The sequence below is a fragment of the Mauremys reevesii genome, linkage group 2 (genome assembly GCF_016161935.1).
Source record: "Mauremys reevesii isolate NIE-2019 linkage group 2, ASM1616193v1, whole genome shotgun sequence".
In the NCBI taxonomy this organism is placed as follows: domain Eukaryota; kingdom Metazoa; phylum Chordata; order Testudines; family Geoemydidae; genus Mauremys; species Mauremys reevesii.
The window spans coordinates 46,230,075-46,719,057 of record NC_052624.1 but is presented as its reverse complement, the minus strand read 5'-3'; the positions used below and the strand labels follow the sequence as shown (position 1 = coordinate 46,719,057).

General features: G+C 42.4%; 1 protein-coding gene across 1 annotated transcript; it reads left to right on the top strand.

Moving 5' to 3' along the window:
- Window positions 1-171,262: 171,262 nt before the first annotated feature.
- Window positions 171,263-411,342, top strand: CALCR (calcitonin receptor). Its single transcript, XM_039525170.1, has 13 exons — window positions 171,263-171,673; window positions 307,942-308,029; window positions 320,354-320,507; window positions 325,262-325,372; window positions 335,876-335,988; window positions 341,474-341,565; window positions 350,063-350,189; window positions 370,580-370,733; window positions 376,488-376,548; window positions 376,638-376,704; window positions 381,116-381,334; window positions 399,261-399,302; window positions 409,998-411,342. The coding sequence occupies exons 1-13, from the start codon at window positions 171,666-171,668 to the stop codon at window positions 410,217-410,219; spliced, it is 1,458 nt and encodes a 485-aa protein (XP_039381104.1). The 5' UTR covers window positions 171,263-171,665; the 3' UTR covers window positions 410,220-411,342.
- Window positions 411,343-488,983: the final 77,641 nt, after the last annotated feature.

The window sequence follows — 488,983 nt, the reverse complement described above, 5'->3', positions numbered from 1 at the left end:
AATGCCTAAACCATTTTTGAATCCTGCTAATGTCTAGATTTAGTTCTATCTAGAGCCATTGAGTTTCACAGGTTAATGGTGCATTGTTCAAACATAGGCAATTAATTTAAAATTAATACAGTTATCTGTTTAAAGTGGATATCCTGCTCTTATGGTACAAGATAGTAAATAAGAGCATTCAATCTACCTTCTGTGAGGATCATGGGTTCCCAGGCAGTGCTTAGACTGTGCCTCCCTTCCCCCACCCCCTTCTCCAGTGGTTCAGCAAAGCTCTAGCTCCCAAAGGGCCCTGCCCACAAAACTCCTGATAGGTTGAGATATCCAGCCCCACCAACTGACTGGGATGCACTTCTTAAATCAGAAAGCGGCACAAGAAGTTGCCTGAGCAACTAGGTGAGTCTCTGGCTGGCTGTTACTATAGTCCATGTGTAGGTGCTTTGCTCCCAAGCCCTGCCTCTGTCTTTTCCTGCCTCACTCCAGGTCCCTGCTCCCATGTCCTGCTCCTGATTCTGTCTCTAGATCTGGTCCTTGGCTTCACTCCCCCCACCTCTGGATCTGACTCTAACCATTAAGTCTGACTGCCCATACCCTGGTCCCTACACCTTCTCTATGCCATTATTATTTTCTATGTCTTTATCAGGTCCCCTATTCTATGTCTCCTTTGTAAACTAAACAATCCTATCTTTTAAATCTCACCTCATGAGGTAGTTTTTATGGGCCACTAACAATCTTGGTCGGCCATCGCTGCTATTTCTTTGATATAGGATATATTATTTCTGCTATTTCTTTGATATAGGGTGACTAGAACTGAAAACAATATTCCAGGTGAGGCCGTACCATTAATTTATATAATATAATAAGGATATTAATGTTTTCTATGATGACTTTTTGTTTTCTGTTTTTGGCCACTGCTGCACATCGTTTATCATAGCCCCTAACTCTCTGCCCTGAATTGTGAAGTTAATTTAGACACTATTAATGCCAATTAGTTGTTCAAACTATTCATTCCAATGTGCATTACCTTGTATTTGTCAATAATGAATTTCATTTGCCACTGTGATGTCCATTTACCTAGTTTTCCTAGGCTCCTCTAGAAGTCCTCCCAGTCTTCAGTAGCCTTGACTAACCTACATAATTCTGTGTCATCTACTGGTCCTAGAACTGATCCCTGGATTGTTCACTGTTAACCTTTTGTGATGTTGAAAATTAGCCATTTATTTCTGCACTATGGCCATACTGGGATGAAACCTGATTTTAGTAATTGGTGGCCAGCAACAGGAGTAGGTGTAAGACAGAGAAGGAAAGCAGTGATTTACAGCAGTGGAGCTTGCCTTCTTTTCAACCATAGGTAAGCATCTCTGATGCAAATTGCTGCTTTCTGAGCTAACAACAGGGGCTTACACCAGAGTAGCTACCCTAACTGCTGGCCACAAGTTGTTGATATTAGCTAATCTCTAGTACAGGGGTACTCAACCTTTTTCTTTCTGAGGCCCCCTAACATGCTATAAAAACTCCATGGCCCACCTGTGCCACAACAACTGGTTTTCTGCATATAAAAGCCAGGGCTGGTGTTAGGAGATAGCAAGCAGGGCAATTGCCCGTTGCCCCATGCCACAGGGTGCACCACGAAGCTAAGTTGCTCAGGCTTTGGCTTCAGCCACAGGTGGCAGGGCTCAGGTCGTGGGCTTCAGTCCTTTGCAGTGGGGCTTTGGCTTTCTATCCTGGGCCCCAGCGACTCTAATGGTGGCCCTGCTTAGCAGAACCCCTGAAACCTGCTTGCAGCCCCCCAGGAGGGCACGGACCCCTGGTTGAGAACCACTGCTCTAGTAAAAACAAGGCTTTTGTTCTCTATGTCTTACTCAGTTTCTAACCCACAATTTATTTTCCTTACTAGTTTCTCGTGATGGTCTTTATTAAAAAATTTGTAAAAATTCAAAAATATATTAGCTGGTTCTCCTTCATCCACTGTTTTGCTATAACACTCAGGGAATTATAGTAGGCTCTCGTATTAATGTGGAAAGTGTCCTCAGTGTAATGATTTCATCTTTTTCAGCTCTTATATAGAATTATAAGTGTCAAAAGAAGAACATGCATAAGACTAAGTGTGTACATTTTCTTCAGAAATTGACTCAATCCTGCACTGATTTGCAAGCAAAGCTTCCATTTATTTCATTTTGATTTCAACAGTAATTTCATCTGAATAAGGAGCACAAGAAGAAGTCCTAAATTAGCGTTTTTTCCAGAATTAAATGGAGTATGTGTGAAATCCTTTTTATTGGTTTCAGTTGGACTATGGTCATTTACACCAGCTGAGGATCTGGAAGAAATGCTCAGCATTTTCATGTAGATTACAGAGCAATAATTTGTTAGACATGAGGAACCAAATATTCTGCTGATGCAAATGAGTTAAACATCATGGCATCAATGGAGCTGTGCTTATTTACACTTGTAGAGCATTTGGTCCCAAAGTCTGAAGCCAGGTGTACTGCTGGTGTCATGTATGTGTTATAGATACTTTTTGTTCCTAAATTCTTTATACTGGACTGAATTCTACTTTTAGTTATGCTAATGAAAGTCTGGAGTAACTCCATTGTGGACCTGTCAGTGGAGTTGTTACTGATTTACATTAGTGTAGCTGAAAGCAAAATTTGGCCCATTATCTTTCCAGAAAACTTTATTATGCATAAGTATTGCTAGTGATATTATCACAGATATATCTTAATATGTGCTGGAATGAATCTTTATTTTTCAGTGCATGGTGGTCTTGTAAAGTAATGCTGTTAATCTGATAACTGAATTAATTCTTGTTTTTTTTAAATCACAGTATAGCAATGACATGTTTAAAAATCATATATAAACAAAGAATGTAAATCATGCTTGTATAAGTGCTAGGCAACTGCTGTGAAAGTAAGCGGTGATTTCTATATTAATGGAACACAAGTCAACATTCTGAATTACATGTCTCAACTAGTCATAAAACAAGCAAGGTCAGACAAGTTTGAAAATAATTTAATGTAGTGCTAAGTGTTGCCTCTAATGTGTGTGAGTAAAGTATGTGAGTAAAATGAGTTCCTTTCATTGATTCCTTTCAATTAAACTATTTACCGTAAGGATTGATACTAATTTTAAGGGAACATTCATGGCAGTGACTAGGATGACCAGATAGAAAAATTGGGATGGGGGTCGGGGGTAATAGAAACCCATATAAAAAAAGCCCCAAATATTGGGACTGTCCCTATAAAATCGGGACATCTGGTCACCCTAGCAGTGACACCCTTCCAAATTAACTGTGATGGCTACTTTATTAGGCTCCACTTTTTCTGTGTTAAGGGATTTGAATACCAACAGAAGCATAAAGTAGCCAGTACTTTTTCTAACTCAATAAAACAGACTTTTTAAAACACAGGCCCAAAATTTGTACTGAGATGAACATACAAGAAAATAAGGGACCAATTATTCTCAGGAAAAGGCCATGCAACAACTATGACCCATAGTGTAATTCTCCCACACTTACTCATGGTTACTACAGGATCGGTCTGAGGAAGAGGAAGACAGTGTACTCAACAGATGGCAGAAAGTGAGAGACACACTTAGGTCAGCATGCCAGGAAGTGCTTGGAATTAAGAAACACCAGCAGAAAGAGTGGATCACAGCAGAGTCCTTGACAAAGATAGAAGACAGAAAGAAGAAGAAGGCAGCAGTCAACAACAGCAGGACTAGAGCAGCAAAGGCCAAAGCTCAAAAAGAGTATGCTGAAGCCCACAGAGCAGTGAAGAGGAATATTAGGAAGGACAAGAGAGATTATGTGGATGGACTGGCAGCAGAAGCAGAGCAGGCAGCATACAGCAGTAACATGAAACAGCTGTACGATACTACCAAGCGACTGTCTGGAAAGTTCAGCAAGCCAGAACGTCCCGTTAAAGACAAGCAGGGAAAGTCTATAACAGGAATAGAACTACAGATGAACAGATGGGCGGAGCACTTTGAGGAACTCCTGAACAGACCAGCACCACCAAATCCACCAGACATCGACCCAGCCAACGAGGACCTCCCAATCAATTGCGATAAACCAACCAGAGACGAGATCAGAAAAGCCATCACCATGATGAAGAACAGGAAGGCGGCTGGACCTGACGATATCCCAGCAGAGGCCCTGAAAGCAGACCTGGATGCCTCAGTGGAAATGCTGTACCCCTCTTTGAGAAAATATGGGAAGAAGAAGTGATTCCGGCTGACTGGAAAGAGGGATATCTCATCAAAATCCCCAAGAAAGGAGACCTCAGCAACTGTGCCAACTATAGAGGAATCACACTCCTGTCGGTGCCAGGAAGGTCTTCAACCGAGTCCTCTTAGAGAGAATGAAGGATGCCGTCGATCCACAGCTACGAGATGAACAGGCAGGTTTCCGGCAGAACAGATCATGCACGGACCAGATAGCAACGCTCCGCATCATAGTCGAGCAGTCTATGGAGTGGAACTCCTCGTTGTACATCAACTTTGTTGACTATGAGAAAGCATTCGATAGCGTGGATCGAGAGACCCTCTGGAAGCTCCTTCGGCACTATGGCATCCCAGCAAAGGTGGTCAACCTGATCAAGAATTCATACGACGGCATACACTGTAGAGTGATCCATGGAGGGCAGCTCACAAACAGCTTCCAGGTGCGAACCGGAGTCAGACAAGGATGCTTGTTGTCACCACTTCTCTTTCTTCTCGTCATCGATTGGATTATGAAGACATCCACTTACAAGCGTAGGAATGGAATCCAATGGTCATTGTGGACCCAGCTTGATGACCTGGACTTTGCCGACGACCTTGCACTCCTTTCGCACAGTAAACAGCAGATGCAAGAGAAGACCAACGTAGTGGCAGCCACGTCATCACAGGTTGGCCTCAACATCCACAAGGACAAGACCAAGATCCTTAGGATCAATTCCATCAGCAACGACCCAGTCACACTGAATGGAAGCCCCCTGGAAGAAGTGCAGTCCTTCACCTACCTAGGTAGCATCATCGACCAGCAGGGTGGCACAGACACAGACATCAAAGTAAGGATTGGTAAGGCAAGAGCAGCCTTCTTACAGCTCAAGAACATCTGGAACTCCAGAGAGCTGTCTTTGGCAATAAAGATTCGACTGTTCAACTCCAACGTGAAATCAGTCTTACTGTATGGAGCTGAAACCTGGAGGACAACCAAAACAACCACCAGGAAGATCCAGACTTTCATTAATAGCTGCCTCAGAAGGATTCTCCAGATCCGCTGGCCAGACACCATCAGTAACATCCACCTCTTGGAGAGGACCCATCAACTCCCAGCAGAGGAAGAAATTAGAAGGAGAAGGTGGGGCTGGATAGGACATACACTACGCAAGCAGCCAACCAACATCACCAGACAGGCACTGCAGTGGAACCCCCAAGGCAAGCGGAAAAGAGGCCGCCCAAGAAATACCTGGCGACGCGACCTTCAGGTTGATAGCAAAAAAATGGGCTATACCTGGAACCAGCTAGAGCAAATGGCCCAGGATAGAAGACTATGGAGATCTGTTGTTGGCGGCCCATACCCCGGTTGGGGTGACGGGCATGAATGATGAATGAATGAATGATACTCATGGTGAATAGTACCTATTAGACTCAATGAAATCTTTTGGGGAGGAAGGTACCATTCACTGGAAGTAAAGACGCAAAATATTTCCCATTATTGTCATACATCATTAAACATTTAAAGGCTTAATGTGTAAAACCCATAGTAAGACGTAAAAGTATATGAAAAAGCCACACAAACTATTAAAAAAGTTGAGATTGAAGTGTGAAAATATCTCTCATTGTCAAACTAGACCCATGCCTTCCAGTGTCATTTTGTTCTTCACAAGGAAAATCTAATGTGTTACATATAAAATGAATGCTTTCTAACGACATCAGTAAAAAGTTACTTCACATTTTTCTAAAAGTGGAAGGGAAATATTATGATATGAACAATATTAATAGGTAATTATTTGCCTCTATCACATGAGCATAGGATAACACTAGAGTACAAGTAGCCACAACCAGTTTCCAGTGACAGTCAATGAAAAATCAGTCAATGAAAATCAGTCCATTGATTTCAATGACAGCTGGATGAAGGCCACGGTGCAGAAGCAACTTCCATTTGCATGCAGGAAAAAAAATCCTTTAAGCTTTGATATTCTTCATGTGCTGGCATGTCCTGATGTCTATCAGCTTTTTCTTAGCAAATCATTTCTTCTGGGAAACAAACAAAATAAAAATACATTAAATACTTTCCTAGTTTTACTTTCCCACCTAACTGTTGCCATAGATGCCACATGGAAGATGTTGGATCACTATTGGGGGCAAGTGGTCCATGCAATCAGGAATGGAAGAGGAGCTGGTCTGTGAGTCAGTAAGCCTGATCCTCCTCTTTACATTGATATGGCTCCATTGACTTCAGAGGAGTCCCTCTTGACTTACATGGTGTATCTGAGAAAAGAATCAGATCCAATCTCCCTATTAAGATGAAGTCCATAATAAGAAAAAAATGAGGCTTTCTGGTTTAACACAAAACAATTAATTTAATCAGTGTTTGTCAGGGATAATTTTGCCCAGCCCAGGAAAATTGTGGTTTTAACATGATTTTTAAAATGGCCCAACATTAAATACTAGTGTTACCCAATTTATAGTGAGGGAAGAAAGTTTTTGATTCTAGTTATTTTTTCTGAAGTTAATTAGATCATTCTGATCATATCCTGAAGATATCAAAGGTTTATAGGATACCTAATAAAGTTGTACCTAGCCCCTTCATAGGAGCACTGGGGGCCTTCTCCATTGCATCCCCTGCACACAAGGACTAATCATAGTCCATGTATTTACCTCAGTTACTAAAGATCTGATTTTGCACCACACTGGTCAAAGGGAGCTTTGCCATTGACTTCAAAGATCAGACCCCAAGCAGCTGAGGAGTGAATGAAGCCAGGAAGCATCCCCCTCCAAACAGAGCAGTGGGCTGGGCTTATTATGGAGGTGTGTGTGTGCTGTGCAGTCTAAAGGGTGAACTCAGTTGCTGCATTCACAGGTGCTCTTGGAGACACCGTTGAGGCACCTTTCTCCTGAGAGATCCCAGTAGGGCAATGCAGTTTAATGCATTGTGAGGGAAGCAAGAGATTGAGGGATGGGTTGTTACACTGGATGCAGTGTTCTCATATAGTGTTTTGTATGTGCTACTGTGTAACATTAACTAGATCTTTTTACTGGTATAAACTGGGGTAGCTCCTCTGAAGTTCGGGGAGTTATTTGGATTTACATCACCTGAGGATCTGACCCAGATGTGCAATCATTGTTTCAGGACCACACTACACACACTAAAGTGTAAAGGATATGTTGCGCCAAACAGAATTAAGAAATTCAAATAATTACCCAGCCCTCTAAGATTGGAGCCTATAAACTTTTGACATGTCTTACTGTACTCAGCAGTAGGCTAACGGTCAACTAATTTTCATCCAGCACCCAACAAAGTAGAACACTGGCCACTTTGCATCCAAGGTGAAACAATAAATCACAACAGCATTGAAGCCTGCACACCAACAATGATGTAAAGGTTTTTGCAAGTGCTGAATGATTTTAATGACTCCTAGTCTATTGTATTGCATTGAAAGTGAGCAGGTCAATAGGGAAATTATAAGCACTGGTACAAAATTAGAGAGATATTTGAACAAAGCTGCATGTTGTTGATGGATTTTATTAATTGTGTTAATTTTTCTTTTTGAGAATTTCATGAGCTGGCTACACTCTGAAAAATGGCTGGGATTCAGCAATTCCAGGTTCATTGTCTCACAAATTTCCAGTGAATCAATCCTCAGTTTAGAAGTAAAATGGCTATTTTCCTAATCACCCACCTGCAATGGGCTGTCCACACCACACAAGCCCTATGTGGGTTAATATGGGCCAGGAAGGGCCAATTAACCTTAGACACTGCACCTGGCAGGGAAGGAGGTCCTGGTAAGGCCTAATGGCAGATGAAACTGGGCTGGGTTAGGATTATAAAGCTAGGAAGTGAAGGCAGGAAAGGCCTACATGGAGGAGGTCTGCAGCTATTCCTTGGAAGGAAAGGGAGTTGGCCAGAGACAGGAGAGAGATCTAGGGGGAGAGTAAGCCCTGAGGTATTTCCCTGGGCTAGGCAATTTGACAAGCTGAGTGGGGTGAAGTAGCCACAGAGAGTAGAGGATGTTCTGGCAAAACCAGAGAAGGCAAGGAGATAGAGAGGTGGGGTAGGAAGAAACCTAGGGACACAGCAACAAGGCTTGTGACTAAGGATACCTACATTGCTAGTCATAGTGTCCTTGGGATGGAAACTTGAGTAATGGGTGGGCCTGGGTTCCTCTACCAGCCACTGGCATATTAGCAGAGAAGCAGGAGTGGGAACAGAGGACTGCCTGAGATGTAATAGGGGTAGGGTGACCAGACAGCAAGTGTGAAAAATCAGGACAGGGTGGGGGGTAATAGGTGCCTATATAAGAAAAAGACCCAAAAATCAGGACTGTCCCTATAAAATCAGGACATCTGGTCACCCTAAAAAGGGGGTGGTGGTGCTATAAAGTGATCTGGTTATAAGGCTGCCATAAGTCATGAAGACAGAGCACCCCTGTGTCCTGGAGAGAAAGAGGGACCCTAGCAAGAGCAACTGAAGGAAGAGGGGGTCCGGACAGGGTGAAAGCTAATTACTAGGCCCAGCCACAAGGAGGTGCACCTGCAGTGAGTGAAACCCCTTTTCATCTCCCCACAAACTCAGCCTGCTCTCAGAGAGGCAAGCTGGGTTCTGCATCATCATGTTTACCAATAATAAAGATTCAGTGGTTTGATTCTGGTCCCTGTGCTTTCCACCACTTTCACTAGCGGTGGGCAGCCCAAAGCTGCAGTTATAAGCTTGCTGAGGCAGGAGCTATGCCTTGCACATAGGAGGGTAACATTTTCCAAAACACCTACAAGATTTAGGAATCTAACAGCCAGATTTTAAAAGGTATTTAGGCACCTAAATATGCAAGTAGGCACCTACTAGTTTTTGTCAAAGCACCTAGGTGCCTAACTCCTATTCATTTCAAGGCAGATTTCCTAAGTGCCTAGTAGGTGCTTTTGGAAATTCCATCTGCATTGTTAGGTGCCTAAAAGGGCCATATTTGTAAAGGTACAAAGTCCCATTTTCAATAGAGACTTAGAAGGACAAGTCCCTTTAACTTTGCTACAACAGTTTCTATGGCTACTATATTCTGTCTCTAGAGATTGATGTTTCTGTACTGTGCTGCCCAAAGTATCTATATGGGAAATCAAAACACAATTTACAAATATAATAGAGCAGTGAATGGTTTGGAAAAACATAAAAGCCCGCTCACAAGAGACTATTTGAGCTCATCAAACCAAAACTGAATGTCACAGGTTTAAGTCTGGTGGAAATGAAATTTTTGTCATGGTGTTGCAACCTTATGTTTGTTGCTCAATATGGATGTTGCTAGGCTACCCCAGAGGACTTTGAACTCCAGAATCTTTCCCTGGAATGTGGATGGCAGGATGAAAACAATGGTACAGGGAAATGCCTCCTTTCCCCTGCAGACATGGAGAATAAGATTGCCACTGTACAGGGCTTTTTGGCTAGCCATTTTGACATGTGGCTGGTTGTTTCTTGCCTCCTGCTCTCCATCCCCAGAGCAAGGGCTCTGCTTTCTGTTGCAGTATGGGAGTTTATTAATTTTATGATACAGGACATTCCTGGGACTTACCAAATTTGGGGAGTAATTTATTTTTTTGAAGAAAAATACCAATTTTACAAACTCTAAACGTTGGAAAGTTCAGAGAAAAAACGTACCCAGATATGAACCACTTCTGGTTTTGATTTTTCAAACCCAAAACCTGACTATTGAGGTTTTATAAAATCAAAACCTTTTCATCTTTAATTTATTACATATCTATCTGTAGGTATCTATATTTATATCTATTTATCTCTATATATCTCAAGCCAGAACCTCCTCTCTTGTTGTTGGCTCTATGAACAGATTTAGACCATTGGTATTACCATGCCCGCTAGTATTATTTATGTGTATCATCATAACATTTAGCCATGAACCAACACCATTGTGCTCGGTGCAGTACAAACACACAACAACAATCCCTGTCCCAATGAGAGTGCAACCTAAGTATAAAATAAGAGAGAATAGATGTATACAGCCAGCCAGGAGAGTACACAGAAACAAGGAAACCATCAACTGGCAATGGCTATTTCATCCTTTGTGTTTCCTCTTTCTGCATTTTTTAGTTCTGCAATGAAATACATAGAACAGGAAAAGAAAATATTCAGAATAGGTTGAGGAGCATTAAGAAACAACATCCACACACCCTATAATGCATACATTTACACCTTTAACAAGAAGAGTTCTGACTTGCATAAATACACACATTAAAAATCTATGGATGTGGGGAAAAAAAACCCTAAATTTTATTGGCAGACTGGATGTCTTAGATCAGGGGTTCTCAGACTTGGGGTCAGGACCCCTTTGGGGGTCATGAGGTTATTACACGGGGGTGGGGGTCTGGAGCTGTCAGCCTCTACCCCAAACCCGCTTTGCCTCCAGCATTTATAATAGTGTTAAAGATATAAAAAAGTGTTTTTAATTTATAACTGGTGGGAGTTCACACTCAGAGGCTTGCTATGAGAAAGTCTCACCAGTACAAAAGATTGAGAAGCACTCTTAGATTATATTGATAGGATACACAGTTTTTCATGGTCAGGAAACCAGGTCAGTAGTGAGCTAAAGTTCTTACTCTCTGAAGGCTATCAGATGGCCTGTATGGACTGAGTGGGTGGTCTCAGTCCAGAACCTAGAGAACACATGTTTTCCCTTTAATAAACTCATAATTGCAACTGGCTCTAATTGGTATCTTTAATCACTGCTGGACAAGGACTGAATGTACATGTAGTCTAAATTATCCTCTAACCCATAGAGCTATCAATGTAGTCCTCTTCATGAGCACTACAATTCACTTAAGGATAGAAAACTGTGTGTGTGTGTGTATGTGTGTGTGTGTATTATAAACAGAAGAAGACAGACAGACTGCGGTAGTGATGGAGACAGCCTGAGGCAGAGGGTGGATGAGATTGTCACGTCAATTAAAAAAAGCTATAACATTGCAAGCATACACAAAACAATTTGAAGTAACAGTGTTGATTCTTTGTGAGTTCTGATCTGTAATTTCAGTTGCCTTTGCCATCCAGCTGAAAGGAAAATTTGAAAGACACATTGCCATTTCTGCTCACAACAATGCTCTTAATTTTAAATATTTTGAAAGGATCAACCAGGATGAAAAGGCTGTTTTTAATTCCTTATTTTAAGATGTTTTGCTCTTGATTTAAAGACTTGTCTCCTCCCCTCCCCCCTTCACATCAGACATCATGCTGACATACTGCTAAATCTCAGAGTTAGAGCCAAGATGAATGCATGATATCTGTCAAATTCTTTGCCAATGTACCCACTTTATGAATTACTTTTGTTAATGGAAATAGTACAGATATTAAATTATCCCCCATGTCAGCCAGTAAGCAAGTTTTTTCTTGTACTGAGGCAGTTTGTATTATAACTGGGGATTATTTTTCAATTCTCTTGAAATATTCCAGCCCCAAAAATGTGTTCCTTAAAGTCATCTCTGTTACGTGTAAGAAATCTCTAGAGAAAGCACATAATCCCTGAGGGGTTAAATCTTCCCCTTGTCTGTAGGAGGAGAGAAAAGAGTGTAAACAGCCATTAATAAGTCAAGGAATGAGCAATGCACACAAATGGGTGAAATTCACCGGTGGGGCACAAGGTTCTGTGCATCACTTCACACTCTGATAAAGACCGTGTGTGTCAGTGGAGGGCAGATCATAGGCAGAGCAGTCATATAAATACATGTATACCTCAGACATGCCACGTAAAGGCTCCCTGCACTGCTGCAAGGAACGTTAAGGGTACATCCAATATAATGGGACCGGGGTTTAATGTATCTTAAATCTGAGTTTGTCAGACACTTTGGTGTATAAACTGGAATCGTTGGCAAATTTTCTCTGCTGTGTATTTGTCTCTCAGCCTGATGAATAACTATTAGAAGCTTTCCAATTGATTCTGATGGGGTGTTACTTCTCCACTTCTTGATGCTGCAGTGCTTTTCTTTTCATTAAAGTGGGTGGCATTTTGAAAAAGAAAAACATGACCTGAGAATAATTCCTCTCAATAGTCACATAGAATTCCACTGGTGAGAAGGCAATAGGGTGACCTTTTTGCTTTAGTAAGCTGTAATTATAGCCCCTATTCTTTTCTATTAAAAAGCTTGAATTTTAGCTTGGGTGGGAATTAGTAGAGACTCATCCCAGAATGAAATGTTCTTCAATTCTGTTTCAAAAATCCATTTTAATCCTGACCAATGTGGCATGTATTGTTAAAGGTCAGAGGATAGATTCCATATTCATTGTTAAACATCTTAGTTTCCTTTTCACATAAGAAATTAAAGTGTAACCCCAAAAGGACTTTCTTTCTGAAGTTTTGCCTTATTGTTAAGCCTGGTTCTGAGCACTCCCATCCCAGTTTTTGGAAGCAAAGATGCAGATCCAGCTCTGAACCCTGCAAGTAGGACTCAGCTAGTTAAGAGCGAATAGTGCAGTAAAATCTTGCAAAGCCTCATAGAGAATCTTAAGGCTATCAGCAAACTGTTCCACATGGAAAGGGCTGAAGATATTTGACACTTGTCAGATGAGGGAACAGTCTAACTGATTAAAACCAGACTGGACAAAGCACTAGGAAATACATGGCAGAAAACAACTCTGCACTGATTGGAGGATGATGTAAATAGCCTGTGGATGTATCTATGATACTCATATGGCCCCCATAGTACTATATATGTGACCATTTTTAATGTGCTTATATTCACAACACCCCATGAGAGCTAGGGCAGTGCTTTTATCCCCATTTTACAGATGGGGAACAGAGGCACAAAGAGACTAAGTTACTTGCCCACAGTAGCACAGGAAGTCTGTGGTGGAGCAGGAATTTGAATCTGAGTTTCTCAGATTCTAGGCTCAGACTCTAACCACTGGGCCATCCTCTCCTGGGTGAACCCTGAGAACCCTTTTGTATGCTACGATGATTAATTTTATTTTACATACATTATGGCAGGCACTCTTCCTGTTTTGTATCAAAGCTCTAGGGTCTTTGATTTAAAAGTCAAACAATTGTCAGTGGAATAGTTGGGATGATCAGATAATGTGATAGGCCCTAGCATAGGCCATACTGGGTTGGAGGCTACTTGCATGCTGCTTCTTCCCCATTAAAATAACTTCAGGGTCTGCCACAATCTACCCCTACAGGTCTTGAAAGATTAATTCTTTTTTCACTGTTCAAAGTAACCTCTGTTGTTGCAGAGATTTCCATGACACTTTGCAATGTTTTATCTGTCACTCATTGTATATGGCCAGCATTTTTTGTTTACCACCAGCTCTTTGCTCAAGGCTGTACAATGCACACAAATGGAAACAACCCTGGCCCTAAAGATCTTAGAATAAAAAAGGTAGATGCATTGAACACAGGTCACACTGGGAAAGCCATTGTGTATAACTTAGCAGGGTTTTCTTTTTTTAACTATGTTAAATAGCCTGGAATGTAGTATTGTCAGGAGCAGTCATCTTACTCTGTAAGGAAGCTTCATTAATGTATTTATGTGAAGAAAGCCAGTCTCCTTTCACACTTGCCTTTTTCACTCAAATACAAACTTGTTGAAAATATTTTTAGAAAATGTAGATGTTCCTTTGCTTCCTAAGCCACATTTCTCCCAGAAGTTAAAATGCATGCAGGTCTTTAAACAGCGGTTTGTATTTTACTTGTGTATGTGCTTTTGATTTTGTGGTCTATTATTTTATGGCCATCATAGACACCCTCCCACTGAAATGAAAAATGGGTTCCATGTGCTGACAAGAAGGCTAATCCTGCAGCCCTTTCCATGCAAAATTCTTATTGAAGTCAATGAGAGTTTTAGTTGATGAAGGTCTAATTAAGCATTGGAGAACTTGGCTTCAAGCCCTTTCTTAGCCAATCTGATTTTTCCATCTACTTCAGCAGTTTAGACTTCAGATATCTCTTACCGCAACTAAATATGACAACATCATTAATAAAAACATACCATCTTAGTCTCATTAGTCTACATCCTCTAACTTCTTGGTTTGTACTGTTTTAACCCAGTTAACTTTTGTTTTATTGCTTTTACTGTCAAAGTACGTTAATATACTTCATTACTTAATTATTCCCCTCATAGAATCATAGAAGTGTAAGACTGGAAGGGACCTCAAGAGGTCATCTAGCCCAGTCTCTTGCACTCAGGTCAGGACTAACTAATAACTAGACCATTCATGTTTTTTGTAAAAATCAGACACATGTTATCAACTTTAATTAAACCATGCAATGTGCTTTAAAACATAGTCCTGGCATTAGAATGATAAGAGACGACAATTACAAAGAGCCCTTTGGATTGTCCTCAAACTTTATTTTATTTGTTCATTTTTATTTTAGTGATTCATATCATGTAAATGCATGGATTCTGAAACTTAACTTTACCACATGTTAAATTGTTCTTTTTCAGTACAATTTTAAAAAAGCATATTAATGGCTCAGAAGCAGAAAATATGCACTTTCTGAAATAAATTCAGTTCAGATTTTCTCAGTTTTCTTTGTTCTAAATATCATGAAGCCCAGCTTTTTTGGTATAAATTTAATTTTTATTCCATTCACTTCTGGCAACTGACTAAGTTAAGGAAGTAACCCCCACCCTCCTTATGCATTACTAGAAAATGTTTTTCAGTGATGCTGGATTGGGTTTGGCTAAACCTTTCACTTGACTCTCTGGTAACCGGAACAACTGCACAGTATGGAGTTCCAGTGTGGCGCAGACCTTAGCCCGTCGCTAAGATTGTTCTTCTTATTGCATCATTCCTCAAATTGTGCAACATGGAGCAGGCACATCTCATCACTAGTATCATTTTGCTTATCATTGAAATGTTGTAGATCTGCTGCTGCTTGAAATTACGTGAGAATAACAGAAAAGCAGATTCTGCTCAGAAAGCTTGTTTTTTCAAAAGGAAAAAAAATGAGTTAAATTCAATAACCCCCTCCTTTTTTATTTTTTTTATTTTATTTTTTTTAAATACTTTTCTCTTCACCCTCAGAGCCCAATCCTGCTGGGGGTTGAGTAGCCCCTGTGAGGTACCAATCACCCTCAGCTCCCAATGGCTTCCCAATTTCCATTTACTCACTTTTTATTTGGCCATTGTTGTAAAAAGGCCAGATTCTCAGCTAGTGCAGCTTGGCATAGCTCAGTTGAAGTAATCAGAGCTACACTGGTTTGCATCAGCTGAAGATCTGGCCCAATGTCTTTAGTGAAGCTATTAATCTTAACAAGGCTACTGAGTTCATTGCATTCATTAATATATTAATTCCTAGTTAACAATTCATTGGTTTAGTAACATATTAAGGCAAGGAACTGGGCAATCTGTTATAAACCATCTTGAACTCTCCCAAACTAGGTGGTTTAAATATCTGGAATAGTACTTGAGCTACTGTATCATGGATACAGTGAGTCTTTTTCTAAAATAGAATCTAAGTTTGTGTCTTCCATGAAGTACAGCTAGTCTGAGCAACTCCACCCTATATCTCAAATAAATGCCACAAGGATAGGCAGAAAACAGGATAGTTCTTCTCTCTCTCTCTCTCTCTCTCTCTCTCTCTCTCATGTTTGTTTCATGTGACATACAAATGAATAGAGAGTCCTGCTGTAAGAAAGTAAGAGGCTCTTCTTAATCCCAGAGTAAATTTGTACCAGGGGTCCTCTTGTCAGTTCTGATTTTATCCTGAAATAGTCCCCTGACAAAATTCTTCGGCGGGCATTGCCCAGCAATGAAAAACCTCTGCCAGGTAACGGAATCAGTGGTAATAAGAATATATGGATTCAACAAGAACACTGAGTGATCTTGGGGAATGTTGAGAGTGACATGCTTTTGGTTAATATCTCTTTAACTGAAGGCATTACGCTGAGCAGCCCAGATGGTAACGTGCAGCAGCTGTGTGTCTGTGTAATTTATGATTTTCCATGATTCATTCAATCTCCTTTTTACCAATAGTATTTAACTGGACTTTGCATAGTTATATTGAGCAGAGAAATATATGTCCAAAAAAGAGATAAACTGGTAAAAAAAAAATCAATATTCTGAGCTGCAAAACCCGCCCCCAAAAAACCAGAGAAGGTTTGAGATGGGGGCAGAGGCCCCACACTGGCAACGAGGGGGTTAAGGAGACTGGCAAGCTGTCCACTGGCCATGAGAGGGTTAAGGAAAGCTTGTGGACCCATTTGACCCCACCCTGCTACATCTGCAGCCAATGTCAGGTATGGAGAGGAGAGCTAAAACCAGTTTGGGGCTGATCAGGAAGGAGGACACAGTTCTGTTTCTCCAGGTGGGAGAGAAGCAGGGATGTAGCCCTCATATGGAACTTGCTTGCCAGCTGATCAGTCATCCTTGGAGGGCCGAAGCACCATTACACTGGACCTCACAGAGGCAGAAATGTACCAGCAAAGAGCTGCAGCTTTGTGAGTTGTGCCCTGAAGGGCTACAAGGGGTTGCCGCTGCAGTAATATGGCTATATGCCTTTAAAAAAGTAGTGCCTGGGAGGCATGATGGCAGCCTACAGCATTATCCTGTGGGAGGTCTATGTTTCAGTGCTATCTTCAGATTTCTGCTCACCAGGCTAATGAAGTTGAGGAACATTAAGATGATGATTCACATAGCCCTTGGAGAGAGGATACTAAGCATGTTACCACCACCTACCAGGCAATTAATGAAGCAACATGAATATCACACTTACAAAAAGCCCTTCATGTTCTGGCCTCCCAGTTGGAAAGCAGGTACTACAGTGGGAGTTTGGCTGGGTAGCAGTAAAAGTGGAAACACTTGAAATGAAGGGGTGAACTTTAACTAAGTTCAAATGCCTTAGCAGCCCTCACTTGTGAACATTGATTTGCCAAAAGAAAAAAAAATCTTTAGCCTACACTATTAAGCTACTCATTCACTGATGCATATGTAACCGATGCTTCTGCCTCTGTTCCTTTTAAACAGTGGCTGTCAGGTTTGTGTGTGTTCAGGTGTGGTGGCTGGTGGATTTTCCCCCCGCAAGAGTGGGGCAGCTGTTTACTGACTCCTGTTACTCTGGGACTAGCAGGTAAACAAGGGAAAAAGTTAATGAACCCTTGGAGCATACTCAGTAGGGCATCTCCAAGGCAGGGCCACCCAGAAAGGGGAAGGCAAGTGGGGCAATTTGCCCCAGGTCCCGCAGGGGTCCCGCGAGCCCTGGCCCGGTGATGGGCTGGGTCTTCGGCAGCATTTCAGCAGCGGGGGGCCCTTCAGTTGCTCCGGGTCTTCGACGGCATTTCAGCAGCGGGGGGCCCTTCAGTGCTGCCAAAGACACAGAGCGACTGAAGGGCCCCCCACTGCTGAAATGCCACCAAAGACCCAGACTGCCGCCGGGTGAGTACAAGCGCTGCAGCTCCCCCACTTTGCCCCAGGTCCCCTGAATCCTCTGGGTGGCCCTGCTCCAAGGGTGGGAGCCAGTTCCACTCTCAAGTATAAAGAAAAAATGGGTTCAAACTCTTCAGTTAGTTCAGAGGGGAAGTGAAAATCTCTGCCCTGAGGGCTGATGGTCACAGGCCTGCTTTTACTAATTGCAGCAAGAAGATAACTGCAAGGAGAAACTCAGGACAGTGCCAAATCGGTGATGCATGTTTTAAATGCATACATTTTGTGGCCTGTGTACCTTTTGGTGATGAAGAATTCTGTATATCTGCTACTATTTTTTTTTCTTGGTTGCATAGTATTTGCTGTATTGATGTAATGAAAATTGTCCTCTTATAAGCTTAAATATTTTTCAAGTCTGAATAGCCGTTACTACATTGTGGTCTCTTTATTCCAAACTGAAACAACTCAGGATATGGGCATCCATGACTATCCAGATTTACATACTATCTAATGGTGGTTATCCACAGGTAGTTCTGCTGTCAAAACTATTTCTGCCATAAAAATGGAATGATAGTGGGTACTTCTGCAATCAAAGGTTTAGTGGATTAGAAATACACAAGGGCCCAGATCCTCAGAGGTTTTAGTTGTCTAAATCCCACTGACATCAGTGGTAGTTAGGTGCCTAAATACATTTGAGCATCTGGTCCAAAGTGGACCTGAGTTTGTACTCCATTTCCCCTATGAAGTCAGTGGATTTATACTGATGCAAAAACATTCAGATCAAAGGAAGAATGAGGCTTTGTTCATACTTATGGCACATTTCAGATTCGGGTGCTTATTTTTTATTCTTTGGTGGTGTTCATGCACTACTCAGAAGGGCTCAATCTATAATGTTCCCTGAGTGCCTGTATGAACCAGTACAGAACACCATCATTTCTTCTTCTGTCCCTGCCTTTCCTCCCACCTTTGTTGCTGCGTCTTGTACAAGTCAAGTCACAAAGCAAAGGCCCCAAGGTCATGTATCGCAAGAAAGCTTTCCAAAAGTGGTCACACAGCTCTTATGAATTGGCTTTAAAAGTAAAGAAAAAAAATCACATTTGATAGTCAATTGCTTGTAAAAATGATTGAATGATTGTTCATCTTAAAGTAATTATCCTACATATAATTTGTTGGCACCATAATATTTTCTTTTAGACTGGACCTTACATTGATTTGTCACAAAAGAACTATTTACTGACTGCAGTGTACGCTAAATCCATGGGGATGATGGATTTACCAGATAAAAGAAATAACTTATCTATGCATTCAGTCCTAAAGGCAAATGATAATGAATGTATCTAAAATTACCATCATTGTGGTGCCTAAAAAGCAGGATAAAGTTTCTCTGAGACTGGCAAGGACTAGAAAGCTGGCACCATAGGGAGAGGGAAACAATGGACATTTGGAAATATCCTGTCAGCATTTACCTACACACAAAGCATGTTTTCCAGCTTCTCCAAACCTTGCCTTGATTTCTCATAATTCTTGTAGAACTGCAAAGTCCCAGTATTAAAAGGCATGCAGAACTCTAGCTGGAGACCTAAACTCTAGCCCTGTGTAAGAAGCAGTGCATAGCTTCCACTCCACAAAGAGAGTCATATTTCCTTCCCCCTTGCTTCAAAGGGAAGCACCTTCCTTCCACCCTCATCCTGGCTTAACCTTCCTGGCTAGCATTGGGGGAGCCAAGACTATCCTTGTTCTCCATTCCTTTCTGTCCACTCCCTGCGTTATTTTGAGCATGCTAGCTCAAGCCTAGGACATGGTCACTTCCAACTGCAATGTAGGCATACCCTAAGTGCCTAGAGCTTCAGAGAACAGAAACTTCACTGCTAAAAAACATCTGGTTGGTGTATGACAGGGGTTCTCAACTTTTTGCCATAGTGGGATTCCCTTTTCCATGGCAGGACACTCCTTTAAACTCTCTCATTCACTTGGGCCCCCACTCCAGTTAGCAATATGGGAGGGCTGGGTGATCAGGCTCTTGATTCCCTGACACCTCTGGGTCATGATCCTCAGTTTGAGGACCCATGTGGCATATTTTGTTCATAAATGTTTAATGCTTAGAACAGTTTCTCTCTTTTTTTATTACTAACTACAGTAGAAGCCTACTAATTTACACTAAGAACAACTGAGGGTCCCAATGTGGATTATCACATTTTGTGGACTATTCTGCTTGTGCTGAAGTCTCTTGTTGACTTTAAAGGAAACAGCGTTACTCTGCTTTCCTAGAACAGCACACAGGACCCCCTTTCACCCCAGCACCAGGAAGAAAGAGCAACCTGCCTCCTTAGGGAGACAGGTGGTTATTCAAGTAGCCAGGACACAAACCATATTGGGCATTATAATACAATTTCAAGACCTTGAATTACACCTCACCTGAGAGACTATAGAAAAATAATGAAGTCTTTCATGTATTAGTGTAATATGTTTCCTATGGTTAACACAGCCAAGTAGTCAGGAAAGCACATTCTACATTAGTTGTAGCTATTAGGCAGTCTTCAGGATTAGCCCCATAAAGAGTATCTTACTATAATCCAGTCTAGAAGTCACATGGGTGTGGATAACTGAGGCAAACTCCACATCTGTGGAATTATTTCTTATTGCTATATTATTTATATGCTTCTGTGGCTGTGTTCTCCCTCCCACCTTCATGTGAGTTGCTTTTGCAACCTCTCCTTTTTTCTTTTGATAACAATTGCCGGCATGCAAATACAAATGGTCTAACAAATCCAAAGTACGTCCTGAAATATACATATCCAGATGATTTGACTGAGTTCTTGTTTGTCACCTCTAGAAAATGCCTTTCTATCACTGAACCTCTTCCTTGCTTCTGCCATTGCTTTCTTTTTGCTTGATTTTTTTTTAAATTCAGGAGCCAGCAAACAGAGCTGTAAACAGGGGACTTTCAGTGGGAGTTCTGTTGGAGGAGAAGGTTTTTGTATTTTGTGTATTGTATTTTGTAGTTATATGTGTGGAGGCTGGTAGGGGCAGTGTGCTGGGAGAGAAGCTGAGCCCTGATTAGGGGGCGGGGCTTCTCTGCTTAGGGGTCCTATAAAGGTAGCCAGCCAGTCAGGCTGGTAGATCGTGCCATACCAACCTGATCTCCTTCTTTGAGAAGGTAACAGATTTTTTAGACAAAGGAAATGCAGTAGATCTAATTTACCTTGATTTCAGTAAGGCATTTGATATGGTCCCACATAGGGAATTATGAGTTAAATTGGAAAAGATGGGGATCAATATGAAAATTGAAAGGTGGATAAGGAACTGGTTAAAGGGGAGACTACAATGGGTCCTGCTGAAAGGTGAACTGTCAGGCTGGAATGTGCTAATAGAGATTGCGGATGACACAAAGCTGGGAGGTATTGCTAACACAGAGAAGGACCGGGATATCATACAGGAAGATCTGGATGACCTTGTAAACTGGAGTAATAGTAATAGGATGAAATTTAATAGTGAAAAGTGCAAGGTCATGCATTTAGGGATTAATAACAAGAATTTTGGTTATAAATTGGGGACGCATCAGTTGGAAGTAACAGAGGAAGAGAAGGACCTTGGAGTATTGGTTGATCACAGGATGACTATGAGCCACCAATGTGATATGGCCATTAAAAAAGCTAATGCGGTTTTAGGATGCATCAGGCGAGGTATTTCCAGCAAAGATAAGGAGGTGTTAGGACCGTTATACAAGGCACTGGTGAGACCTCATCTGGAATACTGTGTGCAGTTCTGGTCTCCCTTGTTTAAGAAGGATGAATTCAAACTGGAACAGGTACAGAGAAGGGCTACAAGGATGATCCGAGGAATGGAAAATCTGTCTTATGAAAGGAGACTGAAAGAGCTTGGCTTGTTTAGCCTAATCAAAAGAAGGCTGAGGGGAGATATGATTGCTCTTTATAAATATATCAGAGGGATAAATATCAGGGAGGGAGAGGAATTATTTAAGCTTAGTACCAATGTGGACACAAGAACAAATGGGTATAAACTGGACACTTAGGAAGTTTAAACTTGAAATTAGAGGAAGGTTTCTAACCGTTAGAGGAGTGAAGTTTTAGAACAGCCTTCTAAGGGGAGTAGTGGGGGCAAAAGACATATCTGGCTTCAAGACTAAGCTTGATAAGTTTATGGAGGGGGTGGTATGATGGGATAGCCTAATTTTGACAATTAATTGATCTTTGATTATTAGCAGGTAAATATGCCCAGTGGTCTGTGATGGGATGTTAGATGGGGTGGGATCTGAGTTACTACAGAGAATACTTTCCTGGGTGCTGGCTGGTGAGTCTTGCTCACATGCTCAGGGTTTAGCTGATCGCCATATTTGGGGTCAGGAAGGAATTTTCCTCCAGGGCAGATTGGCAGAGGCCCTGGAGGTTTTTTGCCTTCCTCCGCAGTATGGGGCACGGGTCACTTGCTGGAGGATTCTCTGCACCTTGAGGTCTTTAAACCACGATTTGAGGACTTCAATAACTCAGACATAGGTTAGGGGTTTGTAATTGAAGTGGATGGGTGAGATTCTGTGGCCTGCATTGTGCAGGAGGTCAGACTAGATGACCATAATGGTCCTTTCTGACCTTAAGTCTATGAATCTATGAATCTGGAGCCAAGCAAACAGTGAGTATTATTACACCAGCAATTATATTATCTTTGGTAGTAAGTGGTGCTTATGTGTTAATAACTGCCTTGTTCTCACACATCTCCTTTCTATCTTCATTTAAATTTGGGCTCGCTACATTTGATTCAATTATAGTTTCAAACTTTGTAGAACACAGAAAGTTTCCAGCAAATTGAACTAAGGGAAGAGGGTGCTCATTAAATTATTTTAAGATGGACTGACATCTTAGGTGATGAATCAGAAGGAAGTGGTCATATGGAGTCAAGGTGCCCAGGAAAATAGGGTATTGGAGAGGGAAGAATGCTTTCGTATCAGCGAGGGATGTAATGAAAGCTTTCATTCTTCCCTTTGTGTCAAATCATACATATGACGTGGCCAGTGCTAAAAGCATAGGCAATGACTTACCTGAGAATGAAGACACCTTGAAGCTACTGGGTCACACAACATAGTGATGCACAGCATGGAAATAATGGAATCAGACAGGAAGAGGTTTGGGTATAAATCCTGTTGTTTTGCAGGACCATGTTCAACTGTCAGATCATCTGGAGAGATCTTCCAAAAACTAAACAGCAACACTGTTTGCTAATGTCAGCAACAATTATTATGTAGAGTTCATAAAACACAACCAGCAGAGGGATGTATGCCAGCAAATGGATGAATGATGAGAGGGAATGACACATTCAGAACTATAAATGGGGAGCTGCTGGCAGAGATGAAAGAAATATAGGCCTGCTTAGAAAGAGAGAAAAAGAGCAGACATGCAAGAGCAAAAGAGGCAGTGGTATAAAATAATGCAGACTTAGCACAGAGAAATATTGGACATCACTTCAAGACTTAAAAGGAGAGGTGGCTAAAAGATTTTAATCAGAAGAGTTTTCTGTCAGAAAATGTAGTCTGGCTGAAACTGAAACATGTTGCAGGAACATGTGGATTTTGATGAAACTTTCATTGGGAAACCCTCAAGGATTTATTCTGACTTTCTCGTTTTGATTTGGAACATCAAAACATTTTGTTTAATGTTGAAACATTTCATTTTCATTTTGAATTTTCTATTACAATAATTTTAACGTACTTAGTCTATTTAATGTTATATCTATATAGTTTATATTATTTCAATTTATCAAAAAAAATCAATATTATCAAAATGAAACATTTTGATGCTTCCATAAGAACATGGGACTGGAAGGGCCCTCCTGGGTCATCTCTTCCAATCCCTTGCTATCAGAGGCCACCAGTGGTCTGCCACAGGCCACCAGTTGTAATCCTATTCATGACTTATCAAGCTCCATCTTAAAAACATTTAGGTTTCTGAATCTACATTTTTCAGGATTTCCATGCTGCAGGCAGATCAACATTTTGACTTTTTGTTCAATTTGAATTTTTTTTTAAATGTCGGCGTTTCCTGCATAGTCAAAATTCCATTTTCCAACCAGCTCTGTTTAAAAGCAATAGGGATAGCTATGCTCAACAACTAAATGACAATCATTGTAAACTATTAGAGCAAATGGAGGTGGAGAATCAATTCTTTCATGAAAATCAGGATTTAAGTCATGTGAAGAATAAGGAGTGGGACTTTCAAAGGGGCCTAAGAGTTCAGCACCCAATGCCCATGGGATTTCAGTGGGAATTGGATGCCTAACTCCCTTACATTCCTTTGACCATCCCAGACAATATGACTAATGTAAAATCTGATCTTGGATGTAAAAGACAAAGGTATATTTTCTAGCAGGAGACTTAGACTATGAGTGAGAAATGCCACAGTCAAGTTGTAGAGACTGACATTGTTGTAAATGGAGAGAGATGATTTTACACATCAGATCAGATTGCTGACCAGTGAGTTAAGTATGGTAGGAATAAGCTTGCAGGCAGCCTCTCAAATTAAATAAAGCAAGAGAGAGCCAGAGTTCAAAAGGAAACCTGCTTGGCTTACTAAGAAATATTACAGAAATTGCCAATGCATATGCACTTATAAGAGAGACCTTGATATCTACAGCCATTCCATATAGTTCTTACCTTCCAGTACCTGCAGCAGCACCTTCAGCCCAAGAATAACCTACCATTTGAATAAAAATTCATCCCTGGTTTTATTGCGTAGACTTCAATAGAGTTTCAAAAAAGATCAGTCCAGTCCCTGATGTTAGTAAAGGAATTTGGTGGTTGAGTCAAATTCTAATTAATTTTTACCTTCAGGATAAAGATGCCAGTATTGATTCTTGTTTTGCAGATTTGGAATATTAGCATAGGGCCAGACCCAACACCCCTTGACTTAATGGACTGGGGTGTAGGGAAATAGTGTTTCCAGACCTCGAGAAAGTGAGGTTGTCACATTGCCAACAGATTGCTGAATGGATTTTCATATTAAGCTAAGCGCCTTACATTTTAAGGCACTAAAGGCAGCTTTGTGAAAGGAGTACAGTTGCTTTACAGATCTTGGGACAAATTATTCTCTCATTTACGTAGATGTAAAGCTGCAGTATCGCCACTGGACTCATTTGAGTGCTTTACAACTGAGAGTAGAATCTGCCCCCCTATTTCTGCTTTGTTCCTTAGTTTTGTGGTTGGAATATAGTAAGCTAATCCTGAGCAATGAAGACAAACATGCTGCTCAGGGCAAGAACCACAAAACTTTAGATGTTGAACTTGTTCATAGATCATAGAAACCTGATGGAAACACCACAGATGAAATAACAGCAGATGCAAGGGAAGGTTGGGAAGTACTGAGCTCCAGGTGAGGTACATGCCTTTATCCACAGGACAAGTATAGTAAAGTGATGGAACTGCTACTTCAAAGAGACATATCAAGCGAATTGTATCTCAGATAGAAGGGAATGCCAGGATTTGAATCCAAATTGTGAAGCAACCACCCCCCATTTCTCCCTCTTCTCCAGGGCCTGTTTCATCCCTGCTTTCCTCACTCTTATCTCCTTCAGGACCCAGAGCTGTGGCTCCTATTTTTCCTCACAGCTTTTAGTGGCTTCATCTCCAGATGTGACTACCAAGAAGTACTAATCAACCAGAATTCAGTACAATGAAACAAACGGAACCTGACTGCATCTTGACCTGCTGAGTGCTGATACAAAGGCCTACATTTTCAAAAGTGATTAGAGAATTGCCCCAATTTTTGGGTGCCCAACTTGAGACTCTTTAAAGAAGCCTGATTTTCAGAAAGTGCTGAGCACACACCCTCTGCAAATCTGATTTCTTTAATGTATCTGAAAATTTAGGTCAAAATATCTATTCAATCCATGATTGACTGGATACTGAGGCAGAATGCTATTTACTGAGCAGCCACATTTTCAATTTGATATACATCTTTAATCCTTAGCCCACAAAGTTAGAGGCAGATTTTATAAGGATTCCAGACAAAGTTATGATGGGCCACTATTTGCATCTGATTAAATTTGTTGTTAAACAACTTGAAAATAAATGTTAATGGTGTTAAAGCTGTTCATTTGTCACATGACTTTACATTTTCCAGCTAAATGGTTAGAACTGGAGCTGACTTTTGAAATGAGCCTTAGAGTGACAGAACACTGCAGTTGAGAATGAAAATCCTGCTGTTAGGGGGAAAATGTTGTAACTCTAAAGAGAAGAATTCAGGGAGTTTCTTTAGAAGGCTGAAGGCCTACCATTCTTAGCAGAGAAATATGCAACTCCTCTCTACTCCAGTGAGAGGTGGGGATTTGTAAGGTTGTTGAGTTGATTCATTCTTCCCTTGACTCCAACTCCAGCACCTCCCTCAGTCCATCTCCTTGGTCTTGTTTATCACAGGCCCTGTTCTCATCCAGACCTTTCTGAAATGCAATCCCAGCCCATTTGCAGTGGTGACAGCAATGTGCACAGCCTAGATCATATGTATGTCAGTTAGTCTGACTCTTTTGTGCTCTTTGACTGTGACCCAGAAAGAACCGTCCATGCCTATGTGTCCAAGTCCATGAAAAAAGGCCATGACTACATGAATTTATTTCAGTAGTGCAAATATCACTAGCCTCAATGCTATCAGTTAGTTAAGAAGGGTTTCCTTTTAGACCCCATCCCCTAAGACAGGCTGGTCACTTTCTACAATTCTCAGTTCTTTGTTTGACAGCTTTCCTCAAGCAGCTCAAACCAGGAGGCACCGTCACCCCCAGGCAGATGCTGTTTTTCTAGGCATGTTTGCCCACCTTGTGATTTGCATTAATTACCTTCCAGGAACTTTAGTTCCTGCAGGAAACTCCAGTAACTCCCCCATGGAGCCAAAATATAAACAAGCTTAGTCAATAGTTAAATAGCTTCAGAGTGCTGGGGGCTGTTGACATTCTCTTACAGGTGGGAAATAGAAGGCAAGTTCATTGTCTGAGTGTGGTAACACACCTAGCACAACCTCTTTGTGTGGAAAACAACCTTTTGATCTGTCCTATAGCTGTTGTGGACATTCTCACTGGAGGCTGAGAATGGAGGGGGCTGGCAGAAAGGAGGAATGGAGGGACCAGAAGCATTGGGGACAGTTGAAAACCTTAGGGGAAGGGAGAACTGGAGACACAGGGAAGAGAGAACTTTGGTGAAACTAAGTTGGATGCAATAGGAGGGTGCAGGGGAAGGTGCAGGAATTGTGTGGGGAGGAACACTATAGGGAGAATTAGAAGCAGAGAACATGACCTATGAAGGAAGGCTGAAGGAATTGGGATTGTTTAGTTTGGAAAAGAGAAGACTGAGAGGGGACATGATAGCAGTTTTCAGGTATCTAAAAGGGTGTCATAAGGAAGTGGGAGAAAACTTGTTCATCTTAGCCTCTAAGGATAGAACAAGAAGCAATGGGCTTAAACTGCAGCAAGGGAGGTTTAGGTTGGACATTAGGAAAAAGTTCCTAACTGTCAGGGTGGTTAAACACTGGAATAAATTGCCTAGGGAGGTTGTGGAATCTCCATCTCTGGAGATATTTAAGAGTAGGTTAGATAAATGTCTATCCGGGATGGTCTAGACAGTATTTGGTCCTTCCATGAGGGCAGGGGACTGGACTCGATGACCTCTTGAGGTCCCTTCCAGTCCTAGAGTCTATGAATCTATGAATCTATAAGTGAGAAGGAGCAAGAGGTAGAAGGACTCCAGGGTTAGCATTGAAGACTCTGATTAAATGGAATTTGGATAACCAGGTCTGAGTTGGAGCAAAAGGGATGGAGTTAATGCAGCAGATAGGAGAGAGCTGGAGGGTTGTAGGTGGCAGAATGAGAGAATGGGGGTGATTCCATGAGATTGCAGCATAAAGGTGGTTGATGGATGAATCTGAATGTTCTTAGCGTATGCACAACGTGCCTCAGGTGGCATGTGACCAGGATTCATCACCGAATTTGATCCGCTGGTTGGATCATTAGCTTCCCCGGTCTGGGCCAGGTACTGATGGAGAGCGTGACATGAATGCTGATCCATGTCCCCCTGTGAATGTTGAGAGAGGGTGAATGAGGATGAAAGCAAATAGATTAGAACAAGTGGGTGGGTTGGTGAGGAAGGAAGAGTGGGGGTAAGGGGTAAGCTATTCAGGGCAGGAATTCTCTTTGTTCTGTTTGTATAGTGCCCAGCACAATGGGGCCCTAATCAATGATTAGGGCACCTAGTCCCTGCCATAATTCAAGTAAATAATGAATAACAATAATGGGACTAAGGTGAGACAAACTCCAAGTATGTACAAAATACTTTTCTCTTACCTTTCAGCTTGGAGATCTGAGGGGTTTTCTAATTCTAAAGCTGAGTTAATCAAGTATTTTGAATTTGATTTAGGCTGTTGGTAAATTTGTCTGGGACTATAGAGTGGGAAAACTTCAAGGTTTATTTACTTCTAAATGGGCCATGATTGCATTGGCTTATCCATCTGCCTTTGTCTTACCAAGGATGAAACCATAACTGGAACTCTATAGGAATTTTCACCTCCCTACAAAAAGCATTAGTAAATCAAGGCCAGGCTAGGAGACAAGATGGGGATGCAAGAAATCAATTCACCTCCCTCAGATGCAGTTGAACCTGACAAAAGTGTTTGTGCTATCCAGGGAAAACCCAGAATCATAACTGAGGCCCATTTGCAGGATGCAGTTGTTTCTATGGTGTATAACTGTACAGACTTCGGAAAAATTCCTCAGCATGGAAAATAGATTTAGAACAGAATATTGACAAACTGCTTAATTCCCAGCATTAGATTAGTACTGTGCAAATGACAATGTGAATAGCTTCCAAATGGCTGTGTCCGACTCTGATAGGATCATCATGCCTCAGTACAGACATGGACATTTGGTTAGCTGTGACAGTCACCTGTGAAGATTTACAACATGCTGATTTGCTAAGGTGGTGATACACTCGCTTGTAAATGCCTTTGTTATACATCATGTGTTTCAGAGCCGGGAAAGAGCTTGCATAGGGATTTTTGGCACTTCTGTCAGTGTGCCTATGTCATTCATATGCTTAGGCCATCATTTAGCATCTGACAGTGCAAATAAATAAAACGTTACCAACTTTACATCATAGTCTCAAAACTTACATTTCATTCTATGCACAATTCTATCCATACCCACTAGATATACAGGCTTGTCTCCACCTCACCAGGGATTGGCAGCATATATTCGTATCTCTATGTGTCTATTTCTTGTCATATGCCAGCCACAGAAGCAGGCCTGCTGGCAGCAATTCTGGGTGCCAGGGCAGAACAATCAATGGGCCCCCACGCACGCACAAGCTGCACCTGTGCAGATGCGGTGTGGCTGACTATTTGGGCAGTGCTGCGCCTGTGCTGGCTGGGGCCCAGCGAGCTGCCAGCTGCACTGCTGGGCGCACTCTTTCAGCATGGCCTGGGCTTCCACATGCCTGCCTGGTAGGGTTGCCAACTGTCTAATCATGCAAACCCAAAGACCCTTGCCCCATCCCTTCCCTGAGACCACGCCCCTGTCCCACCCCTTCTCCAAGACCCCACCCCTGCTCACTCCATCCCCCGCCCCCTGTCACTCACTTTCCCCTGCCCTCACTCACTTTCACCAGGCTAGGGCAGAGGGTTGGGTTGTGGGAGGGAGGGTGGGGTGTGGGATCTGGGAGGGAGTTTGGGCGTGGACTCTAGGCTTGGGCAGGGGGCTGAGATGCAGGAGGGGTCAGGTGGGCACTTACCTCGGGCAGCTCCTGAAAGTGACCGGCACACTCCTCTGGCAGCGGTTCCCAGGTGGGAGGCCAGGGGATCTCCTTGTGCCACTGCCAGCAGGCACCACCCCCACAGTTTCCGTTGACTGCAGTTCCCAGCCAATGGCAGCTGCAGAGTCGGTACTCGGGGCAGGGGCAGTGCATGGAGAACCCCTCCCCAAGGGCCACAGGGATGTGCCCGCAGTTTCCAGGAGCGGCACAGAGTGACAGTGGGCAGGAAGCCTGCTTAGCCCCACTGTGCTGCTGGTGGCGGCGGTGTCGAAGGCCCGTGGGCAATTGCCCCCTTTGTTGCCTCCTGTTGGCGGGCCTGCACAGAAGGGTCACCTGCTGCAAACATAGAAGATTATACTGCTAACCTGATACATCATATAGAGGATATCTTTTCATCTGTACAACAATGTAGGGGATGCATGGGAAGTGTTTCCAAAGATCAAAATCACACCTTGGCAGAAAACCAGCCACAAATAATATCAAAGTGGAGATCAGGCATTTTGTTTTAAATATAGCAGGAAGTAGCAGGGACCCAGTAAGTATGGAGCCTTGTATTTTTCTGGTGGTTCAAAGATGCCCTTAAACGGGTTATTGAAGTATTCCCCCAGGACAGGGTAATGCCTGAGTAGTGCAACTCTGATACCAGTCTTCCAGTGTAGGGGATGTGTCTAGGGAGAAGGTGTATGGCTGAGTATGGAACTCTAGATGCCTACATATCACCTTGGTCCCTTTGGTTGGTACAACTTCAGAGGTGAAAGTAAGCTGGTCTGGTCCAGTACTGCGTACCGGTAAGAGCTGGTACGCCGTGCCGGACTGGACTGGCTTCCCGGGTGGTGATTTAAAGGGCCCAGGGCTCCAGCTGCTGCGGGGGGCCCTGGGCCCTTTAAATCACCGCCGGAGCTCTGGCAGCTGGGCTCGGGCGGCGCTTTAAAGGGCCCAGGGCTCCCCACAGCAGCCGGAGCCTCTGGCCCTTTAAATCACCACCAGAGCCCAGCAGCCGGGCTTGGGGGGGGTTTTAAAAGGCCCAGGGCTCTGCACAGCGGCCGGAGCTTCTGGCTCTTTAAATCACCACCAGAGCCCGGCTGCCAGGCTCGGGCGGGAATGTAAAGGGCCTGGAGCTCCAGCCGCTGCGTGAAGCCCCGGGCCCTTTAAAGCGCCACCGGAGCTCCTGCAGCCAGGCTCGGGTGGGGATTTAAAGGGCCCAGAGCTCCAGCTGCTGCGGGAAGCCCCGGGCCCTTTAAAGCACCACCGGAGCTCCTGCAGCCAGGCTCGGGTGGGGATTTAAAGGGCCCAGAGCTCCAGCTGCTGCGGGAAGCCCCGGGCCCTTTAAAGCGCTGCCACCAGAGCTCCGGCAGCGGGGCTTGGGCAGCGCTTTAAAGGGCCCGGGGCTCCCCACAGCGGCCGGAGCCTCTGGCCCTTTAAATCCCCACCGGAGCCCAGCAGCCGGTCTTGGGTGGGAATTTAAAGGGCCCAGAGCTCTGTGGCAGCTGCAGCTCTGGGCCCTTTATTTAGCCCCTGAGCCCCGGGGCTCCCAGCCACCTCTGCGGCAGGTGGCTCCGGGATGATTTAAAGGCTCTGGAGCTCCCAGCCACAGTCAGAGCCCCAGGGCCTTTAAATACCTCTTCTGGTTGAGGCCACGTCTCTTCTGGTTGAGGTCACGCCCCCACTCAGGATTCCAGCGTACTGGTAAGTCCTTTCAGTTACTTTCACCCCTGTACAATTTATACTAGGAACCAGCCCAGTTCATTATTCTGCCCATCCAACCTCCAACATCTGTGTGTTTTTAAAACCAGACACACACAAAAATCCAGATATTTGGTACAGTTCCACAGAGGAAACTGAGGCATAGAGCAGTTACATGTATCAGCCAGGGAGTGTGTGGCCAAGGAGAAATAGCGAAGAACTAGAACACATGTCTCCTGACTTTCTGTCCTGTACCTGACTCAGGAAGTTGTTAGTCTTCTCTTCCTCTCCCCTTTCCTCCCCCAAACTGAAAATCAGAGAGAGCGAGATCTAGCTGCAACACCTGCAATTGGGGTATCAGTCTCCAGTGTCAAATAATGATACACCGAACAAGCCAACATTTGTTATATTAAAGTTTTAATATATCCTTGCAACAGGCAGCTGCCAGTCTCGGCACTGTTTACTGCTGTTGATGACTCAAGTTGTCTGTTAAGGCACCACATCGAAATAATCAAATCCACACAGCTGTGAAGTGCTATGACACTATGAGTTGCAGAGGTTTTCCATCTTTCCTCATTTCTATGGCTTTTGTTTAAGTCTCCACACACATCTGCTCTGCATTTTCAATGCCTGACAGAAAAATATTCTTGCAAGTGTCACTTCAAATAATCAACCAGTTAGTTAAAATTGAAGTTAAAGGCTAAAACTTCATTTTAGGGAAAGAGAATTATTTAAAAAGCCAATACCTATAAGATTTAGTTTGATTCATGATCAGAGTGGAAACGTGACTTTTATTGTATTAGGACTCTTATTTATAGAGAGCACTATTTTTTAAACTTGAGCCCCTAAAATTAGTCATCTGCATTCATCTTTAAACATCTAAATAAAAGTGGCCTGATTTTTTCTGAGATGTTGAGCATCTCTGGCTCCCACTGAAACAATGGGAGCTCAGCGCTTCTGATAATCAGGCCATGTAGTTAGGTGCCTAAATTTGCACTTAGGAGTCTAATTTTAGACCCCCTGTTTTGAAACTGTTGATCAGAAGGGCCTGTGTGTGATTTACATTTGTGGCATTTACAACAAATATGGAAACAAGGTCTTTGTCATAAGGAATTTACAATCTCGGTGCCATAAGGAATACTTCGGGTAAAGCTGAAATCCTGGCTCTGTGGAAGGCAATGGCAAAATTCCCATTAATAACAATAGGGACAGGATTTTACCCAAGTAAAGAGCTAGGTCCTGCACAGATGTGCAAGGCCTAGAAGGGCACAAGAGTTTCCTTCTCTCTTTGCACCCTGCACTGAACCAGGCCAGAATCTCAGCAGGAAGTGCTGTGTTTGCTCCCTGCTAGCATCCTCATGGTGCTGGCTGTCTGCAAGGGAACAGGAAGGAGTACAATCAGAGCAGAGCCTTGGCTGATCCTTACACTGATCAGCCAAACTGGCCAGTCATTGAGTGCAGAGCACTCTGCAACCTCTCCAACAATGATGAAGCCACCAGTCTGATACGTGGCTACTGAGCCCTGAGTCAGCCAGAATTCCTCCTTGTGCTCCAGTTGCAACACAGCCCCTCTGTAACCCTCTCCCATTTTCCTGCAGCATTTCGCTGGATCCTAAAGGAATCTTGCCCCAAGTTGTCTCCCTTTTGTTCAAAGAGACCTAAAGATGTGACCTTCTAAGCTTGAGGACAGCTGAGTGCTGTGGCATGGGCGAGGGGGGGAAGACCTGTGCAATAGGTGAGCCAATCAAAATATGAGTTTGCTTGTTGCCTCTGCCAAACCCCATGATTACATGTACAACTGACACATTTACTGTACATGACCAGCTATGTAATTTCTACATGTAAATGTGGAGTCTGCGCACCTGCTGTGAAACCTGAGTTTTCCTTACAAGATTCTTAACCCAGATCAAAAAAGAGAGTACCAACTTGTTTAAACAAGAATCCTATTTTCAGCCTAGAGCTATACAGGCTTCCACAAAGAAGCTCCAAACTTCTAAGAAGGCTAGGTAAAGAATTTATATCTATGTAGGGGAGCCGAACCAAATTCCTCCTATATCCTGCATACATAAGAAGCTAAAGAAAAATCCATTCCCTCCTATATGCAACCCAAATCACAAATCCAAATGCTCCCAAATTTTGCATGATTTTTCAAACTGAACCTGGATGAGTTGTGAATTTTGCAGATGTGTCCCGCCATTACAATTGGCTATATTACAACCTCAGATTGACTCATCTGAGTGCTCACACTTCAGACATGGATGCAAATTTTGCAGTCCATGCTCATTTGAAATACATTCTGAGAAATCTCTAACACTACATAAAACAGTAACTCTTCATATTTTAGTTTCACATCACTTTGAATCATTATTATCTTATTTTATTATAGTAATGTTCAGAGGGTTCATGTGAAAATAGAGACCCATCATGGGGGTGCATTACACAGGCACTGAAATTGAGTGATTATGCACAAAACAATCAAAACCTATCAAAGTCCCTAGAGAGAGGATATTGGTTAGTGTCTCTTATTTTGTCAAGCAGGCCTTCTTGGTGGGGAAGAAAGGGGTTAGTTTTATTGTGCAGGTTTGAGTCAGAAATGATAGTCACTGTTTTGGCAAAACAGAGAGACACAGAAGGGAGAGAAAGGATAGATTCATAGATTCATAGACTCTAGGACTGGAAGGGACCTCGAGAGGTCATCGAGTCCAGTCCCCTGCCCTCATGGCAGGACCAAATACTGTCTAGACCATTCCTGATAGATATTTATCTAACCTACTCTTAAATATCTCTAGAGATAGAGATTCCACAACCTCTCTAGGCAATTTATTCCAGTGTTTAACCACCCTGACAGTTAGGAACTTTTTCCTTTAATGTCCAACCTAAATCTCCCTTGCTGCAGTTTAAGCCCATTGCTTCTTGTTCTATCATTAAAGGCTAAGGTGAACAGGTTTTCTCCCTCCTCCTGATGACACCTTTTTAGATACCTGAAAACTGCTATCATGTCCCCTCTCAGTCTTCTCTTTTCCAAACTAAACAAACCCAATTCTTTCAGCCTTCCTTCGTAGGTCATGTTCTCAATACCTTTAATCATTCTTGTTGCTCTTCTCTGGACCCTCTCCAATTTCTCCACATATTTCTTGAAATGCGGTGCCCATAACTGGACACAATATTCCAGTTGAGGCCTAACCAGCGCAGAGTAGAGTGGAAGAATGACTTCTCGTGTCTTGCTCACAACACACCTGTTAATGCATCCCAGAATCACATTTGCTTTTTTTGCAACAGCATCACACTGTTGACTCATATTTAGCTTGTGGTCCAGTATAACCCCTAGATCGCTTTCTGCCGTACTCCTTTTTAGACATTCTCTTCCCATTCTGTATGTGTGAAACTGATTGTTCCTTCCTAAGTGGAGCACTTTCCATTTGTCTTTATTAAACTTCATCCGGTTTACCTCAGACCATTTCTCCAATTTGTCCAGATCATTTTGAATTAGGACCCTGTCCTCCAAAGCAGTTGCAATCCCTCCCAGTTTGGTATCATCTGTAAACTTAATAAGCGTACTTTCTATGCCAACATCTAAGTCGTTGATGAAGATATTGAACAGAGCCGGTCCCAAAACAGACCCTTGCGGAACCCCACTTGTTATACCTTTCCAGCAGGATTGGGAACCATTAATAACTACTCTCTGAGTACGGTTATCCAGCCAGTTATGCACCCACCTTATAGTAGCCCTATCTAAATTGTATTTGCCTAGTTTATCGATAAGAATATCATGCGAGACCGTATCAAATGCCTTACTAAAGTCTAGGTATACCATATCCACCGCTTCTCCCTTATCCACAAGACTTGTTATCCTATCAAAGAAAGCTATCAGATTTGTTTGACATGATTTGTTCTTTACAAATCCTTGCTGGCTATTCCCTATCACCTTACCACTTTCCAAGTGTTTGCAGATGATTTTCTTAATTACTTGCTCCATTATCTTCCCTGGCACAGAAGTTAAACTAACTGGTCTGTAGTTTCCTGGGTTGTTTTTATTTCCCTTTTTATAGATGGACACTATTTGCCCTTTTCCAGTCTTCTGGAAATCTCTCTCGTCTCCCATGATTTTCCAAAGATAATAGCTAGAGGCTCAGATACCTCCTCTATTAGCTCCTTGAGTATTCTAGGATGTATTTCATCAGGCCCTGGTGACTTGCAGGCATCTAACTTTTCTAAGTGATTTTTAACTTGTTCTTTTTTTATTTTATCTTCTAAACCTACCCCCTTCCCATAAACATTCACTATGTTAGGCTAGTAAAGATGGGGGAAAATACCGCTTCTGTTGATGTTCTCAGGGTACCAGGCTTCTAATCAATTGCAGATGGATTCTTTGGGCAGGCAGGTCATCCATGATAGCTGCTGTTCTGGGCTCTTGGCTTCTCTCCCTGATTCTCTCCTCCTTCACTGGTCCTTCCCAGGCTTGATGGGTCATCTCATCATGCTGTGCAGGTGCCGGGCAGTGCAGCTGATTTCAGTAAAAGCCAAAAGAGAGTGATAGGTCAGGAGTAAGATAGCAGGGGATAGAAAGGGATACACAAGGGAGGGGAACAGAGAGCAGGATCTCCTATGTCAAGCTGGGTTCAAGGTCTTGGTGTCATGATAAAATCCTTCCACTGCAGCCACAGTAGTGGGAGCAGCCCCTTCATTTTCCCCCATCACAGTCTCTGTTTAAGGGCCACCCATATAAGTGGTGGGCAGACTAGCCCATCCTCTCATTATTTTGTCCACCAATTAGGGCTAATTTTTGGTCCCACACTCCTTTTGTTTACCAGCTGTGCTCTTACTTCAGTTCTTAGTACACCTCTTTGTTTGAATTAATACAGCCTTGCTGTCTCCTTTTTGCATCTTTTTAAAAGACAATCTTGTGTCACAGGCCTTGGGATTAATTTATGAACCTTTATCCACTTGCCACCAATTAAAAACTGGAGTAGATGTGCTAGACCCCAATTATTACAACAGGTCTTACCAGCTAAGTAGACAAGCCAGACAAAAGGTGAAAGGGGGGAAAAGAGGCACAGAGAGGTGAATTGACTATCTTGAAGTCACACAGCAAATCAAGGGAAAAAATGAGAATAGAATCCAGATCTTCTGAATCTCAGTCCAGATCCACTATGCTGCCTCTGCAGGGCTTCTGCCTGAGTCTGCAGCCAGACTTCAGCAAAGGAAGGAGCAGCAGCCATTAAAGACATGGAGGAAGCCACTTGGTTCTGCCCTCATCACAAGAGTAGACCATGTCTGGCTCCCCCTTGGTAAGGATCTGAATCCTTTTGGGCTCCACTTCAGGGTGACCTGGCCCTATTTGAGCCTTCCTCAGTACTCTCACAGGTTAAGGGTTCGGGAGTTCTCAGCAGATTGAACCAGTTTCTTATAATTGGGCTTGGAAGGTCACTCAGGGTCACAGATTTGCTGGCTATGAGGGCTAGTTTGAGGACAGTTCTGGGCTAATTATGCTAGGTAGAACATTTAGAGGTGTGGGACATCTCGCCTCCTCCTCTCCCCTCACATCCTTCTTTTATTTAATTGGTTCAATTCGATTAGTAAATGTGCATACTAGGTTTAATCATAATTTTGTGTCTGTCTTATTCACCTTCTATGTCTGGTGAACCCAAACCCAAACAAACAAACAAACAAAATCCCCACACCAACCAACTAGCAGCTCCTGTATTTGAGTTGCTTTGGCAGAATGTGTATGCAATGGAAACCTGTAACATTATGTTTTAAAAATGAAACATCAATTCTCCTAAGCTTGGGGTCAGTCGGCTTTGCTAGCAGAACACTCTGGTGCACAGGCAGAACACTCTGGTGTTGTGTGCTTTGAAAGGAGGGTCTCAGAATCTGAATCACAAAAGCCACTGTATTGTGCAAGAACTGTTCTCTGAACTTTTCATACATTCAAGGCCCAAAAGGCTGTGCTGTGAGTAATATCCTCTCTGAAGTGAAATGGGTAATTGCATTTAAGTGAACAGATACAGGAACCTTCGCAGCTTAAGGCCTGTTTTACACAACAAAGTTAGGTTAGAAAATTTCACGCCCTGTGTGATGTAGTTAAACTAATTTAATCCCTGACACCACTAGGTCGATGGAAGAATTCTATCGTTGACCTAGCTACCACCTCTTGGAGAGGTGTATTTACTAAAATGACAGAAGAACCCCTTCTGTCGCTGTAGTAAGTATCTACACCACAGTACTATAATGGCACAGTTGCGGTGCTGTTGCTGTGCCACGGTAGCATTTCTAGTGTAGAAATACTCTTAGGGCTTGTCTACACTTCCAATGTGTCAGGGGTGCAGCTGCATCGGTGTAGCGCTTCAGTGAAGATCCTACCTACTCCCATTGGTTTAGAATTCTCCCGTTGACTTATCACTATCTGCACCAGGAGTCAGGTTGGTGTAACTGCATCACTCAGGGGTATGGTGCATGGGTGAGCTAGGGAAGAGCAAGCACACCTGAGAAACTTATGTATCAGAGGGGTAGCCGTGTTAGTCTGGTTCTGTAGAAGCAGCAAAGAATCCTGTGGCACCTTATAGACTAACAGACGTTTTGCAGCATGAGCTTTCGTGCGTGAATACCCACTTCTTCGGATGCAAGCAGTGGAAATTTCCAGGGACAGGTGTGTATATATAAGCAAGCAAGAAGCAAGCTAGAGATAACGAGGTTAGATCAATCAGGGAGGATGAGGCCCTGTTCCAGCAGCTGAGGTGTGAAAACCAAGGGAGGAGAAACTGGTTCTGTAATTGGCAAGCCATTCACAGTCTTTGATTAGTCCTGAGCTGATGGTGTTAAATTTGCAGATGAACTGGAGCTCAGCAGTTTCTCTTTGAAGTCTGGTCCTAAAGTTTTTTTGCTGTAGGATGGTCACCTTAACATCTGCTATTGTGTGGCCAGGGAGGTTGAAGTGTTCTCCTACAGGTTTTTGTATATTGCCATTCCTAATGTCTGATTTGTGTGTATATATCCTTTTCCTTAGAGACTGTCCAGTTTGGCCGATGTACATAGCAGAGGGGCATTGCTGGCATATGATGGCATATATTACATTGGTGGACGTGCAGGTGAATGAACCGGTGATGGTGTGGCTGATCTGGTTAGGTCCTGTGATGGTGTTGCTGGTGTAGATATGTGGGCAGAGTTGGCATCGAGGTTTGTTGCATGGGTTGGTTCCTGAGCTAGAGTTACTATGGTGCGGTGTGCAGTTGCTGGTGAGAATATGCTTCAGGTTGGCAGGTTGTCTGTGGGCGAGGACTGGCCTGCCACCCAAGGTCTGTGAAAGTGTGGGATCATTGTCCAGGATGGGTTGTAGATCCCTGATGATGCGTTGGAGGGGTTTGAGCTGGGGACTGTATGTGATGGTCAGTGGAGTCCTGTTGGTTTCTTTCTTGGGTTTGTCTTGCAGTAGGAGGCTTCTGGGTACACATCTGGCTCTGTTGAACTGTTTCCTTATTTCCTCGTGTGGGTACTGTAGTCTTGAGAATGCTTGGTGGAGATTTTCTAGGCGTTGGTCTCTGTCTGCGGGGTTAGAGCAGATACGGTTGTACCTCAGTGCTTGGCTGTAGACAATGGATCTTGTGGTGTGCCCGGGATGGAAGCTGGAGGCACGAAGGTAGGCATAGCGGTCGGTAGGTTTTCGGTATAGGGTGGTGTTAATGTGACCACCACTTATTTGCACCATGGTGTCTAGGAAGTGGAACTCCCGTGTAGATAGGTCCAGGCTGAGGTTGATGGAGGGGTGGAAGCTGTTGAAATCATGGTGGAATTTTTCCAGAGTCTCCTTCCCATGCGTCCAGATGATGAAGATGTCATCAATGTAGCGTAGGTAGAGAAGGGGCATGAGTGGACGGGAGCTGAGGAAGCATTGTTCCAGGTCGGCCATAAAAATATTGGCATATTGTAGGGCCATGCGGGTGCCCATAGCGGTGCCACTAATCTGGAGATATATATTGTCATTAAATTTGAAATAGTTGTGTGTGAGGATAAAGGCACAGAGCTCAGCAACCAGTTGTGCTGTGGCATCATCAGGGATACTGTTCCTGACAGCTTGTATTCCATCTGTGTGTGGGATGTTTGTGTAGAGAGCCTCTACATCCATGGTGGCTAGGATGGTGTTTTCTGGAAGGTCACCAATGCATTGTAGTTTCCTCAGGAAATCAGTGGTGTCACGGAGATAGCTGGGAGTGCTGGTAACATAGGGTCTGAGTAGAGAGTCCACATATCCAGACAGTCCTTCAGTGAGAGTTCCAATGCCAGAGATGATGGGGCTTCCAGGATTTCCGGGTTTGTGGATCTTGGGTAGTAGATACCCTTAGAACCCCGACCAGGGTTATTCTATGTTGATTTGTTCCGGAAAGCAAGAAGATAAACTTGTTACTGCCATATGTGCAACAAAGAGCATGTAGCAAAGAATATTTGAGGAATGCTGACTGCGAAGAGCAAAAATAAAATACAGAGGACCAAATCTTTGGAGGGCTGGGAAAATGGAGAATAAATACTTGCAAATGGGAGAATTTTGTGCAGATGGAGAGTGGCTGAGCCTTTGGTTGCATGGAATCCCATTCGATGAGGTTGGACTCCAGTGTTGTAATAGCAACTTGGTTAAGCATGGCTGAGGGAATGGGCATGCTATGCAGCATGGCTCTCTCACTCCTGCAGGGGAATGGGTGACCTCCTCCGAACTATCTTGTTTAGAAGCCTTCTCCATGATTTGAAGCTCCTCTGAGGGGTTGTTTGAACCAGGCACAGGTGGTGCTTCCATGACAGCATGCTTCTGTCTGAATTGGCTTAGCGTGGGGAAGGCATCAACAATTAGCCTTTCTCTTTTTCTTGCCATCTCTTTTTCTATCACTTGGCCCAAACAAATGCGGGGGTTGCTTATCTCCATTGTGTTCCTGAGAGTGCGCACACTCTCGCTAGCTCTGAATTGGCCTTTTGATCCCACACACCTGCCCACTTCATATGGGGCAAATTTTGACCTATGATGAATAGGAAACTTACTGAGATCAAACTCACAGAGTTTCTTGGCTCTGTTACAGATATTTTCCATTTCAGCTATTAGTGAAAGAACCATCCTTTACCTGACATAAGCCAGTATCAATCTATTATTTTTTCAACTGAAGAAAAGATGAGGAAAAAACAATTTTAGAAAGAGTAGGAAAGGGCAAGGACATGATGAAGAATAATTAGGATTGGCATGATTAATTTTTCTTTTTATAACTTCAACAGATAATATCAATGTTTATTTTAAGCATTTTTTCATTTAAATTTTCACAGTTGTGCAAAATTATGGGTTTTAAGCATTTATTTAAACTTTTATTGATTTACATTTTCATAGTTGAAGGAAATTATGGGGATATGTCAGACAATGGGAGGGGTCAGACAGTAGATGTTGAGATTCAAAATGTTAAAGCTTTACAGCTCTTAAAACCGAAATTGTTAACATCACATCTCAAAATAAATATCCTTAAATCATCCTCTGATAAGTTCTCAAGAAGAATTTTTCTTACTTAGCCTATCTCTAAATTTTGATTATTCTCAATGGAAATATATTTTTGTTGGTTTCTGGGTATACAATTTACCAAAGGTCATAGTGGATTCTCCATCACTGCCAATTTTTATATCTAGATTGGATATTTAAAAAAAAGATTTGCTCTGGTTGATACTGGAATTCTTTGGGTGAAGTTTTATGGCCTGTGTGTTATACAGGAGGTCAGCCTACATGGTCCACAAGGGTGCTCAGAGCTTGTCTATGTGAACAATTAGTTCACAGCAAGCTGAGGCATGGCTCTCCCCTGAATAAATCTGCCACACGCTAGCTGTCTGCATGGACCCCACTGAACATCTAGCTTGGGGCTAGCTGGAGTGGGAATCTACCTTCTGCTCATTAGCTGCTGACTAACTGCCCATGTGGACCCTGCTGCTCATGCACTTTGATCTAGTCCTCTCTGAAATGGGACTAGAATAGATCAAAGCACATTACCTACCCCTTAATGCGCATCAGTGGGGTCCACACGGATAGCTAATGTGCAGCAGTTTAGTGCATGGTAGAGCCATACCTCAGCTTGCCACAAACTGACTTTATGTAGACAAGCCCCGAGTACCTTTGCGGACCGGGGCCTCAGAGTATGTTTACACTAAACACTAAGCCTGACTCTGGCTCAGGATTGAACCCAAGCCCCTCTTCCGTCCACACACAAATCAATCTGATTTGGGTCAACAAGCACTTAGGACCAATGTCTTAGGACCCTGCTAGGGTGATGGTGTGATAATCAGGGTCCAGACATCTTATAGGAAGGATAAGAGGTTTAGGACTCAAAAAAGAGCAGTTGAAACAACTGATTACATGCTGTATTGTTGTACTATGGAAGTATATCGAGTAAGGTCTGTAATGAAAGCTTGTAACATTCTAAACATAATAATCATTATGAGATAGGCATACAGGCTGTGGTAATGAACGTAAGTATTTGTGTGTATAGAGCACTTTGCTCATAAACTTTGGTTCCACCTGACATCAGGACAGTGAGTGATCACACAGGAAAAGGCACCTCCCAAGCCAGGTGTTTTTACAAACCAGACTCAACTAATGATCCATTGCACAGCCCGTGAAAACACAATGATGGGTCAATAGAGCTAATAGAAAGAGATTGAGACAACTGGGGATTTCCGCACGTTGACTATAGTGACTGAAGTCAAAAATAACTGCAACCCCTTTTCAAATGGAAGGGTTTGGAAGTGAAAGGCATCCAGAACTGGGGGACAGCCTCAAGGTGGGAAGTTGTCCATGAGCCGCTAGGTCCTTCCTGTAGCTAGAGTGTGCACTGGGGAATTGTTCAAAGGCAACAGGTAACTTGTATTAGAAAAGAGATTTTATCTAATATGGAAGTGTGAAGGCTGAGATTGCATCTTTATAGTTATTGTCTGTGTAACTTGTATGTGTTTGCTTCCCCTTACTTCTTCACCTTGGAATCAGTGTCTTTTCTACTAAAAAAACTTTTTATTTATTTTCATGCCAGGCAGGTCTCTGTTGTGCAGAGTGTGTGTGCCAAAGGGAATTGATAACTGGGGCTGGCTTCACACCTTTGGGGTGACGAATCAGAGGGGAACGGTCCCAGGGTCTGGTATTTAAGAACTCAGGGAGGATGGATTTGAGGAGGCTGAAGACTGGAAGGGCTGTTGGTGTCACCCTGCAGGGCTGGTGAGAGCCAGGGTGAGACCTTGCGCTTGTGGGCTGGCTAGTGGTGTCAGGGCTCTAAGCCATAGCAGCACAGCATTAGGCACGCCAAAGCTACAGGGCAGGCAGTGACAGGATCCCTTACTGGTCTTGGTGAGCCCCAAACTGTCTGGGGCTCACAACTGGGCAGAGCCCGAGTCCTGCGGTGATTTGCGTCCAAGCCCTGTCATTCTGCCGTGTAGACACAGCTCAAGCTGCAGCCCCAAGTCAGAAGATTAGCATAGTGCAGTATGACTGCATCGGCTTGGCTGTGAGACCTGGGTCCAACAAATGTAAGCTCAGATTTACAATGCAGTGTGGATGCTCAAGCGCGGGCTTGGAAACACTGAGTCCACAAGCCCAGGACCCACAGACCGGGGTTTACAGTGCAGTGTCTGAACATCTGATGAAAAGCTTCTAATGGTCCTGGTTAGCTATATCTATAGAATTTCCTAAAGAATTCACAACAGGTAGAAAAGGCAGAGGTCAGGTTTTTTTAAGGGTTAAAGGTCATATACAATACAAGTATCAGATATGTTAGCACAAAATTCCTACCTGGCAACCTAAGAATGGGGGTTGTCAGCAAATGCCAAACACAAGTTGCCAATAGATCTACAACGACTGAATTACTGGAGTTATCTTTAGCGTTCAAATGGCACTTGTTTAACCTTGCCAGCAGCAGCAGCAGGAGTCAGACTGAATTGCAGTGATTTTTGTAGTTCCTTCACTTTTCCCACTCATAGACTACAGCCTGCAGTGTTCTCACAGACTGAGTTTATCTTTACTCATGTGTTTCTAAGCTGGAGGTACCAACTAATTTCCATTCCCAACACAATTCCAAGGGCCTAAGGTTTAAGTCCATGCTGAAAGCAAGCCTCAGGAGGCCAAAATCCAGATATATCCTGCCTATGAACGGGTGTGTTCTGTTTCACTTTAAATCATAGGAGGCCCAGACACGTCTTAGCAGCTGTGGCAGCTTTAATACTTACAGCTGTTCAGAAAAGCAGGCTCAGGCTGGCCCAAAGCAATCTGTTATTGCCATACATTAGCTCAGCATGGACAATGCACAGATCTTTTTGGTGCTGGACAATAAATGATTTGGTTGTGTGATATATATTCAGTGAATCTGCTTGCTTGTGAAATGTATTTATTCAGCCAAATTCTATATATTCTTCATGGAGTTGGCATAAAAAAGCATTTGCACCCCATTACAATCTTTTGCCATAGATTTATAGAAATAAGTATACTAATGTTTAGGGAAAGAGTTGATGTGTCTGTTTCTATGATAGTTCCATTTACACCTTGGAAGAAGTTAAAAAATATTTGAAAGATTGAATGGTACAGAATAATCACAACTTTTCACCTTGGAAGTGTTGGAACTAATTTTTTCCTTTGTAACATTCTTTTACACTTTAATTTTACTGTATGAAACTAATTTTGTGTCCCTGTTATCAGTATGAATCTAGGCAATAAGGATGACAGACACCTTAGTGATAAGCACTTTGGAAATATCTGTAGGTAGACAGAGAGATTAGATGAGACAGATTTTTTCTGTTGTGTATCATTACATGGGAGTCAAGAACAAAACACTCAACACTTACCACCACCAAACATTTCAGAAATTCATATCCTGATCTGGTATTGATTGGAATGTTGCATCTTAAACCCATGTATAGAACTGAATATTCAGAAATCTGTCTAAATAGAGTAAGTAGTTTGATTTATAGATTCCAATGTCAGAAGGAACCATTGTGATGATCTAGTCTGACCTCCTGTGTAACACAGACGATAGAACTTCCCGCAAATGATTCTTGTTTGACCTAGAGCAGATATATTTTTTTTAAAAGTTCCAATTTAGATTTTAAAACACTCAGTGATGGAAAATCCACCATGACTCTTGGTAAATTGTATATACATAGTTAAAAGGTGGGAAAGAAGATACAATAACTACTAGCAGAACCATCACCTACATTTGAAATAAACATTTTTAGATGTTTGTAAAGTTTTTAAACTTTCTCCCGTCAACTTTCCCCTGTCCTTAGTAGTTTTAATTTTTGCACACGTTTGTATTTCCTGCTTCTAGATGGAACTGGATGGAGAAATGCCAAATTAATGTTCTCAAGGGCTGTTCTCCTGAAATTTATGGCCCATTCAACAGCAGGAAACACCAGATAACTTTCAAAAAAGCCCATGGTCACACAATTTCTGACCGAATAGTGCAGACCTATGAGATCTGGTTATTTCAGATAAACATCTAAATTTATGGGTACTTAACATGAGGTGAACCGAATCTCATAATTTTATGAGGTTCCTCCATTGCTAGAAACAAGGAGGCAGAGGCTCACCTGGTGAAATTGGTCAGAGGCCCATTGACTTTACAGTGAATTTACACCCTATTGAGTTTACACCATCTAAGGGTTTGTCCCCAACAGCCTTTGGCTTTGTAATTCCTATTCTTTTCTTGTACAGTAAACTCATAAATTCATTACATATAAATTACCCCTGAACTCTGCAGACTATAATCAATACCAGAATGAATAGTTTTAATATGTTTTTTGAGAGGCAAGGTTCTCTATAAAGGACTACAGCACATTTGTAAAGTGCATAATTTCTATATGGTTATACAGCCTGAAAGAACATAGAGTGCATGCAAATGAGCAGTGAATATAGATTGCGCTAGCAAAATCTAAAAATTCACCTGTGCTGTAGAAAAAACACTCCGATTATGTTCAGAGACAAGGAGGTAATGCCTCATGTCATTCAATAGTGACTCCTCTGAGAAATAAAAAAACACCATTGATATGCTCTATAAGGCATCTCAGAAGGGACTATCATTTAGTATATGCCTTTATGGCACTTAGCACAATTGGGCCCCAACATGGCTAGTCTGTATACATTACTTCAAATTACATGTTAAATAATCAGAATAAAACAATAATTCCATCCGGTCCCCAAGATTTCTGTTGATGGAACAATGGTGGCTGCAACACAACTATACAACAGAAGGATGAAAAGGCAGGAAAACAAAGGAATCCTTCAATGATCTAGCAGGGGTACAGAAGATTCCCCCTTTCCCCACTGGAGAAAATATGCATGCAAAAATAAATGTTGTGCATGTTCCATTATTTAAAAATAATTACATTTTGCATACAGAAAAGTGTTCCATTCCATGCATCTGAAGAAGTGGGCTGTAGCCCACGAAAGCTTATGCTCAAATAAATTTGTTAGTCTCTAAGGTGCCACAAGTACTCCTGTTCGTTTTGCGGATACAGACTAACACGGCTGCTACTCTGAAAAGTGTGACGGTGACTCCTACTAGTAAGATTTAAAAAAATCAAATGTTCTTACTGAGTATTTAACTTTAAACAGTTCAACTATTCACAAAACATATACTATCTCACAACTCAGAAATTAACATGTCAATTTTACAAGACATGATTGCCAACTCTGGAGCCAGTTCTCATTTCTCTTACAACAGCTACAGTTGACTCAATATATATCTGTCTACTAATTCATCCCCATTCAGAACAAAATGAGATGGAGAACTTAATCTTCCCTCACTGGATAAAAATCAGGTCAAATATGAAAAATTATCAAGCTAACAACTTCATCGATTGGTGTCTTTCTGCATCTTTAAGTGCCTAAATCTGAAAATCTGGTCTTAGATGCCAAGAGTCATTTTTGAAAATGGGACTTTGACTCCAAAATCACTTAGGTGCCTTTGAACATTTTTCTGGATGTCAGTACATCCAGCTTCATATCTCATATACTTTATCCCTATGAAAAAAATTACTTCTCTTTGGCAGGAAGTCTGTGATCTTACCTTTCAAGCCCTAAACTTTCCTGTCACATCATTGACCAAACTGTGCTTGGTAGGTCTATTAACCTATGTATGTTTGGACTTTTTATAGCTCCATCATGGTATCAGTTAAAGCTTTCCAAGAGGTATTGTATCTTCATGTGATGTTCCCAGTGGACTTCATGGAGTCTCCTCCTCTTCTCCCTTTCCTGGCCATCGGAAACTCTGCAGGAGATGTACTTCCACAAATACATATTTTCTTTTTCTTTTCATCTCCTAAACAGAGACACCTTTATTCCCGTCTGTTTTAGAAATCCAACTTCTTAGCATTGGAGTCTATGAATGTATAAACATAGACACATGTTGAATCCTGGGGTTATGGAGGAGAAAGCATCTATTTTTTATCTTTATCCTTCTCCATGGTTCTGTGCTGCATGTGGATGACAATATGATAGAAATGACAGGGCAAAAGATTTGTATTTATGAGGTAGGGGAGAGATGGAAACACACTGCACTTCAAGCATTTAATTAACTATGAAAGCTGCTGTTAGCATATTGTCTGTCAATGTCTTCTGAGTGCCATGCAATAAACCCAGACCTGCAAAGTCTAGTGAGTGACTCAGGACATCTCATACCCAGAGTCCAAGGTTGACTTTTTGGTCCCAGCAGATTGTCAGATTCAATCACATGGAAGAAACAGAAACTGCAAAGCAACCTTTATTACTGTGTGTCAGAAAGGGAAAACTCCAAAGGCTTACTATATATAGTGCAGTGAGGCTTTTCACTAAACCACCAAGGTGAGTTGCTGTTTATATGATAAGCCATAATAGGACATCTAAAGTTGAGCCTCTGAAATGAGAGCTTACAATAAAGTGTTTAATGAACATTTTAACTGGCTCTACAGTGGGGCATAGATTCTGTATTTAGGAACTGTTTTGATGGCCTTGTATGCAATAGGTAACTGAAGTCATTGTGTGACTGAATCAGCATGGTGACTAATTAATCCATACAGTCCAAAGCCAGAAGGTACTGCTGAGGGAAAAATCTCCTACAACGGTGCATAAGGCTCAAACACACCTACCGTGGAATGGACATGTGCAACACATCTTGAAGAACAACATTATGATCATCTAATCTAACCTCCTGTATAACAGAGCCCATAAAACTTCTCCAAAATATTTCCTAGATCGAATCTCTTTCTTTCAGTTGGGCAATAAGCTGAAGGGCATGCATTTTTGTACCACAATCATACATATAAAAAAGGAAAATATTTGTGTGTAACTTTCCTCTGCCAAGATTTGTAATGTCAGAGCTGTGTGAACTTGGCATTACAAAACTGAAACAATGGGGAACTTACCTGTTTGGGGTTTCAGACCAAACCTGACATCTGGCCCTGTTTCATTAAAATGTCACCAAGTTTACAAGCGTCTTAAATACACCTGGCCAAAGTTTAAGTGAACATAGGCAGAGTTTCCTGTGAATCTCTGGGAGAAATTTGTGTTTATATTTCAAATAGGCAGCTCCAAATAGCTTTTTGAAATCAGGCAAAATTCAAGGGTTTTGGCTGACTTTTGCTTTGAGTTTTTAAACATCTACTTGAAGTAAAATTCAAGGCGCAAGTTCTTGGTCCTGGCTATAGGCCCTTTGCACTACTCTGGTGGCACAATGTGGCAATAACACCAGCTTAACTGCCCTGTGAAGTGGGAATCTTTTAGTGGTGTACAGTGGTATAATGGTTCTGCAACATGCCCTGATCCCACTCCCAAACATATGGGGCACACTTGGAGAAAGGTGACATAGACACCTCTGGGCCATAGGCAGCCAGGAGAAATTTAGAGCAGCCCTGAGCTTGCTCTAAATGGCGCCATAGGCTGAATTGATCTCCAGCTGGTCCCAGGATTGGAGGAATGCAAAATTGGCATAAAGTCACCTTTCTCCCCGTTTGTCCTGCATGAAGTATAGCTTGGTCAGACTAAATATTCTGGCCTAAGAGGTTCAAACCCATGTAAAGTATAACAAACAAAACTGATCACATAACCTGCAAGTTGAATGCACCAAGATTTACAGAGTTCTAATGATTACTGTACAAGGATGCTTATTAGAATGTCCTTATTTGCACATTTTACTAGTATTAATGTCTCAGTTACTGGCCAGACAGGTGTTTACACAGTTATTTGATTTGCAAACACACTTTGGGTACTTGATTGTAAAAATTAGGCATGCACCGTAGTTTGTGTATGCAACTGCTTTTGTCTGTCTTTGAAAAGATGCCCCTTATGTTCAGACTTTTAAAAAAATCCTTTCCCCCAGATTTTCTGTTGACCTAGGGAGATTCTTGCTGTAAGTTTCCCCCAACTCCAAGAGGGTACAAAATTATTTTCTTTGGCCCTCAGTGTAACCTGACATGTCACAGCCAACGCACATGAGTAGGGAATTTTCAGTGACCTCTTTTGTGTAGTGCATATTTTAAAACAAGAGTGATCCTCAAACTAGATCATAAAAATGTTCACTATATCATAGAATCTCAGGAGGTCATCTAGTCCAACCCCCTGCTCAAAGCAGGACCAATCCCTAGACAGATTTTTGCCCCAGATCCCTAAACAGTCCCCTCAAGGATTGAACTCACAACTCTGAGTTTCAGCAGGCCAAGGCTCAAACCATCCCTCCCGCTGACCCCAGGCTATTCTTTACATCAGGAGTTGGCCAGATCCGGCCCCTCAGGGCTTTGGATCCCGCCCGTGGGATTGCCACACCCGTGGCACTGCGGGCCCCAAGCCACTCCCAGAAGCGGCCAGCACCTCATCCCTGCAGCCCCTGAGGTGTGTGTGTGTGCAGAGGGCTCCGTGCACTACCCTCGCTTCCAGGCACTGCCCCTTGCAGCTCCCATTGGCCAGGAATTGGGCAACTGCAGCCAATAGGAGCCTCAGGGGAGGTACCTGGAGGCATGGCAAGGGCAGCACGCGGAATCCTCTGCCCTCCCTGGGGCCGCAGGAACATGGTGCTGGCTACTTCTGAGACTAGAGCAGTATGAGGCCAGGGCAGTCTCAGAGCCTACTCTGGCCTGGGTGCGCACCACTGCCACCCTGGAGCAGCTCCAGGTAAACGGCACCGGGCCGGATCCCGAACCCCTCCTGCACCCCACACCCCAACTCCCTGCCCTGAGTCCCCTGCCACACCCCACACACCTCCTGCACTCCAACCCCCTTCTCTGAGCCCCCTCGTATACCCCACACCCCTCCTCTGCCCCAACCCCTTGACCTGAGCCTCTTCCTGCACACCGCACCCCCTCCAACACTCCCTCACACACCCCAGCCCTGCATGCAATTTCCCCACCCAGATGTGGCCCTTGGGCCAAAAAGTTTGCCCACCCCTGCTTTACACAGAAACTTCTTCCAAACTTGAGACGTTTATTACCCTTTGACTCCTGCTTTTCAACTAACTTTCTATCCAGCACCCTGTTTTATTACTCATTCCATGATTCTTCAGACATTAATCTTTGACCTGGAACTTTGCTGAATGCTTTTTTAAAATCCACTGAAGTTTTCATGTCTGTCAAGCCAGTGATATACCTACAAAGAACTCCAGCAGATTAGTTAAATCTATGCTGGCTACCTTTATTCAGTCAAGAGAAAAGATGGCAAATTCTTGGGAAGAAACTTGGTTTCTTCCCAAGTATATATTGCTGTGAAAGGTTCAGCCACAAGCTACCCACATATGGGAAGCTACTTTATATCAGTTATATCAGGAATCAATGCAGTTGTACTGCACTACATTTGAATGCTATTAGAGTCTAATCTGTCAAGACAAACAGTGGGACACATGAAAGCATTTATAGACAGCATAGTTGCTGATCATTCACCCAATATCTCTCATGGATTCTATCCTGGAGCATCTCTTAAAATTAGCTCAATGCCTGGTGTGCATTTACTCTGATACCCACAGGGCATGAGTCTCCACTGCCTTGCACCTTATGTTGTCTTTTTCACCTCTGTAAATTGAGTGCAACCTGATCAGAATAGTAGCATTTTATATCCAATTTAGACAGGTGTAAATCAGAATCAGATGCAGGAAGTCTACACTGCAAAATAGGTAAACTCTATCATAGGGGTCAATCAGTGCATAGCTTCATTATACAAAATGACATTATTATAAGAATGCAATAAAAATGTTCAGCTAATTAAACAATAGAAGATTCGTTGGTGGAGGGGAGCAGTGGACGTGGAGAATTCTAATATTTCTCCCTTTGGCTTTTGTCTTCCAGCCTTTGGTGAATTTTTAAGCCTCTGACTATAGGGATTCATAATGGAAATGCTGCTATGCCCCTAAGCACTGATGTGTAAATGGCACTGCTATGTTATTTTAGGATGCTGCACTTTAAACAGAAATGTGCCAACGAGTCTATTCCTTTGACATGCCAACTGTCAAACTGTCAAGAGTAATCACAACAGTCCATTAATGACAAAGCCCAATGGAAAATGCATACATCATTTTAGAAATCTTATGAATCAAATATAACACTGAAAACTAATTTTAAAATTATTACATCATTCTTGTTTTATTCCCCCAATGTATATTCAAATACTAATGTCAAAGAAAGATCTGTTCCTGCCTAGTGGGATAAAGGAGCAGAATTAGCTTTGAGGAGCTCAACAACTCAGAGCTGCCTTCGTCATGAATGAACTGTTGAGTTCTACAGGGCACATTTGATCCACAATCAAGTGCTTGTGACTTGGGAGTTGAATTTTTGAAGAAATGCAAAATGCCTGCACTTTTGAGTTAGTAGTAACAAGTCTTATTCAAGGAGGTGATGTGTATATTGTTCTGAGAAGATTTCCGGGGGTACTAGCAAGAGATAATTGGTTCTTGGTTTAATTTTTTTCCAGAAAAAAATGCAGCTTGACTTTTGGAGTTTCCTTGGAACAACTGCTTCACTTTTTAATAATGATACAGGTCATGGACATTTTAATGAAAAGTTTAACCAGCCTTTTTCCTCAAGCAAGAGAGATTTGCTATCTCATTCCAGGTTTCTAAGGCAGGAGCATGAATCAGAGCTCCCAGGGACTTGAAACCACAGTGCAAGCAAGTTTGTCATAGAGATAACATTATTTTCACCTGTGAAATGCAAATTTCAGAAGTTGGCAGCAAATAACTTGGATTGTGACATCTGTGTCACATTTCTTTAATGGACCTTTAAAAATTAAAATGCAAATTGATGTTTAAATTCAGTTGGTATCTTCTTTTTGTAATTAAATTTGGTCTTCTAGAGCAGTGATGTCCACCCCAGAGCCCTGACCAAATTCCAAATGGGAACAGACACATTCTGACTACATAAATTCTCCCTTTTTTAAATGAGTAGAGTATTCTTGCCCTAAAATGTCATGTATTATTGTCCTGCACGATTTATAACAGGGGTAGGCAACCTATGGCACACATGCCGAAGGCGGCACACGAGCTGATTTTCAGTGGCACTCACACTGCCCAGGTCCTGGCCACCGATCCAGGGGGCTCTGCATTTTAATTTAATTTTAAAGGAAGCTTCTTAAACATTTTAAAATCCTTATTTACTTTACATACAACAATAGTTGCTTATATATTATAGACTTCTAGAAAGAGACCTTCTAAAAATGTTAAAATGTATTACTGGCATGCAAAACCTTAAATTAGAGTGAATAAATGAAGACTCGGCACACCACTTCTGAAAGGTTGCTGACGCCTGCTTAATAACAACATCAGTGGTCACTGCCACCTGCCTTTTCACAGAGGTATTAACCTTTTGTAAAAAAATGGTTACCTATCTTTCCATAACTGTTGTTCTGCAAGATGTGTTGCACATGTCCATTCCCCTGTAGATGTGTTTGAACCTTGTGCATAGTTGAAGGAGATTTTTCCTTTGGCAGTAGCCATCAGGGCAACATGAATGCCCACTGGTGCCTCACAGCACTGCATGCCAGTATAAAAGGCAGTGCTGTCCCTGAACTCCTTCAGTTCCTTCTTGCTAGAAAGACTCCAATAGAGAAGGGAAGAAGGGCAGGTCATGGAAAGGACATGTGCAGCGCATCTCAAAAAACAATAGTTATGGAAAGGAAGGCAACCATTTTTTCTTCTTTGAGTGATTGCACATGTCCATTCCACTGTAGGTGACTCACAAGCAGTTCGAGCCAGAGGTGAGCTTGGAGTCTATTTGAACAGGGACTGTAGGACCACCTGTCCTAATCCAGCATCAGCTCTAGACTGATAAGAGATGGCATAGTGAGAGGCAAATGTATGGACAGATGACCAAGTTGCCACCTTACAAGTGTCCAGAATGGGCGTATGAATGAGAAAAGCTGCCTGCGACCTGGTTGAGTGTCACTTTACTTGGAGATGTGATATCAATCAATTGGTAGCATAACAAATACAGCCAGAAATCAGGAAGAGATCCTTTAGGTGGATACTGGGTGGCCCTTCACTCTGTCTGAAACCACAATGAAGAACTGAGACAAAGATCTGAATGGCTTAGTCCAAACATCTAGAGCATGGAGCTTTTCTTCCCATTTACTTGAATGAGGCTTTGAAAAGAATGTAGGGGAATAAATTGCTTGATTAACGTGAAAAATGAAACCACTTTAGTCAGGTTGAAGGAAAATCTTGTCCTTAAAGAAATTTGTATAGGGAGGTTCTGATACTAAAGTTCACTGCTCTCTTAATCTCCTGGCCAAGGTTCTAGCAACCACAAAAGCCATCTTCATAGACTGATGTAACAGAGAACAAGTCATTAGTGGCTCAAAGGGGGAATCCATCAGCTTTGCTAGAACTAAATTTAAGTTCCACTGTAGAATTGGGCTATGTACCTGTGGGTATAACCTATGCAAACCCTTTAGAAATCTGATGGACATTGCGCTTGAAAAAAAATTGACCCCATATCCATAGGGGAGTGGAAAGCTGTGGTAGCTGCCAGATGGACTCTGATGGAATTAAGAGCTAACCCTTTTTGTTTCAGAAATGAGAGAATCTAAGATATGATAAATTGGATGAGTTGGGGAGGTGCTTTTTTGTATGGACCAAATGGAGAATCTCTTCCATTAATCAAGATAAATAGACCTAGTTGAAGGCTTCCTACAGTATAACAGAACATTCTGCACCCCCTTAGAGCAAACTCATTCTGAGGTTGTTGGCCATGGTGCATCCACACTGTCAGTCCCTCAGTGAGAGGGCCTGAAGGTTGGGATGAAGAAGGTGGCTGTGGTCCTGGGAGATCACATCCACGTCTCTTGGGAATGACAGCAGAAGTTTGACTGGCAGGGCTAGAACTTCCAAAGGAACATCCAAGGAGGATCGCCTCCTGGCGTAAACTTTATTGACTAGGTTCACCCCTTGTTTGCTTACATAGAACACAGCAGCTGAATGAGCAACAACTCATTCTGCCCCTTGATATGTGGAACAAATGCCATGCAGGCCAAATGAATGGCCTGAAACTCTCTGATATTTATACAGAGACGTAGATCCCGAGGAGACCAAAAACGCTGAGTCTGAAGGGGACCTAAGTAAGCTATCCCAACCTAGATCCAATGAATCTGTGATTAGAGTGAGTGTCTATCGTGGAGCGGCAAAGGAACTCCCTCAGAAACATTTGCAGGTTCTAGCCACCAGTACAGGGAGGGTGAGACCCTGAGTAAGTACTTGAACCACCAGGTCTGTATGATGATGGGCCACTGAATACACTGAGGCTAGCCAGCCCTGTAGTTCTCTGAGATGCAGTCTGTCATGATGCACCATATATGTGCACACTACCACATGTCCTAAAAGTTTGAGGCAGTTTCAAACCATAGTGACAGAGTGTGCCTTCAGATGTAGAGCAATGACCCACATAGCTTGGAACCTCTACAAAGGCCAGGGTGTTCCTACTGGAGCAGGATTCAGGACAGCCCAAATAAATTCTATTCTTTGAACAGGAGTTCTCTGTATTTCTCTGTATTGAGTAGGAGCCCCAATACATCGAAAGAGCTCTGTATAGTGGCTAAGCTGGAGAGTACCTGAAACCTCGACAGGCCTCTCCCTAGCCATTTGCCCAAGTAGGGGAACACCTGGACTCCTGATTGTCACAGGACTGCTGCTACTGCAGTCACACATTTTGTGAAAGTGCGAGGGTCTGCTAACAGGCCAAAAGGCAGTACTGTGAATTGATAGTAGGATCCTTTGGCCATGAATCTGAGAAATGTTCAGTGACTCTGGTGAATCGCCATGTGCAAATAAGTGTCTTTTAAGTCAAGAGCAGCATACCAGTCCTCAGGATCTAAGGAAGGGATAACAGATGCTAGAGAGACCATCTGGAATTCTGTTTTCTTTAGGAACTTGTTTAGCTGCCTTAGATCTAAAATAGGCCTGAGCTTCTCTTTGTCTTCAGGATTAGGAAGTATTGGGAATAAAATCCCTTCTCTCTGAATGACATGGGAACTTCCTGTCTGGCCCCCACGTGGAAGAGAGGCTGGATCTCCTGAAGTAGCATGCTCTCGTGAGAGTGTCCCTCAAGAGGGATGGGGAAGGGGTGATAGAAATAAATTGAAGGGCGTGTCCCAGTTCCAGTGTGCTTAGGATCCACGGTGATGGAGGACCAAGCATTTAGAAAGTGGGACAGGCAGTTGGCAAAAACTGATGTGGGGAAAAGTGGTACTCTAGGAAGTGGTAGACTGCCCTCAACCAACAGGTCAAAATGATAGTTTAGAGGAACCAGCTTCACTAAATGCCCCACTCCCACTGTCTGGAACATATTTTCTGCTTAATCCAATCCCTAAGGTCCTGCAGTCAAACATCAGCCCCTGCTTCTGACAAGTGCACTCTATCATCCCTAAAAAGCACCAGCACACTGTACTGGATAGCCCTGTGTGTGATTACTGAGCCACCTGCATCCAAGAAGATTCTGACAGCCTCCTGGTTCACATACTTCCGGTCCTGTCCATGCAGGCTGGCTTAATGGGTCCCTGCCAAACTCACCTTGTGAACATTTCCCACCAAACCAATCTTGTTTTCAGCTGTGAATGTCTAATCCACCCCACATCCCTCTGAATCCTTACTCTCAAATTTACTCTAGTGCCACCCCAAGATGATTTTGCCAAGGTGAATAACCAAGAAATTAGGTGGTTTTAGTTCATCCAACAACAAGTACAAAAGAAGCATGAGCTGATCCCAAAACTCGCCCCTTCTGCTGAAACACTGAGGGCAGATGGCCTCAGCCTTTAAACTGTGATTCACCTGCTGATCTGGCTGCCCACTGGGGTACCCATAGATTCAGACATTCTCTGACACCTCCTGCAATCACAAACAGATGAGGTTAGTTCACATTCTTTACCTGCCCCAGTAATCCATTGGTAGGTGCAAACATATGTGCTGTAACTATCTGATTTTCAGACCCTCATTGCTTGGAGCCTCTGGGGACCAAAAATCTCTAATGCTGCCAGTCTTTTTGTCCCAGTCCTACAGGAACGAGTTTCAAAATTTGTCAGATTGAGACCTAAGTGGGACACTTTCTTTTTTCATTACTGCAGAAAACTGGTCCCTGTTCAGATAGCTGCCATCATTGCGTACAAATAGTTGGCCTGTTTGCTGGCTTCATATGGCTAAAAAGACTTGGACGGCTCTCACAGGACATACCTATTCCTCAGAGCATTTCCTTCACTCCACTGAGGCCCCTCTCCCTATTTGATCAGTTTTGGAATTGCTCAGTTTCAAGGATGTTGCTCCTTGTGAAAACTGTACATCTGCCAGTGACAGCGCTCCTATAGAGCTGTCCTCTCCTGCCTGAGTCACATGCTCACTAATCCCGAGAGCAACAAAACAGGACACAACAAATGCTGCTTTAAATGGAACCACCTCCATCCAACAACTGCACACCTGAGGAAAACTTCTAATAACCCTATCAAATCTACATGATTAGAGGGTGCTTCTGTCTCCTTTGTGTGTCACTCACCTTTGTGTTCTTAAGAAGAATCCTTTACAAGGCTTGACAAATCCTGCCATCCTGAAGCAAAAATGACAGACCATCAAGGTAAACCAATATGGTGGATGAAGCCAATCACTAGTGCACCAGAGACACCATGTATCTTGCCACATGAAGCTTGGGGATGAGTCAGATGCAGTGGAGTCCTTCCCTAACTCTAAATTTTATTGACTGGAAAAGATCAGTTCTGTAGAGTGAACGCCCTTGTAGCAATGGAATCTCCTGCCAGGCTCAAAGCTGTCAGGAGCCATAGTTCTACAACTAGTTCTTCGCCTGTGGCTCTTGGCTGGCGAAGGGTGCAAGCTCTGGGAATCTGTTGTCCTGAAATCTAGACAGAGCATCAGCAATGCCATTATCTAGGCCAGGCCTATGTACAGTACAGAAAAGAATGTTAGACAGAAGACAGTGCAGTACAAATGCCTTTACCAGCCTCATGACCTGTGCTGATTGTCAATTAATAATGTCAACCACTGGCTGATTGTCTCACGAAAAATGAACCCATTTATTTCTGAATTCCTCACCTCAAATGGTGACTGCTCCCAGTATTGGGGAAACAAATTAACATCCCTCATTATAGCCTGCACTATCCACTCACCTACACAGTCTATCTCCCATTTGTTCTAGCTAACATATGCTGATTAGAAATGTCAAGCTGAGATCTGTCTGCACTGAGATTTTAGTCACCAGTATAGCTACACTGATGAAAACCCCTAGTGAAGCCACAGTTTATACCAGTGCAGGGTGATTTGCATCAGCCCAGCTTACACTATGTGCATCCTGTTTCAAACTGGGATAAGTTGCACTAATGTCAAGCACAGTGCCCTGGTGCAAAATGTGGCTACACTAGGTGTTTGCACCAGATACAACTGTGGCTAAAATCCCAGTGTAGACAAGACCCTAGTCCTCTTTCAGAGATACAGGGCTTCCATAAGAGGTGCTAGGTGCTCACATCTTTTGAAATTAAGGCTACTTACTTAGGTGCCTATATATGGACTTCTGAACTTAACTTTAAGTAACTGATTTTGTCCATTTTGATAGATATACACCAACAATCAGTTCATACTGTGAAGCATTTTGCTATGATTTAAGACATTTTTTATGTCAAATTCTCATCTCATTCCATGGAGCTATTTTGGTGTAATTGAAGATAAAATTGGGCCCAATAGCAGTGCCAACCATCTATTTCAGTAAAACTATATGGTTAATATAGGAATTAGTAAATGTATGCATCATCCCTTTTTTTTCAGTCTGGGATTACTCACCATCTGCAGCTGGTCTGGATCAGGGAAGTTCCGCTTCTTTGAGGAAAGTGAGACTCTTTAAACTGATTCAGTGGGAACTTTCTGTTGACTGACACAACATTGCAATGTGACCTCTGAAGATGCATTTCAAATACATGCTTGACAGTGAGAAGCTCATAAGCTCCAAGGGGGTAAGGGCTTTCTCCTTTGGGACAGGCACAGTGCACAGCTGTGCTCATCATTTCACCGCCAATGTCAATACTTAGGAGGCAAGAAGATGGAGCTGGCAGCAATTGAAAAGCACCTTTTCTCTGGATATCTGGTATTTCATAAAATAAGTGATGTGATTGGGATTCAGCACTGCATGCCACACACCAACATTGATTTAGAGTCACAGATTGTGCAGACCTTACTCAGGGAAAAATACCCACTCGTGTCAATAGGAGTTTTGCCTGAAGAAAAAAAGGCATGTCATCCTCAATTTTAATAACAAATGGACACAACTACTGTGATATAAAGCTAGTTTTTTCAACCACAAGCATTCAAAGCATGAGCCAGGACCCAACAAATCACGAGATTGCCTTAAAATCACGAGAATTGTTTAAAATAATAAATGTGAGGCTCTTTTTATTTGCCGTCTGGTTTCTAAGCCTTTGGGGTACATTTGGTTTGTATTTGCAGGCTTTTCTCTGCAATGAAAGAAAAGGGCTAGAAACGAGGGCTAGAAACATCCTTTTTTTCCTATGAAAGCTGAGATTCTCACATAACCAAATGTCTTCGGGAGCTGGGGCTTGTTGTATTAGATGGAATATAGGGGTCCAAAGATGTTAACATAACCCAGTCACTGTCCAACATTAAACAGTTTTAAACAAGGTTTTGGGTTTGGTGTATAGAGACCTTGGCCTGTTTAGCACCATGGCAAATACACCTTTAAAATCCATTTAACCTTTGATTAAAGGTACAGAAGGGAAGGAAAAATAGTTGCCACATTTTAAATGCAAAGCGTTAAGTAAGACTTTCATTTTAACAACATCCCTGGTTTCCTTTTCCTGGGGAGAGTTTTCAAAAGGAACCCCCCCCCTTGTTTTACAGTCTCTTGGATAGTATTAAACATGGTAATAACTGTCCTTTTGGGGAAAAGAAGCTAGTAGAGATGGATGGAGTTGTCATTGTTATAGTCTGGTCTTGTTTTCTAGAGGACAAAACAAGACAAACACACACAAAGGAGAGAGAAAAGAACAGCAACGACAGACAATGCAACTCCTGTCTCTGGTGTTGAACCTCACTGCTGGAGAAACACAGGAACGGCACCTGGTCTGATGAGGCACTCTCAGACCTGGCAAACTTGTACCAGCATGGGGCTAAGGCATTGCTTTTAGCTACCAAAATATGCTGTCTTGGCTGGCTAAGCCAGACTCTTGTTAGACAGAAAGAAAAAGGAGAAGGATAGCTGTGATGCTAGCAGACCAGGTGCCAACTCACGCCAAGGCCCAGGGCCTCACTGAACACTGACAAATGTATAGCTGGAAAGCAGTCTGGCTCACCTGTGTGTTAGTTTAGTTAAAACAGAGTTATAAGAATGTGTTTAGACTTTATGGAATACTTATAGGGTACTGCACATATTAATCCTGCTTATAATATCTGTATCCTCTGGTATAAAGTTATATTAAGTGTTTGCACTGTAAACCTCTGTAATTGCGTAACTCACCAAACAGGAAAAGAAGCATTAATTAAGGTAAAGTGCTCATCCTGCACACAAGATGGCCCACTGGAGGCAAATGAGGCATTGTGCAGCATCAAAGGATGGAGACCTTGTTAATTGCACTCCTCCCTCCCTTCAAGAAGAGGATGTCTGAGCATGAACTCATCCCATCAGTTCGGATTCTGGGTGAAGGGGATAAAAATTCCATACAAGGAGAATCTGGGTCTCTTTGTGCTGTCTGGACTCTGAGGGACAAAGATTCCTAAACATAAGCAAGAGATCCCCAAGGTGCTTGGCATGGGTCAGCCCTGAAAGAACATACCGAACTGCTTGTTATAGAAGCTTCTAATACCTTTTAAAATCTAACACTAACTCATTTCTATGTGTAGGTTTCCTGATGTAATCTTGTAAATCACTCTTACTTCTCTTAGTTAATAAGTCTTTTGTTAGTTTATTACCGGATTGGCTACAGATGTTGTTTTTCATTTGAGATCTGGGTACAAATGACCTGGGGCAAGTGACTGGTTCTTTGGGACTGAGAGTAACCTGAATATTGTTGTGATTTTTGGTGTAACATGACCATCTGTCACAAAGTCCAGCTTGCCTGGGTGGCAAGATAGACTGGAATGCCCAAGAGGATTGTCTGTGATTCCATAGTAAGACTGTTCTAGTGCTTTAGGAGTTCACACTTGTTACTGGGTTGGTGAAATCTAATTATGGAACATACAACCAGTTTGGGGTTTCTGTCCTCATTTTTGACAGTCTCCCCTGAGGCTGGCCAGACAACATGAGACAACATGGCAATAGAAAAGGTAAGAGATAAGGTATGGAAGGAAAAAGACACATGGGCAGAAAAGAGACAGTCTCTCATCTCAGGTGGTATTCAGGATTCAGCCAGAGCCAGTAGAGGTGGTGATGTCATCTACATCCCCGTCTCTGACCTGGTCTGGTCAGGACATCTCTCAGAATCAGGATGATGAAGGATTGTGGTCCTAGGAGACAACGGGGGTGGCAGCCATAATGGTGACGCTCGCTATAGTAGCCAATTGTTCCCGCCAAAGTCTCTTTCTTTAAGGACTCACGAAAGGAATGGTGGGCAGAATAGCCCATCCCCTCATTATTTTGCCCACCAAGTAGGCCTTGTTTCCAGCACACCAAATTAGGTTCACTGAGTTCTTGTTGTACACTTATTTTTGTTTACCAGGCATGATCTGGTAACACAGTCCTTGAGTTATATCAGTAGGCCTTTCTGTTGGGACTAATTCAGTGTTTCTGTCTCCCTTTTGTACACTTTCCCATCAGCAGTTGTTGTGATAGGGTACTGTGATATTGTATGAACTTACCCTCCTTTTTAACAGTTGAGCTCACGATCAGGGGAAATTTGTAGGCCCAATTATTACAATAGGCTTTAAGCAAAGCACCAAATATTCCGTAAATCACAATAAAATCATGAGAGTTGGCAACACTATCACTGAAATCTGTCTCTCTCTCTATATATATATGGAGTGATGATGTGCACATGGTATGTATTTTTAAGCAGCAAGCTATAATAAAAGGCATTCAGCAATCTTAACTAAAGTATTGTTACCGCTCCACCCATAATACAAATAAAAAAAAGAGACTGTAGGTCTTTAAGCATTTTGGTATACACTTGAGTTTCAGTGAGCTCTTTTAGGGAAAGCAGAGTGTATCTAATGATGTAAGACCCTTCATTTTAGTTCCACTCATAGCCCTGCCTTTAGCTGGCAGGCTTCTCACATTTAAAGGTGCAGTACACAAAACCCAGGATTTTAGCTTCCTATACCACAAGACCCCACAAATATCTATTTTTACTGAATCAGTTTCCAGACTAGAGCTGCACTTTAAAAGAACAGCCTGAAACATGTAATGTACTACATTGAATGAATACCAGAGCAAGGAATAAAAACACTGAGAGAATACACTTCCCCACCGAAAAGGTAATGGCTCAATAAAAGAAATGAACCAAACAAAATTCCAGTGTCAAAAGCTGTAGTCTTTGTTCAAGTAAAACTCCCTTTTCACCTCAGTGTTCAAAACTGCAAAGTCCTCAGACAGTTAAAGGACAAGATCTGTTAAACGGTAACATTGTGGCACCACAAGATTATCCATGCATTCGGTTAGTACAATATCTCCTCTTGTCTAGACAAACTAATCACTTCCTTTCTGTGAGTGTGTTCATAGCACAGCAGAAAAACCCGCAAGGCCCAGATCATCTCATCCCTGTGCAAAAACCCACAAGAAAGGGCTGGGGTGGAGAATCTCTGGTATTCTCCCCACAATCAGTTTACTGGGGATGGAGGGACTTGCCCCTTGGAGAGTAGACTATGGAGCTCATTCCCAAACTTGGTGGATCACTATATCAGCTCTGGCCCATGGGGACCTTCCTGATTCCATTCACTTTCCTCTCCATACTGCCCAGCCACCAACCCTCCTTCTTGTGCAGACCTGAACCCAGAGAACACTCTCTGAAGGGTCCAGGGGAGATGAAGGGAGGTGCCATGGAAGTGGCTGATCCAGTTTCTGTGTCAGAGAATCTCCTCAGTTTACAGATGTGGATAGCAGGAGCTATGTCCATGGCACTGCTGTTATAAAGTGTAGATCACCATGTTATGGAATTGTGGGAAAATTTGAACAACTGTGTGGGATAGAGACTCTCTCTGCCTCTGTTTGTACAGCACCTAGCACAATGGGACTGCAATCCAGACTAACGCCTTGAACAGACTATACATATTAGATAACAAAACAACACTAATACTTGTTAAATGCTAGACTGATGCCTTGTTGTCCTTGTGTGTACAAGAGGTGAGCAGAAGGCACATTCCAATCAGTCATGGTCTTGGTTCTTGTGCCCTCAGAGTGTATGGGGGTCTCCTTGAGTGAACGAAAAGGAAAGAGTGCAGCAGTGTGCTGTGCACACTCCTCTCATGGTCAGGAGGCACTGAGTACAAGACCTCACTTTCTTCATGTAATTAGCTGGCATAGTCAGGGGCATTTTGAATCCAGCCTACAACATTTTTTGGTCAAACGTGCATTCTTGAGCCTTTCGCTCTTTCTTTGCCTCATTTAGTCCATCAGAGAAAAAAGCAAATTCACATAAAGTATCAAAAAACTGCATCTTACAGTGAAACATGTGCTGTTAGCACACATTGTGCCTCCTTTTATATATTTGCATTATTTTTTTGACCCCAGGAATGAACTGGGTTCTGACTGGCTTAGTCACTCAAGCACTAAGGAAATGCTGTAGGCTCCACTCCCACAAATTTTTCTTTGAGAGCAGACCACTGCTCCTGTTTAATGACACATTGCCTTCAATGAAGCTCATTCCCAACCAGCTTTCAGGATGGGGGTTTGGGCCTAGATCCCCAAAGGGACTTAGGGGTTGCAGCACTGAGCATCATGGCACCTGTCTTTTGGGGACCTAGAAAACGATGGGAACAGCACTGTGAGCATGGGCGGTGGGTGGAGCCCCCCCTTTGGGGAGGCTAGCCCCCAGCTCAGCCTCTTCTGCCTGCCCCCCCCAGGCCGGAGCCCCCAGCCCTCCCACACCTTCCTCAGTTGGAGCCCTAAGACTTCTGTCCCCTGCGGCCGGAGCAATGAGCCCCCCACCCAGAGGACCCTAAGCATCCCCCATCAGCCGGACTCGCCCTGAGCTGGCCGAAGCCCCAGGCCCCCATCTGCCTGGAGGAGCCCCAGGGCTGTAGGATTTAGAACATGTGTTAATAACTCCACACTGGGGAATCTTATAACTTCACATACAATGTTGCCACACATATTTTACCAGGACAATACTGAACAGAAAACTATGAGTTTTTTAATGATACCTCACAAGGCATACCTTGTACAAACATCATTACAATGGTGTGTAGCGTGTGAACCCAGTGGTATATTCTGTCACAGAGAAGCACCTGCCTCACTCCACAGAAAATGGCAGGAGGAGATGGTAATGCCCATCTTGTAACTTTTAGCACAGTGGTTAGTGTTCTCACCTTGGATGTGAGAATCTCAGATTCAATACTCCTCTATGCCACAGGAGGAAAAAGGATTTGAACAGAGATTTCCTACCTACTGTTCTCGCTCCTCCTGCCATCTCTCCTGTGTCTGCTGACCTCTCCCCCTACTGTCTCTCTCTTCCTTTCTGCCCCATCTCTTCCTCCTCACTCCCCATCCCATTTCCTCCTCTGACCTTCTCCCTCCTCCCCTATCCACACTCTCCTCCCCTATTCCTTTTTGCTCCCATCCCTTTATCCTCTTTTGTATTGTGCTCTTACTCCTGAAGCCCCTGAATGTTCTGCAGTCAAGCTCCCTTGTCCATTTGAGCCCCCTCACTGACTCACTATCTCATTCATCAAGTAGCCCATCTCATTTCCTCCAGCCAGTTTGGTTAGTCCTTGTCAACGGTTTTGTTTCCGATTGTGGAATTGTACCCACCCATGTTTTCACCCTATGTTCAGCTCTTCCCCTCCAGCTCACAGTGTGGGACCCCACCATCAGGGCTTTGGAGCTGTGCTCAGGCTCCGCTCCAGGCAAAGACCTGCAGCTCCACTGCTCTGGAACTGCTCTGCGCTCCAGCTCCAGGCTCCGCTCCAAAGCCCTGCCCACCACTCTCCCCTGTTTCCCTCCCCCTCCTACTCCTTCCTATCCCCAGCTCCCCATCTGCTTCCTGACCCATACCCTTCCTCATCTCCCCCTATCTGGAGAACCCTTTCCTTCAGCACAGTCCTGGGAGGTGCCCTGCCCCCAGCCTCCTCAAGCTGGATGGGGTCTTAGAAGGCATTAGGGTATTGAGGACTTTTGAGTGTGGCATCTTAGTGCAGGTGCATGTTTCACAGGAATCAATGTATGAGTGGATCATTGTGGATGCTCAAGGGCACCAGAAGCAGCAGGCAGCCAAATAGAGGGTCTTGAGGTAATCCAGATGGCCTGCTAATAGCAAATCATGACAGAACCTTTAACTGAGGGGGTCCTGGTGTCACCTACAAATGGCCCTTTACATAAAGCAAGCCATTGTGGACCTGGTGTTGTCCCTGACTTGCTGCCTCAAGTTCCTTAGGAGGGAGCTCTTTCCCTGCAGCTGAATGGATCAGTGACATGAGGTCTTAGGAAACTGCAGCATCCAGGAAGTTCTGGGGCTTAAGAATTTATGAGAGATTCAGCATGGTGGTGGTGGTGGGGGGTCTTGGCTGGCAAGATATTCTCCTTTTCATGACAAGGCACCAGCAGTCTTGTTGGGGCCTCCAGGTGGAATGGGATGGTGGAACTGAATCATGTGAAGAACAGGTGTCAGTGAAGTTGCTTCTGGTTCAGCACCTTATTTGGCAGAGGTATTTTACGTTTTTATGATTTGTGTAAATCTGTACTGGGTACTGAGCACCCTCCAGATAGTGGTGCCACTCTTCGGAGGCTGCTTTGATGGCTAGAAGCTCCTTGTTTAGAATTTGATGCATAGGTGCTGAAACTTGGGGTGCTGGGGGTGCTACTGCACCCCCTGACTGGAAGTGGTTTCCATCATACACAGGGTTTACAGTTTGGTTCAATGCCTCTCGGCATCCCCACTATTCAAATTGTCCCAGCACCCCTGATTTGATGTTTCAAGGGGTGCGCAGGTCCATACTGCCGCCACCTTCTTGGGGTCCATTCAGAGACCCTCACAGGGGCATCATGTAGCCTAAAAACCCCATGCAGTGCTGATTGAAGCTGCACTTTTCCACCTTCATATACAGGTCATATTGGCAGAACTGTTCCAGGACCAGTTGGACATGCTGGGTGTGTGGCTCGGGATCCTTGGAAAAGATGAAGATATAATATATAGGCAGACTACAATGTAGTGGTCTAGGATGTCATGGAAGACTTTGTTCACAAAGTTCTGGAATGTTGCAGTAGTGTTAGGTCAAACAGCATTACCAGGTATTTGTAGCGGCTGTACTGGATTCAAGAAGCTATTTTTCCAATAATTCCCCAGCTCAGATCCAAACAAGATTGTGGGCCCCCGCAGGTCAAGATTTGTAACTACCTGGGCCAAGTGTACACAGTCCAATAGTTCCAGGATGAGTGGAAGAAGTTATGAATTCCTGACAATAATTTAGGACCCAGTAATCCATGCATATGTGCAGGATTCTGTCTTTCTTTTTTAAAGAAAAGAACAGGGCCCCAGTGGGACAGAAAGATGGTCTGATGAACCCCTTGGCCAGATTCTCCTGGAGACAGGAATGCAGGGCAGCCAGTTTGGGTTCTGACATCCCGTAGATACGGCCAAATGGCACCTTGTCCCTTGCTTGTAGCTTGATTGGGCAATTATAATCCTGGTGTGGTAGTAGGGTGTCAGCATTCTTCTTTTGAAAGATGTCAGTGTAGTTGCAAAGATGTCACCATACTTGGGGGTGGGGGGCAATGTTGACGTCAGCTCTGATGGTGGTTCCACTTGATCCTTGTCCAGGGCCTGAAGGGAGGGGTGTCTTGGTTCTGGGGTTCATTAGGCAGTGTGCATAGGCAACTTTGCTTGCAGAACTCGTTGCAGAAACTGACCTAGTGCTCATGCCAAAGGATGTGAGGATCATGAGCAGCCAGCCATGAAATGCCAAGGATTGTGGGGAAGTGTGGCAAGCGGATTGTCCCAAACTGAAGTACCTCCCAATGGTCCCAAATGGTAACTTCCAGAGGCAACTTTTCATTTGTTGCTGGCCTCTATGACAGGAGTGAGTCATCTATAGTTTCTACTAGTCAGGGACAGTTGTACCAGAATACCCAAGGCTTGGACCACATTGGCATCTATGAAGTTGTCCACTGCCCCTGAATCCACCAGTGGACATTTTGGGGGCGGGGGAATTTAATAAGGTTTCCTTGGAATACAGAGGCAGACCTGGATTTTAAGGTGCTGGAAGCACTCACCATGCCTGGGGCATGCCTGGGAGAGGAGTGGGGAGGTGTTATCTCTGTGCTCACCCAAGCCAACCCCCTCTACAGCACCTGGACATGGTCATTTCCCAAACTAGATCATGCTAAACCTCATGATGGGCAGCTGAGAGTATGGCCATATCCTCCCCAATAGAAACACAGCCCATGGTGGCAACGGTGCTCTTTTCCCTCAAGGGTCGCATGGCAGTGGGTGGTATCCAGCTGCATGGGTTTGGTGTCTGGGTTAGAGATGGGTAACAAAGGATGTTGTACAGGAGGTGGCCTGGACCCCTTTCTTTCCTCATGTCACTCACAGAGCCTATTATCAGTGTGTTTAAGGATGTCAACAAAGGCATCTAGGTTGGTGGGAGGTTGCCACACAAGCTAGCCCATCCTTAAATTACTCACATAGTCCCAGCTAGAAGCAGTAGGGCTGGGCCACTTCATTCCACTCCGTGTCAGAGGCTAGTCACTGAAAGTGGCTGGCATTGGAGGAGGCAGTGCCTTGTCCCTGCTGGAGTTTGTACAGGACTGCTTCCACTAATTGGCACAATGGAGATAACCAAATATGGCGGGAAATGTCTGGAGGAAGGCATCCCAGTCAGCTAGCGTCAGGCTAGGTCATCTGAGCTGTTGTGAGGCCCAGTACAATGCATCTCCCATCAGGAGGCTAATAATAGGTCCTACTTTTGCTTGGTCGGTGGGGTAGGGCTGGGAGTGAAGCAGAAACAACAGGCATCATTGGGTAATAAATTCACTGAATTTTTGGTGGTCCTCACTAAAAAGTTCTGGGAGTGGGCCTTGTGGCTCTGAATCCAGATGCGTGGCTGCAGCACATGTCCAAAGTGCAGTGTTCTTATCCCATATCTGGGCCGCCTGCCCTCATAGTATCTGGTTATCTGTGGCATGCTGTGCCCTTTGGGCTCCCAGAGAGTCACGTTTTCATCATGGAGCTGGCTGGATTGCCTGCACAGAGCTTGGTTCTGTTGTGAGCTGCGATACTTGAGCTTGCAGCATGGGGAGCTTCTCCTGGGGGCAGTCAGTCTATTCAAGTGTCTCAGGTGATGGGCAGATAGTCCATGGTTCATGCTCCCCGATGCTCCTACAGGCTAAGGGGTTGGAGCAGGATCAAAACTGAGGATGAGAGTAGCAGAGGAGTTCATAGTCAAGTTCCATTGCAGAGTCAATACTAAGGATCAGAGTCTGAATCTGGTTTCAGGGTGCGAGTCAAGAGGCGAGGTCCAAAGGAGTTCAAGTGCAAGAATGATCATGGCAGTTACAGGAGATCTACGCCATTGCCTGGACAGTCCCTGGAACACTCCTTGGGGTTATATAGGGCATGAAGGCAATCAGGAGACAGGAGGCTGCTGCCTGTCAGACCCTTTGAGGTGGGACTTCCTGTGATTTGTGTCCACACTGGGTCGGGGTAGTGGAGCGGGAGCTGGTTACAGCCACTGCTGGATGGCAGCTCTCCAGGCCTGGGTTTAAGACCTGCTGGGCTTGGGCTGAGATGCCCCTGTTCTTCCTTCTCCTGGTGCCGCAGCACCAAAATGCTGTTGTTTCTCATATTGGACCTCATTCTTAGGACTTCCCACTTCCTGTCTGGTAGCAGCTCTCCCTCCCACTCACAGATGTCCCTCCCTGCTCTCTTGCCCTTTCCCAGCCTGCCCTCTCCTTCCCCAAAATGTCCTGCCCTGACTATTTGTGGTTCTCCTTCCCTACCCTATCTAGCTACCCTGAGCTGTCCCTGACCTTCAGTTTGTGCCCATCTATAGCCCCAATAACTTCCCCTCTGCTGTGCTAACCTGATCCCTGTCCCTGACCAGCCACCCTACTACCTATACAGCACTTCCTAGCTGCTGTCTCCCTGAGTAGATCAAACATCAGCCAAAAGCTCACCTTGCCCTACGCCTCCCTGGAGCTCACATGAGCATTTTATGCATGAAGTATGGAGCCCTGCATTTGTACTGAGCATTCTGCTCCCCATGTTGCGTGGGCTGGTGTATCCCTCTGAGCCCACCTACTGGATTGGACCCCAAACCTGAGATAAGCATCTCCCTGCCTACCCTCCCCTGGCTTGTGGATCACTCTGGGGCTTAGATGGAAGATAGGCTTCCAGATGCCTACTGTGAGTGAGCAGTGTGCGTGCCCCAGGATCTAAAACTTAGGTGCTTAAGAAACTTTTATTTTGTACCAAGTGAATTTAGGCACCTACAGGATTAGGCAGCAGCTGAGTGGGAGTCAGAGCCGCCTGGGGATGGGGGGCCCCGCGAGCCCTGGCCAAGATTCCCTTCCCTGGCTACTCACCCGGTGGCGGTCCAGGTCTTCGGCGGCACTTCGGTGGCAGACCCTTCACTCGCTCTGGGTCTTTGGTGGCACTTCGGCGGCGGGTCCTTCAGTGCTGCCGAAGACGCGGAGCGAGTGAAGGACCTACTGCCGCCGCAGACTCAGAGCACCGCCCGATAAGTTCAAGTGCCGCAGAGGATGGTGCCTTTTTTTTACATCCGCTCCCCTGCTTTGACCCAGGCCCCCTGAATCCTCTGGGTGGCCCTGATGGGAGTTTTGTGGACTTAGGTGCCTAACTCTGTTGATTAGGCACCTAAATTGCTCTGTGGATCCCAGCCTAGATATATACAAGGTATTTTGTACCTTGTGGGGAAGTAGCACAATTACAAAGAAAAATAAGATTTCACCCTGAAAACAATGCTGTAAAATGGCACTGTGGGTACCATATTCATTATACCTCACATCAAGTTTTCTCAGCTTACACATAAAAAAAGACATTTGTTTACCATAACTGCTAGCCCCATAAATTCACTTGGGGCTCTGACAATCAAGCTGAATTGTTTTAATCTCCTCCACCATCACCAGTAACAGAGGGTGTGAAGGCCAGATTATTTCATCAGCTACACCTGTGCCTCCAAGTGACCGTCAAATTATGTCATCAGTGACGCCTGTGCAGACTCACAATGGCTAATTGGGTAGCAGAGGAATGAATGGAAGACAAATCTGAAAACAAATGGTATGCAGAGGTGCAACTGATAACATCATTTGTCTTGGAGAATCCATATTATTGGTGCTGATGGGAGAGAAGAAAAGAACCCAGCTTAAATGTCAGAGCCCCATTTTGTAGGGTTAGTAGTTACACAAAAAAAATCACATTTTTACTTGCAAGCTAAACTATTTTGCTATGGAAATCAGAGAAATTCAATGACTATGGAGCCTGATAATGCTTAAACCTAGAACAAATAACTGCTGCCTGGATATTTTAGCAATAATGGGTCAAAACTTTTTTTGTTTGTATCTGTGCTTTCCTCAACATGTCAGGAATAAAAAGAACACCTACAATGAGCAGTAGAATGTTAAAGAACTTACAAGTCTAAAAAACTAAGCCCAAGACTGAGGCGGAAAAGTATAAAAGGATAATGGTTAATGACTGATTGCTGTATAGACAATAGTACAAAACTCCACTAACACATAACTCAGCTGATACACAATTTAACAAGATAGAAAAATTATCAAACAGTAACTGCAAATAAAATAGACTCTGCCAGCATCAAAGAGTGAGTAATTTAACCTTGACTGGCTCATCGTCAAATAGCTCTGCTATTCATTTTGAGTAACTGACATACCAGTGCCAAGTCTGAGTCACTAGTTACCAAATACACATATGTTTCCCAAGTGGATATAAGAGTCAACATGTGAACTTTGAGGCATAACACAAATGCTGTATGCATACAACCATACACAACTCTGTGTATGGCCAGGGATTACCACTCAAGAAGACCTCACTTATGAATGTCATGGTAAAATATCCACTGACCATAACTGAATGATGCTATTCTCAGAAACCTATGTTTCGGTGCAAAGAATTCTTTGTGAGTGCACTGTATCTATTTGGTTGCATGGCAACCGAAGGAAACCTCTCCAGCACTCCCTGTTTCTCTTACTGGTTGTGAAGAAGTCTCTTATCAATGCTATACTGGCTGTCTTCTATGCGCAAGTCTTTTGAACGTCTCTCTTAGTTGTAGACTGCAATTAATGCCCAGTGCAGGGGTTGCTTGAGTTGAAGCTTCAGGATAGGCGGAGAGAGAGAATGAGACCTGAGAAAAAGAGTTCGATAAAGAACAGCATTCCATGCCTACTTTACAGTCCTGTGTAAATGGGAAGGTCCCCCATAGAATTTAGATAGGCAGAGCTGATTTGTTTCTTTTCCTTGTGTTGCCACTTACTGTCAAAACTGCCTGTGGAGGGAATAAATATGATTATCCGTTACTCTACTAATTACAATAAAAAACAGCATTATCTTGAGAAGTAGAAAATAAAGTAGAAAATAAAATATAACAAAATAATAACTACACTATTATTAATCATCATAATAGTCATTTGCATTTTTCTAGCGGGGTTCTTCTTGAAGCTCTTTACAGACTTCAGCTAAATCTCATAACTAATTAGGATTTCACACATACAGGATTATGACTTCATGTGAAAGATAAGAAAGCAGCAAAAGCAGATGAACCACTAAACAGAGAGGATTTATTTTCATGCAAGACATCTCACAAAAATAGAGGAGGCTCAAAGATGGGTGACGGAAATTATTAGAGGCATGGATGAATGGACATTCCATATATGAGGAGGCGAACAAGAGGGGATGTGATAAAGGTGTATACAATAATATGTGGTCCAGAGAAGGTAAATATAAGACTCCTCTTTAACCTTTCTCATAATGCAAGAACAAGGAGACAGTGAAACTGAAAGGCAGCAAATGTAAAACTGATAAAAGGAAATAATTTTCTTAAACCATGAACAATCAGTCTGTGGAACTCATTGTCACAAGATATTATTAAAGACAAGAATTTAGTAGGATTAAACATAAGACTGGACATTTATATGGAGAATGCAGACTTTCAGAGTTCTGTTGGGAGGGGATATAAACCCTCATGATAGATCAACAGAATTGTTACCATATTTTCTCACTTTTCCGTGATATTTCAGTGGATTTCTTAAAGTCTCTTGAAGTGTGCTATAAAGGTATTCTGAAAAGTAGAATATAAAAATAGATGTGTGTAGAGTTCCATGTTCATCTCAACAATTTCCATATCAAATTTGCTTAGTGTACAAGTAAAAGGATTATTTTCCTAACTGCCAGCACTACAAAGTCAGTCTGGGTTCTTTCCCTCTTGTGCATTGTCATCTGTAATAAAGATTCTGCAGGAAAAATTATGCCCTTAGTGACACCTCCATAAGTAAGTTGCCTTCATAGGCACTGTGACAAGGCATCTCCTTCTCGTCGACCTCTGTGTGCTTCCCTCTGGCAAGAGAGAGGTTGTAGTAAATCAGTCCTACTCCAGAAGTTTTTAATTCTTCACTTTGTTTTATTTTTCAGGATTTACAAGGTGGACCTCAGGGTAGGCCTGAGTAATTCTCTTAAGCAAAAACAAACTCACAACACAAAATAAATACATTTCCCTGGCCCCTCCCCAGAGCATAGCCTTATTATGTTGTTTTCTGGTTGCCAGTCCTTCCCCAAACAGAAGTTAACTTGGGAGAGCAGCTTTCCACCTAGGAGAAACCTTTTCTCCCTGATAAAGCTTGTTTCTCATCCCTCCTGCCTACGGTGACCAGACAGCAAATTGGGACAGGGGGTGGGGCATAATAGGAGCCTATATAAGAAAAAGACCCCAAAATCAGGACTATAAAATTGGGACATCTGGTCACCCTGCTCCTGACACTCTCTCTCTCTCTCTCTCTCTCTCTTACCAGTAGAGGGGGGTTTAAAGGTCACCGGCAGCCCTTAATTGGACTCAGGCGCGTCTGGTTAACCTAAGGTAACTTCTTCTCAGTTCATAGGGAAAAGGGTTTCACTGATATGCTGATATACTTGCATTCCACCACTCTCCTATAGCCCACTTCCTGGATCCCAACAGGACCACTCTTCTGTAGCCGTCATGACTTGGTCACAGCATGTACATAACCACACATAAGTTGTCTGATCACCAACTGCACCCACAGTGATTACATTTTCTCTAAAGTGACAGTCTCCATAGTCACATTTACCGTTTTAATTGCATAGACTGGAATTTCCTCCTTAGATGAGTGGAATTCAAAGTGGTGGTTGCCAGAACTATGTGTTGGTTTTTATCACTACCCTGTGGGATTTGTGGTCTCAGACTCAGAGGATTTAAGGTCAAAAGGAACCATCGTGATCATCTAGTCTGACCTCCTGCACATTGGAGGCCACAGAATCTCACCCACCCACTCCTGCAACAGACACCTAACCTCTGGCTGAACCTAGCCTCTGGCCAAGTTACTGAAGACCTCAGATCATGATTTAAAGACTTTCAAGTTACAGAGAATTCGCCATTTACACTAGTTCAAACCTGTGAATGACCCAAGCCCCACACTGCAGAGGAAGGCGAAAAACCCTCAGGGTCTCTCCCAATCTGACATGGGGGGAAATTCCTTCCTGACCCCATATACGGTGATCAGTTAGACCCTGAGCATGCGGCAGATACCTGGGAAAGAATCCTTTGTAGTAACTCAGAGCCGTCCCCATCTAGTGTCCCATCTCCAGCAGTTGGGGATTTTTGCTACTGGCAGTCGCTGATGGGCCACTTGCCAGGGCAGGCAGTCCTGTCATACCATCCCCTCTATAAACATATCCTTTTAAAGTAATAATATAGGGATAATTAAATACCAAATACCACTGGATGTCATCTTTTCTTCACCTATTAGCTGGGCTAAATGACTAGTGATTAAAGTGCTGTGAGCCCAAAAAGTTGATTCTTCCCCCCAAAAAATGATAAATCAAGTCAAGTATGTGACATCACCAGCACAAGGAAATAATGGGATAAGAAGTCAAAATACTAATCTAACCATATGTTGGCAGAAATCTTATAACAAGAGGTACCCAAACCATAGCAGATAAACACCATCACATCTAGTTTGCCAAATGATTTTGTTGCAGGAAATAATAATAGTACTTTGCTCATACATGTTATTTTTCAGCCATAGGTCTCAAAGCAGTCTTACAAATGTGGGTAAGAATTTTCATTCCCATTTTATAGATGGGGAAACTGAGGTACAGAGATGTTAAGTGATTTGCCCAAAGTCAAAAACAGAACTGAGATCTCCTGACTCTTACTCAGATGGCCTACCCACAGAACTATGCTCACTCACTTCTGCAATCATTTTTGGCAGGGCATTACCCTTGTTTCCTTCTGTGAGACAATGGTGCCAATACAGCATGTGCTCTGAAATATAATGCATATGATATCCTTGGCATACTGCTTAAACATGCTTCCAATCTTGAGCAATAACTGCAGCACTAAGCAGAAAACAAAGTAGAGGTGATACATAGAAGCTGTGGCTACTTAAATACTCAGTCATGATAGAAATATCCTAAAGTAGATCTGAAGTGTGTTGAAACTCTTTCTGTTATAATGCTGAGAAAGTCCTAGAGCTAAGGAAAGCTGGCCATACACGTATAAGCAAAGGGAACATAAATAATGGACACATTGAATCTGACCTCCTCTGATTAGGATTTAATTGCCAGTTTGTGCATCATACACTGCCCTCCTAAGGTCACCAGTCTGCTGAAGAGACACATTTCACTTAGGACTGTTGGAAATAACATCTTTAGTACTTTTTCTAAAATAACAAATGCAAGGATCACAGGCCTCAGAGGAAAAAAATGTGTGAGACAGAAGTCTATCTGGAATTTTTTTTTGACTTACAATTATAAAAGGAACATGTACGTGTCATATTTCTGTTAGGGGGAAGCATTAACTACTGTATGCGTAGGTACGTAAAACCCAAGAAGGACCCTCTTCTCTCACCTCGAGAGACAGGTCAGTGCAGTTGATTATTGCAGAGGCTGAACAATGGGCTTGCAAAGGCAGATCTCAGACAGTTCATAGTAAAACTCAAGAGTCTAAAACAATAAAAGTTCCAAACAGATTTTTTCCAGATCAGCCACAGGTAGCAGGGAGCATGGCACCAATTTAATACCCTGAAAAACAACTTTATTAGTAGTATTTATTCCTAGTATTATAGCAGCATCTAGGGGCCCCAGCTGAGATTGGGATTCCATTGTGCTAGGCATTGTACGAACATGTAGTAAGGGACAGTCCCTGCATTGAAGCACTTACAATCTAAGTAGAAAAGGCGGATAAAGGGTGAGAGGGGATAGACAGACAATGCCCACATCCTAAAATGTATTCAAGCACCTTCCTCCCTTTCATTTTAATAGGAGTTATGCATCTTGGTACCTTTGACAATCCTGGCTAAGATCACACAGTAGGCCAAACGCAAAGCCTGGATTAGAACCCAGGTTAACGGCGAGCTGCAAAGCTATGTTGTCTCTCAAAAGTCTGATACAGGACTCCATTCAGGTCTAATCATTATTGAAAAAGCTAATTAGATCTTAGTTGAAATAATTATTAATCAGTTAAAATAAAACTAACATTAATATGCGTCCTTTAATGTATACCCACAAAAGCAATGGAGTTTCTAGATGATACACTCTTTTATGGGATCAGTTTCAGAAAGGGACCAAAATCTGAGATTAGTAAGAATGGCTGAACATCAAAAGGTTTATAGTTCCGTTTAGGTGCAGATAAGCATTCGAAAACTCGGACATTTATCCAAACTAAATGGACTTTTTGAATCTTGTTAAAGTGGGAAGTGAGCTAGAAAACTTAGAAAGCTGCCTTTTTGGATGTCATCAGAAATACTATAATAACCATTCTTCCTGCCTGGAAGGGAACAAATACGTATCTGAATGCTTCAGAACTTTTTTTTTTTTAAAACTGAGTTCAGTTCTATAGATGGACAAAAGGCATCATGCACTAAAGTAATATTCATGCCGTAATACCAAGGCACATTGGGACATATTGAAAATACAGTCCTTTTTTGTTTAGAAAAAGAAAATGATACCGAAAATTAGGCTTCTTAATCCTTGTTATGGAAGACTATAGGTAGAGTTAAAGTCTAACTTTGCACATCAATTTTTAACAAATTTGGCCATAGATTCACCCCTAGTTTCACACTTTATGCTTGTAAATTTGTTATATTTCCCTCTCCCTTAACATTCTAGTTCAGGGGTGGGCAAACTTTTTGGCCTGATGGCCACATGTAGGGCCATGAATGTAGGGCTGGAGCAGGGGGTTGGGGTGCGGGAGGGAGTGTGGGGTGTAGGAGGGGGTGTGCTGTGCAGGAAGGGGCTCAGGGCAGGGGGTTGGGGTACAGGAGGGAGCTCAGAGCAGGGAGTTGAGGTGCAGGCAGGGTGTGGCAGGGGCTCAGAGCAGGGAGTTGCGATGCAGGGTGCAGGAGCGGTTGGAGGTGCAGGCTCCAGCCCAGTGCTGCTTACCTGGAGTGGTTCTGGGGCGGCAGCGGTGCACAGCAGGGCTAAGACAGGCTCCCCGCCTGTCCTGGTCCCATGCCGGGCTGCTCCCAGAAGCAGATGGCACCACGTCCCTGCAGCCCCTGGGGGGGAGGGGAGGTGCTGAGGGCTCCGTGTGCTGCCCTTGCCTGCGAGTACCTCCCCCAAAGCTCCCATTGGCTGCGGTTTCCTGTTCCTGGCCAATGGGGACTGCGGCGGGGGGGGTGCCTGCAGGCGAGGGCAGCTCACGGAGCCCTCAGTGCCTCCCCTCCTCCCCAGGGGCTGCAGGGACACGGTGCCGACTGCTTCTGGGAGCGGCGTGGGGCCCACAGCTGGGGCTGGATCCAAAGCCCTGATGGGCTGGATCCGGACTGCGGGCCGTAGCTTGCCCACCCCATTTTAGTTAATGAGTTGTATATTCTATTCTATTCTATTCTATTCCATTGAAATGATCAGAAAATAAGATTTTCAGACTTTGTTGAGTGTGTCGGAATACATATCTTAATTTGCATTAATTAAGGCCCAGTCCTCAAATAATATGGTGATGAAAGTGCTATAAATGTCTACACGTAAAGATTAGATAGGCAGGTATTATGTGCTGCTAAAATACCTCTGAAGTCAATAGGAGTTGAATATGCTCTGTACCTTGCAGAAAACATTTGGCATCTTGAAGGAATCAGCCCGGACTTAAGTGTTTGTATACAAATGCTAGAAGTCTAAATAATAAGATGGATAAACTTGAGTGCCTGGTATTAAATGAGGCTATTGATATAATAAGCATCACAGAAATTTGGTGGAACAATGATAATCAATTGGACACAGTAATAATAGGGTGTAAAATATATAGGAATATACATAGTCCAGATTAGGTCACACTGGTGGGGAAGTACCACTATATGTGAAAGAAAGCATAGAGTCACATATAGCAAAAATCTTAAATGAATCAAACTGTACCATAGACTCTCTATGGATAGAAATTCCATACTTAAATAATAAGAGTATAGCAATAGGAATATACTACCATCTATCTGACCAGGATGGTGGTGGCGATTGTGAAATGCTCAGGAAGATTAGAAAGGCTATAAAAACATAAAACTCAGTAATAATGGGGGATTTCAACTATCCCCATATTGAATGGGCACCTCACTTGAGGGAGGGTAGCAAAGATAAAATGTCTGGATACCATTAATGACTGCTTCTTATAGCAGTTAGTCCTGGAATCCACAAGGGGAGAGACAATTCTTGATTTAGACCTAAATGGAGCATAGAATCTGGTCCAAGAGTTGAATATAGTTGAACTGCTAAGTAATGGCAACCATATTGTAATTAAACTTAACATCCCTGTAGTGGGGAAAATACCAAAGAAACCCACCACATTTAACTTTAAAAAGGGGAACTACATAAAAATGAGGAAGCTAGTTAAATGGAAATTAGAAGAAACAGTTACAAGAGAGAAATGCCTTCAAGCTGCATAGAAGCTATTTAAAAACACCATAAGAGAGGCTCAAACTAAATGTATACCCCAAATAAAAAAACACATTAGGAAGATCAAAAATGTCACTACAGCTAAACAGCAGAGTAAAAGAGGTGGTTAGAGGCAAAAAAGGCACCCTTTAAAAATTGGAAGCCAAATCCTACTGAGGAAAATAGAAAGGAGCATAAACTCTGGCAAGTGAAATGTAAAAGTATAATGAGGCAGGCAAAAAAAAAAAGAATTTGAAGAGCAACTAGCAAAAGACAGAAAAACTAATAGCAAAATGTTTTAAGTATATCAGAAGCAGGAACCTGCCAAACAATCAGCGGGACTATTGGATGATCAAACTGTTAAAGGAGCACTCAATGAAGACAAGGCCATTACAATTATTTGCATTTGTTTTCACTGCAGAGAATGTGATGGAGATTCCCACACCTGAGCTATTCTTTTTAGGTGATAAATATGAGGAACTGCCCAGACTAAGGTATCAATAGAGAAGGGTTTGAAAAAAATTATAAATTAAACAAAAATTGATAAATTAATAAATCACCAGGACCAGGTGGTATTCATTCAAGAGTTCTGAAGGAATTCAGATATGAAATTGCAGAACTACTAACTCTGGTATATAACCTATCACTTAAATCAGCCTCTGTACCAGATGACTGGGGATTGCTGATGCAATGCCAATTTTTAAAGAAAGGCTCCAGCGGTGATTCTGGCAATTACATGCCAGTAACTTTAGTACCAGGCAAATTGGTTGAAACTATAGTAAAGAACAGAATTATCAGACACATAGATAAACACAATATGATGGGGAAGAGTCAACACAGCTTTTGTAAAGAGAAATCGTGCCTCACCAATCTATTACAGTTCTTTGAGGGCATCAACAAGCATGTGGACAAGGATGATCCAGCTGATATAGAATACTTGGACTTCCAGAAAGACTTTGATAAGGTCTCACACCAAAGCTGCTTAAGAAAAGTAAGCAGTCATAGAATAAAAGGGAAGGTCTTCTCATGGATCATTAACTGTTTGAAAGATCGGAAGCAAGGGGTAGGAATACACGGTCAGTTTTCACAATGGAAAAAGGTGAATAATGTGCTCCTCGAGGATCTGTACTTTTACCTGTGCTGTTTAGCGTGTTCATAACTGATCTGGAAAAGGGCATAAACAGTGAGGCTGCATAGTTAAGTCCAAAACTAACTGTGAAGAGTTACAAGGGGATGTTACAAAATTGGGTGATGGGGCGACAAAATGGCAGATGAAATTCAGTGTTGATAAGTGCAAAGTAATTTACATTGGAAAATATAATTCCAACTATACATACAAAATGGTGGGGTTTAAATTATCTGTTACCACTCAAGAAAGAGATCTTGGTGTCATTATGGATAGTTCTCTGAAAACATCTTCTCAATGTGCAGTGGCAGTCAAAAAAGCTAACGACGTTAGGAGCCATTAGGAAAGGGATAAATAATAAGACAGAAAATATCTTAATACCACTCTATAAATTGCTGGTACGCCCATACTTTGAATACTGTATGCAGTTCTGGTCACGCCATCTCAAAAAAGATATATTAGAATTGGAAAAGTTACAGAGAAAGATAACAAAAATGATTAGAGGTATGGAATAGCTTCCATACAAGGAGAGCTTTAAAAGACTGGGACTGTTCATCTTAGAAAGGAGATGACTATGGGGAGATTGGATAGTGGTCTATAAAATCATGAATGGAGTGGAGAAAGTGAATAGGGAAGTATTATTTACCTCTTCACATGACACAAGAACTAGGGGTTCTTTGAAATTAATACTCAGCAGGTTTAAAACAAACCTAAAGAAGTACTTCTTCACACAATGCATAGTCTCCCTATGGAACTCATTGCCAGGGGATGTTGTAAAGGCTAAAAGCACAAATGGTTTAAAAAAAGAATTAACTAAGTTCATGGAGGATAGGTCCAACAATGGCTATTATCCAAGGTGGTCAGGGACACAAACCCATCCTCCCTAAATCTGTGACTGCCAGAAGCTGGGACTGGATGACAGAGATGGATCACTCAATAATTGCCCTGTTCTGTTCATTCTGTCTGAAGCACCTGGCACAGGGCAGTGTCAGAAGATAGGATAGTCAGCTAGATAGACCCAGGGCCAGCCCACTACATTTTGGCACCTGAGGCGGGGAGCTCAAATGATGCCCCCATGCCCCCTCGCTTGGACCAAAACTTTGAAAGGTCTCAATTCTGCCTTCTTCCTGTTCTACTCCTCTCCTGGTACTTCTCTGCTACCTACCTCAATAAAGGAGAACTAATACTTAAATTTTTTGAACAAGGCATTTTAAGTTAACACTTAACTTAAAATGTTAATCAGTCCAGGCTCCTGGGGGTGATAGAGAGGTACATAAGAGGCTCCTTCTCCTCTCTCTCCCTGCAGCTCCTGTTACTTTCTGTTATTCCCTCTCACCTTTTCTCCTGCCTGCCTGTTATGTCCCTTGTGCCCTCCTTCCTCCAGCACAGCACTCCACCATCTCTGTGCATCTAGAGCAGAGAGAATACATATGCACCAGCAGCAGACACAATTTTCTACACTCTGGGTCCTAATGGCACCCCCCAACCCCCAGTCTGGCACCTGAGGTGGCCGCCTCAGTTCGCCCTCATGGTAAGGCCAGCCCTGGATAGGCCATTGGTCTGACCCAGTATGGCCATTTGTATTTCTTATGTTCTTATCAGAAATTGCTGAAACAATTCAAGACATTCTTGACTATTTGTTTTTATAATTATTGTCATAAAAACTATTTAAACTAGTTCAGGGAAGTACTGTGTTTTAATTTTTTTGCAGGGATGTGTGTGGGAGGGGGGCAGGTAGTGTCTAGCATATTGTGGGCACTATTGAAAAACTACACTTTTTTGTAACAATTTCCATTGTAGGACTAATTTTCAGGACTGCCATGAAAAATAGTCTAAATTTCAAAAAGAAGCCCAAAGATTTTTTTTTAAATTGTCCAAGAAGTTGGGTGCTTTTATATACCAGGGGCTCTTGAGGACACTCAACACTTTGGAGGATCAGTCCCTTAAAGAGAAGTGAAACAATACAGAGTGTCAACTCCTGAGCCTCAAATTTAGGTAATTCTATTCCAAGCAAGTTCACCCGGCGATGAAAGGAAGAATTAACTGTAGTTTGTGACCGATTCTCGCTCAAATGTAAATTCTTCAATCCTCAACTTGAAAGACACTCTTCAAAATGTATTATCAGAAGACCAACATTTGGTTTAAGCAGTCTTGTTTTTAAACAACATTTATCAACACCACAATGTTTACAAGAAGTGAGATCTGTTAAATTCATTAGTTATACTAAATAGAAAACAACTGGATTATTACTGCTTTTTAGAGAACATGTCCCTTCTGGTTGTGTTTTGTGGTTCCAGTAAATGACAAAATTGCCATTATCTTCCTCTGGGTAGTAAGCGTTGGTTTTATTTTACAGGTTCTCCACATAGACCAAACCCTTTGGCTGACTTTTTATAGTTCAAACTTTATTGCTGACTGTATGCTTCTGCAGTGAAGAACTTGCTACAGTTGCTGAATAGAATAGTAAATTATAAACCACCAAGCATCAGTACAGAAGAAAACTTTAATGTAGCAGAGATCTAACAAATACGCCAGCAACTAAATCTTCTCTAAGACATCAGTGGTCTAATCTGTTTGCTCCTTTGTGAGCTGAAGGCAGATCTCAATCGGGATTTATATATTTCAAAGCTGCTGTGGCCAGGCTATATCAAAGGTTCCAAAAGAAAGCCATAAAGGCTTGTGTGGGTTGTAAAGTTTGCTCTAAAAGTGGCATCAGTGAGGTGGCAGCCTCTAGAAATGATTATATGATATCTGTGTTGTTCACTAGTCAGAAGTTCAGCTGTCCCTGGGGACTCCTTGTGCTAGATGCATTCAAAGGGAGGAATTCATTTGTCTGTTTGTTATATTCACAGTTTATGTTGTTGGAATTCTTTCTTTTTTCTCTTTTTAAGTTTTTGTGGTCATAGAAATGAATGGTTAACAACCTGGAAGTCGGGGGGTCCATGGTTTTGCCACCTTCAGGGTTCAAACTGAGAAGAAAAGTAGGAAAACTACTTTCATTTTGCAAGGCAGATCTGATCTAGGAAGAAGTCAGTGTGACTACTCACATGCTCAGCGTTAAGCATGTGCTTAGGTACTTTACTGAATCACGGATATAGACCATCTCCTGTCTCTGGATCTGATTCAAGGATCATTCAACTCAACAGAAAGACTTTCACTGAACTCAGTGGACTTTGAATCAAAACCCCTATCAATGCTGGTTTCCCATTTTGGTCCCAATTCAGGAAAGCATTTAAGTACCGGTATGTGCTTAATCCATCCAATTTCAGGAAGGCACATAAACACATGCTGACGTGTCCTGCCTGAATAGACATACTTTCCTATGTTAGAGCCAAATCCTCAATCATCAGCAGAAGTCCTCAATCATCTTCAATGAGACTAGGATTTAACATCTAGTGTTTTTTCAAGTCTAACTTTAAATAATGTCCCAAGTTATGGAACTTCAGTCACTTTCAATCACTGCTTTATACCTCTAATAGATTGCACTGTTAGGTTGTTTTTCTTGATATCTAGTTTAAATTTCCTTTCCTTTCCCATCTTTGCTAGTTATTTTTGTATTATTATTAGAGACCGATAGAATTCAATAAAAATGAATGCATACAATTTTCTAGTGTGAATAATTTTTTCAGTTAATAAACACAAAGAGCCAAATAATGAGCCATCTTTAATTCATTTATGCAGGTCCATATTTGAAATAATCTATAGACTTTTGGTTATCCATGAATATCACCAATATTATCTATCATTTGTATTATGGTAGCATCTGCAGGCCCCAAGCAAGACTGGACCATATTGTGCTGGGCACTTTACAAACACATACTAAGAGACCTGTTCTGCCCTACAAAACTTACAATCTATCCATGTGACTACACTTTTAGCAGTTTTATATTTTTATAAATTGGCTCATCAAAAGCTAGTCACATTTACAACAGCATTTATGCAAGAGTAAATGTTACAGTGTCATAGTTCATTAAGGAAATTATATGGATTAGCAGCAATAAAGAGATTTAGCTGTTATTCAACAGTATTTATTAGTTAGCATTTAGCATATGGTAATCCATAAGGCAATGGCACCAAAGGAGTTGTTTAAATTGAATCAAGACACAGGGGAGCCTAGGTCATTGCTTAGTCCTAATGATGCTGTTCTAAATAAAGCTTCAGTATGTAAAGCACTATTTTAATTAAGGCTTCCTAAAAAGATTATCCATTGGACAGAAATGACTGATCATTTTGTATATGATGAAAGAACATCTCTTTAGGGAGAATTCCATGTCATATTTATTCAAAGTAGAAGTAGAATTAAAGGCCTATTTCTATGAAATTCTGGTATAATTACACATACTGCAGCATTAAAGTCAGGAATAAACTTTTTGAGAACATAGGCTGCGATCCCGCAATGACCTCTACACAAGTGTAGGGATCTTTCATGGTCTTTTTTCATTTAGGTCCCTCTCCTGCACACAATTCACTTTAAGCATGGGAGTAGTTTCATTGATTTCTGCTCCCGACCTTGAAGTTAAGCAAATGCATAAGTGTTTTCAGGATTGGGGCCGTACTGTGTATCACATACCAATGACACAATACTGCAAACATGAACCTGGGTAACTGCTACGCATAGGTGTAGTGTTGTTGTAGCCATGTTGGTCCCAGGATATTAGACAGACAAGGTGGGTGAGGTAATATCTTTTATTGGACCAACTTCTGTTGGTGAAAGAGACAAGCTTTCGAGTGTCACAGAAGAACACCTGAAGAAGAGCTGCATAGCTCAAAAGTTTGTCTATTTCACCAACAGAAGTTGGGCAAATAAAAGATATTACCCTCACCCATCTTGCCACTCACAGGAGTAGTCCATTGAAGTCAGTGGGATTTCTAGCATGAGTATAATTACTCTTCTGCATAAATGTTCACAGGATTGGTCCCAAAACAGTACCAACTGCCTCAGAGGTGCAGGTATCATCTTCTTCTTCCTTTTTATTAGTTTGGACTCCATCCAATATAAAAGAGTTAAGAAATAATGCTTGGTTGGGCATTGAGCCGCTAGCTAATACTATGAAAGAGATGATCACATGTATCTAGTTTTAAATCATTATCGATGTTTCCCCATGTTCTATCCCTAGTTTGGATCAGAGATGCAGAGCAGCTTTACATTAAAGAAAACAAGAAAAGAGAACAAAGAATAAATACAAAAATACATCAACAGAGGCTCTTTAATGAGCAACTACACTGAAAAAAAAACAGATTAAAAACACAAAGATAAAACGTTATAGGCACATACTTTCCCCAAAATTGTAATCAAATGATAACTAACTAACTAACTAACTAAAAATGACTGGGAAGTTGAATGCCATGTGTCTTCCTCCTTTCTATAATATCCTGGGGTGTTACTATCACAATATGAATTAATACAACTCTCACTTCCCAGGGAACTGAAGTCAGTAGTTGATTTCTAGATATTTTTTCTTTCTTTCAACAAACCCATTTAAAATTAGGTTTTAGCAACAACAAAAAGTATCTTCAGGGGCCTGATCCAAAGCCACTGTCATAAGTGAACTACTCACTTTGACTTCAGAGGGCTTTGCATCAGTCCCTAAAATTACTAATATTTTTTGTGTCAGATGAAAGTATAATGGTGCTGATGGGAACTGAAGAGTGGCACTTTGATAAACTTAACATCAAAACTGTAAGGAAGAAGGTTTTACTCTCTCTTGGGGTTGTAATGTGCTTGGGAAATGATGACAAGTAAGGAAATGAAAATCGGAAGGGGAAACAATTACCAGTGCGAGTCACTCACTGCACAAAGATGGAACATTAGAGGCAAATATGTTCCCAAGAACTGCACAGGAGTGAATTTCACTCCAAAATACTGGTTAAAAACACTGCTGGGAAGATGAGACAGGGATTGTGCCTACTGAGGAAACTCCCCTACGGCTGACAAAGTGGTGTATTGTCCACAACATGAACCTCTGTACAAAGTATATAATCTGACCTTCTGTGTACTGTCAAATATCTTGTTCTGCGCCCATCCTGGGCCTTTATCATTTTTGCCACATGGGGTGCAGTAAGTCCTTTTATTTATAGTTCACAACGTATTCTTGAATTCTCCGAATGCTCAGACTGGAGTATGAGTGCTAACTGAACTTTTGTCACCATTTTATCTATTTGCATGATTAAGCTGGGGGTTTATTATTTCACCTTATATTATAAAAATAATGATTAAACATTCAAGTATGTTGCACTGCACTGTAGCATACAGATTTTAAACTAGGTAAACTGGTCTCTTCCAATATAAGGGCCAGATCAACAGCGCTTATTCACACAAGGAAGTGCACTGCAGTCAGTGGGACTATTTGAGCAAATCAGGGCCACTGGTACAGGACTACATTATCAGCCTTTACAAAATATAGACTTGAAATACAGCAGAATCCCCATTAGCTGAGACTTGAAGGACACCAAATACATCTGGCAAATCAGGATTTCTGCTGCTCAGGGGCACATAAGAACGGTCATACTGAGTCAGACCAAAGGTCCATCTAGTCCAATATCCTGTCTACTGACAGTGGCCAATGCCAGGTGCCCCAGAGAGAGTGAACCCAACAGGTAATGGTCAAGTGATCTCTCTCCTGCCATCCATCTCCATCCTCTAACAAACAGAGGCTAGGGACACCATTCCTTACTTATCCTGGCTATAGCTATTAAAGGACTTAACCTCCATGAATTTATCCAGTTCTTTTAAAAACACTGTTATAGTCCTAGCCTTCACAACCTTCTCAAGCAAGGAGTTCCACAAGTTGACTGGACACTGTGTGAAGAAGACTTCCTTTTATTTGTTTTAAACCTGCTGCCCATATATTTCATTTGGTGACACCTAGTTCTTATATTATGGGAACAAGTAAATAACTTTTCCTTATCTACTTTCGCCACATCACTCATGATTTTATATACCTCTATCAGATCCTCCCTTAGTCTTCTCTTTTACAAGCTGAAAAGTCCTAACCTCTTAAATCTCTCCTCATATGGGACCCATTCCAAACCCCTAATCATTTTAGTTGCCCTTCTCTGAACCTTTTCTAGTGCCAGTATATCTTTTTTGAGATGAGGAGACCACATCTGTATGCAGTATTCAAGATGTGGGTGTACCATGGATTTATATAAGGGCAATAATATATTCTCTGTCTTATTCTCTATCCCCTTTTTAATGATTACTAACATCCTGTTTGCTTTTTTGACCGCCTCTGCACACTGCGTGGACGTCTTCAGTGAACTATCCACGATGACGCCAAGATCTTTTTCCTGATTCGTTGTAGTTAAATTAGCCCCCATCATATTGTATGTATAGTTGGGGTTATTTTTTCCAATGTGCATTACTTTACATTTATCCACATTAAATTTAATTTGCCATTTTGTTGCCCAGTCACTTAGTTTTGTGAGATCTTTTTGAAGTTCTTCACAGTCTGCTTTGGTTTTAACTATCTTGAGCAGTTTAGTATCATCTGCAAACTTTGCCACCTCACTGTTTACCCCTTTCTCCAGATCATTTATGAATAAGTTGAATAGGATTGGTCCTAGGATTGACCCTTGGGGAACACCACTAGTTACCCCTCTTCATTCTGAAAATTTACCATTTATTCCTACCCTTTGTTCCCTGTCTTTTAACCAGTTCTCAATCCATGAAAGGACCTTCCCTTTTATCCCATGACAACTTTACGTAAGAGCCTTTGGTGAGGGACCTTGTCAAAGGCTTTCTGGAAATCTAAGTGCATTATGTCCACTGGATCCCCCTTGTCCACATATTTGTTGACCCCTTCAAAGAACTCTAATAGATTAGTAAGACATGATTTCCCTTTACAGAAACCATGTTGACTTTTGCTCAACAATTTATGTTCTTATATGTGTCTGACAATTTTATTCTTTACTATTGTTTCAACTAATTTGCTTGGTACTGATGTTAGACTTACCGGTCTGTAATTGCCGGGATCACCTCTAGAGCCCTTTTTAAATATTGGTGTTACATTAGCTATCTTCCACTCACTGGGTACAGAAGCCGATTTAAAGGACAGTTACAAACCATAGTTAATAGTTCCGCAACTTCACATTTGAATTCTTTCAGAACTCTTGGGTGAATGCTATCTGGTCCCAGTGACTTGTTAATGTTAAGTTTATCAATTAATTCCAAAACCTCCTCTAGTGACACTCTGTATGTATAAATATCTCCTGTCTGTATGTTCCATTCTATGCATCCGAAGAAGTGAGCAGTAGCTCACGAAAGCTCATGCTAAAATAAATTTGTTAGTCTTTAAGGTGCCACAAGTACTCCTGTTCTTTTTGCGGATACAGACTAACACGGCTGCTACTCTGAAACTTCAATCTGTGACAGTTCCTCAGATTTGTCACCTACAAAAGCCGGCTCAGATTTGGGAATCTCCCTAACATCCTCAGCCGTGAAGACTGAAGCAAAGAATCTATTTAGTTTCTCTGCAATGACTTTATCGTCTTTAAGTGCTCCTTTTGTATCTTGATCATCCAGGGGCCCCACCGGTTGTTTAGCAGGATTCCTGCTTCTGATGTACTTTAAAAACATTTTGTTATTATCTTTTGAGTTTTTGGCTAGCTGTTCTTCAAACTCCTCTTTGGCTTTTCTTATTACATTTTTACACTTAATTTGGCAGTGTTTATGCTCCTTTCTATTGACCTCACTAGGATTTGACTTCTACTTTTTAACAGATGCCTTTTTATCCCTCACTGCTTCTTTTACATGGTTGCTAAGCCACGGTGGCTCTTTTTTAGTTCTTTTACTGTGTTTCTTAATTTGGGGTTTATATTTAAGTTGGACCTCTATTATGGTGTCTTTAAAAAGCATCCATGCAGCTTGCAGGGATTTCACTTTAGTCACTGTACCTTTTAATTTCTGTTTAACTAATCCCCTCATTTTTGCATAGTTCTCCTTTTTGAAATTAAAGGCCACAGTGTTGGGCTGTTGAGATGTTCTTCCCATCACAGGGATGTTAAATGTTATTATATTATGGTCACTATTTCTAAGCGGTCCTGTTATAATTACCTCTTGGACCAGCTCCTGCGCTCCACTCAGGACTAAATCGAGAGTTGCCTCTCCCGTTGTGGGTTCCCATACCAGCTGCTCCAAGAAGCAGTCATTTAAAGTATCGAGAAATTTTATCTCTGCATTTCGTCCTGAAGTGAAATGTTCCCAGTCAATATGGGGATAATTGAAATCCCCCACTATTATTGAGTTCTTAATTTTGATAGCCTCTCTAATTTCCCTTAGCATTTCATCATCACTATCACTGTCCTGGTCAGGTGGTCAATAATAGATCCCTAATTTTATATTCTTATTAAAGCATGAAATTACTATCCATAGAGATTCTATTGAACATGTGGATTCACTTAAGATTTTTACTTCATTTGATTCTACATTTTCTTTCACGACCTGTTCCGATATATTTTGTATCCGGGAATGATTGTGTCCCATTGATTGCTCTCAGTCCACCAGGTTTCTGTGATGCCTATTATAGCAATATCCTCCTTTATCACAAGGCACTCTAGTTCACCCATCTTATTTAGACTTCTAGCTTTTGTGTACAAGCACTTTAAAAACTTGTCACTGTTAATTTGTCTGCCCTTTTCTGATGTGTCCGATTGTTTATATGAATGTTTCTTGTCTGATCTGGCCCTTACATTATCCTCTTCCATCCTCTGCTCCTGACTATAACCTAGAGAGTCTCTATCAATAGACTCTCCTCCAAGAGAAGTCTCTGTCCGATCCACGTGCTCCACTTTGGTTTAGGTGGAGCCCATCTCTCCTGTTTAGGTTCCCCCCCATCCCAAAAGTTTCCCCAGTTCCTAATGAATCTAAACCCCTCCTCTCTACACCATCATCTCATTCAGGCATTGAGACTCTGAAGCTTTGCCTGCCTACCTGGCCCTGCGTGTGGAACTGGCAGCATTTCTGAGAATGCCACCATAGAGGTCCTGGATTTCAGTCTCTTCCCTAGCAGCCTACATTTGGCCTCCAGGACGTCTCTCCGACCCTTCCCTATGTCATTGGTACCTACATGTACCACGACCACCGGCTCCTCCCCAGCACTACGCATAAGTCTATCCAGATGCCTCGAGAGATCCGCAACCTTCGCACCAGGCAGGCAAATCACCATACGGTTCTCCTGGTCATCACAAACCCAGCTATCTATGTTTCTAATGATCAAATCTCCTATTACTAACACCTGCCTTTTCCTAGTGACTGGAGTTCACCTAGACAGGTACCTGAGAATGCACCCTTCCCTGGAGCATCTGGGGAGTCCTGGTGGGAAAAGGAAGGAACAGCTGGTGGGGGAGTTAAAGTGGGGGGCTGAGATGTTGGAAACTAATTTGTCAAGAGGATTAAGGAGGAAAGAGCTAAGAAGAACTGTGCTAGGTATGGAAGAGGAAAGGTGGGTAGAAAGAGGAATAGAGAGGGGAGAAACTGAAAAGCCACTCAGGAAGCCAGCTGTTTCCTAGCTGGCTTTGGTATTTGAAATCAAAACCACTGCAGCACTCCAGGAGCTCTGTTACTCTCCATTTACATATAGTGTGGGGATCTGGGGAAACAGCTGCCTGCTCAATCTGCTACTGCTGCCAGAGTGATACCTGTTTTGTAGACAAAGGGCATCAAGTCTCTAGGACCCCTCACTAGCATGAAAGTCATGTAATTAAAAAAATGTATTCAGACAGTGAGAGAAAGCAGGTGAGGGTCTGAAGGATTCATTTTCTATATCTGGAAAAGTTTAGGACAGAAAACTGCTGTCATGTTAGCCAGCAACCGAGGGACTCCTTAAAAACAAACAAACAAAAAAACAACACCCCAACAACTCCAAAAACAGAAGTGAAAACAGACAAGTGGCATCTAGTTGTCTAAAGTTTGAAGGAAAGCAGAACAAAGATTGAATGACTAGTAATGCGAAAGGATGATCTGATCTTTTGGTGGATAATTTTATGGCAGTGATCTTAGGTTAGTGATATTACTTTATCTATGGAATCAAGGGAAGAGCATTTTCCCTTTACAACTGCTGTCTCTGGCCTGGTCTACACTGGTGGTGGGGGGTCGATGTAAGATACGCAACTTCAGCTACGGGAATAGCGTAGCTGAAGTTGACGTATCTTATTTCGACTTACCTCCTGTCCTCATTGCATGGGATTAACGGCCGCGGCTCCCCCCATCGACTCCGCTACTGCCACTCGCTCTGGTGGAGTTCCGGAGTCAATGGGCGCATGTTCGGGGATCGATATATAGCGTCTAGATGAGACGCGATATATCGATTTTCGATAAATTGATCATTACCCGCTGATCCGGCAGGTAGTCTGGACATACCCTAAACACTTAGATCATCCAAATTCTGCTTTTAAAATTCTCTTTACAATAACTGTGGTGTTTATCTTTTATTTTTTAAAGAACATAGTGGTGAAACTTACATGATAGCATCTATTAGAGCTGGTAAAAAATGTTGGGGTGGGAGGGGGAGGATTTTGAACCAGCCCTGGCATTTATTGATTTGTAATATGGGGCAAATCCTGCCCCCCTCCACCACCTGTGAGGGCCCAGACATAGCAGAACTTTGCAGTTCAACTGTGCAAGGGGGAAAGAAGCCAATGTAGCCCTGCCAAAAGGCTGGAGAAGAGCCTAGCAGAGCCCAGGAGTGTATTTGCCCACTGAGGGAGAGTCAACCCAGCCAAGTCTGACGAGCCCAGCATAGTTTAGCAGTGCATGTAAGATTCCATTTTCAACATTGCCACAATGTACTGTGGTGTCTCTTTTTGCCACCTCCTGTTGGGAGAGCAGGGCTTGAGGACAAAGATTGGCTTGTGAATGGAACTTGGAATAGTTTTTCCTCCCAATTTGATCTTCACCTGACCCATTCTCTGTAGTGCCCCTTTCCCTTCCCTCCACTGGTGCACTCTTATGCAGCTGGATTTGGGAAGCAGAGATGAGATGTGGCAGAGGAAATTAGGCTAGCAATCCCCTGCTCTATCTAACTATCACTTATTACCTCCCATGAAGCTTCTGCTCAGCAGTTCCCAGTTCCTGGGGAAAAACGCTGCATCACTTCTGGTTACTATAGCTTGGCAGGGGATTGGAAAGGGGCAATTTAACGGTAGGGCCCACACCCAGAAAAGGTATTTAGAGTTCTAACTTCCATTAAGTGAGGAGCCTAAATGCCTTTGTGGATCTGGGCCTATGTGCCTTGTGATGAGGTACCCTGCATGACAGTGAGATGGTTATGGGGAGCAGGAGAGCCCAGTTAGCCCCTTCTGTGGCATCTGGAGGGGAAGATAGCAATTAAGGATTAGACCCAACTCAGGAGAACCTGAGTGCACGGTTCCCATAAAGGAAGGACTGCAGGGCAATAGGAGAGGTGTAATTGAAATTATTTGCTCATTGGGCGAGAAACCACACAGAGAACTGAAGGAAGGAGCTTGAATTCTAGGGAGCCAGTTCCAAGCTCTCCAGCCCATAGGGCAAGCCATCCTGTTACAGGTCGCAATGATGGGTCTCGCTATGAGGAGTTTCTCTGGGATGGTGAGTCTGACATATCTATTATGAGAAGATGTGATCATTTTTCTGTCCCTGCAAAGTCATCTCACTTTGGACAGAATGTATCATGACAAGATAAGTACCAAGGGCTAAATTCTGTTCTTGGTTGGACCCTGGTTTCCCCAGTGACATTAGGGTGGCACTGATGTAAATGAAAAGAAAAAATTGTCCCTAATCTTTCAATTTGCACCATTAAAATCTCACATACTGCTCTTGTCTTTTTGGCATCTAACTGCCATTCAAATAAATTCTGTGGAAGAATCATGAGCTGGGATTAATGTAAAAAATGGACTTTAAAAAGGCTATTCTGGTTTTCAATTAAATGAATGGGAGAATCTTTGCACTTATTAGTGGATGTTTACATACTACTATTTTCAGATGATCAGACTTAAAAGTCTGGTTTGATATCAAACTAGTACAGCTTGGGCAGTGAAAGCAGCTCTGCCTATCTTGGCGTAGCAAAATGCCCCCAGCTGGTGGATAGGAACAGAAACGCGGTAGAAAAGGGGCAACTTGAGATCTGTATATTATAAAAAAAATGATACAAGTGGCAGTGAAATAAAGATTCTGCTAACAGCTTTCACGTATCTTATTGAATGAAATGTATTGTTCTATAATTTATTAACTAGTGGGCACAGATGTGGGCACTATAAATACATTATTAAAGCAAATGGATGTATTTAGAAGTAAGTGCTCTGTATATCCAAGGGAAACACAGCATGAAGAGTCTGTTAGCACTGGAAAGGGAGTTAGCACTTTGAAATGTTCTCCAGTACAGTTAGTCCAATTGAAAGGTGTTGTTCAAGTGCCCACTGAAACTCCATAGAGGCTCAGATGTGCAGCGCTTCTGTTGCCAGAAGGCTCGGGGAGGGAACATACCAAGAAGCTTGCTTTCTCCATCTTCCACCGTTTTTAAGGTGTTTCATACCACATGATTGAGCTTTGGTCCCCCACTACAGCCTTTCAGAAAACCTGAATTCTCTGGTGCAACTGAGAACATCAGACTGCCTTAAAACACATTTTGTGGTCAAGTCCCTTAGGCTTTGCCCACTGCCAAAAAAGGTGTGTGTTTACCACGAGAGAACTAACAGGATAGTCATCTTGCTATAAAATCCTAGTGGAGACAAGCCACTGTAGTTTTTATTGTGAGGTAGCAAGGCAAAGTCAACATTCTATCCTCGTCCGTGACTGACCTTGTAATAAAACAACAGTGCCTTGTCTCCACTAGAATTTTACAGCAGGATAGTGAATGGATGTTAGTTATCCCAATTTAAGCTCCCCTATCTTTTTTGCAGTGAAGAAATAACCATAATCACTTACAGTTCAGAACAAATGTCAAAGATTATTTACATCTGTAGATAAGCTTGAAAAAATCCTTTATACATTTCTGGCAGTAGCCCTGGAAAATGTTCTGCCTCACTTTGTCAGACATTGCATGCAAATGAAAGATCTGGGTGTATCCAATAGGTCTTTATATGGAAACTCTGCAGTGCAACACTCTCTTTGCACTTGATAAAAGCAGGTTTACCTGATCTTTTTCTGAATTCTCCAGTCCCCTAGACAGAAGTCCATATTTTGGCAGCACTATATTATTTCATTATTCGGTTTCAGTGATTTTTCAAAAGCCAACCATAGAGTTTCCCTATAAACAATTAGTATAAACTTTTCAAGTTCTTTTTATAACTCCAAATGACAGACTGACCTACACTGTCTGTTAAAATGAAAGTCACATTATGAAAGTAAAATAAATCAAGACCAAAAGAAAAAAAATAATTTATTATCAACTGCTGAACAAAATCCAAAGGACCAACATTGAATAGTATAATTTCCTTTTCCTTCAATTCTTTGTCACTTTGCATAATACAAATATTCAAATGTCAGGGAGAGTGGATACAAATGTGCATGGAGCCAGTTCTAAAAAACATCTTTCTTCATTCTTACTGATAGTTCATGGTCTAAAGTCACCAACAGATATCCAAAGACTGTACTGAAACCTTCATATTTCTGTTGCAGTGTCAAAATATCTCTGTTGGCTTTACTAGAATAAGTAGATGGGCAAAATCACAGTCAAGTGCACATATATTCTGGCCTGAAGTTTATGAGCTCATTATCTTCTTGAAAACTTACTGGAGAATCAGTGACGAGGTGAGTTTAGGGAAAGTAGAAAAAAAATAAGAGGAGTAAAAAATAGCAGATGATTCTGACTGCTTACAAAGAACACAATCCTCTAAAACAGTGGCTCTGAACCTTTCCAGACTATTGTACCCCTTTTCAGGAGTCCAATTTGTCTTGTGTACCCGTAAGTTTCACATCACTTAAAAACTACTTGCTTACAAAATCAGACATAAAAATACAAACGTGTCACAGCACTCTATTACTGGAAAGTTGCTTACTTTCTCATTTTACCCTATAATTATCAAGTAAATCAATTGGAATTGTGACAAAGTTCCTCCTCTACCTTGGTGGGTCCTGCGCTTATTGGCAGATTTGCTCATGTCAGTGATCTTCCCCACAGTCTGGGTCAACTTCTCCTGTGTCTGATCAGGAGTTGGGAGGTTTGGGGAGAACCCGGGCCTGCCCTCTACTCCGGGTTCCTGCCCAGGGCCCTGTGGATTGCAGCTGTCTATAGTGCCTCCTGTAACAGCTGCATGACAGCTACAACTCCCTTGGCTACTTCCCCATGGCCTCCTCCAAACACCTTTGTCCTCACCACAGGACCTTCCTCCTGGTATCTGATAACACTTGTACTCCTTAGTCTTCCAGCAGCACACCCTCTCACTCTCAGCTCCTTGCACCTCTTGCTACCAGCTCCTCACATGCCCCCCACAAACTGAACTGAGCTCCTTTTTTAGACCCAGGTGCCCTGATTAGCCTGCCTTGATTGGCTGCAGGTGATCTAATCAGCCTGTCTGCCTTAATTGGTTCTAGCAGTTTCCTGATTACTCTAGTGCAGCCCCTGCTCTGGTCACTCAGGGAACAGAAAACTACTCATCCAGTGACCAGTATATTTGCCCTCGACCAGACTCCTGTACCACACTGGTCTGGGTCTGTCACAGAATATAAATATTGTACTTACATTTCAGTGTATAGTATATGCAGCAGTAGAAATAAGTCATTGTCCGTATGAAATTTTAGTTTGTACTGACTTTGCTAGAGCTTTTTTTATGTAACCTGTTGTAAAACTAAGCAAATATCTAGATGAGTTGATGTACCCCTTGGAAGATCTCTGCATACCCCCTGAGGTACACGTACCCCTGGTTGAGAACCGCCGCTCTAAAATGGTTCCATTCTGTTTCTGATTTTCAAACCTACTATATGTGAGTGGCGTTTATATTTGTACTAATTATGGTTGAGCTGTTCCTTACGTTTATAGAGCTTAATTTTTAATTGCTTCATCAGATTCAGTAACAACAGTTGCAAACTTGTTGTAAAATGAATACAGTATTTGAACAAAAAGACAAAAGATCTTTGAGATTTTTCTTCTATCCCGTTACAGTTTCACTTACTGTGCACGTCCTGGAGTTTTAAACAACTTTTCTGACCATTTGTAAAAGCAATTCATGTAATATTAAAGCATGTATTGTATGTAACAGTTGAATTTTTTATAGCGTGATTACCAATGTTTTCTAACAAAAAATCCCTCATATTGCATTAAAACAAATAATAATAAATAAAGCAAAACAAAATTAGTTGCTTCTCTTAGAATCCCAGGTTGGCTCTGTTCTGAGCAGTGCTGAACAACAGCATTGAAGTTGGAGACCTAGGTTTTAACATCCAAAAACTAAATGTTGTCCTTTCAGGTGTAAAAATTAAAAATACCATTGGCTGAAAGAGTGCTGTGTACAGTCTAAAAACTATACTTTGGCTTCCATCCCTACTGGTAATGACATCATAAATGCCAGTGCATCACTAAAGGTCCCAGTCCTGCAAAGTGGGTCACACAAATTGACCTCTGACCGCCACGGGGCTCTATACCAGCAGAGGGGTCTGCCCACATGCTTCACGCTGCAGAGCTGGAGACTAAGAGACTTAGATATGTGAGTTTTAATAGAGCTATTGGACTTGTGAAAATATGTACACTCAAAGTTAAATTTATCTTCTTTCACAAACAAATTTATCTTCTACTGTATTTATTTTAAATATTTATTCAAGCTGTGCATAATATTTCAGTCACTTAAAATAGATTCATCTTCCTATTTGACAATGGTGAATGAGGTTTCCTGCTGCATGCTGGAAAGATGGCCATGACTCTTAAAATTGCTCTCTTTAGTAAGCTGACATGCCAGTTTGCTATTACCGCTAATCCACATTTGCAGTCATGGAAAAAAAATAGACTCCTAAATGAAAAAAGAAATATGTCATATTGAAAGGTTTATCCACTCATAATGATTTGTATATTTGGCTCTAAACAAGGGCTGCATTAAATAGTACTAATACAAAAATCCCAGTTTACACACAGTGGTAGCTTGTATGAGGTAGTGAAAGCTCTCAGATACTGATCTTTCTCTGGCGAACAGGGTGGGGAGTCTTTGGTTACCTGCTATAGACTTCCATTCTGCAACACAGGATGGATTTGATTTTTAATCTAAGCCTCAGTGAGGAACAAACGGGAAACATTTCCCGTGTTGTGACTGCTATTTTATTAATAAATCTGTGTTTTCGTTCTGAGGGGAGTTCCCTTGGCCAGTCTTTGAAACCCACTCACTGAATAGCCAGCAGAGCTCAAAAATAAAGTGTGGATTAAAAACAGGCTGACCCTTAAAGAGTGAGTACAGACATCTTTAAAACTGAGAAAATCTGTTAGTATTTGATCATCACCTAGAGCACATTTCAGACTGTAATTCCTATGTGGCATATAGGATAAGATGCACAGATAACTCCATGATTCAAATATTCAACTGTAGTTTTGTCTTGTCATTTCTTCTTTCTCTCCCCTTTTACAGAAGCTGTAAGATTGATCTTTCCTTGACAGGCAATGAGGATTTTCTAGTGTGAAAACCTTGGTCACGGTATAGTACACAGTAGAGGAAAGCAAGGAACACAGTGCATGGTCAATAAGGGAGCTGTCTTCACGCATGACCACACAGCTTCAGTTAAACAGCTACGCTGAAACTGAGGCATTTAGAGATCAGGAGAGAAGCCTTAGAGTCTTCAGGAGAATGTGCTGGAAGTTTCCAAGGTAGCTAAGAAAAATTAAAGCGAATGGAAACCGGTAAGGGGCTATCACTCAGCGGCAAGCCTGACGACCATGCTGCTTGGTTAATGAAGCAGGCCAAGAAATTCTGAGCAATGGGGTAGTGCAGGGTTTCTCAAACAGAGGTCGCCGCTTGTGTAGGGAAAGCCCCTGGCGGGCCGGGCCGGTGGGTTTACCTGCCCTGTCTGCAGGTCCGGCCAATCGCAGCTCCCACTGGCTGTGGATTGCTGCTCCAGGCCAATGGGAGCTGCTCGAAGTGGTGCGGGCTGAGGGACGTACTGGCCACCGCTTCCAGCAGCTCCCATTGGCCCGGAGCAGCGATCCGCAGCCAGTGGGAGCTGCGATCGGCCGGACCTGCAGACGCGGCAGGTAAACACACCGGCCCGGCCCGCCAGGGGCTTTCCGTACACAAGCAGCGACCCCTGTTTGAGAAACCCTGGGGTAGTGTATAACAACCATCGTGTAATGCAGGAGTCCAGGCACTGTGCTGTCAGAGAAGGTCTGGAGTGGCTGGTTGGCCGCTGCCAAATGAAAAAGTTGTACTTTCCAAGTGTGACCAGCTCCTGATTGGGTTAGTTCTCACTCTGCAAGTACAAGAGCATTTTCAGAGCTGAGAGCAGAGCCCCTGGGAAAAGAGTTATCAAATAATTTAATCAATGATTTTTTTTGACATTTTTCAAATACATTATTTTACAGCTAACTTTGTTCATTATTCACCCAGCTCTTTTAGGGAAAAGAGTACAGAGGAGTCTTAAGAAATATTATTTCCTGCAGGGTTGCCCAGGTTTCATCCAGGTTTAATCAATAACAAAAGCTCTCTTGTTTATGTTTATGGTGGGTGAATGTATTTTATCAGTTAATTGTGTGGTTAGTGTTCAGTGTATGAGTCTAGCTGAGCCGGGTGTCTACTTGAAACACACACAAAGGAAGACAAAGGAGATGGTTAGTCAGGGTCCATAAAGATCCAAAATCAACATTATATATAATATGGGGAGTGGGGAGGTATATATATCCTAAAAGACTAAGACCTCTCATTCTCATGAAAGGAGAGGGTCAATAAAAAGGAAGAACACATCATGCTTGAAAGTTACCTATGCAACCTTATCTCTAGCATGTCTGGACTTTTGCGCTCTTAACTATGACATCTTAGGGCCAGATTCTGATATGTTTCCTCACAATGACTATTCCCTGAGAAGGCCCAAGACTACATATACTATTCAACATGAGTAAGGAGATCTGAATCTGGTCCTCAGTATTCTCTTAACACAGTTGTTTTAGGCCAGTGGTCCCTAACCTTTTTGTGGCCAGTAGCACATTCATGTTTTCAGAAGAGTGTGGCAGGCACCAACAATTACTCACATACAGGGCCGGCTCCGGGCACCGTGGAGCAAGCACGTGCCTGGGGCAGCACATGCTACAGGGTGGCATTCCGTCCATTCTGCAGAGTCGAAGTGGTTTGTTTTGTTTTTGGGTTTTGGGTATTTTGGCGCCAGTTCTGGGCAATGCAGAGAGAAGCCAGAGAGAAGCCAGGAGGACAGAGAACACTAGCGCCCGCAGCCTGCAGCCCCGGAGTTCTCTGTCCCCAGCAGGCGTGGTGCTGCGGCTTCTCTCCCCTGCTGGGCACTAGGCGGGTGCACATAAATGCCCTGGCGGGCGCCCTGGTGCCCATGGGCACCACGTTGGGGACCACTGTTTTAGGCTGAGTGAATGACTTGATGATCAAGACAGAAATTTTATATTTGTATTGCAAAAATCCTGGGCCCTTTCTAGGATGCGGATTAGCTCACCAAACCAATTATGCCGCTCTGACATACTGTATATCCAAAATGTAGATCTTAGCACTATATTCAAAGTTTCTAATACCACTCCCAGGAAGCATCCTTGCCTGGTTACTAACTTGGGTGTATTTGTATTGTGGGTCACTAGGGGGATGTCATTGTGGCACTTTTCACAAACATTTGCATTCAATTAAATAGTTTGGATACCCATCATTAAGATACAAGATCAATGCACGTCCACCACAGCAACAATTACTAGAAATGGATGCAATCTCCTATTGAATCAAAGGTCTAGCAATCTGTTCCAAATCAGAGTCTGTAGAATACTTAGACAAATTGGATTCAGCTTCAATTAGATTCTTCTGCATTTTCTTGAGTACACTTATGCCTACATGGCTAGTGTACATTTTACTGGCATAAAGCATTTATAACATCTCTTCAGTTTTTTACATTTACCATTTTTTACAAGTGTTCTTCTCTTGTCAATGGAAAAATAGTTTCATAAACTCATATTTTATTTGAGGGAAAGGCATACCTGTATGACAGTGGATGAGAAAACCAAGTCCTAAGCCCAATTCACTATTCAGATAGTCATTAACTTTCATTATGAGTGATAATTCAAGTTGAGAATTGAATACATTTTTTTAAAAGAGCAGTTTACAGGGTTTATAAATGAGCGAATCAGATCAGGTGAGCTCAAATATAAAGATCTTTGTATAAATCAAACTGAAATCCAGCCATAATTAGCTTAAAGTACTTTCATGCCTTTAGTGATAGAAGAGACAAACACACTTTCCCAAGGAACTGCTGCAGTTTAGTGGTCAAATTACCTTAGTAATAGCAGTACCAATTTTATTTTAATAAAGTTGTACCCATTTAAGTGAGAGGATAATTTTGCCTTTTATTTACAGAGGGCTAGATTATGATTAGCCCCAAGCACGGCAAAAAGTCTAGCTGTATTATCTCAGGAGGAGTTCCAAAAAGGAATCATGTCACCCCATAAGGGTGTGTGGGGGAGGGGAAGGCTGAAATGGAAACAGAGGCCTGGCTTCACCCCCTTCTACCATGGCTGTTGAACCTCGGCTAGCACCGAGGGAGTGCATGTTGCACCCTTCTATAGGCTGTAGCAGCTATTGCTCCTATTTGGGATCCCCCAATTCTTTGTGCCAGCTTCTTTTCTCTGCAGATAGAATGTCTCCATCTGCCGCTGGTATGGTTTCCCCTCTGCTCCCCAGAATGCCGCAGTAGTAGAGAAGCCACAACAAATCTCTGTTATATAGACATGAGCATTTGCACTGCATTTTAATCTTTCATAAAAATTATAATTGCACATGACCACAGGCATTCAGGGTCTCTCTTTCTCCGTCTCTCTCTTTTTTTTTATTGACATGTCTTGCACATCCAAAAGATGACAATGCCTTCAGCATAATCACAGTGCCTCCCAACACCCTGCTGTGGCACTGCTTCCATACTGACTTAGAGGGAGAGTGCCACCTACTGAAACACTAACACCAAAATCAAAATACAGGCTGCGGTGTGTCAGCAGAATTGTCTTCAAGTGGAAAACGTTCCCAAGTATTAAGTGCAATGTCAGGCAACTTGTGGGTCTTTAAGCAGCAGCAGAGTAGAGTTTGGATGAAGTTAGGAGAGCTTCGGGGTTATCTGAGCTTCTTTGGTAACTATTTACAGCAGGCTTACAAAATTTTTATGAACATTTATCAGTCCTGGGGCCATTTACTATGATGACGATAATGATAGTAATGGGGAAAATTAATGATATTTTACATGTCCATCAGTAAAAGTTACTCATCCAAGAAGAGTAAAATTTTGCAAGGCTTATTCATGGTATATTAACAGATATGTATTTTCCTATAGTAGAAGATGCATCCTTTTCAGAGTCAACTAAAATTAACTGAGAAATGCAACAAGTGTGAAGCAAGCTGAAAATGATATATTGACTCCAAATCACACTATGCTAAACAGCTGTGGTGATTAGTTTATAGTCCTGTGTTCAGTCACATGGAAAATGATGAAAATGATAGTGTTAGTCATTATGAGATTGTGTTCATTTTTGGAGAGTTTGGGCTCAGATACACAGTAGCTTTTGAAATGAATGATTTATACAGCAGTTTAATGCTGTTTAATTTATTCATTTACATTAAATGAACCTTTATAAGTGAATTTCTTGCAAAAAAAGAGATTACTGTAGACATGGGCAAGTTATTAGCCAATGTAACAATGCTCATTTTACTAGACTTATGTAGCAGGAAATGGGAGTCTCTCAACTCTGCTTAATGTAAAAAAAATAATTGAAATTTACATGGTGGCAAAAACCATTATAGCGTCTGTGAAATGGCACAGAAAAGTACTGTACATATTAATTTATTTCTGATAAAATGTTCCATAATATGGTGTCAAGTGGAGAACATTCTGCAATGCAAATCAAATAAAAAAATAATCTGAGCTCTTTTAAAATGTAAAAAGTAAATTCAAGGCTTGGGAAAGTCCTTTGTTTATTGACAGAATAGATAAAGCATGGTCAGCATCAGCACAAGCTTCTCAACACTGCCCCACTAACGTACCCTGATGTAAAGGAACTTTGGCCAAGTCTTCTTTCAGATACACTGGTACTAAATAAAGAGTAGAGTCAGATAACAGGCCCATGAGACTGAAAAGGAACCCACGTAGGAGTAAGCCAGAGTCTCCAAGCTACAGGTAGGCCTGTCTCCCTGCCCTCCTAGTTCTCAGACAGTGACTAGTGCCATTTTTGCTGGTGCTAAGACAAAGTGGGGATTTTCTGTAATATTTTCATGAATCCTATGTGTGTCTCGGTTTCCTTCTGTACTTTGCCTTCCTGCCCAGTGAGGGGGAAGGTTTAACACTACTCCTGGAACAACATAGGAGACAGGTGTGTGTCTGGGTGGAATAAATAGGGTCATTAGGGAACTGGTAGAAACAGGTCCAGAGAGACAATGCACGTTCCAATGACTCAACAACTGACACTTAACAGTGAACGTTCTGGCAGCAGTGAGGAAGCGGGGGGGTTGGGGTTGGAACTCAGGATGGCCCCGCCTTGAGAACAAAGGATGGAGATGTGACCACCAGGGGATAGAAGCTGTCTGTGCTCTTCTGGGACTGAGGTGTCAGAGAGAGACAGAGCCTTAGATAAAACAACGAGGAGTCCTTGTGGCATCTTGGAGACTAACAAATTTATTAGGGGTGGGGAGGGATAGCTCAGTGGTTTGAGCATTGGCCTGCTAAGCCCCAGGTTGTGAATTCAATCCCTGAGGGGGCCATTTAGGGATCTGGGGCAAAAATCTGTCTGGGGATTGGTCCTGCTTTGAGCAGGGGGTTGGCCTAGATGACCTCCTGAGGTCCCTTCCAACCCTGATATTCTATGATTTGGGCATAAGCTTTCATGGGCTAGAACCCACTTCATCAGATGCACAGAGTAGAAAATACAGGAGCAGGTATAAATAAATGAAAAGAGCCTTAGATAGAATCCCCTACAGCTTGACTGGTGATTTGCTCTGGCTTGACCAAAATAGACTATGTTTGAACCTTTATTTCTTATGCTAACCTAAATATTTCCAATGTTGTGCTCCAGTTGACTAATAAATCTTACACTGTTTTGAAAAGGCTGTTTGGTACCACTGCAAATACTTGGTGAGGTGCACTGGTCCCTGAAGCATGTACAAGTATCCAACCAGGAGTCTGTCTCAGCTGGACTCTGGGCAAAGCTCATGGTATGAAACAGGAGTGATAGAGCCCAGAGGCTCAGGTTAAGAGGTAGTGAGGCTACGGGGCTTACCCTAAAGGAAGAATGGGACTCCTTGGGGATCTGCCACACTCCAGGGATTACTCCAAGAGACTGTTAAAAGCTGAGCCTAGCACAGATTCTGTAGATCTGTGACAGGTGCTTTATCTGATATGAACACCTGCCCACTGGAAACTGGAACTGAGACTGATAACTCATTCCATATTTGGAACCAAAAATGGTTCTCACACTCTCTCATTGATACTGACCTGATCTAAATACAAAGCAATGACCCTCAGAACAGGCCAGGCAGGAAGGTAAGAGGAAGGAAAACTCTGAAGTTCCTCTCACAGATTTCTCCCAGAATTGTCCCTCTTGCGAGAGAAAGGGCTGTGTAATTTAGAGACTGCAGCACTCTCAAACTCATGATGCACAAGAATCTACAAGGAAGGGAAACCAGAATTGTCATTGTAGCTACTTTGCTAGTCACCCTCCCATGTGGCAGCATGGAGCTGCACAGACTGTGGCTGCATCCCTCCATATGTTTATTGTTGGGAGACAATCCAACTCTCTTCGTTTAAATACGAGCAATCACCATGAATGATTAAATATCATTATACATCCCTTTACCACTCCTCAAAAGCTACATTACTCTTAAAGAACTGAACTAGATTTTTGACCACTCTTAAATGAATTATATTACTTTAAGTATATGAAATGTATTTATTTGAGTGAACAGTAAAGCTCATTTGAAGACAAGTCCTCACTGTTGCAGAAGGTGTTCCGTTTGTTTATTGTTTACAAAGATGTCTCACCACTTTTTTCTTTGAAATCCCTTCAGACATGAAGATGAGGAGGAAAACTTCTGGCTCTTAAAAGTGCTGCTCCATCACTACCTGTTTGATGCAGCAGCATATAACACTCTTTGATGTAACCTTGATGAGCTCCAAATGTGGTTGGGATCATGTAAGCAAAATGGATGTAGCATCAAAGCAGAAAGCTTTCTAGCTCATTTTGTGTATAATAGATCAGTACCATTTAAAGAGAAAGAAGATAGGAAAAATCATATTTTAAAAGAGTGTAGGAGATATTTAGGGTCTGAGGGAGTATTTCATCCTGTTTACTAATGAGACAAAAAGGTTTTGTAATGATCCATTTATAGGAATAAAAACTCTTTTAGTTAGATATCACATGGATGCAAGGACATTTCCTTGTGAATTTGATGTAAAGTTTGAAGACAGAGCAATATTTTGCATTGTTACATAAAGCACAGTATCACGGTATTCACAGAGTTTAGTTCTCCCTCCCTAAGAAGAAAGTGTTTAGTGTTTAGAACCTGAAAGTGAGACTCAGGACTCTGGAGTTATATTTTCAGATCTGCCACTGACTTGCTGTGTGACCTTGAATGCAAATCACTTAGGCCCATATCGTCAGAAAAATGTAGGTGCCTAACCCCTGTTAAAATCAATAGAGTTAAGCACCTGAATACTTTTGTGGCTTGTGGCCTTAATGCTTCTTGGCCTCCACTTCTGTAAAACTGGAATAATAAATACATACTACTTCTACATCAATGGGGTGTTGTGAGGCTTAGTACCTCTACATTGGTTTGACAGCCTCAGATGCCAGTGCTATATAAGCACCAAATATTGTTGTTATAACATGTTACTCATAATGAAACAGTCATGACTTCAACTCTTCTATAGCTGGAACATTTTCTTCAGTCAACCTAGCTAAACAAGTCTTGAAAGACCAACCCCCCTGGCTCCACAGACCTATTTGGAAGAAAGGCTGGCCTGCCATAGGAGCTCGGCATATATATCATGATTTTGGCCACAATGTAGAGCCATGTGGAAGGAAGAGAGCTCGTATAAATAGACTCATAGACTTCAAGGTCAGAAGGGACCATTATGATCATCTAGTCTTACCTCCTGCACAAAGCAGGCCACAGAATCTCACCCATCCACTTCAATAACAAATCCCTAACCTATGTCTGAGTTACTGAAGTCCTCAAATTGTGGTTTGAAGACCTCAAGCTGCAGAGAATCCTCCAGCAAGTGACCCGTGCCCCATGCTGCAGAGGAAGGCAAAAAACCTCCAGGGCCTCTGCCAATCTGCCCTGGAGGAAAATTCCTTCCCGACCCCAAATATGGCGATCAGTTAAACCCTGAGCATGTGGGCAAGACTCATCAGCCAGCACCCAGGAAAAAATTCTCTTTAGTAACTCAGATCCCACCCCATCTAACATCCCTGCTATTCATAAATTATAGCCTTTGATAGTTGGGAGTGTCAATCCATTAGTGCAGCTTTTGAGAGTTAATCTATCTCTAGTGGTATGAGTCATTCCCCGTGCGAAGCCGAGGATAGCTATAGGGTCATGCATACATTTCTTATAAGAATTTTTTAAGAATTTCTATAGTGGGAATGGAGCTCCTATAATTCTCCTCTGACACTGCAAACATTCATGCCTTTGCATTACTTAAGATCAACTGAAGTAAACACAGGATGAAATTACTTTTATTGATAGATCACTTTCTGTTTGAAAGCGTGCAAGGGAAGTTTATATGCATCTCACAAGATATGACTGGTTTTAAAGGAACAGTTAAGTTGCTGCAAAATTATGCAGGCAATAAGTAGTGTGCTTCCTTCATCCTAGCAAGTTATGTAGAATTAAATCAAGGCAGTTTACCAACCATATTACAATTAACCCATATTTGAAGGTATGAACATTTGCTTTACAAGGATAAACCTAGGGGAGAGGGAACAACCAAGAGTCAAGCCATTCATCAAATTTATCTTGCATCTTCCCCAAACCACTCATTGAAGGGTTGCACTTTAAAAAATTGCACATATATTATACAGAGGTGTTTGCTGACAGCACTGGTTGGTGAGTGAGTTGGTAGGTGTCCTGTGAATTCACAATGTATGATCGCCCTCACCCCCCACACACACCTACTAAGAGATAGATGAGAGTGAGGGGATGGGGGTAGAGCTGATTGGACATTTTTCCAGGAACATTTTTTCTCAGAAAATGCCAATTTGTTGAAAGCAAAACACTTTATAGAAATGTGTCAGCTTTGATGAAGATTAGTTTTGAAAGAAAAATTGGCAAAGGGAGTTTCTATAAGGTTTGTTTCAACCTTTTTGGACTGGCATATTTTGATTTTTTTATTATTTCAAAATGACTTTTTGTTTCACTTTTTAAAAATATATACTAGAAAATAGGAAAAAGTCAGAAGTGGAACAAAACATTTTGACTTTGTTGAAACAAAACATTCTGATTGACTCCAAAACTATTGCCAATATGCTGATGAAAACCCACTACTGCTGCTCTACATTTGTACTATTGCATCCAGACATTCTGCTCTAGCAAAGAGAGGGTTTTTTTTTTAATTTAAGCAATATGCAAGATTTGTTTTCCAACAGGCACTGTGTGGGCCAGTGGCATCGTCTGCCATGTGGAACAGTTTACACTGTAAGTGGGGAGCCCCAGTGCTGGGTGACAGGTTTGCAACAAAAAAAGAAATCATGTGCACCCTTCTCCTTTGCAGGTGTCATTAAAAATTGCAAACTCAGCTCATTTCCATTGGAGGATTTACTGGGTGTCACTATGTTTTGGGGACAGGTCTGGACTCAGTTTCAGTCCGATTTAGGATTGGTTTATGGTTTAACAACAAAAACATTTACGGCTCAATAATGGCTTTTAAGCCGCAGCCCTGCATAGGGTAGGCTGAGGAGTCATGCACTCCAAGAAGGAGCATCAGAGAGATTGTACCTCCCCATGGCTTTTGCAGAGTCCTCAGGGAGGGAGGTGGAAGAGGAGAGAGTAGTCCCACTGATCCTTAGAGTGGAGAGAGTACAGGGACTGATTGCTATTATGAGTGACATCCCACATAGCCACGCAAAGGGCAGAATTCTTGTTTGCCATGCCATGGCTACAGAAGGCTGCTCCAATGTGGGCCTATCTGTTTCATTACAAAACTAAGACATTCAATAATTAGTCCAAGTTTCATGTTGTGATTTCAAACTCATTTGAGCCTCAGAGTCAGAGCAAAATTTGTGATGATCACAAATTGATGTCAGAGGGAACTGCATAAATCAGTAGAGAGCAAAACCACATAGTTCTCCATGCTCTAGTGAGCTCAGAATAAATACTTTACCATTACATCTGAGACATATAATCATATCTGCCAACTTGCCTGCCAGCATCCTGAAAACTTTGTTATTCAGATTCAGAATGTTTGGGTCACTCAAATAATTTGAAACTGCACTCTAAAATTCTAGTGTAAGTGCTAAGTGAATATGCCATTTTTGTCTGCATATTTAGTGAGACTTATAAGGTTAAAGTGAGTCTACAGCTGCCAAAGATTACTCCCTCAGAGTCCTAAAAATGATAAATCATCCTCTCATGTAAGAATTTTGTTATGGGATTCTAAGCAATTAAAGAGGCATTGGAGTCTGTAACTTCCACCAAAGGAAGCAACTGTGTCTCAGATTTTAGCATGATGGCCCAAACCCCTTCCATTCCTAAAACCTGTGCAGTTATTTTTGTTATACTTTTCCACTGGGGTCTGCTGCCTAATGGACATTCTCAGACTTGCCGACCAACCTTCTCCTCTGACCTAGCAAAGCAGACGGAGGCTGACAATATATTTGGTCTGAAATTGATGCTGGATGCCTGGCTAATCCAATCAGAAGTGTCGTTATACCTACTTTATAACTTCTTTAAAAATTGGTTTAGAAAGCCATGGTCTGATAAATGATTCTTTTGCTTATCCCTGGCTAATTTTGAATTTATGGTATTTGCAAAAAGTTGTACTAACAACCTTAGCATCCAATGAACAAATCCCCTCATACAGCAAAATAAGATTTTTTTTATAAGTAATGTAACAAAAAATGTGAGTATTTGCTCACATGGCATCATACTTGTGGTTAACAAAGCCCCAGTAGTGCTGGTACAGTACAATATTTTCCCTTACAATGGTTGCAGCTTGGATGACAGAAGAGACTAGTGTACTTCACTCAGTAGTGGACTTTCAGATATGCAGTAATATTATTACTGTACCCAGCCTTACATGATGTCTCTGTCCCCCTCAATGACTGTATAACATCTAAAGATTTATGAGTCTGCTATTGGCCATCTTCTTATTGTATGTGCAACATACCTCATGTGGCACATGACCAGGATTCATCGTCAAATTAGGTTCATTGGTTGGGTCGCTAGTTTCCTTGGCCCAGAGCAGGTAGTGACGGGGAGTGTGATGTGAACACTGATCCATACCATACTCCCAGGGGCAGCTCCAGGCACCAGCACGCCAAGCGCGTGCCTTGGGCGGCAAGCCACGGGGGGCGCTCTGCCGGTCCCCGCAAGAGCGGCAGGCAGGTTGCCTTCAGCGGCATGCCTGTAGAGGGTCTGCTGGTCCCGCGGCTTTGGCGGACCTCCCACAGGCATGCCACTGAATCCGCGGGACTGGGGACCTCCCGCAGGCAAGCCGCTGAAGGCAGCCTGCCTGCCGTGCTTGGGGCGGCAAAATACCTAGAGCCGCCCCTGCATACTCCTGGCCTTTAGCTAGCAGAGGTAGATCTTTTAGAGCTTCATGCATTTAGATCCAGACTTCCGCAGTTCAATCCCCAGTACTGATGACTGAAGCAGGGGCACTGTGTTCCATTATTATTTACTACTATTGTTGTAGTGCCCACAAACTCCAGTATGAAAATACATGGAATAGTGGAGAGTGATGCAAAATTATTGAGTGAGGACACTCTCAGGACTAGATTGTTCTCGGCTGCTCATAGTCCATCCTTGTGTAGAAGCCAGGTGCAATTGCAGTCTGTTTGTTCACAGGGCTTGGACCAAGTAAAAATCAGTTTAAGGAGCTCCAAATACTTGCCACTTTGTTTAACACTGCTCACACAGTTGTTAAATACAACTGAAGTTTTAGAGATTTTTGAAGTTTCTGTAATTTGCTACCCAAGAATTCCCTTAATCTTGATCTAAGGATGTGAAAGACTTTGCAGATGCAACTGCAAAGTCTCTTACAGTAGTGCCTACAGAAGTCTTAGAAGTGCCTACAGAAAGCTAGAGTTATTATGATGCATGCTGATGGATTTGCTAAACTCCAGAACTGTCGGTGTCAGATTTGTGCAGGATGAGAAACCGTGAAACCTTTATGGGCCCTTGGAATCCAAGACACCTAACGGTACCAAAAAGGCAACAGGAGTTGTTGGGTTCAAGAAATAAGAGCTCATCTCAAAACTGGTTAGATTCAATTTAGGTGGTAAGTGGTGAATATGGACAGTTCTAATGTGTACAGGCCACTTTTAGACACACCACTGTTCATGTTATTGTTGTACACAGTTACACAATAGGCTTTAGTTTGCTATCAACATGATCTTGATCATAAAATGTTTGAATTTATTTTGAAAATATTTTCATATTTTACTATTCAAGTCCCAAAAGGTTATATCCAATTCAGGGTCTTGCTGCTGTCTTTGGAGCAACTGTGAGCTATTTTGGAGGTAGCTACCATGTATACTGACTTGCTATTTCAGATAAGAGTACTGAAATGTGGCATTTGGCTGTCACCTGTTTGGAACTGCAGAAATGGAGTCAGGGAAATTCTGAAGAACAAGACAGAAAAAATTGTGAGCACATTGTATTTCACAATATACTTAATTATCACTGTGACTGAAGTCGTTCATACTTTTCAAGGAGATGATCTCTTGTTGCTTGAGACTTTGGAAAAATTAGAAAGTACTATTTTGTTATTACCCAGTTCCCCAATTTGTGTATTATTTGCAAACTTTACAAATGGAATCCTCTCCCCCTGCTTTCCTGGATTACATGGGAGCAAGCAATGCTCACTGGTGAGCCTGATGCTGTTGACAATAAAGGAGATCCACAGTCATCTATGCACTTCTCTGCTGCAGTCCTTTTACTTATAAAGGAAATTAATCTTTGTGGTGCCTCCAGCTGGCTGGGTCCTATAGACACACACTGGCATGCCTTGGGAGCCTCCAGGCATAAACCTGAGTTAATCCGCGCAATGGATATAACCCAGAAGTACCAATTATAAACAATATACAAAAAATATACTCTTAGAGTTAACACTTGTTTACTTAACAACTTAGAAAAACATGATGTAACAGATTGAGATTAATTAAAATGTCACAACCACTTTAAATCAGGAGGCACTTCGATAAATCAATTAAGAAATGCAGTTAACAGTAGTAAATGACACTTAACCAACTTGCACTTACATTGTCACCTTGTACCCCATCCCTGAGGTACTGCTCTGAATTTCAGAGTTCTAGACACATGCTTGATGCTCTAGAAGCTGGGGTCAGCACTCTGTTGATCCAGTGAATCTGCCCAGCCAAGGCAACAAGGGGCAGAGTGATTCTAATTTGGGATTATTCTAAAATGCACATCCCCTTTGAAGATGGGAGTTATAACTAGAGGTCAGTAACCCTGGACCCTGGATAGACAATGAGCCCACTTTGTCTCTTCTCAGACTCAGGGAAACCCCTTAAAGTCTCTTCGCTATGCCCCTTCCCCTGAAAGCACTTTCCCAGACAACAAAGGTGGTTACTCTCACTGCCTTCACTCCATGCCAGCCTCAGTCAGTTCTGATCACAACTACAGTCTCTGCCCTGGCTCCAGTGAAGCTCAGCAATAGCCTCCTTGGCTCCCTGCTTGGTCCAGACCTCAGCAGTTTCACAGCAGCAGCTTCTGGCTTGGACAGAACTTCACAAAGCAATCTACTGTCCCCTGACCCAGATCTCAGCTTCATATGAAATATGGAGCCCACTGCATGCTGCCTCTGCCTCCATAATGAGGCTCTCCTCATCCCCGGGGGGCAGAAGTCTCTCTCTTCTCCCAGGCACCATGGGAGCTGTAGTGTACAAGGCTGGATTGCAGCATTCAGGATCTTTCCAATTAAAACAGGGATCGGCAATCCCAATGGGGGCTGCGGGAAGCAGCGTGGGCCAAGGGATGTGTTGGCCGCTGCTTCCCACAGGTCCCATCGGCCTGGAATGGTGAACCGCAGCCAGTGGGAGCTGCAATCAGCCAAACCTGCGGATGCTGCAAGTAAACAAATGTCCCGGCCCGCCAGCAGATTTCCCTGATGGGCAGCATGCCAAAGGTTGCCGATCGCTGAACTAGAACATTATCAGTTAAGTTCAGAGGCCCCTCAAATAGAGGGTGCCTACACAAGTCATGATTTTATGTTTTCTTTCATGTCATAGATAAAGATATTGAACAGCATTACATCAACAGCAGCACTCTGCTGGACTGCACTAAAAACATCCCCATTTCACAATGATTCTCCATTTTCAGTATTTTGAGCTCTATCAGTTAGCCAGTTTTAAATCCATTTAATATGCTATATTGATTTTGGTTAGTGGTCTTTTTTTATATAAGAATGCCTAAATGTTGTAAATCAACCACCTTACAGAAGTCTGTCAGTTACCTTTGTCAATCAAATTTATAATCACATCAAAAGATATCTAGTTTGTTTGACAAGAACTATTTTTCATAAAACCACAATGTAGACAAATGCATTGCAATGAACTTCTCCTCCCACAGTGGCGAGGTTGCAGCTGAGTGTGATTTGAGAGAGATGCTGGGTAAATAGAATTTAAGCAAAGTCTTCATGTGGTGGTGCCTGTTGCCAGCTCTAGGAGAGGCAGGTACTTCTGTGAGGGCTCTGGCTGCATTAAAGTTGGTTAGCTATTTAGACAATGTGGTCTCATTTCATTCCTTCATATACTTCTCGTGTGACAGTATTATTATAAATAACAATGTACACCTCTACCCTGATATAATGCTGTCCTCGGGAGCCAAAAAATCTTACCATGTTATAGGTGAAACCACGTTATATTGAACTTGCTTTGATCCACCACAGTATGTAGTCCCGCCCCCTCAGAGCACTGCTTTACCGCATTATATCCAAATTCGTGTTATATTGGGTCATGTTATATTGAGGTAGAGGTGTATTTATATTTATTAATTAGGGTAATAAAGCAAAAGTAAAAATAAGGCAACAAGTTAAACAACTGTCAAATCTTACCATGCACCCTCAATTCTCCATAAACCCCAGGAAAATTATAAGTCTTACTGCTGGTTATTGGCTGAAAACCAACAGCAGATGGCGAATATAAGTGTTTTTTAAAAGTCACTGGCAGCAATATGCTGCACTTTGTTACATTCTACATTTTAGACCTATATCATTCCCCTTAGTCTAAAGTATGACCAGTGAAAAGAACCCCAGGTAACTTTAATAAAATAAAGATCTGAATATTAAAAAATAATAATAAAATGTATATAGTCTTCTCTGAAATTTGAAAATCCATTTAGTGAAGCCTTTTGGAGCCGAAATGAATTAATTGGTGGCTGACACATATAATTAAAAGGTGTGAACAAAGAGGTGCTGTTAAGAGACTTAATTTAGACATGGGCCAGGTTTGCTGAAGTTTAGATTCCTATTATATGACAAGGGACACTATCAATTGACTCTAGTGACTGCTGTTATAACAAGAATCCATAGAATTCCCATTGGGTGAAGAAAGAAATACATGGCATCAAAGATGAGCTTTTCAAATATATTATATTTGCTCTTCGTTGGTACACTCCTCCTATGCCCCATTCTTCCATTATCAATCCCATTTGTGCACTTATATGCACAGTATGTTACTTCTACAACATGACAGCAAACCAAGATATTTTGTCCTAAATTCATATCAGCCTTGAATCTTGCTAAAAAAACCAACAACACAACCACATTGTACTCTGCTCTGGGGAGGCCTCAGCTGGAGTGCTGTGTCCAATTTTGGGCATCATGCTTTAAGAAAGATGTGGACAAACTGGAGAAAGTCCAAAGGGAGCAACAAAAGTGGTATGAGGTTTAGCAAACATGTCATATGAGGAAAGATTGAAAGAACTGGGCATGTTCAATCTAAGGGGCAACATGATAGTATTCAAATATGTAAAAAGTTGTTACACAGATGACGGTGATCAATTGTTCTCCCTATCCACCAAAGGTAGGACAAGAAATAATCAGCTTAGTTTGCATTAAGGGAGATCTAGGTTAGATATTAGAAAAAAAACCTTTCTAATTATAAGGATAGTTAACAATGGAACAGTTTACATAGGGAGGTTGTGGAATCCCTATAATTAGAGGCTATTAAGAACAGGTTTGGCAAACACCTGTCAGCATGGTCTAGGTGTACTTGGTCCTGCTTCAGCACCAAGTATACCTAGCACTGCAATAATCTGAAAAACAAAAAAGGATGAGCTTAAATCTTTGATTTTTAAATGGGTGTAATTATTAACCAAGTGCTAGGACAGTACATCATCTTCTGGTGTGCTGAGACATAGGGGGCAATTCTGCCATGAGCTGGATTGTAGGAGTGAAACTCAGGACAGATCTTGGCCATGCTGTTCTGTCAATGCCTATTTTTTTAAAGTGTTTTAGTCTATTGCTTACAGTACTGTAAGACCTTTTAGCAAGATACTTCATCAATTTTTTTGTATTACTTTTCTCTCTTCTGTTTTATTTTCTTGCTATATAGCTTGCCTGGTATTTATAAAAGAGCAATCTGGTGTCTGCATAACATGATGAATCATGCAATTCTGCATCCTAAAAAGTGATGTACCTTGCTCCAGTCTAGTTTGCAAGATAGCAAATTAAAAATATTTACCCTATTCTGAGTGAAACACCACAATTTTAATTAAAACCACATTCTGAAGATCTTTACTCATTTATAAATGATAAGAACATCAGACTGGAACTGAACTGACAATTAACACTAGCATTTTATTAGAAGTTCTGCCTTTTATAAAGCTGCCACACAGTTATATAAACAAGAACAGATGTGGTGCTTTTCCAGCAGATGGAAAAGAGGAATGCCACAAATTACTGAAAGCAGAAAATATGAATCTGCTGTCATTAAAGGCTTTGATGGCCATAAATTCACAGTAAAAGAGGCAAACTTTAGATTCAGTATTCACTTCATTAACCAGCCCAAATGCAGTTCTATTCCTGTACACCAAGGAATGACAATCCAAACAACAGCTAAAATATTCTGACATGAACAGTCTATTTTCTGAAATATGTGACATAGAAAATATATATTTCATTAATAGAAGGTATAGATGGTTCCAAATTGGAGGTTTGGATTCAAACACTAAAGAAGTCTGGATCTAGATCCAGATATGAATATCATAACTCAGGCTTCTCCTTGTAACGGGCCATACTACAACATACCCATACTTTGGGGAAGGTCAGGATCTCATCCCAAACCAAACTACTCATATGAGGCACCTCTAATATCCTTTAGCTGTTCCTCTAGTGCATCTTGATTTTGGTGGGGAGGAGAAAAGGGAACCAGACCATAGCAATGTTATATGGCACTCACCTGAATAATCAAAGCTGAAACATAACTAGCACTAAAGCTGTACCTTTATTATTATTATTGGTGCCGTTGGTTTAAAATAAGATGGTGAGGAATACGGATGTACTAAGACTGGGATGTTTTACTTGTACTGCAGCTGGTTTAATGGCAAAACCAGAAATAGGCTTGACAAAAATCACCAAACACACACACAATAAACAAAGAGCAACCCATAGACATCAGGCTTACTGTTATGCCATGCTCCTAAAGTTGAAGAGAAATTCTGCTTCTCTCAACTGTCCCTGGCTGAACTGTAGTGGCATGGTTCCCTTCCTCCATGCCATTTGGCTTTCAATTGATAACTCCATAATCACTTATCATGATGAGTCTTTTTCTTTCCCTCTAGACTGGCTGAAATGATATGATCCCCTAGACCTCGACACTGCCATGTTATTGGATTAGTAAAGGCAGGATGAGCTGTTAGGCATTAGCTGAACTTCAGAGTGAATCAGTAGCTATTTCATGAAGTTCAAGAATGGAAAGAATGAAGATGAATCATACATTTTGTGACCTGCAAGAATCCCAAAGTAATGTGAGAACACAGAACAACAGGCACCATCTGTAAAATTTGAATCCTCTTTATTAGTCTCTGCAGAGCAATAAAACATGTTGCTCTACCCTTGCAGGGATGATTTGATTGCTGCTGCCCATGTTGTTCCTGTTCTCTTGATGAACCAAAGCTTTCAGCCTCCAGTGCTATTAACACAGCACTTCTCACAGAATTATCAGAACAGCCATACTGGGTCAGACCATTGATTCATCTAGCCTAGTATCCTGTCTTCCGACAGGGCCAATGCCGGGTGCTTCAGAGGGAATGAACAGAACAGGTAATCATCAGGTGATCCATCCCCTGTCATCCACTCCCAGCTTCTGGCAAACAGAGGCTAGGGACACTCAGAGCAGGGATGGATCACTGACACCGTGGATGGACCTGTCCTCCATGAACTTATCTAGTTCTTTTTTTGGACCCTGATACAGTTTTGGCCTTTACAACATCCCTTTTAAACAATACAAACAGCATGATCATTTTAAATCTGAAATAGTTAAAATATTCATTTAGGGCTCAATTCTGCCATCTTTATTCAACCTGAGGAGGCCAATCATTCACAAAGGTGCTACTCAATGTAAAAAAGGATGGCAGAAATCAATCCTTCAATGGTTGCTTGTGTGCCTATTGCTATAGTATGTGGGCTTATGACAGAAATTAAATAAAATTAGACATTAGGACAAGTGCTGACAGATAATATAAAAAGCCCCCTTCCTATGCCACTCCTGGCAATCATATAGAGCTCATGCAGGGTCTATAGTCAAAATACTTGATTAAAAGCATGTGTCATGTGTTCCTTCACAGTTTGTCACAGGTAGGGTGAGAAAAAAAATCACAGGGCAATGTCAACTTTAGGAAATGAGACTGAAGATGACTGTGCCATAGTATCTGCTGCAGTGCGTATGGTGACTTCTGTCTCACTTTTTACAGAGAATTGAAATGGATAGAGTTTACCTGCAATGTTTTGGTCCATGTCTTGAGGATAAATAGCAGCAAATTCTGCTGCTCATCTGCAAGCGTCATTGACGTCGAACACACCCAGTTTAAACCGGGCTCCAAAATGTTCATACAGAACATTATTCATTGTAAGCCTCCACTTGGTGATGCAGGTTTCCAGGGAGGGCAGTAAATTAATAGCAGGACTTAGCTCTAGGTCTATATTCTGCATCTGGATGTTAGTCAGTTTGAACCAATCAAGCAGAGTGTTCCAAAAGTGCACCACGAAAGCTATCTCCAGTTGTTTCATTGTCTTCTGAAGAGAAGCTGCATTTAAATGAGAGTCGTGAGCCTGATTTGTTTCTTTTGACAGCTCTTCCAAGGCTTGTTGAATACTGTTTTATTGTTGACACAATGCCTTGATAGAATTGGCACAACTACACCAGCATGTATCTGACAGACTCTGAGAGTCAACAATCTCTGATTAGTGTCAGTGTTTACATTGTGGAAAATAGTTTTCCAACAGTATGTTGATGCAGAGCAGAAAGTATAGTGCCAGCATAACCTTGCCTCCCTCCATCCCCACCCCCTGCCGCCGCCAGAGGGACTGCATTTGAACACTGCTGACTTCAAGTAAATTCAGGGAATGTGCCTCGCAGGGAACATACTGTATTAGTGAGTTTTCCTTAGATGGGCTTGCTGACCATAGCATTAACCAGCCACATTGCTGTTATTATCATACAATTGTCCACAGCAGCAAGGCACATCCAAACCTAGGTTATTTATCATAGCCAGCACAGGTTCAGCCAGGTTTGCATCTATGTGGTCTTCAAGGGGTTGAAACTTGATGAATCGCTCAGCTATTTGCACCTCTGAATTGAGACATCGGAGGATGAATATGAGCTAGTCTACAGGTGCTACATCCGTAGTTGAATCAACAATTACAGAGTAACATTTGGCGTGCTGTTATTCTCCTGTTATGGCATTTTAAATTGACTCTCTCATCAAGTCAATGAATTTGTCATATATAATTGAGGAGAGGTAGGAGGGCTTTCCTCTTCTGCCCAAATGTAGCCAGGTGGTTAGTCAGAAATGGATCAAACCGATTTTAGCTCCAAAATCCCCAAATAATACCCACTGCTTTTGGATCCTAGTATTCCATACTGGCCATGGAAGCCAAGTCCATGAGCACTCAGAAACTTTACAGCTGCCACCCCCTGCTGAAGAACACCTCTGCAGTACTGAAGTAAATTGGCCTGCCAGATCAGCGTCAACCCTATCCCTACCACATGATTTTGGATGTGTTGTACAAGCCAGCGTGCAGTTTCAGTGTTCTGTGCCCCTCTCTTGCTCAGAGTCATTCAGGATTTTCCAATCACTAAATCCTTCTGTAAAAGCCCATGAGCTACTGGAGAAAAGTTGACATGTAAAGTAGTAAATATTTCCAGTCGATGGAGAGAGTAAATAACCCAGTCTCATGAAACTACTTCAGAACTGCGCAGACAAAATACAAATAAATTAAAAAAAAAATTTTTTTTCTCTTCCCTGCAACTACCTGTGCAGAAGTTGGGAAGTTTTCTACATCCGTGTTTCTACACACAGCTGAACCTTTAGCAACCCCAAACTTCCTCTCCTTTTCAATTAATTTCCTCTACTATGCAGGATGTGTAAAAACAGCATACCTTTTCTTCTTGTGCAGCTTTCAATATAGTTATACATCACTGTATTTCTATGGCCTTTCCTTCTGCTTGTAAGTTTTCAACATAATCAGCTCCCACTAGGCGCGTTGCTCCCTGTCTTTTTTTTCCCAATCTCTTGTAGGAGCTTTTCTGTGTTTTTTGTTTGTTTGTTTTAAAAGAAAAACACACTAAGCTGCGGAGTTTTTTCAAAAATAGCTACTTCTTTTAAACTTCCACCTGTCTATTTAGCATACTCACTTGAGTAGCAGTGCTTAGTACACAAATCCATGATTCACAAATTAACATATCAGGAACAGTTAGTCTTCAGCAGTGTGAGCAACTGAACAGTGGTGTGTACATTAATTTACATAGTCACATTGTAGTTCAAGCCCACTTGTGTTCATCTAAAAAACATTCAAGTCATGTCAAAACCACTCAAACCATTTTCAAGAGAGGAAGTGTCAAGTGTTACTAAATAAAACTGTAGACTTGTGAACAGTATTTCCTGCTCTTACAGTGGTGCATACAGGCTGCATATATGTTTTATGGCCCCATTAATAAATAAAATGACATATGTAAGATTATAATTAAGGGGCCCAGTAGGCCTGTCCATTAATATAGCCCTGTTTGTACTGCACTTGAAACACCAGTAAAACCACATGGACCATTACAGGGAGCAGGATGCAGTCCATGAGAGCTTCCACTGACAAGTCTCTGCCTCAGATCCATCCAGGGCCTACTAAATCAGTGGAACAGCTCACATTGATTTCAATGGGTCCAACTGAACAAGTCTAGCAACTATCAGGAAAAGCATCTCAGATAATCTGAGGAGCTGCTCTTGTCTTTCTAAAGCTCTTCAAACTGTTGTGCTAGGAAGAAGCAGCAATTTCTTCTCTTTAGGAAGCCTCTACCGTCCCAGGAGATACTGCTGGCCCATCTCTCCGCTGATGCTGTACATGCCTACCTGAGACAGGGACGTCTACCTGGGAATATTTAGAAATAGCAAAGCCTCTCCACCCCTCTCACCAACCATGTACAATTTAAACATAGATAGATAAACTGTTAAAAGAACATGAAGGTTGCAAGGTCAAGCACTCAAAAGTTAGGCAGTGCCAGAATTAAGTCAGGAAATGCACCGAATGGACAGCACTCACTTCATGAACAGCTAGTCAATATTTTGTTTTCTCTTTCATTGAACAATGTGCAGCCTGAGGTCTTATTTATTATACTCTATTCCAATCCTGCTCTGAAGAGAGAATTATTAATTTCCACATGGGCTTGTCTATGGAGCTCATCACTATAATATTGGAGTGCTTCACAGACATGAGTGAATTTATTTTCACAACACTCCTGTGAGAGGAGGGGCTCTTTTGTCTATTCCCCCCCAGCTTAACCCCTTCTGCCTCATCCCCTACAACCTGTCCCTGTCCCAGTGCTGTCTCTTCCACACCTCTGGATACCCTGTCCTCCCATTGTCCTTAGCTATCGAGTCCATGTTGCCATTCTTAAGGCTTCTCATCTCAGTCCCAGGCTCCCTGCCCAGCAAATCCTAGTCTTACCCCTTACTGAATTCACTGTCTCAGTCTTCTACCCACTCCCAGTCTCCTTGCCCAGCTATTCTAATTACCCCTCCCCAGTCTCCTAACTAAGCCTAGCCAATTTCTCCCTTCCTGGCTCCTCATCTGATCTCTCTCTCTCTCTCACCCCCTCCTGCCCATGATCCCCATTCCCATTCCCAGTCTGCCTTCCCAGGCTCCTCATCAAATCTCAGTGTGCCCCCCCCCAACTCCCCCAACTCATTGTCCCTGTTCAGTGCCCAGACCCAAGCCCAGATACAGACCTGGTCCAGCCTGGCCTGCAGCATCCCAGGGAAAAGATCTCCTCCCTCCTGCCTACTCATGCCAAATCCTTGTCTCAAGACATTGATGTATTTGTGTGCCAACAATTTTTAACAAAAACTAATCAGGCTTATAGTTTCATGTTGTTCACATTCTCTAGCATGTGGCCTCCTAGAGTTCTCCAGAAGTTCTTGTGTGTATATCTGATTTAAATTTTTTAGCAGATAAGTTTTTGAATCTTCATTCAGAGGTTATAGCATTTCAATCACAATACCATCCTGCCCAGATGCTTCTCCTTGTTTTATTCTTTAGTGCTCTTTCTAGTTTCTACATTTTATAATGTGTGCTTTTCCATCTTGTAATGTTTATATCTTCAAATTTTTCAGAATTGTCAAAAGTTCCTTCATGTATTCTGACAGGTTTCAGAGTAGCAGCCGTGTTAGTCTGTATCTGCAAAAAGAACAGGAGTACTTGTGGCACCTTAGAGACTAACAAATTTATTTCAGCATAAGCTTTCGTGGGCTACAGCTCACTTCTTCGGATGCATAGAATGGAACACACAGACAGAAGATATTTTTTCATGTTCTCTGTATGTATAAATATCTTCTGTCTGTGTGTTCCATTCTGTGCATCCGAAGAAGTGAGCTGTAGCCCACGAAAGCTTATGCTGAAATAAATTTGTTAGTCTCTAAGGTGCCACAAGTACTCCTGTTCTTTTTTCATGTATTCAGTCCATCTTTCCAGGATAGTGTTTTGATTTTCTCCTCAAACTTATAACTTGGCCAAATATTGGGTGGATTTTCATGAGGAAAGCAAAAATCACACCTATGGCACAAAGGCCTCCCATGCCAAATTTCAAGCCCCTTCTCCAAAGAAACTTTCAGAAAATGGTGACCAGAATTTATGACGGGCTAAACAGTGCATTTTCCCTAGCCACCTTTTCTGAAAAAGACTGAACTGTTTTGGCTGAAAGTTTCCAAAAATATCCAGCCTGAGGCAGATATCTATCATGGAAAATCTGAGCTAGTTAAAGTTTTTCAAACTTATATGCAACTGTAAACAGGGTCTTGTAATGGGAAGTATTGGGCAACCTTAATAATAAGCCTAGAATTAAGATTAACATAAATATTGGTCACCTTGTCCTCGAGGGTTATTTTTAAAAAAAAATCAGAACTACATTTTGGCCTCAGTTCAGCAAACATTTAAATACCTGCTAAGTCTATCACTACTCAGAAAAACACTTAAACATGTGCTTAAAATTTAGCACATACTTAAGTCCCACGGCAACAGAATTTTGTGAGAGGATAACAGTCTCCTACAGCTATGACATTTATTAAAATGGAAAAGAAAACATTGAGTCAAAGCTACAGAAAGATTTATTTTCAAATCAGGAGAGAATGTACCTGTGACAATTTTCTCTTGCAGCAATTTCCTTTCTATTAAAATCAAAAGAACGAGGAAGAGTTTATTATGTTATTTGAGGGATGTTGGCACACTGGAGTGATGGATGCTCATGGAACAATTTCTGACCTGCTGTAGTCTATTTTAGAGGAACAGGTTCCTGTCTCTTCATCCACATAGAAAGCAGACTGGTCCATGAAATATTAATAAATATGCACTTTTATTAATAAGCTCATTTCAAACAGCTTGAAGGGCTTTTGTTTTAACCTTTACCATGGAATAGGGATCAGTCATCCAGCAACTTGATTAACTAGCACAGATTCCATCTGATATAGTACCATTATATTTGAAAAAACACAAAATGCAGCCTCCAAAATAAACTAGATACTAAACTTTCTACCAAAATGACAAGCCCTTGTAAGCAAATTATAAATGTTTTGTTTTACATATTGCTTATTAGTGTGAGAGCACCTGAGGTTAACAGGGCAGAGAAGTGGTCTGTAGCCTCCAGATACTCTATCCTGGGTCGATAAGGAAAGGTGAAACAATCATAAGAGAAAAGAGGCAATTGACTTATTGTATCAATGCATTCATTAGGACAACAGTATTTGGGCAAGCTAGGATGGGTGACCAGATGTCCTAATACCAAGACTGTCCAGATATTAGGGGCTTTGTCTTATATATACAACTATGCCCATCCACCTCCAAAAAAAAGTGTCCTGATTTTTCACACTTGCTTTCTTGTTACCTAGGGCAAGCTTTTCTTTTGAAGTTTATATTTCAACTACTAACTGGTCTCCTTCAGGGAATTCTGGTTGCATTTTTCATTAATTGGCATCATCTTGCAGAAAGTGTGATTGGTAAATAAACATAAAATGAACACGTACAGAACTCCCTGAAGATGACTTCTCATTCAAAATGCACTTGAAAAAAGAGAGGCTGTCATGAAAGTGTTAAAAGAAAAATTGATCCTGAATAGTAAGGAATGACTCCTTATCTTTACCAGATTATTAAGATATCGGGCAATTGTGAAGCTTCTTAGCATTTTATTGGGCAGCCTTTACTAATGCCTGGTGTTCTGTGCTTGAAAATCACAATCACATTTAAAAAACAAAACCACCTCACCTTAAAAAAGTATGGATTGGATGAATGGACTATAAAGGTGGATAGAAAGCTGGCTAGATTGTCAGGCTCAACGTGTTGTGATCAACAGCTCAATGTCTAGTTGTCAGCCGGTATCAAGCAAAGTGCCCCAGGGGTCGGTCCTGGGGCCGGCTTTGTTCAACATCTTTATTAATGATCTGGATTATGGGATGGATTGCACCCTCAGCAAGTTCTCAGATGACACTAAACTTGGGGGAGAGCTAGATATGCTGGAGGGTAGGGATAGGATCCAGAGTGACCTAGACAAATTGGAGGATTGGGCCAAAAGAAATTTGATTAGGTTCGACAAGGACAAGTGCAGAGTCCTGCACTTAGAAAGGAAGAATCCCATGCCCCACTACAGGCTGGAGACCGACTGGCTAAGCATCAGTTCTGCAGAAAAGGATCTGGGGATTACAGTGGATGAGAAGCTGGATATGAGTCAGCAGTGTGCCCTTGTTGCCAAGAAGGCTAATGACATTTTGGGCTGCATTAGTAGGAGCATTGCCAGCAGATCAAGGGAAGTGATTATTCCCCTCTATTCGGCACTGGTGAGGCCACATCTGGAGTATTGCATCCAGCTTTGGGCCCCCCACTACAGAAAGGATGTGGACAAATTGGAGACAGTCCAGCAGAGGGCAACAAAAATGATCAGGGGGCTGGGCACATGACTTACGAGGAGAGGCTGAGGGAACTGGGCTTGTTTAGTCTGAGAGTTTAGTCTTTAGAAGAGAAGAGTGAGGGGGGATTTGATAGCAGCCTTCAACCACCTGAAGGGGGGGGTTCCAAAGAGGATGTAGCTTGGCTGTTCTCAGTGGTGGCAGATGACAGAACAAGGAGCAATGGTTACAGTGGGGGAGGTCTAGGTTGGATATTAGGAAACACTATTTCACTAGGAGGGTGGTGAAGCACTGGAATGGGTTACCGAGGGAGGTGGTGGAATCTCCATTCATAGAGGTTTTCAAGGCCTAGCTTGATAAAGCCCTGGCTGGGATGATTTAGTTGGGGTTTGTCTTGCTTTGAGCAGGGGGTTGGACTAGATGACCTCCTGAGGTCTTTTCCAACCCTAATCTTCAGTGATTCTAATGGACTAGATTCAGCCCTGGTACAGGTGAGCCCAAGTTCTATAAACCAATAGAGGTTGTATCCATGTATACTAGGGCTTAGTTAGATATGATGTGATGCTGGGAAGCTGGATGCCCTGATGTAAACTTGATAGATAATCTTTAAAATATTTTACATGAATTGGCAAAAAGATGCCTGTGTAAAATTGCACTGTGGAGTTCCATATCCATTGTGTCTCACTCATTTCCATACCTGTATCAAATGTATTGAGTTTTCAACTCCCACAAACTCACCCTGGGCTCTGACTATGAAGTTGGATTCTTGCCATTTTGTACATCATTGACACTGACAGAACTTCTGCAGGTCAAATTATGCCCCCAGTTACATGTGTGCATCCCAACTGTTTTCAGATTTAGTCATCAATAATACCGGCACAAACTCATGCAAGGATAACAGGGTTTCACAGGCATCACTGAGAAAATAATCATTACTGATTTCTAATGAGGGAGACATTGTCTGAACAATTTGAATGTGTCCAAGAGAGAGATTTTTGTTTCATCTGAGGTGAGGATGTAGTTTTTATGAGGCTTGGGAAAGATACTGCACTAGTAAGTTCTCCCCACTGCCCCACAGACTTGTAACCGTTGTAACAATACACTTAACCTGCCAACACACACTGAACTCATAATGCTGTAGGATTGTGGCAGGCTTGGCACCACACTGTCCCTTTGTGGCAGGGGTGCGATGGGGTGTCAGGACCTCGCCACTCACAAGTTCACCTGTGTGCCCTTCTGTGGGCGGCCGGTTGTCTAATGTCCTCCCTCCACATTGTCACCCCTTGGTTGGGGTAATGTTGCCTGGTGGACAGAGTTCATGTAACTTGCCCCGAAGCGTCGGGGTAGCGTGGCTCAATGGCCAGGGTCCACATAACTCGCCGCCCACGTGGGAGCAGTGCAGCCTAATGTCCAGAGTCCATGCAATCCCCCTCGCAAGCAGGGTAGTGTGGCCTAGCGGCCAGAGTCCATAGGATTCCCACGGTGTGGGGTAGTGCAGCCTAGAGGCTGGAGTTCGTGTAACTCACCCCCAAGTGTCGGGGTAGTGTGGCCCAGTGGCCAGGGTCCATATAACTCACCCCCTATGTGGGAGCAGTGCAGCCTAATGTCCAGAGTCCATGAAATCCCCCTTGCAAGCAGGATAGTGTGGCCTAGTGACCAGAGTCCATAGGATTCCCGCAATGTGGGGTAGTGCAGCCTAGTGGCCGGAGTCCATAGGATTCTCACTGTTCAGAAGGTGGAGGGGGACCGAGGCCCGCCCTCTCCACCGGGTCCCTACCCAGGGCCCTGGTAGTGGCAGGCTCCCCTTGCCACCAGCTCAGCGGGGATCTGCCCGCAACATGCCTATGTGGCTCTCATGCCGTTTGCCTCTATAGTCCCTCTGGGTCACTTCCTACCATAAATGCCAGGTTCTCTGCTTCGGGGGGGTCCTCCGGTCTGTTCCCCTCCTGTGACATCCTCTGTCTGGGTTTCAGGGTGCGCCCCAGCTTGGCTGGCCTCCAGATCCTGATGCTCAGGCTCTTCCTCCTCAGGAGCTAGCAGCGTGCCTCCTTCTCCTCCGGCGGTCAGCCCAGGCTGAGCAGCTTTGCAGGCTTTTATACCTGTTCTCCGGTTGGAGCATTCCCACCAGAGCTTCCAGGGCATGGCTCCCTTTGCTAGGAAAGAAGGGTTCACCCCTGCGGTACCAGTGCTGCCCTGTCACAAGGATTCATTCCTTTAGTACAGGGGTTCCCAAACTTGGTTCACAGCTTGCTCAGGGTAAGCCCCGGAGGGTGGCGAGATGCTTTGTTTACCTGAGCGTCTGCAGGTACTGCCCCTTGCAGCTCCCAGGGGCCGCGGTTCTCCATTCCCGGCCAATGGCAGCTGCAGGAAGCAGTGGCCCACCCTGTGCCACTTCCCTTAGCTCCCATTGGCCAGGAACAGCAAACCGCAGCCACTGGGAGCTACGAGCAGCCATACTTACGGATGCTCAGGTAAACAAAGCATCTCATGGCCCACCAGGGCTTACCCTGAAGAAGCCGTGAACCAAGTTTGGGAACCCCTGGTCTAGCGTAAGGTCTGTTCTGATAGAACAACAAGGCATCGCATACCCCTGTGAACAGAGCAGATGTTTTGAGGTGTACACAGCTCAGTCTCCCAGTCTCGTAACAAGAAATCTTTTGCAGGTGGCTGCGTCTTCTCCAGGCTGCAGCATCTGGTTTGGTGTGACCTAGTAGCCTTTCCCCTGAATCTCTCTCCTGCGGTTCTCTACCAGTATAACCTCACTGCTTCCCTGGTGCTCAGAAAGCACGATAGCTTGGAATCCCCAAAGCAGACATGTTCTGACTTCAGCTCTGCAGTAGACTCTATGGAGCAAATCCCAAGGGAGCACCAGACTGCTGTTGAGACTGGAGAGCTACAGCTGTAGGGCCCTGTGAGCTGGGGCACCCTGTGAGATGCAACCGCACCTCCTTTGGCCTGGTAGAGCATTACACCAAAGTTCACTACAACTGACGGTGCGATCAGTCAGCTCCTCTTGCCCGGGTATCTATGGTAGTCTCATTCTGGACTATGGGCTAGTCTCAGTCCCATCGCGGTGCGTGGGGTTTTTTCCTTATACTTGGCAGGATCAGCTGGTCCTGATGCTCAGGAGGTCTGGAAACCCCTTCAGTTCATAGGTCTCTCTAGGGTTGATAAGGGAACCCAGGCCCAACCACTTCACTGGGTTCCAGCTCAGGGCCCTAAACCAGGCAGGGAAAATCAGGCCTCAACAACTCCTCCTGTTGTGCCCTGAGCTCTTTCCTATCTCCCTTGGTTTCTGTAGGCTTCTCCAGGTCATAGATCCAGTTCCCATCTCTGGGTGCAGTCTCTGAATGGCTTCTCAGCAGCTTGCTGGCAGGAGTTTCCTTCTCTAGCCTGCTTGCTCTTCTGGAAGCTGCCAGGCCCCTCTGCTTCCCAGCTCTTTATTTTCCCAGCTGCTGTGAGGCTACCAATCAGCACTGCCTGGCAGTACCTGCATTCCTTTGGCTGCCAGGTCAGCGTGGGGTATAAGCACTCCATGACAAGCCCAGAACAAAGCCAGTAGCAGTAGGTTGAGAATGAGGGAAGCCAGAATCCTGGGACAATTTTGAAAGAGCAAAAGATCCCTCCAGACCTGTTGTGTGTGTTAAGCTACATGAAACATTCCCTCTTCCCATAGCTCGCTGCTCGAACTCATCTGCAACTCTAATTGGCAGACCAGGTTCAAGAACTGACCCTACATTCCCTACATGACAGCTAGGAGCTTCATGTGCGTCTAGGCCATCAAGCCAGCTGTAAAACTGCAAGCTTTAAAACTCCAATTACTGACCAGCTGTTCCTTTGAATAGTACCTCTGTGCTGCTGTTTAGCTTTTGCATTTTATTTGATCAGCTTAATTTGGAACAATCTGAACTCTTCATTTCTCCTTTTTATAAGAAACGGCTGTTAAAATTCAGCACAGTTGTAAGTGCTTTTGGGAGCCTGGCCATGCCAATGCTAATGGCAGGATGCAGAGCGGTAGGATGCAAGCCTGTCAAAATGGTGCTTTTACATGTTATAAAGTTCCCAGGAATATGGGCCACATCCTCAGCTGGTGTAATCCTCTGAAGTCAATGGAGTGATGCTGATTCATACAAGCTGATGATCTGGTCCTCTCTGTATAAGGCGTTAATTACATCCCAACGTTCTGGTATCTTTAGTAATTCATTCAAGTATGTCTCTTGGGATTTATGAAGGCACCAGAATCCCTTGATAAACTTACATTCTCATGAGTGCATAGTGTTCCATTCTATGCATCCGAAGAAGTGAGTTGTAGCTCACGAAAGCTCATGCTGAAATAAATTTGTTAGTCTCTAAGGTGCCACAAGTACTCCTGTTCTTTTAGCTGGATAAGGAATAAGATAAATTACCTACACATTTCTGGAGCATAGTGGCATGCATTTGTCAGTGTTCTAACACAGGGAGCTAAGCCTGTTTTAGTAATTTTAGCCTCTTGAGAAGAGCAGTAATAACCCTGAAATATACTGAGTGGAATGTCTGAGTAACATCATCATTTTAAAGGGAAAATATTTCTAATAAAGCATGATCAATTCCTACCACTTTTGTTGGATACATTCAAAACTGCTATAAAACTGATAATTTGATACTTTGAATTATGATCTCTTAAGCTTGGCAAATACAGAAGAACCTCTGTCATATGCAGTGAGATGACAGAAATCAGCTTGTTCCTCCTAATATATGGATTGTCTACTTGCTGTAACCAATGATTCTACTGCAATTGGATCACTGGATTTCATTTGAGGACCTCAAGACCTCTCCAGGAGGTCTGAATTGATATCTGATTGTTTTTAACTCTTTGGCCACTGCCTTTGTGTACAGGAAATTTGCAACTCAATAAACCTTGGGCCAAAGTTCTTTTTCTAACACACAAATCTTAGAAGCAGAAAGAAAAGAGATGTGTGTTCTTAATGTCTTTTACTATATACATTGTAACATGGAAACATGTCATATTAAAAGTTGTCAAACACTGATGTGAAAGTGGACACACACACCCTCTAATAAATTGGTTAGTATTTTAGACCGTGGTCCTACAACAGGATCCACATAGATCTTGAACCCATATTGGATCCCATTAAAGTCAATGAGATTCTGCATGGGCTTCAGAGCTGCCTGCATGGATCCCTTCTTAAAATCAGGAACTTAATGAGCCGGTATAGTAAGTCTACGTTTATAGTAAAATGGAGATGGGTCTATAAGATCTACAGTTTCTCATCCTTCTCTGATTTTAAAATAAGATCAGTTAAAACTGTTGTAAGGTGTGAGCCACATCTTCTGTATGGCTTCATTATATTATGACAATACGAAGAAATAATAACAGAGATGGGCTTGTTGCCTCATTACATTTCATGAGGAATTCTGAGTGATGCCCACATATTCTAAGTCTTATTAGCTTATATCAATGTGATTCTGTGTTTTAACACTTTCATAATAGGACAATCCATTAATTTTTTCTTTTTGACATCTCATTAGGGAAATTATTTTAAAACGCACAATCCTTTCCCTATTCCCTATGTCAGAAAAAAAATGAAAGAACTTCAAATTTTTATACACACACACACACAGAGCTCAAGAAAACCCAGATTTGTCTCTCCTTTTATTGAGGTCATGTTTTAAATGTTATTTCTTCCTGAGAAATCTAGTCAACAGCTTTCTCAATAGATCACCCTTTTCATAGAATTCCTCTTTGTCTTTGGCCTCATAATTTGTGGTTGAAATTAATTCACATCTTTTGCCCTGTTCAAGTCTCCAAAGACCTTTTGTGCACTGTCAGTCTTTCCCAGGGTTTTCCTTGCTTTCAGTACAGGGCATGTTCTATGTAAGTGTCTCTGGGGCTCTGTCACCCCAAAAATGCCTTATATAATCTCCCAATATTGCAGTGCCACAAGTGCAGCTGCAGTCATGGTACCCATGGTGGGAGCTCTAGGATGGATAAGGTCCAAGCTTTTTTAGATAACTCTTAAGCCACACTCTCCCCTACCGAAGTAGGAGAAAACCCTGGAAATGGATGATATTATAAAAAGCTTTGTGGTGATTTGAACAAGGAAAGAAGTGATCTTAGATCTATAAAACAGATCTTAGGAAGATGAGGACAAAGGGAAGGTCAATGGGCAGGGGGCTATATTAAATGAGCTCTTATCTTGGATTTCTTAGGAAGAAATAAACAGTCCTATTTCCATTATAAGACGTCCCACAAGAGAAACACATCCCTTCCTTCCCCCGGTACATTCAGGGAAGAACTCCTCAAGGAGATTTCCTCAGTTTAGGCACCTTCTGTAAGTTTTACTTATTATTTACATTACTATAGTACCTAGGAAGCCCAACCAATGATTAGGGCCTATCATGGGGTGAGCCTTTCCAGCACATCCTCTTGTGACCCTAGTGCAGGGATGGGCAAACTATGGCCCGCGCGCCGGATCCGGCCCTTCAGGGCTTTGGATCCGGCCCGCGGGATTACCCCTGGTAGTGCTGCGGGCCCGGCGCTGCTCTCAGAAGCAGCCCCCGGGCCGGGAGGCAAAGGGCTCCATGTGCGCACGCAGAGCCCTCTGCCCCTCTCCCCCCCCCCAGGGGCCGCAGCACTTCCTGGAGTGGCGTGGGGACAGGGCAGGCATGCAGGGAGCCTGCCTTGGCCCTGGTGTGCGCCACTGCCACCCCGGAGCCACTTTAGGTAAGCGGCACCGGGCTGGAGCTCAAACCCCTCCTGCCCCCGCCCCCCAACTTCCTGCCCTAAGCCCTCTGCCTGTACCTCACACCCCTCCTGCACCCAACTCCCTGCCCTGAGCCCCTTTCTGCACTCCTGTGCATTCCAACCACCTGCCCTGAGCTCCCTGCTGCACCCTGCACCCCGTGCACCCCAACTCCCTGCCCTGAGCCCCCTCTTACACTCTGCACCCCTTCTCTGCCCCAATCCCTTGTCCTGAGCCCCTTCCTCCACATCCCGCACTCCACCCCCCCTGCCCGGGCCCTGCATACAATTTCCTCACCCAGATGTGGCCCTCGCCCCAAAAAGTTTGCCTACCCCTGCCCTAGTGGTACACTCTCTACCTCTCCTCAGGTTCTTTCAATCAATCCCCACACTGAGGTTGACTCTAGATTGTGCCTCCCTTCATGTGGTCTGATTTATTATGTTTTGTTTGTTTATTTGTTTTTTACAAAGGGTGAAATGTTGGAGTTGGAGATGGTAGAGTGATATTTGCTTGGAGTTGTCCAGAGGTTAAAGAGAGGCCACATTCCAATTCCAAACATTTGCGTGAGGGAAAAAAACCACTTTTCAAAATATGGAAATGAAATTGTCAGTAGACTTATGCTTTGCCCCCCATCCACCTACCCACAAATGAGCACATGTGAGCACCAGAAAGGTCCCAGTCCTGCAAAGCACACAGTACCTCATTATGTTAATTGTGTTATGCAGGAGATCAAACTAAATGAATATAATTGTCCCTTCTGGACTAAAATTATATGAATCTTAAATCTATGAATGAACTTCTTGTGAAATGCTGAGTGTCCTCAATCCCAACAATTTAAGTAGGAACGGAGAGTATTCAGAACCTCTCAGAGGAGGTGCCCAGCACACTTCTGGATTGGGATCACTGACTTCAGTGGGTGCTTAGTGCTCTTGAAAATTAGGCCAGGAATACTCAGTGCCAACTCAATTCTATGGGGAGTGCCAAGCACACTTCTGGGCTGATTACTGATCAGGAAAAATATATGGAGATATACCTATCTCATAGAATTGGAAGGGACCCTGAATGACTCCAGCCTGCTGCCTTTACTAGCAGGACCAAGTACTGATTTTCCCCAGATCCCTAAGTGGCCCCCTCAATGATTGAACTCATAATGCTGGGTTTAGCAGGCTAATACTCTAACCACTGAGCTATCCCTCCCCCCTGAAAGATACACACCTCTGAATATTTATTTGGACTTTGACACAATCAAATCTGATCAGCCTGGAGTTGATTAAGGAGGTGAATGCTAGCCGATGAAACAGGGCTGATTAAGCCTAAAAAAGAACAGCAATAGTTATCAGGGAAACAAAATAGGTCTGATATGAAAAGAAGTTCACAGGTTTGTGAATTGAGGACTATTCAGGTGTAGCCATCACAGGCAGAGTTTTCAAACAAAGGTGCCTAATTTGCACCCATAAATTATGTAAGCAGAGTCAGGATGAGCTCTACCCTGACATCTGGTGGTGAATTATGGGGAGTCTGGAAAGGAATTTCAGGTATTTGCATTGGCACACCCACCCCACCTAGCATAGTCCACGGCAGGCTGGGATGGTTATTTTGACAGCTCTGGGATCCCCAATTTCTTTGTTATTGGGGCAGGAGTAATAAAGTGTTGTCACCCTGATTATGTGAATGAGGAACTATGAGACTGCTTTATGACAGAGATGTCTCACCATCAATTAAGTAGCACTCGCTAGACAAGGGACATGGGTGCCAAAACCCAGTGAATGGAGAGAGGTTGGGGACTGGGGTGTGTACCTGATGGTATGGGCCCCTTTTGAGGGCCTGGGATACCAATTGCACATCCTCTTCTCTCCACTGTTGAAGAGCAGAGCTAATTTTGATTCCATTAGGAGTCCATCTAGAGGCTGCTGAGCTGAATTCATGTTGGGCTAATAGTGCACCAGCACTGGGGCTTCCCTACTACAAGCTGAAATCACTAAAAGAGAGCTAAGCTTACTGAGCTGAGATCACTGAGTGCTGTGTTAACTGGTGGGGGAGCCTGAAGATCTATCGCTAAGTGGCTGGCAGAGCGGAGCAGTTGGCAGCATGTTGGAGCAGCCCACGGAACAGTGAGCGGAGTGGAGCAGAGCGGAGCGGTTTGTGGGGACGGCTGGAGCAGCTCACGGGTTGGCTGGAGGAGCGGCACAGCTGGTGGAGTGGAGCCGGTCGTGGTGAAGGCTGCAGCAGAACTCCACGGAGAGGCGGAGCAATCGGCCCCAGCTCACGTAAGGTGCCCCTTAACACCCTGTGTGTGCCCCCCCCCCATTTCCACCCAGGCTGGGGGGGGGGGTAAAACTCTGCAGATTTTGAACTCTGGGGTGGCACTGACCAGAGACAGAGACTTTGGGGTTGTTGGACTTTGGGGTGATTGGACTTAAGACCCTAAGGGGGAAAGGACATTGCCAAAAGTACTTGGAGGTGGGTTTTTTGCTTATGGTTTGTGTTATAATCCTGCTTGTGGTGTTTTTCCAACGTGATGCCGCATTGTTTCCCTCCTTTATTAAAAGGATTTTGCTACTCTCGGACTCCGTGCTTGCGAGTGGGGAAGTATTGCCTTCTAGAGGTGCCTGTGGGGGAGTGGAATGTAATTGTCCCAGGTCACTGGGTGGGGGCTCGAGCCGGTTTTGCATTGTGTTATTGAAACGGAACCCCTGGATACTGAACCCGGCCCTTGTTGCTGCCAACTCAGAGGGGCAGAAGGGTTACACCTATGCAAATGCTATCCATTTTACAGCTGCAGTTATCAGGATTGTTTTGCATGTAGATTACTTTGTTTCAGATATGCAAAAGTATACTCTGTGTGTACAATTACCAGTTTGTGTACAATTTAGGCCCCAGTGTTTGAAAACTTAGCTAACGTCATACATACACAGTCCAAGAGACAGATTTTAAATGAATCTACAGGATGCAGGGAAAAATGTTATTCATCACAGCTAAGAAAATATTTTTTTTTCAGTAACTACATTACAGACCAGATACAATAAAGTCTGTGAACAGAAGCCTTCCATGCTTTGAAAGTCCTAAACTTTGTTTTCAAAGCTTGGGATGATTTGTGTGGGCTTCTGCAGCACAGGCTCAGGACAGAGGAATTTTATTAAAGTCCCTACACTACAGTACTTATCATTATATTCTGTCCAGTTTCCTTTCAACTCCACAAATGGCTGCTTGCAAAATGACCTGAAAAAAGTCTATTTTCTTTGCATGACATTTAAATGGAGCAGTTTATTACTTGTGTTGCAGCTCACCTATTCCTCTTAAGAGAGAAAGCAAATGGCATGAGTTTACCTTTCCCAGTATTCTACTAGAAACTAGCTATTACTTGCTCAGTGACTTTAACTCCCTTATCGGAAACAATAAGAGATTATTGTTGGTTTCTTGGGGTAGCTGGCGAGGTGTAGGCTCGGGTCCTCCTCGGAATAGCTGGCGAGAGGTAGGCATGGCTGATTCGGCCAGTCCTCGGGTCAGCCGCAGCCTGCTGGCGTTCCCCAACCTGGAGCTAGGTCACAGGCATCTGGCCTCTCCGGCAGCTGGCTTTCAACTGAGCTTTTCCACTTCCCGTCCTGTGCCATGACCTCTGGAGGGCGGCCGCAGGACCCACTGGCTCCACCCAAGTTGGTGCTAGGGGAGGCTTGTCCCTCAGTGGGGCTGTGCTCAGAGCACCCCAAACAGTTACCCAAACGTCTGAGATCATAGACTATCAGAGTTGGAAGGGACCTCAGGAGATCATCTAGTCCAACCCGCTGCTCAAAGCGGGACCAATCCCCAGACAGATTTTTGCCCCAATCCCTAAATGGCCCCCTCAAGGATTGAACTCACAACCCTGGGTTTAGCAGGCCAATGCTCAAACCACTGAGCTATCCCTCCCCCCAGATGGTTTCAAGTGATCAACAAACAGGCTTCATGGGGCCCTCCTTCCATCCAGCTGCTGGGATATCAGCTCCTTGCCCGAAGAAAAGCTCCCTCGGACTGCTCTGCGGTATTTATTTTTAATCTTTTATAGCTAACTCTCACAAAACACATAACTCATAGTAACTCTTACTTGGTCACCAATTCTCCTAGCTTCAACAAATTGCTCATTATCTCTTATCAGCAAAGCATTTCTAGTATTTCTAGTCAAACATATGTCAGGGGAACTGAAAACCAAGGTTGCTATCCACTCACTCTCTTCCATTTTTATGGTCTGTTAACTTTTTTCCAATCCTCCCATTCTGATTAGCAAAGCTGCAACTGCAGCAATTTGGCCTTCCTATGAAAGCCCTGACAATTATTCCTAGTTCTGCTTTGGGTGGCTAAATACACCCCAAAGGGCTGTGGTTTAGTTTGGTCAAGTTCTGGGGTAACAGAATGTTCTGTACTTCCTTATCTTGATCCTGGATGTCTAATTCTACTTTTTTCTTGGACGCAGGTATAAGATTATCTTCAATAACAAAGACTAGGCGAGGTAACATCTTTTATTGGATCCACTTCCATTGGTCAAAGGGACAAGCTTTTGGCTTCACAGAGCTCTTCCTCGGGTCTGGAGAAGATAACCAGAGTGTTACAGCTAAATACAAGATGAAACAGATTGTTAAGCATTAGGGGTTCACATATGTTGTAGGAGACAGCTTACAATGAAGTGGACACCGAGCATGTTTGCAGTTATAAAACAAAGGAGGGTTAGACGGCAGCAGGATGTGTTACAAATTGTTGTAATGGGCCATAAAACAAATTTCTCTGTTAAGTCCATGATATTTAGTGTCCAATAGAGTTATGAATTTAAGCTCCCAAACAAGTCTTTTGAAGATGTTGTGCAGGTTTCATTTGAGGGTGAGTACTGGGAGGTCAGATATGGAGTGATCGGTTCCTGATGTAACCCTTCTGCCTGTCTCAGTTGGCAGCAACAAGGGCTGGTATGTAGGGGTTCCGTTTCAATAACATAATGCGAAACCGGCTTGAGCCCCCACCCAGTGACCTGGAACAATTACATACCACCCCCCAGGAGCCTGTAAGAGGCAATACTTCCCTCTCACAAGCACAGAGTCTGAGTGTAGCAACATCCTTTTAATAAAAGAGGGGAACAATGTGGCATTATGTTGGGGAAATATGACAAACAGGATTCATAACACAAACTATGAGCAAAAGACCCACCCCCAAGTAAGTTTGGCAGTGTCCTTTTCCCCTCAGGGTCTTAAGTCCAGCAACCCAAAAAATCACCCAAAGTCCCAAAAGTCCAACACCCCAAAAGTCTCGAGTCCAGCAACTCAAAAATCACCCAAAAGTCAAACAACCCAAAAGTCTCTGCCCCTGGTCAGTTCAGCCCCAGAGTTGAACAGTTTATCTGCAAAGTTTTACCTCCCAGCCTGGATGGCAATTGGGGGGGGTGCACAGGGGTGTTAAGGGGCACCTTACGTGGCTCGAGGAAGACTGCCCCACCTCTCTATAGGGTTCTGCTGCAGCCTTCACCGTGAGCCACTCCGCCAGCCGCTCCGCTCCACCAGGTATCCACAAACTGCTCCGCTCCACCAGCTGCTCTGCTCCACTCCACATAGTCGTCCTGTGAGCAACTCCAGCCATCCCGCGAACTGCTCTGCTGCCCAGCCACTCCACTCCACCAGCTATCCCATGAGCCACACCAGCCATCCCGCGAACAAGCTCTGCCCCGCCAGCTGCTCAGCAATATATCTTCAGGGTAGAGCTCATCCTGACTCTGCTTACACTGAGAAGGGTTTGCCCATGGGTGATAAAGTGATTTGTCTTTTATCTTTTTTCTAGCGATTTAATTCAAGAGCATAGTGATTGTCTAATTTTACCCACGTTGTTGTTGTTGGGGCATTTGATGCACTGGATGAGGTACATCACAAATTGTGATAATATATGTGGGACCTTTGGATCTTGAAAGGTGTATTGTGGGTGGTATTGATCATCATAGCAATGGAGATATGTCTGCAGTTTTTGTATCTGTTATTCTGACAGGGTCTGGTGCCATTTTGAGTTGATGTGTGCTGGTCTGTGGGAAGCTTGCTTCTGATGATTAGCTTGGAGAGGTTGGGGGATTGTTGGAAGGCCCTGAAGATGGATTCAGGATAGATTTCTCTCAGGATTGGGTCCCCCATCAAGTATGGATGGTAACTGTTGATGATACCCCATATGGGCTCCAGTGTGGAGTAGTAAGTGACAACTAGGGGGTGTATGGTTGGTAGGATTTTCTTTTTTCTGTTTTGAAGCAGGTTTTCTTATGGTATTTGGGTGGCCCATTCCATGATGCAATCTACTTCTCTGGTGGAGTGTCCTTGTTTGGTGAAGGCAGAGTTAAGTGTGTTATGGTGTGTATCTCCGTAGACAAGCCAGAATCAGTACCATAGCCAGAGTCCAGGTGCAACCCAGGTGTAGAAGCAGAGTGCTCAGAGTCCAGGGACACACTAAGTCAGTATTGTGGTCAGGGTCCAGATACAGGCCAAAGGTCAAAGCTAGGTAGTAAGAGTCTGAGTGTCCAAGGAGGGTCAGAAAGCAGAAGCAAGGCTGGAGCGGGTCAGTAACTGGGCTGGAGCAAGGTTAGAATCAGGCAAAGACAAGACTGGAATAGAGCTCAGGCAAGGCAGGGTCAGGAACAGAATCAGTAGCAGGCTGGGCATCTTGAGAGTCTGATACACTGTGAGGCAGCAGAAGGGTCCCTGGACATCTAGTGCTATTGCACAGACTGATCTGCAGCTCTGGCAGGATTGGGGAAATACCTGAGCCTGGGGTGGGGGGTCACCTGACTCTGGCTCAGCTTAGGGATAGATTTCAGCCATATGCCCGAGGGTTGAGTCACTGCAGGCTCTGTGGGGAGGATAAGTCGGTACAGCTGAGTTGCTGCTGCATGCCTGACTCACCTGAGCACCATTGGAGGGGCACCAATTGAATTTACGGGGGTGGGTGGGTGCAAGCTCTGCCCATATTTAAAGCCCCTCCAACAAACTGAGGAGAAGCCACTGGACCCAGGACTCAGGTGATTGTTAATAAATAGAGGTGAATGCGTGGAACAACAAATGAGAGAATAGGAATGAGACTAGGGATTACAGGGTCAAAAGCAGGAGGCAGAGGGGCACACCAAGCAGAGAACCCCAGACAGTGCCCACTGTTCCTTGAAGGCATCCAGTGAGCCAGTGGACATGGTCCAGAAGAACTCTGCCTGGAGACATGACTTCAGGGAGGAGCAGAAATAGGCCGCAAAGTCGCAGAGCACCTCCCTGTCCAGCATACTCCTGGTGTGGTGGATGGCGACCTGGGCTAGTGCCAGGAGCAGGTTGACAAGGAGATCCGTGACTTCATGGGGCCACGGATGGGGTTAGTGTAGATCAGAAGGTGCAGGGAAAAGTGCAGCCAGAACCTAAGAAGAAGGTTTTGGAGGAGCCAGAAAAGGGGCTGAATCTGGTGTGCTCAATGTAAATGTGCGCCAGGGTCTCCCTCTCACCGCAAAAGGGGCGAGTATCAGGAAAGGGGTGAACCATGTCCTGGCATGTGTTCCTGGGGGAAGAGATTGTAGTTTCTCTTGGAGTTGTTTGGAGAAAGATTTGATAATATCCTTAAATTCCTGTGTCAATTCTGATATGGGGTCTTCTCTGAGTTCTTTATAGTAGATGGGGTCAGAGAGTTGTTGGTTGGTCTTCTTGACATAGTCATCACGATTGAGGACTACAATGATGCCCCCTTTATTTGCCAGTTTGATCATTATCTTGTGGTTGAATGTCAGTGATCGTATAACTATCCGCTCAGTGGCGGAGAGATTGTGCTTGATATAATGTTAATTAAGGATTTCACAGTCAATTTTTTACCTGTGTTACCCACAAAAAATTCTTTTACTCGCATAGTCCAGGGGTACCCACCTTTACCCAGTTCCTAGAGCTCAAGGCATAACCCTTTTAATTTAGGCACCCACCTTTATCCTGTTCCTAAGGCTCAGGGTGTAATCTTCTTAATTTAGGCATCCAGTCTTACCCTTCCATGGGCTTGGGGCATAACCTTACACTCTGCGGGTTTGCAGAGTCTTTTACCAGTTAAAGAGCCTTACATAGTAATATCCTACTTAACCTCTATTTATTAACAATCACCAAAACAGAATGCACACTCTAAGCATACAATGCTCACCGCTCTCAACAAGGCAGATGAACTTTTCTTGATGGCCAGTCAGGATCAGGTCAGCTGGGAAACTCCAGCATCTGCATGGTGTTGTTAGCAGTGTGTTGAGGTCTGGTAGCTCTGATCTTGGGGCTGTGTCCTGGAGTTGGTTCCAGAGAACTTCCTTTTGGGCCACAGTTTATATAGTGAAACTTGAGTTCTGCTTAGCTGTACCATAACCAATCACTTTACTGGACAATTTTCTAACCAATCGTAACATATCGGAAAACAATTCTTTAACCAATCATACCTCACTACCTTAATTGAGTTACACCTAGCAAAATTAGTTATGCAACAGAGAGAAACAATCAAAGAACCAGACAGAGACCATACAGATAAACAATAGAGAAGTGGGGACCATAAAGGCAAAGCAATAGAAGCACAGATTTTACCATCACAACTGTTGACAAGTGATTTCTTGCCAGGCAGAATGCCATCAAACAAAGTTTTCTTTAACCATCTTAAGATTTGTTTCTTTATCTGGTGGTGATGGGTACTATTAGGACAGGGTCGCCTTCTTAACAGCCCGATAGTACATTGTTTTAATGTAATTTAGATGGAATGTGAGGATGTGACTTTCTGCTTCCTGGCTCATGGCTGGTGCTTTCTTAGTATGCCTGCAGACAAAGGCCTCAGACCTTACAATATGGCTACAGGAAAAGGCCTTATCCTTAAACCTGAATCTATGTAATGATCAAATGTTTCATTTCATCTGCTGGGTGTATGCAGGGGGGAAATCCAGTCAGATTATTCTTTTTTCTTATAACTCTTATTTTGTTCCATAACAAACTTTTTCCATGCATTGTCATAGGAAAGCATAATCCCAATCCTTTAATTTCAACAGTCTTTATTTAGTATCTGTTTGCCCATCTTTCCATCATACCTAAGTAGTTATAATGCAGCATCACTGTGGTGTCCAGGCACAGAAAATACCTTCCTTCTTCAGCAAGGACTTACAAAATACTCAAGAAATAAAGAACTTCTGGGATCTCCAATTTTATCAACTCCTAGCTGCCTGGTAGATTGAATTAACTTGTTCCCTGCTTTGGTTGAACTACATGTTACCAGTGCTTTTTTAAAACCCTTCTCCCCTGGAGGTGTTTCAAGACTTGTCAAAGTAAGTAATTTACAGTTTAATAGATCAATTTTCTTAGAGTCTTTGAGAGCTATTTGGTAAATCATTCCATCAGATCCCCTTTATCAATATTCTCAAGGACTGACCAAACTCTGTTAACATTTTCCATTAATTTGCTACATCTTCAGCTTGTTTTTAATCATGATGAATTCATAATTTGTAGTAGCCAATTTCTTGATCCACAGTTAGCCTGTCACTATTTTTAAAAATTTAAACAATGTTTTACAGTGAAGTTAGTAATTGTGGAAGGTACTGGACTGATAACCATGGAGAATGTCTGCTATCTAGCCAATAAACACATACAATATGGATAAGAGCTGAATAATATAACAGCAGCACTCTAGTATATAGAGCCAGATTTTCAAAGATGTGCATGCACAACTGTGAATGCCTCATCTGTGCATGTTTGACTGGGCATACCAATGATCAGACACCTAACTAGCCATTTGTGTGCACAGATACCCAATTTGCTCTGCAATCATGATATCTATGTGAACAAATTAGGCATGCACAATTGGGCATGTGCTGTTGCATGCAGGCATCTCTTTGAAATCTGGTCCATAATGTTAGGTAAGAATCTCAAGAAGTTTAAATATGAAACTTTCTCACTTTTACTTTCCTGTCATACTAAATAAAAATAAACTATTTGATGTGATTTTGAAAGACTCTGGAAAGATGAGAGCTATTGCTCTCCACTAGACCTATCTCATCCTAGATTCTGCATGAAGAACTGCTCTGAACAGTGTCATGCTGTCTGGAGTGGTTCACTATCATGAGTCCCAACCTCAGGGCAGACTATCACAAAGCAGGACTCATACCCCAAACTGGTTGTATGTTCTATAATTGGACTTCACCAACCCAGTAATAGATGTCAACTCATGGATCACTGTAACAGTCTTACCATGGAGTCACAGACCGTCCCCTTGGACACTCCAGTCTATCGTGCCACCCAGGCAAGCTGGACTTAGTGATAAAAGGTCACTTGCACCAAAGATCACAAAATATCCAGGTTGCTCTCAGTCCTAAGAGACCAGTCACTTACCACAGGTCAATTTGTACCTCAGATCTCATACCAAAGACAATGCTTGTAGTCAATCCCATAGTAAACTAACTAAAGATTTATTAAGTAGGAAAAAGAAATAATAGTTATTTACAGGTTAAGCAGGCAACATATACAGACATATGAGTTACAGACTGTGGTTCCAAAAGGTGACAGAGATGTAGTAATCTGTCAGCACTGATTGTCTTTTAGGGCTAGCCCAGGTTGACCCTGGGGAGCTCTGCTTTTGTTTCCTAGCTCCTGCCCTGTGAAAGCCCAAACAGCAAAGAGATGAAGAATTTTCACGTCAGGTATCTTTCCTTCCTTCCAATAGAATTCAGGTTTGTGGGATGAGCTTCCTTGCACCTTTATGGGTGTCAGAGGGCCATTAGCCCAATCTTTGTATCATGATGCTTCACAGTGGTCCACTTAGTTTTGATCGTCCTCTTGATGGGTAGGGGAACTGTTCCTCCTGCTTGAGTTGACCAATTCAGATCAGGCATTTTTACAATTATACAGAAAAACATACATATTACCTTATAGCATGGGATAAAGACATTACAATTAAGATTAATGCATGCAGCAACTTACAAGCATTTTGTAGAGTCAAAACACATCTAACACCTGTCTTGAACAATACTTACAAACAGGTGAGCTGATCTGGTTTCCAGCTATGAATTTGTCAGAGGTCAGCTGACACCTATAGCCTTGGCAAGAGCTTGCACCTGATCTACCAGGTCAAAAAAATTCTAAATCATCTAAATTACTTAGAAGCCTAGGTCCCAGTGATTATCAATGGGAGCAAATGAGCCTTACTAATGATAAAAAAATTGTAAAGTCTTTGGGGCAGTGACTATAATTTAGTATGTGATTGCATGGTTCCTAGCACAAAGGCCCCAGCCTGGTCAGCCTCCAGGTGCTACAGCAATGTAAATGTTAAATAATAATAATCATTATATATAAAAATCAGTTCATAATTTGAAAGCTATGCTATGCTAAAGGAAAGTGAAACGCCTTTGATATTGTAAATTCAAAATCTGTAATCTTGGAGCTTGCCACCACTATGGCAGTGAGAGAGTTAAATATTTATTTGGAAGGATATGCGTAAAATATCATGTCGTCACTCTATGATGACAAATTTTAATTTTTAAAACCTTTTCTTTGGTTTAATTTACTAGATGCATCTCATTTTGCTAGGAAAGTAAAAGAATCAAGATGTGAAAATGCTCACCCTATCAGTAAACTGCAAATTCATCTTTATTAAATCTATCAGTGAGATCTCTGATACTTTAAAAACTAATTGTAAATGACTAGGAAATAATTTGATTCTAAATAAAATGTTTATGCAGCAGTATTTGCTTAGTAAGTGGTTTGCAACATACTATTTAGCCCTATTTCTGTCACTTCCTCTGTTCCCACTGGCTGCAGTGACACCTACTGGAAGAGAATGTGATCTTATCAAACTTAGAGAGTCTCCCACTTTGTTGACATTAGCAACAGGCTGCAGCATATGAAGACTTTTCACAGAGATATATCCAAAAGTTGAGCAGAAATGTTGTGATAATTGAACATGTGACCCACAGGTTGATAAAGTTTCAGTAACCATATCACTGGCCACCCACAAACAATATTTTAGATCCAAGCAAGTAGCAGATCTGAAACACAATAAATGGATTATTTTTAAAAAACGCTTTTTCTAAAGATTGTTTATTATTTTTTCATTTCATGCATTCCAGTACGATACATCTCAGCCATTCGCATTAGTCAATGAGTCATAGCCCTTACTTCCATCTCATTTTAATGATTTTCCCCAATGTACACCAGAGAAATTTGATATAATTTGAAAATTGCTGCACCAAATCTCTTATATTAAAGCAAAATAAATAGTAGCAAGATACAAAATCAATGGCAAGTGATTAAAGAAGCATTGGATAGTCAGTTAAAGTATTTTTAATCCATGTGTACACAAATAAATGAATCTATTAAATAAATATCTAGTGGTATCTGAAATTAATATTATTTTTATGGCTGGAGTAAACCTGCACACCTAGATATATTCTCTCAAGAAGTAACTGAGAAAAATGTGAGGAAAAACAGATAGAAAGAAATCGAAAAAGATGGCCCAGCACAGATATATCTTTACAAGAGCATATCAGCCATCCAATTTTCAAATACTAAAGCTGTAGAGTACATTAGTTCCTATTTGAATGCATGACAACACAAAAATCTACTATCTAAGCAGCAGCACTAATGTCATGTATAACATTTTTGCACCACTTTGAAGTCCAAATCCTTTTGACCTGTATCATATGTGAATGGTCCCATTAAGGTCAATGTGACTTCTCACATAGGGTTAGATGAATTTGTCCCTTAATGGATAAAAAAGTATTCCAAGTGAATAACCACATAATAATAGCCTACAAAAGTCATGTTGTTCACAGCTCAGATACATCTGTTTTACTCCATTGAAGCTGATGGAGCTGTTCTGATTTACACCAACTCAGGATCTGATCCTAAGAGAGAGAACGGGAAATAATTATACATGGAGGAGGATGCGATAGACAAATCTGTGAAGAAACACAGAATGGTTTATATATTTCAGTCTATTAATAAAATGGGGCAAGAGCATCAAAAATCAAAATCAACATGTGGCACTTGGATAGTATATGCTACTGAGATTGCTATTTTGATATTCATTAAGCTCTGCTGCTTAAAACGAACCCGATGCAGGACAAGTCACTGGAGAACTGACACAAAGTGAATATGGCAAACGGAAATTGAAAAATGTTTGATTGTTAAAATTAATGTGGATGATAGGCATTTCAAATACATCAGCTTACTATTTCACCTGCTCTATCCCTTTATCAAATTTCATCACACAATAATATGAAAGATGTGCTGCTGTCATGGCACCAGTATTCATGAAAAGTATGAGAAGAACTGGGTTTTTGAAAGCCTTGATGTAATTAACCTTGAGAAGATGAATGTATCAGTGAAATGCTGTGAATCTAGATATTGCAAAATATACATATTCCGTGCTTTTTAGATATATATATATATATATATATACTGTGATAATCCTTTCGTTGGAATGAGGCCAGATGTTTACTAGCACCAGGATAGTTCTAACCAAATGAAGAAAACCTAAGAGCTAGTTGTGTAGTAAAATGAAACCAGATGGACTAGATCTAGACATTGCCCCTGATATACCTGTCCCAAAGCATGTGAGATCCCTCCAGAAATTTCATCTAGGAGTGACTTTCATTCCCAGGAAAATCCAGACCTTTTCTGGGAGCAGCAACCAGCAACTAGTACAAGAAGGATTAGATCAATTCAGTCACTGGGAAATGCACATTGTAAGCGGCATGTTGACCCCTGATAGAAAGTAATGCATCAGTAACAGGTAACATGGGCCAGATCCTCAGCTGGTGTAAATCAGCATAGCCCCATTGAGAAATGGAGCTATACTGATTTACACCAGCTAAGGATTTGATTCCATGGTTGAATTTCCTTACTTACAAAACGCAGCACTAAGAAAGGGACTTATATTAACAATGTTCCCAATCATAGTGATGCTTGTAAAGATATACTGAAAGTAATTTTAGGAAAATCTCATTTTGAAACAAAAATCTATAAGTATTGTTAATGTGCTTGACTAGACTAGGCTATAGTTTGTAGACTAGAAGCACGTGGCAGCAACCTCACATTTGCTTTGTAACTTCTGCAAGGTAAACTGATTGGGAACACAGAAGTTGATAGCCTACACAAAAATCTATCCAGATCTGAACTCTAAAGCTGTGAATCTTGTAGATGAAGTGATTTTTACGTAGTTCTAGTGCATTGCTTTCCATAAAAGTATCTAATAAGCTTTTTCATCATATCCTAGGAAAATAAACTCTTTGAGTAAGAATATGACCTGGCTTACATGTTTGCAAACTCCGTTGAAGCTAATGGAGTTACTTGGGATTTAAAATAGTCAAAAAGAAGTAGGAATCTTGCCCTTTAACTTTTGAGGCCCTGATCATGAATTGTTTCCTGAACATTTACTATGAACTCTAATTTAATGTAAGTTACACATAAACATAATTCCCAGTTGATCAGCATTTTGAACTCTGAAACCAATGAGGGGGTGTAAGAAGAAGGCTTAAATCTATTTTCTTAGTCAATAGATTCTGAAGCAAGTGCAAAATATAGAATTACTTTGTGCATACACTGTAACCAAAAATGGCTGTGGTGTAAAGCTTACATGAAATTTTAAATTAAGTAAATTCAAGTTACAAAAATATACATTTCAAAATATGAAATTATTCATTTGTTTTGGGTCTCCTCTATATATATAAACAAATGTTGACAGGAAATATCCATAATTCCCTTATAATAGATTATCGCCTATTACTCACATTTCAGAGTGTCCAAGTTGGAAACTATAAACAAAATTATTATAGGTGAAGATATACTTATTCACTGAAATGAAATACCAAGACAAATATAGTATTTGTTGTGAAACTTTGTGTAGTATTTAATAGGCTCCAAGTTTTCAAATACTTAAACTCCTGCTTAACTTTATGCATGTGAACATGCCCTGATCCCACAATGAGCTTTTCATGGGCAGATCTCTGTGCACACACAGAAACATATTGACCTTAGCTTGTAAACTTTTTAGCACAGGAACCAATTTTTCAAATATATTTGTACAGCACCTAGCACAAACAAAGACTCTGGGTATTAGCATAATAGAAGTATTAAATAATAATAATATAGTTAAAAATGTGGTGTCTGTACATTTTCCTTCTAGACACTGCAGGATGAGCAATGAGATTTTTGTTTTGCTTTGTTTAAAAAAAGTAGTAAAACAAAATATTCCAGGGATCTCACTCTTATTCAGGTAACATTTTACCATCCATTTATCCCAAATCCCAACTCACGTTACCTCTTCAAAGCAAAAGGTGTCTAATAGGCTAGAGAAATCCTACATCACTCACATGATTGGCTAGCATGCCAACAGTTTCCCCACACGTTTCTTAAGTTCAAACAAATTACAGCTTTCTCGAGTCCTTCCTCCAGTCACAAAGAAGAAATCTTTGTGCCTAATATATATTTGTTACTGAGGCAGGGACACCAGGGCTGGACGCTCTATTACATTTATTATTATTTATATGTCTCTGATCTAGCAAAGCACTTAACTGCACATTGACCTTTAAGCACAAGTAGTCCCAATGATGGATTAGGGCCAGAGAACTCAACATCTTGCAGGATCAAGCTTCAAGTGTGCATGGTGCTTTAAAGATTAATGAAAGGCAGACCCCTGCCCCTAAGAGCTCACACTAGAATAACAAAGACAGAGATGACATCAGATGAGGGTGAGGTTTGCATTGCATAAGATAGTGATGTTATACGTGTCAAATTTTAATGTTTTTGTTAGGCTTTGTTTGGTACTTTATAGATTTTTTAAAATGTGTTTGATGGAACTAGCAAGCTAGTTGAAAAAGCATGCTAAGATTAGGATATTTTGAAGGAGGAGAGGGAAGCGGAATGGCAGAGATTAGCTCAGTCCTGGAGGGTAGCAGCATGGAGGAAAGTGCAGAGATACTTGTGGGAGAAGGAAACAAAAGGGGTCCAGTTAGTTGATACGGAGTGCAGGGGCGTTTGGGGAAGTGAATGATGAGATGTAGATGGGGCAAAGGTTTCTACAGATCTGAAGGTGTGAACAAGGTGTTTGAATGTATGCTGCAGTGACAGACAGCCAACCTGATATACCATGTGCTTTGAACTATTACTAGGTTGGGGAGTAGTGAAGCATCAGCATGGTGAAACACCTCAGTCAATGTGCATTTTACTATTTAACTTCTTCAGACTCAAATCTCTTTAGCATGGAGGACAGGGAGTCTTTCTTGTAATGAAAAATAGACTTCAGCTGCAAGATCTGTCACTATTTTTACCACCCTGAACACATCTAAAAATTGTAGTGGAAAGCAAGAAATTTTTGCACATTTTATGATTTTGGGCGATTTTGGCCTATTCTGTGGATGATCTTCTGGATTCTGCAACAGCTCAAATAATGTACCTGTCCTGTGCAATTTACAGAGATTTGGAATTAATCAACCTGTTTCTCTGACCTCAATTACTCAGTTAATCAGTCTGTAGTCTGTGTTGGAGAAGCTAAAAAGTGAGTCAGCACCTTAGGAAAAGAAGAACAAGTAAAATCAAGCAAGCACTTCCATTTTTGAAGCCAGCATTTATATATTATTTTAATTTTAAAAAAAGAGAGCAGATCAACATATATGCCACAGATCAGACAGTGAACCATATGCAGTTGCCATCAAATATAAATTTATATCGTATTACTGATCAAGGGCAAAGCAGCAAAGGAAATTATGAGTCCCAAATGTACTAAAGAAATGCTACAGCAGGTTATATTTATGAAATCAAATAACTAGAGGAAAAGACCATGAAGAAACGGCCCGTTTTCACCATGGAAAGAGGTTGATAGCATTTAAAATGTTTTTCAACAAACTGGAAGATACAGTGAACAGCAAGGTGAAAAAACTTGCCGATGGCACATAAATACGTAAGGATTAGTCAAGGTTAGGGAGGACTGGGAAGAACTCCAAAAAAACCTAACACAATTAGATTAAATGTTACCATTTGGTACAATGGTAGGTTGAATTCAACATAAATGAGTGGCAAGGTAATGATACTGGAAGGAACAATTTAAATCCTTTAAGATGCAGGCTCTTGTAAAATCACTCTCTGACTCTGTGACACTGTATTCATTTTCTCTGTTAATGCTACAAACTACGGATCTTTCAGTCCTCATACCAGAAGAGCTCACTTCTGTGGGATACATATTCTGAGGACAATACAAAGTTTGCAATCTGTATTTATATAATATACATATTATTTCCTATTTTAATAATAATAATAATAATATCTTAAATTATTCAAACTGAGATCATTTAACACCTCCCCTCCCAAATTTACCTTTCTCCTTTTGCATTTCATTCAGCTTGGCCAAAGACAATAGTCTTGTCAGTTTCACCTTCTGGCACTCCTATACTAGTACAGCATTGATTGGGTTGCACATAGGTCAGGTGACTGTTTTAAACTAGGGCTGTTGATTAATCGCAGTTAACTCATGCGATTAATTCAAAAAAAGTAACTGCAATTAAAAAAATTAATCACGATTAATCGCTCTGTTAAACAATAGAATACCAATTGACATTTATTAAATATTTTAGATATTTTTCTACATTTTCAAATATATTGATTTCTATTACAACATAGAATACAAAGTGTACAATGCTCACTTTATATTATTATTTTTCATTACCAATATTTGCACTGTAAAAATGATAAACAAAAGAAATAGTATTTTTCAATTCGCCTCATCCAAGTACTGTAGTGCAATCTCTTTATCGTGAAAGGGTAACTTACAAATGTAGAATTTTTTGTTACATAACTGCACTCAAAAACAAAACAATGCACAACATTAGAGCCTACAAGTCCACTTAGTCCTACTTCTTGTTCAGCCAATTGCTAAGACAAACAAGTTTGTTTACATTTACGAGAGATACTGCTGACTGCTTCTTAGTTACGTCACCTGAAAGTGAGAACAGGCATTCTCTAGCACTTTTGTAGCCAGCGTTGCAAAGTATTTACGTGCCAGATATGCTAAACATTCATATGCCCCTTCATGCTTTGGCCACCATTCCAGAGGACATGCTTCCATGATGATGATGCTTGTTAAAAAAATAAAGCATTAATTAAATTTGTGACTGAACTCCTTGGGGGAGAATTGTATGTCTCCTGTTCTGTTTTACCCACATTCTGCCATATATTTCATGTTATAGCAGTCTTGGATGATGACCCAGCACATGTTCGTTTTAAGAACACTGTCATAGCAGATTTGACAAAATGCAAAGGAGGTACCAATGTGAGATTTCTAAGGATAGATACAGCACTCGACCCAAGGTTTAAGAATCTGAAGTGCCTTCCAAAATCTGAGAGGGAAGAGGTGTGGAGAATACTTTCAGATGTCTTAAAGGAGCAACACTCCGATGCAGAAACTACAGAACCCGAACCACCAAAAAAGAAAATCGACCTTCTGATGGTGGCATCTGAGTCAGATGACGAAAATGAACATGTCGGTATGCTCTGCTTTGGATTGTTATTGAGCAGAACCTGTCATCAGCATGGACGCATATCTTGAAGAGACATATGAAGCTTTACTGCATCTGGCAAGTAAATATCTTGTGACACCGGCTACAACAATGCCATGCAAATGCCTGTTCTCACTTTCAGGTGACATTGTAAACAAGATGTGGGCAGCATTATCTCCTGCAAATGTAAACAAACTTGTTTGTCTGAGCGATTGGCTAAAGTAGAACTGAGTGGACTTGTAGGTTCTAAAGTTTTACATTGTTTTATTTTTGAATGCAGTTATTTTTTATACATAATTCTACATTTGTAAGTTCAACTTTCATGATAAAGAGATTGCACTACAGTACTTCTGTTAGGTTAATTGAAATATACTATTTCTTTTGTTTTTTTACAGTGCAAATATTTGTAATAAAAAATAAAGTGAGCACTGTACACTTTGTATTCTGTGTTGTAATTGAAATCAATATATTTGAAAATGTAGAAAACATCCAAAAATATTTAAATAAATGGTATTCTATTATTGTTTAACAGTGTAATTAATTGAAATTACTGGTTTTAATTGCGTGATTAATCACAATTAATTTTTTTAAAACCTTGACAGCCCTATTTTAAACCAAACCAAAAAAACACAAGTTTGTTTGGAATTTCAAAAAAAAATAATCATGCAAATACTTTTACTGATGCTAAGTATTTTCTAACATTTCTTTTTACCAAGCCTATATTTTGGGGGTAGTTCATCACTGTTAGTCTATTAATTTTAGTGGAGTTAAACCTGATTTACAGTGGTGTTGCCAACATCAGAAACACACTGTTAAGCTACAGTGACCTGACAGAGTCCCTTTAACTTCATCAATCTTTTCTTTTAAAACCTCTTGTTCCTGTAATAGATCCCCTTCTTAGCATTCACTTTTTAACAGATCTTATTTCAGAAAAACCTCAGAGGGTTTCAAATTCAATAACCAACAGTAAGTGACAAAATGACTTGCTCTCACGCAAACCATAGCTGAGTCACTGCAGGTTGTTAACAGTGGCAGCACTCCCTGTGCTGAAGGTCTTTAAAGTCATCAATTTTTCTGGATTATGCTGACAGTTAGGACAGCTTTTGCTTTTGTCTAACGCACGCTGTACAATAACCTAGGTGTTTACATCTTGCTGAGGGGTAACCAGGGAAAGAGGAAATGATTCTCAGTTTTTGGAGTGTTTCTTCGGTGCCTAATTTTTCAGTATATAGAGAGGTTTTTAGGACATCTCGTGAACAGCAGGCACTTCAGCACAAGTGCTTGTTTTGAAGATATCACCTTCTAGCTGTGACACAGTTTCTGAAGTGTTACACACGGATTAAGTAAGGACACTATTTTAGTAACTTCAAAAGGTGTATTTTGAACCCTATGTTTTAGCACCACACTTTACCATTACCACTAATGGAAGTTTCCCTGTTCATTCTCCAACCACAATGGGTCCGCCCGTGCCCTCCAAAGGGTCAGGGTAGACATGGAGAAGATTCTCTGTGTATGGATCTCCCACATTCCATGTGAAAGGGAAGCTTAATTGGTCTTCACACCATAGACTCCATGAGAAGCCTCAGCGCTGGCCACCCCACTATGTACCCTTCAGAGGCCTCTTCACATTGTCTGGAGTCTATGTTGTGGAACGGGGATGAGGCTGGGTTAGCAATGGGTAGAGGAATAGGTGAGATGGGGCCAGAACTCTAAAGTTTGCATATCATCCCCCTCTTGCTTTTCACAAATTAGTCAAAAGAGATAATACATCTGAAGGCAGTGGAGGCTGGGGGAGTCCCCGACAATGTGGATCCAACGGAGCTACATGGGCTGGATAGAGGCAGAGTTCCTCTGCATGAATGGCCTTGATCTCCCATGGACCTTCAGATTTGGGGGAAGGCCCCAGAGCCTTTTCCTGTGCAAACCCTTTCTTTGTAACAGGACAATATGAGGGGTTGTTCAGAAGATTTCGTCTCCCTGATTTATCTGTCTGTCTTAGGGATTTGTATTGGTGCCCATCACGGCAGCATCTGAGTGCCTGATCTGATCCTTCCCAGGAGATGATATGGGTCAAAGAGTTGAAGGTTACCCCAAAATCTTGACTTTTATATCACTAACAAACTAAAGTCATTCCATCACCTTACATTCCAGAAGGAGGGCCAATTTCTGAGGGCCTTACACAGCTTTTCCTCAGTCTTTCTTTACATAGGCAATTAAAATCAATGGGCGTGATCTGCCATTAAGCATTTTCTATCCCTACAGTAGTGTCCCCAAGGCTGTCATCTCCTTGCAGGCCATTCTTCTGTCTAGCCTTGCAAGTAGGAATGGAATGCAGTCATTCTTTTAAAATATTTGTACAAGTTATGACTGACAAGAGAAGAAGGTTGTACTGCTGTATAAGATATTTCCAGTGTAAATGAGCATGACTACAGGCTGGACAATTGGTATTGAGGTATGAAATCTTTCATGTCTTGATCACAGTTCAAATCTGATCCAGATTAGTTGAGGGAGAAGTTAGGTGACCTGTGGGAGATAAATTGATGTTCTTAATAAACAATTGGCCGCATCATTAAAACCAGCACTGACACTCATTGTCACCCTTCCATTCAATCTGGTTAGAACAACCAAGGACTAAATGACTATGGAAACTGAACAAATCCTCTGACATCTAAAGATGGTCCCTCCAAGTGAAAGGAAGCTACGCTTACAGCTCAATGAACAGTTTTTATCAAAACTTTTTCAGATGCAAAATTCCTTTTTGATCAAACGGAAACTTTATTGCAAACATTTCCCTTTGAACTGAATTACTTGAGGGAGTTCATTGAAAATTTGAAAACACAAAAACATTTTTTCTCATTTGTTGACAACTTAAAGTCACATATTGCATTTGCTGACAACCAAAAAATTAGAATTTGAAAAAATCAGCAATGAATGTCAAGAAAGTGAAAAATGTTCATTTTCTTCTACAATTTTCATGGAAAACAAAATACATTTTCCAGGCAGTTCTAGCAATCCCATTTTCTCTATATACAGTATTAACTCTCCACTCCAGCACTTTTCACAAGAGCACCACATTCACTTTATAATATTTTTTAAATCTGTATCAATGTTTTCCTGCCAAGGAGAAACAATCCTGGGAGCTCATTTTGTTTACAGAACGCAACTAATTTCCTGAGTCCCACAGATAAACTCTGATTCCCTGAAATCTTGCATTGAACATTTTTCAGACACTAATTTTGTTCTCTCCAAATACATAGCTATATAAATTATTTTTGATGCTTTTAGCACCACTGGTGTATATGATACTTTACAGAAGACAAAGTCTGTCCCAAAGGCCTTAAACTCTAAACATCAGATCCTCAGCAGGTGTAAATCAGCATAACTTGATCCAAACTGAGTCGAGACATTGCATGTCTCAGTGTCTTAACCCTTTTCAACACCTTTTAATCAAAATCACTACCCCAAGAAACATCCAAGTGTCACTCAAAATCAGCTCTCCCCATCTTTCCAAACTGGTGTCATTCCCTCTGGGTCTGCCTAGTTTCAACAATGACTGCTATTTTAACCTATGACATTGACGTGAGAGACTTTAAACTGGGTGCGGCCAATTGTTAATTCATTGAGTCTAATTACCCTCCCACAGTGGTGCAAATCAAGTATATCTCCATCAAAATCAATATAGCCACCCCCAATATAGCCATGTAAAACCACTGCAAGTGAGAAGAGAAGCAAACTCATTGACTTCACTGGTGTTACTCCTGATTTACATCAGTGTAAGTGAGAGCAGAATCAGATCAAACTTCATTGAAAACAAACAAACAACAAACACATTGTTCAGCTGATTGATGCTCACATGCCACAATGAGCAGTATGGGATCATTACAAATGTGTGGGGGTAATTTCTACTTTCTGAAAATTTCAGTGCTGAAAAGACAATTTCAATTCAGTTCACCTTGTGCACACATGACCCATATTTTTATGCCTGGAAACCTTTTATTTGTAATGAAATAACTGAATTTCATTTCCAATCCACAAATTCACCCATCATGGCAACATATTTTATGGACTTGGAAGGGGCTAGACTGTCAAGCAGTACTTTCCAGAATTAGTTGGCAACACTTACTGTAAGTACTCACTGGATTCAAGTAGTAGAATGTGAAAGTGTTAGATTGAGACAAGAATGATCTCTATTCAGCTATGAAACTCAGATACCACAGAGCTAAGCAGAGTGGCCTGGGGAAGCACAGCCTGATGACATCAAAGGCCTGGTCTACGCTAGGGGGTGGGGATCGATCTAAGACACTCAACTTCAGCTACAAGAATAGCGTAGCTGAAGTTGACTCCGCTTCCTCCTCTCGCCCTGGTGGAGTTCCGGAGTCGACGGAGAGCGCGTTCGGGGATCGATGTATCGCGTCTAGACAAGACATGATACATCGATCCCCGATAGATCGATCACTACCCGCCAATTCAGTGGGTAGTGTAGACATACCCTAAGTAAGGAGTGCCAGGGGTACATTTGGGATTTGAAATGTAAGAATAGTTGGGGCTAGGAGACCTCTAGAGGTAAGTTTCTGCCAGGCTGATGACAGAGATCCTTGGGGTTCTTCCCTGAATATTCCAGTTGGCTTTCCCATGTCATGGCTAGACCCCTACCTAATTCGTGGCCATGAAAAATGCATCACAGACCATGAAATCTGATCTCCCCCCGTGAAATCTGGTCCAGCAGCAGCACAGAAGTAAGGGTAGCAGTACCACAGCCTTCTCTACAATAACCTTGTTACTCCTCACAAAACTCCTTTTTGGGTCAGGATGCCTACAATTACACCACCATGAAAATTCAGATTTAAATAGCTGAAATCATTAAATTTACATTTTTTTTAATCCTATGACCATGAAATTGACCAAAATGGACCATGAATTTGGTAGGGGCCTAGTCATGGCCACTCCCTGGCTCACATCCCCCACTGGCCCTGCCTACAAGAGAATATGTCCACTGGAGCCACAAATCCATCTTGGTGCAAAAGGTGGGATCTGGCCCTTAGGCAAACAAACTCTCAATTCCTCCAGTTGATTCCTAACTTGTCCTAGAGGTCCTCCTGATTTCCTAGTGCTCTCTCTCTTTCTTTCTGATCCCAGAGAAGCTTCACAGAATTCCAGAGCACCTGTGGGGAGTTTAACAGTGGAGTGAGCAGACGTGACTTTCAGACAAGAATCAGATTACAACTACAGAGAGATAATGAGGGCATAAAATTATACTTAGAAAAACATTTAGAATGTTTGTCTGGAAGTTTAATTTCCTCAATCTTATCCCCCTCCACGATTTCAGTCTTCTATACAGTAAACACTGCAGAAAAACAGCCCATTATGGAACATAGTCCTCCACAACAGTAGTCCTCCACTTAGTCCTCCAGCAACAGTACTTCATTCAAAAACAACTGACAGAATGTAGAAATAATGCAAAAATATTCTTGTTAATTCCACCAAATATATTCACTCTTTTTCCCCTCCCCAAACACATCCCTAAGTCAAAGCTACAGTCAAATTAATGGATGTATTTTTAGATCTGCTGAAGGATGGAAGAAAATTAAGAATATTTATTTTGAAAAAAATGTGCAAAATACATATATATTCACACATATCCACAACTCTATAAGCTAGACAACTAAGTAGAGAATATTCATCCATTTTTTCTTAAAACACTAAATTAATTGAATAAATCTGAGTATGATTTAAGCAACGTTGTTATTTAAAGTTGGAGTTGGCCCTCAAGGGCCTAAGAAAGAAAAGAAAGCAACATTATATCCAGGGGCAGCTCTAGGAATTGCGGCACGCCGCGGGGGGCACTCTGGCGGTCGCTGGTCCCGCGGCTCCGGTGGACCTCCTGCCTACGTGCCTGCGGAGGGTCTGCTGGTCCCGCGGCTCCGGTGGACCTCCCGCAGGCACGCCTGCGGATGCTCCACGGGAGCCGCGGAACCAGCGGACCCTCCGCAGGCATGTCTGTGGGAGGTCCACCGGAGCCGCCTGCCGCCCTCCCGTGGCACGCCGCCCCAAGCGCACGCTTGGCACGCTGGGGTCTGGAGCCGGCCCTGATTATATCTTATATTTTTAAACTATATGTGAAAAGAATGCTAAGGCTGCAAATTAAAGCCCTCTGTGGCAGAGGCAAGGAAAGACTAATGCTGGGGCCACACAATGAATGTGGAGAATAAAAAGTAATATTGAATAACCTATTCACTGGATGAGGTGGGGGGGGTCCTATGGAAAAATAATATGTGATTATGTCATTAAAGACTGTCTGATAAGGCATATGCACAAGAGGTCTGAACTTATGTTGCAGCGGCAACACTAATTCTAGCATTGCCTAACTTTGGAATGCTTGACTTTAAAACCAAAATCATATTCTTTTAATGTCATTTTTAAGGTAATTTCCAAAGTTTAAAAAACTAAAACAAAACTAAATAAAACAGAAATTACATAACGTGGAACTATTTTGACCCCCAACTTGATTTACCAGCAAGGCTCAGACCTTTAGATCCACAGCACAAACCTCTATCACTCTATTCACTAAAAGGAATAACTGGTAACAGTAGTAGGCTGTCATTTTTTATTTTGACCAATCAGGGCGAGTGGGTTTCATAGCTATTTGCTGACAGCAGAGAAATGCAATAACTCATGACTATTGCGTTAAGTTCCAGTAAGGGAATGTGTTTTAGTGGTTCCTGCTACCGTTCTTCCTGGAACCCACAGTCAGTCTCTGTATTCCTTTGTTTTTGTCCACCATACCCCTGGGCTTCTGTCCCCTTTCCTCCTATCCTCCCCCTGTCTCCTGTCACCCTCCTGCTCTGTTCCCCCCAGCTCTGTGGTTCCTGCAATCCACTCTCCCCCTGTTATTCCCATGCCTCTTTTTTCACTCCTCTGCATTTCAGTCAAGTTCTTCCCTCCTTTCCTCCATGCTGCCCGTGTGTCAGAAGGGGGAGCATTGGAAGTTCAGAAAAGACAGTCTTCCTACTCTTTGGGTACGTCTACACTACGGGATTATTCCGAATTTACATAAACCGGTTTAGCAAAACATATTGTATAAAAACGAGTGCGCGCGGCCACACTAAACACATTAAATCGGTGGTGTGCGTCCATGGTCCGAGGCTAGCGTCGATTTCTGGAGCGTTGCACTGTGGGTAGCTATTCCGTAGCTATCCCATAGTTTCCGCAGCCTCCCCCGCCCCTTAGAATTTCCGGGTTGAGATCCCAGTGCCTGATGGGGCAAAAATCATTGTCGCAGGTGGTTCTGGGTAAATGTCGTCAGTCACTCCTTCCTCTGGGAAAGCAACGGCAGACAAGCAATATGGGGCAAGTGTACTAGAGAACCAGTGTATCATAGAACCAGAGAGCACAGCTGATCTGTGTCAGATCCAGCAGAAATTATGAGCTGTATGCTATTCACAGGGGGTCCTCCTGCAACAACCCCACCTGTTGATTCCGTTCTCCCCCAGCCTTCCTGGGCTACTGTAGCAGTGTCCCCCCACTTGTGTGATGAAGTAATAAAGAATGCAGGAATAAGACACAGTGACTTGTTAGTGAGAAATGAGAGGAAGGCAGCCTCCAGCTGCTATGATAGTCCAGACAGGACATTAAGCAGTGTGGGGGAGAGGAGCCCAGCGTCCCGCTGCTAGTCCAGGGACAATTGAATCTTTTCTTTACACATGAAGGGTGGGGGCTGATGGAGCTCAGCCTCCTGTTACTATGATGAAGATGGTTACCAGCCATATTGCACCATCTACCATAAAAAATCAAGATTTTTTTACACAGGCACCCATGGTCGACCTCACTGGATGCTAGTCAGCATGGTTACCAGTCCTTTTGCACTGCCCCATGTGCCAAAAGGCTGATGATGACGATAGATATCAGCCATATTGCACCATCAGCCACCCATGGCGGGGGGGGGGGAAGGAGGATGTTGGTGTTGAGTGCTGCAGCATCGCGTCTATCTGCAGCATTCAGTAAAGATAGGGTGACACGTAAAAAAGTCAAGAGAGGATTGTTTTCCCTTTCACTTCTGGGGGTGGGTGGGTGGGGGGGCGTAAATTGCTGAGCTATGCCCTGAACCACCACGGACACTGTGTTTGACCCTAGAAGCATTTGGAGCTCAGCCAGGAATGCAAATGCTTTTCGGAGACTGCAGGAACTGTGGGATTGCTTGAGTCCTCCAGTCCACGCTCCATCCCTCCATGAGCATCCATTTGATTCTTTGGCTTTCCGTTACACTTGTCACGCAGCAGTGCACTGAGTCCCTGCTATGGCGTCTGTGTGGAGAATTTTTAAAAATGATTTTGAATTTCGTCTTCTGTAACGGAGCACTGATAGAACACATTTGCCTGCCCTTACAGCGATCACATCCGCATGGTCCATGCTGGAGCTCTTTTTTTATTTTTATTTTTAACTGCATCGCCACACGTGCTGATCGGAGCTCCACGCTGGGCAAACAGGAAATATCAAAAGTTCGTGGGGCTTTTCCTGTCTACCTGGCCACTGCATCCGAGTTCAGATTGCTGTCCAGAGCGGTCAGTGGTGCACTGTGGGATACCACCCGGAGGCCAATACCATCGATCTGCGGCCACACTAACCCTAATCCGATATGGTAATTCCGATACTAGCGCTACTCCTCTCGTTAGGGAGGAGTACAGAAATTGATGTAAAGAGCCCTTTATATCGATAGAAAGGGCCTCTTAGTGTGGACGGGTGTGGCTTTAAATCGGTTTTACACTCCTTAAACCGGTTTAAATGCGTAGTGTAGACCAGGCCTTAGTTCTGATGTCTGGCAGAAGAGACATCAGTGGCCCTCGGCATCCAGGACCAGCAACTCTAGGGACAATCCTTCTCAGTCCTTGCAGCCTGGGATATAGTTAGCTTGCTTATTCAGAGCATGTGTGGTCTAGTTAGCACATACAAGCTGTGAAGGGCATGGAGCATGCTCAGTCCAGATGCAATATTTGGAGAATTTAGCTCCCTAACGCTAACAAGCCTTGACAGAGCACTTGAGAACTGAGCTTTATCCAAACTTAGCATGTCCCTGACACCAGGGCAGAAATCCTGCCAAATAGCAAGTCCCTGCTCCAAAGCCTACTCAATTCAATAACTAAACCTTCCAAAAAATTCATCCTGAGACAGACACCTGGCATGGAAAAATCCCCCAAAGTTTAATGTTGGCAAAGTTATATGCAACTGAAAATAGGGTCTTATAATGGGAAGCGTCAGGGCAATTTTAAGGATTGTCAGCTCCACCTATAACTTCCTACCTACTGTGGCAAAGTGCACTGCAGGGGCGCTGGAACAATTTTTATAGTGGGGGTGCTGAAAGCCAATGAATCAAACTGTAAACCCTATATGTAATGGAAACCACTTCAAGCTAGGGGATGCAGCAGCATTAGGGTGACCAGATGTCCCGATTTTATAGGGACTGTCCCAATTTTGGGGTCTTTTTCTTATATTAGTTCCTATTACCCCCCCCACCCCCATCCCGATTTTTCACATTTGCTGTCTGGCCACCCTAAGCAGCATGCCCCGAATCCATAGTTCCAGCACCTACGGTGCACTGATACACCTTGAGTGAGAAATGCAAAACTAAACTCTTATCTAGCTGTTAGAATAGCAATGCAAAGTAAAATGCCAATACACTGGCTTTTAAAAATATATCACATAGTTTAGTTTGTAAAAAACACATTCTCTAAGAATACCACTAAAATTGTCCAGGCTTTTCCTTTGCTGTTTCAAAAGGAATTTTGAACATGTAACATACTTTCATCAAAGAGAAGAAAGTGAGGGAAAAGCACAGAACAAAGGGAGAAATGTACTGTAAATGGACAAAGAAGAGCAATCTGCAGCTGGACATTCAATTGTGCAAAGAAAAGAAAAGCCCTGAAGTGGGTCCTTCTTTTATCTGAAACTGGTCTACTTCATAGAGCTTTTATGCAAGCACAGTCATGTACTTGGGTAATAATTGTGCACAAATACAGAGCTGGTATGAAATGCCCTGCCATTGAACTCAAACAGCCAAATTCCATGCAGCAAGTCATACTTGGTAATCATTTTTTTTCTGTTAGGAATACTGGAAATAAGTAATTCTTGTTGTAAGTCTTCTGTATGATTACATCTCAGGGTGATGAAGCAACAAAATAATGACTATTGGCTTGATTCTGTTCCAACTGAAGTCCATGTCCAAACTAACATTTAACTTCATAAGGATCAGGATTGGATATTGACTGTACACATTTAATTGACAGTTAACATAGTTAGGACAATCTATAAATTCCAATGTTTTAAGAAAAAAGTTACATATTTTATTTTCATTCATCGCTCTTGACTAAGTTGGGCCAAACTCATCAGTTATGGAATATGTACTATTAAAACAACAATATTTTGTAAAATATGAAAATCACTCACTATCCCCACTCTTGACATTATGCCAACATCTTAGCTCTGGCAGAGATCAATTTACAACTGTGCTGTTCTTACATTGTACACACACACACACACACACACACACTCTAAAATATGCACACGGAAACCTTTAATGTATTTCAAAGAGCTTTGAAATTAATAGTAAGTCTGCCACTGTCTTGGTGATCTTTGGGTCAGGCCCCTGTGCTCATGGAAATTCTCCCCTCCTACGCCCTATCCCACCCAGGATGTTGTTTGGTCCAACTTTGCATCCTGGCTCATCATCTATTAGTAGTAATAGTTGTAGTAATGTAGAATCTCTGCACACTCAAGTCAGCAAATCAGTTATGGTTCTGTGTTTTCACCAGCTCACCAAATGTTTGATAAGGCATGTCCTATTGTTATAAGATTTTCCAATCCATTTTATTGTCCATCTACTCGATGGGATAATATCAAATACACTCTTGTGCCCCAGAATATCCTGCTTAATTTTTCCACTCTCCTCACTTTCTTCCTCTATTCAGTAGCATATGGAAAGATAGGAATAGCAGAAATTATTATGCCTTTGGTCAAAATTTTCAGTTAGGCCCCAATATCTATTTTTAGACAGCTAAATAAAAGTCGGGGCTGGCCTTATGTGTGGGCATCATGGTCAGGGGTATGTGTGCTGTGATCAAGACACAAGGAGCAGGACAGGTCAGGGGTGTGAGGCTGTAGAAGGATCTCAGATCAATGGGGCGGGGGATGCAGTGGGGCCAGGGCGATGGGAAGCCAAGGGAGGCAGTGGGGGGCTAGGAGAGGCAAAATACAAGTTCGCCCAGGGTGCTATTTTCCCTAAGGCTGGCCCTGAAAAAGTAGTCTGATTTTCAGAAGTTCTGAAGTCCCACAAGACCCACTAGATGTCTCAGGGAGCTACCGGTGCTCAGTGGCTCAGACAGTTACAGCATTGTAGTTTGAGAATTTTTATTTCAGTCCGTTGGACTGAAGGTTAAAGTATTATTATTGGACATATCATTTTCCCTGCAAGCTTCCTGCCAGCCACAGAAATACACTCATGGTGATGATGGTCCAAAAGATATCCTCCCTGACCAGAAAACATTACCTAGTGCAGTCCATGAAAGAGTACATTTCTTCCACTCCTCCTCCCAAAACGATGTCCTAGAATATAGAGTTTTGCCAATATTCTGATTTTTGTATGGTATCATCATTTGAAGTAAATAAGGTTTTACAGTAGCACAATAAAATTCAATATAACTTGCATATTTATACAGTGGCATTCCTTCAGGCACAAATATCTCTTTGGGCTCATGCAGCTTGATAATAGCTATTACAAAAGAAACAGATAAATCATATACATTATGTCTTTAGTCCAGACTTCCAAATGTGTCTGCCTTCTGAATCCCATCTTGTAAAGAAATCCATCCTGATAAGCATTTCAGCAAAAAGACCAGACTCGCCCATTTTAAAAGAAAACCTCTCATTTTGCTTTGCTCTGTAATCTGTAAATTCAACAAAGTAAGAAGAATGTCATCAATGATTTATGGCATACATTTTAAAATAAAATGAATTTAAAGTGTCAAGTTTCAGTTTATTGCAAGTCACAGACCTGTTGCCGTAATGTGACATAAATGTGATACCCACCGTGTGGGCTTCCTTTGACACATCCTATGTACCACTTAGCATCAGATGCTCTTGCAGGGCTATGCAAATAGCAACAACAATAAAGTATGGAAGCCATAAATAATACATTATAAACTCATTTCCAAGCTCTTTATATTTTGGTTTAATATTTTATTTATTATTTAAAATTATTTAATAGCTATCACTCACAGTGTTTGTCACAAGCTGAAATCAACATTGGGGATGTGCAAAAGATGTGGAAAAATAGTCCCTGAGCCTGCAAGGAGATGAAAGCAGGCAGTATTCAGTGCAGCTTCATGGATCATATGAAGTCTCCCTGCATGCCAGGTCAGGATTTCCATTTGATTTTCACAATTACACAAATATTAGCTTCTGCTCATCCAAAATGATGTGGCTGGAATCCATCCCTGTGCTGAGGGAACAGCACAAAATACTATGCCCTCAAAATACGGCTGAAGTAGTAGGGCTTAAGTAGTACATAGCCTTTGCACTGGCTCTCTGAACAAAACTGAAATTCTCTATGCAGGTGTAAAATTGCAGGTGTAAATGTAAAGGCACGTTATAACCATTTTGAAAATATGGTCTTTGTTAAAGCCCTGAAAGGCAGGACACAATCTGGTTTACTGTTTCTTACATGGGGTTCTACTTCCTATTCGCCTAATATCAACAAACATGCCACTTTTTTTTAATGCAACATGGCCATGACAAGCAACAAACTGAGAAATGCTTTTCATTTTAAAAACGTACTTTAAAATCCATTTCACAATAAGTACTTCTTACTTTTCTCAAATTTCAATTTGCTGGACTAAGCAAAAAAGGTGGAGTTTTCCTTTAAGTAAAAATGTCATTAAACTTGCTGGTATCTGAAAGCATTCAACATATTTGGCACCCTCTGCTCAGAGAAAATCCAGCACTTGAATAGAAAGGATGTTGCAGCCCAAGACTGAAATGCACTGGCAGAGCTGCGTTGGGATGGGAAGTTTCCAGTGTGCTTGCTACTCAATACATGGCTATAGCTAAAAAGAATTGTTACCAGAGTAGCAATTCTGTATCCCTTCTATGTCCAATTTGATTTGGGGGAAAAATGTTCAAAAGTATAATACTAATGTATTTATAAGACTTGATTAACAACAAAGAGCTTAACATGGAAAGAAGTACTGGGGAGTGGATAGGGGCTCCAAGCCATGGAACACTTATACACAATGGGAATAGGAAGAATGTTAGAGTAAATGTGTTTCCACTGGCAGCTCCAGTGATATCTTAAAATCTGGAAGATGTGGGGCCAGATGCTTCTCTGCATTGCAGCCCTTAAATAGCAGAAGGAGGCTCAACCTTGTGTAAATGTGATTTTTCAGACCCACAGAACTGTAGCAGGCAAAAAGAGGTGTGGCTGGAGAAATGTGACATGGTTGGTTGCCCCTCAGATGCCCAGCTGGGATGGCCATACCAAGAGAAGCACCATTATCAGGGGAGTGCAAAGGAGAGTTTTAAGTCATCATCATACAAACATCTCCCTTGTGACTTTTGCTCTGCGCTCTTCAGCCCTAGCTGAATATCTGGCCCTGATGACAACATTTGGTTCATGTTAACAGTTTGGCTGGTGAGATTTAAATGGGCAGCTGTTATCGGAAAACAAGGGGAAAAGATATTGTGTCAGTAATGTTATTGGAATAAAGTGTACGTGTGTGTGTGTATGCTTGAGTGAGGTGGAAGGAAAATAATATATTACTGCGGGAGTGGTACATCTTAAAATGTATCTTTCTTCTGCAGTGCTCATCCTCTTTTTCCCTTATCTCATCCAGTGTTTGTCCACATTCCACATGATGCCTCATGTTTCTTGTCATCTCATTTTAGATTATAAACTCTTTGGGACAAGGACATTTTTGTTCTCTTTAAAATGCTATGCATGTTTATGGACCAAAAGAAATAATATGCAGCCAGGAGGAAACTTACTCCCCACAAAAAGGTTAAATACAAAAATCATAGCAGATTCCCTAATCCTAATCACTTTGCTCCCAGGAGTGATGTGGTTTTATTATGGTAGTGCCTACAGACCCCAGCTGAGATCAGCACCCCATTGTGTTAGGTGCTGTACATATGCATAATAAGTTACAGTCCCTGTACCACAGAGTTTAGAGTCAAAATAGTCAAGACAAAGGATTGGAGGGGCATCAAAGGCATAGGGAGGTGAAGTGATCTGCCTGAAGTCACACAGGTGATCAGTTGCAGACCTGGGAATAGAAATTAGATCCACTAGACCACACTTCCTGTCAATACTGAAAAAGAGTCAAATATAAAAAAGAGAGCTGAAATATAGAAAAAATCACCTGCAGTCATACTTAAGATGAAAAAAGCAAGGCAAAGTAAACACAGGATTACTTCTAGTTTAATTCTTGTTTAGCAAAAGGTTCACCTCAGTTATTATAGATAGACCCATAACCCACAATCTGAATACCCCAAGTTACCAGGAAATTCAGAACCTCCAGCTCCGAATGACATAGTTGGCCCAAATGAGAACACCTCTGACCTTCACTGAAGTTCCAATCCAGACACAAGCTTTGTGACTCAGACCCATCTTCATTAGCAATATTAACATGCAGTCAAAGAGGCAGTTACCAATTTAATAACAACTGAAGTGGATTATCTCAAAGTCCACCTCAGCCAAAAGTTCAAAGAAAGATAATATTAGTACCTGCATAATACAATTAACAGTATCTACCAATGACCTAGTTAAAAAACAATTACACTGAAAAGGGAAAGTAATTACAAACCATTCACATTGATTTCTAAAGTGCATTTGGGATAACAATAACAAATCAGTGCTCTTGAATAAAGGCTGCTAAAACCTTTTCCAGCTTTTCTGCATTACTATATTATTGTGATGATGTATTATGTGTGGACCAATGGTGTTATAGTGGAGATACCAAAGAAAGGAACTCACAGTGATTGTAATAACTGGTGTGGTATCACACTTTTATCGGTGCCAAGCAAAGTATTGTTTAATATCATAGTCCGGCGTATATCAGAAGAAGTTGATAGCATTCTCAAAAAAGAGCAAGCTGGTTTTCGTAAAGGGCGTGGATGCACAGACCAGATCTTCACTCTACGAAACATAATAGAACAGTGCTTAGAATGGCAACGGCAACTCTACATAAATTTCATAGACTTTGAGAAGGCTTTTGATAGCATTCAAAGGACCAGCCTATGGTACATTTTACGGGCATATGGTACAATCAACGTAATCAAAAGCTTCTATTTCAACTGTACATGCAGTGTTGATCACAGTGAGCTCAGTTCTGAAGTCAGAACAGGAGCACATCAGGGGTGTGTCATGTCTGCAATCCTCTTCAATATTGCCATCGACTGGGTAATGCGGCATACAACAGAAGACATGTCAAGAGGCATTAAATGGACACTCTTCTCATCCCTTGGAGACCTGGACTTCACAGATGATGTCGCTCTCCTATCACATACCCAACACCATATACAAGAAAAAACAACTCGACTCAACGCATTCAACTAGCAAATTGGACTGAAAATCAACCACAATAAGATAAATATCATGACCTTTAATATTGCTTCACCATCACCAGTACGTATAGAGGATTATCTTCTCACCAATGTAGAAACATTCACATACTTGGGCAGCACCATCAGCCAGGATGGTGGAACAAGCCACGACATCCAGAACAAAATCAATAAAGCCAGGAACATCTTCAGGAGCTTAAATACAGTCTGGAAATCATCAAAATACAACACCAAAACCAAACTCAAGATTTATCAGAGCTGTGTACTTTCAACACTACTTTATAGTGCAGAATGCTGGGGAATGAGAAAGTATGACATGTCCAAACTATCTTCATTCCATACAACCTGCCTCAGAAAAATCCTCTGTATCTTTTGGCCCAGAACAATCTCAAACCAAGATCTATTGACACAGTGCAGCCAAGAGGATCTGAGCATCATCATTGCCAGGAGGAGTTGGAGATGGATTGGCCATGTACTTTGGATGGAAACTGATTCCATCACCAGAGTAGCAATAAGATGGACACCTGAAGGCAAGTGAAAATGAGGTCGTCTGAAAACAACATGGCAAAGAGCTGTGGAAGCCGAGCTGAAAAACCTGGGGCACAGCTGGGGAACCACTGAAAGACTTGCCAGAAACAGACAGGAGTGGAGGAGCTTCGTCACTGCCCTAAACACCAGAGGCATAATAGGAACATGATAATGATGATGACAACACTCTTATTTATAAAACCAGTACATAATTTCTCAATGATAACATGGACACATGGGGCTAGGCCCACGAAAGGGACTTTAGACCCTACCACCTAGTGGAATTCCCAACCTTGAGTTAGCTCAGACTTCCTGTACAATGTCTGGGGAGAGCTGAGTTCCTAAAAATGGGATTTACGGAAGCCAGCACACTGAGCAGAGGGACTCCTAAGCTAGCCAGTAGAAAATGCCAAGGCAAAGAGTGTGGCCTAAGCCCCACCTCTCAAAGGGAGTTAGGTGCCTAACTCTGGACTGGAGGGAAGCACCTATCTGCACTCAGGATTCTCAGCTGTGAATCTTGGATTGGAGTTAGGTGCCTAAACCAGGTCAGCCCTTTCTCAAGAAAAACTGAGGAGAAGGTGCTGCCCCTGACCCCCATACACAATAGCCTAGTGATTAGGCACTCACCTAGTAGGTCGGAGACCTGGGTTGAAGTCCCTTCTCTGTCGGATTCAGAGCAGAGACTTGAACCCAGGCCTGTCACATGACTGCCCTAATCAATGAGGTGTAAAGTCATTCTCATTGGCCCAATGACTACATAAGTATTCCATACACAGTGTATGAATACTCTCCTATGACCAGGTCAGTTCAAGTCCTTGTTCTGAATCAGGTAACGGAGGGATTTTAATCCAGATCTCCCACCTCCTAGATAAGTATTGTTATCACTGGGCTATTGAGTGTGAGAGGGAGCACTACTTCCTCTTCCTTGCTGTCTTCTGTGTGGGTTAGGTGTGCCAAGATCATCTTTACTAGATCAGGCCCTGCTGGGGGATGGCAGGGAAATGCCTAGTTTGTGAATCCTGCCAGGGTTAAGTCAGTGTCAAGACTTACGTCTTGTCTACATGGAGCAGCAATGTGCACTATGGGGGTGTGATTTCTAAAGTGCATAAATGTGTTGCACACAAACTGGTCCATGTAGACCCTTCCGACATGAACTAAAAGCCAAAGGGCACTAGGGAGCTTTTAGTTCATGCCATCAGGATTTACATGGACCAGTTAGTGTGCAACACATTAATGCACTTTCTAAATCACACCCCCATAGTGTACTTTGCTGCTCTCTGTAGATAAGCCCTTAGGTGATTTTGCATATGCCCAGCAGCAGAAACTGAGATGCCTAGGGGACTTTACCTATGGAAATTTAGGCACCTAGGGACTGTAGACACCTACAGGGTTAGGTAGCAGCTAAGCAATGGTTTTGTGAATGCCACTGGTGGCTAATGTTAGTCATAGGCAACTCATGGGGCAATTAGATACCTAAATCCCCCTTGTGAATCTAGCATATAGCAGATACAGTATTATCTAAGTTATTGAAATTAAAGATTTTAGCTGAAATTCATCCTTCCTCTGAGAGTCAGTACAAAGCCAATGCACCACTTACATCTCACCTAAACTATATTTTGATGGTTTAAATGAGATTTAAATTGTGCTCAAGCCTTAAGCTGGATCTCTATACAGGACCAAATTTCACCCATACAAAATTATGCCAATGTCTTTAGGTGCCAGCATAGACTATTGCATTGGTTTTGGAGTCCAGGGAACTCTAACTTTCCCACATTAGAAATACATTATAAACTGAATTAACACAGAGCTTATGTTAATGTGACCTCACAAGTATATTTAGTTTATGGAATGTACCTGCCAGAGGTCTTTCTAAATTTCAACATGCTCTTGGCATAGTTTCTAAATATGATATGTGTAGTATATTATTCTTAATGATTTATAAAATATACCTATATGAATTAAGTAATTTCTAGCAAATGCTCATGTATTTGGTTCTGCTGAACAGCTCAACTTTTTTTTTTTGGATGCCTGGTTAGATTTCTGTCTAGAATTCATTCACACCCACACATAGGCTTAGAGTGGGCTTCTGCAGCATAGCTGGAAAATACCTACTAAGCCTGAATGAATCAGAATATATCTGTTTGAAAACTTTCCCCATTGCTTGGATTTTCATTATCTTGTCTGCCTTCCCTTTCCTCCCCTTGTAAGGAACAAGGGAAGCATATTGTATTTTTGCCACCAATATTTTTAATTACCTAGTGCTTTTCCAATTAAAAATATATAGCTGTTTATGAAATGATAAAGTATTCTAATTTATATGGAAAAATTAATAAAGCATGAATAGTCATAACAGGGAAATTCACCCTAGGGAACGCATTTATTTACTGTGTATCCTTTGAAAACATAAAGCAATTAATTTTCATATTTTTAATCATTTCCATTTCCAATTTCCTATTTACGGTATCAAAGATATTTGTCTTTAAACAAGGTATTTATCTATGAGAACCATTTTTCTCTTTCTGCTTAGACACCCTCACCACAAACCTCTGTTGGGATCCACTAGCAAATTCCTAGATATGAAATGAAGAATGAATATTGTATTCAATTAAAACTGTAGAGGGAATTTAGGTAAGGAGAATGTAATTACCCATGTTAGTACTACATTAAGAAACTGATTGAAATATATCTATCATTATATGAGACAATCTGTGCATCATTCTAATGAAATAGTTGACGTTGGATGACCACGTAAGCCTTGCATTTTCCATTTCTAAAGAAGGGGGTAGCATCAAATTAATCCATGAAGTTTGAAATGGGAAAACTTAAAACAAAACACAAGCTTCTTGGGAGACTTGATGACTCCTAGGATTAGTAATGAAATGCAGAGACTTTCAAGACTAGGTTGCTGCTTCAAATCCAGATAAGGTTAGTAATTGATTTTACCCTGCATATCCAGGTTACACTATTTCTTTTTCCATAGCATTTTTAAGCAATTCACCCTTTTCTTTTTGTCCAGGCAGCCACAGTATTTGTCCTGGCCCTCACTATCTTCCATGCTCCTTATTCTAACTTCTTCCTCTCAGCTTCTCTATTTATCTCATGTCCATTTGGTCCATACAAAATGGTGCTCCTAAGATCTTCTTTGTACATCTCTCTGATCACATCACCCCTCTCTTTAAATCCTTCCACTAGCTCTCCCTGTTTCATTGTATCAAGTTTAAGCTTTTTTCTCTTCACCACTCTGCCTGTCTGCACTTGCTTCTCTACATTTGCCTTTTAGGGTATGTCTACACTACAGGATTATTCTGATTTTATAGAAATCGATTTTTGGAAACAGATTGTATAAAGTCAAGTGCACACAGCCACACTAAGCACATTAATTCGGCAGTGTGCGTCCATGTTGCTAGTGTCGACTTCCAGAGCCTTGCACTGTGGGTAGCCATCCCATAGTTCCTGCAGTTTTCCCCACCCATTGGAATTCTGGGTTGAAATCCCAATGCCTGATGGAGCCAAAAATTTGTCACAGGTGGTTATGGGTAAATGTCGTCAGTCGATCTTCCCTCCGTGAAAGCAACGGCAGACAATCATTTTGCACCCTTTTCCCTGGATTTCCCGGACAGACGCCATAGCATGGCAGCCATGGAGCCCGTTCAGCCTTTTTTCACTGTCACCGTATGTCTACTGGATGCTGCTGACAGCTGCGGTACTGCAGCGCTACACAGCAGCGTCCCCTTGCCTTTTGCAAATTAGCAAAGATGGTTACCAGCCCTACTGTACTGTCTGCTGCTTTGTAAGTTGGCAATGATGGTTACCAGTCATACTGTACCATCTGCTGCTGTCATGGGTGCTCCTGGCTGGCCTCAGTGAGGTCGGTCAAGGGAGCCTGGACAAAAATGAGAATGACTCCCCAGGTCATTCTCTTCTTTAAGTTGTGTCACAGCTTGTGAGAGAGGGATAGCTCAGTGGTTTGAGCATTGGCCTGCTAAACCCAGGGTTGGGAGCTGAATCCTTGAGGGGGCCACTTCAGGATCTGGGGCAAAAATCAGTACTTGGTCCTGCTAGTGAAGGCCAGGGTCTGTACTCAATGACCTTTCAAGGTCCCTTCTAGTTCTAGGAGATAGGTATATCTCCAATTATTTATTTTTATTTTTTTAATTTAGAGTCAGTCCTGCCTAGAATATCAGGCAAGCCTACTAAAGAACCAGAGAGGCAAATGGCCACTTTGGGTCAGAACCCCAGACATCCCGCAGAAATGATGAGCTGCATGCCATTCTTGGGGGTGCCCCTACAACAATCCCACCCATTGCTTTTCTCCTCCCCCACCCCTCCTGGGCTACCTTGGCAGTTATCCCCTCATTTGTGTGATGAAGTAATAAAGAATGCATGAATAAGAAACAACACTGACGTTATTGCAAGCAGAGATCAAATGGGGGAGGGGAGGGCGATTGGCTTACAGTGAAGTAGAGTGAACCACCATTCTGCACTTGCTCAGCCTATAGCTGAAAATAGGAATCTGTGACAAGCACTAGGATAGAAGCACAGGCAGGACTGAATCTCCATTTGTGTGTGGGCCTTTGGTTGACACTGGTAAAATACAAAATGTCCCAGGATATGTATGTTGGGGGACAGTTCTAAACGTCAGCTTAATATTTTTATTTGCAGCAAAATGTAGAGGTCTAAGTATCTGATTGTGAGCCCTGATAGCAAGGAGTAGGCTGGGGTAGGCGCGACCGTGTGGTGCTGCTGACTGGAAGAGCAGCCTGAGGCAGAAGCCTCCAGCTGCCATGCTATTCCAGGCAGGACTGAATCTCCATTAGACAAAACTTAAAGAAGGGAATGACCTGGAGTCATTCCCATTTTTGCCCAGGCACCCCCGGCCGACCTCACTGAGGCCAGCCAGTAGCACCTACAGGATGATGATGCCGGATATCAGTCCTACTGTACCATCTGCCGTCGGCAAGGCAAGGCAAGGGGATGCTGCTGTGTAGCGCTGCAGCACCGCATCTGCCAGCAGCATCCAGTAGACATACAGTGACATTGAAAAAAGGTGAGAAATGATTTTTTCCCTTTTGCTTTCATGGGGCGGGGAGGGGGAGAGGCTGACAACATATACCCTGAACCACCCGCGACAATGTTTTTGACCCTTCAGGCATTGGGAGCTCAGCCCAGAGTTCAAATGTTTTTTGGAGAGTGCGGGAACTGTGGGATAGCTACAGTCATCAGTCGCCCCTCCCTCCGTGAGCATCCATTTGATTCTTTGGCTTTCTGGTACGCTTGTCTCAGCTCCTTAAGTTTCACGCAGCACTGTGTTGAGCCCCTGTTGTGGCCTCTGTCCATCATGGCCTTGGAGATTTTTTCAAATATTTTCACATTTTGTCTTTTGGAACGGAGTTCTGATAGAACAGATTCATCTCCCCATACAGAGATCAGATTCCGTATCTCTCGTATGGTCCATGCTGGAGCTCTTTTTTGATTCTGGGACTGCATGGTCACCTGTGCTGATCAGCACTCCACGCTGGGCAAACAAGAAATGAAATTCAAAAGTTCGCTGGGCTTTTTCTGTCTACCTGGCCAGTGCAGTTCAGATTGCTGTCCAGAGCGGTCACAATGGTGCACTGTGGGATAGCTCCTGGAGGCCAATACCGTCGAATTGCGGCCACACTAACCCTAATTCGAAATGGCAATACCGATTTCAGCGCTACTCCCCTCATCGGGGAGGAGTACAGATTTCGATATTAAGAGCCCTTTATATCGAAGTAAAGGGCTTCGTTGTGTGGACGGGTGCAGGGTTAATTCGGTTTAACGCTGCTAAATTCGAGATAAACTCATAGTGTAGACCAGGCCTTATTGTGTAGCCTCCCTTCTTTTCTGTGCTCTACTAGCAGTGCCAGTCTGTCTGTCCATTTGCTTCACATCCAAGCATCTCTGTGCCTTCTTCCATACTGCATTCCTTTATGCATGGAATGCACTCCCTGAATTGCCCCATCAGGTCACTACCCTCTCTTCATAACCCTGTACACCTCTGCTGTGAAACTTAAAGAAATCATCCAATTAATGATGTCTAGGCTGAATGGCTCCCATACTGGCAATGTGGCTGAGACTGAAGTACTGTCTCACACCTAGGGCTCCCTCCCTCCAGGTCAGAGCTGAAACATATTTGCAGGCAGTATGAGGAAGCTTGCATTACTGTTGCTTGTTCTATAACTATTCCTTTCATTACCAGAGTTTTCAGTCTAGCCACTTTTAAAATAGAAATCTAATATTACAAAGGCATTAATCCCACTTTGATATAGCGCTTTTAATTCTTCACATGAAAGGCACTATGGGCCTAATCCAACTCCTGTTGAAGTTAACATAAATTTCCCCATAGTTTTCACTGGCAGCTGGATTTGGCCTTATATAAATTCCAATAGTTATAATTAACTTTAGACAAAATATCAAAAATAAATATCTTGTGATAGTGTAAAAAACAGTAGAGCTGGTAACACAACCTTATCTTTCACTAACAAGCTACAGAAAGACAATATATACCAACATTTTCCTTTAGCTGTATTTTCTTGATAACAGGGGGAACTCACCAAAATCTGTCAGCTAAGATTTGACTTTTTAGATCTTCAAATGACAACATGAACAATGAAACAATGACAACAACACAAAACAACTGTGGCTCAGTTATCTAGTCTGCCCAAGGGGGCAAGGTGCATTGTCAGGACCCCAGTGTTGTTAATAAAAGTGAATAAAACTAGTTATCGTGCAAGAGTTAATAAATAAATCATGAAACTCTGTTATGGACCTGATTCAGCAGCATCCCTTACTCTTGCTGAGTAGTACTTACTCATGCACGCCATCCCTTAGAATTCAAGGGGTGTATATGTGTAAGTGCTAGTCAATGTGAATAAGAGTTGCAGAATTGTGCTGTGTGTGAACTAATGGCTAACTGGGATAGAAGTTTACTTGGAAAAACTTGGAAGAGGTATTTCCAAACAATGGTATGACAGATGTATTTCAGCAGATGTACAATATTCCATGAGAAAAAAGTGAAAGATAAAATAGGATTAAAAAAGAGACCTTGAAAAATGCAATATAATGATATGGACCCACCAACAAGGTCACATGTCCCTGATGAGAAACCCAGCCCTTAATCCCCAGCTACTATGAAAGCACTGTGCCCAGACCCTACATGAGGAACTATGACTAATATGTTGTCTACCTACCCCTCTCTAGCTGCTGGAAAGGAGAGAAGGCAATATTTCTGTCTCCCTAGAACCTCCTGGTTACTGAGGATAGAAAGAACCCTCTACTCTTCCTATCCAGCCTTCTAGTTATTATGCAGAGAAGCGATGCCTTGCTAGTCTACACGTTCTTTGGCCTCTGGTTTTATTTTGTGGGTTCCTCTGCCATAAATATCTCCATTGCTTGCCACTGCCTCCTGTCATAGCTTTCCTAAGAGCAACAGCAGTGTGAAATTGACAGGATTCCTGCTGTGCCAATCCCTGCGGCTCTAAAGGGTAGCATTGCAACTAATGAAAGTCTTCCCAAATTTAGCTCTGCTTCTGTTTGGTGAAGGTGTGAGCAGTGATGGCAACCCTAGATCTTCTCTTTGCAGTCGCATGAAGACAGCACTGTATTGGTTCATCTTTGAAAGGTGAATCTTCAAAACCACAAGGGCTAGAAACCATTTACTTTAAAAAGTGAAAACTTTCATCCTGAAGAAACTGATGCTTTAACTCCAGCTCACTGCTCCCCATGTATCTCCCTCTCATTAGGGAAAGTTTTCTATCCCGGGATATAAAAGTTATCAAAAGGTAGATTTAAAAACAGCCATCAAAGTCCTTTAGCTCTGTCAGATGGAAGCTTCTATCTGCAGGGAGACAGAAGCATATTAGCGTTCTCAGCCGGCTTGCCCCCCTCCTCTTTGTAGCAGGTTACCAGCATTTGTTTGCTTCCACCCGCTGGTAGGAGGTCATACTACCTACTGTCTGCACTGGGATATTTGGAAGTTGGAGAAAATAAGATTTTAAAAAATGATTTGATCTTATTTCAAATCAAAACATTGATTTTCCATGTCCTGGAATGGTGTATAGGAATATTCCCTAGTACCACTAACAGCGGCAGGTTATATCATTTTTGTAACTATTCATGCACTCTACATAATGGGGACATGGCACCTTCTTTGCATTCACTCCCACCCACCTACTGGCTTATGTAGCTGAGCCTTCACTATTCGGCACTCCGTCCTATGAAATCACTACGCAGAACTAAGTGAAAAATGTTCATTAAATAATTTTATCGGGTGGGGGGGAGGGAAATCACTGAATTTGCAACCATTAGCAAATCGGCTCCAAGAAGGATACCTCATCCGACCTCCCCCAGGGCTGAATTACAGCTGCCCAAGGTCTCTTCAGGTGGGGCTGAGACCGTCTTCCTTCCTAGCCCACTACTTTGTCCGCAGTCGGGGGCAGGGAGCCCTGTGTGTGGTCCGGGGCTCCTGTCCCCGCGGCTCTGATGAGAGTGGCAGGAGGGACCTCTGCTGGGGTGGTGGGGTTTTTTGGCTGACTCCCTCTCTCTCACACACACATAGTCAGAGCCCTCCGCTGGGGGGAGGAGGGGGTGCCAGGCAGCTCCTCCTTTCTCACCCCCCATCCCACACACCTCGGGCTGTCTGTCCGCAGGAAGGGGACCGCGGTTGGGACCCGACCCCCTTTCCTTGGCCACCCCAGTGGGACCCCGCTCCTGCTTCCTGCCCAGGGTGCTGGGGCCACTGGCGGAAACCCAGCCCCAGCTGCACACCCAGAGCCCGGGCTTGGATTGCACCCGGTCCCAGGGCTGAGGCGCTTCCCCGCGCCCGCCCCTCTGCCGCCGAGCCCCCTCCCCCGCGTGACGCGGCTCGCTCCGCTCCCGCTCCAGCCTGCCGCGCTGCACCGCCGCTCGGAGCGCGGCCTCTTTAAAGCCGGGGCTGAGCCGCCGGTGCCCGGTCCTGTCTCCTACCGGCGGGGACCAGCTCGGAGCGGAGCCAGGAGGGGCCGCCCCTCCGCCGCCTACCGGCCCCTCGGGCAGCTGCTCTCCCACGCACTGCCGAGCCCGGGTGGCCAGCGGGCAGGAGCCGGGGGCAGGGCGCTGCAGCAGCAGGGGGCGGTGGTAGGCAGAGGCGCCGGATCCGAAGGGAGGGCGGCCGCTGGGTTCCCAGGCGCAGCCCCTCATGCGTGTCTCCGGGCATGGTGCCGCTGCCGCTGCAAGTCCCCGTCTATGCCTCGGCTGAGCCGCCCGCCTGCTCCCCTTGCATCGGGTCCGCGCCTCCCGCAGGGCTCGCCGCGGGGACATGCCGAGCTGAGCAGCGGCTGGAGGCGGCGGCGGCAGGCAGGGGCGCTCCCTGTGCCTGGGATCTAAGGGCCCGCGCCGAGCAATGACCCCCCGCTCCTCTGCCGCTGAGGACTGAAGGAGCTCGAGGGGCTCTGCCCGCACCCGCCGCGGGCGCCAGCGCTTCAGAGGAATGAGACTGTAAGTCCCGGGAACTTTGTTTCTCTCCGATCGCGGTGCCTTGTGATAGGGTCCTGCTGCGGGGAGAGGGCTGCAGGCGGAGGGTAGCGCCCGTGTACAGTACAGGGGGGCAGGGGCGCCTGAACAGTTTATGCAGTGGCGGTGCTGAGAGCCATTGAACCAAACTGTAAACCCTCTGGAAACCACTTCAAGCCAGGGAGTGGGTGGGTGTGACCAGATGGAAATGTGGAAAATCAGGACAGCGGGTAGGGGGTAACAGGCGCCAATATAAGAAAAGGCCCCAACTATCAGGACAGTCCCTATAAAATCAGGACATCTGGTCACCCTACCCCCCTAGCTCCGGCACCTGTGCAGTGTGTGTGTGAGAGTCTTTTTAAATAAAACATATAACGGAGAAACTATAGCTGCAGAGAGCGCCTGTGTGTGTGTGTGTTCAGCCCAGAGAAAGAAACTGACCAGCTCCAGGCTGGCTGCTTGGCTTTAAACCCGATCCAGTGTCTCCATAGTCAGTTACAGGATAGTTGCAAGTGAGCAAGGTTTGGTCAGCTCCACATGCTCTGCTGCAGATTAGTTATCACAGGCTGGCAGACAACAGCTCTTCAGCACACACGGGGGGATCCTCTGGGTGAACACCCTCGCCCACTCCCCTCTGCCTGGCCCCGGGGCTTGCATACAGGAACAATCCCGCGCCTCTCCATGCGCCCTGTAACTTTTGGGATGAATTTCTAAGCGTGCCGGGGATGGCTCGGCTGCGCTGATCTCTGTCTACTGAGTTGTCGTTTTGACAAGACCTTGAGTCTGCGTGATGTTAGGTGGTTAACATGGATGTTCTGCAAGCTAGTGACCATACAGAGTTGGACTGTAAAATCTGAACATTACAGCGTGTTTGACAGTCTGCGGTTGGATTTAATGTTTCAAATAAGCCATTTGAAATGCTGGCGAAGAGAATTAAGTGATTATCAGTGTAAAGCAGAGGTAGTGGTAGCTGGATGCAAAAGTGCTAAAAACTTGGGGTAGGGAGAAGAGGAATCTTGAATTCCAGTTTTAATTTACACTGACTGGCTGATCATTTCAAATGCAAGATAAATTATAGACAGTATCAATTATCCACCTCTGAAACACGGAGCATTTAACTGACACCTGAATCATTCCTTAATTATTGGAATTCTAGTCTGAAGATATTTCCATGCTATTTCCCATCTGCCGAACTGATATCAATATTTTCTATTGCACTTGAAAGCTACAAATATACACTGCGATATTCTGAGCCCTACAAAATATTATTTCTATACTGGCATCTTTGATGAGAAATTAATTTCTTGTGTGCCTATTACTTTACATTCCCTAATACAATGGGAGTACCTTTTGATCTGGTCTTTGAATTGTTACATTTCTTTCTTCCTGGTGGTGTTTCAGCAGACTTCCTGACAAGATTAGATTAGGTGTGTTTTTTTTTAAACCTTTCATTAATAGTGAGAACGTTATAGCACTTACTATTTTCCTTTTATTTCAGTTACATAATTGTAGTTTTAATTCAAAGGATGAATGCAAAAATAATTGAGGGGGGGAGCACAGATAGATACATACTGAGACATATTATTTTAAATATCTTTATAATAAACTTATTGTTGCCAATATTTTGGTAATCACTCTCAGCTATTAGCATATAGTGTATGGCATTGTCTCCAAAAATATTCATTTCCTCTGTGATTATATAGTAAGAGGAGCTGAATGAGATTAATTGAGGATGGGTTTGACAATTCAGTTTATCCAAATTAATTATTTTTTCTTCAGATATTGGATTAAATCATGCTTCTTGGTCTACTGTTAAGACAGGTAATGTGTTGTAGAATCTTTTCATTTGCCCAACTGGGAGGATCTTGTGGTGTTCTACTATTGAGAGAGTATCCATGCTGAACAGCTTAAGATTTCTCTTTTACTAACAACCCACATTGTAGGTAATGGTTAGCTGAAGGAATACTTTAATTTACTATTCAGAATTCTAGACGTATTTGCCAAGAAGGTAAATTAAATGCATGAAAGCTAATGTTTCATTTGAATCTCTTCAGATATCTGACAACCTTTAGAAGTAGGTGACCTCCAGTAAGTTATCTTTGTGATATGTACGGTTACTGCCATGCTGGTTGATAGCAAATTATTCTAGATAAACCGAAACCTGACACTTCAGTTCCTTGACTTATTTTTTAAATAGTAGCTTCATGGAAAAAGCTCTGCTTATGATATTTGGGTTTAAATCTTGGTCCCATTGAAATCAATGGTAAAACTCCCATTAACCCTTGATTTTTTATCATCATTTATGGCTGAGTGCCAACTAGCTTTGAGTTGAAATTGACACTGCAAAGTCTAAATCCGATTAGTGACAGAATTTACAACTCTCCATAGAATTGCTATTGCATACTGGGCTATGCTTAATAAATATAAAAGAGGATTCCATATTCAATAAGTAGCATTATGTTTTTAAAAAGAATAGACTGCTCAGACTTTAAATCTCTTATCATATAATGTAAGTCAGAATTCTCTGTTGAAACTTTTGTCAGAATTCATCATAAATAAGTTATAGCAATTGGTTTTGCCTCATATTTTTAATAGAGTAAACTAATGAAAAAAGTTATGCAAAATACAATTCAGAAATTATTTATTAATATTAGACCATCGTTAGAACTGGTTGAAAATTTAGAGCTTTGTTAGGCTCCAGTTCTACAGGGTGGGTTTAATGAGGAGGGCCCTAACACCTTCAGGAAAGCTCAGAGCCTTGCAGGTTTGAACTGTTAATGGTTAATTTATTTGCCAGATGATAATCAAAATTAGATTATTAAACTCTTTGAAACTATGATTTGATGTATTCTGGTGTTTTGTTTTTGTTTGTTTGGTCTGTTTTAGACATTTACTGATGATTGGAGCTGGTCAGTTTTGATAAGGTTGAGAATTTGATGTAAAAACAGAGAAATAGTCTGCAAAATTTATTGTTGAAATTTCCTCCCAATTTTCTACCAGCACAAAACAAATAAAAACTTTCACTTAAGACCTAGTCTACTGTTCCCACTCTGCTAAATTTGTGTTACAGTCTCAATGTCTGTAATGTTCCATGTATCAAAAGCAAGATTGGAATATTGATGGATAGACCACCTTTGTATAATAACTATAACATAAAAAAGGAAGACCCCACCACCAATGCACAAAATTAGACGAAGTGAAAGTTTGAGATTGTTTAGATTTTCCTGAATACTCACTGGATATGAAAGAAGATTCTGGATTTCATTTTAAAAAATCATGTCTATATATTAGATTTTCAAGAAAGGGAGGGGCTGAATTGTAGTATTTGTTTCAATCATGTATAATACAGACAGGTATCATGCACACTTCCCCTCAAGCTCTGTCAATGCACATCAGTTCTATAGATTAAAAATGAACCCCCACAAACTTCTATGTATTTGTGACAAAATGGTTCAGTCTTGTTGCCATTGAAGTGAATGTTGAAACTCCCACTAACTTCAATATGTAGGATTGGTTCCCTGAGGATTGATCTTTCAAAGTACTGAGCAATTTCAGCTCCCAAGTATTTGTATTATGGTAGCACCAAGAGGCCCCAGCTGAGTTGGAGACCCCATTGTGCTAGACCCTGCACAAACACAGTTAGGATCCTTGTCCTGAAAAATTTGTAATCGAAATAGTTAAGATAGACAAAGGATGACAGGGAAAATGACTTTCCTAAGGTGATCTAGCAGGTCAGTGGCAGAACCAGGACTAGAACCCAGATATCTTGACTCAGACTAGTATCCTGGACCACATCGCATCCTGAGCACTCATTAAAGTCGATGGGAGTTGAGGCTGCTTGCACCCAAAACACCCTTGACAGCCTGAGCCCTACATGATCATTTAATTAATGTGTCCAGAGGAGAATAACTAATGTTCTATGTTACCTAACTCTGATCTAGTTTTTAGTTAACTTCAGTATTTACTAGTAATAGCCTGCTAAAGAACAGCATATAATTACGTATAGTTTGTTCTGTGCTGTTTTTGGTCTTCACACCCACTTTTTGTTTTGTCATTGCTTTTAATTACTTTCACACCAAGGCATGGAGTGGGTTTAACTGCTAGAAGCATGTATTTCAGGAGTGTAACAAATGCCCGGAATATAATTTCTTGGCTCTAAATGTACCTGCTTCCTTACAGACATTGTAGCAAATAATTCCAAGAATTCAGAAATAAATCTTCCTAAAATTTAATTGTTTTTTTTTCTGGTGCAGAATAAGTAGTGGTGAAAAATTATAGGGCTGAGTTGTGCCATTTATTTCAATATGGAGTGCTGACTAAAATTCGGTATCGCACTATGGTCCATGGTTCTACTAGGTTCTAGATATTTTTCTTTGTACTATAGATGAAAATCATGCATGTATAAAGGTCCATGCAAGGCTTCTTATGGTGAGGTTCAAATGATAGAGAGCATGGTTGGAGCAACTATATAGGGGACCCTCTGCTCCCTTCCATACTATATCCGGGATCTCCACACTGTCCCCACATAGGCTGATGGTAAAGGTTAGTCCACAGAGTGGGGGTGGAGATATTTGGGTTAGTCTACAGACTTGGGGTGGGACAGGATCTATGGTTCTGTGGATCCAGTGTAGCTAACACTGCATGCAAATGGCCCAGAGGGTAAATGACCATTATCTCAGACCATAGACACATATCATCATCATCATCAGTAGCTACAGCAACATCAATAAAAAATGATTGGTTTGATATCCACCCAGCAACTATAATTTGGAAACACAGTCAAGAGGACAGGAGCCAAATCCACTTCCGATACTGAAAAGCCTGAATTTGGGCACATTGCAACTGGGCCTCCTTTTAACCAACACAGTACCCAGAAGTGTCTCAGAGGTCTTCCTGAAGATGTTCTATGTATATGCCTACTGTACTGATTGGCCTGGCCCCTGGACCAGTGAACTATTCAGCTGGGACCAGTATTATGAGGATAAGCACAAGTGACTGACAGAACCTTAGACAGACAAATGGTTGTGTATTACTAGTATGTAAAGACAGTCATCATGGATCCGCTGTAAACAAATGATTCTGTGCTGATTCTGTGGAGAGAGGTATGCCTTGGGACACTAGCACCACTGGGACTTTTGTTGGAGGTGGCTAAAATCAGAAATCCATTTGGTGTTGCACATGGCAGAACTGGTTGTCTTGGAATGGTTCCTGCAAAGTTTTCCCTCATTGGGAAGAGAATGGGCATACAGACACTGGATAGAGTCATTGGCCAAAGGAACCGCCCCCACCCCCACTTGCAGAAGGTTATGTGGTTTTGGGTCACTGGTACAGAGAGACTGTACAGGACCAGTGCAGCTTAATGCACTCTGGAGAAGAATTGTAGGGAAAACTTTGAGAGAGACATTTCTCCATTTTCGCCAAACAGACTGCAGCAGAATGATACCAGCCATTTCTCTTCTGAAGATAGAAGACCAGTCATGGACGTGACAGAGTTCAATCTCCATGGTCTAGTTCAGGGATCAACACCACACTAGAGAGAGCCATAAGCTTCCATTGTGAGAAAAAGGGACAAATGTACAGGGCTTGTCCTGACATTAGTGTAATTACAGCACCTCCTGGTGGACATCAAATGAGACCCAAGAGCATGTTTCTTCTTTCCCTCCTAAGTTCACAGTTCCAGTATGGGTTAATGTGACCAAGGGATCTGGGGGACTCTGGCTATAGTCAAATCCTGGTGCAAAGTGACTTGGTTCAGTGACTTGTGCTGTGACTCACCACTTGGCAATAGAGGAACATAAGGATACCCTGACAGGAAGAACAACCAAAAGTTTGTGTATCCAGTGAAAGGGTGAAACTGGGATCATTTCACACAGTTGATAGGAGGTCACTGGATACAAAGGAGCAGAGGTTAAGCACCATGAGAGCTATGCTGCCATAGGCTTGTTCTCTAGCCACTGCCCCCAAAATTCCCACTGACAGGGGGTTCATATTGCAGACAGGGTCAATAGCTAAGTTACTGCTGACAGTGAGCATTAACTTGCTCACTGAAGTTCTACAGTTCTGAGAGGTAGGCATTGCTGCAGAGAGAAGCTATTCCTCCTCCCTAGCTGCACATCCCAGACCTCATGGAACCTCCATAGAGAGGCTTCCATAGGGCTAACGGAAGGGAGACTGATGCTGCAATAGTGGTAATCTTACTTTTGCACCCTTACCCCCACACTCTATTAAACAATACTGTTCATATCAGGTGAGGCTTGCCCTTCCAACCTCTGCATTTCAGCTGCTAGTGCACGAATACCATATACCACTGTTCTACCTGCAATCCTGTCTTCATCAATGAAGGTGATACAGATGCACAGGCACATCACCCATTTTAGAAATAGGGCAAAAATGTGTTGTTGGAACCTAGGGCTATCATCTGAACTTGGATTATTAATCAATTAATGCAGTTGTACTTAATAGAAGATACAGCAGAGATTTGGCAAGGCTGGCTATTTGCACCATACCTTGGATAATTAATCACTAATGGTCACTCTGGAAACATACATTTTGTTCTGTGTGACACAGTCCAACAAATGTTTTCCAAATTAGTCATGTACAACAGCATAAACAAGCAGCATGTCATTCCTGAGCTATGGCATTAATTAAGTCTTGTTAACTATTGCCAAGAGTTGGGTGAATAATACATTTGACAAAATTTACAATATATTTCGAATACATTAATTAATATTTTGTTTTATTGTTTACCACCTCTAGCTTTATCTATATCTATATGAAAAATATGTGTTTTACTCTTAGCTGTGACATGCTAAATATGCCGTGCTGTGCCACTGTTAGCTTGGTGCAAAACACAGGCTAGGAAGCAGGCGTTTGAAATGCTTTTCAGTTCCTGGATGAACTAGTGAATACTGAACTGCTTCTCCAAGATTAGCAGAGCAGATTGTTATTCTTTTGTTCATTTTAGAAAATGGACACTTCTATGGGTGATGCCAAATGAATTTACAGACATCGTTCTCAGTTTACTCAAGATGAGATGTATGTCATGTCTTTAGAGTTATCAGAAGACTATAGGCACAAATCCCTTTAAAATAGTGAAATGCATTATGTTGGAATTACAGTAGGATTATTATACAGGGGTCAGTAGCAGCTCCTGAGTTAAGACTGTACTGAAGTGTACGCAGAACTGCATTAGCATTAAATTAAAAGGGGAACTACACAAAAATGAGGAGGCTAGTTAAACAGAAATTAAAAGGAAGACACAAGTGAAATGCATGCAAGCTACATGGAAACTTTTTAAAAACACCATGATGGAGGCTCAAACTATATGTATACCCCAAACAAAAAAATTAAATTAATAGTAAGAGGACCAAATGCCACCAGGGCTAAACAGCAGAGTAAAGGAGGCAGTTAGAGATAAAGACATCTTTTAAAAATTGGAAGTCAAATCCCACTGAAGAAAATAGAAAGAAGCATATACACTCTGGCAAGTCAAGTGTAAAAGTATAATTAGGCTGGGCAAAAAAAATCAAAACAAACAAACTTGAAGAGCAACTAGCAAAAGACATAAACTAACAGCAATTTATTTTAAAGTATACTAGAAGCAGGAAGCCTGCCAAACTATCAGTGGGCTACTGGATGATCAAGGTGCTAAAAGAGCACTCGTGGAAGACTAAGTCATTGCAGAAAAACTAAATGAATTCTTTGCATTGGTCTTCACTGCAGAGAATCTGAAGGAGATTCCCACATCTGAGCCATTTTTTAGGTGACAAATCTGAGGAAATGTCCCAGATTGAGGTATCAATAGAGGACGTTTTGGAACAAACTGATAATTAAATAGTAATAAGTCACTAGGACCAGATGGTATTCACGCAAGAGTTCTGAAGGAACTCAAATATGAAATTGCAGATTTACTAATTGTGGTATATAACCTATGTACCAGATGACTGGAGGATAGCTAACATAATGCCAATTTAAAAAAAAAGGCTCCAGAGGCAATCCTGGTAATTACAGGCCAGTAAGCCTAACTTTAGTAACAGGTGAATTGGTGAAACTGTAGTAAAGAACAAAATTATTAAACTCAGATGAACACAATATGTTGGGGAAGAGTCAACATGGCTTTTGTAAAGGGAAATCATGCCTCACCAAATCTATTATAATTCTTTGAATGCATCAACAAGCATGTGGACAAGGATGGACTAGTGGATATAGTGTACTTGGACTTTCAGAAAGCTTTTGACAAGGTCCCTCACCAAAGGCTCTTAAGCAAAGTAGGAAATCATGGGATAAGAGGGAAGGTCCTCTCATCGATCAGTAATTAGTTAAAAGAGAGGGAACAAAGGATAGGAATAAATGGTCAGTTTTCAGAATGCAAGGAGGTAAATAGCAGGGTTCGCAAGGATCTCTTCTGGGAATGGTGCTGTTCAACATATTCATAAATGATCTGGCAAAAGGATAAACAGTGAGGTGGCAAAGTCCACAGATGATACAAAATTACTCAGGTTAGTTAAGTCCAAAGCTGTCTGTGAAGTGTTACAAAGGGATCTCATAAAACTGAATGTCAACAAACAAAATGGCAGATGAAATTAAATGTTGATAAATACAAAGTAATGCATGTTGGAAATCATAATCCCAACTATACATCCAAAATGATTGGGTCTAAATCAGCTCTTATCACTCAAGAAAGAGATCTTGGATCATTGTGGATAGCTCTTTCAAAGTATCTCCTAAATGTGCAGCAGCAGCAGCAGCAGTAAAAAAAATTATCAGAATGTTGGGAACCATTAGGAAAAGGATAGTAATCAGACAGAAAATATCACAATGCCACTATTTAAATCCATATTACTCGCACACTTAAATACTGCATGTAGTTCTGGTCACCCTATCCTAAAAAGATATTAGAATTGGAAAAAGTATGGAGAAGGGCAACAGAAATTATTAGGGGTATGGAACAGCTTCCCTAGGAGGAGAGATTAAAAAGACTGGGCTGTTCAGCTTAGAAATGAGACTACTGACGTGATGGTGGGGAATATGATAGAGGTCTATAGAACCATGAATGGTGTGTCAAAAGTGAATAAGGAAGTGTTATTTACCCTTTACATAACATAAGAACCAGGGGTCACCTAATTAAATTAATAGGCAATAGGTTTAAAACAAACATAAGGCAGTGCTTCTTCAAACAATGCACATTCAATCTGTGGAACTCATTGCCAGGGGATGTTGTGAAGGCCAAAAGTATAACTGCATTCAAAAAGGAATAAGATACGTTCATGTAGGATAGGTCCATCAATGAATGATAGCCAAGATGGTCAAGGATGCAATCCCATGATCTGGGTGTCCCATAAACTATGATTGCCAGAAGGTGGGACTGGATGCCAGAAGATCGATCACTCAATTGCTCAGTTCTGTTCATTCCCTGTGAAACACGTGGCACTGCCCACTGTTGGAAGACAGGATACTGGGCTAGATGGACCATTAGTCTGACCCCATGAGACCACTCTTATGTTTTTATGTGCTATTAAGACTAAAAATCCTTCTATTTCACATTTAATTTCCAGATTTGGCACAACTCCTCTTCAAAGGATAATTTAATTTTCTATGTACATTTTTTTGAAGTGAAATATTTACTTAAGTGTGCAGTGTCCACAGAACAATAATTACGGGCACCAGTGGGACTAATTAACATCCTTATTGGAAGACTCGAAAGAAAGACTAAATGAGCACGAAGAGTGAATTAGCCTCTTTTTCCTAAAGGGTATGTCTCCTGAACAAGCTGAAGGTGCATTAGATGGGGAGTATGGGTAGCTTGAACTGCTACAGCCTATGCTGTAATTGTGCTATAGATAAACAAATGGCTTCATTTTCAACTGTTATCAATCTGGTTCCTTTAATGAACACTAAATTAATTAGAAATGTGAACCAATATAATTGAAAGAGATTTTATTGCTGTTGTTTGTATCCAGATCTTCCCTGCTGGACACCTATCAGGTACCTGTCTAAAGCTTCCTTCAAGGCTCTTAGAGATCTATCCATTTTTGTTGCTTAAGCTTGATAGCATTATTTGCTGTATATCAGCTTCCACCAGATAGTAGCCTTCTTTGGAAGGATGTGCCTTATTCCTTGCAGAAACTGAATGAATGACATTGCATAAAGCAACAGTACTTTAGGTGTCACATTTTGTTCATTGGAGCACAAGGAACAACAAAAAGCACTTGATGCTCTTTGGTTGGTTGTGACAGTGCTTCTCCAAGTTACACTTAATGCTTGAGGCAAATAGCTAGTGAGAATATCTCAACCTCTCTAGATGTTATTAAACAAGCTGTGTGCAATCTCTTGTACCATAAATATTCTAGGGCTCTCAATTCACCTGCATGTAGCAGGTGACACCTGCCAGTTTACTACTTCACCTGATTATCTAGAGAAACTTTCTAAGCACCCACAATTTTAGCACTGGGAGCAGTAGCTAGGACTGGCCACCTCATCAGCGAGGCCAGCTCCCACTGAGGCCAGGCCTTCTTTCAACCACCCAATCTCCACTCCTAAGAAGGGCACAAGCTCCAGGTGAGGGAGATGTGCTATTCTCAAAGTAGTGCTGTGGGGTTTGAGGGGACAAATTGTGGGAGAAGAGTAAGGATGAGTGTGTTTGCTGATGAGGGAATGGAAGGAAGGGAGAGAGAGGCAAAGTGGGATGGAAGCGATTCAGTCAGGGAAAAGAGAAGAAAAAGAAAACTGATGGTAAAACAGGGTGAGTGAACAGGAAAAATGTAGAAAAATGATTTTATAGAACTGGTAGAATATGGTCAGATGAAGTGATAATTTACTTTACTTTAAATGCAACAAGGGCATACATATTATGTTGGTGTTTATCTTCTCTGTGAAGACATATTACTAAGTACACAGTTAATTAACAGAGAAGAAAATATGCATGTAAATATCCCAGCAAAGGAAATTTGCTTTTGAACTTCCAGAATTTCAATAGGAATATGTATGTAGATGGAACATTATTTATATAGGTTTAGTCATTTTCTTATACAGATAAGAGTATAATAAAGTTTTCACATCTTATATTTGCAGTATTTCCTTTCATGGACAGTGTTTCAAATAAATGCAAACAATAAAGAGCACTATGGGGCTAGTTCAGAGGCCAGTGAAGTTCACTGAAATACTCCCATTGACACTGATCGGCTTTGGAGCAGGTCCTTTGTATGTGCATTCCTCTGGGGAAACTAAGCCCAGACTATGCTGTAAATAGCTCTTTGGACAGGTGAATTGCAATACCCAGCTATTAGAAAGTCATTAAGGCTGATTCTCCTAGCACCTGTGTGAGTGCAGTTATGGGGGGAAGCGTAGATAAACCCATTCATTGGAGCCATCCATAGCAAGAGGAATGCACTCTTAGGATAGGAAATTTGTACATCACAGGCCTCAATTTTATTTCATTGAAGTCAGTGGCAGAATTCCCATTAATGTTAATGGCAGCACAATCAAATCAGCAGCATATTGTTTTGTGTGCCATTTGTTCAGATCTGAGAAAATTATAGCATATTCAGAGATCATCACTGGAAATACCTACAAATGGCTTCTCATATAAATGTATCAGGTCCTCTCCTTCAGCTATCACCACTGTCAAGACATTCTTGGAAAGGCGTGGCACTCTGGGAAAAATGCCTAAGACCTGCCTATGCTGTATCATGATCACTGGAACTGGAGTGCGAGGGCCCATGTTCCCTGGAGGGACTGTTACCGAGACACTTTAAAAAAAAAAAAAAAAAATAAAAAGGTGTGCCAAGGAGTTATGCTTGAAGCAACTCGGCTACATGGACCAATAATAAAGTTCCACTTGTTCAACTTAACCTGCATTCACCTTCACTGACTGCAAATGAAACATGGTGGGACCATCTGAGCTGTGAGTTCTCTGCAGTGCAACAGCGGGCAGTGTGAGCCATGGAAATGAGTCTGAAGCCCCCTGGAGTTTGCAGACACAAACCTAGCCCAGTGATGGACATGGTGCAAGGAGGAGTTTGAGGATTCACAGACCTGGCTATGCAGGCGGACAACAGCAGGAAAGTAAAACTGTTATTTTACCTTATGAGAAACAAGGAAAAGAGGTCTGCAGCACTACCTCAAGCCTCACAGCAGTCCTAGGAGATCTGGGGAACTATTGCTCCCCTAAGCAGAACAAAACTATGGAGGAACATGGAATTTTGTCACTAGGGGAGGAGATAGAACCCTGTGTTACTGCCTTATGGACGTTGGCTGCTACAGGCAATTTTGGGGACTTGACAGACTCCCTAATTAGGATGGTTTCCAGAACTTGGGATCACCACCTGCTGGAGCAACTGCTCTGGAAATGTGAACTCACATTAAACAAATGCTTAGACAATGGATTATGCACCAGAAACCTCAAAAGAAATAATGAAAGCCTCAGGAAGCATAACACCCCCAGAAGCACATGCAGCTAGACAGCACCAAAGGAGTGCAGCTGGCCAGGATTCTATACCCATAGTGAGATGCATTTACTATGCGAGACAGCATGAGCAGGTAAAGAAGTAGCCTGCACTGGGACAGCATTGCAAGGAATGTGGGAAGTTGAACAGTTTTAACAGTGTATGCAAAAGCAGGGGAAGGTCCAGAAAGATTCAGTCAGAGTTATATGAGGTGGAAGGGGCACATTAGACAATGGTGTTAACAAAATGATTCTCTCCTTGAGTCTGAAAGCACATCAGGTTCAGACTGGACAGAAAAGCAACAAAGGACAATACCAACCTCCATGCAACAATGTTAACAGGGAAACACCCTGTGTGATTTGAGCTGGACAGCAGGGCCTCCTGCAATGTGATTCCTTGGGGTAAATTGGACTCGAACATAACCATTAAAAAGAGCAGGTTCATTCTAATAATGTACAGCCCATAGGAAAATGGGACTTCATAGTAAGTAAGCCAAAAAATAAGATGGTGCCAACTGAAGTTTGTGGTGGTGGATGGTAAGCATCACAAGCTCCTCTTGGGGACCATAGCCATACAAGCCCTGGGTCTTATCAGCATCAGAATATTATATTGCAAGAAACAAAAGAGGGAGTCCCATGGACAATGAAGAAAAATTTAAAACCTATAGGAATGTTTTCAAAGATGAGGAGTGCCTCAGAGGAAAGCAGCGGCTGGAAGTAGACCCCACAGTGGAACCTGTGTACTTACCATGAAGGAAAATTCCATTGGCTTCAAGACAGGAGCTCAAAAGTCTGCAGAGCAGGGGTATCATAGCACATGTAGAGACCAGTACCTGGGTAAACAGCATGGTGATGGTAAAGAGGTCTTCAGGCAAATCACACATCTGCATAGAGCCAAAGCCACTGCACTGGGTATTGAAAGGATGACATTAACCACAGTTGATTACATCTTGCCAGAAGCTGCCACAGGCAGAATATTTAGGGTCTGTGATGTAAGGAATGGGTTTTGGCACATAAGCCTGGATAAAAAGAGTCCAGCATGCTGACAACCTTTCCAACACCATTTGATTACCACAGATGGGTGCTAATGCTGACTGTCATAAGCTTAAAGGACTGCCTGGGGTGAAAATAATTGCAGATCATTGTTCTCCTTCTTTTAGGTGAAGGAGAACAATGACACAGAAGCTGAACAAGACTATGACAGAAAACGACAAGCTTTTCTATACAGATGCAAGGACAAGAACATAAAACTCATCCCAGAAAAAGTGTGACTCATACAGCATTAGGTGGCATACACTGGACATCTGCTCACAGCAGAGGGACTGAAAGCAGATACCAACAAGATCAAGGAAGTCAGACTTGCAAGCTTCAGTGGATGACAAAGGGGTGCAGCACTTCATAGGAATGATAAATTATCAGTACAAGTTCTGTGCACACCTGGCTACAGTAGCAGAACCCATATGTCAGCTCATGAGGCAGGATGTTGAGTGGGACTCGGCAGGCTCCCAACAGCAAGCATTTGACAGGTTGAAATAAATTATACTGGATGCCTCTGTCCTGAAGGAAAACCACTGATGCTCCAGCATGATGTACCTGAGAAAGGATTGGATGTAGCTCTTTTTTGCAGAAGCAGGCTCTGCTGGTAAAAGCAACTGGCATGTCAGAGACTGAACAGGGGTACACCCAAATAGAAAGATTTTCTGGCTGTGGTATTTGGGGAGGAGTGATTCCATCAGTACACTCAGCAATAGTGCAGTCAGACCACAAGCCCGGAGAGACAATTATGACAAAGCCCCTTCTTAGGGCTCCAAAGAGATTGCAGTTCATGCTGATGCACCTCCAGTGCTATCAGGTGGAGATCAGATATTGTCCAGGATGATTAGTGGTGTTAGCTGACACCCTGAATAGGGCATATAAACCCAGCATCAGCAAGGTGGGGAAAGGGGATCAGGACATAGTGAAGCATGTTCTTGGATTCACTCTCCCAAGTTCAAAAGTGAAGCTGGTAGAAATCAGAGGCTATGGAAAAGGACATCCAAACAGAGGCAGTCAAGAGAGCCAGATGACCAGAAGACAAAAGCTAAGTGCATGCTTCACACCTGGGCATTGACAGCTGTCTTAGACGGGCTCAAGAGTGTGTTTGCTGACTGGGGATGGCGACTCTGCTCCTTGATAGAAGGGTTAGATACCTACCAGTCTTTCGATAACCGCCAGCAAAAAGACTCTTTTACTGTCCGCAGACTGGGAAATGGGCGGTCTAGCCTAGTGGTCAGGTGGGCGTCGGACCTAGAGGCTAGGGTCAGAGCTGTAGTCAGAAATCAGGAGCCAAAGCCCAAAGTCAAACTGGAAGACAGGCACTGGATGCCAGAGCTGAGGGTTGAGCCAGAGTCCTAGTCAGGAGCCAGAGCTAAGGGCCAAACCAGAGGGCAGAGACTGGAACAAGCAGGTATCAGGCAAGGATGTGTTCAGAGCAGGACAGAGGCAAGGCTGGGTGCAAGGCAGGAATAAGGTGGTGCAGGAGCAGGCACAGTGGTGGGTATGAGCAATGAGAAGCTGGCGAGCTGCTGCTGCTGGCTTAAGAGCCGGCCTGCTGGCCTCTGCTGCCAATCAGGTGGTGTGGCTATTCAGACAGCCTCCTGCAGGCCAGCTGTACAGATGAGGCAGCCTGGAGAGTAGCTCTCTTCAGGCCCTGATTCCTGATGGTTACGGTATGAGCTGTACACAAAACCACAGGAAAAGGTAAGAGCAGACTTATTAGCCTTCCGTGAAAAGTAGCACTTCATTACAGTGGACTACAATTCAAATTTTTGGGACGTCGAATTTTTGGGAGGTCAGCATGGCCCGCTGCTTCCCACAGCTCCCATTGGCTGGAAATGACAAACCGCGGCCACTGGGAGCTGCAGGGGGCTATGCCTGTGGGTGGTCAATATCAGCAAAATGGCTCATGGCATGCAATCAGATTACCCTGTTGGGCTGCATGCAGGCCGCAGGTTGCCCACCACTGCACTAGGGCATGGTCAGGATGGCCAATCATGCATTGATTCAGAGCATCGGGAGTTTTCACTAGTAATGATCCTATAAAGCCCTGACTGTTTACTAAAAATGCCTCCCCTCTCTGATAGAAACTCAGTGAAAAAAATTTCAGCAGTAACAGCGAGGTATCACTAGTGATGTTAATACTGGCCTAACCAACTCCTCAGCTGATCAGGATAAAAGCCAAATGGGACAGGACATTACATTTCAATTTTACTGATAAGAAGAAGAGAATACTTCTATCCACTCACCACATACATAACACTCACCACTTGGCCAGAGAGGTGGAATTACGTTTAATTCAATTGAAGGTGATTCATCAGATGTGCTACAGCCTTGACAGATTATTTGAGAAGATGATTGATGATGGAGGTGTTAAAGTAACTATTGTGATATTTGGGCATGCTTTAGAGTTTTCCTCAAATATACAGCCAATATGAAGAAAACATAGTTGGTATGATCATTACAGCTAGTGAAAAATGCCAATTCTATTTTTGAGACAAGGTGGGTGTGGTAATATTTTTATTGGATCAACTTCTATTGCTGAGAGACACAAGCTTTCAAGCTTACACAGAGTTCTAAACTTAAAAGCTTGTCTCTCCCCATCAGGGCTGTCCATAGGATATATGGGGCCCTACGCAGTATTATTAAACTGGTGCCCCTCTGCCCGACTTGCTCTTAGCAACACAAACATAAGCTTATAGTATTGGAAAACTTGCCACATGCACTTTATTAAAAACAGTTTAAACCAATTGAGCACACTATAATGCTGATGGACTATACTTCTACTAAAGAAGTAGCACTATAGGAAAAAAATTGATTTATTGACAGAATGATGCAAATAAAATAACTTTTTAAATTTGTCCACATTTTATTGGAAATTAATATGAAGAGGTATTGAAACAAAGATTTGTTTTTAATTAAAAGCAATCTTTCATGCTTTTTTTTTTTTTTTTGGCTGCAAAATCCTTGTTTGTCATGCAATGACATTATTACTAAGGCCTGGTCCACACTAGGACTTTAATTCAAATTTAGCAGCGTTAATTCGAATTAACCGTGCACCCGTCCACACCGCGAAGCTATTTAATTCGACATAGAGGGCTCTTTAGTTCGACTTCTGTACTCCTCCCCGATGAGGGGAGTGGCGCTAAATTCGACATGGCCATGTCGAATTAGGATAGGTGTGGACGGAAATCGACCTTAGTAGCTCCGGGAGCTATCCCACACTGCACCACTCTGTTGACGCTCTGGACAGCAGTCCGAGCTTGGATGTTCTGATCAGGCACACAGGAAAAGCCCCGGAAAAATTTGAATTCCTTTTCCTGCCTGGCCAGTTTGAATTTCATTTCCTGGTTGGACATCGGGGCGAGATCAGCAGCACCGGCAATGATGCAGAGCTCTCCAGCAGAGGAGTTCATGCAATCTCAGAATAGAAAGAGGGCCCCAGCATGGACTGACCGGGAAGTCTTGGATCTGATCGGTGTGTGGGGCGAGGAGTCTGTGCTTTCGGAGCTGCGCTCCAAAAAACAGAATGCAAAGACCTACGAGAAGGTCTCCAAAGCCATGAGAGACAGAGGATACAGCCGGGATGCAACGCAGTGCCGTGTGAAAATCAAGGACCTGAGACAAGGCTACCACAAGACCAAAGCGGCAAACGGACGCTCCGGAGCCTGCCACCACTGTCCCATCAGTGACCGTGGACTCTGACGATGGGATAGTGTTGACGGCCAGTTCCTCGGCGATGTTCGCGGATGGGGAAGATGAGGAAGGGTTTGTGGAGGATGAGGCAGGCGACAGCGCTTACAACGCTGGTTTCCCCGACAGCCATGATCTCTTCATCACCCTTACGGAGATCCCCTACCAATCCTCCCCGGCCGTTAACCCGGACCCTGATTCAGGGGAAGGATCAGTCAGTAAGTGCTTAAAACATGTAAACTTTTATTATTAATGGAACAGGAATCTGAACTATGTGAAAAGGAGGTCTATATATATGGGGATAGAACAGAAATCCTCCTGGGAGATCTCCACGAAGCTCTCCTGGAGGTAATCGAAAAGCCTCCGCAGGAGGTTCCTGGGGAGAGCTGCCTTATTGGGTGCTCCGTGGTAGCACACTTTTCCGCGCCAGGCTTTCATGAGATACTCAGGGAGCATTGCCTCCCCGAGCATGGCTGCATAGGCCCCTGGTTTGTGCTGGCTTTCGCGCAGCATGCGCTCTCTATCTCCTTCAGTGACCGTCCTCAGGGTGATCTCGCTCAGAGACTCCTGCATCTAATTTGGGGAATTACTGTAATGTTACGCCTGGTCCAAAGTATTTTTTAAAAAATCTCCAGACAGACGGCGTAGCAGAGACTCAGCACGCTGCTGCATGACAAGCGTAACAGAAAGCCAAAGAATCAAATGGACGCTCATGGAGGGAGGGGGGACTGAGGACGCAAGCTGTCCCACAGTTCCTGCAGTCTCCGAAAAGCATTTGCATTCTTGGCTGATCTCCCAATACCTGTACGGTCAAACACATTGTCTGCGGCGGTTCAGGGCATAGCTCGTCAATGTACCCCCCTCCCCCACCCCCAGAAGGAAAAGGAAAAAAAATCGTCTCTTGACTCTTTTAAATGTCACCCTATGTGTACTGAATGCTGTTGGTAGACACGATGCTGCGGCACTGTACTGTAGCATCCTCCTCCCCCCCCTCCCGCCTCATGGGTGGCTGACGGTGCAATATGACTGATATCCGTCGTCATCATCAGCCTTGCGGTAGATGGTGTAGTGCAATACGACTGGTACCCGTCCTCGTCATCAGCCCATAAGTAGACGGCCTGCTAACCGTCTTCATCATAGCAACAGGGGGCTGAGCTCCATCAGCCCCCGCCCTTCATGTGTAAAGAAAAGATTCTGTACTGCCTGGACTGTCATAGCAGCAGGATGCTGTTCTCCTCTCCCCCACACTGCTTAATGTCCTGTCTGGACAATCATAGCAGCTGGAGGCTGCCTTCCCCTCATTTCATTTCACTAACAAGTCACTGTTTCTTATTCCTGCATTCTTTATTACTTCAGCACACAAATCAGGGGACACTGCAACGGTAGCCCGGGAAGGCTGGGGGAGGAGAGAAGCAACAGGTGGGGTTGTTGCAGGAGCACTCCCTGTGAATGCCATGCAGCTCATCATTCCTGCATAATCTGACACGGAGCGCCTGTGCTCTCTGGTTCTCTGATGCACTGGATCTCTACTACACTTGCCCCATATTCTATGCAGGAATTATTCTATTTTTACATACCGTAAAGGAGGGATTGACTCGGGGAGTCATTCCCAGTTTTGTCTTTTGCGCCCCCGGCTGATCTCAGCCAGGGGCACCTATGACAGCAGCAGAAGGTATAATGCAATACGACTGGTAACCATCATCACATTGCCAATTTACAATGGCATGGTAGATGGTACAGTATGGCTGATAACCATCTCTGCTGTCATGCAAAAGCAAATGAATGCTGCTGAATCGCCTCTGTCTGCGGCATCTAGTACACATATGGTGACAGTGACAAAAGGCAAAACAGGCTCCATGGTTGCCATGCTATGGCGTCTGCCAGGGTAATCCAGGGAAAACGGGCTCGAAATGATTGTCTGCCGTTGCTTTTCCGGAGGAAGGAATGAGTGACTACATTTACCCAGAACCACCCGCGACAATGAAATTTGCCCCATCAGGCACTGGGATCTCAGCCCAGAATTCAAAGGGTTGGGGGACACTGCAATGGGGTGGGACAGGGGCAGAGTTTATGCTTTCCGGATTGCCTGCAGCAGGAATGCGCACGAGATAGGTGCTGTGCATGCTCTTGTTCACAGACACAGACTAGATTGTGTTCATTGTTCGCAAAAATGTATCTTTGCAAGGAATTCACTCCCTTTTTCCCATCACACAGCTTTGACTGTCTCCAGACCTGCCCCAGCATCCCCCTCACAGAGGCTGGCAAAGATTAGGCGGCGAAAGAAAAAGACACGGGACGAGATGTTCGCTGAACTTATGGGCTGCTCCCGAGCCAGTGGAGGGAGACCCTCTCTCTGTACCAGCGCTCACACAGCGAACGGGAGGAGAGGTGGCGTGAGGAAGAGAAGCAGGCGACTCAAACGCTGCTTGGACTAATGAGGGAGCAAACAGACACGCTCCGGCGCCTTGTGGATGTTCTGCAGGACTGCAGGCAGGAGGACAGAGCCCCCCTGCAGTGTATCTGCAACCGCCCTCCCCCGCCACAGTCCCATACCCCCCTCACCCAAAATAACCAGAAGGAGGGGCGCCAGGGGCTGTGAAAACTGTCACTGCACCCCAGCAGAGTGCTCAAGTACACAAAAGCTCTCATACCCTAAATTTTGAGAAGTCCTTCCCTTCCTGACTCACCCAAGCCCCAATCCCAGTTTCATCCCCTAACTGTCTAGTTAATTATTAAAAATACTTTGCTGTTAATTACTGTTTCTGTCATGTTTTTTTACAGAAGACTGTGTTTGAAGGGGGGGTGGGGGTGGGGAAGGGGGTTGGTAATTGCATAGGACGGTCACCTTTACCAGGGTACAGTCATGGGGGCAGGATCAGCAGCAGGTCACACACACAGTGCAGTCAGTAGGCACCCTGGTCGGTATGGGAGGTGGTTTCCAGGTTCTGCGTGGGTGGGGGGGTATGTGACTTTGTAGCGGGGGAGGGCGGTTACAGATCTTATGCAGCGGTCCTTGTCCTGGACCGCAGAGTCACGCAGCAGAGGAATCTGTATCCGTCCTCCTCCGCCAAGGTCACATAGCCCCCGCACACAGAATCCCAAAAAGGAGGGATGGCAGGCTCCATTGAAACAACCAGTCCGGCACTGCGGACCGCTCTAGGAGCAGGAGCCTGTCATTCCTCGAGTTTAGAGGCGGTCCTTACATCACTGCACACCCTACGCAGCACAGTCTGCGTCCCAGTTTCAACCCTTTAACGCAAAGTCATTAATAAAGAAACCTTTGTTAAGTAACAATGGAACATGTCTTTTATTTTTACATGTGTGTTGGAAGTAGGGGAAACGGGGTGAATGGGGTATGTAACTGCAGAGGATAGTCAACAGTAACTGGGTAAAGAAACAGGGGCAGGTTCAGCTTCTCTGTAAAGAAACTGAACAGTCACAGGTCACACTGCTCACTGCTCGCAGGTACTTGAAGAGTTCCTTGTCACTGTCCAAGGCGCCTGTATAGGGCTTCATGAGCCAGGGCATTAGCGGGTAGGCTGGGTCCCCGAGGATCACTATAGGCATCTGCACATCCCCAACAGTTATTTTGTGGTCCGGGAAGAAACTACCTTCCTGCAGGTGTCTAAACAGACCACAGTTCCTGAAAACACGCGCGTCATGAACCTTGCCTGGCCACCCGACGTTGATGTTGGTAAAACGTCCCCTATGGTCCACCAGTGCTTGCAGCACCATTGAAAAGTAGTCCGATTTCTCAGCAGCTGACTGTGGAAGAGGTGGACGATAAGGTGCGAGGAGGTGAAAACGGCCATAACTGCGAGCATGGAGCCCGCTGCAGTGCTGTGGCGTCCACGCTGTCACTGACCAGAAAAGTGCACAAACAGATTGCCCGCAGGCGCTTTCGGGGAGGGAGGGCGTGATTGACGGTTCAATGATGACAGTTACCCAAAACCACCCTCGACACATTTTTCCCCCCAGCAGGCATTGGGGGCTCTACCCAGCATTCCAATGGGCAGCGGGGACTGCGGGAATTGTGGGATAGCTTCCCACAGTGCACCGCTTCCAAAGTCGACGCTGGCCCTGTTAGTGTGGACTCACAAAGTCGAATTAGTGTCTTTAGTGTGGATACACAAATTCGACTTCGTAAGGTCGATTCCACAAATTCGAATTAAGTTGAATCGAACTACTCTTGTAGTGTAGACATACCCTAAGTGATATCTTGTTCAATTGCAAGAATAGCAAGACCATTCAAGCATTCTTGATTCATTGTAGAATGGAGATAGTTTTTTTTTTTTTAATGAGCTTTAGTTTTGAGAAACTCTGTTCTCTTGGTGCTACTGTTACAGGAATTGTAAGTAGAATACGAGTGGCGATGTACACGTTAGAATACATGTCAACATGTTTGCTCGTATGAATAAACTGTACAATGTCCATCACCGACTTTGCATGTGGCAACATTGTCATCAATGTACTCAATTCTTCATACAGTTCAAGTCCATTTAAGTCAAAACTATCACCTTGCTTCGGGAGGCTCTCTAGGTTCTTGGACTTTCTCAATAGCTGCTCTCATTTTCCTATTGCATTGAATTTAGTTATGTCATACAAAAATCCAAACTATTCATGGTGTGCTTGTAAGGTATTAAACCTTTCATCAATGGTAGATATTGCTTTATCCATCACAGCATTAAAAAATTCAACCTCAAATTTCTCTTCTGGATCTTCTATGGGCTCATCTGCTTCTTTATATTCCTCTTGCCATTTTCTTCCTCTAAACTCTTGTCACATTCGGATATTGAAATTTTGGTTCTACATCTAGTGCCTCTGCAAACTCTCTTGCTGTAACCTGTGCTTCTTTGAATCCATTTTCTCTGTATTTCGCTAAAAAGTCTTGTGTGTTGTTTAGTAAGGTACATGTTAAATCAAGCTGCATTGTTGGACTCTGCATTGTTTTGCTTATGCTTGAGATTTTAACAAGAAAGTCATACCAGATTACGACAGATGTTAGAAACTTGAAGCTGGATATTTCAGAGGCCAATGACTGTGCTTCACTTTTAGCTTTTGGATCTCTGGCTCCTTCCAAAATAGCAACCAGGGCTTCGTAAGCGTCCTCAGATTGATATCTCAATGTTTTTACACTTCCTACTCTGCTTTCCCAGCGTGTCTCAGATAGAGGCTTAACGGTAATACCACTGACATGTACTTTGAATACTTGCCATAGTTGAGTGGAAGCTGAAAAAAGCACGTAAATGCATTGCAGCAAACCAAAAAAATAAATAGCTTCTATAGAAGATTTGGCCATATCACACAAAATCAAATTAAGGCTGTGGCATGCGCATGGAATAAAAAAGGCTCGTGGATTTTCCGCCAGCAATCTAGCTTGCACACCAGAAATGCATCCTCTCAGACTGGTGCCATTATCGTAGCCTTGTCCTCTAATGTTCATTACGGACAATCCCATTTGTTTTAGTTCATCAAGGAGAGCTTGAAGAAGTCCAAAACCTGTAGTGTCCTAGACTTCTAAAATGTGATAAATGATTCCTTAACTGGAATCTGTGCTGAATCACTAATGTTGACAAATCTCACTACTAACAACATCTGTTCTTCATGACTTATGTCTGGAGTGAAATCTAGAATTACGGCAAAATATTTTGCCAGAGAAACCAATGAAAAAATTTTGTCTCTCACTTTACCACTCATTAGCATGATCAGTTCATTTTTAATTCTTGGTCCCAAATAGTGGTCATGTATTTCATTTTCAGTTACTCTTTGGACATGTTCATTCATCACTGTGTCAAGTTTCCTCAGCAGTTGTAAAGGCCTAAAATATTGCCTTTCTTGGGCTAGTATAATTTGTCAGTGCTTCCTCTAAAAGCAAGATTGTTTGTCAATGGATATTCAACAATAGATAATAGATGTTCAAGAACACGACACCAATGCTGCTTCTCTAATTCCAGCAATCTTTGATTTGGAGCATCGAGCGTTGTAAGATTAAAAAAAATCAGACATCAGACAATCAGCTCACACCATTTGTGCATACTTTCAATGTGGTGGTGTGCCTTTTCATGTTGCTATAATGTGTGACTAAGATTTTGCCAATCATTAATACCCATGGTTGCTATGTTAAAATTGCAACTGTTGAAAATCTTGCTGGGGGGGGGGGGGGGAATACAGCATCTTTACATTTAGAGTACACACACCACTGTCTGTTGACAATTTCACAGTTAGAAAGTCTTTTGTAGAAATTGTTTTCTATGAATTTCCTACCTCTAATGTCTTTAGGATATTCGAGACCTTCTATTCTCACAGGGCCTTTCTCAAGTATAATGTTGTGTAATTTGTTGTTTAACAATTGCAGCTATGCGCCAATGTCATGTGTATATATCCCATGCTAGTACAGTTTCAACTGTTGTTGTAATTTCTTGTTTTGTGTCTGCATCTGTTTCAAATGATTGTTCCGTGTTTTATTGAGTTTCTTGAACTTTGTCTGCATAAAAAATTTCTTCGGCAGTTACTTGATTATCTTGATCAACTTCGTTGTTTTCATGACGTACAAACTTAAGTATAGAATTAGCTACAAAAGCACAGAAGGTTTCTATTTCATCTTTTTGTTTTTTTTTGTGACCCAGAAAGTTGTTTTTGGTATGACATTATAACTTAGAAGGGTGGGAGTTTTTTATTTTAAAGAAATAACTGTTTAAATTATTGTCAGATTATCAGAAATATTATTTAAAATAACTAATCTAGGATAGCCGCAAGTCTGTGACCTTGAGCTAATGCAGAGACACCTCACAAGGAACTCCTCCCTGACTGAGACACAATAGAGTTGCAAACCCATGTAATTTTTACAAAGTCACTTTTTAGTTTTAAAGATGTAGTGGGCGTCAGTCTTAATGCTAGTTACAACTCTATATCAACCTTATACTGTAAACAGATCAATAACATTATCCAGTTTAATAAACTGGGTTTCCAAGCAACGGGAAAATAGGACTCTAGTTTTATTCCTAGGTTAAGCACATATTGACTAAAATGAAGCCAGTACAAAATCATCTCATCTAGATTAAGGTAAAACAGAAATGTTACAGAAGTCCTAGCCACTAAAATTAGTGCAGCAGGGACAGCATAGACAGAGACAAGCTAATTTCTTTTTCCAACCTAATGTGCCCTTGTTACAGAAGGACCCTCTCCAGGTTTTGTCACTCATCCTTTCTGATAAACATTGTCAATTATGCCACTGAACTTCATCACTAGTTCATTTTACATAGACAACTGAGTAATCCGATGATGATAACTTCTGATCACTTGCAATCTTGACTGGATATGACAGGGATAGGCAACCTATGGTATCTGTGCCAAAGGCAGCACACGAGCTGATTTTCAGTGGCACTCACACTGCCCGGGTCCTGGCCACAGCTCCAGGGGGCTCTGCATTTTAATTTAATTTTAAATGAAGTTTCTTAAACGTTTTAAAAACCTTATTTACTTTACATACAACAATAGTTTAGTTCTATAATATAGACTGAATAGAAAGAGGCCTTCTAAAAATGTTAATGTATTACTGGCATGCAAAACCTTAACTTAGAGTGAATAAATGAAAACTCGGCACACCACTTCTGAAAGGTTGCCGACCCCTGGGATATGAACTGATTAACCTGCTTCCCTTGCAGTAATTTTTGCAGATGATATTCTTATTGTAATGCCATGTTTTGCTAATCATTACCGTGACTGTCCAATGGTGAAGAAAGACTTTCTAGAAGTAGGGTTGGGTTTTTTTCCTTCTACTCTAGAGCTGTGCATGAACCATCCATGAAATGTCACAAAGTCTCTAAAACTTCAACATCAGTATCCTTTTTTACAGACTTTTTTCCCCTTCTTCACCAGTATCTACTTCTCTGCTCCTTGGAAACCCAGTTTATTAAACTGGATAATGCCACTGATCTATTTACAGCAGGGGCTCTCAATCTTTCCAAACTACTGTACCCCTTTCAGGAGTCTGATTTATCTTGTATACCCCCAAGTTACCTGAGGGGGGGATATTGAGGGATTTGGGGGGGCGGGGATTCCTGAGGGGGGATATTGAGGGAGGGGAAGGTGGGAGCTCCACTGAAAGCAGTCCCCCAGCTAGCGCTGCTGACCCCAGTGAGTCAAGAGGGCACAGCCACCACCCCTGCCCACGGACCCCCAGAAGACCCTCCCCCATTGCTGACACACACACACAGATTCGAACACAGCAGATACTGTGGTAGCCAGCACATTTAGCTCTGTGAATACGGCTGCTGCCTAAGGAGAGTGCAGTGCACAATGGGTGTGCAGGAGCTGACCTGCTCTTACCTGCACTCCCAGTGGTGCCTCAAATTTTCAGGTTCCCTACACAGCCGTGTATGCCTCAGCAGCAGAAGTTGGTCCAATAAAAGATATTGCCATACCCACCTTGTCTCTCTAATACCCCGGGAACCAACACAGCTACAACAACACCATACAATTATTTTTGTGGACATTTTAAAAAAATAAACATTGTTTTACCAAGTTTTTTGTGGAGGAGGGGAAATCAGTTTTTCAGTCAGGGAAAAAATGGAACCCACTTCCGAAAAATGGGGAAAAAAATAGTTTTTTGGTGGAGAAACTGGGAAAATGGGATCAAAATTAAACTTTCCACAGTTTTCATTACCTTGGGGGAAAAATTCAACTAGCTCTAATGGTAATAACATGAGCCCTTTAACTGGTATCAGTATAAGACATTACTTAAATTAAAAATCTTGAATGCACTAAAAAGAAATTGGTTCCCTGCACCCCAGAGTGGATCTTAGAGTCCCTGAGTACAAATATCCATTGGCTAGTTCCACTGCCCTTAGGTGAATGTGTGTACCTCTGAAGGTGACAACAGTGGTGAAACATAGCCTTGGCTGTGGAAGATTCCTTTCTTTGATTTAGATCTCTTTTAATGGAGTGCTTTTCAGTAATAATTTCCATAATAAGATTAATGCGCACACACACAAAAAGCTTATGTGAACAGGACAGAAACCTCAGGTGAAATCCTGTCATACCCGTGAGGGTCCTTTGTAAATTCTGTAGAGCCTGATTCGGGAGAAGAACTTATCTTCTGATCAAACAGATTGGCACACCTAAGACCCATACTAATTAATATTAATAATTAACAATATTATTGATGAAATGAAAATTAATTTGATAAATTAAATTAAAATACGATTACACCCTAAATCAGGCTACAAGGACTTGATTTACTTAATACAATATAATGCTTTCTATGTTTAAAGTTCAGCTCCTATTGACTACGGTAGCAGCTGTGAGTGCTCTGCACGTCTGCAAATCAGATCCAAGGGTCTCAAGTCAGGCAACCAGAAAATGAGGAACACCCAATTAGTGAGCATCTGTGAAAAGTCTGATTTAAGTGACTTGCCTTAACCATGAGACTATCCTTTCTCTTCCTGCAAAACCCTGTCTCATTTACTAGACAACTTTCCATTTCTGCAATAAATAAGACAGATGTCCTATGGACAACAGTCTCCTTCACTACATAACCCTGATTCATCCACAGAATAGGTCCATTCTGTGCACTGAAGAAGGCAGAGGTCCTATGGAAAAAAACAGTATGGGATCATGTAATTAAAGATGGTATCATCATGCATATGCCTAAGGGGACCAAATTAAACTTGTACAGGCAATCTTAATTTTGGCATTTTCCAAGTTTTGAGTGCTTGGCTTTGCAAACTTAATTACGTTCTATTCACAGAGTTTTCTCTGTGTGAATGTGTAATTTCCTAGCTTTTTAAAGAATATGACTGAAAATTCAAAATTTCATTTTGTGGCTTCATATTGACACCCTAATGGCTCAGCAAGGCTGGACCTCTTAGATCCACTGTGCAGACCTCTACCACTTGAGCTAATGGCATAACTAGGGCCCTACCATGGTCCATTTTGGTCAATTTCACAATCATAGGATTTTTTAAATCGTAAATTTCATGATTTCAGCTTTTTAAATCTGAAATGTCAGTGTTGTAATTTTAGTGGTCCTTACCCACAACTCCTTTATGGGTGGGGGGGGGTCGCATAGTTATTGCAGGGAGGGTTGCAGTATTGCTACCCTTATTTTTGCACTGATGCTGGTGGCACAACTGCCTTAGGAGATCCTCCTGTGGTTGGTGAGCTCCGCTTTAGTGCCAGAGTCTACTGTCACAAAGTTGCTGACTGTGATGTCTAAAATTAATCTTGTTCTCAATAGAATAGCAATACGCTTCTCCATCTGTCAGCTTCTCCTACATTCATCTCCATGTCTTCTTCCCCATGACCCCTGTGCACAAATCTAACATCCTGAGTTTATGCACAAGGTCTGTACCTTGTCCTTGTAAAGATCCACTTTTGCCATGCTGCCTACCATGAATCTAATTGACTGATATTAAAAAAATAAATAAAAAAAAATCCCTATTTCTCATTCCCCTTCCCATAACTTCTGTCTGCTCTTAGACTGTGAGCTCTTTCTTGAATATCTGGAAAACAGCTAGTGCATTATGGGTGCTCCCATAAGCAAACAATAAATAGTAATTCAGGTCACCAGCCTAAATCAATGAACTATTTATGTGGACTGGAATTTAGCATCTGTTCTTTTATGACTGAAGACAGAATGGTAAAATACCAATAAAAATGTGTATCTCTTACTACATGAAACAAATCTCTTTACTATGTTATAATGGCAGAGCTGCTCTAAGTTGCTTCTTGGAACTGGTCTAGAATCTAGGAGGCACAAAGTTGACTCGTTCCTTTAGCTGAGCTAGGTGCTAGAAGCTGGTCCTGAGCTTCACATCTTTGACTCACAAATAAAAACTTGAACTAACCTCGTTATCTCCAGACTGATTCTTCCTTGCATATTTATACCTGCTTCTGGAAATTTCCATTACATGCGTCTGACAAAGTGGGTATTCACCCACGAAAGCTTATGTTCCAATACATCTGTTAGTCCTGTGGCACCTTTAAGACTCTCTGTTGCTTTTTACAGATCCAGAGTAACACGGCTACCCCTATGATAAATAAAAACTAGTTTCCAACAGTTCTCTTGGCACATATTTAAACAGACTAAGCCTGATTTTCATTTACATTAAGGCCTTGTCTACACACAAAAGCTGTACTGCTTTAACTGTACCAGTATACTGGAAGCGGTACAATTCCCATGGTGTGGACATAGTGTATATCAGTGTAAATGTGCTTATACTGGTATGATTTATTCCCAAGTGAGAAAGGTAATAAGCTACTCCTTTTATATAGGGATAATTACATCCCACACTGGGGGTTGCACCAGTATATAACTATATTAGTAAAATAAATCCTACCCATAACCAATATAATTATACCTCTTCAAAAACTGTGCATAGACCAGGTCCCAAGGCCACTTTCCCTCATGCTAGCACTGTAAAGGGACCCTAATGTGGGTGTAAATGTAATTTATGCCTCCTTCACTGCTGGAATAGTGTAATGGGACTTTAGTGTGAGTGAGAATCAGGCCCTATGTGTTTGTACAGTGTCTAGCACAATGGGCCTCTCCGTGGCACTGTAATACATCTAAACAATTATAATACATAGGACCATACACTTTTCTGAGGAGTGTTTTTGGAGATTTTTAAAACTCATACCACTTTTAGCAAATTTTTCAGTGCTACTTAACATACTAGATGGGAGGGGAGGCAAGCTGTATTTGTAGTAGCTTCCCATGCACTGGTACTTTCCTGCTGCAGTGCAATGTTCTAATGGAGAGATATAATGAAGAGATGTAATGTAAGAAAGCACTGAAGCAGAATGCAGCAGTGGAGCAGTTAAACATCACCGAAGCTGAGATACACTCTCATAAAAGGCAGGAAATACAGATATGGGTAAAATTACATTCTTAACTTTTCATTCTGCTTAGGTGCCAAAGGGATCTGATTTTGATGAAATAGTATTATCAGTTAATTCTAGCACCTGTGTGGATGTGGGTATGAGAGGGATGTGTGGGTGTGTGCATGCATGTGCCATGTCTTTTTAATTATTGCAGACAAAATAATATTGTGGCTTCCATTTTCAACAATACCTGTTAGCTTAAGACATTTGAAAAATTAGTGAACATATTATTTAAAAAGTAAAATGCCTCAGCAGGAACACAGAGAGCAAGGGCTGAAGAGTTAAAGAACATCTTGAATAAACTTTTATCAAGATCTGTTGCCAATGCTGAGGAGAAAAGAGGGATATGTGAGAGCGCAACTGTGGTAATAATGAAAGCTAACTCCAGATTTGTGGGGAAGCCCTGAGTTTGAGGAGCACAAGGGTTTTTTGTCTTTGTTTTTTTGTTCTTTTTAATGTTAGGGAACTTCCCTGCCAAACAGACTTTTACAGATTTTGCAGTTGTACTTATTTATCCCTAGTCTTTTATTGGAGGATGATAAGATGTCCAGTAGGTGGCATCATATAAACATACTGTTAATATCTTTTCAGAATTTTTCTTAAATATATTATCTTGCAGAATTTACAATGAAGAACATCAAAGGATCAAACATGTTATGGATTAGACATGAGCAAGGATTTACATACAAACTTGGATGCTTAAAGGTTGCGGATCTCTCGAGGCACCTAGATAGACTTATGTGTCATGCTGGGGAGGAGTCGGTGGTCGTGGTACATGTAGGTACCAATGACATAGGGAAGGGTAGGAGAGATGTCCTGGAAGCCAAATTTAGGCTGCTAGGGAAGAGACTGAAATCCAGGACCTCTATGGTGGCATTTTCAGAAATGCTCCCAGTTCCACGCGCAGGGCCAGGTAGGCAGGCAGAGCTTCAGAGTCTCAATGAGTGGATGAGACGATGGTGTAGAGAGGAGGGGTTCACGTTCATTAGGAACTGGGGAAACTTCTGGGATGGGAGGAGCCTATACAGGAGAGATGGGCTCCACCTAAACCAAAGTGGAACCAGACTGCTGGCACTAAACATTAAAAAGGTTGTAGAGCAGTTTTTAAACTAGGAGATGGGGGAAAGCCGACTGTTGCAGAGGAGCATGTGGATTGGACACAGACTTCTCTTAGGGGAGAGTCTGATGATAGAGAATCTCCAGGTTATAGTCAGGAGCAGAGGACTGAAAAGTGTAATGTAAGGGCTGGATCAGATGATAAACAGTCACATAAAAAAGAATCTGGCACATCAGAAAAAGGCAGGCTAATAAACAGGGACAAGTTTTTAAAGTGCTTGTACACAAATGCCAGAAGTCTAAATAATAAGATGGGTGAACTAGAGTGCCTTGTGATAAAGGAGGATATAGATATAATAGGCATCACAGAAACCTGGTGGACTGACACCAATCAATGGGACACAATCATTCCGGGGTACAAAATATATCGGAAGGACAGAACAGGTCGTGCAGGGGGAGGAGTGGCACTATATGTGAAAGAAAGTGTAGATTCAAATAAAGTAAAAATCTTAAGCGAATCCACATGTTCCACAGAGTCTCTATGGATAGAAATTTCATGCTCTAGTAAAAATATAACATTAGGGATCTATTATCGACCACCTGACCAGGACAGTAATAGTGATGATGAAATGCTAAGGGAAATTAGAGAGGCTATCAAAATTAAGAACCCAATAATAGTGGGGGATTTCAATTATCCCCATATTGACTGGGAACATTTCACTTCAGGATGAAATGCAGAGATAAAATTTCTCGATACTTTAAATGACTGCTTCATGGAGCAGCTGGTACGGGAACCCACAAGGGGAGAGGCAACTCCAGATTTAATCCTGAGTGGAGCACAGGAGCTGGTCCAAGAGGTAACTATAGCAGGACCGCTTGGAAATAGTGACCATAATACAATAGCATTCAACATCCCTGTGGTGGGAAGAACACCTCAACTGCCCAACACTGTGGCATTTAATTTCAAAAGGGGAACTATACAAAAATGAGGGGGTTAGTTAGACAAAAGTTAAAAGGTACAGTGACTAAAGTGAAATCCCTGCAAGTTGCATGGGCCCTTTTTAAAGACACCATAATAGAGGCCCAATTTCAATGTATACCCCAAATTAAGAAAAACAATAAAAGAACTAAAAAAGAGCCACTGTGGCTTAACAACCATGTAAAAGAAGTAGTGAGAGATAAAAAGACTTCCTTTAAGAAGTGGAAGTGAAATCCTAGTGAGGCAAATAGAAAGGAGCACAAACACTCCAACTTAAGTGCAAGAGTGTAATACGAAAAGCCAAAGAGGAGTTTGAAGAACGGCTAGCCAAAAACTCCAAAGGTAATAACAAAATGTTTTTTAAGTACATCAGAAGCAGGAAGCCTGCTAAACAACCAGTAGGGCCCCGTGATGATCAAAATACAAAAGGAGCGCTTAAAGACGATAAAGTCATTGCGGAGAAACTAAATGGATTCTTTGCTTCAGTCTTCACGGCTGAGGATGTTAGGGAGATTCCCAAACCTGAGCTGGCTTTTGTAGGTGACAAATCTGAGGAACTGTCACAGATTGAAGTGTCACTAGAGGAGGTTTTGGAATTAATTGATAAACTCAACATTAACAAGTCACCGGGACCAGATGGCATTCACCCAAGAGTTCTGAAAGAACTCAAATGTGAAGTTGCGGAAATATTAACTAAGGTTTGTAACCTGTCCTTTAAATCGGCTTTGGTACCCAATGACTGGAAGTTAGCTAATGTAACGCCAATATTTAAAAAGGGCTCTAGGGGTGATCCCGGCAATTACAGACCGGTAAGTCTAACGTCGGTACCGGGCAAATTAGTTGAAACAATAGTAAAGAATAAAATTGTCAGACACATAGAAAAACATAAACTCTTGAGCAATAGTCAACATGGTTTCTGTAAAGGGAAATGGTGTCTTACTAATCTATTAGAATTCTTTGAAGGGGTCAACAAACATGTGGACAAGGGGGATCCGGTGGACATAGTGTACTTAGATTTCCAGAAAGCCTTTGACAAGGTCCCTCACCAAAGGCTCTTACGTAAATTAAGCTGTCATGGGATAAAAGGGAAGGTCCTTTCATGGATTGAGAACTGGTTAAAGGACAGGGAACAAAGGGTAGGAATTAATGGTAAATTCTCCTCGGACCAATCCTATTCAATTTATTCATAAATGATCTGGAGAAAGGAGTAAACAGTGAGGTGGCAAAGTTTGCAGATGATAGTTCTGCTCAAGATAGTTAAGACCAAAGCAGATTGTGAAGAACTTCAAAAAGATCTCACAAAACTAAGTGATTGGGCAACAAAATGGCAAATGAAATTTAATGTGGATAAAGGTAAAGTAATGCACATTGGAAAAAATAACCCCAACTATACATACAACATGATGGGGGCTAATTTAGCTACAACGAGTCAGGAAAAAGATCTTGGAGTCATCGTGGATAGTTCTCTGAAGATGTCCACGCAGTGTGCAGAGGCGGTCAAAAAAGCAAACAGGATGTTAGGAATCATTAAAAAGGGGATAGAGAATAAGACTGAGAATATATTATTGCCCTTATATAAATCCATGGTACACCCACATCTCGAATACTGCATACAGATGTGGTCTCCTCACCTCAAAAAAGATATTCTAGCCCTAGAAAAGGTCAGAAAAGGGCAACTAAAATGATTAGGGGTTTAGAGAGGGTCCCATACGAGGAAAGATTAAAGAGGCTAGGACTCTTCAGCTTGTAAAAGAGAAGACTAAGGGGGGACATGATAGAGGTATATAAAATCATGAGTGATGTTGATAAAGTGGATAAGGAAAAGTTATTTACTTATTCCCATAATACAAGAACTAGGGGTCACCAAATGAAATTAATAGGCAGCAAGTTTAAAACAAATAAAAGGAAGTTCTTCTTCACACAGCACACAGTCAACTTGTGGAACTCCTTACCTGAGGAGGTTGTGAAGGCTAGGACTATAACAATGTTTAAAAGGGGACTGGATAAATTCATGGTGGCTAAGTCCATAAATGGCTATTAGCCAGGATGGGTAAGAATGGTGTCCCTAGCCTCTGTTCGTCAGAGGATGGAGATGGATGGCAGGAGAGAGATCACTTGATCATTGCCTGTTAGGTTCACTCCCTCTGGGGCACCTGGCATTGGCCACTGTCGGTAGACGGATACTGGGCTAGATGGACCTTTGGTCTGACCCGGTATGGCCTTTCTTATGTTCTTATGTTCTTAAAGCATTTGACAAATTCATAGTTGGGGGCCTACATAAAAATGGCCAGATTTTCATAGGCTCTGAGCATTCCATTTCTATGGGAATTCACTGGGAGCTGTGGGCACTCAGATTATTTTCGCATTTGCTTTGTTTAGGTGCCTAAATATGACTTTTACTGCTTAACTTTAAACACCCATGTTTGAGAATGCTATTCTTAGCACTTAATGTTCACACTTTACCGCTGAAATAGAAATTATGACATCTTAAACAAACGATTTTCACTTCAAATCTCTGTGCATTTAATTTTCCTCCATTATATTCCAATCATTCTGAAACTTCTAGATTTTCCAAACAAGAAAGAATTTAGACAATGATAGTTGTGTAAGTGGATGTTTCTTGCAAGTGATCTGTTCATATGTATGATTTTCAGCTTTATAAAAGAATGTTCCAGATTGCCTGGAAATATTTTAAATAGTCAGGTGCTTCAAGCTGCTGGTCTTTGGCATGGGACACTAATATCAAGTACCTGCCTGTGACACCTTGGCACCCCAATATTCACTACTGTCATGTAATTAGGATATGTTTTGTACAAAGTATGCCTTGTGGAGTGTCATTCTAAAAGTCTTGATCTGCTAGACATTAATATCTCGTTCGATTGTATGTGCTATCAGCATATGTGAAGTTATGACGTTTGGCTGTGTATATGTTACTGAAACATGAGAGGTTGAAAACACCCACAAGCAGCCTTTCAGGTACAACAGTAAAAAGGCCAAACAATAATGACTTATTGAGAAAATGCACAGAAGCACAAGGATTACTCCAGGAACTGTGTGCCATAGAAACCTCTCAGAGATAGCAGTACACAATGGGAACTGTTTTACCCAGGTCACAACAAAAGATTTCCAGCAAGTGGGAAGAAGATATAAAAGGAGGACAATGACATCCTGATGGTACCTCACTCTCCCTACAACAACACACCTGGAAACACCTGAGGGGCAAGGACTGAACTGCGGGTATTGATGGTCCCAGGCTAGAGGGATTCTTAGTCAGTGTATGAAAACCTGGGAAAGCCAAGGCAGCTTGTGCCTTAAGAATCTGCCAGCCTGTTTATCACGCAGGGTGAGAATTTTCTAATTCATATCCTACTTATCTAGTGTGTTAAGCTCAGTTTGCAGTTTTGTTTATTTGCTAAAATAATCTGCTTTGATCTGTTTGCTATCACTTTAGCCACTTAAAACCTATCATTTGTAGTTAACAAACTTGTTTTTGCATTGTCTAAAACTAGTGTGTGGAAATTGTAACTGGAACAGAGAGTTGTTGCAGATCTCTCTCCACATTGAGGAATGGGGTGAATTTTATGAGCTTACACTGTACAGTTCTCTGTGCAGCGCAAGATGGTATAACTGTGGGGTGTGTGTGCCTTAACTGAGCCGTCCCATGCAGAGCTGATCTCAGCATCTGTGTGCAAAGCTGCAGCTGGGTGTGTCCCTATCTGTGCGTATGCTGATGAAAGAGCAAGCTTGGAAAGCTTGGCAGCTTATCTCAGCAACACATTGTGAAAGGGAGCCCAGGGTGGGTCAGGAAGGATCAATGGTACCCCAGTTCCAAGTGGCACCCCAGGGGGAACCCGTCACACTGCTGTCCATTTAATTAACTGGTATTCCATCTAAAACCCAAGTGGATAACTTGCAAAGTGACTGCAGATAGCAGATACGTTTGAAATGTTTGGGAATGTGTAGTGAATCAGTATAATGAGTTGCCATAATCTTTCTACTCTGCATGACAAAGTGCTTCCTGACATCTGTTCGCCAAATTGAACAGCCTCCTGCCAGTTTGTCTTGAAGTCCACCTTCATTTTAAATGTAGCAAAAGCTCTGCTCCAATTCACGATGGTTGAAGAAAAAAATCATACTGAGCAGTCTCTCTCCAGTTATGATTTTAAATCATAGAACTAGATAGCTTGATTGATGATGACTGCACAAGTCATCTCCAGTATTAAAGTAATCTCTGGTACTAAATAGAAGTGGTAGATTCCATGAAACAAAATTTGGAAAGATTGGGCCAGATTTATTGAGCAGCTGCATTAAAATCAGTGGAATTGCACCGGGGATTAATTTGGATTATGATATGTCATTTATCTACAATGCATCAAGTGATGCCTCAGAGTGTTACTACTGAGACAAGTCAATGGATTCTGTTATATTACATCAAATAAATCCAGATCTTTCCAAAAGGTAAATTGAAGATGGACTCAGCAGAATTGCCAAACTGTTTCCACTTCCTGCAAGCACCCTTTCTCCATTTATTTAAAACCAGAATCACTGTATACAATTGAGAATACATCTAATCTATTCTGAATGTATTTTTCATTTAAAGCCATGGCTGTGTGTTCACATCACCTCTCTGGAGCTTTAAATATTACACAGTCTCTGGCATTTTATATATTTTCCTGAACTTCAGTTAAAGTGACATGATCAGCTCAAATTTGGCTTGCGACTGAGAAAACACTGGGCCTTGGCCCAAAATACATATTGTCCTGCAATGCAATATTGCTGGCTAATATATATTGCATTATTTTGGTATTAGCAATTCCATTCCCTTGAGATTTCCACCTATGCTGCTCAAAACGGTTAGTAGAACACTGTACCCATTTTACACAGTTCAGATGTGGGAAGGTTCTAAAGATAAGAAATATTGTTAACATGAATGTGTGCTTTGGAGAGTCTCATTCATTCATCATTTTCACTTGTGGTTATTTATCTTTTCCAAGGACTAAATTATGACTTTCAGTTACAACTGGAGTTTGGAGGAGATGCATGCCACAGTTTTCTAGTCAAAGCTCCTAGAGCCCTTATGTCTAAGACATGCTCAGTTCCTTCAGAAGTGCTGGGTGAACACTCTTTCAACCTCTGAAGTGTGCAATAGGCACAATTCGCCTCCCTCCCCCCAAATTAAAAACAGTCCCAGTCTCTGGAGGGCTTCTAGTATCTATCATAGTGTTAGAGAGCCCCAGTCTTTCATAGCAGGGAATGCAAAGCCCCTGTGAATAAGCACAGATACTAGGCTCTGCTGGTGCAGTTGCACAATCAGGCCTTAAAAATCTTATCAAAATTTTGAACACACACAAGTCAAATGTATATGAAAGTGTAGTTTTTAATGGTAAAGTCAAATGCACTTAACTGTATATTCATAATGTGAAGTGTGTTTTCTGCTTTGGTCTTTCAGATTGGTAGCAAGATCAATAAGGGTACAATATCCTTTTAAAAAGAAGGAATTAAAATCTTTAGTATATCTGTCAGATGAAAGTGCTATGTTTTTTGTTTCATTGTAGTACACCAGTTGGCTTATAGACTGAAGCCCCTTCAGGAAGTGTGTCTGAATGCTAGATTCCCATTTTCATTTAGCTGAAAGGTTGATGAAAACATGTGTATCCAGACAATTCTCTACTAGCTGATGATCAGAGGAGGTGTAAGAGAGGGCTGGACTTAATGACTATGCAAGGTCCCATCCAGCCCTATATTTCTATGATTCTAAATTACCCAATTTAAAGTCTGCAACAACTTATTGTTTTTCAGGCAGTAGCATATAAAGTGTGACACATATCAGGCTATGTCTACACTGCAGACCTTACAGTGGCACAGCAGTGCCGCTGTAAGGTCTCCCATATAGCCATTCTCTGCCGTTGGGAGAGAGCTCTCCCGTCAGTGTAATTAAACCATCCACAACAAGCACCTAGCTGTGTCAGTGGGAGAGCATCTCTCACTGACATAGCGCTGTCCACACCAGCACTTTTGTTGGTGAAACTTATGTTGGTCAGGCGTGTGCTTTTTCACACCCTGGACTGACAAAAGTGCTAGCATAGATATAGCCTCAGAATATCAATAGATTAGATAGATTCTAATTCTAGTACTTTAGGTGAAATCAAGGCCCCGTTCAGGTTTTGCTGCCACAAGTGTGGAAATCTGCCCTTCAGATGGGGAGTTTTGGCAGATCATTGAGTAAGGGCTGCTATCTACCTCTCAAACAAACAGAGTCAAATTCCACACTGACTTTCATCTTGTGTAGTTTTATTAACTTCATAATGGGTGCATGGGTTGTAATTTGACAAAGAGGGACAAATTCAATACCCATTTAAGTCATTGGGAGTCTTTCCACTGACTTCAATGGGTGTTGGCCAGGAGCCCAGTTTGGCCAGTAATGCCAATACATTAAATTTGGAGGGCAACATATTCTCACCAATCAGTGAAGAAGGATGAAATTAGCAACACAAATTATGGTTTGTCTTTGCTTTAGTTCAGAACTGTGGCTTCTCCAGAGGCTTTCCTTCTCCAAGTATGGATTTCTGCAGCTTGTACGTCACATGCATGTTGCCACCCATAAATCTGAAAACAGAGGAAGGATCTAGCAACAGAAGAATAGTGTTTAGCCATTGCACATCAACTACACATCCTACTATTGCTAATGTTTTTTTAAATGAATTCCATGTCACTCAGGAAAGATCTTCAACAATTAGATGGAATAACTGATATGCAACAGCTACCTCAGATGCAGGCCCACTAATCTGATTGATGGACACATAAATGCTCATTGTAATGGGGTCTACAAATCCCATACTGAAGATAGATGGGAGGGGAGGAGAGTCTCTCCTGTTTAGAAGCAAGCAGCTTGATCACAGCTCCACACAGCTGCCAATCATGGAGGCAGGTGCTGAGAGCTGCAAGCAATAGAGGAAAAGAGCCTTCTAAAAAGAGGAAAGTGCAAAGGAAAAAAAGGAGGCAGAAAGGCCTGAGATAGCACGGTAATGACAGCCCTGCACCGGTCGGCCTCCAAGAAAACAGCCAGGAGACTGAAAGAGACTGCAAGCCCAAAGGGTGAAGGACTGACAGGCTTAATAGAAGGTGAGGGTCCAGGAACTGACCTGACAGAGGGTCAGTCAGGAGAAGCTGAGGGTCCTGGAGAGACCACCTCAAGAGGTGATGACACACTGATTGTGGAGGTCACAATCAGGGCCGGCTCCAGACCCCAGCACGCCAAGCGTGCGCTTGGGGCAGCGTCCTGCGGGAGGGCGGCAGGCAGCTCCGGTGGACCTCCCGCAGGCATGCCTGCGGAGGGTCCGCTGGTCCTGCGGCTCCGGTGGAGCATCCGCAGGCATGCCTGCGGGAGGTCCACCAGAGCCGCGGGACCAGTGGACCCTCTGCAGGCACGTCTGCAGGAGGTCCACCGGAGCCGCGGGACCAGCGACCGCCAGAGCGCCCCCTGCAGCGTGCCACCGTGCTTGGGGCAGCACAAATCCTAGAGCTGCCGCTGGTCACAATAGATAAATATTAGAAATAGTCTAAAACTGTGGTTCTCAAACCCGTGAGGCCATGTCCCTCCTCTACCTCGTCTCCCAAGCCCCACCCTGCTCTTCCTCTTCTCCCAAGACCCTACTCTGTTCCACCTCTTCCCTTGAGGCCCTGCCTTCTTCCCCCCAAAGACTCAACCCCCGCTCCACCTCATCCCCCCAGATAAAAAAAAATGGACATCAGGGCTTGTGAAATGGCATCTGAATACAGGTGAATAGCCAGGAGAAAAGCAGACGGGTGGCAATCTACAAATATTAGACACCTACAACCAGTTGATGGCAGACAGTCACTAGAGCTCATGCTTTCCATATCCACAGGAAGTCAAGTTGGCAGCTGTTGCACATCTCTAAAGCTGTGTAAAACTGAATCATGTTCCTCACACCAGCACCTAAAAATGGCCAAAGACAAACCTTTAAATGTGAAGAAACTCAGTCAAACAGAATCAAATTACTGACCAGCATCTTTTTAAACACAGACCTCAGTGCGGGGCCTCTTGTACAATCCAGGAGGGAGCAGAGGTGCAAGTAAGCCGGTACGCCCCGGTATGGCAGCTCAGCTTCCCCAGGTGGCAATTTAAACAGCCTGGGGCTCCCAGCAGCAGCTGGAGCCACAGGCCCTTTAAATTGCCGCCAGAGCCCCACTGCTGGAGACCTGGGGTAGCGGCAGCGGGGCTCCGGGCTTATTTAAAGGGCCAGGGCTCCCGCTGCCTCTACTGCCCTGGGCCCTTTAAATAGCCGCTGGAGCCCCACCAGAGCTATTTAAAGGGCTAGGGCGGTACAAGCAGGGGAGTCCTGGGCCCTTTAAATAGACCCCAGAGCCCTGCTGCTGGAGCTCTGGGGTAGCAGCAGCAGCAGCCAGGGGCTCCGGCAGCAGTTTAAAGGGCCCGGTGTGGTAGCAGTGGCCAAGCCCTGGGCTCTTTAAACTGCTGCTGGAGCCCCTGGCTGGCGCTGCTATCCCAGCAGGGGAGGGAGAGGGCACTGACCGGTACAGGGCGGGCCGGGGCTGGCTCTGTCCCCCCATCCCACTCCTTCCGCCCGAGGCCCCACCCTTTCTGTGGGCCAGAGCCATCTCCAACCCAGCCCTGGACCGGTAAGTCCCTATTTCTACTTTCACCCCTGAGAGGGAGCCACATAAGTCTAAGATCCATCCACTACATGAATGTTTCCTTATACACTTTTAGCAAATGTGGCATATTCCTGGACCTCACTCCCCACTACCTTCATTTTTTGTATCTACCTTGGGCTGATGTATGTCTGGTAAATTTGGCAAACTCTGGTTAGTTCTAACTTTCATTAGAACTAGAATGCTGTTTGAATTGCATACTAAATGAATATTATAGACCAGTGGTGCTGGAACAAGAAGGGTTGTGGATGCTGCCGCACTCTTTGGTTTGAAGTGCTAATAACAAACACAAAATACATCGTTTCCATGGTTTCCATCATCAGCACCCCTACTATTAAAAATTGTTCCAGCACCCCTGTTATAGACAATACATCTGTCACAAGTGAAAAATGCAGTGTGAATGAATGCAATCAATATACTGGTTTGTGGGCCCATAGTCCTCCAGAGGGTGTCTCAAATCCACATACATCCCCACATGTTGGATTTAACTCTCTGAATTTACTGAGGGATGTGTAAAGCCACAAGTAGACAGCTTCCATCTGCTGCATATTGAAGGAGTGTCATGTGCTTTGTTTATTCTAAGAAGTACAATGCAAAATTTTGTGTTAATAAAATGCCCCAGCCAGCTAATTGCAGACAGCTTCCGTGAATAATGTGTGAAGGAATGAACCCCTCCCCTCCCATTTTAATCAATTAAAATGTTCAAGGAACAGGACATCTTTGGAAGCATATCTGTTCAGAGTACAACTTTATCTGGAATAGTGTATTTCATGTCAAATGTTACACACAATTCTACAAAGTTCAATAATATAGTTAGAGTTAATTAACAAATTATAGTAGAAGCTAAGTGAAATTAAGAGGTATAATCAAGGAGGAAGAAATGAAAATAGGAGAATCTGATGAGGCAGAATGTTACAGGAAGGATGTTCCAGACAACAAGATATGTAAAGAAGGCTCTTGAATCAACAGAGGCCAGAATGAGTGGAGGGACACAGTACAGGGACAATACTAGGTGAGCAGAAGTTGCAAGAAAAGAAAATAGGAAGAGACAAGATCCATGAGATGAATTAGGAGCAAGCCTGTAGAAGGTTTTAGAGACAAGAAACAATTTAGAAATAGATCCACAAGTTAATGGGAAGTCAATGAAGTTGAACAAGGATCAGGTGAAGTGGTTGTGCTTCTTTAAACATATGAAAAGACAGGCAGTGTCTCCTTGCACAACTACATTTTGGAGAGCTGGGATTCAGGGAAGCCATAGCAAAGGGAGTGGAAAATAGGCAGCATGTCAGAAGAAGAGAGGCATATAGCAGAATTTTAGCAGAGGTAGAATTGACCCAGTGACATGCACATACATAATATTCAGAGCTTTTATGTTCTTCAAAATGCCTCTTATTTTTTGCTGTTGCCTATCATCAATCTTTTCAAAACTTTACTCCATTCAGGGTCCTTTCCAGGCTGCTCTGTGGCTGTTTGAGATGATGTTACTTCAAGTTGCATTATTGTTTTTATTTAAATACTTTAACTGATTTATTTTAGCAAATGTCTTCCATTTTAAGATAAATAACCTTTCCTTTTGTCTCATCATCTCTTCTATCCCTTAAAAGATGAGCTTCCTAAAATGAAAGTTTTGCATGATTTTAATAGTGGCCGGTTTACACTTCCAAATGATGCAATATTTGATCATCAGATCTGTTAATTTAAATAATTTAAATTAATGTATGTCATGGTAATTGATCTAGACCTGATCAAGACATGGCAACTATTGCTGATACAATTGGTGAAGTAGGATATTGGTTCAAGGAAAAAAGTATTAGTTCAGCTATCATTTTTGTCTTCATTTCATACTTAACAGTGGATAGGCTAAATTGGAAATGTCATGTTCTTTGGTTCAAGCATACTTTATCTGATTCCTGCCAACATGGCTGATTTGGTATCTGGTCAAGCACCGAAGGTCCAGTTCTTCTCCAGCTGAAATCAACAGCAAAACCCCCATAGACTTCAGTGGTGCAGGCAGGACCTTAAAGACTCCTGACTATCCACAGGCGATAGATGCTGGGCAGAGTGAGTTAATTAGTGATTGAAGTGACATGTCAGTATGTAGGCACAAAGGGCTAGATCAGGGTAGGCAACCTATGGCACGTGTGCCGAAGGCGGCACACGAGCTGATTTTCAGTGGCACTCACACTGCCTGGGTCCTGGCCACAGGTCCGAGGGCTCTGCATTTTAATTTAATTTTAAATGAAGCTTCTTAAACTTTTTAAAAACCTTATTTACTTTACATACAACAATAGTTTAGTTATATATTATAGATTTATAGAAAGAGACCTTCTAAAAATGTTAATGTATTACTGGCACGCGAAACCTTAAATCAGAGTGAATAAATGAAAACTCGGCACACCACTTCCGAAAGGTTGCCGACCTCTGGGCTAGATTAACAAAGCAAGTTAGATGTGATGAAGTTGAGCATCACTGTGCCTAAATTCTAGGTGCCTAGAAAATCACTGGGATTCACAGAGCCTAAGTTCAGTGCCTGGACTCCTTATACAGAGATAGGTGTCTGAGAATGGGATTCACAAAGGCCAGCACATGAGATGGCTCCTCACCTAAAAGTAGCAAATGGGAGATGCCAAAATGAGGGGTATGGATGTGCTAAGCCCCACCTTTCTCCCACTGATAGGTGCCTAAGTCTGGACCACAGGGGTGGCACCTTCCTCTGCTTGGGATTCTCAACTGTAAACCTCTTTTGGTTTTAGGTGCCTACACTATTTTAGCAAGAGGCTGGGATATCCCACCTCTCAGGTGAGTGCCTTAACCACGGCTAGAGAGTCCTTGGGCCAGACAGAGAGAATGCAAGCATAAGAATGACTTGTAGCTTTGTGGTGAGTGCGTGTACCTGGGACATGGAGGAGACCCAGGCTCCAGTCTTCCTGCTGCAATGACTTTTTTAAAATTATTTCTCTACAGTGGAACAGTTTCAACAGGAGAGATTGAGGGATTTCCCCCCCCTATCCCGAATATCCCATAGCCCACTGGCTAGGCCATTCACCTGAGAGGTGGCAGAGCCTATTTTAAATCCCTTCTCCCTCTCAGGTGAAAGTGGAACCTGTAGTCTCCCACATCCTAGGTGACTACTCTAACAAGTGGACTAAAACTTATCAGGGAAGTGATGGTGATGGTACTGCTGCTAGCACACCTATCTGATTGGGCCCCACAGGTGAGTTAGGTTGAGAAATGCCTGTCTTCCCCGAGTTCATGCATCACTCTGAGCCTTATGTATCTGGATGCCCAGCATGGTGTTGCACTGTGTATACTCAGAAATATAGTTACCTAGGGAAATTTTTCAGCAAAAAATTAGTCTCTGGGAGAGTTTAGAGGCCTTCAGGGTTGGGCAACAGCTCAGCGGGGGCTTTGTGAATCCCAGTGGTGCCTGATTCTGGGATATAGGCACCTAAAGGAGCAGTTAGGGGCCTACGTCCTTTTGTGAATTCAGCCTAAGTTAGTGTAATTTACCTGAAGAACAGGGAAGCAAAATAATTGATGATACCTCCCCTCCCCACAAACTTTTATCTTGCAACCACCCATTAATTGCACTGTCTACAACAATTTCCTTCCAGACCTTTAACATGCAAGCTAAAGCTGCTTACACTGTTTTCACAACAAACAACGTAATGAGCCCATTTCTATGGAAATCTTTTGAATATTATTATTGTTCCTGGCTACCAGCTGATTTATAAATTACTTTTCAAAATTCTAATAGCTCCTCATTTAATCAAGAAAATACAGGTTAAAACAACAAAACACAGGCAGTGGGTAATTGGCTCTCTGGTATGAATTTAAGTCTGCTCTGCCCATAAAGATAAAGGGCCATATGTTCCTCTCATTTACATAGGTGTAATTCAGAAGTAACTCCATTGAAGTTGGTGGAATTATGCCAGAGTAGAAGTAGTGTAAGAGAGATAATAATCAGCCCTAACTCCTGCATTACCTTACTATCATGTTTATTTTAGTATTTCATCAATGCAAATCCCTTAATCCTTCTCAAGGTGATCTCACTGACTTTTGACAGCTATGAGATTATGTAAACAATGATACCGCACAAAATAGCTTTGCCTTGGATATGATGCCTTAACTGAAAAAGTGCAATGCTATTTGCATTTGATTATTAATGAAAAACTAGTGGATTTTCATTATTTCTGAGTTGACATGCATATTTCAGGAAATTTGCCAAGCACACAAGGGCAGTGATGGTGGTAGTAAGGTTATGTGTGTTCAAAAGGGAAGGAAGAAAGTTTCAAAAGAGGAAGGAGTTTGAACAAATGACACTATACTCTCTTACATATTCCCCTTGAAATGAATAGGTCAGTGTGGTTCCCAGTGATGGTTCAGTTCCTTCTATCATTCCCATTGAAGTGTAACTCCCTGCTTGCTCGGAGTGGCACTCTGTTCCCCTCTAGTGGTGGCGAGGCCCTCTAGAGAATGATGAACCTTGGCTAACAAACATGTCTTTTAGCTCATGCAGTAGAAGCTCATTTGTTTAGCTCCAGAGGGCCCAGGTTTGATCCCCATTGCTGACGCCTGTGTGTGGGTCAGCATTACAGAAGCAAAAGCGATCTGTGTCCCAGTCAGGCTGCAGTAAGGACAGCAGGGTTTGACCCAGTGTTATAACTAACAATCAGAAGGTAAGTGCTGAGTTGATGCCCAGGACCTCGGATTGTGATTTCATTAGATAGTATAAGGTTTATCAGAGTCAAGCTTGGTAAAACCATTCTGGAAAACCAAAGGTGCTGCAGGAAATTGCACTGAGGATTCATTAGGTGGCAGTCTTAATTCAGAATGAGTACTGAACTCGTGCTACAGAGGTTCTGTTTTGCTGAAGATACTGTCTTTTGGAAGAGATGTAAAATGACATTCGGACCACTTATGATCATTAAAGATTCCATGTAGCCTTTTACAAGAGTTAGCCACACTGCCCTGCAAGAATTCCAATTGGGGAACATGTAACAACATGCAAAAATGTTTGGTTTTCCCTCTTCCCCTCCCCACCCATTTTCTTATTAGACTGAGAGCAGTTGGGATGGTTTTGAAATTTTATCAAAACAATAGAAAATTATTGCATGAAAACTTTGGGGATTCCCCCCCCCTCTCCTTTTTCCAACAAGCTCTTGTAATTACATTCCATCTATTATTTTTATTTATTATTGTAGCACCTAAGAGCTCCAGTCGTGGATCAGGAACCCATTGGCCTAGGCGTTGTAAAAACACAGAACAAAAAGACAGTCCTTGCACAAATTTGCAATGCAATTTCAGTTAGATAGGATTGAAGTCTGCTTCAGCGGCTGTTTAGGTCCCAATCCTGCAAACAACTGTGTATGCCAGTAACTTTAATGTGTGAATAATGCCAATTGGACTCCATGGGCTATACAAAGGCAAGAGTTACTTGCATGCAAAAATACTTGCATGATTGGGCCTTAAATTGTTAAATAGTGTTGTTGTTAGACTATCTAAACAACTACTTTGTTCCATCCCAAAGATGGCTGCATAGAAAGTGAAGTCATTTCAGTATGTATAGTTTGTAAAGTATGTTGGAATCCTTTGAGATGAAATGTGCTATATAAAATGTAAGATACTGTATCTTTCCCTCATCCAGCCAGAGGATGAGCAAACCACTTCTACATAACTGCCAGTGCTTGCCACTTTCTTATCATGTGTGTTGATAGTACAGCAGCTATTTTAAATACAACAAAATTAGAATATCAATTGCCTCTTTTTATCACAGCATATTAAAGTGTTTAACCAAAGTGAAATTGATTGCATTGAATTGCAAATTTCAGAAGGGAAGAACAGTTGAAAATAAAATTAAGATCACTGGAGAGAAGTTAATGTGCTATTTTAGCTTTAAAGTGCAATAATATTCTATGAATGCATATGCTGTTGAAAATGATGGGTTAGATTGTCAGCCTTGTGTTATCTACTTTGTGCCATTCCCTGTGGCTTTTCTGAGCTCTGCTAAGAGCTAAGCTGGCTCCTGGCTGCCCTTAGGGCAAAAAGGTGGCATAGTATCAGCTCTGCCCCCTGTCTTTTGGTCCTGCATAAAACATAAGAGAATATGATCTTGTATTTTCAGTTGATGTGTGATTTACATAGTAAAATATGTTTTAATCAAAAAAGGTGTAAGTATTATATGCTGACTGTCCTACATAAACAGGTTAAAAGGGCCATTCCAGCACACTTGTATTTTAATTTTGTCACAGTTCTTCTCTTCCCCTGCAAATTGTGGCTCCTGCCACAATTTGACGCCCTAGCACACACTCTGATGTGTTGAATGCTCTATTGCCGAAATGTTGAGAATACAGCACACCTATAGAGGGGTAAAGGTAAATCCTATTGGTTTTTGTTTTGTTTAAAGAGAACATGCAATATTAGGGATAAACACTAGGATCTGCAATACCCAAAAGGTAGAATCTGTTCTCCAGTGATGATCAATGAAATGTATGATCTGATCAGAATGCATTGTGGGACATCAGACAGAGCATTTGTGATTGGGGGCGTTATTGTATTAATCTTTGGAATAAAGGGGCCAAAGAGTAAAATGGGTTTACATGACTCTGAACTGTCCAACATTTAACAGTTTTGAATAAAGTTTGGGGTTTGGTAGAGAGAGACCTCAGCCTATTTAGTACCATAACAAATACACCATTAAAATTCCTTTAAACTTCTTATTAAAGATACAGAAAGGAAAAAAATAGCAAAGGAATTGGAAATGTAAAGTATTAAGACTTCCATTTTAACAGCATCCCTTGTTCCCTTTCCCTTTACCTGGAGAGAGGCTTTTAGATAGTATCAAAGATGGTAATAATTGTCCTTGTGGGGAAAATAAAAGAAGTTAGTTAAGATGGACTGGGGATGTAGTTAAAATCAGATCCCATTTCCTACAAGACAAACACACAAATGGGGAAAGAAAAGATCGAAAAAGCAACTTCTGTCACTGACGCTGACTCTTACTTGCAACCTCAATTCTGGAAAAACACAGTCTTCTCAGCCACTCCAAGCCCTGGCAAACTTGTACCAGCATGGGGCTACATTGCTTTTATCTGCCTCTTTCTGATCACAGTCTCACAGCAATGTTGTAAAATATACAATCCTGTCTGGCTAAGACAGACTCTTATTAGAGAGAAGGAAAATGGAGAGACATAGGAAAGAAAAGAAATAAGGTGGGGAAGGAAAAAGACCCATTCAAGGAAGGGGGACAGACAAAGTCTCACATCCTAGGTGGTATTCAGGTTTTAGCTGGAACCAGTGGTTGTGATGGTGTCATCTGCGTCCCTTTCTCTGGCATAGTCTGGTTAGGACACTTCTTAGGATTAGGATGAAGCAGGTCCAGAGTCCCAGGAGATGGTGGGAGTGGCAGCCATGCTGGTGAAGCTTGCTCCAGGCGTTGTTAGCAGACAGCGGCTTCTGCTTCTCTAGTCTTTCAATCAGCCAGCATTGTGGTAGCTGGCTTTCCACCCCAGTCTGTTTTCTAAGGATCCCATAAGGGATTGATGGGAGGAATACCCCATCCCCTCATTATTTTGTCCACCAATTAAGCCTAATTTCTGACACAACAATATTGGTTCACAGATTTCCAGTTCCATGCTATTCTTGTTTAGCAAGCATGATCTTTATAACAGTGCTTGAGTTATACCAGGAGACCTTTTTCGTTTGGACTAATTAGTCTTTCTGTCTCAATTTTGCACATTTTCCCATCAAAGTTTGTTCGGATAGGTTACTGTGACATCCTAGGATCTTACACTCACTTTTTAAAGCTGAGCTCACAATTAGAGTAAATTTGTAGGTCCAATTGTCACAACAGTGGCTGCACATGGCTGAGCTGCACTAGAAAGAAAAGGGGTAGCTTTGAAATACTGATCTGTTGAAATGTCCCTTCAGTCATGTTTTTGGAGCATTCAGCAAATAGCACTAGAGATTTTCTAGATTTAAAACAAACAGCAGCAACTATTGAAGATCATCTTTAAAAGGTCAATGTCAGTGGTTTTTAGGCTCAAAATTTGAAGTACTGCTACTTAAAATTGTTAACTGGTGGGAAAAGTCTCCTTTCGTCTAAACATTTTAAGTAAATATTTTGTTTCACTGAGAAATGAAGGAAGAACTCTTCTCCCTCAAACCTACTCTTTTTACAATGTCTTCAGTGTTGATGTTTTCCTTGCTGACACTGGAGTATTAGTCAACCACAAGACATATATGTCCCAGGTACTCAGGCCAGGTCTATACTGGTGGGGAGGGACAGCTCAGTGATTTGAGTATTGGCCTGCTAAACCCAGGGCTGTGAACTCAATCCTTGAGGGGGCCATTTGGGGCAAAAATCTGTTTTGGGATTGGTCCTGCTTTGAGCAGGGGGGTTGGACTAGATGACCTCCTGAGGTCCCTTCCAACCCTGATATTCTATGATTCTAAGTTATGCAACTTCAGCTACATGAGTAATGTAGCTGAAGTCGACATACTTAGATCTACTCACTGGGGTGTCTTCACTGCAGTGAGTTGACTGCTGACACTCTCCTGTCAACTCCGCCTGTGCCTACCATCGACTCCAGTACTCTACCGTAGCAAGAGAGTGCTCAGTGGTTGATTTATCGTGTCTAGACTAGACACGATAAATCGACCCCTGCTGGATCGATCGCTGCCTGTTGGTCCGGCGGGTAGTATAGACAAGCCCTCAGAGACTTTGGTTGATGAGGAGGTATTGATATGTAAAAGTTAACCATCCCAATTGTAAATTACAGAATTTTTCCACATGGGAACTGGTGATAGTGTATTTTTCATTTTGTCAAACAAATTGAGTCCTGTAGACTAATTATTTATCACCATTGGCAAGACAAATAAATATTCCTCAAGATTTTCTCATTTTATGTGGAAAGGATATGATAGAGTTTTTCAGGATTTTTACAGTAATTATTAAGGCATATCCAAAATGAGAACCTTGAACCCAAAATGAGCCCTTCATTGCTTCTCAGTTCAGAATTAACAAGGAAGAATGTGTGACTTATGGCCACAGGTGCAGAGATCAAGAACACTACAAATATACTTGAGCAAGGAGAAGGAGAGAGAGTGTGGAAAATTTTGTCTTAAAATTAATGTTTGTCATTATGCAAATATATTGGAATTTTATATACAAGTATGCCATAAAATATTAGTTTAAACTAAAAACCAGAGGCTTTAATTATGACACAACTTGCCATGACACTTCATGAACAGCTATATAGTAGAGGAATACTTCATAGCTTGCTTGAACATATTTCACAAGAAATATACATAATGTAATTGCTTGTAAAGTGAAAATGCAAAATTAGATAAGTTGAAGTGTATGCCACTCACTGGCAAGCGATGTCTGGCTGGCTTTGTTTATCCAACACTGAAATTAGTTTTCAAATGTGGTTAACTCCTTTAAAAAAACATGATTTATTCTGGTTACTTTAGAGGTTACAAGACATTGTGCTCCTGCGGTTTATAGACCAACAGCATGAATTGGCTTAGCAGTAGAATCACAAATAATAACAGCTCAATACTACTTCTATAATTCCCATACTCACTAAACACACACAGTGATTTAACATGGAAACAACCTTATTATTCATTATTAATTGTGCTAAGGAAATAATATTTAATTTTATGACCAGCATATCTAATTAACATCTTAGAATCTAATTAACATATCATATTGATTCCAACAGAACACTATTGCACCGATGTATAATATGGATTGAGGAGGAGGAAGATGACAACTAAGTTGCCTAACTTTGACAAAGATGGTACTAGGACCAATAGTAAATATAGAGGGATATCAGAATGGTCTTATAGTATAAGCACAGGACAGGGAATCAAATATGTGGCTTCCGTTCCTGCCTCTGGCACACACTTGAGACCTTAGTTTAACCTGGAGAAAGTCACTGTGCATAGGTGCAAAGAAAAAACACACCAGCTCGAGATGCTCCACTCCCCCACAGAGCTGCATTGCCACCTCAAATAATCCACATGGTCCATCAGCCATGTAGACAGGGTAGCTGGGGCTAAGGGGAATGGAGAAGATGCCAAATGGGAGATGCACTGAATGGCTGCATACACCTTCAGACTTCCTGCCCCCAGAAAGCTGGAAGATCCACAGGAAAAACAAAGTCTACCACAGATTTCTTCCATGAACTTGGGTTTCAGTTTTCGCATCTGAAAAATGAGAATTTTCATATTTTTATAACATTTTCACCTGTTTCATAAGGGTGCCACATGGCTAAACTCACAAACCTTTGAAAAGCACTCAGATGCAAGACATAACAGATATCTAAACTATTATTATTTGGGCATATCTACATGGCATGGCAAAGCACACCAGAGAGATATGATTTGTAAAGCATACTGGTGTGGCGTGCTCTAAAAGGTACCTAGTTCATGAAAATGTTGTCTTGTGGCTATGTTACTGCAAACTGAATACCTTTTAGAGCTGCCAGCAAGGTCTACATGGGGCAGTTAGAGTGCAACACTTTAGTGCACTTTACTATTCACATCCCTTTAATGTGCTTTGCTGGCACTTTGTAGACCAGAGGTGGGCAAACTACGGCCCCGGGGCCACATCCGGCCCTCCAGGCATTTTAATCCAGCTCTTGAGCTCCCGCTGGGAAGCGGGGTCTGGGGCTTGCCCTGCTCTGGCGCTCCAGCTGGGGAGTGGGGTCAGGCTCTTGCCCCACTCTGCACAGCTCCTGAAAGCAGCAGTACGTCCCCACTCCAGCTCCTACATGTAGGGGCAGCCAGGGGGCTCCACACACTGCCCCCCCAAGCACCCCTCCCAGCTCCCATTGACTGGGAACCACAACCAATGGAAGCTGCAGGGGCGGCACCTGCATATAGGGCAGCATGCAGAGCCGCATGGCTGTGCCTCCACATAGGAGCTGGGGGAGGACATGTCGCTGTTTCTAGGAGCTTCTTAAGGAAAGCGCCGCCAGGAGCCTGCCCCTCTGACTCCGTCCCATTCCCCAAAACCCTGCCCTAGCCCTGATCCCCCTCCTGCCCTCTGAACCCCTCAGTCCCAGCCTGGAGCACCCTTCTATACCCCCAACCCTCATCCCCAGGCCCACCCCAGAGCCCGCACTCCCAGCTGGAGCCCTCAAGCCCTTCTGCACTCCAACCCCCAATTTTGTGAGCATTCATGGCCTGCCATACAATTTCCGTACCCAGATGTGGCCTTCGGGCCAAAAAGTTTGCACTCCGCCCCTCCCCCCCGGTGTAGACAAGCAATTAGTTTTCAATAAGATAGGGCAAAATATGTATTTTTAAAATACTCTAATTGTACTGTTAACAACCTGAGTTGAGGGAATATTAGTATTAGCACACAGTCAGATTTGACTGTAAATGAGTTTGTGGATTTGGGTGGATTTTTTTAAAATTTTATTTTCAGAATAAATAAAATCTCCAGGTTGCTCATTCAGTTACGGTGTTCACAATGAAGATTTTCACAGACAGGTTGTCACTGGACTCTTCTGGACACTGTAAAGGGCAGATAAAATGACTTTAAATAGATCTTCCTCGCATCCTGGCAGCATTTTGAATGTGCTGGTCTAAGGGCCCATTATAGAAGACTCTGCAATGCACAAGCCATGAAAAGGGGCTAGACAACATGCTGATTCTGTACAATTTAACATTTAATTTTTAGGCTACCGCCTTTGGTTGTTTCTAGAAACTATTTAAGACCAAAAAATTAATCCCCATTACACCTTCTAATACATAGTGTCTTTCTTTCTAAATTCCACATTCGTTCTGTGATCCTTCTGTAGCAAGGACAGCTTGAAGCATTTTTCACTGTGTCCTTACTTCTCAGTAATGCATTTCAATGACTAAACAAACATTCTACTTTGGCACAAAAGAAGATTAATGTCTGATGTGGGAGCATATTCCTACAGACAGCTGTGTGAGAGAGAATGACACTGCTCAGAAATTCCAAAACCTAAATTACAAAGAATGTGAAGCCTGATTGGATGTGTGAAGATGATTATAGTTCCTGAAAAGCATGTTCTCCAACTGTGGTTCATTGAGCACTTGGTGGTGTTCTAATGGTGCTATCTCTCCTCCTTGTTTAGAGCCACTAAATCACACTAAAGAACATCTGAAAATACATTAAATATGTTCCGAATATTGTTTTTCCATGTAAACAATTGCCGTGGTTACTATAGGAATGTAGTGTGATAATGAGGAGGGGAATTGGTCTGTGAGACTGTGTAGGAGAGGAATTTGGGTCTGTGATATAATGAATGGGAGGGGAGTTTGTCTGTCAGATTGTGAATGGGAGAGGAGATGTCTATGAGAGCCTCGTTATATTAAAATGTGGCCCTCCCCATGAAAAAAAATTATCTGGATTAACAATAAGGACTGAGCAAGTGCAGAAGGTTGGGAACAGTTGCCAAGTTAGCCTTTCTAGCCTGGTAATCTTATTAATTCCTGATGAATAAATAAATTGTGAGTTCCCAATAAGAGTGACAAATTCTTCTGTATTCTCCTTCCTTTAATCCATTTCTCCTCCCCAGGGCCGCCCAGAGAATTCAGGGGGCCTGAGGCAAAGAAATTTTGGGGGCCCCTTCTATAAAAAAAATTGCAATACTATATTCTCCTGAGGGCCCTTGCGGGGCCCACGGCAAATTGCCCCACTTGCTCCCCCCCACGGGCGCCCCTGGGAAAAATAAACCTTCCGCATTTCGGCACAAACCCAGTTTTGAGAAAACTTCTTTACAAGGTATCACTGGTTCTCAGCATCAGCTAGTGCTAAAAGGCACTAAAGCTCATTAAAAGGGTTGGACAAATATTTTCCATCAAAACTTTTTCTGGATCGAAAACTAGGCGTTTTTAAAAAGCAGCAAAAAATCACGGACAATGTCTGCTTTCCTTCAAAATTTGTTGTGGTTTTTTTTAATTGAAAAGCTGAAATTAGTCTGCCAAAACCTGAACATGGTTTGAGGTTTCAGAAGTGTGTGGCCAAATATTTGCTGCTTGCTGTGTTTGATTGTTTAAAGAAACAATAAAAAAATTCTGCTTTAAAAAAAAATCCAAAACTTTTGAACCACCTCAGTTTGTAACCAAACACCTGAGCCCATCCAGGCAGAGATTTTTCCAGGTTTCTGATACTCTGCTGGCTTCCTTGACTCATATCTGTCTCCATAACTTTGGGTTCATTTAGGTTAGAACATAAGAACAGCCATACTGGGTCAAACCAAAGGCCATCCTGCCCAGTATCCGGTCTACTGACAATGGCCAATGCCAAGTGCCCCAGAGGGAGTGAACCTATCAGGTAATGATCAAGTGATCTCGCTCCTGCCATCCATCTCCACCCCCTGACAAACAGAGGCTAGGGACACCATTCCTTACCTATCCTGGCTAACAGCCATTAACGGACTTAACCTCCATGCATTTACCTGTTTCCTAGAGACTGGCTCCATGGGGTCCCTCACAAACTGGAGACAGTTACTGTGGGTTTGTCTTTAGTATAGCTTATGTACATACTCCACAAACTGAGCATTTGAGCTTGTTCCAGAATCTGAGGATGCCGCTTGATGCGCTAAGGCTCCAGGAGAGGGGCGGAGGTGGGAGCCTCAGCTGTTCTCTTGGGGGCCCCTGCGGCACCCAGAGGGGGGGGCAAATTGCCCGACTTGCCCCCCCCCTCTGGGTGGCCCTGCTCCTCCCCTATTCTTAGGGCCCAACCAAATTCACAGTCCATTCTGATCAATTTCATGGCCAGAGGGTTTTAAATTGGTCGATTTCAGATGTTTACATCTGAAATTTCAGGGTGTTGTAACCGTAGGGGGTTGCAAAGTTGTTGTAGGGATTGCCACCCTCACTTCATGGTGATTGCCAGGGATTGCCACCCTCACTTCATGGTGATTGCCAGGGATTGCCACCCTCACTTCAGAGATGGTCTCTGAAGGCAGCAGCCTCTGAGCTTCCTGCAGTTAGAGGAGGTTCCTGGACACAAAGGTGTGTAGGATCTTCCCTGTGCTGCTGCAGGAGTCCTGGGGGAAGAAGCCCCGAGCCTGGGAGTCCCGAGCCCCAGCTGCTGCCACGGGGTTGAAGCCTCAAGCCTGGGCAGCCCCAAGCCCGGGCTGCCCCTCGCTCCAGCTGGTGTGGCAGGGATGGAGCTGCTGGGGGAGGAAGCCCCGAACTCAGTGTTTGGAGCTGTGGCAGGAGCTGCCAGGGGTGAGGGGAAATGGAAGCTCGAAGCCCAGCTCCCGGGCTGCTGCAGTGCAGAAGTGAGGGTATACCACATTCATTTCTGTGCTGCCTCTGGAAGTGGGTCTGATCTCCCCTCCAAGAGCAACCATGCAGAGGAAGGCTGTCTGGACTAGCAGCTAGGAGCCCCGGGCTCCCAGCAGCAGGGGAGATCAGATTTCACAGAAAAGGGCTGATTTCACGGTCCATGACATGTTTTTCATGGCCGGGAAATTGGTAGGGCCCTACCTATTCTTGTCCATTTCTCATAGTTTCCTTCATCTATCTCTATTCTGTGGCTAAGAAATGTTACATCCACCACTGTAGTTATTAAAATAAAACAAATTCTTTTTGTTACACCATATTTTATCCAGAGATGGGTTGAAGAGAAGGTGTTAGGATCCAGATTAGATTTAAGATAGGGCCTGAGGTTGGATTAGATTGTGCTGAAACAGCAAGAGCTGTGTTGTGGTCAACAAAGAAAATGTAAATTTTCTATCATTTTTATTACATTCATATTAAAATATATGGACAGAAAGAAAGTTCTGGATGGCTTCCTATCATCTGTTTTATTACCTCAAATTACCAGTGATTAAGACAAGACAAGATTTGATTATAGGATTGATTTTCATTGTTTTGTAATGAATGATGTATGCTCATGATCTGAATGACCTCTCACCTGCCCTCTATTGATGAACTGAGGATAAAGATCTCATGAGCAGACTGTATTCACATAGACACACCTACTTTGTCTAGGTGATCAGCAGACAAATCTGCTCTGCAATAAATATCAATTTTGGCTGTTGTGGGTTAAAATTCACTTAAGGGGTAATGAAATTTTGTTCTCCTTATTGTATGACTAAAGGGCAGCAGAACTGTACTTAATATGCCTTAATTGAGGGGGTCACCCTAACTGTAACCTCGCTCACTGAGTGTGAGGTAGTCATGCCAAACCCAGATGAAAAACAAAGGGGGAATGGATAAGACTAGGTATTTCTATTTAGTAGGTTCTGTTCAAAAGGTCTTAAATGCTATTTGATCCTCTTCCTCCAGACTTTCAAGTTAGAGCTGATTAGACACAGTTGACAGTACTTGTTTTGTGTCAGTGATCACTACCGCTAACATAAGTGATAAGCAGGCAGAAGTAAGGTTCTCCACTATCTGGTGAAATCTCTAAGAGCTGAAATCACTAAGAACTGGGCAAGGTGGTAGAACCCGAGAATACAGCATTGTAGCTAAAGGCAGTAAAGCTGGCTGGTGGGCAGCAACAGTGGCAAACTGTGACAGCAGCTGCAAAGGCAGAGGCGTCACTTCCCTCAGGAGCTGGACATGAATCCACCTGAACGTACCCTGGATTCTGGGACTTTACTGACTGGACAACAAACCGTAAGTGGGGTGCAGCAGAAAAGGAGACTGGCGCATTAAAAGGATGGTCATCCATTGGACTTTCATTCCACAAGGTGAGAAATTGAGGCAAAGGACCACTGCTCAAGATACTGTGGGAGATGCATGTTTACTTACTGTTTGAATACTTTTGAATGTTGCTGCAGTGTGTTCCCAAATGAATAGCGTTCTCTCTACTCTTAAAAAAAGTTTTCTTTTATACACACTCTGTGCTTGCAAGTGGGGAAGCATTACCTGTCAGAGACATCCAGACTTGGTGTTTAGTTTCCCAGATTTCTCGAGACAGTTCTGCTTTGTAATGTTAAGAGGAACCCCTAGATGTTGAACCCAATTTTTGTTCTGCTGGCATCACCTGGCAGAAAGGGTACAATAACAATGTATGCAGAGTAAAAAATTTAATGAATATCAACATAGACATTGTTATATCATTTCACAATCATGACCAAATGGTACTCTGTTTGTTAATTGCAGTAGGAGTTCTTTTTTAAATTAATTTGATGAAAAACATTGTGGAAATAAGTCACTCTTTTGCATATCGTAAATATCATCAGTTCAAAAAGTCTTCTAGTGAGAGATCTGCTGCCACAATTTTATAATCAAAGGGCCAGGTTACCTGGTCCACTAGGACATCTTTGTACCAGGAACCAGCAAAAACCTGCCCTAAAACTGGAGGATCTAGCCAGTGGAAAATTACCCTTGCATGAGGCAATCCTCAGGTGATGTAGAGGCAGGAGAGTGGCATATATGCCAGACTCATCATGGTTTACAGTATAGTGAAAGTAACTGGGGGAAAAGGGTTGAACCCTGGCTGTCAGAATGGCCCAATCCATAGCAGGAGACCAGCCCAGCACAGAATCACCTTTCTCTCCTATACCAGGTTTTGCACAGGGTCAGTTCAAACTTTGGTCCAATATTAATAAGACTGCCTCAAGTTCAGTTCAGAAAGCCATTTACTATGAACAGTGGAAACGAGGCATTAAATTGCATTGAAATTGATCTTAATCTTCTTGTACAGCTAATGATTAGCATCCAGTATGGCTGGATTATTAGGTTCTAGTTGCAATGTTAGATGCAGTTCTAAGAAAGAGGTTGTTTTACCCAGAAGAACTGTTTGAACTTTTCAGGAGCTGCAGAATAAAATTAACGGTAACTCTTGATCCCATTCATTAAAGTGTATCAGTTAGATGCTAATTCTCACCAGAAGACAAAAAATTATAGCTTAATAATGTGCTGCAAAATGTTTGTGATATCTGAGTTAACTGTATCACAGCAAGTGATTTTATGATATTTAAAAAGCATTTTGAGCATGCTGGTTTATGGAAATGCTACTGTAGGGTTATTTCCTTATCTTTCATTAGCAACATCATTATCTCATTGTAATTAGTACCAATTAATATGATTTTTGTGGTTCAGCTATGAATTTTCAAGCTGGGAAAAATTGGAACTTAACAATTAATTGTTTCTCTGAGGAGTAGCAGAAGTAGACTGAAAACATATAATGACATTTGTTATGTTTTTTTGATTATACATTACAATTTAATATTATAATATAATTTATATAACTCCATCACCACTATGGATAATGTTGTAAAATATTAAAACCAGAATTAGCTGGGGATTATATATTAGGCAGTATAATTAGGAGATAACATAAATTTCAGGATGCAGAACTGACCAACAGTTTACTAGCTGCATAGAAGAGGTGCGTTTATGACCACTATTTTGATAGTCAGTGAGTCAGAGGGAGGCAGGTGGCCATTTTATATAGATGGGGGAGAATACCTGAGGTTGAATATGAGGATGGCTCAATGTAGCTGGAGGAATGATATCAAAGAAGCAATATGTATAAGAAGAGATGAGCAAAGGGAAGATAAAATGAAATAAACCATTCTCCAGTAGTGGGGAGGAGAGAGGTTTTGGCCTGTACATCTTTGCACAAAAAGATGAAAACACTCTCTGTACTGTTAGCCGTATTTATTATTTTTGCTCTGGAGGTGCCCACAATGTGCTATGTGGCATTAAACTCACACAGGTGGACACAATCTATGTCCCAAATAAGAGTCTTACAATCCTCCCTTTTACAGTCTGAGAAGAAATGGATCTTAATTGATACAGTCTTTAGGGCAGGGGTTGTCTCCTATGTTTTTGTGTTTGAACAGTGCCTAGCACAATGGGGACCCATTCTTGATAGGCCATTAGGACTTACTACTATACTAATATGATGAAAAAAAATATATGAGGGCTATGGCTGAAATATGTTTTTGTTTTTTATGTACTTTGTGTATCCATTATTATATACACAAAAGAAAGTTCATAAACATGATTAAGGTTGCAAAGTCAAACTCTGAAGAGTTGGAAAATTCAGAATTACAGTGGTCCATGCAATTTACTTTACATGCAGTTTTAAGGACCAGGCTCTTAATTAACATTTGACTGAACTGTCCATTATTTGCAGTTCTATTTTTTTTTTTTTACTCTCCCCAGGCATGTCAGATTAAATATATTTTGATTATGATATGGATTTCCCTACAGCACCATTCAAACCCAAGTTCAAATGTGTGGCTGGGATGGTTAAATACACATTAACTTTAGAAATTGCATTAATTTCAGACCTTAACATTAGCTTCTAAAATTCTGTTATATGGTAGAGTTGATCAAAAAAAGAAACTTTATAAGGAATAGCCAAGAAAGAAAGATGAAGAAAGAACAGAAACTGAACATTCAAAGATAAAATAAAAAGATATTGTAAGTTATTCATACAGTATGATTTAGAAAGATTCTCCTGGGAATAGGTTACAAAATCTTTTGACATTTTATCTTCAGTGTGGAGTTATCATTGGAGTAGAAACAGCCTATATGGCTCAGATTTCTCTAATGAATGTTCTGAGCATAAAGCTTCCTTCTCTCATCATAGTCACGGTTATTATTATTTAATTAGATATAAATTACTGTGACAAGAACACTAAAACACTCAGCAAGCATGTCAAAAGATTCTGTACAGAACACATTGGTATCTATGGAATGAGCATATTTCAACTGTTACAAAAAAATAACTGCTTGCTGAATTTGCCATGGAAGATATGTTTTCTCTCTACCTTTATCTACAGACAACATAGAAGGCCTGGACAAAAATGCCTTTGTTTAGCCTTGTGCTTATGTCTTGTTGTAAAACTACATAGAAGAAGAACAATTTTGATAACTTTCTTATGTCACAGGGCCCACATAAAAGCTTCATTGACTTTAATGGCTGGTTAAATGTGCTGAGCTGGAAAATTTGCTTAAGATTTTCTGCTTACATACTCAGATCTTTAACAGGGCACATAACTGAATATAATGAGAGTCTGTGTAGCCTAGTGGAACTAGAAATTGAGTGATATGAGTTCCAGTCACAGATTTACCTGTGGTCTGATGTACGGCATTGGGCAAGTCATGTAATCTGTCAGTTCCCTTGTTTGAAAAATTGTAATATTTACCTACCTGCCTTGCTCACCGGATTGTTGTGATTATATACACCTAAGATCTGGGACTAACATTTGATCCCATTAGTCCATTCTGCTTTCCACTATATCAATTTATGTGCTCTTAGTCACACCTGTGCCACCCCAAAGAAGTAGATAGGAGATATCTGAGAGGGGATATTATTGCTCTCTATAAATATAACAGGGGGTAAATGCCAAAGAAGGAGAATAGCTATTTAAGCTAAAGGACAATGTTGGCACAAAAATAAATAACAAACTGACCATGAACAAATTTAGGCTGAAAATTAGAAGGCGATTTCTAACCATCAGAGGAGCGAGGTTCTGGAACAGCTCCCAATAGGCATTGTGGGTCTGTGACGGGTTTGATCACAGAAACCCCCTGGGAGCTGCCACCCGATGTGCCCAGATTACTTCTACCTCTGCTTTCCCTGCCAGCTCAGGACCCCCAGCACCCTGTCTTGCTGAGCCAGACACTTCCGTCTGCTCCAACAAAGACCCAGGGTCTGAATTATTTGCCCCAAAGTTGCAGGTTTACCTGAAAGCAGCTCACAGAAGTGTGCTTGTTTTTAACACTCAGATGCCCAACTCCCAATGGGGTCTAAACCCAAATAAATCCATTTTACCCTGTATAACGCTTATACGGGGTAAACTCATGAATTGTTCGCCCTCTATAACACTGATAGAGAGATATGCATGGCTGTTTGCTCCCCCAGGTATTAATACATACTCTGGGTTAATTAATAAGTAAAAAGTGATTTTATTAAATACAGAAAGTAGGATTTAAGTGGTTCCAAGTAGTAACAGACAGAACAAAGTAACTCACCAAGCAAAATAAAATAAAATGCGCAAATCTATTTCTAATCAAACTGAATACAAATAATCTCACCCTCAGAGATGCTTCAGTAAGTTTTTTCCTCAGACTGGACACCTTCCAGGCCTGGGCACAATTCTTTCCCCTGGTACAGCTCTTGTTCCAGCTCAGGTGATAGCTAGGGGATTCCTCATGATGGCTCCTCTTCCCTTTTGTTCTATTCCACCCATTTATATATCTTTTGCATAAGGTGGGACTCCTTTGTCCCTCTCTGGGTTCCCACCTCCTCCTTCTCAATGGAAAGACAACAGGTTAAAGATGGATTCCAGTTCACGTGACATGATCACATGTCACTGCAAGACTTCATTGTACACTTGCCAGCACACACATATTCAGGAAGACTTTCAGGTAAAACAGCCATCTGCAGACAATAGAGTTATATTTCATATTTTTAGTTTCAGATACAAGAGTGATACATTTATACAAATAAGATGATCACACTCAGTAGATTATAAACTTTGTAATGATACCTTACAAGAGACCTTTTGCATGAAACATATTCCAGTTACGTTATATTCACTCAGCATATTTTTATAAAACCATATAGACTGCAATGTCACAGGCACAAAAAACTCAATTAGTTTTAAGATGGAGTTTAAGTTGTTATTGAACAGTATTATATGATGGGGTTGCCTGCTATAGCAGGGAACTGAATTCAGTGACCTCGGAGGCCTCTTCCAGTCCTACATTATATGATCCTGTTTAAATAGAGAATCTTTGCAGATGTTTCTGCATTAATTATGGGAAAGTTTATTAACAGACAAAGTCCACTCTCATTAATACCCATACAACACCATCAACTTCCTTGGGGTGGCACAGGTATAACTGAGAGCAGATTTTATACAATAAACAAATCTTATGCTCAGTCTGATAATTTTGGCAAACACGTCCCTTTCCTTTTGTGATTTCAGCACACAAATAAGGAAGTTTTGTGGCACAGAGGACTGAAAATCAGAATTTCCATCCCGGGGAAAATTATGATATTTCAAGATTTGTTTGTCATGAACTGGAACAAAAAGTCAATTTATCAAAACTACTTGGGGAACCGAAAGTTCCAAAGAATTTTGATTTGGAGATGTCAATGTTCCGTTTCAAAATTTTTGAACAAAACAAAACTTTTGATATTCCCAAATCAAAACAGTTTGTTTCAGTTTGTTGAATTTAATTAAAACATTTCAATTTGGTTAGGTTCACCTTTGCTATCATGGTAGTTTGGGTGCCTCATGCCCTCATTCTCCTCTATGGATTGTTTCCCCTAGCCAAACTATATATCCCATGATGCACTGCCATTGCACTAGTGGCATCTAAACTCATTTGATGCCTAAGTTTTTCAAAGTAAAAATTCTCTGGGCACCTAAGTTTCTGCTTCTGAGCATGTGCACTGCTGCTTCCCTCTTGGTGTCTGGATGCCTATCTCTTATCTAAGCCCCAGAGTGATTCACAAACCAGGGGAACACAAGTGTTCAGTTGTCCACCAATCCACTAGGTGACCTCTGAGGGACTCCTTCTGCCTCTCCTGTTGAAGCTGTTCCACTGTGGATAAATAATCAGAGTCATTGGGCCAGAGAGACAGAATCAGAATGACTCTGTAGTCCAGTGTTTAGGGCACCCAGCTGGTGGGCAAGAGACCCTGGCTCAAGTTCTTCTGTTCTGCCCACTCTTTTATTATTTATCCACAGTTTTAACAGGAGACCCTGAGGGAGCCCCACGTCACAATATCCCATAAGTCGGTGGTTAGGGCACCCTCCTGAGAGGTGGGAGAACCCTGTTCAAATCCTTTCTCTCCCTCTGCCAGGGAGGGGCAGATTGAACCTGGGTTTCCCACATTCCAAGTGAGTTCTCTAAACATTGAGCTAGAAGTATTAAGGTGGGCACTGGTGACACCACCACCTCCACTGGCCTTTTGTGTGGAGCAGGGCAGATGCCTAAGTCAGTCTCATAAGAAGCTATGTAGGCAGGGCCGCCCAGAGGATTCCGGGGGCCCGGGGTCTTCGGCAGCAGGGGGCTCCGCTTCGGCGGTAAGTCGGCGGCGGGGGGGTCCTTCCATTCCGGGACCCGCCGCCAAAGTGCCCCAAAGACCCATGGCGGGGACCCCCCGCCGCCGAATTACCGCCAAAGCGGGACCCGCCGCTGAAGTGCAGCCCCCACCGCGGGTCTTCGGGGCACTTCGGCAGCGGGTCCCGGAACGGAAGGACCCCCCTGCCGCCGAATTACCACCGAAGACCCGGCTGCACTCCGGCGGCGGGTCCCGCTTTGGCGGTAATTCAGCGGCGGGGGAGGTCCTTCTATCCCGGAGAGGAAGGACCCCCCACCAGCGAAGACCGGGAGCGAAGAAGCTCCGGGGGCCCGGGCCCTGCGAGAGTTTTCCGGGGCCCCCGGAGCGAGTAAAGGACCCCGCTCCAGGGCCCCCGAAAAACTCTCGTGGGGGCCCCTGTGGGGCCTGGGGCAAATTGCCCCACTTGCCCCCCCTCTGGGCAGCCCTGTATGTAGGCACCTGAGTCAGGAGAGGGGTTTCCATTCATGGCTTGCTATCAGAGCTCTCCACAACCTGGACTTAGGCGCCTATCTCCAGGAAAGGGTCAGGGCTTAGCACAAGAGCACTTCTAACAGCTTAGCTTAGGCAAGGCGCTACCTAGCTTGCTGGCTTTTGTAGATCACATTCCAAGGCCACTATCTCATCCCATTAACTGTATAGGGAGCCTGGGCACCTAACTCATCTTTCTGGATCGCAGTGCTGTTCCTGGGTGTGTGTGTGTGTTGTGACACTCAGCATTGCAACACCTAAATCCTTCATGGAGTCCACCCAGAGACTCCCTGTTGTGGGGGCATGCCCTGTAGCATCCCCTGCTGGCCTGCAGGTGCTCCTTCAGTTTCCCTCTCACTCTACACAGTCCCAAAGGGTGTAAGACAAAATTCCCCTACTGGTCTTCTACTTATTAAATACAAATAAACCTGAAATAAAGTCTCTCCCCTTGGCTTAGTGGTTGCACAACACTCTTCCTTGAGGCCTGGGGTTCTTAGTTCTGGCCTCTCTGGCCTGTGGTCTCTCACTTTGGCTCAGAGGCTACACAACTTTTCTCCTGGGGGGCTGAGAAGAGATTCTGTCTCTGAGAGCACCTCTCTGCCACTGAGCCCTGATGGCTTTTTATCAGGCTCAGGTGCTTATTCAATGAATTTCCTAGATAGGTTTGTTCCCCTTAAATTAGCTCATCATGGGTAGCCTGATTCAGACTCCCCTTCAAGGAGCCAGCAACCCCATGAGACTCCTTTCTTTTCCTTTTGTCTTTACCTTTTCCTCCTTGTCCTCCAGTTGTGTTAATTATTTCCTGGTTGTCTAGACCATACCATTTAAGGATATCAGCAGTGATTTGGGGGGTGTGTGTGTGTGTGTGTGTGTGTGTGTGTGTGTGTGTGTGTGTGTGTGTGTGTGTGTGTGTGTGTGTGTGTGTGTGTGTGAAATAATATCCATCTTCTAATATGTTTCTTGCCAGTATTGTAACAGTCCAGGCACCAAAGCCTTAGTAATACTCTGTGGAATATAAAATTCTACTATTCCAATGCTGGAACTTGGGTAATAAGCATAATTTATGAATGCCAGTGAGGACAGTATTCAAAAGCTGAGCAGATTGATTACATCTGTTGAGAACATAGTTCCTCTGCAGCACTCCTTCAGGGTGTGTCAGGCCATGTACTCAGGCTCCAGTCATTCAGATTGGGGCATCCCACATCACTGGCCCAAATACAGAAACTCTGTTTTTGTTTGAAATCAGTGACATTTAGGAGCCTAAATACCTTGGAAGGTCTGGGTCTGTATGCTTTGCATGTTGCAGAGCCGTGTTCCAGAGGGGGTCCCTCTGTTTTCCTATGGTGAGGATAGGATTTGTGGGTCACCCACCAGAGGACTAAGTGTTGGTACGATTGGGAAAGAGACTAGTGGAGCAACCTCAGGGCTGCTATAGCAGTCACAGAGCATTTCACAGCCTGCTAGGGGAGTATCCTTCATTCTCAAACAGAACCTTCCTGCACATTGGCCCAGCTACTCAGTCTACAGTGTGCGGGGGTTGGGAGATACAGCCTTACATAACTTGGCAACAGATCTTTTACAGTGGCTGTCACTTTAAATCAGCTGTGTGAAGCTATTCAGTCCCTTTTCAGTGCCATTTAACAATATGAAGCACTGTCATGAACAACATAGAGCAGGAGGGGAACATCTCTGTAGGAGTGTGGCTCTTCTGCACATGGTGCTATACTGTAGTGTTCTGCCAAAATCAGAGAGTAAGGCGTAGATTTTAAAAAATATTTAGGCATTGCTGCCCTCAGCATTGCAACACTTCACTGATATAAAAGCCTAAATCTCATTTTAAAATAATTTCTCAATGAGAGTTAGTCTCTGAAGTGCCTAAATCCCTTTTGAAAATAAGATGTAGGCTCCTAAATCAATTAGGCATTGTAACACTGACTGCAGATTGATTACATCTGTCGATTGTAATTATTTTAAAAAATCTGGGCTTTAAAGTCTACACCATTTTCCAAAGAGGAACCAGCCCAAGATTTATTGTAAAGCAGGGGTTGGCAACCACTGGCACGCGGCTCGCCAGGGTAAGCACCCTGGCGGGCCAGGCCAGTTTGTTTACCTGCCACGTCGGCAGGTTTGGCCGATCGTGGCTCCCACTGGCCCTGGTTCGTTGTCCCAGGCTAATGGGGGTGGCGGGAAGCCGTGGCCAGCACGTCCCTCACCCACGCTGCTTCCTGCCGCCCCCATTGGCCTGGGACAGCAAACCGCGGCCAGTGGGAGCTATGATCGGCTGAATCTGCCGACGTGGCAGGTAAACAAATTGGCCCGGCCCGCCAGGGTGCTTACCCTGGCAATCCGCGTGCCAGAGGTTGCCAACCCCTGTTGTAAAGCATGTTTTTCACATGTAGGCCGGATTTTGGCTGATGGTGTTTTCCTTATTGTACTAGCAAATTCATCTTGCTCTTTCTTCATCACATATGGCATTTATACTAAATTTAGGGATCCGTTCATGCATGTGCTATGAGGAAAAATGAATCAACATCTGAATTCAGAATATGACCCAAATTCCTATGAATCCCATGTCTACACTCAGCTGGAACACCAGGGGTGGTGGAGGTCTGCTTTCATCTTGGGAAGGAAGAGAGAAGGAAGTTCTCAGTGAAAGGATCCACCTCACACCACCTTAATCCAAATCTCACCATCTGCAATGCTCACTGCAAGATGCACTTGTTTGAACACATACTGTAGTAATCACAATAGTGCAGAAGGAATCAGCTACAAGTATCTTAGCCCATTTAGGAACTGGCTTAAAAGGGAAAAGGAGGACAGCTAATTTTGAAGTAACTTTAATTAATGAGAGGCGTTCAAATGTTACACTGCTGAGCCACATAGAAAGGTCTAAATATAGATGAAGTGTTCAAGATTCTTAGTTTTCATAAAAAAAGAATTCTTGTGTCCTTCCAATGCTGTGATTGTCACTCTGCCTCTATGCCAGTGGTGGGCAACCTGGGTCCCACGGGCTGCATACAGCCTATCAGGGTAATCTGATTGTGGGCTGCGAGACATTTTGCTGACATTGACTGTCTGCAGGCATGGCCCCCCGCAGCTCCCAGTGGCCGTGGTTCTCTGTTCCCAGCCAATGGGAGCTGTGGGAAGTGGCAGCCAGCACGTCCCTGTGGCCCACTGCTTCCTGGGAACGGCGAACTGTGGCCACTGGGAGCTGCGTGGGGCCGTGCCTGCGGACAGTCAACATCAGCAAAATGTCTCACGGCCTGCAATCAGATTACCCTGATGGGCTGCAGGTTGCCCACCGCTGCTCTAAACTCTGTACTTAGGCTTCTGGAATAGGGAAACTGCTGTCATATTCATGATTTGTATAAACAAGCTGGACATTGATGGTTTTCTTAGGCCTGGTCTACACTAGAAAATTAGGTTGTTTTAACTTTGTTGGTCAGGGGTCTGAAAAATCCACATCCCTGAGCAGCACAGTTAATCCAACCTACGTCCCTGAGTAGCTAGCACTAGGTCAACAGAAGAATTCTTTTGTCAACCTAGTTACCACCTCCTGGGGAGGTGGATTACCTACACCAACAGAAGAATACCTGCTGTTGGCGTAAGTAGTGTCTACACTAAAGTGCTGCAATGGTGTTGCTGTTCCACTGAAGCACTTTAAATGTAGTCACGCCCTGACTCACTTGGTTGGGATGCACAAAGGTACTAAACCTCCCACTTAGGCCCCTAAATCTTGAGTTTGGTCATTTTGGCTTCGCTGCAATCCACAAAACTCCCGCCAAACCCTGTAGCTCCTTTATTCACTCAGAGCCTACATTTTTCAGAATAAAAGTTCCCTAGGTGCCTATGTTCCTGCCTATGAGCATGTGTATGGCTGCCTCCCTGGAGGCATCTGGATGCCTATCTCCTGCCTAAGCCCCAAAGTGATTCACAAACCAAAGGAAGATAGACAGCTGAACACCCAAGTCATGCGCAAGGCCCAATCTGGTACAAGACCTCTGAGCACACCTACCAGATTGGGCGCCATTCAAAATCTAGCTAGAGATGGAAGAGGCAGTGATAGAGTTGCCACTGCCCACTTTATAACTTTTAGCTCAGTGGTTAAAACATTTGCTTGGGATGTGGTAGATTCAGGCTCAGTTCCCCCTCTCTGTCAGAGAGGGAGAAAGGATTTGAATAGGGGTCTCTTACTTTTCAGGAGAGTTCTCTAACTACTGAACTATGGGACAGGGCTAATGTGAGGGGTTTCCTCAGTATCTCCTGTTGACTGCAGATAAATAATGAAAGAGTCACTGGAGCAGGATGAATGGACCCAGCTGTGACCAAGGGATGTCTTGATGCCAACTAGTAGAGGCACAGGGGTAACTAAGGGTTACAGGGATTTCCTGGGTCTGGTATCTACATACTGGTTGACCAAAGAACATCAGGTGAGGTCTCTACTGTAAGCTTGTGTCACACAGGTTCTCATAATCATTGTGTATTGTATGTATGGATAATGTGTAAGGAGTTGTGTGTATATATACTGTTGTTGGCATCCTTTCATCTGCGAGAGACGGTAGGAATTGCAGCCTCTGATGTAGATGGTTTGCAATGTCTCATGTGACTGAATAGTCCAATCCGAGATTTGCATGCTCTTTGGCAGTTATTGCAAATATATTTACCTTGGTTTGGAGCTGCCTGCTTCCTATGGGCTCTTTTCTCTTCAAGCTGTAGGAGCCAGCTCCTGTCATGGACTTTGATACCCTGATGGAGACAGTGGCGCCACTTGTTACAATCACTTGCCAAGATTTCCCAGGATCAATTCCAAATTCCTTCATATCTCGCTTGCATGTGTCCCCGTATAGCAAAGCTTGAAATGTCCTGTTGCTCTTGTTTCCTCTGATATCTCCCCGTATAGCATGTCCTTGGGTATGCATCCGTCTTCCAACCTACTCAGATTGCCCAGCCAGCGCAATCCTCTTTGCTTGAGTGGGGCTGTCACTGTTGGAAAATTTGCCCTTTGAAGAACCTCTGCATTGGTGACTTTATCTTGCCATTTGGTGTTGAGCATGCTGCGTAAACAACATAGGTAGAAACTGTTCAACCTTTTCTCCTGATGAGCATAAGTTGTCCATGTTTCCCCACCATATATGAGAGTGCTGAGGACGCAAGCTTGGTACACTAGCAGTTTGGTAAGCTTTGAGTTGTTCCATGCTCTTTTAGTTAGTCTGCTAAAGGTGGTGGCAGCCTTCCAATGTGAACTTTTAGTTCTTCATCCAGTGAGAGGTTGATTGTTACTGTAGAACCTAAATAGCTGAACTGTTGGACTACTTGTAGCTGGTTTGCATGTAAGGTAATTGAAGGATCTTATGGAACCCCTTTTCCTAATACAACCATTTTCTTGGTGCTGATTGTGAGAGCAAATGCCTGACAGGTACTTGAAAGGCAGTCCATGAGTTCTTGTAATAGATCTCCATTGTGGGCTATAAGGGCAGCACCATCAGCAAATAGAAGTTCCTTGATTAGCAGCTTTTTGACTTTGGTCTTTGACTTAAGTCAGGACAGGTTGAAGAGTTTCCCATCTGATCTTGTGTGGAGATACACTCCATCTTTCATGTCCTTAAACGCACAGTTCAAGAGTACTGAGAAGAAGATTCCAAAGAGTGTCGGGGCAAGAACACATTCTTGCTTCACTCTGCTTTTCATCTCAAAGCTGTCCGAAGTGGACCCGTCAAACTAGACAGTTGATCTCATGTTGTTGTGGAATGAACGTATAATACTTAACAGGTTTGGTGGACATCCTATCTTTTCTAGTATTGCAGATAGACCTGCTCTGCTGACTGTGTCAAGTGCTTTGGTTAGGTCCACAAAGGCGATGTACATAGGTGTGGTTTTGCTCTCTGCACTTTTCTTGGAGTTGATGCAGAGAAAATATTATGTCTATAGTTGATCTTTCAGCCATGAATCTGCACTGTGATTCAAGGTGGACATGATTTGTCAGCTGTTGAGGATTTCTGGGATGCTGTTGAGCATCCCAGCACTTGAGGCTTTCTGCTGGGATGCCATCTTTTCCAGGAGCCTTGCCACTTGATAGCAAATCAATGGCCTTGCTTAGCTCTTCTAAAGTGGGCTCCACATCTAGCTGGATATGACCTGTAGAGTTGGTATTTGGTTCAGTGATTTGCTGGTCAATTTCTTTCTTGTGTGTATAGCTCTGAATAGTGTTCAACCCAACAAGACAACTGCTTGCTTTTATCTGTAATGATTTCACTTCTGTGTGATTTGAGAGGGGCAACCTTGTTGTCAGTGGGACCTAGAGCTTTCTTCAGGCTGTCATACATGACTTTGAGATTTCCTGTGTCTGAGGCTGTCTGTCTTCACAGAGCTTGATCCAGTAATGATTTGCACAGTATCTGCTTGCTCGCTGTATCTTGTTTGTGCATGTCGAAGTCTCACTTTGGTGCTTTCTGTTGGCTTCTTGTTGTGTTCCATATAGGCTGTGTTCTTAATGTTGATGAGAGGTAATAGTTCTGCTTCATTTTCTTCAAAACAGTCTTTTTTTGATGGTCTCTTCTCCTCCTCAAGGCTAGATTTGAGTGTTGGTGCATAGGCACTAGTGATGTTCACAGAGCTGCTGGTCGTCTGAAGTTTAAGTGAGATGATACGCTCTGACTTCCCAGTGGGTGTTTCTAGGAGCTTTACTCGTTTCTCACAGTGAAACTGACACCGTGCAGCCAATTTTCTTTGCTGCTTTTACCTTGCCAAAAGAAGGTGTAATTGGCCTCTTGGACAGAACCAGCATCTGCAAGTCTTGTTTCCTGAAGTGCTGCAATGTCAACATAGACTGTGAGCTGTACAAACTCAATCAAAGCTGACTTACATATGCTGCTTGTGTATTGGAGGTGGTCGTCATCTGTCAATCCTGGACATATGGTCCTGACATTCCAGCTTCCAAGCCAGAAAGTTCTTGGTTTCTTATTTTAGCCAAGTGCAAGGTTTCCATCTGCCATTCAACTTTTGGTCTATCCTCATGGACCCCATGAGGCAGGCAGACTGTGGCAGGTCAGCACATAACTGTCTGGGGGCTGCCAAGCTTCTTGGCAGGCAATGACTGACCAGTGGAACACCGTGATTCCTCCCACTGTCGAAGGTGACCCATGGCGCCCTCCTCTATGCCAATCAAGTGAGCGCTTATAACACGTAACTGCCACCTATCGTGTTGTGTCCATGTTGCCAGCAAGGATGGAGTGTCCTGTCCATGTGATGTGGCTGCCATAGCCTGGGCAGCTGATATGGAGGTGCTGCTTTGCCCATGTGTCAGTGTCCTCCTCTTGACTTCACTGGTTTATACCAAAGGAAGGACGGGAGTCAATACTTTTGGGACCAGCTATGCTGCAGGAGTTGCCAGAGCAGAGGAGATATTCCATCTGCCTGCCTTTCAGGGCTCCACTCCTAGACTGGTTATCAGCCCCAGCTGAAGGACCCAATCTGTCCTCTGTGGATCTCATTGAAAAAAACACTGAGTGTATTTTCTCATCTGCCTTTTGATGGCATTTCCTCCATCAAGGGTTCCACTACCCTCCTCAGGTGCTCATCAGCTCAAAGCTGTTGATGCTTCCTGAGGTTTCTGGGTTAATTAACTGCCACCCAGCACTCAGCGATCTGGAGGATGGCGTGGACTGCACTCTCAGCAAGTTTGCAGATGACATAAACTTGGAGGAGTGGTAGATACGCTGGAGGGTAGGGATAGGATACAGAGGGACCTAGACAAATTAGAGGACTGGGCCAAAAGAAACCTGATGAGGTTCAACAAGGACAAGTGCAGAGTCCTGCACTTAGGACGGAAGAATCCCATTCACTGTTACAGATTAGGGACCGAATGGCTAGGAAGCAGTTCTGCAGAAAAGGACCTAGGGGGTACAGTGGATGAGAAGCTGGATATGAGTCAATAGTGTGTCTTTGTTGCCAAGAAGGCTAACGGCATTTTGGGCTGTATAAGTAGGAGCATTGCCAGCAGATCGAGGGATGTGATCATTCCCTTCTATTCGACATTGGTGAGGCCTCATCTGGAGTACTGTGTTCAGTTTTGGGCCCCACACTACAAGAAGGATGTGGAAAAATTGGAAAGAGTCCAGCGAAGGGCAACAAAAATGATTAGGGGGCTGGAGCACATGACTTATGAGGAGAGGCTGAGGGAACTGGGATTGTTTAGTCTGCAGAAGAGAAGAATGAGGGGGGATTTGATCGCTGCTTTCAACTACCTGAAAGGGGGTTCCAAAGAGAATAGATCTAGACTGTTCTCAGTTGTACCTGATGACAGAACAAGGAGTAATGGTCTCAAGTTGCAGTGGGGGGAGGTTTAGGTTGAATATTAGGAAAAACTTTTTCACTCAGAGAGTGATGAAGCACTAGAATGGGTTATCTAGGGAGGTGGTGGAATCTCCTTCCTTAGGGCAGGTCTACACTAAGGGCGGGGGTCGAACTAGGGTACGCAAGTTCAGCTACGTGAATAGCGTAGCTGAATTCGAAGTACCCTAGTTCGAACTACTCACCCGTCCAGACGCCGCGGAATCGAAGTCCGCGGCTCCAAGGTCGACTTTGCCACCGCCTTTTGCAGTGGTGGAGTACCGGAGTCGACCGCGGCGCTTCCAGAGTTCGAACTATCACGTCCAGATTAGACGCGATAGTTCGAACTCCGAGAAGTCGAATTCACCGCATCGACCCGGCTGGTAAGTGTAGACTAGCCCTTAGAGGTTTTTAAGGTCAGGCTTGACAAAGCCCTGGCTGGGATGATTTAGTTGGGACTTGGTCCTGCTTTGAGCAGGGGGTTGGACTAGATGACCTCCTGAGGTCCCTTCCAACCGTGATATTCTATAATTCTGTGATACAGGTTGTACCACTTACGGTCATAGCAGTAGCAGGTTTTCAATTCTGACCTGACCAGATATATGCTGAAAATTATGTTTTTAAGGTCTGTGACTTGTGGCTGGTCACCAAAAGCTGAGAAACAGATCTTTCAGGACGAAGATGTTAATCTATTGGTCTATCTACATGTAAATTGAGCATTGTATATTTCACAATGAACACCTCTTTACAGTCTGAGAAAAATGCTAGTCAAGTAAATGCAAAGTCTCCAAGGGAGATTCTAGCCAGGAAAACACATGCACTGGGAGTTATCTGTTTTAAGCGAAGACAGTGGATTTTTTTTACTATAACTCTAGTGACAGAGGCAAACTCTAGATCTGCCCATTGAGAAGTTAAGAAGCCAGCATGCTTATCTCATGAAGAGAAGATCATAGACAAGGTTGGCTGTAATATGCTGGAAGGATTTGGGGTGATTTTTTGTTTTATATGACATCCCAATGTCTGGTCAGTTAAGTTTAGGCTCCAGTATGTTTAATCCATGCCTGCTTGGTGTGGTGTTCTATTCCCCTCTAGTAGCACCTAGATCATCTAATGATTGATGAGTCTGCTACAGCCTTTGCTACGAGCTATGTGACTTTTGGCTCATGCATTTAGCTCAGAGGTCCCAGGTTCTATTCTGCCCATCAGTGACTGGGGTCTGTTGGCATTACATATATGTTATGGTTTTATTTTATATGTAACCCTTTGTTTCCAATATTTCTGCTTGCCAGCATTTGAATCTCTGTTCTTTGCTAAATAAAATTTTACTTGTTTTTCTCTGTAAACAAGTCTAAGTGGTGTGTGGCAGGTGCAGCTATGTTCTATGGTGTAACTGCTAAGCTGTGGTGTATTGTTCCTTTGGGAACAGAGGATTTGGGAAGTCTGTGCCTGTCCAGTGGATCAGGGGCTTGGCACTTCAGGGAGATGCTCAGAGGGCTGGGGTGTTGGAGTGCGCCAATCATTAACCTGTGGAGAGAAAGTGGGGCCAGCAGAGGCAGTGCTTGAGTTGCCAGAGGCTGGTGGTTTCAGGGAGCTGATCCACAGCAGGCACAGACAAGGCTTCCTCACACTAAGGGCAGGTAGTAGCAAAGTGCCTCACAACCCTAGCTACCCCTGGGAAGCATCCAGCAGAGTCTCCCACCTCGCAGGCAGGTACCCTAACTACTGAACTATAGAGTCATTTACTTTCTCTAAGGATTGTGGGAGTTTCTGAAAGTCTGGCTGTGCTTACTAGGTTTCTGTTAGTCTGGGTTTGTTTTGTTACTTGCTGTTCCTTTGTTTCAGGGTGTTGGTCCCCCCCTCCTTTTTTTATTCCTTGGAGGGGTAGGGAGTTTCTCCATTGGGTCCACTTCAGATAGGTTTAGTGGTTTGACCTACAAGCAAGGTTCAATGTGTGCCTGGTGACTCCTGCACTGTGGAGGATGTGTTGCTGAGTGTAGATAATTGTATTGGTTGTGCTAATGTAAAATGTGCTTCTTGAATGAGTAAATCAATAGTGATTTTCCTGGCTCAAGGGCAGTTGGTGAATCATTTAGTACAGAGGGGACTTTGGGCCAAGGAGTCTCTTGCTCCAATTTTTCCATTGTTTACTCCTGCTACTAAAGTAGTTCCCCCCCAATTCTCCCCTTCCCTACCACCTTCACCATCCTTCTTTCACAATGAGACCCTAGTTTCTGATCTCTCCCACTAGGAGAAGGTAGTTTCTGCTGTCAGGATAATTCTGTGAGGCTGCAAGAACCCAAAGGTGAGGCATGTTATGTCATTCCAGCACTAGGTCTGTGGTTTTAAATGACCCTGAACGTCCCTTTAACCAGGTTTTAAAGCACCACGTAAATGGGGTGGATTATACAGCATTTGCTACCTCTAAAAATATGACATGTTTCTTGTGTGGGGACTCTGGTCATTTGAGGGGGTTCCTGCCCATGCACTGCTGGCTCTGGGGTCCCTGGTAAGAATGGGACACTCCAGGATAGTGAGGAGGGGGCTGAGATGTCAACGGACCAGCAGGCAGTGGAGCCTGCATCTGCCCTCCCTATATTCTAGCTCCCCCACTCATGTAGTCTGGAATCTCCTGTTGTGAACCCATCACATGTGCCTGGACAAGAGTGAGTTCTGGAGATTGAGGAGCACCTCTTTGCACAGCGAGGAGAGATGGGGAGTGAAGAACAAACTGATGAGATGGATTTATGTGGGACTCTTTCTAAAGGGGCTAAGATTTTGGAGCCCTCTGAGCTGCTAGCAGTGGCTTAGGATGGAGCTGTGTGCCCTGAGGAGGAAGTTAGTGTTGCTCTGGATGGTAGCTCCCAGTGGTGTGCCGTCTTCCCTGGTACAGTGAGTCCTCAAGTCCCTGCTCCTGCGTGCTGCAATGATGTCACTAGGTTCCAGGCTGGGGCTGCACCGCCTACCACTCTTGGGAAAATAGATATGCTAGGTGCTCCATTGAACCACTCTCCTTCATGAATAATGAGAATGTTACAGTGACAGCTCATTGTTTTTCTGAGCTGGTAGAGTCTGAGGGACATGAAGAGGACAATGATGATCTCTCTGATTCCTCACTGGCTCTTGATGTCCCAGCCAATCAGCTAGCTACAAAGAGTGGATGTAGTGTGCAGGAGATTAGTGATTTTTTTTTGGAAAGCACTAAAGAGAAGCCAGGCATTGAGGTGAAGGCCAGTTTCCCTAATTTACAGTGCTCTGTTTGGATGCCGGGATGGTCACAGAAGGACACAACACTTTGAGTTTCTCAGACAAAAATATGCTGATGTTTTCCTTTTTGCAAGAGATGCACTCAAACCCTGGTAATCAGGGGAACTGACAGAAGGAATGGGAAGCAGTTTTGAGCCATGGCTCCAATGTCACTGCTGGGGTAGCTGTTCTCTTTTTCCAGGTTGCAGGGCCAAATCCTCTCTGAAGGAGATTGTGCAGGGTTGGCTCCTCCAGGTGGAGACACATATCGGCACTGTTGTTTTTAATCTTCTTACTGTATTTGTCCCCATGCAGGGGTGAGACAGTGTCTCCTTTCTTCTGACACTTGCCCATGACAATTCTTGGCTGGGATCCTGATATTATTGTCCTGGGAGGGGATTTCAGTTGCACTATAGATCAGCAGTGCCAACTTTCGCCGGTGCCAGTGAGTGCCCATGCCCTCCCTTCCCCCCCTGGCCCCGCCCCAACTCCACCCCATCCCTGCCCCATTGGATCCCTTCCCCAAATCCCCACCCTGGCCCCGCCTCTTCCCCCAGCACGCGGCGTTCCCCCTCTTCCCCCCTCCCTCCCTGCCCTCCAATTTTTTTCCATGGGTGCTCCAGCCCCGGAGCACCCATGGAGTCGGCACCTATGCTATAGATTATTTTTTTTAGACAGGAACCATGAGGAGCCACACCCTCAGTCAGCAAGGGAACTGTATTGTATTCTGCAGACCTTTGGGCAAGTAGATGTGCGATAAATGAAGTGGGGGTGGGATAGCTCCCTTTTATGGACCCAGCCAGCCAGTAGCTCTAAAATCCCTCTTGGTAGCTGTCCCTGTAAAGGGTTAAAAGACTCACTGCAATGCATAGGTAAAAGGAAGTGAGTGAGCACCTGGCCAAAAGAGCCAATGGGAAGACTAGAACTTTCTAAAATTGAAACAAGACTCCCCTTTTGTCTGTTGTTGTTCTTGGGGAGAGGCAGACAGGGAGCAACTATGTTGTAAGAAACTTGGGGCTAGGTAGGAAAATCATCGGTATCATACCTAGAAAGTACTCATTTGAAATCCCAGATAGGTAGATAGATCAAGAAGTGTCTAGGAAGACACGATTAGCTTTATCTCTTTTTTTTTTCTTTATGGCTTGTGGACTCCTCTGTGCTAATCCCAAATGCTTTTGTTTTGCTTGTAACCTTTAAGCTGGTCCTCAAGAATGTTATTCTTGATGCTTAATCCTTGTAAGTGTTTTTTTTTTAAATCTAGCAGTAGCCTGAGTTTCCAGATGTATTTTCTTTCTTTTTGTTTTTAATAAAATTTACCTTTTTTAAGAACAGAACTGGATTTTTGTGTCCTAAGAGGTCTGTGCACATGTTGTTTAATTAGCGGGTGGCAACAGCTGATTTCCTTTGTTTTTCTTTCTCAGCTCTTCCCTGTGGGGGTGTGTGTGAAAGGGTTGAGGGTACCCCACAGGAAGGAATTCTGGGTTCTCAAAGGGGTTTTGCACTTGGGTGGTGGCAGCATCTATCCATCCAAGATCAGAGTAAAGCTGTAACCTTGGGAGTTTAATACCAGCCTGGAGTGGCCAGTATTAATTTTTAGAATCCTTGCATGCCCCCACCTTCTGCACTCGAAGTGCCAGAGTGGGGAATCAGCCTTGACAAGATGTTTGGAGATTCTCCTACCCCAATGCTAAGCAGTATTCTTGGCTGAACGCTACTCCCAACCACATCTCAGGCTAGACTGGATCACTTTTATACCATGAAGGCCAGTGCGAATATGTTTGTTTGTGTCTTCCATGTCTCCCACTCATTTGTCTGATCATTATTCTGTCTCTGTCAGTATCTCTCTTTTCCTCTTCCTGCCTGTGATTCTGAGTGGTGGTTTAATACTGAATTATTATAGAACTTGAATTTCACCCAGATATTCACTGTGGTTTGGGAGTCTTGGTGGCAACAAAAGCCCCTGAATTGGTCCCTGAGACAGCAGTGGGATGTCAGGAAGGTCCAGATCCAACTGTCCTGCCAGCACTATTCACAGGCTGCCACATAGTTCGTGCATCAGGCCATGTGCACCCTGGAAGGAGATGTCTTGGACCTCAATGACAACCTTGATGTGGGGATCCTGGTGCAGATTCACCAGACTCTGAGACGCACCAACTCCTGAGAAGCTTGTTGGAAGAGAAGGTGCAGGGATCCGTGGTTCAGACCAGTTTTATCCAGCTGCATGACATTGATGTTCCTATGAGGGTTTTTTCCAGGTTGGAAAAAAGGGCTGCTGACCATTGGCAGATTTCTTGCCTCTGGCTGCTGGATGATTGTTTGACGACTGACCCTGCTGAGATCTGGAAATCAGCTGTTTCCTCTTATGGTAATTTGCATTTGCTCAAAGCCTGTGACATGCTGACAATGGCAGAGCTACATCAGGGGTTACCCCATCTAACTAGTGAAGCACAGTGTTGCCAGGACACCCCACTGTCAATACAAGAGTTCTCTGTTGCAGTCCAGCAGCTGTCTACAGCCAAGGCCCCAGGTATCCATGGGCTGTGGTCTGAATTCTACAAACATTCTGGCCAGTAAGAACTGCTACTGACTTTTTTCTAGTAGTGTTGGAATGTATCCAGGAGAAAGAATTGCCTCTCGGTAACCACCCTGTTGCACAAAAAAGAAGAGCTCTGTGAGTTACACAACTGGAGACCTATTTCTCTCCTCTGCTTGATTATAAGATTTTATCCAGGGCCTTAGCCAAACAGTTGAAGGACCGTCTGGACTTTGATACATCTTTATCAAACATATTGTATTCCTAGCTGCTGGGTTTTTGTTGTTGTTGTTTTGTTTTGGTAATCTGTTCTTAATTCATGATGTTTTCACTGTTAGCAAAGTTTGACCTAGATGTGGGGTTTATTTCAATAGATCAAGAGAAGGCTTTTGATAGAATTAGCCATAGTTATCTTAAAAAATTAGAAGCTTTTGGAATTGTGCCAGTGTTCACATCATATATTTCTTTACTGTATCGTAAAGTTTTTAGTGTCTTATAGATTAATGGGAGGTCTTAGCTGCTGCTTCCCAAAATGCAGCGCCATATGTCAGGGATGCCCTCTGTCTGGGATATTGTATGCCCAGAGTCTGAAACCATTTCACTGGCCTGTCTGTGCCAGGAGTGCCAGATGGTTTCCCAGTTTCTCTGTCAGTTTATTCTGATGACCTCTCAGTTTTCATTATGTCTGAAGGTGACATGCAGACGCTTTGTAAACAGGGACAAGTATATGAACAAATTTCCTTTGCCTCCATTAACTGGACTAAGGGTAATTTGACCTTGTTGGGCCCTTGGCGACCAGCAGTCCCCCATTGTTGCCCCAACAGTTACAGTGGGGTACCATTGGGATTAAGGTATTGGGAGTTTTCTTTGAGTCTGATCAATATGTTTGAGGAACTGGGAGGAGGCTGAGGAGAAGATGCAGGGCCACTTGTAGAGACGGTGCTGGCTCCTTCCTGGACTCTCTTCTTGAGGATGGCTTTTGATTGCTAACATTCTTGTGGCCTCAGTGTTGTGGCTAGGTTTGTCAGGTGCCCGGTTTTTGACTGGAATGTCTGGTCAAAAAGGGACCCTGGTGGCTTCAGTCAGCACCACTGACTGGGCTGTTAAAAGTCCAGTTGGCAGCACAGGCAGGCTCCCTACCTGGCTCCACATGACCCCCGGGAAGCTGCCGGCATCTTTCTCTGGCTCCTAGATGGAGGGATGGCCACGGGGGTTCTGCGTGCTGCCCCCGCCCCCAGCACCAGTTCAGCAGCTCCCATTGGCTGCAGTTCCTGGCCAATGGGAGCTGCTGAGCTGGCGCTGGGGGTGTGGGCAGCCCGCAGAGCCACATGGTCACACCTCTGCCTAGAGCTGAAGGGAGATGTTACTGCTTCCAGGGAGCTCCCTGAAGTAAGCGTGCCTGGCCCCACCCCAGAGCCTGCACCCCCAACTCCTGCCTCAGCCTGGATCCACCTCACACACCCTGAACCCCTCATTTCTGGCCCCACCCTGCAGCCCACACCCCAAGCCCTGAGCCCGTACCCCCTCCCACACCGCAACCACCTGCCCCAGCCTGGAGCCCACTCCTGGACCCCAAACCCCTCATCCCTGGCCCCAGCCCTCCATCTCCATCTAGAGCCCTCACTCCCTCCCTTACACACCCTAACCCCTTGCCCGGAGCCCTCTCCTGCACTCAAACCTCCCATCTCTGGCCCCACCCCAAAGCCTGCACCCACAGCCAGAGCCCTCACCTCCTCTCGCACCCCAAACCTCTGCTCCAGCCTGGTGAAAATGAGTGAGTGAGCAAGGGTGGGGGACAGTGCGAGGAGGAGGGATGGAATGGACAGGGGGCATGGCCTTGGAGAAGGTGCGGGGCAAGGATGTTCAGTTTCTGGCAAATAGAAAACTGGTGTGTCTGGATCCTCCCGGATCAGATGCAAAAGTACATTAACCTCTTTCTTTTAACAATTATCACTGGTTGCACCCTGTTTCATTGAACTGGTCAGAAGGGTTTTTTGTTGGCACCTGGTCAGTTACAGAGTTTAGTGTATAATGGCCTTTTTCACACCTGGCAACTTCTGCACAGAGCATGGCCTAACCTGCTGTGAATCTTAGAAGAGCCACTGGATTTAAACCCTGAGGTGTCTTCACGGTGATTTTGTCTGTCCAGCATCAGACAAGCTGTTTCGTTTTTTCCTTCATTGCCCCTGTTTGCGTCTTCTTTTTGTTTTTGTTTTTTTTGTATCAGTTCTTCAGTGGCTTGTAAGTGGGTTTCTTCAAGTCCCTGCTTGTTCTGAGAGTGAGCTACTGTGCTCGCATTCTACCAGTTTCCTACCTGGTTAACTTTTTGGCAGGCCAGGCAAAACTGGATGTTTCGAAATCTCACCAGAACAGAGTGGCCAGGGTGCAGAGCTGTAATGTGCCTGGGGTTGTTGTGCACACTGATTATGGCCTGGCTGCAGATTGATTGACTTGTAACCTGGACATTTTTCAGCTGACTTGGTGTGTTACTAACTTCACTGAAAATACTGTTGATGATGATGGTTTAGTGATCCATGTTTAATGTTCACTTAAGATGTTTTGTTTTATTTCATTCATATCTTTCCGTGTATACATTGTAACCGTATAACATTTTAAAATAGTTTTTAATGTAGTTTTATGTGAATAAAGGTGTTTTTCATGCCCCCCCCTTTCTAGGCCAACCACCTAGGAGGTCTAGTTGCCCTTGCTTCAATCACTCTTTCATTATTTATCCACAATGGAACTGCTTTAACAGGAGACATTAAGGGCACCCCATATCAGAATCCCATAGCTCAGTGGTTAGAACATTCTCTTCTATTTAAGTCCTTTCCTTCCCATAAAGCAGAGGCAAGGGGAATTGAACCTGCGTCTCCTAGATCCCAGGTGAGTGCTGTAACCCATGGGCTAAAAAGTAGGTGCCAGTGCCACCATCTCTTGCTGTTTTGTGGGGAGTGAGGTAGATGCCTAACTCTTCTCTTAAAATGCAGCTTTGGCACCTAAGGTACCTGACACCAGGGCCGCCCAGAGGATTCCACGCTGCGCTTCGGCGGCGGCGGGTCCCTCCCCCCACCGCCCCGGCCCCGGCCTCGGCCTCGGCCTCTTACCCGAGCGCGTCTCCGGCGGGGCCTGAGCTCCGTCCAGCTCAGAGCCGCGTGGTGAGGGGGCGGGGCTGTGAGCTCCGGGCCGAGCGGAGGCAGCTGCCCCGCCCCCTCCCCACGCGACTCTGAGCGGGGCGGGGCTCAGGCCCCGTTGGAGCTCCCAGCCCCGCCCCCTCACCGCTCGGATCGGGGCGGGGCTCAGGGGCTCGGCCGGAGACTCGGCGCTTGATGCGCTGAGGCTCCAGGAGAGGGGCGGAGGCGGGAGCCTCCGCTGTTCTCTTGGGGGCCCCTGCGGAGCCCGGGGCCCGGGGCAAATTGCCCCCTTTGCCCCCCCCTCTGGGCGGCCCTGCCTGACACCAGGTAGCTGGTTCCCATTCGTGGATTGCTAAACTGACATCGGCACCTGCCTGAAGCCTAGATTTAAGTGCCAATCTCCAAAGAGAGAGGTGGGGCTTACCACACACCCCTCTTGTAGGCCTCTCTAATCGGCTGGCTTAGGTGGTTCCCCACCTACCATGCTAGCTTTTGTGATCACATCCTGTTTCTCCCCATTCATTGTAAAGGGAGCTGAGATGTCTGACTCGGCTTTATGGATCACATCCTGTGATTTTTTTTTCCAGGTGCCTTAAAGTTAGGGGTTGTGACACTCATCATTGCAACACCTAAGTCCCTTCATGGATCCCACCCTTCAGGCCTGATTTTATCAGCTTTAGTCAAATTGAGCAGTGATTCATTTTGCAAGTCCCAATGGTTTCAATGGGTCCACTCACAGAATAACCCTAAGTTTCTACATTACTTAATAGAATTAATATTCTGCCATTTAGTAAAAATTGTTTGAGATTCATTTGGTTGACAAAATTCGATGGAAAACATTTAGTAGTATTAAATTAGTTTTACTTGGTATATCACTTTCTCTGTTATGGCCAACATCTGAACTTCTTATTGCTATTTATTGTGAAAGCCCTTCTAGATGTCACCAGAATTAAACTGAGTGAGCTAGATGCTCAACTGATGTAACACCTTTGACTTATGTGGAATTATGTTGCTCGGTGCCTGCTGAGAATCTGATCCATGGACTCTGGCATGAAGAAGTCTTTATGCTTTAACCTCCTGCATACTCCCTTCCCCAGCTCTTAAATGCTGGCAAAACAATGTTTATGAACAGACCTAAAACTCTTGGATAACTGCACATGTCCATGACTCAGAAATTCCACTGTAGTTCATAGGATGTTAGGATCATAGCTGTGAAACATCTAACTATTATAATCCTCACAGAGGCTCAGTAGGTATAATTAGTGTTAGTTATTCAGCCATGAGGCCAGGTCCTTTGGTGCTTATTCAGAAAAATTTCCCGTTGACTTCAACAATAATTTTGCCTGACTAAGCACTGCAATGTCAAGCCCTCGAGAGTGCCAGTAGATAAATCAATTACAATTAATCATCAAAGAAAAAAATATATACTAATTCTGATTCAGTTCATATCAGCCAATCTCATTCAAAATCATTAGTTATCTAATCATGAAGGAAATTAAAATATTGTTCAAATTAATCATGTGTGACTCAGCAGTTCTAAAGCCAATGGGTCAAGTTAAAACTTTCCATTAATGTATATATGCCAAACATTAACATTACTGTGGGTTTTGTTAGCACAAATCATCTTCTGTGCATTAGCTGCTGTGATGTAAGCCAAACGAGTTTGTGCTTGATAAGAAAAGACTAGGAGAAAATGTTTGTGATAGGAAGAGAATATGGTTATCTGAACAGTATTATTAGAATCATGGAGGATTAGGATTGGAAGAGGCCTCAGGAGGTCATCTAGTCCAACCCCCTGCTCAAAGCAGGACCAACACTAACTAAATTATCCCAGCGAAGGCTTTGTCAAGCCAGGCTTTAAAAACCTCTAAGGATGGAAATTCCCATTCCAGTGCTTCACCACCCTCCTAGTGAAATAGCGTTTCCTAATATCCAACCTAGACCTCCCACACTGCAACTTGAGACCATTGCTCCTTGTTCTGTCATCTGCCACCACTGAGAACAGCCGAGCTCCATCCTCTTTGGAACCACCCTTCAGGTAGCTGAAGGCTGCTATCATTAGCTGTTAGCATTTATGATTGAAATTCTGCCCTCCAATGTGGGCACTGCATGGGGAAGACAAGCAGTGATTGCTTAGCCATGCATCTCATATCAAAGCCATTTTTCAAGTGCCGGGAAAGTTGCTTCTGTGTGCTGGTGGATGATCTTTGCTTCTTTCTAAAAAGAACCACTGCATAGTTCAGACTCTAGGATATGCATTAACCAGTGATGCGTGTAGGTGTACTTACGACTATCAGGTCTTGGCTGTTTGGCAATATAGTGAATTCGTTGGTATGGTAGCCCATTTCCTACCACCACCACCCAAATACTCTCTGGAGAACTGGGTATGGAACCTGCCATGCTGCTGTGTGTGTAGAGAAGTTATATCATCTTCTTTCCTTTTTGGTGCACCTACACAAAGGGGGTAATATTTAGTCCTAGCTATTTATTTATATCAGAATTCATGCACATGGAAATGTGTTTCTGCTATGCAGCAGTGCAAACACTTCTTTTTCTGCCTTTGACAAATAATGTGGAGTTCTAACATTTTCATGCCAAAACATTTTCATGCCAAAGCAGAAAATGGACTAAATAAAAACATCTTAATCTAAAGGTTATGCATGCATCAGTACAAAATGAAGTACTACTGAATTCAAATATTGAATCGTTGCATATCCTTTGTGCATTATGGGCATGTATTTTGCTACATAAACAAATACATTAAGCTACACATTTAACCAGAAATATGGGAATAAAATATCACATGTGCAATGAGGCTGAATAAACTTTTCTGTTAGAACCTTAACTTTTGCATTTCCTCACTCTTTGTATTTTAAGTGTGCAGCCTTTATACTACAGAGACACAGGTTTTTGCATTTGACATACTAGGACTTTTTATTTAACTGCCTGTGCTCAATACACTTAGCATTTAAGTGCGCTGAATTAGGTTTTGATGTTCACACATCATTGAGGAGAATGAGGTAATTGAATTCCCTCCTTCTGCACTGCCCTTGAAGGCTCAGATACAGTTTCCCATTAGGCTGGGTTAACAGGGTTGCATCACATTGGTTTACAACATGCTACTTGTATCTTCACAACTAATAAGAAAGATCAATTTTTGTAATGAAAGCCTAAAATTTTCAGAATTAAATCAAAACTGTGGCAGTTGTCACTCTCTACATATTCTTCCTCTACAAATGGAATGACAGCACCTTGCTTGGAATGCAGAGCCTCTGAGTACATACAATTAATGTCCTAGCACAATGAGAAGGAAGATAAATAGATAATACAGCCCTGTCACGTGGAACATGGTCCCAGTAAATGAAGTAGGTCCTGTGTTGCTGTGCCAGAGCAGGTATTCCATCTGGGCAATCAAAAGGATGGGGCAGCATCTGGGAGCAGTAAAGGATCAGGGAAAGAGCCTGTAGGTATGTCTACACTTCAATTAAATACCTGTGGCTGGCCCATGCCAGCTGACTAAGGCTCACAGGGGTCCAATGGTTTAATTGTGGTGTTGATGTTCAGGCTTGGGCAGGAGCCTGGGCTCTAGGACCCTGCATGGGTGGGGGGATGTTTCTAGTGTCTGTACCGCAATTAAACAGCCCCTTAGCCCAAGCCTGTCTCAGCTGGCATGGGTCAGCTGCGGCTGTCTAATTGCAGTGCAGGCATACCCATAGAAACAGAGCAGGCTGGTTCAGTCAGGGACAGGTGAAAATTACCCGTGAGGTGGGATGGGAGGAGGTCGTGGAAGGAAGAAGTAGGTGTTTCATGGGGGAAGGCTGAATGTAAGGAGAGCGGCAAGAGGTTTGCTAGTTAGCATCCCCAACCTGGAAGGCCAGAGGACTGGAGAGGGTTGAAGGCAGGAGGAGCTGCAGAGGGAGCTGCCTGCCAGTTCTAACCCAAAAACCTGGAGCCAAGGTCCTGAGAGGGCTGAAGGCAGGGATGCAGCAGAGGAGCTTAGCTGCTGGCATCTCCAGGGCTGGAGAGCTGGACCTAGAGGAACCATGAGAAGGCCATGGGGAGTAAGGGATGTTCCATTGCCCTCTCCCTAGCAGAGCATCTGATGGGGGTTCTGACTGGCAAGAGTGGGGTTGCACTGCAATTGGGAGGGTGGAGGTGGCTGTCCTGGTACAAGTACAGGGGAGGACTGACAGACCCTGGATGTGATCAAAGGCACCAGTGTGATGTGGGGCATCAAGGGATGAGCTTTAGTGGCTGCTTGCACTGGAGTGAGAAATGGACTATATGTCTGGGACCAGTTGCACAAAGTTTCATAATAAACTAGGGCCCAGCAGGGTGGTATTGTGTCAAGAAAGCCTAAAGTGAATGGGGTCTCTGAAAGGGGAAACTGAGGCAGGTGTGACTGCCATGTTGTGGCCTGCTACAGTGAGGTGCTCCAGGCAGGAGCTGCACTGTGACAAGCCCTTATATGAATTTATGACTTCTGAATTAGTTTCAGTTGGGTCTGACATATAATTGCTTTGATATTAATGACTCCAGAAGGTCTCCTTGCACATGCTTCTGTCCACAGGAAGATGAAATGCTCACAAATATGTTTTGAGAGTGTGTTCAATATGTAACCTGAACAGTATTTTACATTCACGATTGAACCTTACATGATCCTAAGGAGGTTTAAATACAGCTCTTTATGCTGATGAACTACTTCCTTTAATCAAAAGCAACTTAACAACCATGCACCTGAAACAGCCGTAATCAAGGACACTTGTAATTAATAACTACCATTTGTGCACTCAATAGCTGGTGTGCACAGTATTTCAAGTCCCAAATCCTGGGCCACAGCCCGTGTTCTTGGACTGTTCACAGGTAAACTGCTGAGGGGAACTCTGGGGCTTATAAACTTCCCCCACACAGGGGGAACTGGCACAACACTTTTGCAGGAGTTATGATTCCGGAAGGAGAATTCATAGCCCTCTTTGTAGCCCCTGCTCCTGGTTTCAGACCAGTGGATCCATAGAGTTGTGGTGCAAGTAGCTACCTCCTACTCCTGGGCTATCTGCCATGCTTCTGAATCCCTTGCTGCAGGGGCTCCCACCACAAACTAAAGTAGATCAAAGTAAGGGGGTGCTCACCCATTTTGGTGGTCATTGTGATGCAGCTTTCCATCATCTTGTGATGACAGGGTATGCCCAAGGGAAGACGCCAAAGAAGTGTCTCTGAAGGGAATTATGTACCTTGGGAAACTGTTCCGATTCAGCCATTTAAAAATGTGTGTGTGATCAATAGAACTGTGTACATCCCTGGTTCTAACTATCTCCATTATGGTAAATGCCCTTATATAGACTTGACCTATATGAGGCTCCTGTATTGATGATGTAAAAACAACAAATAAAAATGGAGACTCTGGGAGCACTTCTCAGTGAAAATTTTTAAATACCTGAAGCCATATTCTGCATTTTTTTTAATACCTTGAGATCAGAAGAAATAATTTTTGGAAAAGAAAGTACTTACCCTTTTCTAGGATGTAACTATACCTTCCAAGAGAGAAGTAATGAAATATTAAAATATCAACAAACCTTTATCAAAAGCACCAAAACCAGTAGGCACCACCATATAAAACTATGGCAGGTTATCTCTTCGCCTTTCTGAAAGAATACTGGCTTTCTGTATGAATCTCCCATCTAAACCCAGCTCTCTCAAGACCCTTCTCCTTTGGGCACCAGACTTCTGTTAGAATAATTAAAAAATATCCTTTACTTGCTATGGCTCCCAGTGTTTCTGTTCTTCTTGCCTTCTTTAAATCACTACATATTTTTCACCCCTGTCGGTCTGCGTCTCATTTCTTTAGTTGTTCAATTTTTGCCTAAGATTAGTTTTCCTACCGTTCCATTCAAATCTCCTTTCTCCCCTTTTCCATACTTCCTCATTCATACATCTCTCCTATTTCTTCCCACCTGATACCCACTAGTACAGAATGCTTGGGCAGGACAGGGAGTTGATGGGGCCATGTTGTTGTCCTCTGGAATCTTTTCCTGTTGGGGAGAGAGAGAGAGATAGTGGGAGTGGAGTCTCTTCTTCTCTTCCCCCGCTCTCTCACTAGAGATGGCAATGAGAGGTCTCCTAATTCTCTCTCCAGCTGGAGAGTAGGAGGAGCTGGTGAAGGGTCAGATAAGAGACACCAGTTCTTCCATCTTGCTGCTGCTCCACCTAGTAGTAGAATGACTGGAAACCCAAGAAACTTCCCAGCCAGGCACTGGTTCCTTTTCCTGGTGAGTCATCACTTTGAGACTCATAGGACTGGAATGGACCTCAAGTTGTCATCTAGTCCATTCCCCTGTTGCACTCATGGCAGGACTAAGTATTATCAGACCATCCCTCTCAGGTGTTTGTCTAACCTGCACTTAAAAACCTCCATTGACCAAGATTCCACAACCTCTCTAGGCAGTTTATTCCAGTGTTTCCGACTTTACGAGTTATAGAGGCAGTGAGGGAAGTAGGAGCTGTACTCTACTTGAAGTCCCCCTTACTTAAACCTTTGGCTGGAGGATTTAACCCTAATGAACTTAAATATATATTCATTACACATTTTTAAATGTGTGTTTTATGGACTGAATTCTTTTTCATTATACATTTTCTTCTCTCTCCTTTATGTATTCTCTTTTAAGAAAAATAAAAAATGTTTTAAATAAAATAAAAATACACACCAGATATGGGATGTTACTGGTTGAACAAGGAAGAAGTGAAGATCTGGGAATCCTTGCAGATTTAGCTGTGGGAGGGACCTAGTCATAATAGGGAGATTCAGGATCTCTCTTCAGTTCATCTGTTGGATTAAAATGATTTTTTTTTGGCTTTTAAGGAATCTTCATGTAGATCTCCCTGGCAGAAGGATACAGAGTTCGATCCAATTCTTACTGAAGACAACATGAGTCTTTCCACTGACTTTAGGTGCTAGATTAGCAATGACATTCTTTCTTGATGTTATAATAAATTCTTCAATCCCAATACGGGCTTGATCCAAAAGCCAAAAGAAAGATTCCATTGACTTCAGTAGGCTTTAAATCAGGCCCAAGAACTTTCAACATAAAGTTGAAGCTCTTTATTGGTAACAATTCATTCCAAACAGAACATAAACAATAATTTGAAAGTGGCTAAATTATTTAATAATGAATTTGACTAAAAATTATTTGTATATATTCAATCAACTTAAAAAAGCTGCTCATATATTGCATCAAAGTAAAATAAATGTTGCAAGCTAGATATTTAGTTTTAAAAGGGTACTTAAAAGAAAGCAACAAGCTTCAGTTTGAGAATCATTAATCAGTCAAAACCGCTTACATTGGCTGAAGTGGGTAATTTGACCTTGCTGGCTCCAGCCAAAAATATTGTAATTTTCCAAATGCATCCACATTTGAAGAGGATCGGATTGATTCCCTGCCACAATACATGTTACAAGGTTTTATCATGCAACCGTAATTCATGTAATTAGCCTCACTGAAAGCAAGGTTCTATGTCATGAGCAAATATTACTTGTGCAAGTGATGGTTGTAGGGTTTGGCCATCTACTGAGATCTTATTTATCTATTTTATTTTTATAGTTCCTCTCACTATGGTTTCTGTGTGTGATGATAATATTTATAATGACATAGCAACACCTTATTAATTTTGGGGGGCCAAGTCCTGGACTCGATAGTCTGGCAAAACTCTCTCTGAAGTCTGTGGGAGTTTTGCTTATTTAACTAGATGTTCCAGAGAGCAGTTTTGCTCAGCCTGATGATATGAAATCTCATAAGATAAAGAAGCACTCTTCAGTGTGACTAAACTCTGAAATGCATGTGAAAATAGTTTTTTTTAATTACAGCTGGCATTTCTGAGTGAGTTCCCTGCTCTTCCCTTTCTTTTCCTGGTGGTTGGTGTAAAAATTTGTTTGACCACTTCACAAAACATAGCTCAGTCTTTGCTACACAATAAGACTTTCATTTGTTAGTTAATGATGACAGGCCCTAGCCTTGGATAGTGTCAATTGTCATAGCTCCATTGACTTCAATGTCTGTTTACCCTGGCTGAGGATCCAGCCCTAGATTTTTATGATAATACATACCTGCCAATTTCTGACTTAACAAAAAGATCTAGGATGTTCTCCTCTTAATTTTTTATCAAGAAAAGGAGCTCTGGCTGAACCTTTGCTCTACCTGCTGCAAACCCCAGTGGTAGGTATAGTTTACTTTTGGATGGAGGAAAATTCTGTAGGGTGAACTTCAGAGTTTTCCATGTATTATTCCCTCCCTGTTGGTTAGGGATTAGGATTCTGAAGGCCGTGCCCTTTCTGTCCAGTAGATCTTGGAGAACTGTGAAGAAGGGAATCCCTTTCACACAGAGATGAGCTGTCCTGCAGGGAAGGCTGCTGTTTCACTGGTATTCTTCCTCTTGGCATTGCAACTTCACCAGGAGCAGTTGGGGCCACCCTACGTGTCCAGATCTTCAGGAGATGATCTGGGTCAGAGTATGGCTAAACCAGGGGTGGGCAAACTTTTTGGGGCGAGGGCCACATCTGGGTGAGGAAATTGTATGCAGGGCCAGGGCAGGGGGGGTGGAGTGCGGGATGTGGAGGAAGGGGCTCAAGGGATTGGGGCAGAGAAAGGGATTGGGGCAGAGAAAGGGTGCAGAGTGTAAGGGGGCTCAGGGAAGAGGGTTGGGGTACAGGAGGGGTGCGGAGTGCAGGACGGGGCTCAGGGCAGGGAGTTGGGGTGCACGGGGTGCAGGGTGCAGCAGGGAGCTCAGGGCAGGTGGTTGGAATGCACAGGAGTGCAGAAAGGGGCTCAGGGCAGGGAGTTGGGTGCAGGAGGGGTGTGAGGTACAGGCAGAGGGCTTAGGGCAGGAAGTTGGGGGGCGGGGGGCAGGAGGGGTTTGAGCTCCAGCCCGGTGCCGCTTACCTAAAGTGGCTCCGGGGTGGCAGTGGCGCACACCAGGGCCAAGGCAGGCTCCCTGCATGCCTGCCCTGTCCCCACGCCACTCCAGGAAGTGCTGCGGCCCCTGGGGTGGGGGGGGGGCAGAGGGCTCTGCGTGCGCACATGGAGCCCTTTGCCTCCCGGCCCGGGAGCTGCTTCTGAGAGCAGCGCCGGGCCCGCAGCACTACCAGGGGTAATCCCGCGGGCTGGATCCGGCCCGCGGGCCATAGTTTGCCCATCCCTGGGCTAAACCTTGCAGACTTTAAGTGCCCATGGGAGTTTTGCTTGAGTAGGGACTGTTAAGAGCTGATATAAACAGCAGCCAAATAGAGCCAATGGAGTGCATAACAACAAAAATTTGAATTGGTCCTACGAAACCCTGAAAACATATTGTTAAGCTTCATCTACAAGCAGCAGTTCTCAAACTGTGGGTCAGGACCCCAAAGTGGGTTTTGACCCCATTTTAATGGGGTCACCAGGGCTGGCATTAGACTTGCTGGGGCCGAAGCCTAAGCCCGAACCCCACCGCCTGGGCCAAAGCCCAAGGGCTTCAGCCCTGGGTGGCAGGGCTCAGGTTATAGGCCCCCACTTGGAGCGGAAGTCCTTGGACTTTGGCCCCCGACCCAGGTCTCCCCTCCTGGGGTCATACAGTATTTTTTATTGTCAGAAGGGGATCACGATGCAATTAAGTTTTGAGAACCCCTGATCTACAGGAAATAACTAGATAGATAGATCGATACAAAGCACTCCTATAACAGGATCTGCAGGATTTGACATATAGTTAATATATTTATTTATTTATATTTTGTGATGCAAAGCACTATGTTGTTAACATGTTTTTTAAAATTTCCTTTTCCAAAATGGGTCTGTACTGAACTACCGAATAGTATATTTAAAGAGAGTTTTCTTGTGTAGTTTTGATATTGATTGGCTAAGTCGTAGCTCTGCAATACTGTAGTACAGTGGCCATTATGCTCCTGGTCCATTTCTTATCTGATATATTTCTGACATATCACAAAAGTAACATTACAGTTATGGTAATAACATCGTTGGCTCTGATCCTGCTCATGTCTCTGCCATTGAATTCAATGAATAGGATTAGGTCCATATTGAGACACTATCCTTTACTATCTGCACTTTGTAATATTCTTCCAGTCTTGTTTTGGGGAAATGGGTTCAACCTTTTTTTTTTTTTTCCTAGACGCAGATCCTCACCTGATGTAAATTGGATTAGACACATTAACTTCAGTGGAGCACAGTGATTTTATACCAGCTATAACTTGCCCCTTCTTGCTTTTCCAGTTTTTTTCCTTTAAAACAGGATCGGCAACCTTCGGCACGCAGCCCATCAGAGTAATCCACTGGTGGGCCGTGAGACATTTTGTTTACATTGACCATCTGCAGGCTTGGCCTCCCCTCAGCTCCCAGTGGCTGCGGTTCGCAGTTCCTGGCCAATGGGAGCTGTGGGAAGCAGCGGCCAGCACATCTCTGCAGCCCATGCCGCTTCCCGCAGCTCCCATTGGCTGGAAATGGCAAACTGCAGCCCCAGGGAGCTGCGGGGAGGTTGTGCCTGCAGACGGTCAACGTAAACAAAATATCTCACGGCTCACCAGTGGATTACTCTGATGGGCTGCGTGCCGAAGATTGCTGACCCCTGCTTTAAAACCATCTTTAAGTGTTTAAGTTTAATAAATAGGGTTCGTGTTCCAAAATTCATGTTTTGTGAGATGGGAATATAGTTCATTTTCTTAAGTAAATGAGAAAATTAAGTCTTCTCTGTGGAGAGTTTCTTTATTATTACATTTGGAGCATGGTATTCACCCTTTAATAGTGCATATAATTTATTCACACATAGCTATGACTGTTGAAATATGCAAAGTGACAACTCATAAGGCATCTACTTAATTAGCATTTGCAGGCCTCTTTTGAAAATGAACAATTCAAACTAGTCTTGGAACATTAGGGCAATTCTAATTCAAACTTTGTGACCCACAACAAGCTAGTAGAGTGATGTGTTCCTCCAATAAGCCTACAGAATTAAATTTTAAATCTTTAAGCTTTGAGGTAATCAGTAATGAAATTTTATGCATGCAATGAAACTTGCAGAATGAACATTTCCCAAATGATTGCTTTGCTGTATTAACTTGGTGTACAACTCTTATCTCATCCAATATAAGTAGCAGGGGGCACAGCATAGCTATCTGTACATAGGACCAGATGTAAAGTCCACTGAAGTTAGTGGAAAGAGTCTAACTGATCTGAATGAACTTTGGGATCAGGCCCATAACGCTTTATATCTGCTTGTGCTTTACCTTCCCCAGATGGAGCATTATTTCTGCTGCTAACGGGTCATTATGAGTTTCAGTGTGGACATGTGCTTCTAGGTCCCAGTAAAGACCAAACACATTTCTAAATTACCTGTCTTAATTCCTGATATTTTAAGATGTTAGCTGCTTAACATACTGATAGCATGCCCTGCTTGCCCTCCTCCCCCCATTACTGGTTAAGGTCATTATTAAGTAAAGAATGCATTCAAGCTAACTTCCACAGAATGAAAGCCTGTGCCAGCAAGGATTTTGAAAACAATGACATCCCTGAAATGTTCCCCTATTTTTGGAAATATGTTCTGTCTGTTTCTTCTAGGGTTTGGTTTTTTTAGCCATGCATCTATCTATCATAGTGCTGTAGGTTAGAGATACACACAACTCAAGAGACTAAGGGATTTGAGCAGTGTTAAAATGGAATTATTTGGGATTGATGAAAGATGCACATTGCTAGGGTTTGAGCAACAAACACAAATTGTATTTTAATGGCTTTGCATGCTTGCAAAGCCAAACATTTTATCAGGATGAAATGCAAAGATGACTTTGCCAATAAAAAAGAATGCTCCCAAAAACATATGGGCAGCAGAACATCATGCTGTGTTCCTACATATAAAACAACAACAAAAAAGCTCTGCTTTTTCCCTGTCCCTCAGAAGAAAACATGTATTGTGGGACCAAATGCATTGCTAACATCTGTCACAGCTTCAATTTGTGTAGCTAGAATTGGCAATGTAGCGATAAAGCAATGAAATATTTTTAAATCTTCAGTTTTGTGACAACTTTTAAAACTTTGCAGCTGTTATGCTGCAGCATAATCATTTTTTTTCCATAGAAAAAATGATTTCACGCCAAGGAGAACAAACCTTTTACTGTTTTATATTAATAGAGTGTCTCTCTCTCTCTCATCATCCTCATTTGTCGTTGTTTACTGAAGTCTGATCACTGAAGAGATTTATTATTTTTTGTATTAAATAAGGTCTGCCTTGTATGCCATTCCTTTACAGATATTGCATCATCCACACAATTAATTTCATCCTAGATCTTCATGTAACACCTTTGTGCTTCAAAAATACATCTGATTGCTTAGCAAGATAACTGACTGCCATCTAGGAAGAGAGAAAGTCATTTTTAAAAATAAATGCCTGAAAAATCAGAGCTATGCAAAACTTGGTGGTTTTGCCTTTGAGGAGTTCATTTTGTTTGCTTCCTCTTCCATTCCAGCAGGAAGAGTTTCACTTTGAAGTTGGGGTGCAAATCTTATAAACAAAACTTGCACAAACAACTGAGTCACACATGTCATAGTTGTTACCAATTTCTCATTCTTTATTTCACCATTTCAGAATTTATGGACAATCATTCTCTTCAGCTGACCTACAGGTAGTTGCTGGGAACTCCAGGATAGGTACTTGGGAGGTATTGCTAATAACTTGATTGAATGTGGAAGTGATCCAACACTATACATGCCAAGTGTGGATGTGCTGAATTATGGTAATTACAATTGAATTAAGTATCAGAGGGGTAGCCATGTTAGTCTGGATCTGTAAAAAGCAACAGAGTCCTGTGGCACCCTATGGACTAAACAGACATATTGGAGCATAAGCTTTCGTGGGTGAATACCCACTTCATCAGAAACATGTCCTGACGAAGTGGGTATTCACCCATGAAAGCTTATGCTCCAATACATCTGTTAGTCTATAAGATGCCACAGAACTCTTTGTCACAACTGAATTAGTTAACTACAATCAATGCAATGCTCTAGTGTAGAGAAACCCCACTCATCTGGCAGAGTTAGTATCATCCACCTACTGCTACCAAATGCTGCTGAGTTTATTTACCTGAATAGCTTTTCATTGGACTCTAGCCATGCAAAAAGGAAAAGAAAATGCTATGACTGCACAGGCAGCCATCACAGGGTTGCTGTGCTAAGTTGGGAGCTGAGATATTGCTGTCACTGATGGAATATAATCAGGTGATATGGTTACCCTGTGCCCCTGGAGGTCAGAGACACAGCAGATCCAATTTTTTCTTTAAGTGCGCTACATAAAATACTTTATTCCTCTAGTTTTGTTTTTCACAGTGCGTTCAGTAACATTCAAATACATTATTCTCTCCATTTTTCTTTTCTTCAGTCACACAGCTTCTCTACAGCTGAGTGAATATTGTGAATATTCATAAACTTTGTGGATTTTTTTGAATGCAGCTGTACTTTTTCTTTTCCTAATGCTTTCATTTAAAATCAGCTTCCTGAATCTGTGTCCAAACTCTGTCAATCAAGACGTCCATCTTTTTTTTATTAATTGTATAATATGCAGGTGCTGATGTCCTCTTACTCTGCTTATTTATGGCACTTGCAACATAATACTAAAACTTCACATTTTTCAAATATAAAAAGCATCATAATTTAACTAAATTAATGTAAAAAATTAAATGAAAACAGAAGTTAATATAAAACTGTCATTCTATCAAACCATGTTCAGATATCTTTGGGCAAAAAGATATGATTGTCAATTATAGCATGCCTCAGTTGATGTTGTAATCAAATGGTCAAATGACTTATTATTCTAAGCCCCCTCTCATGGCCGTGATAGTCTTGAAATGTACTGCATAAAGTATTGTTTTGAACCTGAATGCATAAATAAATAAATAAATGCAACAGATCAGGAAATTGACATAGATGTAGCATAATATTTGTGTATTCTTAATTAGGCTGCAGAAATGTATCATGATGGTTTAAAAAAAAACCCATAAAAGAGGAAAAGGAGGGGGAGGAGGGAAAGACAGTAACCAAGAGAGGATTATGGTATGTCTCTAGTTTCATTGAGGAAAGAAAATACAAAACAGAAATAAAATGCAAAATCAAATCAGCAGCTGCTGCAACATTTATTTCCTTTTGTATTGAGTTTTTATGACACTTCTGTCCACAGTAAATATCCCTCTCCTCAAAATACATATTGAAATCTCTCCAATTTCTTCTGGCTCAAGCTAAACTATAGTTGATTTGGACAAACCAAAACAGCTTTCTGACACTATACTTCACTACTGTAAATCAGTTCAATCCAATATGACATGGCATTTCAAAGCTTGCATGTCACTTTAAAATACAATTAGCTGTTGGGAATATTAATAAATTGCTATGAAAACAGAAGTGTCCCAGAGAAATATATTTTCTCATACTCTGTCCCTGTAGTGGCTCCTCATCTCATTCTATCTCCATAGTTCTGGTTCCAAGAGATTCTTGGAACCATTTCAATAATAATGATAATTTTAAAAATTACTCCTCTTAACAACAATCAGAGTTTGGACAGCTTTTCTATGCCTCTATAGACAATTCCTGTTAAACATAATCTGCTACTACTGTCCTGGGTGGTCCAGATAAAGTCAAAATACTGTGATCCACCATGCTAAATAACAATATATCTGCCTTTTCTTTCTTGATTTTTTAAAAAAGGTAAAAGTCCATTTCCCAAAGAGAGAGAGAGAGAAATTATCATAGTTTTGTGTCTTTCTTTAAGCGTTGGGAAATCAAAGTAAGATATTTAATAAAATGCTATTTTCAGTACACCTGCTTCACCTTCACCAGGAGGTCAGATTTTATATCCAATAAAGTTTTTAGTAAAACTTTTATAACTATAGGTCACTCTGATTCATCCCTTCTGGGTTTAATGTTCAGCAAACTCAGATTCTTGCTATTTTGCGTAGCTTCGATTCTGCTGTGAAGCAGAGTACTTTACTTTCTTCAGCAGGGGTGAAAGTAACTTAAAGGACTAACCAGTACTTTGGAGTCCTTAGGAGGGGGCGTGGCCTCTACCGGAAGAGGCGGGGCCTTTAAATTCCAAGGCACTTTAAATCAGGATTTAAAGGGCCCAGGGCTGGGGCTGTGGTAGCAGCAGCTGGGAGCCCTGGGGGTGATTTAAAAGGCCTGGGGCTCCAGCTGCCACTACCACAGCCCTTTAAATCACCATTGGAGGGGGCTCCCAGCTGCCACCACTACCTTGGGGCCCCGGCCTCTGGCGGAGCTTTAAAGGGCCCGGGGTTCTGCTGCAGTAGCGGCAGCCGGGAGCTCCATGTCCTTTAAATCAGCGTCAGAGCCCTGCTGCCACTATTCTAGGGCTCCAGCAGTGGGGCTTGGGTGGCGATTTAAAGGGCCCCAGAGGGTAGTGGCAGTGGGAGCCCTGGGCCCTTTAAATCACCACCGGAGCTCCGGGGTAGCAGTGGCAGCCCGGGGCTCAGGCGGTGATTTAAAGGGCCCAAGGCCCCAGCTGCTGCTACCGCCCTGGGCCCTTTAAATTGTCCCCGAAGCCCTGCTGCTAAAGCCCTGGGGTAGCGGCAGCAGGGCTCTGGCGGCTGTTTTAAGGGCCAAGACCATAGCGGCTGCTGGAGCCCCGGACCCTTTAAATAGTCGCCGCTACCCCTGCCGCCGCTACTCCAGGGCTTTGGGGATGATTTAAAGGGCCCGGAGCGGTAGCTGCAGCCCTGCCACCACTTCCCCAGGGCTCCAGCAGCAGGGCTCTGGCAGCAATTTAAAGGACCCGGGGCTCCAGCCGGTGCTGGGAGCCCCAGGCCCTTTAAATTGCTGCCAGGGGAAGCTGAACCACCACGGTACGGCTCACCGGCTTCTGCCGGTACGCCCTATCGGGGCCTACAGGCTTACTTTTACCTGTTCTTAGGCCCCCTACCTCTATTTTCCAGTTCTAGTCTTCAGTTTACAAGTATAGCTGGTTTAAGAAAAAAACCCATACAATGTTTATCATCAAAAAAGCCCCTCCCCCCCCCTTTTTTTTTTTTTTTTTGAAAAATGAAAAATGTCATTTAAAAATCATTGGCTTTAAAAAAAAATGTTTTTTAATGTTTCAGTTTTTCAACAATTTTAATCAAATTTAATGAAATTGTTCCCAAAATGATTATTGCAATTTTTCATTTACCATTTTTTAGTTATTTAACAACTTTCACTGTGGGTTCAATAATGTATTTCTGTTTTCTAACTTTCTACTGTTTTCCCAGAAAATCATGAAAAATTAAAGATGAAAATTGGTTCATTTTGAACCCTGCCATTTGACAATTTCAGAATTTTTCATGAGCTATTCTTATTATTCAGTCATCTCTATTTACAAGCACTGTGTTTTCATCCACAGTTTGTACAGATTTGAACATATGCCTGATCACCTATTTAATTTTTTGTGTTACAGATGCATGTATTTTGGCTCACAGTCACCTTCAATGCTTTTATTGCACTTAAAATTGCAGGGCTGGCTCAAAACATTAGGTGAAGGTTTCTGTAGGGCAGCAAAAAGAGAATACAAGAGACAATAGACTTACCCATTAGCCCTGCTCTCTTATCCTGTGCTGCTTAACCACTAGAAGAATGGAAATTTTCAGAGATTTTTTTTTCCATTGGGAAATGATGATTCATCAAAACCCAGGGCCGGCGCTTCCATTTAGGTGACCTAGGCGGTCGCCTAGGGCACCAGGATATGGGGGGGCAGCATTTTGCCACCCTCGGCGGCAATTCGGCGGTGGGGAGGTTCTGCCGCGCTCCGGGTCTTCGGCGGCAATTCTGCGGCGAGTCCTTCACTCGCTCCGGGACCCGCCGCCGAAGTGCCCCGAAGACCGGGAGCGCGGAAGGACTCCCCCACCGCAGAATTGATGCCAACGAACGGGAGCGCGGAAGGACCCCCGCCTAGGGCGCCAAAAACCCTGGCGCCGCTCCTGTCAAAACCTAAATGTTTCACAAGAATGTGGTAATTTTGATGTGATTTCATTTTTAAAAAATGAAATCACATTTCAATAAGGTTGAAAAGTTTCATTATTACCTTATCAGAATGGAACAGTTTGATTTTGGTTTGGTTTTGACATTTTATGTTTATTATATTTTTGTTACCATTAATATAATATAAAGTTGAATTCAGAACAATGTTTTTAAAAACATTCATTGAATGAGACGCTTTAAAATTTTCACTTTTCATTCCAATCCGAAATGAAATTTTATCTAGCAATGGCAATATTTCCCTTGGAATGGAAATTCTGGTTCAATAACTCTAGCTGTTGCCTGGAGAGTCTCACCACCGTTTTTCTTTTCTAGTAAAAATGTATTGTTGATACAAGCTTTTAGGGCTAGATTCCAATTGGATTTTTTGTCTGGCTGCTGCTCATGACCAGAATGATTGAACATCTGTTAGATTCTCCTTTTTCTTTTGTTGTGGCTCTGTGTATCTGAATGTGATTATGGATGAGAATTTCCATAGATGACCTATGCTTGAATCAGTCCTATACCCCTATATGTCATTTGGGTAACTGCTAATTCTAGCTGACTAATCAAAAACAGGTTCCTACTCATTCTTTACTAGATATAATGTTAGTCACAATTATGTTATAGGTGGAATAAACCATGTTCGGCTGAAATTGCTGTCAGTTTCACACGTTTCACTTATCCCACTTTTTAGAGATCTACATTTCAAAGTTAAAATGCAAAATCTGTCCAAAAGATTTTATCTGAAAAATATCTTTTGTTTTTGTGAGATTAAAATTTTGAAACTACTACACAGAGAACGGTTACAAAAACCAATATAGAACTGCTGTCTTTGTTACAAAGTGAAAATGACATTGTTGACAAGCAATCAGACTGCACCATGTTGAGAGTTTTAAGGACACTGCCCACAATCTTCCCCCTAAGTTAAGGAGAACAAAAGAAAATTGACTGCCAATGTCTATCTGTGTTGTTCAAGGCAGTTCATTATCTGTTTTAGTTAAATGTTAACAAGTAAAACTTGTTCACCATGATTTCCATTTCCTATATGTTTCTTAGCTATACAGATTTCCATAAGCAGCTAGTACTGATCACCTGCCCTCTGAAAATCAGGTCCCTTTAAGGTGGGTAACCACAAACTGAGGCACTCACAATCACTAGTCACTTTTGAAAAATTTTGGCCAGTGGTTTCATTCTTCCTTGTGTAAGACTGGTATTTGCACTTCTGCTGGCTTTCAGGGCTCTACCAAGGGAAGGCAGCTTTAATTTATAGCCTGGGCTCTAAAGAGCTGGTGGACATTGCCATGGGCAGGGCTGAGTCAGTCACCAGTGCTGTTGCCATTGTCAGCTCTGGGAGTCAATTGCTCTTGACATATTTCACTCCTGCTTGACCTCACCTACTTTCTTTGCTTTGCTTGTTGCTCCTGGTTCCCTGATGAAGTGGGGATGGCATTTCCACCATAGGGGTGTGTTGGAACATAGGGATTGCATAAAGCCCCATGTATAGCATGTCAGCCCCAGAACTGCAAGCCCCTACATTCCAAAAGATGTGGTTTCCTGATGAAAGTAAACATGTTCCTGAGTGAAATGACCTTTCATCCGTAGTCAACATTTTCTTCTTTGGTTGATAAATCCTGGTAGCCATGCCAACAGCAGTCAATCTCTGTGTTTTCTTCTTGGTATTAAAGAAAAAAGAGCAAATCGATTTTAACTTTGAGACTTCAAAAGTGTCAAATGTGTCATTTTGCTTATACCACTTCTTCAGGCAGTCAGGTCAGCTGGATTCCTTTTGATTCGCAAACTCCATATAGCACTTAGGGCTGGCGGTCATAATGTACCAGTCTAAAACAAGTTTTAAAAGACTTTGATTCTTGGGTTGCGTTGAAAGTCATTAAACCTTTTTGGGGTGCTAAAGAACAGGACTTTTATTTTTCCTTATATAAATATACTTGGAAACACTGAAACTGCAGTTTCAAAATGTTGGTCTTCCTTCTAGGGCAGCACACTTTACAAAAAGCATGTAACAAGCCTTCTGTCTGCTCTCTCCACAGAGCATGACCATTGGTCTAGGTCTCTGAAAAAGGGAAGATTTTGGGACTTGTCCTGGTTTTGCAAACCTCTGAAGACTGATGACAGGCTGCATACGTGTATTTCAACAAAGTTTGTCCCATGTTGACACTGTCCCCTCTCCATCTCAGAACTTCCTCCTGCCCCCAACACAAGTATGAGTCCTGGAAACAACGCTCCCCTGAATGCTGAGTGAAATCAAGAACATGGTAGGCTGAGGGGACTTGTTTGGCACCCAGTTGTCTCACCATCTCCACCCCATGATCACATAGATTATTCCCTGTGGTCCTCCACTTGTGAATGGTGTCATGGGTGTCTTTTACTTTCAATGTTACAGTGTTTCTCAACTCATATGAAAGGAATTCAACATTAGCCAGACCTGTTTCACTTGCTTCTGTCTCCCCTCCCCTCCACCAACTTTGACAAACCCTGCTCCAGTTGAAGTCAATCAGAATTTTTTCATTGACATCAGTAAGAGTCAATGCCTGTGTTCTTTAATGTTATTTTTCTCCCGAAGTCATCAGATTAGAATTTGTCCATTCTTTTTCCAGTTGCTAATGCTCTGTTATGGTAGAATAGTGTAGCTATAGGAACTCCTTACCTGAGCAGGTTGTGAAGGCTAGGACTATAACAATGTTTAAAAGAGGACTGGATAAATTCATGGTGGCTAAGTCCATAAATGGCTATTAGCTAGGATGGGTAAGAATGGTGTCCCTAGCCTCTGTTTGTCAGAGGATGGAGATGGATGGCAGGAGAGAGATCACTTGATCATTGCCTGTTAGGTTCACTCCCTCTGGGGCACCTGGCATTGGCCACTGTCGGTAGACAGATACTGGGCTAGATGGACCTTTGGTCTGACCTGGTGCGGCCATTCTTATGTTCTTATGTTCTTATTATGTTAGCGTGCATGACCACTATGTCAATATCCAGTTTTTCTCTCAGCCCCCTGCAGTTTTAAGCACATGTTTTTAAACTTCTTAGCCATTACAACCATTGGACCTTGAATCAAATAGACTTTTAAGAGGATCAGCATTAGAAGTCTAGTTAGAAAAAATTAGCTTCCTTCCCCATTTGAGCTTTTCCAAAATCCTCTAATAATAGAGACCTTTCATTTTCATTTTACATTCCTTTGTATAAATATTTGCAAGTATCAGCCCATCATACAGGCCTCTGTGCACAATAGTATAAATATCCTGCCAACACAAGGCAGTGTCAGTAGACAATCTCTCACTCTTGGAGCTATCCTGGCAACAGGTAGCATTTGACAAATACCATCTCTAATCTCAGCATTAGAGAAAACTCCTCTTACACCTCACCAACCCTAAAGCAAACATTTGGCTAAGATAGTACACTTCACAGTGTATAGAAGGTCACTATAGTCTGGCTATGGTAGACTGACAGAGTGAATTTGAACATGATTGGCCTTTAGGGACTAATTAGCTCATTTTAACCAAACCTCACATCTTAACATGACAAAACTTTGGGAATTTCAAAATCTGGATTAAGATCCAGATGTGAATGTTGTGTCTTGAGCCCGTTTCTATTTTAGCACAATTACAGGTGTAACTATTTCTCTGAAAGGAAAAGCACGTCTATCAAATATCATGGTGCATTCTTAGACATAAACTAAATAAAGGGCTTACGTGTGGCATGACTGTTTATTTCATCAGAGAGTGAAGATAACCTGTCACAATTTGGGCATCAAGTTGTGACCTTTTATTAAAGTCCCTGGTTCTAGGTTTATGTAAATAATTTTCTTTATTGTGCTCATTTAGTTAACTTCCACAAATGCTTTCAGTCAAGCAGAAAGCACTTGGCAGCAGGAATGTCAAAAACTGCTAAGTTCTGTTCATATTACCTACATGCACAAAGTGGTAGTTTGTTACTTTAGTAGGAATCCACAAAGGGTTAGATTAAAGCGGGAGTGTAGAGTACTTCTGTCCAGCAACTGAGAACTCCTACTGACATAAAACTGGAAAATAAAAATAATTGTCACCAGTGTACTTTCAAGGAAGTCTTTAAGGATCAATAAAAGGCTTATTCTGAAGATGTTATTGCTGCCAGAACTAAATAACAGTTCAGTTTGACCTACTGTGCAATAGAAAGAAATATCTCACAGGGATTCAAGGCTTCTGACAGAGAAGTGGGGCTTTCACAAAGATCCCTATGGAAATCTTACTGTTAGCCACTCTGTTCATGCAGGTTTAGTATCCACAGACATAACCAATGTAAGAGTTAGTTGACAAAAATTAGAATAATGTAGCTGAGTTAAGAATAAACATGTTCAATATTGATTAAATGTATGTGAGTCCTGTTACAGTAGTAGGAAAACTGAAAAGAAATACCAGTTGAACAGAACCTGAGAACTGATAAATGTGTATTCTGAATTTGTTTCTAAATAAAGACATCTGTAATTTCCTCTAGGTATCCAGCAATAGCTGCTTACACTTCTTATGTTTCATACGTGAGGAATGGTCCCAGGAAAAACATGATGGGAACATAAAGTTAGCCCAACATAATTTTGAGCTTAAGAATATACAATAATGGCCCAATTCGGCACACCTTTATTTCTGTCAATAGTCCCATTAAATTTGGCTTGCATTGGTCCTAATTCAGGAAAACATTAAACATCATGTCTACGTCTGTCTCCATTGATTTCAGTGAGGCTTAAGTGCATGCGTAAATTTAAATGCATATTTAAGTGCTTTGCTGAATAGGGACCATTAATAAGGATTTACAGGATCGAGCTCTATATCAAATCCCATAATATCCTGGTTTTCATTATTAGTCACATTGAGTCACAAAATCATACTCATTCTTAGGGTTGTGTCAGAGGTCTCAATGTGGTGGTTTTTTTTCTTTTCTGCTCATTAGTCAGTGAATTACTGTGCATCATCAGAACAACAGAAGAGTTTCACCAGACTCCTCTTTTGTATGTCAGGTTGGTTTGGCTAGTGGAGGTATGTGGAGTAGTTTTCAAAATCTACTTTAACTCTGCCCAGTGGTCAAAGGTTAATCAATATGGGGCTAGATGTGTACATGTTACCAGTGCACAGTGCCACACTTTGGATGACACTCTCCGCTCCTGAGGATAAAGGTATTAGCATCCTGCCTGATTCAAACAGACTGTGATACAGTTTTGTGTGCATAAATGCTAGTCTCAAAAGGGATACTCTTACAGGCCCTAAACCAAAACCACTGAAGCCAATTGCTGGCTCTCAACTGCCTTATTTGGATAATCTAGGGGTAACAGGAAACCAGTTTATACCCCTGGTGGGTCATGAAACTTCTCCCAGCAGGTGGGAAGTGAAAGTTGCACAGATGAAGAGTGCACACATGAAGCTTACCTGCTACAAGCTTTAAAACTCAGTGAAGAAATAAAATAATTCAGAGTATCCGAGTATTTGTACCACTGGTGAATTAAAGTTAAAAGATAATAGACTGATGTATAAAAGGATTCATATTTTCCATTCTGGCCTAATATGTTGTACACCCCTCCACAGCTCCCAATGAAGTTATGGGAATTATGTGTGCATATGGTAGCTGAAGGGGAGACATAAATAATAATATCTGGACATCTTTGTGTGTTTGTAGGCGCAAGTAATACCTGTGCTTATAAATTGGGTAGCTAGATGTAAAAATTCTCTCACTTTGAAACAATTGGATTCAAAAGGAGATTTCAGATTTTTCTGGAATTATTTTTAAAAGTCAACTGTACCTACTGGTAAACTGCCAGTGGCATGCAGACTTGTAGTCTGTGCAACAGTTTGCAAAGAGTGGAATCTTTCTTGTCATATATCTGTTTCATGTCCTGATATGATGCTTGGAAGCATATTACAAACCAATTTTAACTAGTTTTTGCTGTATTCAGTTATCACTTGCCACAGGCCACCCAGCAATAATTGCCACAGTTAATGTGCTTCAGAAATCATTGTTAAACTAAGCATCATCTTTGATTGACCTTCCAAAATCAAAATATGCTCAAAAGGATTGTTTTCTTTAAATTCCCGTTTCTTTCTCATTTGAGAATGGAAAACAACACTGTAAACATTTCTGTCTTACTCAGGCTTGTCACAACAATGCAGAGATCCCCTCTTTGAGCTTTCTTAGCTACAATGTCTTCCACCATTCCAGCTCTGTGTTTTAGGTAGTATTATAGATATATTTTGCAAAGCTACTGACAGTTCAATCAACTGATCCTCTTTTGAGATTTTGCCTAATTGTAAAATTCTTCATGAAGACAATGCTTTCCTTTTCATAGCTGGGATATGAAAATTGACCCTTTTAATTTGTTTATGTCTACATTTTGATCATTGCTTTGCTTTCCTAAAGTAGGGGGAGGGCAGCATAACTACTCCAGACAGCCCAGAAGCTTGACACAACTCAACACCTATTTTTTCAACAGAACATTTAATTTAACATACTGCAGCCTCTAGCTTTTGCAAGCCTTCACAGGCAGCACTGTAGATGCAGAGACAATGTAGATACTATAGTTTGTTTAGAGGGGCTGTGAAACTGTTCATCTCCATGCCATATTACCAACATGGACAATGAAAAACTGTAAAGAGATGTTAAAGGTGATTCATACTTACAATGGCTAGGCAGGTCCTCAGCTGAGATGGCTAGGCTTGTTTCCCTGTTTGTTCATTTACCTGTTCTACTCTATTTGTCAGTTTCATCCACTTTTGTCTTGGTATAATTCTAGATTGTGAGCTCATGGGGACAGGGAAGTACCTAGCAAAATGGGTCCTTGATCCTAGACTGGGACCCCCAGGGCACAACGGGTAATAAACAATACTAACAGTCCTGATCCTTTCTGTGTTGAAGCCAATGGTTGCAGTGGGAGTAGAAATGAGCCAGATGTCTTTACAGTTTTTATCAATAGCAACACTGGTTAATTAATGTAATTAGTAGTTGTTCCAAGAAATATACCAAACTGTTTCACCTATTCTTTTTTATTGTTTTTCAGGTCCGTGAAATGCAACCCTGCTATATCTGACTTCCTGCTCCATTGAGATGTCCCAGCATACACAGGGCTGGTGACATCAATCCCATCAATGAACAACGTTGGAGCATGGAGTCTACCTTTGGGGATAAGGTAGATACTTTTGTTTTTGTTTTGTTTTCAAATATTCAGAGGTTCTCTAAGGTTTACTATTTCATATTCTCATTTTACATCCCTTCGGGTATAAAATAAAAATATTGAAAAACCTTAGAAACAGCTGACTATTTGGACTTCTCCTTCCCCTGCACTTATCTACCTTATCCCAATAGACCGATTCCATTAACCAGCACTTTCCAGGGTTGGAACTGCAGTCAGCAGCCTTGTGCATGTTGGAACATATCAGTGGAGCAGGAAGTCAGCAATTGCAGAGTAGCTTTTCATGGATTTGGAGAAAAGCAATGAGATGAAGAGCTGCCCCGTTTGAGGAGAGTTCATCCAAACTGACCTTCTCAGCTCCATTATTGAAACAGTCAGTTTAACACTCAGGATTGCACAATAGTGGCTTTAGCAACTCTCCTAGTTTTCAGAGGTGGATGCATGTATGTAAAATATCCTGTTGGTATACACAAATCAGGTAAATAACCAGTTAGATGCATCACCAGCCATTTGTGAAAACAGTATTCAATTTACATATGCAATCATGATGTGTGTACAAAAAATTGGCAGGTGCCTGTCTTTGAATATCAAAGGCCATAGACCTCCTGCCTCAGTTTCCCCAATTTTAAAATGGGGATGATAACATTCATTTGCTTCACAAGGTTGTTATAACAATTAATGAGTCAATATTCATAAAGTGTGTGGAAGATAAAAACCACTATGTAAATGTTCTTATGTATGTCCCAGATATGGGTTTGCAAAATATTGCACCTCTTTGAATTCTCTTAATCCTATCACTTTTATATTTAAGATTTATTCATTAATTTTTCTAGATGAGTTCCACTGAAGTACAAGAATAGTACAAGCAGCAAAGAGTCCTGTGGCACCTTATAGACTAACAGACGTATTGGAGCATGAGCTTTCGTGGATGAATACACGAAAATAGTACAGCACAGTACACACAGATTCTCTACATAGAGACAGAAGCAACCATAGATTAGCCAAAAATTCAGGTTGTCATGTACAGTCACACTCCATTTTCTAGTGTCTGAATGAACTTTCTTTAGTTCGTCAAGTGTGCTGAGCCAGTCATCTGACTATTTATGTTTTGCTCGTCGGAATTTAATCAGCATAGTATATTACATTTGATCAAGTCAAAATAACATTAGTGTGATAATAGGTGGTATATTACAGTGTTGCCTTATAGCTATAGAGTCGAAGAAATCGATAACCCATACCATGCTTGCAGCAATTAGTGTAGTGTTGTTATAAAATTGGTAATTTTAGTCAACTGTTATTCGGTGTAAATTGATGGAGCCAAATTTTCTACTGATGCAAACTGATAAAAACCCACATCCCTAGAAAATTTGGCTGATGGTGTATAGGTGACATATAGTATGGTATCTTGAGTTCAAAGTACTGTGAAAAGACAAAAGGAAATATATTTCTCGTCTAAGTAAACTGCTAATACTAAGGGTAAATAGCAAGGGAAACTAAGTATGATAATATTATAGTACAGCAAGGAGGATTTAGATTAAGCAGTGTTATCAATCCCACCTCAGCAATAGCTGGTGTTTTTTGCCAGGCAATTCATTAAAGGTAGTAAAAGGTTTTCTTTCTTTTTCTTTTACCAAGGCTTTTTGCCAAAATAAATCCAGCCAGTTGCTTTCATAAAGAAAGAAATGAAAATCCAACTTGAGATAAGCACCTGCTGCAGGAGAGCTATTATATTTGCTATTTCAACAATCAAAAGTACAGTCTCAGAGCAGTATACATTGATTTTTCTGGATTGATTTTTGCCATTGAACTCCAGGAGAAATTGTTTTGATGAGTCAAAAATATTGTCCAAACATCATATCTTTAGTAAAAATAAAATTAATTCCTAAATTTTAAGAAACAGTTTACTATCCACATGGAAAATTTAATAAAAAAGGGAATTTAGACATCAGCTATGGTACAAGAATAATAATACAACACACCTTTTCTGAGGTGCAGTACAGTGGAATTTCTGAAGCATCCATATTACTTTATATCCTTAATGACAAAACTGTCACCTCTTTTGACACTTTCCGTAAAAAGTGCACATAATCTGTATGTTATATTGGAAAAATCCTAAAAGGACGCCTTTCTGCTTGCTTTCTGACTTGACCTAATATCCATACTTCGGCGCTTTTTAGTTTTCTTTCTTCTTAGAACTTCAGAGTTTGCAGGTTAAATTTATAGGTAAGTATAGGCCATAGGCAAAAAACAAAACCACCACCAACCTCTTTGCATATCCCACCCAGTGATAAGAGTGCCTCCATGTAGCTCAGCTGTTCTGTTAACTTGAATGTAAATTCCTCGCAAAATGGAAAAAAAGAAAAAACGTTTACTGTTCCATGCTTTGCACTTCCAACCACCGATCTCAACGTGCTTTACATACATTAATGAAGAAGTCATGTAGGTAGGTATTTTTTCTGATTTATAAACAGAGAAACTGAGCCACAAAGAAATTAACCTGTGACTTGTTCATAGCAAGTCTGCAGCAGAGCTGGGAATATAGGATCTCAGCCAACTTCCATTAAAGTCAATGGAATTCAGTGGAATTCAGCCCACTGAATTCAGTGGTTCTTAACTGAGCCCATAACCCAGACAAGTCATGCTAGACCATGCTTTGTCTTTTATCCCTAAGAGTTCTACAACGTGGCCAGTCGTTTCTGCTATTGAATTGCACTGTAGAGGTCTGATCCTGCAATGTTGCTCACATGAATAGTTTCATTGACTTCAGTGGGACTAATGTGTAAAGTTAAATTCATGCATAGGTGCTTACAGGATTGAGGCCTAAAAAATAAAAAGGAGTCATATAAAAAATGGAAACTAGGACAGATTACAAAGGATGAATATAGGCAAACAACGCAGGAATGCAGGGGCAAGATTAGAAAGGCAAAGGCACAAAATGAGCTCAAACTAGCTATGGGAATAAAGGGAAACAAGAAGACTTTTTATCAATACATTAGAAGCAAGAGGAAGACCAAGGACAGGGTAGGCCCACTGCCCAATGAGGAGGGAGAAACAGTAACAGGAAACTTGGAAATGGCAGAGATGCTTAATGACTTCTTTGTTTCGGTCTTCACCGAGAAGTCTGAAGGAATGCCTAACGTAGTGAATGCTAATGGGAAGGGAGTAGGTTTAGAAGATTAAATTAAAAAAGAACAAGTTAAAAATCACTTAGAAAAGTTAGATGCCTGCAAGTCACCAGGGCCTGATGAAATGCATCCTAGAATACTCAAGGAGCTAATAGAGGAGGTATCTGAGCCTCTAGCTATTATCTTTGGAAAATCATGGGAGATGAGAGAGATTTCCAGAAGACTGGAAAAGGGCAAATATAGTGCCCATCTATAAAAAGGGAAATAAAAACAACCCAGGAAACTACAGACCAGTTAGTTTAACTTCTGTGCCAGGGAAGATAATGGAGCAAGTAATTAAGGAAATCATCTGCAAACACTTGGAAGGTGGTAAGGTGATAGGGAATAGCCAGCATGGATTTGTAAAGAACAAATCATGTCAAACCAATCTGACAGCTTTCTTTGATAGGATATCAAGTCTTGTGGATAAGGGAGAAGTGGTGGATGTGGTATACCTAGACTTTAGTAAGGCATTTGATAACGGTCTCGCATGATATTCTTATCAATAAACTAGGCAAATACAATTTAGATGGGGCTACTATAAGGTGGGTGCATAACTGGCTGGATAACCGTACTCAGAGAGTAGTTATTAATGGTTCCCAATCCTGCTGGAAAGGTATAACAAGTGGGGTTCCGCAGGGGTCTGTTTTGGGACCTGCTCTGTTCAATATCTTCATCAATGACTTAGATATTGGCATAGAAAGTACGCTTATTAAGTTTGCAGATTATACCAAACTGGGAGGGATTGCAACTGCTTTGGCGGACAGGGTCCTAATTCAAAATGATCTGGACAAATTGGAGAAATGGTCTGAGGTAAACAGGATGAAGTTTAACAAAGACACTTAGGAAGGAACAATCAGTTTCACACATACAGAATGGGAAGAGACTGTCTAGGAAGGAGTACGGCAGAAAGGGATCTAGGGGTTATAGTGGACCACAAGCTAAATATGAGTCAACAGTGTGATGCTGTTGCAAAAAAAGCAAACGTGATTCTGTGATGCATTAACAGGTGTGTTGTGAGCAAGACACAAGAAGTCATTCTTCCACTCTACTCTGCGCTGGTTAGGCCTCAACTGGAATATTGTGTCCAGTGCTGGGCACCGCATTTCAAGAAAGATGTGGAGAAATTGGAGAGGGTCCAGAGAAGAGCAACAAGAATGATTAAAGGTCTTGAGAACATGACCTATGAAGGAAGGCTGAAAGAATTGGGTTTGTTTAGTTTGGAAAAGAGAAGACTGATAGCAGTTTTCAGGTATCTAAAAGGGTGTCATAAGGAGGAGGGAGAAAACTTGTTCACCTTAGCCTCTAAGGATAGAACAAGAAGCAATTCCAAAGATATTTGGAAATCAGGGTTCTGCAATGTTACTGGATATATTTCTTGAGAGATTAAGTGGCCAATTCTGCAGCCCTTTGGTACTCGAACTCATCACCCATTGAGTACAACATGTTAACATTCAAGACTCTTCAAGGCAAATTTAATATTCTGAACAGATATCTTTTAGATACATTAAAATTATGAACTGGTTTCTCACTAAATCTTACTGTTCTCCTGGGATTAGAAGAATCCAGATTTAAACCATAATCTCAAATTTAAATGGTCACTGTCTCATACAGTGTCAAGCACAGATAGGCTCAGAGAGCCAGCATCAATTATCTATTGTGACAGACCCAGACCAGTGTGGTACAGGAGTCTGGTAGAGGGCAAATATACTGGTCACTGGATGAGTAGTTTTCTGTTCCCTGAGTGACCAGAGCAGGGGCTGCACTAGAGTAATCAGGGACCTGCTAGAACCAATTAAGACAGGCAGGATAATTAAGACACCTGGAGCCAATTAAGAAACTGCTAGAATCAAGTAGGACAGGCTAGCTAATCAAGGCACCTGAGTTTAAAAAGGACCTCACTTCAGTTTGTGGTGTGAATGCGAGGAGCTGGGAGCAAGAGGAGCTGAGAGTGAGAAGACACATTGCTGGAAGACTGAGGCGTACAAGCATTATCAGGCACCAGGAGAAAGGTCCTGTGGTGAGGATAAAGAAGGTGTTGGGAGGAGGCCATGGGGAAGTAGCCCAGGGAGTTGTAGCTGTCACACAGCTGTACCAGGAGGCACTCTAGACAGCTGTAGTCCACAGGGCCCTGGGCTGGAACCCGGAGTAGAGGGCGGGCCTGGGTTCCCCCCAAACGTCCCAACTCCTGACCAGATACAGGAGGAATTGACCTGGACTGTGGCTTCTACCAGAGGGGAAGGTCTCTGGGCTGTTTCCCGACGCACATGGTGAATCTGTGAGGCAAGCAAATCCGTCAATAAGAGCAGGACCCGCCAAGGTAGAGGAGGAACTTTGTCACACTATATAGGCATATAGAAGACCATATTCTCCCCTGTGTTTGTGCTGCTTTTTGCCATGCTGTATATATAAATATTTACACATTTATAGAGCACTAGTCACTGCAGTGCCTAAGATTTCAAGCAAAAACTTATCTAACGCTGACAGACTCCACTCATCAGTAGGTGAGATCGAACCTGGGATCTCTGAAGCTTAGTGTATGAGCCTCTGCTAAATGAACTAAAAGCCACATGGCTCTTAGCTAAGGCTGTAGCGAACTGATCAATCTCTAGCTGGACTAGGTGCCACTAGAGGAGGACAAAGCACCACACCAAGCAGGCGTGGGTTACACTTATTTTAGCATAAATAACAAAATAGTTTTTGTCTTCTCTGCTGCTAAGACTAACAGAGTTGAAAGGTTCTTGCAGAAGATTTAAATATTCACAAATGTCTCCCCACAGATGCAACTTGACCATGTTAAACTCAATACCATGTACCCATTAGCCATGGGATGAAAAGCAAACCTGGAAGATGCCAATATCTGGGAGGAGGGGGAAGATGTTATTTGCCTCGGTGCTACAACATGTTCAATTTTCCTGTGTCCTTTCAATCTGCAGCAAATAGACCCTGAAACTATTATTCCCATAAAAGCCAGAACAACCAGAAGTGACTGAGTACTGATTAGTCATGCTGTCCTGCTGGAGTGTGAGTGACTTGTTTGATGTTTATTGTGAAATGCAGAAAGACAGTTTGAACTCATACTAAAATAACAGAATTAAATGATGATTTATGTCCTGGAAATGTTATTCCTACCAAATGTCATGAGCTGGAAATATAAATAAAAACAAATATAGCTGGCTCATTTTTTTAGGTTTCAGCAAGTGAAGTCCAAGTCCAATGGCTGATGAGTGTATTTGGTACCAAATATACACAATGCTAACTTGGTGTTTAAATATACGTCTGTTGAATGTCAACATTGTTATGTTTTCCAGAACATGGGCTTCCAGTGTAGATGAGTTTAGTTTACGATTAAGGGAAACAATAAAGAAAGAACTTTTGTGTGAGAGAGAATTTCACAAGAGACACATCACTCTGTAACATGCTCCATCTTGAATTCCCCCAATCCCAGATCCCAGCTGAGGCAAGCTTCTTATGTTTGACAGTGCAGCACCCAGAAAACAGAATCACAGCTATATACACCACATATCTCAGACACGCTTTCAGTATTCGGCACAAAGGTTGTGCCTGCGAAAGTTGTCGGTCACCCGGTAAACATACAAAACTTGTATTTGCATGGCTAAACCGCAGCATGAGAGCCAGCAATGTCTAGAGGAGTGAACATGGATCTCGGAGTCAGGAACTCCTGACTGTGAATCCTGGGTTTGCTGTTGATTCAGTATATGGTATTGGGCATATCACTTCCCCTCTGCCACAACTTCCTCATTTGCAAAATGAGGCTAATAATACTTATCACATTGGGGTGTGATGGGGATTTACTAGTTATTCTGTGTGCAGTGCTTTCAGTACATAGAACCAGATTTCCCTGTTCTCTTCAGGCTGCTTTGCACTGCTCCATTTGGCTGACCTAGCAAGCGCAGGATTCCACTTGCCTGGGGATTCCTTCAGTGTCACAGGCCCATTACAGAAGTTTATCCAATTCTCATGCCCAGCTTAGATGGTGTATGTAGGACAATCTGAATCCAGCCAGAATGCCCCTAAGAGGGTCCTTGTAAGCCAATGCAGAAAGAATAGTATTCAGATTGGGCTAACTCTAGGGTCCAAGCCCCAGTACTGGAAACATGTAAAGGTGTCTTGAAGCTACCTTTGATGCTGTCACCCTCAGAACAGGTCATCCTGTCCATAAAATATGGCCCAATATCTGTATTACCACTCTGTCACATCTGTCAGTTTTGCATTTCATGTTGTGTCAACCCAAGCTTTATAGCTGAAAATAAAAAATTCCATGCGAAATAAGAGCAAACAGAAATAGTAGCTGATGAAGTGTAGCGGCAATGCAATTTCTTTGTCTCTCTTGATTGGAGAATGTAAATGAGGCATGTAAAATCATCAGTTCCCTTGAATTTATCTGAAATTATTATTAAAATCTTGGAGTCAGGGATATTGTGCTTTAGCATGAAGAAACCTGGATTAGTGTTTGATAGAACTGCCTGCAAGACAAAAAATGTAATTGTAATGTAAAGTAAATTGCTGCTACTTGAAATGTACTAAATTGGAGTTATGCCTTGAAAGATACAGAACTCTGTTCAAAGTAGCCCAAAAGGATATTGGAAATCCTTGATAGAAATCTGGTTTGAATGGAGTACAGATGAGCAGTCTTTTTTTTTTTAAATGAGTTGGGCATTCTTATCATTATCAATAAACAAAGTATTGCTGGTGCCTTCAGTGAGGATTCTGCTAATGAAATGCTGTTAGTTCTTTCAAGCATAAACTACCTGTAGCTTGTGTAGAGAGATTTGATCTCATGAAATTAAGGGTATGGTAAATTTCTCTAATTTATTTGTCATCTCTTAGCTCTGGGTATTATAGAATGTAAATATTGGATTATTCCAGTCTGTATCAGCCATAGTAGCTAATGGAATATATTGTTGTTTTGGCATAAATTTGCATATATTATCTCTTTAGATTTAATGACAGGTATGTGCATAAATTAAGAGAAAATAATCATGCATAATATTTCAATTCTCCTTTAGAGTAGGTGTCTTTCACATATTTAGAAGTTACCTACTGTTCAGCCTTTGTTTATGGATCAAGAAGATGTCACCACCACTAATCACAGATCTTTTTCTCTGTTTCTAAGGTCCTGTGAGGAATAGTTCATCATCAATTGTTTAAATATATGAGTAAACATAACAGGTTAATGCAATGTCACTAGGGTTTTTCATCATTGTCCTGCTGAATTTAGTCCTGTAGAATCTGCTTCCTTGGCACAGTATCTATGACTAGCATAAATTCTAATTTGATGTCTTGCATGAGATTATATTTAACATCCTGACTTGTAAATTTTAAGCAGGAATGTGTTTGGAATGCAGTATAATTTCCTTGGTTTACTAATTTCCCTAAAATACCAAATAAAGCTGGGGCATACATGGCCAGTGATGAGTAAATCCTTTTGTAGGAAGGCCACAATGTCTGATATTTCTACACTTAAAATGCTGCAGGAGTGCAGCTGCACCACTGTAGCACTTCAGTGTAGACCCTACCTAGGCTGATGGGAGGGCTTCTCCCATCGATGTAGATAATCCACCTCCCTGAGAGGCAGTAGCTAGGTCAAGGGAAGAATTCTTCCATCAATCTAACATTGTCTGCACCAGGGGTTAGGTTGGGATAGCTACATCTCTCAGTATTTTTCACATCCCTGGGAGGCGTAGATATACCAAAGTAAATTTCTAGTGTAGACCAAGTTGCAAAATAAGAAATGAAGGGCTTGATTCTGCAGGCCTCACACAAATAGTGACATTGACTTCAGTGGAAATACTTTGGGGCCAAATTCTGTTATCCTAACCTGTTTTATTCAGTGGGACTATTTGCAGAGTAAGGTAGTAGTCTGTGTAAGTAAGGGTGGCAGAACCTGTTCCTATGCGTATAAGGATGTGTCTACAAGGGATCAAATCCAAATTCATTACCATAGTAATATGAACAAGTTATTATTTATACCATTTGCTTTGCTCTCATAACTTTAAAATACTTGACAGTGCTACTTTAAAAATAATGTTGAGTAATATTCCATTGCAGGAAAATCCTGTTGGAAGAAGAGAAGCATTATTTCTTTCTCTTGTAATACTCTGAGTTTGCACTGAAAGAGATTGCCTTCAGCCTTCCTGCACTGCTGCTTAAGCATAAAGCAACACAATACAGCCCTCTTGCTTACTTATTACTATAATTTGTGCTAGTAATGACTTCATTATTTATGTCACGCCAGTTCTGGGAATAGGATTTGTGAGGGGAAATTGTGCTTCCTCTGATGACTGGATACAGTGGCTATGTCTATTGTACCAGAACAAAAGAATGATTGGCAAGATTCTGCCACCTTTACTCACATTAAGTAATACATTACTCCTTGAATGTTCTCACTGAAATCAATGTACTTGCTTGAGGGCCAGATTCTATTGAGCATGAATCAGAGTGGCAGAATTTGGCCCACTAAGGGGACTACTTATATTAGTAAAGTTAATGATGTGTATAAATTATTGGATAATCAGGCCTACTATCAGGATAATCATCTTCATTAAGGACTTGATTCAGCCTTTAGACTCAGCCCTATATAAGGAGATGCTCTCAGTACCTGCCAGGCTTCCCTCCTTTGTTCCTGGGGGAAAGTAATTTGCTGCAGCCCTGTATCACAGCACATGTTTCTTCCCATCTGTCTCAGAGTCAGCTCAGTTGGCTGATTCATTGAAGGGGGTGGAGCCAGGACTCAACATCCACCTGCTCGGGAAGGAGAGTTCCAGACCCATAACCACGGTCTCCGAGTCATAATGTAGGGGTACTAACAGCAGAGATGGGGGTTACTCTCCCGTGCTCCCCTGCATGGCTATATTAGTCTAAATCACAATCTGACACTTGGAAAATAATCCAAGTCCTAAAAAAGTGGCTATAGCGTGACATCATTTTTAAGTGAAACTCACCATTGAAATCAGTGGTACAGTCTAGCCCATATAAGTACTCATAAAAGTGGAACAACATTGTTTTAGAACATTATGAGTGATCTGTTATGTATCTAGGATGTGAGAGGCTACAGTACCTCTGGAAAAGTGCTAAATATGATGATTATATTTTGTGGCATGTAGCATGAATGTCAGTAAAGTGAAAGGCAGGGTACATGGTGTCTTTTTGGCTATGGAGTGTCATTGCTGTCTGTGCAATTATTTACATTTCACTCACATGTATGTGACATGCTACAATGCTGCAGCTCTCACTGCGATTCTCAGTTGTTGAAATGGATCAGATTGTTATGGGAGCCAGATGGGATGGCACTTCTGTGCCAGTATATGAATTTATGAATCTATAATATGCTGAAAATGGAAGGGAAAACTTTCTAGGGGGAAAGTGGGAGAGTTCTGCAACTGGTGTGGGACTTGTCTGGTGGTGGTGTAGGGAGGTTTGGCAGATGGAAGTTTGGGAATGGGAAAGGTTTCCAGATTGAAGTCGTACAAAAGGAGATTGGGTTTGCATAATCTGAGAAATTTGGCTAAAATATTTTGGGGGTTTCAAACATTCTGCTGTAAGGTTTGTAATGTAGCATAACCTTATGTTAATGGATGAGATCCAGAACGGGAAACTGAATAGAAAGAGGAACTGTTAGTTTTACTGCCTTAAGCCTCAGTCCTTTACTGATTCGTCCAGTGGGAATAATTGTCTACCTGAATCTATTATTTATATTACCGAAGCACCTAGGTGCCCTAGTCATGGACCAGGACCTCATTGTTTTAGGTGCTGTAAACAAAGAACAAAAAGATGGTTCCTGCCCCAAGGAGCTTACAGTCTGAACCATTGTGGGGGTTGGGCCCATAGCAGAATGTAATGCAGAGAGTAAACAAGCACGAATGGTGAAAAGTAAATTAAGTGCTCTTTTAATATCAAGTTTGAATTCTTTTTGTGATTTTTAAGGTTAGTATTAACAATTGAAACAAATTAAAATAAACTAAAAAGAACTATAAATACATAAATATAAAACGTATTGATCCATTAATATTATATCCTTGCATCTCCATCAGAATTGATTATGTAAGAATAGAATCATCAGGTTTTTCATCACAATGATATTGGTTTGTGCTGTGAGATTGTGATGTCCCCCAACTTTTGGCACTAATTTCTATTTTATTCTAATTATGCATTGACAGGCTCATCTACTTCCCGATTATACTTGCTATGAAAACTATGCTATTCCAGTTGCTGCTCTGTGCATGATATTTCTGATACAACATAATAGCAAAGGGTGGACGCCATAACCGTAAAGAACCTATTATGTTCTAAATATCAGTAAGCAAATTCCCCTGGATATGGTATAAATAAGATTTAGGTTCATATTTATACTGCAGCTATAATACAGTACCTAGGATACAAACTAGCATAGTTTGTATTTTTATTCTGGTAAATCCTTATTTAGCCGTTTCTCTTTTTTTGGTCTGGATAATCCTCTGGTATATAATGAACAGATTGCAACATACTGTACATTCAAGGGAGAATGAGTTAATTAAACTGTAAAACAGCGGTCTCCATTCAGACATCCATTTCAGAGCTAGTAATTAAACCTCATGGAAGATTTGTGTGAACTATTCAACATGCTATTCATCATGCTTTCGTTAATCTGGACACGTGTATTCTTGGATCCAAGTAGGGTTTAATTAAGCAACAGAATGATCTAGATCATGCACTTAGATCTGGATATTTTTTTAAAGATTAAAATGCACAGGAGTGGAGATATCTCCCCACTAAGAATCAAGACAGCTCTATGGCCCCCTGCACCAAACTGGACCAAGGATGAGGATTTGGCTTATAATATTTAAGATTTTTATATGTGGCCAAGACCCATAGTAGTATATAAAAGATCATTCTTAAAATTGCAGCTATTGTATTTATTAAAGATTGTGTGTTACCTTAGCATGGTGACTTCATTGTACTTCTGAATACTGCAATTTTGCTAGAGGATTTTGCTACCAGGAAGAAATTGAAGTGAAGAATCCATGACACCATAATTCACAAACCTACTGCAACATGATTTCAATGTCGATTAATTTTAGACTTCATGTAAGGAAACATAAAACACTGATTCTATAATTTGGATTTACAAGGGTAAGGTTTTTCCCCTTTAGCTTGCAACAAATTTGTGCTGAAGACTTTGACAGCTAAATTAGAAAGAAATCTTTTGGTTTAATAATAATAGGAAGTGAGTGCTATGAATGGCTGAGGAACTCTGCCTTCCTCAGCTCCCTTTGATCTGCCACAAGAAAAGAAGTCCAGCTCTTTCTTCCCTCAGCCCCGCTCTCAGAATGAGAGAGTTGTCACATTCACAACCGGTGGAGCTAAAGGAAAACATTGCAATGGAAGATCAAAGGACCACTAAGGAGTGCAGAAGCAGCCCAGCAGCTGCCACAGTTTCTGCTAGGGGAGCTGGAGGGATCTCAGTGAATGTACAGTTTCATTATCTGCATGTCGCTTCACCTGCATGATGATTGCTCCTACACTCCAGGCTCTGCTATGATCAGTTCCGCCTACAGTGCACCCACTCCCTCTCTGATAGTTGCTTGTGTTGCTCCACCTTCAGTCAGTTTTCCATTTATTTAAGGGACCTGTTGTGTGCTTTCCTACTGCTCCCTGTCTTGGTGGGAAGAGTACTGGTGCTCTTCTCTCCCTATCCATCCATCTTTTTTGGGCTGTCACTCTGTGATACAGCAATAGCCAATTGTCTCTAGGCGAGTTCTGCTGCTGGCCACATTTTCATCTGATGAGGTAGAAAACTACCAGAGGACACAGAGCTTGCAGATGAAAGAGAAAGGGTAAATTGGTTAGGTAGTCCCCAAAGAGCTGAATTATCATTTTTAGATGCTCTCCATGACATGTTCCCTCCTCACCACCCCACACATGCAAAGCAGAAGGATAGGACTTAGTCTTGACCGTAATTTCCTCCCAACAGGAATAACTGCAGCGCTAGGATTGAAGTAATTCCAGGGTGCTCTGCCAATAGCAAACAAATGATTGGTGATCCATTTAGGATTGGGAACACAGGAACTGCCACGTTGTATCAGAACCATGGTAGGTCCATCAGTGGCGGTCAGCCAAGATGGTCAGAGATTCAATGATTAGGGAAACCCTAAACCTGAGGATCTGTCATAGATTGAGGTGTCAATAGAGGATGTTTTGGAACCAATTGATAAATTATACAGTAATAAGTCACCAAGACCAGATGGTATTCACCCAAGAGTTCCATAGGAACTCAAATATGAAATTACAGAACTACTAACTATGGTATGTAACCTATTGCTTAAATCAGCTTCTGTATCAGATGGCTGGAGGATAGCTAATGTAATGCTAATTTTTTAAAAAGGTTCCAGAGGCAATCCTGGTAATTACAGGCTGATAAGTTTAACTTCAGTAGCAGGCAAACTGGTTGAAACTGTAGTAAATAACAGAATTATCAGACACATAGATGAACACGATATGTTGGGGAAGAGTCAACACAGCTTTTGTAAAGGGAAATCGTGTTTCACCAAATCTATTAGAATCCATTGAGGGGGTGAACAAACATATGTACAAAGGTGATCCAATGGACATAGTGTACTTGGACTTTCAGAAAAACTTTGACAAGATTCCTCACCAAAGGCTCTTAAGCAAACCAAGCAGTCATGGGATAAAAGGGAAGATCCGCTCATGGATCAGTAACTGGTTAAAAGACAGGAAACAAAGGGTAGGAATAAATGGTCAGTTTTCAGAATGGAGAGAGGTAAATTATGGTCTCCCCTAAGGGACCAGTACTGGGACCAGTGCTCTTCACACATTCATAAATGATCTGGAAAAAGGAGCAAATAGTGATCTGGCAAAATTTGCAGATTATACTAAATTACTCAAAATAGCTAAACCCAAAGCGAAGAATTACAAATGGATCTCACAAAACTGGGTCATTGGGCAACAAAATGGCAGATGAAATTCAGTGTTGAATGCAAAGTAATGCAAATTAGAAAATATCCCAACTATACATCCAAAATTATGGGGTCTAAATTAGCTGTTACCACTCAAGAAAGAGATCTTGGAGTCATTGTGAATAGTTGTCTGAAAACATCTGCTCAATGTGCAGCAGCAGTCAAGAAAGCTAACAAAATGTTAGAAACCACTAGGAAAAGGATAGATAATGAGACAGAAAATATCATAATGCCTCTATATAAATCCATGGTATAGTCATGGAAAACAGAGGGGGGAAGGATTTGATAGAGGTCTATAAGATCAAGAATGGTGTGGAGAAAGTGAATGTGGAAGTGTTATTTACTCCTTCATGTAACACAAGAACCAGGAGTTACCCAATGAAATTAGTAGGCTGCAGGTTTAAAACAAACAAAAGGAAGTGCTTCTTCACACAATGCACAGTCAACCTTTGGAACTTGTTGCCAGGTGATGTTGTGAAGGCCAAAAGTGTAACTGGGTTCAAATGGCCATTCTTATGTTCTAAAACCTGTGTCTGATGGAGCCTGGGAAACAAGACTGGTAAATCACTCCAACTTCCCTTTTCTGTACCTTGCCTGTGAAGCTCTTGTACTAGCCACTGTTGGAGGCAGGATACTGGGCTACATTCACACTTGCTCTAATCTGTGTAGCAGTTCTTACCTTCTTAGGTCTGTCTGTCCCTGCATCCTGTCTCTGATGGTGACCAGTACTAAATATTTCAGAGGAAGGTGTATGGTGGAAGACTATGGCACAGCCTGCCCACAGGGATAGAGATCTTATTTATGTCAACTCCCTGCCCAATGAGCTGCTCTGTAGCGCCTACCTGTAGGTCGTCTTCTCCTGCAGTCTTCACACTGGGACCAAACATCTTTAGGAGCAGTTTGTCTGGTCCACAGCTGGTGTATGGTGCCATATCCAGTTTAAGTACCTCTTCCTGCTGTTTAAAACCAGGATTAGGATTTGGCCCAGTATGAATGGATTTTAGTAAAAATCAAATCAGACCTGGCAATTTCACATTCCTAATTGAAACCCATCTGTAGCATGTGAATAATTCATAATTTAATCTAAAGAATGAAAGTGAAGAGATTATGTTGAAGTGACACAAGAAGCTGTTACACGTTATCTCTATGCTTGGAGAAGATTATCTAAAATCTGAAAAGGGAAGGGAAAGGTATTAACATCACTCAAGTGTAACTGAACCCCTAGATATTTGCATATACTATTGCTATCTTTGTTGAAACTTCCAAAGGCCTTGATGCAATCATCAGCAGAGAGACAGCCACCGGGATCTGGGTAAAGACTTTGGAGTGGAGGATTTTGTAAGGCTGAGCCATTTGTCCAGTTGGAGTTTGTTATTCCTGTTGGCTACAGCAACGAGGGCCTGCTTAATGTAAGGAAATTGCTTTGATGAACAGTGAGGAATATCTTTATATCTGGCAACCACCCCCCTTCACGTGCTCCCCATAAAAGGCAATAAGGTGTGGAATCTAAATGTATAGGGAGCCTTCTGCTATTCTTCTTTGCAAAGCACTGGTTACTGCAACATCATGATGATCCCTAAAAGAGTAAAACACATGCTCATTGTATCTTTTGGCCTGGGAAAACTCCTCTTCAGTTTAAAAAACTATATGTTCTGGCACTACTTGCTGTGAGAATTCTGCAAGTAAAATTAGATTCTTGCTGTGTTCAGTTGCATGGTAATACCTTGAATCCTTTCCCACTTCACAGTTTTGTCATAATAGTGCTGGTATTTGGCTATTAGGAATAAGCCAAAAATAATTTTGTATAAATCAGAGAGTGAATTCCAGCCATGACACCTCATGGAAATAATTCGGACAACATTTTTATGAATAGGGTGTTAATTTGTTCTTTTTAATGAATAGGACCAATATTTCATTTGGCCTCAAAATGATTACATGCTACTTGCAAGAACACCTGTTTGTGCACACAAAACCCTCAATAGCAGGTGTGCAGTGGAATGTGTCGATCAGTTCTCTGTTGCCACAGACAGGCTGTAACACGATCACTTGTACGTGGTGGGGAGGGATAGTTCGGTAGTTTGAGCATTGGCCTGCTAAACCTAGGGTTGTGAGTTCAATCCTTGAGGGGGGCATTTTGGGGCAAAAAAATGTCGGGGGATTGGTCCTGCTTTGAGCAGAAGATTGGATGACCTTCTGAGGTTCCTTGTAACCCTGATATTCTATGATTCTAAAGGCCTGGGGCTTGATAATCCTGATTGCTAAGAATGCACCTCTGAACAGGAATTACCTAGTTTCCTTATGAAGAGTAGCAGGAAGCTGCAGAGGGAGAGTTCTCAGGGAGAACCAAGGCTGCTGGTAGTGAGTAGGCCCCAACAGAGACCTGAGATTTGTGAGCGAGACAACAGGCAGAAAAGGTCTGGGAGTGACCTAATATGAGAGTAAAGGTAGGGATCTGAGAACTTTTATTTTGAAGATTTATTATATTTATAGATCCAGAACCCCAAAAGGGTTATAAACAGACAAAAGTGTTTATCAGTTCTTGAAGAAGCCTCTTGCAGGGGAAACTGACGTGAGGGCTTCTGACAGGACCCCCCTGAGGCTACAAGGGGGTGCCCTGGAAATCATGGGCTATTGAGAGGTGCATATTGGTTTGAATACGAAACAGAGTGGGGTGTGCAAATAGATGCATAAGCAAAAATTTTTGGTGTTTTTAGACTGTCGAAATTGGACCCTAAGTGGATTTATTTATCAACTTTTTGAGCTTAAAGGAAAAACAGTACTTTGATCTAATTCTTTTTGTTGTCTTGGTATGGGGGTGGCAGGGTGGTGTTTGAGGGCCTGTGATATACAGGGCAGACGAGACGATCGGGTGGTCACTTCTAGTTTGAAACTCTATGGCTTCATAAGAACAATCAGAACAAGAGAAGCCAATACTAAATATTTTTGTTGTTACTCTCCTGCTTTCAGATTCACATCTGAAGTATAGAACAAGGAATGGTTTGGCTATAACTGAAAAAGTATTAGTGATTTGGATTAAATTAGTTAAATAAAAAAAATAGGTCTCGGTTGTACTTGAATGAAGTGTGCTAAAAATCCAGCTGTTAGTTTAATAGTATCCATTGGATTTAAAGAAAACAAAATTGCCCTTCCATGTCTGTCACTTGGTCTCTGCTTGTTTAATCAAGAATGTCTAATCCATATCTGTTTTCCAGATGATTGGTGTACAAGAGGCTAACGTATGTTAGGTTTTTTTTTTCCTCCCAGCTGTCTTCCAAGTGCATTTGTCAACAAAAATACAATATGTAAAGACTCTGGAATATGTATTTTTTCAGGGATGAATACAAACCAGATTTTAGAAGATTTTTATATCGCATAAAATTTCATAGTGATGCCATATATAGGTTCAGATAGGTGATAACAGATTTTAATTAAATTTTTAACATACTTTTGACTCATTTTAGTTTCCTTGCTAAAGCTCCCAGCATCCTGTTCTGTGTTTTTCCATTCTGAACTACTGTCCCTGTACATGAGTTACTGAATGCACATACAGCATTTCTGCAGCACTCCCCAGGACTCAGTAAAAGATCAGAAAAATACTGCTGTTTTGCACTTAGTGCAACTTGCTGCCCAACTACCATCTCCTGGCCTAAGCCTCACTCACTTCCTGGGATAGCATACCTGTTTCATTATGCAGAGGGCTTCTGGGAAAGGGTCATCCTAAAACTACAAGCATAATAGACAACTTTATGGCACTGTAAGGGTGACACTTGATTTGCACCATCAATCCCTTCCCATCCCCCTTCTTTCTGCTTAATGGCTTAGAGTAATAAAGGGGATGCTGGCCCACTTTGTGAGAAAAGCAAACTGGGTGCTGTGAGTACAGTACAGACCAATCTGTAACTCAGGGTATGTCTATACTACAAGCACTACAGCTCCACTACTGTGGCTCTGTAGCTCTGATGCTGTACTTAAACACTTGCTAGGGGGATAGAAGGGGTTTTTCCATCACTGTAGTAAATCCATTGGTATCATAGGACAACAGAAGGAAGAATTCTTCCACTGACCTAGCAGTGTCCACACCAGGGCTTATGCAGGCTTAACTACGTCTCCGAGGGGGTGGATTTTTTTTTTTTTAAGTTTTCGGTGTAGTCCAGGCCCCAGACTTTCCTCTCATGTTACAGCTCCTTCAAAGTCTTGCCTCCACCAGTCCTTGAACATTTCCTAGAGACTGTTCTGTATGCTGGCAGAGGGAGCTGCATTCCTCTCAACCTTTATGTCTGAGCATTTAGACTTCAGAAACAGGAGACCCGAAGCATTCTCCCCTCATCCTCCCATATGACAAATGGGATTAAATGCTTAACTGTGGTGATTGTCCAGTAGGATGACCAGATGTCCCGATTTTATAGGGACAGTCCCAATTTTGCGTTTTTTTCTTATATATGCTCCTATTACCACCCCCCTCCCCCACCACCACCACCGCCTGTCCTGATTTTCCACATTTGCTGTCTGGTCACACTTTTGTCCAGGACATATATTGACAAGGACCTTGGACTTGTTTTCACCTTCCTCATGAGTATTAAGCAGGTATCATCTGCTAAGATCATACCATTGCCACACACCATCATTTCCTGAGTCTGCAAGGGGATGGGCATTACTAGGCTTCATTCTCTTCTTCATTCTTTTATTTCTTTAAACATTAGTACAAAGTAGAACTTCCCACTTATAACATGGGATGTCAGCATGATTTGTGTCATATAATAATAATAGTTCTCTATAATATACTTATATAATAAAATTGGAGATAATGAGATACTGTGTATATATTATGTGTGTGTGTGTGTGTATATATATAGAGAGAGAGAGAAAGACTGTATATGTTTTAATGTTGAAGAGTTACATTGCTGTAAGTAGAGATGCTGTATTAAAAGTACATTCACATTTTAAAAAGGATACAGTATGTTTAGGCCCAAGGATATTCTTGCCCAGGAAACATTTCTGATTATAATTGTATGTTATGTTGTTCAAGTCAGTCCATTCCAAAGCAAACATTTTTCTGTGGAAGTTTTAAATTGCGTCTATATAGTGGTGACTTCTATGGCTTTATTCCCTAAGGGCTAGATTACAAAGGTACTTAGGTTAGGGTGGCACTCATGCATCCTCAAAAATTGGCCATTCTGATACTGCTGGGCATGGTGTGGCCCACCGGTCATGCAAGGTCACACCGGTGAGGGCAGGGTGCCATGCTTCTCAAAATGGCGTCGCCAGTCTGATACCAGACCCAACCACATCAGGTTTTGTCTCAATACTGGATGTGGGACAAATCTTAGAAAAGTAGGAGTGTCCGGCTTGAAACCGAATAAATGGCCTGCTTGACTTAAGTGGCTAACATCCCCATCCCTCCCCTAGGGGTGAAAGTAAAATACAGCTCTTACCGTATCTTTGATAGATCTGAGCTTGGAAATGGTTCCTGATTTTGATTGTATTTTTTGTGTATTATATTATTGAAGATCGCCTCATCCAGGGAGCAGAAAAGAACTGCCCCGGCTTTGGTCACCCTTCCCCACCCCCCCACCAAACAACCGTGAGTGAAATTAACAAAGATGCCAGAAATAGCCCCGAATCCCGGTTCAGACCGCGAGTGAACAGCTAAGTTTAAACTGTTCCTATGCAGGCAGCAGGCTACCTGGGGAGGCTTCTCCCTCAGCCAGTCCCCCTGCTCCCAGCTACAAGCTAGAGGGGAGCCCCTGCAGCCCCTGGACAGCCTGGCTGGAGGAGGAGGGAGGAGAGAAACTGATGTGACAGTGAGGTTTTCCCCTTCCAGTGGCTTTTATTAGCTCTGGATTTAAGCTCTGCGGCCAAATGCCTATTGTATTCTGCCCCTGCCTTGGTCACACACACACACACCCTCCCCCACTCCCAGCAACAACCCTGAGTGAAATTAAAAAGGATGCCAGAAATAGCCCTGACTCCCGCGGTTCAGACCGTGGGGAGAGCAGCTAAATTTAAACTGTTCTTAAGCAGGCAGCAGGCTACCCGGGGAGGCTTCTCCCTCAGCCAGTCTCCCTGCTACAAGCTAGAGGGGAGCCCCTGCAGCCCTTGCTGAGTGGGAGGGTCAGGGGGAACGGGGAGCCTAGCCGGGTTGGGCAGCCCGGGTTGGAGGAGGAGGAGGGAGAGAAACAACAAACAAATGTGACAGTGAGTTTTCCCTTTCCAAGCTTTTATTAGCTTTGAGTTTGAACTTTTTGTTATGCAGCCAAAAGAGGTGAAAGTAAGCCAGTACTGAATGCTCCACTTAGTTGCCGGTACGCTGCTGCACCTTTTTTTACCGGTACTCCATACTGGGCTGTACCGGCTTACTTTCACCTCTGCCCTCCCCTGACTTAAGGAACTATATCTGGGTTAAGGTGCCTGCAGTACCAGTCTTAGGCTCTACTGCAATCCACAAAACTTTACAAAGGTCTAAACTCACTTGATGCCTACATTATAGGATAGAAGCTCCCTTGGTGCCTTCATTTCTGCCTATGAGTATGCACACTGCTACCTCACTCTCCGTGTCCGGATGCTATTGTAATGGCGACAGACCCCCCCGTCATCAGCCGGGGGGATTGAACCTGGGGCCTCTGGAGCTTAGTGCATGAGCCTCTACTGCATGAGCTAAAAGCCAACTGCCTCTTAGTTAAGGCTGTAGAGCAGACTCATTTTATCTCTTTCTCTAAGTGGTCTCAGTGCCACAAGATGGGACAGAACACCACACCCAGAGGGTGTGTGGGTTACACTATCTCCTACCTAATCTCCAGAGTGATCCACAGGGGAATATAGGCATTCACCTGCCTAACCTGCATGTGAGGCCTGATCCAGGAAGTGTGCTCAAAGGCCACTTACCAGACTGAGCCCCATTCAAAATCTGGCTCTAGCTGGTGGTAGCGGTGGTCACCTTATAAGTGGGAGTTTCACTTCCCTCTGCCCCACCAGAAAGGGGGAGAAAGGATTTGAACAAGAGTGTACCACTTCTCAGGAGAGTGCTCTAACCAGTGAGACATGGGATATGCTTATGTAGGGCTCCATTAGTCTCCCTTGTTGAAGCTGTTCCACTGTGGATAAATAGAGACTGCTTGGACCAGGCGGACTGAACCCTAGGTTTTCCACTCTGAAGTGGAGCTCTAATCACCAGAATACAGAGTCCATTCTTGCTGTCTGGCCCAATGACTCTTTAAAGGGCTTGACACATGTGCCTCTCATCAGCATCTCCCATTGGCTAGCTTTGGTGGCTCCTTGCCTATCATACTGGCTTATGTGAATTGCATTCGAACTCCCCTATCAATCCCATGCATTGTATAGGGAGCCTAGGCATGTAACTCAGGCTTTGTGAATCACAGTGTTGTTCCTGGTTTGTTTGTTGTTTTTTTTAGGAGTTTGAAAATTAGGTATTGTGATACTAAGTGTCGTAACACCTAAGTTCCTTTGTGAATATAGCCCTATCTGATTTGATCAGGGTAACCTGCCATGCGTGAGCAAAATACATCGCTGCCTGGTTACAGCCTTCTATGGTTTGATGTAAGATGATTTAAGTGCTGTTGGGAATAACTTAAATCTAAGTGTGGAGAGTTTCCATCCCTCAGCTCAAATACAAAAATAACTTTCCCGTCCTCATTTGTAAGGTAATGCAAGAATTTTGTTTCACTTCAGTCAATTCTAGCATTAACACTTGAGTCATACTCTATATTTGACTTGAGAAAGCAATTACATAGGTCCACAAATTTAGCTTAGATTCCATATACTGATACTGTATGCTTAACATTTTCTTATGGAACTGCTTCAGTAGGCAATTAAATCAGTTTTCATAATACTGCTTCATTCCTATACCAAAGATTGTTTTCAAACAAGTTCTTTTTTCTGACATGTCTCAAAATAAGGTGTGACATTTTGTTTCAGTCATAGGTGCTAAAATGAAAGAAATTCTTAAATTGCAGCCAGAAAATCAGAAGCAGGTGCCTATCTTTCTTTGTGATATGGAGTTAGGGAATCATATCTGCTCTTATTAATATTATACTATCATAATCCACAGTCCACAGGGTTTTTACATCGTATCTTCTCATAGTACGAATATTTTCCATCTCTGATACCAAACTTTGGAGAGCTGCCAGCTAGCAATGTCTGAGATTGGCTCCTGGAATCAAATTTCAAGTAAGGGCAATGAAAGCATTCACCCAAAGATCAGCAGATTCTGTGCTGGAAACTCATCTCATCAATATAACATCTGGACTTTAGCAAAAAGTGGAAAATAAAACTATTTTGGCTCTGGAGTCTCTGTTAGGCTTTCCCAGAGACTCAGTATGATCTACAAATGAAGGGCATTTGGGTAGAGAGAATGGGTAGATGGGCTTTTGAGCTTTATGGAGTCAGGTTGATTTGTGGTTTTTTTAAGGCTATTGCATTTAATGAGTCTAGTTAGCATTCTCAAAGTTGTCATTACTAAATGCAGTTCAGATGGAGAGATGTATTTGGTTGCAGCTTCCATCCTCATCTGACACATTCAGGTTATGTTTACACTGAAGAGGGGGGAAAAACCCACAAAAACCCTGTGGCAGCAAATCTCAGGGCCCAAGCCAACCGCACTGGGGGACTAGAAATAGCAGTGTAGACATCTGGGCTTGGGTTTTGAGATCCACCTAATTTGCCAGGTTTCAGAGTCTGGGCTCCAGGTTGAGTGGGAAAGTCTAAACTGCTGTTTCTAGCCCTGTAGCCTGAGCCCAAGACAACTGACCTGGGTTCTGAGACTTGGTGCTCCAGGTCTTCCCCTCACCCCAAGTGTAGACGTACAGTTAGAGAACCTGATCCTATTGCTGTTGAAGTTAATAACAAACTTCCACTTAACATGAATGGTACAGATAGCCCAGAGTGAGGACAAACATTATAGGCAAAACAGTTTCTATAAGCTTCCAAATTAGTGATGGTTGATAAGCTGCTATCATTCCGAGGCAGTCACCTATTGGTGATTGGTTAATGGTTCATAATATTTTTAGTGACCAGAAACCTAGGATATTATAACATACAAAAATTAAAAACAAAACTAAAATGGAACATTCCCCTTATGAGTTAATCTATTTTTAAATATGTTCAGGTTTTTTTTTAATCAAATACAGTTATTGATCCCTTCTTATATATCTATTTGGAAGCAAAAAGGAAAGAACTTCCCCCAGGAAATTAGACACACTTCAAGCATATTGCACACCTTTATCATGACCTGGAATAATCAGAAGTCTTGAATGCTTCAATGCAACTGAACTGCGATCAGCCTAAGGAAGAATGTCATATTAATAATCAAGTTGCCTAACAGACAGTCTTGCAGAAGGCCATTATTCCTTTAGTTAAAATATCATATTAAACATTGGTTTATTTAATAAAAAGCTGCTTGAAACGTGGACTTCTATCCTGCCATAAGAACGCAGTTTAAATTCCTTTGTGGATTAATCTGATTTCTTTCAACTGCATCATTTTTTTTTCTTTTATTCACTAGCTCAAAAACAAGTATAGCAGTGATTTAGATATAATATAACAAGGCATTTTATGTAATTTCAAAGTACTATAGTATTATCATTTATCTTACCGTGCTCAAGGATAGTAATGTACAGGTAGAAAGACTTAGTCCCTGCTCCCAAAGACCTTGTAAGTTTGGTTGCAAATTAAAAGACTTTTACTAATTATTTGTCATCAACTCTTAAGTGTCTTAAGATCCTAAAATATCCTTTTTAAATATAGATTACAGCACTATGATATTATTGATGTACTTCATTTTTGCAAAAAATGGAGCAAGTCAAATATATCCAACTTTAGTTCAATTTTAGGATATTACACACTTCCTTGTGGTTAATAAATTTTAGTGTGCCATATTCTAAATTGAAGTGAAGTTGGATATGTTTAATTTGCTCCATGGGGCACATCTACACTTAAAACCCTGCATCGGCGTAGCTGTGTTGCTGTAGCACTTTAATGAAGACACTCTAAACCGACAGATTAGAGCTCTCCTCTCAGTTTAGCTAATCCACCTATGCAAGAAGCGGTAGCTATGTCAGTAGGAGAAGCTCTCCTGCCAATATAGCGCTGTCTACATGGAGGGTGAAATCGGTATAACTATGTCGTTCAGGGATATGGATTTTTCCGACCACTGCATGATGTAATTATACCAATATAGGTCTGTAGTGTAGACCAGACCTTAATCCCTCTCAAGTGCACCACTTTGGGGACAGGTTTTGCTACCTTCATTCCTCTCTAGTGGAACTATGTGGTCCTACCGCTATTAGACTAGGTCTCTTAGGTGCAGCTCCTTTTTAACCCTTTCCCCATTTACCAACTGTGGTAACATGGCAGGACCAACTGGGCTTGGCACCTGTCAGTCCTTTTCATCTGAGACGCCCCGTGACCAGCAGCTGATTGAAGTGACCCTAAAACAGCTTCTTCGAAACAATGTATTATGTATTCCCCACAAGGTACATAGCAATCAGAGACAAGAGGTAAAAACGATAAGGGCCGGATTCACGAAACTATTTTGGTGCCCAACTACCACTTTAACTGCCTAAATCCCAGAATCAGGCCCCACTGGGATTCACAATCCCCCTGCTCACCTGCTGCTGAACCCTGTAGGTGGGTTCACAAACCAGAGGAAAATAGGCCTTCCTCCACCTAACTGACCTGTGGGGCCTGATCTTGTAGGTTTACTCAGAGCTTACCCACTGGATCAAGCCCTGCATGTGAGTTCACGCAAAATGGAGAAGGAATTTCTTCATAACTTTTAGCCCATTGGATTGGAGAGGCTAGATCCTGGATCTCCCACATGAGTGTTATAATCACCAGGGTATTGTACTGCTTGTTTTCACTTTCTCTCTCTCTCCCTCTTTCTCTCTAAGATGGCATGTGCACGATGACTATGCTGGAAGTCCAGTTCACAAGTCTGCAGACCCTGATTTTTGTCTCATTCAAGGATTTATCGGTGTAAGCTCTTTTTGTGTCAGGATCTACGTGTAAGTGCTGGAATCTAGAAAGCTAGGATCAGTGCAGAAAAGAAACAGACTTAACGTAGTATAGACTGCATCATTGTTTTTTCTTTACTATTTGCTCTTTGTTTTCCTGTATTGGGACAGTCAGTTTGTAATATTTTTAATAGTAACTAGTAGCACATAACTAAGTGTTGGCCTCTAGCTGCTGCTACTTCGAAACTCTGCAATATGTTTTGTTTATATGGTTTCAGAATCAATATAGTAATGAGATTACATTTCTGCTGTTTAGATGAAATCTCAAATACTATGTGCATAGTTAAATATAATACAATTTAAATCACAACCACTCTGAAACATTTTACTGTCACAACTCTTTATTTCTGTGTACTGTCAGTGACAGCTTTGAGTCCTTTTCTTCATTAGACATTCAGGTAATTATTTTAGCACGTATTCCAGAAAAATAAAGTGAAAGAGCAGCATGGCTGATTATAATTATTGCTCACAACTATAATTGTGTCTTGCCTATATTAAGATCTGTTTAGTTAAATGTAAACCTATCCCGTGCAAACAAAATTACACAAACTGACACTAGAACATCAGTGAGGTTTGTAGCTTCTACCGTATTTCTCAACTCTGTCGTATTTGAAGTCATGATCCTGAGTTTGCATCAAAAGTCTCTCTGCCTCATTCTTTTTCAACAAGTTTTCTACCCCTGAAAATATTATTAGGGTTTGCTTATCAATCATGTCACCTTGTGTTTGTATTTTAGTTATGCTGTAGGTTACAGAGCTGTTCATAGATAAAGGGCCAAATCCCATTTACTTTTCCCAACTGAGAAGTCCCTTTGGACCATATTCTGGTTTTGAGTGAAATCCTGGTTCCAATAAATCAATGGGAGTTTTGCTATTGATTTCTGTGGGGCTAGGATTTCACCCCCCATTTATATCTGGGTAACTTTGGAGTATTTCTATTGACCTCAACAGAAATAATCTATATTTACACTGATATAAATGGAATCAGAACCTGGCCCACTAACTTAAAAAGAACTACTTGCCTTGAGCACACACAAGTGTAGTTATTTGTGTTGTATTTGTACATTTAATTATGTAATTCATCTATAATCTTTATTCCACTTTGTTTGCATGTACTATGCATGCTCTTTAGCAGAATGCTCAATAAAACACACAGAAGTAAAGACTGGGGTTTTTTTAATTCTGTTTTTATTGTTGGGGAACACCCATGTATTCTTCTTTATTAATATTCTTTATCTGCACATTATTCTATATTCTTCTTTACCTGTCCGGCTGCTGACCACCATCCCAAGATTTCTTCAGTGAGGATGACAAAACATTTTGTATTCTACAGGTCTTCTGCTAATGAGCTTGATCTTGTGCGGTTCTGAGCTCCTTCAACTCCCATTAGTGCTCAGCACTTTGCAGGATTTATCTCAATTCTGTTCAAGAAACTGACTGATGATGGAGTGGATTGCTAGTGGCGCGCCAGAGGGTGGTGCTGGAACTCTCCCTCTTTCCTCTGAAGCCTATTTTAGACTGAGGGAAATCTTTTGGGTCACGGTCCATCCATTGAGATAGCCACATGAGATAATAAATGAAAAATATTCCGTTTTCAGTATATAGTGCATTCTTTATTCGTTTGCTTCTTGATGTGATAGATTTACACCTTTCCAAACATCAGTAACCTTCTAAGAGATTTTCTATAACTTTTCTGCTTGGTGTGTTATACTGATATGATATAGTGTGTTACAAATGTCGCTTATGACAAGCTCTGAGTGTGGGAGCAACCTTTACCTATTACTGCTCAGAATTTGATATCCTGTTGGACAGCTTTGGTGGGGAGAGGTGGGAATTGGAGAGAAGAGGAATACTGTGGCTCTCCTGCTTCTGCAGTTTAAGTTCAGTTAATTGTTCTGAAATATTCTATCACATAGTTTCATTTATTATCTATTTCTTAAGCTGATTAGAAAGGGGGGAATCAAACGGCTATTGGTCAAATCTTATAAGTGTAAGGGTCCCCTTTCTATCTTATTGATGGGGTTTCCATCACCTCAGTTTTCCCATCCCAACTGCAGTGGGCTTCACCTGCAGCAGTCCCCACTGGACATGGTCCTCTAAGCATATCACTGCTGCTCTTTCAGTTGGCTAAGGGTTCAATGACTATCTTCACTGCTTGCCTTACATACATATACTTAAAGTTGAGCACATGGTTAAGTGCTCTGCTGCAGAAGGATTGACTTAAGCATATGCTTAAGCTGAGTATTTATTAAAGTGCTTTGCTGACCTGGAGCCTATGCACAGGATCTGAGTTTATAGTCCTTAATGTGGCATTATCGTTAGGTCCAGCATGAAATACACAATGGAGCCAGTTTAATGTTTTCGAAAGGCTTTCTGCCCTGCTCTGCAGTCAGGGAACAAACCCAGCTTCTTGAGGAAGGGAATGATTTTGGTCAATTAAAAGAGCAATACTGATTGGGGGGAATAGCTCAGTGGTTTGAGCATTGGCCTGTCTAAACCCAGGGGCCACTTAAGGAATCTGGGGCAAAAATCAGTACTTGGTCCTGCCAGTGAAGGTAGGGGCTAGACTCAATGACCTTTCAGGGTCCCTTCCAGTTCTATGAGGCTAGGTATGGGCTCCAGAGAGCCAAAGGGAAAATGATTCTACAAACCAGAGTCTGAATACAGCATATGCAGGGGAACCATGAAATGGGGGAGGGATCAGATAGCTCCAGGAAAGACAAGGAATCTGCTGAATGCCTCTCAGAGGTGCACCTCAGATCTCCTTCCCCACCCAAGGTTTTCTAGAGCTCACTAAGGAGACTTTTCTCCATGGCACCGAATGGGTACACAAGCTCCCTGAGCTACTTCCTGGTACATTGGCCTTCCTCCATACAATGGAACCATGCTCCTTCCCAGGATGCAGAATCTTTTGTGGCTTTTTCTTGAGCTTGAGGGTAATGAAAGATTTGTCCTTGACATTGTTAGCAAAGTACAATATAACTGTGCTGTTCCAGTATGTTTCACAGTGGCTTCTAAGTCAGATGTTACATCTGTAATTCATTTCACTCACATTGTGGTATGAGGATGTCTCTGTTAAGCTATTTCACTGCCCATCATTTTATCATAACAATTTTAAAAAAGGTTTATTGTTAACAATGAAAGCTTAACATCCTAGCAAGGTGAAGGGGCTGTTTACACTTCCCTTTTGAACTACTGTTTGGGGCTTTCTGCAGATTCAGGCAGACATTACTGCCTCTGTTTGCATTCTGGTTATACTTGGAAAATTTTCTTTGGAATCCTAATGGCTAGAAACATTTTTGATATAAAATGAAAACTTATATTCTGGACAGAATTCTGTGGAAGAGGTGGATTCTGTAGATGATTATGTAGCCATGGAATCACAGAAGACACTGGCTTCCCTTGCCCAGGGCTTCCACACACATTCACATTTATTGCATACATTCATGCTAGTCAAACCTGTATTTTTACATGCAAATGGACATTTATGCATATGCATATGGCTCCTTCAGTTGATGCCCACAAAGCTTTTTACAATTGCAGTTTCAGAAGGTAGTTTTGAAATGTCTGTTGACACAGAAAAGCACTCATCCATCAATGGCTTATTAAAACAAGTATCCTGAACCAAAAACAATAGTGTCTCTTGATTGGTGTAGATGTCAGAAAATGTAATTATCCCAAGAGACCCTTTGGCTTTACTAAAGCCTAGGCATAGTAGAAGAAGAACTGAGTAAACTTGAATAGGATTCAATGTCTTACAGATGCTTACAATAGTATCCTGCTAAAACGAATGTGTGTGAGACATCCCCAGTACATCTAGCTTCACCAAGATGGTCTGGTGGCTACTAGCAGGTACTAATTAAATACAGATGCTCCCCGACTTACGCAAGCATTCTATTCCAGAACACCTTGCGTAACTCGAATTTTGCATAAGTCGGAAACGTATACCCAACCATTACGCCAAAAAAAACCCACCATTTCTAGCTTACAGAACTTTTTCCGTAAGTGCAGATTTGCATAAGTTGGGTTTGCATAACGCAGGGGGCATCTGTACTTCAATCTCACAGCTCACAAGCCTGATTATCCCTTCCCTCTGCCATGCTGGAATTGGAAATATAGTACACAATATTGACTATTTACTTCTAAGCAGTAACCTCTTGATCAGGGGTTCTCAAACTTCATTGCACCGCAACCCCCTTCTGGCAACAAAAATTACTACATGTCCCAGGAGAGGGGACTGAAGCCTGAGCTCTGCCACCCTGCTGGGTCTCTGCTTCCCCTCAGTGCTTTGGACAGGACAGGATTAGGTTCTTGTAAAGGATTGTGACCTGTCTCATAGTCCCCTCTTCCAGCTGGACCCAGGCTTGCTCTTGCTAAGCCAGCCCCCTCCCTGGTGGAATTCTGCCTGAAACCTTCTCATGGAGCCCTGGGAAGGTCATTTCCAGCGAGGTCAGTTGTTGAAGGGTTTTTTATTATTATTTCAAGTCTCCTCAGGAAAACAAGATCAAAACTTCCCCAAGTCTGTCCCTTCCCCCCATAAGTTCCTCAGCCCAAAAGTTCCTGATTCTTACCTCAGAGCCTTTGTGATAATAGGACTTCCCACAGCCTCCCTTCTGTCCATTTTGTTTCTGGGAGCCGTTCTTCCCATCAGTATCTCCAACATCTGGCAGGCATTGCAGCTCACTTTCTCTCCATTTCTTGCTCCTCTTTTTATGAGGATCAGCCCGACAAGCAGCAGGTCTTTTTCCAGGTGCAGTGTGTGGGACTAATCAGCCAGCCAGCTGCTGTCCTCTGACCCCAGAGGAATGGTACCCCTTGTATGTTCATAGCCTTGTATTATGTACTTCAGTACTAAACTAGTATTACTACTGATACTCAAAAGAATAAGGTTAAAATGAGAGAGAGAGAGGCAATAAATCATGCTTTAAAACATTTAGCAGTATCTGAAAATGTACCATTGCCAATGTCAGTGACAGTAAATCCCTCCCCAGTCCCAAGTTCTGTTGTTTTCTTTTCAGGAGTGTAATTAGCTGCCCAGTGCTCCCTTAAAAGTCTACTTAATGTGTATAATCGGTAAAGGGAGAATCACTGGGGAGTAGTAAAATGCCAGTATTAAGGATCCAATACTGCAACATCTTGTACATCCTTAGCTCCTGTTGAAGTCAATGGGAACTGAGAACATGCAGTACTTTGGAGGAAGCACTTAGGACTTTTAGGATCAGGCATTAAGAGATTTGCAACAAGTAGAGTGTGGATGGAGAAAAATATGGCAGTCTGAAAGCTGAGAACTTTTTTCCAGTATTTCCAGCATAACCTCAAACTCTCATTCAAATATGAGAATGTTTATATTGATTTGGAACATTTCCTGCTTAGTTACCATGCACATAAAATCTTTAAATCTAAATGTTAGTCAAGCATACTTCCATAGTGTTTTTAATTAAAGCATAATTTTGGTGCTTTCATAATTAAAAAATGCACAGTAATGATAAGCTTCCTATTCAGGGATTGTAATAAATGTTTAATGGTAGGTTTAGCAATGTGCTGATTTTGTCCTAATTGAAACTGTCACATTCAATCTAAGCCTTTAAAATAATAGTATCAAAATTATTGGTGGCAGAGAGAACACTGGAAGCAAGAACTACAACTGTGATGTATTTCTCCAGATATAGTTAATTAATCTGTAACAGGCTCTGGAGAGAGGCTTGTTTAATCATCTGGCCCATATTTCCTTAATTCTGTTTAATGTCAATATTCTTCATAGCATTACAAAGTCAGTTTTAAAACTATGTATAAAAATTGGATAGCAGCTCCAAATTACTACTTCTCCACTTATCTTTATTTTATTTCAGTACTGGTGTGTTAACAGATGTTATAAGCCTTTCATGTCAGTGTTCTAGCATCTTTGTCTGCACATTTTTACATTAAACTATAAGCAGCATTGCATTTCTTATTAGTGAGATTTGTGTATAAATTAGAAGTATCCTCTGGGAACAAAAATGCTACTATTTCATCTCAGTGTTCCTTCATCAGGATTAGGATGAAACAACAACAGATTCATCTGCAACATTGGTTATTCCATTGCCAAATGGGAAAAAAATTGACTTTAAAAATGTGTCTGGGTATTTAGTTTATAATTCAATCTAATGATTTTCACACTTCGTATGATTATATAAGAATTAGAGACAACTGGAAAGTATAATAACTTTCTTTTCCCCACAGTATTTATTTGCTTCTAATAACAACTTATAGGAGGATATGTTTACAAATAAAGGACCGATTGGCATTTTCCTGAGTAAAAACAGAGTAGAAACAGAGCATAGATTTGAGGATTTAGCTGCAAATAAATATTGTATGATTTTTTTTCTTTCAATATGTAGTCCTGTGAATACTACGGGCATTTAAAAAAACCCATTAAAACATTGCTTGGTACTATTCAACAAGACACAATGTGTGGGAATCAAAGAATGCATGTACATTGATCAAAGAGAACACAGTGTAATGAGTGATGTTACATTCAACTCTGATTAAAACAAATATTCTGTTAATGTGGTATAGAAAGATTTTGGCAGCTGGAAGGAGGAACACACTAAGTTCAAACATCCTCCCTTGGCTTTCATTGCCTTCCTTAACCTCTTTGCTGTTGGTCCTTTCTAACATTTCATTGACGCACTAATGTCCCCAATATATTTACTAGTATGGAATGTACCGCACATTCAACCTGGGACATAAGTCAAGAGCAGTAAAAAGTTAGTTGCAAAAGCAGGCATGAAAGTCGCATTCTGCATGAGGTCTTGGAATCAATGATGTTCATGAAGGATTATGAGATTTCAAAATTTGATTTTGTTTTGAATTTAAATGAAACCCGAACATTTCAAAATTCTCCACAAAGAAAAGTTCGGGGGAAAATTTGTTTCCAATCAATCAAAACATTTCATTTTGACAAAATCAAAATCAATGTTCATTTTGACATTTTTGTCTTCTGTTATAATAGTATAACAAATTTAAAAATTCTAAAATGAAAATCATTTCAAAACAAAAAATTGAAATGTTTCATTCCAAAAATGTCAAAATGGGATATTCTGACATTGGCTCAGCTTTTCCCTCCAAACTGCAATTTGCTTTTAATCACATAATTTTTATAAAAACTAAGTTTTAAAAGTGCAAAGGATAAAAATGAAATTCTCTCCAGATGGAAATGAAATCTTCAGAGAGACAGACATGAAAACAAACAATCCTCCTCAGCATATTCAGTGCAGTCATAAACATACACAGACGCACATGCAAAACTTTTAATGGGATACCAAATGGGCAAGAAAGTTGTCACAACTGGCCATGGATAAATAAGATCTAATATGTTCATTGTTGTTGTTCAATTCCCAGAAGGGTCAGCAGAAGTGTATCACCGAAGAAAGAATCCACAATGGAAAAAACAACTCACAGTTGCTTCTTACTGATTATGCTTCTAATCGTAAGTAAAAGAAAAATGAACTGCTTCTGACACCTGACAAATGAAAACCAGTAGAAATTTTCTGAAGTCTACACTATTACTGTTGTATACAGAGGACAAGGAATGGGTGTCCAATTGATAAAAACTTTAAACAAGAATAATAAGCTACTGACAGAAGAAATCTCTCAGAAATATGGTATGCCCTAAGATCAGTGTTTCTTGATGATACAGCGAGGAAAGAGTGAGGATAGGGTAGTACACCTTTTCATTTCCACATTTTACTATCTGTGAAATACCTATGAGACAGAAAACGCATAGTTTTGGAACTATACAATAACATCTGGGTCAGTTGTTATAAATGTAGACACTATATAATGTGTATTTTAACTTTTAAAAGCTACTTCACCTTAGTTAACCTGCATTTGGAAAGACAATTGAGTCTGAAAATTTTCAGTCTAAATGCTAGTTATTCAATTTAAATGATATTTTCAACTATTTCATCTCACATATTGTATCACATATCTTGTCCCATTACAGTATATGAAATGTGACTGAGTTAATGTTACCTCAGAAACTTCAACTTTTGAACATCCTGATCTGTGTTTCCATAACATATTTATTTGCATTTAATTATAATATGGTGCACTTGACTATGCATTCTAAATATGCAGTATGAATAGTGTTGATGTCTATGCTATAAAGTACCTGTGACACTGATTAAACTCCTTCTCTGGACTTCACTTGAGACTCAAATTATAAATAATTGTCCTGAACCAGAATTAATTTAGGCAATCAGAGTACGAGGATACTAAACAGTGATTCAATGAATGTAAGGTCAGCCTGCATTCTGAATGGATACTGCTACAGGAACTAACCATCCATCTGCCTACATGGCTGCCTCCACTACTGACCCACTCCCTGTCCTCTCACCCTAACCAACTCCTCATACTAGGCGTGGACCTCCTTGTCCCTGAAGAAGGTTTATATGCCCACCCTCCCCAATAAGCAATTTTTTAAAATTTATTTTAGCTGCCCTTCCCCATCTCCTCTTTCAATTTCCCCCTCTCAGTCCTTTTAATCCTTTTTTCCTAATCTCATCACTCTTCTTCCCCCCCCAACCCCATCTCTATGCCACTCCCTTCTCTGCTCTAACAGATGACTGAGGAGCACTTATATGAGATTCCCCATCAGCTCCCTTGTGTTGCAGCCATGAATTGTGCAGGTAGGACCAGACCATGTGTTAAGCACAGTTTAGAGACATTGCTCAGGGACATGGCCTGATGACAGTTTCCAAAGAACCTCTTCTTCCCTGATCCATCTATGGTGTCATGTCCCTCAGAAGCCCCTCTGCCCCTTGCTTCCTTCGAGAGGTTGAAACAGGATTGTGTGTTCCCCTCTGTGGCTGGCCAACTTTGTTGGCCAATTAGAAAGGAGGAAGGAGTCATCCCCCACCCCCTTTTGGAGTGACTTGCAAACTGATGCCAGCAGTGTGTGTACAGGCTGCAGTGTTAGCCATGCTCTCTAAAAGAGGGCACAATGAGGTAGGCTTTCTCACCTGAGCCTTCCCTGTATTCCTGTGCAGGCTCAGCTGCAAAGTGTTGAGTAATCATCAAGTGATTCTGCTCCAGGTTAAGGCTACACAGTGAATTTAGATCCAATGAGACCAATGTTGTATTTTACACAAATGTCTTTTGATTATTAAAATCCTTGACAAAGGGTCATTAAATCCAAATCTTTCACATAGCCATTACACCTCAGTGACTACACTGTACATGGAAGGTCTGAACTGTGTCAAATTCTGAAAAGTTCATGTACTCTTGAAATTTTTTTCATTTAAAAAACAAGGAAAACAAATTCATCATGGGTAAAGCTGTGTGACAGAATCAAAAGCAGACTGTAATTGTATATAATTGTGTATACTGATATATTATGGAAAAATTATATAATGGTGAGAAATTTCTGCAATTCTGTTAGTGAGACATTTGCCATTTCAATGAGGATACCCTTCATTTGGTACTCTTTCATTACTACAGCCTTCACAATTTTCAATACAATTTATTTATGTCTGGTGGCAGTCAAGCCCTGGCCCCCATCAGGGTTTTGTGAGTCAACCACCTGAGCAACCATCTCCCTAAAATTTCTAAAGCCCATGTCTGGGCATTGGGCCAACAAGCTGTACAGTGACTGCAGAACAAGGGGGTTTTAGGCCCCTTCTGCCAATCGCCCAGTTAACTGCTGTTCCAGGGTCTGGGTCAGGTAGGGATTCATCCCTTTGATGGACTGGTTGGTTTGTTCAAGACAAACTCACTTAGCATCTTGTGTGTTTCTGAGTTTGAGAATAAAACTCCTTCATCTGTTCATGGGGGAGGGGGAAGTCAGAAGCCCAAACACATCCCCTAGCTGCCTAAAACTATTTTCAACTGTGTATTTCTGGTCATCCAGCTATGTCCTATCCTTACGTCCTCTAGGCAACTGGCTGAGCAGGACCCTGACTTTCTGTTGCTTCGGGGAAAGTACATGTGAAATGCAAATTCTAGCCCCTCCTGGAAAGCCATGAATCTGGTCTGACCATTCCCCATAAACCAAGGCAGTCAGTGGGTCACCATAGGATATGGGGAATTATTAGTTAAATTGGAAAAGATGGGGATCAATATGAAAATTGAAAGGTGGATAAGGAACTGGTTAAAGGGGAGACTACAATGGTGAACGGTGGTCGTACTGAAAGGTGAACTGTCAGGCTGGAAGGAGGTTACTAGTGGAGTTCCTCAGGGATCGGTTTTGGGACCAATCTTATTTAATCTTTTTATTACTGACCTTGGCACAAAAAGTGGGAATGTGCTAATAAAGGTTGCGGATGACACAAAGCTGGGAGGTATTGCTAACACAGAGAAGGACCGGGATATCATACAGGAAGATCTGGATGACCTTGTAAACTGGAATAATAGTGATAGGATGAAATTTAATAGTGAAAAGTGCAAGGTCATGCATTTAGGGATTAATAACAAGAATTTTGGTTATAAATTGGGGACGCATCAGTTGGAAGTAACAGAGGAGGAGAAGGACCTTGGAGTATTGGTTGATCACAGGATGACTATGAGCAACCAATGTGATATGGCCATTAAAAAAGCTAATACGGTTTTAGGATGCATCAGACGAGGTATTTCCAGTAAAGATAAGGAGGTGTTAGTACCGTTATACAAGGCACTGGTGAGACCTCATCTGGAATACTGTGTGCAGTTCTGGTGTCCCATGTTTAAGAAGGATGAATTCAAACTGGAACAGGTATAGAGAAGGGCTACTAGGATGATCCAAGGAATGGAAAATCTGTCTTATGAAAGGAGACTCAAAGAGCTTGGCTTGTTTAGCCTAACCAAAAGAAGGCTGAGGGGAGATATGATTGCTCTTTATAAATATATCAGAGGGATAAATGTCAGGGAGGAAGAAGAATTATTTAAGCTTAGTACCAATGTGGACACAAGAACAAATGGATATAACCTGGACACTAGGAAGTTTAGATTTGAAATTAGAGGAAGGTTTCTAACTATTAGAGGAGTGAAGTTTGCCTTCCAAGAGGAGTAGTGGGGGCAAAAGACATATTTGGCTTCAAGACTAAGCTTGATAAGTTTATGGAGGGGATGGTATGATGGGATAGCCTAATTTTGGCAATTTATTTGGCAATTGAGCTTTGATTGTTAGCAGGTAAATATACCCAGTGGTCTGTGATGTGATGTTAGATGGGGTGGGATCTGAGTTACCACAGAGAATTCTTTCCTGGGTGCTGGCTGGTGAGTCTTGCCCACATGCTCAGGGTTTAACTGATCGCCATATTTAGGGTTGGGAAGGAATTTTCCTCCAGGAAAGGTTGGCAGAGGCCCTGAAGGCTTTTTGCCTTCCTCTGCAGTATGGGGCACGAGTCACTCGCTGGAGGATTCTCTGCACCTTGAGGTCTTTAAACCACGATTTGAGGACTTCAATAACATAGGTTAGGGGTTTGTTACAGGAGTGGGTGGGTGAGATTCTGTGGCCTGCATGTGCAGGAGGTCAGACTAGATGATCATAATGGTCCCTTCTGACCTTAAAGTCTATGAGTCTATGTCATCATCATTGGAATTGGGTGGGCTGCATGGGGGATCCAGACTTGACATGGTCCCTAGGGTTCCTGCCTAAGCTCCCCAAATCCTGTCCATGAGGACACTTGTCAGGTAGGGGGCCACCTGGATTTAGTTGAGTGGATTTTAGATCTTAATCCAGATGCGAGGGACAAACCCTTTTTATCCTGGCAAGCATCAACCCCCCCACCCTTGGGGAAGAAGGAGGTAACCCCAATCTCCTCTCTTGGTTTTGGAGTGACAACCTCCACCATAATGAAATTCAAGACATGGGCAACCAGCTGCTTATTTTTGTTTGAGAATGACACTCATCACCACCAGTGAAATTCCATAGTCTGTTATCCAATCTCCTGCAGCCATCCCATCCCCACAATAGAGGAGGCAGACCCTGCAGGATCTCTGGAAGGCAGTGCCCTCCACCACCTCTAGCCAATCAGAGATTTCTTGGGTGGCCCTATGCCTCACACTTAAAATATGTATAACTTTCTAAATTATTTTCTGCTGAGAGGGCTTTTCCATTTTTGCTGTGCTGTATAGTTCTTAAAGTCCAAAGCAATTTTTACTATTTATTGAAAAAAGGTAAAATAATCCACTCTTGATTTTAATCATTAATTTAAAATAAAGAGGAATCTGTTGAGCACATATTGTACACAGAGTATAATTTTGCAGATTCCTGAGGAAAGTATAGGACAGAATTCCACTGGCCAACATATTCAGAAGAAAATAGATCTTCCTGGGCTGCCTCATACATTACATGTGGAAGCTTCTCATAATAAATGCAATAAAGGGTGAATCATCATTTTAAATCTTTTTGCTATTTACTTTTTTCCCCTAAGACCTATTCGGAAGCAGCAGGATCTGATTATCTGTGCTGTTGCCTTTGAAAAAAATTGCTTTAAAGTGAATATTCCACCTTGCAGCTATATATTGCCATCCAGCTGTAAGCAACTGGGGCTCAAACATACAAGTCTTACTCATATAAGTATCCCCCTTGAAGGCAAATACATATTTTATAGTTTAGAGTTGGTGAGAGTGTTTCTGCATTTGCTTATTTTCAAACTGTGGTACAAACAAAATCGGTGAAGTTTTCTATTAAACAAAAGCCTACCTGCATCCAAAAAGGTAGATTCTCAAATTAAAGGATGCTCCAAGGTTTTGACTCAATCTCTGCTTTTCAAATTTCAAATTTAAAAATTAAAATAATTAATGTCATTGTGACGTTGATTGGTCTAAAGCAGCTCCTTATGACAAAAGGCCAAATATAGTCTTCCTTCAAGCCCATCGCTTCCATTGGACTACTTATATAAGTAAGGATTCCCCATGTGAGCCAGGCTTGCAGGACTGCCTCGCAAAAGTAGTATAATCAATATTAATGAAGAGAAAAGTTGTTTTTCACTAAAATTACAGTGTCTTCCCATTATGCTATTGGTGGTCTCTTGCTTATTTAAAGACCTGCCAACATTAGTGATGTAAGCATCATGGTATCACAGTATAAAAACTAGCTTCTATCCTGCTTTAATGCTAGCTAAATATTCGAAGAATTTTAATGTTCAATGTATGAATGTGAGGAAATATCATTAAATATTTCAAAGTTCTTTTACTCATGTTAAACAAATAATAAAAGATGGGGAAAAATAGTTATAATGTTCTATAACATTGAGAGTACTGTGCATTAATTGCCTTCCTAAAGCATGCTCAATGGATTCTATCACTATTGTGCCATTAATAATCGTGAAGAGACATGGGACCAGATTCAAGGTTCTGGAGGGTCTGTGTAACCCATGTTGAGTTGTGCTGAGTTCCCACTGAAAGATTGGATGTACCTAAGGATAGGAATTTAGTGATCCGTATAGTGGTGACTGGATATAGCAATTTAAAAAAGAATTTGGAGGGTATTTTTCAGCCACCAGAACCAATAATAATAAATTATTGACTTGGCCAGAATTCATAAGATATTTTTCTGGGCTCAAAATTAGAGGTTGCCAATTTACTATACTTAGTTTAGAAAAAAGACAGATGGAAGGAAAGAAAGTGATCTAATATATATACCGTTTGGTCCTAAATGTCACTTAGAGTCAATAATTTATACAGTACTTTTTATGTTTTTATCATTACTAATGATGGAGTAGGGCCTTTTTGAAAACTTGTTCATCACATGAAGCAGTTTCTGAAACAACTATATTTTATGTTTCCTTTATCTGGAGTCTGTGTTGTACAAATGAGGAAAATCTTGCATCGATTAGACAGACGGATTTAACTGTGTTTAAGACTTCATAGTAGAGTGGGACAAATAATACATGCAAATTGCTTTCATCTGGACTGTATTACCAATTCTAGGTATAAAGAGATCATCAGTATTCTCAGCACTCTACTCATAATGATAATTCATCTTCTTATAACTGTCATTTGAGTGGTGGCTTGGTGGTCGTATGTATGACGTCATTTACTTGGACTTTTAGGAGTGACATCATATGTACGGCTGCTAAACTGCTGCATAGGACATCACTTAAGCAGTTTTCTTCAGAAGAAATAATACTGATCACTTATACCATATGCCAAATGTCCTGATTATGAAGTTGTGAATTATTTATTTCTCTTTAATAAAGAATAATTTATAATGCACAAGGTATTCTACTTTACTGTACATATTGACATTATTTGTACTTCCATCTGAAAAAATTGATGGCTGGGAAATTTTTCCAATACATAGTAATGAACTCGTGGAAAATACAATTCCACATACTATAGCAGATATTAATCGATAAGAGATTACTTAGTCTTGTTAAATACCTTTTATGGCATAATCTTAAAATGCTTTTTCTTAACATCTGTTAAAACCAAAAGTACCCAATTACAACATTCCAAATGTAAATTTCCAAATTTAGATTTCTAACCAAATTTCTTGATAATTTCTCCAAGGAACTAATAGCCTGATCCAGTGCACACTGAAGTTAATCGGAGTTGGACATGAGCCTATGTGACCTGTATGTGGAGCCTATATGTGTATCTGAGCCTATAGCTGTGGAAGAGTGGACCGTAGGATGTTATGAATAAGTCATTTCCCCTACTTGTCCCACTCTTTGTATGCAAATAAGGAGAAAAGATACATAACCCCTTTTTTTGCAGTCTATCATACTTAAATAAGTAACCTCATAAAGCAAGAATTGAGGATGCAACGATAATATGTCACCTCATTCTAGATGTAAAATAAATTATTAAATATGTTAATATTTTGATTAATTAAGCCCCAGCATGTAGGGTCTGTTCCTAAACCCACTGAAGTCAGTGGAAAGACCACCATTGACTTCAGTGGTTCTTGGATCGAGCCATTTAATATCAGAGTTGTGGGTGCAGTATAAGCTCCTTGTAGAGGCCTGTGTCTGTCCCTCTCTGTCAGGCCTGGAGGGAGGCCATGCCTCGTTGCTTCTGCGTCTCTGGAAAAGTTGGCTTAACAGGGAATTAGCAGCCTCTGAGGCCTGGTCTACACTGAGGGGGGGTCGAACTAAGGTACGCAAGTTCAGCTACGCGAATAGCGTAGCTGAACTCGAACTACCTTAGTTCGAACTACTCACCCGTCCAGACGCCGCGGGATTGAAGTCCGCGGCTCCCCCGTCAACTCCACCACCGCCGTTCGCGGTGGTGGAGTTCCGGAGTCGACGGGAGCGCGTTCGGAGTTCGATATATCGTGTCTAGATGAGATGTGATATATCGAACTCTGAGAAGTCGAACGCTACCCGCCGACCTGGGCGGGTAGTAAAGACGTAGCCTGAGTCCCCAGCCCTCTAGGCAGATCCAGGCAGCAAAGAGTCTAGGCCCCTGACCCTCAGGTAGGGCAGAGCAGCAAATAGTCCAGCAGGCTGGCCCTCAGGCAGGGAAGAGAAGTGCACAGTCTTGGGGGCTCGGGACCTCAGGCAGGGCAGAGCACCAAACCGTCTCTTGCCTGATGTCCTAATTCAGGCAGACGGCAGACAAACACAGACCTCCTGGCCTAAGGAGGGAAGGCGGCCATCCTGGGGCGGGGTTTGCGAGCAGGGGATAGAGGGACCCAGGCACATCCTACTCCACAGGGTCCCATCCCAGGGCCCTAACAGTGGTGGAGTGCTCTGCCTCTGGGTCAACGGGGATCCCACTACAATATGCCAACCAGCACTGTGGTACTACAACCAGACTATTGTCTGGTGTTCCTGGACTACTTCCTATGACTCCCTCACTGGGTACCTTCACTTTGTGTGCATCCTCCGGCTCCTCAGGGTACACAGCTAGTGGCAGTCCCAAGAGCTCCTCGGCACCCCTCTCAGCTGGCAGCTCTGGCAATCCCTTCAAGTCCTCTGTGCTGTAGAGGTCCCCGTTGGGCACAAGCCCCAGCAGTGGTGAGAGGCATCTGTTTCCTTCACCGGCTCTGGTCAACTGAGCTGCAGGGCCTGCCTTTTGTACTTCCTGTCCCGCTTCTCTGTTTCTGGAAGGGCAGGCATGGCTGGCCTGGCTCTACCCACCAGGGGGTGGGCCTTGGTTCCTCCCTGTCAGGCCCAGAGGGAGCCCATGCCCCTTGCTACACTCCTATATACAATAGAAAAGACTAAAGCTCCAAAAATGTGTATTTCACATTCATCCTCAGATTTTTTACCTGATTTTAAGAGACAGGGAGAAAGAGAAAAAATACTGTTCATACTTACAAAGCATTGGTCAGATTTTCAGAAGTATTCATGCTCAAATAAATTGTGAATAAACTACCTGATGTGTGCAAATGCTTATTGTGCACTAAAAGAACAAAACTGAGCTTATGTCTATGACTATTGGCCAGATCCTCAAAGGTAATTATACTTCCAACTTCCATTGAAATCAAATAGAAGTTAGGAGCATAAATACCTTTGACAATCTGGGCCTATTGTATCAAAACATTAATGTTCTGTTTTTTATCCAAATACAGGTAAGATACACTATATGTCATGAGGCAGTTTCTATTTATAAGACAATCATGAAAATTTTTGTGTTTTTAATTTACCTGGATGAAATCAAGGGCCCACTGAAGTCAGTGAGAATTTTGCCATTGACTTTAATGGGGCCATGATTTCACCTTTTACATTTTCTAATGACTAGAGAATACAGTCTCATTTGTTACGTTATAGCTTAATTTAAACAATTCTGTATAGATGATTTAGATACAGATAAAATGCACTGTGCTAAATACAAAATTAACAAAGCAGGGTGTGAGTTCTTACTCCTTTTGCATACACACCCTGCCACCAAACACACGCATACACAAGACCGACAACCACTGAGTAAGGTGTTCTCCTTTAACTATATACCCAATGAAAGTTTTGCCATTAACTTATTTGGGAACAGGCCTAGTCCCTTTGTGTGTGGCAATTTGTAAAATTGCTCTTCAAGAATAAGATGTCTTCTCTCTCAGAAATAGCCTACTCACAAAAAGACTATCATCCCTTTTAAAAATGGCTTTACAATAGTAAATCATCATGTCCTCACCTACTACAAGATACCTTTAGTACATTTCCTTTCTGCTGGCATTTCTTGCTTTTAGTTTCAAGGTACACTATGTTTTTGTCCTATGTAGCCTCTGTGAATGCACAGTTCTCTTTTATTTTTAGATAGATCATCTTGAAAAGGTTAAAAAAGATGGCAAGATTTTTTAATTACTTAACATGTGCTTACTGTTCTAACATATAGATTTATATTTTTCCCTTTTATCTCATATTTGAATTGTTCTCTAAGTTGTAAGGAAAAAATCTAGTAGAACAAATGTATAATTCAGGACCACAAACTTTTCAATCTCTTCTGGCATTGCAAATCTTTGAATTGGTTTTAATTGTGTTTGGTCAAAAAGGGGGTCAGATCATCCCTTCTCCAGGGAAAACCTATTTAGGGGAGAGGAAACTCTATGCCCAGAACAATCATATGGCTCTACCTCCAAAACCTGCAGATCTTTCAAAATCCCCATGCATACCAGGGAAGCCACCAGAAGCAGAGGCCATCTATATGGAGGCCCTGTCCCTCCACTATTTCATCCCATCCCTCTATAGCCTTCCTTACTCACTGAATGTTTTGTTAATTCCTTCTTGATATTTGATTGTTGCTGATGTAGCTTTGGAAGGTCTTTTGTGAGTCCCACTCCCTTTTCACTGATCTGGGGTACATTTACATATTCTTGGTTCTAGGCTTTCTATACACTTTAATTCATTTTTATCCAAGTATCCAAACAGAACCATCCAGACATATCTCACTCACTGAGTGAAGGGTGTAGTATAAGTACCTAATAATAGGAGATATACCTATATTCTAGAACTGGAAAGGACCTTGAAAGGTCATTGAGTCCAGCCCCCTGCCTTCACTAGCAGGACCAAGTACTGATTTTTGCCCCAGATCCCTAAGTGACCCCCTCAAGGATTGAACTCACAATCCTGGGTTTAACAGGCCAATGCTCAAACCACTGAGCTATCCCTCCCCCCTAAATTTAAAAGAATAGAGTAGAACCTATCAAGAATATATCTCCCTTCTTCCTATTTTCATCTGTTTTATTTCAAACAATTATCTCAATATAATGAAGTAAAATGGATTCTTCATCCTCTTTACACTCCAAATGGCGGTTGTTTGCTAGTGAAAATTAAAATGTTGGTAGCAAATGAGATTGTAAATTCAGTTAGATATGGGGGCATTAAAGGGCTAACGTGAAATAACGTGAAACAGAAGAACTGATAAATTCAGGCTTTGCTTTCTGTAATTCAAACACACTGTCCATGTTATAGACTATATAAAAGTGATCTAGTAGTGTTAAATGAAACAACTTTTGAATGCAATAGTTTGTGGTATTACTTGAGCAATAAGGAACAAGTATTATTTTGGAGGAATAGGGCGGTATTAAAATAGGATTGAAAATGCTCATGTTTTCTATTTGTACAACTATAAATGCCCATTTAAATAATCAAATGCTACTATAAACCCCTCAGGCTCGCAGTGAGTCACCTATAAATGGAGTAGATATCATCTGAAACATACTCCTGGGATCCTTTGTGGGAAAGCCAAACACACATTTTGGTTTTGAGAAACACAATGCAGCCAAAAGGAATCGTGTATTAAAGCCAACAGGCTTGCATGCCTAGTCTCTAAGGAAATCTAGGCTTGGAATAGTAAAGGTTGGGCCCTACATTTTCAAACCTGGGTGCCTGAAGTTACATTCCAAAATAAAATGTATGCACCTAAATAAATGTGGCCTGACGTTCACGGGTACCGAGAACCCACAAATCCCTATGGGCCAGAGTGTGATGGCTATTGTGGAGAGGTAGGGAGTCAAACAAGAAAGGAAGCATAGGAATTGCTCATTCCATTCACCTCCCATTGGGATCACATTACAAAACGGGTGGAGTAGGATGGAGAGGAACAAAAGCCCCATGCTATCTCACTTTAGACTGGCCCACAGAGCTGGTTTGGTGCAATAGAGGGATCAATTCAATCTTAATGGATGGAACAAGGTGTGCACTCCCATGAGCACTGACCCATCACAGAAGAAATTTTGCCTGGCTGAGACAGTCTTTCCATGATTCTAGTAGAGTAGTGTGAGTCTGCCCTGTCCTTACACAGGGCTGTGGAATAAATGCCACAATATAGCCCATTGTAATCAAAGGGGGCTACAGGCACTCAGCACTTTTGAAAATCAGGTATGTTTTACTTATGTGTCCAACTAAGGATTGAAAGACCTAAACTTAGGCTCTTGGGTTTGAAATCTTTGGCCTATGCCTCTATTTGCATCAACAATTCAGTGGATTTCCAGGGTGACATCAGCTTGATCACTCGGAATATGAAACATTCAGTTGATTTGTGAGATGTGGCAATAAGATACACAATGCTGGGTACAGTGGAAAAACCTACATTATCTAGAGAAGATAGCTGGGAGCTGCAACTTGTGGCAGAGCAGATTTTAAAAAGTACCTGTAGGCCAATAAAACAAATGAAACGTTTCTCAGCCTTTACAAGGTCTCTATTGATTCTTTATGTTACCTAGTCTAAGGGAAAGAATGTGGTGAAAATGCTGAGTTTATAGTGGAGAAAAACTACTATATTTACAATTTGTTTTGCCAAAGATAAAAGTTCCATAAAAAATACCAAGCATGTGTGCAGATAAAAGGCCTTTGAAGTAAAGATAATAGAGATTTCTGAACCTCATGTTTTTGATTTTCTCCTCCTGGTTTTACTCATTTACATTAACAGATTTTCCTTTCTGCAGAGAATGGCTCCAAGTCTTACTTCTACTGTCAATTATACTGATCCTACATTAGAGCCTGTAGTAACTGAACATTCACCAGTACGGCAGAAGATAATAGATTCACAGTTCAAATGCTATGAGAGAATGAACAGAGATCCGCCATATAGAAAAAAAGGTAAAAGAAAAAAAAGGCGGGGAGGGGGCACCTGTAATTGCACATTGACATGTTTTGGGTACAACTGTAAAGGAACATTTCCTTCTGTGTACTAATATTATTATGCATAGTCTACTGTCTACATTTGCAAAATCATACCAATGTATCACCCATTGTATCAGTTTTAGGGAGAATAGCCCTACAAATGATCATGGAGAACGAACAATCCTCTCACCCTTAGAGATCATTCCTCCCTGGCACCATGGAGGCACACCAAATTGGCAATGTGGTGAAGCTTGAATTACTGCTGTTCATGCTTTGGGAACAGCAGTCTTTAGGGCTGTCAGTCCAGCACCTTTCACAAGTATCAAACCCGCACAGATACTTTAAAGAGAGAGAATATGAATAGCAATCTCTTCAATATAGCTGTCCTTCTATTTTCTTCAACCAGCTATTTCCTTTTTTCATAATTTGTTTATTGACCGACACCTTTCTGGGTTCTAAATTAACACAGATGTTCTAAATATTCTGTATTCTAAGTTAAATGTAACCATCCAGTCATGGGCATTATTGTGAACAGTTAAATGAAACCTTTGCTGAAGCCAGAGTGGCTGGGCCAGCCCTAGGGCTGAGTAATGTGGGCAGCCATCCTCAGGGCATTAAATCATGGTCAAAGCGGGGAATTGTGGTTTTTTTATTTGGTTTGATTTGTGTGCATGTGCTTGTGCTTTTGGAGGTCGGATTTCCATCCTGGGCCACAAAACATCTAGGGCTGTCCTGTGGAGCAGTGATCAAAAGAGCAAACAAAATATTGGGATGTATAAGCAATGGAATGGAAAATAATATTGGACATATAATGCTGTCATGATATAATTCCAGAAGCACCGTCACTAGGAATACTGTGTTCAGTTCTGGTCAGTCTTATTTCAAAAAGGATACCGTGGAAATAGAAATAAGCCAGAGAAGGGTGACAAAATGATTAAAGGCATTGTGAGATTTTATGTGAGAAAAAAATAAACATATTGGGACTGTTTAGTGTAGAGAGGAGACAACTAAAAGAGGACACGATAAAAATATACAAAATAATGAACGGTATAGAGAAGGTAAATCAGATATGTTTTTCTCATAATACAAGAACAAAGAGAAATTTGATGAAACTGAAACCTGACAAATTTATGACATCTATATTGGATTAAAGAAAGTATTTTTATACACAATGGATATGTAGACTATGGGACTTATCACCACAAAATGTTGTTGTGCTCACAGGATATTACTGAGCTCTGTGAGATTAAAAAAATGATTTGACATTTAGATGTTCAAGGTCTGATCTAAAGTGTATTGAAGTCAGTGGAAAGGCTCCTATTGACTTCAGTGGGCATAGTATTCAGGTCCATAATGAGAACATCCATAGCTGTAAGATAGGATAAACCAGTCATTAAGGGATATAAGCCCTTGTGTGTCAGGGCAAAAGCAAATCTCTAATTGCTTGGCTTTAGGGGGAAAAAATCCTTTATGAGCAGCTTATTCTATTCTATTAGGCCCCAGTTCTGCAAACCTGTGTAGATTCACTTGTGTAAAAGTTCCGTTGGCTTCAGTGGGACTTGTTGTATGAGTAAAGTTACACAAATGCTTAAGGATTTGCTGGATAAGGGACTAATTTGCACTGCAGGATTTCTTGAAATTTCCTCTGCTGCAGCTCTACTGCAGACAGGAGATGGATGCTGGTCTAGTGCAATGTGGCAACTCCTATGTGCCGCTGACTGACAGCTAGACTGAAGTTGTCATTTGATATGGCTGGGTTTGATACAAGATATGGGGTTTTTATGTCTTATGATGAGAATAACTGAGATGATTTCAACATGAATGAAATGATTTTTTTCCAGTTTGGTTCTATGAAGAAAAATTGATACGAAAAAAGACCTTTGCCCCTCACTCCAACCCATTAAACCTCAAAAGAAGGCCTGGAGCAGCATAAAGGGGCTCTAAATACCTTGTCAGAAGATTGCCCTGGTGCAGGAATTGCAGAAGTCAGCTATAAGACTGTCTTCTGAAGAGAGGATCCCCTAGTTTAGTGGATGGATCAGGAACAGGGCTTCAGCATGCAAAGCTGCAGCAATTCCATGCACCACTGCAGCCCATAGGGCAACCCAGAGAGACTGCCATAACTTAGACCTCAAGGCTGTATACTCCTGGAGCCTCTCCAGCCCTTGAAGGAGCCCAGGACTGGGTGGACACACAAGTAGCTTAAAGCCACCATAGTCTGCCTTCAAGTTGCAGCACAGAATTTCAGTCTACGTGATTTCGAGAGAATCATTCCCTGCCCTCCTTCCCCCGCTTCATTTTCAAAATTGTACTATTCTTGAGCCAGTTATTATTCATTATTCTCTTCAAATTGTCCCTTTTCTATTTTATCACTTAGATGTGCATTTCTGATATGTCCAGTGGAAAATAATTGTCTTGTTGTTTTCCTTGAAGGAAAGGCTGTATGGTGTATTGAAAAACATCAATGTGTTTTTTTCCCCTCCTTTCAAGGCATGACAAATGTTTTCAAAATTAAAATCAAAGCCTCCTATACAGCCCAGACTGCAGTGCCTTTCAGAAATGTGTTTAAATTGCACTTTGCTTCTGCTGTATTTCTCTGCTTTTGATTTTACCAACTAATTCCTCAAGCTCATGCAAATATATCTCAAACCCTTGGAGAAGGGCAGTCAAGTGTTTTACAGAAAGAAATATAACTAACTGAGGGTATGTAATTCTATCCCACACTGAAGTAATATCATGATTTGTTAATAACCTGAACAAGTAGTTCAGCAAATCTGTTGATAATGGAGAAAAACAAGCATACACGGATTCTTACATAAAGAGAAAACAAGTGGTCTTAAAAAGAAAAAAATGTATAATAAATTTCAGCTGAAAAATTAAATTTGAAAGCGTCCATTTTTAGACAACAGATCTACTGACTTAAAATATCTACTGTGGGTACAGTTTCTTCAGTAGCTCAGTCATCTATTAAAATCTTTTTCCATCTGTTATAAAGGCTGTCACTTTCTTTAAGAAGATTTGCTTCCATTGGGCGAGAGATTCAAATGCACAACCACAATTAGACACCCAAATCCTGTTAACTTCCAGTGTCAGTTAGGAGCCTAACTGCCATTTGTGCCTTTCAAAATCTCCCCCATCAACTATCAAAGGATTTTGAAAATGTATGTTAACGCCTGATCATCACAGTCAATGATTCCATGTCCATTGACTTCAGTAGGTGTTGCAGCAGGGCCGTGGCAGTGAATTCTTTCTCCTGCGTAATCTGATTTTACAATTAAAAATACCTCCAAAGCCTAGATTTTTCATTGCATTTCTGTTTCTAAACCTGCAGCTAGTGGCAGATTTATGCCACAGCATTCAGAACTACAGTGTCATTTGTTATGCTATCAATCTGTGAACTCAGTGTAACAGGCTGTAAACTAATTTTGATTTAACAATTAGAAGAGGGAAGTCAGGACTCAGTTGTGCCCAGCCCTCAGTGGGTAGATAAGTATGGTGGGGAAAAGGGCTAAGGAATCTTCCCCACCCCCTTCGGCTCCATTTCAGGGGCTGGGCATAACCCCATTAGCTTGGGCAGTGCTACCTCCTTATGCCCACACAAGTGCTACTTGCCCAAGACAGGATTCTAGCCCAGCTCTCCCAGGATGGCATCAAGCAGTGGAGCTAGCCTGGCATGGGGAGGGTGGCAGAGCTGTAATCTCTATCCCCCAGGATCCTTCGGGAGGAAATCTGAATAAGGCCCCACTCCTGCACTGCACACAAGTGCAGGGGTTTGCCTATATGCATCATATTGCAGGACTTGGGTCTATGTCTGTAACCTCTGCATCTGTTTTTTCTGAGTTTATTAATTTCTTGGGGTGGGGGACATTTTTAGCAATTTTTAATTATATTTTGATGTCCAAAATTGGGAGGAGGGGGAGGTTCAGGACTTTTTCTCTGTATCTACTGTCATGAATAATCTCTTTAATGTTCCCTAGTGTGCTTTAAAGTACAATTGTTTCAAACTGCACTATGGTAAAGTGCACTAGGGAATCTTTAAGTGTGCACCTGCAGGGTCTACACAGACAAATTCATGCACCACACATTAATGTGCTTTAGAAGTCACACCCTAGTAGTCCACATTACAGCTCTATGTGAACAAGCTCTTAGTTACCATTTCTGGTGTTTTTTCCGGTGTTAAGTACCAATTTCATTTTCTGTTTGGATTGGAGCTTTTATTTGTTTATTGGTTAAAACCTATGATCAGAAGCCCTAATCATGGGATGGGACTTGCCACAATTTGTCCAGTAGTGCCTTTAACTGGGCATGCCTCTACATTTTGAAGTTTCCAGGTTTACATGACAAGGGCCTGATTTTCAAAGGTGCTGAGAAACTGAAGTTACATGTACTACCAATGTGACTAAATTCCCAAATCAGTTAAGCACTTTAGCATGTGCTTAAATGCTTTGCTGAATATGAATGGATTGCTGAATTGGGACTTCTGGTTTTGCAGGATCAGGCCCTATATTGGAAGTTCTTTTCAATTGGGGTAAAAACCATCACTTTTCAGCAAGAAGGACACCACCAGCAACAGCTCAGCAATGGCAGCCACAAATTAAAACTTACATTTGAATGCAATTCAAAGTGTAACAATAATTTGACAGCCTTTTAACTGGGAGGGAATAGAACAGAGTGGGTTAAGTGTGATCAATTTTTTTAAATTAATTATCACATTCTTCCTAAATGACTAGGTCTGTTCTGCAACCGAACTTGGGATGGATGGTTGTGCTGGGATGACACACCTGCTGGAAGAGTCACGGCTCAGAATTGTCCAGATTATTTTCCAGACTTTGATCCAACTGGTAGGTATTTCCTTTCATCTTTTATCTTTAGTAAGGAAGCCTTTGGAGCCTTCATGTTTTGAAAAGACACATGTTTCTAATGGTTTTTACAGCATTGTGAAATCTCAGAGACTCTTAAATGAAAATGTACCCAGTTGTATAATCATCTCGGGGCGTTTTCTTACTCTTAAGTTATAGCATACATTCATTTCACTTATAGAACATGTTCGTTTGACATCTCTGAAATCAATTATATGAAAGTTTTGCTGGATAATTTTAATATCTGCCTGCAGTTATAGTTATCCCATTTTACATACTCTAAGCTGAGCAGCAGATGTTAAGTCTAGCGCTGTTGTCTTCATAAAATAAATATTTCTGGCATTCCTTTCTACCATTTTCTACTAGCAAAGGCAGTTTTACACAGCCCGTGGAAGAACAGAATCAGAATCAACTTTTATTGTACTACAGAGTCCTAGTGCAGATTGTTTGGTGAATTATTCATAGAAATAACTTTTAGCCAAAGAGATTGAGAGAATGTGTGGCTCCAAAACATTTTTGAGAGGGTTCAGTAGAAAATAGGAACATTGATAAATATATGTGTGGGGGGAGATATCTGCTCTAATGCATGTGTGACTAGGAATTTAGATAAGGGTTCAACTCCATTAATTTGGCATTATTTGGAGGAAGACACAATTTTTGTTCTAAATTCTAATGCTATTTAACCAGGAGAATTACTTTCTGCCTCATAGTGCTATGGAACTTTGGATAACTGTCCGGCAGAGCGTGCCATTCACGGATTAGAAAATAATGTGAACAAACATTTTATTGATTGTATAATTCTAAACATTAACAGTCATATATAATGAGGCTTTAGCAATATTTACTCTAGTAAATATCATTTGAATGTAAATGAATAGACTAATACATACTAATAAATTAATGCCTTCAATTCCCAGTGCTACCTCCTGGAGCCAGAATTAGTTCTTTATTACATGCTGTAAATTTGTTGCACATTTAGAAACATAAGAAATGCCACCCTGGGTCAGACTCAAGGTCCGCTGTTTATTATTTATTTGTTTATTTGTATTATCATGCTGCATTGGAGCCCCAGTCAGGGACCACAGCCCAACTGTGTTAGGTGCTGAACAAACACAGAAAAAAAGACAGTCCCTGCCCTAGAGAGTTTACAATCCAAGTCCAGTATGCTGTCTCTGACAATGACCAGCATCAGATGTTTTGGAGGAAGGTGTAAGAACCCTGTGCAGGCAGATCTGAGATAATCTGCCCCCCACCACCCACATTAGGTCTCATCTTGGTCTCTGCTCATTAAAGATTGGGTTAAGCCCTGGAGCTCAAGGTTTAATAACCCTTTCAAAATTATTGCAATTAATTATGATAATTCTGGATATTCTTGATATCCGTATAACTATCAAATCCCTTTTTGCTTCTTTTCTGTTTTAAGTTTCAGTGACTTCCTGGAGCAATGAGTTTCACACTTTAATCATACATTGTGTGGAAAAATATTTCCTTTTATTGGTTTTGAATTTCCCACCTTTTAATTTCAGTGAAGGTCCCCTTTTTATCAAACAGTCAACAGAAGTTCCCAATCCAGCTTCTCTAGACAATTCATTATTTATATTCTTTTTATCCTGTCCCATCTTATTCATCTCCTTTCTAAGGTAAACATGCTAATTTTTTCAATCTCATTTTTAGGGACTGGGATGAAATCCAATATTTTCCTCCTGAAAAGAATCAGCTTTTTGGCACAGTTGCCTTGAGAAGAATTTATTCAGAGATTCAAATATTTCAGTCAGGATAGGTGAATGCCTTCTGCCTAATTTTGAACCCAGTTGGACCTCATTGTTTAACCAGTCAGTATACGTAAACTCATTTCCAGCTGGGCTGCAACTGACTCATTTGGAACTCCATCGGACACAGAATTCCAGAGCTTTAAAGCATAGTTGCAGAATATAAACGTATCTGAAATGGCTCATCGCTATTTACACAACACCCTTCTCCATAATTTTAATTATAAATTTAATCTTGTGGGAGGTCTATGTTTTTGTTGAAGGTGCTGGTAAGAAAGAACAGTTGTCACTTGTTGTTCATTCACATTTTGATATTGCCCCTGTACATAACATTTTAATTTTGAAGTGTAGCTGCTACAGTAATATTTCCATTGTAATCATCTTCAGTAAAAAAAAAAACTTCTTACCCCCACCCCCTGATTATTATGTGGTCAGCAGCTGCAATTTAAATTGTTTTCCTTTTTGTAGTTATCACATTTTCTTAAAAGAAGAACTGTCATGCATCATGAATCCCTTTGATCAAGAAGATTCATTCTTGTGCCATTTTCTTTTGACACTTTCCATCCCCAAATATATGCTCTATTTACTAAGAGTCTGCTGTTGCCATTGCTTCCATGGTTTTTAAGGTAAACCAACAAAAAACAATCCTGGTTTATCTCTATTCCATATGCTCTTGGGCTGATAGCAAAAACAGATCTTGGACAGTTCAGAATTCACAAAAGTCTCCCCATAGACATCAACAGCCTCATCACATAGTATTTGGATGGTTATAGAGTAACACTTTTTCCAGCTCTTAAGCCGTGTGTTGCTAATTTTAAAATCATGCTTTCCCACCTGATTTGCTGTCTCCAATGTCTTGTTTTGTATTCATGGTCCCTGTTACAACAACATTATTCAATCTAACAGTTTAAACCACTCATATAGACAAGGCTATATTCAGTCACAAGTAGTACCTTATTCCACAATTTGTCCCTTTGATTTCAGTAGAGCACCTTGTGGAATAAGGTACTAACCAACATGAGTAAAAGTGGCAGAATTCGCCCAACACTGTTTCAGTGCTATGAAGAAGGATGTTGATAAATTGCAGAGGGCTCAAAGAAAAGCTATGAGAATGATTAAAGGATTAGAAGACACACTGTACAGTCATAGACTCAAAGAGCTCGATCTATTTAGCTTAACAAAGATAAAGTTAAGGGATGACTTGATTACAGGCTATAAGTATATACATGGAAAACAAATATTTAATAATGGACTCATCAGTCTAGCAGAGAAAGGTATAACACAATCCAATTGCTGGAAGCTGAAGCTTGACAAATTAAGACTGGAAATAAAGTATACATCTTTAAAGGTGAGAGTAATTCACCATTGGAAAAATTTACCAAGGGTTATGGTGGATTCATCACTGACAATTTTTAAATCAAGGTGTGACGTTTTTCTAAAAAATATGCTCTCAAAATTATTTTGGGTAGTTCTATGGTCTGTGTTATACAGGAGGTCACACTAGATGATCACAATGGTCCCTTCTGGCCTAAGAATCTCTGAATTATGGTAATTTCAGCATCTGTTGTTAGCCTAATGAACAGCTTCTAATTAGTGGAATCTATTTACAACATGTGGTCAGAAGTTTGTTTCACAGGTGGCTGCTTTTAACATGAGGAGTTAAAAGTATGAGAGAGACAGGAAGTCTTGTGGTGATTAGAATCTTGCAACTGCTAAGGAAGGGAACTGGAGGGGACAGAAGCACAGGTTGAACTGTATTGATATATTGTGTTTGGGTTTGAACGGCAAGTAATTACTTTCAACAAGGATTTGTTAATGGTCAATTACAATGCAGCTAGATTTTCAGATTTTTGTTGAGGAAAAAAGAAGTCTTAGTAGTGAATAACAGTTTTATTGGGAAAAAACAGCAACATAGTCAAATTTCCCTTTCTTTAAGGCTCCAGTCCCGCAAACCACTTAAGCATGTGCTTCCCTTTAAGCACATGTGGAATCCCATTGACTTCAAAAAGCATCTTCTTTAGTGCTTGGCTGGATTGGGGCTCCAGGGAGGTTTGCAATGTATCATATAATAAATCACGGTTAACTAAGTTACCTCAGCTTCCTTAATATTCTTCTTGGCTAACATCCATGTGTAGCTTTGAATACTAGGAAAAACAATCCAAGAATAAAATATGCTGTACTTTTTGGACTTTGCTACTTTCTGCATTCATAATTTGAAAAATGAAATAGGGTCTGGTGATGATACATAGTCTGACTGTATGCATTTTGGTCATCCGCTTCTGTGTACATCATATACACAAGCTACTCAAATCCAACCTCACAGTGACGCTTAACTAGGCTTGGCAGGATTAGATTTTTATTGGTAAATGTCGATAAATGTCAATTTCACTATACACACACACAAATGACAAAAAATATTTCCATCAATATTAACAGAAATGTTCAGATTGGTAAAGTAAGAAAAATGCTGTTTGAGAACTTCTTAGAGTTTGATTTAAGGCTAAAATTTTGACATATTGTTTTGACAGTTTGTGTATTAACATTTATAAAGCTTTAATTTTTTTAATCTCATCATCCACGGCCATTAGATTATTATTGTCTGACCCCTAATAATTTCTTGTAACTGCAAAAATTTAAATCAAGAACAATACAAAAAATCCTTAAACCTATAATTTTGCACAACTGTGGAAAATGTATCTAGATAATTTTTAAGCATTTTTTAATTTTTAAAATTGATATTTTCTGTTGAAACTATAAAAGAAAAAAAACAAATTGTGCCAAGCCTACACTTGATGTTGACAGCTAAAGGAAACAGTGTAAAAAACCAAATAGGATGGGACTGTACTCTGGAGAGAATGGCCTAGGAACGCACAAAGACAGCACCAATGTATCTCAGCATTCAGTTGCTTATTTTTCTGCCACAGTCTCAGCTGGTGTAAATTGGTGTAGTTCGATTTGTTTCAGTAAAGCTATGCCAGTTTACAGCAGCTGAGAATGTGCCTCATAGATTTTAAATCCAGAAGGGACAATTATGATCATTTAGTCTGACCAATCACCTACAGATTTCTCTATCTCCTTTCCCATGACCCTACTCATTTCCTTTGCTCTTTACAGACATACTTTTAAAAAAAAAATCCAAGCCTCTACAAACTGTTTCAATTCTGCCCTGCTCAGTACAAAATTACTTCTTATCATTGCAATCTCTTTCTCACAGGGAACATTTTGTGCAAAATTATAATCCTTGAATACTGCATGCAGTTCTGGTCTCCCCATCTCAAAAAAGATTAGAATTGGGAAAAGTGCAGAGAAGGGCAAAACAAATGATTAGAGGTATGGAATAGCTTCCATACAAAGAGAGAATAAAAAGACTGGGACTGTTCAGTTTAAAGAAAAGAGATAACTAAGGGGGGATATGATAGAGGTCTATAAAAGCAGAAAGCAAATAAGGACATGTTATTTACCCCTTTACGTAATGCAAGAACCAGGGGTCACTCAATGAAATTAATAGGCAGCAGGTTTAAAACAAACATAAGGAAGCATTTCTTCTTCATACAATGCACAGTCAACCTGTGGGACTTGTTAAGGTAATAATTGGAGACATACCAATCTCCTAGAACTAGAAGGGACCTTGAAAGGTCATCAAGTCCAGCCCCCTGCCTTCACTAGCAGGACCAATTTTTGCCCCAGATTCCTAAGTGGCCTCCTCAAGGATTGAACTCACAACCCTGGGTTTAGCAGGCCAATGCTCAAACCACTGAGCTATCCCTCCCCCCATGTTGCCATGGTATGTTGTGAAGTCCAAGTATAATGGGGTCCAGAAAAAGAATTAGATGAATTAATGGAGGATAGGTTCATTAATGGCCATTAGCCAAGATAGCCAGGGGTGCTCTGTGTGTCCCTAAACCTCTGACTGCTAGAAGCTGGGATTGGATGACAAGAGATGGATCACTGGATAATTGCCCTGTTCTCTTTATTCCCTCTGAAGCATCTGGCACTGGTCACTGTTGGAAGACAGCACACTAGGTTAGGTAGACCATTGGTATGACTCAGTATGGGCATTCTTATGTTCTTACAAAGCAGTCTGTCAGGAAAACATCCTGAGACAAATTGATCACTGTTTCAACTCCATTAACTATATTTTTATGTGTAAATTTTATAACCATTGGGTCAAATTAGTCCTTTGTGTAATCCTTTTCGAATCAGCGGAGTCAAAACAGGAATGAATGTGGTGTATTATGTAGATTTGTACTATTTATAACAGAAGTGCTAATAAGGTAAAAGGCCAAATATATCATTAGCATAATGACACTGATGTCAATGGGCTTACACTAGGGATGAATTTGGCCCAATTTTATCACATAAGTAATCCAGGAAACTGCCTGTGCAAAGTACATTATGACATCTATCATTTATAACATGTTGCAAAATTAGTTTTTGTGTCTTTGAAAAAGTCTTTTTTCTTGACAAGCAGAATATTTTCTCCCCACTCATCTGTAGCAAGACTGCTTCTTTATCCTTTATTAGCTTGTCTGAATTGTACAGAACAGCACACGAGTTGTGTATTCATAAAGTTCATCAACTTAATGTGGCTTGATATCTGCAGGCTGTTTCCCTGTTAAAAAATAATATATTAAAAAAAATAAAACCTGTCCTAGAACTTAGGGAGTCTGTCTGGTTGAAGCAGGCAAGCATCTCCCAGAAACAAGTGTGCTTGCTCATCTTTACAAGCCTGTTTGGACACAAGGTACCAGCTGATCATGCATTTTGGTGGTTTTGTTTCTGTCTTTGATTTCATTTAATAAATCAGTCATTTTTAAATATCAAGGTGGGCTCTTGGAGTAAAGTTTAAAAGAGTGCAGTAATATAGCCCATTTACCCGTAAGCAGTTAACTTATTAGGGAACTGCATCCTCTTACATTAGGCCTCAATTTGGCTTAATGAGTAAAGTTTAAATGCCCTGTCTATGTTACCATAGTCCAAATATGGAAGTACAGCCTCCGTTTATATACATTTTGAGGTGACATCATTCTGTTCATGGTTAAAAAAAAATTAAAAATCTATTGTTCCAGCTTAATTCTCTGTCCGCTCACCCTCAACTCCTTCTGGGTCTTTTCTTTTCCTCCTCTCTCTTCATCCGGATTGACAGTTAGATTTTTGAATTAATTATTTATTTCCTCAAGGTACATAATATGATTATATTATACATATTTTGGCTCAGCTTCTCATGGACTTTTCTGATATCTTTTTATGTTATGATGATGACATTGGAGTTGAAGCTTTATATGGGCTTCTATGTGATATAAACATTTATCTGTTAGTTGAAATATTTTCTCTACAAATAATTTATTGGTGCTCTGTAGGGATATCAGATATTCCTCCATCTGCGGGGTATACACAGTCAGTGATACAAAGCATGTAACACTTCTATCCAGAGAATGACAAAACAATCCAACTACTAGTATTTGCAGACATAAAAGAAAATGTTTAGTAACAACAATCAAAAAATTTAAAAGCTCACAGATGTCTGTTATCAGTGGAGTTGATCTAATAGTGAAAAAGCTGATCACTGAATAAAACTATCAAGTTTGTTTCATGGGGACTCATGAGACAATATATTTGTGACATACACGTGACTTCGGGCTAACTCGTGAAAATGGTTATGAATCCTAAAAGTGTCACTAATTTTAGCATGAACTATTTTTCATACAAAACTGTTTCTGGCATTAATTGTTTATTGCTCCTTGTTAACTTGTTTTAAATGTTTCAGTGCTCCAATCCCAGAATATGAACGATGAATAGTCCAAGTGAACAGTTCACAATCAAAACATCATATTTGCAATAAATTCATATCATTTGACTGCTCCAAAGGCCGCCACTTTTGTTTCCGCCCTCTTGATATGCCCATATAAATCTTGTCCTTCCATCAAACATTATTTTATTATATTCAAAGCTCTCTGTTACTAGCACTTCTGTTTATTCAAAAAAGAAAAGATGAAGTAGCCTGACCTCATAGCCCAATGCCTGCTCTACAACCGCTCCAGTCACATCACCTTAAGAAACACCCTCAGAACAACTCAATGCAAAGCCTGAGTTAAATGGCCACAACTTAATTTAAATCCAGAATATTAGGTTTAAAACAGAAATCAAATGTTTTTACTGTGGGAGCTAATATAGTGGGCAGTGGGAAAGATTACAATGCCCCAGGATGAGACACCTGATTTATCATATAGGGGTGGGAGGCATCTCATATAAAACTACTTCAAATGCTAATCTTCCCTAACGTGATCTGACTACCACATCTCAGGTTTGTCACAGACAGATGAGCTCCAACCAGTTAGCCTGTCACTAATTATTTATAACCTCCAACATCAGAGAGTGTTGCTAAAGAAAATTGTCCTTTGACTGATGACCTTTGCTCACTGCCTGGGAGTCAAACTTACTAAATGACTTATCAGAAAAAGAAACACACTGATCAACACACTAACATCATACACTGCACTTTCTGATGAGGGAGAGTAAATGACAGAACTCAGAAGGCAGTAAGGGGATAGAGGAAAAAGCCACCAAACCAGGATCAACTATGTTTTTCTGGGCTAAATGAAAAGTACTAGACAAAAGATTTCCCTCTGACCCTCAGAGCACACATCAGAGTACAGAGATGGATGTTCGGAATGTTATGATCCATAGCATATCAGCAAAGCTTTATACATTGTGCAGTACCATAGAATAGTAGGTAAAATTCTGTACATTGTGTTCTATAGTATAGTAACTGTTAATCTCTATTTATGACTGCAGACTCATTCCAGCTTTAGATAATATCTGGCAATGAATACAATGGGAAAGATGCTATGAATGCAGTCTAAGATTATCTCAGTTAAATTGATGGAAGGCTGAGATAATATGTACTTTTCCTCTCTGTATTGCCTGTGCACGTACTGATTTTAAACAGTAGGTCCCCAGAGCTGTTGATCTGAAACTCGCAGCTATTTCAAGAGTGTTCTTTTTTGAAGCATGTAAAATGTACTATTTCCAAGTCTTCCAACTATTTCTATATAATGATGTGTCTGGTCAGCGAAGGATAACATACTCTATATAAATCTTTGCCTTGTCAGTGCATTCACGTGCCTTTTTTTCATTAGTATGTGTGGAGGATACATCTTAAGAATTAAAATAAATCACACAATATCAGAATTCAAGAAGAAAATAAATGCACAGAGTGAACAAAGAATGTATACGTGCAAATTATATTAATTTGTTCTGTAAAAGTATATTGATTGGAAATATTGCCGATATGGCTATAGATCTAGTACAACTACAAAGTTAGACTAGGTGAAAATTAAAATAACTTTCTAAAAACATGAACTTTATAATGCCCCATTTTTCATAACATAAAAGAGTTCACCTCAGTCCCAGGAAACACCAGTCATTCAGCGCTATGGCCCAAATCTGCAGTCCTTGCTCAGTCAGGCTTTCCATTGCATCCCAGTTGAGAGAGGATTGAGTCAGGATGGCAGGATTTGGCCCAGATGTTGACCTGTAATTGTCTGCATAGAGCAATTTTACAAAACAAAGCTGGATAGGGGTGTTGGAACAATTTTTATAATGGGGATGCTGAAAGCCATTGAATCAAACTGTAAATCCTATATATAATGTAAATCATTTCAAGTCAGGGGGTGCAGCAGCACCCCCCACACCCATAGTTCCCACACCTCTGATGCTGGAGAATCAAGCTGGAGTGCTCAGCACTCAGTAGCTGAGACTATGTACACATGTGGGCAGGATCCTACACACAGTAAATTAACTAAACAGAGACTGCTTGTCACCATTTCAAATGAAACTGAAGATATGGATTGTTTGCTATAGCATCTGTCCATCCTAGGTTTTTATAAATCACCAGGATACCTACTTGCTTAAGTCTTCACCTGCGGTATGACCAATCTTGAAGTCTCATTGAAGGCAAAACTCCCATTGACTTCAATGAGTTTGGGGCTTATATGGAGAGAGTACAGAATTCTCTCTCTCTCTCTCTCTCTCTCTCACACACACACACACACACACACACACACACACACACACACACACACTGCCAGCATAGTGACTGCATAGCCACTACTGTAGCTCATGGGTTGCAACAGAAGACATTGTTTGCTTTGCTCCCACTCCCCATTGCTTGCTTTGCCAGTGTTTTTAGCTATATAGTTTATCAACCTACTAGTCTCACCTGTGGCCCCACTGCACTGCCTTGGAGAGAGCAACTGCAAAGTATTGATCCATAAATTGCAAGGGGTAAAGATTCCCATTTATGGCCTCTCCAGTGTCAGATGCCCCTCACTCCTGTATCTTGAAGCTCTGCTAGCAAGTTCAGGCCTTTTGTGCCCATGTAATGGTGTCACGCTCTTCCCCTAAAGGTCAGGTTTTCAAAAACTACTTGCACCAACAAATTACATGCAAGCACAGTTGAGCATGAAAACCGAGCATGTGTGAACATACCAGGATGTGCAAAGACAAGGTATGTGTGTGTTTGAGAATGTGTGCATGCATATGTACTTTTTGCTGGCATGGTTCAATTAGCAGTGTTTGGCATTGCTCTCAACCATGAACAATTTTCAGCTGCCTCCTCATATTGAGTTATTCCATAATTTATTGCATCTAAATTAAGCTGGGATTTTTGTAATGTTCATGCACTAAAATAGTAACACTTGCATTTTGTTGACAGAAAGGGCTTCAAAGTACTGTGATGAAACAGGAAATTGGTTCCGACATCCAGAGAGCAATCGGACTTGGTCCAACTATACACTGTGTAATTCCTTCACCTCTGAGAAATTGAAGGTAGGCCCTGATTAACATTTCAGTGTTTTCTGAGACTGATATTGAGCTGGGCCAACAGCATATTATCTGTGATAAATTTATACGATCTAGAGTTTAGCCAGAATAGCGCAGATTAGCTGGAGTCTTGACAGTGTAAGAGATGATCCAATTACTTGTTTTTTTGTGTACTGCCACTAAGGTATATGTTCTTATCAAGTATTTTAAATGATATATTGGCATGTGAATTCTGTGGGGAAAGGAGGTTGCTTCCAAATAAAAGCTTTTAAAGGAGAGCATCTTCTTAGATTATTATTATGTTTCAGTGGACTATAGCAATCTTAGGCCCTTATCCTCGAAATCCTTGAATTTAATGTGACTGTTCACATGAGCACATTCATTTGTGTTAGTCTTTGCTGAAAGAGCAAACCCCCTGCAAGCCGTGAATAAATGTGTTACTGTTGCTCTCTCCAAGAGATGAGAGAGAAACAGTAAATTCATTGTACTTTTATGGTATATTGTGCCATGCCGGTTAGGACTTGATTCTGAGAGGTGCTGAACACCCACAACGCCAATTAATTTCATTAGGAGTTGTGTGTGCTCCACAACAGTCAATAACTTATATTGTAAACAGACTAGATGTAATTTTTCTGGAAACATTTAGACCTTGATCTTGTAAAGACTTGCACATGTCTGTTTATGCACTGTGAGTAGCTCCATTGAAGTCAGTGGGGCTACTCACAATATGTAACGGTAAGCACATGCATAAATCTGCAGGATGGGAGCACTATTTTGGATCATATACCCACTATGAAATTGCCAAAAGAGATGGTAATCAAAATGGGTAAAGAGTATGGGGAAAGCGAATATAGAAAATGGTAAAATGATAAATTCAGAAAAAACGTAGTTGTATTTTATTTGTATAAAACACTGAACCCAGAATTTTGTGGTCTCTAGAGAATCTATGGGTTAAAATGAATTGTCAATATCCATCAGTACATCTATGAGTTTTGAAATGTTTTTTGCTACTCTGACACTTTTTAAATTTAATATATATTAATTTATGGCAGGTAAATATGTATTATATGGACTCACTTCAACTGCTCATTCTATCCTTCCCATCAATGTGATCATCTGGTGATTTTTTTCCTCATTAAAAAAGCAGTTGGAAAACTAAATTACACAAAGGATTTCTAGTATGGTATAAAACCTTTCACCTATAGGATACAGAACTAGTTCCAGTTTACTTAGGCCTGGTCTACACTACGAGTTTATCTCAAATTTAGCAGCATTAAACCGAATTAACCCTGCACCCGTCCACACAACGAAGCCCTTTACTTCGATATAAAGGATAAGAACTAAACATTTTTACCATCTGAGTGCAGTTTATTACCTATCTAAAATTAGTTGGTCATCTCACTCTATTTTACACCAGACAGATATCAACATTATAGCATCTACTGTCTCCATAACTGACATAGAGTTAGCCAGATATGTAAAATATCTTATGAAATAGTGGCATAACTAAGCCAAGAAAAGGATTAGAGCTGATCAAACATAAAAATTTAGTAATGGCCATACTGGGTCAGACCAAAGGTCCATTTAGCCCAGTATCCTGTCTTTCAACAGTGGCCAATGCCAGGTGCCCCAGAGGGAATGAACCGAACAGGTAATCATCAAGTGATCCATCCCATCGCACATTTCCAGCTTCTAGCAAACATAGCCTAGCGACGCCATTCCTGCCCATCCTGGCCAATAGCCATTGATGGACCTATCCTCTATGAATTTATCTAGTTCTTTTTTGAACCCTGTTATAATCTTATTAGCCTTCAAATATTTACTATGTACATTTCACATTTGTCACCCTATTTAATAGTATTTTTAAAATTATTTACCCATCCCTAGAGCTTGGCTAATAACTGGATGAAGAATTTGTGATCAATTAATATAACTAATTTTGTAATAATAATTTTAAATTACTATTATTTTTACTTATTTGCCCAATGCTAGTGAAGATGAAGTTTAATGTTTCATTTGAAGTTACTGTGATAAGTAACTCCAGCTGTTGATGATATTTCTCCTGGGCTAGATCTTAGCATGACTTTAAAAAAACAAACAAAAAAAAACTACCTTTCACAAGTAAAAATCATTGCCCTGTGTTCCAACCCTTTGAAAAGAAGTTGATATAAAAGACACTGCTCAGCCAGAAAGTCCTACAAACCTGCATACACTTAAATTTAAACATGTAACCATTTTCACTGAAATCAATGGGCCTACTTATGTGAGTAAAGTTAAATGTGTGCAAAAATTGTTTGCAGGATTAGGAGGTGAACCTTGAGGAGAGAATTAAGAATACTGAACCAAAGGTGACACAGAAAGAGACAAGAACCAAAAAATGTGAGGAAAAGCTTTAAAAAAAAATCAACTTAGAGGCGCTTATGAAAAGCAACACATTTCTGAAATCTGAGTGGAGCTCCAGAAAAATGTGATTGCAGTAAATAATTTATGACTCCTTGGAACTCTAGAAGGAAAAGAGCCAGACCCTCATTTGGGTTTGTTTTTTAAACAGCTACCTAAATGTCTGTGGTTATACTTAGTAACGGTCCATTCTACAGTGTATTGGAAAGATCTATTGGACTGATCTGAGATGGTTTTTTTACCATAAAGAACCATCAGTGTAAAATGTGTTAACCTATGTGTCACTGAGAGAGTAATAGTAACAACTATTATAGTAATAGTAACAACTTGAGGTCCCAGAGGCATTGAATAAAAGGACCATGAAAACGTCATTTTTCTAGAGATTGGCACAATGCCAAGAGGCAAAAATGTAGCTCTGTTGCCTATTAAGCATGCCTTCCAGAAGAAGAATTTTGAACATAATTCAGCCAACATGCAGATAAAATACAAAGGAAACTTTTGCATATGTTAGGTTCTTTCTGCATTTTCCATTTTATTTTTCTGCAGCAGGATCCCATCTCTATAGTTATGCCAAGTTGGCTGCTTAGTTTTAATCCATGTATTCCTAAACCAAGACGGTGCTTAATTTATAAACTTCTATCCAGTATATACTGATAATCTCATTAGTATTGGAGCAAGAGGTGTTATTTTCTAAGATTACCTTTGACAAAATGTTCCTTGCAGTTAAGAAATGTTGAAAAAAGTGACCATCAAAAATATTTCATTTAGTAGCATTCCATACCGAAGACATAAAGCTATATATAAATGGGAGATGAGATGAACAAGGTGGAGTTTTTAGGAATACAGAGTTACTAGAGTTACTAGAACAGTTCAACATATGTCTTGATTTAATAGGAGATACCAAATATTCTATATTTGTAGGATATAGCAGGTCATTAGTCTACACTGCAGAGGCTGTTACAGATACACTATATGATGTACTATTTGGCAGTTCAATGCATTCAGAGTTGCCTTCATTTTATTTTTAGAAATCTGCATTGAACAAACTCACAGTATGCTTTTATGGTGTTATCACAAATGTTATTGCTGACTTTGAGGTAATATGTTTTAAAATGCCTTCATAGTCCTAAAATGAATGTTTGACAGTTTGAACGGGTTTCAGTCTTTCTGGATAAACAAACACAAACATACTTGGTACTTTTATTTGTATGTTAATACCCATAGTTCTTTTCCATTTTATAGCTGGTTTATAGTAGTCTTGGTGTACAAGAATGACAACAAATCAAAAAGTTTAGGGATGGCTTCTTTGTGAACTAAGTTCTGGCTATAAAGATGTGCTAACTAGGACGTGCATAAAAGCAACAACATAACTTCAGCAAACACAGTCAAGGAACAACAAGGAACATATATGAAAAAATAATATTCTAATCAGATAGTCAAGAAACTTGCCCTGTCCTCACTACATTCTACCCTCTTCTGTCTTGAGTTTCTATCATCACCAGAGCTGCTAGCCTAGCATTTGCACTCTCCATCCATATTGTGGCTGGTCACTGTGTAGGAACATAAAGAGGTGGAAGGCTCCTTGCACCCTCACCACTGTATGTGCAGAAACAGTCGAACTCTGGGTTATAAATTCAAATGAGCTGATTCTTATTTACACTGTGGCCCACTATATAATACTCTATTAGGTACCAATAATCTGGCCAATTATATTTACACCCACTTTATGCAAACTAAGATGTCCAGAACTGTGTAAAGTGACTGCAGTGTAAACAAACAAACAAGACTCCAAGTCCTGCTCCCATTTAAGCCAGTGGCAGCAGGACTTGACACCATAACTGTAAAATTACAAGAGCATTGAGTAGTTTAAAATAATACACCTGCACCATGAAGAAGTACTTTTTTCTTTGTTTTTTTTTAAATGAAACTGCAAATTTTGTGTTCATAACCCCCACAAATTCAGAATTACATGCAGCACAACTAAAGAAAGCTGGGTAATTAGAAGCTAGCTAGATGCTAACTGAAGATGAGTGATCTCAAAGTGTTGTTGAAACACCCCTTCTCCCTTAATTCTTCCCACATTGCCAGAAACACAGTGGAAAAGGGAGGGCGGCAGAGCAGTGATGAATAGTAAAACAATGCCTGTAATGCTGGTATGGTACTTAAGCATTTTGTGGAGGAGGACATTCCTTTAAAAAGAGTTCATTTAATTATTTAAGACGAAAAAAGAAAAAGGGAAACTTCTTGTGTGCAACAAAAGAAGAACTAATGAAACATGTCCAGAAAGAAAGGAAGCCGAGCAGACCAGCTAATAAATGATTTTTCAGAGTATGTTACTAAAATATCAATCCTTTCATTGAAGAAGGTAATAATGGAGCCTTCCCAGCTGCCAGTTTCCAGAAATCATTCTACAGCTCAAGGACACTCACAGGCGGGCCAAGAGCAAATATGACATTTGAATAATGCAACATTCTATAACCAGTGCTGTTGCATGTGATTTTGTTTCAATAATAAATTGACAGCAAATGAAACATGAATAAGCCTATTTTATATTTTGGTGATATCGACTAGGTGTCTGTTTCTCCTGCCACTTATAATAGCTTTTGATTGGTGTAATTCCTATTGGCCAGGCAGTTTCAATGGCTTTACATCAGTCAGAGAACAGAATTTGTCCCATGGACTTACTTCTTCATACTGGTGTAAGTGAGAGGACACTCAGAATGGGAAGTTTAATTAACACAAATTGTTTTTCCAAAGTATTTTTTGAAGAATGTGCCATTTGTTTTGAGTGGCATTTGCAATATGGATCTGATTTTTTGTTCTAAACTTAATTGTTTTCCCTTAAAGTTAATTGGAATTTTGCCATTGCGTTTAAGGGGCAGAAACAGAACCTGCGTGTGAAAAAAACACTTAATCTCATCTTTTTACTTTTGGTAATGCCTTTTAATGTATTGTGAATGTTTCAGGAATATCTCAGATGAGCTTCTGAATAAAAAGAAATGAAAATTGGTTGGTTTTGCAAATTCTTGCTCACGATAAGAATTAAATTGCTCCTTGCTAGTTTTTCATGTTTTCATTTTTTTTATTCCAGATGGCATTCATACTTTATTATATGGCTATAGTAGGCCATGCTTTGTCTATAACTTCGCTATTGATTTCCCTGGGGATTTTCTTCTATTTCAAGTAAGTGTTTCTTTCAGCTTCTGCTTTTTTTTCTTCTTTGACATATTACCAAATGCTAGGAGTGTTTGTGGGAATATAGGGGGACTTGACAGTTATGATCACTTCTCCTTATTATTGTTCCTGATAATACAGGAAGAAATTTATTTGCCCAGGTCTTGTTCCAAGTAATCTTAAAGTACCTGGTCACAGGAGGATCTCTCCAATGTACAGGGATCTTTCAATAGTATACAGCCTGGATCGTACATCACTACCCTCTCTGTGGTTGGCATCCGGGGTGTGGCCAGTGGAAAGGTGGTGTGACTGGGGATTCATTAGGCCTCACTGATTCACCAGTTGACTATTGACCCTTTGAGTATGCTGGTAGCTATTATAATACCAAAGGAGCCTACTTGGTTATAATTTGGGGTCCACCACTCTCTGACCTCAATTGTATAATATTCTTCATCAATTGCTGATCTGGGCCACAGACCAGAAACCCAGTGCACCTGAAACAAATTACATAGGGTGTAATCATCCTCTGAATTTCACTAGAGGTTATAAAGTGAGATTCTGTGGCAGGAGTTGAAAGGGTCTGGAGCACTTGATGGTCATAAAAATATTTGCAACATCTGTATAGCAGCTTAATTAGGACAATAAAATTGTATGCTTCACAATGTAAGTCTGGCAAATAGCTTTCTATGAAGTATCTCTGTCGAAGTAGCCGAGGGATCTCCCTGGATTCAATTATGCTTCAGATATATATTCACAATTTCCATTAACTTCAGTGGGAGTAGTATTGGGCTATTTGAGGATAGAATAGATCCTGCTGTTTTCAGTAAAGAGAATTGTAGTCATTAGGGCTCTCAAGTGATTTAAAAAATTAATCGCGATTAATCACACTCTTAAACAATAATAGAATACCATTTATTTAAATATATAATTGGATGTTTTCTACATTTTCAAATATATTGCTTTCAGTTACAACACAGAATACATAGTGTACAGTGCTCACTTTATATTTTTTTTATTTCAAGTATTTGCACTGTAAAAAACAAAAGAAATAGTATTTTTCAATTAACCAAATACAAGTACTGTAGTGCAATCTCTTTATCATAGAATCATAGAATATCAGGGTTGGAAGGAACCTTGGGAGATCATCTAGTCCAACCCCCTGCTCAAAGCAGGACCAATCCGCAACTAAATCATCCCAGCCAGGGCTTTGTCAAGCCTGACCTTAAAAACCTCTAAGGAAGGAGATTCCACCACTTTCCTAGGTAACCCATTCCAGTGCTTCACCACCCTCCTAGTGAAAAAGTTTTTCCTAATATCCAATCTAAACCTCCTGCACTGCAACTTGAGACCATTACTTCTTGTTCTGTCATTTGGTACCACTGAGAACAGTCTAGATCCATCCTCTTTGGAACCCCCTTTCAGGTAGTTTAAAGCAGCTATCAAATCCCCCCCTCAGTCTGTTCTTCTGTGGACTAAACTAATCGTGTAACACTGATAGTGTGTCTCTAAAAGTGCTGTGCTAGTGCAAATTCACAAATATTTTGGTGAAACAGAAGGAATGACACAGGCAAGTTTTAAAAAAGCATCTGGGGTTAGGGACCAGGTCCACAGCTGATACTATACCAGTCAACACCAGGTGAGGATCCAACCCCAGAACTCTAACTCACAAATAGGGAAATGTGTGCCATCAACACAACACAACCAAAACTAATTGCAGGACAATTGCAAATTTGAATGACTAGTTAAATATTTCCAAATCTGCGTGATTAAAAGCCACTCAGAAAAGCTTTCTCCACTCCACACCACAACAAAAGCATAGCAATTTTAAAAGTATGTCTGCATCAGAACGAATAATGTGCACAATTATATCCTACTGGAATTTCAGTTCCAGAATAATTTTGCATCTTTCAAGAGCTGAACAGAAAGAAAGCAACATCAAAACCAATGAAGCTAATTGAAAAACATATACATATATATATAGAAGACTTCAAGAGTATGAAAACCAGGAAATATGACAAACATCGTTCTCTCTAAAAAGGTTCTTATACAGTGCATAAGAAAGTGTCATTATTGTGCAATTACTATCAGTAGTAATTAAAAATCCGCCAGCTTTTTATTATAAACCCATATTTATTTGGAGATGATAATTTAGCCTTAAAAATTCACTTCAGCCTAAAACAAACCATCCGTTAGTTATGTTGGTGCACAAACCAAGATGATTTGGTGTGACAAGGTGCCATATCATTTTCAGCATTTTTACTACTGGGCAGCAATTGAAAGCCAATCTGGAAGCAGTCAAGGAGGTTGTGTTGGGAGACTAGGTCAAAAGATGGGAAAATATCTTGCTCTCCAAATCTCTGCCAAAGAAAATCAGGCTAAAGATGAGATGGTAGTTAACCAGTGAGGAGACAGGACTGGAGGAGGGATAGAAAGATAGAACAGTTTTGTTTATGGGAGAGACCGACCCACTGGGCATGGACTATTTAATGATTGATGGCAGTGATTTGAAAGGAGGCAATAGTTCAACAAAGCTAAAGATCTAATCTTAGATATGTGTCCTTTAACTTTGTTTTTGGCTTCTAGACAGTGTGATGAAGGGTAGGTACGTTAGAAGGATAGACGTTAGAGGAGTACAAGAGAAAAAAACTCTGTTTCTTTTAGATAAAATTGTGCCCGAATTTAAAATGTGTTAATTTTGCTTGTGTTTCTTTGATCCAAATTTCACCTGCATATATATTGGCAATATCCAAAGCATATGGGCCAGCTCCTCAGCTAGTGTAAATCAACTTATCTTCTTTGACATCTTTGGAACTATGCCACTAGCTGAGAATATGGCCCTGAGTCTAATAGACATACTAATAGAATTATACAGATATATAAGACAAAAACACTTTTTGTTTCAATTTTCAAATTCTTATCCAATTCTGAAGTGACTAAACTTTGAATTTGTTTTACAAAATTCAGACCAAGGTATTAAAGGAGAGCTGAGAAGGAACATGGGTAAGAAAACAGTATTTACTATATGAGAAATTGCTCAGTATTTTGTGAACTATTCACTTTACTGGCACTTTTGTGATAGGGCAAGATTCTTCTCTCTCTTATAGTTATGAACAGTGGCTCATATGAAGGCCAGTACTCGGCATTTATTTATTCTTTAACTTTCTAATGCAGCTTCACAAAATTCTACTTTCCCACGCATCCTGGGGGACCAGTATTTTTTAATATTTTTGATTCTGTGAACATAGACCGTAGGACTGGAAGGGATCTCCTTTATCGAATCCAGTCCCCTGCTGTTGCAGACAACCCCATGCTGTGCTTTGTTTAACTAGACTATTTTTAGTTTAGTTTAGTTTACTTCAAAGGTGCTACTCACAGTAGTAAAGTTAAGCATGTGCATAAACGTTTGCAGGATCAGGACTTTAATGAACAACTAAAATATAATTAGTTTTTTCAGTACCATTATCCTCAGATAAGGTGGGTGATAAGATTTTGTGCCTGGTAAATTTTCAACAATTTTGCAAGGCAGCACTAACATATATGTGAGTTGTAGGAGTGTGGCGTTAGTGTGTTTTGTCTTAAATTGATTTGCCAGCAAAATGACTCAAAACCGAACATAGTCTCCTAACTCACCACACCACCAGGACTGTAAATTGCTTTCATTGTTGACTTCTTTTCTTTTCTGTCCTAAAGACAACTGTAATTATCCTGTCATATGTAGGAGTGAACTTCAGTGTTCCAACCCCCGCAAGAGCATGTTCATTTATATAACATAACAAACTAAAGTCAGATACCAATATTATATGATAAGGCTTTTTCATTTTAGACTCCAGGACATGCCATTTTATACAGAAAACCCCAAATCCTATCTTTACCCAGGGGACTAGTTCCATTGAAGTTCTTACACAAGTAAGGTATACAGGACTTTACCTCCAACAGAAAACATCCGGCAATGTCAAATTATTTTATTACCTCTGTGAGAGGGAAAGGACATGATTTGCATACACTGCTCTCAATTACTCTGTGATTTTTATGTATCCCTGGATTTCCAATAGAAAAAAACAAATCCAAAATTTGCCCATTGGAGAATTAATTCTAACCAAATCACCAACTTGATTTTGCATGGTCTGACTAACCACAGTAATAACCCTGTAATCTTCAAGAACTCTTTCCCTCCTCCACCATGATATGTAATGCAGGATCTAGTCATTCATTTCCTATGTGCCTTGTCTTCATCAAGAGTTTACAGTTCAATAATAACGAATGGTTGATGAGACCCCCGTTCTCAACAGCATTTCTAGCTGAACTAAAATTTCCAATTTTGAAAACACAAAATTCCATTGTTTTCCACCTGTTTCTTTATCTCACTCCAGTAACTTCAAGCAAAGCACTTTTCAATACACTAGTTCAATTGCTTCATTTTGTCAGCCAGATGGATAAGGAAAATAATGGAAAGCCACACAAGGTATAGTTTCATGCCTGGATATTTGGATGTTAAAATCTTCTAGGATCTTTTTGCTGCTCTGTAAATAAATCATGTGAATCTTTGGTTAAAAGAATGAAAGTTCTCTAGCTAAAAGGTAGTATAAAGGTCTAGAACCAAAAAACTGACCTACTTTGAGCTTGTGCCATTGTGCCTGGGGGAAGCCTTTCAAAATTAAACTACAAATTCATCCATTTTTATTTTTAATGCAATAGCTACTATCTCTATGAACCCTACAAATTCTCCATACACATTTCTCCTCAGGTCTGTATCAGCAGCAGTAGTTCATATACAAACATGGTGGCTTGGAGCTACAGTTTTGTCAGAGCTTTTCTAAAGCCACCTTTGTGTTCTTCTGCTCCCCAGGACTGCTAGGGGCTAGTCCAGGCACTGGTATAAGACTTAGGGCCATTTTAAATTAGGCAGAGTTGCCACAGGCCTCAAGTGGCCATTCCACAGCTGGCTATAGGGAGAAAGAAGTGCGCTTTGGCCATGGCAGCTCCCTCCTTGAACTCTTCCCTTATATCAGAGGCAGGAGAGTGAGCTGTGTAAAGCCAGCTATGTCACCTGGGTATTCTCCCACACCAGGGAAATTCCAAGATGATGATATAAATCAGCTTTCTGGCCTCCTTGTGCCATTGGAGCAATGGAAAGGGGTTGAAGCCCAGACCAGATACGGCCGTCTGTTCTTCATTCTGTGCAGACATAAATTGATGCAAAATCAAAGCTGATTTGGTATGACAGGACACTATATAAATGTAAGTTGTTGTTAGTATAAATGTATTCCTCCATTCTCTCCATTTCAAAACTATGGTGAAAAATCAGTGTTTGGAAAAAAAGGCAAAATTAGGTGAGGAAGAAGAAAAAGTGTTTCAAACTTACAAACAATAGAGAGTAAAACAATAAAAAATAAAACTATAAACATTGTTTAATAAGGTCTTTTAAGTACACTAAGTACTGTCCCTGAGCAAAACACCATCATTCTCTTCAACAAAGCATTATCTTAATGTGCCACTTGAAATTACCTAGAGGACAAGTAATCTTTCTTTTTTTACATTAAATATTTAGTGCACTTCAGGAACAGAATGTTACAACTACTTGTTAATGTCATCCTACTCCACTAATACCTCCAGAGTTGTCAGTCACCATTAAAGTCCACATTTGCTAACAGTTATCTTACAATGCTATCCACCATTGCCATAGTTTTCTCCTTCTCTTAGGGCTTGTCTACACTTACCTGTATATCAGCGCTGCTGCAATCAATGCAGTGGGTGTCGATTTAATGGGTCTAGTGAAGACCCAGTAAATCAATGGGAAAGCGCTCTCAGATGGACTCTGGTAATTCACCACTCCGAGAAGAGTAAGGGAAGTCAACAGGAGAGTGTCTCCCATCGACACAACGTGGTAATTTGACCTAAACTACATCAACTCCAGTTATGTTATTCACATAACTGGAGTAGCGTAACTTAGGTTAACTTACCGTGGTAGTATATACAAGGCCTTAGAAAATATGACATTTCTAGCGATTAGGTAGTTACAATGGGCACATGTTGACATCTGTATAGTTTTTATTGCAGTTGTATTTGATTATCTGTTTTTTGTTTTTTGTGTTGGGGGACGGAGGTTGTGATGATGTGTGCATTGGTATGGAGGTAATAATACCATCAAAACCATCAAGATATTAAGGGAAGAAGCAACATTTCTAATGCCTAGGGCACAGGACTGGGAATCAGGACTCCTTGTTTCTAATGATAGCTCTTTGGCTGACCCACTTTCCGACCTTGCATATACATTTGACTCCTCTGCGGTGGTATAGCCATCTCTCAGATGTGTATTTAACTAGCTCACAGAAGTTTCCTGAGCCTTAATTAATTAGTGTTTGTTAAGTGCTTCAGGATCCTTGGATGAAGTGTACTACAGCGGAAATACAAAGTATTAATTCCATCTGGAATCTCCATTAGTTACTTCACCACTGAGACCCAGTTTTAAGTCACAGAAATGATCGTTAAAATGATCATCATTAGAAAACAGGAAGAGGCACTTCAGAAATTCTTCAGAACTAGTGGCAATAAAACTACAACTAGCACAGCGGGCAGCTGCCAGCCTACTGGGTAAAAAAGCTTGTGAGAACATGTCACAAGAATCCTCTGCAAACTCTACCAGCTACATATTCCTTTTTCAAATGAAGTCCTAGTATGCAAGGTCTCTGGGGGATAAGGGTGTGTGGAAAAGAGAATAAAATTACTTTTTGTTCTGAAATGCTACCTTTAGTCATGTTTTGGTGCTTAGACCCCACATGGTAGATGATTTGAACTGTGCTAGAGAGAAAGACAGACAGACAGACAAACAAAGAGTAGCAGCAGAAATGTGGATTGAAGTAATGGAGCCCTTGGCTTTAGACTGCACAGAATAGCTGTTAAGTGAACATGAGCTCAAGTTCCCTCACACATCCACAGTCCCTCACTGCCAGAGACATTTTTTTCCCTACTTTGGGTCTTAAGGTTCATAACTATTTGGTGTCTTGGATGTTGCCGTGGCTGCACTACTTGAAGGGGTATAGTGATTCAATAGTGACTGGTACTATATTTACCATTTACTTTCATTTCTGGGTGACCCTATGAGCTAGCAGGGAGAACTTTCTAACCCTGGACCAAATAACAAGTGTGGCACTAATTGCACACACTTGTGTGACTCCTGTGCAAACCAAATTCATTCCAATAAACTCTCACCTCTGAGAAGCCCCTGAGGACTGGCATTGTGACAATGCTTGCAAGCCATTGAAAGAAATGATGTCACACTCTGTCCCCACAGACTCACTCAGAGGAGCTCACAGCAGTGGAGTTAGTATTTTAGCGCACTCTTTCTCCATGCAAACACCATGGGACTCAATGCTCTTTTTTTATTGGTGGTGTCATCTGGCCCTAGTTCACAACAGGGGCCAATGCTCCTGACAGTGGCCCTCCCAGAATCACTAACAGGAAACTGGAGTTAGATTTATTAGAGTCAGTTTGCTTCTTTTTTTAGACAGAGCATTCTGGATGCACACACCAACCTGTAGCATGTGCGTGCATGCTCGCACCCCCACCCCCCCACCCACAGCAGTGGATTTTAAATGGAAGCCTGCCATCAGTTCAGACGGCTCCTTGTAGTGTGCAGGGTAAGTATTCCGTCAGCTACAGTTAGCTGTTTACCTGGTTCACTTGTTGATCATTTATTTACCTAGCAGTTTTGCCTGCTCACTTTCAGTTATCATAGGGCCCCACTGAGGTTAGACCTTCTTAGTAAAGACGAGCTGAGGAGGTGATGTTTGGATTCAGATGTGAATTAACTTCTGGCTAGAGATCAGGTCTGAGGCCAAATCAAGGCTATGGTAGTGATTTGCTGGTACAGAAATATTTATGAGCTGTTCTTGTGAGATTTTTTTACCCTAAATGGTGGAAATCCTGAAAAAAGCAGCAAATCGTATAAGATTTCAGCCACATCTGAACAGGAAAATAGGCCTGTTCTGGTGTGTGATCTGAGCTGGAGCCATGCAGGATACAAAACCAAATCTCCCTGAAATTGAAGGGGATTCCAGTCCAAGGTTCCCATCCTGGCTCATCACTAATTCCTAAAATATCAACTAATTTTTATCTGAATGTTTGAGATATTCAGTTTCCAGAGAGCAGTTCCCTGAAAACAGTATTCCTTCTGTTCAGAATTTGCATTCATGCACATCTGTAATAATTATTTGGGTTCTGCTTCACCACTTAACATTTCTGATGCTGTGAAAAAATCATCCTCTAGGGTACTGAAGCTAAGCTGCTAGCTCCTCACAGCATGGTCTGGAAAGCATGTGGTGCTAAACAGGTGTAAAAATAAAAAACCCCAAAACTTTGCTGTGTCCCATGGCTGCAATGCTAGGCATGTGTTTTCTGACTGCCTGTTGCCAAAGGGCATTCTTGAGAAACAGTTGCCAGTATGTGCTTGTTAAAGTGACATCAGAATAAAAGCACTGATTTGCAACTTCTGGTACATATTTTTCAGGAGCCTCAGCTGTCAAAGGATAACACTGCATAAGAATTTGTTTGTCTCCTACGTTCTTAACTCTGTGTTTACCATCGCCCACCTCATCGCAGTAGTGCCTAATCCAGGCCTTGTAAAAAGGGATCCCGTAAGTATTTAATTATTCTCTCCTTTTACAGAACATAGCTAAACAAATCCACCATGGATACGTTTGTAAACGATAGCCTTGCAGTGCACTAGGTCAAAAATACAGGACCAAATTCAGAGAGACTTACACATGCATATCTCCCATTGGGAGAGACTTGCTCAATAAGAATCTCAGAATTTGTCCTGAGGAGCATAAGGCTTTGAAAGTAAAGTAATTCTGTTAGCAGCATGGACTTGCTGGAATGTTGAGAGAATTTGCACGATCTATTGAGATAGAGTTCCAGAACTTCATCAGTGCAGCTCAGCAGGGAGCTCCAAAGTTAAATCACTTTTCTGTCTCTCTGATCCTGGCCTGCAGTCCTATTCCCAGCCTAGAGTGACTCTACTTTACATTGGCTAACAATGGCTCCTGAAGGATAGAGTGGCCCTGCCTATGCCCCCTTTCTCCCAGACATGCCCTCTATTAGAGAGTGGGGATGTGGAGTAAAGTGGCCACCATATGGCGCTATAATCCTTGGGAACTTCCCCAGGCAGGGGAACTCTTGGGGCACCAATCCACTGGGATTCTGGGTGCTTTGCACTGTTGAAGCAGGGACCAGGATCCAGTCCAATTTTCGCTGTTTGCCAAACTCTGCCCAGTAGCCAATAAAGCAAGGCACAAGCTCAGTTCATTTTCAGTACCATTAGTCTTCTTTAGGTAGATGAAGGAGCTCTGCATATTGTTGGACTTTGCCAGTCCATCAGCTGATAAATATTTCAGAAATTTGCGTTAAACACAAATGTCCTGAGTCTGACCTTACTCACATTAGGAGTAATTCACCCCAGTCGATGGAGCTGCACTAGCGTACACTGATAAAGACTGTCAGGCCTGTGATCTCTAAAGTTATGTCATAACATTTATCAGTTTGTCTTCTAGTCGGATATTTAAATTATGGCTTAATCATTTCTCTAGTTCTAAGTTTCAAAAAGCCATTAAATGCTATCACGGTATTACCTGTCTTGCGTGCATCTTTCAACATGTGCTATCAGTTAATCAAGATAATTAAAGTAGTATGTGAACAGACTACAGAAAAATATGATCAGTGTCAGGGGCCATCTGGAGATTTAAAAATAGAACAGAAAAAAAATCAAATACATTTCATTCTACCTTACTGCATATTGTCCTATGTTTCCATTTTACGCAAAGGATAAGATAAAAATACTCTTGATATCTGAAGATGAAGAGCTCGTATATGATGAGCAAAGCATTAACATCAGGCTGCTGAAATTTAAGTAGGAATAATTACCTCAAGCTCAGGTTAAAAAATGATAGTTCCTGGCAGAAGAGGTAAATTATCTAAATCAGAGTGCTTTTTAATAAATGTTGAGGTCACAGATAGAAGGTTTGTGCATTGAGAGTGTACTGATTTATAAAGGAGACATGAAGTAAATATATGTAAATATTTAGGAGCAGATCCTCATTTGGGATGAAATCCTGGCCCCAAAAGTCAATGGAAGAGCTCCCATTTACTATAACATGCCAGGGTTTCTTGGTGTAAGGTGGCATCGCTCTATTGATGTTAGTTGGGATACATCAGTTTGCACTGGCGATCTGGCCCTAAGTAACTATGGTGATGAATGCTATAGGAATAGCATAGATAGATACTTATGACTTCAGTGGGACTCCGTATAAGTACAAAGATCTGTCCATGCAGAGCACCCTGCAAGATCGGGGCCTTAATTAGTATCTTAAATTAGAGGAAATTCTTTAGATTGGATCATACTTGAAAAGGAAACATGTATACAAAGAAATTTACCTGGACAGTACATTTCTGGCTTTCCGCTGCTGTTACTGAAGATATTCATATGACTAAGCTCCAATTCAGCAAAATATAGTTAATTGCTTTGATGAATCAGGGCCTTGTTCTGTGCCTTCTCCCTTACCATCAACTCTTCTTCTGCCTGATCCAGCAATGAACTGCTCCCTAGTAGATAAGACATAAAACTGGACGTCAGAAGACCTGGGTTCTTCTACTGACTAATTGGGTAATGTTGGTGAGTCACATAACCCTTGAGTGTCTCAATGTACATGTCTTTAAAAATAAGCAGGTAACAGAATTTATTTGCAAAGCACTTTGAAATCTGTGGTTTAAGAGCCCTCCACAAATACAGGGCAATACATTATTTTATTATTATTCTATTCTTCTGATACCATATGGCTGCAAAGAGAAAATGAGCCATTAGGGGGGCATGTTCTCAAAAAATAATGAAAATCTTTTGAAAATGTAATGAATGTATGTTTAAATCACACCAGAAATATTCCTGTTAACTTTTCACTTTGTAGTAATTTAAAAAAGCAAATAAAGGTTTTATATATTGCTTCGGTTAATATTTGGTACACCTGCCATTTTTTTAAAAGTCCATTTCAGATGATTGCTTCTGACTTTTTGTAGTATGCAATGTTTGGCCTCATTTCTCCTGTGGATCTTCACAGCATGATGGACACATGGGTTAGTACATCTCATGCATCAGAAATACACAGGCATACATATCATAGTGTGGAGGGGGAATTGCTATACCAATGGGAATTTCAAACAGTCACAGGTATCCATTATTTAATGGCCAGATATAGATGTGAAGTAGGTAGTATTATTTATTCTGCACCATGGAAAAATACTTTAAAAATAAATGTTCCACGTCATTCCTTGGGAATTTTTCCCTTCCTGAAGTTTCAGAGTAGATTTTAAATATGAGGTAGCATGGAAAAGCTACTCCCAGTGAACATATATTTATGAAGATGTCAGTAACACCAATGGCAGATAACAACAAGAAGGAAGAAAGAAGCCTGCCTTATGTAATGGATGCTGAGGGGACAAAACCAGGAAACAAGTCCTTCTTTCCCTAACACCAAAGACCCATTCTCTTCCCACTGGACCTTTTACTATCAAGAGACCAGGTTCCAATGCACACACCTGGACCTGGAAAGAATCTATTACACCCTGCCCCTTGGATATGTTCCTTAGCACTGATTTAAACCTGTTTTGTGACAATTGGTAAGTGAAACTGCTTCTTAAATGTATTTATTATTATGGTTTTCATTTTCTTTTTGTTCTATCTTATTATATGATTCCATTTGTATTCTTGAATTTATGTGCATCTAAACTGATGGAAGAGAAAAAGGATACAAACCCTGGCTTCCCAGGAGGAGGGGAAGAAGAAGAGCAAAGAGTCTATGGACAATCGGATAAGGAGAAATGGTGTGTGTGTGTCTGTCTGTCTGTCTGTGTGTGTAATGCTATGAAACTAAATTCCATTTTTTACATTGTACCAAAGTGACAGTTGTCAGTTATCCTTGTAGCTGAAACAACCAAGATTTTCCTTGCCACTGAGGCAAAAAATGACCAATAAAACCTTGTAAAGTGGCCGTTCCAGTATTTTCTTCATGTTGGTGACAAATGTAAAACTGGAACATTTGCACATTGTCCGGAACAGCTAAAGTCCCTCCCCCTTATCAAGCCATTGAAAATCCTGAACACTGAGATCTGCACTTTAGCTAAAGAGTACTGGCCAGGAATGAGTGAAAAGAAAATTGAAGATGATACGCTTTTTTTCTCAGGCTGCCCTAACAGGTTGCTTTAGCAACAGGCGGCATTGTACTTTCATCCAATGCCTGATGATTGCAGGATTGGTGAGTTATTTAATGAGTGACTTAGCACCATCAGATTCTGTACCAGCTGTGGGCATCTTACCATTATCACAGTGTATGATCCAACCAAGGCCAACAATGTAGCTGCAGATATTTTTTTTACCAGCAACTGTGGTCACTCTTTAATGACACTCTGGGATGAAATGTCATCACGATACTGGGTGACTTTTCCTGCATTTAGGAAAATAAAATTACACCAGGTCACATAAACTCAGGACGTTTGGTACTGGGCAGAAGAACAGGAGTGTGCAGCAACTGCTGGAATTTGCAGCTGCCAACAACATGGTGATCTCTGACTGGCTCTTCCGTCAGTCAGAGATTCACAAGCAGACCTGATACAGCCCAGATGGCTTCACTATGACTGTTATTAATCATGTCCTCCTTAACAATCATTGGCAATTAACATTGGATGTACAAGTTCACAGAAGTGCTGAACCATCAGCTTTTGCTGACAAAAGTGCGCCTCTGACTTCGATGACAGACAGTTAATGAGCTGAAATTAGTCTTATTCAGCCAAAAGCTCTTATTACCACCAAGCTATCAGACAGCTTTCCGTTCTGAACCACGTACGGCTACTGAAGCATTATGGAGTGAAGTCTCACTCCCCTGTCAATGATGTTGTTTCAGGTCATCAATGCTGATCTCTGCCAGCTTAGTGGTGGTGCCCCAGCCCTTCAAATGTCATCTATGGGTCAGGGAATAAATGCCCACAGCTGTTGGAGCTAAATAAAAGCATGGCTACCATTTGAGTCTTCAAAGACACATTTGTGGAGAACAGGTTAGCATGCCCTGGTTGTAAACTGGAGCTGGAGGCTGTTTGATGGTAATGGCCAGGGACTTAGGCTCAGTGGGTTCAACTTTGGAATAAAGTTTACCACTAGCTGATCTCCACATTCCCTATTCAACTTTGTGGTGTTTGCAAGGGAATATGGCACCAGCTTCGTCAGTAAAGAATTGGGCTGGCAGCATCAGCCACAGTCTGCAGAATCAGTTGCATTGATGGGAAGACCGCATCATGATGCTCTTCAATTGTCCATCGCCTGCAGTCCCTCTTCCACTTGAAGAGGGGAAGAAAGTCACAGTAGTGCCACCTTCCTTCAGCCAAGAAGGTATCTGGACCACTGTCCATAAGCTGAAGTCTGGGAAGGCACCAGAGGTTTGTAACATTATCCCTGAGATGCTGAAGACAAATGACAGTATTATTGTACCACCATTCTGCTTTGGGATCTTGAATATGTGAATAACATTGTCTTGTTGACTCAGTTTGGTGAATCACTGCAACTGGTGGCTGATCTGGGCTGGCAAGAAGCAGCATGCATTGAACTGGTTATTAATCCAGATAAAACTAAGTCCCTGGCCATTACCATCAAACAGCCTCCAGCTCCAGTTTACAACCAGGGCATGCTAACCTGTCCGGATGGGACCTCAAGTATGTAGTAGCCCTCAAATATTTGGGCTGTCATAGACAGTGCTGGAGGTTGCTCAAAAGATGTAGATGCTCATATAACAACAGCTGCTGCTGCCATGTTTCATGCCTGTTCCGGGCCTGACAGCCTCCATGGATCCGTTGTAACATCATGCTTGCTACAAAGCTGTGGATTTATAGAACCACATTCATACCAACTCTGTTGTGTGGAAGTGTGGAAGGCCAAAGAACACTGGACTAACATTTTCATTCTCTCCATATCCGTCAGCTTTTCCATATCAAGTGGCAGGACAAGATTGGAAATGAGGATATTCTAAACTGAATCCAGCAACCACCTCCATCAGCACTGGTTTGGTTTTGGCTGCTTTCTTGGTATAGGCATATAAGAATGGAAGATCAACAAATTCCAAAGTGTGTGTGTCAAGGAATGCTGTCTCAGAGCCAGTGATCATGTAGGTACCAAAAACTTTGGTGGCAGGACAAGATTGCCAATGATGGACATAAATGGAAAATACAGTCATACCACCTTAGTCTCCTTACCAGAGATAGATCAGGCTGGCACTTGATTTGCAAGGAGGCCACATCCTTTTGTGATTTGTCATGATGATGATGATATATTATAGGATCCCTAAAATTGATTATGGCGAAAAGTGTTAAATGTATTTATCCTTGTTTTAATTTCAATACTTATTTGTGAACAACAAATTAGATTTTTCCATTAAAAAGTTTGAAATATATAAATAGAACTGCAGCTTTCTAATCATTTCAAGTGGTCTTATACATTCACTGGTCTTATTCCATGACTGTGGCAACTATATTTCTGAATATTGATTTGTGTGTGTGAATAAGACACAGCTGGAGTCTGGAGCAATATTTCTGTTAATGAGAAACCGAATCATTTAACAGATACCATTTAACAGCCCTCATTACACCCCTGCAGTATCAATTGAAATTATTGGGGTTACATGTTTGTATGTCAAGTATCAGAGGGGTAGCCGTGTTTGTCTGGATCTGTAAAAAGCAACAGAGTCCTGTGGCACCTTAGACTAACAGACATATTGAAGCATAAGCTTTTGTGAGTGAATACCCATTTCGTCAGACGCATGGATGGGTATTCACTGACGAAAGCTTATGCTCCAATACATCTGTAAGGTGCCACAGGACTCTAGGTTTGTATGTGAGGGCTGAATTTGGTCACATGTAACCAATGGCTGAGTAATTTGAAGCAGTCATTGAGCTGCTCAATTGCCTGCCACTATTTTCTGCAGCACGTCGGCAGAAGGTCCTTCTTCGGTGGCACGACGGGAGCAGAACCGGAAGCTCCCGTGCGCCCCGTGGGGAGCACACAAAATGCCACCCCCTGAATCCTGGCGCCCTAGGCGACCGCCTAGGGTCGCCTAATGGAAGCGCCAGCCCTGGTCACCATCACTTAACTCAGATGAGGTTTTCCTGTATCTGTATAAAAATATGGGGAGACACAGAAAGAAATGAACAGTGTATCATGATAAAGTGTGGAGAGGAAATCTGATTTATGGGCTTTACCCTATTGCCTGAGGGATAAACAGGGAATGAGAGCCAGGAAAATGAAGGTGATGGGCAATATTGCAGAAGCAGAAATAATTGTAGCTCTTTTCTGAAGGTAACTATTATCTTCCTTGTTAGCACTGCAGCAGGCACCTTCTGCCTTTTGTTAGTTATGATTCTTTCTGATGTGGCCTGACGGAGTCCTGAGGAATTTAAAAAATGTAATTGTGTCAGTAACTGAGCTAAAAATGATCCCATTGAAGATAAATGGTAAAATTCCCATTAACTTCAGTATAACCACTGTTAGCCTCAAATTTCTACTTTGCTCAGTCTCTGCTGGACATGGCAAAGATTGGGGAGCCATCAAGAAGTGCAGTTCCATGTATGGGGGGTTGTTCCATGTTCTGTGGGCTGGATAATAACATGGGAGGGCTCCATTCTTATTACACTAAACTGGCTCTTTATTAAAGCAACTATTCACAGAGCTGCTCTATCTGCACTTTAGCATTCCTAGCTATGACTTCCTGATGCCTCTTCATCCTAAAATCCCTGTTCCTCTTTCTAAGTTCCATGCAGGTTGCTTACAGGGCAGCCAGAGCCATTTTAGACCCCAGCATGGTTTAGATCAAACTGAGATCTGTTCTAAAATACAAACTGGCTCCAACAGCCCCCAAGCGCGTGCCTGGGGCGGCAAGCCACCGGGAGCGCCCTGCCGGTCCCTGTGAGGGCGGCAGTCAGGCAGCCTTTGGTGGCATGCTGCGGGAGGTCTGCCAGTCCCACAGATTTGGCGGCAATTTGGCAGCGGGTATGCCGAAGCTGCGGGACCGGCGGACCTCCCACAGGCACGCTGCCAAAGGCAGCCTGCCTGCCATGTTTGGGGTGGCAAAAAGGCTAGAGCCTTCCCTGTTTCCACTGCACCTCTTCCAGCCTCTGGCACACCCTCTGCACTAGGAGATGAGAGGTGCCTGTAGGAAGACTGTGCATCACCTTGCCATTTAGGGATCTCCTACTATACCAGAGAATTCCACAGCTGACCAACTATTTGGTCTCTTTGCACTGACAGAGGTATGCAAATGGGTCATGGAGGGGCTCAGGATTGAGCCCTGTGTTTATAATTGTAGCAGTTAATTGACTTCTGTGGGTCTAATTGTGTGAATAAGATAGCCACAAGTGTCCTTTAGCTGTTGTAAGCAAAATATTCACTAGGTTTTGCGCATGTCAGTGCGGGTTAAGTTCCGTTTTCACTTTCCCCTCATGCAAACTGCAACTGAAACCAGTGGGTTTACACAGGGTGTGAGTCTGGGAAGATTGTGGTCCCTAAAGGAACACTGTCATCTGAAATTTAGCTCAAAATGTAAATACTGTAAAGCAAAATAGAAGTAGTTTTAATTTTGAAAAAGAGACCAGTCTCATAAAAACATGTGTTTTAAAACAAATAAGCATTCCCCTTTCTTTGTGTGAAATCTCAGTAGGGCAGAGCTAGGAACAGGAACAGGAACCCAACTATGACCAAAGGTGAAACTGACTTCACTGATTTTCATTGGTCAAGGTAAACAAAAAAGGAACAAAGGACCAGATTTCAGGCCTCTATCGATGTAGAGAAGACTAGGAAAATGAAAAGGAGTTGGGTGCCTAAATCACATTGGCATGTTTGAAAATCCCAATAGGCACCTCTCTGCATCTCTAGGTGCCTAAATACCTTTGTCAATCTGCACTACCAATCCCACTTTTGCATTTCTCACAGAGACATTTGCTCAGTCGTACATCAAACAGCTGGCAGTGGCTTTGATCAGTCTCCCATGGTTTTCTTTAACTACTGTGACCTGTTCTGTCTGCAGTGAGGGAAAAAATGGTCAGGCTGAGAATTTGGGTTCAGACTGAAAAGTTCACAGGTGAATGCCACTCTGTTTATGTTCATGCATATAACACCACTACCCTGCACAGACTGCATGCTGGCTTGGTTTCTCGTTCATTCGGAGGTGCTTTGTGTCACTCCGTTTTACACAGCTTCAAACTCACACCAGGCTTCACAACCTCACTCCTACCAATCCTGTTCATAGGATCAGTGGCTGGGACTCCCTTTAGAGCCTATCAACACTTAAATTGAAGGAAGGAGGATTTGCTGCAGAGAAATATAAAGCCCATCCCGAAGAGGCCAACTGTGCTGTTTTCACAGCACTCAAACCACTGCTAGCAAAAGAAGCAAAGTGTTGCTCCTAGGAATTCCAGCTGAAACTCCAGCATGGCAGGGCAGAGCAATGGGCTACTCTTTTTTATGCTTTCTAATTTTGAAATGAAAATAGAAGATCTGTGCCTTAATTTTGCAGTTGCCCCAGAATAATTGCTAATGAAATGTAGAAATCAGATGTTCAAATCCAATTAGTTTCCTTCTCCCAAGCTAGTTTACCAAGACAAGCCTGCAAGCTGAGTTTGATGAATCAGGACTTGTAGGCTGCCATTGGTCCCATATCCCCAGTGACAGCGAGCCTGTTTTTAATTAGCCTTTGTAGGTGTAGAAGAGTAGCATGTATTTCAGTGGTGCATGTTTCTTTCCTGACACAACAAATGCTGGCACCATCTTTCAGAATGAGAACTAGTGTTGTTGTGAACCTCCTTGTAAGAATTATTTGTAAACAGCTGATTCCCATTCCTAAACCAAGCAGGAAAATAAACTCACTTAAAATATTGTTAAACTAAGGAGATTTTATGTTAAAGATACCACAGTGTCCTTACCAATCTGAGCCCTGCCCTGTGCTTCCTCATCATTATGGCTCAGGTTGGGAGTGGTATCTGTGCAACCATACAATCCGGGAGGAAGCATCCCACATGCTTGTGTGACTGCACGGGAGCTGTTCATAGCAGAACTTCTAAGAAAGGGGCAGGGTCCTGGCCCACAAAGCAGGGCTGACACACCAAGAGGAGCAATCTATTCCACTGACCTCCCCTTCGATGGAGCATGCTGCATTCTCCCTGTGCACAAAGAGTAGCACTAAAGAGATCATGCTGCCCTAGGAGCTGTGGCTTAAAAGCCACAGTCTAGCTGTGTAACAGCTAATGCCCTTCTACACTGGTGTCTCAGAACACTGGGGAATCTTTCATGCTTAGGACCACACTCTGGTCCCATGTGCAAAGTGCGAGTTAATGTTATGTGAAGGATACCTCCATAGGCGTCGAGGGAAGAGAATCCTTCTCTACCCCATGAGACCAGCACAGCTGCAACTACATTCCAGTAGTAATGGTGGCTGCTGGCCCAGATTCCCCCTGTATGGGTTGTTCTGCACAGCCCCCACCTTCCAAACAGCCACAGAGGCAGGTGCTGCAGAGCAGGATTCTGTGGCATGCAGGTAGAGTTCTGTTCTGCTTCTATTCTGCTTCTCCCTTTAAGCACAACCAAACCACAATGGTTAGACTGCACTAAGGGCCTACTGTGCTCATGGAGGGAAGGCAGGATTTGGCTCCCATTGTGTCATGACCCATTCTTCCCACAGCAGGCCTCAGTTATGTATTATGTGGTGGCCTGAATGTAGAATTTCTTCAAGAGCTATTAGTTTGCCTCTGTTGCTTAACATTAATGGAGGGTCATTTGCAAAGGAAGTGTGTGCCAACAGTAAACTCGAGGCCTAATGCATCACTGCATTCCTCCAGTTTTACTCTAGTGTGACTGAATTCATTGGAACTATATTCGCATAAAACTGGAGTAACTCAGTGGTGAGTCATCCTAGTCAGCCTCTCATAGTTTATCCTAGGAATGAACAATTATCCCTGTTACCTAAGACTTAATACAATTAGCGCTGATGAAGATGCAGCGTGAATACCGAATTGACATATTGAAAACAAAAAGAATGTATTTTCTCCCTCATGTATGAATGTATTATTAAAAATGAATGCACTGTTTCCCTGGGTGGAATAATATTTTCATTCATTTTTGAAGACAGATTTGTAAAGGATTAAACAGCATAAAAAGAAAGCAGTAATTCTCATTTATCCCCAAGATTTTATATTCTTGTTGATTTCTTCATAACTTTTGTATATAAAAGCAAATTTAGAGTTACATTTCACCCCATCAATATCAAGTTCCCTTTTCAGGTAGCAATTCCATGCCAAGTAGTGACATCATGACCAGCCATATGCAACCTGTAGGATCCAAGTATTAATGATAAAAGGCCATTTGCAGCATACTTAGACAGAACTTCAGTAAAGAGCATTAATATTCAGTGTCACGCATACAACTGTTGAATTCAGCTTGAAAACATATCATGCGGCTACCCTTCATGAGAAAGATTCAGACTTTCTCAAGAAAAGTATTAGGGATGCTTTTTCCATAGAAAGGCAATACTAAATTAATTAGTTGATAGCCGGGGAGAAAAAAAGAAAATAATTGGGGCTGGGGGCGGTTTAAGAGCAAGGCTATTATTTTGGGCCAGATTCTACTACCTTACCATTGCAGGCCTTACTTTGAGTATTCCTACTGAATTGGCTCCTAAGGCAGAGTCTTAGTTCAGTCATCTCTGTAGATCTCAACTACCCTAATATCACAAAGAGAGAGATTATGTTCTCTCTCATAAATTCCATGACCTGTGTTAAGTTCAATGGTCTGTGTTATACAGGAGGTCAGACTAGATTATCACAATGGTCTATGAATGTTTTTCAGGTAGCCAAGTCCAAAATCATTCTTTGTCAAAACAACATTTGATATTCCATCTACATCTAATGAGAAACCAGTACGGATCCAATAGCACTGCAGTTGTAACATCCTAATCACTTTCTCCATAAATGTAACTCTAAATGATCTTATGTTGTAGCCCCATATAAAGTGCATTGTAGTGTCTAATCATAAAGTGATAAAGGCGTGGAGAACTCTAGCAACTTCTGAGAGAAAGGCTGCACCTTTCCTGCCAGGTGTAGGTGAAAACAACAGTCTCGACCACAGCTGCCATCTGAACATTCAGAAGCCACTGTGGTGCTAACACAATCCCCAAATTGCAAACTTGAGCAATAAACAGAGGGAACAGACCTTCAATCAACAGTGTTGATTTAATTTACCATTTTATCTGATTGCTTATCCAAACCTCTGAGCATTACCACAGTCTTCTCTGAATTGTTCTTAAGCCAGCTAGCTCTCATCCATCAGCACTTGCATTCTGATAACTATACTAATCAGACCAGGATAACCTGTTTTTAGTATCAGCTGCCTATCCCGTGTCACCAGTCTTGTCATTCTTACACATTTCTGCCATCTAAGAAAGAGAACCGTTATTACAAATTTTCCATTATGTATCTTTTCTCACTTGCTCTATTTTTAACAGGTCCACTAAACTCACATAACCAGAACTTTGGCAGTGATGTGAAGCCTGTTTTCTACCTCATCCATCCTGACACTCTTATCAAACGCTAGAGAAACTATACTTATTTTAACCTTTGTATGGACTGAGTAGTGAGTCCTTGCGAGGCTGGAACTGTTAAGTGGAGTGGAGTGATTGTTGAATGGACTCTGACACTAATCAAGTTCTCTGTGCTTTATTGAGATGTTTACTCACCTGCCCCTTTCTTTTTGATTAATCTCAAGAGATCTGAGCAATGTGGAGTTCTTTATCTCTCCCAGTAGCTAAGAGACTTGAAGGAAGCAAGTATCTTATTTCAGATGTGTACATAAGTGACAGGAATATCTAATTATTGTTATTACAGGAGGTGACCTTGGACTTCTTTTAACTCTGCAGCCTACTTGCTATTCTAAACAGCAGAATACCAAGTAGATTATATATCATTTGCCCTGAACAACACATGCATGACAAAATCAGAGTTGCCCATCACATCATGCTTAAATGTTAGGTTAATTAGCGCAAATACTAACAGTCGACCTGGGAGTGAAGGTGGTGCTGAGTGCATTCTGTGGGTTAGATTGCCTTACATAAACTTTCATCTGATCTTTCAAAGCAAAGCCATTACAGGCAGGGGGCCTTTAATGACTCTGAATTATTTTATGATTCTGCAACTATAAAAACAATACACTTAAAAATGTTACATTGAGGCATAAATGTCAAGAATCAGATAAATCACAACAAACCTGATGTTCCTTGATGAGCTATTTAAGCTAAAGCAGTGAGTTCTCAAACTAGGGCCGCCGCTTGTTCAGGGAAAGCCCCTGGTGGGCGGGGCCGGTTTGTTTACCGCCACTTCCCACAGCCCCCATTGGCCTGGAGCGGCGAACCGCGGCCACCGGGAGCTGTGATTGGCTGAACCTGTGGACGTGGCAGCTAAACAAACTGGTCCGGCCTGCCAGGGGCTTTCCCTGAACAAGCGGTGGCTCTAGTTTGAGAACCACTGAGCTAAAGGATAATGTTAGCACAAGATCAAAAGGGTATAAATTGGCCAAGAATAAATTTAAGCTAGAAATTAGAAGGTTTCTAACCATCAGCGGAATGAGATTCTGGAACAGCCTTTCAACAGGAAGAGTGGGGCTCCTTTGAAAATGGAGCTTGATAAATGTATTAATGGAATTATATGACAGTGTAGTCAGCAGTAGCAGAGATTGGATTTGATGGCCCAGGATGCCCATTCCAGTCCTATGCTCCTTTCCAAGATTTCTTTCAATGAGTGTCTGTGACAGGGTGGATTAGGATCAGAAGCCCCTTGTTGGAGGCCTTACGGTCCTACCACAACCATCCCAAGAAAGGAGCAATGGAGCTAAGTCCTCCGAGCAGCCTAGAGAGGCTGCAAAGGGCTCCCAATCAGAGAGGCTGCAGGATCGCTATATAAAACGAGCAGCAGAGCTAGAGACAGGAGATTTTTAAGAACAGGTTTAGACGAACACCTGGTCTAGATAATACTTAGTCCTGCCATGAGTGCAGGGGACTGGACTAGATGACCAGGATTAGGGCTCTTAAGGTTCCTTCCAGTCCTATGATTCTATGATGCTTTGGGAGTCATGCTAAGAAGAGCTAAATGCTAGCCTGCTAAAACTTATCAGCACAAGAAATGTTAAGTAAGGAATATTATTTTTAGCTATGTCCTAAGATGCAGGAACAGATGCTTAAGTTAGCAAAATTTGATGGACTTACCAAAAAGATCTAAGTAAATAACAGATGTCTGAAAAGTATCAGAAAATGTGCTAAAATATAATGTATCTGTAAATGAGGAAATAATAGAACCAAACTGTAAAAAGGGGGGCTGTAAGAATGTCAATTTGTATACCATTTTCAGAACCACGACTGGGATCATCTTGTCATCACTGGGAGGGCTGGTTCTCCAGATTTTGGTAACTATGAGGCCTATATCTGTTAGGCACTGTTCTGATTTCTAACTTTCTAATACATTCAATCACTCTGACTTAGGCAAGTTCTCTCTAATTATTTGATCATTTAAAACCATATTAAATTTTGGTTATTGATTAATTATTGATGATCAATTCTTGATCATTGATTATTGGAACCCTGGTCTTCATGGGTGAGTGCTTTAACCACTAAAGGTTATAAGGTTGGGGCACCCCCACCAGTGTTTTGTGCGAAGACCTATTAGGCAGCTTCTGAGTGCAGCCACTAGATTGGGCCCCACAGGCGAGATGTGTGGTAGGGGGGATGCCTAGTATGAGGATTCCACCGGGAATTAGGCAGGATCTAGCCACCTAGGCTTCAGGATTGAGGTGGCTTTGTGCATGCCCACTTACAGCTTTTCAGGTGCCGTGGAGACTTTAACACAGAAATCTGAGTGCCTAGGGACTTCAGGCACCTAAAGGTCAGGCGCCTAAAGGTTAGGTGGTAGCTGAGTTGGGGTTTAGAGACCTAAATTTTGGATTTAGGTGCCTACATGGAAGTTAGACACCTAATTCTCTGTATGGAACTAGCACCTAGTGGGATGTTCAGAAGTGTTTAGACACCTATGGGATTTAGGCACCTAGGTGCCTTTTGAAAACCTGCACCTTTAGGAGCCCAATTACCTTTACACATATGTCCCTTAGAAATTTAATTCCTATTCTACTTTCAATGAGATTTAGGGTAAGTTCCTAAGTAATTTTTGAAAATGAGATTTAGGATCCTACATCATGTAGGTACTTTTGAAAATTGTACCCTTTTAAAATTTTACATACTATATCCCTGAGCTACGCAGAATGCAGTGTACCTCTGAGCTGTGTCCATTTTGTTTTTTAAATTTAAATTTAAAAAAAGTATATTAAAACATCCATCTTAGTCTGAGAGCCTGTGTGCCATATTTCTGACTGGAACATGTTTTAATGGGTGAGTCATAAACTTCTGAAATAGGTACTGACATATGAGCAGGTATGATGCGTTCTGATAGCTGGTTTTTTTGAGTCACACTGCTTAGCATAACATTACTTTGGAAAAGTCCTTTATTGCTTATTTGTCCAAAATATGGATACTTGGAATTTAAGGATACTTTCCTAGAATAATAATCTAATAACCAGAAAAAATTATGAGGCAGCTCAGTAGTTGAAACCCAACCACACTCCCTTTTAATGCTAAATAAGAATGTCTGAGAAAATATTGGCTTCAAACTGAATGCAGATAATAAATCACATACAGCTACTGCAGCAGTCAGTACAACTATGCAATGGGGCAGATCGTCAGCTAGTTTACATCAGGAGAGCTCTACTGACTGACCCCCGAGTGAGGATCTAATACGTTTATTTCTCTTTAAAACAAACTGAGGCAAATTTGGAACTTTTGACTTTATCTGGCCCACAGAAATGGCTTAATATAAAAATAGTAACCTTGTCTGGCTCATTGTCACTGACCAGTTTCTCTGAAATTGTTTGAACTTAAATTGTGTGCGCACCCAGAGTGATCACAAATAAACAGAGAGGGAATTAGAAGTCAGAGGTTTTATTCTGTGCAGTCAGCACTTGCTCTAATACTCTGAGAACTAGATTATTCAAAGCTGGCACAGGGAGGTAGAAACGCCAGATCTCCAGGTCAGCCTGACCCCCTGAACACTGTAGGGAATGGCTCTGAGGGAGGGAAGGCAGGAAATCAATGAGACTTTCTTCAGCTGTGTCCAAAACTGTGACCAAAGTTTGCCCCATTCATCCAAACTACTGAGAAGGTATGAAAAATCTGTCTAGTATCAAACTGATTCATTTTATATGATATTTTATGGTGTTATGCTATTGTGTGTAGTCCTCATGGATTTTGACAATAATATAGTAATAATAATTAATTGTTAGTTCTTGAATAGTGGTTTTTATTCAGAGGTGATCAGGTGGTATGGAAAGTCATGTCTGAGAAGTGTCAAGTATATATGAGCAAGTGCCCTTGTATTAACAGAGGAACAAATAAAATGTAACTTGCAGTTTAATGCAATGTCTTATGTCTGAGTCCTGCAAGATGATCCACATGAGCGGAACCCCCATGAAATCTCTGAATGGAGCTCTGCTATGGATCTTCTGGCAGGATCAGGGCTATAGACCTTGAGAGCACCACAAAATCCAGCCTCTGGCTTGTCTTGCTAAAATCTGATTGTACAGATATGTGTAAGAGAAGATATATGAATTACGCATGTAGGGATGTTCCAGTCAGTTTCTGTATCCCCTGCATTATTTCAGTTATGTATTGTAGCTGGAAATGTCTCCAAGAAATGTGTGGGTTTTAGATAGCAGAATATTTTATGATTATTAATATTAATAATAATAATATAATATTGCTGTAATTTTTTTTTTGGTTTCAGCTAGAAGCCAGGGCCCATTTGTGCTAGGCTCTTTACAGACTCATAACAAGGAGACAGTCCCTGTCCCCAAAAGCTTATACTCTAAGGGCAGATCTACACTTAAAATGCTGCAGCAGCACAGCTGCACCAGTGAAGTTGTGCCACTGTAGCGTTTCAGTGAAGATGCTAGTATGCAAAGGGGAGAGCTCATCTCATCAGTGTAATTAATTCACCGCCACAAGAGGCAGTAGCTGTGTTGACAGGAGACGATCTCCCATCAACATGGCGCTGGCTACACCAGGAGTTAGGTTGGTATAACTGTGTCACTTGGGGGTGTGGATTTTTCATAGTGACATAGTGATACTGATGTCAGTTTGTAGTGTAGGCCTGGCCTAAGTAACTTGAGTGTAACATGTGACAGAGCCACATTAAATTACTTTTTTAAATTAATTATGCAAGTCAAAGTTATCAGGCATGTAAATGGTGGAAGAGTTGTTCCTTTAATTTTTTGCAGTTTCAATATAACTGTTACAGTAACATAAACACTTTACAGAGACCTAGTTTGGAGCAGGCGTGGTTTTTCATAGCTCAGACAAATCTGTGTGGATATAGTGCTTCTATATTTGTCAGCATTCTTTAATAACATGGCAAATGACTTGGTAGCTGTGCCTGACAATATAATGTAAATTCTTCTTCAGCATTCGTGTTTTTTTCTTTCACGTTAATAGAACTGACAAGGACTAAGAAAAACGCTGCTTGTGACTGTAGCTGTTACACAAATTCCATGACGCCACTTGTACACAAATGAAAGATGCTGTACTGTTTTGTTCATCACAAGCAAAAACTGATTTGCTCCATGTTTTGAATAATGTTCATTAAACATGATCCATCTTGATAGATTGCCAGGTTTAAACCACTCAAGCCAACCTTTTTGAATTTATTTTCAAATTAATGAGATGTGATCCACTGTAATCAAACTCATCCCTCATGCCTAGCCTGATAGTTTCCTTAAACCTATTGCATATCTAGTGACTAAGTGCCTCAAAGAAACCATAAATTGATATGGGTGTGTGGGAATTAGCTTGTCAGATAGGTACAGAATTTAATTTAAAAAGCTACAAACTTTAATTGTTTGGGATAGGGGAAATAAAATATAAAGAAAATGAAGCTTGAGAAGTGTTGCATCATGGGAAATAAATACAGTTAGTGTCCATGAAATTTGCACTGTGCTTATGTGTGAGTTAGATCTTACATGTGAAGAGAAAATTATGTCAACGACTGATTTTGGTCAAATTACTCTACAAGTGTGGACATATACCTGGTGGAAAAATGCAACTACAGCTGCCATTCACTGTGCAATGAACTTGAGATTCATTACCATTTCAGATGGGAAATACAAAATTGTTGATTTGGCAGTAGCTGACCAGAAAACATCAGGCAGCATCTACCAATCATTTCTTCCTCTCCCAAACCTCAGCCATTGCCAATTGACTCGTCAGCACTACCAAGTGGAGTGGCCTTACACAGTCTGGTGTTTAACGTGGGACAGGAGCACCCTGCGCATGACCGTTCAATACTCACACAGCAGACACTGTGCCTTAAGGCGGCACTCTCAGACAATTACCATGATTCATAATAGCTGCTAGATACAATGTGTGTCTGAAGGTGCCAAGCTGGTGCCTTCCAACACTTGAGGGACTGCTTGGCTGTCACTGGCCAGATGTAAAAGATATGCTCGTCTTGGTCCCTCTGTCTGCAAGATAGAGATGAGTTCACCACACAAGTTCACTGACATTTTAGACCTTGGCATAGTTACTTTATGTTAGGTAAAATGCCAACAAGATTCAACAGCAATCTCTGCAAAGCTTTGTGTGCCTGTCAGCCAAGGCAATGCTCAAGCGGATGAGCAATCAATAAGAAGTGAATGGAGAAAGGTTGGCCCCCAGCTGACAGGCTATATTCAGCACATGCTAAGGGCTGAGGCATGGCACATATTGACCCAGACTTGTGAAAAACAATATGAGACGCAATTAAGCACCATAATGAGCGCATTTGCCAATATAAAAAACAGGATTTTATTCTTTTCATACAAAACATTTGTATTATATCCTACTCCTCTGTCTGCGCGCTTTGTCAAAGCTACTCAGCCGCACCGTGGAAAATTATGAACTGCCTCGTCTGCCTGTGTAGGGAGTGGAAAAAGAAATGATAAAAATAAAGTCAGCCCTGCAAGTTAATTCTGTCAGCTCTGCATTTTCCTAAGCCTTGAAATTCACACCCAGATATTGAAACGCAAGTAAATGTGTAACACGGCTACCACTCTGAAGTAAATGTGTGTACTTTATAGAAAGCAAAGACAGTTTCAAGGAGTGATAAAACCAGCCTTTTTAGCAAGGAGGAGCAGGCTGAGTCCTCCAGAGAGAGATGATAATATGTACAGTACTCTGCTTGTGTGACAGTAAAAAATGGCTCCTTTGACACTAAAGAGGCAAATAAAGCCTAAACCCGCCTCACAGCCCAAATAATCAGGCTGTGCCCTGGGGAGCTTGACAGAAGTAAATGGGAAGGAATCTGCTCCTTCAGCTACAGAATGGCAGCTGTCACTCCACAGTCACTACTGCAGTCTTGGTGTTCTGGCTCCTGTGCTTCCCTGCCACAAGCCAGTGGATTCCGGCAGACACCACAGCAACAGCCTAGCCCATCGCATCCTCAAAACTCCCTTGCATGTTGAGATGCAAGGAGCCCCTCTGTATATAAACAGAATTCTCCTCATACCCAGTGGCAATAAGATATGATTTGTAGAGAACTTGAAATCTTGAACTCTAAAGGCAACTGGCCTTGTCCTGCTCAATCCTCTCAGCTTGATTGTGCTTTATTGACACTAACCCATTTAGGGAGAGATACAGAGTTGCTCCACACCATTGGAACTTTGGCAGGTAGGCAGAAAATGGTAGACAACTGGACTTGTCCGGTTTCCCTCTACAACCTGTGAGACAATGGCCATGGCCCCATTTCAGGTTTCTAGTAGCAATGGCCTTATGCAGGGCTTGTGCTCAAGCGAATGCAAGGATTGCAGTTATGCTTAACCTCTCCCTGGTGAGAGAATCCTCACACCTTCCTTTTTGGAAAGTGGCACGGGAGCTGGGCACAGTCTGGCCCTTTGTAAACACCTCTCCTTTTTCCTCATGTTTCTGGCTTCTGTAAGAGCAGTGGAAAGTACAGCAACACTGCATATGCCTTTAGAGGCCCTCATCAGCATTTATGGGACATTAACCAGGAGAAACTCTCACTGACTCCAATAGCAGTTCATACTCAGTAGGTGGTGAATAAGAGCTCTAGGTGTGATCTACACTAGCAAATTAGGTCAGTTTAACTATATCAGTGAAGAATGTGAAAAATCCACACCCCTGAATGGCGTCGTTAAGCCAACCTACATCCCCATATAGATAGCGCTAAGTCGATGGAAGAATTCTTCTGTCAACCTAGCTACTGCCTCTCAGAGAGGTGGAAGATCTATGCCAATAGGAAAACCCTTCCTCTCAGAGTAGGTAGCGTCTACACTGGAGCACACAGCTGTGCCGCTGTAGCGTTCTAAGTGTAGACACACCTGTAAATATGGTCCATCCCCTGTATACATTTTGGGGGATTATTAGTTATAAAATCAAACTGGAGAGCTTTTATAGCTTGTAATGATTTGAATAAATGTAAAAGAAAAGAGCTGATTTAGACATTTTGGTGGACTCAGTTGTTTATCTCTTCTGCACAGAACTTGTAAACAGCTTTTTCTAAAAAGCCCAGACTTCAATTCTAAAACTCATAGGCTGAAAATGTTTTGAAGTGTGGTTTTACCAAATCATGCTTTTTCGAATTTTGCTGTTAGCACCTGATTTTTATCAATTATGAGATACCTTGACTCCATTTTTCTGATTTATCAATATGTTATAGCCCTGTCAATGACATTCGCTGAAGAAATCTAGCGAATGCTAGGAAAAGTTGTCTTGAAGCTTAGCACTCATATTTTGTTTGCCTGCTTCGATACAGTTTGTAAGCCATTGTCTGCCCAGATCTGCAGTTTACTACTCTCCAATTTCTCTGACAGGTAAGCTGCAAGGTGCTGCAGTTTTTTCACCAGTACATGCTCGGTTGTAACTACTTCTGGATGCTCTGCGAAGGCATATATCTTCACACTCTAATTGTGGTGGCAGTATTTGCTGAAGAGCAGCGTTTGCACTGGTATTACCTCTTGGGCTGGGGTATGTATTTTATCATTCATATCTTCTTGGTCACTTCTTTCCAATGTTTATGGCACTTTTATATACTAGGGACCCAATCCTGCCGCCACTTGCACACATTACTAGCTTTATTTATGGGTGTGTATTAGGACCTAAGTTTGATCTCTTGAGATCCTAAATTTGAACTGGATTTAATTTATTTGCACAGGACAATGTGTTCACTCATTGTAATTAATACACACATGTCTGTGAAAATTAATAGTAGTTCGTATCTTGATGATGGTAGTCTTGAAAGAAATGGCCAAGTGTTGAACATGTAAATTTCTAACCCCAAACATATAAGGTAATATAGCTAAGTATCTCACAGCAATGTACAGATAAGTAAGTAAACATCCTCAACAACCTGTAACTGACATTACAAATCCATGCGCTGCAGAGAACAGATGCAACGACAATGTAAATCACATGCACACAACCTATGGAGCTGTGTCTAGAATTCTGCTCCTTCAGCTCCAGATATGCAGGCCTCTATTGTGTCTGCAAAAGATGTCCCTTGGTTTGGAGTAATAATAGTGGTAGCCCTCATTCTCCTCTGTTGTTTGGCCAGTAAAAGGCAACGCATGCACATACACAAAGCCAGTCCCTTACAGTGGGATGCAGACTCTTTCACTTTAAAATTATTTGCTGTAAATCCAGCCCAGGTAAGTGGTGACAGAAGGCCCTTACCATCAATACTTTCTTTAGCTGGCTACAGATAATGAATTTCTGGTCTCATTCTAATTCCCAGTAATGAGTGCCCAGCCCATATCACAAAACTCACGAACACATCTGGGAAGCATCTCAGCGATCTTTGTCCTGCTTCTCATTTATATCCATTTCAGGATTCTTTGCCCATGTCTATCTATTTCAAACCCAAGCTGAAGCTGACAGAATTTACCCTGTGCTGTCCAGCACCCCCTCTGCAGGTTTCATGTCTACTGAGCTTCTTTTCATTTATGGTAGGAAGAAACCAAACCTCACCAGGAAAAAAAAAATTGTGGGCTTAGGTATAAACCAGGTCGGACAAAAATGAGAACTGGCTTGAACCTGCATCTGTTGCTTAATTCCTCCACAACCACTTCTCCCATGACAGGTTGATTTAGTTGGGGTTGGTCCTGCTTTGAGCAGGGGGTTGGACTAGATGACCTCCTGAGGTCCCTTCCAACCCAGATATTCTATGTTTCTATGAAAGCAACAGCAGAATGCAGTGCTTCACCCCTGTCACTGGGAGGGATCACTTTTTAAGAATGTGGCAACCTCCTCAGCTCCTGAGCTATATGGGACTCAGTACTCCATGGATCACCACTGATCAGAGACCTTAAGAATTAAACAGAACTTAAAAGCTTCTCCCAGTTTAAGCCCCAGAGAACATCTCCTTCCTATAAATTCCAGATTAGATAGAAATCGTCTCTCCCTTTCTTGTGAGATTAGCAATGTTCATGGGAAGGGAGGGATTTTACATACTCTAGGATTTAAAAATGCATGGATCATTATGAGCCCTAAACTAAACAGCAGGAAGTTTTTTGTCCCTGGACAACTTCATAATTGGGGAAAGGTATGTGCAGCGTCTCTGTCAGTTGAATAGCTCAGCCTGCGCCAGAGCAAGCACATCGGCCTTGTGAAGGTTCCACAGTTCAGAGTTCAGATTTATTGTGGTGGGTCAGGCCCAAACAGGAGAACAGTGAAACAAATACATTTCTTTTGGGATCACGTTTAAATATTTCATTTCTGCACATTAAAAGGGAGTAGCCACTTAGAAAGTCTAAAGGTTGGCTGGAAGTTCTAGGGCATGGCTGCACTATAAGACATGCCACCATGGCACTGGCCCTTAGTTTACAGAGTAAAATGTTGTGTAAATTCTCATTTCATGGCTAGTGAATGTGACTCATCTGTGTTTGAAAACACTGCATATGTACAACACTATATAAATATAATAATAATTTGATTTCAGCGCAGTCAATTTCAGCACTAGGTGAGCTGGCTTTATTTACCAGACCCACTAAAGCAATGGTAAAACATAGCTTTTAAAGAAAAGAAAATATCTGAGAAAGTTTCCCATGATTCCCTGTGCTGAAGTAATTAAAATCATTGGATCAGTTCTGTATGCTGACCTTGAGGCAACTGTGTATTTCTAGCATGATTTGTTGGAGCAATATTCCCTTCTGAGGTCCCTTTCTTTACTTGATATTATTTCAGTGTTTTAGTAAATTACCCCTAAATCACTGGTCAGGAGAAATAGTTTCAAATGCACTCAGTTACACTCGGTTTGCTGTTTCGAACAGCGTGAACTGCATTTAATTCAACGGGGGATCATTGGTTAGGGCTGTGCTGAAACAGATTCTTTCACAATGTAACTAGAAGTGCGCTCAAGCCAAACTCCATTTTGTGCCGTAGCAGGAACAGGCCTTGCTTGTAGGGATTTGTCATATTTATCACTGGTTGGCTACTTTCAGATGCTTCCTAGAGGCTACAATTTGTGATTTTTCCTTCAGCCCAAAATAAGGGACAGCACATAGCCGCGCCACTCTGAGGAATGACCAAGAGAGGTGTGCCTGGGGCCTAAGGATGCACCGTCTCCTGCAGGCCTTCTTAGTCAGCCCAAGGGGTGTACACTCTGTTTCATCTATAAGGATGGTACAGATTGCCCCTTCTCTTTCTGGTGCACCAGCCCAGCTCCATGCCCAGGTCTGGGGAAAGAGAGAGTTGAATCATGGTCTCATCTCCTTCTGTCCCTCTCCGTGTGTTTTGCTTCCTGGAAGAAGTAAAGACCAAGCAGTCTTTATTCACTGTTTCTGCTTCTGGTTCACCCTCCAAACTTTGTGGAACTGCACAAGGGCAGATTACAATTAGGCCTAAATTTGGAGAGTAATAGTGGAAATTAAAACTAGATAAATATGAGCTTGCTGAACTGTAATTTACTAATGAAAACTTTCCACTGTGACCTTAAGATGTACATTTGAACGTGTAGAGCCAAATTCTCTGTGCATATGCACCTAACAAAATAATAAAACACCACTCTCACCATGTGTACCACTGCACCTATAAAACCAGGGGTTTACCTGAAAATGTAAATTTTGGTATTACTAAGTGGCTCCATAGAAATGGGATCTGGAGCTATGTTTTTCCTGCTTCTTCTTGTGCATCATTGTCATTAAAAAGATTCTGCAACTGGAACATCACTAATAATGTTGTTAGTGATGCATGAAACAGAAAAAGATCCAGTTTGCTCTTCAGTAGCTGCATTGACTCTGCAGTCCTAACTGTAGTGAAAAATTATTTTGGCAGCTGAGTAAGTAGATATCTCTTGAAGACCCCAAGGGACCTAATACAGTGACCAAAATGACATCATATTGACATAGTTACTTTTCTGGCCATGAGCATTCTTTGAAGGTGAACTGAACAAAGCTTAGCTTGCCAAGGCCTGAGTTCAGGTCTCTGTGTTTCTCCTAAAAGCACTGATAAGGTCACTGACACCCAAAGCAAGCAATCCAAAGAGCTACTTTCCTCCTACTATAGAAAGGAATAAAACTGTTTTTCAACTAGTTCACTTTGAAATGTATTAATTTTAGGGCTGTTGATTAATCGCAGTTAAATCACACGATTAACTCAAAAAAATTAATTGTGATTTAAAAAATAATCACAATTAATCACAGTTTTAATCACACTGTTAAACAATAGAATGCCAACTGACATTTATGAACTATTTTTGGATGTTTTTCTACATTTTCAAATATATTGGTTTCAATTACAACACAGAATACAAAGTGTACAGTGCTCACTTTATATTACTTTCGATTACAAATATTTGCACATAAAAATGACAAACAAAAGAAACAGTATTTTTCAATTCACCTCATACCAGTACTGTAGTGCAATTGCTTTATTGTGAAAGTGCAACTTACAAATGTAGATTTTTTTTTCACATAACTGCACTCAGTAACCAAATAATGTAAAATTTTAGAGCCTACAAGTCCACTCAACCCATAATACTCTGACTGACCTAGTTAAATGCTTGATGACTGGTTCACTACTTCTAAGGTACTAATGGGGTGCCAGTGTAACTCGGAGGCAAGCACTGATGGTGATTCAGTTGCTAGCCCCCTAAGAACTAGTACAGATGGATTCCAATAACCATGCAGACACTTAGCTAAAGAGAGAATTTTCCCAGGGATGGCAAGAAAAGCAAAGGTTGCAAATACCCTCGATATGGAGGCTTAAACACTTACAACTCAAAGTAAACAATAGCAGTTCTTATTTGGGCCGCTGGGGCAGTCCAGTAGAGAGTTCAGAGTCTTCAGGCTTAGTGCCTGGGGTGCCCTCTTCAGCCCAGTCTTCTATTCAAAGTAAATAGGAACTTGCAGGTTTCCAAGCCAGGATCACTTAGTGGTATCTCTTTCATTGAGGCCCCTCTGTACTGGCTTCCTGCCTAGTCTCTGCTGCTTCCCCACAAGTCCCACACAGACTTGCACCTAGCAGTCACACCTGAGCTACACAGTTCCTGGTGGTTTCTCCATGCAACCAGCTTCCTTGCTGCTCCTGGCTTGACATGCCATTGCCGTTATCCCAAGAACCAGGACACATCCCAGATCAGGGTCTTTCCATGTTTCTAGGCCCCCTCCACACACATAGTCAAGGGAAGGGGTTGTGCAGGGTTGTTAGATGAGGTCATTTCCTGCTTACCAGGTTCATCACAGTTTCTGAAGTAAAATAAACGAATGCTATCATTTTAGCACAACCTCCCTTTTCATGGTTCTTAGCCTGTTGGGATGGGAAGTAACATGGAAGCAGAGGGAAAGGCTTGATAACTGAATCACCATGCTGTTAATGGCAGGGATGTCCGGAGATTCAAGGGTTTGGATGCAGGATTCTCAAGAACCCCTCCCGCCCCCCCTACACTCTCACAGATGATTGGAAAACATCAAGCCTGCTCTAGGAAGAGAATAGAGCATGGCAGGTTTCCATGCTTCAGCCTAGTACAAGTGGTTCCCTTATGTGGGATTGGCATAAAAAGAAAAATGGGCCCCCTACAGCAGTCTGTCAGTGTGGTATCCTCCCCTTTCACGTCAAAAGAGGACTTACGTGAGCTGATATGGGGATATGAGGAGTCGGGATTTCTACCATACCCTCCCTACTAATGATAGACATGTGGAGTAGGGCCTTCTGAATGTACAGTGGCTGGGAATCTGCAGGATTAGCAGAGTAAACACTCCAAGATCTCATCCACTTGTAAGACTCCTGGCTCCACTCTATACATTTTCTAGGGCCTGAGCCTCAGCTTCAGTAAAAGTAGCCTGGTTGCTGTACTAGCCTGCAAAATAAGTTACTGCTGCCCTGTTTAGTGGGCATTTACATACCAAGGAACCCTGCTTTCCAAAGGGAATATTTCACATAGAACTGCATGCTCCCTCTCTCTCCTCCCCAGTGTATCTGGCCATTCCCCCTTTCCCTGCAGGTATTTCAACATGCCTGGAGTGACTGACAGCAGCTTTGAGCTGAGGTGATAGCATGACACCTCTCCATGGCCACTTTTGAGGGCAGTATCACAATTATTCCCCTCTATATCTCACAACCAAGAAAGCCATATGACCCGAAGTCAGGTGGAATTATAATTCTTTTCTCAAAGCTTTGAATTCCCATTTATATGTGATTTTTAAAAAGAAGAAATGTTATTTTTAGTGTCACATGAATTGCATGCCAAAAAATATGAAGGCTGATTTATACCTTTAATCATTGTAGGGTTTCCTTTAGTGCCAGCATCTATTCATGCTGTTGCAAGAGCCAAATACTTCAATGACAAGTGAGTATTGTATGATTTTCAAGGTACTTAGCACATTTTATAGCTATGTATAAAAATGTATTTGAGTTAATGATATATTCTCCCCCCAGCTGCTGGATGAGCGTTGACACTCACTTGCTCTATATTGTTCATGGACCCGTAATGGCGGCTTTATTGGTAAGAATATTATTTGTTATTATATTAACAGTTGAGTTACTCTTCCTGGAAATGATGCAAAATTGCATTGTATAGCAGATTCTGTATCTTAAATAGATTGGCCAAGGTTTTCAAAGGTAGCAAGTGATTTTGGATGCCCCACCTGAGACCCCTAAAAAGGGACTTGATTTTCAGAGGATGGGTGCTCAGCACTTTCTGAAAATCAAGCCCCTTCAAGGTGTCTCAGATTGGGCAATCTAAAACCAGAAGCATACAAAATCATTAATTCCTTTTGAAAACCATGGCCAAGCTATTTAAACTACCGAATCTTCTTTTCTATGCAGTTAACCTTACTTATGCTAAATGTGCTGCATTATATGTGGTATAAATGAAATAACTATGTTTCGGATTAGCCTAGGCAGGGTGCTGAGACCAAGTCAATAATTCAGCATTGGTTTTCATAAATTCTGAGGCAGAAGGGAACATTGTGATCATCTTGTCTAACCTCCTGCATAAGACAGGCCACAAAACTTCTCCAAAATAATTCCTGTTTGAACTAGAGCATAGCTTTTACAAAAATATCCAGTCTTGATTTTAAAATTACTTTTCCCTAGAAACATGATAGATCTTTACCAGATAGAAAATTACCAGTAATGGAGAATCCACCACTATCCTTGGTAAATTGTTCCAGTGATGAATTACCCTTTTTTGTTGAATGCTGTGGTAAAAGGGAACAGAGGTAGGGAGCTAAACTAGGAAGAGGCTGTGGGAGATAAGAACCTGAATAGAATGCTTGAGTAGGGGAAGCACAGAGCACGAGACAGCAAATCAAGCTAGTCACAGCTAGGAATCCCAAGGTTGCTTTTTTGTTTTTTTGTTTTTTTTTCCCACTCACTCTGTCTTGCCACCCTAGGCACCTACCTACAAGTTCTGCCCATATAGTAAAACCAACCCCGTAACGTCCATTAACGTTTATAGGACATGAGTGTATGCATCAGGGAACCCATTAGTTCCACTGTCCTATTACTCAAGATACTCAAACTGGTATAACAGACCTGAACACCCTGAAATTTGGGGAAAGTTTTTATTCAAACCAAACATTAGTCCTATCTCCATTTGTCAGCCAGATGCACTGTGTCAGCATCCCAACAGATTCAGCTTTCATTGGCTTGGGGTCTGACATCTACTTGCAGACATCCACATTATTTTTCTGAGAGATCAAATGCAACGGTGATGAGCATTGTGGAAATGTCTATAAATGAACATGGATCTGTTTCAGAGTAGTTAAAAATCTTTAAAATTTGTTGTAAACCTCCTTTAAGAACAGTTATTGGATTTCAGCAATACCAAGCCGCAGTATGCTTCCTAAAAATTGTCTAGAAAATAACTTACTGTCTCCGTTCTAAGTTTAATTGTTCTAATCACATATGGGAAATGGAAAACTACACATGACAGTTTTGTAATATAGCATTTGTGAAAACAAGTCACCCTGCTTGGCGTGGTAACAAATTTTCCTGCCTGGAATGAGAATACTCAGAGAGCTCCTCCTCTTTACAATCACTCACAGCCAATGTTCCCTCTAATTTTTTATATCCACATGAATTTGTTATGTGCACCACTATGGAGGTGACATGTGACAGGGGTGGGGCTGAGGGATTCGGAGTGGGGGTCTCCGAGCTGGGGCAGAGGGTTAGGGTGCGGGGAGGTGAGGGCTGGGGCTGAGGGCTCTAGGGTGGAGCCAGGAATGAGGGGTTCAAGGTGTGGGAGGGGGCTCCGGGCTAGGGTAAAGGGGGGTGAGGGCTCCAGCTGGGGGTGTGGGCTGGGGAATGGGGCCAGGGATGAGGAGTTTGGGGTGCAGGCTGACCTGGGGCTGGGGCCAGAGGACTCCCCACAGCCCTCTCCCAGCTGGCAGCACCTCCCAGGGAGAGGCGCTTCTCCCCACCGGCAGCAGCTCCAGGGACAGGGGAGAGGTGCCTCTTCCCGCAGCAGCCCTGCATGCCCCCAACTTGCTCCCCTCCCCCCCACCTCTCTCCTCTCCCCAGACCCCTGTGGCTGCGCACCTGCATGGCCCTTTTGTCACGGACTCACAGGCTCGTGCTCTCTTCCGGCTCTGTATAGTCTCTGGGAGGAACCCCGTTCAGTGCGACAGCCCTTCTGGGGGGGGGGGGCACTCTCTCTCAAGGGTTAAGCCATAGGCCCCTCCGCCTCCTGGAATCGCACCTCTCTGAACTCCTGTCTCTCGCTGTGGGCCCCCTCAGGGAGTCCATTCACCCTGTATCCCCCGGGTCCTCCACCCCCAGAGGGAATAATGCAACCCTGATCTCTAGACCGGAGTGACTCTCAGCCAGCGTAAAACAGAAGAATTTATTGAGCATCTGAACCCAGCACAGGAAACTCTCCAGGCCCTCAGGCCTAGCATCTCTCAGCACAGTACATCAAGGTCTCTCCCGCATCCAGGTGAGCTCTGGCTGCTCTCTCTTGCCAGTCCAGTAGCCCCCTCCTTCCAGCCGAGGCATCCTATATCACCGTCCCCAACAGCTCCTCCCCATCCTCTGTCTTCCATCCCAGGTAAACAGGTTGCTGGGGCCCTTTCTCTTCCATCCTATGTTCCCCCTGTGGCTGGAACTGGTTGGTCAGGTAACTGGGGTCCTCTCTCCTCAGCCCATTGTCCTTCCACTGGCCAGAGCTGGCTGTCTTCCAAGCTGGGGATGGTCACCAGGTCACCGGTCGCTAGGATCCCTCAACTCCAGGCCATTGTCCAGGATCCCAGGTGCTAGGCGAGGTCACACCTGGTCCTCTGCAACAACAAACCCTCTCCCACCATCTTGTTAAACATGCAGCACGCAGGGAAACTGAAGTGTGCACACACACTATTCATGTAAAACACTAGAAAATTCCTCAACTTCATCACACCTTTATAGCCTGCTGCGGGCCATGCAGCTTAGAGGGAATTTAGCTCACAGCACCGGATTTATTAAAGCAGCCTAAAAAAATTTCTGCTGTCATAATGCTGAGGTCTGACAGAGGGCACATAAGACTTCTCGGATTTTTAATACTCTTCTCCAGTGTTGTATATTTCAGACACCCTAAGAAAAAGATCTATCATGTTTCTAGGGAAAAGTTAATCTTTTTCTTTAAAATAGAGCTAATCCAGGCATGAGAAGGTGCTTAACCTGGAAAGACAGAGTTTAAATTGCCTCTCGTGGGTGTGCAGGGGGTCAATGGTTCATGGGAGCCCCACCATCTCAGGTAATGCCTCCCCACCACCGCCCCAATCCACAAGGGAGGGTGATCTTTAAGGGAGCTACCACCTTTTATTTCCTTACCCATCCAGAAAAAGCCCCTCTGCCTTTGAGGTTGTAGGGGCTGCTTTATAATAGCTGGTTTGAAACTGTGCTATGCATAATATGGATGTGTCATGGAAACACAATATCTGCTCTTTGCCCATCAGAAACAGAGAGTGGCAGGGAGGTTCAAAGGAGCCACATCTTTTTACCTGGGTAGACTTTTTTTTTAATCAGTTGCCTGAAGGAATTCTGAAAGTGAAGGTTAGGTGATCTGAGTCAGCGAAGCCTGGGGGAAGCCTGGAGAATAAGTGGCAAGTGGGGACACAGAAATCATTTATTATTCCTCATTAAGCAGAGTACAAATGTAAAACATTTGAGGTATTTCTCAGTATTTACAATACTAAAGCTTTTCTGATCATGGCTTTTCACGGTGGAAGGCCCAGATACCCTCTCTCGTCTATTTATGGAGTTACAACTATTTTAATATAGCTCTGAGTAATCATTTCAGTGTTTTCAAAAATCTGACAAGAGCCTATTACAGTGCAGAATCTGTCACTGCTATGTGCATGATATCATGCCATCAATGTGAAAGTACATGAGCTAGCTGTACTAGAGAGATGGAAAGTCCACATCTGCTTATACTCAGGCTGTACCATTTCCTTAGGGACCAGATGGCCTGATTTCCAGAGGCGATAAGCATGCACAGCTCCTATTGGCTTTAGTGGGAGTTGATTTGAATATCTGACCACAAATGTGAGTGCTGAGCCCTTCTGAAAATTCTGTCCTTAATGCCCCAAACCAGCAAAGTACTTAAGCGCATGCTTAACTTTAAGCACATGAGTAGTACCATGGTATTCAGTGGGCATACTTTTAGTGCTTTGCCAGATTGGAGCCAGAGAACTCAGCACCTTACAGGATTGAGCCTTTATTGCCTAGAAAGGGATTTAGGGGGCATATCCTCCATTGATGTAAAGCTGGCAGTAGGTGTGTTAAGGCACCCAAGGTTACATAGTTTGGTCTGTATGTCAATCACAATGAGCTGTTGTTATGAGCTCTGATGGGGCCATGAAGCTGTGTTTTGTTGTCATTGCTGGGTTTTGTATTTTAATTTGAGTGTTTTACCAATAAAGACTCTGTTTTTTCAGGTAAATTTTTTCTTTTTGCTTAACATCGTCCGAGTTCTGGTGACAAAGCTAAGAGATACTCATCGGGCTGAGTCCAACATGTACATGAAAGCTGTCAGAGCCACACTAATCCTGGTGCCCTTACTAGGAATTCAGTTTGTCATTATTCCCTGGAGACCAGAAAACAGACTTGCTGGAGAAATATATGATTACATCATGCATATACTAATGCATTACCAGGTACGGAATATCATAGCTAGTTAGGTTTACATGTATTTGCCTGTAGGGTTAATTTTAGCAGAGGATTCTTTTGCCAAATGCTTTGTCTCTGAAAGTAATCATGACTGCTTGGGTTTTTTTTTCTTTTTCTCCAACATTTTCACATCATATATTACCTTCTTCTGTGGCTCTATTATTAGTGTGCAAACAGTCATCAGTAGCTGGGGAAAATGCTTCAAGAATTACAGAATAGTGATGTTTCTGCGCTGACTAGAGAAAATTGAGATCTCAGAGGGCTTTAAATGTTGTTCAAAGCCCTGCTAATGCAAATGTGCTCAGACAGCCTTTCCGAAAACACTGCAGAGGGGATGATATTAAAATTAACTGTATGTGGAAATCACTGTGTCAAGGAAGAGATGTCTGTACACAGTGGAAGAAAGGATCAAGATGATTAAGGCTCAGTTAATTGTTAATTCACAATTTTAAGCTGTTTAAATTAAAAAAACAACTCTAACATTTTGATTTTATAAGCATTTTGAAAGAACAGCATCAATATTTCAAAAGGGCTGCCTTCAATTTTTTTTTCTTTTGTACAGTAATGTATAATTTTCAGTTTTTTGACTGTCTACTCTGGCTTCAATGCATGCTGTCCATCATTCACCAAAGGTGGCAGACTTCAAAAACTTGTGATATGAATATTAGACACATGGAAAGTGAACAAACATCCCATTGGCCTCTATTTTTTTTTCATGAAGAGGCTCATGATGAAGAATTATTTGAAAGTTATAGATCAATAAGCCAGTGTGCAAAACAATTCCCCTCCCTCCCAAGGGGAAAGTAATAATATAATAATTCAACTGATATCTGTGTATCAATTACCTTAACATATTAGGCTGTATTTTCAGCTGCATGTACAATGATTATCTACCTCTCAAAATGCCTGAAAACCAATGTATCTGGGAAACCACAAATTTGCCTGCATATATAGCAATTCCATGAGCAAAAGTCATCTATAACAAGTGCATGTGTATTTTAGTAGTTGTGGAACCTACACCGCTGTTCTATGCCTTGCTTATCAATTATAGTTCCCAGGAAAACTGCTCATTCACAACTTAAATGTATTTGGTGGAAAATGAAATTATTTTATGTAAAATAAGCTACCTGAAAAAAAACTATGTTGGATTTATGCTAATAATGACACTCAATTATTTGTGCAAGTAAGCCACTGAATGAAAAACTAAAAATAAATTCAAGGGGCCTATATTTCCTAGGTAGAAAAGTTTTCAGCAGAAGCTGTTTCCACTCATTTCTTATAAATAAATTTGATTCATTATTTAGGAGGTGCTTATTTCAGCATGGCCAAGTGCCTGGTTAGCAGGGACAGCCAGGCGTGATTCTTAAAAGCTCCATCTTTATATCATAATTCCCATCAGACATAGTGAGAAGGTGTGTATCTTTTCCTGTCGTGGGCACCTCTGTGTATTGTCATGTCTGTGGTCTCTAGGGATACAAGTGTGCCTTTCCAAACATCGTAACTGGCTGGTAACTAGGGTGTCAGGCTAATGATACAGCTATCTCCACTTACAGAAAGGCAATGTGTCCGTTGGGATAATCATTTTATTTATAAAGCACCTCCCAGTGCCAGCAGGGCTGTCAGGAAACACAGAGAATTAATATAAAATCCTAATAACAAACAGTAGGAATTAGACCATGCCACAGGCAATGGAAAAAACAAACAAAATCCTAAACAGAGGTATCACTGAAAAAAAAGGGTAGTCCTTCCACGTCATTAGAAGGGAAAACACAGCTGGAAGAGAAGTGCCCTCAAACACGGTTGTAAAGTGGGGAGGGTTAAGGTGAGGCAGAGGTCCAAGGAAGGCAAATTCTACATCCTATGGGCTTCCACAGCCACAGATCAGTCCCCAAAGCAAGTAAAATGGGTCTCATCTGCCTGACTCCAAGAGACGGGAACCCACTTATGGATTACAAGCAGAGATAGTCACTTCCGTGCAGCCCAGACTTAAGCACATATCCAAGAGCGAGGCAGACTTTGGCACACTCATCTCTGGTCAGTATCTCCCATTTGTTAGTTTAGTCAGCTCCTCGCCTACTTTACTGGCTTTCTGGATCATATCCTAAGGCGCCTGTCTCTCCCCATTCATTGTATAGGGATCCTAAGGGCCAAACTTGGCTTTGTGGATCTTAGCGTGGCTCCCGAGATTTTCTAGGAACCTAAAAGTTAGGCACCATGATGCTCAGTGTTGCAACCACCCCCCCTCCCGCCCCGTTCACACAGGCCCTTGTCGTGGAAAAACTTTTATCTTTCAAGGGTGGGGGAGTTAACACCTCTGAAAGACAGAAGTTTTGTCCTTCAATTGCAAGTGTAGACATAGCCTCACCCTTCATGGATCCCACCCTATGTTCTCTAATCTTGTTCAGAGAAGTTCTATGTGACATGTCAGTCCATTATTCCGTATATCCCAGCATTCCTACCAACAGCCACCCCACTGACCACAACAACAGAAAACTTTATCTAGCATCTCCTAGTGTAAACAAATCCTGGGATGTTTGGCCAGAACTCTTAAAGTTAGTTGGTACAGAGCACTGGGAATATGAGTTACCTCATAATTTTCAGTTTTTCCAATAGCAGTGGTATATGGTCATAATGTACTACATAGCAATATGTAACAACATATGTTATTTCATGAGTGCCCTGCAGTTATCTTATTATGTGATCCTTAGCTGGGTATCAAAATTCAGATTATTATTATTTTTGATAGTTTTATTATGAGTTAGAGTTTTGGATCATTTTCAGAGCATTTCTTTCACAGGTATTTCTTATAACAATCACATATTCAGAACAGTCACATATGTGATCTCTGCGTGCTCATTTTCTTCTAGCACTGTTGATGTAATTTGCAGTTATTTCTTTGTATGGTTTGTAACTTTTATGTTCAGCTCTGAATTGTTTAAATGCTTGTTTTTCCTGGCATCTTCTCATAGATAGTATGACAGATCTGGGGTTTGTTTGTTTTTCGATAACCCATTGCAGCAGTATGTGACGATTGTGATTTGACATACTGAACAAACCTTCCACTCGCAACAAGTACAAGTACAGACTGGAATGCTGCAGTCTATTGTCAGAATAGGATGACTGAAGATCATGAATGACAGAGTATTTGTTCCCAGAATAAACTGTACTTTTTTCACAGGGTATTATTCCCAGCTGGAAAACAATACAGTGAGATATTCCCTGCTAGGTTTCCCACACTAAAGGTCAATTTGAATAATAGGAGCCACTCTTGCTCTAAACTGTTCTTTTTTCTTTATAAGATTATCCTCCACACTCATCATTTTAAACAGAAGTGGTCTATTTCTCCAACCATCCTTCTTCACTGCAAACATATGCTATTCATTATCTGGGCTATGATAGGTTATTTGTTCATCTCTCAAATGCAGTGCCTCAGTATTGTCACATCATGTTTGTTACTATACATAGGCCAAAATGCTCCTAGCAGATCTGTGGAGTTGATCTATAAGTTATAAAAAGGAAACCTTTTTTTTCCTCCTCCAATTGTGGCACTGAAAATGGTGTAGGCTGATGGACTCAATCACCAGCCTGGGAAAATAGTCAGCACTGCGAAGTTCAGTTCATGGTCTTTATCTCAGGGACCTGTTTATTCTCCAGTACAAAAAAAGGAAACCTGGAGCAACAAAATAATGTAATAACCCTATTCTCAATAACCCTATTTGATTGTGGGGCTCCCTGGCTTCTGGCAGCTTAATGGACTAGACATCCACCCCAATAGGAAGTGGGCTACAGGTCTCCCACGTCCCTCACGGTCTTCTGCTGTAGTCACAGAAGAGTTTATTCCTGGCCCTCTCCCGGTCACAGGTTCCCTTAGGGAGAAGGGGCCTTCATGTATATTCCCTAGCTGGTAATCAGACCCAATAACCTGATGCTGCCAAGCTGTGCTAGCATCTCCCTGCTAGTCTTCTCTCCGGAACAGGGCTGGCTGCTTCCTCAACCCCTCTGAATCTTAAATCCATGTTACAAATGGCTTCTCTGGTCCAGATATGAATATCTGCTGTTTCTGCACCACAGTGGTTCAAAAGATCTCTCAAATGGAAATTTAGAGCCCCCCTCACCATCACCAATAAAAGTTGTACAGTTTCAAAATATGTGGAACTGAAGATTACATAAAACAGAAAAGGTACTTTCTCCCCTTAAGAGGAGTATTTAAAGCATAGCAGCTATCTCAGAAGCAAAGGCTCTAGCTAGAAGGATGGACACATCTATCCAACTAACCACAGACATCCACTAATATACGTGTCACAAAGCAAAGCTTTGAATTCCAGAACATCAAGTTAATTATGGATTTTCCTTAGACGGCATAATTTTCAAAAGCCTGTAAAATCACACTGGATGTTTATGGAAGATATCCTGCTCCCATATATCTCATACAAAATTACAGAATGTTGCACACAGGTTCCTTTCACCAGCACTCATCACTCAGAAGTCTCTTATGAGCATGAAGAAATTTCTCCACAGTGGCCCGAAGAGATGGACTTATATGGGAGAGCAAGCGGCATCCCATAAAAGAATGAAGTGGTGTGCACCAGGGAGTTTGAGTGTGAATTCTGCCCTCCCACCGTGCTTTCACTCATGCAACTCAAATCCACACTGCCCCTTACTGCAGTCTATGTGAGATCCAGCTACAGGTCGCTCTGGCCCTGATTCAGCAAGGTACGTCAGCATGTGCCTAACTTTAAGCACCTGAATAATCCTGCTGCTGTCAATGGTGATATTCACGATGCCAAAAGCTACTCGTGTGCTTAAATACCTTACTGAATCAGAACTCTTGAAAGTTGGAGTTAGCCCATCATAAGAAATAAGATTAATTCAACATTTTGTATCAGCTTCTGAGCAAATGCTCAGTATTTAAGCGCTTGCCTTGTCAAATAAGGACACAGCTCACAGGAGGTCACAGGCCTCAATTACATGATGCTTGCTCTGTATTTTCTAAGAGCAGGTTTGATTTTTTTTTCAAGAGAGAGTCTGCCTGGAGTTTGTAAATTTAACTCCTGCTGACAAGTGGAGGAATTGCTTTCTGCAGAACAAAATTAACCATTTAAAAATACCATGCTTCTTTGCGCCATTTAACAATATATGCATTCATACACACCCAGGTTTAAAAGGACAGCACTACTGGTGTTTTGTGTCCAAGCAGACAGAAAGTTTTCATCCTGCCATGGAAAGCTAGAGCTATGGAGCTACTCCTGATAGGATGAATGCTTCTTTCATTTCCTGTTCTTTTTTTACTTGGGTTGCTGGCCATTTTAAACTCTCTTGGTGTATTTCAGCCACTAAAAATGGCAAAAATATGTCTTCTGCAACTTGGCTATTTCTAGAGCACCATTTTTGTATGACATATTCCTGCATAAAAGGGGCAGTCGTGGAGGCTCCAGCTGTGAGAGAACGGGATAGTGAGCACCCAAGCACTCAGCGTCAGCCATTTCTCAGCAGGAGACTTACCATATTCCCTCCTCACCCTGACCATCTCCCTCAACGTGGCCAGTAGCAGAGACTTTACAGATGTTTTCTCTGCACCATGCCTCACATAAGTCTCTTATCTTTTTATGCCTCTCTATTCCATAAAAGCAGCAAAGAGTCCTGTGGCACCTTATAGACTAACAGACGTATTGGAGCATGAGCTTTCGTGGGTGAATACCCACTTCATCGGATGCATGTCCGAAATGGGTATTCACCCATTAAGCTCATGCTCCAATATGTCTGTTAGTCTATAAGGTGCCACAGGACTCTTTGCTGCTTTTACAGATCCAGACTAACACGACTACCCCTCTGATACCCTCTATTCCATGCGAATCATAGGGCCTTCACCACTGCCCTCCATCTTTGCTGCTGCAGTCTTAAGCTATGTCTTCAGTCATTGTCAGCTATCCCTAGATACAAAGATGATGTCTGCCAGAGAGAAAAAAGTCATTGATGAGACTTATGATGGCTGAGGAATCTAATCCATGCGCTACATGTTTTTCCATGTAGATGACAGGTAGTTGCTTGGAGAGAGCACAATTGCTGGCCAGGATGCTGTATACTTTCCTTCCTCCTCTGCTGTTTCGCAGCCTCTTGAGCAAGGCGATTCTCTTCAAAACAGGCTGAGGCTCGATGTATGATGCAATGCCATTGCAGTCTATTGCCAGGCAGCTTTTCCCAGTTCGTGGGGTCAATGCCTCCCTTCTAAAGATATACTTTCAGGGTGTCCTTGTAGTGTTTCCTCTGTCCCCCGCAAGTCCTCTTACCATGACTAAGTTGAGAAAAGAAATGCTGTCTAAACTAGAGGTTATATCAGCTTAACTACATCACTCAGGGGTGTGGATTACCCCTCAGCTATGTAACGGGGTTGACTTAACTTTTTAGTGTAGACCTGCCCAGGGTGGTCCTAGAACAAATGATTCCCAGGTGAGGAGCATTTTTAGTGCTCCCCTCTCCCCATTTGTTAAACTTTTGAATACATTATTTCTATTACATTTGTAGCCCATTTTAGTACTTGGATGTACAATATGCATGCATGATTGACCATCGTCGATTGAAGATATGTTTTATTGAGCCTGAGCTTCGAAAAGTTGCGCAAACCACTCACAACTGTGACTGGCAGCGTGAGCAGAATCCTCAAAGCTATCCACATTAGGAAAAGTATCCTTCAGCGCTGCATCATGGATGAATTGGAGAACTTGGAGTGGTGTGTGCTTCCTGTGTTGCAAAATGTGACGGGTTGTCCAATTCGATATAGAGGTCTTTATCATTGACATCCAAACATTCCCCATATGTCACCTCCAGTGAAGGTCCATACAATTTTTCAAAAGCAGCGTACTAAGGTCAAAAAAAAACAACAGGTCTTTTTGTGGTACTTCATTTGTCCACACCTTTCCTAGATGGATACTCGAGCAGTGTCAATGAGTGAGCAAAAAACTCTATTTTGATTTTTTCTTCTGAGCTTCCCATCACCTTATCTCTGCCCTTATAACCAAACTATCTCTTCTTCCAATGAATATGAGTTTCCTTGAAGACAGACTCAACTCTTAAGTTGTTCTCCATTTCTTTGGCAGCAGTGATGGCATCTGTTGGGAGTGCAGGCCATTATTATGGCATAGTACTTCACTTTGCCGAGCCACATCAATATGTTTTGAATTATTTTGCTGCAGTCATGGTCCATAGTTTCTTTACAAAGTACTCGATGTAAGTGCTCACATCATCGTATTTCCCAAGGAGCTCTACCAAACTAAGGAAATGTTCAGTGAACAAATTATCCAATGAGCCCCAGAAAGTCAAATGATTCTTTGCAAGGAAGAGGGTAATTGAGATCAGATGCTCAAGCACGTTCCTCCAGTGCTGGGTTTCTACATTAATAATGTGCAAGTTTTCTGTGTGTATGCATTTACTCAGCTTGAGCCTGGACTCGAACTCCATTCATTTGGAATAGGCCATAAAATAACCGGGTTACTTTCCATGTTGCTTCAGAGCATCAGCTAAGTTATGCCAGTAATTGTACCTGGAAAGCGCACGCAAAGATTTGGCATTCTTGTCAAATATTTTGCAACAAAAATAGAACAATTTGTCAGCTGATTTCGAGTAAACTACCCAACACCAATTCAGTTTCTCACCATTCTCAAGCACACTTTCGCAGTGTGACTTTGAGAAGTGTCGCTTCTGCTCATTTACTGGAAACATAATATCCTCAATTTTGCTTGGCCAGTTCAAAATTGTACAATCAATATTGGCAAAGTGTAGGATGGCCAACCATAAAGCAGGACCTGATATATCAATTTGTGGTGTGCCATTTTTCTCATTGCTGTTTCTGTCATCATGTGAGGCTGACTCGTCTTTATCATTTCTCTCCTTCTCATGTAAACCATATTTTTATCTGACATTAGTCTCCTTTTCATGTGAGTCACATACTTCTTTATCATCACTCTCCTTTATGCTGCCATCATCATTTTCCTCACATTTCCATCCTTATCTTCAAGTAAATCTGTTAATTCCTTAGTAATAGGACTTCCATCATCTACACTTCACTCCTCAATTTCTTCAATACTGGGACAATCGCTACTACCTAAAGCAGGGATCGGCAACCTTTGGCATGCGTAAGCCCCCTGGCGGGGCCGGGCCAATTTGTTTACCTGCCGCGTCTGCAGGTTCGGCCGATCGCGGCTCCCACTGGCCGTGGTTCGCCGCTCCACGCCAATGGGGGCTGCGGGCAGTGGCGGCCAGCACATCCCTCAGCCCGCGCTGCTTCCCATAACCCCCATTGGCTTTGCCATGGTGAACTGCAGCCAGTGGGAGCTGCGATCGACCAAACCTGAGGATGCAGCAGGTAAACAAACCAGCCTGGCCTTCCAGGGGGCTTACCCTGGCGGGCCACACGCGAAAGGTTGCCAATCCCTGACCTAAAGCCTGGTTTCTGTTGTGCTGGTTCAGATATTTTCCCATCAAATTTGCTCTTTGCTGCAAATTAGATTGCAATGGAGCTTTTCACTTCCTATGCTGAGCTCCTGAAGGCTTCTTCAGGGGCATCTTTTATTTTCTACAGGGAAAAACAGACAGTATTAGGGAGAGCAAAAGTCTATGTTCCACAGTCTTAAAAAGTCATCAAACATTACGTGTTAAGCATGGCAAAAGAAGTAACAGTATTTCTTTTATATTGTCACGTAGATATGGGTTCATTAGATATTTCTGGTGTCTCATTAAATATGTCCTTTGTTAGTTGCTACTTACAGTCTTCAAGTCTTAAAACACAAGTACACTTATGCAATTACACAATAAAACAAGATTCACAATATCTCAGCTTCACTTCACTTCATTCTTATATCTCACTGACTGACTGGCGATTCCTCACCCCTTAAATACTCGCAAGGGCACAGCTGACAACATTCTAGGAGGTTCAAGAAAAATGTAGTTCTCAGAAAGTCTGGAAGGCTCCATGAGATTCTACAAAAGTCCAGAATATTCTAGAAGGTTAGTGAAAAATGAATCCACATACAGAATATCTGAAACATTTTCCTTCAAATATTCTATTTTCTCTCTTGTTGCTAACAACATAAACAGCACCCCAAGCCTGGCACCCCCCAAGGCCAGCACCCCAGGCAGTTGTCTGGGTTGCCTGCCCCTAAATCTGGCCCTGAACCTGGCCTTAGCTTCTTCCTATGTCATTTTGATCTTTCATTTCTCCTTCTATTGTGTGTTTCCATGTTATCCTTGGTCTACCTCATCTCCTCTTGCCCTGGGTGTTCCAGTCTAATGTCTGTCTTGTTAAGTTACTTGAGTCTGTCCTCTGTGTTGTCCGAGTAATCTCCATTTTCATTCCATAATTTCCTGTCCTATAGGTTTCTGCTTTGTATTCCTTTAAAATTCTTCATTTGTGATTTTTTTTTCTGGCCATCTGGTCATTAGGATTTGTCTAAGGCAGCTGGTTATGAAAAAGTATAGTTCAGATAATAAGGTCTTAATAAGTCTTCAAGTTTCAGCACCATATAGTAAAATCAACTTTACAGTGATGTTAAATGTTCAGTTTCGAGGGCAAGATTTCTGTTTCTCCAGAACTTTTAGAGTTACGCGGGCTTGAACAGTACTTGTGATGAACTGGGAAGGATAATACAGAGACAACCCAGAGTAGGATACTTCACATCTCAGTTTCCATTTCCTTAAAGCGCAGTTCCATTCTGCATGCAGGCGCAAACTTGCTCAATTTGGTGACAAATAAATGTTTACTGCTCTTTTCTACTGTCTGCTCTGCATGACCTGTGTGTGTGCCCCAGATTCTGTTCTGGCTCATACTTGCATCCTCACCAAAATGGTTCATTGAATTTCAGTTTCAAGACCAACTATCCAATCCCTACTGTCTTTGAATGCTGCCATTTTTTAAACAATACAATCCCACTGAAGGCAATAGGGTTACACAGGTGTAATTGATGGCATGGAGGTGCACACAGCTTATAATTGCGCCAATGGTGTCGAGGGGCCGGACCCACACTCAGAAGGGGCTCCAGCACTCAGACTCTGGCCCCACCCCTGCTCAGCCTCTTCCCCTCCAAGGCTCTGCCCACCACTCACGCCTCTCCACCCCCTGACCCCCTGCTCACTCCTCTCCGCCTCCTCACCCCATGCCAGCAGTGGGTGGGGCCTTGGAGGGAAGAGATCGAGTGCAGGCGGAATGGGGGATGGGGCCACGGTCCGGGGACCAGGGCCAACAAAAGATTAATCCAGCCTTGGGTGAAGAGGTATAACTGAGGGCAGCATCAAACCTGCAAAATCTTTATTGCTGGTGATGAGGCACAATCCAGAAGGCAGGCAGTTTGGCTGCCAAAACTCAGGCTGAGCTTGCAGGCCTAGCAGTTAGCAAGTATCTCTTTATTGGTGAAATGAGCACATTTCATATGGCGTCACTGAGATACAATCCATGTCAAACCCCATGGAGCTATATTTTACAAGTCACCTTTCAGAATGTAACTCCACTGTAAGACACTGTAGTGAAGTGAAAACCAAACCAAATAATTGTCAAGCAAAGAATGGGCTCAGACCAATATTGGCTTCCAAACATGATAAAAATCTAGCCATCAATTCAAGAAGACACACAAATGTCCCAAGGCTGGTAAATTTGAACATACACTAGGGCAAGGTTCAACAGAAGGCTGCGGTTCAGGTGATCTTGGTAGAGTTTCAGTAGTTAAATAAAAAAAAATTCAGAAGCAGTAACTAAACGTGTTAATCCTAAAATAACATCAGTCCTGACGTACGCTCTCCACTCCAAAATCAATGTTATCACGTATCTCAGACAAAATATAGCAGGAGAGCTTAATTACTCCATACCGTGGGTAAAGGAGGCAGAGAGAGGGCTGTTTGATGGAGGATGAGTGACCTCAGCTTCAGCAAAGATTGCAGCAGCTCGAGCAGAAACTAATAGTATCAGAAAAGAACACAGGAGATACAGAAAAGAGAAATGTAAGGAGTAATCTGCACATTGTGGTCCTCAAGGAAGGAATCAATGGCCCCCACCAATGACATTCTTGGAAATGCAGCTCCCTGCTGTTTAAAGCTAGAGTACAAACACAGCAATCTTAAAAATCAATTGTACCCTAAATCCCCTGGCTCAGAAAACACAAGGCTAATATCTAATAATACTTTGGCTCTGCAGTTTCACAGTTAAGGAGAAAGTACATGCAGAGCTGTGAACGCTGGTGGAGCAAAAATAAAAATGGAAAAGATTTTTCAGCATAAGTCCAGAAGGAAAGCATGCCATCTATTTAGGTAAAGATAAAGACATCCCAGAGAGTGAAAGTATGTCTACACAGCCCACAGGAGCAAGCCTCCCAGCCCAGGTCGGCAGACTTGGGCTAAGGGGCTCCCACTAGTCCTCTAAAAATAACTGTGTAGTCAGTGTTTCAAAGTTGCTGCTTAGGCTCTGAAGCCCACCCCCATCCTCAGGCTTGCTTCCACGGGCCATGTAGCCATCCCCTAATAGTCTTGCAGTATCAGGCAGAGCTAGTGGTGTATATAGGAGCTGGGATACTCATATTTCACAACACCAATGAAGTAGCAACTTTTATCCAACAGAAAGTGTCTGAGGCCCTAATGTTGAAGAACAAACAAGTCACTCTCTAGTATTTACTTGTCACTAAAAGCAACTAGCAGTGTCATCTATTCTTTTCAGCTTAATGTTAGAAACCTATGCTGTGTGAGTATTCTTGATCTAATCCTAGTAGTGTGCATTAGTCTAAATCTCATTAATTCACTGATTTCCTCCTATTCTGGAAAAGGAAGTTGGAAATATGTCATCTGCAATGCCCCCTCGCTCCTTGTAAAACTCTCCTGTGCCGTGATGCCTCTGAAAAACACAAAAATTGTTAGGCTGCTGGTGTGATGTGACCACTGCTGGCCATGCCAACCAGGAGTGTGTCACTGCTCCTCATGTTGCCCCCATTGGCTTGTTGTATCCACTTGTTGTCTCTTGTCATATTTACATTGTAAGCTGTTTGGGCAGGCACTATCTTTTGTTTCTGTGTTTGTGCAGAATCTATCACAATAGGGCCCTGATCCCTGCCTGCGGCCCTTAGGTGCTATTGCAATACAGATCAATAAATAGTCATGCTTTCAAAGAAGGTTGGCAACTGGCCCAAATTGATGCAGATAAGGCTGACCTTAATTTCCATAAGGGGCAGAACAAGTATTACTCTGGCCACTTCTCCCTTAAACTCAGCTCCTAGATTTGTTGTAATAGCGGCAGGAGCAACAAGTGCTTCAATGACGATTAAAAAGAATGTGGAAAGTGAGTAAACTTCGATACTTGCAAACTAGGGGCCTCAGGCTAGGATCTTGAGAGGATTTGGGGTGGGTTTGTGCAGGGTTGCTGGAACAATTTCTATAGTGGGAGTGCTGAGAGCTATTGAACCTAACTGTAAACCCTGTATATAATGGAATCCACTTCAAGCCAGGGGGTGCAGAAGCACCCCTAATTCCAGCACCTGTGGGTTTGTGAGATTTTTTTTTTTGGCATACATCCCAATCATAAACAGTCCTGCACGCCTCTTCCCCGCTCTATTTATCTGCTCTTCTATCTTATCCTACTCTCACCTGGAGCCAAGCGCAGAGGAAGAAGGTGGGGATATAATAAGGGATTTGTCCACTAGATTACAGTGCCTGTCATGATATTAGGCTGTTCTTCCTTGCAAGCACAGATCACACTGGGTATGTACACACAGCACTGGGGAGTGAGTGGGTGTGAGCCTCGCAGCCCAGGTTGACAGACTTGGACTAGCGGGGCTCACACTAGTCTCTAAAAGTAGTTGTATAGACAGCACTTTGAACTTGTGGGTCATGCCCACCTTCCCCACCCCCCAGGCTTCAGAGCCTGCACTGCAGCCCAAGTCGCAATTTCAAAGCATTGTCTATACAGCAGTTTTTAGAGCACTAGCATGAGCCCCGTTCACCCAGTTCTGTCGATCTGGCCCGGGAGGCTCTCTCCCAAATGCTGTGTAAACATACCCACGGCTGTTCAGCAGACATACTGGTTCAGTCTGCAGCCAGCCAGCTGGCATTGAGCTTGTAGCACCTCTACTGCCCTTATCAGTAGCCCAAGTGGCCCTCTCCTGACAGCAGTGAACTGACCCGGTCTTTACAGAAATCAAGCTACATTTTTTCCAGATGCTGAACATCAGCCCTTACTGGCGGTGAGGCGACTGTGAATAACCTGTGATCTTTTTGTTTTTGTTATGGCCACGAGGATGGTATGTCCAAACTGTAATGCTTCATACTATGAATTCTGTTACTGTAGCTTTCACTCTGGATTAATCAGTCATCTCACAGTCTCCATTTCCACATTCTCCATGTTTTCCATATAATATAGAGAAAACAACTCCCAAGTTGAGAACAGAGATGCTTTTTTTGAAGTGTTTTCTTTATTCCAAAACCATAGATTAACAACTTCCTGAACATTCATTATCCTTTCAAAGAAATTGCCCTCAAAGTTGCAGGGCCGCGCCGGGGGGGGCAAATGGGGCAATTTGTCCCAGACTCTGGGGCCCCGCGAGCCCTGGCCTGGCGGCGGTCCGGGTCTTCAGTGGCATTTCAGTGGCGGGGAGCCCTTCAGTCACTCCGGGTCTTCAGCAGCATTTCAGTGGCGAGGGGCCCTTCGGTCGCTCCGGGTCTTCCACAGCATTTCGGCGGTGGGGGGCCCTTCAGTGCTGCCGAAGACACGGAGTGACTGAAGGACCCCCCCCCGCCACCGAAATTCCGCCGAAGACCCGGACCGCCACTGGGTGAGTACAAGCGCCGCAGCTCCTCCGCTTTGCCCCAGACCCCCTGAATCCTCTGGGCGGCCCTGCAAAGTTGCGTCTGATTTTGGCAAAGCTTGTTTCTGATTTCACTGTTGGAAGATTTGAAGTAAAAAAAACAATACATAGAATAGATACCACATATATGTTCAATATCTTACTGTAAGAGTGCCATGAAAATTAAGTCTTAACACAGCCTTATTACAGTATTAGGATAGGAGTACTTGTGGCACCTTAAAGACTAACAAATTTATTGTAGCATGAGCTTTCGTGAGCTACAGCTCACTTCTTCGGATGCACAGAATGGAACATACAGAGAGGAGATATTTATACATACAGAGAACATGAAAAGGTGGAAGTATGCATAACAACAGGAAAAGTCTAATCAATTGAGATGAGCTCTTATCAGCAGGAGGAAAAAAAACTTTTTGAAGTGATAATTAAGATGGCCAATAGAAGGTGTGAGGAGAACTTAACATAGGGAAATAGATTCAATTAGTGTAATGACCCAACCATTCCCAGTCTTTGTTTAGGCCAGAATTAATTGTATCTAATTTGCATATTAATTCGAGTTCAGCAGTTTCTCTTTGGAGTCTGTTTTTGAAGTTTTTTTTGTTGCAAAATTGCCACCTTCAAGTCTGTCACTGAGTGGTTAGAGAGGTTGAAGTGTTCTCCCACTGGTTTTTGAATGTTATGATTCCTGATGTCAGATTTGTGTCCATTTATTCTTTTGCGTAGAGACTGTCCGGTTTGGCCAATGTACATGGCAGAAGGGCATTGCTGGCACATGATGGCATATATGACGTTGGTAGATGTGCAGGTGTACGAGCCCCTGATGGCGTGTCTGATGTGATTAGGTCCTATGATGGTGTCACTTGAATGGATATGTGTACAGAGCTGGCATCGGGCTTTGTTGCAAGGATAGGTTCCTGGGTTAGTGTTTATGTTGTATGGTGTGCGGTTGCTGGTGAGTATTTGCTTCAGGTTGGGAGGCTGTCTGTAAGCGAGGACTGGCCTGTCTCCCAAGATCTGTGAGAGTGAGGGATCATCTTTAAGGATAGGTTGTAGATCTTTGATGATGTGCTGGAGAGGTTTTAGTTGGGGGCTGTAGGTGATGGCTAGTGGTGTTCTGTTATTTTCTTTTTTAGGCCTGTCCTGTAGTAGATGACTTCTGGGTACTCTTCTGGCTCTGTCAATCTGTTTTTTCACTTCAGCAGGTGGGTATTGTAGTTTTAAGAATGCTTGATAGAGATCTTGTAGGTGTTTATCTCTGTCTGAGGGATTGGAGCAAATATGGTTGTATCTTAGAGCTTGGCTGTAGACAATGGATCGTGTGGTGTGTCCAGGATGGAAGCTGGAGGCATGTAAGTAAGTATTGCGGTCAGTGGGTTTCCGGTATAGGGTAGTATTTATGTGACCATCGCTTATTAGTACAGTAGTGTCTAGGAAATGGACCGCTTGTGTGGATTGGTCTAGGCTGAGGTTGATGGTGGGATGGAAATTGTTAAAATCTCGGTGGAATTCCTCGAGGGCTTCTTTTCCATGAGTCCAGATGATGAAGATGTCATCAATGTAGCGCAAGTAGAGTAGGGGCGTTAGGGAACGAGAGCTAAGGAAGCGTTGTTCTAAGTCAGCCATAAAGATGTTGGCATACTCACACCTTCTATTGGCCATCTTAATTATCACTTCAAAAAGTTTTTTTTCCTCCTGCTGATAAGAGCTCATCTCAATTGATTAGACTTTTCCTGTTGTTATGCATACTTCCACCTTTTCATGTTCTCTGTATGTATAAATATCTCCTGTCTGTGTGTTCCATTCTATGCATCCGAAGAAGTGAGCTCTAGCTCACGAAAGCTCATGCTACAATAAATTTGTTAGTCTTTAAGGTGCCACAAGTACTCCTGTTCTTTTTGCGGATACAGACTAACACGGCTGCTACTCTGAAACCAGTATTAGGATAGTTTATCTATTGTTACACCATGCATACTGTGCTACTCAGATAATGAATGTTACCAATTTATGCTAACACAAGAGCAGAGGAATTTTAAAAGCACTTTGGCAAAGTGTTTTAAAGCTAATGGAGAGAGATTCCGATGCTCTCTTCTGAAACATCTTGGGGGAGGGAAAAAATTGACAGTGCTGAAAACAAGAACATGAAGCCAATGTAGAAATAGATTTTTTTTTCCGGTAGGCTAAGAAATGCATCTTTGAAAAATGCTTGGTTGTATAAATGGAAAGCTATCTAAACTTTAAAGCAGGATTAAGCTTCCACTCAGAATAATGCACAGTCAGCTACAGTCAGCTACAACTGAGTTTTTCAAAATCACGGCAAACTTTTGTTTCTTTAAATTACAGTAACTGAGCATTCGTTTTTATTCGTATAGATTGTATTTTCTTAAGTAGTATCTATGGTGTGTATGCCATAGAGGGGAACACATCATAAAGTGTTTTACTGATGTAGCTGTATCATACCTACGGGCCAAATCCAGCAGCGCAAAAGGAGCTTTAAGGCTGGCTTGACTGTCCTATTGAGGTTGGCTGGAGAAAAGGGGATGAGGCAAAGCATAAAAGTAACTCACCAGTTCCCAGTTGCTGGGCCATAGGCAGTTGGGCAAAAATGGCCACAATTTAGAGCAACCCTGGAAGGCAGAGCAACTCCTGGAAGGCAGGATCAAGGAGCAGCAAAGGGGGGAAAGGGGAGAATGCTAGCCACTACGTTGCAATTTCCCCCTAAAATTCTTTGCTACATTTATTTTATTACTGTTTAAGGAATATTTTAAGTGATCTAAAATGAATGCACTTGACGTTAAATGTGGCTATGTAATGCTATTAATAAGATCTAATATACCTTTTAGAACACAGTACAGAAATCTTTTAAGAAAAATTCTTTTCTACTTTTCTACTTAAGTGGCTCTACATTGCAGAACCTAAGTGTGAGAAATTGCTCTTCTTTATTTTATGCATCCTCATCACGTGTTCCTGACCTGACACTGTTTCATTTTGCTGTAGCACTAATGAAATATCCCTCTTTACTCCTATTGTGCTACTTAGATTAATTTTAAACAGTGACGGTCAAGTTAGGATCAATGTTCTCTCTTTTTTTATTTGTTCTCTATCCTCTTGCTCACCCCATTCTCTCCTTCTTTCCCATCCACTGATGCTTCCATCCACCCATGTAGGCATATGTGGCCTCCCATTCCCAGGCTCATTTCTCCAACCACACATTCCAGTTAAGAGCTCCTGGGCATAGGCGCCGACTTCATGGGTTCTCCAGCGCTGGAGCACTGATGGAAAAAAATTAGCAGGTGCTTAGCACCCACCAGCAGCCAGCTTCCTCCCTCCCCTCTCAGCACCTCCTGCCCACCGGTAGCCCTGCCGCTCAACTCCTCCCCGTCCCTTCCAGCACCTCCCACCTGCCACGATCAGCTGTTCCACGGCATGCAGGAGGCATCTTCGGGGAGGGGGCAGGAAAAGGCAAAGTGGGGTCAGGAAGAGGTGGGGTGGGAGTAGGGTCTTGGGAGAAGGGGTGGAGTGGGTAGGGCCTGGAGCGGAGCAGCAGTTGTGCACCTCGGGGGAAGGAGGAAGCCGACACCTGTGCTCCTGGGGCACTCCATTCCTGCTGAAAAAAGAACATGTGACACCTGGCCTGTACTGCTCCCCTCGCATCCATCTTCCAAAAGAAGAGCAGTAGCATCTAGGTCACTCAGCTTCACCCCTTTCTTTCTCAAGATTCCATACCAATGAGCTGCTCTGCTCCTAAGCTTTCCCCCTTACCTTGGACTGGGATCTGCCCTTTTAATGACCCTTTTCTAGCACTCCCTGACAGGAAGCAACTGTAATGCTTAAAGGCAAAAATATGTGAACTGGAATGGCTGGTAATGACAGTAGATCATGACAACATAGGCACGAGTAAAACATGGTGAAAAGGCAAAAATCAATGGGATACTGTAATACCTGACTATAAACTATACAGGACGGTCATTTGAGGTTGTGGAGGTAGGAGTGTATCATAATCCCTTCATCTCATGACTCTGAGCCTTAAATTAACAATAATGCACAAACATGGAAACATTCTAACCTATTTTCTTTTTGTCCTTCTTAGGGCTTACTTGTTGCAACTATATTTTGCTTCTTCAATGGAGAGGTAAGCATGTGAAGTTCATCAACTGTACTCAACCAAATTCAGCCTCTTAAAATACTTGGACTATTGTTCACAATTAACATAACTGTAGCACCATAAATCTGTATTTTAAATGCACATATGATGCAGTGCTTTACATTTTCACTGCACTGTAGAAATGCTATTTTTTCCTTGCAACGTCACTGGAAGGTGCTTGAGTTAGGACTATGATTTTTACAGAGAAGATGGTGGGAAATGAAGTCCAGAGGATGAGGTTCTAACTCTTTACCCTCTCAATTTAATCTAAGTCAGAGGAAAGAAAAAAATAGGTTGCATTCTATATCAGTCTCATTCATTTACCCAAATTCTGCCTCCAATCCAGAATAGCTGGGTGATTGGGTAAAATAATCAGCAGTGAAATAGTCAATGGTGCTAATATGTGAATTTTGAGCATTAGGCACCATTATCGACACCCTGTTGAGATGAATGGAAGTCATGCAAATCTCCCAGAGCTTTTATTTCTATCTATATCCATAAACCTAGAAGCTATTTTTTAATCATAACTTTTATCCTGCAAAAAGTAATTGAGTTCCCAGAGAAATGCTGTCATGAAGGACCACAGTATTCTGTCTCAGTCCAACCTTTAACCCAGGGATAGGCACGCAAGCTGATTTTCAGTGGCACTCACACTGCCCAGGTCCTGGCCACCAGTCCGGGGGGCTCTGCATTTTAATTTAATTTTAAATGAAGCTTCTTAAACATTTTAAAAATCTTATTTACTTTACATACAACTATAGTTTAGCTATATATTATAGATTTATAGAAAGAGACCTTCTAAAAATGTTTAAATGTATTAGTGGCACACAAAACCTTAAATTAGAGTGATTAAATGAAGACTCGGCACAGCACTTCTGAAAGGTTGCCAACCCCTGCCTTAACCTTAAAAGTTAACTTGCTTTTCTAATTAAACTCAGTGATACAAACTCTTTACATCATATAGTCAGAGAAGCAGTTCTGTATCATTACGAAGTGCCTTTTCATTCATTCATTTGAGGATCAGCATTGGCCTTTCTTAAGGTTTATGATTTGTAAGTCGTAATTGATAAATAAAAACCCTTGAGTGAAAGTTCTCTCCCACTCTCTTACAGCTGGATCAATATGCTGTGTGCCTATTACTGCTTTTAGGTCTATTCCACTATAATACTGGTATTATAAATATAAATAGCTTGGTAAGAGACATCAAGAGCTGCTTTAATATCTACAACAAGCCACTTTCTGAACGGCAGTATAGCAGAAAAATACTTTTGAAACATATTGGGAGCATTACCATGGAACTCTGCTGACATTAAAACAAGGTCTCTCTTGTAAAAATTGGATGCACTTGAAGAGGTCAGTTTTCAGCATTGTATGCAACTTCCTTCAACAAAAATCAAGACTCAGTATGTTACCCCATAAAGCTACACACATCTGTACATACATTAATGACTAATATGGCTGGTGTAATAACATGGATCATAATTAACTGGATAATCAGTGGGAATAATTACACAATATTGGCCATGCTTTTAACCAGGCCTCCAACTGCAGGTGCACATAACTGTGGGAATAACTTTGTGTTTAAATTTAGGGCTATCTGAACTATAGAAATGTAGGGCTCAATGGGACCTCAAGAGGTCATTTAGTCCAGATCATTTAGACACTGAGGCAGGATTAAGTATACCAGATTATCCCTAATATAAATCCTGGATAGAGTCCCAAAATCAAAGACATAGAATTTAAATGGATTAAGGGCTAGATCCACCAAAGGACTTTGGTGCCTAACTCCAACATTTAGGCACCACTGAGATTCTCAAACTCCCTGCTCAGCCACTGCCTAAACTAGTAGGCACCCAAAGTCACTAGGGTTGCAATCCACAAAGGTACTTTGGTGCCCAAGCCCTGTTTTTAGGTACCACTGTGATCCACAAAACTCCCACTTGCCTGCTGCCTAACCCTGCGTGCATCTAAATTCATTTGGTGCGAAAGATTTGTAGTAAAGATTCCCTAAGCACTTATGTTTCTGAGCATGCACACTGCTCCCTCACTCTAGAGTGATTCACAAACCAGGGAAGATAGGCATTTGTCCAACTAACTCGCATGTGGAAAATCAATCCAGTAGGCAAGCTCAGAGCCTGCCTACCAGATCGGGTTCCTCAGGCAAGTTCACACAAAACAGCTGGGGGTGGAGTAAGGAGGAGGACTTCTCTTATAATCTGTAGGCTAGCAGCTAGGACAGTAACCCACAATATGGGAGTCCCTGGTATGAGTCCCCCTTTCTCCTGCAGGGGAGAAGGGATTTGATCAGGGATTGGCTATATCTCAGGTAAGTGCCCTAGTCACTGAGCTATATAGTCATTCTACCTCTTCACTTGCCCAATTAACATTTAATTATACAATTATTTAAATAAAATGAAAACTTCAGTAGGAAAGATGGACGGAGACCCACACCAGAACATTGCATAGACCTGTGGTTAGGGTACTCAATTCAAATCCCTTCTCCCACTGGAGCGGGGATTCCCACTTCCTAGGGAGTACCCTATCTGCTGGGTTAACGATTACAAAGGAGGTCCTACACACACACACAAACACACAGCTGTTTTGTTTTGGGCTTCGCATGCAACATAGGCACCTAACACCGTGAGAGGGGCCGGGCTTAGCACACACCCCTCAGGTCAGCATCACCAGAGGTTAGCTTAGGTGCTGGCGTTGTAGACTGCAATCTAAGTTGCCTGTCTCTCCCCATTGACCATAGAGGGAGCCCAGACACTTAACTGAGACTTTGTGGATCACAGCATAGGTGATTTTCTAGGTGCTTAAAAGTTAGGTGCTGCAATGTACTGCAACACCTAAATCCCTTTGTGGCTCTCACCCAAGGTGCCTAAATTTCTGTCAGTGAGCATGTAGGCAGCTGCCTCAGGAGACGTGCAGGGGTGCCTATCTCACACCAAAGACCCAGCAGGATGCTGGAAGTAGGTGTTCTCCTGCCTATATAGCTTGCTAGGCAGGTCCAGTAGGTGTACTCAGCACACACCAAACACCCCCAAACAAACAGAGGTGGTGGTGCCCAACCCCGCCCTTGCCTTTTAACCCACTGATTAGAGCTGGGCTGGATGTGGAAGACCCAGGTTCAATTTCCCCCTCGGCCTAATGTGAAGAAGGAATTTGAACTAAGTTTCCTCCCCCGCCCCCCCCACCCCAGGAAAATGCCCTTACCCCCGGACTATGGGGGTACTCTGGAGCAGAGTTCTCTCAGTCTCTCCTGTTGAAGCTGTTCCATTGTGTATGAATAATTAGTCACTGGAGCAGGGTAACTGTAATCTGGGTCTGCTCCCTCCCAGGTGAATGCCCTGACCAGTGGGCTATTCTCTCTCTGGGCCAATGCATATTTAATGATTTATACGCAGTGGAACTGTGGTAATCAGCTTATTCCTGGTTTCCAAGTATAACAATGAAGTTGTGTCCTGTGTGTCCTTGTAAAAAATTACACTGTGGTCATAGATAATACATTGCAAAGTGTCACTCGTAAATTAGATAAGACATTAGCTGACAGAGTATGAATTATTATATGGTTTACTAATTTACGCATAATGTGGTGTTAAGCAGAAAATCAAAGGCCAAGTTTCAGGAACATTACTAAGTATGAAATATACATCACAATTTTCTTATTTTTTTACAATATGTACATAAAATTAGGAATCAGAATTAATACATTCGTAGTAAGGAATTATACCATATTCATTTCACTACTCAAAATTCTTAATACTTACTCAGGTCACTCAGTTTCTCCGGCCCATTTATAATTTAGTGTTTGCAATAGTAATGTAGACACTATTAACTTCTACAAGAGTTCCATTGCAATTCAGGTCCAATAAAATTATCTATTATTTAAAATAAAGTGTTTTGAAAAAAGCCAAACATTCAGAATACTTACATTCTTTGGAAATGTTAACGTTTCCCATTGGCTTCCCTGTTGCTAATTTAAGGCAAGTCAATTACTGTACCAATATCTTCATCAGATCCAGATTCTGGGCACCACAAAGTTCGGTGGGTGTTTGGATCTGGCATTCTGTGTTGGCCCATTCAGCCCACTATTTTGATTTGGAGAAGAGTGATGCTTCATGCATTCTTCCAACACACAGCTAAACTGCCGGTGGTAGGAGACCTCCATAACTGTTAGTGAGTTCCCCAAAGGACGGAGATCTCTGTCCTCTTTGATGACTCCACCCTGACATCTCCAGGACCAGCGTCATAATACTGCTGTTAGTTGAGAATTGCTTCCTCAGTGTTCAGCCACTCTAAAAATCTACATCATCTGACTGATTGTCACTCAGCCAGAAGATCCAAATCACTGCGAGGATATCAGGGGACACAGTGAACACTCAGAATACACACTCATTGGATCCCTTGTCACTATACTCTTATTGACGTATATGGGGGTCATCAGAGGAATAGTCACATACTGTCTCCTAGTGACTGAGTGTCCTCTTCTGAACTGCCAACTTGGAATGAAATAGGAGGCAGCTCCATGGCTCTAGCACATCTAGCAAACCTGGACATCACAGAGGCATGTTTGGACTAAATAAAGCCTAAAATTAGATAAGAAATAGGGCCTGAGGTTGAAAAGTGGCTTCCAATTTTGCATGTACAGTGTTGCTCCCCTAAATAATTGCATGTGTATTCTATCACTCGGGTGTCTAACTACATCTGTAGATATGATGATGGTCTAATGCAGGGGTGGCCAACCTGTGACTCCGGAGCCACATGTGGCTCTTCAGAGGTTAATACGCAGCTCCTTATATAGGCACTGACTCCGAGGCTGGAGCTACAGATGCCAACTTTCCAGTGTGCTGTGGGGTGCTCACTGCTCAACCCCCCGTTCTGCCCCAGGTCCTGCCACCACTCCACCCCTTCCCCCAAGGCCCCTACCCCTTCCCTTGAGACTGCCATGCCCTCGTTCCTCCCCAATCCCCACCAGAGCCTCCTGTGCACTGCAACACAGCTGATTGCAGCGGGCAGGAGGCATGGGGAGAGAGTGGGAGGTGCTGATTGGTGGGGCTGCCGGTGGGCGGGAGGCACTGGGGGCTGGAGCGGGGTAGCGAATGCGGGGCTGCTGACATATTATTGTGGCTCTTTGGCAATGTTCATTGGTAAATTCTGGCTCCTTCTCAGGCTCAGATTAGCCACCCCTGGTCTAATGAATCCATGATGAAATGGCTCATATATATCAACAATGAGAGATGTGCTTAGAAATCTTATCATTTGCACTTACCTTTGCAAACAGCCCATCAGTTAAAAAAGTTACAAGTTAATATTTAGCAATGTCACACAATGTGTGCATATAGCAGCTGTAAAATTCATGAACCCATTTATAGTCGTCAGTAATTTGAAAATAATTATGGGCATATTTTATAGCACATATACCCAAGGCTATCTGCTAGTACATGCAAATCAGGAAGCTGTTGGTAGATATCCAAGTAGCATAAAATGTGCTCACAGTTGTCTAGTCCAAGTGCCTGCGCTAACGTGGGTGAAGTGTGGCAGAAAAGAGGCGGCTGGAAAGGTGAAATCCGTCCCCAGGGGTCAAGGCTACAATGCAGCCCCCATAGAGCGCCTTTCTCCCCGACGTGGATTTCACCCATAATGGGTAGGTTTTGAGTTATAAAAATAAACACTACTCATAAAAGAATGTCAGAATAGGGGCACCTATATTAAGAAAGGGACGATTTTACACTCATCCAGTCTAACTTCACAACCATTAGGACCAGCCTTCAGTGATCTAATAGACTGAGCTCAAGGCTAGGAGCCAGGAACTACAGAGCTCTCAGCCCAGCTCTGCTAAGAAATCCCTGTGCCGCATTTGGCAAGTCATCTACTTTCTCTATTTCAGTTTCCATCTGTGAAATCAGGGTAATAGCAATTAGTTCCCTGCCTCCCTCTGAGGATTAGTTAGCTCTGTACATGGCTGTCGAAGCACTAAGTAAACTTATTATAGCATCAGTGGATGAAGATGATTTTCTACAAACTAGACAAAAGACAAACTCAGTGGGTAGGATGACACCTGGAAGTGAGAGGCTGTCTCCATAGAGGCCAGTGCTGCAGTCCTTCCTCTGCCAAAACTCTTATTGATTTCAATGGGAGTTTTGCCAGTACAGATAGCAGTACTCAGGGCTGGCTCCAGGCACCAGCGGAGGAGGCACGTGCCTGGGGCAGCACATGCTAAGGGGCGGCATTCCGTCCATTCTTGGGGCAGCACAGTCTGGGTGTCTTTTTTTTTTTTTTGCTTCGGCCGTTCGGTCAGCTTTTTTATTTTCTTTCCTTTTTTTTTTGCTTGGTACAGCAAAAATGGTGGAGCCGGCCTTGGCAGCACTGGGCCCACAGTGTTCTATAGAGATTCAGTTAAGCGACCTTATTAATCTTCAGACATTTTCTCTTTCTGGAAAGGTAGTGTCTACACCTCGCCTCCCTTTTGTACTCGATCACTTTCTTCCAAATTCCAGTTATTCTTTCAGGTGCAAAAGGGAAGAGAGGGAGGTTGAATGCCATAATCTTGGTAAAGAGAAGAGATACTGCCCCTGGTTAGCATCAGTGGCAGCACTAGGCACCTCAAAAAAGGGGTTTGAAAGGGACAGCCTGAGATCCCTCCACACTGGTCCTTGGAGTTGGCCTGGCATTGAAAGGACCATCTGCTACTGTCTCCCAGAGATAGGCACTCCAGCATGTGTTACCTCCTGGGTTTCTGGAGAATTCTGGCTGAGTCAACCAGAATTCCTCCTGGGGCTCATGCTGCAGCTTGGATCGAATGCACAGCATAGATTAAAGCTATAGTCAGGTCCTCAGGCTTGGTGAAAGACCATTTCCAAACCTTTATATCCAAATACTGCCAGGTCACTAGAATGCAGAGTGATATTTCATGGAAAAACATACTATGACAGAGGTAAGGACTTAGCATTAATGTGACAGAAGTTCCGTTCCTCAATGATTTACTTTGTACTACTGGGTCATTCACTTCGAGGCATAAGCAGATGATCTCTGTCCAAAACCAATGCTCCCAAGACTTATTAGCCTTTCACATCAGTATTTGCAGCAAGCCACACATTCACTTCCTCACTGCAAATTATTTTCCTCCATTCCATACAAGCCCAGCCTACAGCACTGCCCGCCAAGACACTGAATAAGAAGCCACTGAACATTACTGATGTCTTAACTAATAGGAAAAGAAGAAAGTGAATGTGTAAATTATGGGGATGATTTTTCTCAGTTCCCTAAGTTGAGAGCTGGCCCCACCCATGACTGCAGAATGTTATTCTTGTGAAGGGACAACAGCAGCACTGCGGTACCTCTCTCCAACAACAACACTATACAGATGGTCTGAGCTTTCTGCGTTGGCCAGCTCAGTAGACCATACTTCCAGTTCTGAGGTTACTTCTAGACTGGAAGGTTGGCCAAGAAAATGGAAAATCTGTTTGAAAATATAGCCATGTATCTTTCTTGCCAAAGAGGTGTGAATGGCTGGCAGAGAACAGAAAACATTTTAAAGAGCTGAAGAATCAAGTAAACCCAAACTTCCTCCTTATTTTAGACTTTGGTTTATTTCATGCATCATTGTGGTGTAACACCCAGTTGATAATCTCTTTGATTATTAACATAATAATATACTGCACATGATTTTTAAAAGCACAGTCATGTAGCTAACAAATTTCAAATCTGCATATGAATAGTTTTAATTAGTAGAGGATATGATCATTTGAGATCAGTTCACTATTCCTTGGCATTAGCACAGAAATACAGTTTAACTCAATTTGTAAATGCAGCAGAATCTCATAAACCAAAGGTTCAGTGAAGAATTAAAAACACATATACTTTTACCTTATGCATTCGGTACTACATGGAGCTCATTCATTTTAATTCATGGCACTTTTAACCCTGGGTTGAATTGGGAGAAGAATGCCTGCACTCTTCCAAACTCCCCACAATCAAAGCTTTACCCCTTGATGAGATCAAAATGAGCTGCTACTCACAGTAGATTGTGCAGCTCTTCATACTATGATCAGGCCTCTCTTCTTTAAGTCCTATTCTTCCCTAACCTGCATTTGTCCTGGTGCAACCTCAGACCACAGCACGAGTAAAAGCAGCTTGAGAGTGCTCACCCACTCTCTGCAGCAGCATTCCCTCCCACCCTGGACCCACAGGGGCCTTTTCACTTGTCCTGAGCTCCTCATGGAGAATGGAGGGGGAAGACATAGTTGGGCCAGGAGCAAGAGCAGGGGACACATCGTCCTCCTCCTTCCAGCCGCATGGAGTTTACTCAGAAAGGGTAAACTCCAAATCATCTTTTCTGCACCAACCCACACCAACCCACACTCCAGTAGCCTCCAGGGCAGCGATGGCCAGGGGGAGTCCCTGCTCACAGTGCAGCCCCAATGGAGTTGTGTTCCAAGGTAGGTAAGGGGGAAAAGGGGCTGCTGGTGGCTAGAGCTAGTGTAGAGAAACAAGGTTTCTGCACAGGTTGCCCTGGCCTCACTCTGATCCAGCAGGTTTCAAGGACTGTCCTCCAGGCCTTTCCCCACGGGTGGGTGGGAAACCCTATATCCTCCTGCTCCACAGAATGATGTGGGAAAATTCTCCGAATGAATCCTTGCAAAGATTGCTTCCCCTGGTCCCTTCCTGATGTGAGCCACTGCATTTACACCCAATATGAACCACTGTAAGGGTGAAAGCTGCTCATTAAGTAACCGAAATCCATACAGGACTTACCTACAATTCTGTACTAAAGCTTTGCCACTGTATTAGCAATGCCTTGTCACATTAGATCATACCGGAGCTCCTTTTCACTAATTGAATTTCTGCAATGGCATGATACGAAAATCTCATTAATGCAGCTCATTCCCCTCAGTATTACCATAATAAACTTTGGTCATGCCCCTTACAAGTCAGGATGCACAGTGGTTTCCAGTATAATCTTAGGCTTTTTCTGTGCTTGGCCTATAGCACAAATACATTCAGCCATTCTTGAGTTATGGGAGAGTAAATAAACAACACTTCTCCAGCTGAAAACAATTCTAACCACATTGTCTTCAACTGGACTACAGCAAATAGCTGAGATGGCTACCGTTTTTGTTATGTGTTAAGGGCCCTGCAAATGCTTGCTTACTCACACGAGTAGTCCTGTTGAAGTCAGTGCAACTACTTGCATGAGGAAGGATTTTTAGGATCACTTGGCTTGGCCTTTGGCTTAAAAATACAAAGTTGCAAGCAACTGAAATATCCCTTCCTAGCATAGTGACGTAACCCACTGTATGCTCTGTAAGCATCTCAGGCCTGGTCTACACTAGGGTGGGGGGTCGAACTAAGGTACGTGACTTCAGCTACGCGAATAGCGTAGCTGAAGTCGAACTACCTTAGTTCGAACTTCTTACCTGTCCAGATGCCACGGGATCGAAGTCCGCGGCTCCCCCGTCGACTCCGCCACCGCCGTTCGCGGTGGTGGAGTTCCGGAGTCGACGGGAGCGCGTTCGGAGTTCAAACTATCACATCTAGATTAGACGCGATAGTTCGAACTCCGAGAAGTCGAACGCTACCCGTCGACCCGGCCGTAAGTATGGATGTACCCTCAGAGTTTTAGCAATGCCTAATGAAGCCTCACCTTTATATGACATGACAGTAGCTTCCCTCCATCCCACCAGAGAGGCACAGAGGCTGCTGCTGCTGCTATTTGTGTGTGGGTGACATTTTACTGTCTATGAACTAATAAAATGCATTAGAATTCGGGCATTACCAGGGGTCTGAAAGACATTAAAATGTTGCCACCCAAGTCAAAGGTACAGCCTATCTTAGGGCTAGTCTGGGTGTTTAGACACAGCCCTGAGCAGAGGCTGGTAGTTAATCTGTACCACCCCGGAGCACTGTGACACCGGGGCACATCCGTATGTCTCAGTTCCTCACCTTCTTGCTCCCAGCGTAGTTATTTACATCATGTTGTTGCAGTAAATTACTACCCACCCCAACACTCTGGCTTTGTCTGTTCCCCTCTTATTTTCCACACACCTGCTTTGGGGAGGGAGCAAGCAGATGAGTACCCCCATTCGTTCCTTCGTGCCTGGACCCAAGGCCTGGGAAAGACCAGTTAGGATGTTAAGGAGGTTTGGTATTCCTCTGCATGGTTATATAGGCCGTGTCACAACTGGGCCCCCAGCTCTGAAATACATTTTACTTCAGCTGTCTGAGGAAATTGCTTTCTCCTCCTCCCCGTGATGGTGTATGTACAAAGGATGAAAACCACCACCAGGCAGTGGGCCAGCACCAAGGTCTGTGCATCACTTCAGTATTCATGGCTAGTTTAGCTGGGGCAAAATGTCCTGAGTGTACACCACTTAAGCTACACTGCTGAAGTTTTACTTGAGCGTTGTGTGCTGGCTCTCTGCACTGAGGACAGTTCACCCACAATAAAACTATTCTTGAGTATTTTTCAACCAGTTCTAACCTCAAAGCAAGGTGGAGACGAGATTAAAATAAACATTTGGTGAAAAGCAATGGCACTGGGTTAATATTGCAAAGTAGAATTTCCAGCATTATCAAAAAAGGGAAGGGAGCCAGCTTGTGCCTTGTGATGCCAGTTAAAAATCCCAGCCAAATCCATCGACTAATTAAAATGATAAAACTATTGCTTGGCTTCCCTTGCAGGTACAGGGCGCTCTAAAAAGGCAATGGATGCAGTATAAGACCCAATGGGGGCAAAGACGACGCGAGCACTGCTCTACGCGATCTACCTCCTACACAGCAACATCCATCACCGAGGTCCCCGTTTATCTGTATCATCACGATTCCACCAACGAACAGTTAAATGGAAAATACATAGATGACTCTGAACTCGTTGCATTAAAATCTGGAGAGACGTCTGCCTAGCTCAGAAGAAAACAAGACAAACAGGTCATTTTGCATTCTGTTCATGGCAGGGTGGGGCGAAGGGAAGGAGTGCAGACTTGAGTGCCACTATGAGAGAGTGCTAAACAGAACACATCATATGCAAACTACAGAAGCATCAGCTTTGGCCAGTGATGGCCCAGCGAGAGTCTGCCTGAGAGAGGTGGATATAGTATTTGATACTACTACAGCATGCTGCTTTTAGAAACGGGACTGAGGATGGAACTATTCAATGAAACATTTGGATTTTCCACAGTTCCTGCTATTGGCCATATGGCACACAGATTCAATAGTCGTAACAATTCAAGGTAACCCACAGAAGATATAGAAGAACGGATTAGTTCATAGAAAGGAGTGTTCAGTTTCCAGACTGGACTAACTACATGAAAGATTGGAAGTGTTCAGTATTTGTTGCTTTAAATACCTTTCTTTCACCCTAAACTTTAAACAATCATCTTTCATTAGGTGTAACAGGCTTGGAATCTATTGTTGTTTTCATTTTAATCAGCTCTGCTGCTTTCCTGAAAATGGTTGCACTTGGGTGGGAGGGGAGAAACCCATCATTCCAAGGTATTCAAATCCTTAGCTCAAAAGGATTTCATACAGAATTACTCTCCTGACATCAGGTGCATAACAGAAATGAAGGTAAACTATTTATTGTATTAAAAACATTCAACACTAGTAGGCATAAGCATCGGTAGAGAAACAAACCACTTCTTTGGAAGCCTCATGAAAGTCCTGGAATATCTTTTGTTCAAGCTGTGCTAGTTGTTCGATAATATTCATTAATGGGAAACCTGTAGCCATAATACTCCGCCCAGCAATCTGATAAGTAAGGAACAATTTTGCACTATGAATAAACTGTGAAATGTATTTGGAAATTAAGATTCTTGTTAATTGCTGTTGACACTCTGAGCCTCCAGCTGGGGAACATTTGCCTGGCTAATGAAGTTGTGTGCTGGCAGTAAAGGAGGCCAGTGGAAGAGATGAGGAACTAGTTTATACCAGGGTCACAGCTGAAGAAATATTCATTATTAGAAAGTCAATATTTTATGTAATTATTAAACACTAAAGGTCTTTTTATGATTGTTAAATGAGTCTTACAGCCAAGGAGTAACTTATTTATAGCCATAAGGCTCCTCTATTGCCAGTGTCAAATGACAGTTACACACCATTGGGCTGAGTAAAATAGCTACAATTTCTTTTCAAAGGTGAATGTAAAAGTCCTTGCAAATGGATAGGACCAGTGCCTGGGCAGCTCTGAGTAGAGCTTGTCAAACATTTTTGACAAACTCTCTTATACCAAATTTTTCTTTTCTTTTATTTTTTGCAAAAAAAAAATGCAGTCAGTGACACCAAAACATTCCATGAATTTGTGTCAATTTCTTTGAATTGTTTCAGTTAAAAAAAATCTAAAATATTTTTAAAATCATGTTTCATTTTGACATTTTCTAAATTAAATATTTAAATTATTTTATTCAAAAAGATTGTGTAGAAATTTCCTTTTAATTTTTTTTAAACACTCAATTGAAATAAAAACAATAAAATTTTCAGGTTGAACAAAATATTTTGTTTGACTTGAATCTTACATCTTTCTCTTTCAACTTTTGATTCAGTGAAAAAAAAAATTTAAATCTGTTTTTTCCCCCCAGAATTGCAAGTGCACCGAAAAACCTATTGTTCACCCACTTTTAGTTCTAGGTGCTTGCAAGTCCTAGGACTTTTTGCCTATAGAATTTATCTTGTATATAAAGTTCCCAAGTATCTCTGAAAGAATGTCCAGTGAAATGTATCACTATTTCTCCTCTGGTTTTCATGTAGTTGGGTAATTTTAAAGCCAACAATTAGTATTTGTACAATGAGGTCTTGACTTTTTTATTAGGTTAACCAGTGATTTGACACCTTTAAAAATAGGCCAGAAAGAGGCCATCCATTCTGTTTGCCTCCACTTCTACCTATTGTGTGATCCATGTATATTTGACAGCACAATTCTACCAGCCTCAGGCACAAAGAATGAAGAACAGAAGGGAGACAGTCACATCAGTCACATACCTCTGATGCCACAGACCTACCTACTCCTGTCTTTGGTGTCTCAATATCAGCATTCATCCATGAGTTGTTTGAAGGTTGATTTAGCACTTGTGTCACAATCCCATCTCTGGGATTCAAGGAGGAGACGCGATAGAGAAACAAGGGAGAACCAGGGAAGTAGGGAATGGAAAGGAGAAGGAAGAAGAGGAGGAGGAAATACTATCTCTGATGTCACAATTCCACTAACCAGTGACTTTTGCAGAGGCACCAGCTAGTTAAAAATATATTTTAAACTCCCTTTCTTCTGTATTTACTTGCGGAGATTCCATCCAAGGATTCGTTTTTCCCCTGCAAGAATCAAAGACTCGGTTAAGGCATAAACAAGTAATTGTGCTCTACTCTTAGCACTGCTTCGATTGCCTAAATTATAATTAGTTCTGAGAGTCCTAACCTCAGAGCTTGCCAGGTAAGTAAAGGAGGGAAGATATTTCAAATCCAGCACCTTGCTTTACAATGTCAATGCATTTGTAGCTCTTAAGTCTACAAATAGAGGGCCTGATCCTGCGGGAGGAATTCTGAGGAGAAGGAACTGCAGGATCCCGTTTGCATTCTGTTAGGGTGAAATTCATTCGTTAAGCTCATGCAAGGCCTGTGCAACACTTAACCACTGAGCATCTGATCCACAGCTATTGAAGTCAATGAAGAGATTCCAATTGACTTAAATGGGCTTTGAATGAGGCCCTAAAGTATTTGAATGGGACTTAAATAGTGCAGACCTTGTGTGGGCCCACTGCACAGACGTGAATTTCATGCTTGCTGATATGGGAGAGATTATAAACATTCTGTGCAGGATTAAGCCCCAAAGCTTTTCTGTGACACCTGCAAAATTGACATGGAGGACTATTGGCTGTCCCTAACTGTGCTAACCTCTACATTCCAACACACATATCGGGACCACATCTTCCTACCAAATGATCTTTCAAGAATGAGTTCACTGACAGCGGAATTCAGAGTTTATTTAATCCAGCTATGTATTTGGGAGAAAATATAGTCCTGTCCATTCACTCAGTGAAAAACCTTGGTTGGAGACCACTGAACATGTCTGCTTTGCTAACTGTACAAAAGAAGGTATTTTTTTCGGACAAGAGTGTTTTGTGTATTGCTATTTCTACTTTTGCTAGTAAGCTATGATGGGAGATGGAGGACTTAATAGTCAAAGAAAACAAGGCAGCTTTACTATGAATTTTATATTTCTGAACATTTTTGATGCATATTGTACTTTCCAGTAGGGCTCCAGCAGGTGTACTTAATTTCTAACTACAGGAAATAGATTATTGTAATAGAAATGTACATAATACGTAAGGTCTGATAAATGCTTGTGTAACTTATATGTACAAATTGTTTTTCAGAGTCTGTTATATTCATGTAAAGTACAATATTGACATATTTTTCTAAGGGAACATCATGTTTTGGCTTCTTCATTCATTGATTCATTCTACTTCATGAACTCAGCTAGAGCAACAAACTTCAGGATCTTGGTTTTCTCTTCATGTGATGGAAATTTCACATTCTGGTGTGAACCAGAGTAGCTGGAGTGATGTCAGTGGAATTACACCAATTTTCATCAGCTGAGAATCTGGCTTACAGCTCTACTTAATTCAATATTAGCTTCACATTGGGACTGCAGGTTAGAGCTGGTCAAAAAGTTTTCATCAAAACAAGGGGAACAGCCATGTTCATCAAAATTAAAATGTTTTGGAAAATGTATGATTTTGATGAAATTTCATCAAAACAACAAAGGCAAAAGGAGGCATTTTGATAAGGTTGAAACATCCCATTCTGACACTTGCAGAATGGAAGGTTTTGAGTTTTTTAAATTTCCAAATGACTTTTTTCAATACTAAATTAATTGCAGAGTTTATTTATATTAAAAGTTTAAAGGTCAAAATTAGAACCAAGTGTTTTGCTCTTGCCACAACTAAACATTTAGAATTTTGTTATGTGGGAAACTTAGTTTATTTTTTTTCGTTCTATTTTGGAATGGAAAAAAATATTAAAATCATGGAATTTCCTGTGAAACAGAAAATCCAACTCTCCCACCCAAGTCTACTTCATACGCATATTCTCTCCAGAGGTGTCTTCACACTCCATGTATGCCACAGACATTATAACCATGCCAGCATCACCTAGGCCTGCACAGAAAGCAGCAATGGGTTCAAGCCAGGGTCCTATGTACATAGATTCTCCAATGGCCCCCAGCATACCATACAAATGGTACAGAGGGGGTGCAGTTGATAATTGACTCATTAGACTGGAATAATTGCAGCAGTGTTGGAGAGGCTGTTTTTTTTATGTTGGGGTTTGAGGGGGAGAATTTCACCTCCTAGGTGGCTCTTCCCTGCGCCTGCATACAGTCTGACTACTAAGGTGTTACAAAGGTGAAGTGAATTTCACCTCTGTGCTTTATAGACAGCACTGAAGTCTCCATGACAATGATGGTGAGAACACTTCTATGACCAAGCAATAGCAATTTCTTGGCATGGACAAATCTAGCCTTTAGAAATGTTTATTATTCTAGCACATTTCACAAGAACAGCTCCTTTTTCTCCTCCAGGGCCATGCATAACATATGTACTAGAGTGTCAAAAAGCTGGAAGGAAAATTGGAGTCAATGGGTTTAAAGAGTAGTTTCAGGGAAGACAAAACCTATACCAAGAACTTTAGTAGGACCCCCCCTCCTCTGAAACCCCATCCCCTCCTATAACAACTCGTTTCACTTAATGTTGGCCCTGGCAGAAGTATTTGTACAGCTGGTTTGTTTGAGTAACTAAATCAAGCAGCAAGGTTCTCCTTGTTCTTCTTTATTAGGTACAGAAACTAAACAAAAATTCAAAAAATCACGCATGGAATGCTAAGACTGTTTTTTCATTTGGTCCATTTAAACGCCTAAGAAATATATTTCAATTAAAAAAAACGCAGCACAATTGGGAGAAATGGCTTGCTCCACCTTATAAAGTTAGCAGCAGCACTGCCTTAATTAAAGATTTGCCAGCATTTCCAGTGCAAACTCCCCCATTTCATGTGTTTATAACTTGGCAATAAAACTTTGCTCTGGGATGGAACTTTCTTCTGGGATGCAAAAATCTCAGCGCATTCCTGTTCTAATTTTTTTTCCCCTTACAAATATTAACAAAAAACAATGTTTGACTCATTTCAATTATATACATTCTAAAAACTAACAAAATAAAGATGTCTTAGTTTTGAGTGCTTTGCATTTTTGTAACTCAAATATGTCTTCATGATACAGGCATGCATGTAGGTTTGGCTATTGCTGACTCATATGGAAATTTGTATGCATATGCATAGAACAGTAATTGACTGCAACGCAATTATAGTTTACCAAATTTAGGGCCAGATTTTGGCTCTCTTTTCATGGGAAGAGGCATAGAAGGCCTCACTCTTCTAAAGGACTGTTCAGGGGCAGCCTGAATCCCAGCGCTTGTGCTCCTTGGGCCCAATCCTAACCACCACCTTGAAATCAATGGCAGTTTTGCTACTATCTACAGTCACAGCAGCACTGGGACCTTTGAGTTCCAAGGTGCAGGAGAGGCACAATTATGGCCATAGCAATATATTTACAAAATGGGGTGAGGATGTGGAGGCAAGACCTCCGTCCGAAGAAGTTGACAGTCTGAGGCCAGCACTGAGGGGACCTCACATTCCACCTCCAAAAAAAAAAAAAAAAAAAAGACGCATACAGCCACATTCGTGTGTGTCTATATAGGCAAAATATAATTCCCTTACAGTCCTAAGTTCATATCCACTGCCAGAAACACTGTGCTGTTCTCTGACTTCGCCAATTATTTGGCAGAGGTTGTAATTAAAAGTACCTTTAATATAAAAGTAAACATATTACATGTACTCCAGATATTTCTGTGCAGCATGGTATTGTACAGATACTTCTAGATAGATCCTTAATCTATATATAAGCAGCTCTGGGTTGAATCTTCAGCCAGCACCTCTTTCAGGACCAGGAAAAACCTTAAAAGGGAAAAATACCTCTCACCATTGAAAAATAAAGATTAGCATGTTTCCCTCAGTTTAGTACACTGTAGCTGTGCATCAGAGTTTTAAACCAACTGTTAAATTGTGCATGAAGTCTCAGGGTGGAGGGAGGATCTCTGTTCTGCAGTAAGATGTTTGATTACCTTTGCATGTCATTTGTCGATATAGATTAGGTGCTCAAGTTTGAGAATGTTGCCCAGAACATGAATGTTGTCTCTTATTACAAGTTGAAAGGGGTAAAAAGACACTATCTCTAACAGGGCACAGATATATTATAGTTTGATAGATGGTTGCATTTGGTTCTATTGCGTAACATCAGCCATGTGTGAGAGTGTAAGCTGAGTGTTACAAGACACCACTGGCCATGCTTTACCCAAACACCTTTTGAGAGAAAATGTAGGTGAGGTAATATCTTTTATTGGACCAGCTTTTGCTGATGGAAGGCACAAGTTTTGAGCGACACAGAGCTCTTCTTTAGCTCTGGGGAAGAAAGCAGCGTGTCTGAGCTAAATATAAGTTAGGACAGAAAAAGTGATAAAAGACAAAGCCCCTTTTCACAAAGCTATCACTCCATTTCTGATCTTTCAATATTTGTCCTCAAGGGACACCAATACAACACCTTCAAAAGGCTTGCCTGGGAGCTTAAATTCATAACTCTGCTAGACACCAAAAGCCGTGGACTTAACAGGGACACTGGTTTTCCAGGGCTTTATGGCCCATTGCAATTTGTAACACTGCCACCAGCTACCCTTAACTGCCCACTTCTAACCCTCAATTGCCCACTTCATTTCAAGTGACCACCTCATGCTGGCCCAAACTGTATTTATCTCAGGCTACTGCTACACTAGAGAGCTTACAGGCCTGTGCCACTGTAAGCTCTCTGTGTAGCTGTTCTAAGACAACAGAAGAGAGGGCTCATGTCAGCTTAACTAGTCCAGCCCCCATGAGCGTAGGTAGCTATGTCGGCAGGAGAAGCTCTCCCGCTGACATAGTGCACCACATAGCAACATAATTTATGTTGACTTAAGCTGTAGTGTAGCCATAGCCTCAGATATTCTGCTTCCTTCTCCAGACCGGAAGAAGAGCTCTGTGTAGCTCAAAACCTTGTACCTTCCACCAACAGAAGTTGGCCCAATAAAAGATATTACCTCACCCACCTTGTCTCTCTCATATCCAGGGACACTGCAAACAGACACCTTTTGTGATCTGTTCTGCATTTTTCTCCTCCTTGTCTTCCTTTTCTCTTTGCTCTTTCATCTGTGCATCAGCCAGAAATCATACACCTTTTCATGGAGATCATTTCTTCTGTACAGCCAGAATTTCCACATTTTATTGCCTACTGTTAATTCCACTTGTGCACTCCTGTCTGATGAATGTCAAGAGTACAAATTCTTTGGAGACTTATTTTAATACCTACTAGATAATATTGTCCACACAAGTTTTTCACGCTAATATTTTAACAAATTACATTACAGTAGAACCTCAGAGTTATGAAGACCAGAGTTACAAACTGACCAGTCAACCATACACCTCATTTGGAACCAGACGTATGCAACCAGGCAGCAGCAGAGACCAAAAAAAAAAAAAGCAAGTACAGTACTGTGCTAAGCATAAATTACTAAAAAAAAAGTCAAAGTTTTTGAAAAAAGATTTGACAAAGTAAGGAAACTATTTATGTGCTTGTTTCATTTAAATTAAAATGGCTAAAAGCAGCAGTTTTCTTCTACATAATTAAGTTTCAAAGTTGTATTAAGTCAATGTTCAGTTATAAACTTTTGAAAGAACAACCAAAACGTTTTGTTCAGAGTTATCAACATTTCAGCTTTGTGAACAACCTCCATTCCCTTGGTGTTCATAATTCTGAGATTTTACCGTATATAAATTAAGGATGCTCATTTTCAACAAAGTTAGGGAAAAAGTATTGAGCACATAGTCCAAAAACATTCAGAAACAAAATAAATGATATCTTCTATCTACCTGCAACTGACTTACTTTTTTTTAAATTAAACCAGCATCCAAAAGTGGATTTGGAAGCAATTTTGAAGGAATTTACACTGCAGGGCACAAGCCACAACTATCCTATAAAAACTCTAGCTAGTATATACATATGGATGTACTCTTAATTATATAGGGTGTAATCCAGAGTTCCGTCAACATACACACAGTGCAAGTTGAAAGTGGGGGAGAGATCAGGATGTGTATATGGTGTAAAACTCACCTTTACACACCTCCAGCTCTGGGCCATGTGTGCACAGCTGGACCACCGTTAGAACATCCAGCCTGCATGGCAGCCGGCGTCCTTTCCCCTGGCAAGAGCTGTGCTAATGTTTCCAGGTCCCCTAGTGGTCACTCAGCTATATTCACTCCTTCTCAGGGAATCATGCTGCTAAGTTCAGCCAGTCCACTTCTCTCACTTCTGCCCCTACCTTGTAACCATGAAGAAATCACAAGAAACCAGGCTAGAGAGCGTTGGAAGCAGAAGACATGCCCTGTTTATATGGTGAGGAATCTGCAGGATTCCTGAGCCATTTCCACACAAGAGGCACTCTTTCCCCCTTCCAACTCTCCCCGCCAAGAGAAAAGCCCCATAAGGCTTTTCTATGTATAATCATAGAAGATTAGGGTTGGAAGAGACCTCAGGAGGTCATCTAGTCCAACTCCCTGTTCAAAGCAATACCAACACCAACTAAATCATCCCAGCCAGGGCTTCGTCAAGACGGGCCTTACAAACCTCTAAGGATAGAGATTCCATCACCTCCCTAGGTAACTCATTCCAGTGCTTCATCACCCTGCTAGTGAAATAGTGTTTCCTAATATCTAGCCTAGACCTCCCACACTGCAACTTGAGACTATTGCTCCTTGTTCTGTCATCTGCCACCACTGAGAACAACCGAGCTCCATCCCTCTTTGGAACCCCCCTTCAGGTAGTTGAAGGCTGCTATCAAATCCCCTCTCACTCTTCTCTTCTGCAGACTAAATAACCCCAGTTCCCTCAGCATCTCCTCGTAAGTCATGTGCCCCAGCCCCCTGATCATTTTCGTTGCACTCTGCAGGACTCTCTCCAATTTGTCCACATCCCTTCTGTAGTGTGGGGGACCAAAACTGGACACAATACTCCAGCTGCGGCCTCACTGGTGCCCAGTAGAGGGATATAATCACTTCCCTCAATCTGCTGGCAATGCTCCGACTAATGCAATGCTGCAAGTGGCTAAAAGGGTGGTGACAGTACAAAGTAGTCTCTTTCTCAATGCTCTGGCTGTTCCATGCTAAGAAACCTCATTGCCACCACCCGCATAAGGCTCCATTATTATGGGAAAGGTTTCTTTAGGATCCAGTTGTGGTTCAGTGTGAAAAAACTGTAGGTTCGGTACATTTTGAGTTACACTGAGGTAATTCCCATTGATTTTAGTGGCAGAATTTGGCTCTGCCTGTTTTAAATATTATGAAATTAATACCTAAATAACTGGCATACATTCAAGATATATGATTAACATTGTCATCTCTTCATATTTCAAACAGGACTAAAATATAGTGATAATATGATGCAGCTATAAAATGCTTGCAGTAATAGATTATTTTTTATACTTCCTGCTCACTTATTGTATTACATTGCAGCAATATCTTGCCTGCCCATCAGAATACCCGTATCAGTGATGTCTTTGTATATAAAGGGACTAACATTTGTTTTATCTTGAACACTTTGCAGCATAACAACTACTTTTTACAACATCAAAAAACCCTAGCTAAGTCCCAGCTCCTGTCATGATCTCTGAGCAGGTGAACTTGGCCACCTCGTGGAAACCCATAAGTTACACTTCTTGGTATTTTTATTATCCCACTTCACCTGCAGTATTAGTCCTGTGCATGTAAGGTGAAATTTATACCTGTACAGACAATGGCACAAGGCTGATGCACCAATTAAGTCCCGCATATGCCCCATTTTGAGGGTGTAAGTGGCACATAAGGGGGTACATAGGCCTTTGTGGTGACCATCTGCACAGGGGTGGACTTCACCCATGGTGGGTGGTTTTTTTAAAAACTAATGGTCACTTTGCGGGCAGATAAGGTAATGACTCTTGTTTCCTCCACAAAGTCAGTGAAGCAAGGGGTCGTCATCATTTTGAAAGGAGGACTGCTTAATTCCTGTGAACGTAAGAAATATTATGAACATTGTGAATAGTTTGGATTACAGAAGCCATCGTCAATACAGACCGCCTCAGGGGAAAAAAAACAGAGAAAAATCTGTCATGAATTTAGCTATATAAAATGGAAGGGAGCCCAGCTTTGGGATGTTACAGAATGTAGCATGGGCAGGTGTAGCTGGCTCAGGCCAGTAAAATACACAAAGTCATCACAGAAAACTTTCTACTTATTAAATGCTATTATTAAAAGGGCTTTTTTAGGGTATGACCTCATATATTATGTTAGAGTACACAGCAAGCATTTAGACACCTACCTGGATTCTGCCTATGTAGTTATGGTAGTTCTCACGATCAACTAGCCATCAAGTGACATGGGGATTTGTCCTGGCATATTCTGTGGATACAAACTGACTACAAGACATAACATTTACATGTATGATATAAATTAGTATGTCTATCACATATATATGTATTTATTATATGGACTATATTCTAGCCTTCACTTCCACAACTGGGGAGGAGGGACACGGTTTGTTCCTCCATTATATTATTCCTCCCTGATGAAGCCCTTCTGCATGGGTTCCATGGATGTTCAGAATGGTGGAGGAGGATAAGGGTTGGCTGCAGAGCTGCCACCATCCCTATGGGCCCATCACTGCCACCGCCAGATGGGGGAAGGTGTAAGAAATCCCAATGAGGGAACCATACTGTGTTTCCTATCCCCCGGGCAGAAGTAGCCCAGCAAAGGGACAAAGTGGTACCAATTTTACTTTATAAAGAACTATTTTAAACAGAGCTCTGATGTTCAGCCATAATGTTTGTTTATATTGAAGTATTTACCACTCAGAAACTTTCAGGGCAAAAACTAGAATGGCACCTGAGTTACTAACAATGATTTAGAGCAGGATGCAGCATTTAAATAAAGAAAAAGTTTCATCCCATATATATATTGTGGTAATTACACATAACCTTTGTCAAGTGAGTCCCTCAGCCTAACTTACTGTCATGGTACATTAGCAATAGACATTCACAAGTCAAGACCATGCTGAACTATGATTTTTACATGAAGTGGATGTTCACATACCCTAATTAGATTTCTTGAATAGGCTTTGGAACTTCAGGTTGGCTAAAATATGACAGTCTCATCAACGGAAAATATGACATAACTGAGTTTATTGCAATATGGCCAAAATACATCATTCGTAAAATGAAATTGCTTGAAAGAGTGGCCCAAATTTCTTTGTTGGTAAAACTGAGTTACTGTCAATAAACTATAAATGCATTATTGATGTCAAACATTAATGCAGATACAATTCTAAAGAAATTGTTCCTTTGATTTATGATAAGACAGAAAGGCCATGGCTATGTTTTCATGTATTAGTTACTGTGTTTTTATATCATAAAAACCAATGATGATTTTCTATATTAGGAAATGTGTATTTCTGAATGTAATGTGTGTTGTTCTGTTGCATTGTGCAGTGTATATAAATAGTTAAATTTAGCTGAAGCTTGGAGTAAATAATCCACCAATAGATGATTATCTAGAATCACTCATTCCAAAGAAATTTTCTTTTCCTGAAGAACTTCAGGAACATCCTGGCCCCACAGAAGTTGTCAAAAGTCCCATTGACTTCAGTGGAGCTAGGATTTCACTCCTTATATCATACCTACTGTTCTACAAATATTAGCTTCTAACAATGGGTCAAATGGGGGATTCTCACCATTACCCCCACCCAAACGTTGAACTCACCCACAGGCACTGTTAACCAGTGGGTGCTGCTATCATGTTTTTATGACGTCCCCAAAAGTACTCCTTTCAGAGAGCGCTGTGTGAGGAAATGATGCAGTAGCCAAGCCTTGCTCTGATGGTGTTATGTATAGCAGTGTGTTCAGGAAGGTTACATGCATGACAGCCAAGACAGTAACACCTGCCAATTCAGAGGTATATTCAGTATCCTGCTGCTCCACTCCTCAGATCACCCTGGTGTGGAAAGGAGCCCATTCTAAGCGGAATGCATTCCACTGTGTCACTCAGCTGCCCTAATGTTTCTGTTCTCATTTTATTTTAGGTGTTGCACAAGAGTGTTTTTACATGTCATTTGTTTGGTGTTGAATTCCGTACTCAGAATATTTTGGCTTTGTGAGAGGCTTCTATTTTTGCAATAAAAACCAAATATGATTCATTTTAAAATTGTTGAAATGGGTTTTTCTTTAAGTCCCCAGCAAAGCTACGGGTTTCTAGAAATCAAAACTAACACAGGCTTGTCAGAGTTCTTGTGCATTGAGACTTGTCCACGTGGCTAGTTAGCATGCAGCAAGCCAGGGTGTGAATCTCCAGCATACTAGTCTGCCACACACTAACTGGCCTTGTGGATCCTGCTACCGGGCACTAAAAGTTCTACTGTGCAATTTGACAAAGTGCACTTTGACTTTCAGCTGTTTCAGCAGTAAGTCAAAGTGCACTGCAGAACTTTAAGTGTGCAGTATTAGGGTCCACACAGCCAGTTAGAGTGCAGCAAGCCAGGATGTTGGAGATTCACAACCTGGCTTGCCATGCACTAAAACACCATGTAGACAAGCCAGTAGTCATAGAAAAATATCTTTTATCTATAGGCCACTCACTCCATCATAAAAAAAAGAACGAGGCGTACTTGTGGCACCTTAGAGACTAACAAATTTATTTGAGCATAAGGTTTCATGGGTGATGAAGGCCATAGAAATGACTATAAATATATAAAATGAAAGGAAATGGTGCTTGTTACCAGTCTTTCACTTTTAACATTAGTATTTCAGACTAAGGAATTTGTTCTGCTTCTTGGGGGCGGTATTTGCTCCTAGCAGCAGAGAATTCAGAGTACTGATCATCTAGCTAGTCTTTGTCCATGCATATCAATCTCCCTAATTTTCCAGACAGCCCTGATCTGAACTACAGTGCAATTCAACGTTAACATGACCCAGGCTATGATTTGTAGGCACAGATGGTAAGATTATAGGTAACTGGACTTTCTCCATTTGCAAACATTCTACTGAAATACAAATTTTGCACAGCTTTTGCAGAGTTTTCCACTGTTCCCCTAGACCTCCTCATGGCTACTCCCTCAGTTTCAATCTTCTTGTCAGTCCCTGATCTGCATATAAACATTTGCAGGCAAATGGCTCTTTAGTGTAGCTGTATTAAACATATATCAAATAAATGCCCAAGTGATAGCTTTTGCTCAAGAGATATCAAGACAGCAGGGGAGTTGCATTCTGGGACTGATTAGCAGAGATCTGTGGAAGTTTGGACAAGGCCTTTGTACACAATACAACAGGTACTAATTAAGAACCTAATTCTGTCCCGCTGTACTTACATTGCATAGCAATGGACTAAGGTGCTATGCAGCAAGAGTGGCAGAATTGGGTCCATATTAAGCTACAACTTCTACCCTAATGGCGCCAAACCATTTAGTTTTAGTTCTCTCCACAGCCTGAGCTGCTCCATATGCAGACAAGCTTGAAAAATCCCTACCACTTCATTGTGGGAAACACCGTTCTCTGACTTGTAGCTTTCTAATGTAATTTGTGACACTCTACCTCTGCCCCACAGCAGGGGCTGCAATCTCTTTTGATGCCAAAGTACAGGACCGTAAAAGCACTGGCCCTCCTCTTTGGAGCCTGGGACACAGTGCTGAGGCCTAGGTCAGCACTCTGATCAAAGTGGCCTCGATTAGTTTCCCCAGCAACGGCTGATTGAGGAAATAGAGAAAAATAGCTAATCAGACAGAGAGGCTGGGTGAATTAAGGAACTAATTGGCCAATTAGCTGAGTAGCTTGGTAAAAGGCAGGAAAAAAGTGTTAGTAGGGAGAGGGCTAGCTGTGCCTAGACTGAAGGAGATCCCAAGGAAGGGAGATCTCTGTTCCACCTAGTCCTAGGGACCTACTGAACAGGGGCTGAAAGCAATAGGTCATCAACATCAGAACTGTTGTGTTGCACTGTACAGATGTGGATGGAAGGGCCTTGAATAAATTATATGGAGGGGACACCAAAACAAGAGCAGTTTCTGGGGTGATCAAGGGTGGTGGGGAGAGGGAAACAAATGTATGCCCTGTTACAGACCCCAAGTCCAACCTGGCCATGTTAGGCACTGGCTGAGGGATGCAGCTTAGCCAGTAACCTAGTCCATGTTAAAAAGCTATTTGTTTGCATATTCCTGTTTTCCAGACTGGAAATTCCAAATTTGATCTAGCACCTGGGAAAATATGTCTGAAATCCTGAACAGTTTGCTGTTTTATTGATCTGTACTTTCAAAAAAGCTTAATGGATTCCTTGGAAAAATGCATCTGGTTTGGTAAATTGTAAGCCAAGTTTCAAAGGGAGATAATTAGGAGCAGCTGAAATATTAAACCCTGGTTTTCAGAACAGATAATGGAAACATTAACCACAGTATATAAAAGGCAACACTACCACGGAATACTCAGAATTAAGACTAGAATTAGAGCTGAGCATTATGGGATGCCAGATTGCCTAGCGGTAGTTCCAGGAGTGAAGCACGTGCACTGATAGATGTGCCTCTTTTAATTGATAAAGGGAAAGACTTTCTGTACCTGAGACCATAAGGGTACATCTACACCGCATTTCCGAGCGAGCCTCCCAGCCTGGGGTGATAGACTCAGGTTAGCAGGGCTCCCCTCTAAAAAATAGTTGTACAGACAGCACTTTGAGGTTGCAGCCCAGGCTGGCGCTCCAGCTCTGAAGCCTGGGAGTGGGGGAGAAGGGGGCGCTTCAGAGCCCGAGCGCCAGCCTGAACTGCAATGTCAAAGCACTGTCTATAGCCCTATCTTTAGAGTGCTAGCGTGAGCCCCACTAGCCCAAGTCTGCTGATCTGGGCCGGGAGGGTCACTCCCCCTCACGCCAAAATGCTGTACAGACATACCCCAAGATGTTGGGGTAACAGTAACTATGGCACTAATCCCATAACCTATTATGTTAACACTTAATACATAATTAGAGAGTGGATCAAGAATTCATGTCCAGGCAATAACTCCGATGGAAGTGAATCTTCAGTTAGGCCACTTTGCTGCTGCTGCAATTTCCCTCAGATCTTCTTTTGTTTCCAAATTATTCCACTTGGTTTGTGGGATCGTGTGGAGGGAGCAGAACTTCTGGGGTGCACATGTCACTGTCATTTCCAGTGTAGGATTAGCTAGGGGAGTAGGACGTATGGCTCAGACATGGGTCACTGCCAGCTTTCTGTTCTTCCAGAAAATTGTGGCCCCCTTGTAAAGAGTCTGATTATATTTAGGTTACATAATGTATTTCCCTATCTTCACTAAAGGGTCTGAGGCATCTTTCAGAACAGTCTCATATAGAGATCCTATACTTAGCCTCTGTTTGTCCCAGTCTAATATTTCAGACTCTTTCCTCCATCTCATAAATTGTATTCAAACCTGTGTGAAATTAATGGTGTCACAAGTGAGTAATCAGGAAAGGTTCCAGCAGTGATTTATTTTCATGCTGGCAGAGAAATGCAGACACAAAGACACAGTATGCTGTTAGTGGTATGGCGTACAAGCTTATGGCATACGAGCATGTCTCCCCTCTAATGGGCGGCCTTCAGCAGTTATAACTGCCTGCAGCTCATGTACAGGTAAAATGTTTCTCCATTAACTTAAGTGGCCTATAGTTGTGGGGCTGAAAGTCCCAGCTTTGATACTATTGATGACCTCACTATGTGTATGCAGCCACAGGTCATAACACTGTCCTTTTTTCATTCTAAGCTTGGCCGGATCAGTGGTCGAACCATCCCCAGCAAAACGTAGAGTAGCTATTACTCTGGCTAAAGACTTCTCTAGCAATAGAGGGTCATACTCTGGCTCCACCCTCTCCTGCCCTTTTCCCACCACCAAAACACCCCTTACACCAGGTGGGAATGGGTGGTGCAGTCACCTATATAGGTTTTATGCCAACGGGGGATCCCCCTTACATCAGGAAGAAGGGGATGAAATTGGGTGCCAGGGCCTCAGTGACTGTTTGCTAATTGCTGCCATCTGTCCCTTCTTCCTGAATATTTTAACCTCCTTGTAAAGAGTCTAATTATTTATACTGTTGAACATGATTTACATCGTCAAAAGAATAGACTTCGTTTTCTCAATATCACTTGTTCATAGTTAGCTCCTCTATATCACGGGGTCAGTCCTGCAAGGTGCTGAGAACTTTGGCTCAACCCAGTGAAGTAATTTAGCACATACTTAACTTTAAGTATGTGAGTACTGCCCTTAAAGTGAATGCAACAACTCACATGATTAAGGTTTTAGGCACAAGCATAAATACTTTCTTGGATTGGTCCAGAGCACTCAGCATCTGACAGGACTGAGCCTGCATGGCAGATGGGAGCATTCATTCCTGTGCTTGTTTGTTTTTAACAATACTTCAGATACCACGGTGATGGGCGCCATAGAAACATCTAAGATAGATTCTCTCTTCGTTAAATAGATTTTTTTCCCCTTTATTTTCCTGTCAGATTATTTATTTTCCTGAGCCACGATCTAAGGCTTCTTTTCTATCATGAAGAATTGGCATTTCAAATTCAAGACCATTTTATTTCTCCATGAGGCTTATTTTTATGACTCCCAAAACATTCATTTTTCTGTGCATGGAGCTTTGAAGTTAAATCATCTGAGCAAAACTCGCATGTGATCTGAACATTTCAGCACTTTGGTTTGTATATTGACATTTAAGTATCCAGACATCATTTAAAAGTCCTTCTTTGCGGTTACCAGTTCAGACTGCTGATTTATGATGCATTCAAGGGCCTGATCCAGCTCTGCCTTAGCCTTCGCAAATACCTTTGACAGAAGCTTGAGTCACTTCCCTTCACTGTCTCTTTCCCACAACTCAGCTATTATGTATTACTTATCATTTCTATTATCATAATGCCTAGGATCCCAGTCATAGACCCAGGCTCCACTGTGCTAGGTGCTGTACAAACACACAATGAAAAGGTAGGACCCTGCCTCACGCAGTTTATAATCTAAGATGGGTTGTATAATTCTTTGGTCAAAGCTAGATTCTGCACATTTTGAAGCTCAAGGAAGCTCAGAGATTCCCATTCAGCTTCTGTATATAATCACTGTAGCCTCACTGATAAATCCAATTATAATAAATAGATAGAAACAAGAGGAAGTCCCCTACTTTCAGATTATAACATTCAAACCCTATGTAATGAAATTGTAGGTAGCAAACAGTTACAGGGAATACAAATTCACACAAATGACGGCATTTTAACCCTAGATGTATCTAACAGGTTTTTTTTAAATAAATCTCTTACTGTTCACTTGGTGAGGTATGAAATTATTGAACTGACTAGTAGCTAACTTCCCCTACCCTGAAAAACTGCTACAAAACTATCTAGTGTCGATTCAGCCACATAGTTTCCTTCATCAATGCATATTATTTAGGGCTGCCCCTTTCTGTAGTCGTTAAGCAATGCAATTCATGTTCTCATTACCTTCATTCTTCCGGATGCTGAAAAAAAGCAGGTCCTGTTATGCAGGGCTTGTCTTTTGTCGTTGCTGGCTCTGAATTAATTTTCCAACAGCCTGCAAAATCATCTTATCTTATTTCCTCTCCAGCAATTGTTCTGTTGTAATTTGGTCCTTGGAACAAATGAGAAACTAAGACAAAACAGTTACCTCACAGTCCAAACAAACCGTATTTAAAGTCGGATTATGCAAAAATCACATAGCTGGAGTCAAATGTCAAATTGTGAGCTGTAAATAATTTTTATTGTCATTGGTCAATGCTGTTTCTGAGAGTGACGGGAGCACATGTTTTCCTCTCTAGAAAAATTTGTCACTAAGTAAACCATTGTAACAACTGGAGAAACTTTCTACTATGAGCACCAGTTCTTCAGTAACATCTACAACTTGGGGTATTATCTGTACATTGGTGTCCATTGTCCCCATGCAGTGAGACTCCACCTAGAGGTGCTGGGGGTGCAGTAACACCTTATGGCTTAAAGTAATAATAGTAACTGAATGCATGGCTTCCATCATACACAAGGTTACACTTTTGTTCAATGGCTTTCAGCACCCCCACTATAATTGTTCCAGCTCCATTTATGTGCATGGAAATATGTTCTTTGTTCATATCCTCATGTAAGGGGATGGCTCCCTCTGAAGTACCTGACATTGGCCACCAGGCTAGACGGACCATTGGTCTGACCCAGTATGCACAAGCGCCAACTCCATGGGTGCTCCGGGGCTGGAGCACCCACAGGGAAAAATTAGCTGGTCCTCTGCACCCACCAGCAGCCAAGCTCCCCCATCCTTGCCTCCTTCTCCCTAACCCGAGCACACCAAGTCCCTGCTCCTTCCCCTCTCTCCCAGCGCTTCCCATCCCACAACTGCCTAACAGCTGTTTGGAGGTGCTTAGGACTTTCCAGGAGGGAGGAAGAGAAGCGGGGATGCGGTGTGCTTGGGGGGGGGGAAGTGGAGAAGAGGCAGGGCCTGGGCAGAGATTTGGGAGAAGGGGAGGGAACGGGGGTGGGAAGGGGGTGGGGCTGGGGATGGGAAAAGGCAGGGGGGGGAGAGAACTTTGGGGAAGGGGTGGAATGGGGGTGGGGGTGAGAAGAGGCAGGGTAAGGGGCGGGGCCAGGACAGGGGTGGAGCACCCACCAGGCAGAGGGGAAGTCGGCGCCTATGCCAGTATGCACATTCTTATGTTCTTAATTGTAAGGGATTCTCTTCAATACATTACTCCTTGTTCTGAAACACCATCACCACCATACATGGTGTGACAAGGATGCAGACATCGTTTTCCATCCCCCAGCCATGAGGCAGCCTGCCCCAGTCATACACCAATGGGGAAGCCCTGCTGAGCCAGAAAGTGGGGTAGGGGTTGGGATCAATTCCAATCAGATGTTCCAGACTGAGTTTTCTGACACTGTTCTTGGAGCTGAGTGTAACATCAGGGACGACATGGACTTCCCACATGCACCTGAGTTAATGCACATCAGAACTTATCTAGGCTCAAAGCTTTAAAGAGACCAAGGCTCCAGAGAGATGGATGTTTCCTGGTTCCTGTTGAGAAATCAGGCTCGAGAGCTTTGGAAGCACAAGAACTGCCCTGTTTATATGATCTGGTGTTTAAAAACTTTTCATTAATCATAGAAATCATAGAAAATCAGGGTTTGAAGAGACCTCAGGAAGTCATCTAATCCAACCCCCTGCTCAAAGCAGGACCAATCCCCAACTAAATCATCCCAGCCAGGGCTTTGTCAAGCCAGGCCTTTTAGTCTTGCTGACTGATTTCACACTCATACACACCAACAGATTCTCCACCTAGAAATATTATAAATGCTGGCAGCTTTGAGCAGCATTCTTCCCTCAACCTAGTTACCGCCTCGCTAGGGGATGGATTAACGGCAGCGACAGAAAACCCCCTTCCATTGCTGTAGCAAGTGATCACATTATGGCAACACAGCAGCATTGCTGCAGGGCCATAGCTGGGCCTCTGTAACCTCTGTAGTGTAGATGAGCCCTGAGGCATCTGCTTTAAGGAAGTAGTCGCTCACTTGTATTTAGTCTGTAGTAGCAATTACCTGCTAAGTTAATTACATTATCAAATGTCATAGAAATCATTGTAGCCCATTCCCTGGATTTCAGAGGCATCTGTCTAATGCACCATACCCTTAGTATTGGGGGTCCAGAAACTGCTCTCTATGTTTAAAAGGTAAAACAGCTGGGAAATACCTGCCATTGTTCTAAGATGCATTAGGGAGAAAAGTGTGTCCTACCTCATAACAATTGCTAGTTAGTGAATGGTGTCTAAAGCATTCAGGTGGCTGTCAGGTCACTGGAGGGCTATGAAGTTGAAGAGGTTTACTTCATGTAAAGAGTTCCTAGACATCTGTGACTTCTGGTGGTTACAAACTGCCAGGCCTCCTCTCTGACTTCCTCTCTCAGACTTCCTCCTTTGTGGGCAGTTCCATAATTCCTTGACCCTGGGGTAATGGTGTTTCCCAAACTCTTCAGTTTCTCTGATTCCCAGTAGTGTCTCAACTTCCTCCAGTCCAAGAATCTTTTCCTCCAGAAGAGCTACCAACTTGCACCTTATGGACAGGAAGTTCCTTCTGGCTTCAGGCAGGAAAGAGAACATGGCATATCTGTGGTGGGTTACCACCATTGTTCCATCACTGGCCACCTTGATATCACATATAGTGCTGAACCTGGAAGGCAGGCCTCTCACACTCCCTCCAAAACTATCCCATTAGCTGCCTCTATTTGTGGCTCTGGAGTCCACCTAGCAAGTGGCTTTTTATACCAAGTCTTCGCTGTTTAGCTCAGCTCCGCCCCTCCCATGTAAAAGCCTTAACTTCTGGGCAATAAAATCAATCATTCTCTCTCTCTCTCTCTCTCTGGCCCCACCCCTCTCCTTGGCAATTTCCACTGGCTAGTTTAGACAACTCCCTGTTCAACATGCTGGCTTTTGTGAATCCCATTCTTAGGCACCTAATTCTCCCCTTGCAATAAATAGGGAGTCTGGGCACCTAAATCAGGAGTATGGATTCCAGAAGGAGGAAGGGCACCTAAAAGTCAGCTATTGTAATCCTGAGTCTAAGTCCCCTCTGTGGATCTAGCCCCAGATGTAAATATTCTGAACACTGGGGAAATTTAGATTGGGTTCCAAACGCATCAGCAGTACTGCAGTGCTTCTGGTTCAGATTGTAAGTCCAAAGGTAATAGGTTCTGAGTCCAAAACTGATGAAATAAAGGAGCCAGATTCTCTGCTGTATCCCGCACACACTGGATACAGTGAGGTGAGGGAGTTGTCAGAGAAGGTTATAGCTTCCTGCTTCTTAGCCCTGGTCCTAGCACAGTTTAGAGCAACCTGGCTGTGCGGGACTGCTCTCACTATCCCAGATGGCTATGGTACCTGAGCTGGCGATTTCTGAAATGCAAAGTACTTCAGCCACTCTCCCTCTCTGCCCTTAACGCTCCCAACACGCCCTGTGCTGCAAGCAGTTGTAAGTGTAAGAATCAGATACGCCGGTTTGTATCCCTGCTGGGTTAGAATCCCTTCCTCCATAATGGGGAAATTCCCAGCTCAGGAATTACGAGAGGTTTCCAATTGCTTACTGCCTTCTGAGCAAAAAATGCTGAGTGGACCAGAGAATGTGTCTCAAGGGCTGAAGAAATAAAAACTAGATGCTAACAGGCCTCCTGTATTACCATAACTAGAGAGAGTTATAAATAAATTCTCATTCCTGCTCATGCAGTTCACTGCAGCTTTACACCATGTGAAATATATTTTAACAGGCTGCCAGACAAAGGCAGAAACAGAAAAAATAACTGTGAGATACAATATCCCTGTAGGATTTCTTCAGATTTCCACAGATCCCTTGGCAACATCAAGGGCAAATATCCCTTTATAAACCTGACAGGTTATTTTAAAAAAATCATTGACATAGGCTTTCTGGCTCATAATAGTCTGAATAGAATAAATGAGAGATGGAGGATATGATCAGTTTATAATAGCACACATAACAGAAACACCCATATGTGGATGTTTCACTGAAGTATGATTTCTTGTTTTCAACATATTTACAGTTGCTTTTATATACGTTAAAATAACGTTCTAGCCAAGAGAAATATTATCTCAACATCAGGCTCTCTTGGTACTTTCAGCCTTCATTTCTTTGAATTACTCTTTGAAAATGCAGAGAAATTTTTGTTCCCCGTTATGAGTTTAAGAAAAACAAGAGTGCCCTCATTGATGGCCAGAATGGAGACAGTCCCAATAAAATAGGTGAGTAGGCAAAGAAACAAAACATTTTATATCTGCTAGGTAGTTAGTTACCAAGAGGCTGAAAGAGTTTAAGAATAATGCAGTTGCAGGTTTCTTATGATAAATGGCTTCCAGTATTGCCACCCGCAGCCCTTCAAAAATCGTGAGTTAACCCCAACAAATCATGATAATTTTTTTAAATGGTTAAATGTGGGGTTCTTTTTCTTTACTTTCTGGTTCTGGAACTCTTGGCTGCTCTCAGGTCATGTTTTAAAGCTTTTTTAAAAAACATGAGGGCTAGAAATTCCGCCTTTTTTAAAATTAAATGAAAACTGGGATTCTTATGTAACCACTTGACTCTGGGAGCTGGGGCCTGTGACAAAATCATGGAGGTGGCAAAACGAGGGTTGCCAACTTTCTATTCACACAATACCAAACACTCCTCCTCTGAGGCCCTGCCCCTGCTCTGAGGCCCTGCCCCCGCTCACTCCATCCCCCTCTCCCTCTGTCGCTCACTCTCCCCACCCGCACTCACTCGCTCATTTTCACTGGGCTGCCTCAGGAGGGGTTGGGGTGGTGGGGCCAGGAATGAGGGATTTAGGGTGCAGGAGGGGCTCCAGGCTGGTAGGGGTGGAACCGAGGAGTTTGGAGTATGGGAGGCGGCTCCAGGCTGAGGCAGGGGACTGGGGTGTGGGAGGTGTTACGGGCTATGGGATGGGGGTGCAGGTTCCGGGATGGGGCCAGAAATGAGAGGTTCAGGGTGCAGGAAGAGGTTCTGGGCTGGGGCAGGGGGTTGGGATGTAGTGGGGGTGAGGGGGTCTGGCTCGGGGTGCAAGCTCTGGGGTGGGGCTGGGGATCAGGGGTTTGGGGTAAAGAAGAGTGCTCCAGGCTGGGACTGATGGGTCTGGAGGGCGGAAGGGGGATCAGGGCTGGGGCAGGGGGTTGGGGTGCAGGAGGGTCAGGGGTGCATTGGATGGCGCTGCCCTGAAGCAGCTCCTGGAAGCAGCAGCATGTACCTACCTCCGGCTCCTACATGGAGGTGCAGCCAGGAGGCTCTATGTGCTACCCTGTCCATAGGCGCCATCCCCGCAGCTCCCATTGGCCATGGTTCCTGGCCAATAGGAGCTGCAGAGCTGGTGCTTGGGGCAGGGGAAGCATGTGAAGCCCCCTGAATGTCCCATGTGTAAGAGCTTGAGGGAGGACATGCCGCTGCTTCCAGGAGCTGCGCCGAGCCACAGCAGGCAGGGACCCTGCCTTAGACCTGCTGTGCCAGCGACCAGACTTTTAACGGCCCGGTCAGCAGTGCTGACTGGAGCCACCAGGGTCCCTTTTCGACCGGGCATTCCGGTCGAAAACTGGACACCTAGCAACCCTAGGCAAAACTGATTCTCCTTTGGCAGCTGCCTGCAGCTCCTGCTTCTGCTCCACCTCCTGCTGCCCACAGACCAGTGGAAACAGCACTCCAAGGCTGTGCAATGAGCTTTTCACAATCTTAAAGTGATACTCTCCTGGAATTGTGCTCTGTGTAGAGAGGAGGGCAGCTGCAAAGGATTGTGGGATATGGTAGGCTGAAGCATGGGCAGCAGGTGAAACGTCCCTTCAGGGAGACTAGCTGCCTGTCCCACCTCTTCCACCTGCAACTCCACCCACACTCCACCCCAGCTCCAACCCAGGCCTCACCCCCTCCGCCACTCGCTCCCTCCCCGCTGTCAGAGAAAAACAACGTTCTCATTCTCAGGTTGGGTGCAGCAAGTTAGATACTTTATTATCTCTAGCAATTGCGTGGAGGGAGAGAGCTAAACAGGTCTCTCACCAGGTAAACAATTACAGCAAGCATTTATACCTTTGTTGCATACAATAATGAGCAACAGCTGCATTTTATTTATACACAGGTCATCCTGATATCTTATTTTTCTCATCTCTATTTAGACTATAGTCTACATTCCATACTAACACAAGGTCGCAACAACTTCTCACACAGTTCTTTCCCACTCGCCTCACACACTCCTCTACAAATCTCGCATCATTAGGGTTACAGCTAGCCTGACTCTTGCTCACATAAGGAGACTGTTTGACTATGAAATCCCTTTCAAATCCCGGTCAGTTCTTTCTCTACTTCCACACCACTCACCACGTGCATCCCTCTCCTTCCCCCCATCTCCCCACTTGCCCCCCCCCCGCCGCTGTTTACCAGTCCCCCACCCCCAGCTCTTCACTTGGCCTCCACGCAGCCGCTCACTGCATGCGTCCTGTCACTCCTGTCCTGGAGAGCAGGAACAGGTGGGGGGGGGGGAAGGGCGAGCAGGGAAAAGAGGAGGAACCAGCGAGCAGTGGCAGCGACTTCCAGAGAGGGGGTTGGCAGGCAGCGGTGGGTGGGGCAGAGAACGCTGCCGCTGAGCTTTTTTACAGTCCAGGGAGATTACTGATGAACCCAGGAAGCTGACCAGATACTGCCTCCTCAGCTGCCCCAGAACCTGCATGGCGCATAATAAATAACCAAAAACTTCCTCGGCGGAAGCCCACGCCCAGCAGGGAAGGGAAGAGGCAGGGCCACCACATCCCAGGTCTCTGGTGGTGGGGGGGTGTCAGCTGAGTCAGGGGAGGCTATGCCTTCCCTGGCCTATTATGCCTGCTTCCCATGGGCTGCAGGATGATTTTTTGAGAACATAATTCTCAAATGCAGATTCTTTTGAAAGGAGAATGTGGGCATCTGGATGGTAGCCCAGAAATAATGTTCATTGTGGGCAATTTTTCCCAGTATCCATCAATCTCTGACCTATTTTTGGTGAGATGACGTTCCCTCAGATTTTACTTGACTCTCTGGTTTTCATATTTATCTTTATTGCTTACTCGTTTTTCACCAGAGACCCAGTCCTATACAGTAAGAATGCCTCCAACCTCCACTGCAGTGGATGGGAGTCAAGTCTGCTCAGCACTCTGCAAGATTAAGCCCTAGGGGAGAATCAGTGTGTGTCATCAAGTGTGATGGTGTTTATTTTTGTCAGTTATATCAATGGTTACAGATAATGGGGGACATTTTTCCCTCGGTTATACCTGTCCAATCCCGCTAATTTCAGTGGGTTCAACTGAGGTCAGAATTTGGTGCTAAGCCAGTAAATCATATGTTTGTTTTTAGCATACACTAATAAATCTGCCAGACTACTTTACCTTAGATATTTGAATGTTAACCTCCTTACAATCACTATTTCTGTTTCTTCAGTTTCATACTGTATCTCCTGCTTTAATCCCTATTTGCCTACAACTGTGTCATAGGAAACCACAACTACTGGTGCATACAATGTAAGTGAAGTGTACACTGGATTGCCATAAACATCATTAAATGTTCCTTCACCAGTTGGAACAGAATAAGTGAAAACAAGAGAAGGCTACTTAAGGACAAGTTATGGACTCCTTTGAAACTTGTAAACTTTGTTATATTTTCCAGTGCCTGAGAACGGGGAAAGTTTACTGTGTTCGGCTCATTTATAAATATATTTGATGACAAGGTGTAGGAGAAATGTGTCAGCTGGCTGCTGTCATATTCAGCCTAGCGGAGAGGCTAGAATTTAAACACTCAGCAACCACAGGACTGCATCACCTTTTGATTTAATATGTCCTCAGGCCATATCCATTATAAGGTTTCTCAGCAGACAACAAATCTGTTTTTCTACAGCCTTCAGAGAACATATTGACAGAGAGAATTTAGATATTTTAATTAAATAGGTGAAACAAGCTGTCGATTTTGTCTCCAGGACATCTTCCCATGTGGCTGTATTGCTCAACCAGTAATGCTGATTGTTTCAGACAATGATACAAAAGCAAAAGCCTGATATATGTGCCAGCTCTGATCAAGATGGATGGCTCCAGCAACAAGACCAGGTGCTTTCTGGTCTCCTTAGCTGTTTAAACAGCCATACATACCACACGCTCATAAATACCTGACCAAAAACTGGGGATGACTTTTAACACTCAGTTTACATTTCCCACAGATGCTTTAGTTTTGACATCTGCAATCAGCAACACCCCGAGGACATGATCAGAGAGGAATAGATGGCAGAGACTGTTGCTTGATATTTCTCTCACACTTTGAGAAGATATTATATGTAACTTCACAATACAAACCCTTTGAGGGTGCTACGTGTCATCAGCTTGCATTGGAGGCACTTTGGGCTAGAGTCACAAAGGCACCTAAACCCCAAATTTAGGCACTTAAGTCTGAGTTTAGGTACCTAAGCCCCAGTTTTTGGCTTCCGTGCAATCCACAAAACTCCTACTGAACCCTATAGGCAACTAAACTCACTCACCACCTACATTTTCAGGGTCAAAGTTCCCTAGCTGCTGAAGTTGCTGCCTCTGAGCATGCACAATGCTACCTTGCTCTAAGAGCATGTCACACTGCAAGTAAACACCCGCCGCCGGCCTGTGCCAGCTGATTCAGGTTGTGTGGATGGTTAATTGCACTGTAGCCATTCAAGCTCAGCCAGCAGCATGAGCTCTGGGACCCTCTCACCTCGCAGGGTCGTAGAGTTCAGGCTCCAACCCAAGCCCGGCTGTCTATGCTGCAGTTAAACAGCCCAGCAGTCTGAACCCCGCAAGCCTGAGTCAGTGCATGGGCCAGTCGCGGGTGTTTAATTGCAGTGTAGGCATACCCTAAGTGTCCCGACGCCTATTCTCCCACCTAAGCCCAGGAGACAGAGAGAGGAAAGACTCTGTGGCCTGGTGGTTAGGGCACTCAGCTGGGTGACCCCCCTTGCACCAATGACTAGTTATTTATCCAGAGTGGAACTGCTTCAACATAAGAGATTGAGGGAGCCTCACATCAAAACATCCCATAGCTTGATGCTTAGAGCACTCTCGTGGGAGGCCCCCCCATCCAAAGTCTTTCTCCCCCTGTGGCAGAGGGAGCAATTGAACCAGGCAAGAGCTCTGACCATTGGGTAAAAGTATTGAGGTAGGCAGCAGCAGCAGCTCCTCCAGCCATTTCTGTAGAGCTAGGCACCTACCTAAGTCATTCTCACAAGAAACAACTAAATTGTCAGACTTCAGGAGAGCAGAGATGTGGCTCCCTGCAGCCTGGACTTAGGCACCTAGCTCTGTGACAGGGGCGAGTTGCAGGACACACTCCTCTTATCAGCATCTCCAACTGGCTAGCTTAGGTAACTCCCCTCCTAGCACACTGGCTTTTGTGGAAGGCATTCTAAGGCACTACTCTTTCGCCATTCATTGTATAGGGTGCCTAGGTACCTAATTCAGGCTTTGTGGCTAGCAGTGTTGTTCCTGGGATTTCTAGGCCCCTAAAATCCAAGTCCCTTTGTCAATGTAGTTCTTAGTACCTTGCAGAACCAGGCTGTGACACGTGGCACCAAGTTCCCAACCCCCTTTGGGGGTATCATTCTACAGGTATCATTGTACAGGTCTTGATGTGTTGAACATTGATGTCTCATTGTATTGTGTGTGTCGTCATTGTATGTGAAGTTGTAGAGTTTTGCTGTGTATGTATTACTGAAAGACATGAAGTTGGAGGCAACCATGGCTAGCCTTTCAAATGCAATGGTGGAGAAGCTAGACAGTGCAAATGGCCCATCAACAAAGACAGTGGACCATGGAAGAGGCTTGTCTTCACCTGGGAACGCTTCAGACAGCCTAAGGATAATGGCTGCTATGACTCAGCAAGGCATGTGAGGGCATGTGACCAGATCACATGATACTGAACTCCATTTTGGTACCTGTATTTTTGCACAAAGGGGGCTGGGAACTTGGCTTAGAACAAAGGGGTTCCCGCCCTATGGAGAGACTGTAAGGGATGGGGAATGACATCGTTTCAGGGCCTCACTCCCCACACAAGAGAACACCTGGAAACACCTCAGGAACAAAGACTGAACTGGGGGAAGTGCTGGTCCCAGGCTGAAGGGATTTCTAGCCTGTGTATGGAAGCTTGATGGACTACTTGTACTATCTAACAGCGTGAGATACTGTTTGAATCAACTCCTATCTAGTATAATTTAATTTCCTAGGTAACCTGCTTTGATCTGTTTGCTATCACTTAAAATCTATCATTCTGTAGTTAATAAACATGTTTTATTTTAACCCGTGTGTTTTTGAATGAAGTGTTTGGGAAAATCTCAGCTCAGTTAGCAAAGGCTTGGTCCATAACTTCCCCACATCAAGGGGGTTGCGGATTAATTAATGAGCTTGCATCGTACAGCTCCCTATGCAAGACAGTATAATTCTGGGTTTATACTCCAGCAAGGGTATAAGGTTGGGAAATTGCCTGGTGCCTCCATTGTGGGTCCAGGAGTGACTTAGGTAGAGCATTCAGGTGACTCACCTGGGTGTGTGGCGGCACCTGCTGTTGTGTTGGGTGATAACAGGGGGCTGGCTGTGAGTCACCAGCAGAGCAGGGGGAGAGGCCAACCCAGCTGAATGGTTTGGGGGCACAGCGGTTCCAGTGGCTTCCAGGCTTCACCCCAGGGGTGACAACCCATCACACCGGCTTTATATGTACTTTGTAGAGTGAATTAATGTATATCATCATTCAAAAATGGTCAGCACTTCACTGGCTCAGCCCTTAAAAATCAGGCAGAAATAGGATATATATTGTAGCTGGAAAATATTAATTCATTTTTCATCAGTAAAATCTGTTTAATTTTATTTTTGGAAAATTTGTACATTCTCACCAAAAATGGTTGGGTATGTTTATGTTTCCATGGATTCCATAAACTCTAGGGGATACATTTTGCTATTAAATACTTGGAACTTTTATGATGTTTTTCAGGTCCAAAACCAGAGAAGAACCTAGCTGGATAAATACTCTGCTCATTTATACTGGGGCTGTCGATTAATCGCAATTAACTCATGCAATTAACTCAAAAAAATTAATCGTGACTTTAAAAAATTATCGCGATTAATAACAGTTTTAACTGCACTGTTAAACAATAGAATACCAATTGAAATGTATTAAATATTTTGGATTTTTTCTATATTTTCATATACATTGTACTCTGTTGTAATTGAAATCAAAGTGTATATTATTTTTATTATAAATATTTGCACGGTAAAATGATAAACATAACAAATGGTATTTTTCAATCACCACATACATTCAATCTCTTTGTCATAAAAGTGCAACTTACAAATGTAGTTTTTTGTTACATAACTGCACTCAAAAACAATACAATGTAAAACTTCAGAGCTTCCAAGTCCACTCAGTCCTAGTTCTTGTTCAGTCAATCACTAAGAGAAAAAAGTTTGGTTACATTTACAGGAGATCATGCTGCCCTCTTCTTATTTACAATGCCAGCAGAAATAAGAACAGGCATTTGCATGACACTTTTTGTGCTGCCATTGCAAGATGTGCTAAACATTCATATGCCCCTTCATACTTCAGCCACCATTCCAGAGGACATGCTTCCATGCTGATGATGCTTGTTAAAAAAATAATGTGTTAATTAAATTTGTGACTGACCTCTTTGGGGGAGAATTGTATGTCTCCTGTTCCATGGTTTTACTTGCATTCTGCCATATATTTCATGTTATAGCAGTCTTGGATGATGACCCAGCACATGTTTAAGAATACTTTCACTGCAGATTTGACAAAATGCAAAGAAGGTACCAATGTGAGATTTCTAAAGATAGCTACAGCACTCAACCCAAGGTTTAAGAATCAGAAGTGTCTTCCAAAATCTGAGAGAGACGAAGTGTGGAGCATGCTTTCAGAAGCCTTAAAAGAGCAACACTTGGATGCGGAAACTACAGAACCGAAACCACCAAAAAAGAAAATCAACCTTCTGCTGGTGGCATCTGACTGAGATGATGAAAAGGAACATGCATCGGTCCACACTGCTTTGGATTGTTATTGAGCAGAACCCATCATCAGTATGTACACATGTCCCTTGGTATGGTGGGTGAAGCATGAAGGGACAAATGAATCTTTAGTGCATCTGGCACATAGATATCTTGCAATGCCAGTGTGATGGGTTGGATCACAGAAACCCCATTGGGAACTGCCACCTGATGTGCCAAGACTACTTCTGCCCCTGCTTTCCTGCCCTGGCAGCTAAGGACTCCAGAACCCTGTCTTGTTGAGCCAGACATGCCACAGACCCAGGGTCTGAACCACATGCCCCAAAACTGCAGACTTAAGTGAAAGCAACTTACAGAAGTGTTCCTGTCTTTAATACTCAGATGCCTAACTCCCACTGGGGTCCAAACCCCAAATAAATCCGTTTTACCCTGTATAAAGCTTATACAGAATAAACTCATAAATTGTTCACCCGCTATAACACTGATAGAGAGATATGCAAAGCTGTTTGCCCACCCCAGATATTAATACATACTTTGGGTTAATTAATAAGTAAAAAGTAATAAGTGGTTCCAAGTAGTAACAGACAGAACAAAGTGAATTACCAAGTAAAATAAAATAAAACATGCAAGTCTATGTCTAAGAAAACTGAATACAAATAAAACCTCACCAGTTCCAGTAAGCTTCCTTTTACAGACTAGTCTCCTTCTAATCTGGGTCCAGCAATCACTCACACCCCCTGTAGTTACTTTCCTTTGTTCCAGTTTCTTTCAGGTATCCTTGGGGGTGGAGAGGCTCTCTCTTTAGCCAGCTGAAGACAAAATGGAGGGGTCTCCCACAGGCTTAAATAGACTTTCTCTTGTGAGTGGAGACCCCCTCCTCTCTCCTATGCAAAGTCCAGCTCCAAGATGGTGTTTTGAAGTCACATGGGCAAATCACATGTCCATGCATGACTGAGCTTCTTACCAGCCAAGCCACATTCCTGGGAAAGCTCCGATGTGGACTGGTGTCTTCAAGTTCATTCTTGGCTTAAGTGGTTCTTGATTGGGCATTTAATTTGCACATTCCTTTCTCAATAGAAATCAAGCAAGTATGCAGCCAATATTCCTAACTTCAAGGACAAAAATGATACATGCATACAAATAGGAGGAAAAGCCACAGGCATTAGAAGGTAAATGGGCAAAATGCAGGGTTAAAGTGGTGAGCTTATTCCCACTAAAGACGTGTATCCTATGCTCGATGCCTCAGCAGGGTTCTGGAAGGTTCTGGCTTAGAAAAACAGAGCCATTTGTGCACATTCAACACCCCCGTTGTGATACACTGTTTCCATAGACTGCCATTTGGGTTAGGGACAGCACCTGAGGTGTTTCACCTGAAAGTACAACAAATTTTTGATGATGTCGAAGGTTTACATAGATGATGTTTTGATCTGGGGAATAGCATGACCAGAGGCACTGAGCATCTTTGGAAAGAACCAGAAGTGCTGGGTTAAAGCTAAACAAACAATAATGTAAACGCCATGCAATGGAAATAATGTACCTGGGAAAACAGTTAACACAGCAAGGTGAACAGGTAGATCACTGCAAGGTTGAGGCTGTCACCATCATGCTCATCCAAACAGACATAAAAGAGAAACAAAGATTCCTTGGAATGGTGAACGATGTAGGGAACTTTGTACCTAATCTAGCTGCCCAAACCTGCAACCTCAGAGCACTACTGTACAAAGAGGTCTAACAGGGGATGCAAATCTTAAGAGTTTGAGAAACCGAGGGAGTTAATTAAAGATGCCCCAGTCCTCTGGAACTATGAGAGTAAATGCAAAACTAAGTTATTGACAGGCCTTTCCAAGGAAGGTATTGGCACAGTGCTCTTACAGCAGTATGATCAAAATTGGCGCCCAGTGGCTTGTGTGTGATGGACGCTAACAAAAACTGTGTCAATAAGCTCAAATAGAAAAGGAGTCTTTGGCCTTAGTAAATGGATGTATTTATGAGAGGCCTGTGTTACATGAAACTGATGATAATCCACTAATTGCCATTGCCAAAAGGGCCTGAAAATTTTCCCCCGCAGGCCTCCAAAAATAGAGAAATTATTTTTTCAGCTACAAGCATATGATTTGCAAATTTGAAATTGACTACTACCCTGAGAGCAATCTGGTGGATACACACACTTTCTAGAGCATTGGACAAAGGTGCAGTGGACCAAAGTCCACAGCAGATTTTGGGTAAGTTAATCTAATTAATAAAATGTGTTTAAAATGTGGACTGTGATTGCCAGAGCTACTGCTCAGGCTGTAGGAAGTTAATAAGATTATTAGCCCAGGGAGGGCAGGTCATATTCCCAGCATATTCCCAGCCCGTTATCACTTTCAAAGGGAGCTCTTAGTGCTCAGTGGGATTTTGTTTAAAGACACCAGACTGGTGAGTCGTAAGGTGTTCTAGAAAAGCATGTTAAAAAGACTACATAAAGATCATTTAAAGATTGAAAAATCTAAGCGAAGGGCCAGAGACATTTCAGACTGGCTTCAAATTAACAGTGACACTGAGGAAGCTGTTAAGGCTTTTCACATATGCCAAAAATACGGGCCATTGTAATGTCTGACTGGGCCACAGTTTAGTGCCCCTGAGTGTAAGCAGCTTGCAGTGAAGTATGGGTTTAGACATGTAATTGCTAGTCCCCATTATCACCAACCCATTGGGTTGGTGGAAAACAGTGTCAAAATCATAAAACAGGCGCTGAAAAAGAATGCCAAGTCAGCCTCTGATCCTTATATAGCACTAGTCAATTACAGAATGGCACCAACGAAGCATGGCTTGTCACCTGCTGACAGTTAGGTCAACAGAATCCCGAAAACAAGAATTTCTGCAGAGTCATTTGGGACTTGTGGATATAGAGAGAGACAGATAAGGAAAAACAAATGTCTTAGGAGCTGCCACCATGTCAGGAAAGCGAAAATGAAAACTATGATGGGAAACAATGTTCACTAACAGAGAGGTTGTCCTATGGTCCTATGAGGTATATGTTAACGTTGATTGTTAATTGTTATTGTTTGTCTGGAGAAGGAAGATGTGAGGGAAAGATACCTTGAAGAGGCTCTGGCATGAGCCAATTGGAATCAGAAACAAAGTAAAACAGAGCCCTTCCCAAGCACTTTAAGCACTGATCACTGAACACCACAAAAACATACAGCTTTTGGGACAAGGGTTTGGTGTCGTGTTACTTTGCAAAATTGAGAGCAAAAGAAAATTGGATTCTCTTAGCCCTGGTCTACACTGTGGGGAGGGGAGGAGGTCGACCTCAGATACGCAACTTCAGTTACGTGAATAGCAGCGTATCTTAGGTCAACTTACCTGGCCGCGAGGAAGGTGGCGAGTCGACCACTGCTGCTCCCCCATCAACTCCGCTTCCGCATCTCGCAAGCTGGAGTTCTGGAGTCAACAGGGAGCGCGTTCGGGGATCGATTTATCCGCATCTAGATGACACGCAATAAATCAATCCCCAAGAGATCAATCTCTACCTGTGACTCAGAGTAGCCATTCTCAGAGCCAATCCCAATACTAGGCAGGCCATACCCACAACTACCTGGAGCACAGATGTTCACTCTGTGTGTTCAGAGGTAATGATACCATTTAACCTTATTCACCTTCCCATTTTTGCCATCATTATGTACACTTCTTCCTCCCCGTAGCTAAAAGCACAGGGAATGATTTGGCCTTTGATGAAGTGCTGACAGCCTTATTCTGTTTTTACACAGTTCTGACTGGGGCTAAGATCTCTGATTTCAATGGTAAATTTGCCTGAACTCTGACTGAGCAAATATAGAGTAAGAATTTCGGAATTTGTCTTGTACTCAAAGAGTTAGGACAGCCATACCCTGTGATCCAAACCCTGAAGACCCAATCCAGACAAAAACATTCCAGGAAGTTAATGGTATAAGGACAGTGTAAACACACATAGTGAAGACTTCAGGAGTGATCTGAGCAACTTAATGTGAAATGTGCTGCTATGTTTCTATGCAGCGTGTTAAAAAAAATGTACTCCCTTATTTCAAAATCTTTCAGATGGCAAACTTTTTCCATCATCTTATTGTCAAAAGCTATTCAGTGAAATGACGGAAAAGTGAAAGTGTGTGTATCTGGTATTTGGGGAAGCAGAAATTCTATATAACATTCAGGAAGAATAAAACATGCAGCAATATTCCAAAACTGCTTAGTCTAGCAAATATTTTTCTTATAAAAATAAATCTCTCAAGGTTGAAACTGGATACAAGAGGCAATCTTTGCTAATTTCATTTTTGCGTGACATTTTGAAGGGACTAGGAACTACTAATGCATTTAAAATTCAGGGGAAATGAGACTTGGGTGGCTTTATTCCATTGTGAGAAATCTTGCACTACTTTCACCGTCTCGGTGCCAACTACTAATGCATTTTTAAGTTTTTGTATTCTGCCTTTCCTATACAAGCTTTCCATCACTGAAAATGGGAGAGTCATACAGAATATAATTACTTACATGTCATTCTTGTTTTATGAAGATGGAAATATTATCAGAGTTGCTTTCCGGGGCTTTCTTCTCTGATGATAGTGAGGCAGATATGTCTCTGTCCTAGCACATGGACACAGGACAGACACAAGCTCCCCCTTCCACTCCTCAGCCCCCCACACTCTGCTGGTTGCATGTCTGCTGCAATGGCCCCATGAGGCTTTGCAAGGGTGCAGAATAGCCCGGTGTAAGAATGCCCTGAACATGTCCCTTCTTGCCCAACCTCACTCTATTCCTGGCTGGATTGGAATGCTCCTTGCACTCAGAGCTAGTGTGGCAGTGGCCCAGAAACGCCCTGTGCCACAGGTAGTGTCTCTAGGGCAGTTTATTCTTGGCCTGTGGCTTAACTGTCACTAAGGGACCCAGGAGCAATGTTGAATAGGGCTCACTGATTAAATTAAGGTGCAAGCCTAATGAGTCTAGGGGATCACTATTTTGCCTTCAGAGCTGGGCAGCTGGAAAGCGGCAGCTGCTGGCCAGCCACCCAGCTCTGAAGGCAGCGCTGACACCAGCAGCAGTTAGAAGTGAGGGTGGCATTGCCACCCTCACTTTTGTGCCGGTGCCAGTAGCAGCGCAGACGTAAGGGTGGCAACACCATACCATAGCACCCTTACTACCCTTACTTCTGTGCTGCTGCTGGTGGCAGCACTGCCTTCAGAGCTAGGCTCCCGGCCAACAGCTGCAGCGCTTTCTGCAGCCAGGAAGGTTCCCAGAGGTGGGTCTGGCCTGGCCCCGGGAGGGACCTTGCAGGGGAAGAAGTCCCATCCCTCTCCAGCCTGGCCAGGACTAGCAGCTGGAGCCTGGCACATGGTAGGAGTCCCCGGCTGGGGCACCCCCGGCCTGCCTCTCCCCAGCTCCAGGCCCAGCACTTGGGGGTTCAAGGGGCCTTGAGCTCACTGTGTGGAGAGAGACCGGGGTTGTTACCACAGCACCCCATGACCACAGGGTCCTGGACAGTCATCCTCCCATAAGGCTGGCCCTGCCCCACCCCCCTCCACCATGCCACCCTCATTTCTGTGCTGATGCTGGTGGTGGCGCTGCCTTCAAAGTTGGGCACCTGGCCAGAAGCTGCTGCTCTCTGGCCACCCAGCTCTGAAGTAAGGATAGCAATACAGAGATCCCCCTACAATAGCCAGATTTCATGGTGATGGGAGACTAGATTTCATGGTTCATGATGCATTTTTCACAGCTGCGAATTTGATAAGGCCCTACTGACTAGGGTGATCATTATTATTATTTGTATATTATACCATAGTGCCTAGGATATTAGTTTCTTTCATGGAGTCACAATCACATACCCGTATTCACACTGAGTAGTACCCTGCTCAACTACCAGTCCCATTTTGTGGAGATACACATGGTGTAAGGGGTTACTCATCAGGATGGTGGTTCATATCCTGCATTCCTTATACAGGCAAGATGCCTTCCTCTTAACAGCTTGGCAGGTGCTACACAGTCCCTCCCTAATATTCTACTGCCTCAGCTTCTGGCACTAAGCACATTTCGCAGCACATAGCGATAGGCCGAGTATGTAACAATAAAACTAGGGACAATTAAAGATACTTTTTTGTCATAATAAAGCAGTAACAATTGCTTGTCTGCGCACAAAGTCAGCCATTGTTCTCCCGCAGGAATGAGCCCTTTTGTCTGAATCACCACATGCACATTCATGGCGGTTGCTTTTTTTATTTGAACACACATTTAATAGAAAGGTTTAAAACGTCCCTTGTTTTGATCAGCGTGCAATAGAGAAAAAGCTTTAATGAAAGAAGGATACACAGCTTTGTGTCAACATGCTGGCCCCCGTACATCCTGTAATAAATTCAGCTAGAACGGCAATGGGACAATGGCAGTCCATGACTTGTAGCTCTTCCTGTCACTTTGTACTCTGCTGCTTCCAAATGAGTCTGATGCTCACTTTACTACTGGTGAATTTACTACAGCAGTCAACATGCTGCAGCAAGCGTGTAGACAGCAGCTAGTCACAAACAAGTCATTACTGAGGTAATTTTGCTAGGTAAAAGTTTTGGTGGCTATTGGCCTCTTTTACTTTCTTTAAAGATTCATTTCCTTGTGTGTTGAAGACAGCCTGCTTATTTCACGTCACTGTACATTCTCTATTAACATTTGCCTAATGGAAACCTAATGAAGTGTGTAATACAGAAGGGGAAGTGCCCAGTGCTGTAGGATTTATGTTTTTCATTTGAAACACACCAGTGAAACTTGAAAAACGTTCTACAGAAAAAGACAAATATTCAAAGTAATGGTCACACATTAATGGTCACTTTATGACAGTCATAATAAGAATTCATCAGGTTTGTTAGAGTCCTGATCCTGCACTAGTGATGAGCATAAGTAATTGGAAAAAAAAATCACATTAGGTATGTTGTATATATGTGTGTAATTAGACTGGGATTTTCAAATGTAACATGAGTTCAGCACCTCTCTTCCTTAGGTCCCTTTGTTCTATGCTTAAAGAAAGTTCTCAAATCCTCCACCATTGGACACATCCTGCAAACCTCCAGTTGCTTGAATAATCCTTGAATAAGGCCTGCTTGTAGGATCAGGCTCTTTGATTGTAAACTCATTTTTTTCCATGCACTAATTTGCATCTGTTTTAATTTTTGTAAACACCCTATGTTATTGTTAACTAGAGCTATCAATTTTTAATAATCGCAATTAATTGCACGATTAAAAATAATAATCGTGATTAATCGTGCTGTTAAACAATAGAATACCATTTATATAAATATTTTGGATGTTTTCCACATTTGCAGATATATTGATCTAAATTACAACACAGAATACAAAGTGTATAGTGCTCACTTTATATTTATTTTTTATTATAAATATTTTCACTGTAAAAATAAAATTGTATTTTTCAATGCACTTAATACAAGTACTGTAGTGCAATCTCTTTATCATGAAAGTTCAATGAACAGAGTTATGTACAAAAAATAACTGCATTAAAAAAATAAAACAATGGTCACTAGAGCAGGGATCGGCAAACTATTTGGCCTCAGGGCCACATTGGGGTTGAAAAACTGTATGGAGGGCTGGGTAGGGAAGGCTGTGCCTCCCCAAACAGCCTGGCCCCTGCCCCCTATCTGCCTCCTCCCACTACCCACCGCCTGACTGTCCCCCTCACAATCCACAGGAGCTTGCAGCCCTGCCATCCAGATGAGGGACAGCAGGGGAGGGCCGGGGGCTAGCCTCCCTGGCCAGTAGCTAAAGGGCCAGGCAGGATGGCCCTGCGGGCCAGATATGGCCCAGGACCATAATTTGCCCACCTCTGCTTTAGAGCCTACAAATCCACTCAGACTTACTTCTTGTTCAGCCAATCACTCAGAAAAACAAGTTTGTTTACATTTTTAATATATGTATCTCATAGAACTGGAAGGGACCCTAAAAGGTCATTGGGCCTGCTAGTGAAGGCAGGGGGCTGGATACAAGAACTGATTTTTACCCCAGATCCCTAAGTGGCCCCCTCAGGAATTGAATTCATAAGCCTGAGTGTAGCAGGCCAATGCTCAAACCACTGAACTATCCCTCCCCCCCAGAGGCTAATGCTACCCACTTCTTGTTTACAATGTCACCTGCAAGTGAGAGCAGGGATTCACATGGCACTGTTGTAGCCAGCATTGCAAGATATTTACATGCCAGATATGAATCTTTAGCACATGTCCCTTCATGCTTCAACCATCATTCCAGAGGACATGCGTCCATGCTGATGACGGGTTCTGCTCAATAATGCATACACACCAATGCATGTTCATTTTCTGCATCAGATGCCACCAGCAGAAGGTTGATTTTCTTTTTTGGTGGTTTCAGTTTTGTAGTTTCCGCATCAGAGTGTTGCTCTTTTAAGACTTCTGAAAGCATGCTCCACACTTCGTCCCTCTCAGATTTTGGAAGGCACTTCAGATTCTTAAACCTTGGGTTGAGTGCTGCAGCTATCTTTAGAAATCTCACATTGATAGCTTCTTTGGCTTTGTCAAATCTGCAGTGAAAGTGTTCTTAAAATGAACAACATGTGCTGAAGCATGAAGGGACATATGAATGCTTAGCATATCTGGCATGTATATACCTTGCAATGTCAGCTACAAAAGGGCCATGCAAATGCCTGTTCTCACTTTCAGGTGACACTGTAAATAAGAAGCAGGCAGCATTATCTCCCGTAAATGTAAACTAACTTGTTTCTCTTCGCGACTGGCTGAACAAGAAGTAGGACTGAGTGGATTTGTAGGCTCTGAAGTTTTACGTTGTTTGGTTATTGAGTGCAGTTATGTAACAAAACAAAAAAAATCTATATTTTTAAGTTGCACTTCCACAATAAAGAGATTGCACTACGGTACTTGTATGAGGTGAATTGAAAAATACTATTTCTTTTGTTTATCACTTACAGTACAAATATTTGTAATAAAAAATAATATAAAGTGAGCACTATACACATTGTATTCTGTGTTGTAAATGAAATCAATATATTTGAAAATGTAGAAAAACATCCAAAAGATTTAACACATTTCAATTGGTATTCTACTGTTTAACAGTGCAATTAAAACTGTGATTAATCATGACTAATTTTTTTAATCGTGATTAAATTTTTTTGAGTTAAATTGCATGAGTTAACCGTGATTAAATCGACAGCCCTATTGTTAACCCATTTGACCTGAGCAGTTAGCCAATATTCAGGGTCTTATGGGTCGTTCCATTAGGAGGAAAATCTCAGAGTCAGGCATTTCTTTGTTTATTTACAAAGAGTGTGCATAAAGTCCTGTTTCCCTAAACACAGGGAGAATCAACAGCAGGAGACAGTTTATTTGCTCACAGCTATAAGCCCCTTTCAGACAGCACTCTCCCCAAGCACTCTGTCTCTAGGCTTTTTCTTAGGGCTATACTCCTGGACTGCTTCTTTCTCCTTGGATTTCCTTCCTTCCTTTTTTTCCCCCCTCTCTCTCTCTCTGTCTCTCTCTCTCACACACACACACACACAGCTGCAATCAAATCAATCCCCCACTGCTGTGTTTGTTATCAGACTCCAACAAACCCCTTGTACCACATGGCTCACCCACTGCCCAGGCTTGCAATGATTTTCCATTGCTTCAGCTATCACTGAACAAAGGGGCATTTAATGGTTTCCTCATTTAGTCTGAACTGAAGGCAGTATCCTAGTTTCAGCAAAGTGGTCCAACATCCCCACAGCATAACAGCATGTTAATAAAAATCTCTGAACAAGTTCAAAAGATCTAGATTGATTTGAAAATATCATTTCAGATGTGTCACTTGAATTTGCATTGCACTGATTTTTTTAAAACTGTGCTTAGAGACCACCCTAAGGAGTTTACTCTGACATTATTTCCACATAATCACTTATTAGAAAATCACATTCTTTAGTGGGCAACTGCATGAAAATAGCAAATGCTGAAGACTATTTAATCTGTCTGTATCTACAAGTTACAAAGCCTCAGGTGTCAAAGGACAACCTCTTTCCTATACAGCATTCCATTCATATACAGCCAAAAGACCAGAAAAGTGGTGTCTAGCAAAGGAAAAACAGGTCTGTTTTTTTTCGGCACCACCTTAAGTCATATTTCTCTTTTTCATTGAGTCCAATTTACCCACTTGTATAGTTTGACTTCACCCTTCTTTCAGTGCCCCTCTCCTGATTCTTACTCCTGTCCCAGCTCTCTATTCATTGAGTGATTGTTCTTCATGTTTTCTGCTTCACAGACATAAAAAGTGCATTCCAGTATAAATGCATTTACAGGGCCTGAAAGAGGTGATTGCAGTCATGCAAACAAAGGTATCTAGGTACTGTCCTTTATCCCATCATCCACAAAAAAAAGGAACCTAAGGAATGTAATATTCTCCTCTCAGGGCAGATGCAGAAAGTTAAAGTTGCTAGAGCATTTGCACTGATGAGAGAATAGACCTCCAAGATTAGTTACACAATTTAGGGTATGTCTACACTACCCGCTGGATCTCATCTAGATGCGATACATTGATCCTCAAACACACTCCTCATCGACTCCGGAACTCCACCCGAGCGAGAGGCGGAAGCAAAGTCGACGGGGGAGCGGCGGCTGTCGATCCCGCGCCGCAAGGACGAGAAGTAAGTCAATCTAAGTTGATCTAAGATACGTCGACTTCAGCTACGCTATTCTTGTAGCTGAAGTTGAGTATCTTAGATCGATTCCCCCTCCCCGCCACCTCCAGTGTAGACCAGGCCTTAGCTGCCTCAACTACCTTCTGTATTTTGTAATACTGAATTACCTCTTTTGAATCAACCCTTTCTAAAAGAGTTCTTATTAAAAGAAAGTTTAAAGAGCTAAGGAATTTTGTTGCTAACTTTTTTCTAAACTTATATTAACAAATTTTTTTAAATGCCCATACAACATTCTCTAGGCACCTTATCATACAATGAGACTTACAATGGTAAATCATGACCACCCAACTGCAAAAAAGAATAATTTCCAAATAGTGAATTAACTCAACCAGTCAACAAAGCAAAGCAGCAAAACAAGATTCTTCGCATTCCCAGAATGTACCTCCAGCTTCCCCAAATAACCATGCTTCATAGATGGCTTTTGTAATTTCCAGTATCCTGATATTCATGTTACAATATTCCCTGTATTACGTATGGTGGGTATTGAGATTCATTTGATTAGTATTAAGGGTGCTCAGTACCTCATGGGATCAGACCAACCTAGGTAAATGTTTGCAATGATACAGGAGGAAATGCAATGAGGTATCTTCTATCAAGTTAACAGTCAAAGCCCATGATGAAGAAAGCTAATTGGTTTTTATTTCAATTCATTCATGTTTCAGAGTGTTAAGGAACTGAAAGATTTTTCTTTCGGTTACATTGATGAACATGCTGTACAGGTCACTTATCAATGATCTATTTGGATTTATTCTTACACTGTGGAAGACAAATGCATCCTTGTTCACAGAGCGAATGTGCTGCAGTCTGATAAAAAAAAGTATTATTGACTTTTCCCTATTTCCTAATAGGGAAAGAGATGCAGTCATGATAGATGGGTGCATTTGTACAACATTCAGCCAAAGGCAGCACTGAAATGCATGTTTCAAGGCCACATATACATGTATTGAAGTGTGTTATTGTTCTTCTAAATGGAGGTACAAAGTTTTTAAATACATATTTTAAAAATATTACAGAGTGATCAACACTACATGATGTACAAACATATATAAAGTAGTAGATGTGCTAGATTTGGGCATTGAGCCAAATACGATTTTGGTGGCCCTATGCCCAGAGCAGTTACCTTTAGCACCACCACCCGCAATTACAATGACTTTTCAGTCATGCATGGTAAGAAGAGTTGCACTGTATTTAGCTCCTTAAATCTTATAAGAATCCCACCTGTTGGATGTCTGGCTGAAAAGGCAGCCTTAGCCCTATGCTATCTCAGCAGTTGATCTTCCAGACCAGCCCTTGCCACCAAAACACACATTCAACCTGCAAGTCTTTGTTGATAGTCTATAAATATTTATCAACTGTCTGTCCCATGTAGTTGTTGCTATGCCAAGCTGTATGTCGTTAGCTCTTTAATTCTCACAGTGTCATTGCTAGATCAAGGACTTTTTCTCTTAACATTTATTCCATTATTTTACAAGGGGTAGAAACTGGACTTTTAAGATGGTAATCACTAGTATTATTCTTTCTTCCATATATCATTGGGGGGAGGGGAGAAATCTTCATTCACTAACCTATCGCCTCCAAGAGCTATTTTCAAGTAGTGGAATAGAGTGTGATCCCATATTCAGTGTCCACCACACAAAACTTCTTCCTACAGGCTTCTCATGCTTTGAAAACTCTGTGAACACCTTCCTGGAGAACTGAGTTGAAATGTTAAACAGAATTCTTGTGCCAAAGGTGCTAACGCAGTTTGGCAGAGGTTAGCACCAGTTACAGCCCCACACTGTACTGGCAGCAGTAACAGTAGTAATGCTGGCATTCTTACAAGCACTAATAGTCACAGCCGGTTATTTAAAAAAAAATAAGTTGACCAGAACAGAGAAGAGATGTAACACAAAAGCAAGGACTACAGAATGGAACAGATATTATAGCAGTTCCAGCAACACACAAGCCACTCATTTGTGAGATAACAGAACACCCGAGAGCTTTCATATTACAGTGATTTCAGGGAACGTTTTTTCAAAAGTAAATAGCTTTCCATCCTTGGAAAACAGGACTGGTAACCAAGAGTTCCAGGTTTCACTTCATGACCTTGGACAAGAATTTAGCTTTTTTGTGCTTCTCTCCCTCCTCATTTGTTAAAAACGTACTTACCCAACTCACAGGCAATTATTAGATTAAAAAAGCTATATAAGTATAATGACTAATTATTAATAAGTAACTAAGAAGCATACCTTAGCACAAAAACTTACCTCATTATATTAACTCACTAATTTAAAGTTACCAAAAATACTGACCGTCATTTCTGCCTCTGCTGGTACTACCCTTTATTACTCATTTCCACACACACACACAAATGCAGCAATGAAAACCACAGCCTTCACATCTTTCCTTATTACTGTCCAATGCTCCCATTAGAGCCAACTCCATTGTTTGAAAGAGATTCACTTTCAGCCCAAACTGTTTGCCACTAACTTAACTTTGGAAGGCGTTGGTCATGTTGGAAAGTCCAATAATCAGAGTGAACAGCATTGAAAAGAACAAAAACTTACATACCAACACCTACATTTCAAAACACCATCTTTCAGCTGAAATATACTGTCACCTTCTATTAAGACACACATACGGTGATGTCCTTCCCCATTAAATGGTTGTGCACTGTGTACTCAGCGCAGAGACTCGCTTCTATTTGTTCCTAGAGCAATAAAGTCACCACAGCAGGCAGCTGTGTTTAAATCAGCTCCCTCTGCATCTGTCTCCTTCACTGCTGGGTCCAAATATAACAAGGGGGTCATGACCCAAAAGGAGGTCACAAGACTATTGTAGGGCAGTCATGAGAGCAGTTCTGAAGGCAGCACCACCGTCAGCAGCAGCAGAGAAGTAATGGTGGCCTGGTATTGGGAGAGTCATCACAGCCTGAAATATTTTCAAAGGAGATCCCAGCAAAAAAAAGCTTGAGAACCCCTGAAATATAACACTGCTGCCAAGGATCTTCTATCCCATGAGTGTCCCAAAAGTTATACTTCAGGTGAAAGTTCAGCTAGATGGACAATCAGCCATTTTACCCTTGTATGTGATTGAAGGAAAGTATCCACCATTATTTGGCTTGAGAAGCTCAAGATGAATTGGACTAAGATCAAGACAATCACAAAAGCACCTCGAAACCATCAAGAAATACTGGACAGACACTCCGCAGTTTTTGAAATGAACATGGACAGATGAGCAACTGGTCAGTGAAGTTCACTGTTAAGTCTGACAGCCAGCCAAAATATTGCAAGTCCAGAATTGTGCCTTACACTGGGAAGCCTCTGGTAGAAGATGATTTTGGCTTCTTAGCGAACTTTGGAACCTTGTCACTCATTTTGCGCAGTGAGTGGGCTACACCCATCATGCCAGAGATTAAGAAAGATGGTACAGTCCGAATGTGTGGAGATTTCTAAATGACACTGAATCCAGCTTTATGTGCAGACCCGTATCCACTCCCTCATACTGAAGACCTAAGTTCCCTCTAAGCTGTGCAGCCGTGCAGCCACAGTGGCCTGGAGAGGAGAGAGGAAGACAGGGAGTGCACCAGTGGTGCACCTGATTTTATAAATTGTTTAATGTGTTGCTATTCTGTGGAAGAATAATCCTTTGTAATTTGAAAGTCTGTTTACTGCAACTTTTAAGTAGGTTATGTAATGCTTTATGTCAGCCATGTACATGATATATATATATAATTTGGGACATATTCTAAAGTAGTGTGAAGGAATGTGGTGTCCTACCCCTTTCAATGCCTGGGCACTCTGAACTCAGAGCAAAGCCTCATTTCTGTTTGTTCCTGTTTATTGTTCTAGTACAGCAAACAGCTGTGTTTAAATCAACTCCCCGTGTCTCTCTCTTCACTGCTGGGTCCAAACATAAAACATACCTTATTCGTCTTTTCTATTGTGTTCTGTTGTGTTCAGCTGAAGTTGATAACTTCCTATGGATGAACATTTGTCACAGCTGTCACAAGGGTAATACATTCCATGATTTTCATGGTTTCTTTTAAACGTCCATGGGTCTGATCCAAACTGCGTAAATCATAGTGCGCAGCTTCAGAAGCAGAAAGTCCACAGCCACAAGTTTCACCCCACTGGCAAAGGACCAACAGACTGAAGGGAGGTATTGGCCAGGAAAGAGGCACGGGGCAATGTACAGATCCATCCCATTAACAGCCTCCACTGATAAAACTCTTGAGATGGCCCTGGCAGAACTTAAAGCTGCCTTAAGCAGCAGAGCTGCCCAAAGTATGGTGGGCAACAGAAACACCATCAGGTCCTTGTGGAGGTGAATCCTCCTGGAGTACTGGGGGACTCACTGATGCATTCCAACAAGGATGAATCTGGTTCTGTGACTTGTGAAATTTGGGAGGCAGAGAGTAAGTAGATGGGCGCCCTGGACTGTAAAGAGCTGTACAAACTTCACTGGGACTGTTTTAATAGACTCCTCCCTGGGTTATCAGTATCAGCTTTGCTGGCACATAGGGGACATGATTGGTGTCTGATGTATGTCCACATCACTAACGCAATCACATAGGTTTATAAATTCAGTGATTTTTAAGCCAGAAGAGACTGGTGTGATCTTGTAGCCTGACCTCCTAAATCACACAGGCCATAGAATTTCATGCAGTGACACCTGCATCAAACCCAGAATTTCTGGTTGCAATATATAGAATAGTTTTTAGAAAGACTTCCAGTCTTAATTTAAAGCTTTAAGTAATGAAAATCCATCACATCCTTTTAATTCTGACAGCTCCTGTACTCAGAGGACTTGTACTCATCTGTCAACAAATAGGAGCATAAATCACAGTAGGCAATAGGGAAAAGGGAAATTGTAAGGGCTAAAAGAAATTTTGCAGAGCAACTTGCTAAAGATTTTTTGTTTTTTAATCAAGAAATATTGTAAGTCTATCTAACACCGGAGGGGCGGGACTAGGGTGACCAGACAGCAAGTATGAAAAAATTGGGACAGGGCGTGGGGGGGTAAGAGGAGCCTATATAAGAAAAAGACCCCAAAAATCGGGACTGTCCCTATAAAATCGGGACATCTGGTCACCCTAGGCAGGGCAGGTCTGTGGGGAAAAAAAAATCAGTGGGCCTGCATGGTCACCAACGGTCATTCGGAGCAATTTAAAGAAGATGAAGATGAGGAACTAAATGATTTCTTTGCATCAGTCTTCACTGCAGAGACAGTTGAGGACACACCCATCCAGAACTGCTCATTTCTGGTAACAGAGATGAAGTACTATTAGAGATCCAGGTGTCAGAGGAAAAGGTGCTGGAACAAATTGATAATTTAAAAAAAATAAATTACCAGATCCAGCATTCTAAAGGAGCTTAAGTTTGAGGTGGCTGAGATGCTTGCAAAAATATGCAGTCTCTCATTTAAAACAACCACTGTTCCAGAGAATTGGAAGTTAGCAAATACTGTACCTATATTTTAAAAAGGCTATAGGGTTCATCCAGGAAATTACAGAGCAGTAAGTCTTACATCCCTACTTGGTAAATTGGTCAAAATGATACGTAATTAAAACTAGAATAATAAAACATATGGGAAGTTCACATGATATATGATAGGGTCTAACCAGCACAGTTCTGCAAAACAAATTCCAACTTCTTAGAATTTGTTGAACAAGTCTACAAAGTAGTGGATAATGGAGAACTGGTTTACTGTTTATCTAGGTCTGAAACATCCATGCTGCACACTAAGCCAGGGCTCTGACTCAGGTTTGACCCCATGCTCCCATTCCATTCACATACAAATCAGTCCAACTTGGGTTAGCAAGTACTCAGGAGCTGGGTCCTAGGACTCTGCTGGCAGGGGTGGATCAGAGCCCAAGTCCTGCTGTGACTCAGGTCTGAGCCCTGTCATTTTGCAGATGGATGCACCTCAAGCCACAGATTTGAGTCGGAAGGTCTGCGTAGTGTAATGTGGATGCATCAGCATGGCTGCAAGACCCAGGTACAGCAATTGTAAGCCCAGGTTTACAATGCAGCATGGATACTCAAGCACAGTCTTGGAAACCCTGAGTCCACAAGCCTGGATCCCACAGACACTAGGACCAGTGTAGTTTAATATATTTATAAATGATCTGGAAATGGGGGTGAGCAAAATTTGCAGATGACACAAAGTTTTCATTAGTCATATCCAGAGAGCACTGTGAGGAAATTCAGAGAGACCTAACCAAGTTGGAGGAGTAAGCAACACAAAGGCCAAGGAAGTTCAGCTTTGACAAATGCATAGAAAGACATACTGGAGGGAAACATTTGAAAAACGTATACATCATACAGGGTTCTAAATTAACGTAACCAACTCAGCAAAGGGACCTAGGCATTGGTGTGGACAACTCAGTGAAAATCACACTGTAGGGGAGTGCACTCACCACACACACACACGGTGTAACAGCTCTTTGCTCTCTAGCTCACGTTGCTGGCAGTAGCTCCAGTCCTGTAGTGGTCTATCCCTGCAGCTCAGATCTCTGGACAGATCACATTTTAGTTTCACCCCTTCCAGGATAAAAGAAAGTCCCACAGAAAATCCAATGTCCTTACATCTGGTCCTTGGCCCCAGTTCTTAGCTTCATGGTCTTCCCACCCTTCTCTTAGGGTTTTAAATTGTCCTTATCTCCTTATGTCAGGGAGCTTCATGCCACCTTCCCAGTAGCTGATTGGGGAACCTTGGCCCAACCTCCACACTGGGTTCTAGCATAGGGACACTAGGATGAGCAACTGTGGTCTGCTCTATCAAACACCCTGTCACTGCCTCCCTGGTCTTCTTCCTACCATTAGTCTTCCTTCAAACCTTCTCCCCTCACCCCTTTCTGGGCCCTTTGTAATGATCAGTTCCTCCCCAAGTTTCTCTCCAGAGGTCTGGTTCCTCTCCTTGGGTCACGGTCAGCCACCAAAGCTTGTTCCAGTCATGTGTCTTCTATGTATCTTTCCCTCCTAGGGCTTCCACCTCATCCTGCAGGAGGCTTCCTGTTTCCCTCAGGTCTCTCCATTTCTTACTACCAAAAGCATGACCGCAGAGTTCTTCCCTCTCCTCCCACAGCTCCTTTTGGCTCCAGACTTCCATTTTTATAGCACCACCCAGCTCCTCCCCAGCTGGGCTTCATCTTTAATTAGGCCTGACCTCCCTCCAGGTGCAACTAGGTGTATTAATGAGCCTTGTAGGCCACGTGAGCCTTTTCACCAGCTGTGTAGTGTAGACATTCAGTTCAATGTGCAGCTGTGGCCAAAAAAGCAAACAAGAAGTTAGGATGCAGAAAGAATGGGATGGAAAATAATACAGAGAATATTATAGTGCCTTTCAGCAAAAAGCTAGCATCCAAGAGTGGAGTTTCTGTGGCAATTTGTAAGTGGGTGTTTTGGAGGTGGATTTTTCCCCTTCCCTTTCCTTTTTCTAGGCATAGGGTCTAGAAAGAAAAGACAATAATGGTTAGTGAGGCAGCACTGAGGAGAAGAGGAGACAAAGAAGATATTTGAATGCAGAAGCTGTGCGATGTACATCATCCTTGAGTGAGTACTGATAGAAACTACTTATGAATGGGATATCACCTGATAGAGCTCATGGCAAAGAAGATCCAAGGATTTGAGATGGAGATGATGATGGAATTCAGATGGGGACTGGAAGGTATAATGCAGGAGAAGAGAGAGCAGGTGATACAGACAACTCAAGATCTGTGGACACCTAACAAACAAAAGGACCTGGAGGTCAGACTGTCAGAAGAAGAGGGTGATTCATGGAAGAATGTGACCACAAGGACAAATCAGAAGATGACACTAGCTAGTGGTGGTGAAATTGAGATGATTAAAAGGTTTGCCGCACTGGGGAATGCGAAGGAGAAACAGAGAGAAGATGGGGTGACAAGGAAGAAAGGAAGGGAAGCCAGTCTCTGCAGGAGAGAGAAAGAGCTGATGGAGATAGTCAAGGATCAGAGAATAAGGAAATATGAGGATGATGTACAGAGGACTGAGGAGACAGAACATAAGATAGATTCATACAAACCCTGGGAAGAGACAGGTCTATGTGACTGGGGACTACATACTCAGAAGAATTGAAAGGCTGGTCACTGGACTAGATCAGTGAACAGAAGAGTGTGCTGTTTGTCAAGAGCAAGGATATGACATGTAGACATACACCTAACAAAGATCCCTGATGGGAGTGGGGAAAAATTCACTGATAGTGCTGGACATCAGGCTGAATGAAACAGCTAGATTCCCACTGGAATAGATCCAGGATACTACTCTAGGCTAGATGAGATGCTTAAAGAAATGGAAGCGCAGGCGATCTTCAGTGGAATATTCTGGTCTGTAGAGAAGTGTGAAGGCATGACAAGATAATGAAGATCAACAGATGGCTCTAGGATTGGTGCTCTGAGGAAGTTTTTGGGTTGATTGATCATTGGAAGGCATTGACAAAAAGAATAAAAAAAGAGAATAAGGAAGGATGTGGTTGGGAAGGAGTTTAAAGATAATCCAGATATGTCCCAAAAACTAGATGAATACTTTGCCTTGGTTTTCAGTAAGGACGATAAGATGGAACATGTGCATGAAGACAGTATGGCTGATGGAAATGAAAGTCTAGAAATGGAACTTACCGAATCTGAAATGGAAGAAAAACTTAAAGATCTTGATGCGCTTAAATTAGGGGAACCAGATACTTTCCATCCCAGAATACTGAAAGAATTGGCACATGAGACTGCTAGCCCAGTAGCATGGATTTTTATTAAATCCATCTATTCAGAGGTAATATCATACAACTGGAGAATAGCTAACGTCAGACCTATATTTAAGAAAGGGGAAAAAAGTATTCTGGGCAATTAGTCTGTTCTTAGTAGTATGCAAGATTTTAGAACAAATTGTGAAGGAAAGAATAGTTAAGTTCATGGAGGTAAATGGTAAGGGGATGCAATGTAATATGGGTTTATCAAAGAGAAATCATGCCAGCTTGACTTGATTTTCTTCATTGAGAAAATAACTCATTTTTTAGATAAGGGAAGTGCAGTAGATCTAATGTACTTCTCAGCAACCAAGTCATGGACAATCTGCCTTAATGGCTGGAGCAAGAGTCACAGTGGAACTCAGAAGAGGCGGGTCCTGAAGCCAAGGGTCAGAGCTGGGAGTCAGAAGCCAAAGCCTAAGCCACAGGGTTAATTGGAGTCCCAGTCAGGAGGTGTAGCCAAGGATTGAAGCCGGGAGTCAGAATCCAGGACAGAGCTGGGGGCTGGGGCAGGAGCAGGGCTAGAGACAGAAGAGGAAAGGACAAGCAAAGAGCAGCTGCAGACAAGGAACAAGTTGAGCAGCCAGTGCTCTGCTGTTGCTGCTGGGCTTATGAACCAGGCTTCTGTGGTTAATCAGGTAGTTCCAGGCCAGTGAAGCTGGGCCTATTAGTTGCCTAGTAGTGAAGTTAGCAGGGAAACCAGCCAGTAGCTGGTCCTAGATGGCCTATTCCCTGACAATACTTAGACTTCAGTAAAGCATTCGACACAATACCAGATGGGAAATTATTAATTAAATTGGAAAAGATGGGGATCAGTACAAGCATTGAAAAGGGGAGACAGCAACAGGTTGTGCTGAAAGGTAAATTATCAGCCTATTCAGAGGTTAGTAGTAGAGTTCCTCAGGGATTGGTCTTGGGACCATTCTCACTCAATAGTGTCATTAATTACCTTTGCACAAAAAGGAGGAGTGTGCTAATGAAATCTGTTGATGATACAAAGTTGAGAGGCATCGTCAAAACAGCAAAGTATCAGAATATTACACAGGAAGATCTGGACCTCGAAGATGGGAGTGACAGAAATGGGATGAAATTGAGACGTACAAAGTACGAGGCCATGCACTGGGGCGAATAAGAATTTTTGCTACAAGCCAAGGGCTCATAAATTGGAAGTGACAGAGGAGGAGAGAGACCTGGATGTGTGGTATGATCACAGGATGACTATGAGCCACCAGTGTGAGACAGCTGTGAAAAAGGCACAGGCAATCCTCGAATGTATCAGGTGAGGCATTTCCAGCAGAGACAGAGAAGTATTAATGCCATTGTAGTTGGAATGCTGCGTACAATTCTGGTCATGCAGGTTCAAGAAAGGTGAATTCAAACTTAAACAGGTGCAGAAAAGAGCTGCTAGAATGAGCAGAAGAATGGTGGCCTTATCTTATGAAGGAGCCTGGAAGACCTTGCTTTGTTTAGCCTTGCAAAAAGAAGGCTGGAGGGAGATATGATTGCTGGCTATAAATACATCAGGGGAGTAAATACCAGGGAGAGTGAAGCACTAAAGGACAATATTGTCCTAATAAATGGATATAAATTGGTTGTGAACAAATTCAGGATGGAAATTAGAAGAAGGTTTCTAATGAGAAGGGTGAGGTTCTGGAACAGCCTCCCAATAGGAGTTGTGGGGGCAAACAACTTAATTAGTTTTAAGATAGAGGTGGAGAAATGTAAGCGTATCAGAGGGGTAGCCATGTTAGTCTGGATCTGTAAAAGCAGCAAAGAGTCCTGTGGCACCTTATAGACTAACAGATGTATTGGAGCATGAGCTTTTGTGGATGAATACCCACTTCGTCGGATGCATGTGACGAAGTGGGTATTCACCCACGAAAGCTCATGCTCCAATACGTCTGTTAGTCTATAAGGTGCTACAGGACTCTTTGCTCCAAATTTAAGAGTGTCACTTATGGCAGGATTATTTGTCAGCAGCCCTGGGGTTCACTTTCAGTTTATGTCTTATATTCCTAAAAGCTCATGCTTCAGAGTTTCAGGTGGCCAACTGCAGGGGTCAGGAAGGGATTGCCTCCTCCCCTCTCCCAACTGTATTCCATTAACTTTTTTTATCTCCTTCCTTTGAAGCATCAGGGCTGGCCACAGCTGGACATGGGATGGGATGGCATGGACTGGGGCTCTGAGGAGGCACCAACTATTGTCTATCTCGTATGCTTGGCTGGCTGGTTCATCCTCAAATCCTCTAAGTGTTAGTTAGAGTCTAACTAGTCACCATATTTCGGGGTTAGGAAAGAATTTTCTCCCTAGTCAAATTGGCAGGGACATTGGGGATTTTTCACTCTCCTCTGCAACATGCAGGTGCAGGTCACTTGCCAGGATCATCTGGGAATCTCTCACTTAATCATTTCTGTGCCCTTGCGAGGACCTCAGGCACTGGTGCATCTCAGCCCCTCCCCCCCCATTCTCTCCCTGTGGAACGTAATAATCTAATCTGCTGTGGGCTGTAATACTTTGGTTTAATATCAGTTGGTGGGTTTAGTGTGCAGGCGTCTATGGTTAGCACATAGGAACACATTTTTAAAGGTATTTAGGTGCCCGTCTGCAACTTTAGGGGTCTAAATCGCTTTGAAACTCTGGCCCATAGAGCCTGATCCCGTACCACTGACATCAATGGGAGTTTTGTCATTGATGAACCCAGTCTAGAGGTCCCATAGCTCTTTGAATCAGGCCTGTAACCCTCTCTTTTCTGTCGACTGGAGTTCCAGTACTTTGATTATGTGCGCGCTATGGTTAGTGGTTTGTTTTAACACATTTGCTTTATTCTTGTCTCACTGCTACGATGTTGGAGCAAGGCTGTAATTTGCACTTCATCGGAGGTGTTCTCCACTGTGTTTTGTACTATTGATGTCATGTGGTTTGCCTGTATCTTAGTGTTGAATGTAGCTAGATTATTTTTAAGTTTTTAAGATGCTTGTTATTATTTAAAGAAAACTGTAGTTTATGGGGCTAACTACATTTAATGTGTTTTAGAGATATCTGCCAAGCAAGTCTTCAGCCCAAATATAAAAGGAAGATTGTTTTGTAAAAGATTAAAGCTTTATAAAAGATTTAGCTGGAACTGTGAGCCCAGTTCCAGCTAAAAATTGTCCCTTCTCACCATGGCTGATTCCATCTCTCCCTTGTTTCCATCTTCTTCGATAAAGCTTTTCTGCCATAACCACAATGACCTTCACACCAGTAACAGGTTCATCTAAGGTGCATCAGTTTCCATGCTAATAATAAGAGATATACCAGTCTCCTAGAACTAGAAGGAAACTTGAAAGGTCATTGAGTCCAGCCCCCTGCCTTCACTAGCAGGACCAAGTACTGATTTTTGCCCCAGATCCTTAAGTGGCCCCCTCAAGGATTGAGCTCACAACCCTGGGTTTAGCAGGCCAACGCTGAAACCACTGAGCTATCCCTCCCTCCCCAAAGGTCATTGAGTCCAGTCCTCTGCCTTCACTAGCAGGACCAAGTACTGATTTTGCCCCAGATTCCTGGGTGATCCCCTCAAGGATTGAACTATGCTAAGCTAGCCCATGATTCCTAATTGGACACAGGTGCATCAGTTTTCTTGCTATTTGAAAAAAAAACATACATTGAAAGATTTAAGAACCATTTCAAGACCCAGCTGGAAAACTAAAAACTTTCAACATGGCCTGTGCCTGGGAAGACAATGACCTATTAAACTCAAAGGGCTGGGCTGCCATGAGTGTGTGTTCCAGGGGTTAGAAATGGCCCTGTTTTACAGAAATTGGCTCTCTTATTTCCAGCTAAATTGGTAGAAGGTTACATCTCGATATATGAAAAGTAACCTGGGCAAATTGCTATCAGAATACTGTGTGCTAGTACATTCCCTGTGCTAAGCACTTTAATGAGAACTACCATTAATGGATATTCAAAACACTGCAAGCCTGATTCTGATCTCATTTGCTCTCATTTTACACTGGCTTAAAGTCCTTTGACTTCACTGGAGCTAGGCTTGATTTACACCCATGTGAGAACATTGTCAGGTTCTTCCTCTACACATTATTGCATTCCATTCTTCCCCCCTTAAATTAGGACTCCCCCTTATAATTGGTTTTTTCTCACAGGAAAACATTAATAACCTACCTACTCTATCAAGATACAGCTGTCTCTAACCCTGCAAGCACAGGGAGGGGATTGTTCTGCCCTTTGGCAGATAATTGAACACAGCCTCTATTCTGGTGCATTCTGATTTGCAAATTCACTCAGATGTATCAGCATTACTTTCCTGGATGGCATTAGTTTGTCTAACCTTATGTGCAAGATAGTCAAGCTTCATAAATTACTGCTATGTGTTTGCAGTGAAGAAGGATTTCTGAAATTCATTAATCAGATAACATTTTCTTAGCTAAACTATACTCTGATTCAGCAAGGTTCTTAAGTACATGCTTCAAATTAGGTGAGTAATCCCATTCCTACTCAGCAAATCAGTTAAACACATGAAGTCAAAAGGATTTAAGCATGTACTTAAGTGTTTTTCTGAATCAGATGCCTAATCTATATAGTACAGATACACTCCACAGTGCTTCTGTGGTTGTTGTGGATATTGGAAATACTTTTTAGTCTGGGTTTTATTGTTTTGTAAAATAGAAACAAAGAAAAAGGAACATGTCTGCATACATACAATAATACCTTACAATGATGAGGAAAACATGAACTGGTACCTACAAGTATTATACAATATATATATATATATAATGTCTCAAGTGGTTTCATATAATATAGCAAAATTACATTAGAAGTACTTCTAACCTCTGATGTTTGCCAACTCCCTACAAGAAATGATTGTTTTCACATGAAAAAAAATAAGCTGATTATGCTGCCATACGAGGTCATTTTTGCAGATGTGGCGGAGTTACTGGGAACATGGATTTTTACCATCATACTGCTTTGTATTTTCTGTTTGATCTCTTGATCAAATCCTAGCCACCAGGATTAATTTCTCACTGTCTGGCTTCCTGGCTCCATTCCAAAAATCCAACAAGTACTGCACCCATCACAGAAATGTGAAACTCTACATTCTTTAATGGTAAATTGATTTACTCAGGGAGAGTACAGTCAAAATGCATGAACAAAGTACACAAGAATTTAAATGAAATGGATATGTGTCCCTTTCACTACAGGGAGCTATTTGACATGTTCCACATCAGGGACTTGGAGAGTGGAAAGGAAAAAAAATAATCAAACATCTCAACGCAGTTTTCATACATACCCTAGTCTGGATCATGATTCCAACCTCTCACTGGTGAGCCTCTATTAACTTCAGTGAGTTACTAGCAAGAGCCAGGCTTTTAGGGCCTGATCCAAAGTGCACTGAAAGTAATGGGAAGACTTTCATTGATGTCAGTGGGCTTTGGAAATCAATGAGCTCTTCATTAGCTAGTTATTATCTACAACAGGACAGGGCCAAGTGGTTTAAGCTCCTTGTGTGCTCATGGAAGTGGTGTCATCGAAGTAAATGAAATTAAAAGTAAACAGGATCACATACAAAAACTCATCATTATGAGGCTTGCACCATCTGGCCCAAAGAACTATACAAAATACTAAATACATAAATGGATTCTCAAAATTCAGGCTGTTCTGAGAATTAGTTAAGGGGAAGTTGGGCAGTGTGGATCACTACCTGAAACAGAAGAAAAATCTGTATTGAAATAGGTATATATTAAAAATGTGAGACAAAGGACACACTGTACTGTACATCACTCTGAAGTAAATTGCTTCATAGCAAGCCACCCTCAACAGCTATTGCTTGGAACAAAACAGAAACCTAACATACCTGCTTGTATCTATTGGGTTTCTGGGAAACGGGGCAGGCAAAGCCCGCCCCATGCTAACGGATCCCCCCCCAGCCTAAGGGGAGGTTCCACAGGGCCTCAGAAACCCACTGATTGCGGGGGACAACTAATAAAAGAACAGGAACAGGAGTGCGTTCAAAGGGTCATAAGAAGGGAGCCTGACGGGGACACCGAGCAGAGAACCCCGGACAGCGCCCACTGCTCCTCGAAGGCGTCAAGGGAGCCAGCGGACGCCGCCCAGAGGAACTCCGCCCGGAGACGTGAACGGACTAAGGATCGGAAACAAGCCCCACAGTCGCAGGAGTCTCCATTGGCCAACCGCCTCTCCCTGGTCACGTAGATGGCCATTTTAGCCAGGGCGAGGAGGAGGTTGACCAGGAGGTCCCGCGACTTTGTGGGGCCACGGATAGGGAGTGCGTGGAGAAGGAGGTGAGGGGAAAAGTGCAGCCAGAAACGCAACAGGATGTTGGTGAGGAGCCGGTATAGGGGCTGCAGCCTGGCGCACTCTACGTAAACGTGCGCCAGGGTCTCCCTCACGCCGCAGAAGGGGCAGGTGTCTGGGACAGGGGTAAACCGCGCCAAGTACACGCCTGTGCTCACGGCCCATGGAGGAGCCGCCAACTGATGTCCCCGACGGGCCTCGGGACCAGGGTGGAGTACAGGCTGGCCCACCGGGGCTCCTCACCCTCCAGAGGTGGCAGGAGGTCCCGCCACCTGGTGTCGGGGCGGGACACGAGGGTGAGGAAGTGAAGGGTGTGGAGCATGAGCACGTAGAGCTGCTTCCTTGGCGCGGTTTGGAAACGGGCCGGCTGCAGATTGTGCAGCCGGCTTACGGAGAAGGGGCGGGGGGGCCGGGCGGGTCCACGGGGCAGGGGCCCGAGGACGGGGTCCGGAGGGCTCGGGGTGGGGGGTGGGCGGGGCATGCCCTCACGCAGGACCCGGTCGAGGTAAACCCGAGCAGCGGGCGGCAAAGCGGCCTTCACCTCCTGTAGAACGCGCCGGGGAGTACAAGGTCTGGAGAGCCCCATACGCCGAGCGAGCGTCAGGGGATCCAGCCAGTCTCCCCGGTCGTAGTCCAGGAGGTCTCCGACCCTGGTGGCTTCTGCCAGGACCAACCTCTGGCGCACCGCGGGGGACTCCGCCACCTGCACACGGAGCTGAGGGTTGTGTAGCAGGGGCTATGCGAGGAGATCTGCCCCCTCGGTGGCTGCCACAGACCTGGTTGCAGAGAACAGCTTCCAGGTCCGGAGAAGGTCCTGGTAGAAGACCGGCAGCCCGGAGAGGTCTCGCGGAAGACCCCTCGGATCGAGATAAAGGAGCTGCCGGTCGTATCGGAGCCCTCGGAAGCGGCGCAGGAAGGCATGAGCCAGGGCTCTCCATGCCGGACTACCCGCACCATAAAGGAGCCTCTGCAGTGCCTGGAGGCAGAAGACGTGGACCTGAGTGCGGAGGCACTTCAGGTCCTGCCCTCCCTCCTCCAGGGGCAGGTGGAGCACCCCTGCAGGGTCCCAGTGCAGTCCTGGTCAAAAGAACTCCAGAACCACCCTCCGGAGGTCGGTCAGAAACTCCGGGGCCGGGACCAGGGTGTTGAGCCGGTACCAGAGCATGGACAAGACTAGTTGATTGAGCACCAGTGCCCTCCCTCGGAGGGAAAGGCACCGGAGGAGTCCTGTCCATTTCCGGAGCCACTCCGCCACCCTGCCCTGCAAACCTTGCCAGTTCTCCGGCGGAGAGGGATGCGTGGCAGAAAGGTAAACGCCGAGATAGAACAGCGGACCCGCGCTCCACCGGATGGCATGAAGCACGGGTGGGAGGGAGCTCGCCTGTCACCCGTCCCCGACCACCAAGCCAGAGCTCTTGACCCAGTTGACCCGGGCAGAGGAGGCCGCCGAGTACACGGCTTGGCAGGCCTCCACCCGCACCAAGTCGCCCGGGTCCTGGACCACGAGGAACACATCGTCGGCGTACACCGACAGGACCAGCCGCAGCTCCAGCTCCCGAAGCACCAACCCCGTCAACCTCCTGCGGAGGAGACAGAGGAAGGGCTCGATTGCCAGGGTGTACAGCTGGCCCGAGAGGGGGCACCCCGCCGCACTCCCCGCCTGAAGCTGACCGGCTCGGTCAGGGTCCAGTTGAGCCTGACCAGACACTCTGCGGAAGTGTACAGCACCTGGAGAAAACCCACAAACTGGGACCCGAAGCCGAAGGCCTGCAGAGTGCCCAGGAGATACCCGTGGTCCACCCTGTCGAACGCCTTCTCCTGATCCAGGGACAGGAGGGCGAACAACAGACCATCCCTGCACCCAAGCTCCAAGAGATCCCGGACCAGATACAGGTTATCAAAGATGCTACGGCCCGGGATGGTGTAGGTCTGGTCTGGGTGGATCACGTCCTCCAGCACGGCCCCCAGCCACAGCGAGATGGCCTTGGCTACAATCTCGTAGTCCGTGCTGAGGAGCGAGACGGGACGCCAATTCCGTAAGTCGCGGAGGTCCCCCTTCTTCGGCAGTAAGGCGAGCACGGCTCGCTTGCACGAGAGAGGGATGACCCCGCTCCGCAAGGACTCAGCCCAGACGCTGACCAGGTCCGGGCCGAGGACGTCCCAGAACACGCGGTAGAACTCCACGGTCAGCCCGTCCATGCCCGGAGACTTGTTGGTGGGCATGCGGCGGAGGGCTTCCGAGAACTCGGCCAGAGAGAGAGGCAGCTCTAGCCGGTCCCGGTCGCCCGCGCTGACCGTCGGGAGCCCGTCCCAGAGCACTCTGCAAGCGGCAGGATCGGTTGGATCCGGGGAGAAAAGGCGCGGGGAGGTGCAGGGGGGACCCCTGCTCCTGCCCTGAAGGGGTTTAAAACAGCCCTGGGAAGGGGCTGTGGCTGGAGAAAGCAGCCTTTAGGCTGGGGCAAGAAGCCTGGGCTGATTGGGGAAAGTAGGCTCAGCTGTGGCCATGCTCCAATCAGGCCCAGCTGGCCCCTATAAGAGGCTGTGAGCCAGAAGCCAAGACAGGCTCTCTCTAGCAGTAGAGTGAGATGGGCCTGGCTGCAGGGAGCTAGACATAAGGTACCTGAGTGGAGCAGGGCTGAGGAAAGGCAGAGGAGCTGGGGAGCTCTAGCCTGGAAAGCCCCAGGCTGCGGCCTAGCATTGGGCTAACAGGTACTGGGGGTTGTAGAGGGCAGCCTGGGGTAGGCCAAGGCAGCAGGTCCAAACCCACCCTTGCCAGTGATGAGTGGCTGATACTGCAGTCTGCCCCAGTGTGTGGGGCTAGATGATGATAGCCATATACTGAAGCAAGGTGGGGCTAGAGGGTGGGGGGTTCCCTAGGGAGGGGAGACCCTGAGAGAAAGGGGTTACTGCCAGGGGGCAGCACCCCATGTAAAAGGGGTCCAGGGAAGGACACAGGGGCCAGAGGACAGGCAGATCACTAGCCTGCAGAGTGTGCTCCAGAGCTGAATTGAGCTAATTCCTGGAAGTCACCAGCAGGAGGTGCCACAGGGGTGAGTCTGGCCTGTCTACACTGCTATAGCAACATCCCAGTTTACAATGATACTGGCAATACACTCCTTAACATTATTCCAAATCACAAATGATTTTATGACATATTTGCAAAGGTCTGAATATTGATAGGCTTTAATGAGTGCTTTCTTTATATAACACTAATCACTAATACAATAAAACACATACTTATTAATTATTATTACTATTTATTTGTATTACCAGAGTGCCTAAGAACCCCAGTCATGGACCAGGATCCCCTTGTGGTTGGTTCCATACATACACAGAACAAAAAGATAGTTGGAGACCCAATGAGTTGACAGTCTAACTATAAAGCAAGAGATAACAGGGTGATACAGCCAGCCTGCTGGGAGGTTGTTTCCTTGCAATGAGATAGTATTGCTCAGCATGACAGGCAGTGGCCTCAGCACACCAACAGCCTACATCTACATGTTAAAGAGGGCTTTTTTTTGAAGGAGGATAATGAGTTAGTTTTGTGGATAGTTACAGGGAGCTTCTCCCATGGGTGAGGGGCAGCATGGGAGAAAGCACAAAGTTGCTTGTTTGAAAATTTAACAAGCAAGTGATGGAGGCTGAGACCATGGGCTGGTCAGAGGCAAGAGTCAATCTTTCAAGGGTAAATGAGGGATGAGCAGTAGGGAGGGACTAGGCCATGAAGGGCCTTGAAAGGGAAGACAAGTAGTTTATCTATGAAACAATAGAGAAGAGAGTCAGTGAAGGGATGAAGAGAGAGGTGACATGGTCAAAGCGATGGGCTGAGAAAATGACCTTTGTAGCAGCATTCTGAATGGCTATGAGTAGAGCAAGGCATTTGTCTAGGCCAGAAAGGAGGATGTTGCTTTAATCAATATCTGAAATAAGAACCTGGGTGTGAGACTTAGCTGTGTGGACAGACAGGAAAGACTGCATCTCAGATGTTATATGGAAAGAATCTGCAAGACTTAGATATAGCCAGGATGTGAGGACCTAGACAGAAGCCCAAATTGAAGGTGACACTCAAGCTATGGGCCTGAGTGACAGTCAGGATGGTGGTGTTCACAGTGATTGAGAGAGGAGGCAGCAGGGAGAACTTGAAGCGGGGAATTAAGAGCTCTGTATTAACCATGTTGAGTTTGAGCTGATGGTTAGACATCCCTGGGGAGATCTCAAAGAGAGAGGCTGGGATTGTATTTGGCACAAAAAGAGACAGCTCTGGAGTAAAGTGATAGGTCTATGAGCTGTCCACATAGAGATAACAGTTGAATTTGCAGATGAGATTATACAGCGTTAAGAGGTAGACGGCAAAAATAAGGGAACCAAAGACGGCGCCCTCCTCATATCCTTCCCCCGGCTGGAGAGGGAAGGAGGAGGATCTGAGGAAGATCCTCTGAAGGAGCCCCTAGAGAGGTAGGAGAACAAGTAGACAGGGTCAAGAAAAGCATGGTCACCTCTGTCGAAGGTGGCCGACAGCTCAAGGAGGATAAATTTGGAGTATTGGTTCTGCTAACTACTTTACTCTGGAAAGTCTTGGTTAAAAACTGGAGCTGGAGGAAATGGCCTAAATCAGACCAGTTTGCTATTTCTGCCACAAGACAGTTTGGATATTTTGAATAACTGTGGGGCTCTTTCATATACATGTGAGTAAAAGTTACAGCAAATGCACCAGAATTTTCTATAACAGACCTAGCAATCAGACATTGATGATGAACAGGAAACTCACCAGTGTCAGATCCATTTGACTGGCACAGACTTCCCATAGCTGCCATAATTTTCATACTGATGGATGAGTTATACTTATCTCACATTCTCCAGAGTATGAAATCATGTTCATTTGAGAATTGTCCTTTTTCATATTATATAGAACTGAAAACCCCCCTTAGCTGCAAAAGGCAGCTATTTATTGTGCAGACAGTCACTTAAGTCACAGTTCAGTCTGTCCAAGCCATGGCTTTCAGCAATAGCTTTGGCTAGGCAAGGCTAGCTGTCCTCTCAACATATTAGACCTAAATTGTGCAGCCAGTCACCTGAGTTATGTTGCATCATCTTCCTAAACCCCTCTCCTACCTACTGCTTATGCCCTCAGTCCAGCCCAATCAGAACAATGTTCTTCAATAAGAAATGTAAATGATTTTATGTTCCCTCAAATTTTAAAAGTTCAGTGTCTTGCAGACTTCTATATTGACAATGATTAAGTGCATTGTATGGCAGAAGTTGTCAGGGAAAGCCTAAGTGTTTTGATAGCTAGGTAGGGAACAATTTGGTCATTTGACACCCAGAAAGCAGGGGCAAATTGAAGAATTAGGGCCTAGTAGGTATATGAGCGATGCAATGGGAGCAATGGCAGGTCCTGGCATAGAGATCATGAGATTTGCCCAGGCTGTGGGAGGAGTAGTGAGGAGCTGGAGATCCAGAGGATCAGGGCACAGGCTCCAAAGAGGTGCTGGAGGTGGGAGCAGGACATGGGGGTGGGAGAAGGTACAACAAGGCTGGAGTAGTTGGGAGGAGCGGTCTGTATAATATCTTTGAGCAGCCCAGACCAATCTAACATAATTTAGATAAATTGTTTTGCCCATTTCTTAAAGAAAAGAGAGGCTTCTGATGGCTTATAGAAGATTTGAAACATGTTCTATTTGGAAACACTTATGATTCTTTGTGCTAGTTTCCTGTTTCTCATTCCTTTATTACAAAGGATATTTGCATTTAACACCCCTCCCCCCAGGATTTTTGCTGTATTAGGAGTTCAGCTCAGCAGCGATTGTCCTTTGTTTATGGCATCATAATTTTAATGGTAATTAATTATGTCAAAAGCATGAAGGCACTGGGACAGACTGGCATTTCTAGTGTACTGCCATTCTGTATGTACACCTATCTACTTGAGATCAGAAGCTTGCCCATTGTTTTCAAATAGGGAAAATGAACAGAAGCAGATGACGTTCTTGAAAAGCAAATATCTTATTCTTGTGCAAATGTCCTTTGTAATAAAATAACAAGAGAAAAGGAATTCTAAACATGATGTAAGGAGAATTGTTCTCCAAATTGAACATGCTTTTCTAATGCTAAAGCAGTGTTATGACCTGTCACACTCAGTAAAGTGGCAGTATTTACAATTAAAACACTTGCTAATATATCAATTTGATCTGGGTGCCCTAGGGCTGCCAGCTGTCCCAGAATTACTGGGAACCATAGATATGCTTCATAACCTCCCCAGGCCTGTATACCATGCATCGTTTGTTAATCAAGAGGAATTCTCATTCTGGAATTCTTTGTGAAAACATGGGAAGGGGATTTATCACAGCCCTGAAAAGAAACCCATGGGAAACAGAGTTAAAAATACTTTTAGAATATAATCATTTGTTGTATCAAGCATAGCCTGAGATCCATAAAGGTATCAGACACAATAGAGGTGGCACAAGACAAGTGCCTTATCCTCTGTTTGTTGGCACTGTAACAAAAAGGAACCCTGATACATATGCTACAGGACAGTCCAACAGTCAGGAAGCTGTGGAAAGAGGTGCACACAAGGATCAAAACAGTGCTTGGCTCCAGCAGCCAAACCTCAGCTGAAAATTATATCCTAGGTTATTTACATGCTAAAATGGGTTTGACTCCACCACCAAGCCTTTGGTTCTGTCCTAGATTCCGAGCCAGAAGGGACTGTTGTGATCATCTAGTCTGACCTCCTGTACAACACGGGCCATAGAACTTCTTGAGGGCTGAAATGATCACCATGCACCTGATTGACAAAAATGGAAGGATAGGCTATGCCCAGAATACAGCAGCAGTATTCAGGCCTGAGTTAGCTGCCAAAAACAATAGTTTATGGCCACACAGCACCATTGTTAGGTAAAAAGCAAGTCCTTACTCACCTCTCCAGCACCCGAGTTTGTGCGGAGTTGGTATGGGCTCAAAATCTGTCAGAGACCAGACAATTTGATGATCAACGGGACACCATCCCACTTTTAGAAAAAGCTTCGAGTAGTGTGTGGTAGTTTATATTAGAGCATCAATATTTATTTATACACAGAAGTAAAAAGTAAACAACAGATCATAATGGTCATGCATAATCATCAATCAAGATTCTACAGGATAAAACAAAAAAAAAAAAAAAATAGAAGAAGAGAGAGATGAGATGACTACTTACTTACTTGGGAGGGGAAGGGTCATGAGTATGGGTCAGTAGTCAGCAGGTCAAATTTTTGATTAGAAACAGACAGAGACATGTAGTCTGAGTTAAGTTTCAGTTCATAAAGAGTTCAGACTCAACACCATTATATGAATTCAAGGAAATATGAGCCCCATTTCTAGATACATTTGACTTAAAAAAAAAAATGTTGAGGTGGCTCAAAGAATGCCAGACCTCCAGTCCACCTGACCCCTCCCCTTTTCCGTCCTCACCATCTGCTCCCCTTCTTTCCCTCTTTGCATACATCTTCTATTGTATTAGTTACCCTGACCCTAAAGTATTATGTCTATGTAGTGCTGTATGGTCTTGCAGCATTGGCAAGTTGTAAAATTTCCTAATGCTATTGGTGGTCCTGGGAAACGTGACGTGTTTGAAAACATACACACTGCATAAGTCATTTACCTTTTTGTACTTTCCATTGAATGTTTCTTTGGAAGAATCCAATAAAAAATGAATCACAACAAACTGAATATGATTAAGTATTTTCTCATTATCAGCAACTCTTTAACATGAACAATATGCTGTCAGCTTTTATATTTGTTATTATACAAGGTGCACTTATGTGAAATACTGCAAAGAGAAATTCCTCTGCCCTGTTTAGAAAGACAAAATTAAAAAAACAAAGAAAAAACAAAAAAAACAAATCCTAAGTAACAACATTGCAAGCTTCCAAATCAAGTGGTGGCTTTGTGATGTGTGTTGTTTGGAGCTATGGTATATCCATTTAGGACCCATCCTGCATTTCCTGGACACCTACAAACCTCATTGGACCTCATCAACTACTTTTGGGGTAGTCTCTTAAGAGGTCCCAGATTTCTCCCAGTCGGTCCCCCTCTATTCATCTCCAATTAGCCCAGTCCATCAGCTCGACCTAAAATAAGTCAATCAGCCCTTAAATCTGGGGCTTGCAATCTTCCTTCGTCTCCCTGTCACTTTCTTAGAGGCAACCTGGTGTGGTGCTTTTGCCCCTCTACTGTCCCCAGCCTTTCTGCCTGCCCTTCCCTCTCTGTTCTCCTTCCTTTACAGCTGGGTTTGTTTTGCTTATTGGTCAAAGCTGAGAGTGCATTCTCCCTGATTGGCAGTTCTGGCAGCTGTGTTGGGGTGGCATCAGCCTGACTGCTTGTAAAGGGGGAAGACTCTTATCTCTTTTCCCTATGCTCAGTACGGGTTTTGTAAACCTACTAGAAATATTGCCTGTGCAAGGGTTACAGAACTGAGCCGTGCATCTCTTATCTTCACCGTCACCAGGATATGGGACACTGCTTAAAGTTAACCTTGAATCAAACAAAGCTATGTTGACCTACACCAGCTGAAGATCTGACTGAGTCTTTTTACGCTCACCGGAAGTGACTCTGCTTTGGTCTGTGTGGATATTATTTTATTCTGTAAACCAAAAATCCTGCATGACTCAGTTTTGGAGTCCTCTTGAACCAAGAGAACAATCATTCTACATTAAAGGACCTCTTTTCTTCCATTGAAGAGAAATCCTCCATGCACAAAATAATAAACACTGCGGGCCAATGGAAATCTGTAGTTTCAATGAAGTCACTGTAGATCTAAGGAAAATCAGACCCATAATCTCCCCTTGGAGAATATTGCAGACAGTTAAGTTTAGTTTTTGCATGTCACCTTATGACCCACTTTGCTTTTTAGGAGGAGACATATGAAGTATGGGCAGCTGACTACTATAGTAATACCAGATCTGCAAAAGTCAGAGTGAGAACCACATATGCAAGGTTAAGAAGTGTTCAGATCCTGTTTTTTGGGTCATAATGAAGTCAAGATAGACCACCTGGAAAGTTTTAATCCAAACACTAACTTCCCTGCTAGAAGCCAGAATTTCAGTTCAGACCCATCTCTAGGCATTATTGTGTTTGAAAGTTCAGCTGTTTGTTTTAAGCATTTCCCCAATGTGCATGTCTTGGGACTATTAATATTACCTTTTAAAAAATAAAATATAAATCTGTCTTACTAGTTTACATCTTCATTGCATCTGAGTTCTATCATCCTAATTTCCCCCACCTGAGGTTTTCAATAGCAGAGGACACCAGTTAAAGATGAGCAAGTCTCAAAGAGCACTCTCAAACAGCAAAGAATCCGGGGGGGGGGGGGGGAGACACACAATGCATCACTGCTGTTTATAGCAGTGCAATCCCACCTCCTCAACTATCACTGATTCAGTTAGCAAGACTTCACTTCTTTAGGCTTAGGAGGCAGGTCATTGTAACACTGTCCTGGGATTTTTCTCTTATATCAAAACACACATTCTATCTTGCCCATTTCAGAAATTCTCTCTCTCTCCTTTTGAGTGTCTGGCTACTTGAGGACATTGGGGAAAGAAACTGAAGTGGGAGGGGATGCAGCCAGAAGTGGTGGCGAGAAATTAGAACAGGGTGGCACTGGGCAAAGAGCAATAAAGAAATAGCCCCAGGTGGGAGCCAAGATCTGATCAGGTGGCTCTGGGTGGAGAGAAAATTAGTTGTAGGAGGGCATAGAGAATGGGGGAGTAGCCTCATTTTCTGCTGCCCCCTTGCCTCTTGTCCCTCCCCACCATTCTCTTGCTTGGCAGGGTGGGGGAGGAGGTTTAGCAAGAACGATGAAACACAAATTGATGTTTGTATGGCTAGGAATCAGCCCTGTTCTCCAAAATTAATTCTAGAGACAGATACAGACTACAAGTAGAATGATGAAAAATTGGAAAAGCAGCAAGCGCTCAGCTCAGCAAGAGTCTCCAGAGGAGCAGGTGGTTGCATCAATAGCTACTAGGGTCATATGACAATGATATTAACCTTTGGTAACCCTGAGCCATGGCAGATGACAAGGGCCAAAAAGTAAATGTCAGTCTTTGTGACCAGCACCTTGTGGTGTCACATATTTACTACATCGGTGAAGTGAACGCATCCAGGATACACAAGATACCTCAAACTGGGAGTGATCAAATGCAAAACAGACATTTAGCAGAAAGGAATCATCAGAGAAGCAGTCACTGCAATTTAGTGAGTTGCAATATTCTTCTTAGTTGCACCGAAAACATTGTGCCTATTCATTTTGAATAGTATCCAAGATGCAGATGATAAATATCTATAGACACAGCAGGCTAATTTATATCTAGACATATCTCCTGCCGTGCTTCACTGTCATCTTTCAACAAATCACTGACCATGCCTGGTTTGCCAGAAACCACTGTTTATTCATGCTGTTTACTCTGTTCCAACATTTAATCATTTTTACCCCCCAGCTCTCTAGAAATAATCAGTTTGGGCTTCCTCTGGCATTGATCAACAGAACAGGATATAATCGACTTGATAACTTATACTCTTATGTTTCATGCAAATAAAATTGCAGAGTAGCTGCCACTGGCTCACCTGAGTCAGATGGATATCTTGCACAGTGTGTTCACCTAATTTTCAGCAGTCCAATTAATATCTAACTCAGGAGGACCCACTAGGGCCCTACAGTCCACAAAATAAATCAGAAGCCTCTCACTGACCTCAATGCAAAGGGGCAGTTGGAATTAGGTCCTGACCAGGTCCAGCATCTTGAGTTAAGGTAGAGAGAGGATACCTCCTCCCTTCTCCTGGCTTCACCCAAAACTGTCATTTGATAGAAAGAGTCACTATTTTTAACTGGCCTGCTGGGCCCTGATTTGCCACCACCCACTTACCAGCCCTTCTATCTAGCTGCTGGAGGACCAAGTCTTGTTGGTTTCACCAGCTGCTGATCCTGGAAGGCCTTTCTAGGCAAGCCCTGGAGGTCCAAACTTGCTGCCCTTCCCTTCTTAAAGGACAGCTTCAAGGACAGGGTGAATCAAGGCAGTGGAGTCTCCGGCAGGGGACAGCAAATGCCTGGTACACCAACACAGTACCAGTGTGACTCTTACAATCTAATAAAGAAAAAACAGTAACTCTTTGGGCCAGAGACCTTGTCTTTTTAAATAATAATAAGTAATTAAATCACCATAAGCTTTTTTCTAGCCCTTTTCATCCAATGCCCTCAAAGTCCTTTGTAAAGGAAGGCACAGAGTTTAAAGTAACATGTTCAAGGGTATATAAAGCATGAAGTACACTTACCACATGGTGCTACCTGAAATTATTTTTGTATTGGAGTAGCGCCTAGAAGAGCTAGTCATAGAGCAGGACCCCATTGTGCTAGGTGCTGTATAAACAGAACAAAAAGACAGTCCCTGCTCCAAAGACCTTATAACTGATTCTTTGAATAATGCTGCAGATAATAAAGAACTGTTGTCTCTATTTTTACAGGGAAAAAAAAATTGAGACAAACCTAATATTGAGGCAAACTGTGCCGAGCATTAGAAATCCACGGAAGTCTGCAGGTGTTGAGTGCTTCTCTGCATCTGGCACTTTGAAATGAGCATTTTCTTCAAGTCTTTAGCCCAATCATTCAAAAATATGTGTGAGTGATGCAGCAGGATAAGAGCAAAGGATGGCTCAGGTTCTGTATCACGCGGCCCAAATCAAAGCTGCTGGGAATTGGAGAGAGATACAAAGAACACAGGGAGGTGGAACAATTCTCTACTTAGGTTGTTATACCTGAAGACAGAGAAGCTTTTGCAAAATTGGGCAGAGGAAAAGCATCCATTCTTCTGTCCATCTGAACTGACACAGCTGTATGGATAAGTATTATTGCTGAGGTGCAGCTTCAGTCAGAGCAGCATGATGGGCAGCATTCAGCGGGGACTGAATAAGACTAAATTGGCTGAGGCAGAGGTAAAGGAGAGGTGGGAATCAGAAGCAATAGTGAGCTAAGAGAGAAGAAAGGGGAAGAAAGGAATGGAGAGGAGAGGGGAAATTGGGAGTCAGGGGGAAAAGGTGACATGGGGATGTTTTTAAGCTTCTAGTACCAAATGGGCACAGGTGTCACACAGGGCTGAGCCCTAGTTAGTCCATGCTCCCTGTGCCCTTGTTAAACCTTGGAAGCTGGGAATGAGCGACAGGGGATGAATCACTTGAGATTACCTGTTAGGTTCACTCCCTCTGGGGCACCTGGCACCGGCCGCTGTCAGTAGACAGGATACTGGGCTGGATGGACCTTTAGTCTGACCCAGTAGGGCCATTCTTATGTTCTTGTTCCATGTGCCCCAAGGAATATCACTCTCTTCCACAAATAGTGTGGTGTTTTCTTCTCTGTTTTAAAGAGGTGCAGAGTAAAATGCCAGTTATGAAGGAAGGACAAAGGAAGGGAACTATAGAACGTAAGACAAGGCCTCCCATGGCACTTAACACTATCCCTAGGATCCCAAGATAGTGGCAATGGGTTAAGATCACCTTAACAATTATCTTATCACAGGTGCCTAAGGGCTCAATCCTGAGAGGTGCTGTGCAATGGCACCCTCCTCTCCCAGTGAAGACTTGAGAAGCGCTCACCTTCTTGCAGGATTGGACCCTAAGATTCTAGGGACGTAATCCAAGAAAGTGCCTAACTCCAGAACAAACTACACAGGCCACCAGCAGAGATCAGTGGGATGAGGAAGGAAAGATGGGTTAGCAGATAAGGCTCTGTGCTTGGACTCAGGAGAGTGGGCTTCTACTCCCAGCTCTGCCAGTGACCTGGGGAAAGTCGCTTCAGATCTCTGTTTCCGTGCAGCCCTTTGTCTGTCTTGTCTACTTAGAAGGTAAACTTTTTGAGGTAGGAGTCTACACAAGAACAGTTGCAGCCTCCAGGAGCTAAAATTATATTAATCAATATGAGTGCAGGGATGGACCAATAAGGCTCATTTAATTCTATTAAATATTGTACCTACGTGAACCTGGAGGAAGTAATGCATTGTATATGTATATTTGATATTGAGTGTCTCAGGTTCATATCTGTATCTTACTTCATTTAAAAAACCTGTATCACTATAATAATGAGTCAGATATTTTCTATATATCTCACACATTTACTTCTTTGCAATGCGATTCCTCCACATGATGAACAGCACATGCCCTGTAGCATGAGTCATTTCCCCCTGTCCTGAGTCACTGACCTCAAAGACACGTTGGTATGTAAGTGATGCTGAAATTTTCTCCTCACTTTCAGGTGGGGTTTTCAGAGCTATTTCTGACACCTTTCTCGCTGCGTGAATCCACGTAACTGTTTCCCTCTGCCACTCAGCCCCCTTATCAAATTCTCTAGCTTGAAATCAGCTCACTTCTGCTCAGTGCTAGCTAAGCACCTTGTGACCCTACAGCTCGATCCCACCGAAATGACTTCTTGCATTATGCTGGATTTGCAGCTCTTTCTATCTAACATAACACAATTGTTCTCACTCAGCAAGTGTTTCCTAATGGCAGGATTTGGTTCACGGAAATTACAGAGAGGGGACAAATTTCACTGTCAGTTACACCAGTTTAAATCTACAGTAACTCCATTGGCTTCAGTGGCTTTACTCCAGATTTGCACCAGCATAAAGAGGAAAAAATACAGGATTGGTCCCTATGATTTATAGTGCATTGTCCTGCCTAATTTTAAATAGCCACAGAAATAGGAACTACACCACTATCCTTAGGCCACTATTCCTCCATTCAATCATTTATGTAATTGAAGCCTGATCCAAAGCCCACTGAAATCAGTCAATGGACACAGATTCCCTTTGGATTAAACCCTCAAAGCACTGACCTCAGACTTGTCTAAGTCTACATCTACACCACCCCACCGTTTAGAATATGGGGATGTGAATAGCAGTGCACCCCAACGTGCTGTGCTGAACTTGCTCATGTGGATGCTGTGGGCATGAATAGAAGGGTTCCTAGGGTGCGTTAATGTAGCTTTGTTTGAAGGAAACTACATCATCACAACTAGGAACCTTTCAGTTTGCACCCGCAGTATCCACACGGGGGAGTTATGGTGCAGCACTTTGGTGCACACTGCTTTTCATACCCCTATAGTCTGAACTACGGGACAGTGTAGACAAGCCCTAAAGGAGCAGTGGGCTGTACAAGTATCTGGCCATACTAAAGTATCTCAGTCTGAGTGTCATTAGTAAAAATATTGTTAATTATGCTTGGCTAGAAAGCAACACGTACTATAGAAAAGCACCCAGTGCAAACACTGCCATGTCCAAACCTTCCAGCTAGTTCCTTGTGTATCAGCAGAACAGTGAACTCATCACATTCAAGATGTTTTGAAATCATAGATTTCCAATCTCATTTCTTTGGGAGGAAGAGCTGCATCCCAGGCAGGATGCTTAATGCCTAAGGAGGTTAATTCAATGAACCACCTGTGACTCTCTGGCCATTGAGACATCATTAATGTTAGGTAGCATGTGGATTGAAGAAAAATCAGCTGCTACTAAATTTTGTAAGCCCTTAAAATCATTTTTGCATCGAATTATTTATTTTAATTAATTTTCAAGTAAGTGAGTATTAGACATGTGTTTATGGTAGTGCCTAGTGAGTCCAGCTGAAAGGAGCAACCTATTGTCTCTGTTCCAGACATTTCAGAATCTGAATATATGAGGCAGATAAAGGGTGGAGGGAAAGGTCTGTTTTTAACACCACTTTACAGATGAGAAACTGAGGCATGGGAAGATTAGATGAGTTGCCAAGGTTCCCACAGGAAGCCTGTGGCAGATGATAGACCTGAGCTCGGATATGATGGGTTGCAGTACGGCGCCTTTACCACAAGACCAAGCTACCGTTTCCTCTTTGATGTCTTTTTTTAAAACAAATTGATTAATAAAGTTTTACTAAGACTAACAAAGTACAAAATGCGTTAATTGTTTAGTCAAATGTGGAAGGTCTCAGAGAAAGGGGGAAGAATCAAAGAGACTGAGTGTGTCCCAGGGAAGGCAACTGAGGTCACTCAATTAGGGCGAACTGCAAAGTATGGGGCAGACAATCCCCAAAGCTGGTGGATAGTCCAATACATAGATTTACCAAGCCAGCACAAAACAGCTTCTATAATACCTCACTGGTTACCCAGAAGCCAGCAACACAGTTCCCTTAAAGTAACCCAGTCTTAAGCCTCCACCCAGACACACAAGTCAAATATGATGAGGATTACTGAAAATCTTATTCATCATATAATAAAGTTCTATCAATCCCAAAAGATTGGACACGTTACCTCTCAGGTTAATGAATATTCCAGATCTTACCCAAATACACGCTTATAGCCAATTTTATTAACTAAACTAAAATTTATTTAAAAAAGAGAGTATTGCTTAAAGATCTGTATACATACAGACATGAATATAGATTCATAGCAGAGGTGGTAAGCTTTGTAGTTGCAAAGAGTTATTTCAGAGTCAGTTCATAGCTGAATGTCCATTTTTAGGGTGATGTCAGATTAGGGCTGGAGATCTCAGTCTTGGGTATAAACTTCCCCTGCATGAAGTATCAAGCAGATCTGAGATAAAAAGGATCAGGACCAAAGGCATCTTTATACAGTTTGGAGTCCTTTGGTGAACAATAGGCAGCTATGGGGACTTTTGAACTAGACCCATTTCCTAAGCATCAACGGTAATTATCTATACATTAACATAACATGTGAATGGCTTGCCATTTACAGAACCAGTTTCTCCTCCCTTGGTTTTCACACCTTAGCTGCTGGAACAGGGCCTCATCCTCCCTGATTGATCTAACCTCGTTATCTCTAGCTTGCTTCTTGCTTGCTTATATATACACCTGCACCTGGAAATTTCCACTGCTTGCATCCGAAGAAGTGGGTATTCACCCACGAAAGCTCATGCTGCAAAACGTCTGTTAGTCTATAAGGTGCCACAGGATTCTTTGCTGCTTCTACAGAACCAGACTAACACGGCTACCCCTCTGATACATTAACATAAGGCAACTGCCTGTTTTTCCACCATTCGCAGATGATTTGCTATACATTTCAAAGAGAGATGAATACAGCGATATCCTAGGTTTACAGTTCATTTAAATATTAAGATGTCCTTTTGATCTCTGAATTAACAGAATATAGCATAGACAGGGACTGTCTGATTATATTGTTAACCTCGACCAATATATATGTAAACACACCAAAACACAAACATTATCTACCACTATGTCTTTAAGGGTTGAATTTGGGTAATTTATCCTGCAGGATGCTTTAACCCTTTCTGGTCATGCATTACATTGAGCCAAACAAGAACCTATTCAAATGTAGCTATTATACCCTGCAAATATCACTCCCCTTTAAGAAATGCATGGGGAAGATTTCAGTGGAGGAGTATGTGAGGAGCACTAATGTTTGGGTTAAAGATGTTAGTGGGAGTTGGAAGGGGCTAAGTCCAGCCAATAGTATTTTGTTTCTGGAGGGACTGTAGTACTTGTTTTATGTCTATTGCCTGGTTTTGGACACCCAGCTGGTCGTTCTTGTTCAAACTGGTGAACATTTCTTTGCTTCCATTTTGCAGTCATCAGATTTTTTTAATATACATTTTTTAATGCCCGGTGATCAAATTGTGTGATAGAAACGATCGATTGAATAAATAGAATTATCCCTCTCCCCAAAAAGAAATAGCTTTGTCTAGGCAGATGTATTTCTTTTTTTGAATGTGTTTTGCTGCTTTTGTCTTATGGCTCCATTATATTCCGTCTGTTCAGTGATGGCTGTGCTTAACATTTGCACAATGACTTTTAAAATGTAGACCTGTGTGACAAGTGGCAGGATCAGTCTAATTTCCATTTTTGAAAAGCAGAATTTAATGAGCTTTTCCCCAGTATCTTAGTACCTCCTCTGCTGTCTGTGATTTTTCAAAAACAATTGTCACTGGTACAGTAAGTTAATTAACAAATTTTTGTAATTGCCTTTATATGGAGGACAGAATCAGGTGTAATGACATCTTCATTTGCTCAGGAGCCCTGTCCTGTCTGAAGTGCTGCCTTTAGGATGGGACGTGCTTCCATGGCTCAGACCAGTGGTGGTTATTAAAGCTCCAATAGCACACTACATTTTGCAAGAGGAAAATATTTAACCTGATACATTGGCCAAGTCATTTGCAAAGACTGAAAATTGTACCTATTTAATATTGAATTATCTTTGCAGTGCGAGGTAAGTTCTTCTGAAATCAAAGTTAGAGAAGTGAATTATCTAAGAAAATACAGTAAAAAATACTGTCTTTTGTCTGTGAGATACTGTAGGTGTTCAGGAACCAAATCACAGGAGATTTGCCAAATTAAATACCTCTCTCTTTCTCTTCAGGTTACCCTGCTCTTGGAGAATGTAATGGGAGGACTGAAAATTAAACTTATTTCTGAACAAATTCATTCTTCCTCTAACCCTCTGGCCCTTAAGGCCAGATTTCTTTTCCATTACACGTAATAATTTGGACTAGTACCATTTTTAGAAAAATAGACCTACTAAAAAACAGACAATCCAGCTATCCCATTCAGCAAATGATCTTCAAAGGCTAGCCCTGTCGGCAAGTAGCAGAGCTAACTGAATTAGTGCTGTAGTACAGAAATAAAATTAACAACTATTTTTTCTTCAAAATGAAAGGACACCCTGAGAGCTAGGAGGAGCGTTGCTTTCACAACCCCTTGACCAGTCACACTGTGGGCCATATTCTCAGCCCCACTCTCACAGTGCAAAGCAGCCATAGTGCCAGATTAACTGCCCCCCCCCCCCGAGGACTCCCACTGTGTAAGAGGAATCCTCCAGGTGGTACAGAGCTGGTGAATCCTAGTCACGCTCTCCCCTCAGAGTGCACACACACAAGCACAAGGAGTGTGTCAGGCAAACAGCCCTGCAAATTGGTGGTCCCTGACTACCAAGACAGCTCTTGGGCCATTGACAGCCTCATTTCTGCTCTATTATAATTGTGTCTTGGGATTGAACTGGTGCCCTAGGAACAGGTGCTCCAAAAGATAACTGAGGCCTGATCTATCCTACAAAGTTAGGTCAACCTAAGTTGACTTGTTTCGACCTAGTTTTGCATGTGTCTACATCTAAATTTGTCTCCTGCCAATGTAAGCACCCCGTTACCTCAACGTAATAACAGCACCTCCCCAAAAGACACAGAGGCACAGTTGACTTACTTGTGTCAACGTCAGGCAAGTGTAGACACTGCATTCCCTGTGTCAACCCTAACAGTCCTCCAGCAGCTGTCCCACAATGCCCCGTCCCTGTGACCGTGGTCATGCTGATCACAATTTTGGACTGCACTGCCCAGGGGTCACAGACACCAGACACCACCCTCCCTCGTTTAAAACTCCCACCATGGTTTTGAAATGCCTTTTCCTGATTGGCCACTCTAGCAAAACACCTACTAGCCCACCTTTGTGAGCCACCAACCATGCCAGCTTCATGCACATAGAGAGCTACCAGATGCTCTCCTGCCTGGAGCAGGAAAGAGGTCAGGGATCTCCTTAGCCTGTGGAGAGAAGAGGCCATGCAAGCCCAGCTAAGGAGCAGCCAAAGAGATATACATTGCTGTGTGCAGACTACACAGGGGATGCTGCAAAGGGGCACAACAGGGTTACATAGTACAGTAACTCCTCACTTAACATTGTAGTTATGTTCTGAAAAAAGCAACTTTAAGTGAAACCATGTTAAACAAATCAAATTTTCCCATAAGATTTAATGTAAATGCAGAGGGTTAGGTTCCAAGGAAATTTTTGGGGGGCAGACAAAAGGCATTATCTACTGTACTGTGGTTGGGAAGTGCCCCTGGCTTACCCCACACAGCCCACTGCAGGCAAGAACTCTCACAGCAGCAGTGGCAGCTTCCCTGGAGAAGAACAGGTGCTGACTTTGCCAGGGGATGCTCCAGGCCTGCCTCTTCCTGTCCCTGTCCCTGCCCCACTCTAGGCCCACCTCTTCCCACCCCCACTCCACCTCCTCTCCGGAGCAGCCACATCCCCGCTCCTTGTCCCCCCCCCCCACCAAAGTCCTAAGCGCGGCCAAACAGCTGTTTAGTGGAGCTTAGAATTTCTGGGAGGGAGGGGGAGGAGTGGAGACGTGGTGCTTCCCTGCTCCTCCTCCTCCCTCTCAGAAAGTCCTAAGCACCATCAAACAGCTGTTTGGTGATGGGGGAACTGGGAGGGAGGGAGAGGAAGCGGAGAAGAGAAACTTGTGCAATGATCCTTTGTAAAGTCTGTGCTCTTCCCTAGAATCTTAGTGGATAGAGCAGGCAGCCAAACGACATTATAAGGGAGCATTGCACAACTTTAAATGAGCATGGTCCCTAATTGAGCAGCAACGTAACTTTGAAACAACGTTAAGCGGGAGGATGTTAAGTGAGGAGTTACTGTAGTGCTGGGTGAAAGCGAAGGAACTTCAGCAGGCACATCAAAATGCGAGGGAGGCAGACAACAGATCTGGGGTCACCTTGCAGACCTGGCGCTTATACAACAAACTGCATGTCATACGTGGCATGGACACCACCACCCTGCAGATGACCTCTCAGGAACCCAACGCAGAGACCCCTGCAGTGCACAGTGAGGACGATGAGCTGGAGGGGGGTGGGAGGACTGGAAGGGGACATTAACCATGTGACGAGCCAGGCAATGTTTGAAACTCTGCCGGAGTCAAGGCAATTCTGCCAGGGAAGTGCAGATGAGCCCAGTGCTAAAGGGGAAAGGCGCTCAGATAAGTGTGTATTTGCATCACTCCTTATAAGCATTTTTTACCTTCTCATGGCCCTAAACCTCCTCTCCCCACTGCCTCTTTCCCCATTTACAGAACAAAGACACTGACTTCTGATTGCTCACTTTATTTGTAAAACGTTAGAAAAAAAAATTTAAATGAGTATCGGAGAGCAATTTACACAGTCCACATCAGCTCAGTGTCCTGCGCTTGGACAGAGGTAGAGGCAGTGTCCACTTTTTCCATCCTTTGGCTTGTTGAGCTAGGCGGGGTAGAGGGGGGCACAATTCTCCTCGTGCAGAGTACTTTGCCTGAACAGGGATGGCCTTTTTATTCTCTTGCCCAATCCTGATGAACTGTCCATGGAGACACTCTGCAATGAGTTCCCCTGGCACCAGTGCAGTAAACACTAGCTGCATCCAGGTCTGGGTGGCTTCAGGACACCAGTAGCACATGGGCTCTGTGTGCCTCTGTCGCTCTCAAGAGAGACAGAGCAGCCAACATTACCACTGCCTGTGAAAATATTGGCAATAGTCTCTGTACTTTCCCTATACTCATACCCAGGAGCATCCAGTGTCTAAACAGGCACCCCCATATCGCCACCCCACCAGGCTGTACTCACCATTGCTTGAGCTCACCATTGCAGAACAAAGATTTAACCAGGGGCTCCAAAATGAAAGTGACAATGATCATTTCTTATTAAAGCTGCCTATGGAAATAACATAAGGGAGTTTTTAAGACCATCTCTCTCTTTCCGTTGTGACTGTAAATCTAATACCATATTGTCTGTTTTAATCCTCAGCCTCTGGTCTGGTGCCCCTGAGAGGTGCCTCCCATGCCCGCTGAATGTTTTACCCTGATCAGGTGATGAAAAAAGCAAACCAGAGAGGATGTGGTCTGAGAGACCCTCCACAGGGAACGCAGGGATTGGAGGGGCCAAATGTCTGGGTCTAGGAAGAAGGTCCAAGAATGGAAAGAGCAGTTGCTGCAGGTGAGGCAAAGGGACCACAAGGGCATTGGGAAATGCATGCCAGGAATCAGGGCCTGCTGCTGAGCCACTCTATGGGCAACCTAATGAGCACAGCTGATTGGCTACATCGTCTGAATGGTTGGAGGTCAGCAGATCGCAGTCCAGATGCTGCTCAAAGCATTCGCCCACAGCTGCAACAGCTCCTGCAGCTGCATGATCCCCACTTGCTCCTGCCTTCTTCCAGTCCTGCTCCTGCCATTTGACTTCAGCTCTGACCCAGGGCTCTGAATCCCAGCAACTGGCTCCTTCTCTAGCCACTAGGCATGACCACCCAGGTCCAGGTCTCTGACAGTCAATCAGGACATTATGGCTTTGCTCAGGCAGCAAACACAGATGATTCAGAGCATTATTGAGCTACTTGTTCAGAGACCCTAAACACAACAGCCTTCCCATTCCGTGGAAAACTCAATGGCCCCAACATAACAGGTGTAGCGTGACATGAACCCACATCCCTACCACTCCCTGCCGTGGGGGGGGGGGGGGGAGAACCAAGGAGAACCGTGACTATTCCTACACTAATGTTTGAAAGCCACAGAAGTGCTAAATGTTTGGTAACATGAATGAAACATTGACAAATGTTTTTAATACATTAACATAAATGTTGAGTGTTTACTTGGGGTTTGAACTATGGGTCACCCTCTTACAGTGCTGCTAAAATGTTGGGCCTTATGTATTTTCACTCTCTTTCCTGTTTCTTTCCACACAATAAAGTTCTGTTTTTGAAAACTCAAGTCCTGGTTAAACGCCCCTAACCCCTATTCACACTGCAAACTGGGATGGGTACAGAACCACGTCACACCTAAGGCAGGTACCTTACTCACAGCCCTCAGGTGTGCTAGCTTACTTACCTCGAGACACATGCCTCCGGGCCATAAGTGTGGACAATCGGCAGTTATGGCATACGTCTGCCCATGGACACCGGCACAGTCACTAGTGTGGACATATCCTAGAGGGTGCACTTAGATTTAAAACAAAAGTTTACAGTTTACAGTAACTTGGTGTGCTTATATTTTCCTCCCTTCACCTGCTGCTGGCAAAGGGTGATTGACGTTTCAAACTAATGACTGAGCTTAGGCTCTGATCGTTACAAATGCCATAGCGAAGAATTGGTTGCGTTTCTATGAACAATGACTTAACATGTAGGATTTTTCTCTGTTAGTTTGTGACTATAGGAGGGTAACATCTGAGTTTCATACACAGCATCCCCTGTTGTTCATTGATTATGGAGGTAGTTCCTTTTGGAAAATAAAGCAAAACAGAGGTGGGAAATATCATTACGTTTGCAAATATGACCTTTTCCATTCATCCACCTCTGATGCCTGAGATGGTTTTGCAGTAATTTGCCTTTAAAATCTTGGTAAAAATCAAGAAATCAGACCAGGATGCACCACTTGTTCTTTCCCTTTGCTGCTGAATCCAAGAGTGTGTAGAAAGAGTCAGAGAGAAATGATCATCGTCGGATGATTTGACCTTTTATTGTTAGGCCACTGAGATAGTGTCAGGTCAAGTGTTCTCCTTGTTCCACTGAGGAGCACATAGAGATAGAAATGATGTTGCTGTCAACATGGGAGGAGATACCATCGTTGCCACTGCTAATACCACAAACCTGGTACATCTTAGATGGAAAAGACAAGGATCTCAAACACACAATCACTGGTAGCTGCAGAAGTACATTCACCTACTGTTATGAATGGTGTAAGAGACCCCCTAGTTCCTTTTCTGTTAAGGCCAGGATGGCTTTCATGTATCATTGTCATTGGACGTTAGTGGAAAGCTGATCCCCCATTCATTCCAAACATGTTCTTAGGGTATTTTTTAAAAACAATGAATGGCATGGTCCAGAAAGCACTAAGGTATTGCCATGACTGAGCTGATGCACCATTACTGCATGCATTGCACTCACTTCTTCTCTCAGTTGCGCCTATGCACCACCATTGATTTCAGTGCCGACCAATACTGTCTGATGTACCCCCATCTGTCTGTTCGTGTCCACTGGCCTCATGCTTTGGGGATGTCTACGCTGCAATCGCAGAGTGTGATAGCAGCACGTGTAGACATATCCAAGTTAGCTGTAATCTATCCAGCTCAGGGACCAATAGCGGTGAAGCAGCAGAAATACAGACTTCAGCATGGGCTGTACAAGCCCCTCCACACACACACACAAACCCTGTGAATTACCTGGCAGCTACCTGGGCTGAAGTTCATGCTGTTGCAGTTTCACTGCTGTGTGTGTCCAAGCTCACTAGATTACAGCTAGCTCAGGTATGTCTATACAGACTATAGTTACACTCCCTGACTGTAGTGCAGACATACCCATAGACTGTACGCTTTTGAGACAGGGACCATCACTTGGTTCTTCGTACAGTGCCTACCACAATGGGGTCTTGGCCCAGGAC

Coding starts and splice junctions, on each gene's coding strand:
- CALCR (XM_039525170.1), top strand. Junction 376,549..376,637: donor GCCAAATACTTCAATGACAA/GTGAGTATTGTA, acceptor TTCTCCCCCCAG/CTGCTGGATGAGCGTTGACA. Junction 399,303..409,997: donor TTTGCTTCTTCAATGGAGAG/GTAAGCATGTGA, acceptor CTTCCCTTGCAG/GTACAGGGCGCTCTAAAAAG.